Consider the following 555638-nt stretch of genomic DNA (forward strand, 5'->3'; position numbering starts at 1 on the left):
CAGAGGGCCCAAATTCCTGTTTATCCCCAAATGACGTGTATCATCTAGCATCAATAATGATTCTTACAAAGGTTTATAATTGTATGGATGATCTCTTTGAACACTATCACAACACTTTCATCACCTGATCTAATTTAAATTTTACCTACTTTTGGACTTACTAAAAAGATAAAAATTCTTGGTGAGCCCAAATAACCATTCACTTTTTATGAATACTACAAACTAAAAAGCTTTGATACTTCCATTCAACTCTGAGCACACTTACATCATCTCACCTCTTTTGACCCTTAACATTGACCTATTTATGTCCCCCACTATAGTAGTGGGGGACATATTGTTTTTGCCCTGTCTGTTGGTTGGTCTGTTGGTTGGTTGGTCTGTTGGTTGGTTTGCGCCAACTTTAACATTTTGCAATAACTTTTGCTATATTGAAGATAGCAACTTCATATTTGGCATGCATGTGTATCTCATGGAGCTGCACATTTTTAGTGGTGAAAGGTCAAGGTCATCCTTTAAGGTCAGAGGTCAAATATATGTGGCCAAAATCGCTCATTTTATGAATACTTTTGCAATATTGAAGATAGCAACTTGATATTTGGCATGCATGTGTATCTCATGGAGCTGCACATTTTGAGTGGTGAAAGGTCAAGGTCATCCTTCAAAGTCAGAGGTCAAATATATGTGGCCCAAATCGCTTATTTTATGAATACTTTTGAAATATTGAAGATAGCAACTTGATATTTGGCATGCATGTGTATCTCATGGAGCTGCACAATTTGAGTGGTGAAAGGTCAAGGTCATCCTTCAAGGTCAGAGGTCAAATATATGTGGCCCAAATCGCTTATTTTATGAATACTTTTGCAATATTGAAGATAGAAACTTGATATTTGGCATGTATGTGTATCTCATGGAGCTGCACATTTTGAGTGGTGAAAGGTCAAGGTCATCCTTCAAGGTCAAATATATGGGTCAAAATTGCTCATGTAATGTCACTTCTGCAATATTGAAGCTAGCAATTTTATATATATGAAATGCATGTGTATCTCATGGAGCTGCACATTTTGAGTGGTGAAGGGTCAAGGTCATCCTTCAAGGTCAAACGTCATATAGGGGGACATTGTGTTTTAACGCATCTTGTTTTTACTAAGACTAGCTCAAATGTGCTGATGAATCAGCACTTCAGTGTTCATTTTATGCAGCATCTTGTTTGTTGTCGTGGTGGGTTTATCTGTATTCAATATTATCTTTTGTTTTATGCATTTTGCATTGTAATTATTGTTAATAATGTGCATTTTTTATTCATGGACACACAGTCCATAATTATGTTCATCACTTTTTATTTTCATTTCATTACATGATGTCAAGTTACACATTGTACTCACTAATAGATATATGTGTCACTGTACATTCAAAAGAGTATGTGTAAATTTTTATGTTAAAACTCAAGATGTTGACTATGTTGATAGGTAATTGGCCATCAGGTCAGGTGAAAAGGGTGGTAATAAACAAGTGCAAGGAAAAAGAACTACAGTTTTTGCAACATTTTATACAATATTGTACATGATATTTTATGAATACACATGGCTAGAAATGAATCTGTATGATAAAAATACAAATATACAGCAATTGGAGAATTTCAATAAATAAAAAATCAGCAAAATATATACAATTATAAATATACATTTTGTTTAACGTTAACTATGTTATGATAATTGTTCCTACACAATTGCGTATAAAATATTTCAGGAACATTATATGATTAATTTATCTTACTTTGTATAGAAATGGCACGTTTCATTGGTTAAGTATTCTTGAAACTGTTATATTTTAAAACAAAAACACTTTAATAAGGTAAATTGGAAACAAAAAGAACAAAAATTTTACTTAACAAACTGTTTGTAACATTTGTTTACAAGGCAGTTGTCCCTCACTTTGTTGAATTAAGCTGAAAACATTTTGTGATGTTATGTTAGTTTTGATTTATCTATTGCACACTTAATTATTCAAATTTGACAGAACATTGCACAAAATAACACTTCAGTTATTATTCTATTTTTTTATACTAAATAGTTTATTTTGTATGAGAAGTAGGTAACAAAACAGAAAATTCAGCAACATGTATTAATAGTCTGTCAAATTATTTCCTTTTGCACAGAGGCCAATATCTTGATCTGTTATCTTCTCTACTTTGTGGTAAAAAAAGACTGTTACCAAATGTCAATGAAATAGTGTATAAAATAAAATGTTCACATTCACCATAACAAGTTTATTACACTTGCAATCATACCATATATGTTCTATGGGCAACAAACTTCACTTAACTTATGAACATTATTGAATTTGTATCAATTAAGTTCATAAAACAAACAAGAGGGCCTGAAAGGTCCAAAGTCGCTCACCTGAGATACAAAGGGACTGAACTGCTTAGTGCAGCCCCAAGATATCATTAAAACAAGTGTTCTGACCAAGTTTCATGAAGAGTGACTTTTAAATGTAACTTTTGAGTTCTAACAAGGTTTTACGATATATAGCGATATTAAGAAAAATTCCCTGACCCATGGCGGCCATGTTTTTCAACAGACCAGAGGTTTTTTTTAACTGTTCTAAGATATCATTAAAACAAATGTTCTGACCAAGTGTTATGAAGATTGGACCATAAATGTGACTTTTAGTGTTAACAATTTTTATGTCCCCCACTATAGTAGTGGGGGACATATTGTTTTTGCCCTGTCTGTTGGTCTGTTGGTTGGTTGGTCTGTTGGTTGGTTGGTTGGTTTGCGCCAACTTTAACATTTTGCAATAACTTTTGCTATATTGAATATAGCAACTTGATATTTAAAATGCATGTGTATCTCATGGAGCTGCACATTTTGAGTGGTGAAAGGTCAAGTCATCCTTCAAGGTCAGAGGTCAAATATATGTGACCAAAATCGCTCATTTTATGAATACTTTTGCAATATTGAAGATAGCAACTTGATATTTGGCATGCATGTGTATCTCATGGAGCTGCACATTTTTAGTGGTGAAAGGTCAAGGTCATCCTTCAAGGTCAGAGGTCAAATATATGTGGCCCAAATCGCTTATTTTATGAATACTTTTGCAATATTGAAGATAGCAACTTGATATTTGGCATGCATGTGTAACTAATGGAGCTGCACATTTTGAGTGGTGAAAGGTCAAGGTCATCCTTCAAGGTCAGAGGTCAAATATATGTGGCCAAAAACGCTTATTTTATGAATTCTTTTGCAATATTGAAGATAGCAACTTGATATTTGGCATGCATGTGTATCTCATGGAGCTGCACATTTTGAGTGGTGAAAGGTCAAGGTCATCATTCTAGGGTCAAGGTCATCCTTCAAGGTCAAACGTCATATAGGGGGACATTGTGTTTCACAAACACATCTTGTTTACTATAGCCATATAAGGAAAAATGCCCCGCCTCAGGCGACCGTGTTTTTAAACCAACCCAAACCATTTTCAAATTCGTCTAAGATATAATTGGAACAAATCTTCTGACCTTGTTTCATTAAGATCAGACAATAAATGTGGTCTCTAGAATGTTAACAAGGTTTTACTATAGTAATATATAGCCATATAAGGAACAAGGGACAAAATTGTCACAAAACCAGGTTTTCATTGTGAAAAAAAAATCTGATAAAGGGAGAAAACTCAAACTGAACTTTTGAAATGACCAAAAAAAATTAACCCCCTTTGTAAGTTTTTTTTTTTTTTTTTAAATCTATTTTTAGTTGTGGCGACCTTGACATTGGAGATATTGACGTGATTCTTTCGTGGGACACACCGTCCCATGATGGTGAACAAATGTGCCAAATGATTTTAAAATCTGACGATGAACGACATAGTTATGGCTCGGACAAGCTCATTTATGGCCATTTTTGACCTTTGAACTCAAAGTGTGACCTTGACCTTGGCGATATCGACGTAATTATTTCGCGCGACACACCGTCCAATGATGGTGAACAAATGTGCCAAATGATTTTAAAATCTGACAATGAACGACATAGTTATGGCCCGGACAAGCTTATTCCGCCAGCCCGCCAGCCAGCCAGCCCGCCAGCCCGCCAGCCAGCCAGCCCGCCCGCATTCGCCAATCTAATAACCAGTTTTTTCCTTCGGAAAACCTGGTTAAAAATGCTCCGCCCCATTGCGTCCATGTTTTTCAAGCAACCGGAATGATTTTCAAACTTGTTCAAGATATCATTACAACAAATGTTCTGACCAAGAATCATGAAGATTGGACAATAAATGTGACTTCAGAGTTTTTACTATAGCCATATAAAGAAAAATGCCCTCCCCCATCCGCCATGTTTTTCAACCAACCAAAACCATTTTCAAACTCATCCAAGATATTGTTGGGACAAATCTTCTGACCAAATGTCATTAAGATCGGACAATAAATGTGGCCTCTAGAGTGCTAACAAGGTTTTACTATAGCCCTATGTAGCCATATAAGGAAAAATGCTCTGCCCCCTGGTGGCCATGTTTTTCAACAGACCAGAACCATTTTCAAACTCATCCAAGATGTAATTGATACGTATGTTCTGACCAAGTTTCATGAAGATCGGACTATACATTTGGGCTCTAGGGTGTTAAGATGGTTTTACTATAGCTATATAAGGAAAAATGCCCTGCCAAATGGCGGTCATGTTTTTCAACCACACAGAAGCAATTTCGAACTCGTCCAAGATATCATTGGGACAAATCTTCTGACCAAGTTTCATGAAGATCGGACAATAAATGTGGCCTCTATAGTGTTAACAAGGTTTTACTATAGCCATATTATAGCCAGATAAGGAAAAATGTACCGCCCCCTTGTGGCCATGCTTTTCAACCAACTGGAACCATATTCAACCTCGGCAATAAATGTGGCCTCTAGAGTGTTAACAAGGTTTTACAACAGCCATATAAGGAAACATGCCCCGCCCCCTGGTGGCCATGTTTTTCACTCAACCCGAATCATTTTCGAACCTGTCCAAGATATCATTGGGGCAAATCTTCTGACTAAGTTTCATGAAGATCAGACACTAAATGTGGCCTCTAGAGTGTTAACAAGGTTTTACTATAGCCATATATAGCCATGTTAGAAAAAATGCCCGCCCCTTTCAAACAACCGTAATCATTTTCGAACTCGTCCAAGCTATCATTGAGACGAATCTTCTGACCAATTTTCATTAAGATCAGACAATAAATGTGGCTCTAGAGTGCTAACATGGCAAATGTTGACGCCGCACGACGCACAACAAAAGGAGATCACAAAAGCTCACCATGAGCATATTAAGCTCAGGTGAGCTTAAAACAAGTTTGTTCGGATGATAAGATAATTTAGTTTTAATAAATATTTACACCATTAAATGAAACAATTAACAAGCTATGCTTTTTTTCAACAAGCAGTTTCATATTATATTGTACCCCAAATTTGTTCCCCATTAATTGATGCTACAGCACTTTCATAATTATTTGTATATGTTTAATATATATGCAAAATACAAAGGAATTTGCAAATCAAATGTAAAATTGAAAGTTTATTGTATGCATGTATATATAATAATTCAAAGGTCATCAGTTTTTTCTAACAAATAAACAATTAATTTTATTTGATTTTAATCATAACAGCTTTTAACAAAAATCCACAACAAAATAAAAACAAACATAAATAAACATGCAATAAAAGCTGTTAACTTATAACAACATGCTTAAAGTAAATGTTTTATAAAAAGACTTACTGTAAAACAATAAATAACCAATTACACTGTTGAAAGAGCGCTATTGTTCAATAATGTTACAGCCAATAACCTTTCTATCTGTTAAAATGGACTTTCATAATACATATAATGTAATTTGACAAAACAGACTGACACATAACAGGGCTTCCTCTTACTGAACAATCCTTTTGTCAATTGGAATTCATGACAATCATAGCTATCTATCTTAAGAATTTGTTTAGTTTTCATAAGCAAAGGCTGTCTCCAGTTGGAATACTTCTAAATGTGGCTAAATTAGTAAATAGCAAAGTGAGCCCTGGAAAAACTGTTTTCAACTTTTTTTTCTCAAGGAACTGCATTTTTTTATTGGCTTTTATTACTCAACGCATATGCATGCTGGTAATTTGATTTCGTTCAACAATGTCACAAACTTAACATTTATTAAGATCTTGGTTTGTCATCTCACTAAAATATAACACATAAGAAACAAAAATACATATACAAAAATCTGCAAAAACGTTTCTGCTTTTTTGTATAATATTTTCAAATCAAGGAAGGGCAAAAAGTGCTCATTTATAACAAAAGTTTGGCAACAAAAATATATCAGTAATTAAAAGGTGACTTGAAAAAAAATGTATTCTGCATTTTCTTTTTACATGCTATGGCATGCAGTCCTAGAGTTCTACAGTACACTAAATCACACAATAGTTATCACAGAAGAAGCATCAAATTAAAAAGAAAGCATACATAAATTGCAAAAATTACCGGTAACTTAACTTTTGACCTTTTTTCCCACTCAAAATTTAAGTACTATGTCAACGATTATATTTTTAGAAATGTAATTGATTGTTGCATAACAAAAACGAATTGAATTATGTACAGCTATACATTTTCCACACAATTTTACATGTTTGTTTACGCATTTAAAGAATGGAAGATTTGTTGAATACACAGCACAGCTTTTTATTTAAATTTATTGTCGTTGATAATAACAGTTCTTTCCAATATAAATTGCAATTTGTGAAAGTATAATTTCTCTTGCTATGTAGTCTAAATACAAAACATATGAAATATGCAATACAGTTGTGGTACATCTTGAATAATATATATGCATTTTGAATTTAGTAACAAAATATCAAATGGTTGATTGTCAAAATCAAACTATACTGGTATTATTTAAAAAGTATATGTTTACATAGAAGATAATTAAAATCAAAACATCAGATGGAAATGCACTTACTTTTAAGATTATCAGTCCAACATTTTGCAAAACTTTTAAACAAACGTAATCAGGGCTACAATAATATACTCCATGAATATTGAATTAGAGTTAGTATTCACAAATGTCCAAATGAATTTCTTGAGATGTACTTACCAGAAATTTCATATAAATTTATCTACACAAAATCCATTGTTTTATGTTCACAAAACGTTGAAATATTACTCATTTAAGTAACATTTGTTCTGTTTAAAACAAAGTTTAAAAGAAAGTCCACATACTTCAGGAATTCTATGAATTTAAGGAATACACTTAAGATATCGCTAAGGAGATTTGCAACTATGGTCAAGGCCTGAATTGTTTTTAAAACACACAAATGTGTTGGTTTCCAGTATAAATGTATACAAACAATACAAAGACATATGAATGGATGAGCTTGCTAGGAGGGACATGATTGGTCGGAACTGTTAGAGGACTGCGTTGATTGGCTGCTGCTGTCGCTATGCGTGGAAATACGTTTGGGCTCGTCAGTGGGAACTTCAGCAAGAGCAAGATTTTCCAAGGCATGAACCCATCTGCAAAAAGATAACTTACGTCTATTATATATTTCAGTCAAACTGCCACTGCATTGATTACCAGACAAACAAAAATCATTCTGCCGTACTATTTTTCCATTAAGGTAGTTTGTCAAGGCATTTAAAATAAATGAAATCTTTCAGTGGTTCACAGCACATGGTTGAAAAATATAATAAATAAACCTTGGTAAACAAAATTAGATGAAGGCGGTACAATTTTCATCAACAGACAAACCTTTTATTGGAATGTTGTCAGAATAAAAAGAGCAATTCTTATCCAGTGGGTTCTACTAGTGGTATTTCTAAGTGCAAAAGAGGGATATTTCTGCTTCATTGATGGTCACCTCAGACATGTATTTAAGTTTTGCTTGACTATTTAATAGAAGAAAAAGAGAAATGGATTTGTTACACGCCATCTATAACCTACATTGTTAAAGTTCAATAATGGGCAATATTCTTCTAAACAAGTTTTGGGCCATGGTCAGTGACCTTACCCTTTAACCTCAAGGACATTAATTTACATAACAAGCCTTGTGGAAGACAGAGATATGAAGAAGTTGAAAACCTTTACCAGAGCGTTATGCCAACATAATGTGATTTTAAAGCACTAAAATTTCAATAAAAAGTCAAGTCAATAAAAATGAATCAAACAACAGATACAATTCAGTCATGAAAATTTGCTAAGAAGAATGTCTTACTGGTTCATATCTTCCTCAGAATCCACCTGAAAATGGCAGACGGTGATCTCCTTGTGGGTCAATGCGAACACGTGTTGGCGGTCATTGCAGTCCCCCACCCCTTTAACTGCGTGACCTGGCAGGGGGATGGTTTGTATGGCCTTTGGGTCCTGTGGACAGAAATACATGTGAATGTTAGAATTCTGCTATCAATCTTAAGGTGTACACTGAGGAATCAAATCAAAATTTCGACTGCTAGTGTCTGCCATGAATGTGTGCCACATATGTATAGGTCACTTGTTGTTTTGTTGTTCACCATTTCAGTGTACACTGTTGCATCAAATACATGCATGTTTTGAGTGGATGAGGCCAATTCTGTACACGCACATTATTTTGTACAATTCAAATGTTTTATTTGTATACCTTGGCCAGGTTAAAACACAAAGAATAAAGTTACACTCAAAATAACCAATACTTTGTTCTTTTCAATGATTGCTATATGACATCAATGCCAACTAATTTAATCCATATTTTGAGAAAATTTTCACTTTCACGCTTACTTACGGGAGGAACACAAAGCGTCATGAAAAGACCAGTCTGAAGGTAAAGAGATTTTTTATTTTTAAAGTTTTTTTTTGCCCATATTTGTTTATTTATGAATAATAGGAGACTTGCTCTGGGAAAATGGGTCTTAATGCATGTGCGTAAAGTGTCATCCCAGATTAGCTCTTTCAGTACGGGAACCGAATTTTGAAGGACTTTGCAAACAGTTTGGATCCAGATGAGACGCCACAGAACGTGGCGTCTCATCAGGATCCAAACTGTTTGCTATTCTGATAGTATTCTGTGAAAAAAATCGAAGAAAATGCTAATTTTAGAAATTCAGCAGACAACATTTTAGCAGATGACAAATTTCCCAGCATGCAAAGGGTTAGTCTTTGCAGTGTGCACAGGCTTATCAGGGACAACATTTTCCGCCTAGATTTGATTTTTGTTTAAGAAACTACTTCCTATGAACGAAAAATTCCATAAAAGTGGAAAATGTAATCCCTGATTAACCTGCACCAACTGCACAGGCTAATAACGGACAACACTTTACGCACATGCATTAAGCCCAGTTTTCCCAGAACAAGGCTCATATTGTGAGAGACTAAGTGACCCCTTACCTTGTGTTTCTTGTAGATGTACATGACAAAGTCAGTTTTGGCGGACACCCACCTCTTGTCCCATTTCTTGTCCTTACCCATGATGTGCATGTAACCAGACATCACCGAGTCCTTCTCGGGGTTCACCTCCTGGAAATAACAACAAACTTTTGAGCCACACTCTAAGAAAACTGGGCGTAATGCATGTGCGTAAAGAGTCATCCCAGATTAGCCTGTGCAGTCTGCCCAGGCTTATCCGAGACAACACTTTCTGCTCTTATGAAATTTTTCTGTTGAAGGAAGTACATGTTTATAAGCCCAGTTTTCCAAGAACAAGACTCTTTCTTTGCATCTTATACACCATATATATATATATATATCAATGTAAGTTGAACACTACCATGCTTCCTAGCAAATATCAATAAATGTTTGCATATTATATACAAATTTTCTCAAATCTCGAACCAAGCCTAAACTTAAATTATTGACCACAGAGAATGCTTGCAACAACTGAGCTTGGATTTTCTTTTGTTTTAAATCAGATAAAGACAAAGCTTAAAAGTATTTGTAGTCATGAGGCCTAAGCTATAGTAGAATACTTTTAAAAAAATCAAATTCTTTGCACACATCCTCAAAAATTGGAAATATGTAACAGACTCACACACCACACATGCCCCTATGTAACAGACTCACACACCACACATGCCCCCAATATGTAACAGACTCACACACCACACATGCCCCTATGTAACAGACTCACACACCACACATGCCCTCTCAAATCATCTTTGGACACCAATAAATATTTTACAGTGCAAAAAAAATCATACTTCTGCAAAAATTGGTTGCAGCACAAATTTCTTTCTGTATGAGCATATATATACATGTATATAAGATATCCTTTCATATATATATATATGTATGCAGTTGAAAAGGAATTCAGTACACATTATTTTGGGTAACATGCATATATTCAGTGCAAAACAGACAAAAGGCAATGATTCAGCATAAACTTGATATAGCCTACATTATTTTCTGTAAGATCCTTTACAAATTAAAGTGAAACAAATTATCAAAGATTGAGCAAGAATCTACCAGCGCCCTTTTGAATAAATGCTGGTTGAAGTGTTTATACAATTCGGTGCAGTAGTTAAAGAGGACTTGAAAACACAAGCTTAGGGATGTTTGAACAAACCAATTGACAAGTGCAATACTTAATTCCTCCTAATCATTAAGATACAAAAATAAACAAAAAATCCAATTACAAAATTTGGGCTTAAAATTGTTCATCTGAAACTCTTTATTTCTATATCCCTATGCTAAACTGATCTTACAGATATTTCTATATCCCTATGCTAAACTGATCTTACACTCTTTATTTCTATATCCCTATGCTAACTCTTTATTTCTATATCCCTATGCTAAACTGATCTTACCGCTGGTGCTTTTTTCTTCTGAATATTTTCTTCACCAAGAATTTGATTGTAGCACTCCTTACACACACGGTTCTCCTTATTTTCCCATTGAAGAAACACTCTATCCGACGAACACTTGTTGCAGAATATCTGAAAGTATAATTATTTTCCAATAATGTACAATATAGTATATAGTGTAGCCACGAAAAGCAGACTACATGCATACAACAATTTTGAGAACTGAAAAGATAAAGATTTAATACATAAGACATTTCAGCGATGAAGAAGGAACTGCAAACCTGTTAGATGAGTAATAATGTCCTTGTAAATATGATGTTTATATACATGAAATATTTTAATTTGTATTTTATTTTATTATCAAATGAAATTTAGATATATTGTGTTTTTTTTTAAATGTTTCCATGTTACAATTAACAACGGTTCTGTAGTCCTCAACTAGGATTACTAACCCACTGATTAATATAATATTAGAAGCATGTAAATCTTTAGTTAGCTCTTAAAAAAAAAAGAAGTGCAACCTTGTTAATAAGTATAACCTTGACATTTGACCACAGGCATAAATGGTAAGATATCCTTTCAACAAGATGGTGTCCATAAATGGGCATTGACCTTTAAGTGTGACCTTGACATTTAAGCTCAAATACAGGTCTTGCACTCGTCATGCTGGGTTTACATTGTTAAAATGTATTGGCAAGTATTTGAAAAACTTCCTCATGATTGAACAAGATAGTGTTAGAACATGATTCATCATAAGAATATTTAATTTTTGAACTACACACGAACTTCACCTATAAGCTTGAGTTAAAGGTCATTTACACAAAATGCTTTCTCCAAATGCTGAACATTACTGAAATGTTATTTATAATTGCCTCAAGAATTATGAAGTTTCAGTCCACTTCAGCAATCATTTTTATACCATTCCTTATTTTGATCTTTGAACTCTAAGTTTTACATTGACCTATGAGCCAGCCAGAGACAAAAGTTTAACATGCAAAATTGCTTGATGATTGACTACATGGACACATGAACTCAGCCATTGTATAAGCTTTATCCATTATACAACAATCATGATCGACAAAAACTAGTTACAGAAAGATTCTTGTTTATTAAATCGCAATAGGGTTTTATTAGACAATAAAAGGAAGCACACATGCAAAGCTTGTTCAGAGAAATAGATTGAAGGTTACACATATAGACTGAATGGACTACATATGAAACTTCTCAGGATGTTTAGTTTAAATAAAATCCTCTCTGTGTGTTAATAAAATAAGAATGATACATTATATGATATATGCCATGTATACCAACCACTGACCTGCCAGCAAGAGTGACAGTGTTTGCGTCTATTGATTACTGTGAACCTTTCTTTGCAGCCATAGCAATATGGCACCTAAATTTGTTGGAAGGAATGCATGCAATTTAAGAGCAATATCTTCATGAAGTATGTACCTTTAATGAATTCACCGAATTAAAAACAGGGTGAAATAGTAGTTAAAACAAATAAATTTGGAGATAATATATTGATCAGTAATATGAATTTATCTTGTTCACTTTGTACAAAAGAAACAGAAAGGGAACTGCTTTATGCTATGTTGAACATATATCCAGCCTGCAAGGTGTAATATTTTACCAGGACTTTAATTAACAATAACTAAATATTTCAATAACAAGAGTTACCCCAAGCGGGACTACTCTTCCACTGTTTAATACGACCACATTTTCTGTCAGTCAACGATATAATGACCATAAAAACATACTTAAAGTTGAATATCTTTAGCAGTTGCGTATTATATGTTAACATAAAACTGACAATTAACTTATTAAAACAAAAAATGTGAACATGCCAAGGAACTAAATTTCAACTCTTTACCAAATAATATAGTTGCATTTCATTATCCCCACGCTTTTTGAAAAAAAGGTGGGGATATTGTGGTTATCTCCGCCGTCCGTCCGTCTGTCTGTCTGTCTATCTGTCCGTCCGTCCTGGCCACTATCTCCTCCTACACTAAAAGCACTAGAACCTTGAAACTTACACACATGGTAGCTATGAGCATATGTGCGACCCTGCACTATTTGGAATTTTGATCTGACCCCTGGGTCAAAAGTTATAGCGGTTGGGGTGGGGCTGCGTCAGAAATTATCACTCATTTTTTTAGGTTATTTTACATTTACTTCTTTATTTCTACACCGATTCACTTCAAATTGATACTGGACCTCTCTTATGACAATACGGTCAATCTCAACCATGCATGGCCCCATTCCCAACCCTGGGGCGCCCCGCCCACATAGGCCACACCCACCAAAAAATTCCATTTACTATAATTTTTTCATTTCTACACGGATTCACTTCAAATTGATACTGGACTTTTGTTATGACATTAGGGTCAATCTCAACTATGCATGGCCCCAATCCCAACCCTGGGGCGCCCGCCCACATAGGCCACACCCACCAAAAAATTCCATTTACTATAATTTTTTCATTTCTACACGGATTCACTTCAAATTGATACTGAACTTCTCTTATGACATTAGGGTCAATCTCAACTATGCATGGCCCCATAACCAACCCTGGGGCCCCGCCCACATAGACCACACCCACCCAAAATTGCCTTTACTATAATTTCTTCATTTCTACACCGATTCACTTCAAATTGATATTGAACTTCTCTTATGACAATACAGTCAATCTCAACTATGCATGGCCCCATTACCAACCCTGGGGCGCCCCGCCCACATAGACCACACCCACCCAAAATTGCCTTTTACTATAATTTCTTCATTTCTACACCGATTCACTTCAAATTGATACTGAACCTCTCTTATGACAATACGGTCAATCTCAACTATGCATGGCCCCATTACCAACCCTGGGGCCCCGCCCACATAGACCACACCCGCCCAAAATTGCCTTTTACTATAATTTCTTCATTTCTACACCGATTCACTTCAAATTGATACTGAACTTCTCTTATGACAATACGGTCAATCTCAACTATGCATGGCACAATTACCAACCCTGGGGCGCCCTGCCCACATATGTCACACCCACCCAAAATTGCCTTTTGCTATAACTTCTTCATTTCTACACCAATTCACTTCTAATTGATGATGAACTTCTCTTATGACAATACGGTCAATCTCAGCTATGTATGGCCCCATTACAAACCCTGGGGCACACCTAGGTCAAACATTCGGCGTGGGGATACGCGTCGCGCCATTTCTAGTTAACTTTGATGTTCACACAAAATTACAGCACAATACTGCCATCTTAACTCTTTCAGTGCTGGAACCGAATTTTGAAGGCCTTTGCAAACAGTTTGGATCCAGATGAGACGCCACAGAACGTGGCGTCTCATCAGGATCCAAACTGTTTGCTATTCTGATAGTATTCTTTGAAAAAAATCCAAGAAAATGCTAATTTTAGAAATTCAACAGACTACATTTTAGCAGAAGACAAAATTCCCAGCATGCAAATGGTTAGCTAATTGAGCAGCTCATTGTTCTTGTTTGACTAACAATGACCTTGAGCCATCTATCCAAAAATGTTGCCCAACATAACTCTGCATGTAAGCTACCTACAAACAAAATAACACCACAATAACTTCATCCAATCTAAAGTTATTGACAATGAACTCTTTTTATATTTTTGGTAACAGAGACTTTGACCCCACTTGCCCCAAAAAGAATCCCTCCCTGAATCAGCATGTAACCTACCTTCAGATAAATTTCTGTACTATATCCCCATTCTAACTGAAGTTATTGAGCATTAACTATATATCTATTTTTAGCAACAGTGACCTTGACATTGACCCAACAGCCCAAAATGCAGCCCGATACTAAGTCTGCATGTCTCTTAAAGAGTTGCAGTAAGCAAACTTTAACATGAATTTCACAAGTACACAACATATAATAAGGGGCAAAAACAGATAAATTGCATGTAAAAGTTATTGGCCTTCTTTGGTAACATCACAGGATGAGTTCAATGAGATGTGTAAAGTTTCAATTAAATATCTGATGTAGTTACAGATGAATGTACTTTTTACATGCAAACTTTAAACTGAATTTCAACTTTCATGCAAACCTTAACTTAACTTTTTTACGTTCAAATGGGCGCATAATAATGTGAAACATGAATCAAGGATGAGTGGAAACCAACAGAATGCTTTCAGGTGATGGCCAGTACACAGTTTTCACAAGCACCAGTACCAGTAACAAAAGATGAGTAACAAAAGACTAACCCTCCGATAAGCCTTCTGTGAAAGCCCACTTCTTACCTCTCCACAAGCTCGACAGTGGTGACGCCGCTTGATTGCAGTGAATTTGTCCTTACATTCGTGACACATGGTGACTTCATCATCTTTGATCCATCTTGGTGCCTTCGTGCCTGGTTTTGGCTGAAAGAAATTAAGTTTAATACTAAGAATCATGTCAAATAAATGATCAAATTAAATCTAAGCATATTGCAATTCTGGTTATTTCAAAGTAGATCTTTTTTTTAACAATTGGTTTTAAAATAATAGTTTTCTTCATTTTTGACTTTTAGAAAAGTATAATTGAATCAGTAACTAATATAACCTGATGTGGACCAACTGAACTGTAAAGAAAGAGAAATATAACAAGTGCATACTTTATCAATACTGGTTCTTAATTAAACTGACACAAAACCATTATAAAAAGTTGTCCTTGCAATGCATGCTCTTCGACTTGATGTGTCAAAGTTATCAATGAGCATTCCTGCCATTGGCAGCAATTGAGTACTTTAAAAAACTGTACAACTATAAGGCATACAAGTACAGTATTGTTCATTTTTAAATGTGAAAACACCATTTTGACTAAAGAATTAAGGAAGAAATGTTGCACAAATTTACAAAACAATAAAATACCTTTTCAGGTGCAGTTTCACTCTCCCAGCTCACTAACCGGCCTAGCTTCATTTTCTGATGAAAGTCTGTGGTGACTTGTTGGAAAACCTGCAAAAATATCATAACACACTAGAGGAATCGAAGGTTGACCATTTATTTTGTATATAAGATTGATTGCCCCAAATTGATACAAATATTTTAGCTGAACTAAACTATCCTTGAAAAAAACATTGAACAAACAAGACTATTGTCAAGCAATATAACTCCCCTACCGGCTCTATCATTGTCAGAAATCCCACCATTTTCAGAATATTTTTTATTTTTATTTGTTGCCATAGCAACCAGAATTTTTGACGTAGGAACAAAATGAAATGATGTGCATAATGTCCATATTGCCATCTATCCATGTTTCAAGTTTCATGAAAAAATATTAAGAACTTTAAAAGTTATCGCAGGATCCAGAAAACCACCATTTCAGCAGTATTTCTAGTCTATGTGTTGCCATAGCAACCAGAATTTTTGACATAGAAACGAAATAAATGACGTGCATAATGTCCATATTGACATCTATCCATGTTCTAAGTTTCATGAACAAATATTAAGAACTTTTAAAGTTATCGCAGGATCCAATCCAAAAAAGTGTGACAGACAGACTGACTGACAGACTGACTGACTGACTGACTGACAGACAAAGCGCAAACCATAAGTCCCCTCCGGTGAAACCGGTAGGGGACTAATCAAATGTTTCTGATATTGTGGTAAATATTGAAGTCAATTAAAGGTTCGCTTTCTGGATCATTATTTTTTTAAGACTCTTATCACATGAGCATTTCCCATCACAAAGAAGAACACAATAACTTTTACAATCCGGATACAATGTGGTAATTTCATTATGAACACATTGATACATTTCTCAAAGTAAATACAAGCAAAAAGAAAAAAAAGAAAAAACAAAACTATTGTCAAGCAATATGGTCCCCTACCTGTGAAACTCTACCATTGTCAGATTTTTTTTTATTTTTATATATATATTTGTTGCCATAGCAACCAAAATTTTTGACGTAGGAACAAAATGAAATGACGTGCATAATCTGCATATTGCCATCTGTCCATGTTTCAAGTTTCATGAAAAAATATTAAGAACTTTTAAAGTTATCGCAGGATCTAGAAAAGTGTGACAGACTGACTGACTGACTGACTGACTGACTGACTGACTGACTGACTGACTGACTGACTGACTGACTGACTGACTGACTGACTGACTGACTGACTGACTGACTGACTGATTGACTGACTGACTGACTGACACACAGATTGCAAACCATAAGTGCCCTCCGTTTTCACCGGTAGGGGACAAAAAAAGAAAGAAAACACAAGCAAACAGGAGCCACTTACAGCTAACCAGTCCGATCCATTTCCATTATTAGACCTGAAATCAGAAAAAAGCACATTTGTTCAATTGATATCCTTGCCAAATAAAGCTTGTTTATGGATGGGTGCAATTCCCTTGATATATGGTTTAATCCTAGGGTAATTGTTTTCATGCTTTGCAAGTATTATTTCGCTTGTTTAAACATAATGCATACATTCTTTATTTAATCTTTGACATTTACTTAGAAAATCGTCATTTTTCCAAACAACGAGCATGTGCCTTCAATACCCATGTCCATACATAGTATTGATTACTCGGAAAAACAAATACATGGCAACATACTGCAGAATTGTAAATTCTTATGTAAGATTAATTTTCATATAAAATTGTGTCACATCTAAATGACAGGTTTAAATTATACAGAAATGCCCAAAAATAAAAGTAAATACAAAGATAAATCACCTACTCAGATAATACAAATCTAATGGTGCACTTACTCATCTAGGAACTCTATGGCTTTCTCTATGCCTTTCACACAGAAGGTGTTGTTGATGTTGAAGTTTTCTCCAGGTAGAATCTCCATCCCGTCCACCTTGAGAGTAGCTCGCACCTTGTACGTACTGGTGATGTTTTGCTCCGAACATACCAGCAGCAGGTCATTGAACTGAAAGAAAGCAATATAAACTTTTGGGCAAAAAGTATTATTTCATAACTTTCAAAGATAATTTTGCAATCAATTTGAAATTATTTCGAATGTTTTATCTTGTTTTACAGAAACTTTCTTTCAAAACTACGTCAAGGGTAAAGTTTGTGCACCAAGCATAAATTTAACAGGTGATATAAGGGAACAAGAGGGCCAAGATGGCCCTAGTTTGCTCACCTGAAAGGAGCCACTTCATTCAATCTTTACCAAACGTCAAACTTGACCTTGATATTGTCTAGACAAACATCCTGGTCAAGTTTCATCATTATTGAACCAAAACTCTGGCATATGGAGTATTTTTGTTTTTGTAAGATTTGACCTGGTGGCCTATATTTTGAATTGCCCCCCCCCCCCCCCCCCCCCTTACCAAACATCAAACTTTGCTTACAAAAATAAATATTATGACCAAGATTCATAAAATCTGAAACAAAATTGTGACCTCTAGAGTGTTTTCAAGGATTTTGTTTACACTTCAACACCGTTATTTCGAACACCGATAATCCGAAGTCACCGTAGTATTTTTTGGGTCCCGATTTTGGTTCTTCTTTGTTTAATGTAAAATTTCATTGTTAATCCGAAGTTCGTTAAACCGAAGTGATTTTGTTGGTCCCAACACTATAATTTGCACCTAATAATCAATCTTTAATCCGAAGTCAAAACTGCAAAATACTGAGCGTAATTTCACACCTTTGTCCTGGCGCGTAAAAAGCCGATTATTACACCTTTGTCGCCTGCGCGAACGCCGGTGTTCAGAGAGACATCGCGTATTATTTCAAAGAAATTTTAATTCATTTCCGAAAATGTATGCATATGTATGTATGTCTGATAATTTGTGCTATTCGTTATATTTTATATGTTCTGTAATTAGAGAAAAAATAAAAACAAGAAAAATAATCGTTTTATTCCACCGTTTGTTATAAGTAGATATCTATTGCTATCTGACTAGTTTACTTTTTTAGGTAAGTGTGTTACCGAACCATGCGAATTCCCCAACGTTTTATTTTTATAAAATCAAAGAAGTCTTCTGTCAAATGTTTATTTTGAATTATCGTTAATCCAAAGTTTTTTTTAACGGTCCTGACGACTTCGAAATAACGGTGTTGAAGTGTTATATAATAAAAATTTGGACAATCTAAGGGCAATAATTATGGCATTTATTATGTGATATATATAAAACCAATCTTTTAACCAAGTTTCATGAAAATTTGGCCAAAAATGTTACTTCTAGAGTGTTCACATGTTTTCACTAAATACATATAGAGAACAAGGGACAAAATTGTCACAAAACCAGGTTTTCATTGTGAAAAAAAAATCTGATAAAGGGAGAAAACTCAAACTGAACTTTTGAAATGAACAAACAAAATTAACCCCCTTTGTAAGTTTTTTTTTTTAAAAATCTATTTTTAGTCGTGGCGACCTTGACATTGGAGATATTGACGTGATTCTTTCGTGCGACACACCGTCCCATGATGGTGAACAAATGTGCCAAATGATTTTAAAATCTCACAATGAATGACATAGTTATGGCCAGGACAAGCTCATTTATGGCCATTTTTGACCTTTGAACTCAAAGTGTGACCTTGACTTTGGAGATATCGACGTAATTATTTCGCGCGACACACTGTCCAATGATGGTGAACAAATGTGCCAAATGATTTTAAAATCTGACAATGAACGACATAGTTATGGCCCGGACAAGCTTGTTCCGCCCGCCCGCCAGCCAGCCCGCCCGCATTCGCCAATCTAATAACCAGTTTTTTCCTTCGGAAAACCTGGTTAAACCCCCCCCCCTTGCAGCCATGTTATTAAACTAACCGGAACCATTTTCAAACTCAACTCTCATATCAAGGAAACAAATGTTCTGACCAAATTTCATGAAAATTGGGCCAAAAATGTGACTTCTAGAGAGTTCACAATGTTTTCACTATATACATATAGAGAAAATTGCCCCGCCCACTGGCGGCCATGTTTTTTCACCAATCTGGACCATTTTCGAACTCGTCCGAGATATCAATAAAACTAATGTTTTGACCATTTTTCATGATGATTGGGCAAATATTGTGACTTCTAGAGTGTTTACAAGGTTTCTCTGTAGCCAAATAAGGAAAACTGCCACCCCCCGGCAGCCATGTTATTGAACTGACCAGAACCATTTTCGAACTCTACTCTCATATCAAGGAAACAAATGTTCTGACCAAATATCATGAATATTGGGCCAAAAATGTGACTTCTAGAGTGTTCACATGTTTTCACTATATACATATAGAGAAAAATGCCCCGCCCACTGGCGGCCATGTTTTTTCACCGATCTGGACCATTATCGAACTCGTCCGAGATATCAATAAAACCAATGTTTTGACCAACTTTCATGATGATTGGGCACAAATTGTGACTTCTAGAGTGTTTACAAGGTTTCTCTATAGCCAAATAAGGAAAACTGCCCCGCCCACTGGTGGCCATGTTTTTCAACGGACCGAAACCACTTTTGAACTCAACCAACATATTATTAAGCCAAACATTTTGACACAGTTACATGAAGATTGGGCATGAAATGTGACTTCTACAGTGTTAACAAGTTTTTTCTTTTTTTTTACCTAGTTTTTGACCCGGCACGACCAAGTTTCGAACTCGACCGAGATTTCATTGTGACAAAGCTTCTGACCAAGTTTCATGAAGATCAGACAATAAATGTGGCCTCTAGAGTGTTAACAAACAAATGAGGACGGACGGACAGAGGACGGACAAAGACCGGTCACAAAAGCTCACCTGAGCAATCAGGTGAGCTAAAAAGGACTAGTCAAATGTGTGACTGCCTGTAAAGTCACTAGCTCTTATCCTAATAGTAAAGCCTCCCTCCTCATTGTTTGTGACTTTGATGAAAACTCCTCGAGAATTAAGTGCTTGACAGTCAAATGTTTTTCCATTTTTAGAATTTAAATTTATTTCTGTTCATAAATGACTATAACAACGTTCTTTCTCATGATTTCCAGTTTGAACTTGGAAAGTTGTTAATGTTTACCCCAAGCCGATGTTATGATTACACACAATTGTGTTAGTTTGTTTTTTGGTTTATTAGTAGGTTTACCAAATGTTTTATAAGCCACTTATTTGTGAAAAAAAATGTTAACATATTTTAAGAGAAACATGAGCAAATGTTAAGTTTTTCTCTTAAGAAACTACTTGTAGAACAAGAACATGCGCATAGTAACAAACCTTAGCAACCAATCAGAAGAGCCAATATCATGAGAAACTTTATACATGATACTGATTACTACAGGAAGCTTAGTCTAGCCAGTATTTTGTCAAAACATTGCTGATTTTACTGAAGTAATGAAAAATACACAGTAAACTATAGATTGGTGTATTATTATGCATGTTTTTCAATCTTTTAACTTAAAATATTTAGATGTTTTCATTAAGATGGCAAATACTATTGAAACACATGCCATAATGCCATAGGGCCCTTGCTATTTCTTAAATATATCTACACCATCCAAATATATCAATATTTGTGCAGACACTCACCAAAAACAAATATCTTGACTGCTTTTCTCCACCCCTTGCTGAGATTTTCGTGATGGTCCCTTCCTTGATTAGCTCCCTTGTGGGGAGGATAAGGTCATCAATTTCCTCCCCTCGTAACTTCTGTACTATGTTCAGCAACTTGTGGAATTTCTCCTGCACAGCAAACAAGGCATTCTTTTAATTGTAAAATAATTTCACCGATACAAATGCAAACAGAAAGTCACGACAAGGGTTGTTTGTAAAACATGCATGCCCCCATATGGGCTGTCAGTTGTAGTGTCAGCCATTGTGTGAATACGTTTTTTGTCACTGTGACCTTGACCTTTGACCTAGTGACCTGAAAATCTTTAGGGGTCATCTGCCAGTCATGATCAATGTACCTATGCAGTTTCATGATCCTAGGCCTAATTATTCTTGAGTTATCATCAGGAAACCATTTTACTGTTTCAAGTCACTGTGACCTTGACCTTTGACCTAGTGACCTGAAAATTAGTAGGGGTCATCTGCCAGTCATGATCAATGTACCTATGAAGTTTCATGATCCTAGGCGTAAGCATTCTTGAGTTATCATCCGGAAATTATTTTAATGTTTTGAGTCACTGTGACCTTGACCTTTGATCTAGTGACCTGAAAATCGATAGGGGTCATCTGCCAGTCATGATCAATGTTCCTATAAAGTTTCATGATCCTAGGCGTAAGCATTCTTGAGTTATAATCAGGAAACGATTTTACTGTTTCGAGTCACTGTGACCTTGACCTTTGACCTAGTGACCTGAAAATCAATAGGGGTCATCTGCCAGTCATGATCAACGTACCTATGAAGTTTCATGATCATAGGCATAAGCATTCTTGAGTTATCATACGGAAACCATTTTACTGTTTCGAGTCACTGTGACCTTGACCTTTGACCTAGTGACCTGAAAATCAATAGGGTTCATTTGCCAGTCATGATCAATGTACATGTACCTGTGAAGTTTCATGATCCTAGGCCTAAGCAATCTTGAGTTATCATCCGGACTCCATTTTACTATTTCGAGTCACTGTGACCTTGACCTTTGACCTAGTGACCTGAAAATCAATAGGGGTCATCTGCCAGTCATGATCAATGTACCTATGAAGTTTCATGATCCTAGGCCTAAGCGTTCTTGAGTCATCATCCGGAAACCATCTGGTGGACGGACCGACCCACATGTGCAAAACAATAAAAAGTGAGTTTTTTGGCATTGGGATTTGATTGAATTCATCTCTATTAAAGAATAAAGTGATTTATAGAACATATAATGCAATTATCATTTGGGTTTGGGTTGGTAAAAAATTACACCTTCATGTAACGCTCTGTGACATAGATGTTCATTTTGACATTTATTTTGTGCTGTGAACATTAATAATTAATAATAAATTACAAAAATCAATGACAACAAAAAAATAGAATCAATGACAAATGCAAACGAAATTGATTCCAGATTGCGCTTTGAACGCAGGACCTATATAACAGTGAGGTTATTAATTCACAGATGTTGGGTACAGCTCACCAGCTTCTTTATTGCTGTGTTTGCATGACTGGTTGCCTGAGTAACACGATCCAGGGCCTCTGAAATATCACAACATTATGTCAGTATGCATACCGGTATGTAAGGATGTAACAGTTACAATAGTATCATGCGTTGAACATGGAAACAATATATTTGTGAAATAATATTTCATCACATCTTATTTCTATAAACTGTTTTCATTTGCTATCTGTAATGTATTCAATGTAATATATTTCATACCTGCACCTTGTGCAATATCTAATCAGAGAGTCCTGAAGACCCCATGCTTCACACCTGAGATTATGATCCTAGTTATTTGTGAAAAACATTGTTATGGTGACCAGGTATACATGTTTTTACCCCAAGTGATCCAATTATTTAATTCGGCCAATATCCATGTATCATTTGTGCGACTGTCCTATCAAAGTTTCATGAACATTTGGCAATTGATTACTTACAAGCTTTTTCTTCAAATTGAACTTGTGACCTACTTTTTACCCACATTTAAGATTTTTGAACTTAATAATATAAGAATTATCATTGAACAAATAATCTGATCAAATTTGAATATGCCTGTTGACAACCTGTTGTGCTGTTGTGTTTTTTTTTCAATTTGACAAGGCTACCTTGTTTTTGACTCATATGACAGAGTTTAGAATTTGACTAAAAAGTCCCTGAGACAAATCTTCTCAGCAATATAAAGATTGGGTAATACAAGTGACATTGATACTGTTCATAAGATTTTCATTCACTATTGACCTAGTGATCTAGTTTTGTATTCCTACATTACCAAGTATCAAACTCGGCTCACAATACCATTGGGACAAATGTTCTAACCAAGTCCCATAAATATTGGACAACAAATATTTGGGCCATGCTCTGTGAAAAGGAGGTTTAATGAATGTGCATACATTGCTGGCCCAGATTAGCCTGTGCAGTCTGAACAGGCTAATCAGGGACGACACTTCCCGCTTTTATGATATTTTTCCTTTCAAGATAATCACTTCTTAGCAAAAATCCAGTTAAGGTGGAAAGTGCCATTCCTGATCAGCCTGTGAAGACTGCACAGGCTAATCTTGGACGACACTGTACGCATATTCATTAAACCCCCTTTTCACAGAGTGTTGCTCATTTCTCAAATCATCTTCCTTACTTTCTGCATCTTTCCTGTCTGGTGCTTCTGCAGTGAGGCTTTTGATGTAGGCTGCAACAGCAAACAGTGCAGTGAAGTATACTTCATATATGCCAGAATTAAAGTGTCGGTACTTATGGCTTTGTATACTTTTGTTGATGATTTTCCATGAAATGTTAGCAGATACAATTGTTATTGTTTCCAGTAAAAAGCACTACATATTTTTTCATACCTACATGAATAAACTTTGTTAAATCTTTTAAAAACAATAGCCAAACATGCATACTGTCTGTCTCGTCAAAAAGTAATACAAATCAAAGTTTTAACATTTTAAAATTTAAAATATCCCCGGGGATCAGTTTATAAAATGTTTGGAAAATGTATAGAAAGAAACAACAGCATTCATATTAAACATCACGTACCCTTTAAGAGGAGCTCATACCGAGGGACTCGTTGTATGGGTTCAAGCATGTGATGCTGAAGTGTCAGCTGACCACATTCTGGCAGACGCTGAAACATTCATAAGGCACTGCATAACTAGAGCTTTGTCACAAATATGACTTATGACCTCAGCACCGCTGTGTCAACTAATCAAGGGAGAATAACTCTCATTATAGCAGGTCTGCATTTGAAAAGATTTTTACAATAAATGTAATGTTATTGAAGACCATTGTAAGTACTTATGGCTATGACTCTTAAATTTATTTGAAAGTCTCTGACATTTAAGTAATTTTTCAAAGCTTTACTGTATGCTACTTCTTACTACGACCCATGAAGAAATTTAAAGCGCAAATTATTGCTTTAAAGTCTTATATTCAAATACAAGTACAGGTATCATATTTTCCGACCATGCTTGTTTACTAATTACAATATTGCTTTGTGTCAAAAAGTGCCTAAACAATGTTTATTCCCATCCTCTTTTTTTTCTCATTCTAACTTGCATGTATTGACATAGACATAGACATGTTTATTAAGTAATATAGGCCACCGGCCCAAAATACAGCATTTACAAAATATATCAGGCAGAGTGATACATAGTCATATAATCATACATTATGAACATTTAAGCAAAAAAAAAAGAAAAAAGTTTCTGAAATGATACGCATGATTAAAATGTTAGATAGAGCATTTCAAAAATATATTCAAGTATGTATGTTTTAAAAAAAATTTCTTCTCACAAGCGACTTATGCAAAAACTTAGCAATCCTTATTATATTATGTTCATCTTTTAAGCATAAGATAGCAAAAAACATTTGATGAGATCGGTTTCTTAACCAGTCAGGTTGAAGAATGTTTGCCTAAATGTTTCGTATTCATTACATTCAAAAAAGAAATGATATTCATCTTCAACTACACTTATATTATTTTTTACACGTAATGGACAAAATCTTAAATGTCTATCTATTGATAAATGTCGACCTTTCTCAATCATGAGATCATGTGCTGAGCAACGAAAACTTGACAAAGTTTTACTTAAAACAAAAGACAAATTTATATTCAGATATGGTTCACAGTACAAATCAGTTTAAAAAAATCTATAATGCAATGCTTTAGGAGAATTGTCAATTTTTGATTTCCATACTTGAAGATATTGTTCATTATGTTATGTAGTTGTTCATGTGTTATTATTTTACTAAACATTGCTACAGTTATGCCCCCTTTTTAACTTACAATTTCTATAATATGATTTTCACAACTGGCTTTATATATTAAAACATGCAGTGTATCCTTCATGACTGCTTTAGCTAAGTCCCTTCAATCCACTTCAACATCACCATGCTCTTGACAGTTGTACCAAATTTAAATTTGTATGCACTTAATATTCAACCGCATTATAATTGGATAAAATTACATGATGCAATTCATATCGAGATCAATCACTTATCAATCTATATCCTCCTCTAGGTCCTATTTTTCATAATTTCATACTTAAAAACTGTGAGCCAATTGTTTCTATTGATAAGCTCTAGTAAGCTCAATTTTATAGCCCTATCAGACTATAACAAGGGCAAAACTGTACAGTCACATCATTAATGTATAGCGAAGGCTAGGATTTTATGCTTTTGAATAAGACTGGAAAAGCTTAAACGTAATGTATACTGTTTAAATGTTTACGTCACTGTACTTAAGTACACATGCACAAACTGGCACATAAGTGAAACAAGGTCAAATCTGCTACTTCAATAAAGCCATGTCTCATAAAAGCTTACCAGTATAATCCTCAGGTGACAACATTCACAAAATAGAAATAAACAAACTAGTCTCTTTATTATTGCAGATTACTGTTTTTTAATTGAGTACATTTGTTTGCATTAGGAAAATATTTTTTTACCTGAATTTCATGGAGAATGCCTGCAAATTTCAGAGATTGTGAGGTCCATTTGTTTATCAATAACATAGTGTTGTCGTAGTTCTTTACATATTCAGTATACAGCAGTAAGAAAGGGGCCAGTTTCGCCATTATGTCACTGATTTTCTGCTGGGTTGACCTAAATGTTGCAAAACAAAAGGGTGATGTTGATACATACTTTTAACATAACATAATATAATGAACACAATGTAAATTTTACAAAACATCATTCAAGGCCATCTAAATCGCAATGGTCAAAATAAAATAACAAGCAAAAACGCTGAGGGTCAATGATTTTACTGCATTAAGAGATAATCTTCATCAAGCCCATCATTTGATTTTACTGCATTAAGAGATAATCTTCATCAAGCCCATCACATTCCTGTTTATATACAATGTGACCCAACAATTAATTATTGGCTTTCAAAGTGTCCTTGAGACATGATTATTTACACACTTCCTAGTATAATTATTTCATTATTTACTTGCTTTATGATAAGAAAAGATCCGGAGTAAGAAAGGGTACCAGACATTGAGCGTATAAGATGGTAGTTCAATTACTGCATTCAAGATATTCTATGACCCTTATTCACAATGTTTTATGACCCTTATTCACATTGTTCTATGACCCATTATCAAATTGTTCTATGATCCATATTCACATTGTTCTATGACCCATTATCACGTTGTTCTATGACCCATATTCACATTGTTCTATGACCCATATTCATATTGTTCTATGACCTTTATTCACAATGATTTATGACCCACATTCACATTGTTCTATGACCCATGTTCACAATGTTCTATGACCCATATTCACATTGTTCTATGACCCACATTCACATTGTTCTATGACCCACATTCACATTGTTTTATGACCCACATTCACATTGTTCTATGATCCACATTCACATTGTTCTTTGACCCATTATCACATTGTTCTATGACCCACATTCACATTGTTCTTTGACCCATTATCACATTGTTCTATGACCCACATTCACATTGTTCTTTGACCCATTATCACATTGTTCTATGATCCACATTCACATTGTTCTTCGACCCATTATCACATTGTTCTATGACCCATATTTACAATGTCCTATGTCTATATTCACAATGTTCTATGATACTTCCTCAAATGTTATTTGACCCATTATCACATTGTTCTATGACCCATTATCACATTATACATAACCAATATTTACATGGTTCAAAAACCCATATTTGCAATGCTTGTCAGAGAAAAATTCCTCATCTCCACAGCTATGAAAATTCCAAACCCCAAATTCTAACAGTGCTTTTTTCCCCACCACACCAATGCAATTAATAGGCATGTTTCCAGAGGTGAAAAGCCCTGAAACTTTAGACAACATTTCTCACCAGTTTTTCATTCTGTCTTCCAAGTCAGGGAGGAGGAATTGCATGTGAAAGTCATAGATGGGCTTGATGGCCGAGAACATCTGCACCACCACTTCAGAAGGCATAAAGCTTGACTTGGTGTTCTCCTCTTTTATTCTTGTATGGAACACCTGCATAAAATAAGTGTTTTTTTGTTAGGTAGTACATTTTCCATATAAAATGGACAGACATGTTATTCGTTATTCAGCTGTCTTACTAAATAGCTCAGGACTAGTGAAATATATAACAGGTTAACATAGAATCAGTAATGAGTATAGTTTGACAAATGTGAATCAGTGGATTATATTAATGCTTGTACATTTCACTTTTAAGCTGGAAAGCCATCATGTTCAGGCTTTGATTCTTCTTTGTGTGGATTTGTTGCCAACCTTCCCCACATCACTCAGGAGTCAAAGCTCTCAGGCTTTGATCCTCAAATTCACAGTCCAGAGGTCCACAAACTGCTTCTGTTTGATTCTTTGAGTGTTTCATCAAGGTGAGACCAAAGTATGTCAGGCAGCCCCAATTAAGGCTGGGAGATGGTCGGAGATAAGCACATTACTGGGCAACTGGGATTCATTGCTCAATATTGACAGATAATCATCAGTGCCCTCTTGGCAAGATAAGCTGCACTGTCTGATTTATTAGATATTATGCCTTTGTTTCTGTCCAACATTACAGTCTTTTATTACAACAAGTTACATTGCTTCTGGTGCTTGCCATTTCCATCTTTACATGACAATGAAAAATACTCCTAATAAAAATTTAAATTGACAAGACGAAACAAAAAATTCAAAATTTTAACCTTTAAATTGTATACCCTTTCTTCAGTATGTTTTATGGTTATTTTAAACCAAAAACAGAAGCTGGATACAGAGAGCCATGAACTATGACCAGGTTTTCTTGAATTTAGCAACTTCAACAGCAGACAGTGACTTAATTGGGAGAAAGCAAATCCTACAATCTAGAAACTCTTTTTGTTTTGAAAATTAGTCATACATTTTTTTCAGCATATTTATCAGATCTGACTTATAATACAGTGACCTGCAGCTAACAAGTGGTTTCCTAGATTTAATTTCATTTTTTAAAACATAAAACTTCTTCAAAACTTGAACCAACCGAGCTCACATCAACACATTAATTCAAGTGGGATGAAGAATATTGATTTACCGCCATGAAGGATATTGATTTACCGTTACTGGTCTTAATGAAAACCAAACTTTTTTTAACCAACTCGTTGCTTCATGTCATGATTGTTAATTATCCTGTACATGTGACTAAAATAAAACAATAAAATACCATAACAAAGACTCGGCAGCTGCAGTGTATTTTGTTCAATGTATTTTTTTTATAGTTTCACGGTTGGAAGTTAACATACATTTTTGTTCAATAAATCTGTCTTTTTGTATAAAGTACAGGAATTATAAAATTTAAGAGGTAATTGACATCTGAAAATAAGTAAATTTAAACACAGCATAAGAGCTTTAATGCATTTTAAGTGCTTCTGCAGAATGTATGTGATTACCCATTAGATCATAGTGTTGTGTAACCTACCTCTTCCAGCAGCCGTAGTCTGGCCACATAAGCGCGCTCTGTTGTCAGAAGTTCGTACGCAATTTGGTGTACTTTGTCCTTTGGTTTCTCATCCTCTTCCTGGAGACATGTGAAGAAAACCATTATACACAAAAGCCCAACATTGATTTCACTAATTCCTTGTAATTCAGATAAGTGTGGTCAGAACAGCCCAACACAACTTTAAGAAAGCACATTTCTTTACTTCACATGTAAAGGCTGCAATATGTGCCTATAACATTATGATAAAAAATAAAATGTTATAACTTCATTTGAATAACAAAAAAGCATAAAAGCTGTTTTAACATTTTTAAATGCAAAGTTTCATGATAATGTACACAGTTGAATATTCATTAAAGCTTTAAATATTATAAAATAAATTGTAAAAACTATAATATAAACAGCACTTAAAATGTACATTAAACACAACTTTTTGTTATAAATTTCAGAGATAATCTATAATTATTTGCAACGTAGATAAAGAAGTTAAATATTCCAACCCACCTCAAGTTGGTATGAATAAAAAGTTTATTAGATTAATGGCAGAACATTTTTATTTATTTTAACTTGCATCCAAACACATGCAAGAAATTATGCATAAAACTAAAAATAGAAGTACAAGTAATAAATAGATCTACAATATAAAATTATTTCAGTCAATACTGATCCCTACATGCATGTTATGTATAAGCATTCATCATATCTTTGCCTGAAAAAATGTTTCTTCTACATTTGACAAATGCGTGTGGTTTCAACATGCTTTTAGTAAATGAAAGAGTGAGATTTTGCAAAGTTACTTATCATGTAATCACTGATACATGCGGGGCTTCATCAAACTGAGTTACTTATAATGTATCAGCAGGTCAGATTAGCTGCCATTTACATGTGATTTCAATGCCAGTGACTAAGGTGTGAACATTTCATAAGTATAAAGCCCACTAAATGGATTTATTTGTGTGATTGTGTGATTATTTGAATTCAATGCTTACACCAATGACACATGTGTAAAAGGTTCACTAGTATAAGCCTCACAAATGTATCTTTTGCGTGGGTAATTCACAAGTATACTGCTTATACCAATGTGTATTTTCACAAGTATAATGCTCACACAAATATGACTTACATGTAGAAATTTAAGAAGTAAAATGCTCATACCAGTGACTTACATGTGAAAGTTTCACAAGTATAATTCTCAACGCAATTGACCCAAGTTGGCCTGTTTAAAATTTTAAATATTAAACTGCCAAGCCAAAATACCTAGGGTAAGTATTACTTAGAGCTTATAAATCCTCAAAATCAACCAATATTTCATACAATATTTAAAAAAAATAGCGTTAACACATAACAAATCATTGTTCTTAAATATAGCAATAGCCAAAATTTTAAAGCTACATGTGGTCTGAAAACATAGATTTAATAAGACACAAAATAATTTTTTTGTCTTTTGCCACATCACATCTAGCGTTGAAATTTTGGCTATTGCCGGCTATAAAGAACACTGATTTTTTATGGGTTAACTTTATTTTATGAAATATTTTTGCGAAATATTTGTTGATTTTGAGTATTAATGTTACTTTAATAAAGTATTTTGCCGATAATATTTTCTATGCAATATCATTTGTATATGAAGTGGGAAATGAGATTTTCAAGTCTGCATTATATCCATGCCTAAAATCAGGAAGTTGTTGAAATGGGTTGCAAGTAGGATTAAGACTATCTTTAAATCCTATTTCAGTTTGGTAAATCCAATTATCTTAAGCTTTGTCTTAAGTATTCACTTCCTATATGCTAAATATCTGCCATAGGGCTTCTTTATTCTAATACAACATTAAATTGATTGCTTAATAACAAGCAACAAGAAAACAGTTCACTTGAACATAAAAAATAACTTCTTACAAAATATATCTGTGTCGTTTTTCATTGAATTAAAGGGGCTTGTTCACAAATTTTGGCATTTTTATGTTACTGTTGATCATTAAATGCCTCAAATTAAGATAGTTAAACAAAATTATTCCAGAATTAAAGTCAATAAGTAATAACATAAAAAGAATGTGTGAACCTTAAAAAAAGCACCACAGAGGTTCGAACCACTGTTCTTCAGATTTAATGTCTATTGCCTAATATCTCTGGACCATCCAAACTTTCATATTGTATTATGCATTTATTGCTTTACATAAGTGAACCACATGATGTTCAAGATTTCAACAAAAACAACAGATTAAACAACCTGAACAATAAGATGTTTTTCTCAATAAGATGTTGCAACTCTTTATAATTTTAAAATTTCAAAATGATAGGCCTAATTACTCCTAATTGAAAATGTATCGGTATTAATACAGTATGTTTTTATCGCAGTAGTACGGTGGCATAGAGGTGACATTCACTTCTCTTTTTTTAAATTGCTCTCCTCTTTTTTCTATCTCGTGGCCACGAGTTAGCTATGTTGTGGCCAGGAGATAGAAAAAAGAGGAGTGCAAAACTAAATAAAAGCGGTGTACAATTAAAAAAAGAGAAGTGCTTCTCTTTTTTTAAATTGCTCTCCTCTTTTTTCTATCTCGTGGCCACCAGTTAGCTATGTCGTGGCAAGGAGATAGAAAAAAGAGGAGTGCAAAACTAAATAAAAGCGGCGTACAATTAAAAAAAGAGCGGTGCAGTAAATAAAGGCAGATTGCATTAAACAAAAGAGGAGAGAAAATTTTCGCTATCTCCAGATCCCGAGTTAGTCAGCCAATCAAATTTTGCGTAACATGTGTAAATATTCTGTACGCATATATATAGCTGGTCGAAGCAGGCAAGGCTCTGATATAACATAACATAATTGCACTCCGCTTTTATTTAGTTTTGCACTCCTCATTTTTTCTATCTCGTGGCCACGACATAGCTAACTCGTGGCCACGAGATAGCAAAAAGAGGAGAGCAATTTAAAAAAAGAGAAGTGAATGTCACCTCGATGCCACCATACAGTAGAGATATCTTGTGATCCATTTTTGAATCTCTTATTACTTTAACTAGTATTATTGTTACTATTAGCAAATTAATGTTGTAATTAAGAACACACAATTATGACACTTCTTCTTCAGAATAATACAAACAGAAAACAAAAAAATCCTATGAGTAAATGATGCTGTAAATAAAATAATGAGGATGCTGCTCACGATGATGATTTGGTAATTATGACTAAAATAACTTTGATGATCATCGTTAAATGTACATATTAATCATGATGATGATGATGATGATGATGATGATGATGATGATGATGAGGAGGAGGAGGAGGAGGAGGAGGAGAAGAAGGAGGAGAAGAAGAAGAAGGAGGAGGAGGAGGAGGATGTAGATGATTATAAGGTTGATATTGATTATGTAATTTTCATAAAAGCACAGCGAGTATAATGATGAAAACGATGGTGAGATGATCACGCTATTAATGCTGATGAATATACTGATTATGAGTGTCATAATCAGGGCCCAGCTTCTCTGCGAGGTTCAGTACCATAATGAAACATTAAGTCAACATACGCACCTAGTGCACTATCAAGTATGCCTCTTACAATTACTATATTGTACTACAATGAAACAAATTGTGAATGAGTCAGCTAAACACAGTACAATGATAGCCTTTGTACATTTATTTTCCAATATTTTTGTCTTGTTTTATAAATAAATCATACATATTTTTTGTTATTTTTCTAATCAGAATGAACAACTTACCAATGAAACTTTAAAGTTAACCATTTTTACATCCCAAATAACATTCCACAAAGAAATTTCACACACAATTAACAGTCGCTACATGTTTTCACTAACAGTTTCAGCTGAACATCAATACTGCTCACTTTTATGTCTGAATGATGCCTGTGTTCTTCATTAGGCAACTTGGGTGATTACTGTAGACAGGTTATTATTTGAAAGCAGCTGTTTTCCAGCACTTAATACTGATTCTTACAATGTTGTTGCCTATAAGTGCTATGATAATGTACACAAAAGGTAAACCTAGGTGTTACAAGGGTGTTAATAGGGTACTTCACAATATAATAGCAAGTATGCCATGCATGATTATATATTTAAAATTGAAATTTTTTAAATTCTGAGACTAATGCACCCTTAAAAACATGATCATAACAAATCCTAATCCCAAATAATATTTTTAAAATGTTTAAGTAAAGGCAGTATTTGTTATATCTTAACTAAAATGCCAGGATTAACAAGATGTGCAAACAAACACCATGCCCCCAAGATCAACCATTATTATTTTTGTTATTTGACCTCTTTATGAGACCTTTTGTGTGGCACCCCAGTTTTTTTTTTATAGAAAAACCCCCTTATCAAGATTAACATTTGTGTTATTTTTATAAAATCCATCTTGAAATAGTAAAGTTATTGCTGAGACACAAATTGCAAGGCACATTCTTCTCCATTTCTGTTGTTTGCCCTCTAATAAAAGTGTGACCTTGCCCTTTGAGATTTCGACCCATATGTTGCAAGCAACACATCCTGTCCCCAAGATTTACAGATAGTGTGACTGCTGTATTCTTTATAAAGAAGAAAAAACATACATTTATAGTAAAAAATGGGATCCTAAATTTATATATTTCATAACATGATTGAATAAAATTAAATAAATTTATTTATTTAGATTTATTTAATTTTATTATTGCACCGGAATAACATGATTGACAAACTTGATCTTTGTCAAATACCCAAGCCCTGGCTTTGTCAGCTATGTTTAAGGGCGAGTAACTAAGGAATGTGTTGATCATTGGGCTTGAAAAGTTTCTGGCATACCTACACTTTAAGTGGTAGTTTCAATTTAATAACTTGATTTATGTGGAAATACTAATCACTCCACAACTTAAAATAACAGTTTCTGCAAATAACTACAACATACCCACTCTCAAATTTTGTTTACTTTGGTTAAACGGCCATTGGTATAAATAAAATCTTCAAAATATAGTGAGGGAAAAATTACATACAACAAACATCCACAAATCTAAGGCAATTCCTGATGATATCCCTTCAAGAAAGCCCCATGGGTTACAGATGCATATGCTTTCTTTAACACACTAACAGAACTTATGATTTAATGGTGGTATCTTTAAGATCATGGGTTTTCACACATGCTCCATTACATTAAGTCTTGATGAAAATTGAGACTTGAAATAAACAAGAGGGCCCAACACTCTAACATGCTCACCTGAGATCACAAGTACCTAAACTGGTCTGAGTCGGTAGTGTTCACAAGGCTTAACACTTTACCACCTAGATAGGTTACTATTGTGACACATTTGTAGTCCCTTACAAAGTTAAGTCCAATTATAGGTCTTTCTTACTAGATCCAAGTTTTAAAGGTTTCAGTTCCAACCCTTAATTAGATACTGATGAGCAGCAAACAGCATAAAACCAGAACAGACTGCGAGTTACTCGCAGACTGTACTTGCAGGCTGTTCTGGTTTTATGCTGTTTGCACACAGCTATTTTCACTTAGCTTGTAAGTGGAAAAGGGTTAAAATAGCTGATTGCCATGTTTTTTTAAAACACCATAATCATTTTTGAACAAGCCCTGAAATAATTTACAACAACACAATTTTTAAATGTTCTGAGCACATGAAAAGATCATAAAAAATGACCATTTTATAAACTTGTTACTGGCATGTTTCATGGGTAGTGGAAAAACAACAGTTAAGATGAGAATAAATGAAAAAGTAGATTGATTGGGAATGATTATAGAACAGAAAGAAAATAAGTGAATGAATTGGTGAGTCTATGAATATAGTAAAGTTTACATGTGTGGATCAATGCGTGAGTGAGTGACTGAGTAAGTAAATCAGTGAATGAAGGATGAAGTGAGTGAGTGACTCAGTGAGTAACCAACAAAAGTGGGATTTTGTGAGTCAAATGAATAACTAGTCAAATGAACAAACAACACATAATCACTAATAAACAAAACAAACTAATAAATGAAGGATCTAGTAAATCCATTAAATTTAAATTTTATTTGTTGCTACATTGTTAAAATGAAGTTTCTCTTAAGAGACACAACTTAAAAACAATTACAGAATGTACTGTTTTTAAACAGTAGCTGGTATGTTTATTGACAAAATAAATCAAAAGTGGAACACTGGGGAGGGCGCAAGATAAGACACTTGGATAAGAGATTTCCGGCATTTATAAAGAAATATTGCCAACATATTGAAACATGTACTACACCATTAGGGCCAATGAAATATCTGTTACCCAGTTACAATTAAACTTTGGAACACCTCTGAAGTTTACATTAAATATAAATAAGATATGATAACCTGGCATGTTCTTCTCTATAAATTATAAAGATAAGATTCTGGAAGAAAAAATTCATTGGTAAAATTCATTTAAACTTATCAAATAAAAAACTATTATCAACGATATTATATAATGAGAAAAGGTACATTGTTCTCTAACATTGCAAATACATACAGGTGCGTATATACTTAAGTTTATTTGGTTATCATACACTCTTTTAGATAAAATACTTCATCAAATAGAACAGTTTGGTTTTAATATAATACCCCTCTATTGTTAAAATAGCATATATACACAAAGTAAATTCATTGTATGTTCCTTGAATCACTGAATTAAAATATATTGAATTCAATCCACAATGTCTATAAATTCATTAATTATTTTCCAAGAAACCATTTATTTGTGTCGATAAATTAAGGTAAATTATTATTGTATCAATTGAACATCTGTGGGTGAGTCAAAGAAATGCATTCGTAGATAAGTTAAAGGAGGCACCTGTTATTATTAAAATTTAAATAATTTGCAAAAGAAGCAAATATTTCCTATTAAACAAAACTCTGAAAAATGTATGACCAACATTTGTTTGGCACTGAAATGAAAGCTTTGTTTTCACTTTGAATCTTTTAATTCTGAATTATTAATACAAACTAGACTAATGAACAACATATTTCCGTTGACAGTTATTATTATGTTGATATTCAATATATTAATCTTTCAGTAGCATGAGCTACTGTATGATGCCAATAGCTTTTTAGTAATTTCAAAAAAAAATTCCATCAAAGAGTCAGCTGCATTATGTTCTTATACCTGCAAACATTCAGTTGTGTGTGCCCAGATGCGTGGATCAACACATATGATGATAAATGCACACACCAAACAAAATATGATATGCATGCAAACACAAATAGCAACATTCCTGACCAGTTGGATGGGACATACAAAAGGCACAATTATCCTAAGGCAAGTGTCAACAAATATGATCACCTTCCATAACATATTCCTGTTGAAAGTTACTTCACACTCTTTATTGTTTTTCCGATCCGAATCATGTTACATTTACATACCACTCTAAAGTGTATTGATGATTCTGACAGCTATTGAAGAAAACAAATCCCTTAAAACAGCCCACAAAATTGGTCTGAAGTGTTTCATATTCTTACAAAGTACTTCCTGAGTGTAATCTGATAAAATAATGCAAGTGTTAATCTATTCTATTACAATAATAAAACATATTTGATAGTTATTATGTTCACTGTAAAATTTTAATATATTCACTAAGATTTTTTAAACTTTGGAATCTGTACTTAAAGACAACGTACACAGCTGGTCATTGAAGCAATTACAAATTTAATGCATTATGAAAGTAAGTAAGGCATGCAAACTAGGATAAGCTGGATACATACTAATTCAAGGCATACAACTCATGCGGGTTATTGTTAGGCATGTTAAGGTTGTCTCCCTTGGTATAATACATTTTTGACAACTGAACAAATTGGGAGTTTCTACAATTGTAGAAACTGTAACACTGGCTAGAAAAATATTGTAAAATTTTACATTGTCAAAGACGTTCAATTTTAGTAGAAAAAACTGTTTGGTGGAAACAAGGAATAGTATCAATTAAAACAACCTTAAAATGGTGACTTTTATCAATGTTGTGATTGGTTTGAAAATACATTCTTAGCTCCAAACCTAACCAAAACATTAACATTATTGTGCAAGATGCAAAATTTTACTACAAACATACAGGTTAATGGTGCTCACAAATAACAAAATTTAGCCAAACTAAAACATCTGCCCTAAAACAAACCCAGCCATGTGTGTCTTCATTCCAAACAAAAGGCCTACAACATCCAATGCGAAACTACCATGTTACCTGCTTTGGTTTGGATGTGTCATCAAGGCCAAAGTCATCGAAGCTTAATTCACACTTGGACCAGCTCTCGTCAAACAGCTCTTCAGGGTTAAGAGGGAGTCCATAATCAAAGCTCTGAGAGACACAACCCCTTTTGTCAGCTGACTCAGTCTGCGATTTTGATTGGTCAACTGAGTTTTCAATATCACATGACACACAGTTTCTAAGTTTAGCACTAGGAGAAGCACCTGATGTGTTATAACTATTTTTAGCATTAGTCTTTGAGTCACCATTGTGGAGCCGTAAGTTACGAACATTTGGCGGTATTTTGATATGTGACCGAGTGTAAGAAAAGGATGGACTAGAATGAGAGACAGAGGACAAGCGAGATTGTGGGATGCTTTTACTGCGTTCCTCGTTAAAGCGTCTAAGAGCTTTACTTACTTTGCTCTCGCTGACTGAGTTACCATTTGGCAAACTAGAAGAGGAATGTCGGGAACTGGAAGAGTTTGAAGAATTTCGAAGCAACATACACGAGGATGTTGGTGACCCTTCTTTTGACCTCTGAGTGACTCCATTTGCACTGAAAATAGAGTCCTGCCCAGCATTGTCCTCTTCTGCAGTGTAATAGTCACCAATTTCTTGGTCATATTCACTCCAACCTGAGTCTTCTTTTCCTAACTGAAACTTTATTTCTTCAGTTTCTGCACTTTCAATCCCATCAGAACCACATACACTTGCAGCACCATTTTCTATTTGTGCACTGTCTTTTTCATTACTTGCCTGTTTTATCTTGTTTTCATTAATTTTAGAAACTAACGCTTTAACATATCCACTTTCCATGACTTTAGAGTTGAATCGTTCATCATCAGAAAAAGATGTATAAAAAGCCTTAATACTTTTATTAATCTCCTGGATTTCTAACTTAAACTCCTCACTCTTGTATGTCTTTCCTTTCGATGCCGAGGCAGACAAATCTTGCTGAGAATCGACCGATTCCGCATCGCTCTCACGCAAGGCCTGAAAACTCTTAAGACGCGCCTTAACAATTCCTTGAAGTGTTGGTGAAGCAGGTGTTGACCAACACTTCTGCTTTGTTCCAGTCGGAGAAAAATCGCTTGTCTGTTCCAGCAATGATCCTTTCCCAGAATCTGATGAGTCCCCACTTGGTGGTCGCACTGAAGACACGAGAAGCTCCTCAACTATTGCCTCTGCATGTTGGAGACAGGTCTCTGTGTCCGGGGATAGTGGTTCTTCAGGCTGGTCCGGATTCTCTTCCGTGTCGGGTATGAGACCATTAGCTCCCTTCCTGCCAATCTTCCTGGACACCACACGGTTGAGTAGGTGCTCAAGGAACTTTGGTCTGCCCGGAGCTGAAACAGACATTGAGAAAACACTATTACTTATTAAGTTTATTTATTTTGTTTTTATCTATGATAGCATAATTTAGGTTCTTTTAACATGCTCATAAATGTTGACAGAGCTTTGTGAAGGAGTTCAATGAGGAATATGTAAAATTCCTGTCATAGTGTAAATATTCTTAATGAAGATATTTATGTTTCAAAGTTCGAAATTTATACATTATTGTGAGCTAATACCTTCACAGTATTATATATTCCAAGACATTATCTAGAACAAAAGAACACTTTATGTAAACTTTCAAGTAAACATTATATGCAATATTAGTCTAAAGCATACCACTTTTTGCTAAAAACATAGAAACTATTTATATAAACATAATATGAAAACTTCGAAATAACAAAGTAAATGAAGGACACAAGCACAGTGTTCCACCTTGTACTGGGAAGAATTTCAAGATTCCAAGAGCCTCTGAAACTTGAAAAAATCCTGGGGAAATCTTCACTTTAAAACCTACTTTTTCCTTGACAGGATATGCAAACATTATTGTTGGTAGGAAAAAATTGTAATAAGTCCCCACATGTATGCAATTCTACACTTGCTGATATTGTATACCGATATCCTCAAACCATAATTATCTTCCTTTTTTCCTGTTATATTCTTATGCAATTTAAGTAAAACCATTTTAAAAAAGCTTAAACTTTTAGAATTTTATATTTCAGATTCACAGTATTACGAATGATTTATTATTTTTTACTAAAGAGCCTATGTGCATCTAATGATAACACTATCTCTCCATTATTTAGGGGTCCTGGTATTTCATCCACACAAACTCAGACATACTGGAAGTACATGAAGGTCATTTGCATCCATGATTTGCTTCCTTATGTTCTCAAAATTTAAAATAAACTCCATACAGCGAAAATTCACCCCATTACTTGAAAATTACATCCATTCAGGCAACATATGGAAAACTTGTTCAAAGATATATTCAATAATAATTTACACTGTAAAAATCAATGCACAACTTATTACTATCATATTAAAGAGCAATATGATACTTGAGGATTTTTTTTAATTTTCAATTATTTTTTTAAATATTATTATTATTGCTAATGGAATTGATGAAAGTCAACGGGTAGATCCACAATTGTTTAAATCACTAAAATGATTGACATTATCCAAGACTGTTTGGTTTAAAATGATTTTGTATGGAGTACAAGTCTTACTGTCCTAATACGAATGCAATAAAATATAACAGTTTATGCTGTAAAGTCTGTCGTCAATTCACAGGAACATAACCATTTACAACATCACATCAAACCACCTGAAAAATTATAACGGATACATTAAATGATGAAAATAAAACATTCCATGTCCATTATGTGGTAATATAAAGAAAATATAGTCACACATACAGTAAAAAGGTCTTTGTTCCCTGCCAAAATGATTCAACATCAAATACTATCAAACTGCTCAGATTTCACACACCCGCTGAACCAATTTTTGTGGAAATATGTTTTTTCAAACAGTGAATGTATCTCAAGTTACATATTTTATAGGTTATTAACCGGTTATTTGAGGTACCTGCAAATTGACCGTCTTGCAACATTTGACAAACTATATAACTGAATTATAATAATGAAACAACGGTAGCTACTGTGTTTTTTCTGGTTTCAAGACCTTCTCTATGTTTTTATTTCATAACTGTTCATATCTAATTTTCCTGCTTCACTTCATATCTGCTTTTTTATACAATGAGTCAGTCATTCACCGATAAGTTCTGAAGTTTTTTTTTATCACAAATGGTTATGATGAAATAAAAACAAAACACTGAGACTTCCAGAAATAAAATTTACTGCAATCAAACACACAACAACAACAGCAACAACAACAACAGCTACCGATTGTATGACCACCTACCCCACATACACATGTTGACTATTTCGAAAACAACCAACTTGAGAACTATCCAAATCCAGACCCACAAATCCACAGATTTCCTGTCAAAACTGAGACATGGTAGCATCACCATCACTAAGACATCTCATACCATTTTCCTTATTTTTTTCCATGTAAAGTTCTGCTGCAAGCAATCTGTAATTTAATTTCCCTTCTCATATCATATTCAAAAATCCATTTACTTTGTATGATGTTAATGTTATCATTCCAAAATTATATAAACATGTAATGACAAGTTTAAATACTGCAAAAGAACTATTTCAATAAGGTAAACACAAATTTAATGTTTAAAGTATTAAAAAAAATTAATTAGTAAAATTGTAATACTGTTAGTGACACAAGTTCTTGTAAAACATCCTATTTAAATACAGAGAAACATGATTGTCATTGTGTATCATATTGTTGTGTAAAAAACAAAACAAAAAAAGTATATATTTCTTTTAGCCTTAAATGATAATCTAAAATGTTTATTGTTGATCACTGATAACAGTTTCCAAATCTTAAAAGTCCTCTTCCTGATTGTCAATCTGTATTAACAAATTGTTAGCACTTTGCTGCAAAACACTCACAACTCAGTCTGTAAAATATGGTCAGTTATGTTGACTTTGCAGTTGACGATCACCATATTGTATATGAACACTCATGTTTATTACAATGAAATCGGTTCCATCTAATTGCTCATTTCCTGTTTTTTTGAAAGAAACTCAGTCAATGAACTTCTGAATGATTTCTTCCTCAACACCAATCCTTCTTTGCATTAAATGTTCCTAGAACATAAACTTACTGATGTACAAGCCACTTATTGATATTATCCATAATATAGAAGTGATAATATTAATCCTTTCTGAGAACAAGTTTTTTATACTTTAAAAAGCTCTTGCCATTATTAGTTTTTGTAGTATAAATAATACATCCATATTCACTGTACCTGGTTGACACATTTAATAACTTTAATTTGATCCTCAGATTTCATGCCAAAGTCATGCCAGGCCGTGTTCTTCTAAGCCATGAACTTAACAAAATTAATTTTTTAGGCAGTTTTTGGTGAAACCAAACTGAAACTTTAATTTTCTTCCTTAGGTGATACATGCACCTTTGCTTTGTATACACAAACACATTTGTGCAATGTCTATCTTGATCTGGAGAAATCGTAAGTCAAGGATTTAAGATAAGATCCGCTAAGATAAGATCTGTTGATAAAACGGCCTCCTGAGCCTTAAGATCCAATATTGAAAACAACATCTGAATATCTGGTAAAAAACACTATGGATTCCTTCTTCGCTCATCTTTTATTCATTTTAATGCGGCAAAACTGTCCAAAGCCCAATCTGAACAAAATTATGGAAAAAAAACCATAAACAGGCATTAGCATATAGCGTTAAGTTCAATAATCAATGGAATCCAGTACTTCCGCAGTGAGGCAATATTAGAGCACAACTACCATAATGTCGTGCATGCATTTTTCTGAGGCACATTGCACTTATTATGGCCAAGAATCAATGTGGATTCCTGATCGAGGCCAGACACAGGGATAATAGGATACAAATCAATAAACGGGCCTTGTAAGGAATCATAATGGCTGAACAAGCCTTCTAGATGGATGTCTACTGGAAACAAATTTCTCTGTTCTCAGAAACAGTATACAAGATCAACCCAGACAGAGAGGAACTTAATCAATAAAATATGTCATTTATAACCAAGATTGAACTCTTCTTTTTCAAGATGATATCATCATCTTCAATATATCTAGTATGAATATATTTTTCATTAAGAAACACTAGTCCGGAAAATTGAATTTCCCTACTTTCATTCAAAGTGTGAAGATCTATTTTGATAAAAATCCTGTATTTGGCGGAGAAGTAACAATGCATCAAAATTAAATATAACATAACTTGGATCATAAATAAGGAAAAATTATGACGAGGTAAGTGATGTTTTTCTTTCTTTAACTCAAAAAGCAAAAATTCTAATGCTGAATAAAAAAAAACACTCAGTGAAACATATTCATATAATGAATGTAAATGATTCCCATAAAGACAAACTGTGCTCAACATTCTCATCTTCTCGTAAAACTGCCTGAAAAAATAAAATAAAAAATAAATCAATAAATAAATTCTCCCGATAGTCAAAATCATCAAAAAAAACAATTCCCTATAAAGCTCCCTTAGTGAGCCTCTAAGAACTAACGTCCTTAATGATGCCAGAAATCAATATCAAATGTACTTTCACGCCCTTAAAAGAGATTCTCTGAAAAAAGTCTAACAGTAACCTTAGCCAAGGTCAATGAATGGATCAATAGAATTCATGACTCACTCAATGACACAGTAGCAACAGTACAGAATCACCAGCACATCGCTGAGTAATGACATTTTCAACAGCCAAGACTCTTGAAAAATAAATAGAAACACAATGCCTCCTATTTACATGATTTTTCATTAGAGATGCGAAACCAATGTGACAATATTGGAAACCAATATTGGGTGATGGGGGATTGCGTAGAGCTCAAATGAATATTTCAAAGAGGCTAAAATCTACAAGCAACAGGATGTGCTGTGTTGTAGAAATGCTGCCAAACAAATAAAAATGTCCATATATAAATGCGGTTTCCTCTTGCTTTTGATCACTTTTTTTCAGGGTTGAATAAACGGCTCAATCAGTAATATAATGTGGATATAAAACCTGAAAACTGCACATAATTGTTTGTACAATGGTAACAATTGGTTCTTAAAACTAATCCTTCATATCTCACAAATAAAGTATTTAAACAAGATATGTGTTTGTCAGAAACACTATGTCCCCTATACATTTGGCCTTTGACCTTGAAGGATGACCTTGACCTTTCACCACTCAAAATGTGCAGCTCCATGAGATACACATGCATGCCAAATATCAAGTTGCCATCTTCAATATTGCAAAAGTTATGGCAAATGTTAATGTTTGACGCAAACAAACACACAAACACACAAACCAACAGACAGGGCAAAAACAATGTCCCCCACTTAAGTGGTGGGGGACATAATAAAAACAAGAAACTGTCAGAGACGGGTGATGCTCCCCAATGGTTTTTTGTCACAATTATGCACCATATATTCAGATAAAAGGAAATGTCTTGAGGGCACAGTAGTTGGGGGGGACAAGAACTTTTTATAGAAAATGTCAAAGGGCCATAACTCTGTGGAAAATCATCCGACCAGATCCCGCGGATAATATGCACATCTCCTCTTGGTAGTGAAGCTTCTCATAAAGTTTCATTAAATTCCGGTCATAAGTTGCTGAGAAATAGCCCGAACAAAAATTTTGCACGGACAGACACACGGACACACGGACACATGGACGGACAGACGAAGCGGTGACTATATGCTCCCCTCTAAATAACTTTTGAGGGAGCATAATAAATTAAGTTCATGATATTAAAGGGGAGCAACCCACTTACTGTACTGATTAATACTGAAACATCCTTTAATTCCCTTACCACAATGTACATCCCGTCATAAAAATTATTCATTTCAATTAAAATATGACAGCTTTATCAACAGGAAGTGACAATTGCTGCAAGCAAGTTTGTATCTACGAAAATGTTTATCTGGCTTAAGCAAGAAAACAAAATATATAAATAAAATAAACCTGACAAAGATAATAAGTAGTGTATTATATTAACTTGATAAATAACAAAATTTTCTATACTTTCTTTGAACATACTGAAACTATTTTACCATTGTTGTCTAGCTCAATGTCTTGGCTGCACTTAAGCTGTGACTTTACATTGGCCACATCATCATAAGGATTATCATCATCAGCGTAGTCCAATACAGAAGCAGCAACCTTAGTACCACCGCCACTCCCTTCATCATCATCAACCCTATCTGTTTCATTTCTTGCATTGATTCCTAGTGCTAGCAGTTCATTAAAACATTTCATTAGGTCAGTTGTGACCCTTGTGTCAGGTATACCATTCCTTTCCACACATTTTTCCGCATTGCTATCATCTGAGCATTCATTTGTAGTGTCTACAAATGTTGCATTATCAAAGGTGTCAATAATTTCATCTGTAGGAGAACTTCGTTCAAAACAAGAACCCAGATTCTCCTGCACGTCAGATGCTCCAGTTTGGTAGATATCTCTCAGGTTTTCGCACATCTCACTACATACTCTAGCAAAGCGCCTAGAAGCCATTCGAATGCCAAGAATGTTTGGACAAAAGCATTCAACACTGCAACCACAATGAATGCTATGAAAGCAACCCATTTAGAAAACTCATAGGTCAAGAATGTTTGTTAAAAAATAAGAAGAATCAGGTAACTTCCATTTAAAATGTCCACAAAACATTTTTGTAATGTTTTAAGTTTTCAAAGATTTTTTAAGTCTGCCAGCTGCAAAGTAATACACATTTAGCCTGTGCATCCATAAGATTTCTTTACTCTACATATTTCTTTTTTTTTCTGGCGATGGCAATCCTTATCTGAGTCTCTTATTTTAAAACCTTCCATTTGTATAACTCCTTACAAGTCCTTTAAACAAGCCATCTTGTGCACTCTTGTTGTTAAAAAGTTTTACTTTGTATTACTTTTATGATCTATGTTAATTATTTCTCTTTCAAAGAATATGGCCCCTCAAATTAAACTATTTTTACTTGTTCACAATCTGCGACTCTTGTTCTTACACATGACTAACAACTCTGAAGATATTTTAGACTTTAAATTAAAAGGAACTTAAATTTAAGTGTTAATTATCATCAAACAATCATAGGAAAATATACTTGATTTCATACTTCATAAGAAATCATGACATTTAAGAAGTATACATGTAGTTTTAATCACATTGTGGTGTTTTTTAAATTACATTTAGACACTGTGTCGCTACGTTTTTCTGCATGTATATTGCTGTCACATCTTTCTTTTCATATTCCATACTCACATAATAAGACAAGAATACCATTTAAACACACATGATGTCCTGTTTTCACATTAATTAATGTCAAGTGGCACTTGTATCTAAATTTTTAGTCTCAAAAGATGTAAGATGTTCCCGTATATATTTTTCCAGCATCCAAACTTCTTATTTGCAATTCAATTAATATCAATTTAGAGGAAAAGCTATATCCAAAAGCCCATGCATACATATCTTTTTTCAATGACTATTAGTATAGGTAATATAACAGCTATTTGATCAATGTCATTTTATTAGTGAAGCAAAAACAAACCAGTTTGAATGATGACAGTCTATGTCGCTGCATGGGCCAGCCATGCAGGTGACTTCATGCAGTCGTAATTTACAGGTCATTTTGTTGTTCTTTGTATAAAACATCCAAAGGACTTGTTCAAATGTGTTGTTTATGAAATATTACCATGATAACAACAACATAAAAAAGCAGCCAAATAAGTCAGTTATAGCTGGAAAAATTAACCTAGCACTTGCATGCTCAATACATGTATGCATAAATTAAAATTATATTAGTTGTTGTTACCTATATTTCAATCAGTATTGTTCCTTGCATGTTTTATTGCACTAATATAACGAGACAATAACAGTATGCTTGGTGCAATACAAGTCTATTTAGATTGCTTCAAGTAAGAAAAGTAATGTATTGTTCATAACATTACTTAAATATATAAATCAAAGTACTGACAGTTCTGGTGTGACGATGCTTTTGAAGAGGATTGATATAAAAGCATCTATTTAAGTTTATCTACATCACCACAATTGTGTATGTGGGTTTAGAACATTTTGGGTAGGAAAAAAAATGGGTATGAAAATTTTGGGTACAAAAATTATGGCAAAAAAAAATTGGGTACGAAAGATTTGGTTACGAAACAAAAATGGGTAGGAAAAAAAATTGGGTACAAAAAAAAAATTGGGTATGCGCAAAAATTTGGGTACGAACAAAAATTGGGTACGAACAAAAATTGGGTACGCAAAATGTAGGGTACGAAAAAAAAATTGGGGGTACAGGGAAGAAGTACCCGTGGGGAACTTGATCCATTCAGTGAAACTGGGAGGCGGGTTACATTCTCGATCAAATATAACAAGAAATATCTTTAAACAGATATTCAACGTGTATTTTCTGTACCATTTATCTTAAAAAAACGTTCTGTTACAGTAAAACGTTTGTGGATTATAACATTACGTTTCAGCATATAAATTCACAACTTGACATGGTCTTTAATTACAGCATTCTCTTTAATTTCACATGTATATCATACCAAACTTTATATTTCGTAGTTTCCTTTCCTAAGTTAATGATACTATGTGTACGTACGTGATTTCATATGCCCATGTGCATGAACATATAATTTTTCTCTTTTGATTATTGTTTTTTTCTCTAATTCAATAAGCTTAGGCATGTTTGTTCGTTAAGTACGGCAAAAATTTCATGATGATTCCCGAAAGTAGGTATGAGCACATAGTCGTAAGAGCACTTGAATACGTGAGTTCGTCCATGAACACATGGTAAGGTTAACTAAATCTCCGCGATATGACCTAATATGTGTTTAAAACAGCAAACAATATCCAACAAACGAATGAATTATCAAACATAGTATGTGCACTGATGTGGCTCTGTAATTTCTGTTTGAAAAGTTTATTAAATATGCAAAATGAGAAAGCACGCAGAAGAGCGAGTATCACAGATGTCATTAGGCTATTATGCTGTTTATATACCATAGTCCGCTACAACGTTTACAAATGGCAGGTTCAAAATAATTCTTTATCTTTACACTCATGATCGCGTTGAAAGTTAATAATACACGTTTTAATTCGCAATTTATTTACTGAATCACGACAAATGTCAAATACAATACAGAAAATGCAAAGTTGTTTCATTGATCTATAAACATATAATGGATTGAATATAACTGATTTAAAATTATTGTTTTCAAACTATTATTAAATCTTTTTCCCAGAATATGCTGTCCTATTTATAGCTGAGCTTCCTATACCTTTATAAATGATAATCAGCGAGGTATGCCGATTAGAAAAATCAAGCTATCTCAATCGAACTGGCTCGGTCTTTTACATTGACAGCCATTGTGAAGAATTTTTTCATGGTATGATAACTTAGACGAGCTGCTACGCAGTATCGTCAAAAACAGTGCAAGTAAAATATTGACAAACTATATCCTATTAAAAAGTACAAAAAAATGTGACACAGTTAAAAGCTTTGTGTGTGAACAAAAGAATCAAATAAAGCTAACTTTATACCATACCCTGTAATTTCTGAAGTTTCAGACGAATGGTGTTCACATCAGGTACATGGGTTGCTGACTTAGATCGGGCGCGGTCCTTCTTCTTTTTGGTCCGTTTGCAGCTGACTTTGTTGTCAAGGTATTCAGGTGACTGAATGAACACTTGCTTGTCAAATGCCTTCAGTTCTTCTTCTGTGGACGGCAAGGGAAAACCATCATTTTCATCTGAAAATAAACGCATATGTTTGAGCTAAAGGCTGATAATTTTCTTTTGAAAATAGACATGTATTCATGTTATTTTCATCTTTAAGCATAAAACAAGAGGGCCATGATGGCGAGTAATTGCGCTGCTGAATTCAAGGTACCCCCAATATTTGATGACTTGACCTGGTGATCCAGTTTTTGGCTCTTCTAAACAAAAATTCACATAAGGCCTAGATATCAAGATAAACATTCTGATTAAGGCCAACATTTTTTAATAAATTGATTTACGGGAGCGCCGACCGTATTTTTATGTCAAAATGAAATAAAAATAAAAGTAGCTATCAGCAATTTTATTTTCATAAATTCCGCCGACAGTGTTTAAGTGCCGCGTGAAAAAACCCCAACTGTCAATGACAAAAAACAAAATTTATATTCGCAAGCGTTTTATCGGATCCGTATTTTTATTATCGGCAAATTTCATTTGCTATTTATAATAGAATACACCAATCGTATTTATGTTAAAGTAAAAGCTTTGTTTGGGCATGCAAAATGGCGTGCTCGAAAGATTGGGTTAACAACAATAATAATGAACAGCGTCCGCGGCATTATTTCAAAATAGAAATTGTCGAAAATTACATGGTCAAGTCAAACATTAAGAATATTGAATTAAATGCGAATTGCGTATTAGATGGACATATTATACATTTTTACGTAGACATGCGCACCTGTCGATTACATCATTTCAACACGATGGCGGACAATACAGAACAAATAAATTGTGACTCTCGGGAAAAATGGCAAATAACGATCAAATAAACGATGGAGATCATACATTTAGAAGGGACTACTGAAATGCAAATTAAAACATGTGATAACGAACGATGCTAAAAACGTTTTCGATGCCGACAACATATTTATTAGTAATCGACTCAGTGGATATATGTAATGGAAAAGAGTGTTTGCATTCAGTTTACTCGCTAAGTTAAAACATCTGGAAGGATTATCGTTAACAAATTGGATAAGGCAAACATGGTTTCATTATTATGTTAGTGGATCTGTTTTAATCAGATTCATATGCATATATTGCTTTATTATGTTTGTCATGCTCTACAGTTTACTGAAACAGCATGAAACTTTAATGAAAGACAAAGCAAGATAAATATATTAATATTAAATAAAGATAGTTAAATACATCAATTACCAGTAAATGTGCTTGTTTATATGTTTATGTTTTTCCCTTAACTGCCTCTAATGTGATTGAATGTTTCTCTCAAAACCAGGTATCCACAGAATGTTTTTTTGCCCTTTTTTGCATAAACTGTGCGTTAAAATCCCTTTTTTGAAAGTAATACACCATGCACCTTTGCCCTCCTGTGAAAAAACACTAATATGGTGCTATACTGTTAAGCGTTCCTCAGATTATAACAGTCTAGTCAGAAACATACATAATTATAGTGTTCTACTGTTGTGTTTATGTAAATGACATTTAAGGTTCTTTTCAATTTGACAGTTTAAAGTTGTCTTGTGTTGGAATCTTTTTTTTCATGAATGCTACTAGTATTCAACATTGATTTCCACTCAAGAAAGGTTTATTAAGGACACTAAACTAAACAATAAAACAAAAAAGTGCCAGATTACACTTTATTTGATAATAAACAAGCACTGAGTGATTTCATTTAATAATGTTTTAATGAACAATTTTTTATTCAATAGCAGACAATGAAGACATTCCACAAGAATTAAGATTAAAAAGAAATGTTCTTGAAAAATGCATTAATAACACTATTTCTATTGCTTTTAGTGACTAACTGTTTTCATAATTAAGATATATAGTTAAAAAGTAACGTAAAAAGTTGGGTTATGAAAATTAAAAAAAAATGAAAAGTTTAAACGTTTTTTGTAGACTCTGTGATTTTTTTTCTTTTATTTTTATTTCAACCCCTCGACCCTATTTTTATAAAAAAATCCTGTGAATCAATTTATTCAAAAATGTTGGCCTAAGTTTCATTTAAAGTGAATTTGGCCTCTTTACTGGTAATAAAGTTTTGTTAACATTTGGTGAATTTAAGATGCATATGAACAAGATTGAGACTTTGCCTCCATTTGGCCTTGGCCTAGTGTTGTGACAAGGTTTTTTTGAGATTTGTTCTAGTTTTAATCGCATCTGACCAATATTTGTAATCACCTTAGATATTGTCATGCAATATATTCTTTGTTACCAAGTTTTATCAAGATTTAGTAAAAATGTGGCCTCTAGAGTAGGTCTAAGGTTTTTCCTGGTGACCTAGATTTTGGACACTTTTGATACAGATTAAAACACAACCTAATTATTGTTACAAGAAACATTCTGAATAGGTTTCATCAAGATTTAGTAAGTTATGTGGCCTCTTTGGTTAGATATTCTCAGCTGCCAATTGTATAAATCTGGATAACTCTTATTCAGCGGATAACTTTTGGTTATCCTATAATAAAATTGAAGATAACCAAAAGTTATCCGCTGGATGGGTGAATATTTGATTAGGTTCCATTCTTAATAAAAAAATATTCAAAAAAACATTTAGTAAAGCAGTGTCGGCAGACCGTTTATCAGTTAGGTACATGTCAGACGGACGTCAACCTAAGCTGGGCACGACCTAATGTGACCCAGATCGCGATTATGAAGGCTTATTTGACGCACGTCAAAAGCTGTGAAGAGAACACCATTACGGACATAAATATTTGTTTCATAATATTATTTTATTTCAACTTAATTTAAATGAATTTTTCGGCGTTGTTTCATTGTATAAAGTGATCATGAGTGGCTATTACATCAATTCCAAATCGTCAGTGACTTTATTAAGTGACTATAAGAACATTAAGCGCGTAACGGTGTAAATACACATTTTAATTACGTTTTACAACTTTAAGAATTTCTATAAAATGTTAAGGTACATGTTGATATACTAAATTCTTCTTTCATCGGACACCTTTTTGAAGACTTTATGATGTTAAAACACGTTTGCAGTTTTTGTTGAATCTGTATGTATATAAAAGTCTCCTTTTCATGCGGCGTAACGGTGTTTTAACATTTGTAACGGTGTGGACAGATTATCATATACTTTCATATTCTTGTTTATTCGCATCGTGTTTTTTACTAGAAATTATGTCAGATAAGTTCCATGTAAAATTTGTGATGTTGTTTGAAAAACAATCGGCGATATGAATACGAACTTTATTTGCATCATATTGTTTGTATAAATTTGTCCACACCATTACGATGTTGTCAACACCGTTTCTCATTCATCGTAACGGTGTGGAACGTAACGGTGATGACATTCGGGAATTCTGACAGAACTGATTCCAATTGTAATAATTCTCCATTTTTGTCTGATAAATTCCATGTAAAATTTGCGATGTTGTTTGAAAAACAATCGGCGAAATGAAAACGAAGTTTATTCACACCATAATGTGTGTATATATTTGTGCACACCGTTACGATGTTGTCATCACTGTTACTCATTCAGAGTAACGGTGTGGACCGTAACGGTGATGACATTCAGGCATTTGATCATCCACAAACAGCAGGCTACTTGTCTCAAAAACACATTACGCACACATTATTTTGTGGCATCTAAGAATACATAATATTTGAAAATCCTAAAAGAACAGGAAGTGGAAATAGCAAAGAAAATGGAAGAACGGTGTTGACACTGAATAAAAGTACGTTCAATATTTTACTTACTTTTTAATGATTTTCACATTTTTCGCGCTCTGTTCATTGCTTCATTATGACGTAAAAGGTTGAAAGAATGTTTACTTTTCGGAAAAAGTTGTATCCCCGTATCATTCCCGTGCGGTAGATGAAATTTTCTTCGTAACGGTGTCGACTTGAAAAATTAGGGACAGAGCAATAACTGACCATTTATAAATATTCTGCATATAAAGCTACTAAATGTAACTGTTATTCAGTTAAGTTTAAATACATTTAGCTCCAAATGGTTGTTTTTTTTTATTTTCGTTTGACATTCTTTTATAAAACAATCAAGAAAATTACCCTTTACGAATTCGGACAACACACCGTTACTAAAATACATGGGGGTTAGTTGCTTCGACAAAGCATAAAACTGCTTTAAGCGTGTGATCTGCTAAGAACTCTTATCTAATATTGTTAACATATTATTTAACATTGTAATTATGAAACTTATCTCTGTTAATGTCTAACATTAAGATAATTGTTGAATATGGACAGTAAATGGAACCTAATCAAATATTCACCCGGATAAGAGATATCCAGATTTATACAATTGGCTACGGATTATCAATCTGACCAAAGTTTCTTTAAGATTGGATTAAACAATCATAGGCCTTCAGAGAAGAAACATGTTTTTTGTTTTTTTATTTTAAGTAAAGAGCAAGTTTTTGAACGCACATGAACCAGATTGAAATTTGGCCTAAATATTGTCAACATCAACATCCCGACCATGTTTAAATGAGGTTAGATGGAAAATTTGGCCTCTATAGTGTTTACGAGGTTTTTCTAAGATTTGACTTGGTGGCCTAGTTTTTTTGATGCATATTACCAAGATTAAAACTCGGCCTACATATAAACAACATAAACATTCTTACCATGTTACATGAAGATTAGATAAACAAGGGCTGTTTGTAAAACATGCATGCCCCCGATATGGGCTGTCAGTTGTAGTGGCAGCCATTGTGTGAATACGTTTTTTGTCACTGTGACCTTGACGTTTGACCTAGTGACCTGAAAATCAATAGAGGTCATCTGCCAGTCATGATAAATGTACCTATGAAGTTTCATGATCCTAGGCCTAAGCATTCTTGGGTTATCATCCGGACACCATTTTACTATTTCGAGTCAATGTGACCTTGACCTTTGACCTAGTGACCTGAAAATCAATAGGGGTCATCTGCCAGTCATGATCAATGTACCTCTGAAGTTTCATGATCCTAGGCCTAAGCGTTCTTGAGTTATCATCCGGAAACCATCTGGTGGACGCACCTACTGACCGACAGATGACGGACCGACCGACATGTGCAAAACAATATACCCCCTCTTCTTTGAAGGGGGGCATAAAAATGTGGCCTATAGAGTGTTAACCAATTAATTACATCTCACCAAGTTTGGTGAAGCTCGGATGAAAACTACTTGAATTAGAGAGCGGACACCATGCTCAATGTTTAAAAAGTGACCCAGTGACCTAGCTTTCGCCCTGCATGACCCATCTTCAAACTTGACCTAGATATCATCTAGATACAACATCTGACCAAGTTTGGTGAAGATCGGATGAAAACAACTTGAATTATAGAGCAGACACTTAATATGGACCGACCGACAGAGCGACAGACAGACAAGTTCACTCCTATATACCCCCCTAAACTTCGTTTGTGTGAGTATCAATATATACAATCCCCTTGTAAAAAGCCAGGGGTATTAAAAAGAAGATTATTCATTGCTCAAAATATTTTTGATGTCATACAGGCTGATTAAAAAAGATGTTATATCGTCAATATTGTTTGTGCAATTGTCTCGATTAATGTGATTTCTGATAGGAAAATATGTTTATATTTGGGCATAATGTGGGAATACGTTTTAACATATGCCCCTTTAATGTACAACTATTATCAGTGATAGTAGAACAATGTTCAATGAACACTTGCTAAATTTTTTATCCATTTCATCCCCAATGGGAACACAAGTGGTGATGTATATTTGGTTCAAAACACGGAAAACAGTACTTAACCAGAACAATATGTTCGCGAGACAGTCCTGAACAAACTAACTTACTTCCTTATACTTGACATGTTAACACAACTGGTTTCACTTTGTTAGATTTCAATCTGTAAAAGGCTGTAACTGTTTAATGTGTTATTTTACCAATGAAAATGAAAATTTATAAACATTCTCAAGTTATTTTGTTATATTTTATGTGTTTTTGTAAAGGTATTTTGTGCATTCGCAATCACAAATATTGTGTGTTTATTGACACTGTATTTGTTGTGTAATTTTTGTAAAGTTTGCATCCCAGTCCACTGTAGTACATGATAATAAATGCATATATGTATATATTTTTTTCACTTACTGATACTTTTTTTTCTCCTTTGTCTATGAAAATTTTGCTTGCTCACATTGTGAAAGGTCTTTTGCTGGTGGGGAAACGAACATATAATTTTTCAGTCTGCATATGCCAGATGTTCTTTAAAACAAACAAGCAAAAACATAGATTATATCTCAAGGCGCCCAATTTGTCATCAACCAGAGCAGATTGAATTCTTGATGACATTAGTGGTATCTCAACCAAATACATTTTATTTTTTTATGTAAAAACTTGCTAAACAACCAAAAAAGTGAAGAAGATACATCTGTTATGCACTTGTTTACACAAAGCATCAGTTTTTCATGGGTACAAAATCAAGGGACAGGAATATGAAAATTACATGGGAAGGAATAAACAATGACATTATCTGTAAGTCCACTTCAGGCTGCAAATAACTGCACAATTAAAGCTGTTGGATAATCTGCATCAGAACTACCGTATGGTGCATATCTATACAGTTGTGTATGCTTGTATTTACTTCATGCGAAAATAAGTCAAAACTTAAATCAGAGTTTGAAAAATTGTTTACTGGAACCTCTTAATTGCATTTACTCAATATAATTATAATAATAAATGTAACCAGTTTGACTGCAAAACATCTCTTGCCCTGTCTTGTCAAAAATCTTATGATTAAAGATTGAGTTATGACATTAATTAAGAAATAATCGATGGGTAACCGTTGGTTATTGCGGTAATAACCAATGGTATGGAGTTCCGATGCGTAGGAATTAAACCAGGAGGGCGTAACCTGAGTGGTTTGATAACAAGCATCGGAACGACATACCGTTGGTTATTACCGCAATAACCAACGCTTACACGTACATTATTTTGATTCTAACACGATTTCATTCATAAGTTATCCGCGATTTAACGGTTATAAATAAGAATTATATTGACCGATTGTCGTCAAATTTTCCGCGAAAACGCGACGTCACCACAACAATCAAAATCAAATGACGTCGTCTTCATTCATAAACAGTGTGCGGACAATCAAAGTGACGTCATACTTATATCCATTGGTATATCGGGGTAATAACCCACGGTAGTTTTCCTTCTTTGTACATAGAAAACAAGTCACGTGCCGTGGTAGAATGTTCAATATGCAATAGAAATGAAAGATGATAGAAGAAGATTTACAGTACCAAAATCAAATATTTACATGAGAAAATAATCATCTCTAGAAGAGATGCGGAAAACATGCAAGGGTCATTATATGATTATCTATTTATTATACATTAATATACAGTTTAAATGATATGAATGAAAAAAATTCTGTTCCATGTGCTCATACAAGAGACAGATTAAATATTTTAATGGTCGGCATAAGGAAGCTTTCACCGAATTGTGCTGTTTTATATATGTGAACTTCACACCTAAACAAAACTCTCCTAATCTTGGATTTTAATTTGCACTTTACAACATAAACAATTGTTTATCTATAAACTACGCTCCAGAAGTGAAATAACGTAAAGCTCATTTTTGTTTATTACACGGGTTTTATTACACTAGTTATAAAACTGTGAAATAACATTCATAATATCATGTTTTTTAACGAAATGATGTCAATATTCCAGCGAATTTCTTCATTTAAACTCTTACAATTTGAATAAATGGTAAAAAGAGCATAAAACAAGGGCTGTTTGTAAAACATGCATGCCCCCCATTTGGGCTGTCAGTTGTAGTGGCAGCCATTGTGTGAATATGTTTTTGTCACTGTGACCTTGACCTTTGACCTAGTGACCTGAAAATTAAAAGGGGTCATCTGTCAGTTATGATCAATGTACCTATGAAGTTTCATGATCCTAGGTGTAAGCATTCTTAAGTTATCATCCGGAAACCATTTTTCTGTTTCGAGTCACTGTGACCTTGACCTTTGACCTAGTAACCTGAAAATCAATAAGGGTCATCTGCGAGTCATGATTGATGTACCTATTAAGTTTCATGATCCTAGGCCTAAGCGTTCTTGAGTTATCATCTGGAAACCTGTTTACTATTTCGATTCACTGTGACCTTGACCTTTGACCTAGTGACCTCAAAATCAATAGGGGTCATCTGCCAGTCATGAGCAATGTACCTATGAAGTTTCATGATCCTAGGCGTAAGCGTTCTTGAGTTATCATCCGGAAACCATTTTTCTGTTTCGAGTCACTGTGACCTTGACTTTTGATCTAAAGACCTGAAAATCAATAGGGGTCATCTGTGAGTCATGATCAATGTACCTATTAAGTTTCATGATCCTAGGCATAAGCGTTCTTGAGTTATCATCTGGAAACTGTTTTACTATTTCGAGTCACTGTGACCTTGACCTTTGACCTAGTGACCGCAAAATCAATAGGGGTCATCTGCCAGTCATGAGCAATGTAACTATGAAGTTTCATGATCCTAGGCCTAAGCGTTCTTGAGTTATCATCCGGAAACCATCTGGTGAACGGACCGACCGACCTACCGACATGTGCAAAACAATATACCCCCTCTTCTTCGAAGGGGGGTATAATAAAAAGAAAATTTGTTGGTCATGTTATAAATAGAATCTTAGATTTGTGGTAATTTTGTATTGATTTAATTAAACTCGTCATCTAAATACAACCCTCGTTTTTATCCTTATTTAGATGACTTAATAAATTCAATACCAAACGACCACACATGCAAGATCCTATATTTAATAGAAAAAATCCACTTTTTTGCATTATTGATTTGATACGTATACAGACAATCTGTCATGCAGTAAATAAACAAGAGATGTGTTTGTCAGAAACACAATGCCCCGTTAGTGCGCCGCTTTGAAGCCATATATTTGACCTTTGACCTTAAAGGGTGACCTTGCCCTTTCACCACTCAAAATGTGCAGCTCCGTGAGATACACATGCATGCCAAATATCAAGTTGCTATCTTCAATATTGCAAAAGTTATGGGCAATGTTAAAGTTTTCTGACTGACGGACTGACGGACAGTTCAACTGCTATATGCCACCCTACCGGGAGCATAAAAATAATTCTGAAAGCCATATCATGTATGGAAAATGAATCTACATAAGTAAAGTCTGGGACAACATTTTACACGCATTACACTCAGCTTTCCAAAAGCAAAGCCCAATCAAATTAACCCATTTATGCCCAGTGGACTCTCCCATTCTTCTAAATTTGATCATTTTATTTCCAAAATTAGGGATGTCTAGTATATTAATTTTTATATTTAGAATATTACTTACTGAAATTCCTTTAAGCAAACAGCGTAGACCCAGTTTATATGCTCATTTTGAGCAAAATTTAAAGGGACATTTTCACAGATTTTGACAGATAATAAAGTTTGTCATGAAATGCGTTATATTGATAAATGCAAACATTGGATCTAAAAAGCTCCAGTAAAAAACAAGAACAAAATTAAAGAAAGAAAATAAAGTAACCCTAAACTGGGCTCGACCCCTGGAGTATAAGTCTAATGTTTAGACCACTTGGCTATCTGTGCTGATACAATGAGTGGTGTTTTAACAATTTATATAAGCAATCCTCGTACTGTCACAAAACAAGAACAGAACTCTCCAAATTATTCAATCCTTTCGCTTTGCAACGCTTTATAATTTTCAGGTTTTTAAATCGTCAAAAGATGCATATAATGGATATTTTAGAGCATGGTAAATGTTCAGTATTACTGTTTCCTCACAAATATTATAACTGCAACGAAAATTTGTGAATCTGAAACATTTTTTTTATTTTTGTCTATTTACCAAAACATGAAAAGGTCCCTGTAAACTGCAAATTAAATTACTTTCCTGGAAATGTAATGTTAAGTGTAATGTTGTGAGGAAAAAAATATGAGTATAATAAAAAAATCCAGTTAGTGTGAATGGCATTCCTTTCCTCTAAAATGTTTCACTTACTGTCAAATCCATTTAAAGTCTGCTTTCACTTGTATCTAACAAATTATCCTAAAAAATCATTGCAAAACACTAATGTCTCCTTCAAAACCATTGCACAAGGTTTAAACTATCAATTACCTCAGGTGATATGAATGTCAAGGAAACCAAATTCCCCTTCTATCCACAGCTATAAATTATTTCACTGAAATTTTATTTAATGTTTGCATAAAAATGCACTCTCATAAAAATATTTTAACCATCCTTGTATGTACATCTGTAATATGAATCAAGAACCTAATATAATAGGCCTATGATACAGGCCATTTTGTCACAAGTTATTTTAAAGCTTGCACTAGTAGTGTTCATCCATCGATTAGAGTTTTCATATCCTGTCATAATTGTCAATATGGGGATCATAAAATCACCATATATCTGTCCATACACACTGACCTAAATCCTGACTGTACAACTAGCCATTATCTATACAAACGTCTCCATTTCATTCCAGCAATTCCTCAATTTTATTATTATTAATTAACAAATGAGAAATTAAAGTAATGGTTATTAACAAAGAAATATAAAGAGGACCATTGCTGTTGTGGTAAATTGTAAATAATATTGATCACCCTGCGAAAATGACTATTGCCATATCCAGGATAACCATGTACAGACATTTATTTTTTACAAATTTTTATCTATGGAAGAGCGCCATGAAAGTTATCAGCCAAGTAAAAATTGAGTCGGTTAAAAACAAAGTGTCATAAAATTCAAAATAGTATCATTTAAGTTATATTTTAAACGTAGTTTTTATAGAAACACTATATACAGCAAAAACACCAAGAAATAGACAGATTTACCGTTTACTTTTTGAAATAAAAATAAAAAGGCAACATGCATCATTCGTATTTTCAGCAGTTAATCACCCAATTTAGTCATAACGTTGTTTTAATTTTAAAAATTGAAGGATGTGCATAAAAATTTCAACATATTTAAAAATAAACATAGCATATATGCTATATTAAATCAAATTACGTTAGAAAAGAAATAAAACGCGTCGCAAAAAGTATGCGATGTCGGCAGGATTCGAACCTGCGCGGGAGATCCCAAAAGATTTGCAGTCCATCGCCTTAACCACTCGGCCACGACAACTTCACATTTATGCTAGCTTAAATTACATATCCATAAGTAAACAGGTAAAAAGGCTCGTCAATCTTTGAAGAAATTGTGAAATCGTATTTTTTCAGATGATATTTTGATCAAAGTCAATATTTATTGTGAAAATAATGTATTCTAAAGGAATTACGTAAACATATATCAAATTCGAAGTTGGAAAAAAATATAATGCATCTCTCGGAAATAACCGATCATTGAAGATCGGCAATGATCGTAAAATAAATCGCGGGAAATCATTAGGGGTGCGCTACCTTAATAAAACATTCCATAAATCGATGCCCTGAATTATGGCAGAGAAAATAATGTTAAAGATTTGTTAAGGCAAAATTTTACCATTGACCATTTAGTGTGACCTTCCCCTTTGAATAAGGGAGACAAGTGTTTCATGTAACACTTAGTATTGCGACAGTGGTTATTTGTGGTAAGTTAATTCAAAATCTAATAGCCCCGTCACACCAGACTGGCGTCCTTACGGCGACCTAAGATTGCGTTTCTGGAAATTTCTGATTGTCCTAGTAAGGACGCCAATGACTTTTTCGGTAATAATGCTGTTTTTCGCCTTCCCGTCACACCAGCGTCCTGGTTTATGGCGTTCTGCGCGTCCTCATGGCGTCCTTAATACATCACTAAAGACACGCTGGTGTCGCAGTAGGAACGTCAAAGTAAGTAGTAGGGTCGCAATAGATGCCATAAGGACGCAATGAAGCGACCACTGGACGTCCATGGCAATCTTACAGCGACCCTACCACGTCCCTACTACGTCTATTGCGTCCTTAACAGAACGCCGTAAAAATGCCGGACTTCGGCGACTACTTTGAACATGTTCAAAGTGGTCTCCGTGGGCTCACGTCCTGAGCATTTTTTGGCGTCTACACTGCATCCTCTCACGTCCTTACTGCCTTCCTCCGACGTCTATGGCGTCCTCACTGCGACCTAGGTCGCCGTAAGGACGCTGTAAGGACGCCAGTCCGGTGTGACGGGGGTATTAGGTAAGTGTGCAATTGACCATTGTGGTAAGGAAATAGGTGTTTGTTTTATAAACTACACTTTATCTTATGGCTATTGGCATTTGTGCAGTTATTTTAATATCCGTTGATACAGGGCAAAGATATGTTCTGATGGGCAGTTCAACTGCTTTATGCCGCCTCCTTCAAACTTTTATTCTAAATTTATCAATCAAAGTTCAACCCTAATATTTATATTCATACATCATGACCTTACCTATATTTTACAATATGCAATCAAATTATGTCAAAGTGTCTGTCTTTGCAAAGAAGATTTAATGTCATAATCCACTCTATTGCACACACTTGAAATGCACACACATTATTATGCATTATCATCTGGTTAAAAAAAAAAAAACTTCTTTTTTGCAATCACTATTAAATTTCATCAAAACTTCCTAGACATAAATAACAAATGCTATAATTTTACCATGTTTTTCAATGACTCCTCATTAAGCTCATGGATTAGATTTAACCCTTTGCATGCTGGGAAATTTGTCGTCTGCAAAAATGTCCTCTGCTGAATTTCTAAAATTAGCATTTTTTTCATTTTTTTTCAACGAACACTATCAGAATAGCAAACAGTTTGGATCCTGATGAGACGCCACGTTCTGTGGCGTCTCATCTGGATCCAAACTGTTTGCAAAGGCCTGTCAAATTTGGTTTCAGCACTGAAAGGGTTAATGATACCCTAGTAAGCATCGCAGCAGCTGGTATATGATAATGTTAGGACAACAAAGCATTATACCATAAATATTCGTACATTTTATACTATACAATAACAGTTATAATAATAACAAGAGATTGCCAAGCAATATGGTCCCCTACCGGTGAAACTCCACCATTGTCAGGATTTTTTATATTTTTATATTTGTTGCCATAGTTACCAGAATTCTTGACGTAAGAACAAAATGAAATGACGTGCTTAATCTACATATTGCCATCTATCCATGTTTCATGGAAAAAAATATGAAGAATTTTTTAAGTTATCGCAGCTAGGATCGAGAAAAGTGTGACGGACTGACCAGACAGACAGACTGACAAACAGAGCACAAAACCATAAGACCCCTCCGGTTTCACCGGTAGGGGACAATAATATTATTATTTTCTCCGGGAGACTGGAGAGCCAATATATATTTGTTGATCTGCATGGTGCCTAGGTCAATCGTGGAAACTAAGTATAATTTCTTTGTCATTGAAAATTTCAAAATGATAGAAACTTATATATCAGCCATGCTCTGTGAAAATGGGTTTAACCCTTTGCATGCTGGGAAATTTGTCGTCTGCTAAACTGTTGTCTGCTAAATTTCTAAAATTAGCATTTTCTTCGATTTTTTTTCAAAGAATATTATCAGAATAGCAAACAGTTTGGATACTGATGAGACGCCATGTTCTGTATCCAAACTGTTTGCAAAGGCCTTCAAAATTCGGTTCCAGCAGTGAAAGAGTTAATGCATGTGTGTAAAGTGTTGTCCCAGATTAGCCTGTGCAGTCTGCATGTGTGTAAAGTGTTGTCCCAGATTAGCCTGTGCAGTCTGCATGTGTGTAGTGTTGTCCCAGATTAGCCTGTGCAGTCTGCATGTGTGTAAAGTGTTGTCCCAGATTAGCCTGTGCAGTCTGCATGTGTGTAAAGTGTTGTCCCAGATTAGCCTGTGCAGTCTGCATGTGTGTAAAGTGTTGTCCCAGATTAGCCTGTGCAGTCTGCATGTGTGTAAAGTGTTGTCCCAGATTAGCCTGTTCAGTCTGCATGTGTGTAAAGTGTTGTCCCAGATTAGCCTGTGCAGTCTGCATGTGTGTAAAGTGTTGTCCCAGATTAGCCTGTGCAGTCTGCATGTGTGTAAAGTGTTGTCCCAGATTAGCCTGTGCAGTCTGCATGTGTGTAAAGTGTTGTCCCAGATTAGCCTGTGCAGTCTGCATGTGTGTAAAGTGTTGTCCCAGATTAGCCTGTGCAGTCTGCACAAGCTAATTATGGATGAAGCTTTTCACTTTTATGATATTTTCTGTTTAAAGAAAGTCGCTTCTGAGCAAAAATCCAGTTTCGGGCGGAAAGTGTCATCCCTGATAAGCTTGTGCAGTCTGTACAGGCTAAATTCTGGGAGGAGACTTTATGCACATGCATTAAACCCCCTTTTCACAGAGCATGGGTCATATCTATTGTGAGAGAGCATTAACGACATAATGTCAATGAGAGTAGTACTTGTATTCTTAAGATAAAGGTTTTTATTTTGATAAAATTTGCATTGTTGACATTATATAACCTTTTATAGCAGGCTGGCCAATATTAATCTGGCACTGACCTTTATGATTGAATAAGTTGAAGTAATGATACAAAGAATAAATTAATTTCCCTAATAAAAATGATTTTAGTCAATGGACCCATTCCTCACTTAAAGTATACTGTAATGGCCTCATTAAACTGGTGCAAAAAGGGCACAATTTAATTAACAAAGCAAAATTCAACTAGGACACAATTCATTCGTTAAATGTCTGCGTCATGGCTTTCATGATTGCCAGGTCAATGATGTACAGCTATAGATCGTATTCATTGTATCTGGACAATTTTGTTCCGTTTCTAATAATGACTAAATGTAATGTGTGTTATTCTATTTCTATCAGTATTATCAGTAATTTTTTTATTCTAATGAACACTACAGGAATTAAAACTAAAAACTGGTTCATGATAATACCTGCCAATATGTCCCCTTAATGGGTACAAAAATTATCCTACCCTATCAAGCAATCATAACAGTAGTTAGTTTATAATCAGTCAATCAACAAGCTAAACAAGGAAGTGAAGAAAGTGTTACTAGATCACATGCATAGATCACCCATTCATGTCCCATTTGTGAGCAGCCTCTTATCAGAAAAATGACTTTATTTTGAATACAGTATCTTTTGAAAGGGGAACATTGCTGGATACTAATAATAAATCACACTTAAACCCCAAATCATTTTTATCATATTAAACTTACACACAACATAAGTTTGTAAGGAAGAGGTAAAGAAATTCATTAACAATTTAAGATAATAATTTCACAAAGAAAAAATACATCAAAAGCCTACAGCTCATACATCTATGAACGCTTGATTGGTCATAGTTGACTCGGGTACTACAAAAATGTACTCGGGAATATTCTTAAGTATACTTAAATGTGTGTCCCGTACCGTAAATATACTGAAACTTACCTGGGAACTCTAACGCTAAATGTGTCGTTGTTGACTAATTTTTTCAAATTGATTTTGTCATATTTATGTCAACATTCTGTAAAATGGCCTCTATTTAATCAAAACTCCTACTTAAACAGTATGTTGAAGCAGGTTTTGTTTAAATAGAATTTTGTTTCGTATTCCATTATGAGCGCGTTTTACATCTTACAACATTTTGGACGGGAATAAACGTGTTAGTATATTTTCCGTACCCGGGGTACATTTTAGTATACTTAAGATTATCCGTGGTACATAAAAGTAGTATCTGAGCCGACAATGACCGATCAAGCTTTATTAAGACAGTGTATGCTTAGGTCAAAACTTTGTTATTTCCATGTCATATTTTTTATTTATAAATTTGCCATATCTCATTGTATACAGCATTATCACCAAATAGAATTCTAGAGTGGATTCTGCACTCAGCGTCTATGACTGAAATCTAAGTTAAGTGTTTGTTTATAATCTTGTAACCAATCATGACTTAAACAGCTAGCACGTCTTACTTACGCTACTTTAACTAGAGAACTTGAAATCACTACTCTTGTTCATTTGGCAGAAATGCAATCAGTTTCATGTGTTATACTAGTTTGTAGGTAGGCAACTCAACCCAAATTAAGCCCTTGCTATACTTGACCTTAGTAACGACCTCTAACTACATAGGTCAGAGCTGACTTGAAACAATTAGACCTCAGAGACTAGTTAAGACAAATATGTAAACATTCTACAATAAAAAGGGCTAGTATTCTGTACCTTGATCATGATCATTTTATACTTTGTCTTATACATGTAGGTTTACATTAATTTTGACCTTCACATTGGATACCAATTCCAATTCCACACTTAGGGACAAATTTAGGGATTTCTTATAATACAAAACTGCCATCCTCAAATGAATAATTTGGACAATGTAATTAGAGATTTTGATTCAGATTTGTTCATGAAATGATTATTAATTTATAAGAATTACTTTTTCAGTCAGAATTAACAACATTGACATTATTACAAAAAGCAGAGACGTAGATAACTATCTACATCTCTGCAAAGACTTGGTACTGTCTCCAAAATGTTTAAAAGAAATTAAGAAGTCTTATGCAACATGTGGTGGTATTAATGGTAATTAAATCATGCATTTATATCAATTATCAGTATGAGTCAAACTATAATTGATACTAATTGATAACCCTTATTTAGCCATATTGATATTTCTCTTAAATGAAAACAAACTGTCTGAGAAAAAACAGTATAGCAATCCTTCTTAATATATTTTATTACAGTATAATAACAGAAGTCCCTTTATTTCAATTACATGTAATTAGTAAGGTAATTAATTCACCAAAAATGACTGAAGGCTGACTCACTTTTTGCATAAATTAGTCACAGGGCTGTGATATGTTTTTGCTCTAAAAAAGCAATTTAAAAGTAGTTGACAGTCAGCCTTTCGGGATACAAGAATGGTAATTGACGAAAATGTTGGTGATCAATGTATGAATTTAGTGTGAAAAAGTCTTTTAATATCTATATATTGATATCTTTCACATAATCTCAGTTCATTGAATGAAGCAGGAAGACCTATTATTTTTTAGCCTTAGATTTTCTAACATTTAATTAATTGCAGATGGAACATGGAGAAGTGCACATTTGCACCAATGAGTTTAACAACAGTAAACAAATATTCTTAAGTGGTTTTTAGTTGTAAGTTTATAGATTGAGATGAACTATGAATAAGTGACACTATACAACAGTTCACATATTTTACTGAAATGAATAGAACAAGAGAACCGCATAACGGATGCCATGCTCGGCTACGGGTGCAGTTTTGAATAAATGAAAGCTTGTCAGATTATTTTTTTGTCACAGTGACCTTGACCTTTGACCTAGTGACCCAAAAATGGGTGTGGCATGTAGAACTCATCAAGGTGCAGCTACATATGAAGTTTCAAAGTTGTAGGTTGAAGCACTTTGATTTTAGAGCCAATGTTCAAAACCTTGACAAAATGTTAAAGGGGCCTTTTTACGTTCGGGTAAATTGACAAAATTGAAAAAAAATGTTTCAGATTCGCAAATTTTTGTTTAAGTTATGATATTTGTGTGGAAACAGTAATACTGAACATTTACCATGCTCTAAAAGTATAAAATACATCTGGCATTGTATCCGGAAGGATGGCCGATTGGTCTAAGTGGTAGACTTTTTACTCCAGGACTCAAGGGGTCAGTGGTTCGAGCCGTGCTGAGGGTTATCTTTTTTTCTTTTTTAAATTTTATTCTTGATTTTTTACTGGAGCTTTTTATATCTTATGTTTACATTTATCAATATAAAGCATTTTATGACAAACTTCAAAACATGCCAAAATCTGTGAAAAGGCCCCTTTAAGGTTTTAGCACGATGCGGACGATGAGCTGGCTATGACAATACCTCGGGTTTTCTCCGAAAACAGCCGAGCTAAAAAACCAATGATATACTATTAACTTATTGAATTTGAAAATAAAACTGAAGCTCGATCAATCAAAAATATGATTCATTTTGCATTCAAATTACATTTAGTTAAAAGTTTAATTAAGTCAAAATTGAAATTAAAAGATTATTTCTTAAAGATTACATTTATAAGCAAAATTCTACAATTAAAGTGCATAAAGTTATTCAACTTTTTTACTCAATTGCATTAGAAAGAATATCCGTAACTGAAAGTGAAATACCTCAATTTATAAATCCAGAGTTAGCGATTAATAACATCCTTAAAACTATGCCCCATCTTGATTTATCAAGATGACTATAAGTTTTCTGACACAGATAATAATATGTTTACAAATGTAGCTATACATGCATGCTATTGCTTTTTCTACTGGTATAAATGTTTGTCCTTTAACTTATAAAAGATGAGAATCCCTTTCTTAAATTAACCCAACCAAACAGGCCAGTTTCTTGTATACAGCCACTGCGTACAGTTTTACAATTTACATGATAAAAAAAACTCTTCTTTTTTTTTACTTGTAGAAAATATATTTGAAAAATAGAAAATCAATTTTCAATAAAATTGTAACAGTTTGTTTACTAGTTAAGGATGTAATCAGTCATGCCAGGACCTTTTAATGTTATTCAAACATGAAATCCCATCTATTATATTAAATTGTGCAGTCAATTCCAAATTATCAAGTATTAAAAGTCACTTACAGTTTCAGTTACAATTCTAATGCATACAAACTTAACCAATTTAGATTCACAAATGCATAGTGGCAATATTCATTAACTTCAAATGCATTGTGAAGACTGGGTGGTGGTTATATGCATTTCACAAACTTTCTTGTAAAGGTTCATTAATTTTTCATAAAGAAGAATATAATCTTTCTATAATTATGACTCACCTTTCACACCCCAAGTGAAAGCTAATGTTACGCAAGGTAATCCTGCAAATTACCAAAATTCCTTACATCATTTACGGACATCTGGGAGATATACTACCTGAGCAAAAACTAAGCAAATTTCATTAAATAAAAGTCATTCAATAAACATGCATCATCTATGTGATTTAACAAGTCATATTATTCACCTTCCCAAAGCCTGGCAATGAAACATAACCTTTTTTATCTTATAAACAGCATTTAAAATATTAAACTTTTTCTGTTAAAATGTACTTTGTTTATAAATAAATTACCGGTACTGAAGAATTACTAATAAATTATATATTAGCATAAAAGTACTGAAAAATTATATAATGACAACAACATTTGTACACTCACTTTAACAATAGAGCCATTAATTATGGACAATAAGTTTATGATGCTTATACACTTACATTTTTTACTGTTAATTGTGAATGGCCAGAGGCATTTTTGATTTATTGCAATTTGATTCAAGGTTTTCTGGCAACTACTAAGAGAGGCGACTGTGCAAGTATCAAATCAACTGTCATACTGGATTGTCTTCCTTACAAACTAATTCAACAACAGATGTAAACAGGTGTAAAAATGTCTTTTTGTGTAATTTATGTACCTTAACGAGTTAGTGTATCATATATTTTCAGTATGGCTTACACAAGAAACAAACTTCTCAATATTTTTTTTTCAAAATGAATTTCAGTGAAGAATATCCCAATAAGTGGTGATCATTTTACTATTGAAAAGGATTTTTTCAAGGATTTTTTCAGGCACTATTTAATTTGAAAGTTTTGTCTTACCTTTTTTTACTCCCCTTTTTAACTAGAGGTTACCTCATACCTCTATAAAGTCACAACACTAGTAATTAATCATGTTTGCCAGCAAAATTAATTATGTCTGCCAAGATGCTTCCTGCAATATTTATACCATGCAATATATAATATTTTAAACAGACAAACAGTGTGCAGAACCTTTGTGAAGCTCTGAAAACTCACAAAACTCACAGCTAACACCTAATAGCTACTGGTATGAATTATGAAATTTAACATTGTTGTTACTTAATTGGACCCACAAAATATTGATCATAAGTGAATAAAAACACAATATACAATTTAAAACCAACACATTAAAAATAACTTTAGTCTTATGCCAATGATAACAAGAGCACCGCCTTGCGGGTGCAGACAGCTCATCTATTTTCTTTTTAAAGGTGAAGGGACTCTCAATTTCAATCACAAAGGAGGGAGGGGTGGAGTGAAGAGGGGTGTATAGTGTGGGGGTGTGGACATTTATTACATTATCTTCCAAAAATGCAAAAAAAAAATGCAAAAAATAAATAAAAAATTCGGGGGTGGGGGGGTGGGGGGGGGTGGGGGGGAGGGGATTCTTGGGTGCGATGGTTGGACGGTATTTCAAAAATAAAATAATAAAAATAAATATTTGTGTTTTTTAACCGTTTAAAAAAAAATAAAAATGGGGGGTGGGGGGTGGGGGGGGTATAGTGTGAGGGTGTGGTGGTCATTTGTGAGATGATCTTAAAAAAAAAAAATAGGGGGGAGGGGGGGGGGAGGGCACGGGGGATGGTTTGGGTGGAGTCTATTGTGGTATGTCAGGTAAGAGTAGTTTTGTCAAAGTATCAATCAAATCTAATCATAAATAAAGAAGTTATGGCAATTTTAGCAAAATTTTATAATTTGACCTTGAGGGTCAAGGTCATTCAAAGGTCAAGGTAAAATTCAACTTGCCAGGTACAGTAACCTCACGATAGCATGAAAGTATTTGAAGTTTGAAAGCAATAGCCTTGATACTTTAGAAGTAAAGTGGATCGAAACACAAAATTTAACCATATATTCAAAGTTACTAAGTCAAAAAAGGGCCATAATTCCGTAAAAATGACAACCAGAGTTATGCAACTTGTCCTTTTACTGTACCCTTATGATAGTTTGTGAGTGTTCCAAGTATGAAAGCAATATCTATGATACTTTAGGGGTAAAGTGGACCAAAACACAAAACTTAACCAAATTTTCAATTTTCTAAGTATTAAGGGCCCATAATTCCGTCAAAATGCCAGTCAGAGTTACATAACTTTGCCTGCACAGTCCCCTTATGATAGTTAATAAGTGTTGCAAGAATGAAAGCAATAGCTTTGATACTGTAGGAATAAAGTGGACCTAAACACAAAACTTAACCAAATTTTCAATTTTCTATGTATAAAAAGGGCACATAATTCTGTCAAAATGCACGCCAGAGTTATCTAACTTTGCCTGCCCAGTCCCCTCATAATAGTAAGTAAGTGTACCAAGTTTGAATGCAATAGCATTGATACTTTCTGAGAAAAGTGGACCTTACGCAAAAATTAACCGGATGCCGACGCCAACGCCAAGGTGATGACAATAGCTCATAATTTTTTTTCAAAAAATAGATGAGCTAAAAATTACAACAATTTACTCTGATGCAGTGGCAGTTTTGCTATTTACTTAGAAAATTATTATGAAAGATTTGTCAAAGACCATAATTAATATAAATTTTATATACATGCATGCATTATACTTTACAATAATAATTGTGTTTGAAAATGCAATTAGATGCAATTTTTAAACCAAGAAATAAGTTTATTACACTTCGGGCGATATTAAAATTCAGGTTGTCACGCAATTGTAATAATGTAATAAAGTTTATTACAATTCAGGTCGTTATTACACTTCAGGTTGTAACATTGCACTCTTTTTATTTACAAAAGCACAATAAAGCAGCAAGGTTTATTGTAAGTGCAATTAAACAACTGTAATCTTCAATATGCACATCCTTCTGTAAAAGTTAAACAGCAATAAAACATGTCAAGATGTTAAGACAGTATGCTTACCTGAAGGCATTTTCCCAGAGCCTTTGCCCACTTTATCCTTTATTCTCTTATACATAGCTTCCATTCTTTAAATTCCCAAGTCGTTTCAAATTATGTGCTACTACACTTCCTTGTGATTTGCCCACATTCGACCCCTAGAAAATTCACATTGCAAACTGTGCAGAGGTGTGAAAAATATATCCAGATAGGAACTAAATAATGAGACAAAATCAATTTTAAAACGCCTTGATTACACATTTGGCACAGTTTGGACTTTTATCTGATGAAGAAACTTTATCCACTATTGTCTTCAAAATCACTTCTTCCAATTCACATTTCATGTCATTGTTTATGAGATTGACAAATCCTAAAAGAACTAAATAAAGTTGGCTGTATTTATTGATTGTGCATACTATTACTGACAAGTGCTTCAAAGTTGCAGTTTGCATCCCAAAGAGTAAACAGATGTGATTTCTTCAATAATTTTCTGGCATGTAAATAACAGAATATACATGTATTACTTTCAAAACATTTTGTGAGCAAAAGTTTTCTAGTATTTGTAAAAACTTTCAATATTTAACTGCACAAGATCATAAGACCATCATATTGTATTGTGTTTTGTTGGTGTTGTTTTCAAACTCATTTCCAAATGTAAATGAAAGTCTTCAAGCACAAAAATTTGTTGTACAAGTAGCAAATTATGTAATGCAAAATAATTCAAAATAATTTTTATGGAGAAACTCCTCAATCTCAGTCAACTGAGAAGTAATGTCTTCTGGTTTTAATTAACTAATGAACTTTCATAGACTTCAACTTGTCTGGTCTGCTATAAATTGAATGCACTTTGAGAATATGCAGTCTTTCATAACTCCATAGGCTCGCCAGCAGAAATGGTTGCTGTTTGAACTGTTATCACTCAACTCTGTTTCAAAATATTGCACACAATTCCATGCATGCGATCTCATTTCATAACATGTGACAGAATGTAATTAAATTAGTGCAAAACTTGGAGTTTTCAATTGGTCCTGGGAAAAACCAGTATTAATTGTGAAGCTTCAGACAAAAAGCAAGCACCAAATCGGTTCTGATATATTGCGCAAACTTTTGTGGAGCAATTACAAACTAGTCTGAATTTCACAGCAAATCATCCGAGAACTGCTTTTCCAATGGTTGCTGAAAGATCTATTTTGTTAATACTTAAACACAGAGCTGTTTGCTTCATTTAGCTGCAGATTGTTTTTCTGCAGACTCTTACAGATTTTTTGTTTACATTTTTCCAGAGCTATGTTATATACTCGCAGAATGCTTTTAGATTTTGATAAAAGTTTCTGTTACTTGTCTATGATAATGCTTTTTGTGTGCTTGTTTATACAAAATAAATATTCTATGCTGAAAACATGCATTTATAATAGTTATATACATTACTCAAAACATGTTTTAATTAAAACATTGATATTTAGAAAGAAAATTCTGAGATTTTTCTACTCAAAGTTGTATTTGTAATTGTTTAGACTGAGCATTTGTTTCTCTGAAACATAACTAATTTTGCTGTTTTCCAAAATGAGTAGAGGTAATTTAATATTTCTTTAATCTCCATAAAGAGACTGTGGCAGTTGAATCATGCAGTGCTATTTAAACACTTATAATGAATACAATTAAAAATTAAAAGTTAAAAGTCAACACAAAATCCCATTTATTCATAATCTGTTTCAATTAAAAATATTAAAATTACAAAGATAATTTTCACTCCAGTAGATTTCACACATATGAATTGAACCCTTGATACATTCCAAATATTATAAATATTTTTTCTGCTTCACAAAGTTTCACACAAGCATAGGATCCTGGGAAATTGTCATATCAATTTCACAATAACATTTACCAGTATTCAAAAAGCTATATAAATCAGCCAGTGCATCATATTTATTCAAACTTCATTTTTGCAGAGTGAATTTTTTCACAGTATTTCTCATGAATATACCAAAAAGCATCTGTTCATGTTTCCTTTTTTATTATTTTTCTTAAAACAAGTCATTAATATTCAGCCATCTTCTCTACACAACCAAAACCTAATGCCCAGAGCCTGAAGACAATAGCTTTTTTATTTGTATTAATAAACGTGTGCTCTTACAGTAATAATTAAAAAGAATTTAAGTTCACCTCCTGTCAAAATTTATTTCATGCAAGTACAATAGCATCTTTATTTTCCCATCTGACTAATAACAGACAACCGAACCCTGGTATAAGAATGTATAATTATAGTATTCAAAAAACAAGATTTTGTATGTTTTGGTAAGACACACTGTTAACTGCAGCCTAGATCATCTTGGATTTCATAACATGTTTTCTTCTGTTTGCATTTTAAAACTTTCAAACCATTAATGTTCTCAATATACAAGATTCAATTTCGTTTTCAGTGATAATCATGATGACAATTTATTGACATTCCCAAAACAAGGCTAGGAATATGTGGATTATAAGTTAAGTCTCTAATTGATTATAATAGAACAATTATATAATCAATCAATTGATGGCCAACACCGCATTTGAATTTCAAAAACATAAATGAGATAGAAATAAAAGGTTGGAGAACAAAAGGGAGCCAAACCCATCCATGTTATATTGGATTCATGGTTGAAATATTGGAGCACTTTAAATTGGAACAGTGTATTGGGTCTGCCAGCATACCAGTATGTTCTACATCAAGAACTAACTATAAACAATTAAAGCAATACATGTGCTGAAATAGGACTGACAAAGAATCATAAAAAAATGAAGTGCTGACAAAAGCCAAATGGTTAGCAAAAAAAATAGTTACAATCAGGGATCATATTTTCCCACAACATCAATCGGTCCGGATTTAAGATGGGAGGAAAAAGTATTCGAACAATTTCATCCGAAATCCTTACATGCCAGAATTTTTCATGACCGGATCGGGACATTCCATTAAAAACTTGTTGGGAAATTTGACCAAAGAGAGGACACCTAAAACGATCACTCATTCCACCTTTAGTCTGTATATTACTTACAAAAACTCTAATTTTCTGACCAATTTTGACGATACATGTGTTTCAGAATTTCGTGAACGCAGCGTTCTCCATTCTACAGAAGTAAACACACTCCATTACTGAATTGTGGGGCTTCCCCGTATGCCTCGATTTGACATCCAATCGGTACAGGGATATCCCCTTGAACATATGTAAATCGTGTGACGCGAAGTACCGGTAATTTACAATATAAAGGCATACATAGTGAAAGAAACATTTAAGAATATTTGCTGCCATAAGCATTTTTCTTTTCTCATAAACAAACATCATTTATCATAATTAAACATAACATATTTTACAGTTGTAAGAGAGAAATTTGTTGTTTTTTTCAGATTTTTATTAACATTATGGGGCATGAGTGCTTAAATATACTTAAAATTTGTTACAGATCTATTCCTGTCATTTTTTCTTTATAACAGTCCAGGGCAAAAGTGTTGGGGAATAATATGATGCAAAAAAGTTGGAAAAAATGATTGCAACAGACCTTTTCTTCTCACAGCATTTCCTCTATGCATTTTGCTACTAGTATGTAAAAATCACACTCTTCTAATTACTTGCAGATGTCTTCCAAGTCTGCAAGTTCACAATGATCTATTGAAAATCCATCAAAGCTGGGAATTCCTGAATACCTTCGCCTCATTTAACAATCGCCCCCTAATTAAAACATTTCCTTTACACCTTGCATCCACCGCTAACAACCCAGTAACAACCCTTGCCAGGTGCTTTTTGTTGGTGCCTAATAAATGTCAGTGTAAATTATTATCAGGGAAATTTAGAACTCCTAAAATTCCAGCAAATAGTCAATCCTATTAAAAACTTCAATTTATAATTATATACTATACATGTCAAATCAAGGAAATAAATATCTTCATTTCCTAAATAATATGAGAACAATTAAATAATAATTCACTTAATAATATGAGAACAATTAAATAATTATTCACTTCCTCTTCTTTATCATCAGCATCATCAATATCTTCATAATCACTGCCATCATGATCACCATAATAATCATTATCTTCATCTACATAATCACTGCCATCATCATCATCATCATCATCATCATCATCATCATCATCATCATCATCATCATCATCATCATCATCATCATCATCATCATCATCATCATCATCATCATCATCATCATCATCATCATCATCATCATCATCATCATCACCACCACCACCATCATCATCACCATCACCAACTTCCAATTGTAATGTTCTTCCTCAATATCATCATTACCAATATCATCTTATCATTATCATTATCATCATCTACAGCAAAAGCAGCAGCAGAAGCAACATAAGGATCATGTCACCTGTTTACTATTCACAATTTTATACTTGTAACTTCTCAAATTAACTCTCTTTTTGTTGTGTTTTTCTTTAAAAAAAAAAATCAAATCCACCACCTTCTACCAACATTAATACAACAAAGTAATTTAACATCGAAATTACAAGTAACCATGCAGCAAATACACAAAAAAATTGTTGCAATTTAGATTCAACAAATGTATAATATATTTTCCTTAAAAGTATTGTGTTTTTCAAACAAAATACATCAGTCATTCCTACCTTATAAATAATAGTATGTGCTTTTAATAAAAAAGTAAACATTGTGATCCTCATCATAAGTGAACGGTAACAATTTCAATGCTCTACCAGAATGTATTAAAGTTCTAGGTTCTGAATGCAGGTTACACACAATGTGGTACACTCTGTTATGGTTCTGAATGCACGTAACACACAATGTGGTCCATTCTGTTATGATTCTGAATTCAGGTTGCACACAATGTTGAACATTCTGTTATGATTCTTAATGCAGGTTACACACAATGTTGTACATATCAATGTTGTACATTATGTTATGGTTCTGAATGCAGGTTACACACAATGTGGTACATTCTGTTATGATTCTAAGTTCAGGTTACACACAATGCGGTACATTCTGTTATGGTTCTGAATGCAGGTTACATACAATGTGGTCCATTCTGTTATGATTCTGGATTCAGGTTACACACAATGCGGTACATTCTATTATGGTTCTGAATGCAGGTTACGCAAAATGTTGTACATATCAATGTTGTACATTCTGTTATGATTCTGAATGCAGGTTACACACAATGTTGTACATTCTGTTATGGTTCTGAATGAAGATTACACACAATGTGGCACATTCTGTTATGGTTTTCAATGCAGGTAACACACAATAAGGTACATTCTGTTATGGTTCTGAAAGCAGGTTACACACACTGTGGCCCATTCTGTTATGGTTCTGACGTCAGGTTACACACAATGCGGTACATTCTGTTATGGGTATGAATGCAGGTAACACACAATGTTGCACATATAAATGTTTTACATTCTGTTATGGTTCTGAATGCAGGTTACACACAATGTGGTACATTCTGTTGTGATTCTGAATGCAGATAACACACAATGTGGTACATTCTGTTATGGTTCTGAACGCAGGTTACACAAGATGTGGTACATTCTGTTATAGTTCTGAATGCAGGTTACACACAATGTTGTACATTCTGTAATGATTCTAAATGCAGGTGAAACACAATATGGTACATTCTGTTATAGTTCTGAATGCAGGTTACACACAATGTGGTACATTCTTTTATGGTTCTGAATTCAGGTTACACACAATGTGGTCCATTCTGTTATGGTTCTGAATTCAGGTTACACACAATGCGTTACATTCTGTTATGGTTCTGAATGCAGGTAACAAACAAAGTTGTACATTCTGTTATGGTTCTGAATGCAGGTCACACAATGTGGTACTTTCTGTTATGATTCTGAATGCAGATTACACACAATGTGACACATTCTGTTATGGTTCTGAATGCAGGTAACACACAATATGGTACATTCTGTTATGGTTCTGAATGCAGGTTACATACAATGTGGTCCATTCTGTTATGATTCTGGATTCAGGTTACACACAATGCGGTACATTCTGTTATGGTTCTGAATGCAGGTTACGCAAAATGTTGTACATATCAATGTTGTACATTCTGTTATGATTCTGAATGCAGGTTACACACAATGTTGTACATTCTGTTATGGTTCTGAATGAAGATTACACACAATGTGGCACATTCTGTTATGGTTTTCAATGCAGGTAACACACAATAAGGTACATTCTGTTATGGTTCTGAAAGCAGGTTACACACACTGTGGCCCATTCTGTTATGGTTCTGAATTCAGGTTACACACAATGCGGTACATTCTGTTATGGGTATGAATGCAGGTAACACACAATGTTGCACATATAAATGTTTTACATTCTGTTATGGTTCTGAATGCAGGTTACACACAATGTGGTACATTCTGTTGTGATTCTGAATGCAGATAACACACAATGTGGTACATTCTGTTATGGTTCTGAACGCAGGTTACACAAGATGTGGTACATTCTGTTATAGTTCTGAATGCAGGTTACACACAATGTTGTACATTCTGTAATGATTCTAAATGCAGGTGAAACACAATATGGTACATTCTGTTATAGTTCTGAATGCAGGTTACACACAATGTGGTACATTCTTTTATGGTTCTGAATTCAGGTTACACACAATGTGGTCCATTCTGTTATGGTTCTGAATTCAGGTTACACACAATGCGTTACATTCTGTTATGGTTCTGAATGCAGGTAACACACAATGTTGTACATTCTGTTATGGTTCTGAATGCAGGTTACACACAATGTGGTACTTTCTGTTATGATTCTGAATGCAGATTACACACAATGTGACACATTCTGTTATGGTCCTGAATGCAGGTAACACACAATATGGTACATTCTGTTATGGTGCTGAATGCAGGTTACACACAATGTGGTACATTCTGTTATGGTTCTGAATGCAGGTTACACACAATGTTGTACCTTCTGTTGTGGTTTTGAATGCAGGTTACACACAATGTGGTACATTCTGTTATGGTTCTGAATGCAGGTTACACACAATGTTGTACATTCTGTTATGGTTCTAAATGCAGGTTACACACAATGTGGTACATTCTGTTATAATTCTAAATGCAGGTTACATACAATGTGGTACATTCTGTTACTCTGTTATGATTCTGAATGCAGATTACGCACAATGTGGCACATTCTAATATGGTTCTGAATGCAGGTAACACACAATGTGGTACATTCTGTTATGGCTTTGAATGCAGGTTACACACAATGTGGTACATTCTGTAATGGTTCTGAATGCAGGTTACACACCATGTGGTACATTCTGTCATGGTTCTGAATGTAGGTTACACACAATGATGTTCATTCTGTTATGGATCTTAATGCAGGTTACACAAAATGTGGTACATTCTGTCATGGTTTTGAATGCTGGTTACACACAATGTGGTACATTCTATTATGGTTCCGAATGCAGGTAACACACAATGTTGAACATTATGTTATGCTTGTGATAACTAGAGCTTTGTCACAGACGTGACGAATACCCCCACATGCCGCATTGACACATAATATTTTGCATGTCGTCTTCACAAAATCAGCGGACACCATGCTCAATTTTTAAAACGCACTAAGCGACCTCTTGACCTAGTTTTTGACCCAGAAAGGCCCATGTTCTAACTTGGCCTTAAGATCATCACCATAAAACTTCTGACCAAGTTTGTTGAAGAATTTCGGATGTAAACTTCTTGAATAAGAGAGCGGACACCATGCTGAATGTTAAAAAACGCACTAAGTGACCCCGTGACCTAGTTTTTGGCCCGGCATGGCCCATGTTCGAACTTGACCTACACATCACCTAGTAACAACTTCTGACCAAGTGTGGTGAAGATCGGATTTAAACTACTTGAAATAGAGAGCGGACACCATGCTCAATGTGTAAAACTGACCAAGTTTGGTGAGGATTGGATGAAAACTACTTGAATTAGGGAGCAGACAACATAGTGAGGTTTAAAACGCACTAAGATACCCTGTGACCTAGTTTTTGACCCGGCATGACCCATATTCAAACTTGACCTAGACATCATCTAGATACAACTTCTGACCAAGTTTGGTGAAGATTGGATGAAACTACTTGAATTAGAGAGCGGACAACATTGTGATGTTTAAAACGCACTAAGTGACCCCGTGACCTTGTTTTTGACCCGGCATGACCCATATTCAAACTTGCCCTAGACATTATCAAGATACAACTTCTGACCAATTTTGGTGAAGATTGGATAAAAACTACTTGAATTAGAGAGAGGACAACATGGTGAGGTTTAAAACACACTAAGTGACCCCGTGACCTAGTTTTTGACCCGGCATGGCCCATGTTCGAACTTGACCTACACATCACCTAGTAACAACTTCTGACCAAGTGTGGTAAAGATCGGATTTATACTACTTGAAATAGAGAGCGGACACCATGATCAATGTGTAAAATGTACTAAGTGACCCTGTGACCTAGTTTTTGATCTGGCGTGGCCCATGTTCAAACTTGGCCTTCAGATCATCTAGATAAAACTTCTGACCAAGTTTGGTGAAGATCGGATGAAAACTACTTAAATAAGAAAGAGGACACCATGCTGAATGTTAAAAAACGCACTAAGTGACCCCGTGACCTAATTTTTGACCCGGCAAGGCCCATGTTCGAACTTGGCCTTAAGATCATCTAGATACAACTTCTGACCAAGTTTGGTGAAGATCGGATGAAAACTCCTTGAATTAGAGAGCGGACAACATGCTGAATGTTTAAAACGCACTTAGTGACCCCGTGACCTAGTTTTTGACCCGGAAAGGCCCATGTTCGAACTTGGCCCAAACATCATGTAGATACTACTTCTGACCAAGTTTGGTGAAGATCGGATGAAAACTACTTGAATTAGAGAGCGGACCGACAGACAGACCGACAGACCGGCCGACCGACCGACAAGTTCACTCCTATATAACCCCCTAAACTTCGTTTGTGGGGGCATAATGATTGGTCACTAAATATGAAACATTTTAACTAAGTTAAATTACTGTATATATAAGTGACATACACTTTCTTTTTTTTCAGTACAAAAGGGGATAAATCTACTTATTTGCAGGTCAGATTTATGAGTCTTGGTAAGTGACTTCACATAATGACCCCAAAGACATGTAATAAGGTTCAAATGATACAGTTACTATACAACAAAACATGCTATTGCTTTTGATCAATACAAGGTTTGCTTCATGTTTTCAGAAAGTTTGTTAAAAATCATGCCTGTCATGTAGAACTAACCACGCTCCAATTCCACATTATTTATATAGACTTGTATAGTAAGTAACAAAATCTTATTCTCTGAAACCCAAAGTTTATGGGTTTAATATTTGACATGCCCCACAGGTTTAAATTCGCGCCACATTAGTTACTTGTTTTTAAATATGCATATGGAGAACACTTTAATTAGTTTTCATACTGTCTCAGACTAAAATATAAAATCAAATATGTGTCAAACTGAGTAAAAAGCCTAAATAAAGATTAGTTATTATACAAACCTCAAGAAGTCTGCACATAAATATTTTTACCTACAAGTCTCAGGTGAATAATCTGGACAATGAGGCCCTCTTGCTTAAGTTATGGCTCTGCATGATTCTCAAAATTGATAGTTGCTCTTGAGAGTGGTTTACCCATTTATTGCTTAACCCTTTCAGTGCGGGAACCGAATTTTGAAGGCCTTTGCAAACAGTTTGGATCCAGATGAGATGCCACAGAACGTGGCGTCTCATCAGGATCCAAACTGTTTGCTATTCTGATAGTATTCTTTGGAAAAAATTTGAAGAAAATGCTAATTTTAGAAAATCAGCAGACAACATTTTAGCAGAAGACAAATTTCCCAGCATTCAAAGGGTTAATGCACAGAAGACTTACAAGACTTACAAGTAAATATGATGAACTAATATACTCACAAAACCTACTAATTGTGTAATTATACTGGCATTGTATATGTGTCACTAAGATAAAATTTGAAAAAAGCTGGTGTAACAGAAAATTTGAAGATCTGGAATTAAAATCACTGAATGAGAGACTGGTGATTTGCATATCAAGTATTTCATAATAATGATATCAATACTATCACGATTTTATTTCCTGAATATCTTAGCACATGTACTCCATTTGGAAATGAAAAAAAGTACAATAATTTATCACCTATTTTTAAAACAGACAACTGCAAGCATTGCCAACAATTTAGATTATATTACTTTCATCTTCGCAGGATTAAATAAGGTTAACAGCATACATTTTAAAACAGCTGTTAACTGACATTCCTGTGTTTAACTGGTTTAAGGCAGGTTAACACTCATAGTAGATGCACAATTTCTCTATATACAATACAACATTCTAACAATAATGCAACTCATTGCCTTTCAAGAAAACAGGTTCCAAAGAATTTTTTTTAATTCAGAAAGTTTATTAGTGACAAGTTGATGACATTTTTTGTCTTATTATACAGGTACAGATAAAACTAATTCAACAATTGATGAATGAATTAAACAAAACATATAATGAATAAAAATTAAGTATTCTAGTCCACTGGTAAATTAACTAACTCTTTCAGTGCTGGAACCGAATTTTGAAGGCCTTTGCAAACAGTTTGGATCCAGATGAGACGCCACAGAACGTGGCATCTCATCAGGATCCAAACTGTTTGCTATTCCGATAGTATTCTTTGAAAAAAGTGAAGAAAATGATGATTTTAAGAATTCAGCAGACACCAATTTAACAGACGACAAATATCCCAGCATGCAAAGGGTTAAGTTTGATTTGCTGTTCTGATTGCCTCTGTTGTCCGTTTTCCCCCCTGCTTAGGGATTTCAAGTGCAGTGAAACAGGGGAGTTACCAAAAATTGTCATCTCAAAAGCAGTTACATATTTTCCTTCTGCAGGATACTAAAGCCACTCTAACAAATTAACATTAAGTTTCATAATTGAAAAACCTGTAACCTTGACCTTCAAACTGTTGGCCTGAAAGTTGGCCTTTCCTCCTAAGAAACCAGCACACCAATTTAGGCGATCTTAATCTTGAAAAAAAAATGTGTGGAAACACATATTACGTTTAAAAAGCTTCGGAGTGTCCTTCATAATTGAAAATAATTTTCCTTAGTTTTCTAAATTAATGTTTATTACTCAAGTGTAATAGTGAAAGTAAAGAATCTCTTATTAACATCCTTCATGAAATTGAAAACACTTCAAGTCAATTAAACTCTTCAGCACTTTTCTGAATATTCCATTAACAACCATAAACTCAAAAGTGATCATATCCTTATACAGACAGGCTAAATTATGCACCACTTTCCGGCTATCCGAATAAATTCCAATTTCCATTATAACTGGACAAGTCACACAGCAAGCTGATTGAAGGATCAATTGTGTACAGAATTCCTGATAACTGAAGATACAGAGAGATCAATATTGGTTGTGTCTGGAGAAGTTAATAAGCGGAAACCAGACAGCAGAAGTTCCAGAAAAACTGGAGGGACAAAAACTTATTTAGTGCATGCCTTATTAACTATTCTCACAAAATAAAGGGACACTTTAAATTATTGGTTATATTTTGTTGTTAGAATAAAACTGTAAGGATAGACAATGTGTGCTCAAATTCTGGAGTATTTTAAAGTTTGTCCCAAATTTAAGGACAGAAGCTCGTTGAACAAATAAAACGGGAGGAAATCACAGCCACAACAAAGTTAAGATACAGAATTTAAAAGTTATGACTTTTTTTCAACCAAAAAATCCACTGATATGGGACAACTAACTTAATACAATTCTTGACAATAATTAAAATATAAATAAAACAAAATAATATAAATTATATTTATATACTTGTTTCGACATAATTTAAACAAGGGCTGTTTGTAAAACATGCATGCCCCCCATATGGGCTGTCCGTTGTAGTGGCAGCCATTGTGTGAATACGATTTTTGTCACTGTGACCTTGACCTTTGACCTAGTGACCTGAAAATCAATAGGGGTCATCTGCGAGTCATGATCAATGTACCTATGAAGTGTCATGATCCTAGGCAAAAGCGTTCTTGAGTTATCATCCGAAAATCATTTTACTATTTCGGGTCACCGTGACCTTGACCTTTGACCTTGTGACCTCAAAATCAATAGGGGTCATCTGCAAGTCATGATCAATCTACCTTTGAAGTTTCATGATCCTAGGCGTATGCGTTCTCGAGTTTTCATCCGAAAACCATTTTACTATTTCGGGTCACCATGACCTTGACCTTTGACCTAGTGACCTCAAAATCAATAGGGGTCATCTGCGAGTTATGATCAATCTACCCATGAAGTTTCATGATCCTAGGCGTATGCATTCTTGAGTTATCATCCGGAAACCATTTTACTATTTCGGGTCACCGTGACCTTGACCTTTGACCTAGTGACCTCAAAATCAATAGAGGTCATCTGCAAGTCATGATCAATCTACCCATGAAGTTTCATGATCCTAAGCATATGCGTTCTTGAGTTATCATTCAAAAACCATTTTACTATTTCGGGTCACCGTGACCTTGACCTTTGACCTAGTGACCTCAAAATCAATAGGGGTCATCTGCGAGTCATGATCAATGTACCTATGAAGTTTCATGATCCTAGGCCCAAGCGTTCTTGAGTTATCGTTTGACAACCACCTGGTGAACGGACCGACAGACCGACCGACAGACCGACATGAGCAAAGCAATACACCCCCTCTTCTTTGAAGGGGGGCATAATAAAGTGAGACATAAAAATCATTTGAGACTTCTTTAAAAAAAAATCTAAATGTTTTTTGTTTTGTTTTTTTAATTGGGATTTTTTTACCATTTCCCTTTAGGAATGGGTCTGTTTAACAAACTCATAAATACAGCTGAAAAGGGCCTGAAATGTTTCAATACTTACAAATACCATATACAAAAATTGTTCTTGGAGAAGAAAACTCGAAGGCCTTTTACTTCGTTAAAAAACAATGGACAAAAAAAAATCTAACTTGATCTGTAAGCCATATGCAGTGAGTAGTAGTAGGTCGTCTCGCACTCCAATAGTCACGGTAATATATGCAAGTGTTTAGGAAATAAAGTTAGAAAAACTGTTATTCTAGCAAAATTTCTAAGTTCAAGGTTCATAACTTGGCCAAACATGATTGGCCAGGAAGGAAACTTCAACTTGACCTGTAAGTCATGCAGGTTTAAAACTCAGACCTCAAAAAAGGGCCAGGATCTAATAGCGTTTTAAATTTCCGGAAAAGTGTTTATTTAAATAAAATTCATAAGTCAAAGGCCCGTAACTTCCTCAAAACTCAATTTATCACAATGAAACTCATAGTTGATCTGTAAGTCATACTAAGGTACACTCACACACTAAAAATCAGGTCATTATATGCAAGCCTTTGGCCAAAAAATCTGGAAAACTGTTTTTTCTAGAGATTTTTTTTTAATCCAAGGCCCATAAATTTGCCAAAACTCAATGGACTGGAACAAAACTCGCAGTTGATCTGTAAGTGATGCAGGTAGACTCACACACCAAAAATCAGTAAATATCTGAAAACATTTACGAAAAAAATCTCTGGAAACAATTGCCGGACAGATAGAGGGACAGTTCCGCATGCTATATCCCCCCCCCACCAAGAGGAGGGACAGTTCCGAATGCTATATCCCCCCCCACCAAGAGCATAGAGAGTTAAGTCAAGACAATATAGCTTTCAATAATTCATTCAAAATGTTCTTTTGTCAATGCTACATAGAAAAAGAATCAAACTGTACCTGTTCAAAATTGTAATAACCATCTGTTCGTTACTTATCTGATGTTATCCTGATCATTTTTGTATCATTAATAATTATCTGTAAAGTTAAAGCTTTTTTTAGGCTGTTGGACGAAGCCAACACATATTTGGGGTGGAAAATAAGAAATGTGTATCAGGAAACATGTGCTTATTTTGAAATGCATGGTCTGTCTATTTTTTATTTAAAACTTTTAAAATAAAAGCAAATTTCACTGATAAAGTTTGTTTTATTTCCAATAAATGAACATTATTTAAAACGATGACCTCCATTTTGGGGTTCTCACAGTTTCACACACACGTAGTTTCCTCCTTAGCCATTATGATCTCCCAACCAAACGTGAATTAATTTGCTTAATAACTTTGTTTTAAGTTTGTTGGTAAGCTTATTTCTTTTAGTGTAACATTGATAAAAAACTCCCCTATTCTTTTTTAAAAAGATCTTTTCTGTAGTAAGACTACTCCTTCCACTTTTCAGTCATGCAACAGCAATCAAAATGGCAGACGTTGATGATTCGAAAGGATTGCAATGAGAGTAATAATCAAAGGACAGTGTCAAAACTGATTTGCAACATGCATACATCACTAAGCCATTGTGTCAATAAATGTATACTTTAAATTGAAACAAGAGATGTGTTTGTCAGAAACACAATGCCCCCTATTGCGCCGTTTTGAAGCCATATATTTGACCTTTGACCTTGAAGGATGACCTTGACCTTTGACCACTCAAAATGTGCAGCTCCATGAGATACACATGCATGCCAAATATCAAGTTGCTATCTTCAATAATGCAAAAGTTATTGCAAAACTTTAACCAAGGTTCAAGTTTTGGGACACACATGAATGAATTAATGACAGACAGACAGACAGGCCAAAAACAATATGCCCCCGATTTTTTGATCCTGGGGCATAAAAACTGAACACAATAACCATACTTGTATTTGATTCCATTTCAATAATGGGATCTTTCAAATTGATAAAATGGAAAATTTGAGCATTTATTTAATTGGGATCTTTCAAATTGATAAAATGGCAAATTTGAGCATTTATTATCAATAAAATGGACCAAATTGGAATGATTTTATCAACAAATATTGACACAATTTACAAAATGGGGGTAAAATGTATACTCTTTTTTGAGGGGAATGGGGCCGAATATCGGCCCCGAAAATGCCATAAAAAAACACTGGAGTGAGTGCTGACCACTTGACATAAATGATTTCCCTTGGTAGGGCATTTCATGTGTGAGTTATCAAACGTTTTTTTGTTGCAGATATATTTCTTACATTATAATAGGTCCATAGAATATTTCGAGGTTTGTTATTTCCAATTAACTTGGTCAAATAATTGTATCACTTAAAAGGATCATAGCAGAAATTTTTTGTAGATATATATTTCTTACATTAAAATAGGTCCATTATAGAATATTTTGATGTTTGTTATTTCCACTTAACTTAGTCAAATAATTTTATAACTTAAAAGGATCAAAGCAGCAAAATCAATTTTGTGCCAATAGTATACTTAAGAGGAATATGGAAGAGCTGTTTTTCCAATTTGAACATTTATGCATTTTGTTTCACTATATTTATGCAATTCTTAATACACTTTGTTGTAGACTAAAAAGCAAACACACTATGATTTTTAGTTTTTTTGCTTGCAAACAAATAAGGTTAATACCACGTTTTGCAAGCCAGATTTGTTAGAGACCAAAAACTTGATAACTACCGCATTGACACAGAATATTTTGCATGTTGTCTTCACAAAAAAAACAGTGGACTCCATGCTCAATGTTTAAAAGGCACTAAGTGACCCTGTGACCTAGTTATTGATCCGGCATGGCCCATGTTCAAACTTGGCCTAGACATCATCTAGATACAACTTCTGACCAAGTTTGGTGAAGCTCGGATGAAAACTACTTGAATTAGAGAGCGGACACTCCTCACTCCTATATACCCCCCTAAACTTCGTTTGTGGGGGTATAACAAGAAAGAGTTTATCATTTATGCAAGAGGTTTCAGTTCTTCCACTTTATTCATTCACAAATGGACGCATAATGTGAATATCATGTTAAATGGAATATTTTTTAACAGAGCGTTTATAGAAAAAAATCACTAAACAATATTTTAATTATGCGTGAAGCAAATGAAAATGTTTAAGAACGATTAAAATCGTCCACTATTTCCTGTGTCTTAATTAAGTGGTATTTGTGCGCAGCACAGGTCATTCAAAATCTGCGGCTAGAGTGGAATACACTATCTCGCGTCTGTTGCATAACCTCGTTGATAGTGCTTGCTAGTACAGGTGATATATGTGTGGGAAACGTTCGTTTGTTCTCAACAGGTAGCGGCGATCTCTCCTGTATTTTTAATTGCACTGTGATAACAAGCTAATAGTATAAGGTTAAGTTTGTATAATTTCACAGTTCTCAATCTATAAACAAAAGGGCCCGAAAGGCCCAAAGTCGCTCACCTGAGATAACAAGATATTATTGGGACAAATCTTCTGATTAAGTTTCATGAAGATCAGAAAAAATAAACCTCTAGTGTTAACAAGGTTTTACTATAGCTATATAAGGAAAAATGCCCCGCCCCCTGGCAGCCATGTTTTTCAACCAACCGGCATCATTTTTGAACACTTCCAAGGTATTATCGGGATGAATCTTCTGACCAAGTTTCATGAAGATCGGAAGTGAATGTGGCCTCTAGAGTGTTAACAAGATTTTACTATAGCCGTATAAGGAAAATTCCCCGCCCCTTTGAAGCCATGTTTTTCAAGCAAACATAATTATTTTAGAACTCATCCAAGATAGAACAGTTAAAGAACAATTCACTTACTCTTTTCTTAAATTTAATCCATCAATTATTCAACAAAACATCGCGTTATTCGACATTTTAACGAAGTCGAAAATGCAGTCTAACCAGTTTCATTCCAGTTTTATATCCCAACACTGTTATTCACATTCATAATATTATAATAATCCATCGTACACACACACTAATCGTTCAATTATAAAAAATATTTAACTGTTAAATAAAAACACTCTATGTCCGATTTGTTGTTGTCACTCCTTAAATCCAAAGCGCTTAGCTAGTTTCGTCATTTAAATTACGTCACATGAGATACGTCATAAATTGCGTAATCAATTCAATGAAAATATATGTACGGAAAGCTGGTTCTTCATAAATTTTTGTGAAGGACCAAAATAGTATGATTTTTATGACTCAAAACCTGTGCCCATCTATAATTTAGTATAAAATTAAGATATATATTATAGACGTTAATACACGGCTGAGCAGGGCCGGGCAGTGATAATCGGCCCCAGGTCGCAAATGGCCCGAGGGCTAAAGCCCTCAGGCTGTTATGCTCCCTGCTGGCCGATTATCACTGCCCGGCCCGGCTCAGCCGTGTATTATACGCTAATTATAATTAATTCCACTTAATCTTCTTGTGCTTAAAAAGGGAGACAACTCTGTCAATTCAACATAATTTTTCAAAAGCCATTTTGCAGTTACTTCCCTTGACATGCTAAACTAGAGTGTTTACAAGCTGTTTTTACTATATAAATATAAGGAAAATTACCCCCCCCCCCAGCGGCCATGCTTTTTTTAACGATCCGAACCATTTTCGAACTCAACCGTCATATCCAGAAAACACATGTTCTGACCAAATTTCATGAACATTGGACCAAAAATGTGACTTCTAAAGCGTTCACATGTTTTCACTATTTACATATAGAGAAAACTACCCCGCCCCCTGGCGGCCATGTTTTTGTCAACGATTTGGACCATTTTCGAACTCGTCCGAGATATCAATGAAACAAATGTTTTGACCAAGTTTCATGTTGATTTGGCAAAAATTGTGACTTCTAGAGTGTTCACAAGGTTTCTCTATAGCCATATAAGGAATACTGCCCCGCCCCCTGGCGGCCTTGTTTTTCAACGTATCTGAACCATTTTTGAAATCAACCGACATATTATTGAGACAAACATTTTGACAAAGTTACATGAAGATTGGGCATCAAATGTGACTTCTACAGTGTTCACAAGGTTTTTCTTTTTGTTGACCTAGTGACCTAGTTTTTGACCCAGCATGACCCAGTTTCAAACTCAGTCGAGGTATGAATGGGACAAATGTTCTGACCAAGTTTCATGAAGTTCAGATAATAAATGTGGCCTCTAGAGTGTTCACAAGGCAAAATGTTGACGACGCACAAATGACGATGCACGACGGACGACGGACAAAAGGTGATCACAAAAGCTCACAATGAGCACGTTGTGCTCAGGTGAGCTAAAAAGTTCATCAACAACTACAGGTATATTATAGATAACAAAAAAATGCTTTATATTAATCGCTCAAACTGAATATAAAAAGCAACTTAATATAAGAAGAAATATCTATACAAAAGGTATCGTGTATAAATACTGACTTTAAAATAAAGTTTTAAACTTATGTTTCTAAACAATTATATTGAAAACAAACAAGTTTAACGATTGTGTGTTTTTTTTTCACTTGTTAGTCGCATGTTCACCGCATGAAATGTGTGTCATTATAGTCAAACCACACATTCACATCATATGTGTCCTCACATGACTTATTATGAGTTTATTTCTTCATCACCAAAATATATTGTACGTTTATATTTGATAAACACGCATTGTTCTTTCGACACATTCAAATCACACTTTTATAGCCGCATATTGCAAAAATGGGTCTTATGGCATTTCGGCTAGCATAGCTCAAGCCCAGCCTGTGCATTTGCGCAGTCTGGTCAGGGGCGATGCTGTCCAATATAAAATAACTCAAGGTTTTATGGTCTCATTATGTATCTCCTGACCAGACAGAGATGTGCAGACTGGTTGGGTTATACATGTATCTATGATGGGCTTATAAGGCATAAGACCCATTTTCGGATGACGCGAGTTTACAAAAATCTTATTGCGAATTGTAAATGGCTCATTTGAGCACAATGCTTTTCAATATAAAATTGAATTCAAAATAGCAAATATATCAAACTGGTAAATAAGGGTAGCTTATTCAGGTGTTCAAGAACGATTTCCAGACGCGCTGACCGAGTACAGCAAACATTTGTGGTTAGATAATTAAAGGAGTTTCTTTTTATAGCGACACTATACTATTTTGGTGGTGTTTGTTTTCTCATTTTGAAAGCAAAACTGGGTTTATAGATAGTCTATTATGTCTTCCATTTAGTGACTGAATACAGACCCTGAAATTCTGTGAGATATATTTTAACGCGTAATTGTAACTGGGCCACAATTTGTGTTTATGTGTCGTTTGAACATGCAGAGAGTAGACCGGAATGTCTTACACTGAACAGTGTTACATCCTTTACACTGTGCACAGACACAGTGATGTAGCCAAAGTTCAGGGGATTTCTCTCGAATAAGCCTATGAAGTATTTGAATGTATTCATTTGTGTCTGTTGGCATTATGTAAAGGTCATTTAAGGTGAAAAGCTGGGTAAAACAGCTACGCCTAACAAGCAATAGTGTTCTATACCGATGTTTAGGTCAGATACTGGTTGACACAGTGTGAATTGCTAGGGTAACAAGTAATGCATCAACAACAAAACAGCGTCAACCACACTGTTTCTATGACTACCTAATTTGTGAGTAAAAAGTATTGCTAGCAAAGTATTTTTCGATGTAGCTGTCTAAGCCAGCTTTTCACCTTACCTGACCTTTGTAAGTGTCCAATAAAATTCAAATAAAATTTCCCGCGGCTAGATACGAATGAATACACTTCATTGATTCCATTGGCTGATTTGAGCAAAATCCCCCAGACCATTGGAAACATGACTGCATATTTGTAGTATATACCGTGTAACAATGTTACACTGCGTGTTCAGCATGAAACAATTTTATCTCTAATGAAAAGGCTTGATGGATAGAACAGTTTTCACTCAATTCTTGACATCAATACAGTTTTGTGTGCCCCTTTATATTCAGAGGATTGTCAGCACCAGAGCATTTGTACTTAAAGGCTATGTTCTCATATTGAGTAATTACTACCATATTGCTGCCTGTGTACTATTTTATTTTAGTTCATAAAAGTATCGTTTTTTCCCTATCCTGATATTCGTTTTGGCCTTACCATTTTTAATCATTTTAAAGTTTTAAACAAGCCGTTGTTCCAGCAGTGGAATCATGACCACACTTTAATTCATTGCATTCCAACCCGCAAGGTATCAGGGTCAGTTCGTGGCCAGTAAACGGATCATTATATAATATAGGCGCTATCGCATTAACTAGGTGAACTGGAATTTTATTTAGACCAGAAAAATGTTAAATGAAGATATAACCATAGTAGGTCAATCATAGATTCTTAATGTGTGTTCAACAATACCATGATTAATATTATTTTTGATTAATTAAACAAGCATTATTCCACCATTTTGACCAATTTGTTAAGCATGAGCGCGATGATTCCCAATACTGTTAATAATCAAATCAAATAGCAATATCTGACACACCACTAAAACAGGTTTGTTCAAAGAACGCGCGTATAAATATTTAAAATATGTACGGATACTTCGCATGTGGCCGGTTGACCGTTTTAATTTCACTTCCATTCATCTTTTGTTTTTCTGTTTTGTATCTATAGATATAGGATAAGCAAAATGTAATAATGTAAAATAAGCCGCAAAACTCCGCATAAATCCCGTTCTCCGTGTGTACAGCTAAGAACTGCATGGAAAAAGACATTCGCTATATTTGATCTCATTCATTAAACTCTTTACCTTTCACCAACTCCAACCACAGTCAACGCCTTATATCTTTTTAAAGATATTTCTTGTTTTAGTTATTTTAATAAATCATCTTCTTGTATATTTTGAATTTGTATATGGTGTCCAAAAAAACAACGTTTTGTAAAGGGAATTTCCATCATGAAATTATATACTAAGTGTGATAGGATTGGATATCCCAACATTATTTATTTAATATGATAGTTATTGCAAATTTTATTTCATATTAACTGGTTCTCATTATACTATTTTCATCATATTTTCTGTGCTATGAAAAAAGGGACATGTTGTTGTTATTTTGTCTAAGTTATCTCTTTAAAATAAATAGGATGATAAACAGTGCACACACATCTCGACATGTTCGTTAAGACACACTCTTTATAAATTTAATTGGGTTGTGTTCATTTCAAACTTGCGATTTAATAATCTATAACCTAATTTTTAAAAATGAGTTGCGTCTAAGATTATGCAAAAGCAAACAACTTCAGTGCCTTCGGCACTTTGATAAAGACATGAGATGGGTTCAAAACAAAGTGCGGTACTACAGTGAGTGCCCTCTGTTTACACAATTATAGCTCACTTCGGCAGTGCCTTCAGGGCTTTGATTCTATTTGAAATAGCAGTGACCTTTACTTAAACCAAACTTGCTCCTATTACAATCTCAAGCTAGTTCACCATACAAGCTTGCCATATCTTAAGTTTGATCAAGATTGGTAAAGTCAAACTAAAGTTATTGACAAGAAACCACCAGTTTGCTGCTTTTTAGTTTTTTAGTAACAGTAACCTTGATATTGACTTGACTGGCCCCACATGTAATTCCAAGGTACGTTTTCATGTACCGGTAAGCATCAGACAAACAAAACTTGTCCACAATATCTCCACTCAAAATAAAATTATTGAGCAACAACTGTTTTTCAATTTTAAGTAAGAGTGACGTTAATCTTTACCCTACATGCTCCAAATACAATCCCTGGTTAGATCTCCATGCAAGTTTCATACATTGTAAGTTTCATCAAGGTTGGTCTATTTGAAGTTATTGTACAGAAACTACCAGTTTCATGCTGCCTGCCGGACAAACCGTCCAAAAGAACCCAATATAACAACCAGGGTTTTCAACCAAACCTGGTATATAAACAAAACAAAGTGACAAATAAATCAGTCCCCATAAGCGTTCATAGAAGAATAACAAGTGAGTAAGAACCAGATTTTCTATAAATTCAACTCTGCCTGATACTCACGATTAAACCTGTTCATTTCTTCTTCTGTGAAGGACCTCCGATTTACCGAGGGTGACCCAATTCTCGTTCTGTAATGCTGGTAACAACCCAGCTTTGTCCTTCTATCCCCTTCTCCAAGCAAATTGACACCATGCTTATGCTGTGACTCTGACTTGACCACTTCTGCTGAAGGCAACACCTCCTGGGATTCATCATACTCGCTGTCAGCTACTTCATCATCCTCAACTTCTTCAAGGTGGTTACCAAGGAAGCTGGATTCAGGTGGTGGGCTCTTGTTGCTAGGGGACAGCCACTTTCGTAGCTCCGTTTCAAGGTCAAAGCCCTCTGTATCTAAAACAAACAGTATAAAAATACAATACCAATGAACTTGCGGACATGCTACTATGGCAGCAGTTCAAATTGTGTGTAAGTCTATATAAACCGTTAGTTTTTAGTAAGTTCATATTCCAAATTAATTTGAGGCTTATATGATAACCAGAATCAAGTTTCTTCTGAAAAAGCTCCCAGAAAAGTGATCAAAAGTTCAGACACCATATTACTTACCTGAGAGCTATTGTCAAAGTTTAATATATATTGGGGTATAGTTTAGCTAAAAGTTGAAGAGAGTTAAAGTAACCAATATATGCTTGATTTCTGAGAAATGCTTAATGGTACATTAGAGATTTTGATTGTGATTGTTGTTTGTTTTTGCTTTCCCTTTTTAACTATGATTTAGAGATGAAAAACAAATGTTTATATGATATATTCTGCAAACATATTTTAAAGATATTATTGTTCACCTTTATTTATGCACAATTTAAAGAATTAAGTCACATGTAAAAAAATGTTACAATTTTTTTAAACCCAATACTACATGTATTTTCTTCAACTTCCTGTAAGTAAAAGTTCATTCGCAATAAACTTTAATTATATAAGCACTGACACTGGTTATTAATTACTTACAAAAAACACAACAAGATGTATAAACAGTAACACAAATAATATACCCCAAAAATCTGAATTCAGAATAGCTTCCCATAACTCCATCTCTAACTTTTCCATCGTGATTTTTTAACAACCAGAAGAAGGAACTAAATTATTATTGTAAATTACACTTTAAGTTATGATTATTGTAAATTACACTTTAAGTTACTGCTTACATCAATAAACAATTATACCCATACATACACCACTTCCTAATGTCTTAATCAGGCTACCATATACTTCACATCAAGTGCAATATCCTTTTCAAAGTAACAATTTTAAAGAACTACAAGTCATCAAATTGAAAAGATCATCATGGTTTTATAACATAACTACAATGATTAAAAGCCATGATCATTCATGACTCTTAGATTATGATCAAACCTTTTAATCCATGCAGTAACTAGCATCATGGTTGTGTCTGAAATTACTGCACATGTGTGTCCAAGTCAACTTGCCCATTCCCATTTCTACAAATTATGCCCAAATGTTGGATTTTTGCTTCTTTAACCATTTTTCTTTTGTGTACGATGGTTAGTTCACCTTAACTCATCCTGAGACCTGTGCCAGTGCGCTGGTTATTAGTATACATCGAAATAATTCCACCATCATTCACCACACATGTTATGTTGCCAGACTGGCATTAGAACTCACAGACCTTGGATTGACAATCCAGCTCCTCAAATAATGCATTAAATATAAAATAAACTTTGTAGACAACAGCTGTTTTACCATTTCAGTGCGGGAACCGAATTTTGAAGGCCTTTGCAAACAGTTTGGATCAAGATGAGACGCCACAGAACGTGGCGTCTCATCAGGATCCAAACTGTTTGCTATTCTGATAATATTCTTTGAAAAAAATCGAAGAAAACGCTAATTTTAGAAATTCAGCAGACAACATTTTAGCAGACGACAAATTTCCCAGCATGCAAAGGGTTAAGAGTCACATACATTTTGAGCCAATTGTTATCAGCCTCAGAAGCAGAGGCTAATGCATTGATGTGTTAGATTGCTAATCAATTCTGCAAATAAAACAGGTCTGTATAGTACCTCAACAAAAAAACCTCTTAACTATTAGTCCACAAAACAAAGGGACTCAACCAACGTAATTCAAGGATGTAAAACATTTTGAAACAAGTTATATCCCTTTTCTTATTCTTTATTACCCTCTTTTTAGTTCAACACTGAACCATGGGCAATGCAGATACAACTACAAAACAGTGTGAAGAATTAATGTATTTAGAGACTAACAGTATCAGATGTTCTTGAACTGAACATGTATTTTTTATAAAGAAATGAATACATGCATTCTATGTTTTGATGGCTTTCATCCAAAAGATATGTTCTATTGACTTTTACAGCTTTGAGAAATGAATTATAACCATAAAACTTCTTTAAAAAATCAAAACCTACGTTCTCCATTTTTCTTTAATTCAAAGAAAACAAGCAAATACATTGAATTGATATCCCCCGCCAATATGCTTCTGGACACAAAAGTGCAATATTTGACACTCAGCTAAAAAAGCATTTTTTTAAGATACAAAGGGCCATAACTCCGTTATTAACAGATGGTGTACAATGCCATTTGGCATGCATCATCCTCTTATCCATATAATAATTATACTCATACCAAGTTTCAATGAAATCCACCAAAGCACTTCCAAGATATGGCTCCGGACACAAAAGTGCGGGACGGACGGACGGACAATGCCAAAACAATATCACTCCGCCTATGGTGGGGGATAATTAACCAGGTTAACACCAGTGATTCATATCTTGAATATGTTACAGTGTGAAGCCGCCAATTTTTACCTGAATAAAAATGTTTTGTAAAACAAAATCAATAACAATATAGTTTTTTGTTTTTTTCTTCGAAGTTCATGAAGATCATAATTAGAATAGCCTTGTTGAGTTGACAAATATTTATCAAAATTTGTCTTAAATTTTAAATCACAGCTGAAATTTGGCAAGCTCTTGATATTTTAGTGAAACATGTTCAATTTAAAAATTGATGTTGTCTTGTGTTATGCGTAGACACCTGGATTACCTGTACAAAACTCCACCTTTCATATATGGTGACCACAAACCCAACTAATATAAGTTAAATGAGGAGTAAATCCTAGATGAGAAATAAGAGCGTCAAACACTTCACCAACCAGGCCAGCCATTTAACAAGAGCTGTTTCAAGACCCCACTGGTTGATAATTCTTCTGCTTTAATAGTTCCGTAAAGACTCAGTCATAAGTCTACCTGCTCATAAGTCAGGGGGGGGGAGGGGGGGGTATAAAGTGTTACGAACATTTGCCATTTTTTGTATGATCACTTCATAAGTTGGGTCAAAATTTAATAAAACCAGCAAAAATGAAAATCAGCGTAGGTAAAATTGCGACACTTTTTTATTCATTGCCCGATTCTTTGACTCAACTGTTTAAATAATTGTATTTTATTTAATAATCCAAATAGTAGTTAAAAATAACCTCACTGGGCATTTTCTGATAGTGATATATTTGAAGTTTCCATTGAATATCTGTAGTTCTTTCGACAGCAGCATACAATTATCACCCCAAAAACATGTATGAAGTTTTAAATAAATATCTTGAGTTGATAAAGAGATATGGATTTTTTTAGCTAACTTTAACTTGTCTTTTGTTAGAACACAAACATCCATAATTTTGCTTAAATGCTGTCTCAGTCTTCGGTCTTGCTTAATTAAAGACTCTTAAGACATGTGTGAAGTTATGGTTATATCTTCACAATTAGGATAACAAATTAATAATTGTTGGTAACAAACAGTAACCTGACTGTTCAAAGTACAAAATGAGGCATACATTATGGGCCTCAATCAGAGACCTAAAAAGTCCCAAAGTCATGTGCGATTTTTTATTTGAATATATTTACTTAAAAAAATATATAGATACAGTTGTTGCCCACAAAATGTTACCGGAAATTATTGCAAACAAACAATGACCTGCACTTTTAAGTACAATAATTCTTACAATTTGTGTATAATTTATGGGCCTTTAGCAACAAATCCATATACTGTCCCAGAAACTGTGCGTGCATTTTCATGTGATAATATGTTTAGTTACAGAGATGTTTAACTTGCACACAAACCTTACACTAAATCTTAGAAAGGGGCATAATTCTGCTAAATTGCAGAAGAGAATTATGGGCCTTGTTCAATGGGCTCACAGTTTTAGTCATGATGATTGACAGTTTATAAAGACACAGATTTTAACACATAGTTTAAGTTATTTTTAAATATCTGTTGCTGATATAATGATATGGAGTTTTTTCATGCAAGTATAATAAGGGGCATAATTCTACTTAATTGAATTGTCAAGCTACAATGATCCAGATTTAAAAAATGTACACACAATAATTTGAAGCTAAAACCTCTCCAACAAATGAACTTCTATCACAAAATCATACTAGAAATGGCGTGGCAGAGACCGACGCATATCCCCACGCCGCATGTTTGACCCAGGGGGCACCCCAGGGTTGGTAATGGGGCCCTGCATAGTTGAGATTGACCGTATTGTCATAAGAGATGTTCAATATCAATTGGAAGTGAATCGGTGTATAAATGAAAAAGTTAATGTAAAATAACATAAAACAAGAGATGTGTTTGTCAGAAACACAATGCCCCCTCCTGCACCCCTTTGATTTATTTACACAAAAATCATTTGGCAGGTCATTACTTACCTCCCTTTAAAGCTTATTACTTCCCTTTGATTTGTTTTTTTTTACCTTTGACCTTGACCTTTCACCACTCAAAATGTGCAGCTCCATGCGATACACATGCATGCCAAATATCAAGTTGATATCTTCAATATTGCAAAAGCTATGGCCAATGCACCATATCCGGGCATAAAAATGAGTGAAAATCTCTTACCCAGCCCCACCCCAACGCCCATAACTTTTGACCAAGGGGTTGTATCAAAATTCCAAATAGTGCATGGTCCCACATATGCTCATAGCTACCATGTGTGTAAGTTTCAAGGTTCTAGTGCTTATAGTGTAGGAGGAGATAGTGGCCAGGACAGACAGACTAACAGACGGACAGACAGAGGAGATAACCACAATATCCCCACGCTTTTCAAAAAGCATGGGAAAGCATGGGGATAATAAACTTGGCTTTGAAACTCTGCCATTGCCACCACATGTTGTGGGTAATTAGAGACCACTCCAGTGAAGCATGGAATAGAACATCAGAAAAGTGCACCCTTAGTGTGAACATGTGGCATCCTTTTCAGATCATACAATAGCCTGGTAGTAATCTTGGAGTAAAGACAGAAAAACACAGGAAAATGGTATCTAAGACTCAGTTCCTTCATTTTGTTTGTATACAGAGATCTAATATTGCCATTTATTACCCACAATTCAATACAAATATATATATAAAATTTAAATATTAGATCATACATTTTTACTCTAGAATATATTTTTATTTACATAAAGAATTATGCCTTGCACTGGTAGCAGCACAGAGAACTGTTTATATCATACAATTTTAGTTTTTGCTACATGCAACTTTAAATAATATTTATTAGTCATGCACATTTTCATCATCCACTTTAAAGTTATGTATATTAATAAGTGCACAGACAGCCAAGGGAAAATCTCTATATGCCTTATATGCCCTAACCCTACCTAAAAGGAAGCAAAGAGTCCATGCATACACTTACTAAATCTGAGTCGCTGTCTTAATCTGATGTGTTGGATGTGAATGTGGGGCATGAGCTGCAGAAGGAAACTGGATAGCTGTTGACCCATGGTAATCTCACAACTGCAACCTCAGGTCAAGAACACAGAGTCTGCATGGCCTCAAACACTTAATATCCCAGCCCAATAACAAGCCTTTTCTAGTTCCATTATAAGTCATATATGAGCTTGTCCTTCTTTTCTTTGACGTTCTTGAAAAGTCATCTTACATAATATATTTTGAGGTATCTGAAAAAAAAGACAACAAAAAACAATTTAAAATAAAACATGGATATAATGTGTTTATTAAAACACACGAATTGGCCAATCAGGAAACATACACATACAATATGAACTAGAACTTGTCACACTCTAAGGCACATGGTACTTTAAATGTCACAAAATGTTCCTATAAACCAGATAGGGAATAAGTCACGCATGCTGTCAAGAATACCAATCATTATATAATTGATTAATAAATTATTTCTAACTTATTTACTTGGTTTTAAGGTGTTTGGCTGTAAGAGAGGGTCATGACTTTTTATTTGTCTTGATTATTAGTTGGTTTAAAAAATCTCCATAAAAAGCTATTTGTAATTTACTGCATAATTGACACATTTCTTCTTTAAAACCACATTAAAACCAGGTTCAAACTTGCAGCTGAGTTGAGTTTGAGGAATTTGTAAGGAGCTTTAATCTCCCAATGTAGGAAACTGCTGAAACCACTAACACCCATGACTGTGCCATGATTGACACTCATCATAATAATGGACATGTAATATGCAGCGGAAAATGTGGCAAGCAAACAATAACCAAACTTGCCCAACTTCAAAGATGAAAAATTATGCATCGTTGTAAATGCCATCGTTGACAACGTCCTCTCAATGCATTTGCTTTTAACTGACATGATGCCAGCTGTAAAACAAATATCTTCTACATAACCTTATCAGCCAATCACCACTCAGGCACCCAAATACCCGTAGCCCACACATAAGTGAATGCAATAACATACATGCCATGCATCCATTCTGATCTGTCTCTGTTGCCCTGTAGATACACAGTAAATGACAAGTCTCCAACTCTTTAGAAATCGGAAACGTTTCCTGTCTTTACAGTCAAGAAAATACAGTAAGTGTAACCTTGACATATGAACAATTGGAACATGTCTTTCATAATACACATCATCACCACATATATTGTACATTTGTTGTTTGATACCTTAGCAACCTGTATTATGCTCAAATATGTCATTCGACCTCTATGTTTGACCTTGACATTCAAGCCAGGGACACAGCTGACTCCAAGTAAAGAACTTTTGTAGTCAGATATTTTACACTTATTAAATGATGAATAATAGAAGTAACTATTGCTTTGACAGCCATGCAAGTTTGACCTTTACCTTTCAGCTGCACACCATATTTTTTGGTATGTGTATTGATCAACTATCAAACAAAACAAATATAATCTTACTCCAAAAAAAACACCAACATGTTCAATATTAACCAGAAAGCTTTGTTAAGGTAATACAGTACAACATACTTTTGAGTCTCATCCAGGTAAACTGCCATGATGTGCCACCCACCTTCTGATGATAAGGTTGCAAATTAACCGTTACATTATCCAGAAAAGTTTAAGACCCTGCAACAGTTAGAACAAAATGTCAATAAAAAGGAAAAATGATTATAAATGTAAACAAGACATGTGTCCATATGGCACAGATGCCCCCCCCCCCCCCCTTGACCATTGAGGTAATTAGACAGGTGATACATGGAACATTATCTAGTCTCCTGATGTTTGTCATTTGTGGTAAATTGTTTTAAAATTGAAATGATGAATTTAAAAAAGTCATACAGGTAGACTAACACATCAAAATTCAGGTAAGTATCTGAAAGTATTTTGGAAAATAATGCAACCAAGTGTAATTAAAGAGAAAATGGTTGAGTCCAAGACTACCGGTAATAACTTCGTTAAAAAATCAATGGACTGGATCAAAACTCGAATTGATTAGTAAGTCATGTAGGTACAGTCCAACCTGTCAATAAAGACCACTCAAGGGATTTGGTCGTTGTGGTCTTTGTTCACAGGTGGCCTTTATTCGCAGGGTCGCTCGAAACTTTGCAAAATATGCTAGTAGTTTTTTATCAGGTACCTTATCTATGTATGTGCTCTATTGTTTAAATGTTTGAATACTTATGCATGTATAATGAAATAAAGGATTGAAAACACAGTTTTGTTTTACATTTGTATATTTATTACATGTTGTATTTCTATTCCCTTATGTTTTTATTATTTATTTAATTTATCATATACTGTTTAAATAACTATTGACATACATGTATACGTACATGTACATGTAATTCTACAGACAACAAATTACAAAATACACATAACATAGCAAACATTTATACATTAAATACATGAATCACTACTACACAACCAGTAAAGATGACAATAAACGACAATAAATGACATCTGATATTTATATAAGACTGTCTACAACTGTGTCCTTTACCTAACAAACTAATGACCTTAACGCGTTCTTCCAACGTCAAGAACTTGCACTTGGAAGCCATGATGGTTAACTTGAACTGACCATTTACTTTTCTGTAATCTATGAACGTCTTATTACAGAGAAATTTAAGAAGAGAATGACTATCAAAATGGTTGTCTTTAATAGACATCGTAAATGATATGAAACCGTTAATTTCCTTAATGAGTTTATGAAAGCCCCAAATTTGTCTTTGATATTTTCGGCAATTAGTACATTAATCGCGAGTCACTTAAATACAAAGGCAAATGTTTACACTTTTGACAAACTGTCAAATGCATAAAAGAAGCAGGCGACTACCAATTAGCAATGCATGTTAAATAAACAAACAACTGCTATCGAGTGCAATAAACTGTCACTTGCCAATATGTCCATAGCGACCGACGAGTCCACTGGTAAGATGTGTATCACGTGACTACGCAGCGTCCTGGTGGCCATTTTGTTTTTTAAAAGTTGCGAAATCATTGATTTTTATGATTGCAGTGGTCGTTGTAAGCTATCAAAATGGAGATTTGGGAATGTAAAAGGGTGGTCGTTGGTCTTTGTTCACAGGTGGGCTTTATTCGCAGGTTCAATATATAGTGAAATCGTTCGGGAGGAAATCGGTGTGGTCGTTATTGACTGTTGGTCGCTATTAACAGGCTGTCGCTCGGGCAGGTTGGACTGTAGACTCACAAACCGAAAATTTAGGTCAGTATCTGAAAGCATTTATGATTTTTGGAAAAGGATAATTTTAAAGAAAAATCTTTAGTCCGAGGCTTGTTCTTATGTCAAAAGCCCATGGGCCTAAACAAAATTGGTTCTTGACCTGTAAGTAATGTAGGTTGACTCTTGCACCAAACATCAGGTCAATATTCGCAAGCGTTTAGGAAAAAAGTCAAGAAAACTGTTATCCTAGAGAAAAGTCCAATGCGCATTTTTGAAGCCATATATTTGACCTTTGACCTTGAAGGATGACCTTGACCTTTCACCACTCAAAATGTGCAGCTCCATGAGATACACATGCATTCCAAATATGAAGTTGCTATCTTCAATATTGCAAAAGTTATGACCAAGGTTAAAGTTTTGGGACAGACACAAACACACACATACAATGACAGACAGACAGACAGACAGGCCAAAAACAATATACCCCCAATCATTCGATCTGGGGGCATAAAAACTCATGAAACAGTCAGTGCGACTGCTGTTAGCCACCCTACCAAGGGCATAATACAAATGTTCAGTTTGTTCTGCAAAATGATCTTGGATATGCAAAACTAACAGACACCACTTATATAGATTAAACATAATTATTTATATGATACATTCGGAAACAAAACATTAGGGACCAACAGACCCTTTGTGTATAAGTAATATGTATTATTAATGAACATATGAAAGGTTCATTTCTATATGTTCATTATCATTATGTAGATAACAAGGGCACATAACTCAGATATAAGTTGATCATGACTCATAAGAATTCTGATTTGCACATCTATGCTTCATGGAGATGACATTTTCCAAGGTTCAAACAAATTGCAATTTCCTTCTAAAGGTTGAAGCTAGAAGCTCCACAAACTTAAACTATTTATATCACAGCCATTCCTAAGTCATGGTCTCCAAAATCGTACTCCAATATATCCAAGCTTAACCTTTATTTGCAGAGATATAATCAATATCATGTACAACATCATGTTACATCTTTACTATATTTGCATAGAGAATGAGTTAAGCGTGGTCATGAAATAAACCTTTCCATTGTGACCTTGACTTTTGAGTGACAGCATGGGCCATGTTCTTGACACATTGTCTGATCATGGGTATTACTTAAAATTCTTTAACCCTTTGCATGCTGGGAAATTTGTAGTATGCTAAAATTTTGTCTGCTGAATTTCTAAAATAAGCATTTTCTTTGATTTTTTTCAAAGAATACTATCAGAATAGCGAACAGTTTGGATCCTGATGAGACGCCACGTTCTGTGGCGTCTCATCTGGATCCAAACTGTTTGCAAAGGCCTTCAAAATTCGGTTCCAGCACTGAAAGAGTTAAGGAATAACGATACATATCAGATATGAAAAGCAAAATGTTGACCTTGACCTTGAATTGTGACCTAAACATTTGAAGGACAAGAATCTTTTATGTGTTACACACATCTTCAGTTCAAAGTGATTCATATTCAGTTATTTTAAAATAACATTAAGCCATGCAGACAAGAAATAATTATTTCCACTTATTGACATTAGCCTGGGTCATGCACAACCATCACAAAGGTAAACAGTGGAAATAAAACATGGGCAAATGGATGGGTTTAGCTACTGAGGAGTCACTTGAATGGGAGGGATACACATTTCTGACTCTTTTTAATTTTTTCGGCGTTAGCTGTATACACCAGCTTTTCACCTTAGCCTGACCTTTGTTAGCGTCCAATAGAATTCAAATAAAACTTCCCGCGGCCAAGTACAGATGAATACACTTCATTGACTGCATTGGCTGATTTGAGAATACGACCAGAACATTGGAAACATGTCCGCGTCTTTGTAACACTGTTTTACTGCGTGTTCAGCATGAAACAATTTTATATATAATGAAAAGGCTTAATAGATAGAACAGTTTTACACTCAATCTCGACATCAATACAGTTTGTGCGTCCACCTTTTATTTTCAGAAGATTTTCAGCGCGAAAACTTTTGCACTTAAAGGCTATGTTCTCATATTTAGTACTAACTTCCATATTCCTGTCAACATGTTAACATGTTAAAGTATAGAGAGCAGTGGAAGCGAAGACTCACTTTAATGCATTGCATTTCAACTCGCGAGGTATATCGGGTCAATTTGCGGCCACTGTGTGTGAATGTCAGAGTTTACATACAGGTCATCGCTGCGTCTCTACCCTATGTGCTGATCGAAGTTCGCGGCAAGGAAAATAATCGTTACATAATAAAGACGCTATAGCGTGAACTAGGTGAACTGGAATTTTCTTTAGACCAGACAGATGTTAAATGAAGATATTCAGCGATATCATATGGTATGTAAATAATAGATTCTTAATGTGTTTTACAACAATACCATGATAAATATTATTTTTAATTAATTTAACAAGAATTATGCCATCATATTGACTAATGAATTAAGCATGAGCGCAATGATTCTCGATACTGTTAATAATCGAATCAAATAGCAACGCCAGACAAACCACTAAAACAGGTTTGTTCAAAGAACGCGCGTATAAATATTTAAAATATGTACGGATACTTCGCGTGTGGCCGATTGACTCATATGTTTTAATTTCACTTCCATTCCTCTTTTGGTTTTCTGTTTTGTATCTATACGTTTATGACCAGCAATATGTAATAATGTAAAATAAGCCGCGAAAACTCCGCGTATCATCCCGTACTGCGTTTGCTGCAGCTAAGAACTGCACAGAAAAAGACATTCGCTATCTTTGATCTCATTCATTGAAGTCTTTACCTTTCATTAACTGCAACCACAATCAACGCCGTATATCTTTTTTAAAGATATTTCTTGTTTAATTTGCACAATGCCATTGATATTTAAATACATATCAGTTTATTGATTTACTTGGATTTAAAGCATTTAACGGTCCTATAATAACAATTCTTACCAAGATGCATCCATGTTTTATTTTGGTACAACAATTTTTAATCAAATCAGCTTTTCACAAATTTAAGACCTTGCATAAGTATCTGCTATTGAAAATCTGCAACATTTCTGTCCCAAGAATTGAAGTGATTCCCTAGAAACACACTTAGAAAGAGATGATAATATTGCATTACCAAAATGTTGAACAGAAAATACAAATATATTTATCAAATATTGCTATTATCATATTTGTATTAAACTTTTTTGTGTCAATTGATTTCATATTATCTTCATATATCTTCTACACTATACCAGTCTCAATTCCATACATTTAATTCTTAACGAAAAATAAAAAATTAACATATATTTTCATAACACAAATAAAAACTTATATCATACAGAAACATGTAACTACGATTTAATTTGAATATAACGACACCAAATTAAAAAAGAGATTAGAAAGCAAAACAAAACACTTTTGCTTACCATAATTAACCTTCAATACCAGCACGCAAAAACAATTAACTAAATACCTGTACAAAAAAATCACTGTGCTGTAAAAAGCATGCAATGGGCGCCAATATTGCTGGGTAAGAGGTTCCAATTGCCAGTTAAGTATTAGGCCAGGGAGGAGCCACACCTCTTAACCCTTTGCATGCTGGGAAATTTGTCATCTGCTAAAATGTCTTCTGCTGAATTTCTAAAATTAGCATTTTCTTCGATTTTGTTCAAAGAACACTATCAGAATAGCAAACAGTTTGGATCCTGATGAGACGCCACGTTTTGTGGCGTCTCATCTGGATCCAAACTCTTTGCAAAGGCCTTCAAAATTCGGTTCCCGCACTGAAAGGGTTAACCAGGAGACTTCATGGTAGAACTCACTGTGCATTTTACTGAGCTTCAAATATAAAACTTGTATCACTGGACAACTAAATATTAGTGTTAGTAGTAGTAGTACATGTACTACAAATAGTCGTAGAACAAATATATGTAGTGGTAGTAGTTATACATGAAGCAGCAGCAACAGCTTAAGAAAAAGTAGTATAATGTTTGTTTGTATTCTTTATAATTATGTTGTTATGATTATTATACATTATACTTTTGCAATAAAGATTTACTTACATGGATAACATGCTAGAATCCCTTGAATGCTAGAATCCTATTGAAATATGATATAAATAGTTTGCAACACTAATATATATAGCATTTGCGTTCAATCACATTTTAACAAGAATAACACACTGTACAAAACATGAGCTGAAACAGCTGAAGTAAAATAATTGAATCATGAATTATCTATAATGTATATTGAACAAACATGGTCTTTGCTTATGGCTTTCGGATGTGACATAATTTCCATAAATTGTTAAACTGACTTGAGGTCACTATCAAGAGAAGAGTTCTTGAATTACCTTCCTCTAGGAAATGCTGGAATTAAGTGGTGAATAAACTATGCTATGATTAAATAAGTCCTATCTTGAAATTAAAATAAATGAATAATGCTTTTTTTGCTTCATGTTGTGTTTGGTCTCAGAATACATAAATGTACAAGGGAAGGTCCTTAACTTATGTTTATAATGTACAGCTCTTTCAGAATGTAGTTTTTCACTAAAGAATAATTTTTGGAGTCTGCATCTTCAACTGGAGTAATTAACAGTGATTAATCATCAAATTAATTTATCTTTTTATTTAAGTAATTAATTGAATGAATGCATTTATTCAACCTCCAAAGTACCACATGATTACTATCCAGTAGACAAAACATTATTTAAAGTTTGGGGATGATGATGGGTGGTGGATACTCAGCTTGCGCTAAATTGTGTAACAACACATCTACAATGTATCTTATCAAGGTCAAGGCCATATTTGAATAATTTACACAGTGATGGTAAATACAAACAATAACAAGAAACCGTTGGAGACGGGTGATGCTCCCCAAAGTTTTTTTTGTCACAATATTGCACTATATATTCAGATAAAAGGAAACGTCTTGAGGGGCGTAACCTTGGATAAAATAATACGATGGATGGTTTAGCAACTTAAAAATTTCAAAGGGCCATAACTCTCTAAATAAATCATCTAACCAGAACCCACAAATAGCATGCGCATCTCCTCAAGGTGGTAAAGCTTCCCATAAAGCTTCATTGAAGTCCAGTCATTAGTTGGGGAGAAATAGCCCGGACAAGAATTGCACTATATGTACAGTTTATAGAAAATTTCAAAGGGCCATAACTCTGTGAAAAATCATCCGACCGTAACCAGCTGATAATATGCACATCTCCTGTTGGTAGTGAAGCTTCCCATAAAATTTCATTGAATTCCTGTGATAAGTTGCTGAGAAATAGCTCGGACAAGAATTGCACTTTATGTACAATGGAAAATTTCAAAGGGCCATAACTCTGTGAAAAATCATCCGACCAGAACCGGCTGATAATATTCACATCTCTTCTTGGTAGTGAAGCTTCCCATAAAGTTTCATTGAATTGCGGTCATTAGTTGCTGAGAAATAGCCCGGACAAGAATTGCACTATATGTACAGTTAATGGAAAATTTAAAAGGGCCATAACTCTGTGAAAAATCATCCGACCAGAACCCGCTGATAATATGCACATCTCCTCTTGGTAGAGAATCTTCCCATAAAGTTTCATTGAATTCCGGTCATTAGTTGCTGAGAAATAGCCAGAACAAAAATTGTTCATGGACGGACACACGGACGGACAGACGAAGTGGTGACTATATGCTCCCCCCAAAAAAATTTGGGGGGAGCATAAAAACACTAACATAATAAAGTGTTTTAAAAGCATGTGATCAGTTTATATCTATCTGCAAGGTGTTATGCCCAGTGTCAAGCATACCATACTTTTTGCAAATATTTTTCTGTAAGCGCAACATCAACCTTTCATGATAGGACACAGGCATTACACCCAATACATCCTCTCCACAGGACTAGCAATGTTATTTTGATATTGCAGTTTGCCAAAAGTGTATGATGATCATTTAGTATTGATGTTTTGATATGACTAAGATCTTTCAGCTAGGTACATAGTCCTTGCATGCAACACTTCATCACTCTAAAACAAACATTTTTTGAAAGGTATTTTAAAATTGTTAAAATACTGATGAAATAACGATCTGTGAAAGCTATATAATGCCAATAATTAACCTTATTATTAATAAAGAAAATGACCTTTTAGCTGTTAAAATGACCTTTGAGCAATTGTAACAGCAAGTTGAAATGAGAATTGTTCTCAAAATTGAAAACATGTCTCGCAAGTTATTGATTTAAAAAAATAAATAGCCTGTACTGATAAACTGGATCATTCCCTTATTTGACTTTGACCTAAAAAATTGAGCTTGATCTTTGAGTAAATTACACAGTCATTCAAAGTAAAATGATGCTGATATATATGTCAAACATTACAGGTTCCATATTTTTAAATTGCAAAATAAATCACCAAATGTGAGTTGAAACTTGCAGCAGCTCCTTTACCACACTCAAATTACATGGTTTACCTCTATTATTAGTTTAATACAAATGGCATAAAACAACGAAATAATGTTAAGTTTTACCAAATTAAGTATTTAAATGTTTAAACTTTCAATCGCACTCATTTTTGTAAATTTTGCATTTCATCACATCGTAAATGTTTTTGATTTTCAATGGGTTCCTTTTCATACATTATTATGTAATGTACAAGGTTTTTATGTTTCGTTTCGGACACTGCAGTTGGTCTCATCAATAAATTTTGTAAGGAAAAAGAAATCTTTGTGTGTTCCTATATGTGAATAAGCTAGTCTATGAAATCCATATAAACCTTAATGTAATTTACAGCACAGTAATGAATTTTTGAGGTCTAATGTTATCCCCATGCTTTTCAGAGAAAAAGTGGGGATTATGTGGTTATCTCCGCTGTCCGTCCTGGCCACTATCTCCTCCTACACTATTAGAACTAGAACATTGAAACTTACCCACATGGTAGCCATGAGCATATGTGCGATGGTGACGGCCACTGAATTTTGATAAGACCCCTATGTCAAAAGTTATGGGGGTTGGGGTGTGGCCAGGTCAGAGATTTTCCTGCGACCGCAATATGAAAAGGGCTCATAACTACTGTGTCCCTTCAGATATTGCTTTCATATTTGGTATGCATGTGTATCTAGACAACAGCTTTCCATGCACCTACAATTTTTTACCCCTGTGACCTTGACCTTGAGGTCAGCGTTCAGGTTTCAAAATCTGCGACCGTGATTCGAAAAAGGCTCATAACTACTGTGTCCCTTCAGGTATTGCTTTCAAATTTGGTATGTATGTGTATCTAGACAACAGCTTTCCATGCGCATACAATGTATTACCCCCTTGTGACCTTTAACTTGAGGTCAGCATTCAGGTTTTGAAATCTAAGACCGCTATTCGAAAAAGGCTCATAACTACTGTGTTCCTTCAGATAATGCTTTCATATTTGGTATGCATGTGTATCTGGACAAGACCTTTCCATGTGCATACAATTTGTTGACCCCTGTGACCTTGACCTTGAAGTCAGCGTTCAGGTTTCGAAATCTGCGACCACGATTCGAAAAAGGCTCATACCTACTGTTTACTGTGTCCCTTCAGATATTGCTTTCATATTTGGTACGCATGTGTATCTGGACAAACACATTTCCATGCGCATGAAATGTTTTAACTTGGGGTCCACGTTCAGGTTTAGAAATCTGCGACCACGATACAAAAATCTCATAACTACTGTGTCCCTTCAGATATTGCTTTCATATTTGGTATGCATGTATATCTGGACAACACTTTTCCATGCGCATACAATTTTTGATCCCTGTGACCTTGACCTTGAACTTGAGGTCAGCGTTCAAGTTATGAAATCTGTGACTGCGATTCGAAAAAGGCTCATACCGACTGTGTCCCTTCAGATATTGCTTTCATATTTGGTACGCTGCTATGATGTGTATCTGGACAACACCTTTCCATGGGCATGAAATTTTTTAACTTTGGGTCCGCGTTCAGGTTTTGAAATCTGCAACCGCGATAAAAAAAAAAGCTCATAAATTCTGTGTCCCTTCAGATATTGCTTTCATATTTGGTACGCATGTGTATCTGGACAACACCTTTCCATGGGAATGAAATTTTTTAACTTGGGGTCCGCGTTCAGGTTTCGAAATCTGCAACCGCGATTTGAAAAAAAAAGCTCATAACTTCTGTGTCCCTTCAGATTTGTTTCATATTTGGTACATATGTGTATCTGGACAAGACCTTTCCATGCGCATAAAAATTCTGACCCCTGTGACCTTGAACTTAGGGTCCGCGTTTAGATTTCAAAATCTATTATGTGGTTATCTCCGCTGTCTGTCTGTCTGTCCGGGCCACTATCTCCTCCTACACTATAAGCACTAGAACCTTGAAACTTACACACATGGTAGCTATGAGCATATGTGCGACAGTGCACTATTTGGAATTTTGATCTGACCCCTGGGTCAAAAGTTATGGGGGTTGGGGACAGAGATTTTTACTCATTTTTTTTTAAGGTTATTTTACATGAACTTCTTCATTTCTACACCTATTTACTTCAAATTGATACTGAACATCTCTTATGACAATACGGTAAATCTCAACTATGCATGGCCCCATTACCAGCCCTGGGGCGCCCCTGGGTCAAACATGCGGCTTGGTGATACGCGTCTGCCTCTGCCACGCCATTTCTAGTTATATTCTCAATTACCAAGATAAGTATGTCTCTAACAACTCCTTAATCCGTCTATTTTACATATGGAAGATGAAAACAATCAAAGGTTTTGCCAAATAAAAATAAAGCTATAAATAAAACTAGGAATGTAAGTTTATTCTTATCATACAAATGCTAGGGCTGGGTTTACAATACAAACTTGAATATTTTGTTGAAAAGTGGGTCACTTGAAGTAAACAAGATTATTGCCAAGCAATATATGTCCCCTACCGGTGAAACTCCACCATTTTCAGATTTTTTAAAATTATCTATTTGTTGCCGTAGCAACCAAATTCTTGACGTAGGAACAAAATACAAAGATGGGCAAACTCTACATATTGCCATCTTTCCATGTTTCAAGTTTCATGAAAAAATATGAAGAACTTTTAAAGTTATCACAGAATCCAGAAAAGTGTGACGGACATACTGACAGACTGACAGACTGACAGACAGAGTGCAAACCATAAGTCCCCTCCGGTGAAACCGGTAGGTTACAACAATGCCTGCAAGTGTTACAGTATTGTTAAATGAAGGATTACTCTTCAAAACCATGAACGCTTACCAACTAAAAATTTAATTTGTTCATAATTGATTTGTACTTTTGTGCTGTTGCAGTATTTCACAACCAGAAAATGAGCAGCAACGAAAGAATGAGTGCAAAAGTACTCAATATTTCATTCACAATTACTTGCACACTATTAGAAACAAGCATGCACTGGAACAGCTGCAAGCTACACAGGCAAGAGATCTTAATGTTTTATACAACCATTATATTGTAATAAAAAAACATTTCAAGGTCTTTCAATTACATTTTCAAAGAAAACCATTTAAAAGTTTAATTTCAGAAACACTGATAAATTTAAGACTGTAAGTACACATATTAAAGGGACTTATTCACAGTTCGGCAAAACGACAATTAAAGTAATAGTTTCAAAAAGTCATGCATGCATTTTGATTAAACAAGCAAAATAACACTTTTGACTAAGAAAACTTTTACTCATATTGGTTCGTTAATGTATTATCGTCAAGCAAAATCAATAATAGTGTTTGTAACACTATTCCTCAATAATTTGGAAAATACGTTTAGTATAACAATAGCCTTTATAATTAGCTGATAAATGTTCAAGCCAGTATGGCCCTGTGGTGGTACACTAGGTCTTGCTTTAAGAGGGCCTCAGAGATCAAATCCATGGGTTGGCAATATAATATTTTTGAATTTACTTTTTTACTTATGGTTGCAATTAGTTAAGACTATTTAGAACAGTACAGATTTGTTAGTAAACATATTGAATGACGTTTTTTGAAAGTACGGATTTCTGTGAGCAAGTCCCTTTAGCCCTTTGCATGCTGGGAAATGTGTCGTCTGCTAAAATGTCGTCTGCTGAATTTCTAAAATTAGCATTTTCTTCGATTTTTTTTCAAAAAATATTATCAGAATAGCAAACAGTTTGGATCCAGAATGTGGCGTCTCATCTGGATCCAAACTGTTTGCAAAGGCCTTCAAAATTCGGTTCCCGCACTGAAAGAGTTAAGAGATCTAAGAGGATGCTACAGACAATGAAGGGCTGTGTAGCACTTGCGATTGTGAGGTCATAGCTTTGTTCATCAATCTTGGAGGCAATTTTAAAGACTTCTCACCACTTAGAAATCTATTTTTGACACCTTTGAATTCCCATAAAAAGCTAAATTTAATTGAAGACCTTTCTATCTAAATTCAAGTTTTAAAGACTTTATTTCAAACCCTTTAATAGATACTGATTAGCAGAAAACAGAATACAACAAAAAATAACAGCAAACTTCACATAGCCATTTTCACTTTGCTCCTAAGTAAGGAAGGGTCAAGGTAGTTTTTCTACTCATAATAAATCACCATTTAAAGTTAGAAAACATTAAACTTTTTGAACATCACAAGAACTTATTCCTCGTGCAGTGTAAACACAATCACTGCATATGTTATAATAACTATAGTATAGAACAAATAAACATTGATTGCCATTTGACAATAGGAACACTCTTTAAATACATATAGGTAGATACTGAACTTATCTACCACAGTTAACAGATATCATTTATTATATACACAATAATATTAATAATCTTATGATTATTGCATTGGCTTAAATAATCAGAAAACACCAAAAAAAAAGCTGAAAGGTAAAGATGAGTTGTTAGTTTACATACCCTGCTCATCATTATCTGGTAGGCAATTACTCAGCTGTTAGCACTATTAACATTAAAAGAAAAATACCCTGAACCCTCTAGCAGTAAAATTAGATGATTGTTTACAGAGTGTTATAACAATTTATTCTTTCTGAGCAGAAAAAATGTCCATAACTCATCACTGGCACTCTGTTAATGCTCGTGTAATTATTTTCTTACGAACTTCCTGTCTTAGACACTTGGTTATGAGTGACTAATTGTGTGAGAAATTGATTGCAGGGAGGTGTGAAACAATTTATAAATGATTAGTTTGATTTCTGTGTATTGAAAGTGTTTTTTTAACTCATCTGAGCACAAATAGGTCCAGCGGTAGTTGTCATGAATTGTCCATATCTGGCGTACATCATCAACTTTTAGCTTACTACTCTAGATGAAACTTAGTGAGATTGTTTATCTTGACAATACCTAGTCTCATATTGAATCTGTGTCATGTGAGTCCAAAAACAAGGTCACCATGTCATACCTTAGAAAAATATTACTACAACGTTTGAGGCCATATTTATGGCTCAATCTTCATTAAACTTGGCAAGAATGTTTACCTTTATTTTGGCAATATCTAGGCTGAGTTTAAATCTGGATCAACAGTATCCAAAAACTAGATCACCAAATGTAAAATCTTACCACTTTAAAGGCCATATTTATGGCTCAGTCTTGATGAAACAGGGTCATAATGTTTATCTTGACATTCTTTTAGCTGTTAAGGAATCTGCTACAAAAAACTAGGTCACCAGGTCAAAGCTAAAAAAACTTGTTACTTAACCTGTACGAAATGTTCCGCCCGGAATTGGAACGGAATCACAAACTAAACATGATTTCCGGGCGTATTTTTTAATATATGATTTTAAGAGGGGCAGATTCCGGGCGTAATCCATGCAGAAAACAGGGGCGAAATATGTAAATTAGGTGGGATGGAATCTTAGTTATGGGCGGAAAGCAGTTTACGGACGGAATTCAAATTACAGGCGGAATTACAAATTACGGGCGTAACTTAGATTACGGGCGTAATTTTGATTATGTAAATAAACCCATTTCAGGAAAGGCTTTAAAAAAAAAAAAAAAAAAAGGCGATCGCAAAAGTTCACCATAAGCACTTTGTGCTCAGGTTAGCAAAATACTAATCAAAATTATGACAAAATATGTTTAACACAGTATCTTTACATTAATTTTAAGATAAGTTAAAAAAAGATGGCTCAGCTTGTTACGGAATACCGTAAGGGCCATCGTGATTACACATTAAAATTTAGAGGGCGACAATCCGAAAGTGCGATAGTACGATGGCGGCAATGCGATAGTGACAATGCGATAGTATGATGGCAACAATGCGACAACGCGATAGTACCTATTTTTTCAAACCTATTGTGTAGTAAATATGCGTACACTATAAGTAGATATGGTATTGAATTAAAGGTTTGTAATTATACAAAATAATTTTTTTAATGAAAATACATGCAATATGAAATCTATACACTTAATTTTGAAAATATGCCACAATTATAATATCGCAGCACGTACAAAAGTGCCCTTATGAAAAATTAGCACCCTGCCCCTTTCGAATTCTAGCTGGAACAGTGTTTTTTTTTTCATTCCAATTTGGGTCCAGTAGGGGAACCAATACCCAATGGAAAAAATCCCAAATGGGATCTTAAAATTCCCATTAGTAGGTTTCCAAAACAGAATTATTTTTTGTAATAATTCAATAGATGTTATTCATCTTCAAATCCAGCTCTATTAGTTGAATCTTAGTAAATAAATTGAAATCAATTGTATTATCAGTTCAATTTTGAAGTATTTGTAAGAATAAAATCAACAACATTTATTTTCCAATTTAGTCAAAACGACATGATATGAATTCCAATTCAAAGGGAGTCGGTCCCATATCCAAAATGGTGAAAAAAAAGACTGTTGAGCCCTGGATTAGATACAAAGGTTTAAAGATTCAAAATAACAGTGTTTCAAATAGTTCAATTGTCGCATTACTAATTATCAATTTGCATTTCAGATTGTGTCATACGATCGCAGGGCAAGAATGCTGGTGGAGTCGGATCTATGACCTAAATAATGCAGGAACAGAGAAAAATTCCTATGGGAGGAAACAATTAAAGAAAGGTCTTGACAAAGAGTGAACTTTTTTATATTGGGCATGTGTATAGACAGTTTGTGTTTTAAAAAAGTGCAAAATTTGAAATATATGAAATAGAATGATTTGGTGCATATATAATGAATATTTTTATTATATGTTTTTAAAGCTTACCTTAAATGTATTTTTGTTATTTGTGTATAAAAGCTTATCTTTAGTGTATTTTTTATATATTTGTTTACAAGCAACAGAATACCGTTAGGGCCATGGTGGTTACACATTAAAATTTAGAGGGCGACAATGAGAATGTATGATGGCAACAATGCGATAGTACGATGACAAGAGTGCGACAATACAATCGCGACAGTGCGATAGTATGATGGCTACAATGTGATAATACCATGACAACAGTATGATAACGCGATAGTATGATGGCGACAATGCGATAATATGATGACGACAGTGCGACAATAGGCGACAATGCCATAATACTATGACGACAGTTCAACAATACGATGGGAACAGTGCAATAGTACGATGGCGACAATGCAATAGTGAGATAGTATGATGGCGACAATGCGATAATACGATGATGACAGTGCAACAAAACGATGGCTACGGTGCGATAGTACGATGGCGATAATGCGATAATACGATGACAAAAGTATGATAATGCGATAGTATGATGGGGACAATGCGATGATACGATGGCAACAGTACGATATGACTATCGCATTGTCGCCATCGTACTATCGCACTGTGGCCATCGTATGCTTTCACTATCATCATCGTACTATCGCGTTGTCGCATTGTCGCCATCGTACTATCGCATTGTCACTATCACATTGCCGCCAGCGTACTATCGCCCTTTAAATTTTAATGTGTAACCAGGATGGCCCTAACGGTATTTCGTAACAAGCCGAGCCATCTTTTTTGTGTTAGGCATTTGAATTCTGATGTGTTATCTACCAAACCAGCACAGTTGTTTCATGATAATTATACGAAGGTTTCATTATAGATTTAAGTCATAAAATTGCAAACAGCGATATTTAAGAAAATATATATTATTGTTTAAAGTTACTTTTCACCAAAACTAGTACAGAAATCAAATGTTTCTTTGAAATAACAAGAGCACAGCATAATGTGTGCCACGCTCAGCTGCGGGTGCAGTTTTGAATAAATGAAAGCTTGACAGAATTTTTTTTTTTTTAGAGTCACAGTGACCTTGACCTTTGACCTAGTGACCCCAAAATGGGTGAGGCATGTAGAACTCATCAAGGTACATCTACATATGAAGTTTCAAAGTTGTAGGTTGAAGCACTTTCATTTTAGAGCCAATGTTCAAAACCTTAACAAACCTTGACACAGCGGACGCGACGAGACGAGCTGGCTATTACAATACCTCGGGATTTCTCCGAAAACAGCTGAGCTAAAAATGGTAGGATTTCAATGCTTCATTCTACTAATTTTGAATCTGTTTACCTGCATGCTATAAGCTGCACATTTTTATGCAGTGTAGTGCACTGGGTAGCAGTACAGAGGAAACAGGAAGGTGTATTTCCACACTTGTTTTTACAACACTCTTATTCTTTTTTTGTCAAACTCCTGATTAACTTATATTTTTCTTCTGTAATTCAGTGCATGACGAAAATGATGGGAATTAATGGATACATAGAACCAGTGTTCCCAAAATCTTGACAAATCTGTCAGTCTTTCGGACTGACTGATTTAAAATAGTTGTCAGTCTGAATCAGTTTCTGTCAGTCCGACTAAACTATAACAGAAAAAAAAGAGAATACCTTTTAGATGCTTAATTGTAATGTTCATATATATATTTATGTAGCCTTTTTATTATGTAATTAAAATTATTATTGCATTAAAGTATGATTACTTCAACACATACACATTCAACCACTTAGGAAAAGATCTAGGATACCAAAAGGTACAGGGTAAGGATAGAAGCACCGTGTACATTTTGACCAGACAATGACATTTTTGTCATAATTTGCTATATCCAGACCAGGGTATTCATAAGTCAATTGCATGCAGTTTAGGGCTTTTAGCAAAGGAGTTCCAATTGTTATTAAGCATTAGAGGGAAAATGTAAATTTTGACATATATTCATATTTATTTTTTTTGTCGACCACCCGAAAGAGACAGAAGAGGAACCAAAAAGGAGCAGGGTGCAGCTTCCTCCTTTTTCGCTCTAGATCATTCCCTAACTACTTTTTTTATATTTAATTCATGAAATTTCACAAATGTTTGTTAGACTTTTTCAAGTAGCGTTTGAGCTCATTTTCGTTTATTTCCAAGCACCTTCATAATAGTTTAACAGCAAACCGTTCCTCATTTTGAAACAATGAACATAAGAAATTAAAACAATAATAAACAATACATATTTGAAAATGAAAGCAACTGGTATCACCAGAGTTAAGTCAGTGTATTGCCTTCAAAGTGGAGGCATCTCGCTAAAACTTGTGAAAATCCTGGTATACGATTGGTTAGAGAAGAATTAAATTTAAATGCAGGTATCACATCCCAAAATAAAATGGTCCTGTCCATGTTGGTCTAAAAACCATTTGAAGAAAATCTGAAAAATCTCTTTTTGGTCAGCTGAGCTTAGATGATATGTTGTTTATTATTATTTTAATTATTGTTTTATTACATCAACTTTTGACATGATTTATTGTATTTTAATGTGATCCCACCCAATATTTTATTTAAATACCTTATTTTTTATGCTCCCAAAACTAGTAAAGTAATTTGACCGTAATGGAAATGTGCTAAAATTGTTGAAATTTTTAAGTCACTTCCAAACGCTTTTTGTACGAATTAAAATATTGTGATCAGATATTTTGGTCGGTCAGTTATACCAATGTTCTTGAATCACTTGTTGGTCCTGAGTAAAATTTGCTGGACAGGACCGGCGGACTGACAGTTTTCGCAAAACTCTGTAGAACAATATGAAAAACTAGGTAAGCGTTGCTTAAAGACAAGTTTATTTGCTCAGCATGAAAACCTAAACCATTTCGTATGGTTCAGGTTTTCTGAGCCTTGCTAAATAAACAGGTCTATGTTCAACATAAACTCATCTGCAAATATCAAAGGAATTTTGTTTTTTAACAACACCTATGTATTTAAGTCATAGTTTTCCGCAGTAAGTACTTTTTGTAAACTATACTAAATAAACTGTTCTTCATAATATTGCATTGTTTTATTTTTCTAGGAGCATGTTACAACATATTTTCACCAGCAGCTCAACCAATTCTGACATTTTATAATGTGATAATATATTGGATTATATTACTACACACATATATAAATGGAGTGAGGCAATAAAACACTGCATGTCTTACTATCTTCCTTTTTTCCAATATGATTCATATATTCTTTTTACAAAGGTTCCAAACCACATGCTTCTCTCTGACAATATTTTATTATCAAAAAGGGGTTTAAAGGCAGTTAAAATACTTGTCCAATTATACAATTTCATCCTAAACTTTTCCAATTATACAATTATATCCTATGCATACCACACTTTTACTATCCCTTCTTTTTTATATTCAGTCCCTGTTAGTCCTGCAACTTATGTATTGCTTTTCACAATAGTAAAAAAAAGAATACTTTGCTATATAAATATAAAAGACTTCACTTAGAACAAAGATACCACTATTTGATAATATCACCTTTGATAAAATTATGAAATTGTTTCTTCAATTCATTTGAAGGTTGTAACATAGCATGCCAAATTAACAAACCCAACACGTAACTGATATCACAAACTTTCCATCAACTTCAACAAACACATGCTAAAAACATGGTAATGTTAATGGAGTATGGAGCTTACTTATGCACTCAAGTTTTCTCTCAAATTTTGTCTTCATTGTCACTGTCATCAATTTCCTCTTCATCACTAAAATAAGTGTCTTTCTTGTACTTTTTTCTCCTTGGCTCACTAAAATCGTCCATTGTTACAAGAGAGCTAGTTTCCCCACCAAACTTTGTAATGTCTTCGGACAACTTCTGTTGCTGCAATACAGATTCATTCGAATGGATTTACACTGCTAGATGTTTGCCGTTGACCATTTAATATTGTAGGTCATTGAAACAAAGACATATATTTCATATAAGGGATCTGACTTCAATGCCTCGACTTGACATAGTTTAACACCGAGTCATAAAGAAACAACAATGTACACATGCACATATACAAGTAATAAGATTCAAAATAAGCAGTCTACTGAAATCTACAAATAATTTTGTGGACATTAACCAAATACATATTTTTATAGAAATGCATTTGACAAACAATCATAATTTACGAGGCCGCAACATAACGTCATATACATGTACGTCATTTTTGTTGACGGCATCCTTAGTTTCTGGTCACCACACCAACATGTCTACTTGAAATGGATAAGTTATGCTGGCGTTGTGTTTTACATTTTAAAGGTGTCCTTTCTCCAAGTATAACAATATATATAAATAAGAGCTGTCTCCATAGGATGACATATGCCCCCGATAAACGCTTTGATAGAAATTATGAGCATTTTTCAAAACCTAAACGCATTTTTCGAAACCTAAACGTGCACCCTAAGTTCAAGGTCAAGGTCAAAGGGGTAACAAGAAACCGTCGGAGACGGGTGATGCTCCCAAAAGGTTTTTTTTTGTCACAATATTGCACTATATATTCAGATAAAAGGAAACGTCTTGAGGGCACTGTAGTTGGGACAATAATTTTTTTATAGAAAATTTCAAAGGGCCATAACTCTGTGAAAAATCATCCGACCAGCACCCGCTGATAATATGCACATCTCCTCTTGGTAGTGAAGCTTCCCATAAAGTTTCATTGAATTCAGGTCATTAGTTGCTGAGAAATAGCCCTGACAAGAATTGCACTATATGTACAGTTAATGAAAATTTTCAAAAGGCCATAACCCTGTGAAAAATCATCCGACCAGAACCCGCTGATAATATGCACATCTCCTCTTGGTAGTGAAGCTTCCCATAAAGTTTCATTGAATTCTGGTCATTAGTTGCTGAGAAATAGCCTGGACAAGAATTGTACTATATGTACAGTTAATGAAAAATTTCAAAGGGCCATAACAATATATATAAATTAGAGCTGTCTCCATGAAGTGAAAAATCATCTGACCTTAACCCGCTGATAATATGCACATCTCCTCTTGGTAGTGAAGCTTCCCATAAAGTTTCATTGAATTCCGGTCATTAGTTGCTGAATAATAGCCTGGACAAGTATTGCACTATATGTACAGTTAATGGAAAATTTCAAAGGGCCATTACTCTGTGAAAAATCATCCGACCAGAACCGTTTGATAATATGCACATCTCCTCTTGGTAGTGAAGCTTCCCATAAAGTTTCATTGAATTCCGGTCATTAGTTGCTGAGAAATAGCCCTGACAAGAATTGCACTATATGTACAGTTAATGGAAAATTTCAAAGGGCCATAACTCTGTGAAAAATCATCTAAGCAGAACCCACTAATAATATGCACATCTCCTCTTGGTAGTGAAGCTTCCTATAAAGTTTCATTGAATTCCGGTCATTAGTTGCTGAGAAATAGCCCGGACAAAAATTGTGCACGGACGGACACACGGATGAACGGACAGACAAAGCGGCGACTATATGCTCTCCCCAAAATAAATTTTGGGGGAGCATAAAAATATGTGTGCGTATGGAAAGGCCTTGTCCATATACACATGCATACCAAATATGAATGTTACATCTGAAGCGACATAGAAGCTATGTGCATTTTTCAAAACCTAAAGGCAAAGTGTGACGGACAGACAGACGGACTGACAGACAGACAGTGTGAACACTATATGCCCTCCTTCAGGGGCATAAAAACAATAACAACAAGAGGGCCATGATGGACATGAATCGCTCACCTGACTAACCTTGCTACATCAACTTAAATTCTATCTGCTTTATCATGAAGTAAAAATGGGCCAAATAAAATTTCATTAAGATGTGATGAAAACTGTGACCTCTTTCATCTACACAAGGTTTTACTAGAATCAACCCGGTGACCTTATTTTTGACCCCAGATGACCCATATACAATCCAACATCAGATATTATCAAGATAAACATTCTGACCATATTTCATTAAGATCAGATGAAAACTATGACCTCTATTGCCTACACATGGTTTTTCTATGATTTGACCTAGTGACTTAGTTTATAACCCCAGGTGACCCAAATTCAATCCCAATCCAGATTTCATCAAGATAAACATTCTGACAACATTTAAAAAAGATCTGATGGAAAATGTGACCTCTATTGTCTACACAAGGTTTTTCTATGATTTGACCTAATTTTTAATCCCAGATGACCCAAATACAATCCCAATCCAGATTTCATCAACATTAACATTTTGGCAAAATTTTATTACGATTGGATGAAAATTGTGAACTCTACTGTCTACACAAGTTTCATTTTAAACTTTGACCTAGTGACCTAGTTTTTGACCCTAGATGTCCCAAATTCGATCCCAACCCAAATTTTTAACAAGACAAACATTCTGACCATATTTCATTAAGATCTGATGAAAACTATTACCTCTATTGTTTACACAAGGTTTTTCTATGATTTGACCTAGTTTCTGACCACAGATGACCCAAATACAATCTCAATCCAGATTTCATCAAGATAAACATTCTGACAAAATTTCAAAAACGATTGGATGGAAACTATGACCTCTATTGTCTACACAAGGTTTTTCTATGATTTGACCTAGTGACCTAGTTTTTGACCCCAGATGACCCAAATACAATCCCAACCCAGATTTCATGAAGAGAAACATTCTGACCAAATTTCATAAAGATTGGATGAAAATTGTGACCTCTATAGTCTACACAAGGTTTTTCTATTATTTCACCTAGTGACCTAGTTTTTGACCCCAGATGACCCAAATACTATCCCAACCCAGATTTCATCAAGATAAGCATTCTGACCAAATTTCATTAAGATTGGATGAAAACTGTGACCTCTACTCTCTACACAAACAAATTGTTGACGGACGCACGCACGCCGGACATCACACGGTCACATAAGCTCACCATGTCACTTCGTGACAGGTGAGCTAAAAAATGACGTACATGTACATGACGTTATGCATCACACGACGTCACGGCAAATTCCCAACATAATTCTTAAAATTAACACAGGTATTCACATTTAAATTCTACAGGAGCAGAATCAGAAGGACAGTACAAGAATTTAACTGAAGACATACATACAAGTGAATTAATTGTAAGACAAATTGACATACATTTTTAAGAAATACTTTTCCTGCACAAAATGCATTTTCAGATTCACCTAAATGATCTTGTATAGGTATTTTATAAATGTACAGTACCGGGTATATTAAACTTAAAGATCCTGAAGAAATCAGAAAATTTTATGCATGATAAAGTTAAAGTCAGGACAAATTGATTATGCCAAAATGTGGCTTTCACCTACAAGTGTGACGTTCACCTTTAAGATTGAGACACATGTCTCACAAGCCCCATAACATATCCACATATTGTCCATGTGTGGTTATTTCAAAATTGCATGATGAATGCTGTAGTAACAGTCAGTACAGTAAACAATTGTGACAGCAAGTAGTGTGTTTTCAATGAGCGGCTTGACAAAAATCAATGCGCAAAGTCAAAGTGAAACAATACGAAAGCATACAGGCTTGACAGTCATCACATACCTGATACTGTATGGCAGCAGCCAGGCTGTCTTGTTTGGAATCTTCACCTGGGTCTTGATCTGAATCCTCATCTGATCTGTAACAGGTTGGAGGAAATATAACAGAATAAGGTAAGGCTACCCTGGCTCACTGAGCTGTAACAGGTTGGAGGAAATATAACAGAATAAGGTAGGACTACCCTGGCTCACAATGTAACAGGTTGGAGGAAATATAACAGAATAAGGTAGGACTACCCTGGCTCACAATGTAACAGGTTGGAGGAAATATAACAGAATAAGGTAGGACTACCCTGGCTCACAATGTAACAGGTTGGAGGAAATATAACAGAATAAGGTAGGACTACCCTGGCTCACAATGTAACAGGTTGAAGGAAATATAACAGAATAAGGTAGGACTACCCTGGCTCACAATGTAACAGGTTGGAGGAAATATAACAGAATAAGGTAGGACTACCCTGGCTCACAATGTAACAGGTTGGAGGAAATATAACAGAATAAGGTAGGACTACCCTGGCTCACAATGTAACAGGTTGGAGGAAATATAACAGAATAAGGTAGGACTACCCTGGCTCACAATTTTCGACCCATGACCCATACATATGATCTTGAGCTTCAAAGTACAACAAACAGACTTTCATTTATTTATTTGCAAACAGAAATCTAGATGTCCTCTATTGATAAATAAATTTACAATAAAATATTATATTCGTTTCCATACAGTCTTTTATAATTACATGAAGTTTTATTTGATTCCCTTTGAATGCCATACTAATTGATTTATGATCTGAAAAATAAAATTACACTGTGTAATTGGGCTCTTTGAAATACCAAAGAAAATATAGCTTAAATCACTAAAAAGAATCATAATTCTTGCACTCTTCAAGTTTCATCAAAATATCCTTAATTGCAATTAAATAATAGAATGCAAAACAATTTCACAAACGCCATTGGGTATGTAAATATTGACGAAAACAGTTACAGTACCATTATTCTGCATTTCATTCTAATGTCCTCTATCAATATATGAAGTTTTAATTTATTCCCTTCAATAATATTTAATTTATGCTTAGTACATAAAAAACTAACATGCCATCTTTCATAGTACACATTCTCATTTGAATCCCTTTAATACCTACTTCCCAAGTTATGCTCAGCACAAGAAGTTGGAGAGAATGAGGGAGATAAGAACTACCGGTAAGGGACAGGAAGACTCACCTTGTAACGAGTTTTTTTGCTTTCTTTGGAGAACATCAAAAGTTCTAGCCAAATTTCTTATGCCAAACTTGCTAATATGTAAACGTTGGATTACTTGGCAAATGACAAAGTAAGTCCTGAATGAAGCAGGATACAGACATTATATCAAGGTTTATTACTCAACCAATTACAGATGATATTTAGTAAAAATTTTCAAGAGCGCAAAACAAACTATATCGCATAAACTGTACCTGATTAGCTATCTAAAGAGTGCTTATTAGAGACCAGTACATATGAATTAACGAGGAATGCGATACTGTAAAAGAAAGGTCATTATTTTGATAATCATTTAACAAAGGTAGATTTCATGTGAAGGCAAACCATTGAAAAGCTCAACATTTAAATTTAATGAATTATAATAGTAGTTTCAACATTAACTTAAATATAAAAGTACTTTTTACTAATAATGAACCAGCAAACTAAATCTCCACTTCTTTGTTTATGCCCATGAAAATTCTTACAGATCTTGAAAGTTTTTCTCCCTCTCTTCCCTCTCTCTTTTCTTGTCCTTTTTCGTCTTTTTTGGAGGTGGCTCCCTTTCTCCTAGTAAATTCTTAGGACACTTGTAGCTCATGTGACCTTCCTCCTATGAAGGACATTAAATAAGTCATGACCAGTGATCAACATTAGCACAAGCCTGCACCTGCATGTTTTGAAGAAGGCTTGCTCAGATTCCCAGTTTCATGTACCCAGGCTTGTAGCGTTTAACCCTTTGCATGCTGGGGAATTTGTTGTTTGCTAAAATGTCGTCTGCTAAATTTCTCAAATTAGCATTTTCTTCGATTTTTTTCAAAGAATACTATAAGAATAGCAAACAGTTTGGATCCTGATGAGACGCCACTTTCTGTGGCGTCTCATCTGGATCAAAACTGTTTGCAAAGGCCTTCAAAATTCAGTTCCAGCACTCAAAGTTTTACTGTAAATGTTCTCTTGTAGAATTACAAGATTTTGGGCTTGCTTGGTTGAACTGCTTACTTCCATGACTGAATGGCCCAACATTTTTGTGCATAAAATGGTATATTAATTATGTAAGAGTTCATATATATATATTTGTAACAAATATAATTCTGTTATATTCCTAAATAATTAATCAAGATATGTTTTGTAAAATTCAGAGACTAATATCATGAATAAAAGGTAAACTGGTACATTAAATGATTTTGTGAATCAATTCATACATTTTATTTTTGTTCTGATCAGTCATTGGAATAGCTTTTTAAACAACAAACATTTATTTTCATTCTTTTGTTAACTTTTTGAAATTGAAAACGTGTTATTGTGTAACTATAACAACCAATTCAGTGTTCTCACCCCGCACTCATAACAGCGTGATTTATCTGGATAGTCTTTCTTCCTGATAAATTCTGTAGCTCTGCCATTGTCCTTTGCAATTATACACTTTATGGTGCGACCAAACAACTGAAATTATTCATATACTAAAATCATTAAATGACTATTTCATCGTTTCCCGACGTTCCTGTTTTAATTGATGCAGGAGCATAGTATAAACTTAATTATTTCAGGGGTAGTTAATAATGCAACTACAAGCTACTGACTTCCTGGTCACTGTACATATGCACTAATAAAAGTTCAAAGCATTCAAAAGGTTATTTAAGGGTAAACAGTTCAGGTCAACAAATGTCTATGCTTGTTGGAGAATTGTATATCTCCAAATCACAAACTGTCTCATTGATTAATTAAGCTAAGGAATTAAGTCTATGTTAACTAGAGCTTTGTCACAGATGGACGTGTACCCCCACATGCTTCATTGACACAGAATATTTTGCATGCTTTCTTCACAAAACAAGAGAAGCTAATTTAGGGCGATTTTTAAGAATTATTATGCCATTATCATTTATGGCCATTTTGACCTTTGAACTCTTGAATTTTTTCGTATGACATGCCGTCCAATGACTGTGAACAAAATTAATGTACAGAGTCATTTTAAAATCTCACAATGAATGACATAGTTATGGCCTGGACAAGCTCATTTATGGTCATTTTTGACTTTTGAACTCCAAGTGTGACCTTGACCTTCAAGATATTGACGTAATTCTTTCCCATGACACACAGTCTAATGATTGTGAACAAATGTACCGAGTAATTTTAAAATCCCACAATGAAGGACATAGTTATGGCCCAGACAATATCAATTATTGCCATTTTTGACCTTTGAACTCAAAGTGTGACCTTGACCTTGGAGATATTGACGTAATTCTTTCGCATGGCACACCGTCCAATGATTGTGAACAAATGTACAGAGTAATTTTAAAATCTCACAATGAATGACATAGTTATGGCCCCGACAAGATCATCTATGGCCATTTCTGACATTTGAACTCAAAGTGTGACCTTGACCTTGGAGATATCGACGTAATTCTTTCGCATGACACACCGTCCAATGATTGTGAACAAATGTACCGTGTAATTTTAAAATCTCCCAATGAATGACATAGTTATGGCCCGGAAAAGATCATTTATGGCCATTTTTGGACCTTTGAACTCAAAGTGTGACCTTGACCTTGGAGATATCTACGTAATTCTTTCGCATGGCACATTGTCCGATGATGGTGAACAAATGTGCCAAATGACCAACCGACCGACCAACAAAGTGACTCCTATTCAGCACCCATTACCAATAGTAATGGGGGTATAATAAGTAAATTAAACAGTATGTTATTCTTGTTTGTACCACATTCAGTCTCTTAAACAGAGATTATGAAGAAAAAAAAGTGAACTGAAAGTGGAACTTTCAATCCTTTGGTATCTAACAAAGTACATTGTTATATGGTCTTTCAAGTTGCAACAGTGAGCTAGCATATCCTATGCTCTTCACAAATTGATAGAAGCATTCGAAATTACATAAACAAAATCAACAACAATCATAAAACAAGTATGTACATATAGGTAAAAGTCATGTGAACAAATATTTAACAATATTTCACCTCAGAGATATTGGTCCTTCTTTATCTATATGACCGGTTTCAGTCTGTAAAATGCGATATATGAACCTAATAGTATATGGACCAAAATGCGATATATGAACCTAATAGTATATGGACCGGTCACTATTTTTTGAATATGGACCATTCGGGGTTACACACCACTAAATTTGCACTGTTTAACTGTAAAATGACGTCATTTTTTAACGAAATGACGTCATTATTCCTGCGAAATTCTTCAGTTTATCTTTTTTGAATCATAAACAATCGTACAACACTGTACAATGGTAAAGGGGAAACTCTTCGGTGTAATATTAGAAATAGTAAACTACACTTCGGTCCCAATGGCATTATAGTGACCAGCCAGGCAGCCACAAACTGAATATGGACCTCAGCCTACGGCTTTGGTCCATATACGGTTTGTGGCTGCCTGGCTGGTCACTATAATGCCATAGGGACCTCAGTGGAGTTTACTATTTCTTGAATATTTCATCTCAGAGATATTGGTCCTTCTTTATCTATATGACCGGTTTCAGTCTGTAAAATGCGATAGAGGAACCTAATAGTATACGGACCGGTCACTATTTTTTGTATATGGACCATTCGGGGTTACACACCACTAAATTTGCACTGTTTGACTGTAAAATGACATCATTTTTTAACGAAATGACGTCATTATTCCTGCGAAATTCTTCAGTTTATCTTTTTTGAACCATAAACAATCGTACAACACTGTACAATGGTAAAGGGGAAACTCTTCGGTGTAATATTATAAATAGTAAACTACACTTCGGTCCCAATGGCATTATAGTGACCAGCCAGGCAGCCACAAACTGAATATGGACCTCAGCCTACGGCTTCGGTCCATATACGGTTTGTGGCTGCCTGGCTGGTCACTATAATGCCATAGGGACCTCAGTGGAGTTAACTATTTCTTGAATAGTTAATGTTACTGTAAAGCAACTAGACTTTTGGAATGTCAGTGCAAATCAAACTTTTTAACTTTTATAAATTTGCATTCATTTTTACTGATAAATTATCAAACTAAGTTGTTTTTTTAAAGTAATGTGAACCATGTATAAAATTTTGAAATTACAAAATATCCAATACAGAATACATTTCATTCACCTGTGTCTTGTTGAGAGCTCTCATAGCCTGGTGGGCAGAATCCCTCTGTAGGAACAGCACAAACGCTACTCCTTTACTCTTCCTTGTGTCCTTGTCCTTTACAATTGTCACTCTAAAACATACATTACATAGCTAAAATTACTGCCAACAATTTTAAAAATGAGTTCTTGATGACACTGATGGAAGTCTTTTAATTATAGGCATTCACGCAACATAGGTAATTGAAATTACATGTTTGATCAAGCAGGTCTTAATTTGTATACTAGAGTATGTTAGAGCCACGTTCTGAGAAAACTGGGCTAAATGCATGTGCATAGTTTCATCCCATATTAGCCTGTGCAGTCCGCACAGGCTTATCAGGGACGACACTTTCCGCTTTTATGGTATTTTTGGTTTCAAGGAAGTCCCTCCTTACCATAAATCCATTTAGGTGGAAAGTGTCGTCCCTGATTAGCCTGTGTGGACTGCACAGGCTAATCTGGCATGACAGTTTACACACATGCATTAAGCCCTGTTTTCTCAGAACAAGGCTCATTACTAGATAACCTAAACAAAACTGACAATCTGAGCTAGCAAACTTCCAAATTAAACAAGACTATTGCCAAGCAATATAAGTCCCCTACCCACTCCACAATTGTCAGAAATTCCACCATTTTCAGATTATTTTTTTATATATTTGTTGCCATAGCAATCAGAATTTTTGCCGTAGGAACAAAATGAAAGGATGTGCATAATGTCCATATTGCCATCTATCCATGTTTCTAGTTTCATGAAAAAATAATAAGAACTTAAAAAGTTATCGCAGGATCCAGAAAACCACCATTATCAGCAGTATTTCTAGTCTTTTTGTTGCCATAGCAACCAGAATTGTTGACGTAGGAACGAAATGAAATGACAGGCATAATGTCCATATTTCCATCTATCCATGTTTCAAGTTTCATGAAAAAATATTAAGAACTTTAAAAGTAATCGCAGGATCCAAAAAAGTGTGACAGACTGACTGACTGACTGACTGACTGACTGACTGACTGACTGACTGACTGACTGACTGACTGACTGACTGACTGACTGACTGACTGACTGACAGACGAAGCAAAAACCGGTGAAACCGGTAGGGGACTAACAAAGCAGGGCTAAAGGTGTGTTCTAATGTCAACATTGGAAATTATTCACTCCTCCAAATAGACTATATGTCTCTTAGCAGACAACATAATTATTAAACAACTATTTTACAAAGCAAACTAATAAATGTCAATTTATTAGATCATTGTTAAAATAAGTTGGGTAATTTACGCATGTAGGTCAAAAAGTGTTGATGCAAGCTGAGAAAGAAAAATATAAAAGTTTCAAACAGAAAGACAGACAAAAAGACTAAAAAAGAACGATGGTATACACTGCTACCACATAAAGATGAGAGGGTAAGTCTAAAAAAACAACCACAAGAACTCACTTGACAACTTTTCCATACTTTTCAAATATCTTGTGCAAGTCATTATTGGTGAGTGAAAACGGAAAGTTGGAGACATAAAGGGTGCTTTTACTGGGTGCCAGACCTCCACTCATGGTGGACCCTGAAAATGGAGAACAGAGGTCAAAACAAATATTTTGAAGATATGAACAAAAAATAAACAAGAGGGCCTGAAAGGCCCAAAGTCGCTCACCTGAGATAAAAAGAAATGACCTGTTCTTTGCAGCCCAAGACATCAATCGAACAAATGTTCTAACCAAGTTTCATAAAGAATGAACAACACATGGCCCCCTGGCGGCAATGTTTTTTTAATTTAATTTTTTTATTTAATTTTTTTATTTAATTTTCTTTTTCGGTGGACAACAACTTCGTGTATTCATGTTTGTCAAAAAATGTCACTCAGTTATTGGTTTCTAGCAGGGTCTAGATGAAAGCATGGATGTAACACTGCTGTAAATAGACACATGTAAAGATAGATAAAATATATGTTAGTATGAAAGAGATTTAAAGATGCCCAACAATTTATAATAAAATTTATCCTAATATTTAAACATTTATTTTTCTTTAAACACAGTTACTTTCATCTATTCAAGAGTTTGTGGTTGCTATTTCTATTAAAAAATTCTATTAAAAATGTTTTTGGTTCATTTCTCTTAAAACGAATTACCTTTTGGTTGCTGGGTTATGTTTAAATGTGATGTTCCATTTATATGTGCCGGCTTTTATTTCTAATCAATATGCAAACTAAATTAGACATATTTCAAGCTTTTGCCTGCATATAAGGTAGCACCTATAATCAGGGCTTTTCATCAGGAAATTGGGAAGAGCCCTAGCCTTTCAAATATGGAATTTCATGCGCGATAACTGCTCATTTTGGGAAGACGGTGTTTTTATAAGTTTTTGAAACAGGGTCTTTTTCATTGTGCAGAAGTATTAAAAGACACATTGTGGTGCGTTCTTAATCATATTAGAGCTCATTCTTTCAATTTGGCAGATGCTCAATAAGTCTTAAGTAAAAAAATAATAATTTTTTTTTTTTACAATTTGGGAAATTCCTCAGTCAATTTTGTCAAAAAATTACCTTATTTTCAATTAGGAAGTTGCCAAATTTCTGCCCCTGTTATATAAGGGTGAAAAGCCCTGATAATCATAATATCATAGCCACACGCTAACCACCTGTGTGCACTAATTACTCACCTAGATTGGCTAGAACCAATTTACACATCAACAATTTGAATAATGTAAGAGTTGACTTAGGTACGAGTTGACTACCGTGCAAGTTGACCCAAAAAACGTGCGTTTGACTACCGTGCGAGTTTACTAAGGTACGAGTTGACTGTAATTTGTAAACCAATTAAAGTTGTGTATCCGAAATACTCATCCGAAAATATCGTTAAGGGGCTCTCAGTCTTGTTCTATAATAATATCAATAATTGATTGTAAATGATAAATAAACTTACAATCAAAGACAAAACACGTTTAATGATTATTAAATGAGTGGGAAAAAGGACTGCCTTGCTCGTGCCGGGGTGGTTGTTTTTAGCTGAACGACAAATTGTTGTTGTTGTATTTGTTGTTGTTGTTACGAATAATCCCCCTTTGAAAGATTGTCAAAAGCAAACGTGTTTCCTTTTTCTCGACTTTTCGAATATAATTGTCACAAATTTCAGGTAATTAAAATAATGTATTAATACTGATACTATATATTCGTTTTTTCTTATATATAAAAAGATACCATTGGTATCTCGTTTTAAATTTTATATAAAAAAGATACCATTGGTATCTCATTTCAAAATTCAATAGACTATTAAGTCATTCATAACAACATTCTTTTATTGTTTTAACCCTTTAAGGCATAGTTTCGCATAATCCCCACTCATTTGCTTCCCCAATACATCGGTATCAAAATTACTGCAAATTTACTTTTTTCGGTTCCTATTCATTGCATAATTATCCCAAATAATACATTGTAAAAGGCCAATTTTGGTAAATAATATTGAGGATAAAAGTGCTCGAGAATTTTACAAAAACAAACATTCGTCATTTGTATTAAGAATCAAATGAATTTAAGCATATGCGACTACATGTATTTACAGATTTGACAAATGAACGTCCAATTATTATCTGAACAGGGGTTTTCCCACTGAACATACGTAAATCGCCTGATGTGCTTTTCACGATTTTATACACCAACACTTTTCAATAGGCGTTGTACATCTTTGCATAATTTTTGCTTGCTTTTTATGGAAACAAAGGAACAGGAAATACATGAAGTACTGTTTATTTGAAGCTAGAATTAATGTGGCTTTTAATCATGAAACTTCGGGTGTTTTGGATTACAAATTAAATTATTCTCATTTATAAATTCAACAAAACATATATAGCTGGGTGTAATGAATTAAACAATAGTCTTTTAAAACGGGTTACAAGTCAAATAAATGTTGTTACCGTATAATGCATGAAATGCTGAATTTCCACTAGGATTACACCCAGTTGCCATCATCAGTCTTCTAAGAAATGTGCTGAGATTTCTTTTTGAGGTGAACACTGTAGGGACCAATGAGTGTGGTAGAAATGGAAAACAACAAACTATCACAAAATCAAACACTTGCGCAATTACGTCACAAGTCATCTGCATGATTTTACTGTATGTATTGACTGCCTTCAAGTGCTGTCGCTCATGAAAAGTGTGCGCTTTCATTTGCCAATATTTATTTTCCAATACATTGACGTTCCCCCTTATGACTGGCTTTAGTTGGGAAAAGAGATGAACGTTAACTACAGAGGATCATAAAACGGTTCCCAAATTTTTTGGCTAAGACAATATCGCTTTTATCTTAAGAAGGGCTAGTTGCAGAAAAATACACATTGGTAAATTTCAAACACCCCACTGACTCTGATTTTGACATTCAAGCGCCCCAGCAAGGGACCATTAAATGACCTGTGGAAAGCACTGAGTGTTTTAAAGTCTGTTTAGTTTAAGAGTGAAGTCAGTCTACCAGTTCCAGTCTACCTTTTGGCATTTTTGCTGCAAATTTGAAAGCTGCGTTAGACACATTTCTCTTTTTTTTTGTGGGATTAAAGCTTACCGTATACTTGCGCTTATAAGTCACCCTCGCCTATAAGACACACCCCGACTTCAGACTTTATAATGGGTGGATTTGAGACTGACCCGCATGTAAGACGCGGTCAAATTTTGCCGTTTTCATCGGCCGAAAAATGGCAGAATGTTAAAGGAAATCATCAATTAGTAACACATTGAGAATTTTTCAAACTTGCGCTGCATACAATTAGTAATTCACGCAAGTCTAAAAAATAAAACAATCAAACAACAAAGTAAATAATATTTGTTTATTTTATGATATATTAGTGGGTTTTAATTTATTTTCAAGTATTATTCATGCAATAAAAATAATTATCAAATTAACAAAATTTCAAACAATTGCGTATTTAATCATTTGCCCTAACAATTGCAAACATATTACGTTCGTAATATCAATGCACAAGCAAAATTGATCGTATCAGTCATCTTAATTGTATTGTTTGACAGGTATTGAAACTAATAGGCAGATATTTTGAAAGCGTTTAGTTTTATTACCTAGATTATGCAAATGTTACGCCCATTGTCTATCAACAATAGGTAACGCCTACTTTCATAAAATTAGCCTATCGCGTGATAGAGTGATAGACTCCGAAGTACAGATCGAAATCACGTGTCAAGAAGAAAGCCATATGCGGATAATTGCATGCGGCCGCTCTTTGCTCCCGTCGTTGTTGGCCCCTAATAAATAAGGTGTCATCGGCATTAGGGGGTCGTCTGAATAAACGTGTTTATTTAACAATTGACAGTTGCAAACTGGTAACTTATTTCAGAGCATACCCAATTATGTCTTAATTGACAACTTAATCTTGGCAAAATCTAAGCTGTATTTGAATCTGGGTTTGATGCATACAAAACTATAGGCTGCATCATGTAAAAACCTTGTTAACTGTGACGCAATAGGCCACATTATTTACTCAAACTTGATGAAAAACTGTCAGAATTATAATTTTATCTTGACAATATTAAGAATGATTTTAAATCCTGGTCATGCACTTCAAAAAAACTTGGTCAAATTTTTCAAAAACATTGTTACCATGATTTATTCCTCAATAATGACTAAATCTTGATGAAACTTAGTCAAAATGACAATGTGTAGGTTGAGTTTTAATCTGGGCCATGTGTGTCCAAAAATACTAGGTCATGAGATCAAATGTTACAAAAAGCTCACCAGTTTGAAGGCCACATTAATTACTCAGTCTTTATGAATGTTAAAATGCTTGTCTTGACAATATTTAGGCCCACGTTGAATCTGGGTTACTTTCAGCTAGAAAGTCACCATCGAAACTTTAAAAAAAACTTACTACTCTAGGGGAAATATTTAAGACTCAAGCTTGATGATTATTGATCTAAATAATATCTGTGCTAAGACTGAATCTTGGTCAAATTTACCTAAAAATTTGGTACCACTATTGGGCAACAATTATGTCTCAAGCAGGCTTAAACTTAATTTAAATATTTAAATTCACACTATGAAGGTCATTTTCGAATCAGGGTCAATTGTGGTCAAAACCTAGATCACCTGGTCAAGTCTATACCAATTTGTGTCCATGAACTAAGGTGAGCCCTTAATTATTAAATAGCCTCCCTTGCTCACTAATTGTTTAAGACCATCAGTAAATATGCTTATTCCTATGAAAAGGTGTCCTAAAACCACAACATTTGTGAATATATTTGTGAACTGAAAATTAAACTTTAACCCTTTGCATGCTGGGAAATTTGTCGTCTGCTAAAATGTCGTCTGCAGAATTTCTAAAATTAGCATTTTCTTCGATTTTTTTCAAAGAATACTATCAGAATAGCAAACAGTTTTGATCCAGATGAGGCGCCACATTCTGTGGCGTCTCATCTGGATCCAAACTGTTTGCAAAAGCCTTTAAAATTTGGTTCCTGCACTGAAAGAGTTAATAGCTTAAAATATATGTAAAATAGTATGAAGTCAAACATACTATTAGCGATGTTTGAAGTATTTTTGTTAATCATACTGAAGTTAATATATAATCACCTTGGGTGGTATTCCAGAAACATCTTAACTTAATAAGTCATTTCTTAAATAATTACACGTAAGTTCAAAATTACAATGTTTTGTATTTCTTTACTAAATAAGGAAACACATGTTTTTTTTGTATTTCTAAAATAACATTGGCATAATGATGTTATTTAAATGTATATCTTGATGCCAATCAATTGCAATATGAAATGAAACACTTAAGATAATTTCCCAATTTAAGGATAAGAATTAAATTTAACTTAACATGCTTCTGGAATACGACCCCAGGTAAATTTGATTGAAACATTGATGCCAAAAATATTTTGCTTTCACTTTATTATTTGTGAACAAAAATGTGGTCACTGGTACCTTGTTTTTTGGAGGTTACCTGGACGGAGAAAAGTACTTTTGCATAATAATAATTCTATTTAATCCTAATAAGAATTATATCCATGAATACTGTATACCATTATTTTTTTTAGTGACCTCTTACTTTATGTAATATGGCAATAACAATGTCTTTATACACAAAATTTATTATTTTTCGTAATGTGATGAAGTTAACCTTGTCTCATTAAATATAGACAATTATATTTTGTCAATTATATTCAATTAAATTGTTCGCTTGAATGAATAAACAAACTTGTGAAATCAGAGTGCAAGAACATCTGTTGTCAGCAACAGTGTGTGAAAATATTGAATAGTGCCCGTAAAACTTCACAAAGGCTAAAAGAATCACTGTTCCTGATTTGTAGATAAATGTTTTTTACATTTAGTTTACAAATACCAGTATTGTTATGCAGTTGATTTATGTAAATAAAGCACAAGGTAATAAAGATATTACTGCTTTTAAACAATCTGACAAGGATTTATGGTTTCAGTACATGCAGAATGAAAGACAGTTAGACATTCATTGTTTGCAATGAATTCACTGAACTTGCATAAGATGAATGTGAATTAAATTTATGCAGTTTAGATAAGTTTAAAAGTTAATAAATTCTTTTAATGTGAATGTCCTGTGATTAATAATTTTCTGCAGAGTTTTATATAAAAAAAAGAGTAATTATAGATCTACTGCTGAAGTTACACAATTTGCTCACAACCGTCTTGCATTTTTTCTCTTCTCACATAAAACTGATTTTATGACACTGTATCATACTTGCTCAGCATTTATTAATTACTAATTTGCTCTCACTAGATAATTACCTGCAGTTTTAGGTACAGTGCTATGTTCAGTATGATCTTGTAACAGCACAGCATAATACATATAACAATCTGTTCACAATTGCTTACAGTTGTATTGAACAAAGAGTTTTAGGATCTATTCAACAGATGTGCTTTGATAGGTGTAGGTTTATAAGTGTGATATGAATCTGTTGTATTAGTGTTTTTAAATGTGTGTGTTATTTTTCTTGATGCCACAAAAAGTTTAATTTTAGTGTTTATTCTTTTTTTGTTCCCAAGGCCATAGAGTTTCTGATGCAGAGAAGTATGTTTTAATTCTTAGTTGTGTGCAAATGTAGCATAAGTTTTATCAGTCAGTTTGCAGGACAAAACGTGGTTTCATATATTTTATATACAAATGTATAAAGTGGAGAGCAGAAAAAACATTATGCTTATAAGGAAGAATTTTTATTACAATCACTTGTATATACTTATGTCAGTGATAATCGTCATAGGGGGACATAGAAATGTTGTCATGGTCTGTCATGTCATTGACAAAACTTTGGTTTGACAAAGTCAAAGCTTTGTATTTATGTCCCCGCCATGAACTAGCGGTAGCTAGGGAATATAGGGTATATATACACATGTTCTTGTGTGTTTGAGTGTTGGTTTGTGTGGGACCAATGTTTCTGGCTCATAACTTGTCTTTCATTATGAGATTTCAAAATAGATTGGCACAAATGATCATCATATCAAGACGGCGTGTCTTGTGCAAAACAATACTGCTTGGGTAAAGATCAAGGTCACAGCTGACAATGGGAGTTTTTGCATATTCATCATGTGTATATTGTATATAGTGAAAGTAAATGTGAGTGTGTGGCCCATAATTTTAACAGATAGTAAAACGGATTATACCCCCACAAACGAAGTTTAGGGGGGTATATAGGAGTGAACTTGTCTGTCAGTCTGTCTGTCGGTCCGTATTAAGTGTCTGCTCTCTAATTCAAGTAGTTTTCATCCGATCTTTACCAAACTTGGTCAGAAGTTGAAACTTGGTCAGAAGTTGTATCTACATTATGGCTAAGCCAAGTTCGAACATGGGCCTGGCCGGGTCAAAAACTAGGTCACGGGGTCACTTAGTGCATTTTCAACATTCAGCATGTTGTCCGCTCTCTAATTCAAGTAGTTTTCATCCGATCTTCACCAAACTTGGTTAGAAGTTGTATCTAGATGATCTTAAGGCCAAGTTCAAACATGGGCCTTTCTGGGTCAAAAACTAGGTCAAGGGGTCACTAAGTGCTTTTTAAAAATTGAGCATGGTGTCCGCTGTTTTTTGTGAAGAAGACATGCAAAATATTATGTGTCAATGCAGCATGTGGGAGTATTCGTCACTTCTGTGACAAAGCTCTAGTTCTCTTTGGGGCCAGCTTGGTCAATGTCACTGGTACTTAAAAAAGTAAACAGCAAACAGGTGGTTTTCGGTCACTAATTAAGTTTTCATTGACCAATCTTAATGAAATTTATGATACAGGAATCTTGCATTCAGAACTTATGAGCTTGGCAATGTTTTAAGGCGGTGTTGGGTATATGTCAAGGAAACTGTTCCCAAAGAAGAAAAGGAAAATGGCTTAAGCTAAATAACTTCAGTATGAATGGATGTGTTGCACTGGATTTTTTGTGCATGCAGCATACATTCAGACCTAGCTGGACATGCCATTTTGGGTCAAGGTCACTGTTTCTTAAATGGAAAACATGGTTTCTTGTAAATGACTTGAGTTTGGATGGAGGTGTAATCCTGAAATTTTGAGTGTATATAGCTTACATCTATACCTAGCTTGGGATGTCATTTGTCACTTGATGAGTCAAGGTCATTGTTTCAAAAAATGAAAATTTTTTTGAAAGCTTGAGTTTTATGCAGGTATTGTTTTGAAATGTTGTATGTTGAGAAGCTTGCATGAAGAGCTAGCTTTAGATTGTGTTTTGAACCAGTTGTGTCAAGGTCAAAATTATTTAAATAAAAAAGTGTTTTGTGCTTAATAACTTGACTTTGAATAGAGCTATTGCACTGACATTATGCTGGTTGGTACATGCAATTTACAGGACGACTGGCTTAGGATTGTTCAATTCTGTAAATTAAATAAATAACTTTAACATTGAAAACTTGGTTTTGAAGCGTTGCCATAGATATTATATTGCCAGGGAAATTTCATGGTAATTAAATATAGGGGATCAAATGTTTGCCTTTTGAGCTTTCCAGGTAAATGAATTTCAGCCACATATAACCTCTAAAAAATCACAGACATGGTTGGTTCTGAATTGCCTTAACGGGCATATTAAGTATTTCCTCTAAATAAAGTCATTCATGTATATTCCACCTGCTCACTCCTGTATTTATCTAACAACACTAATAAATTGATAAAATTTAAAATAGTTTTTGATGAGTGGCTGCAGGGAGTTTATTTAATCACAATGTGTTAGATGTTTTCTTTTGAATATACTCTCTGCCCCCAACATACTGTCACCTCATAATAAATCAATTTGAAATGTTATAATGAATTCCACTGTGTGAAATTGTACTTGTCCTTACAAGACATAAACATGTTTCTTGATAGTAAAAATACCCTCTACATGTATTTCCACACCCCTGGGACTGAATTTCATATGTGTAACAGACAGCAATCATAGGGACTGAATTTCACATGTGTAACAGACAGCAATCATTGGGACTGAATTTCATATGTGTAACAGACAGCAATCATAGGGACTGAATTTCATATGTGTAACAGACAGCAATCATAGGGACTGAATTTCATATGTGTAACAGACAGCAATCATAGGGACTGAATTCCATATGTGTAACAGACAGCAATCATAGGGACTGAATTTCATATGTGTAACAGACAGCAATCATATTTCATATGTGTAACAGACAGCAATCATATTTCATATGTGTAACAGACAGCAATCATAACATTCTGCTGCTTATGCTGTGAGTGCTGAGGGGTTAACCCTTTGCATGCTGGGAAATTTGTCTTCTGCTAAAATGTTGTCTGCTGAATTTCTAAAATTAGCATTTTCTTCGATTTTTTTCAAAGAATACTATCAGAATAGCAAACAGTTTGGATCCTGATGAGACGCCACGTTCTGTAGCGTCTCATCTGGATCCAAACTGTTTGCAAAGGCCTTCAAAATTTGGTTCCAGCACTGAAAGAGTTTATGAGCTTATTTATTATCCTCCACCAAAGACGAGGAGGGTTTTAGAATTGAAGTGGTCTGTCAGTCTGTTTGTCCATCTTTCACAAAAGTTTGAAATTGGTGGGGGATATCTGTTCAACAAATGTGCTTGTTATTAGATAATTCATAGCATTCAAAATGGTACTACCGATTTTTTTATTTTTTAATAAAGTATAATATAAGACTTTGGTTAATTAATAACCATTGTTAAACATTAGATTTTGTGGTTTAGCGGACCCATGAAAATCCACAAGTAGTGAAAAGTAGTGACTGACTCAATAATTTTGGTGAATGACTTGCACAAATAAATGCTAGGATTGACAGACAGACAGACTGTCATGTTGTTGTACGCGTGCTGAACATATATTTCTAAAAAATATAATTTCAAAACAGAAAAGTGTAAAAATCTAACCTTCTGTTTTTTTTTGTAAAACATAATCATTTTGATGTTTATAGTGCATGTTCTGTGTACAAAACCTAGTTCATGAGTAAAAAACAAGTGTATGTTTATTTCAGACTACGCTACAATCACAAACGTTGTGCCAAAATGCATCCCGGCATTGCTATTGCCCTTGTTTTCGTGGGCTGCTGCTCAAACATGGTGTTCCTGGAACTGTTGGTCAGGTATGTGCATCATCTTTTATTGTGTTTAATTGATGTTTTAAAATTAAATTCATATTAAACAGTGATTACATAAGGCAAAGTGTCATAAATGTAAACAAATACATGTATTTTTTTATCACAATTAGCTATTTTTTCTTCCTGAAAGAAAGATTATAAAGTAGCTGCTTAAATTGCTTGACTTTTATATTGATTTTAACCCTTTCAGTGCGGGAACCGAATTTTGAAGGCCTTTGCAAACAGTTTGGATCCAGATGAGACGCCACAGAACATGGCGTCTCATCAGGATCCAAACTGTTTGCTATTCTGAAAGTATTCTTTGAAAAAAATCAAAGAAAATGCTAATTTTAGAAATTCAGCAGACGACATTTTTGCAGACGACAAATTTCCCAGCATGCAAAGGGATAACACCAATATGAAGATACCTGTATATTTCAGTGAGTACCCGTCCTCTGGTCAGATTGTAACATTCACGCAGTTCCTCTTCATCGCCTGTGAGGGGTTTGTAAGCACAACGAAGTTTGGGACTGTGAAAAATAAGATTCCCATGAAGTAAGTGTACCGATGTTGTTACATATATTGTGAATTTACTTTATAAACCTCATATGGAAGTAGAGGGGTGGGGGTAAGAATTCTGGATTTACCATGCGAGTCTGTTTCTAGACTTAAACTGGTCCGACCAAGTACTTGTACACTTTTCAACTAACAATATTCAAACTTTAATGCAAACTTCTGAATCACAAGCATGTTCAATTACAGAAAATGTGTAAACAAATATACATTAGTTATGCCTGTTTTTCAGTCTACAATTTATTGTCCCCTACCGGTGAAACCGGAGGGGACTTATGGTTTGCACTCCGTCTGTCTGTCTGTCAGTCAGTCCGTCACACTTAACTGGATCCTGCGATAACTTTAAAAGCTCTTCGTATTTTTTCATGAAACTTGAAATATGGATAGATGGCAATATGGAGATTATGCATGTCATTTCATTTTGTTCCTATGTCAAAAATTCTGGTTGCTATGGCAACAAATATATATAATTTAAAAAAAAATACTGACAATGGTAGAGTTTCACTGGTAGGGGACCATATTGCTTGGCAATCTCTTGTTTAACATGGTTGAATATTGTCATTTTACTTACATTTCTTAAAAATTATAAGCTTTATTTGATGAACGTCAAACATATCCGTATTGTAAACTCTGGAAATCAGAATTTCAATTGTTGCTTATGCCTCATTTGACGCTACCAATCTCAGATTGAGAGCACCTAAATTTTCATCCCTACCTAACCTCACAGCAAAGCTGACATAGCATGGTTTATTGCCATGCTTTATTTATCTTGGTTGTGACAAAGCTCTTGTGTTGAACCTGTTACCATGGATACATTGCAGAGTGTATGCGGTGATGGTGTCCATGTTCTTCGTGATCCAGGTGATAAACAACATGTCCTTCCGGTACAACATCCCCATCACCCTGCACATCATCTTCAGAGCTGTAAGATGGTCATATCTAATTTACGAAATTGATGAAATTTAAATCCATCCCTTGCATTCTTTATTACCAACTGTTATTTGGTCACTGAAGAATGATTGGAAAAATGAAATCAAAATCTTGCATGGTAGTGACATCCTGCATAAACTTAAAGCATTATCTATTCGAAAGAGTGTGTTTTGCGAGTTGCTATATAAAGCAGCAACTTATTTGTTTGTTTTGTGCATATCAAATATGCCATAAAAAATCTACATGCTAAACCTTGTATGAATATTGGTATTCTTTATTATAAAGAGGTGGTTGTTTATTATGGGCCATGAAGTATGAAATTATTATACCCCCACGAACGTAGTTTTCGGGGGTATATAGGAATGAACTTGTCTGTCGGTCGGTCGGTCTGTTGGTCTGTTGGTCTGTCTGTCGGTCCGTATTAAGTGTCCGCTCTCTAATTCAAGTAGTTTTCATCCTATCTTCACCAAATTTGGTCAGAAGTTGTATCTACATGATGTCTTGGCCAAGTTCGAACATGGGCCTTGCCAGGTCAAAAACAAGGTCACGGGGTCACTTAGTGCGTTTTTAACATTCAGCATGTTGTCCACACGCTAATTCAAGTAGTTTTCATCTGATCTTCACCAAACTTGGTCAGAAGTTGTATCTAGATGATCTTAAGGCCAATTTCAAACATGGGCCTTGCCTGGTAAAAAACTAGGTCAAGGGGTCACTAAGTGCGTTTTAAACATTCAGCATGTTGTCCGCTCTCTAATTCAAGTAGTTTTCATCCGATCTTCACCAAACTTGGTCAGAAGTTTTATGGAGATGATCTTAAGGCCAAGTTAGAACGTGGGCCTTTCTGGGTCAAAAACTAGGTCAAGGGGTCACTTAGTTCGTTTTTCGTTTTACAAATTGAGCATGGTGTCCGCTGTTTTTTGTGAAGACGACATGCAAAATATTCTATGTCAATCAGGCATGTGAGGGTATTTGTCATGTCTGTGACAAAACTCTAGTTTTTGCTTGTTTGGTTGTTTAGCGTCTCTTTAGCACACCTGAACACAATGTGATCGCCTTTTGTCCATTGTGCGCTGTGCGGCGTCAACATTTGCCTTGTTAACACTCTAGAGGCAACATTTATTGTCCAATCTTCATTAAATTTGGTCAGAACATTGGTCTCAATAATATCTTGGATGAGTTCGAAACTGGTTACGTTTGCTTGAAAAACATGGCTGCCAATGGGCGGGGCATTTTTCCTTATATGGCTATTGTAAAACCTTGTTAACACTCTAGAGGCCACATTTATTGTCCGATTTTCATGAAACTTGGTCAGAAGATTCATCCCAATAATATCTTGTTCGAAAATGATGTTGGTTGCTTTAAAAACATGGCCATCAGGGGGTGGGGCATTTTTCCTGTTATGGCTATAGAAAAACCGTGTTAACACTCTAGAGGCCACATTTATTTTCCGATCGTAATGTAGTACGAGTTCAAAAATGATGCCAGTTGGTTGAAAAACATGGCCGCCAAGGGGCAAGGCATTTTTCCCTATATACAGACTAGTAAAACCTTGTTAACACTAGAGGTTACATTTATTTTCTGATCTTCATGAAACTTGGTCAGAAGATTTGTCCCAATGATATCTTGGATGAGTTCGAAAATGGTTTTGGTTGCTTTAAAAACATGGCCATCAGGGGGCGGGACATTTTTAGCTCCACTGGCCGCGGGGCTTATGTCATGGTCCGTCCTGCGTGCGTCTGTGCTTGCGTGCTTGCGTTAACTTTTCCTTAAACATCCTCTTCTCCTAAACTACTGGTCCAATTCTGATGAAATTTCACAGGAATGTTCCTGGGGTGAACCTCTTTCAAATTTGTTCAAATTATGCCCCTGGGGTCAAATTTGACCCTGCCCCGGGGGTCACAAAAATGAAAATTTGCTTATATAAGGCCTATTTTGTGAAAACATTCAAAATCTTCTCGTCCATAATCATTGGGCCTAGGGCTATCAAATTTGGTATGTAGAGACATCTAATAGTCCTCTACCAAATTTCTTCAAATTATGCCCCTGGGGTCAAATTTGACCCTGCCCCAGGGGTCACAAAATTGAACATATGCTTATATAAGGCCTATTTTGTGAAAACTTTCAAAATCTTCTCGTCTGTAACCATTGGGCCTAGGGCTATCAAATTTGGTATGTAGAGACATCTTATAGTCCTCTACCAAATTTCTTCAAATTATGCTCCTGGGGTCAAATTTGACCCTTCCCCAGGGGTCACAAAATTGAACATATACTTATATAGGGCCTATTTTGTGAAAACTTTCAAAATCTTCTCATCCATAACCATTGGGCCTAGGGCTATCAAATTTGGTATGTAGATACATCTTATAGTCCTCTACCAAATTTCTTCAAATTATGCCCCTGGGGTCAAATTTGACCCTGCCTCGGGGGTCACAAAATTGAACATCTGCTTATATAAGGCCTATTTTGTGAAAACTTCAAATTCTGCTCGTCCATAACCATTGGGCCTAGGTCTATCAAATTTGGTATATAGAGACATCTAATAGTCCAGGGCTTAACACTAAGGCACGTCCAAACGACTTTCACTGCCTGAACCTAGGTCCAGGCTAGCCAATGTTCCAGGAACATGCCCGACCGGTCGTGTGTATTATGGGAGGGATTATGTGTTCTATATCAATAAACTGCATTTTAAATAAGCTTTTAAAAGATGCAACAATCTTAATACAGTACGATCAGATGACAATTAAATCCCAGATTGAAGTCGGAGACAACAAACGGATCGTATCTCAAAATAGATTTGGAACCCCCTGATTGCAATCAAAAAGAGGCCGATAATTCAGAAAATCCCCGGCAGTTTTCCTTGTAAAACACTTCAGTACCTATTTTTAAACGGAATTCTGCTAGATGCGGTTTTTGATTGGTTTCCTCGTAGTGACGTGTTTTCTCGATAAAAATACGTTATAATCTAAAAGCCGGGATCGCCCAGGATGGTCCGAGGTGGATGAAGGCAACTCAACATTAACACAAAGTTACTATAAAATTATTAGTTATTTATCAATTTTAAATAATTGTAATTTGTTTGATCCATTAGAAGTGTTTTGACAATCTTTTTTACGCAATTCAATTAGCAAAACTAATATTAATGGTCGATCCCAGCTTTTAGTAGAGAGTTAACCATGTACAACTGTTACGACTACCGTAACACGTTATTTTGCGAAACCTAAGATTCACTTACCATTTGTTGTCAGATGGTTACCGCGGCAATCTATGTAAAAAAAGGTTTGGCTTTACGGGTGGGGATGGGGGTTCCTCAGATAAGAAAAGAAAAGGGAAGGAGGAAAGTAAGAGAAAGTATGAGGGGAAAAAAAAAAAATTTTATCCCGAAATGGCGTGAAGATTACAAATAGATGTCTTAAGTAGATGAATATTGAATTCATTAGCATTAGTAAGGCAAGCTAATAAGAATTATTGAATCATAATTGCGCATCTCTACGCACAAGAAAATACAAGTTGAATGATTTAAATATAAAGGTTTTGCTATACTTGGGTCAGGGCACATGAAATATTGGTCAGGGCTAGTAGGTTCTGCATTTACAAGCCCGAATGGGCTAGTTGAAAAAAAAGTTAGTGTTAAGCCCTGTAGTCCTCTACCAAATTTCTTCAAATTATGCCCGCTGGGGTCAAATTTGACCCTGCCCTGGGGGTCACAAAATTGAACATATGCTTATATAAGGCCTATTTTGTGAAAACTTTCAAAAACCTCTCGTCCATAACCATTGGGCCTAGGGCTATCAAATTTGTTATGTAGAGACATCTTATAGTCCTCTACCAAATTTCTTCAAATTATGCCCCTGGGGTCAAATTTGACCCTTCCCCAGGGGTCACAAAATTGAACATATGCTTATATAAGGCCTATTTTGTGAAAACTTTCAAAATCTTCTCATCCATAATCATTGGGCCTAGGGCTATCAAATTTGGTATGTAGAGACATCTTATAGTCCTCTACCAAATTTCTTTAAATTATGCCCCTGGGGTCAAATTTTACCCTGCCCCGGGGGTCACAAAATTGAACATATGCTTATATAAGGCCTATTTTGTGAAAACTTTCAAAATCTTCTCGTCCATAACCATTGGGTCTAGGTCTATCAAATTTGATATGTAGAGACATCTAATAGTCCTCTACCAAATTTCTTCAAATTATGCCCTTGGGGTCAAATTTGACCCTGCCCTGGGGGTAACAAAATTGAACATATGCTTATATAAGGCCTATTTTGTGAAAACTTTCAAAATCTGCTTGTCCATAACCATTGGGCCTAGGTCTATCAAATTAGGTATGTAGAGACATCTAATAGTTCTCTACCAAATTTCTTCAAATAATGCCCCTGAGGTCAAATTTGACCCTGCCCTGGGGGTCACAAAATTGAACACATGCTTATATAAGGCCTATTTTGTAGGGATGGCATCGAATACCAATATCGGTATTTGAATGTTCGCAAATTCATTCAATCGAATATTCAAATATTCGCATAAAACGGCTGGATTGATTTTACCTTGTTATGTATTTATTTCCATTGATTTGTAAGTTATATCCGTTTGCTAAATAAGAGGCTGTTTATTAACGTTGCTATCGAATAATTGTATCGCTGTCGACTATTACTATGACCGATACCGTAATCGGGCACAAATAAAATGAAAAACATCGTGTCATAGAATTATATTTTTTTAATGATTCCACAGATTTGTAGCAGACCGCGCATATGTAAAGATAAGTTTACACACATTACACGTTGCGGTCTTCTTATCCACAGACCATGTAAAGTATTCCATACTGCAGAAGGGGCTGGTGGCATTTTCAGATTTGAATTATGATTCCTTGATGATTGTTTAATTTATATCATCTGTTACTTTTGAGTAATTTACATATTTAAATGTCTGTTCAACCTGTGATCACAAAAACTAAATTATTATTCGCAAGTAAATTGAACCCCTTAATTGGTACCTTATTGACAAACAACAGTTCGGGCCCTTTCTTATAGTTAGTATATTGCATTGCGCGATTTGAGTTATTCACACATTTTAATGGCTGTACATACTGTGATCACAAAACTTAATTATTATTTGCCAGTCTATTGAAACCATGAATTGGCACCCCATTGGCAAACAACAGTCGGGGCCTTTCTTAGAGCGTGTATATTGCATTGCGCAATCAACACTGATATGGGCCGCGTTAACAGTTTGACACGAAGAACGTCACGTCAAACATGTTACTCCCAAGTGATTTCGGTTGCTTTTTAGTAACCGGTTCGTAGTTCATTAAATATTGGTGAAATTACGTTTGGAAAAAAAATGCGAATATGCGAATATCATTTTTATTATTCGAATGCTGACCATTCAATCGAATATTCGATTATTCGAATAATTTTGCCATCCCTACTATTTTGTGAAAACTTTCAAAAACCTCTTGTCCATAACCATTGGGCCTAGGGCTATCAAATTTGGTATGAAGAGACATGTAATAGTCCTCTACCAAATTTCTTCAAATTATGCCCCTGGGGTCAAATTTGACCCTGCCCCGGGGTCACAAAATTGAACATATGCTTATATAAGGCCTATTTTGTGAAAACTTTCAAAATCTGCTCGTCCATAACCATTTGGCCTAGGGCTAATAAATTTAGTATGTAGAGACATCTTATAGTTCTCTACCGAATTTCTTCAAATTATGCCCCTGGGGTCAAATTTGACCCTGCCCCGGGGTCACAAAATTGATCATAGGCTTATATAGGGTCTATTTTGTAAAAACTTTTCAAATCTTTCTGTCCATAACCATTGGGCCTAGAGCTACCAAATTTGGTATGTAGTGACATCTTATAGTCCTCTACCAAGTTTTTTCAAATTATGCCCTTTGGGTCAAATTTGACCCAGACCCGCGGGTCACAAAATTGAACATTATATACGCTTATATCTTAATTATTTTGTGAAAACTGTTAAAATATTCTTGTCCTTAGCTCTAGGACCTAGGGCTACCATATTTTTTATGTACATGTAGTGAGATATAGTAGTCCTCTACAAAGTTTGCTCAAATTATGCCCCTGGGGTTATATTTGACCAAGCCCAGGGGGTCACAAAAGTGTACATGTGCTTAAATAGGGCCTATATTTAAGTATTTGCACATGCAGAGAATATTTGTTTCAGCCTTTTTTCAGCAGTGGAGCGATACAGGGCCATCATGGCCCTCTTGTTCCTTATATGGCTATATATGGCTTTAGTAAAACCTTGTGAACACTCTAGAGGCTACATTTATTGTCCAATCTTCATGAAATTTGGTCAGAAAATTGGTCATAATGCTATCTTGGATGAGTTCGAAAAAGGTTATGTTTGTTTTAAAAACATGGCTGCCAAGGGGCGGGGCATTTTTCCTTATATGGCTATAGTAAAAACTTGTTAATACTATAGAGGCCACATTTATTGTCAGATCTTCATGAAACTTTTTCAACCACATTTATTGTCCGATCTTCATGAAACTTGATCAGAAGATTCATCCCAATAATATCTTGAACAAGTTTGCAAAATGATGTTGGTTGCTTTTAAAACATGGCCACCAGGGGGCGGGGCATTTTTCCTTATATGGCTATAATAAAACCTTTTTAACACTCAAGAGGCAACATTTATTTTCCGATCTTCATTAAACTTGGTCAGAAGATTTGTCCCAATGGTATCTTGGATGAGTTTGAAAATGGTTTCAGTTGCTTTAAAAACATGGCCACCAGGGGGCAGAGCATTTTTCCTAATATTGCTATATATTACTTTGTAAAACCTTATTAACACTCTAGAGGCCACATTTATTGTCAGATCATCATGAAACTTGGTCAGAGGTTTTATCTCAATGATATCTTGACTGAGTTCGAAAATGGTTTCGTTTGGAAGAAGAACATGGCTGCCAAAGGGGCGTGGCATTTTTCCTAATAAAGCTATAGTAAAACCTTGTTAACACTCTAGAAGCCATATTTATTGTCCGAACATCATGAAACGTGGTCAGAAGATTTGTCCCAATGATATCTTGGACAAATTCGAAAATGGTTCAAGTTGCTTGAAAAACATGGCCACGAGGGGAAACATGGCCACCAGGGGGAGGGGCATTTTTCCTTATATGGACTTGTGTATGTTCATGAAACTTTGTCAGAATATTTGTTTGAATTATATTTTGGATGTGTATGAAAATGGTTCTGGTCTGTTGAAAAACGTGGCTGCCAGGGTGTCCACTAGTCATGATAGTTGGTAAGAACATTTTGTTCTAATGACATCTTGGGCTGCACAGAACAGGTCAGTTCCTTTGAATCTCAGGTGAGCGACTTTTGGCCTTTTAGGCTGTCTTGTTTTTATGCTCCTCCAACAAATTTTGGGGGGAGCATAAAGTCGACGCTTTGTCTGTCCGTCCGTGTGTCCGTCCGTCTGTGCACAATTTTTTGTCTGGGCTATTTATCAGCAATTAATGACCGGAATTCAATGAAACTTTATGGGAAGCTTCACTACCAAGAGGAGATATGCATATAATCAGCCAGTTCTGGTCGGATGATTTTTCACAGAGTTATGGCCCTTTGAAATTTAACATTAACTGTACATATAGTGCAATTCTTGTCCAGGCTATTTCTCAGCAACTAATGACCGGAATTCAATGAAACTTTATGGAAAGCTTCACTACCAAGAGGAGATGTGCATATTATCAGCGGGTTCTGGTCGGATGATTTTTCACAAAGTTATGGCCTTTTGAAATTTTCTATAAAAAAATTCTTGTCCCCAAACTACTGTGCCCTCGAGATGTTTCCTTTTATCTGAATTTATAGTGCAATATTGTGACAAAAAAAACCTTTGGGGAGCATCACACGTCTCCAACGGTTTCTTGTTAAGTTGGCAGTGAGTTAACCTTCCTTCACTTTTTCTGGTTTTTTTTTGTATGTCTCATTTGAGAATATGCTCTGCAAACCAATGTTTCCACCCTTGTGATTGTTGTATTTTTCAGGGATCTCTGTTGGCAAGTTTATTACTTGGAGTGATAATATTGAAGAAAAGGTAACACTAACTCTGAAATATTAAAGCAATAAAAAAAGTTGAAAGTAGGAAAATTATATTTAAGTATGCTTGTTGGGTTAAAATTCATCACTTAATAGGGGGAGATTCATCTGTAGTGGTTACAAATTAGAGTACCTTGATGTAACCAAAGACTTTTACATACATGAATGTACTATTAACTATGCTTGAAATACTTATGTTTGTGAGGAGTAGACAATGTTATCTAGAATGTTGCATGTGTATATGCAAGCAGGTCGTTAATACCCGACAGTGCACTATTATTTTGGGGGATTTAGTCACTTGAATTCTTCTAGTAATGACATAATGTTGTCATTGGATTTAAAAAGAATTAACAGAATTGCAACAGGCCTAACATGGTTCAAGAGGCTAGGCGCTTGATTTATTACTCTTAAACATCTCTTTGTATGTTCAATGAGCCTTAAGACACTCTGTTAACACTGGTTTCAGCTATCCACTGGCCAAGTATTTGTCAGTGATTATGATCACCCTAGGGATCTGCTTGTGCACCTATGCCTCTGCCACCTTTGAGCATGTGAGTACAGCTGTTTTAGTGAAGTACACACACATTTGTGTCTTGTTCTGTGAAAATTGGGCAAAATGCATGTGCGTAAAGTGTTGTCCAAGATTAGCCTGTGCAGTCTGCACAGGCTAATCAGGATCAACACTTTCCGCTTAAATGGTGTTTTTCGTTTAAAGGAAGTCCTTTTTTACCGGAAATCTAGTTTAAGCGTGAAGTGTCATCCCTGTTTAGCCTGTGCAGACTGCACAGGCTAATCTGGGACGACACTTTACGCAAATTTATTTTGCCCAATTTTCACTGAACAAGATACATTTAGTTAAGAAAGCTGAGCATTGTTTATTTTGATTTCTGGGTTAAGGTTATGCTTATTTAATACACAGAAATCAGTTAGGAAGGGGAACATTAGCTCATTAAACCCCATGATGCACTGTAATGTTTTGTATACTGTTATAATGGTCGTCTTTCTGTCTGTTTTTCGGTCTGACATATTAGAATTGTTTTTAGCTCACCTGATTGCTCAGGTGAGCTTTTGTGACCGGTCTTTGTCAGTCTTCCGTCCGTCCGTCCATCCGTCCGTCCGTAGTCCACATTTGGTTTGTAAACACTCTAGAGGCCACATTTCATGTCCGATCTTCATGAACTTGGTCAGAAAATGTGCGCCAATGATATCTCGATCAAGTTCGAAACTGAGTCATGCTGGGTCAAAAACTAGGTCACTAGGTCAAAAAAAAAGAAAAACCTTGTAAACACTGTAGAAGTCACATTTTATGCCCAATCTTCATGTAACTTTGTCAAAATGTTTGCCTTAATAATATGTTAGTCGAGTTTAAAAGTGGTTCCGGTCCGTTGAAAAACATGGCCGCCGGGGGTGGGGCAGTTTTCCTTATTTGGCTATAGAGAAACCTTGTAAACACTCTAGAAGTCACAATTTTTGCCCAATCATCATGAAAATTGGTCAAAACATTGGTTTTATTGATATCTCGGACGAGTTCAAAAATGGTCCAGATCGGTGAAAAAACATGGCCGCCAGTGGGCGGGGCATTTTTCTCTATATGTATATAGTGAAAACATGTGAACACTCTAGAAGTAACATTTTTGGCCCAATTTACATGAAATTTGGTCAGAACATTTGTTTCCTTGATATAAGAGTTGAGTTCGAAAATGGTATGGTCAGTTGAATAACATGGCAGCCGGGGGGGGGGGGGGGCAGTTTTCTTATATTAATATAGTAAAAAAAGCTTGTGAACACTCTAGAAGTCACAATTTTTGCCCAATCATCATGAAACTTGGTACAAAGATTGGTTTTATATCACATAATTAATGCCATAATTATTGCCCTTAGATTTTAATTATATTATACAAAATCCTTGTAAACACTCTAGAGGTCACAATTTTGTTTCAGATTTTATGAATCTTGGTCATAATATTTATTTTTGTAAGCAAAGTTTGATGTTTGGTAAGGGGGGGTCAACTCAAAATATAGGTCACCAGGTCAAATCTTTCAAAAACAAAAACACTCCATATGCCAGAGTTTTGGTTCAATAATGATGAATCTTGACCAGGATGCTTGTCTGGTCAATATCTAGGTCAAGTTTGACGTTTGGTAAAGATTGAATGAACCGACTCCTCTCAGGTAAGCGAACTAGGGCCATATTGGTCCTCTTGTTTAGAAAAGAATTTAAATAACATAGTGATAAATGAAACAATTAAATGTAAACAATCAGATAGTGATTGTAGATATGATATTTAACCCTAACATGGACATTTCACAGATTTTGACCTGTATTGAAGTTTGTCATTCAATGCTTTAAATTGATAAATGTAAACATTTGAACTGTTATAAATTACTGTCATTAAAAATCAAGGACAAATTAACTAAGAAAAAAAAGTAACCTCAACTGGGCTCAATCTACTGACCCTAGGAGAAAAAGTCTCAACTGGGCTTGAACCACTTACCCTTGGAATAAAAGTCTAACACTTAAATGGTTCGTCCATATGGGCCCATATAGTGATTGTTGTATTTTATACTTAATATAAGCAATTCTTGTACTGTCACAAAATATAACTTTACAACAGAACTCTCGAAATCATTATTTTTTTTGCATTTGTAACGCATTTTAGTTTTCAGGTTTTTAAATCATCAAAAGGTGCATATACTGGAGATTTTCGAGCATAGAAAATGTTCAGTTTTACTGTTTCTCCGCAAATATCATAACTTCAACAAAAATTCGGAAGTCTGAAACAATTTTTTTCCAATTTTGTCATGTGCATATTGTACTGGTGTGTTTTTCAGACAAAGTTTGATATTTTGTATTATCTTTGTTATTTACAGTTATATACTTATATTTTTCTGACAAATATTAATAGCTGTTTTGGTTTTCCAGCCTGATGAAAAGGACAAGCTTTTTGACTTGTACAGCTATTCAATGGGTAAGTTGTGAAACATTCAATGGGTAAGTTGTGAAACATTCAATGGGTAAGATGTGAAAAATTCAATGGGTAAGTTGTGAAACATTCAATGGGTAAGTTGTGAAACATTTAATATGTAAGATGTGAAACATTTAATATGTAAGATGTGAAACATTCAATGGTTAAGATGTGAAACATTCAACAATGGGTAAGTTGTGAAACATTTAATAGGTAAGATGTGACATTCAATTGGTAAGTTGTGAAACATTAAATGGGTAAGATGTGAAATATTCAATGGGTAAGTTGTGAAACATTTTACTGGAGGAATGAAAACATCTATTTTTAGCTCACCTGATTGCTCAGGTGAGCTTTTGTGACCGGTCTTTGTCCGTTGTATGTCCGTCCGTTAACATTTGTTCGTAAACACTCTAGAGGCCACATTTATTGTCCGATCTTCATGAAACTTGGTCAGGAGCTTTAATTGTCCCAATGAAATCTCAGTCGAGTTCGAAACTGGGTTGTGCCGGGTCAAAAACTAGGTCACTAGGTAAAAAAAAAGAAAAAACTTGTAAACACTGTAGAAGTCACATTTCCTGCCCAATCTTCATGTAACTTTGTCAAAATGTTTGCCTTAATGTATGTTGGTTGAGTTCAAAAGTGTTTCTGGTCCGTTGAAAAACATGGCCGCCAGTGGGTGGGGCAGTTTTCCTTATTTGGCTATAGAGAAACCTTGTAAACACTCTGGAAGTCACAAATTTTGCCCAATCATCATGAAAGTTGGTCAAAACATTGGTTTAATTGATTTCTTGGACGATTTTGAATACGGTTTTGATAGATGAAAAAACATGGTCGCCAGTGGGCGGGGCATTTTTCTCTATATGTATATAGTGAAAACATGTCAACACTCTAGAAGTCACATTTTTTGCCCAATTTTCATGAAATTTGGTCAGAACTTTTGCTTCCTAGATTCGTGAGTTAAGTTTGAAAATGGTTCTGGTCTGTTGAAAAACATGGTTGCCAGGGGGCATGGCATTTTTTTTATATTTATATAGCAAAAAAGGCTTGCAAACAATCATGAATTGAGGTCATGTAACATGTGAGACAACTCTTCTAAATATTGCATATAAGTTTACAGTAGTTATTCCCCTTTGATTATTAATGTTTTCATAATAATACAGTGTAGTTGTGTTTCATTTATGTGTTAATTGTTATTCAAGGTTGAACGTTTTTATGCCCCCTTTCGAAGAAAAGGGGGCATATAGTGATCATACTGTCTGTCCTTCCGTCTGTCTGTCTGTCCGTCTGTCCGTCTTTCCTTCACACTTTGCATTTAGGTTTCGAAAAATGCTCATAACTTCTCCTTGAGATTTAACCTTCATATTTGGTATGCATGTGTATATGGACAAGGCCATTCCTTATGCACACAATTTTTAATCCCTGTGACCTTGACCTTGAACTAAGGGTCCGCGTTTAGGTTTCGAAATCTGCATTTAGGTTTCGAAAAATGCTCATAACTTCTATGTCCCTTGAGATATAACCTTCATATTTGGTATGCATGTGTATATGGACAAGGCCTTTCCATACGCACACAATTTTTTACCCCTGTGACCTTGACCTTGAAATAGGGTCCGCGTTATAAGGTTTCAAAATCTGCGTTTAGGTTTTGAAAAATGCTCATAACTTCTATGTCCCTTGAGATATAACCTTCATATTTGGAATGCATGTGTATATGGACAAGGCCTTTCCATATGCACACATTTTTTTCCCCTTGTGACCTTGACCTTGAACTAAGGGTCCGCATTTAGGTTTCGAAATCTGCGTTTAGGTTTTGAAAAATGATCATAACTTCTATGTCCCTTGAGATATAACCTTCATATTTGGTATGCATGTGTATATGGACAAGGCCTTTTCATACGCATACAATTTGTAACCCCTGTGACCTTGACGTTGAACTTAGGGTCCGCGTTAAGTTTACGAAATCTGTGTTTAAGTTTCAAAAAATGCTCATAACTTCTATGTCCCTTGAGATATAACCTTCATATTTGGTATGCATGTGTATATGGACAAGGCCTTTCCATACGCACACAATTTTTTTAACCCCTGTGACCTTGACCTTGAACTTAGGATCCGCGTTTAGGTTTCAAAATCTGCGTTTAGGTTTCGAAAAATGCTCATAACTTCTATGTCCCTTGAGATATAACCTTCATATTTGGTATGCATGTGTATATGGACAAGGCCTTTCCATACGCACACAATTTTTTACCCCTGTGACCTTCACCTTGAATTTAGGGTCCGCGTTTAGGTTTCGAAATCTGCGTATAGGTTTTGAAAAATGCTCATAACTTCTATGTCCCTTGAGATATAACCTTCATATTTGATATGCATGTTTATACAGACAAGGCCTTTCCATGCGCACACTAATTTTGACCCCTGTGACCTTGACCTTGAACTTAGGGTCTGCGTTTAGGTTTGGAAATCTGCGTTTAGGTTTCGAAAAATGCTATAACTTCTATCAAAGCGTTTATAGGGGGCATATGCCATCCTATGGTGACAGCTCTTGTTTTAAGCTTTTGTGACTGGTCTGTGTCCGTCGTCCGTCCGTCCACATTTGTTCGTAAACACTCTAGAGGCCACATTTATTGTCCAATCTTCATGAAACTTGGTCAGAAGATTTGTCCCAATGATATCTCGATCGAGTTTGAAACTGGGTCATGCTGGGTCAAAAACTAGGTCACTAGGTAAAAAAAAAAGAAAAAGCTTGTAAACACTGTAGAAGTCACATTTAATGCCCAATCTTCATGTAACTCTGTCTATATGTCTGTCTTAATGATATGTTGGTTGAGTTCAAAATTGGTTCCGGTCCATTGAAAAACATGGCCGCCAGTGGCTGTTTTCCTTATATGGCTTTGGGAGAAAACTTGTAAATACTCTAGAAGTCACAATTTTTGCCCAATCATCATGAAAGTAAATCAAAACATTGGTTTTATTGATATGTTGCACGAGTTCGAAAATGGTCCAGATCGGTGAAAATACATGGTGATATGTATCTCAGATGAGTTTGCAAATCATTATCAAGAAGACCTACTAGGTAAAAAGAGAAATGTACGTCGAAGTACAACAATTGTATGTCGACATACAAATATAAAAAACACTTCAACGTATATGTTTGTACGTCAAAGTACAATTTGTACTTCGACATACATGTTTACACATTTTCTGAACAGCCAATCAAAACACTTGTCTATTGAGCCGCTTTTCCTTCAGATTTATTCATAATAAATGTTTAAAATCTCTTTTTTAATTAAGGACAAAATGAATAAAAATATCAGAATGGCAAAAAAAACATAGAAGTTTCAAGTATTTAATGCATTGAATTAGAGTACTAGTATATACAAATTTGAAGAAGATTCATTTGTTACCTTTTTAAAATTAAAATTATTTAGCATATTGTGAGTATTTATTCATGCAGGGCGGAGTATCACGACCGTCCAGCGCATTACTGTGTAAGAAATTCCCAACGGTAACCAAACAGTTACCAAACATTAACGATGGGTCAATAAACATGGCTGCCAGGGGGGTAGGGCAGTTTTTCTTATGTGACTATATAGAGAGAAACCTTGTGATCGAACACTATAGATGTCACATTTTTTGCCTAATCATTGTGAAACTTAGTAAATACATTGGTTTTATTGATTTCTTGGACAAGTTGGAAAATGGCTCAGATCGGTGAAACACACTTTTTAGCTCACCTGATTGCTCAGGTGAGGTTTTAGGATTGGTCTTTGTCCGCTGTCTGTCAGTCCACATTTGGTTTGTAAACACTCTAGCATTCACATTTCTCAAGCATTCTTTATCAAAGTTGCTGAAAGATCTCAGTCAAGTTTGATGATGAGCAAAATCACATAATTAATGCCATAATTATTGCCCTTAGGTTGTCCAAATTTTCATTATATTATACAAAATCCTTTAAAGCAAAGTTTGATGTTTGGTAAGGGGGGTTAACTCAAAATATAGGTCACCATTTCAAATCTTACAAAAACAAAAACACTCCCTACGCCAGAGTTTTGGTTCAATAATGATGAAACTTGACCAGGATGTTTGTCTGGTCAATATTTAGGTCATGTTTGCCATTAGGTAAAGATTGAATGAACCGACTCCTCTCAGGTGAGCCAACTAGCGCCATCTTGGCCTTCTTGTTTAAAAGTTATACATCAATAATGAAGTCTTTACAACATTTTTACTTATAAATATCCGTTTTTTATATATTTTTTCCTTTTGTTTGTAACTCTTATAATGTTAAATTAAATAATCTCAACAAACAATATAGTTTAAAAAAATTGTCACAAAATACAGATTCAAACATGTGAATAGGCAGTAGAAAAAAAGATCATCTTGAAGGAATAATTTGCTAGCCTGTAAAATTATTTTAAAAAAAATCATAAATGTCTAACAAAGATTGTTGATTTTCTCATGCAGGAGTGGCTCTGTTGGTGTTTTCCCTCGTAATGACGGCTCGTATGGGTCTGTACCAGGAGTCAGTATACCAACAGCATGGCAAACACCCCAACGAGTCCCTCTTCTACAATGTAAGGAGTATTCCCACATAATTGAATCCCTTGTGTTTAACAGTACAATTGTTAATTGTCATTAAATATAAGTAACATTTATTGCCTTAGAAATGCCCATGGGGATTTTCATTTTTAGCTTGACTGTTTTCGGAGAAAACCGAGGTATTGTCATAGCCAGCTCGCTGTCCGGCATCTGCTGTCCGCATCATGATAAAACCTTAACATAGGCTCTAAAATCAAAGTGCTTTCACATGCAACTTTGAAATTTCATATGTAGATGCACCTTGATGAGTTCTACATGCCACACCCATTTTTGGGTCACTAGGTCAAAGGTAAAGGTCACATCTGACACGCTTTCATTTATTAAAAAACTGCACCCACAGCCAAGCGTTGGCACCCGTTATGCGGTGCTCTTGTTATTGATTGTTTTCAAATGTACAAAATGATAAACATCAGCTGCTCCAGCAGGAGGGAAGCTTTTAATGTTATATGGTCTTAAATTAACCAGTCGCCACCTGTCAATCAATTTTTCCGATTAGCCAATCAGATATCGATTTTTCACACACCCCTCAGCAACACTTTTCTGGCCACCATTTTGTCCGACAAACAAAGCGTGTCGTACATATGGAATGAGCCTAATTTTTAAGAGTTTACACAGATTTGATATCAAATGCCTGATCATTACTGTTTGATCATTATTCAAAATTGTAGGTGGTATACATACTTCATAAAAGGTCATTATTTTACCTTTATTTCTTGAACATATGAACAAGTAATGAGAAAACAAACACAATAAATAGTTTGACCACAACAGTTGTGTGTTCTATAATATAACACGTGTTAAACCATTTGATGCACAATAATATTAAGCAGTTTGGGCAACATAATAATTGCCACACGTGCTTATTAAAAATCTCAGTGTAATTGTCGATAATTAATAAATGACAGCATGTTGCGTGGATCTCAGAATGAAGGAACATTAAGGCATTGTTAGGTACTGTACACAAGAAAGACAAAAAAATATATATTACTTGAATGATTTACAATTATACTTTTTTTCTGTGGATCATAAACAAGGGAAATCATTATAAATTGTAAACTTAAATATTGTTTTAACTAAAGTAAAAATAATAAAAAGGTGATTTCAATGCGGCTTAGCCAGCTTTAGCGACTTCAAGTGTAAAATGTACGGCTTATAATAAGGTCCATCTTGTTATAAATAAACCAATGCATAATATGCTTAATATATTCCATTCGAACGTTCATGAACAGCACCGTTATACCAACATTTCATTTTTCGATAGTGAAATGTAACTGGTTCACATTAAAAATACATGAAATAAAATGCATATCAGATTATCTGTCAATGAAACCACGAAATTAGGCCTATATTAAATTATGGTTACAATCAAAATTAATTTTATATCTAAATAAAAAGAATCAGTGTCTTTTTAAAAATAACACAATGAAACTAAAATCTAAACATTTTTAATAAACAAAAAACCAATTATGATACAAATGTATAGATGTCATTTGCATTTAATAAAATTATTTTCAAAAAAATAATTATATATGAATAGCCACCAGATTCACTATAAGGCTGTTTAATACAAGTTCAAAATAAATATGAAATTAATGCTCATTTATATGCCCCCCGAAGGAGGGCATATATTGATCACAGATCTGTCTGTCTGTCTTTCTTTCAAACACACTTTTGCGTTTAGGTTTCGAATGTAACCTTCATATTTGGTAAGCATGTGTATATGGACAAGGCCTTTCCATACGCACACAAATTTTGACCCCCTTGACCTTGAATTTAGGGTCTGCGTTTAGATTTTGAAATCTGCATTTAGGTTTTGAGAAAAGCGTTTTTCAGGGGCATATGTCTTCCGATGGAGACAGCTCATGTTGCAACGAATTTTTTTTCAACACCCTATAATAATAATAATGTATATGAAACGTTTCAAATAGTCAGTCTGTCGTTTTCTCATTTATTTTGATTACGCCTTTTCTCTCTAAAGCATTTATGATTGTATTAAAGTTTTACAAAACAGTTTAGTTTAGTGTGATACATCATAACAAATATAGTATTTCACTCGCCTAATCCGCTATCATTGCGATCTGCTTGTCAGAGTTTTCTAATCACTAGACCACAAGACTATGTGGGCGGAGCGATCAATAATTTGGTGACTGGTCAATTGTTAGCAAGGAACCAATTGCAAAACTGTGAGACACAACACAAATGTAACAGACAACACACACAAGTATAAAACAAACACACACTAATGAATAAAACTGTGATCATCACCCTGAATCAGATAATGCAAATCATGAGAGTGATTTGCCTTTATGGAATGTTATTGCTCTTACATTTTCCAAAAATGGCATTTTATTTAAGTTTTTTTAATTTGGAGTTTTATCTTTAACATCAGTACCATTAAAGAGGCATTTAATCTGAGTCTACTAATGTATTGCTCTATCATTCAGTATGAATTTTTATAAAAATGTATATTTATTATATTTCAGCACGCCCTTCCCCTGCCAGGCTTCCTTCTGGTATCCCATGATATCTACAATGCTGTGATTGCTTTTAACAAGTCAGGTAAGGTAGATATGGTGTGAGATTGCCTTTACGTAGTCAAGTAAGGTAGATTTGGAGTGTAATTGCCTTAAATAAGTCAGGTTAGTTTGATTGTATGTACATTTGCCTTTACTAAGTCTTGCAATTATGATTTGATGTGTGATTGCCTTAAATAAGTCAGGCAAGGATGATTTGGTGTGTGATTGCCTTTCATAAATTAGTTAGGTATGGTAGATTTGGTGTGCAACTGCCTTTAATAAGTTTGGTAAGGTAGATTTGGTGTGCAACTGCCTTTAATAAGTTAGGTAAGGTAGATTTGGTGTGTGATTGCCTTTAATAAGTTAGGTAAGGTAGATTTGGTGTGTGATTGTCTTTAATAAGTAAGGTAAGGTAGATTTGGTGTGTGATTGTCTCAAATAAGTCAGGTAAGGTAGATTTGGTGTGTGATTGCCTTTAATAAGTCAGTTAAGGATGATTTGGTGTGTGATTGCCTTTAATAAGTTAGGTAAGGTAGATTTTGTGTGTGAATGCCTTTCATAAGTCAGGGAAGGGAAAGTTGATGTATGATTGCCTTATATAAGTAAGGTAAAGTAGATTTTGTTTGTAATACCTCTTGCAATGATAGAATATGAAGTGTTACGGCCCGGGTCTGGTTGTTGAAAACTTAAATTGCAAGTTCAGCTTACAGTCAGTGAAATTTAGTTGTTAATGAGACATACAAAATTGAGAATTTTATTTGGTCTTCAATGAACACATAGATTAAATGGTAAGCAATTATTTTACATAGATACTTGATCCAAAAATTTAGGCTGTTGAGTAACTTGGCCTGGAGATCTAAGTATAAATAACACGTTGAAAACTATCATTGTTGACAAATGCAAATAAGGCACGATTTATCAAGTCCATTACTATTTTGTCCATTCAGTTTAAAACTCCAAAGCATGTATGTAAGTAATACTGATGGATGATTTGGCTAAGTAAAAATATTTTATTAAATAGTTAATCAAGTTACAATTCTTTCATAATATAAGATATGCTTATGGATATTTGTCAGTGAAATAATTTAAAAAGGCTTTAGTTTAACTGTTTGATTATGTGCATTATTAATGTTTTTAACATGTTTGTCATGATTCAGTGGTTATTGTATGCACCTTAATATTAGCTCTCATTATAGACAATCAAAATATATAATTATTACAAAAATAATGTTCTGCTCTTAGCGTTATTTATGTAACGTGTTTAAGCTGTTTTTAAAACTTGTTGTTTGTATTTCAGAGCCAATGTCATTGATGTTTATGTCTGTGCCAAAGATGTGGGTGTTCCTGGCTGCAAATACCATAACTCAGTATCCTTCACTTGTTGTATTTTTAAAGATTTTGTTTGAGTTGGAACATTCAATCAATAATTAATGATTTGACTGTATTTAAATTAAAAATTGGGACTTACTTGAAGATATATAACATTGTGCAATAATTTCAGTGTTTACTATTTTTTGTATGTCAGTTATCTGATTAATTAGACACAAAGGAGGATAACTGCACACAAACATAAATTCACCATCCATTGACCATATATCATTGACCATATATTTTAAACTAAAAACAGTTGCAACACATTGAAATCAGTATGTACGATGCTTTTAAAGCAGAAAGACTGAACTTTCCCAAACTTCGCTCTTAAGTGCATGCCTTGCCAAATTATAATGTCTCAATTTGATTGTAACCATCTGTGATATCAATCAGCTGTTAGTCCTTGACCTTGAACCAGATATATTTGTATACGGTCAGTATTTACACTTACCGCAGAGTGCACCGCCCTGACAGTAACACTGGTGGTGACACTGCGTAAGTTCATCAGCCTGATTCTCTCCATCTGGTATTTCAACAACCCGTTCACAGCTCTACACTGGCTCGGGACATTTTTTGTATTTTTTGGAACTCTGTTGTTTTCTGACACTTTGAAGACGCTGTATCGTCAGTCAGTGAAATATTTCACCCCACAGAAAGAAAATGGAGTACCCAAGAAGACAGATTAGTTGTGTGAGTTTTTGTCTGTGCCAAATATTTGATGTGCGGCGTTGGACAATCCATCTTTACATCTTTATACATCTTGGTATAGTGGGTTTTGGTTGGCATGATTTAACTTATTTTGCCTTGGTTTATTTTTGTTTTGTTTTGGTTTTACTTCAACTTTGTGTAAAACATTATGTGTTATAGAAACATGATGACATTTTAATTACAATTTTCAAACGAAAAATCACATTAGACACTATGTTTTTTTCCTTCAAATGCAGGTACTTTAATTAATTTGTATGCCCCTGTAGGGTGGCAAATACAATGTAGAAGTTGGACTGTCTGTCCATCAGTCTGTCCAGCATTCCATTTTCCGGAGGTTTTTTATGCAATTGGTTCAGATATTGAGCTGAATTTTGGTATGTGAGTCTACCTACATGACTTTCAGATGAAGTGTGAGTTTCATGCGGGTCCATTTTCTTGGGCGAAGTTATGGGCATTGAACTTCAAAACTTTCCGTTTTCCAGATCTTTTTTTACGAAATGCTTTCAGATGTGTAGCTGATTTTTTTTGTATCTGAGTCTATACCTACATAACTTACAAATTAAGTGTAAGTTTAGTTCCTCTCCATTGATATTTGGTACAGTTATGGCCTTGAACTTCAACATTATCCATTTTCTGGAGAGTATTTACAAAATGCTTTTAGATTTGTACCTGATTTTTGGTAAGAGAGTCTGCATGCATTACTTACAGATAAAGTGTGAGTTATGTTCTGGTCCATTGATTTTTGGCGAAGTTATGGACCTTGGACTTCGAAAAAAGAAGGTTTTGTATGCAACATATTGCAGATATTGAGCTGAGTTTGGTATGTGAGTCTACCTCGAATGATCAGGATATTGTTTTTGGCCTGTCTGTCTGTCATTCTGTCCCAAAACATTAACCTTACAGTAAAGTTTTGCAATAACTTTTCCAATATTGAAGATAGCAACTTGATATTTGGCATGCATGTGTATCTCATAAAGCGGCTCATTTTGAGTGGTGAAAGGTCATGGTCATCCTTCAAGGTCAAAAGTGAAAAAATAAAATCCAAGGGAAGTAATAAGCTTTAAAAGGGAGATAATTTATAAACCTGCCAAATAATATATTGACATTTTATTTCCAAGCGGCGCAATAGGGGGCATTGTGTTTCTGACAAACACATCTCTTGTTTTCCTTTTTACTGTGTTACATCTATTTTATTAAACCACAGGAAACCAAGTTTGAGAGGGATGTATACTCAAGGTAGGTTGTTTGTCTGTGGGTCTGTTTGTTCACATTAAATGGTACAAGTTTGTAGATCAAATTACTTAATATTTTACAATCAATTAAAGTAAATTTTTCAATATATTCCTCTCCTCTTTAGTTCAGTTGTGCAAGACACTTTATATCCTTCCTGCACATTTCTAAACACATTTCTAAGCTATGTGCCCTTGAATTTAGCAATCCCAAGTGATCTACACATTTCTGAGTTATTTGCCCTTGAACACAGCTGACAAAGAGGTGTGTGGGGGGGGGTGTTATCAATCAAGTTTGTCTCAAAGCTGTATTGGTTGAATTTAGTTTTGTTTTCTTTAGAAAATGTGCCATTCCTAAGGTAGTATCCTACCAAATTACAACAAAAACCAGTGTGAGTTTTAACCTAGTTTATTGTGCATATTTTACCTTTTTATTATTAAAGCCTGTTTTATGACATTAGTGTATCTTTAAGATTGTATTTTTATGCAAAAGTTTTTCCATTTGATACTAACTCCCATTGGGTTGCACATTGATGAAATCCTGTATCCATACAATGTGTAATTTCATTGTTAGTATTTGATGATACATTTTTGAAACCGAAGAATATCCATCCATTTTTAAAATATATGTGGTATGCTGTAAATATTCTGTTTTCAGATTAATATGTGCATGGCCTGTTGTATTAAACAAGTTTTTCATATTTACTTTGGGAACATCGGCAAACCGCCTTTGACCATTTGCAAATAAGTGAACAAAATATTGTCAAAGTGAATCAGTACAATACAAATACAATCATGTTTTATAATCACAAACTACAATCATTATGAAACATATTCAAACATCATGTACAAACGTGCATGTATTGAAAACGACAAATAGTGAACACTAAGTAAATATAGAAGACATATGAAGGGTTTCATACAAGATTTATTTGTTGTTGACTATTTTCACTTTTAATGCATTCTAAATATTTTGCATACATGTATTCAGTATTAAACCTTCTATTGTACTCTAATTTTGTATAAATTGTATCGTGCCAATTTTTCATTGATTGATCTTTTAATCTGTGGTTCATTTCATTGGAATAATTAAAGAAGTTTTTTAGCTTGGCTGTTTTCGGAGAAAACCAGAGGTATTGTCATACCCAGCTCATCGTCTGCCGTAGGCGTCCTGCTAAAACCTTAACATTGGCTCTAAAATCAAAGTGCTTCCACCTGCAACTTTGAAACTTCAAATGTAGATCACCTTGATGAGTTCTACATGCCACACCCATTTTTGGGTCACTAGGTCAAAGGTCAAGGCCACAGTGACCTCTAATATAAAACTTTAACATAGGCTCTAAAGTCAAAGTGCTTGCACCTACAACTTTGAAACTTCATATGTAGATGCACCTTGATGAGTTCTACATGCCATACCCATTTTTGGGTCACTAGGTCAAGGTCACTGTGATCTCTAATATAAAACTTTAACATCGGCTTTTAAATCAAAGTGCTTCCACCTACAACTTTGAATCTTCATATGTAGATGCACCTTGATGAGTTCTACACGCCACACCCATTTTTGGGTCACTAGGTCAACGGTCAAGGTCACTGTGACCTCTAAAAATAAAAAATCTGACAAGCTTTTGCAGCCGAGCGTGGCACCCGTTATGCAGTGCTCTTGTTGAATATTTGAAACATTCCTTGTCCTATTTGTTCTAATTGTTGCTTGCCACAGAGTGATATTATTACTTTTATTATCGCTAATTAAATCATTGCAAAGATTGCATTGTTGGTTATACACATTACTTAGGTCTTTTAGCACAGCTTATGTATCTTTCTCTAGTCAACTTTATGAATTATGTGATAAACTGTGAATGTTATGATTGCAGATTCATGTGTAAATTTTCAGTTTTATTCACACATTTATTACCTACTTATATAAATATTTACAACTTACAACGCTGATTATAACAAAATCCAGTTTTGATAGTTTCTGTACTTAAATTTTATGTTGTCTTTTTTCATCTGTGTCCTGATTCATTTGTTGAACTGTCCTGATTTATTGTCCCCTACCGGTTTCACCAGAGGGGACTTATGGTTTTCGCTCTGTGCGTATGTGAGTCTGTCTGTCTGTCTAGACGTCTGTCACACTTTTCTGGATCCTGCGATAACTTTAAAACTTCTTCATATTTTTTCATGACACTTGAAACATGGATAGATGGCAATATGGACGTTATGCACGTCATTTAATTTTGTTCCTACGTCAAAAATTATGGTTGTTATGGAAACAAATATAATTAAAAAAATGACAATGGTGAAATTTCTGACAATGGTGGAGCCGGTAGGGGACATATATTGCCTGGCAATAGTCTTGTTAATTGTGTTATATTAAACTCATAATGAACTGACTAAGAAATAGTTCCACATAATTGTATAAAATAATGTTTACTTTTTTTTCACATAGCAAATTTAGTATTTAGTGTCTAACAGCCAGGTAAAAAATTAAATCAAAATTATGACAATCAGATCAATTTATCAGTTCAATTTATGTTGCTCAAATAACATGCACACAGGTATGTTTTGCTAAATTTTTCTATGTCTAACATGTTCTGACTACTCTTTACATTTGGTACTCATGTATAACCAGGATATATTATGTTTATTTTATTTTGTGTATAATTTTTATTGGATTAAACTTTGTTTAATATGCATGTATTAAAATCTTGGATTGTGCCGACTAAGTGTTACTGTTAGTTTGCATTTGTTTATTGTCCCAAATCTGTTCCAATTACGGACTGTTTTCCTTAAAATGTCATTCAATCCTGTGTAATCAAATTAAATCTAACCAAATATATATTTATAAATAACTATGTAACATTTATATGATTTAATATTTGGTTTTTTTTTGTTGTTGTTTTTCTGTTATAAAATCTAACATTTCGTGTTTTCATGCAAGTTTTATCGTTAATTGTGCCTGATGAAACTTTTCCATTGTACAAAACTTCAGTTGAGCTTAACTCCTTATGAAGAAATTTCTGCAGACATTTTAGTTTTCCAATGTTTATTTTAGTTTTGATATTATATACCGAAATAAATTTATCATTGCAAAAGAGTATTTTCTCCATTAAAGTATTGTACAATTCTCGTAGAACAATTATTGAACAATATCAACAGTTCAATAACCTAGTAGCTAGCTATAAAAGAAAGCGTATTTATTTTTTGTCTTTCTCTGTTCATAAATCAATATCTTCAATGTACGATATACTCACAAAACAATGACAGTTCACTAAAGACTGTACTATTAATACAGATTCCATTTACGCGATAGTCAATTTTTTGTTTGTTAACAATATGTTACGGTTTAAAGTGCGCGTAGCGCTTGTATCGTCTGCAACAGTAACGGCAGTGCTACTGTTCTTTGTTGTTCACGTCATGCCTGTAACCCAGACATCGACATGTCAGTGTGATGCAGCGGACAACGCGTCAAACCCAAGTCGAAATACAAGTTTCGTGAGTAAAATATATGGTTTCTTAATTTTATTTACAAAATATAATGGCGAAGTTCCCATGCATTTTGTGAGAAGTAGAAGAAAAAAGTTCGTTGAACAATTACTGGTAGATTAATAAATGTATACATATCTTTGTTCTTTTCTATTCTAGGACCGGGCTTAAGTTTAACCTAGAATAGTCAAAATTATATTAAAATGCAGTTGTACGCTTATATATGAATCTAGTTACGTGCTTTTCAAACATGAGGCAACAGTACGTACGTCTATCGACGTTTAGGAACCTTCTAGAACTTTAAGTGTTGTTGTGTAACATGGACCAACTTTTATATAATAACAATGGTCATGTATCAAAAGGTTATTAAAAATATTTTGGGTCAATCTTCAGTAAACCACGCGATTTAAGCTCAGCAGGTAAACGTGTGCCAAATATCAAGTGTTCTACTTTGATATTGGCGCTATGAAGTATAACCTTTGTTATGAAACAATGCTTATTTTTTTACTATGGTAAAACTTGACCAAAGATCTCGTAAGTCTTAATCTCACATCTACGCTTAGATTTCACCGAGGGCATCCGATAAAGACATCTGGAAACCATTTTTATACCCAGAGCTGATGTAACATGCTCATGAAAGTCGAACACCAACAATCTAGCAAATCTTTTATAAGGATGGGTTAATTTAATTTCAAATGACGTTATTTCAACAGACGGCTCGATTTTGTCTTTCATTCTACGGGACATTTGATGTCATGTTTTGCAATTAATGACAGAGTTTTTTTTGCAACAATTACTTTTATTAAATGAATGTGGAATACATGCAATATTTGCTCCAAGTAATGCAGCATGTACTAATAATTATTTATTGATTACGTAGTTTTGCTTCATTCGTTTAAACATGCATCATAATTTTTAATATAAGCACATGCTTTCTGGGACATTGTAACTATATAAGCAGAAAATGAGAGGATTACAAACTAAAGTGATTGTTATTTATCCATTGACATAGAATTAATTTTATTTAGAATCGACAACTTACAGGATGACACACACGACGACGGAATGTGAGCTAAAAACGACGGACGACCGGGCGAGCAGACGGACAACATGATTCCCACTATGTTGATTGGAGGCTTTATAAAATAATCATTTTCGTTTCTTGCGATGAATCCCAATCTATGAAAATACTTATTATGTGCTTTTAAGTGTATCGCAAAACCACATGTGCGTTTGATGAATGCGCTTTACTTTGATGATTCAGATGTATTACTTGGTTAACTGAGATATAAGTTTAAGTCAATTATGTGGGTATACATACACAGATTAAACAAACACAATACTAACGTAGATTTCAGGTTGATTTGCCTCTGTTACACATGTATACATGCATGTAGTCATTGCAAAAATCATTATTCTTTACAAACTGGACCATTTCTTTGCTTTAGAGTCATTTAACAAACTTAGACAACACATAACAATTTTTTTCAAATACGTTCTTACTGATACGAATTCCATTCATGCGCGACTGTTTCTAGTTGTGGTACAGTATGAATTGGCTATCTTTATTACATAATTTACTGTGGATTTTATGTTGGAAGGGATTGAAACAAACGAGGCTCTTTAATTGAACCCAACTTAAGAGACCAATGCCAATGTATGATTGCATTTTGGTCAACACTGAAGTGTGTAACACTGTTACATATAAATTGAGAAACAAAACGCAATTTTACAGTACCTGGTAAATCCTCGTTTCAACAATCATGATAAATAATGATGATCATCTTCAGCAGCAGCTGCAGCGCATTCAACAAGTCAATCATCATGATCGTCACGTTCATAATTATTACCATTATAATAAGCAGTATTATTCTCCTCTTTTTCATCCTGCTCGTAATCATCATTTCATCATTGGATTATTATTAAATCCACTATGAGCCTTAATCATGCAGTCCCAATATACAAGCTTTGATCTATGTGAATTTCACATACAAAAGGATTTTACTTCGAAGCATGAGATCTGTTATGATGATGGTGACGATGGATGGTCATTTTTACCATTATACTCACAATAACAATTTTATGGATGTAAATAGTTTTCTGTTCTTACCAACGCGCACAAAGTACACATTTTAAGTCGCGCTTTGATTTAGTAATGTTATGGAATTCAAGCTTCCACCCGTCTCACTATGATGCCGGTGGAGCCCCGGTGCGTGATCCGGGCTCTACCGGATGAACCGGGGACGACTGGGATAAACCGGGAACAATCGAACTCCGCCGGGAAATTATTACAATGTTAAATATCTCCGGGATGAACCGGCAACGATCGGCGCGGTACCAACAGCTACGGGACGGCACCGTAGCTCCACCGGGGCCCATGCAGACCCCGGTAGAGGTACGGCAACGCCCCGGTTGTCGTCGGTGTTGCCCCGGTGGAGCCCCGATGAATGCTGGCAGAGTCCCGGTATAGCTACGGTGCATCGGTAAGCCGGCACTCTGCCGGGACGCCGCCGGCATTCACCGGGGCTCCGCCTGGGCATTACCGGCGACGACCGCGGTTAAACCGGAGGGTTGCCGTAGCTCTGCCGGGGTCTGATGCCGGTATAGCCCCAGGGAGTGCCGCTGGAGACACGGTATACCGGGGCTCTGCCGGGACGCTGCCGGCTTTCACCGGGGCTCCACCTGGGCATTATCTGCGACAACCGGGGATCTGCCGGGGCTTCACCGGGATAAACCGTAGCTAGTCCGGGATTGACCGGGACTCTACCGGGTTGTTGACCGGCTTCAACCGGGGCGGCATATGAATCACCCCGGTTCTTGCCGTTAGCAAACCGGGATGGACCGGAGCTCTACCGGCAATAGTGAGGCTTGGGCTTAATTTTTTACAACGCTAAGTATGTACTGGTAATTAATTTATAACGCTTATACCTGTCCTAACAAGTCCCTCCGGATAATAGGCAGAAGTCCTTTCCATGTGTGCACAAACTATTCGACAGTTTCTAATCCTGTTTGGATATTACATTGTTCGTAATGTTTTATAGGCGAGTCTTTCTATCAAGAAACCATCGGAAGCTCCAAATGAAGACGCGTTAATTGATACTGGAGAGTCCGACTTTTACACCATACCGGATGACGATACTCTTCAAGGGTTAAACGACACTGTACTGTCGTTAATTTATTGGAGGTATGCTTCCGGTCGTCTGCAAAAGTGAAAACTGAACAAATATAAACGAATAAAAAATACATTTAAAAATATGGTTGTTAAAATTAAAAAAAAAAATAATAATATTTATTGTTGCTTCTTTGCTAACCATTTTCTAACGAGGCTTATGACCCTTCCGAATTATTTCAATTATTTAAAGAACACAATTCACTGGCTAGTTTGAAAATACTGAGTATGCAAATGAATCAGCTTCTAATATTGTTAACTGTGTTTGAAATCACATTGCCGTTGGGCAAAACCGCATGTACAAGGTTTTTTTTTCAATATAGTACTTCGATTTGTTACTTATTTGTTCCACTTAAGGTACATAAACACCATACAAGTGTTGTGTAGAAACCAAATGCGTGTCGGTTCCATGCGAGATGGTGGTAAAGAGATCTGCATTGACAAGAAGTACAAACCCAGAAATCCATGCCTCGTATATTCCTTTGGGTGAGTATTATCAGTATGTAATGCGGTTGTACCTTTCTAAAGAACAGTTTAACAATAATGACATTACGTGTAAGAAGCTCTTTTATGGAGTAGGGATCTGGAGAAACAATTTTCTTTAGTTGCAGATAAAAAATGGAAGCGATGAGAAGGTATGAAGGTCAATACTTTGGTATGTTAATAACACAAAAATCTTGCTCTCATAAAAGAAAGATACGATTCCTATTTTTTAAATAGGATACTGCGTGGCTTATTATCCTCCGAAATATAAAAGGACATAAGGGACAAACAGTATAAATGCTACTGTTATTGTTTATTCGTTATTGATATTACTTGCTGAAATATAACTCTTGGGACATCTCACGTCTTAACGTCTTTCGGTATCTCCCGTTTTTTGTGTGCGCATCATAACTCAGGAAATATTATAGGGATTCACATGAAACTTCATAAACTTAGAGAGGTCATTAACGGGAAGTGCAAACTTTACAGACTTATTGCCTTTTAGTCATTTTTTTTGGTGCGGGGTGTAACTCTTTTATTGTAGAATGTGTTTAAATAAAACTGTGTACACTTATAGAGGAATTGATAGGAAGTGCCGAGTACAAGAACCACAACTATCTCATCAGTATTTTCGTAGACATTAGCCTTTGCTTTTTGTAAAGTACGTTCTTGCATAACTCTACACGTATTGAAAGTATTAAAATGAATCTACGTTAAACTCTAGATCGCTTGAGGAGAAAATGCCAAGGTTAAGGACTATACCTCTCTCGACATTATGTAGAGTTAGTGCCCTTTGTTTATTTTCGTTAGCCTGACATGAAGTTATAAGCATGACAGTGAATACAATAATAATTAATATGTTGGCATGCATGACATGCGGATCATATGTACTTTTTGCTTCAATATTGACCGAGTAATTTACATTTATTTTATGATTTTCTTTTCTTTCTACAATTCAATGACAGTTAAAGATATTGAGACGTAACGTCATAAGTTTCTTCAGTGTTTTTGGAGTTATACACCTTTGTATTTTTCTTGAAAGACGAACAATGACACAGTACACACACGCATCTCCATATGATGAAAGAATACTTTGAGGGAAAAAAGTGCAAGAACAATAACTCTTTCTTGTATTTATTAAGTTGCTGATCTTTATTAATTTATTTATTTTTGTTGCAAACAATTTTTTTTAATGAAGTTGTAAAGAAAAATAATTTATAAATATAGTTCATTTAGATTTCTGTTGTTTAATAAAACTTATACAATTTGTGTGTTTTCCACAACTTTGAAGGTCAATATTACACTTGTGAGTCAAATAACACGTCAGGGAAATTCGGTACTTATAGTGACGGCGCTTGTTAATTTACAGATCCAACTACGACTTCGAATTCGAGAAGCACATGTTTGACAGATACCAGTGCGAGATACACACTTTTGATCCCAGGTCAGTAACAGCATTTCGAAAAGACAATGAAATTATCATATTGACAAAAGTAACAGATGGCTGATATTATTTAACTTCGTATTGATCATCAATATTTTATCAACATCATTATTATCAATTTCGTCATCCTCGCCATTTTCGTCGCAATTTTCGCGATGTTACGCAAAATAAATACTAATATAAACAGCAATTAGTCGTGCGTCAAGATGAGCCGATAAATGTTTACTTTTTTTACGCTGTAATAAACCGTGTTAATTTGTTTGAACGTTGGATGTCTCGTTCTGATTATGGTGTAAGTTCGCCTTTCGTCCGAAGGTCTCGGGTTCTCTTTCTGGGAGCGTTCTTAATATGTCACAAATGTCACAAAGAAACTCATCGCAATGATTCTACTTCGGAAATCGACCTGATAGTGAAACATTAAGCATTGAAAGAAATTAAATAAGTTGGATTTAAAGGGGCCTTTTCACAGATTTTGGCATTTTTTTAACTTATTCATTAAATGCTTTATATTGATAAATGTAAACATTGGATCATAAAAGCTCCAGTAAAAAATCAAGAAAAAAATTTAAAAAAGGAAAAGAACATTGCCCGGAGCAGGTTTCGAACCGTGACCCCTTCCAGAGTCCTGAAGTAAAAACGCTTTAGCCTACTGAGCTATTCCGCCGAGTACACATTCGTGACGTATTTTATACCTTATATAAGCAATCTTCGTAGTTTCACAAAATTTAACGACAAAAACAGAACTCTCCAAATTATTCAATCGTTTCGCGTTGCAACGCTTTATAATTTTTAGGTTTTAAAATCGTCAAAAGATGCATATAATGGCTATATTAGAGCATGGTTAATGTTCAGTATTACTGTTTCCTCACAAATATCATAACTAAAACGAAAACTTACGAATCTGAAACAACTTTTTTCAATTTTGTCAATTTACCAAAGCGTGAAAAGATCCCTTTAACAAGTTGTTCTTTATACGATGTCTATACGTAGTCGAATAAATTACAAAAGTTGCAGATAAACCTGCATTTTTTTCATCCATAGCAACCGGATAAACTACCGTAATACGTTTAACAACTCTTATACACGATACATACACACATATTTTCAATACAGTCATTGTCAATAGTTTCAGTGAAAATGTTATCAGCATACTGACGTCTCCATCCGTCATGACGCACACGATGTCAACTGACAAATTCTCGCATTTCTTGATGTCTTTATCTGTCACCAGGGACACATCTCCGCCACCTTGTTATGATGAGCTGTCATTAGCCAGTCCTTTCAGAGCATGTTTCATGCTTTGACAATGACGCTTTTTCTTCGGCTTTGCTTCTTTGTTTCGTTCGCTGTTCTCTTAGTTACGGTAAGCTACCTTTCCTTTGAGCTTTCTCCATTTCAATTCGTATCTTTGCCGGAGCTGTTGTATGTCATTCTCTGCATTCTGTGTTCGTCGTATAATCGCCCCGTGTCACTTTATTTCTCTGAAATCTTTCTCATGGTTGTAAGGGCAGCGTTATTTTGTCTCTATTGCTCATGAACTTTCCGGTATGACATAAGCTTTCTGTTGACGTCGGTTTTCAGACGTCATAACGTCACAAACATTAATGCAGTTATGATTCATAACGATTTAACAATTGAATAATTTGGAAAAAAAACTCTGTGATCCGGAATAATACCATGTAGTTTAAAGAATTTAAATAAAGGTAGAACAGTATGTCAATATTAATAGAGCGAAAGAAGCTCTTTAAAACGCGAAAGTGGGGAAATTACACGTTTATACGTTTGTTTGTATTATTTTACAGTATTAACCCTCAAGTACAAGTTCCCGAGTACGTTATCTTTCACAAAATCGGACTAGGCGGTAAGGATTCCACGGTCGGTCCTGACAAGTTCGATGTTCGTCGCTTCTCCACTATTGTCAAGCAACTAGATCATGAAAAGGTTTCTGGTGTGACTGTCTTTGAATTTCGTTTTCTACAAGTTACTGGTCCGATGCCTAACAATTGAATCACATGTACGGGTGTAATGATGCCTTTACTATTTATGAACTTAATGTGTTAAGTTAATAAAGCCTTATTGAGATTACCGCGATATACTTTTCTTAGATTTTTTTTGTTTTGTTGCAATTTTTGTTTTGTTTGTTCATGTTGTAAAGAAGTAATCGAACATGTCCATTGTTTTCTACTATGTGGACTGACAACTTGAGTTATCATGTTGATAGTGTACGAGTATAACTTACACAATGCCAAACATTTTCAAACATGATATTCTTTGTCTTATACAGAGTTGTCCCCTTTTTGATGTGGCAGGAAATCACAGACCAATCTAACTTACCGGATATCTAATAGAAGCGTTTAAAATCTTGAAATATGTACTAGTATTTGTATATACTTTTCAGAGGCACATTGATATCCTTAAGATAGACATTGAGGGCTGGGAGTGGGCCGCGCTGTCGGACATCTTCGTAAACGGCGGACTTAGCCGAGTGAGGCAGCTGAGTCTGGAAATTCATTTCGGAACTATCTCTGACTATCAGCCAAAACGCAAGCGTATGCTTACCATCAATTCCTTACAATCTTTGCGAAAACTCTTGGCCGCAGACGGTAGCAACGATGGCAAAAAGCGCGCGATCGTTCATCAAATTACTGACAAGAGCAATGTTGATGGTATGAAGAAGGAGGTAGAAAACATGCGTGAACAGTACAAAGACAAGCGAGCCAAAGGAATTGAGCTTTGGTCAAATGATAAAAAGGACTCGGGATTTGCACACGGAAATATTGCAACAGAGGAACACGAGGGTGTTTGGGGAGGGGTGTCGTTTGCCTTCCAGTTGAAGGTATTAAGGCAGCTTTACGAGCATGGATTCCGGATTTTCATGCGAGAACATAATACGTTCCGCGTGCAAACTTTACCAAAGCCCTTTTGGACGTTTTCTAACGTTAACGAATTGTCATTTTTAAATTTGTACGACCAGTTTGGAAGTTTTGATATGTGAACTGTGTTTTATCAATGCGTATTTTTTTACCAATATTAAGTCTACCCATTTCCATGTTCTGGATTCAATATCGAAGTGAACAGTCAACGAGATATGAATGCAAATCAAGTAAACCCATGTTGGTTCATCAGCTTAAATAATGAAAAGAGACAACGAAAACAGAACTCTACTCGAATCTTCTTAATCCGAATTCGATCTACTAAATTGGTTCCAGCGGTCCACTTTGATACTACATGTTTCGTATAATTAAAACGGATTTTATTTAAGCGATTTCACAGCATATTTGTTATTTGAACTATGTATCAGGTTCATCAAACACGATTTTATATAAGCGATTTCACAACATTATTGTTATTTGAACTGTGAAGCAGGTTCACCGCATTAATCCGCGAGACTCTCGCTATAAAGAATGCCAAAACACGCGAGGGCAACAATTGTAAAGCGATTATGGATTATAACACAGCAGCTAAAGCGAATTAAACCAATTTCACTACCAACATATTTTTGAGACATAAATATATTTCTGTGCCAATAAAAGATCGCGATTGATAAAGCTGATTAGCGGCCTATAAAGATTCACAAGTGTACCAACCCGGTCAGTGATTTGCAGAAAATATATACATGTAATCCGTAGAAACCGCATATTTCTAATCTCGACTATTTGGTTTTAAGTAATTAGCTTATGAAATAGAGATGTTTCGTAAGGGTTTTTGTTCTAATAGATTCCGTAATAATGAAATGTGACATATACTTTACGTAAACGGTATCTCTTTCATTATAAAACGGAAAAACCTCCGTTTTTCTTAACATTTTAGATTTATAAATATTAGTGTTTTTCTACATCGTTTACCTACGAACCACCATTTCATAAATGCAGTAAGACCATAACAACTTGATGTTTCTTATTTTTAGGCTGACGGGATTTTTTTTAACGAAAAATGAATAAATTGTACATAAAAATTGTCACACAAATTGTGAAAGTTGTACCTGTTAAACCAATATTTGTACAAAGAGTGTCCAAATAGTCAATGAATAGGGATAAAATACCCAACACGTATTATATATACATTTTAATAAGTTACAGAAACTTGTTCACATATATCCGTATTTTAAAATGTAATTTTATGAATTTACTAGCAAAATGTTTGTAGTTCTAAGTTTCTGTAATAAAATAGAAATAGTCTTAGATAAATGTGCCTGTCTGGGATCGGAACTCTGGATCTCTAGAATTAACAACATATGAAAAGCTACTCACGCTTTAACCCTTTGCATGCTGGGAAATTTGTCGTCTGCTAAAATGTCGTCTGCAGAATTTCTAAAATTAGCATTTTCTTCGATTTTTTTTTCCAAAGAATACTATCAGAATAGCAAACAGTTTGGATCCTCATGAGACGCAACGTTCATCTGGATCCAAACTGTTTGTCAAGGCCTTCAAAATTCGGTTCCCGCACTGAAAGGGTTAAAGAGATTTCCGATTTCGATAAATACATTATCAACAAACGAACATTTATTTTTAATGTTTTCTTAGTCATGAGTGTTATTTAGTTAGTTTGACTGTATTGCATAGGTTTTTTGGGATACGTAACATGTATTATGTATGAAATATTTATATACATTTGATAGCAAACTATTTCATTTATAATAGTCTAGGCGACGAATATATAACTAGTTACCTAATGTCGAAAAGTAAATTATACACATTTAGCTTTAGTTATATATTTTCTTTATTTCTTTGTTCTGTCATACACATGCAGCAAATGTCACAAAATGCATCATTAATATAGAGCAACAAATCAAATATAGCGTGGAAGCAAGATCTACGTGTCCGACTAGCTTCCGCCCGCTCGTATTGTTTTATATGAAATATATATATAGAGAGAGACGATTTGGTCCGCTTTAAAATTGAGTTGATGTAGTTTATTCCTTAAATCGCCCTTTTGAAACGCGGCCATTTTTTTGCTGCGCGCGCATTCAAATAATCCGATCAATCGGTCAATAGATCAATGATTAATATAAACTGTTCAGTGATCGTTGTTAATCCATAACAGCGACGACTTGCTTAAGAAGCGGTCGCAATATAAAAAACTAGTTATTTCGACGTTAAAAAAACATTTCGGCGACAGCATTGATTTCAAGAATGTTTCCAACGCCAGCAGGCGTTTGGGTAGCAGCTTTGATTGTAGCAATTTTCGTCGTCGGCGGTTCTAATGCCGCCGAATGCGACACGCTGGTAGCGAATAACGTTTTAGACGTTCCGTCCGGAACGACGTGCACGTTATCAGAGAATATTGATAATGCAGACTTAGCCGTTACGGTGTACGGAACGATCAGTGTCAATGCGGCGAAAGCTTTTATATCATGTGCCTCATTTGAAATAAAAGCGGGCGGGAAATTGACTGCTGACGCTCTGTCGGACTCAGGAGATGGCATCGGAAGCAGTCTCGGGTCAGGAGGTAACGAAGACGTCATTTTTGTAATGTTTGTTCCGTATAAGCATTGTTTTTTTCTTCGAACCCCATTGGTTACAATTAAAACCAGATTTCTAACAAATACAAGTTTTACAACGAGTAACGATATACATGTATGTCCGCATTTATCAACCTAGGCAAACACGTGTCTAAACGAAGCTATAAAGCACGAAACTCGTATTAAGTTATATTTCAAATATTAACATTGGAATGGAAAAACATTGTCATACGAACATAACTTTTTTCATTACTCTCTGTTATGCATAGGTAGGTATAACGCTTGACATAGCATTATGTTGGTTAATGAAAAATTGGTAAATGATGATCAAGGAGTAACAACGCAAAAAAAAAACAAGTGTGTGTAACAGGAAAAATCTTGACTTATCGACCCGTTATTATAAACAAGTCGCCTAGAAATAAATGTGTAATATACACTTTTTGCACTTTAGAGAAAGTTAAACAAAGTACCTATTTATTGAGTTTATTTTTCATGTATATTGATGCAATTGTTTTCAATTAATTGAGCTTAGTATTTACATGTTTATAATATTTTGAGTAAGAGTCACCTTGACCTTGACTATTTCATATTCCTCGGCTGAATGCTATACCGAGTAAAACCGTAAGGTATCCAAATTTATTCTTACATATGAAGATAGCAAAATATGTGACGCCAGCTAACACTGAGCAGTCAACATGTCTTTGTGAAGGGTAGCGTTTTAACAATTGGCCAATGTACTTTCTTTTTAGAAAATCCCTATGCTTAGTTTAAGGGCGATTCCTAAAGACGTCCCCTCAACTCCAGCACGACTTACTAAATTTAACAAATGCCAAACGTAAATATTGCTGTAGCTTATTTCTCGTAAAAATATCCGCATTTTTATTCAAACAGTTTTAACACTGTTTGCATTAACTTTTGGAAAGAAGGGACTCTGTTCTGAACTCTTGAGAGTTTACTGGCATTTTTTTCATAAAATAAATTGTTTGTGTGCAGTTTTGCATTTAACTTTCCCACATACTAATTTATCAGTTGCTGATACTTACATATTGTGTCAGTTTATTAATTAAAAATTTATTTCAATACCTTGAATAAGTGAATTACTTAATTCGATAACCAAATATTGCTTTTAATCAAGGTCAAAAGCGCATTTCACTCTTCCGGTCAATATAGCTGTTATGTAATAGTTTGAACATCTACTTACAAGAACTTAAGTTTAAGCCACTTGTCCATATTTTGACCGGATGATTTTTTTCACCGTAAATGCTTCAAATTAACTAGATATTAGAAAAGAACTTAAGATATGTTGCAAACATTTTTTGCGCTATTCAATAACAGTATACGTTACTTGTAATAAAAACATAATATATTATAAATAGTTATACACTTTACATACTCAAAATTTTAAACACATTTTAAACGACTTTCAATAATAGGAACGTTCTCAAGATATGATGAATTATGGCTGAATGCTGACTTAAATAAGTTTTGCATTTATTGGTCATTTAGGTAAAAACTTTAACTTGTTTTACTGAATTTTTTTTTAAGTTCTATTATTATTTTCTATTCAGGCAGTTTCGGAGGCCGCGGGGGTAGCCCCGCTGGAGTATTCCTGAGCATCACGGATGCAGTCGCCTACGGTAGTTTCTCTGAACCACAGACTCCCGGAAGTCCAGGTGGGCGCGCCGGGGCTGGGAAAGGAGGTGGCGCCGTCACAATAAAGGCGACCTCAGATATTATTGTCGACGGCGTCCTGTCTGCCAACGGGGGTAGCGGGATGTCGAATGGCGGTGGCGGCAGCGGTGGAAGTGTCTATCTTGAAGCAAGCGTGATAAAAGGTTAGTATTACAGTCATTTGTTTTACTCTTTTTTGCGGTGTGATAATAGGTCTAAAGCAAAATATTTACGACTTTGTACTCTATTCACGTGCGAAGATTTGCGAAAAGTCTATTAACATTACGCATGTGTTGTTATCCTGGTCTTCACAGGCATATTACGTGTTTGTGTGTTCGTTTGTGTACACGGGTGACTGTATACAGGTTATGGCACTATTTCCGTTCGCGGTGGAAACGGCGCTGGTGACGGCGGCGGCGGTGGTGGTGGAAGGATATCGCTTGGTCACAGTGCACAACTTTACTCTTTCTTGGGTAAAACGCTGGCAGACGGCGGTCTTGGTGGTAAGCATGTACTTTAAATAGAAAGAAACAGGTTAAAAGATGACATGTATTGGGTTTTATACATTTTATTTATAAACTACGAATAAATTAAAACACACGTGTGAACGAATCTGATTATGATGTTCAAACAAAAAGTGTCCAATCACACCCACAAAACCGACAAATCATTCAGGCACAACCGAGGGCGATCTCACAATTAGCGGATTTGGGGCCTCTTCCGCTCAGTCAAGCTACGGTACGGTGTACGGAAAGCTGGGATACGACGCAAACAGGGGGTGGCGGCCGACATCCACTTCCGGTGCTTACCTGGAGGCGTCACTTAACGCTGACAGCTATGTGACAGCAGTGTCCACAAAGGGCGGTGGCTCCTCGGGATATTACATCACGAAGTACACCGTCCGTTACTATAACGCGACCTCGGCGTCCTGGGTAAATGCCAAAGCGTTTTCAAGTGTTTTGTACATTACTGAAGCTCGTGATACCCAACCATTTGTTTAAAACATTCCTTCAAAATTGAAACTGAGTGCCTAAATTAAAACAATGTTTCTTAAAAAAAAATCATAAATAATAATATTTCCGCAAAAAAAAATTTCTGTTTTTAATTTAATCTGCCCTTTGTTAGATTATAAGTAAAACTTGTCACTGCGCATTCATCATCCTCGCCTTTCGATGAAGATTGCGTCTATATTTTGTTTTATGAATCTTGTTGACGAGTCTGAAATACGTGTCTCGTTTAGTTGACAGCTAATCGTGTTTTAACCACAGGTGGTTAACGTGTGGCTATGATATTAATTAGTGAAAACATCATTTTGAATGATTGATTGATAATGAAAATTGTTGTTGTTTTTCCCAGAAAAGTTGAATTTTCGTTATAATATGATTATTTATCATACAAAATGATGTTTTCACTAATTAATATCATAGCCACACGCTAACCACCTGTGGTTTTAACATATTTTAAACTTAAATAGTGTGCATTATTCTATGCAGGTCCAAGTAGGTGATCAAAACTACGTTTTCACGGCGAACATCAATAGCGGCGGTACGGTGACCGTAGCATTGCCGTACCCCATAAAGACCAGACAGATTCGACTCTACCCTGCTAGCTGGCAAGGTACCATCGAGCTAGCCATGGCACTGCGAGGTTATGCGCCCGGTAAGCAAGCTGTCGTCTTATTATCAGATAGTGTCAAACTTGCACTGACTATTTAGGTGTGGCATTCGCGAATAATTTCTTGCGTTAAGAGTTCTTTGATAATGAAACTGGACTTACACATTCTACAAACGTCTGAAAGATTAATCTCCTGATGCGGGCAAAAGCAGCGCCCTCGTATCGTATGAAGCAACAAAACTGCTTATTTTCTTATTTAACAATCAATATATTGCCTTAAGTGTACTATTATATTTCTTTGTATTCTATCCTACAGGCACAACATCGCTGGAACCAGTTGGGATATGCGCAGCTGCAACGAAAGGTACACGCATAGTTTCGTATTCATCTTCAAAAGTAATAACAAGTATTCATTTCAGCCGACCCAAACCATTGTTAGGCATTTTAAACGGGGAATGCATACATTAATTTTGAACAAAGAAAGTAATCCTGTAAAAGACATGTAGCTAACGTATCTGCGTAATCATGTTAACAAATGGTCTACTCACTCGTATAGACCGTTCGGAATACCTTTCTACTAGACGCGTAGACTCTGTCAGGTGATACATTTGTCACGCTCTATGAAAAAGGGGCTTAATACAGGTGCGTTAAGTGCTGTGCCATGCAACCTTTTTGCAGTCCCCAAAGGCTTATCAGGGACGACACTTAATAAAATGTATTGCTGTGTATTCCGAACAGGAAGTCTTTGTTAACGGAATGAAAACACTAGCACACTTAATACGTGCAAGGGGCTTAAAACGTTGCATCCTTATTTGTCAGCCGGAAGCGGAGGTCCTGGTACAGTGTTCCACTGGCGTAAGGGCACTGTGTCCACCCTGGTCATCGACAACTACGGCAAGCCTACCAACATTCCGTACACGAAGAATGGCACCACTTGCACCACTGTCCTTGACGTCATCAAACAAGGTTCATATCAGCATTGTTATGCATTGTATAGCGGCTTCGAATACGACGTAGCGTTTCTCTGTTTCTCTGAAATTGTAAAATGAACATATTTAATGTTAAAATAAAACTTATAATAATAATAATAATAATATTTATTATTATATTATATTATTATTGTTATTATTATTGATGTATTCGATATATTCGTGAATATTCGATTATTTTAGCTTAAAAATGAAAAGATTGTTTGAAGTCCCAAATGCTTTTTTAAGTTGAAAACGTTTTTTATTCGTCACATCATTAAGAGATGCAGATAATTCCAAGCGGTTCACATTAAAACCTAACACTATTGTCGAAACTTAACATATCCATTACGCAAATAGGAACGACAAACCTAATACTTGACACGAAAGCAAGAGACACAATTTCAAATATGAGCCTCGCTCTGTGAAAAGGGGGTTTAGTGCATGTGCATATGCATTAAGTTTCGTCCGAGATTAGCCTGCGCAGTCCGCACAGGCTTATAATCGACAACAGTTTCCGCTTTTATTGTATTTTTTCGTTTAAAGGAAGACTCTTCCTCATGAAAATCCAGTTTAAGCGGATTTTTTTCCCGATTAGCCTGTGCGGACTACACAGGCTGATCTGGGACGACACTTCGCGCACGTTTATATAATACCGTTTTCTCACAACGCGACTGATATGAATATGTTACAGGAGGCGCTGCATATCTGATGGACTTCCACGACGATCTGAAGGAGGTGCTGGTCTTTGACGGCTCACATCTCGTCTTCGCCGATAATTTTGGCGTGGATAACATCTATGGAGACGGACGCTCAATGATTCACGTCATCGAACAATCCGCTCTGAAAGTCGCGCAGAAGATCACGACACATGCGCACGTTTTTGCTGGCTCCAGTCTCGTTTTGGGGAAGGAAAATGAAGCTGTATTGGTAGGAACCACCTTCATACAAGGACAGTTGTTACTCGGCCTCCCGGAGAATCAAACGCTGACCTTACAAGATCCCGCAAAAGTTACTATAGATTCAACAGAAATGACTGGTAGTACAATGTATGGGCTGAAAGTAGGTGCTTTAAGCGCGTTAACAATTACAAACCCCAACCATGTATTCGATCTCAACGTCAAAGAGATTCTAGTGAACGGCGCGTTCAAAGTAAGTGGTAACATGAGCATTACAAATTTAACGAAGTTTACTGTCGGTACAACGGGTTCAGTTGAGTTCAATCCTAGCTCCTCTGACCTTTATCTTGGCGGAATAATTGACATTCGTGGCTCTGTCAAGCTGGGCAAGCACGTGTCCATCGTCTACCCGTGCACGCAGTTTTTGCTTGAAGGCGGTACTCTCACATGGCCCAACACAATTGACGTCATAACCATGGAATGTGACGTCATAACCATCAACGGTGTTTTCTCCCCGGGTGTGATTTCTTTCGGTGAAGGAGCTACCCAATTTATGGTAGGCACTGCGGGAACATTTACGATGACAGCCGACGGCCCAATTATTGCTGACACCGTTGGAATCTCTGGTAAAATGTACGTTAACAACCTAGCGACATTTAAATCAAAGACCACTGCTGATGACAGGATAAACACATTTGTTATCAACCATCCTAACGGTATTTTGCAATTGAATACAAATTCGTTGCCTGGACGGAAAAATGGCGTTCAGATTGACAGCACATGCAGCACGCTGAATGTACGTACGTTGACTATCGACAAAACGTTTACCGCATCTAACATCAGTATTGGAAAAGGAATAGACAAAATAAGCGTCAACCTTTACGGATCCTGGGTCTTCACACCATGTGGCGACTATAAAGTCGACGAACTATACTGCAACGGAACTATGACGTCAACAAAGCCACTGACGTTGATAGGGTACTCAATCGATAAGCTGAGATCTCTCCATCTCGAATACGGCGGCAAGATCACGTTAGATTCGTTGGCTCAGTCATCCAAAGCCTGGACAGGCGTTTCCGTTATTGGAGTTCACGAGTTCAAGTTGTATGGCGATATCATGGCCGGAAAATTGACAAATTACGTGGGGGATTACGCAGGGTGGGATCGCCTGGATATCAATGTCAACGGTTCCTTCTATTTTCTTCCAAATGGACCATTTATAATTGATTACTTGTACGTCAACGGGTACTTTGAAGCTTACGGTAAAGTTAATATGACATCAATTAAAACGTTATTGTCTGTCCACATAGACACCAAGGGCACGGTCAAATTTGACTCGCTGCTTTCGTCCAACTGGGTTTCAGAATCGGCAGTAACCGCTGTAAGCATTGACATGGAATCTCAATCGCAGTGGATTTCCGGAAATACGGTATGGGACGTCACAACCTTCAAGGTGTCTGGTCGTCTATATTGTCATCCGTACAACGAATCCAAAATCGTCTATCTGACCGTGGAGAGCGGAGGCTTGGTAGAATACACACGTCCAAACACCTTGAAAGGATTCACGTGCACGGTTGAGTCCGGCGGAACCATGAGCATGTTTTACCAGCGCACGCCTGAGAAGACCAGTGAAGGATGCGAAGCTACGCAGCTCTTGTATAAGACTTTGAACGTTCACGGTACTCTACGCGCAGGTTCCCTGTACATCGGGCCGCTCGGAGACGGGAAGCAGTTCTGTCAGAATATTACAATTTCTGGCAGTCTTGACGTAACGGGAGGTGGTTACCTATATGACAAAGGACCAGGTATGATACTTATGAGGTGGAAGTTAAAGTTGATACAGACTGTCTGAACGCTAACGAGAAAGAAGATAAGCATGTAAAGGCAAAATTTCAGTAATTGCTGACATCTGAATAAAAGGGTAATTTACAGTGGACTAAATATGCCACAACATGACTGTTTTGAACTATGCGTGTGCGATTTTATCCAGATATACTTTGGAGAACCCTATTTATTATGCCGGTACAAACAACGGACGCATTTTATCCAGCTTTGATAGGTTCATTTAATTTATAACATTGACACGGTATGTAATTTTGAAAAGGCGTTGAATATATCAATGTTGTATCAACAAACAAGTAGTGTTTTTTTCCAAAATCTAATCCGTTCCGGAGTAAGTCGATTGGCTAATTATTCAAACCAAATACAATTTTGCACACATAAACAAGGTAACTTCGAACACAAAAAAATTTGTTTTTTAACATTCACTTTGCAGGTGCGGGTGTGGTCTCCACCAGTGGCGGCAGCGGCGGAAGTCACGGCGGGCGAGGCGGCAAGGGTAGCGGAGGCACGAAGGCCACCTGGGCGTACGGCGACATCTTCCGGGAGAGCCAGTGGGGTTCGGGTGGCGGAAGCTACACTCCGGGCTCAAACAATGGCGGCATCGGCGGTGGTTACGTTCACATGTATGCGACTGAAAACATCATCATCAGCGGTACTGTCCGGGCGGATGGAAAAGCATCGACGGTATACTTTTTACATCCGAATATGTACTTGCTTTGAACGAATGCTTCCTGATTGACCTTAGATTATCAATATGTTTTTACGATAAGTACTGCGCTGTGAGTTTTTTTTTTAGCGTTTTTGGAATAAAGAACATTAGCAAATATTATTAATTTGATCGTAAAATCTGTGTTATAAAAATGTTCTATTCATATCGACAAAAACCTTCTTGAACTTATCCATTAATTACTTATCCATTAATTGTTCTAACCATAAGTGTCAGTAGTTTGCTAAAACTGAGTATCTCTCACCATTTAGTACGGTCACTCGGGAGGTGGTGCAGGAGGCAATATCTACATGAACAGCGTTGTCAATTTTGAGCTGACCGGAAGGATCTACTGTAACGGCGGGTCCGCGTCAAACATGGGCGGCGGTGGTGCCGGCGGTCGCGTGCACGCGTATTTCAAGTTTGGCAAATATCAGTCGGGTTACGTAGAGGCGAAAGGTGTGATATTTGTAGTTAATACATTTCTATGTTGAAGATTTGAACATATTAATGTTGATTTTTTTAATGTTTAGTGTTTTGCTATCATCATATATTAGACATAATGAATAGGTCTCTGTCTTTAACTTCATTTTAGATATAAATTTAGTATGTGAAATAATGCCATATTTTAGATTTTGTATTTTACTTTAATTAAATAAATTAAATGATAAGCTAAAGTATAGCACTGGTCCTGTACCAACTCTATCTTCTACATTCAAACCCCATACGTGTCTCCCTATGCTACGCAGGCGGGTCCTCGGCTCAAGGCGAGGCCGGTGGTCCTGGCGTCTCTTACTTCCAAGGAACCGACATCCGTAACCTCAGGGTCGACAACCGCTGTCAGCAGCCCAAGGTGAGCGCGTATATTATTGACTCAGGGTTGACAACCGCTGTCAGCAGCCCAAGGTGAGCGCGTATATTATTGATTTGCTGGACATTTTGAACGTTTTCTGACCAACAGTACAGCATTTAGTTAAGTGACATCAACATGCATTAACGTACGTATTAACTCATTTTTCAGCTGCATTAAACGTTAATCATTTGCATATGATTTCGAGTACCGGTAGTAATTTACACTAGCGACTATTTGAAATTCTTTAAATAATTTAAATAATAAATTCTTTCTATAATTATAATAATACTTTGTGGACTAAAACTTTCTTTGATGATAATCAACGTTTTGACAAAACAAACTCTTTTATCTGTTTCATGTGTAATCTATAAAAGTTTATTACCAGCACTTAGAATTACATCATAGCTTTATAAGTCTGTCAAAATCAGTTATTCTTATATCCAGAAATTTCTCACTATTATTTCATGCACACTATTGAAAGTGTTATTAGAGTCGATCTGTTCTTTTGATTAGTTCAGAGATTCGTTTGTGTTTTTCATTTGATTATTGTTTTATCCCCTAGGTAACTGAGCCTACTTCCACAACGGCTGGGGCCACTGAGTATAATGCTTATCTCAACACAGGTGGGACTATATGTTGTAGTTTTAACTATTATTTTTCCAAAAAGATGCAATACAAACAAAAACACGTCTATGCATTCATGCTAGAAAAACAAGTTAACCCTTTCAGTGCGGGAACCGAATTTTGAAGGCCTTTGCAAACAGTTTGGATCCAGATGAGACGCCACAGAACGTGGCGTCTCATCTGGATCCAAACTGTTTGCTATTCTGATAGTATTCTTTGAAAAAAAATCGAAGAAAATGCTAATTTTAGAAATTCTGCAGACGACAGTTTAGCAGACGACAAATTTCCCAGCATGCAAAGGGTTAAGCTGAAGCTCAGCAAAATTATTGCGCTACTTACTTAATAAAATAAACTATACGTGGTACATTTTGTGTAAGTTGGGGTCAAGATCTTAACAAAGTCAGAGAAATTGTAGTATTTCGCCAGTGAGAGTTTAAAGTAACGCAGAAGAATTTGCTTTTTGGGATATAGATACACTTAAAAAGGCAAAAGGTCTTAATAATTGCAAGGGTGGTTGCTGGAAAGTGCAGGTTGACCTCATGTGTTAAAAGTTTTCGGATGGTAAACTTTGTACATTCTAAGTAACTTATTTCTGCTGTTTTCACCTATGTTCTTATGTCCAGCCATTCATTCAGCATTATCCGTGCAAAAACCATCGTGACGTTGTTGTAGCGCATTAGCTTTTTCTACTAGAGTTCCCTGGTTCGAACCGAAGACAAAAATCTTTTTGTTTATATTTAACCTTGTTATTGCAGTGATTAAAACTATTGGATATATTTCAGTTGGATTAGGTAATTCATTTTATGACATTATCTTTTAAAACGAAAATCTGATAACAGGCCTCTTTATTTCAAATATGATATCCATACCCTCCTTCACCATTCAGGTGCAATCGCCTTCCTCCGCCCTGACGACACCACTGGCAGCTACACGTTCGACTTCACGCACGTGGAACTGTACGGTGGCGCGCACTTGGCGTTCAACGGAACCGAAAATACCCTACAGACGCAGTTCATGTATGGAGACGACACCGGCCATCTGCATATCGGACCGGGACAGAAGTTTATTTTGACTGACGTAAGTATTATCAGGCAAAGAGTAGCATGGTTGAAATGCTGCTGGGTCGCTACACTGTAGTTCGTGTGAATGAACTTTTAAAGCATTTTAGCCAACTGATTCCTTTACGGTCGATTTTGAAAGTGTCCATGGACGTTCATTTCCTCGTGAAAACATCTATCTGTACCATTTGTTATAATTCATTATAACGAGAAAATACTGAGGAAATAACAAAAAACAAGACATTTTCAAGTCACCTCTTATAACAATCAATTGATCTGAACACATCAAAATAAATGAAGGAAACATCTGCATATCAGATGCCCAGTAGTATCAAGAGAAAAGATGTATCCCAGAAAAGCAACCTCACGAAAAACACACTCTGATCTGCTTGTACAAATAAAGCTGATCTTTCTGAGATCATTGCAAACTCACACACCGTATCAACCGTAATAATTTAAAGGGGCCTTTTCACAGATGTTGGCATTTTTTAACTTATTCATTAAATGCTTTATATTGATAAATGTAAACATTGGATCGTAAAAGCTCCAGTAAAAAATCAAGAATAAAATTAAAAAAAGGAAAAGAACATTGCCCGGAGCAGGTTTCGAACCAGTGACCCCTGGAGTCCTGCCAGAGTCCTGAAGTAAAAACGCTTTAGCCTACTGAGCTATTCCGCCGAGTACACGTACTTAACGTATTTTATACCTGATATATGCAATCTTCGTAGTTGCACACAATTTAACGACAAAAACAGAACTCTCCAAATTATTCAATCGTTCCGCGTTGCAACGCTTTATAATTTTTAGGTTTTAAAATCGTCAAAAGATGCATATAATGGCTATATTAGAGCATGGTAAATGTTCAGTATTACTGTTTCCTCACTTATATCATAACTTAAACGAAAATTTGCGAATCTGAAACAACTTTTTTCAATTTTGTCATTTTACCAAAGCGTGAAAAGATCCCTTTAAATCAAGCCGTCGTGTGTTGATATAATGGACCTGCGTTGTTTGTACCGAGAAATTATTGAGTTTTCTAAACTCGAGCGAGTTCCGGGATCAGTCTAAACATTACTCAACTTATATTTTCGTAAATTGTTACGGCTATTTTAAAGGTGTTTTTGTTTGGTCAACTTTTTATGTGGAGTTTTTTTTAAAATTAGTTTAATGCAACCGTAATTGTTCTTTTGCTAAATGCGTTAATAAGGGGTCTTTAGTAATGTTATGTAGCGCATGTAAGAACAAGCCCTTTATACATCCCACTTTGTTTTCCTAGGTGTCTCAGTACAGGCGCCACAACGTCTCGTATGAGGTGTACCTTTACAAGGACGCAACGTGGATCTGGCCGGAAACCACAGTGGAGTTCAGGAAGCCGCTCGACCAGCAGGCGCTGGCGATGCCGACGTCTGCCACTTCATGCGCTGCCAGCGTCCTCCGAACCTCTTCCGGGAGATTCTGGGGCACGATTGACGGCACCAACTCCCATTTGCTGGTATCTACTGGTAAGTGTAGATTTTAAATTGGCATGCGTGAATCCACAATTTTAAAGAAAATATTCATACATTTTATTTAAAACTTTGATTTTCTTTTAAACAGCGCATAATCTTTTTTTAATCTAATAGAACACGAAGTTACACATGTTTAAACATTCCAGTTTAACTATAGCTGAAGTATAAGTAAAGTCGCTTTGTCCCTGCGTGTTTTTTAAAAACCGTTCCTGAATAATGTTTTTCTATATATAAAAGTCATATTCGAGTATCGACATACTTATAATTGTCCAGGCGTAACTCCAATCATCATTAACAAGTAAACTTTGTTATCTCGTGCTCGGTTCAGTAGAATTCCCGTGAAGGTCGAAGTGGTGTGAATTTCAAAATGTCACTTTTCCTTTTTCATATAAAATAATGCCGTTCACCTGGAAGTATTTAAGTCGAATTTTCTGAGGATTGTTTTTTTCCCACATGCATTTTCACGCCTATTATAGTTTTTTTTTTATGGCGAAATTTCAACATACCGCAACTCTAACCTGAGATACTGAAAACACGTTTGGTGACGTTCATTTTGGTCTTTGCAGTACAACAGTATTTGTGTCAGACGTCTCGCTAAACGTTACGGAAATACTTTGTTAAAACGTATTACATATTTGTTGTGTGTGCCATGTTATTTTTGGAATGATTCGTGTGTTTCTACATATTTTGTTTTGATGCGTACATAAACAGTTTAGGTGTTTCCTTTTATGTGCTGACTTGTTCGTTTAATTTGTAATTATACTACTATATAACGGTTGTCAATATCGTTCAGTTTAAGCCGAACTAAAATATATCGAAGTTGCGACTCCATTCCAGTATATATTATGCACCATAATTCCGCTGTAACAATTTTGTAAGGCACGTGTATCACATGTGCATCCATTATCACGCAGGTTCCACGGTGAACCTCGGTACGGACGGTGTACGTGAGAACCAGTTCGCCAATCTCACCATACAGGACGAGGGAACGCTGGATCTCATCTCTACATACGGCCAGATCGACGATATATGGACACTTACGGTGCGTTTACACCCGCACAGGCCCTATTTGTATACCCCAACCGATTTATTAACAACATTTTGTAAAAGATTATGTAAATTTATATATACCCTTTGGCAGTCTAAGATACTTAAGAAATTAGTTTTAATGACCAAATCGTATGTATGACCAAATATTTTAAAGATGATGTCTTTGAATTGGATTTTCGCTCCATATAACTCTTTAACGATTTGAGACATGCCACTGAATGAAACGTAAGGTACTTATATCAATCCTTCGATTGTAAAGGGGTTTGCTTGGGTCACTAATGCATATTAGATTATTTAACAAAGAACAAGCTAAGCTATGGTAATTAAACTAAATTCACGTGTTATAAAACGTTTCAAAACCTATTTCGACCCCTCCATGAGTCTCATCAGGTGGTGGGTCATTAAGTCAGCTACGTGACTTAATAACCAGATTTCCCCACTATAGGTTTTGTTTTCTTATTTTGAATTTGGTATTGTATGTCCGAAACGTTCGAAAGATAAAATAAAAGATGTAAAGTATTATATTGTGTCTTTCAAGGAAAAGAGATAGGTACACATTTAAACTTCGGTTTCATTGTCGATGGAGGGCTGTTTTCATCATGTTTAGGCTTGGCTGTTTTGCATTCTTTTTTCTGTTGCGGTGGCCTTTTTATTTGGTCAATATCATTTTGTTTTATCGTGTGGTTGGCTAGGACCCTGACAATATCATAAATAACATCTGCAACAGACATGTTCACAAGATTGGCAATGTTGAAACAGTTATTCTTATTTCCAAGAAGTTCGTCCAACTCTTTGAGAAGATTTTCAACTTCTTTTAACTCTTTTCGTGAGAATTCCACAAGCTCAGACTGTTTCTTCAGCCATAATCTTTTCTCGATTCTCTGTCTAATTTCTCTCTCTTTTGCTTCCAGCTTTTCATTTTCAATTGCTTTGCGATTCTCTTCTTCGTGATCAGCAATATTGAGGACCTGCATTAAACTCACAATGGAATCAATACTTATTTCGACGCTGGCTTTTCCTGACTGAAGCTCTTTTAATTCTTGTAATTGCTTCCATTTTCTGTCGTGGAGCTCTTCCTTTTCAGCCGGCGTCAAGAAACTTCCAGGAATGTACCTCTTCTTAGCCCTGGCCTTCTGGGCTGCAGCTTTTAAACATACATTAGCATACATTGTGATGTCTTGAAGTTTGCTTCTTTTTGGCTTTCGCTCTGTGAACTCAGTTCCAGTAGCGGAAATTCCTTGTTCCTCGAATCTATCGGAACGTTTCCGTTTCTTGACAATAGCAGACTCTGCTACGTCACTACGCTCTCCACGATGGCTATACCGGTTCTTTTCCTTGAACGAAAACGATGTAAACAAAACCATTTTAGGCTTCTATCATAAATGCATGTATCTCTTGGCAAAGCGCAAGATAAAATGACGCTGTCGTCCAATAGCAGCGATGTCATAACATCATAGTTAGTTGTAACGTCGCAATGACGTCAGCGTTGACGTTATTTTGTTCGTTCATTACTTTGCAATTAGTTCATAATTCAGGGATGAGCTGAAAGTTTAACCGTGTTATTTGTCATTTTACTTCGCGTATACCAGAAGTTATAGGAGAAAGGCTTATATGAGAATCACTTTGTCCATCAGTTTATCTTTCTTTTTACATGGAATTGCTTCATGATCAAGGTCATAATAACTGAAATGTCTATCGTCTGGCTAGCGGGTATACCTTTTAGGTAGACTCCTCGTGGGGTCGTATAAAAAGTGAATGTAAGAGCCTAAGTAAAGAGTATTATATTAGTGTTCACTATTAAACTCAATAATGAATTAAGTTTGTTCAAAAATTACAAAAAAAGAGAGGATAAACTATACTTTAGTATATTGAGACCTGACTTTACGAAATACTGAGGTTGGTGTATTGTAAACCTATATCAAGAACGTCCAATATTTAATAAGGACAAGATAAATGCGCCTGACACGGGTCGCAATTCAACCAAAATCAAGATGAAAACCTGGGTCCTTGGACTGGGCCACGGTATATAGTAGTTGTATTTCAGATCTAACCTGAACGCATTGCCTCTGTACAATTTGGTGAACCGAATTAATGCGTAACTACATATTTATCTATGCTTATAATAATAAGCGATTTTGTTGTTATTTAAAAGACCGATGTATGCATTCCAGGTCCAGGTCCATTCTCTGCTTGAACGTTTGTAATCACTTGACCGGATTTGTTTGTAATCACTTGACAGGATTTGGTCAGGATTTGAAATTATAATCGGCTTTTCAATCGCATATGTATGTTTACAACTTTCCAACATTATCTGGATGCAAGCCAACTTTTACTATTGACCGTTTGATCTGCATTATTTAATCCACGTATGCTCATGTATGTATAACCTTGATCGCTTTGTTTCACCGAAGATAAATAGCATGCATGGTAATTTACATGGACAACTTTCCAAGTTTATCTGGAATCAAGCCAACCTTTGCTGTTTAAAATTTGATCTACATTTGATAATCCGCGTAGGCTCAAAGAAGCGCTTATTATATACTAGTAGTTACATGACAATTTATATATACCGGTAAGTATGTAACTAACTAGCATGCATGGTAATTTTACTGATTAGCTTTAAAAAAAATATATTAGGATAGCTACAATCGAAAATGGCAATCTCTTAACCATATCACTTTAGAACGAAGTGCTCAATGTGGACTTTGGTGATACAATGTTTTCTGTTGTCCGTCAGTCCGTGCGTGAGTGGGCCGTGCGATATATTTTAATTATACCGACTTCTTATCCTGAACCACTCGATAGATTTTAATGAAACTTCAAAGGAATGATCCTTGGTTGACCCTCTTTCATAGTTCTTTTTCCTCTTCGTTTATTGTACTATATCCCTCTCTGGGGGCATTGTCGTACAAGAAAAATGGTTTAAAAATCGCCGTGTGGCGCAGTTAATTTTTTTTAAAACTATTTACAAATTCATTGTGACTTATTTCGGTGTCATCCCTTCCTTGAACGCTTCAAGACTGGGAGCCGTCACAAGGTGGTTAGGCAGTTGGTTCCACAGTCTTGTTGCTGACGGGAAGAAGGAGTGTCGGAGGTAGTCAGTTCAGCAGAATGGTACTTTGTATCTAATACTGCTGCCTCTGGTTGATGATATAGCAGGGCGGAGGTAGTGGTCAGACGGAATATCAATAAGGTTATTAATTAAACGGTACATCATGGTAACCTTAGATGTTTGGTGTCTCGCTTGTTCACATCAAGCTAACCCATTCATATTATGTCATCAGAGCTAATAATAGATGTGATAAATGAAAACTTCAACAAATCTTCTGCGAAACCACACAGAGCTTTTATATTTGTAGTGAAACATCTTCTACTAGTCCTTTACAAAGTGTGTACAAGTAATGCCCCAGAGGTTAAAAAAGCCATGCCCCATAGTTTTGACATTTGTCATGTAACATCATATGCTAGTCCTTTCCTAAGTTTGTTCCACTGGGGAAAAAAAACGGCTTACCATGGGGGTTACGTATTTCCCTTTGATGTATATACTAGTAGTATATGGTTAAAAAACACAGACATTTGATAGTTGTCACGTAACATCGTATGGTGGTCCTCTATCATTTTCTTTCCTTTATATCAAGATTCAAAATATGCTTCGTCTCGGGGGTTAGTTGTTGCACTTATATGTATACCGGAATGCTGGAAACTTAAAAAAAAAACGTCTGATACCGCAAGGAACAGAGGTTGGGTAAATGGCATGCAGCATCGTTTGGTCGTGCTCTACCAAGTTTGGTCAAATTTTTGCCCATGGAGTAAGAATTGGGGTTACTAGTTTCCAATATATATATATATATATATATATATCAAGAAAACTTGAAGAATCTCTTCTGAAATGGCAAGACCGTGCGGTTTTGGCATTTTGATTGTAATATCATAAAACGGTCATTAACCAAGATTTTTAAAATCATGTCCATGGGGTCAAAGTCAGCCGGACATTTGATGTAACTAGTTTAAATGATATCTCTCCAAAGTTTAAAAATGGTTTTAGTTGGCTAAAACAATTGCTACCAGAATGTTCAAGTTTCCTTATTTGGCTCTTATTTACATTTAACATTTTGTGAAAGTATAGAATTCGAATTTTGTGTCCCATCTTTATGGAGCTTTACTCAGAAAATTTGTTCTAATGATATTTTGGCAAAGTTTAAAAAGGTTCCGAAAACATCACAAAAATTGCTCGAAAGTTACAGCTCACATCTCCCGTTTAGTAGATAACGGCTTAGGGCCTATGGTTCTCTTGTTTATTTAAAGAACAACGTACTCAGCATTTTTTCACTTTTTCGTCAAGAATATTTTCTTATCATCATATACTACAGTACTCTGACATTGTACACTATGACATTCTCACTCTTGAAACACTCTAACATAATACTTACATGAATGCAAAATATAACACATTAATATTTTACAACACGGTTAGGAGTGAAACCTTTGTATCCGTTTCGTATTTCTATTACAGTAGTATTAATTCTCACTCTTAACCCTGTCGCTATGTGACCATTTAATCAGGCAAACTTCCGGTTAATACAGGTCCGCCGCGGCACTCACAGCGGTCAGATCACCATCGAGGCGGGAGGGACGCTGAAGGCGAGAAACCTGAACATCCACACGGACATACTCAAGGTCGACAAGCTCGGAACGCTGACCTTGACCGGAGCAGGGCTCACTGACGGAGCGGGTGTGGGCGTCAATAAGGCGGGAGGCAGCTTCGGTGGACGAGGCGGTAAAGGAAACTATGGTAAGTATTTGTTTCGAGCGGTGCTAGTTTGTTGTGTAGCCTGTTATGCCCCCCCCCCCCCTCACAGAGTAAAAGGCATTAAGCTTTGCACATGTGCGTCCGTCCGTACGTTCCGAAGCTAGTGTCTTTAACTCCTGTTTTATTTATGTATATTTGATCTCTTCTAAACGTTCAAAATTGAATTACTTTATTGTGTAGATCATCATTGATAAAATAATTGGTCTCCGACGAGTTCTCCAGAATTATGGCCACTTGTCTGTTTTTTTTTCAATATATAATATGCAGTCCCAAACTTATGTTTTCCACTTCTTTTTAACTATCCTTCAGATCTCATTAAAACTTGCATATTTGAATGATCTTAATATATAGATTGTCATTAGAAAATAACTTTGGCTGCGACTAGTTTTGGGCGGAATTATGACTCCCTGTCGGTTTCTTCTGTTTTAAACTCCTCTTTTACTGATTGGCTGGCAGTTTGCTCTCTAACTTTAACAGCTGAATGACCTAAATATGTAGTTAATCATTTAAAAGGAATTATGGTTGCCACGCGTTCGGCAGAATCATGACCCTTTGTCTATTTGTCAACTGTAGATATAAAAACCTAATGTCAATTTCCAATTAATTTTCGTGGGACCCTCAGTGTTCTTTACACATTTCTAGTTTAAAGCGTGTTTTTTTTTCATTGCTAGTAAAGACATCGGTGTGTGTGCGTGTGTTCATGAATAAGTTGTTTCACAATTTTAAATAGATTTGCAACGTCTACTTAGCTAGAAAATTGGTTTTCTTAATATGGCGTACGATTTGCTCTTTCTGGTGATATATCAGAACGAGAGACTTCATAATCTTTTTTTAAATAGTTCACTGATCTTGAAATCGTTCGCACTAAGTCTTTTACAAGCATGACAAAAAAGACGTACTTGATAATTACAGGTGGAACGGCTGGTAATTCTTACGGTGACGTTATCAACTCAAATATCCTGTTTGGTTCCGGTGGAGGTGGTGCGTCTTCCACATTTGGCGCCGGTGGTGGTGCCCTGGAGCTCGATATCACACAGTTCCTCATTGTAGAGGGAACCATCGAGTCAAACGGAAAGGCCGGCAGCGGTAATACAATTGGTGGCGGTAGCGGCGGCTATATTCTTGTCCATACGCGCGACATTGAAGGTTCCGGTAACGTTAGGGTAGCCGGTGGAGCCGGGGGAACGGATACCGGTGCTGGCGGTGGCGGGCGTATTGCAGTCTATTATAAGTACGCTGACTACTGGTTTGGTTCCCTGGATGCCAGGGGAGGAGCCGGGAGCTACGGCATCGGTGGAGCGGGGACGGTGTACTTAAAGGTACGCATGGGCACGTGGTTAGGCAATGTTAACAAATCCTTCGGTATCGGATATATACTGGACATATCTCAAGTTTGATTGAAACAAAATGCGAAAACGCAATCATACATCGTGGTTAGGATTACATAATTGTTCGTGCAAGTGTTACGCTATTACTTGTGCAAGGGTAGTTTTCATCACTGATTGCTTCTCTTTTATTATTTGCTTCTTCATACATTGTTCATGTATGACAAAATGGATATTTATTAAAGGACACCAAGTCTGGCGCCCAAAACGAGACGCTGATAATCGACAACTTCGGCCAGGTGCTGTCGACAGTGGCAATTGCGGACAAAACGTACGCGGCCTACGCCACTGAAGGGAGCCGGACGTGGATCGCTGACTCAACTCTGACCGAGATGAACACTATTAGGATCGTCAGGGGCGCTGCGCTAGCTATCCATCCGAATTTAACGAAGTATGCAATCGTGATACTTGAAAGTCGTGTTGGCTTGTGTATATTAAAAACGTTTGAAAGCTTTCTTTGCAATATTTTACTGACTGTCACAATACTATGTTATTCAAACATGCCAAAGCAATTACGACACAATAACTTTTTGACAGCAAAATCAAATGTTCACTATTATATTTTCGCTATTGACCATAGGACAGCGTTTACTTTGCGCGCATTCCGCTTCGAAGGTGACAGCACGGGCAGTCTGCACGTTGGACCCGGGCAGATGGCGGTGGTGCAGCACCCTGAGGATCTGGAGCTGCTTGTCAACATCTACGTGTACAAGGGCGGCAAGCTCGTGCTACCCACTGACTTCATCTGCCACAATATCAACATTTTTCTATGGTGAGTCGAATAGCTGTAGTGTCAGGGTTGCGTTTAACTTAGTAATCTTGTACTGACGCAAGTCAAAGGTTAGTGTAAGAATTACGTGGGCCCAGCACATATGCACATGGCCCACAGTAATTAGAGCGTATTGTTTTGTCTTGGACCGGCCTATGCGGATTACATCTGGGTGATCCGGGGCGACCATTACTGCATCTGCATTTCGCCCGGTTTTCTCGCGACTTGCACCCCCAAATATTGATTCGTTTATTCGTAGTAATATCACAACCTTAGAAAAGGTCGCACACACACAGCATTCAAAAATTTAATAAATAACATATAGGCCTACCTAAATCTATGAACTTGGATTCGCTTGTGTTCACGCTGACCAAAACTTACTAGTAAATGGGTGATGTTTAATCGATATAACTTAAGCGTTGGACAACACATAATGACCCACGATTTACCTACAAATATTCCACGGCTAATTCTATGCCTCATTCGCGTTCCCGCCTCGCTGTTACAGGGGTTCAATTGGCGGTTATGACATGACAGTGGGTGACGGCTGCTCCGTGTACCTCGGTTCCAGTGTGGCCACGACTCGCACCGGCGTAGTGGAGGATCCCGGAACCTTCGACCTTGTGAACATCGTCGTCGCCGCCGGTGGCAAAATCACCGCAACTCCGGATCTCACCGGCGAGACCAACGAAATTTACATTCAGGTAGAACGAATGTAATCCTTATTTAGAATTGTACTTAAGTCGAATGCCTCTATATTTGAGCTCAACTGCATCGACGTTTTGGGATTTCTTGAGACATTATCGAGTCCTTTTCCCGGGTAAAACCAGTACTTGGTGCCTAAATGGGTGACTTAGAGAACGCTCGCGCTATTGGGATCATACGCTTGGCCTCCTGGTAGCTTGGCAGATAATATGTACACTTCATATTTTTATTCATTCATCACTTTGCGTATTCACTACTTAAGAGCTTAGTTTATACCTATGCACGAATGCTCAGATTAATCGAAATTCTTACGCTCAGTGAAACAATTTAACCCGTTTTCAAGAAAGATTAAGTATCAGTGCCTTTAAAAAAGATATAGAAAATGCTGCCTTAAAATGAGGTTATAGGCTCATTTGTTAGAACTCGACAAAACAAATATCTATATACGTAGAATCCATGGTATGCCGCGGCAAACAAAACGGCGTTAAATATTAAAACATCCTAGTTCAAGTTAAATATTGGTCATAATCCCTTGTAGCCAAGGGACTACAATGAAGATGCACGTGAAGATGCACGTCGGTGGAGTGCAATACAAATATATTTTTAAAGTTACAACAAAACGCTGGTTGAAGTCAATGATTGTACACATTCTCAATGGTTTTCAGGCGGATACATTGAGGGTTCAGGGCGGGGGTCGTATCCACGCCGTGCATGTGGACATACGGGCTCAGCAACTGACCGTCGATGACCTTGGCGAGATCATTGGTGACCTTCACACGATCGCTTGCACAACAGGGTCGGGCATTGCCGGAAGCTCTGGTTCAGGTTAGTTGTTTTATGTCTATTATAAAAAAGTTTCAAAAACTAGTATGACCGATAATTTATCGCAAGCTACTTTATAATATGGCACAAAGCCCGCTCTTTTTTTTTGTCTGTCAAAAATCACCATTTTGTATTGATATTTAAGGCGCTGGTCATGGTGGTAGAGGTGGGGGGAGTACCAGCAATCCAAATACCGGCGCGCCCTATGGTCAGACGGTGCAACCGGTAACGAGAGGATGCTCCGGTGGTACCGGTAGTGCAGTATCCGGCTCCGGCGGTCGCGGCGGTGGTATTATCTACATTCGCGCCGACGATTTCCTGCAGAACGACGGCCAGATCAGTTGTAATGGCGAAGCCGGAACCGGCTCCAGCGGAGGTGGCAGCGGTGGCTCTATTCTTATGGACATCAACAATGTTAAGGTAGCTATACATAAAACCTTCTTCTTTTCATCATTTTTTATAAACCAATAGACATTAGATGAAATGTTTAAAGATGTGCATTTAATTGTCATAATCGTATGCACAGAATTATCCTATACAACATGTCTTTGAAAGTGTCTGCATTTTGACAGTCCGTGCTTAGATCTAAAGACGATATCACACAAATTGCGACGAAAAATCGTCACTAAGATGTTATGGAATGTTGTCAGGGTTATGGTGAATTCCAAGTTATCGGAGGGGATGGTTCCGCTCACGGCTCAAACCAGGGCTGTGGTGGCTCTGGAGGCCGTATCGCCATGTACTTCAACAAGAACTTCACGTTTACTGGTTCCTGGGACGTCTACGGAGGCAACACACCGTCTCCCGCGTGCGACGGTGCTTCCGGAACGGCGTTCTTTTACCACAACAGTATGTTTTTAAGATTGTTATCAAAACTGTAATTGTTGCACTGCGTATACCATGTAGATATACGTGTGCTGGGTTGCAGACTCAAATATTTCAAGTATATGAGACTTTCAAGACTTTCAATGTAGTTTTCTTTCCCCATGCCAAATAAAACAAACTGCCAAATAAGTGATGCACGCAATCAATACCAAGTGCAACACATTCAATATTAAAGGTATTACTAGTATTATATGTGAGAAGCTTTGTGAGCGGTGCTGCTAAGTACATTGCATCTAAGTATAGTCGGCTTGTTTTATGCAGCCACTGTGAAAATTAACGTAATTTAAGTATATGACTATTCAGATGGATGATTTTGAAAAAAAAAACATCCAAAATAAAATAAGAATTCGAGAGTTCTCTTTTAAAAGCTGGATTCCTTTTTATTATTCAGTTCACAAACACACGACGCTGCTCATAAACAACTTCGGCCGTGGAGTGCCGGGCGAAGAGGGTGCCATCAAAGACTACAGTAACCTAGCGACCGACACATCGCACACTTGGTTTTTGCCTGACGCTGGGACCAACACTAGGTTGCCAACTAGTAAGTTTAAAAAACATGTCGATAGTTGGTAGATCGTGTGAACTGCTATACATATATTTGATGTTAAGATGTTTACAATAGTTTACGTTTTGATGTGCAAATGATGCAATGTGTATGCCTTTTAATAATTCTAAATAATAAATCATATTGTTTGTTTGTTAACTTATTTCTTTTAAATAAGTGCGCATATTTTAACCTGTTACTGTATAATATACGGTAATAACATATTTTCAAAAAGATTTGCTGATTTGCTTGTATAATTTTTATCATAATTTATGAAGTTCATGAAAAAAAATCCTTTTTTGTTTTGGTAATTCTTAAACAGAGATCACAATCATCAACAACGTTAGGTAATATTTTCCCCATAAACTTATCACGCGTTAAAACTTAAAATAGACCCCATACGTCTAGTTCTTCCTCGTTGCAGCAACCAACACGTTCACGTTTGACGAGCTGCAGATATTTGGTAACGCCCACCTGGCCGTTCTGACTAATCCAGTGGGCGCGAACGCAACTATATACTTCGAGAACATGATAGGAGACCGCACCGGCGCCGTGCACGTGGATGCAAAACAGACGTTAGACCTTGAAAGACCGAAGATCGATCTCCCATTCAACGTACACGTCTACCCTGACGGCGTGTTGGGTCTTGCCCCGGACACGTACGTGGAAGACATTGAGATCTTCCTCAACGGAACGCTGGCTCACATTAAGAACCTCACTTTGCACCACGACGGCAACCTCTGGCTGTACCAACAAGGGAGAACTTCCGGTCTAAAAGCCGGAAACTACGCGTTTGATTTTCTGCACGTGAAGACTGGGGGATACGTTCACATGATCACAGACCCTGTTAAGGATCTCGGAATCAACTTTAAAACGATTTCCACGCACATCGACGGCGGTGGTATCATGCGTGGTACTCATCTGTATTTTCACTCCACAAACATAACTATCGACGCCGGCGGGAGTCTTAATGCAGACTATCTCGGTTACCGCGCAACAGATCGTAACACAAATTCGTCTGGCACGTACGGGCTTATCAATCCAGGTCTCGGACGCACTGGAACTCTTTCCTCTTCCGGTGGTGGCCACGGTGGTAGCGGTGGTCGCGGAGAAGGTATATAGAGTCTATACACCTGTTTACAATACAAAATTATTCCCGAAATATTCGCAACAATATGTATTTCTGTTCTATTCAATACCCTCTTCAAACATGAACGTCGTATTTTGGACTGTACTGAAACAGAGCATTGAATATTCAATTATAATTACTATTGAATATACAGTTATAATTACTATAAATGTGTTTAATATGTTAAACCATTCATAAATGTTTCCATAATCTTTTAAAAGGTGAATCAATCGGCGGTAAGCCATACGGAGACATATACGAGCCGACTATGTTTGGCTCTGCCGGCGGAGGCGACGGTGGCGGAAGAGGCGGAGGTCGCATCTGGCTCAACGTGACCGACACCATACACATCGACGGCCAACTGACGGCTAATGGCGAGGCGGGCATCACGGTGCTCGGAAAACTCGCAGGCGGCGGAAGCGGCGGTAGCATCTGGCTACACTGTGACACGGTTACCGGGTTTGGACAGATACAAGCCGCCGGTGGTAGAGGGTCGGCCGGTGATATCGATGTCAAAGCGTTGGTAAGCACGGATGGTCTTGAAACATGGCGTTGCGAAACCCTAAAGAAGTGTCTGAACAATATATGTACTAATCAAGTTACATGCAAGAAAAAGGTATGTGTCTCTACGGATCCACAGGCAGCATGCACAGAAACAACTGTGAGCGATCTTCCTTTGAATTCCATGAGATGCTACACGAACTCTGCCGGGAAGTCGGAATGTTCGTACCTCTGCAACGATCACACCAAGTGCAATTGGGCTGGCACGTCGTGCGCAACCAAAAGAGTATGCTGCAATAATGACTTCTCCAGCTGCTGCTCTGATTCGACGGATACCTACCGGAACCGACACAGCGGTGCCTGGGAAATCAAATACCAGTGCTGCCGCAGTGACACATCGAAGCCGTTTGGCGAGGTATGTTGCCACAACGGATCAGTGTATGATGGTGGGTGGAGGCATGACAGAGAACTGTGTTGTTACCCGACCGTAGCTTGTAGCGGCACGACATGCACTCGGTCAGTCACATGCTGCTATGGATCGAACTGCGACACGCACGCGAAAGACTCTTATCCACAGGGAACCACAGTGTCTTCAACTTCGACGCCGCCGACGACGGCGAAAGCTTACTCGTACTTGCAAGAAAAGGTTGGTTCCAGCGGAGGTGGAGGAGGCGGTGGTCGAATCGCCATGTATTTCCATTTGAATACGACATTCAGTGAGTTCCGGTACCTTGCCAATGGTGGACTTGCAGGGCGAGTGTGTGATAAGTGCGAGGCAGGCGGACCGGGCACCGTGTTCTTGTATCACATGGTGGAAGAACATCGGACACTTATCATCGACAACAACGGTGGACCTTCGCCAATTAACAAGTACGTTAACTGGACACATCTCGATGAAGATGGTGGGCGAGCATGGATATTGCCCATTTCCGGTCAGCACGCGTTTGCAACTGGGACTACCGGTAGCTACGCATATGAATTCGAGGAGCTTCAGATTTATGGCAATGGCCATCTTGCGGTAATGCCACCGACAAAAGCTAATGTAGATAATGGCGATGACGATAACACTAGCCTTCAAGGCGGTGTGAATAAGAACGACTATAAAGTGATTATATTCTTTAAGTACATGATTGGAGACAGGACCGGTTCGGTTCATGTAGGCAACGGACAGGCAATGGACCTCCTTACAAATATGGATCGTGAAGAAATGGACCTTCCCTTCAATACGTACACTTACTACGGGTCTTACCTGGGTCTTGCCCCAATGACGTTCGTTCACGGGGTAGAAATTCACCTTGCGGGTTACCTTGCAAACGTTAACAATATCACGCTGCGTCTGGGAGGCTATCTTTGGCTGAAACATGGCGGCCACACAACCCAGGAGCCAGAGAGCTACTACAAGTTCGATTACGTGAAAATTCAAGACGATGCCGTGTTGAACGCTACCACGGATCCAATTGCTGAAGTGGGAATCACGTTTAATATTGATGCAATTACTATTGAAGGCGGAGGAGTTATGCACGGAACGTATGTTACGATAAACGCTCAGAATGTCACCATTGACGCCGGTGGTCTTTTGTCGGCCGATGGCTTGGGATACAGACATGAGCATTCTAACAGCACCCATGGTAAAAGTTCTGTATACGGAGTTGTTAATCCAGGAGCTCCGGATTCTATTAGCGGCATTGGCGGCGGTGGCGGTCATGGTGGTAGCGGTGGCAAGGAGGTGTCCGCAACATCTAGGGCTGGATTCGCCTACGGTGACATATATGAACCACGGAAGATGGGTTCTTCTGGTGGTGCAGGCGTCAATAAAGCCCCAGGCGGCAGCGGAGGTGGACGACTTTGGTTCAACGTGACGGAGACGATCTTTATTGACGGTCTCGTCAGTGCAAATGGCGCAAACGGAGTTAACGGTTCCGGTGGTGGATCCGGGGGCTCCGTTTGGATGCACTGTAACATTCTAAAGGGATACGGTAAAATCGTCGCACATGGTGGCGACGGTTCAAATTATTCTGTAGATACCGGAAGTGGGGGTGCTGGCGGCCGCGTATCGGTTTACTTCCAGGTGAACAAAACCATGTCTGCCTTCCGGTATCAGACTTATGGTGGAAATAAAGGCGGGCCATCGTCCGAGAATGGTGGCGCGGGTACTGTGTTCCTCTATCACATGCACGAGGACCATCGCACCATTATCATGGATAATGGAGGGCGGCATCCAAGGGACCAAAGTAACGTTATTAAAGACTATGCCGTTCTCACTTACGATTCTGCTCGGGCCTGGATCTTACCTGAGTCCGGCTATAATAAATTCGCAAATGGAAAATTTACCTTCCATTTTGAAGAAATACAGATGTATGGGGCTGCTCATTTAGCTATACTTCCGCACCCAGTGGGAGCGGAAGTGGATCTATTCTTCCACAACATGATCGGTGACCGCACGGGAACTGTGCATCTTGGCGATAATCAAGTTATGGATCTTGAAAGACCTGAAATCGACCTCCCTTTTAATGCAAGGGTCTATGCTGGTGCATTTATCGGCTTGGGCCCGGTAACGATTGTTCACGGAGTAACGATCTGGCTTCATGGCGAAATGGATCACGTGGAAAATCTCACTCTGCATCACGACGGTTATCTTTCCTTAGAAACTGGTGGTTTTACAACCGGAAACGTTCCGGATGTGTTCGATTACCTTTGGGTAAGAATTCAGGACAACGCCACAATAAGCATATTAACCGATCCAGTTGCCGATCCACAGTCAACGTTCAACGTTGCTAACTCAATTACTATGGAAGGTGGTTCGAATTTCGTTGTAACCAATACGAAAATCGTCACAACTGATATAATACTGGACTACGGCGCGTCTCTGCATGCAGATTCTACTGGGTATCGCGCTAATGACCCGAAAACAGTAAAGACTAATATTGGCTTGGGCACAACAAACAGTGGCGGTTCTTCTGGCGCTGGGCACGGAGGAACCAGTGGTAAGGGAAGCGGAACCACTCTTACCGGACAGCCGTATGGGCACCTGTTTCAGCCATATCAAATCGGCAGCGCTGGGGGCGGCGGCGCTAACATTGGCGGGCAAGGCGGCGGTAAGATCGTTCTCGAGGTTTCCGGTATGTTGATGGTAGACGGTGAGATCCGCGCTGATGGCGGTGACGGAAAAGGCGGGTATGGAGGTGGCGGTTCCGGTGGAACGTTAATGATAAACACAGTCAAATTTCGCGGAATGGGTAATATAACGGCAAACGGAGGCAGTCGTTATGCGGGCGGAAGTGGTGGTGGCGGTTCAGGTGGTCGCATCGCACTGTACTTCCGACAAAACGTAACATACTGGGGACAGTTCCAATGTCACGGTGGCTTTTCTGACGGCAACGCTGAACCAGGTGGCCCCGGGCCAGTTTTCATATACAATGTTCAAGAGGATCACAGTACGCTGTACATCAATAACAACAAGCTCAAAACGCCGTCTGAAGTGAATCTTATACGGAACTATACTGATATCAGCCAAGATCGCTTTAAGGCCTGGGTTATGCCGGCGTCTTCTGACCACTGGCTTACAGGAGGGAAAAGCGACTACAGTTTCGATGAACTTCAAATATTCGGCAATGCCCATTTAGCGTTATTACCAGAGCCTTACAACAATGGATGCAACATTCATTTTAAACACATGATAGGCGACCGAAGTGGGTTCATTCACATTGGACCATACCAAATTATGGATCTGAAGCGACCTTTCCTAGATACGCCATTCAGTTCCTACGTTTACGATGGAGGCTACCTCGGTTTAGCGCCAGACACATTCCTTGAAAGTGTATTTGCTCACATTGAAGGAACGGTTGATCATATACACAATCTAACGTTGGTGCAAGGCGGTGGGCTGAAACTGTTTAAATCTGGTTCCACTAATAAACTAAGTCCCCTCACGTACAAGATTCTCGGCTTGACAGTGATCAAGGCAGAATCATACATCAATTGCTCGAACCCTAACGCAGATTCCGATGCTTATAAGCTTACATTTGGCTGGGTGATTGTCGAGGGAGGTGGCTTGATCAAGGGCGGTAACCTTAATATAACGGCAACCGATTTCTACGTTGATGACGGAGGCCAAGTTGATGTCAGCAACGGTGGCTACAGACCTAACGCAGGACCTGGTACGGTTATTTTGAATTAGCTGGTAATATACCGACATTGCATTCGTCATGAATACCTTGCAAATAATTTTTTTTATATCAACTTTTAATGATAACTTTAAATATTTAAACAAAATAAAATGATCAACATGTTAATTGATGATGTTTATAAATGTCTTTAAAATCGGAAGGATAATGTTTTCCCTTTACTTGGTGTTTCAGCTTTAATTAAAATAAGTAAATATTACATACCGGTACACGTCATGTAAATACTTTCCGGTAGGCGTTGGCATCGACACGAGCGGAGGTTCGCATGGCGGCATAGGAGGTCGAGGAGGTTGTGACGGATTCACGACGTGTCGGCTAGAGCGGAACAGGCCGTATGGATCCCTCTATAAGCCGTCCGCCCACGGTTCCGGTGGTTGGCAAACTAATGGAGGCACAGGTCCGTGAAATGCACATGATGCAATAATTAAACCAAATTATCAATAATCTTATACTATTTTCCTACAATGTTAAAGGTTTTGTTTCCTTTAGTTTGGGAGCCGTATTTGTGTTGTTGTGTTCACAATAACAGTAAAAATCTGCCATCCGCTCACATAGACACAACTTCACTATCTTCATACATTGACGGCAAACAAAACATACAAACGTAAAAAAACGTTCTAACATAATAACACACTCATCCCAGCTGTCTCTTCTCATGTTCAGTTATTAATAAAGATTTGTTATCAACTCCAGGTGCAGAGGTTGACAAGAAGGTGAATAGTCTGTCTTAAAATTTAAATGCAGTGCAACCTCAGTATATATGTTTTCACAACAGTTAACGTTCACATGCAGATAAGTGGCAACAGCAAAACGCACATATTCGAAATTTTTACTTAATTATATTTGAATGGTGACTCAAAACAATGTAGAACCTTAGAGTTACTTAAGAATAATAAGCAGTAAGTTAATGAAAACACACGATTTGAAGGATATATTTTGATGTCGTCTGCGGATATTGAGGTTACATTCAACTAATTTGCACAATATAATGTTCGTTGTCTGGAAAATTATGGACACAATAAGTTAAAATGTCTTGAACTATTTGATGCATGTGGACCTTTAAAAAATTGGCATGTTTAGATAATTTGGCAGTGCAACTATCCCCATTAGAGAAATCTCAATTTTCCAATCAAAATCCAATTAAATCATCCGCTGAACAAAAATGTGATCATACATTTGTTATTCAGATGTTATTTAGTCTATGACAATTTTACTAAATCCATGAAAACAAGGCCAGCTTAGTCAGTTGGTAGAGCATAGGACCACATTTTAGAGGATTGAATGTTACGTTCCCAGTACGACAACTGATCTTGTTTGTGGATTGGTCGTGATATTATTTCTCCTGTCATCCTCTCACTGTCTCTGATTTAAGGAGGGCAGTTGTCATTTACTGGCAAATATATGTGGACGAACTCTTTCAGTGCGGGAACCGAATTTTTAAGGCCTTTGCACACAGTTTGGATCCAAACTGTTTGCTATTCTGATAGTATTCTTTGAAAAAAAAATCGAAGAAAATGCTAATTTTAAAAATTCAGCAGACGACATTTTAGCAGACGACAAATTTCCCAGCATGCAATGGACTAAGAACTCGTACGAAAAGTATGACAGAAATCATGTTGAAAACTGTAAGACTGAACAATCCAAACAAACACCAAACATCAGTTGCTGTGCAAGTCTTTCAGCACTTAGCAAAAAGTTTTGAACTTTTATTTGTTGAGTCACATTAAATTCTGTTGATAAACTGTTTTATGGCATATGTTCTTGTTATTCAGGTGGTGGTTTGTTGCACATGGATGTTCTGCACACGCTGGCAGTCGATGGTTATATCAAGGCAAACAGCTATGACACTGGAAGTAGCTTCAACGGAGCCTCAGGGGGCACTGGTGGAAGCATCTACATAAAAACACACAACTTCACAGGTATAATACCCAGTGTACACAAAACTACACTAACACATTATGTCCCTTTTTCAAGTATTCTTTATATGTAGCTCTGTAGATTCTAAACTCCGAGGTTGCTATGGTTCTTTAAATAACATTTATGTAAACCTTTTATTCTTAAATTTAAGTTCTAGCTAGAAGCTAAAGTGCTATTCATATCCTTAACAAATGAATGCTATAGAATGATGAGCACTATTAGTCGCATAAAAAATAATGAACACAATTTATACATGCATTACATGTTAGCTTACTATTTTAATTTGTCTCTAATTTCAATAAAAGTTTCCTGAAATAGTACAGTTTTAGCATTTTTAAAACAACGCATTAATTATTGATAATTTGTGATACCAGGCAGTCACACGGGTCACATCCAGGCACTAGGTGGGGCAGGTGACAAAGTTAACGGTGGTGGTGGTGGTTCTGGTGGTAGGATCGCACTTTATCATCAGAGACATGAGACCATACCGCTGTACCGTGGGTACTTTGATGTGTATGGAGGGGCAAATGGAACGCACGCTGAGGCCGGATCATCTGGGACTGCCTATGTTAAAGATGCTGAGAGAGAGTATAGGTATAAACCAATGCAACCCCTTCAATAATCAGTTGCATGAGGATAAGTGTTTAATTGAGTTCAACTACTTACAAATGATAATTTTGTGGGACATTATTTTTTGTTGATTTCGTAGTTTGACCAATCCATGAATTGAATACAATTAACACATAAAAAAATGACCAACACAAATTCCTCATTTTTTTCTCCAAAATCAGTAATTTAAGAATGAAAGTATGTGTTCACAAAAAGTTTTTTGTGTGTAAAAAAACATGCCATGTTATGGTTACAAATAACAAATATAAATGATTTTACAGTATTTGCGAACTTTGATTTATATAATTTTGCGCAAATGTTGTTACAGCTGTCAGCTAAAATTTTGTGATGGTGTTGAAATATATTTGATTTATTTTAATTTTCTTTTTGAAGGCACATGATTTATGATAGTTTATAAAAAAGACAGTATACACTTAATTAACAAAATAAGGGTTAATAGCATGTTTCATGGTTTGATTGTCTGTGTAATTGCACAAATTTGTTCCTGTAATAATATACATAATTGTATGTATATTGCTATTGTTTTCTTGCAGTATGCTGAAAGTGGACAACAATGGTCAGAAACAGATTGCTGAGGACACAACTGTGTGGAATGAAGGCTTCAGGATTGACCTTTCATCAGCCGCATCGACATACAGCAAAGCTAAATCCTACACCACCACCGACGGACACACTGTAAGACCTTATCATGACTTTCAAAACTGTTTGAATGTTTTCAATTCAAACTTGATATATGTTTAGTGCATCGAGACTTTCAGATGGCACTGGCCTTTCATGCCAGCTCAAAGTCATTTCCGGTATCTGTTATATATCCCCTGTACGCTTTAATGGATAAGATACTAAACTCAATGTTTTTCTCATTGAGATAATGTGAAAAAGGCATAAGCCATTCATTATATATCAAAGTCAAGGTCACACTTGAAGGATGAATGTTTGAGTATGTACATGAGCATTCTATATCTTGTGGTCCTTTAAATGGATTCGTGTTAAACTGGCGTAAATGTATATCACCTAGTGGCAATGTGCAGTAGGCATGAGGCAGTAATGCCACCATAAGGTCAAGGCAACAGCTAAAGCCAAAAGGTCAATATATTATTGCAGAAACTATAGCTGCTGTCCTTTGGACTTCTAGGCGAGCTTTGTGTTTGTTGTATGTAAACTGTTCATTAATATTAAAGAGGAAGGACTGTTTATGCGACTGCATCATAAACATCAAATTAATAGTGCTGATAACTTCAGTGCTTTGTCTGTTCAAAATAATGATATTGTAACCTCAAATCAATACCTCGAGGAGCACTTGTCTCATGGTTTTGTACTCTTTCATACCTTCTTCATAGAAACATTAACAATGTTTGATATACTATGTATGTATTAAATAAACCCTCAAGTTATTTATGATTATTTGTTTGTTGTAAAAACAATTATGTTGATGTAAGTATGCTAATCACCAAGATTTATGTTCTGCATACATTGTAGGTTGAAAGCAGTGCGGCCATATATGACTGCAACTGCAATTACTACGGGTGTTACTGCCCATACAGCAACGCTCCCTCTTACTATCGACTACACCACCTGTTTGATCAGACCCTGAAGGGTCACGGAGATGATTACTACATGGCCTGGGCCAAAACATCCACAATCACTATAACACTGGCACAGCCGATGTTCATCAACAAGATCAAAGTGTATCCAGTGGCTAGCCATTATACCAAATTCAAGGTCTGTAATATCATTTGTGATACCAGTATTTATGGCATATTTTTCACATTGATATCTCAAACCTATGGTATCAAAATCTCGTGTAATATCATGAAAGTTAAGTTAATACTTGCTCCTAGTTAAATTTATGACAATTATAACACTGTTTTTCAAGTGGTCATGATAAAAAAGCTTAACCGCACAGCATAGATTATTGGTACATAGGTAATACTTAAAGTAAAAAAAAGCAAAATGATGAAATTTCTTTAAAATTTATCTAATGCCCTTAAAGTAATTAAATGTTTTTCTTAAGTGTAAGTTTGTTTTATAATATATTGAAAATAATAAATATTGTTTACAGGTTGTTGGATATGATTCCACAAACAAAGCATTTGATGTTACACCTAACTTCATACAGCCAAGCACCAAACCAACTCAAGGTCAATATGTAGACCTGGCAGTTGGAAAACGGGCAACCAAGTTTGTGTTTGACCTCTCTGGAAGCTCGCGGACATATTCCTACGCAGCCTTGAATGAGATTGAAATATTTGCAGAGGAGTCGGTGGAAGAACTACGGTACAACCAAAAAACCTCCCAATTCAAACAAAATACTAATTGAATTGTTATGAACTGTATGTGTGCCTACCTTTGTCTAAAGCTGAAATATCCAATTTATTTGCATATATTGGTCATAATACACTTTGTTTCTTAAAACCTGGAGGCTCACGGTTAAGTAGACAAATGATCAAATCTCCTTGTCATTTAAATAATTACAATTAATGTTAACTTCACTAAAAATTAACACATTTAAAACAAAAATCGAAAAGCTCTTTCTTGAAACTATATTTGAGTCCCTGCATATGAACAACAGCAACCTAATACTAGGAAACGTATAAGTGTGCTCTTGTTATTTAACTTTGATTTAATTGTCTGAAATTCTGTCTTGATCAAGGTAAACTGGGCAAGCATGTTAAATTGAGAGCAAAGCTGACGCTTAGAGTACCCCGATACATTTCCAATTTGATAGCAATGACTACATCAGGCTACATTTCCATGTGTTTATTTTGCAGGTACAAACACTATGACTACATCAGCTACATTTTCTTGTGTTCACTTTGCAGGTACAAACACAATGACTACATCAGGCTACATTTCCATGTGTTCACTTTGCAGGTACAAACACATTGGGCTGCAGGGTGCATCAACCTGGATCTTTGCTGACAAAGGAGAGGCCTTCTCGTTTAGTGAGATCTACATCCTTGGCAACGCTCACCTTGCGTTCATGCCCAAGAATTCATACACTGATTCCTCAACAGTTTTTGCTGGAAATGTTGTGGGTGACAAGACTGGTATGATATTATTTTTAAAATGATAGTGTTACATGCAATATACATGTTACAATTTACATCTTATGTTAATGATTTTTTTAAAGTACCTTCTGTCAAAAAATATTTTTGGTCATTGTTAGTCTTTAAGCTGGTACAAGGAAACAATTTACCCTAAACGTGCTCACTTTATACAGTGATTTTTTGACATTTTTTGTACAGTTATTTATTTCATAAACTTATAATAAGAAAAACCAGTACACTTAGAAAGGTTTAAACCACCTAAATGCACCTTATGAAGTAATTATTGATAAATAATGTTGGTGTTACTGAAACTCTCTTCTTTTCAGGCTACTTCCATATTGGATACAACCAACAGATGACTATTAACAAGACTGACTATGATGTGCCATTCAACACACATGTTTATGAGAAGGGGCACATCATCTTCCCACCAAGGAATTTCTTTTACAAGACGAAATTGTTCTCATCTGGGAAGGTAAAAGATACTCATATAATTTTACATAATGTTTATTGTTTTCATTTTAAAGCAGCAATTTTAGTCAAATGCAGAATTATGTATCAGTATAGTTTTCGTTAAACTTGCATAAAAATATGTATGCAGTTGTTAACAAATCACTATAACTATTCTGACTGAGAAGTACGCAAACTCGTACTGAAATGATTTTACAGTTTGTGTGCAGATAAAATATCACGGCCATCATATGTTTCAAGGTGTCTGGAATTGAGGACCTGTACGTGTTCAAAGAGGGTCACGTCTCCATAGACACCAATGGTAGCCTAGCAACCAGCCACAAGCCTGCTACTGTCTCCCTGAAATCCCTACATGTACAGGAGGGTGGCACATTCCAGATGTTCTCTGATAGTCCAAAGAAAACATTCTTTATTGAAGCCACCAACATATCTGTGAGTAGGGCATTTGTAGTTTACTTTGGGCATTAACATTTGTTGCACTGTTCGGTAAACTGAGGATATATATTTTTTCAATATGATAAAGTATCATTTTAAGCTATTGAGTATTCTTTTGCATTTAACCCTTTGCATGCTGGGAAATTTGTCTTCTGCTAAAATGTCTTCTGCTGAATTTCTAAAATTAGTATTTTCTTCGATTTTTTTCAAAGAACACTATCAGAATAGCAAACAGTTTGGATCCTGATGAGACGCCACGTTCTGTGGTGTCTCATCTGGATCCAAACTGTTTGCAAAGGCCTTCAAAATCCAGTTCCCGCACTGAAAGGGTTAAATAAAGTTTTTACATTTTAATTTTACTAATAAATTGTTTATTATTCTATGAAAGACTTCAATTTGATATAGAGATTGATATATATTACTTGATCCTTAATCATGGAGGAAGTATTAAACTTGTTACTTTTCTCTCAGAAGGTTGAGTCGCTCTTCACAACTGCTACAGTTTGTTTTCATTCCACAGTCTGTAAAATCTAAAGTTAAATGTTAACTTATTCAACTGAAAAAACCCAAACATTTTGCATCTTTATTCTAGGTGTATGGTGGAGGCCACTTCCTGATCAACACTGGACTCAACATGACAGTGCATCATCTGCTGGCAGTGTACTCGGGTGGCAAGATTGACCTCAGTGGATCAGGATATAAGCCCAACTCTGGACTAGAGGGACCAGGGGCTGGCATAGGTAAAGGGGACTGAGTCAGAGACCTAGCCCCTTGCACTTAGAACAATCTAATCAGTTTATTTACTGTTAGTAGAATTAAGGTAAATTTAAAGCCCAGATATGACAAACGTGAGTTAAGCTCTTTTTTTAAACATGAAACTCAGTTCAAGCAAAAGATTATATGTAATTCTGGTAGTTGGTCTTTGAAACTTACTGTTGACTAGAATACATTTCATTTCAAAATATTCATTAGTTCTACACACTCATAAAGGAAAAGTATGTTGTGGCAAAACTTAAGTTGTTCAGTAAATTTTAGTCTTGATATGATTTTTTGAGCCTAGAAATCAAAGCTCACATGATACAATCTTAATTTAAACTATTTGTTTAATATAAAAAAACCTATAGGCACAAACCTTGTTCCACTATACTATGTAGGTTGAATACAATTTATAGTTGTGAGACATGAAAAGAAAAAGTAGATTTGATTTTATTAATACACAGATCATGTTTGATGGAATAATTTACAGTATACCCAACAGTATACTGGAAGTGATGTTGTAAACATTACTGGCTAATTTATAGGGTCAGTCTCAGGTGGTAGCGGTGCTGGCCATGGTGGTAGCGGTGGTCGTGGTTCAAGCCTGGGCAAGGTGGGAACTGGGTACGACTCCCTTTATAACCCTGCGGATCATGGCTCTGCTGGAGGCTATGGACATTACTATGGTGAGTCTAGAGATGGGAGAATACTAATTAAGATACAATTTTCATTTTAGAGATGCTGACATGATTATATTATGTTTGCAATTGCAATAATGACTTTATTTGCTATGCTGCATTAAGATCCCGACTGTTTTTGCAATTGTTACTTGTGTAGTATGACAAGTGTTTTGTTCCTTATGTAAATAACCCCCAAAACCCCTGATAGGGTCAAGTTTGAATTCAATGTGTATAAGGCCTGATTATTATACGTTATGTATTATGTAATTAAATTGAGTTATCTTATAGTATTCCAGGTCCTGTGACTACCGACATAAATGCGTTCTACATCTTAGGCTTATTCTTAAATATTGAACCAAGTTTCTACCTTTTTCATTGGTCTATATTTTGAGTGGAGATAATGTTTGAGACAACAAGTGGTCTTATTTTAAGGGTTAGATGTCATGATGTAAAAATAATATTGACAAAAAAGAAAAGTTTAATTTTCACATTTGTATTACATGTGAGACAAAACTAATAACACCTGGCTCGTCTTGTGCATTATACATTGGAAGATTTCTTTTTAATATTCAAGAAAGGAAAAAAGACAGTTATGACATTGCATACGTTTGTAGGTGAACTATATCTGGGTGACAAGGAGCATGGTAACCAAATGATCTACAAGACTCTAGGTGGCGCTGGCGGTGGCTACCTGATTGTGAATAGTCGTCACGTGGATATTGACGGTCTCATAGCAGCCAATGGAATGCCTCCTGATGAGAGATTTGATCGGGGCTCAGGTGATTCTTATTTACTTGTTACCTGTATTTATAAGTATAATTAGTAACAGAACTGACTAAAAGTATGCAGACAGACCACCTAGATAAAAATTGCATCCATTAAAAAATAATTGAAATAAATCAAACCAAACTTGTTGGGAGGTATAGAAGCTGTATGTTCAGTTCGTATTTTTTGCCTTCAAACCCTTAATATAATTAGATTTGTATGATCAGCTCACCTGTCACGAAGCTTATGTGACCGTGTGATGTCTGGCATCAGTGCGTGTGTGCGTGTGTCCATCAACAATTTGTTTGTGTAGACAGTAGAGGTCACAGTTTTCATCCAATCTTTATGAAATTTGGTCAGAATGTTTATACATGTATTGATGAAATCTGGGTTGAGATTGTATTTGGGTCATCTGGGGTCAAGAACTAGGTCAGTAGGTCAAACACTAGGTCAAATAATAGAAAAACCTTGTGTAGACAATAGAGGTCGCAGTTTTCATTCAATCTTTATGAAATTTGGTCAGAATGTTTATCTTGATGAAATCTGGGTTGAGATTGTATTTGGGTAACCTGGGATCAAAAACTAGGTCACTAGGTCAAATAATAGAAAAACCTTGTGTAGACAATAGAGGTCACAGTTTTCATCCAATCTTTATGAAATTTGATCAGAATGTTTATCTCGATGAAATCTGGGTTGGGATTGTATTTGGTTAGTCAGGTGAGCGATTCAGGGCCAATCATGGCCCTCTTGTTTTAATTATTATATAAGTAGATTATGTATTGCTCAGGTGGTGGTGCCGGTGGCTCTATCTGGATAACTTGCGAGGATATTGTTGGTCGCGGCACCATCGAGGCCAATGGTGGCAATGGTGGAGGGCCTGCAGGGGCTGCCGGTGGTGGTGGAGCGGGTGGGAGAATCTCCGTCCAGTGCACCAATATCGCCAAATTCAACATCACTATGCATGCATATGGTGGTGTTAGCAACAGTGAAACTGGAGGGGCTGGAACAGCTTATCTGGACTCAAAGTTCAATAATGGAACACTTGCTTATCAGAAGATGACAATCGACAACAATGGTCACGCATACCCACGCTCCTCTAACTACGCTGAGGGTAATTTACGTAGCTTACTCAACGGTGAATATGGGGACATTTCCTATGCGGGCGGTGTAACGTGGTTGTTCCACGAAGCTTTGCAGTACAGGTTTAAAGAGCTTGATGTGAGGGGCAATGCTCATGTGGCCATATTGAGTGACACTGATAATGAAGTCATTGATGTCAGGGTGGATTTCCTCTGGGGTGATCGGAGTGGAGTGCTGCACGCTGGGAAGAACCAAACTTTTGGTCTCACTGAAGTTGACACCTACTTGCCAGTAAACCTTGCTTCTTACAGGTGTGTACTCATGTGGTCAAAGTTTCTTCAATAATGCAACGGTCAATAAAATGTTGCCAGTTACTTTCAGCAAAATTAGCATGAATTATGTAACACCTTTATCCTCTTATAATATCTAAAAAGGTTTGAAATCCTGTTCAATACATTCCTATAGATTTCCATATTTGAACAAAAAATGTAGTTCTTTTTAAATCAGTTATATTTTTTCCCTTTTTTGTAATCATTAGAAATTCATCATAACTTTTTTGGTTCTTGTAATAATTCAGAAACAGCAGAATTGAAGTCCCCAGGAAGGTCATCATCCGAGAAGTGTGGGCTGAAATCAACGGCACAGTGGAAGGGATGGATGTCATAACTGTCGAGAACAAGGGAGAACTCTACATCTGGTCTCATGCCAATTCTGATGGATACAAAACTGGAGAAATTAAGGCAACAAATATCTCTGTCCGTGCAGGAGGAAAGTTTGAGCCTCTAGCGGCCAAGCTTCAGATGAAGCTGTACGTCACAAGACTGATCATCAATGGAAATGGTTATGTGAGGTCCAACAACCTGCAGCTGAATGCTACAAACGTCACTGTGGATCTATCAGGTATGGCCTGTTTTTTCATATTACAAATATTTTGTAGGAAAAACATCAACCTTAGACAGTATTTAAATTCTCATATCTGTTTCAAATATAAATTTATTACATTTAATCATTTATTTTACAGTATATGGGCTTTCAAGAACAAAGTGAATAGAGAAAATATCTTGTGTTATCAATTATTAGTTAATAAACTAAAAATAGATCGCTGCTGATTAATAGATACAATTAAATAAAATAAAAAAATACAACCACCCAGATTTTTTTTAAGTCTTGACTGTGAGCCTCAAGTAATATTGATCCCATAATTGCTTTGGTTTTATTTCACATTGGTATGTTCTGACTTCAGGTGAATTCCATGCTGACTTCACTGGCTACCCTGGTGGTGAAGGGCCAGGGGCTGGTCGTAACATTCACATTAACGAGTCTGGAGGGTCAGGTGGAGGTCACGGGGGTCGCGGGGGTCGGGCATTGTCTGGTTATTACTCCTCACTGGCGTATGACTCAATCTACAAGCCCACTCAGATAGGCAGCGGAGGTGGAAATGCTCCCAATGGTGGTGGTGGTAGAGGAGGAGGTAAGCGGTGATTGTAACCCTTTTCTGCTCACATACTCATTTGACGCATTTGTAGTAACTTATAAAATCAAATGAAATTAAAGACTTTTATGAATAGATTCATGTGTTAAAGGCTTCATTTCCAACCCTTAGATACTGAATCCATCCTTTTCTAAAGCATCGTCACACCAGTACTTTCAGTACTTTGATTATTCAATGCGTTGCATGTCCTTTTAACCATATATTTCATGGAAAACAAGTTGGAGTGCAGCTAAAAGCTGAAATGTATGAATGAATTAAGCATCTATATTGATGTGAATCCTCACCGTTTCTGGTTTATGTCATTGACATTTCAATTTTTGATCAACAATAAGTTATAATTCAACTTAAACCTTGCACATACACTTATCATTTTGTTGACTAAAATTGCCTGACATAAGTCCTGTATGCATAACTGTTGATGATTAGGAAAACTTCATGTACATCGGCTAACAAACATTTCAAATTGTTTTATTGACTTCCATAGGTATCATGTACCTGTATATCAAGGATGAGTTGAGAGTAGAAGGTCGTCTCCATAGTAACGGTGAATCTGCTGGCAACAGTAAGGCAGGTGGTGGTGCTGGTGGTTCTCTGTATTTAGATGTCAATCATCTGGATGGGACAGGCTCGATTGAAGTCACTGGTGGAAATGGTGAGTTTTAAATGTGTTTTTATTTGCCAATCTGTAAGATTTGTTCTTGTTTGAAGTTTTTTAATTTTATTTAATTCATAGCTTATAAGTATAAGAATTCATATGTGCGACTGCACTCGTCACATGTGTCATCAATTAGTTCAGTAATGCTGGCACTATGTAAAATATGTGATTTTAATTAAACTCTTAAAATGCAAAAGACGTAAAATCCATTAAAAAAAACAAGCTGTAAATCTGCATGTCTTTGTGATAATTTGAAAATGTGACATGCAACTCAAAAGCTAAGTGCTAGTTATTTGTAATGTTTCTGTTTAATCATGCAATTTTATTACATGAAACATGTTTGAATATTATGGTTATGTAATGTTTACAGGTGGAACATATGGTGGAGGTGGTGGTGGAGGAAGAATTGCCATCTACCATAAACTTCAAAACCATTTCACTGGAGAATACTTGGTGTTTGGTGGCAAGGGACCTTACCAGTATGGAGGGTCTGGAACTGTCTACATTGAGGACCACAGTGGCAATGCCACATTCAGACATCTGAGATTGGACAATTCAGGAAACACTGCAAGCAACCGCATATCGGAAGTGGAGAGGCTCAACTTGACTGGAAATTACTTCAAAACTAGCAAATTCCCTGACAAGTATTTCCAAACATACAGTGGAATCAATATTTCTTCAGATGTCAACCCAGAGACCTATAACGCGTATTCTAGCTACTATTGGTACTATTTCAGAAACACCTGGCCACTGAGTCATATGTTCACTGATATCCAGGCGGATACCAGCACATGGTTCATGGCACGTGCCAGTCAGGCCACCTTGACCTTTGACCTTCCATTTAAGACTTATGTGGAATACATCAAGATATATCCAGTCTGCACTACGAAACTACACATTGACCTCACCGTATGTTCCTTTTTTAGACTTATTAGTTAAAACTTACAATAACTATCTGTTAGTAGATCCTTGGATATGACTTTTTGTTCTGCTTGCTTACATTCCTGATTTATTGTGGGAATAAGCATGGACACACATTTTTTTATCAGTTTGCAATATGCATTTTTAAAACTTGGATTATTTGATATTTTAAATTCCATATCAAAGATTTGATAAGTACTTGTATGTATTGGCATAATGTTGAAATTTTATTACTTGTACATTCATGTTCATTTCATTAATAAGTAATGTGAATGTATAGAGCAGATAATCTTTATATTTTCATTACTTTCTTTAGAATAATATTGTTTTAATTATTTGCAGACATGCATACTTTAACTCACTGGTGACCTACTATGCCGTGGACACCTCCTTGAAAGGTGCAGCTGCAGTGAACAGGACAGCTGGCTTTGAGTCCACAGACTACTGCCAGACACAGTTTGAGGCACATCAGTATGGACTCGTAGAGATCAAAGACAATGTCGACAAGGTAATTTCCAGTTCTATACACATTAAAGATTTTTGTGTCACCTTAGAATAGGCAGCATACAGGGACTTATATTTGGCAACAAACGCACAGAAAATAACTTTTGACTAAGTTTTTGTGTAATCATGAACATTGAGGGAAGCATGGCATGACACAAAATAAACTTTTTTATATTTGTTTTAAAATAAATGCTTGTATTGTACATCAGCTGTTCCAACCCTCGCCCATCCCTTTACACAAAGATGCCCCAGAACACAATATATTGTACATCAGCTGTTCCAACCCTCGCCCAACCCTTTACACAAAGATGCCCCAGAACACAATATATTGTACATCAGCTGTTCCAACCCTCGCCCATCCCTTTACACAAAGATGCCCCAGAACACAATATGATATGATTATTAACAAATAAAAAGTAATCAGCAATAAGTTTATTCCTTTTTCCTAATGTTCAATACCAATAACAAAATCACCACGTGGAATGTTATATGTTTGAACTTTGCCCTTGGCAGATCATTGTTAAACTGAAAGCAACAGGAAGTCATGTGGCCATGAGTGAGATCGAGATATTCGTGCGAGAGGACCCTACTGCTACCACACAGACACCGTACTGCAATGAGAAAGGCACTGCATACATTCTGCCAGAGGGCACTACCAAGAAGTTTATATTTGACAAGGTTTGAATCACTTGTATGCAGATAGTTTTAACAACAACACAAGAATATGTCTCACTGGGCCATGTTAATTTAACAAAAAAAATTATACATGTATTGATAAATTTTGACGAGAAACTCAATTGTAACAGAACATACAATAATTAATTGCAACTAATGCATATACAGCTCATTGTCAAAATTGTAATTTAACTGGGTTGTCAATTGAAAGGCTTTACAAATATAATACATGATATGAACTTTTATGAAATTTTATAAGCAAATTGTTATAACTTGAATGTGATGTATATGTTAATGTGGAAGCTGGCATTTGCACAAACCCAATGGAGAATTCGTTCGCATTCAGCTGTCACAGACAGCTATGCAAGGTATTTTTAGTATAATGGAAATACTTTTTTGTATTTTGGCAAGAAGACAATGCACTTGTGAGTAAGTGTGAATACACTGTCTGTCTGTCTGTCTGTCTATGTACAGCTGGACGTTTTGGGTGGAGCTTCACTCAATATGGATGGCACAGACATGAGCTTGACGGCCCATGAAATCAACGGCGATGACCAAGGAAGGATAAATGTCCGCCAGACTCAGAAGTATGAGAATACCCAAAGCAGGGTTCTTCAGACAGTTGCCGTTTTGTCACAGAGAGATTCTGATGTCAATCTGCCACCTGAGCTCGACTGCAGAGGCATAGATATGTACATTAAAGGTATACATCATTTAGTTTTATTATATATAATATTTTGTTGTGCAGAAAATATGGGTATTATATGTAGCTCTTACATCACAGTTCTCGTTCTACTTGAAATGGATGTGAGAGTTTTTGTCATTTAAAGGTACAAGGGTTTTGATGCAATCAAGCTTAAACAAATAGGTTTTAACTTAAACAATAATAATATCTTCAGGTCTTTTCCAGGCCCATGCAATTTGCAGAAGTGTTTATGGAAAAAAATGTTTAGAATACAATCTACTGTATTAGTAACTACCTTATCTGAATCACGGTGCAAATGTATACCGGCAATCTTCAACAAATAATATGAGACGCGCTCTGAGAAAACGGGGCTTAATTCATGTTCGTAAAGTGTCATCCCAGATTAGACTGTGCAGTCTGCACAGGCTAATCAGGGACGACACTTTCCGCTTTTATGACATTTTTCGTTTAAATGAAGTCTCTTCTTAGCAAAAATCCAATTAAGGCGGACTGCACAGGCTAATCTGGGACGACACTTTACGCACATGCATTATGCCCAGTTTTCTCAAAACACGACTCATATTTTCTAAACTACAACTCATTGGTTAAAAATGACAAAACAGTTGTGGGTTATAATAGAAAAATAAAAAAACAGTAATGGTAGTATTCAAGAATTGAAAAGAAAGGCTTCCAATGGAAAGCAACTTTTCTTCTATCAGGACACTTCCGAAGCATGGAGAACATCACAGTGAACGCAAGGTGTAACCTGACCATCGACCACCACACTCCGACCACCAACAAGATCAACAACATGGACATTAAGACGTTCGGAGGGGTGAGGGTGTTCACGGAGGACGAGGCCCTCACCACACTCAAGGGGACCAGCCTCACCATCAGATCGGGAGCCAGGGCAAGTCTTTTAATCTTTTTTGGTTGATTTGTTTAGCTGATATTCAGTCCCATTCCTTGTTCTAAAACGTTGTTTTCTTTCAGTTTAAGAAAACAATCCCAGTTTAGTTAATAAGATGAAAGAATAGATCGCATACAAATTAGTTACATTAAATAATATGTGTTTCTACTAATATTTTTTTTCTTGTTAAGAAAATAATATCTGTTATTTTATCAATTTTGCTTTCATAAGAACTGTAATTCATTGCAATTATCTTACTACAGCTGATGTCCAATGACCTGATGCTTGACTATATGAATGTCACCATAGAGCCGTATGGGTTACTGTCCGTTACAGAGGGATGTCCATATAATCTTCAGCACGAAGGTTAGCAACTTGTTACTTTCCGGGATCAAATATGTAGGAAAATAAAAAAGAAATACAAAAATTGGAGATTTGAGTAATGTGTTTTACATGATAAACGATTTTATATTAGACATAAGCTGCAATTTAACTTTTAGTTCCCTTTTTGTGATTAATTACAGTAGGATTAATTTATCTATTCTGAATTTGGGATATAATACTTTATATTTGACCACATTACAGACAAATTATAGACATCTTATCGTACGATTTAAAGGAGACAGATAACAAAATGTCTGAAATCAATTTCTGATAATTTATATATAATTTCAGGTGTCGGTGCGGGACGCGGCCACTCTGGGGGTAGTTCTGGCGGTGGTCATGGTGGTAACGGTGGCAGAGGAGAGACAGAAGCCTACGCAGGCGGTGCTCATGACAACTTCCTGTATCCCACACAGTTTGGCAAAAATGGTGGACACGCCATATTCCCACACCAGGGTGGTATAGGCGGTGGAAGGTTGTACCTGAGGGTTCACCACACGCTGACTGTGGACGGTTTTCTGGTGGCACTTGGAGGAAAATGGAGGTCCGTGGGTGCTGGTGGCGGCAGTGGTGGCGCCATCCACATTGAGACATACACCATTGACGGCAACGGTGAAATAGACGCCTCTGGTGGCGCTGGGTATGACGGCAGCCTGGCGTCACAAGGTGGTGGTGGGGGTGGAGGCCGTATTGCTCTCTACTTTATGTACAATTTCTATGTTGGTGAGTGGACATAAAAAAATTGTTTCAAGCATAACCATATTTATTAAAATAGCTATCCATATATTGTCTGTCAGACTCTGTGAAAGCTCAGATGGACCTGTCAGACTTATCATCTGATAATCTGGGAATCTTGTTACACATTAGGTCAATCTGTTAGACACAAATTCAAAAAGCTTGTATGATAATGAACTTTCTAAATTTCTTATTAGACATATTGTCTAACAGCGCCAAAATGTTGGTCAGACTTTGCATTTTTTGTCGGATTTGTCCCAGTTTTTTGCCCAGTCTGGCCTTAAGCATATTATTAAAAACAAGCCGATTCGTTGAATTGATATCCCTCGCCAAAATGTTTCTGGACACAAAAGTGTTATATTTGACACTAAAAAAGCATTGTTTTAAGATACAAAGGGGCCATAACTCCGTTATTAACAGATGGTGTATAATGCCATTTGGCTAGCATCATCCTCTTATCCATATATATACTCATGCCAAGTTTCAATGATATTCGCCAAAGCACTTCCAAGATATGGCTCCGGACACAAAAGTGTCGGACGGACGGACGGAAAGATGGACGGAATGAAGGACGGACGGACAACGCCAAAACAATATCCCTCTGCCATTGGTGGGGGATAATAAGCAACCATTTCATGTTCATACATTTTGAATCGTATTATTATAGCAATTAATTTCAGGAAAAATTGTATGAAAATAAGAATTTACCCTTTGTACACCAATGATTCATTCAAAATAGCTGTAAGTCCCATGGTGCAATGTTTTTCTTGTACTCAAGGTGACTTCATCAATCATGGTGGATCAGGTGGTAGTAAGTCTGAACCAGGCGGTCCAGGCACAGTGTACATCCACAAGCTACCAGACTATGTCAATGGGGTAGCACCTGCTGGTTTCCAGGACAACCGCACCTTGTACCTCAACAACAAGGGTTATGAGCCTAAGAATCCTTATAGGTATCATAATTGCTCTCATTGCATCATAACACAAAATGATGGGAATAGGATAGAGATGTTTGTAGCCTTTTTTATACCAAAAATGTGAAATTGTACTTAAATCTTTTCTATTCTGGGGGGGGGGGTTAAGTTTTTTAATGAGCCGGATGTAACAGCAACCAGAACGTAAATTTTGACCAGATACCCGTACATAGTATCTAAGTTAATTACTGATATAATTGTTCACATTATTGGTCATGTTTCTAAATTTAATTATTTAGCATGTTATTCATATTTAAAATACTTGCAAGTAAGCATTTTAATTGAATCTAGTTAGCACTATGTAAATCACCAACAGTATATGACACACATTACAAATATAACGTTCCAGAAACCTAACAGACACCTACCCTGACTACCCTAAGGCCAGCGGAGTTGCCTGGATCTGGCCAGGAGCTTACCCTCCCCTTGTCAGCGTCTTCGACAAGACTGTGAACCCTGCCAGCCACGTAACTCTGGATTACATAAAGGTAAAAAACATTGCTAAGAAAATTATCACCTTAAGAAGAGAGTGTTTGTCTGATAATGGCTGTATTCTGATAAAACAAACTGCTGGGCAAGGTAGTTAAGAGTGCTGGACTGAAATTCGAGGAACGCGGGTTTGGTAATTTGCCCAGCCGTTTGTGAGGGAATGGGTCCTATAATAATTGCAACGGTATTTCACCCCTTACCTCTGATTCAAGTTGGAAAGTTGTCAATTAAGGGTATAAATATGTGTAGTTGGTATTAGTGAACTATCTACAAGTACAAGTTTGAATCGTTTAACTGACTGCAATTATATGACTGAAATACTGTTGACAAATGCAAACTGCCTTTTTTTGTATGTGAATACAATCATTAAGTTTGTTGGAAGAATTTATAACCCATGAACACTTGAATCACTGTGAAGTGTTTTATTTGTAATAATTTCGTATTGAAAGTTTTACATTGTGCCACTGCTCTGTTCTGTTTAATCTTGATTTTAATTTTTTCAAAGTTTCAAATGAAATGCAGACTTAACATTATATTTTCATCAAGGAAGATTGTGAAGTGTATAAGTTTTATACTTTACTAAAATAAATTATCTTTTTTTTTCTAAAGGTCTATGAGAAAGCCCAGGTTGCCATGGTGAGACCCAAATACACCGACCTTGTGGACTTGAAGGTTGGATACACGGAGGGAGACCGTACAGGTCACTTACATGTCGGCTACAACCAAAAACTGTTCATTGGTAAGTTAGTCATTCCAGTACTTAAATCATCTCCATCATCTTGTGTTTTTGTCTGAAAAGAAGAAAGTTTAGTTTCTATTTTAGCATAGCCCTTTGTTCAGAATATTTTAAAATTGTTATGAACTGAATGATAGAGCAAGTGCGCATTAAAAGGTCAGGTTTCGTTTTTGGTAAAGTTGTTTTTACAATGCATGAACATTTTTAATTCAGGCAATAGATCTGCATTGTAGAGTTGAAATTCTTAAGAATAAAAGACAGCATTTATGTACAGCAAAACTGTTTAACTTGCAGGTACTGGTCAGTTACCACTGGACGTGTCCCTTTACCATGGTAGCACCACCACTCTGCAGGGTGAACTCAGAGTAGCCGGAGTAACTGTTATGATTGAGGGCATTGTTGCTGGTGTAGAGAACATGACCATTGTGGATGGAGGTATGTGTATTTTCTTGTGCCAATTTTTCTATATTTTTCATTATACAAAAAATAATCCACTTTAACAGTTACTGTTGCGCTAAATTTTATTCACAACTCAGTAAGAGTGTCAAGGCCCAACTACAGGTTTTAAACTGAACTATCAAAATCACATCTATAATAATGTAATTGAAAAAACATACCGCTGACACAGGATGACATTTTTCACAAAGCCTGTCTTAGACACAAATCCTTGGAACCCTGGTTTACAATGCAAGTGCTCACCTTACCGAGATTAACTAACAGCCACACATCCCTTTTTTGTGCACCTGTCGAAAGATCTTAACCGTTTTTTTATTGACTGCATTGTTGCTTTCTTCACTCTCTAGGAACCTTGAGGATCAACTACATGATGGATCTGAATTTCCAGCGTATTGATGACATCAAGTTCACTGCTTTCAGCATACGAAACAGGGGCTCTATGATCATGAACAATGCAGAATTTAAGCACAGAATGTTTGGAACTAACATGCAGGTAATGTGTTTCCAGCCAAATATGCCATTGTGAAAGGTATTAGTTTTTGTATGCCCCTACGCTGATTATAATGAAAGGGAATCTTAGGTTCATCCTTCATATTTGGGTGTTTGTGACCAATTCATATGGTAAGTATTTATGTATGTGTGGGCATTTTTCTGACTAGGGCATAACAATGTCATGCATGAAGGTCACACATGATCATCGTGTCAAGATGACATGTCAATTGCATCAACTATATTACTTGGTGACAGGTCGAGGTCACGGACATGTCAATTGCATCAACTATATTACTTGGTGAAAGGGCAAGGTCACAGACATGTCTATTGCATAATATACTATATAACTTGGTGAAAGGTCAAGGTCATGGACATGTCAATTGCATCAACTATATTACTTGGTGAAAGGTCAAGGTCATGGACATGTCAATTGCATCAACTATATTACTTGGTGAAAGGTCAAGGTCACAGACATGTCAATTGCATCAACTATATTACTTGGTGAAAGGTCAAGGTCACAGACATGTCAATTGCATCAACTATATTACTTGGTGAAAGGTCAAGGTCACAGACATGTCAATTGCATCATCTATATTACTTGGTGAAAGGGCAAGGTCACGGATATGTCAATTGTATCAACTATATTACTTGGTGAAAGGTCAAGGTCACAATTAGCAAGGCATGATATGCAATTACAGTTTGAAAGGTACAAACCTTGGTACACTTTCTTTAACCATACTATTTTGTAAAATTGATTTCCCAATTTATTTATTTTCCACTCACAATCAAAGTGAAAACGGCTAAATGCAGCCAGCATGAAACCAGCCTGCAAGTAACTCATAGGCTGTTCAGGTTTTATGCTGTTTGCTGCTCATCCATATCTTAGTGTTGGAAAGGAAGCATTTAAAACTTGAATCTAGTTAGAAATGTTTTAGATTTAATGTCATTTTTAAACAAGCTTCAATCCAATGAAAGTGCATATCAAAGTGGAAAAGGGTTAATTGATATTGAAACAATTTTTGCATCAATTAATCTTTATTGTTGATTGACAGGTGTTCCCTGGTGGCTCCTTTGCTGCCAAACATCTGTATGTGGAGGTGAAAAACCTGTATGTGGATGTGATGGGCACATTCAGAGCTGATGGAACAGGCTTCTGTAACATGGGTAACATCACCTATCTCATATTCCTTAAAAAGGTGTTTTGCCAAAAAATGAAGAAGATTTAGAAAATTTAGAAGACATAGTTTATCTGATTGATATAATGAAGTTTCCAAAGTGTCTTAATAACACCCACACAATCAAGTAACATATGTATCTCTAAAATATTCTAGGTAGCTACATGAAACCTCATTTGTTACATTGATCTCTTGGAGAGGGTGTGCAATGCACAAGAACTATACCTCTTGCTACCTTATATTAAGAGTTATAGCCATTTGTTATGTATTTTACTTAAATGTGTCTTGAGAGTATCACAAAAACTTTGAAGGAAACCGGACACCATGAGACAAGAATATATAAATTCAGATAAAAAATTGTGAATCTTTAATTTCATTGAATATCCAGCGGGCCCTGGAGCGGGTGTGACCTATGTGAAGGACGCAACGTCCTATGGGACATGGGGCCAGTCATGGTGGTGAGGCAGGGGCAGGGGACTCCTCTCGTGATACGCCCAGCGCCTATGGCAACTTCATTGCACCTGACCAGTTTGGTAGCGCCGGAGGAGATGGCACTTCAGGAAAAGGTGGTTTATAAAAGACTGAGATATCAGGATTTGGTAGATTCTAATTACCTTTTATGATTTGATATACAAATCAAGACGTAATCTTTTCTATTTCTTATTATCATTTTCAACAAAATTTTCAGGAAAGGAAAACAACAGGTTAACATAGACACACAAATAATGTATTTTGAAATATGCATTTTGAAGAATATTTGATATAAAATATAAAAAGCAACAGTGTTTTTCTATTTTACTGCACAGTATGAAATTTGAATTTTATAGGGATTTTCATTTGTTTAAAAATAAATTATAAATGCAGCTCCTACACTCTGCAGGTGGATGCGGAGGGGGTATCCTGATTCTGAATGCAAGCTCCATAGTGAAAGTAGACGGTACTCTGTCAGCCAATGGTCAGAATGGTGGCGCTAATTCTGGTGGTGGTGCTGGAGGCAGTATTTACATCGTGTCTGACGAACTTGACGGCTCTGGAACAATTGAGGTATGAACTTTGTTATATCTTATGAATATTAAGTCTCATCTGTGTATTAACTGCTGGCATCATTATTTTATTTATGAATAACCATTTTGATTTGTAAATGCTACAAATATAATAAATGTCATGTTTTAATTACTTAGCAGCCTCTAAAATCTTTCTAAGGCCGATTTATTCATTTATTAAAAATCCAACCCAAAAATAGCATCAACAGTGTACATGAGTCCACAGAATCTACATTAACATACTTGTGACACAAAACTTCTCAAAAGCATGAGAAACACTCAGTCAAGCAAGAATGTGTAATAATAAGTTTACAATCGTGACTCTCACTAACCTTATAGGTCTGTTAATGTAGATTTGAATTATATATAAATCAAGGCATTATTTTACGGCTGTGATTTGTCTTGGAATTGTTTACTTGTTATCAAAATGAATTGAATGGCATTTCTGCTATCAAATTATATGTGTTGTCACTAAATTGCTATACTTAGTTGAAATATTCAATATTCTTGACCATTGATTGTCTGTTATTTGGTTGGATTACTAGGTTAAAGGTGGAAGCGGCTTCAATGGAGGTGCTGGAGGCAGACTGAGCACAGTGTATGACTACTCAAATTTCATTGGTTCATTCCACTCAAGCGGTGGAGTGGCATCAGGTGGAGAGAACGGAGCAGCCGGAACTGTGTTCACAAAAGATAATGCTGTTGATGGGAAGAAGATACTAAGGATTTACAACAGGAAGGGAGAAGGGGTTTGTACATTTGGATTTGTATGTGTGTGATTTTGATTGTTTATTAGTAGGGGTCCGGATATTTAACAAACAGATCAATATGTTTTTTTTGTGTTGTCATGTTGTTTTATGATGATAATTGATTGTCATGATAATTTTTTATATGCTCACTTTGTATGGAAATACATTTATCTAGAACAAGGCATACAATACATGTCAGTTAGGCTCTGTGACTGCTGATCCATATGTGTACTGTAACCATTTTATGCCTAGTGAACTCTCCCATCCTTCTAAATTGGATCAATTTATTTCCAAATTTAGGTATGTCTAGTATATTTATTTCTATATTTAGAATATTTCTTACAGAAATTCCTTTAAGCAAACAGCGCAGACCCTGATGAGACACCGCATCATGCAGTGTCTCATTCTGGTTTAAGCTGTTTGCCTAGGCCTTTTTTCTATACGCAAGGTATAAATGGATTAATTTAATTATTATACATGGACAATTTTAACTGTTTAAGAGCCTACTTGGAAACGTGCATAATTGTATTGATTAATTCTCATATTTTCATATTTAGAACCGTCGTACTCGTATATCCATCCCTGAGTCAAAGACGGAAGACCACGATATTGACACACTTGACCTTGGTGACTATGCACAAGTTGGTCTCCTAGCTACAGATGACAAAGGCATGCCAAAGACTGGGAACCGGAACCTGTACCTTCAGGTCAGGAAACATTTTCTTAAAAAGACAATGTGAAAACATATTGTATTATATCCTGTATAAAAAATCACCTTGGATAGATTAATCTTATCTTGCCTTAACTTGTCCATTTTTTTGCATTTAGTCTTTGCTTTTGACCAGTCGCCAGCAGTGTCAATCAAACTAACAAATTAATCAATCAGATTTCGTTTATTGCGGCCACATCGTCCGACAAACAAAGACTGTCAGAGTAATGGATAAAGCGTTTCATGAAAACACAACTTAGTTGGCGGAGCGATCTCGTATTTGGCGACTGGTCAATTGGTACAAAGTACATTTTGGAAAACTTTGACATGTCTATGCAAACTCTGAGACAAGCTGAGCAGTATGCATTATAACATGGTGATTTTCTGATTAAGTAGACAATTCAAAACAAGATCTTTAGGAATTGTTGTATAAATCAATTTGTGTACCTTTTTTCCTCAGCTTGTGGAAGGAGACTACACTGCTACTGTGCATGTGGAGGGAGGAATGTGGCTCAACATTGACTTCAAGGACTCAGCCACGCTATCATTCAGTGTATCTGTATATCCGGTAGGTCAACATTACGCATTGAAAGATGTTTCAACAATATACATGTGTATTTCATGGTATTTATATGAAGAATGGTATTAGCTGTACTTTTTCATTGCTGGAGTAGTTTTGGGTATTTAACAAGTATTGCAAACATTATAAGTATTGAAATATCCAAACTGGCACTGTTGCCTTAGTTCTTCAACTTGTCTACCTTGTATTCAATTTCTGAACGAATGACTTTAGTCATTCTGAATGTGTTTGTTAAGATTTAAGTAAAATGAATCTTATTTATTCTTATTCAGTATTCAGTTAAAGATATTTTGTTGCTATATTTATTTTCATACATATATTTTTGTAAGACCAATTTACAGAATAGGGCATGTCGATTTACCTTTTTTTGTCTATATATACTTCAGTCTGTCCATAGAATGTTTGTGTCACATAACTAAAAGGGTTATTGCATTACAGTCTTTATATCTATGATCTCTCTGTAATCCAGAATGGCCAGGTAAATCTTCCATTTGACACGTACCTGAAGGACGTCACTGTGGCTGACTATGGTGGCACTATCCTAGGTCTGGAGACCTTCAATATATCCCGTGGGGGGTCAGTCGAGATCTACCCGGCTCTGAAGTCTAATCCCTATTACAAGGTAACTAACAATATCATTGAAGCATGAAAATGATCAAAACAAAAACTACCCATAAGCAAACCCTCTAATAGGCTAAGTTGATTACAATGTAAACTGCCATTGCAACTAAAAGGCTGTTAACTAAATGCATATAGGAAATAAATATAACAGGCAATATTATTATCAAACAGTTAAGCATTATTTGAATGAATTATTTTATTTCATAGGTAAATACTGTTTAAAATATTAAAATTTAATTCAAACTTGAAACGTCTTTTTAATAGCAACAACTTTTCCCTGTACTTCATTGTCAGTAAAATCTGCTATAAGAATGTCTTAAAATGAAAAATCATGATTATTGTTGATGAATACTGTTATAAAGAAATGCCCCCTCCCCCCCCCCCCCCCCCCCCCCCCCTTATAAATTTTGTCCATATGATGGATTGACACACAAAGTATATCAGATATACAGTGATTTAGAAACAAAGATTTGAGCATGACCCATATTGCAAAATCACATGATGTTTTAGGAAGTAAAATGACGTCTTGCGTTCAATACCTAAAAAATTATTCACCTCAAGTACAACAAATCTTCAGTATCAAGTTCAAAAGTACAAAAAGGTTTTGGTATTTATATGATATATAATATTAAAATGTTGATGTCAAATTTTAGCCAATCAAGTATGATTTGAACACCATCAGCATCCTGGATGGTGGCTCCTTTGTCTTCAATGGAAAGGCAGAAAATGATGACTTCCTTACTGTCAATCTCACTGGAGATTTGATGATCAGAGGTGGAGGAGAAATGAAAGTCAACAAGATGAAAATGACAGGTGAGTACAAACACTTTTTTAAAAAGATTTATTTGATTATGATCAATTAGTCATGCATTTAAAAAATGTAAGTGTAACCTTGCACATTTCTGATAAAAATTGCTGATGTGATCATGTCTGGTATACAAAATAAAAAATATATAATAGGCATTTGTGTCAATATCTATTAAAGCAAACTTTAATTTCCTTAATAAATTGTATTTAATTCTTTAGGACAAAAACATCCTTTTGTATATGCAGTATAAATCATGTATATTTTTCTCCAACGCAGCTATCAACATCACAGTGGAATCCGAGGGCATCTTAAGTGCCTCAAATGGTGGATTCCTGCCTGGTGGTGGCGTTGGTGCTGGTATAGGCAATGTCAAGGGCAGCTCAGGAGGCTCCCACGGTGGAATGGGGGGTCACGGCACAGGAACCAATAGCTCAGGATGGGCGCACGATAGCACACTGAAACCTACAGCTTATGGCAGCGGAGGTGGTTCGGACGGTACCGGGACCGTGGGTCGTGGTGGTGGTGTGCTGGAATTGAAAGCCTCGGGCTTTGTGGAGGTCGATGGAACCATTAGCGCTGATGGAGAGGCTGCCACAGAGAAAGGCATTGGTGGTGGTGCTGGTGGCTCTATTTATGTGGAGGCTGGACATTTTGCAGGTATGAAATTATAACAGAAAGTTTTCATTTTTGTTTTTAATGTTGTAAAGAAAAATACACTTTTCTTTTTTCATTTTCAAAATAGCTATAAATAATTACATGTTTTATTAACAATATTGCCATTTACACATCAGTGTTTATCATTTTATAATACTTAATTAATGTAAGTTTTTTCAAAATAGAATTAAAAATAACTTATAATTTTATGTAATTCCTCTATTTCTCTCAATAAGCGGTTGTAAATAGTAAGAAAAAATCATCGTTAATTTGAGTAAATAAATTTCACAAAGAAAATTTCTACTCACTTCATAAATTAATATTCACATCCTGTTACATTTCATCTATTGATTGTTTGCCAGGCACTGGACTGATTTCTGCCAATGGTGGGGGTGGTGCATGTGTTACGGGCTGCCTGAAGTGTGACTCCTACAGGCGGTGTCTGCAGTGCCACGCTGGCTACACTTGGCTCAACTATGTTTGCCAGAATAACTACATCAGCGAAGAGGTTAGATTTAGATTGTTAAAATTGCAAAACATAGCAAATTACCAGAAATAAGTATCACCCTGCAATGCAATCCTGACTTTTGTTTGGAAAAAAGTTGCAACTTATATCCTGGAAAATACGGTATGAAGTAATTATATTGATAAAGAATTTGCAAATATACATTTTATGGAAAGTTCTCTGCTTAATTTGTGCATAGCATTTATCAATGGATATTTAAAGTTACTGCCAATGCTGCACGCTTTTTTTTATATTATAGTTTATTGTAAGTCATGAAGATTTGATATTATTTATTTGTATTATAGTAATTTTTATTAAATTCAAGGATTATGTCAGCTATCTGTTGCTATTACGTAATCGTTTAGCTTTTCGAGCAATATGGCTACTTGTGATTTACTAGAGCCACAACCTGTATATCTTGTTTGTTTGTGTATACAGCTAGCAGGAGGTGGTGGTGGAGGCGGCCGTATCGCCATCTGGATCAGCAACTCCACCAACGACTTCAGAGGAGCCTTCAACACCTACGGAGGAAAGGGTTTCTCAGAAAGTGGTGGCTCAGGAACAGTGTATGTTAAAGCTCTCAACAGTACTGGCTCCATGGAGTCCACCCTTATTATCGACAACGACAATGCTGTACCAGACAATATCTATATTGCTGACAAACTCAAAGATAGCTGTCGCACGTACATTCTCACTGAGCAGGGCAACACTGCTAAAGACTTGACCTTTGACCATGTATATATCAATGGTGATGGTCATCTAGCATTCAGGAAGACATCCTCAGCCAGTGTTGATGTTACAATCAATAACCTGCATGGTGACTTGTCAGGCATGGTGCATTCCTCTGTGGACCAGAAGGTACAGATTGTCGACAGTGACAGTCCCATACCGGCCTCGTTCAGAGTGTATGATAAGGCAACTGTTCAACTACCAGCAGGTGGGGAGATTTCCATCTTGTTAATTGACACACATTAATAAATGAAAATACTTTTTCATAAGTGTTTCTTGCTCCTCACATGAAATACACAATTCTTTTTAATATGATAATTGCCACCATACTTAAATCCTAATTCCATTTAAATGAAGTGGTATATTCTAACATAATATGTATAGAATGTATTAACCCTTTCCCACTCAGAAGCAAAGTGAAAATGGCTATGTGCAAACAGCATAAAACCAGAACAATCTGCGAGTAACTCACAGTCTGTTCAGGTTCTATGCTGTTCACTGCTCATCAGTATCTAAGGGTTGGAAATAAGGCCTTTATAATTGAATCTAGTAAGAAAGGTCTTGAATTTTAATGTAACTTTCTCAGGCACTACAAATGAGTTAAAATATGTATCTAAGTGGGAAAGCATTAAGTGCGGGAACCGAATTTTGAAGGCCTTTGCAAACAGTTTGGATCCAGATGAGTCGCCACAGAACGTGGCGTCTCATCAGGATCCAAACTGTTTGCTATTCTGAAAGTATTCTTTGAAAACAATCAAAGAAAATGCTTATTATAGAAATTCAGCAGACGACATTTTAGCAGACGACAAATTTCCCAGCATGCAAAGGGTTCATTTATACTAGATAGTGTATCAGTTTCTTGTATATTTTATGCTGAAGGCTTATCATACCCCTGCAGCTAAAATGTGTGGGGGTATAATGGTGTTTATTATGAGTTGAAACATTTAACATACACTTGAAATTCAAAGAAATGTTAAACTCTATATAGAACAACAACTATTTGTAGGCTTTTGCTTTTGGTAAAGTTGCAACTGCAATTAGATTCAACTAATGCTATTTCAGAGCTGTATTTCCAAGACCTCAAGTACACAGATATCTTCATTGATGGCCAGATTGATGGGGTCAAAAACCTGAGTCTTGGTCAAGGAGTCAACTTTGTCATTGGAGAAAATGTAAGGACAATTCTTTTTAACCCTTTGCATGCTGGGAAATTTGTCGTCTGCTAAAATGTTGTCTGCTGAATTTCTAAAATTAGCATTTTCTTTGATTTTTTTCAAAGAATACTTTCAGAATAGCAAACAGTTTGGATCCTGATGAGACGCCACATTTTGTGGCGTCTCATCTGGATCCAAACTGTTTGCAAAGGCCTTCAAAATGCGGTTCCAGCACTGAAAGGGTTAATTACATAAACTAATTTCTTCATATTATTCATTATATTGATTATTAGCTCTTACTGTTTATTAACTAGGGAATAACTACCTTTCAATTGGCCAAATTATGTATTTGTCAAGCTGTTTCACAGCATTATGTTTCCATTATATGCTCTTTGTTATAAACCTTTTCCCTATACATGTTCTGTAGTGGTATTGACAATGCCTAAAATAGATTTTAGAGTTAAGGGAACTTCTGGGTGGCTATTCCGAAAATTCCTCAGGAAAAACTTAAAATGAAGTGGTGATTATTATTATTTTGTTTAATTACTTGTTTTCCCTCTTATAAAATTATTATGTATTAATCATTTTAGAGATATTTACTTGCTTAAAACATGGGAACATAAAAATTGGTTTGAAAAAGTGTGAATGTAAAAACACCTCAAGACATAATCACCAGTGAACTAAGAATGTTTATGTATTTAATGTTTTTTCTTCAATCTTCCATAATGAGCTTTGATGAATACATGCCTTGGAGATCACTGCTAGGTGCATTTGTGTTGCCTTTACAATTGGACAACGCTTACAGAGCTTTGTTTTGTTTTTTAAAACTATGCTGTGCAATATATGTATATATATATATATATATATATATATATATATATATATATATATATATATATATATATATATATATATATATAATATATATATTTATATATAAAAAAAAAATATATATATATTCTTATTCTTCAGGGTTTCACAAGTGGCTACACCAAACTTACATTTGCCTTTGACAATGTGCAAGTGTATGCTGACGGCAAATTCTCTTCTGCCTATGTGGACGAGTTCACACCATCTCTCATTCTCAAGATCTCCAATCTTATCAGACTTCACGCTGGTGCTGTGATTGAGGTACATGTATTAGCATGCAATTAATCCTTTGCATGCTGGGAAATTTGTCGTCTGCTAAAATGTCGTCTGCTGAATTTGTAAAATAAGCATTTTCTTCATTTTTTTTTCAAAGAATACTATCAGAAAAGCAAACAGTTTGGATCCAGATGAAACGCCACGTTCTGTGGCGTCTCATCTGGATCCAAACTGTTTGCAAAGGCCTTTAAAATTCGGTTCCCGCACTGAAAGGGTTTATCTTGCAAACTAGGAATAGTCGCAGTTACCAAACAAAAATGCTGAATGGAAAGTTACTTTACATTAATGTTAACTGTATTACATTTATTTGTACATGTGAACATCTGGTTGTGACTTAAAAATGATCAATTGAGATAGGATAAGGTAGAGACCAGCCAACAAAAGTGCATAAAACCATTAATCTGTTAACCCCTTCCCACTTATAAGCAAAGTGAAAATGGCTATCAGCAAACACCATAAAACCAGAACAGCCTGCGAGTAACTCGCAGTCTGTTCAGGTTTTACGTTGTTTAGCTGCTCATCAGTATCTAAGGGTTGGAAATGAAGCCTTTTAAACTTGAATCTAGTTATAAAGGCCTTTAATTATATGTTATTTTCTAATTGACTACAAATGAGTCAAAATACGTTTCTAAGTTGGATAAATGCTTGATGTACTGGGCCTAATTGCTCAAAACTTGCTGCCAATTAGGCAAACTGCTGATTATGTTTTTCTATTTATGCATGTGACTTAAATGTAAATGTGTTAATTGTAAAATAAGTTCTATGCTCTGATAATTAGCATATGTTTGATAGTAATATTGGTCCTAAAATTAATTTTATTTGGGTCTGAGGTTAACAGACGGTTAACTAAGGTCATTAAAGTTTTGTGCAATAGTGCCCAGTTGTTATTTACTTGACAAAACTTTTAGTTTTGATTGTGAAATGTGCATGCAATCAATACATCATAAGACTGCATTGACAGGCACCTTGGGTGAAGATCAATGCTACAGGGGCTGCCATCCAGATAGACGCAGCCAGTATGATCAACGCTAGTTCCGCTGCCCCAGCAACCTTGCCCCAGAATGGTGTCCTCACTGAGGCAGGAGGGGGCTCGGGCGGTGGCAATGGGGCGGCTGGAGGTCAGGGCTCATTCCAGTTTATCGTGGGCCCACCCCCTGACTATGGGTCTCTCTATGAGCCCAATGAGTATGGAGGCAATGGTGGTTCTGGCGGGGGCTCCACATCGGATCAGAGATGTACATTTACGCCTAAGCAGCTTGGTGGAAAAGGAGGTAGGATTATGTTGTCATTGCAATTTTTGAAGTATAGGATTTCTATTTATTTCACATAGTAAGGTACCTGCCTCTGAATAAAAAGTGTTATGATAAATATTATGAAAACACTGGGTAGAATCAGAATATAGGTATCTTTGTAGAAAGATGATGTTTAAACACCTTAAAAGGAATTGACTGCCAATCTTATCTAGTTTAATTACATTACATTTCTGCATCTTTTTCACCTCTTTCAATATACCAAATGTAACAATTTCCCTGTAAGCATTATGTAAGCGGCCCGGTTAGATCTCTCAGTCGAGAAGCACTCACATTGATAGGGAGAGGCCCTGGGCTTGACAAGCACCTATGCAAATATTCAATTTTTCACTTAATAACCACTCAAAAAAATGGATGATATTACTCTGACAGCCAACATATATCCTCTATATGATAATTCTGTGTTGCTTTGATTGCCAGGTGGTGTGATTGAGCTGACTGCAGACAGTCTCCTGTTTGATGGAGAGCTCCGTGTCAGTGGAGGGAATGCTCAGGGACCCAGAGGTGGTGGCGGGGCAGGAGGCAGTGTCTATGTCAAGGTTAGAATTGTGTGGTAACAGTATCATGAGGAATAAGCCACAGTGTAATATCTTAGGCAAATATTTAATTTAAAAGAATATATGACTTATTACTGGCTCCATGTCTGTGGAATGTTTTTCTTTAAAGCATAATCTCTCTTAAAAAAGTGCCATATACATTTCCCAGTTCTAAAAATATTTTAAGCTATCTAGCTCATTGGCCTTTAAAAATTGTATTTGTCAAAATAAGTCTCCACTCAAAATATTACTAAATGTTAACTTAGAAAATGTGATTGAAAAACTGCCTTTGTCAGTTTGAAACCCTTGTCCCCCTTGTCCTAAGCATTAGCTGATTGCTATTATGGTCAAGGTAGGAAATGTATAAATAACTTCTAACCATCAATACAGGTTTTGTAAGACTTCATGCAGCTTATTTTTTATCCCCTTGCAGGTGGACACCCTCTCTGGTGACGGCACAATCTATGCTCAAGGAGGTTCAGCACCAACAACTGGGGCTACTGGTAAGCCAATACCCTCCAAGCCATGCACACTTATTTTATTTGATTATTTGAAACTTCTGAGATTTTTGTTGTATTTTAATCCTCCAGAGCTTGCTGTTGTAACATTTTAATATGAATAGAATATCATTTATGTCTAAAAGAGAACTATTTTGCTCAATTTATTTAAGCATATTATAACTTGAAACCATGTACTTTTGAATGTTGACAGTGTCTTGCAGCTTTGGTTATAATATTCAATCTATTTTCTGGGATTCAAATGGACAAAGAAAACTGATGACATTTTTCTTTATGTGAGTCTCTTTATGAGAAAACTGGTCTTAATGCAAGCCCATTAAGTGTCGTCCCACATTAGCCTGTGCAGTTCATACATGCTAATCAGGGACAACACTTTAAGCTTTTGTGGAATTTTTAATTTAATGGAGTCTCTTTTAAATAAAAATATATTTTGCACAAAAAATGTAGTCCCTGATTAGCCTGTTTTACGCACATGCATTAATCACAGATTTCCCTGAACACGGCTCATATGTTTATTAGGTATTGTCAGCTGAAAGGGCGTTATGACATTTATTTTCCTTGTGTTTATCAGGCACTGCCGGTTGCCAGGGTGGAGGTGGTGCAGGGGGTCGTGTTGCGCTGCATTTCAACGACGACTCGGCCTTTGCCGGCAAGGTCAAGAACTCTGGCGGTTCAGGCTACGAGTGTGGTGGAGCAGGCACGTACCTCAGGCAGGATACTGACAACAATGTGAAGAAGTTGTTTGTGGACAATGAGAATGTTTGTACGCCCCTGCAGTCCAGGGTGGACTGGGCCAACCTGACGGCCACTCACAAGGGGCAGCTGAGCTTCCACACATGGCTGTTTGATGAGAAGTCAAACTATAATCATGTGTTTGATGTGAGTGTTTTCTCTAAAGAAACTATTTTTTGCTTTTATAAATATCCTTTGTATCACTGTTGCTTATGCAGTTGACAATTCCAAAAAAGAGCAATTCCAACGATCTATTTATTTAATTTATAGCTAGAAATCATTTCACGACTGCATGCTTATATAAAACAAAGAATCAAAGCAAACTAGCTCTGACAAGTTTATTAATTTTTTTAAATGTATACATTAGTTTCATCATAAATTGTAGGAGAGTTTTATGATTTATTATTTTCTTGCCGTTGTATAGGAGGTGACATTGAGTGGCCAGGCTCAGCTTGCCCTATATCGCGTAACCAACCAGGCGTACACACAGACAGTCACAGTAAAGAAATCCATTGGAGACAAATCAGGCGTCTGGCATGTTGGTATGTAATCAAAGGAATATTGAGACAAAAGCTAGAAACACTTTTGTTTTTCATTAAGTACAAAATGTATGCAAATATTTTTTTGAGATAACATATTATCACATGCCATACCCTGATTCCCATGTAATATAACAATTACGAATATTTTTATCTTACACATGTGTAATATACTTTTTAACCGTTTTCATTTGCTTAGTTTTCATTTGATTGACCAATCACATTTTGTTATTTTGTTGCAAATGATGTCATGAAATGTAAACAACATTTGGGATTTAGCATTATGTTTGCGTAAATTTTTATTTAATTTGCTTATTTAAAAGCATGTGATAAAAAAGATCTGACACTCGTTGTCATATCATACCATATTTTATTAATCTCGTCCAGGAAATTTGTTAGTAAGCTCGCCAAAGGCTCGCTTTACTAACAAAATTCCTGAACTCATTTAATAAAATATGGTATGATATGACAACTCATGCCAGATCCTATATATCAATGTTGAAACATTATTGGATTATGGCTAAATAAAGGAACAGCCTTAATAAACAACGAAATGTTTAATATGACAGGTCCATACCAAAAGATCTCGACAAGCCTTCCCGCAGACAGCCCCGAATTGCAGTTTGGATTATTTGTGTACGAACTGGGAACAATGTTGGCTGAGAAGACGCTCACGGTTAAAGGGATCACCATAGAGAACGAGGGAAAACTGAGTGGCATAGAGCACCTGGTGATTGGGCCCAAGGGAGTCATCATTCTTAGGTATAATGGGAGGAACCAATCTGTACATAATGTCCTTGTGTAGTCAGTGTGAGATTATTCTTCTAAACATTTGGAAAAGGTTAAATATGTTGCAATATAAATGTTATATAGGAATACCAGTATTTCTGAATCCATTTTAAAGTAAATAGGGAATTAGTGAACATTGTGAAAATAAGACATTTAAGGTAATTTTGTAAAAAGGGCTACCAGTGTTTTCATCTTTATGTCTGATGAAATCCTCACGCTGTACTTATATTATACAGGTTGAGAGTCTACAATCTATTTTTCAACCATTAATGTGTTCCTTTCTCATTTTATTGCCTTCTTTGTCCACAGACCTGATGCCAGTGCTTCCAGCCCAGTAGATTAGTTTCGTGAGTGTGACAGTGAAAGGTGGGGGCACTCTGAAAATCGAGACCAAGGGCAAAGGCATGAAACTGGTCGGTACAGACTTCACTGTTGAGAGTGGAGGCACAGTGGAGGCAGACAATCTCATAGTGCAGGCTACCACTCTCACTGTAGAGGACTCTGCATATATCAAGGCTGATAAAATGGTGAGAATTGTTATCCTTTTACTTCAGCAAAATTGATCCTGAGAGAAACTAGATTTTAACTTAAGATTTATACTAAAGCTGGAAATTTCAGAAATGCTTCAAGTGTTTCCCACCCAACTAGAGATGTACTGGTATGAAACCCTAGGTAATTCTCGCGTGTATAGGTCATATAAACTGAGCAGGTAAAAGAACCAAGGGATCTATTCGCAAAGAGCTAGGGTATCGCACCCGGATTCCTTGTATCCCAATACTGTCTGTCCTGCTTGCTGTCTCTTCAGCAAAAACCAAAGGACCCCATTGAAAATAAGTGCTTGCACTTTCATAGGTTATCCTTGACTGCAAGGTCAAAATAAATACATACATACAAAGCTATATATATTAAGTATGGTTTAATTGATAACTACTTTTAAACTCCTACATATTTAAATCGTACCTCATCATTAATGCTGTAAAAAAAACTATTAGTGCTAAAATATGATACCAAGTTATCGTTTCCATTGTTTGCCATACTTTCACAATGTTTTCACAATTCTATGATAGACTGATTAAATAGAGAAGATAAATTATTGTCTACTATAAATATTGCAGTTCGGAGATGATCTCTGATATGCAATTGTTACGTCCTTTTATACTTGTTTTGTCATTAACATGAAAGTCATTAAATGTTATAAACACTGCACATAAAGTTCTAGTATCGTCACTTATTTCTTACTACTAGTCAAAATATTTTAACTACTCAAACTACTCCTATCAGGCGGTTCACACCAACTGGAGGTCCTGGCAAGGGTGAGGCAGGTAGTGGAGCAGGTCATGGAGGTCAAGGTGGAAAGGCCACCATCTTTGCAGCAACAGGAAACAGCACCGTCAAGTTTGGTGGAGGACTCTACTATGGCAGCGTGGCCAGTCCAAATTCTGCAGGCAGTAATGGTGTTTGGACAGACCTCATTTCAAAGAAGGAGACTTTGGGTGGTGGAATTCTAGAGTTCAATATTTCTGACACAGCCAATATTGATGGTATGTGATGCATGTCCTTTACTTATTAAAGTAGAAGCATTGGTGGTCCTGTGCCGCGTTTTCTTTTTTCTACTTGGACTTTTTTCCTCAAAATAAATGCAAAATCTCTAAACAAATCTGATAATATTGCAGATTTTATGGACATAATGCAGTCTAAAAATTAAGATATTGATATAGCAAATTTGGAAATTAATCAACAAAATATCTGAAAATGAAACATTTATTAAATTACACAGGGTAAAATTGCTTTTCCTTGTCAATATTCTATGCAATATTCTATTAGAAGTAGAAATTGCTATTGTTTGTATAGCTCTCCTGTATGATGCCTGTTTACCTCACAGGTGTGATCAGCTGTAATGGTGAGGCAGGTACCAGCCAGGTTGGGGGTGCCAGTGGTGGAAGTGTCATCCTGAAAACTGCTAAGTTCAATGGAAAAGGAAAAATCACAGCCAATGGTGGAGCAGGTACATTGGGTTAAGATTTTATTTAGTACTGAATGTTGTTTTCAAAATTTCTTTTAGTTATCAGATATTCTCCTGAAGTTTATAAGTGAGTGACAGGGGTAAAGGTACCTTGTGGAGTGCTGTGCAGATGGGCTCATATCAGTTTCCCATGTTTCGGAGCCTTCTTCGCTTAGTCTTATTGTCTTTTCTTATTTCTGCAGGAAATGTTACTGGATTTTTTTGTTTCTCGAAACAGAATTACAAATAATTGCCCAAAACATTTGTCATAGGTATGTAGCTCACTGTTCTTATCCTGCATATTTTCTTATGTCTGCAGGCAGTGCCACCACAGGCGGTGGAGCTGGTGGTCGCATTTCAGTAACCTATACGACATCCTCAGAGTTCACAGGGTCATGGACCACTTATGGTGGAAAATCCACGCACTCTTACGGAGGCGCGGGTACGGTATATGTTGTCGCGGTAACCAAGAAGTTCCTCTACGTTGACAACAAGGAGCCTTACCCTGTCCCGGTAATAATGTGATGTCTGATTGAAGAAGATAAAACATACTGCTGCATGTTTGCAAATGCATTGTATGATCTATTTGCAATTTGAAGTCATATCTTTAAAAAAAGCAACTGATTTTAGATAAGAATTCCAGTATCAGGTTGTAAATTATTCAAATATTACACTATGCAACACTGATGATTCTTGCCCAAAAGTGTATCTTACTTTTTGACACTGCTCTCCTGTGATTACAGAAATCTATTGAGAAGTTTGACGCCTCTGGAATTGCTGATAAGGACTATGGGCGCACATGGCTTGTCTTTCCTACTTCTGGTTCCCTGGAAGTAGACAAGCTGTACCTCTACAACGGGGCCCATCTGGCGATGGCACCCGGCTGCCAGCCCACAGGCTACAAAGCACTCTTTCACCACTGAAGGATTCTATGGGATGGACTTTGGAATTGAGGCTGGCAACCTAGGTGCAGTGCATGTTGGGCCTTACCAGACATTTACTGTCAGGTAAGTCATAATACATTTGGAATATTAATTATGTAATGCATATGGTGTGATGAAATAAATATGGGTAACAGTGATAAATCTCCAAAAGGGAAAACAAATGATTATTTTATGTTAATTTTTCACTAATCGTCTGTGTTGAGACATGTGCTGTTTTTTTTATAACAAATTTATGCATAAAGCAGGTGTCATTTTATTTCATAGTTGAAATTCCAGTAAATGGAACTTATTGCACACAATAGAATATTGATCGGGCATTCTGTTGTATTTGTTTATATAATGAAAGCAACTATATTTAAATCAGTAAAATACAGTTTAAAATTGATGTGAATCAAAATTGATTCATTTAAATAATTGAATCCTAACCATTGTACCGTAGTACATGTATTTTTCCTTATAGAGCCATAGACATGTACTTCCCAGCCCATGTGGAGGTGTATGCAGATGGCCTACTGTCTATGCCCTCTAAGGTGAAGTGGTTCAATGCTGTGAGCACCATTCACGGAACTCTCAGTGGTCTCACTGAGCTCACTCTCGTGAGATCCACACTCAACTTGATGGCAACCAGTAAGACTCAGGTAGGAGCTTTTTGCATTTTCACGTTTTATTCAATTTCAAAAGCTTAAACAGAATATCGTGTTCAGTTTTAATTTGCTAGTTATTCTCTCAGCCAGCTGTACATAAATGCACATAAGTATAAGGAATTATATTTAATGAATACATGTAGTTTACTGTTGTTTTACCTGCACAGGGATTGTGTGCATTGTATACCTGGAGTCTCTTGAATGGTCAGTTTGTTGGTTGGTTTGTTTGCATGAGTTTGTAAAACACTGCAGAAACCACAGAATGCATAGAGGATATTTGTTTGATTCGGTGGATTATCGATTTTAATTCACAAGTGATCATAGAAATTAAAATCGATATTCCACCGAATCCAACAAATTTTCTTTTTATTTTATGCCTTTTTTTCACAGTTTATATACATTGTTAAAGAGTTTAACTAAAGAATTTTGCTGGGATAATGACGTCATATTGTCCAAAAAATGACGTCATTTCACAGTAAACAGTGAAAATTAATTTTCACTGATAATTTTCATTGTTTGAAAGAGTGAGATTATCAGTTTTAATTCACTGATATTTCTCTATAAACCACCGGAAAGCATAAAATAAATATTTTTATTCCACTTTCAGGGCAGCTCTGTTGGTGCTAAATTCACCATCAGCAAACTGAACATTCTGGCTGATGGCATTCTGAAGATGACAGAGAAGATCAAGTACCAGTTGATTCTGTCAAGCCTTCATGTGGCACCTTCTGGACTGGTAGAGGCCGGGGAACTTCATATTGAGACAGACGAGGCCCTCGTAGAGGAAGGTGGTGTGATCAACCTCAGCGAACGGGCAGAGATGAAAATTGGCGACGGTAGAGTACTCATGATTCTTCTTGTACATTTTTTTTAATACATTATAATTTATTTGTTGATATATTATAAATACGTATTTCTTAGTTAAAGGGATGATGAAATTGTGCTACACACTTGTGGTTAGTGTTTTGTGTGCAGCAGTAACTCAGCATTCTTGTGCTTTCAAGACTGTACACTGAAATCATGTCATCATATAGCTCCAAATAGCTTGAGAATGGATTGAGGTATTGTTCTATAATTGTGTGTTTTTACAAAGCCAGGCTGGTATTACAAGCAAAAAGTTGAAAACCGTTTTGTGGCATGGCCACTTCTGTAGCTCATTTTGTTGTTAATACCATGGCAACTGAAACCGTATATATATCTGTAGGTTACCTAGCCAGCTATGGTGCCGGCCACAGTGGTCAGGGTGGAGGCCATTATGACTCGTCCACCTTACTATGGGTGCGCGGTGCTGCGTATGATAACTTCCGTCAGCCGACCTTGAAGGGTTCTGGAGGTGATACCACCTATGGTGGTGGAGTGTTAAGATTGGTCGCAACTGGCACTGTGGAGATTGATGGTGAAATAAAGGCTGAGTAAGTTATGCACAGGACTTGTTGAGAGCTTTTTTGTTTTACATATCTTTGTGCAAAGATTCCTAAGTAAATATTCCTAAGTGAATATTTTTTACCATTGTAATACCATTGTCTGAGGATGTTGACCAAAATATTGCATACAATATTATTAAAGTCTATACAAACTATGTAGCCCCAAAACAGTCTTTCAAACAGAAATTAGCTTTTTAACTTATATTGAAGAAAATGTATGAATGTCTTGGGAATCTAGGTTAATATGTCCCTTTATGCTTCAGTGGAGGCAGTGCTAATGGTACAGACTCGAAGGGAGTGTCTGGAAAGTATGGTGGAGCTGCGGGTGGCAGCATCTGGATCTCCTGTACCACTGCTAAAATTAGTGGTATGAGTATAGACCATGCATTTTATATGCTTTTTGGTCATTTACATTTCTTTTCTTATCATATTCATGCTTTTTTATTTTGTTCACTGTAAAACAAAGTTTTAAAGTGAATTTCCATTTTTTTAATGCTAAATCACTGTAAATAGGGTTTAAAACTCAGAATGCTTTAATTGTTTCATGCTTATGAAGTTAAAGTTGTATAATGGTAAATGGTAGCCATGCATTGTATAGATGATATGTATTGTTTTTGCCATGACAGAAAATGCACCTACATAATATACCCTTACATAATAATTTATAAATGTTTTTAGCTGTGCTTTACAGTAAAATAAACTGTCTGTTGTTTGATTTCAAAGGCATCATTCACACTAATGGTGGCTCAGCAACAAGCTCTGGTGGTGGTGGTGGTGGCTACATAGCTCTCTATTACACTAGCGGCTATGTGGATGAAAGGGACATCACCTCGTATGGAGGGGCCTCTTCTAATGGTGAAAACGGTGCTGCTGGAGTGATCTACCTTGAACAGGGCAGTAACAAGAAGGTGTGTTCAAAAGTGCTTTAATATAATATAGATATATATTAACATTTGCATGACATATTACTCCACTTCACTTTCTTCGATAAAATGCTTCAGGATTTGCTTTTGATGTCTTCATATAAGAATATTTTGTTGAAATTATTCTTGATTTTCGCCTTCTTGAATACTTAGATTTCCTACTAAGAAGCAAGTATATGCATTGCCTGATTTATCTTTTCTTGCCTTGTAAACTTTCTTATTCAGCAGTGAATCAAAATCTTAATTATTATAATAAAGCATAAGTTTGAGACAATATTACATGAGAATGTATAGCATGGGTTCCCTATAATACTTTTTCTGTTTACTTCATTCATAGTTGATTGTTCATATTTCATTTCAGGCATTGGTGAAGTCAGACAAGGCATCTAACTGTCTCTCCACACTTGGTGTACCAGCCAGTGTCCTAAGTGTGAACCTTGACACGCTTGAGGTACTTCTAGTTCCTTGTTTACGTGTACAACTTATTTGGTTCGTGTTTCTTAAGTAAATAGACAATTGAAGGATCAAAGCGCAAATAAAAACCTTCTTCTTAATAATGTAGACTTTTCTAAGATGTTTCCTCATAAAAAAAGCAAGAGCATGGGAAATGTTACATTATAAACACACTTTACTGTGTTGTTATGAATACGCGTTATTGCCTTGTGTATTGTGTGGTTTCATCCATTTAATATAGTTATTTTTTATTGCACTAATATTTTAATATTAAACAAATTTAATTGAAACTATGAACATCTCAAAAAACTAATTTTTGATAATATTTTCCCTAATGAGTTGGCTGGCATAGTTGGTACAACACTGTACAACTTTGATTGAAAGATCTATTGTCGGCCCGGCCACATAACATGTGTGATGATTAGTCATGAAATTATTTCTGCTGCTATTCTCACGGTACAGCTGATTCAAGATTACAGTTGTCAGTTACTGGCATAAGTAGTAACCCATCTAACACAGAAAACTGTGTGTTTACTTACTGTAGTGACATGATTGAAATACTGTTAACCCTTTCAGCGCTGGAATCAAATTTTTAAGGCCTTTGCAAACAGTTTGGATCCAGATGAGACGCCACAAAACGTGGCGTCTCATCAGGATTCAAACTGTTTGCTATTCTGATAGTATTCTTTGAAAAAAAAATCCGAAGAAAATGCTAATTTTAGAAATTCAGCAGACGACATTTTAGCAGAAGACAAATTTCCCAGCATGCAAAGGGTTAAAAACAGTAAACAAATAATAATTGTATTTCCTTGTTCCAGATGTATGGCCGTGGTCATACCGGCTTCCAGGGCAGAAACACGCTCCCAGCACTCAGTGCAAATGTGGGCAAAATCAAGGGAAACAATAACTCAGTGGTCAAAGTTGAGAAAAATGTTGACTTGTATTGGGGTACACGTGTTGGCATCGTTAACACACTGAGCATTGGCACCAACGTCCATGTGGCACATGGTGGCAAGATTGACCTGCCAAAAACTGTGATCATTGACAAGGGATGGTGGCTGGATATTTGCGGCACAATATCCACCAGTACAGACCTGTTGACTGTGCGAGAAAAGGGAGAACTGCGTATGTCCTATCCAGCCTCTGACTTAAATGTTCACACGGTTGTTGTGGATTATGAAGGGAAAATGGCGGCTTCAACCTATTGTCCATCTACTCAAAAAGTTTACATGAGTGTTACATACTTTAACACAACAGCAGACTTTACACTGGATACAAATCTCTTCAGCTTGAGCTCTGGTCAGAAAGGGACCGTTTCAAAAGTAGAAACCGCTCTGAATTACACAGCATGTCCGCTGAACGGCACATTGGACCTGAAGAGAGGACAATTCTGTGAGGTGATAACTGGAGCATCGTACAGCTTTACTACACTGACCATTGAGCCTGGAGCTGAAATCAGAGTGAAAGGATCAGCCACTGGTGTAAACCTCACTACGATTACCGCTGCCAATGTGGATATCAAGTTTGGAGGCTTGATAACTGGTGTTGGGAAAGGGTTCATGTCTAATAGGCCCTGGGGCCCCAACTGCAACAGGAAAAGGGGCTACTCATGCTGGTTCTGGTATTGGAAATACCAAATCTCCCTATGGCAGTATCACCACCCCAAACACATACGGCAGCAATGGCTTTGGCGCCACGGCAACAAGCGGCTGTGGTGGTGCTCAAATTAAAATGACCGTTACCAACACCCTAAATATTGACGGTACTATCGACATGAGCGCCCATTCAGCAGGGGGTGGAAGTGGGGGCTCCATCTGGCTGGAAGCTAAGACCATTACTGGCAATGGCTACTTAAAGGTTGAAGGAGGCCCTGGTGGTGGTGGCGGTGGACGTATAGCTGCCATTGCTTCTACCAGCTACAGCTTTACTGGACAGGCTTCAGCCAAGGGTGGTGCGGATGCAAGTAAAAACACTGGAAGTTCTGGTAAGTGACCTTTTTCTTTTAATTTGATTATGTTTTAGTTCACACATGAAGTTGTTATTTATTGAACATATGTTTGTTATGTTCCTAAAACAACTTTATGTGGATAATCGACACAAATTATTTAAATTAAAATGCAATACATTGAATACCAGTTTTCATGGCAATGCACTGTTTATTGTTAGCTCCATTATTTTCTGGGCCTCATTTGCACAACAAATAATGACATCCTTCACAGATCAATGTAACCCAGACCTTGAAAAGAGGGTATATCCTGACAAGTTGGAACTGTTGTTGTCTTATGATAACTTGTTGAATTGCTTTTGATTTCAGGAACTGTTTATATTCAGCAACCAGGGTCTACTAATGTCATAATTGATGGTAAAGCCACTGAGAGCACAATTATAGACACCAGCATTACTAAACTGACAATTGCCAACGCTGCCTCCATTTCCGTGTCTGCCAGTGTGACTATTCAGGAAATTGCTGTTCAAGAGGATAAGGAATCAACCAACATTTGCAGTTTAGCTATACCAGCTTCGATTACCCTGACGACTAACACTATGGGTATGCAAACTTTCATTACTCCCCACAAAAAAGTTATATGTTATAGATTTTCACAATCATACATGTTGTCTTTTTTTTGTCAAAACCTGCCCTTAGTTACCATGCTCTTGTTGTAATGATGTGTGAGCTTGTAATAATGTATGGGGAAAAAACACTTTCCTTTCAAGAAAATAATCAGGTTAATTCAATGAAATTTCGTTCTTAAATCTCAGTTGTGTATTTGCAGAAAAAATGAACAATTCACAGTAATTCAATTTTCTTATAATTTCAGGTGATACCAACAGTGGATTTGCATGCAATATAAGCATAGCTGCAACAGGTGCTCTTGTTGTGAACGGTAACCTGATTGTAACAGGAAGCAAGCCATCTTTGAAGCTGGACGGATCTGTCACAGCAACATCTCTCACCATAGACAACCATGGTGTTTTCACCGTAGCATCCACTGCTAAGGTCTCTGTCACCACCATGAAACTGTCGGCCTGGTCTAACACAACTGTTGCTGAGACTGCTTTGTTTGGGTCTGATGCCAGCAAGATTTCCTTGACTAATTTTGAGATCGGTTATAGTGCCAATGTAACGTTTGCCCACAGCATGTTGATGATTCAGACTAACGAAATTCAAGATGGACTCATTGTCAAAGCTAATCCTGCAAGGGACAAAGAAGAAATTGAGCATCACAACTACGGAACTGACAATCGAAGATGGTGCTGTAATCAATCTGAATGGTGGTGGTTTCCTTGCTGATGGCACCGGTTCCTCCACTACTAAAGTGGGTGCTAGCTATGGTGGTGTAGGTGGATCAAACAGCACATCCGCTTCCTATGGCTCAACAAACAGTCCTGCAGATTATGGCAGTGGCACCAGTAGTGCACGTGGAGGAGGTATAATTGACCTGTCCATCACTGGAACAGCAGAAATAGACGGGTCTCTAAGCGTAGAGGGTTTGAACGGCACAACATCAGGTGGGGCCAGTGGTGGTTCTATCAAGATTAAAGCTGCCACACTGCAGGGACATGGCAAACTGTCAGCCATTGGTGGTAGCACTGCTGCTGCTTCTGGCGGTGGTGGTGGTGGTGGAAGGATCGCAATTGATGCAACAACAATGACAAGTTTCCTAGGTGATGTAAGTGTCTGTGGTGGTGCTGGGGCCAGTGGGGGATCTCCTGGTGCTGCTGGTACCATCTACAAGAAATACCAGCAATCTGGTGGTGCCCAGTTTGAGACTGTTACTGTTGATAACTGTGCACAGGTCTCTGAGAGTTTCACACATGTCTCAGGGGTACAGTCAATGACTGACCTTGTAATTAATGGCCACGGACAGGTTAAATTTGACGGAACTTTGCCAGTAACTATAAACAAGATCCTTGGAGACTATTCTGGTACTCTTACTATTTCCAGTGGACAGACATTCAGTATTGCTACCAGTTACGGTACTTTGTCGCCTTACGCTCTAATGTGTAAGATTGTAATCAAAGAAGGTGGCTTGGCAACTATTCCATCCAAAATTCTGCTGAAAGATGATGATGCCACTGGAAAGGATTGGTACAATTTGGAGATCTATGGCACAGTGATAGGGGTCCGTGAAATGACTGTATCTTCAGGTGGCCGTGTTGTCATACATTCAAAGAGTCGTTCGGGTCTCGATACTTCCAACCTGAAACCAATCGGTACTTTAGGCTTCAACAATATCGATGTCACCATGGATGGAATCCTGGAGCTGAGTTTGGACAGCATGGATAGATACACACTTTCCATGGTGAAGCAATTCAATGTTAAGTATGGTGGCAAGGTGGAGGCAAGAAATCTGTTCATCAGTTCTCCAGTCATGGAGGTCGCCTATGGAGGTCTGTTGAGTGTTGATAGAGGGAACATGAATGATGGCAAGTCCCCAGGTGGAAATGGAAATTCAGGTGCAGGTGGAACACATGGCGGCAAAGGTGGTGATTCCACCAATGGCATGAAACCCCTTTCCAACTTTGAGGGCCTCTTTAACCAGGCCACAGAGTTCGGCTCTGCTGGTGGCAACGGAACTTCTGAAACAGGCGCCAAAGGAGGTGGCTACATTATCTTGGAGATCAATACCCTACTGACCGTTGAGGGAACAATCAGTGCCAATGGAGGCTCTGCTAACAGCACAAGTGGCGGTGGCAGTGGTGGCGCTATTCACGTTCAAGTGATCAAGGACATGAAGGGGTCAGGAATGCTGTCAGTAACAGGTGGAAGCTCCGTATCTGGTGGTGGTGGTGGTGGTGGAAGAATCTTCATTGATGTGGATGGTGACTTCCATTTCCAAGGAAACTACAAGCTCCATGGAGGGTCCTCTACTTCTGGTCAGGCTGGCGGGTCTGGCACTACGTACGCTATTGTCCAAGAAGCAGGCTCCCCGGGCTATGTGGAGAATTTCTTCTTTGACAACAGTGGTGCCAAAGGTGCGGTTGATGGTGTATCATATATCGATGTGAAGTCTGCAAACCTTTACACAGTCAACAATTTGAATCTTGGGGGCTCAACCAGAGTTTGGCTGTTCACTCCAAATCTTCACTTTAAGGCTAAGACTCTCACATGCGGATCACGAAGCACTATCGTTGTCGGTGACAACACTGTCTTCAGTCCAGATTATGAACTGACCTATAGTGCCATTATGTGTAGCTTTGACCTGAAACAAGATGGAGAACTTAGACTACCAAAGTCTGTGGAACTCAAAGGAGAAGCCAGTTCTTTGGAAGGTATGAACATTTTAAGGTGTTTTCTGACGTTTTATAACTTTATTTGACATTGTTTTTGTATTTATGATGTTATCATGATTTCATATTGTTATTCTTGGCTTGGAATGCATCCATTATTTGTTCATAATAAAATAATAATATACTTAAATACAGTCGTTAAATGATTGAATTTAATGAACTTGTTTTCAGTTGAAATAATTTGTGTTAATAGCATTAGCTGGATATATAAACAAATAAGATAAAAAATAATTGGTTACTACTCATCAAAGTATAATCTATATAAAGTTCAATTTTATTACAGGTATCCTATCCAACATACAGAACCTGATAATTTCCTCATACCAGAAACTCAAACTATCAGCCAATGTAAGGACAGGAACCTGCTGTAACTCCGACGGTCAGCACATCATCCTGACAGAGAAGGGCAAATACAGCTTTTCCAAATTCACCTTGGAGAGTTTTGCAGAGGTTGTTTTTGAGAAGGATCCATTAACGCTGAAAGGAATTCAGTTCATTGAACTGGAGTTGCATTATGGGTCCGTGCTGCAAGGACAGAGTCTTGATATCACGGCCACAAACTTGGTGTTACATCCTGGATCTGTGTTGACACTCACAGGTGGAGGCTTCACTGCCCAAACAGGACCTGGAGCTGGTTCCATGGTAATCTTGAGATTTATGTGTATTATAACATAAATTTTGTTCTTTTTTTTGGAATCTGAAAAAAAAACACTCGATCTTTCCCCAGCAGTTTAGGCTCAATTTTGTATGAGGTTAAAATGCCAATATGTTGAGTTAAGCCATTGTGACCTTTGGATTTGTGTGGATCTATGCGTTCAAATAGCTGATGGCCATATCATATCAAAATAAAGAGAAAATGTAAAATGAAATAATTGATGTGATGTTTAGTTCAAATAGGAAAAAACCTGCACGCAATTTTTGATTATTATACTCCTTGCAAGTTATTGCTCACAACGTGCCAATACTTAGAAGAAGTCCTCCATCAGTTTCAATAATATCCTTCTTATTTTAGATGCCTGAGGACTTGATTGACTTTTGTTCTATATTTATTTATTATGCAGTCTTCAATGGGTGTAGTTTTCAACAAGATAAGATATGGCAGTGTTTACACATATATGATCATGTCTTTAAAAATTCAAAAACTTTTTTATGTTTCCAGAAAAACCAGATTGGTACTGGTGCGGGTCACGGTGCCACAGGTGGCTCCCCCAGCTCTACAGTTGCCGGAGGTGTGGTGTATGACAACACACGATTCCCAACGGAGGCAGGAAGTGGCGGTGGAAACTCTGCCAGTGGCACTGGTGGCTCCGGTGGTGGATACCTGAAACTCTTCCTATACAGCTCACTGACCATTGATGGTATGTTACTATGTTATTGTGATCAAAGACCATTGAATTCAAATGTCATTATAAACATTTAGTTCCAAACAAACTAGTTATTTTCAGGACTGGTGCTTTGATGATATAACTATTGTATCGACTAATTTGTATGATTTGCAGAGACAACACTTTCCATATGAACCCATTAATGCTTTCTGGATGTGTCTATAATGACTGCAATACCGTACTTTTGAAGACAACAGTTACATTGATTTATCACCTTTATTATAGTAGAATTCATGATTTAGAAATGTATCACTTATTTAAAAGCTTTTTTGTTGAAATAGAAACTTTCACTTTCCTTATAAACCATGTGCACAGGTACTCTGCAAGTGAATGGTGCTGATGGCAATGGAACTAACGCCGGTGGTGGAAGTGGAGGCACCATGGCTATAACCACACCAGAGCTCCTTGGTAGCGGGAAAATAGAAGCCAATGGTGGTCAGGGCAAAGGTGATGGAGGTGGTGGTGCTGGAGGAAGAATAGCCATCTCCATAACAACCAAGTATGTTGTTGTTGCTTTCTGTGTTTGTTTGAATTTGTGGCAGCAGTGCTTTGTTGCTTTTAAGCAGTCATTCCATCCAGCTAGAATTGGGTTTTTAAGTAATATAAGATATAAGTGTGAGTGTTTCATTTAACTGATGTCTTGACATTGAAAGAGTTGAATAAAACATTTCAAAGACATTTTAGTCTGGCAAGGCTTGGATGGACTTTCTCAATTTTAAAATCATAGCACATATCAATCAGAAATATCTTTAATTCTAATCAAAGATCTGATTTTACTTAGCAATTCTTTATGCCCAGTACAACTGCTTGGCAAAATTTGCAAGAATAAGAAAGTCACCAATGTACTTACAGCGATGAATTCATTGGCAAAATGTCAGCGTATGGTGGCGGCAATGGCAATAACCTGCAAACAGTGAAGGCTGGACCCGGTACAATCTACATCAAGTCTGGGAAGTCTCCCAAACTGGTGCACAAACTGTCCATTGTGGGTGATGTGGATAGCTCTGTACAGCAGCAGACTAAGGCCTACATCAGTGGCGATGCCTCCAAGTCCGAGTTCACTTATAATATTCTGACTCTTGCTGGTAAGTTATTTTTATGCCCCCGGATCGAAAGATCAGGGGTTTATTGTTTTTGGCCTGTCTGTCATTGTATGTGTGTGTGTGTCCCAAAACTCAAACCAAAACTTTAACCTACTTCATAACTTTTGCAATATTGAAGATAGCAACTTGATATTTGGTATGCATGTGTATCTCATGGAGCTGCACATTTTGAGTGGTGAAAGGTCAAGGTCAAGGTCATCCTTCAAGGTCAAAGGTCAAATTTATGGCTTCAAAGCGGCGCAATAGGGGGCATTGTGTTTCTGACAAACACATCTCTTGTTTTGGATTGTTAGTTGTTTGTCGTCCACTGTTGCACAGCAGGAATGGCTATTGAATGTGCTTTGCCCGTTTGTTGATAGGTACTTAATCACTCTTATCTCCTATACCCTTTGAAGGATTTTCATGAAAGATTAGTAGATATATATTATTATATGCTGCTGAAATTAGTAAGAATCTACATGAAGTTACAGTTTTGCTTTATGCTCATTAATAGTTTAATTCGCTTATGTACTTTTTCATATTTCAACTTAAACAATGAATAAACAACTTCATTAGAATGAATCTTTACTTAAAAGCCGGATTTTACTAGCTTGATTTTGCGGTGGTAAAATGTTAACCTTCATTAACTAGTGGGCTTAGTTTATCTGCCAGTGCTTTGCTGATAACATTAGATTGTTTATAAACAGAAAGACGTGTTTGAGCAGACAGCAATGTTGAATCTGTATTTACATGTAAACTTGATTTGAGTCATCCGCTAGCTATTGGCTGAGAGAAGTTCATAACCTTTCAAGTGGGTGGTGCTTAGCATTTACAGGGAAATTTGAATTTCAAGCAGACAACAAAAACTTTTTTCTGTAAGTCAATAACTAGATAACTTACAAACATCAAATTACACTTACATTTTTTTGTATACTAAAGTATATGTATGCCAAATTTCATTGGAAAATACTAAATACAAACTTAAATATTTTGAAAATATTCATTTTTGTTTTCTGCTGTTTACACACCAGTGTACAACTGAAAAGTAGCCATTTTGTGAGTTTGTGGCCCGTTTATACTGCTTCTCTGGTGTTTAAAGTATGCTTGCTTTCTAGGATATGCAAATGCAATATATGGAGAAGCGAGCACGGAATTCCGCCTGGCAGATATTGCCGGTGACACGACAGGTACATTGCATGTGACAGACCAGCAAAAAGTGAGAGCAGCAGTGGTGGAAGGTTTGATTGGGAAGTTTATCACTACAATCAACTTTGAGATCGGAGAAAACGCCACTCTGCATGTTCCAGATACATTGACTGTTGCTGGGGTGCTTCTTAACATTAAGGGTACATGTACATTCAGTAACCTTGTTGTGGAAAATGGTGGGACAATTCAAGGTCACAAAACAACCTTCACCTCCTCCTATGGCAACGGGGCCTACAAAGCCACTAGCGCTCAAGGCAGCTACTCTTTGGTATCAATCAAGTTGAAAGCTGGCTCCAACTTCATAATTCCTTCTGGAGGTCTGATTTTGACCATCGGGACACTGGAACTGAAGCGATTTGTTGTCCTAGAAGCAGAGTTTGTCCAATTGACAGCAGTCAATCTCATTCTTGAGCGTGAAGCTGCTTTGAGCACAAATGGCAAGGCCAAGGTTGATGATCCTCTGGTTCCTGCAGCTGCTCATGGAAAGAACAAAAATGGTGGTGCCCATACTGCTGCCGGTGGGGTTGGTACTAACCAAACTGTGGATGACGCATCTCAGCCATATGGAACCATCTTCATGCCTTTAACTCCTGGAGCATCAGGTGGCAGCGGTGGAAAGGGTGGTGGCTTTATTAAGATCGCCACCAAGGAGCTGGTCTTGGATGGTATCCTGCGATCCTCTGGTGCCGATTCCACAATAGGCGGTGGTGGTGCTGGTGGTAGTATCTATGTGGTCTGTAGCGTAGCACTGAAAGGCTTGGGATCACTGGAAACTGTTGGCGGGTCAACCACTAATCCAGACGCTGGTGCTGGCAGTGGTGGACATATTGCTGTCAATATGAAGAATGATCTATTCCAAGGAACATTCAGTGCAGGTGGTGGTACTTCTAAAGCCCCACACGGCAATGGTGGTCCTGGATCAGTATACACGTTTTCACAAACATACGGAGAGAAGCTTGTTTGTGACAATCCCAATGGACAAAAAGACTATTACACTACGCTCAATGAAGCAAATCTGGTTCTTAATTTTGATGATGTTGATATTTACAACTACGCTAAACTTCAGGTAGTAAAGGATGGAAAGAACAGAGAGTTGAATATTATGAAAGTGAATGGTGATGGAACTGGGTTGGTTAGGATACAGAAGAACCAGAAGGGCACCCTGGAACGGTCTATAACTGACACGAAGGCCAACTCAAAACTTAAGGTCAATATTGAGCTTCATGATGGCGGAGAATTCATTCTGTCTGAGACTGTAACGATCCTGGGTCTGGGTGATATTGCATTTGACCTGGATGGTGTTATGAGAGGTGTGTCCAATTTGTACTTGGGTCCAAACAGAAACATGAGGATGGGCTCTAATGCTAAGATTGTGTCTTTCTCAGAGACAAATCTCGATGCCATCAAGTATGTTACATTTGGAACACTGCAGTTGGAACCTGGCAGTAAAATCGAGTACGACTCCAACACTGGGGCACTCATGCAGGCCGGCAACATCAATCTGAAATTTGCTGCCAAGATTTACTCTGATTATTTCAACGTGACGGCATCCAACATCGATCTGGAGTTGGAAAGTTACCTGAGCTGCTCCAGTAAACATCGCCCCGATTCAGACAAAATGGACATCACAGAAGGCTCTGGGCTGCGAGGCAATGGCTATTCCGGAGGTGCAGCCCATGGTGGTGTTGGTGGTGGGGGAAAGGACCTCAATGGAACTGCGGTGACAAGGGCGTCTTACAATTCCCTCTACTACCCTAAAAAGGCTGGCAGCAGAGGAACCTTTGATGCCAGCACTGGAACTAAATCTGGCGGCAGAGGTATTTTACTGTTTTTAACCCTTATATTTATTTTATTGAATTTGTTACGTTAGTTAATTGTATGCCCAAAAAACTAAAAAACATCTTAGCGTATTGTGTTAAATTTGAAAAAAGGGAAGTGCCTGTACTGTATAATGAAAATAATTTTTATACAATCCTGTGAAAAACAGCTATATTATGGGAACACCCAGGCTGGTTGGCAGAAATATGTTGTTTTTTCAGTGTATTTGTTCTTCCAGACTGAATAGATTTTGTGTATGATGACTTATTGTGTATAAGGTAAATGGGAGTTGATTGCTGTATTTCAGGTGGAGGCTGGATCCACTTGCAGCTGGGTAACTTGTTGATCAATGATGGTACGATTGCAGCCAACGGTGAAGACTCTAACCCAAATGGCTCTCCTGGAGGTGCTGGCAGTGGAGGCAGCATTCTCATTGAAGTCTACGACTTTGAAGGGTACGGTGTTATCTCTTCCATGGGTGGCACTGGTAGTCATAACAATGGTGGTGGTGCCGCTGGTCGAGTGGCTGTTCATTGCCTTCAGCAGATCGTGTATGAGGGCAGCTACACAGTGTATGGAGGCGGCGGTAAGGATGATACCCAGAGTGCGGGCGGTGGCACTGTGTACCTGAAGGATATCAGAGCCTCTAAGGAATACAAGAGACTCCTGCTCAACAATAAGAACAGACCACATGACAAGTATGCCACTATCGATGAGTCTTTCACTGATCATTACTTCGATGAAGTGCATTTACTGGAGCAGGCTTCACTACATATGGCAGAAGATGGAAGGAGCACAAAACTTGACATTTATTCCACCATTGGTGATGGTACCGGTCTTATCCATCTACATGCAAAACAGAAGCTTCTAGTTGAGTACCGACCATCGGTGAGAAACGCGTTCATTACTGGGATTAACTTCATAACGGATAAAGAATCTGAAATTGTATTCCCATCCATCACTTATGTGTATGGTACTGGTGTTTTCCTTGAAGGTCAGTCTGAGAAACGATCTGTCTCTATCAACAGCCGCCTGACGGGCATTGCTGACTTGATCCTTGGGTTTGAAACCCTGTTATACCTCGGAGAAAATGCACACACAGCTTCCATTGACCCGTCAAAAGGAGGTTACAGTTCTACTGACCCAGCTGGCACTGTCACGTTTGGAACATTGGACCTGAGAAGTTTCTCAGAGATCAAATATGCGCCTGACCAAACTGTAAAGCAGCTCATTGCAAGAATCGATGCACGATTCCAGTCCGTCATTTCGGCTGAGAGCATCACAATCATAACTGGTGTGTTCCAACTGGAGGCAGGCGCTACCCTGACTGCCTCTGCCGTATATAGACCAGAAGACAAGAAAGATGAATCCCTTGGCAGAGGCATTGACGCTGGTGTTACTGGCACCATAGCAGGCACAGAGGCTGCTACAACGTCTACTACTTCCACTCCAGCTCCAGTAATGAAATGTGTGAGAGTAGACTCTACAGGGAAAGTTCTTGGTGAGGTCACCACTACCACCAGTGCCCCTAAAACCACACTTCCATTTGATATGACAACTCCATCAGCCGATGCTATAAATGTTGATCAGAGTGAAGAAACTGATGCTCCTCCTGTTTACACCGACGCGCCAGTAATTAATCTAGTTAATGGGACAAATTCCACTGCTGTGAATACCACCAATGCTAACAATACCAGCCTGAATGTGACGATTGTCTGCACTCCTGTCACTGCATCTCCTGCTGACTTGGTACCCACAGAAGCCCCATCAACTCAGCCTGTCATACAAAGCAAGTACTTTGGTACAGGAGGTGGATATGCAACAAATGGTGGAGGTGAGTACGGTGTTTTTTTGCATTTTAACCTTCATTTGTTATTTGGTATTAAATAGTGTTTTTGTATATTAAGACTTATGATTACACCCTTATTAAATGTGAGAAAAAAAAATAAAAAAAAATAAGGGAAAATACTCTTTGCGTGTTAAAATAAGGTCAGATATAAATCTCTATATTAAGTTCTATGAACATTCAAATCCAAATCAAGTGTGTATTTGTATACAATCTCAAACACTTACTCACAATTATTTTTCAGGTGATTACGACTCGAGTAACAGTGAGCGAGTAAAAGGCGGCAAATACTATGGCAGCCTGTACCTCCCTACCCACCGCGGTAGCAGGGGAGGTAACGGCCAGTACGAAAAAGGCGGGAATGGTGGCGGTTACATCAGCCTTATGGTAAGATCAATGGCATTAATGAAAACCTTTTTGTTTATTATGATGTCATCAAAAGCTTTGGCTTATGCAAATACTCAGTCATATTCCAGAGATGATTCAGTACTTTGTGTCTTTTGAATGATTTTGTGAATGCTCTATCTTTAACAGTGTGCTGTTCTTATTGCAAAAAAGAATATTTTAGATGATGCTGTTTGAAATTGTTGAGGAAATGGATACATTTTGGCAGGAGTCAGCGCTCCAATTATGTAATTCATAGTCAAATTTTGTATTGTTCTTTCAGTTGCCAAAGTGAAAGTATATGGTGTATTTCATTGTAGGTTGCAACTTACCTGTTGATAGATGGTTGAAGGTATATGCTGTATTTCATTCTAGGTTGCAACTGACCTGTTGATAGATGGTACAATATCTGTGGATGGTGCGCCAGGAGGGAGTGACTCGGGTGGAGGCAGTGGTGGAGCAGTGTACATACAGTACGTCTTGCTTAAAGAATAACAATATATGAGCCATGCTCTGGCAAAACGGGACCTAATGCATGTGCGTCAAGTGTTGTCTCAGATTAGCCTGTGCAGTACGCACAAGCTTATTAGAAATAACACTTTCTGCTTGTATAGTATTTTTCGTTAAAATGAAATCTCTTCTTTGCAAATATCTTGTTAAGGCGGAAAGTGTTGTCCGTGTGACAATTAATGCACATGCATGAAGCACATTCTTTCCAGATATATATTTGTTTTCAGTTTAGAAAACGGAAAAATGGATTTTCATTGTTATCCATGCAGTTTGTCATGTAGTTTGCTATTTCAATTGAAAAACAAGACTTAACTCAGAATGTATAAATAAAAGGGTACCTGTATATGGGCCATTAGCAAACACACGTTTGGGTAAAACAGACTGGTTGGGTAAAAATTAGTTAGCCCATACTTTACTGGTGAATTCAAACAGTGTTTGCATTGTATCACAAAATGATCTAGGATTGCTACGCCAATCAGCTGATTTCACTTTAATCTATTTCTGAATATTTCTACTACACAAATTTCCTGCAGGTCCCAGAACCTTGAAGGACACGGTAAGCTTCAGTCTCATGGAGGCAATGGTTACCACGGTGGATCAGGTGGAAGGATTGCGGTTTACCTTAAAGAAAAGATATACTTCTTTGGCTCATATGAGTCCCTGGGAGGCAGCGGCAAGGGCTACTACCTGACTGCTGGAGGTCCAGGCTCCGTGTACATCTTTGACTACAGGTATGACAGAGTCTCTTGCTGTGTTATGAGCGTATCTTAAGATTGTCTAGGGATTGTATTAAATGAGTTGTACATTTTCACAATTTATGTTTGTTTAAAACTGCTCAAAATGTATAAACGATTATTAGAAAACAGAAACTTTGTTTATAATATAGCTAAAATGTACTAAGCATTAAGTTTTGAGTGCACAATAAGAAATGCTAAGATTAAAATTATGTTAAAATGTGTATGATAGGAAACTCTTTACACAACAGTCCAATTAAAAGATTAAAACATGGAAACTGATAAGACTGTTTGATTTTCAGCAGTGTGACATTATTGTCCCCTACCGGTTTCACCGGAGGGGACTTATGGTTTGCGCTCTGTCTGTCAGTCTGTCTGTCCGTCACACTTTTCTGGATCCTGCGATAACTTTTAAAGTTCTTAATTTTTTTTCATGAAACTTGCAACATGGATAGATGGTAATATTGACATTATGCACGTCATTTCATTTTGTTCCTACATCAAAAATTGTGGTTGCTATGGCAACCAAAAAATAAATAAATCTGACAATGGTGGAGCCGGTGGGGGACCATATTGCTTGACAATAGCCTTGTTTAGTTATTAAATTAAAATTTGACCCTCCTAATATTAAATGATTGTCCTCTCAGGAACTCACGTCAGTATGAGCAGCTGCACATCAACAACAAGGCCCGGTCCTGGGATCACCAGTACATACTGGACGAGAAACTGGCTAGCGGTGCAGCCAAGGCCCAGTTCTACTTTGACGAGCTCTACCTCATGAGAAACGCCTCCCTGCAACTGAAGACGGGAGACAGTGTTGTCCGTAGTCTGGAGTGTAACAAGGTCTTTGGTGACGCCTCTGGCAGAGTCTACCTTCAGGTTAGTGAGGATGTTAAACATGTGTTGTTTAATGGTTACAGTTTACAGTAAAATGACTCCATATGATCGGTGAGTTTATGACAAAGATTGTAGTGTAGTAATTATCATTCTAATTTCTTATTTTTCCGACAAATATTGTTTGAAAAAGCCTATACTTGTTGTTGATTGGTTAAAAACACTGACAGGTCCATCATTTGGCAACATTTATGTATCTTCAAGGCCACTCACCCAAAGGCACGTGATTCTTCAATGAGCCTGGTTCTGGGAAAACTGGGCTTAATGCATGTGCCATTAAGTGTCATCCCAGATTAAACCGTGCAGTCTTCAGGCTATTCAGTGACTACCCTTCTTCCTATACTCGATTTGTCATTAAGTGGAGTCTTTCTTTAAACCAAAACTTCTATAAAAGAGGAAAGTGTCGTACCAGATGGGCCTGTGTGGACTGCACAGGCTAATCTGGGTCGACAGCTACAAATGCATTTAGCCCAGTTTTCCAAGAGCGGGCTTCAATTTCTATGTTAACCATCTGACCGACCATGTGACCACTGTTGTCAACATCTATGTAACTTATTGACCATTATCTCATGCGTTTCAATGTCAGTTTTAACAATCTCGCTGACCATGTGACCACTGTACAGGAGGGACAAACAGCCTACCTTGAGGAATACCAGCCTCTCACAAAGCTGCCCATCAACCTGTGGATAGACAACGCCTCTCGGGCATACCTCTCACCTCTCATCTACATCCTGGGGCAGGGAGAGATAGCCCTCAAGTGGAATGGGGAGATGATTGGTGTCAGACATATTAGGTTGGTGTTGTGTGTTGCATTTGAGAATATCTCTGCTGTCAATTTCTGGAAAGTTTCATTCACATATATTTATTCATGACCTTTTGACAGTTTTCCAAACGGAGTTTACATCATATCTTACATTTATAGATTTGTGTTGACACTGATATATGCACCTATAACATATTCCATGATAAACGTTACACAAAATCCATTTTATATACGGTACTGTTTACATCCACTTTTATTACAACAGTGACCCTTACTACTTTCATATGCATAAAAAAAGCAATTATTATTACAGAATGTCTTTGTCCGTCGTATGTCCGTCCGTCCGTCCGTTAACATTTGCTCGTAAACACTCTAGAGGCAACATTTCTTGTCCTATGTTCATGAAACTTGTTCAGAAGCTTTGTCCCAATGAAATCTTGGCGGAGTTCAAAACTGGGTTGTGCCCGGTCAAAAATTAGGTCACTAGGTCAAAAAAAGGAAAAACCTTGTAAACACTGTAGAAGTCACATTTCATGCCCAATCTTCATGTAACTTTGTCAAAATGTTTGTCTTTATGATATCTTGGCTGAGTTTAAAAGTGGTTCCGATCCGTTGAAAAACATGGCCGCCAGTAGGCGGGGCAGTTTTCCTTATTTGGCTATTGAGAAACCTTGTTAACAATCTAGAAGTCACAATTTTTGCCCAATCATCATGAAAGTCGGTCAAAACATTGGTTCATATGATGTCTCGGACGAGTTCGAAAATGGTCGAGATCGGTGAAACATCATGGCCGCCAGTGGGCGGGGCATTTTTCTCTATAAGTATATAGTGGCAGTTTTCCCTAATTGGCTATAGAGAAACCATGTAAACACTCTAGAAGTCACAGTTTTTGCCCAATCATCATGAAAGTTACATTGATCATGACTCGCAGATGACCCCTATTGACTTTCAGGTCACTAGGTCAAAGGTCAAGGTCACGTTGGCCCAAAGCAGTAAAATGGTTTCCGGATGATAACTCAAGAACGCTTATGCCTAGGATCATGAAACTTCATAGATACATTGATCATGACTCGCAGATAACCCCTATTGATTTTAGGTCACAAGGTCAAAGCTCAAGGTCACGATGACCCGAAATAGTAAAATGGCTTCTGGATGTTAATTCAAGAACTCTTAGGCCTAGGATCATGAAACTTCATAGGTACATTGATCATGACTCGTAGATGACCCCTATTGATTTTCAGGTCACTAGGTCAAAGGTCAAGGTCAGGGTGACCCAAAATAGTAAAATGGTTTCCAGATGATAACTCAAGAACGCTTATGCCTAGGATCATGAAACTTCATAGGTACATTGATGATGACTCGAAGATGACCCCTATTGATTTTCAGGTCACTAGGTCAAAGGTCAAGGTCACAGTGACCTGAAATAGTAAAAGGTTTCTGAATGATAACTCAAGAACGCTTATGCCTAGGTTCATGAAACTTCATAGGAATATTGATCATGACTCGCAGATGACCCCTGTTGATTATCAGGTCACTAGGTCAAAGGTCAATGTCACAGTGCCAAAAAACGTATTCACACAATGGCTGTCAAGGTCACGGTGACTCATCTTAGAAAAATGGTTTCCGGATGATAACTCAAGAATGCTTACGCCTAGGATCATGAAACTTCATAGGTACATTGATCATGACTGGCAGATGAAATAATGATAAAACTTGACCAGGATGTTTGTCTGGACAATATCTAGGTCAAGTTTGAATTTAGTAAAGATTGAATGAACCGACTCCTCTCAGGTGAGCGAACTAGGGCCATCTTGGCCCTCTTGTTTTCAACTAGTGACATTTTGTACAATAGAAAATAATTACTGTTAACGTATTAAACATTTCCTTTATAGTGCATACATGTCTGTAAAATAGGAAACATTTCCTACAATAGTAAAGAAATGCTGTGTTTTAAGAAAATATTTTCATATATACTGGATACATGGCAGCATGTAAGCATTTAATACCCTGGATCATAGTGCCTTGTCCAGTGATAAACCAAACAATTAATTTATATATACCAGACACATTACCATGTACTGATACAAACCACTGTCATTTAATACCCAGCATTGCACATTTCTATGAACTGGATACATACAACTGTCATTTAATACCCAGGATTGCACATTTCTATGAACTGGATACATACAACTGTCATTTAATACCCAGGATTGCACATTTCTATGAACTGGATACATACAACTGTCATTAAATTCCCAGGATTGCACATTTCTATGAACTGGATACATACAACTGTCATTTAATACCCGGGATTGCACATTTCTATGAACTGGATATGTACAACTGTCATTTAATACCCAAGATTGCACATTTCTATGAACTGGATACATACAGCTGTCATTTAATACCCAGGATTGCACATTTCTATGAACTGGATACATACATCTGTCATTTAATACCCAGGATTGCACATTTCTATGAACTGGATACATACAACTGTCATTTAATACCCAGGATTGCACATTTCTATGAACTAGATACATGCAACTGTCATTTAATACCCAGGATTGCACATTTCTATGAACTGGATACATACAACTGTAATTTAATACCCAGGATTGCACATTTCTATGAATTGGATACATACAACTGTCATTTAATACCCAGAATTGCACATTTCTATAAACTGGATACATACAACTGTCATTTAATACCCAGGATTGTGCCCGGTCGAGTGATCAACATCAAGAGTGATGCTATGACCAGTTTCGTGGAGGATGGCAAGCTAGTCATGGGGACGCCCGGCGCCTTCCAGTTTGCCACAATGGAGCTGGGAGCCTGGGCTGTCATGGAACTACCCCCTCCCATGCCACTGAAACTGACTGTCGGCATTCTGGTACGATTGTTTTAACTAGTTCTCAACTTCGCTTGATCTGGGCCTCAGCAGTATTACCCAGCCAACTGTAAGACTTTAGTTAAAGAAGAAAGAATATTCTTTGATTTTGAACATTCAAGAAATTCTTTAATTTTGAGTCTTACTTGGCATTACTCACCTCTGTCTACATCACTTCTCATGAAAAACATTTTGTTAATGTTATTATCACCAGTGGTATTATGTGTATACATTCAAATGCTAGACTTATTTGTCTTTGTTCTAGTCTGTTTTCATTCTTATGTCTAAGAACGGGTTGGTGAAAACGGTCCATGTTTAAAACTGGAAACTGTGAGATTTGTAATTGCCATAGGGTGTTTTCCAGCCCTGAGCTATTTTCAGAATCACATCTTGAATGTGAACATACAGCTATTTCATGAAAAGTGCGAACTGACAAGGCAATACAATTTAGGGTCAGAGGATTGCAATTGTTTATGATGTACTAGAATTGCTCCTTTCATATCTGTTAAGCTCACTGTTCGCATCTGGTAGTAGGACATGCTTCAATCACAGGAAAAAATGCATCCATGTATGACTACAATTACCAACACTTAGCCAAAAATATTTCTTGAATATGCCATTCAAAGTAATTACAGAAGTAATCAAAAGAGTTTCATAGTGTCATATGTACAAAAATTTCAACAGTTTATTTATAATGTCAAACACATGTCCCAAGCTTCATATTGTGATATTAATACCCTCTGTAAACTATTCAGGATATCAAATACAGCTCGACGTTCAGAGCAGATGCCATGGATGTGTTGGCCACAGATTTCTTCTTTGAGCCCCTTGCCAAGTTTGTGTGCGTTGGCACCAGTCGGGTGGCCCAGACAGGGGACTCGTCAACGCCAGGGGCTGGAGCTGGGCACGCCTCACAAGGAGGTGGAGGTAAGACAATATAGAGACTTTTTGAATAACGCAAAACTGTGTGTTTTTTAAGCAAATAATATGGAGAAATATAGTTGTCGAAATTAGGTTGAAATTTTGTATCATGGAGCACTGCAGTACTGTGTGTTTTAAAGCAAATAATATGGAGAAATATAGTTGTTGAAATCAGTTGAAATTTTGTGTTGTGGAAATCTGCAGTACTGTGTATGGTCAGAGTTAAAAGTTGTTTCATGTTGTTGCTTTATAGCAAATGTTGTGTAGAAAACTGCTAAAATTAAAAACATCAGCTACCTATTCTAAACAATTATAATCATGTTTAGTTCATACAAGGCATAGACATCTCTAAGATATTATATTTTTCATTTCATGTGTGAGAATTCAGGAAGGTATTCATATAGCACAATAGCATACCTAGCACAATTTTTAAGTTAAAAGCAAAGTAGGAATATTGCTTTCTTGTTTGTCCTGTGTCAATTTTATATAAGGTTTGAGAATCTATAACATTATAATCGTTTTCCCAGCCAATGGTGGTGCCAGTGGAGGTGGTATTGCCTATGGATCAGTGTACAAGCCCAAGGCATTTGGCAGTAAAGGTGGTGGTACACTAGGTGGCCTTGGAGGTGGCCAGCTCTACATTAAGGTCCCGGCTGAGTTCCTTCTTGATGGCAACATTTTTGCGGACGGAGCTGCTGGTGGTAGCAATGGCGGTGGTGGTAGCGGTGGCTCTGTGTGGATTGAATCAGGTAATGGTTGAACAATTGTGTTTAAGTAAAGTTAGTTTATTTTTTAGCAAACTTCTATAAGAAGTCAGTACTCATTGTTTAAAGTGTTTTTTGTTGTTGCTAAAACAAAAAAACTGTTTTTAATCAACCAATTCACTTATTGGACAATAATTTCATAATTAAAACTTAATTTTGAGACAAAGACAGACTTTTTAATAAATGGCAGCTACCTTTTTTAGGTCAATTTTCTGGGCATGGTAAAATTTCCACGATTGGAGGTAGAGGTAGCTCCAACAGCGGTGGTGGTGCCGGTGGTCGTATTGGTATACACACTTGGGACTACAACCTCTACAAGGGGGAGCTGCTTGCTTACGGATCTGCTGGAACAAATAAAGGAGATTTGGCAGGCCCTGGGACTGTATTTATTGAGGATAAGATTGGAGAATTCACATACCAAAGCAGGTAGGATGTTTTCAGCAGGTTTTGCTTTCTGTAATAGTGCTAAAAAAATGTATTTATTGTAGTTTGTAAATTGTTTAAAATTAAATGTAAAAGCTAGAATTCACTTCCCAATAAAAAAGAAATAATTCTAAAATACTAATACATATAAATATATATTTTTTCAGGCTCTATATTGATGGTCGCAATCTGAAGGTCCCCAAGCCTGTGGTGATAAATGAGAAAAACCCACGCCATGTGAACGACTCCAAGCAAAACACACCAAACAATGCTCACCTGCATTTTGAACATCTCATGGTTAACAAACAGGTATATGTTGTTTTTAGTCCCCTACCAGTTTCACCGGAGGAGACTTATGGTTTGCACTCCGTCTGTTAGTCTGTCTGTCCGTCACACTTTTCTGGATCCTGCGATCACTTTAAAAGTTCTGAATATTTTTTCATGAAACTTGAAACATGGATAGATGGCAATATGGACATTATGCACGTCACTTCATTTTGTTCCTACGTCAAAAATTCTGGTTGCTATGGCAACAAATAGACTAGAAATACTGCTGAAAATGGTGGTTTTCTGGATCCTGCGATAACTTTAAAAGTCCTTAATATTTTTTCATGAAACTTGGTCATGGATAGATGGCAATATGGACATTATGCACGTCATTACATTTTGTTCATATGTCAAAAATTCTGGTTGCTATGGCAACAAATAACAAAATATTCTGACAATGGTGAAATTTCTGATAATGGTGGAGCCGGTAGGGGACTTTTATTGCTTTGCAATAGTCTTTTTTTTGTTCCTTTTTTTTGTTGCATCACTCTAAGCTTAGCAGTTTTTAAGTTAAAAAACGTTCAATCTCTCATCTATTAATATGTGGATTTTAGCTTTTATAATTAATAAATAGAAATTTATTTGTCTGAATTTGTGATCTTTATCTGTTTTTGTAATAGGCCTTTATATTTCTTTGTACTTCAAAGTAAATACCATATATGTTAATGACAATAGTTAGTTGCTGGTATTTGCTGATATAAAATATACATTTTTGTCGATTGTTTTGTTTGATCTTTAAATGCCCTCAAATATATTAACTACCTGTTGTATATATATTTGCTAGTAAATCAATTACTTATTACAAACATGTATCCATTTTTTTTCAGGCAATGCTAGAAATTGGTCCAGGTACAAAAAAGATCACTTCCATTAACTTTGACCTAGTGATGGGTGACAAGACTGGGTACTTACATTTGAAAGCTGGGCAGACAGCCTATGTAGAGTATTCCACGTACCAGACCCTGCGTTCTTCACCACCTATTAACTTCCGAATCGATGTCAACTCTAACATATGGCTGTCCGCAGATTTCAGGCTGATTGGACAGCAGATTCCTGCAATGCAGGTACATGATTTTTTTTTAATTTTATTCATGAATGCTTTTACTTCAAATGCCATAACTTTGAGGTACTGAAGAAAAGTAAATTAAAAATATTGAGATTCTGTTCGCTAGGTGCAAGAAACATATTGATATCCTGTTCCTACTTTAACAACATTAACCTGGTGGTGAACAGCTGTTGGCATTTGTAATCTTTTTAAATGTAACAACTTGTATTTCAATTAACTCTTTCAGTGCTGGGACCGAATTTTAAAAGCCTTTGCAAACAGTTTGGATCCAGATGAGATGCCACAGAACGGCTGGTCTCATCAGGATCCAAACTGTTTGCTATTCTGATAGTATTCTTTGAAAAAGAATAGAAGAAAATGCTAATTTTAGAAATTCAGCAGATAACATTTTAGCAGACGACAAATTTCCCAGCATGCAAAGGGTTAATCATGTTAGTATTATTGTGTGTGATTCAGCGGGATGGTCACATGATCGGTGTGATGAACCTCACCCTCAATCGTGTTTGTATTATTGTGTGTGATTCAGCTGGATGGTCACATGATTGGTGTGATGAACCTCACCCTCAATCGTGTTTGTATTATTGTGTGTGATTCAGCTGGATGGTCACATGATTGGTGTGATGAGCCTCACCCTCAATCGTGTTTGTATTATTGTGTGTGATTCAGCTGGATGGTCACATAATCGGTGTGATGAACCTCACCCTGAATCATGTTTGTATTATTGTGTGTGATTCAGCTGGATGGTCACATGATCGGTGTGATGAACCTCACCCTGAATCATGTTTGTATTATTGTGTGTGATTCAGCTGGATGGTCACATGATCGGTGTGATGAACCTCACCTTGGAGGAGGATATTGAGATGTACATCTCTGACACGGCCTCCAACAGCAAGATTGTCAACGCTGATCTCAGCACTTACCCCAACGGTACACATTGTTTCAGCTTTTGATTTTGACAGTATTTGAATATTTATCTTGTGATTAGTCTGTTGTTTATATTTATTTTTGCTCAAGTTCAATTATATCATTTTCATTAAAAGGAATGGAAAACAAACCAGCTTTAAGACGGTGTTTTTCAAATGTCTTTATTGACTATATGATGTGTGTCTATGTATTGGCACAATTTGTATCCTAATGAAAAAGACTTTCTGCTGAACTATGTTTGTGCTACACTTAGCCAAGACCTATTTTATGCTCCCCCAAATTTTTTGGGGGGAGCATATAGTTGCCGCTTCGTCTGTCCGTGCGTGTGTCCGTCCGTGCACAATTTTTGTCCGGGCTATTTCTCAGCAACTAATGACCAGAATTCAATGAAACTTTATGGGAAGCTTCACTACCAAGAGGAGATGTGCATGTTATCAGTCAGTTCTGGTTGGATGATTTTTCACAGAGTTATGGCCCTTTGAAATTTTCCATTAACTATACACATAGTGCAATTCTTGTCCGGGCTATTACGCAGCAACTAATGACCGGAATTCAATCAAACTTTATGGGAAGCTTCACTACCAAGAGGAGATGTGCATATTATCAGCCGGTTCTGGTCGGATGATTTTTGACAGACTTATGGCCCTTTGAAATTTTCTATAAACTGTACATATAGTGCAATTCTTGTCTCCCCAACTACTAGACGTTTCCTTTTATCTGAATATATAGTACAATATTGTGACAAAAAAACCTTTGGGGAGCATCACCCATCTCCGACGGTTTCTTGTTCAGTTTGTTTCATACAAGGTTATGATCAATAACAGTAATGTGACAAGTTAGAGTGAAATTAAGTCTCATTCTTATTCAATATTTCTTCCATTGTTTTACTCAGGTACCATCGGCATAGGGCGCTTGTCCATGCAAGCTGACGCAGTTATCGACCACACAGACCACTTCAACTTGGAGTCCTCTGACATCCACATGAGATTTGACTCCCTTATCTCCGCCAACCGCATAACAATCTCAGTGGCAGATCTACACATGGAGGGGGATGCAGCGCTTGACGTCTCAAGTATGGGACCTTTGACTATTTAATCGATTATTAAGTGCTGAAAATGGGTCCTTTTTTTCAGAAAGTTTTCCAAAAACATCCTTAGGGAATTGTTTGCATCACTTTAAGTCCAAGGTTTGTGTTCAAATTATATGTATTATCTCCACTTGATGTCATATGGTATATTTCCATTGTGATAAATTTGAAAAGTGCCTCATAATTTTGTTGGTACAAAATCTTTTACTTTGTTTTAAATCAAAGGATTTTATTAAAAATAATTTTGCTAGCCAATCTGGAATATTTAAAAAGTGCTTGAAGAAAACTTTTGTTTTATTCTCCTATTTTAAAGAATACATTTTCTTGAATTTTTTAACTTTTTGTGATTGAAATTTTGAAAAGAGGGTCCCGAATGGAAATCATATCCTGATAATTTCTTTCAATAATTTCCTCTTTTAGTGTGCTAACATAAAAAATATTCTGTTTAAGATTGTAATTTAAGGTACACATGCTGTTAAATTAGTATCATCTTAGATGCTCAAACAGTTGCTACTTCTTGGAACATTATTTGAAATTTTAAGTTGACTTTGCGACGTCAAACCACAAGTTTTATGTGATGTGTTTTCTCCATTTTCGGCAGACCGAGGTGGTGATGGTGATGAGAGCACGGGTCGGGGTAACTACATCAAGAGACCGGCCAATGTCCAGGCAGGCATAGGTGGAGGTCATGGTGGATATGGAGGTGGTGCAGACCACGATACCTACAACTCTGGTATGTCGGTGTGAAGTTTAGTTTGAAATGTACACGCAGTTAGCATTTCTCACAGTAAGTAAAGAAGTAAAGGAGAACATTTTTATAAATATGCAGTGTTGTCATAATTAACCTATTGCTTTTCTAATTTATTATTTCAAATCTTTGAAGAAGCCATTGCTTTGTCAGTAACTGTGATTGGTAGTTTCACATAGGAGCCTTTTAGACCCTTGCTAAATACATTTGTTTATTTGAAATCATTTGTTGCTAAATCAAAATGGTTTATTTGAAATCATGTGTTCCAATGATAATGATAAAACTGCCTTATATATGTATTTAAAGTTGTTATGACATGGCACCAATGAAAGTCTGCATAGTGTACAAAAAAGCTTTTTATAACTTTTTCACATATGCACTTAATCATGATACATTAATACTTTGTATATTGTAAATGAACATTTATATCTAAGTTAACATATTTTAGTTTAACACACGGTGTTTGTGTAATATAAGTACTCAGTCCAAGTTGAAATTAAGGTAAATATTAAAGAAATCTTGTTAACCCTTTCAGTGCGGGAACCGAATTTTGAAGGCCTTTGCAAACAGTTTTGATCCAGATGAGACGCCACAGAACGTGGCGTCTCATCAGGATCCAAACTGTTTGCTCTTCTGATAGTGTTCTTTGAAAAAAATCAAAGAAAATGCAAATTTTAGAAATTCAGCAGACGACATTTTAGCAGACGACAAATTTCCCAGCATGCAAAGGGTTAATAAATACTGCAAACTTGATGTAAAACTGCATGTACATTCCCTTCAGGTGCAACTGCAAACTTGATGTAAAACTGCATGTACATTCCCTTCAGGTGCAACTGCAAACTTGATGTAAAACTGCATGTACATTCCCTTCAGGTGCAACTGCAAACTTGATGTAAAACTGCATGTACATTCCCTTCAGGTGCCCCCTATGGCTCATACAAGACCCCCCACCACACTGGCTGCAAGGGTGGCGGTGCCCAGCCTGGCTATGGTGGAGGCCGCATTGACGTCTCTATCTCCCGCAGGCTACACCTCGATGGCAACATCTTCAGTGTTGGAGGCAATGCCATGGGAGCCAGTAGCGGTGGTGGTAGCGGTGGCAGTGTGTTGATCAATACCCAGAATATCTCTGGTCATGGTTTGATTGATACCTCAGGTGGTGATGGTATCCAGTATGGTTATGGTGGATCTGGTGGTAGGATCGCTGTACATGTCAAGTGGTTCAAAGAATTCACAGGTGACATGATAGCCTATGGAGGATTTGCTGGGGTCAACACTCTGGCTGACGATGAAACCAAGAACGGCGCAGGCGGTACGGTGTATGGCACAGATTCCAGTCTGATCGGGCTGGACAAGAAGGAAACCATAGAGATTAACGGTACACTGGTGTACTTGGATGGTTATACAAAACTGACCATTGATAACGATAATCGGAATAAGGTCCTTGGTACTATGATAATGAGTGATACAGATGCCTCACCACATGTGTTTGAATTTGACGAGGTAGTTGCCAATAACCATGCGGTTCTCTGGATTGAGGGAGACAATTCTGAACTTATTGTTCACAAGTTCAATGGTGACAGGACTGGAATGATGCATCTTCAAGCTCAGCAAAAGGTTTGGTCAGAGTATGTAGAATCCACCAGTGGTTACACTGTAGCACCTGTAAGTTACAAGATTGACTATGGCACGGAGATCATTCTTCCTTCCACCACCATTCTGCTGGGAACAAGGAGCGATATGAGTGGCCTGATGACTATGGTACAAAATTTGACTGTAGCCGAAGGTTCAAATGTTGTCTTCTCATCTACAGCTCAGACAGCCTTGATTGAAGCTGGTAAATATGTGCATAAAACTGCTCCAGGAAATGTCAGTCTGAGTCATCTGACCATACAGAGGGGCTCTCAGGCCGATTTTGTGGAGAAACCAGGAAGTGTGCTAGTTCTGGACTTGGTCAAACTGAGTGTGAAGTATGAAGCTCTGATGACAATGAACAAGGGCACCATCAACTCTGCCAATGGTGTTGTGGAGAGCTTGGGAATCTTGACTGTGGACTACATGGGCCATGCTGAAGGCTCAGGTCCAGGAATGGGAGGATCAAGTGGTAGCTACGGTTACGGTGCTGCTCACGGTGGTCATGGTGGAGCCCCTAAACCAAATGTTGGTGGAACACCCTACGACTCAGTGTACATGGCAACACACCCAGGTAGTGGTGGAGGTAATGGTGATGGTCAGGGGGGTAGAGGTGGTGGTTACCTCCATTGGATTGTGGGTGAACTCTTGTGGGTTGATGGTGAAATCACCTTGGAAGGAGAGGATGGTCAGAGTGGCAATGGTGGAGGTGGCAGTGGCGGTGGTATATTCATCGAGACCATGAATTTCACAGGCTTTGGTCACATTGACTGCCATGGTGGTGATGGAAGGGGACATGGTGGTGGTGGCTCTGGTGGTAGGATCTCTGTTCATGTTGGCTTCTCCAACAAATACATCGGACGCCTTAATGTTGTTGGAGGCCTTGGTCGAGGCAATCTGCCATCTGGGGCAGCAGGCACTGTATACATCCAGGAAAATGCAAGAGGCCCGCAATATGCTGATATAAAGTATGATGCGGCAACAAACACAACCACAGTCACTGCGGCACACAGGAGGCTTGAGATAAACAATGAAGACATTGATATGCATTTGTATCAGGGACATGCAGAGCCATGGCTCTACACCATGCTGGATGAAGGTGCTCAGAAAGCATACGAATTTGATGAGGCTATGTTGGAAGGTCACTCTAATCTTATGGTTGAGTACCCAGATGGGACTAAAGCTGGGGCAGGATACTGGGCTGTTGAAGTGACCATTCATGTCTTCCACGGGGACAGAACTGGAGTGGTTCGCATGCGACAAAGTCAAAGACTTTATGTTGAAGTTGTGGAATCAGTCTCCAATGAAACCATTGCTCCTTGCAGTTTTAGAATAGATGCTGGTGCTGAGGTGTTTTTCCCAACTGCAACCAACATGAGAGGGGCAAGGACAGTTTTAGCAGGTCAGATTACTGGTGTTGAAGATATGATGATTCGCCAAGGCTCCATTTTGTTCTTGTCAACAGCAACTACAGCACTGATGGAAAACAGAGAATACACAATGGTTACATCCCCTGGCAACTTCACCTTTGCTATTCTTAGAATCATGGCAGGTGCTCGGGCAGAATTTAGAGATGTAACGGGATTGTGTGTCATCACAGTGAACGAATTCTACGTGAAGTATCTATCGCTCCTGCTGATGAATTTCGTCAGGGTTGATTCTTCCTATGGTCATATTGAAAGTCAAGGTGAACTGAACATGGATGGAATGGGCTACGGCCCTGAGCAAGGACCAGGTGCAGGATTCACTCTGAAGGATGCTGGTTCCACTGGTGTGGGGGCCGGGCATGGAGGCTATGGTGGTGGACCGGGACCAAACTATGGAGGTGTTCCATACAACTCAATTTATATCCCAACAAAGGCAGGAAGTGGTGGTGGCAACAGTACAGGCACTGGTGGATCTGGAGGTGGGTATCTGGAATGGTACAACGGTGATGTCATTGAGATGAACGGCTTACTGACATTGAAGGGGACAAACGGTGTTGGAGGAAACGCTGGTGGTGGTAGTGGTGGCAGTGTGTACATGCACTCAACCAATATTACTGGACATGGTGTGATGGCAGTGCCAGGAGGAAATGGTACAGGAAATGGTGGTGGTGGATCTGGTGGTAGGATTTCTATCAACTGCCGCTTTAGGTATACGTATGGTGGAGAGTACCATAACTATGGTGGTGACGGCCACAGTACTATTCAAAACTCTCACGCTGGCGCCTCGGGCACCACATTCAAGGAGGAGAATAAACGTGCGCTGGAGTACAGGGAAACAAAGTATGATCCTGTTCTGAATGTAACTTTCTTGGATGTGGATCATCACATGATTCACTCTGATAATAAGCTGAAGTATAGTCCTGCTCCCACTGTCATACAGGACCCACCAAGGGTGTTGTATGAGTTTGATGAGATGGAGATCACTGGATCAACATACACATGGATATATCACCCACCTGGAATCAAGTTAGTGGAGCTTATAGCCCACCTTTTCATCGGTGACAAAACTGGTCAGTTACACATCAGACCCAAGCAGAAAGTCTGGGTGGAATATGTTGAGTCTATCAGTAACATTACAGAGGCTCCAGTGAGTTATATCATTGACGATGGAGCTGAAGTTGTGTTCCCAGCTGAGGTCCACATTCATGGCACCAACAGCACCTTTGCTGGATTGGTGACCGGTGTCCATAATCTCTATATTGAAGATGGCAGTATAGCCGAATTTAAGAGCACTGGAAAAACTGCTTTGCTGGAAAATGGTGAATACTATAGGGAAACTACTGCTGGACATTTCATCTGGAATGAGCTTCACATGAAGAGAGGTGGTACAGCAGGATTTATGGACATTGCTAATGATCTGAAGATTGAGACCAGCGAGATAAAGGTGAAATATCAAGGTAACCTGTATATGAATGAGGCCATAATCAACAGCACATACTCTTGGATTGAAAGTGAGGGAATATTCCACCTAAATGGTCACGGCCACAAGGCAGAGAAAGGGCCTGGTGCTGGTTTCACTAACAACAGTGACGGTTGTGGTGCTGGTCATGGTGGTTACGGTGGATGTGCTGATCCAACTAAGGCAGCAATACCTTATGGAAGTATCTTCTCGCCCAATGAGCTTGGTAGCGGTGGTGGTAACGGGGGAGGTGTTGGCGGTGCCGGTGGTGGCAAGCTTCATTGGATGACCAGTCACTACTTTGAGTTACATGGCCTGCTTGCACTGCAAGGTGATAACGGAGAAGGTGGCAATGCTGGTGGTGGCAGCGGTGGATCCGTTCTGATTGAGTCAATGAACTTCACTGGCCACGGTGTAATTGACACAGCTGGTGGTAATGCAACGGGTAAGGGTGGTGGAGGTGCTGGTGGCAGGGCTGCCATACATTGTGAATGGCGGTACTACTTTGGTGGAACCTTCGTCAACCAGGGAGGAGACGGTGGAACTGTTGCAACTGCTGAAAATCATGCTGCTGCTGCAGGTACTACTTTTGTTAAAAACAACCAAAGGCCTTTGGAATATCGCATCTTGAAGTATATGAAAGGCTCAAGTATAAAATATTTTGAAGTCGATCATAGATACATACACATGGACAATCTGGGAGTGGCATCACCAGTTGCAACAATGATCATGGAGGACAACACGTTGCTGTATGAATTCAATGAGACCCATGTTGATGGTAAGACCAGAGTTCTTTTCTACCATCCTAAAGGAGCCTCTAAGGTTGAGGTTGTCATTCACAGATTCTTGGGAGATCGGTCAGGGCAAGTGCATGTCAGAGAGAACCAGTTGGTCTATGTTGAATACGTGGAATCAGTATCAAACAGAACAGAAGCTCCTGTGAGTTACATCATTGATAAGGGCGCAGAGGTTGTTTTCCCAACTGAGGTTCACATGCAGGGTATCAACACAACACTTGGAGGATTGATGACAGGCGTTCATCATCTCTACATTCAGGATGGCTGCACACTTGTGGTTGAGAGCACTTCACAGACAGCTCAGATTGAAAATGAAGAGAAGATTGAGGTGACCTCACCAGGTAATTTCTCTGCTCCAACTATAAACATTATGTTGGATGGTATCCTGCAGTTCAGGAAGATTGAAAACGATTTCACAATTAGTGCTGCTTTCATAGAAGTTAAATATGGAGGCACAATTTACATGAATCATGGATTTGTGGAGGCAGGTCATATTGACATTGAGTCTAAAGGTATCTTCAGCCTCGAGGGACGTGGGAAACCAGCTATGCAAGGCAAGGGAGCAGGATCAGGTGCAAACGGTGGCAGTTATGGTGGTGTTGGTGGTGGTGCAGCGGATGCAAATGCCTATGGATCATTGTTCACTCCTTCTGAGCTTGGAAGTGGTGGCGGTGGATCTACAGGTGGTGCTGGTGGTGGATTTGTGAAGTTCAGCATTGGTAAGCAGTTCCACATTGATGGCACCATTGATGCTTACGGAATGGATGCTACTGGAAATGGTGGTGGTGGCAGTGGAGGCAGTATCTTTATCAAGGCATACAACATGTCTGGTAATGGCATCCTAGATGCGTCTGGTGGAGATGGTAGCGGCTCTGGATTTGGAGGCAGTGGTGGCCGTATTGCTGCCCACATAGAGAGGAACAACTTGTTTGCTGGCCAGTATCTCTGTCAAGGCGGAGTCAGTGGTAATGGTGTGGCTGGCAGTGCAGGAGGCCCAGGGACGATCTACAAGTACGAGTCTGCCAGAGGTCCCCAGTACAGGGAACTGAAGTATGACCCCAGACTGAAACAAAAACTCATCATGCCGGAACACAGGAAACTGACAATTGAAAACGGTAAGCTTCAAACGACCAATCCTGCTGTGGTGATGGAGGAGAACAGCAAATACTATGAGTTTGAGGAGATCCAGGTGGAAGGCTACAGCTATGTGCACTTTTACCATCCAGCATCTGCAGATGTTGTTCAGGTGATTGCTCATGAGCTAACTGGAAACAGGAAGGGCATGGTTAGAGTGCAGAGTAATCAGCAGTTGATGATCCACTTTGTGGAGGCTACGCACACATACCTAGACTCCCCTTGCGGTTTCCATGTCGACCCTCAAGGAGAATTGATACTCCCATCCACTTATGTCATGCTTACAGAAAAGACAGTCCTTGGCGGTTTGCTTATAGGAGTGGAAGAACTCGTTGTAGAACGTAATGCTGAATTCGTTATTGAAAAGAATGCCAGCACTCTGTTGGTCACAGCTATAAAAATGGGTACCATGCAGAAGTCTACCCCTGGAGTTTTCAATGTTCCTACAATCTCATCAAATAATCTCGGAAAATTCAAAATCGACATGAATCCTCTTCAGCCGATAATAAAGGTGAACAACTTGAACATTAGGAATGGAGGCTCTTTATTGTCAACCACCCAGAAAGTGACATTTGATAGCAGTTACCTGACAGTGGAGAGAGGAGGGCTCTTGGATGGCTCGGGCGCTGGATATCTGGCCAATAAGGGCCCTGGTGCCGGCTCAGCAAACAGCCTTGATGGAAGTGGTGGAGGACTTTCAAGCAAAGGTACTTTTTGTTTTAAATTTTCTGCCTTGTCTGTTTAGAGGTTTTATACACGTACAAGTGAGACTTTCTTGTTTTGCATTTATTAAAACCTTTGGTATTTTTGGAAACTGTTTAAAAAAAAATCAAAAATCACATTTCTACAAAACAAAGGTGATTTTACATTATGCTGCAAGCAAATGCAAAAACATTATATTTTGACAAATTGTTGTTTTGTTAATAGGTTGATTTATTAAAAAAACAACATGGAGTCTGTGAATGGGATGAAACAAAACTGTAAAAGCATGCTAAGTACAGCTATTATTATTGTGACAACTATTTTTGGGTGATGATAAAGATTTCTTTGATAACATGAACATTATGGTTTAAAATGGACTGTTTAGATTTTTTTTAATGATTTGAATGGTCCTTGTCTACAGGTGGTAACAGTTACCATGGCAGTGCTGGAGGAGCCCAATCTGGGACCACTGACTGCTCTGTGGAACTCTTTGGCAGTGGAGGTGGAGGAGAGAATGGTGGGGCTGGCGGCAGCCTCATGGTCCTCACTGTTGGGGCGGTGAGCTACAGTCACTTCTTTTTTGTCTAGTTTGTTTTGATCTAGAAGAACAAATGTAATTATGTCATGCATATGTGTTTGTAGTTTTTTAAGTGGTATATAGCATATTGGTACAGAAATTTAAATTGTTTTAGTAATACACTGTATCAGAAACACAAATGAAATATATAAGGGGAGAATGATTGTATTTGGTTTGATGATGATTTTTTTTCAAGCATTTTATATACATGCCACAAAGTAAGCTATGTTTTTTTACCTGAGACTAAAGCTGCTGAAGTGCATCAGCATCAGCATTTTAAGGCTCTTATAGAATTGTCATAATCTTTGTAACTGTCACCATTTTGCCTTGTTACCAAATAATATTCAATATCATATAATGTTTAGTAATAAGAAGAAGAACTTTGAGCATTTAACTTAAATGCTATTATCTCTTGCAGCAACTGAAGAATTATGGCACAATCTCCTCAAATGGTGTCTCGGGAAAAACTGCCTACAAGAGTGGTGGTGGTAGTGGAGGAATGTTGAAGATCTTAGCTGCTTCACTTGTTGGTCGAGGGCAGATAACCACTCTTGGTGGCAATGCCTCTTACTACTCTGATGGGAATACAATTGGTAGGGAAAGTCTTTTTTTGAAAAATTATTAAGTTGCTTGCTTATTACTTTGAATTTTGTTACGTCCATTTTGAGAAAAACATACAATAAATTGCAGAAACTTCATGTGAAATGGGTTGTTTAAAATTCAATTGTTTAACAGCTTCACATTTAAATGGTGTACTAAAGTACAATAAATCACGTGCATTTTGATATGTCTATGTTTTTATCCAGTAAATAATGAAAAACATAATTTAATTTCGTAGCATATAAAAATTATCAATCTTATAGGAAATGGAGGTGGATCAGGTGGACGTATCTGTGTCGACTTGCGGGAGCCACTACATTTCCTTGGTAGCCTTAATGCTCAAGGTGGGTCCTCCAGTGCCGGATATCACGGCTCACCTGGGACAGTGTGGGTTAACTCTACAGTTGGAGATGATGTCGTCACCCACCTATGGGCAAACCATGCCAACCGTGGATGGGGCTGTGAGAAGCATTCCATCTATGTGGATGTCACCAGCATTAATCATCTGCACCCATTGAATGATGCATGCATTCGCCCAACTAAGGTGGGTTGAACTGTATTGCAGGATTTTTTTTTAATTCTCATTATCTAGTACATTTTTGGATTTAAAACATAAGCTTTAAAAAATAATAATTTATCCATATGTAAGAAATCTATAGGAAGAGTTAGAATTCAACTGACAGTACTAAATATGCTTTCTTCATTTAAATATTCATTTTAATTTAATTAAAAAAGCATTTGTATAAAGTTTAATTTGTTATTTGTATTTTATTTTCAGGACTTGATTGTGGAGTTTATTGGAGGAGATGGTCTGGGTACTCTGTATATTGACTCCGCAGTCACGCTGGACCTTGCACCAGAGTACACAAGAACATATGTCCAGTCTTCCCTCTACATTGATGGCGTTGTGAGCTTCCCACCCACCGTGATTGCTGAGCAGACAATCACCAGCGCTGGAAACATTATTGGTGTTGAACATTGGTACAGCAGGGGCCACACCAAACTCATCTCATCTGGCCAGTCCAAGTGCAATGCAGGAGTTGCCCATGCTGGAAAATACTACTTTTCTACATTCACAGCACTGAGCGGTGGACAGTTTACATTCACAGACTCAACCAATTTCAATGCAGAAGAAGGTCTGAATATTTTCGTGGACTTCCTTCACCTAGAAGGCACTGCCATCGGCTACATAAACAAATCGTGCAACATTGTGAGTCGTGCAATCGACATAGAAAAGCGAGCTATCCTGGATGGTATCGGACGTGGGTATTCTAATAATGCGGGCGGTGGAGCAGGCCTGACTAGCAGCTGTGGGTCAGGAGGAGGGCACGGTGGATCGGGTGGCAGCTGTACTGGCTGTGGATCTGTGGGCGGTGGTGGAACCTATGACAGGTACTACTTAATTCAGAAAAAAATATTCTAAAAATATGATGTATTTTTGTATATATATTATTTTTATCAATTGAAGATTGATCTAATACAATATAATATTATCATGTTAATGTTGTAACTATTGGTTTATCAAAAGAAGTAGTTTTGATTGATGAGTGGTGATGATGTTAGATCATGCATCGTATGTTTATCCATTTTATTTTAGAATATTACCATAAAATTCGTTTGTTTAAGTCTATATTGTTACATTATTGATTCTTTAGTAATTAATACTCGAATAACTATATTGAACATTATTTTATATTTCAGCAACATCTTACCTGCGCTGGCAGGCAGTGGAGGTGGTTCAAGCTCCAATGGTGCTGGTGGTTTTGGAGGCTCAGCTGTGCGCCTTGTGAGCGTGTTTACTGCTATTGATGGTCTCGTGACAATGGATGGTGGTAACTCCCTTAGTGGCGGTGGTGGTGGTTCAGGTGGCTCGGTCTGGATTGACAGCCAGTACCTGGAAGGCTGGGGAAAACTCACTGCCAATGGTGGCTCTGGGTCCACTGGTGGCTGCAGCTCTTACACATCTCACCAGGGAGGCAAAGGTGGTGGTGGCAGGATAAGAGCCTGGGGAAAAGATTTCACAAGCAAATTAATCAACCATCAGAGGTCTGTGGCAATAGGAAGTGGCTATGGTACGGCATACGCCGGCAGTACATATGACTATCATGGTAATGTGTGCAGTGGGCATGGTACCTACAATGCAAATACCTTGCTGTGCACATGTAATGCAGGTTACTTAGGCTACGACTGTCAGTTCTACTGCGATGACAAGATCACCTGTGGAGGAAATGGAGTGTGCAATAAGGAGGGTCAGTGTGAATGCAAGGCAGGCTTTGTTGGCACTCACTGCACTAGTCAGTGTCATAGAGACACGGATTGCAGCGGTCGCGGAGAGTGCTCTACCTGTGGTTTCTGCGTCTGCGACCCCTGCTTCTCTGGCCCAGACTGCTCTATCGAATGCAGTGGCTTCGGAGAATGCGTAGCTGATCAGTGTGTTTGCGATAATTGCCATCTCGGAGTCCAGTGCGAGTCGACATGCAACAACCATGGCAAGTGTAATGCTGGAACAGGCAACTGCACTTGTGACGCCAACTGGGGAGATCTCAAGTGTACCAAGAAAGGCTGTCCGGGTGCCGACCTTAATTGCAACGGACACGGTGACTGTAACTCTGGGACCAGCACATGCTTCTGTGAAATTGGATGGGATGGTAAGTTTCAAGTTTTTTTTGTATGGTAAATGCATTTTTAAATTACCAAGGAATATGAAACTTGCATCTGCATATTATGTTTTTGTCTGTATTTTAAAAAATCAACAACATGTCAAGCCTCCACAATTCCACTTGAAATATTTCAGGTGATGATTGTGGAACACCAGACTGTCCAGGGGAACCCAACTGCAACAGCCAAGGTGTGTGCAATGTCAACTTCAGCCCGCCCATATGTACGGACTGTGCCAAGGGCTGGATGGGTCCTGCCTGCAATGATGTGTGTCTCCATGGAACCCCTTACGCTAATGGAACGTTCTGTCAGTGCTCTTCCACCTGCTACCATGGTCTTGGCTGTGACATTCAGTGTTCAGGCAATGGTGTGTGCAATAAAGACGGGTCAGGAAAGTGCTACTGTGACCCTCTTGTTGGATGGGACGGCACTTACTGTGAAATTCCAGGTGAGGTCTTAAGGTGTTAATCATGATAAAATGCTAACCAGAAATTGATTGTCAATCCAAAATAACACAATGCAAAGATTTTTTTTTCACAGTTTGGTTTCATACATTTTACACTTGTGAACATGATTTGTAAACATTGTAAACTTTTTTCTTATTTTGATTTTTAATATTTCATGTGAATAATAAAACAATTGTTTGTGTTTTTCATAAAAAATGTAATTATTGTTTGTATGCATATAGGCTGCCCAAGAAATCCAGTTACAAACATTGAATGTAGCAAGCGTGGTGACTGCGACTCTGAAACCAGAACCTGCGATTGTGATGCCGGGTGGATGGGTGCTGCTTGCCATATCCCAGACTGCCCTGGTGATCCTGATTGTTTTGGCCGCGGCACTTGCGACCAGACCACAAGTCCCCCATTGTGCAAGTCCTGCCAGGCTGGATGGATGGGACCCGCATGTAATGACCCTTGCATCAATGGAAAACAGACGCCAATGGACAGTGGTTGGTGTATTTTTTAATGGGACTTGTAATGTTAAGTTTTTATATCACTGAGAATTAGGACTTGGACCATAATTTTAGTAAATGTTTCCAACAAACTGACTGAGAGATCATGCTGTGCTAAGGACAGGAACCATCAATTTAAGATTTGGCTCAATAAATCGAGAACAAATTAAGATATTTTAGTGAAAATTTATAAAAAAATATACTTCATATCAATACTTGGGGTGAGGTTACTGTTACTTATACTATTTAAATAGTTTCCGCTCAAGAACTCAAGCACCAATTGAGATATTGAAATGTAACTTCAACCTATACCTCTCTTCATCACGACCTTGATTAGGCTTGCAATAACTTAATTCTTGAATTAAGGTTAAATCATGCTTCAGACAGGTTCTATCGTAATTTTGAACATTTCAAAATTATTTTAAAGTCAGTGTCTTCCATGGATTTCAAGCACTGTAGTATTGTTTGAATGAATGTTTTGCAATAGAATCTTAACCCTTTCAGTGCTGGAACCGAATTTTGAAGGCCTTTGCAAATAGTTTGGATCCTGATGAGACGCCACAGAATGTGGCATCTCATCAGGATCCAAACTGTTTGCTATTCTGATAGTATTCTTTGAAAAAAATCAAAGAAAATGCTAATTTTAGAAATTCAGCAGACAAATTTTAACAGACGACAAAATTTCCCAGCATGCAAAGGGTTAAAACATAAAATTTACAAACTTATATTCCTTTTATAAAACATGGAAACTTTATTATGGGAAAATTCGCGAATTCACACGAATATCATCAATTTACAGGAGTATGCCTTTGTGAGTCTGGCTGGGCCGGCGTTGGTTGCAATTCGGAGTGTTCAGAACATGGCAACATCAGTACGAGCACTAATAAGTGTGTTTGTACATATGAATTGGGATGGAAAGGACCTGTGTGTGATATTCCAGGCTGCCCTGGAAAATATAATTTGGACTGCAGTGGCAGAGGTAAGTCCATTATGAAATGATTCTTTCCATTTACAGAAACATTTTTTTTAAAGTAAAGTACTTGATTTGTGTTAAATTTGTAACAATTTAGTAGGTTACTGACAAAAACAGATATTTTAAACATTGCACATGTACTCATGACAACAAAGCATACAAAACAATTAGGATCAGTAATAGGTAAACAGTTATAAAAATGCATTGAACACTTTTTACAAGAAATTCAATTCCATGAACTTTCATGTTACGCCATATGTCTGATATGTATTTTATGCTTGTTTGAATAAACGTTTTGGCAAAAAATACAGTCAGAAAACTACCCTGAGCAAAAAAGAATAATGTCTGTGTGATTTGGATTTGTCTGTCTTGTTTTAAAGAACTAAGTTCTGTTCTGTGTCAAGGTGGTTGTGACAGTACCTCAGCTACATGCACATGTGACGCTGGCTGGCAGAACATCGGCTGTGAGGATGCAGACTGTCCTGGAGAGCCCGACTGTAATGGCAGGGGCCAGTGTATTGACACTGTGGATACACCTTACTGCCTGTATGTACAACTCATGCTTAACCCTTAACCACTTAGATACGCACTTTGATGCGCTTGTAATCCCGTACTGCTTGTTTACTGAACTGAGGTTTAATGAATGCATTTTAACTACAATATACTTGCAGATTATATTTTCAATAAATATATGCAAAAGACTTTAAAAAACATTTGGCTGATCACCTTATTATATAAAAAAAACACACGTGATGCATGTCTTATTCTTTTGAAAAAAGCAGTTTATTGAGTTAGAATTCTCCTTACAAGATTTGGCTGGTTAGGTAAATAGACAATACATGTGTTCATATTAATATAATTCTGATATATTTCTGTGCACCAGATGTCAGGCAGGCTGGTTTGGGGACGGCTGTCAGGAGCAGTGTGTTTACGGACTGGTCAGCCCAGTAGGCAGTGACAACTGCGTGTGCGAGCCTGGTTGGGCGGGCATCAACTGCGACGCGGAGTGCTCCTACCATGGCAAGATCGTGGACAACAAGTGCACCTGTGATGTTGGTTGGCGTGGGCCTGTCTGCGACATCCCTGGTTGTCCTGGCAAAACTAAAGACTGTAGCGGCAATGGTGACTGCAACACTGAGACTCATGAGTGCACATGCTTCAGTGGCTGGACTGGTGTAACAGATAGCAAAGGTAAAGTGGACCCGTTACTGAACGGGTGCGATCTGCCAGATTGTCCTGGAAGTCCCGACTGTAACTCTCAGGGAACTTGCGACGCCAGCTTCACTACTCCAAGGTGTGTTAATTGTAAACCAGGCTGGATGGGACCGGGCTGTGAGAATATATGTGATGCAACCCACGGCACCCAGAGCCCAATGAATAGTGGCAACTGCCTGTGCGATGGCTGCTACACTGGTAAAGGATGCAATATTGAATGCGATGGTCATGGCAAATGCGTCAATGGGGCATGTCAGTGTAAAGTAGGATGGCGAGGCAGTAAATGTGAGGTGCCTGGTTGCCCTGGAAATGAAACTGATTGCACACAACATGGTGTCTGTAATACTGCTCTCCACGAGTGTGTATGTACACCAGGTATGTGGTAGTTGTCTTTGTTTTGATTTACTTTTAAATTAACAAATACTATGTTGGATAATTCTGACTCAGTTTGACTGATTTAAGAACTTAAAACACACACTTGCTTTATCGTGAAAGACACATACACACACACAACTGAACAGTTTAGTATCCACTGCTGCAATCAAGTCATATTGAAATAAAATGACTAGTTTGCACATCAAAGTTCCAAACTACGAATTACTGAATGTAAATTAATGCAAGGTCAAAGCATGAAACAAATATGCTTTAAAAAAGTAATAAATGTTCAACATAAAGATATCATGGTGGGTGAGTCAAAGGGGACAATTAAGTTTATCTTTTTAGAGTGCAATGTTATACCACTAATATAGCTCTAGTTAAATGACAACATAGCATTAATTTTGATGAAAACAATTTTGATATTAACCCTTAAAGCGCTGGAGCTGAATTTTAAAGACCTTTGCAAACAGTTTGGATCCAGATGAGACGCCACAGAACGTGGCGTCTCATCAGGATCCAAACTGTTTGCTATTCTGATAGTATTCTTTGAAAAAAATCGAAGAAAATGCTAATTTTAGAAATTCTGCAGACGAAATTTTAGCAGACGACAAATTTCCCAGCATGCAAAGGGTTAAATACATGTCTTACTGACCTGTTCTAAGGCTGGACTGGTGATGACTGTGCCACCCCTGACTGTGGAGATGGTGCCTGCTATGTTAAAGAGGGGCGTGGTTTGTGTGACGGATCTGAGGGCATCCCCAAGTGTGTCTGTAATATTGCTCAGGTATGTGTGGGTCATTCGTTTGGTTGTCACAAGAAATAAGTTATCTTAGAAATAACTGATGGGTATACGTAGGTTGTTGGGGTAAAAAACAATGTTTAGAAGTTCTGATATGTAGAAATCAAGCAATGAGAGTGATATTTGTCACTCATTATGCAAGATGAATGTATTTTTTCTCCTTAGAAGGGGTCTGTCATGTTAGCAGAAAAGTTGTTGGAAGCTGAGATAACTTCCATGATTGATCAATTGTTCATCAGTTTTTAAACTTCTTCACTTCAGGGCTGGTTTGGCCTGGATTGTGACAAGAAGTGCGAGAATGGCACTGTAGTGATGAATCACCTAGGTGGGGAGTGCGTCTGTGACCCATGCTACAATGGAGACCGTTGTCATCTCGAGTGCTCCGATAACGGTGTTTGTAACCAGAACAAGACCTGTGAATGCTTCAGACAACCTGGTGAGTATGGGTCGACACAGAATTGTCATCATGATACAATAGATAATTATCATATTTTATATTTACTAGTATATGCTTTCTTAAGTTGCATAAAGTGAAATATATTGACCTATTGACATTGGATTTATTTGCCAGGCAATGCTTGGGTGGGAAGCCTGTGTGAGACTGAGGGCTGCCCTGGTATTGATGGTCAGTGTAATGGCAATGGAGCCTGCATCAACATGGTCTGCAATTGCTTCAACGGCTGGAAGTCGGACAACTGCAGCCTACCTGAGTGTCCTCGTGACTGCTACTGTAAGTGGTGGAGAAATTTACATTTGCTTAAGACTTGTTGAAACATAATATTGGGATCATGAGTTATCATTAACAATTACAGAAATCGTTAATATGTAAAAGACTTCCTCATTATATAATCATAGTGTATCTAGATGAAAGATTAAACATAAATCGATTCAGTATCAGAACATCTTAAAAAAATAGATATTGGCATTCATAAATGTACCTTTCTATGAAACAATGTTACTTTATTGTTTAAATAAAAGAGTTCATTAACTCAATATTTATCAAGATTTCTGTTATTTTTGTGTGTACTGATTAGCCTCCGTTGATTTTGTAGGGCATACCATTTATTTAACTATTTTAATTTGTTTATCTTATTGCATAATTTTGGGGCAGTTCCGAGTGGTGCTGATGTGTCTTAATTAACATTTCTATCACAGAAACAACAGTTATACTCTCAATCATAAAATAACTTTAGGGGAGATGTCATGTACAAATGAACAATTTTGGTAGCAAGATAGATTTTTGTTTATGTAAATTCCGAACAGGTGTAACTATTTTCAAGTTAGTCTATAAACAAATCAATTGACTTTTGAGTTGAAAGTTGGAAATACTTGTCCAAGATAGTACAAACATTATACTTAACAGTTTTGTAAAAAAAACATGCTTGATTAAAACATCCGCTTACTGATCCACCTAATGTATATGCTTACAGCCAGGGGAGAATGTGTTTATAACGAGGAACTCGAAGCAGGAGTTTGCATTTGTGAGGAACACTGGATAGGCGCTGATTGCAATGTACCATGTATCAATGGCACAAACAACGGAGATGGAGTGTGTCAGTGCACTCGCACCTGCGATACTGGTAAAACTTTGATCCTATACTTCTAACTTGATGTATGTTTACAAACTGGTTTATTTATGAGAGAGCATATAGTTTGCATACATAATTGCTTCTGATTTGATGCCTGTTGTGGAGTCAGCAGATAAATACAAAAATTGCTTTCAGACATGTGACTTTTTCTTAACATGAAATTCATTCAGTGAACTAGAGTTGAGATTGAGAAAGACTAAATTATATGTTGTTATGATATGTTTAAGGAGATCATGGTTAACTATTGTATTTACATTCATTCAATATGGCAGTCAAAATCAATTTATGTCATTATTACCCTGCAATAAGCGTAAAGTTATGATGGTCTAGCATTCTATATGCTTTGGGTCATATGTAATTATGTAAATTCATTTGTATTCTGCCTATTTTATTCTAGGCTTATCCTGTGATGGCACATGCAGTGGCTATGGGTCATGTGACAACAAAGGTGGTTGCATCTGCAATTTCGACCAAGGCTTCAAGGGAGACCAGTGCACTGTCCCAGGATGCCCAGGCTGGCCTGACAACTGCATGAATCACGGCACCTGTAACTCTGCCAGCGGGCAATGCACGTGTGAACTGGGCTGGAAGGGGAACTGCCTGTCATATCCCAGACTGCGACTGTAACGGAGTCAATGCCACGTGTGAAATGCGTGCAGGGGATGACAAGCCTCGCTGCTATGACTGTGATCATCCCTACATTGGGGATAAATGCCAGTACAAGTGAGTGTAACAAAAAATTGGGCAGTTATAATTGTGAGAAATTGAGATATTTTAAGGCTTACATACTCAAAAGAAGACCTTTGAAAAGTATTAAGACTAATGTTAGAAAAAATCTGAAAATACTTACCTTTTATGCATATACTGAACTAAAAGCCAGAGGGAAATTACTCATAGCTAGAAATTTGAGCTTAAGCATTGAGTTTTTTTTATATATTTTTTAATTATGAGTATATAAGTTATGAATTGTATTCTCATTTGGCAGGTCTAGACTTGTGAGATACAAAAAGTTGAGCTGTATGTTAATTTTATCTGTTTTTCTGAGTATCTGGATACAACTCTATGTGTATCTTTATTGTTGTACAGATGTGTACATGGTGTAGAGGATCCGGCCACTTTTGAGTGCATCTGTGACGAATGCTACAGCGGCGCCGAGTGTGACTCCCTCTGTAACAACCAAGGCTCATGTGTCAATGGATCTTGTGACTGTGGCTTCAATGGTATAATCAATCATTAAAAATAACTTATTTCAAATACGCTTAGTGTTATACTTGTGTGGAATATTGTTCTTTAATGATTTAACTAATATTTTTTGTAAAATTAAAACTTCAGATATTTACTCTTTGTCATCACTATCTTGATATATTAACCCAGGTGAAATAGAATATTCTTTCAATTATGTGGAGCAGGGGAAACATCATGAGCATCCACACAATACAACACGTATTTTCTGTTACCCAGGATATCGAGGCGAGTTCTGCCAGACAAGCGAGTGTCCTGGTTTTGATGTCTCGTGCACAAACCACGGCCAGTGCAACCCAGGTACCGGTAGCTGCTCATGTAACACCGGCTGGATTGGCATTGGTTGTCACGTGGTCAAGTGCAAGAACGACTGTAGCAACCAGGGAATGTGTCTCGAACTCGAGCCCCCTGAGACCCCACGATGCAACTGCACTGACAAGTATTTTGGTGATGACTGCAGCAAACGATGTGATCATGGCATCGTAATCAAACCAAGCCTCATTGACCTATCCACCTGGTACTGCCAGTGTGACGGCTGCTTCACTGGAGCCCAGTGTGATGTTGAGTGCTCAGGACGTGGAAGCTGCAACAACGGCACATGCGACTGTGGTACTGCTGGATGGAGGGGAGACAACTGTGAGAAAGCTGGATGCCCGGGCCTAGAGGGAGCCGACTGCTCCGGACATGGAAACTGTATCACTGGATCGGCTTCTACAATTGGTACAGTTTGCGCTTCAACCCTTTGTCTTGTTTTTTCGCTTTTATTAATTTCAATCCTTAAACCCAATTTTTTGTTTTGTAAAAATCAATTACAAAGTCTTGTAGTTCAGCATATATGATGCTTTATAAAAAATATTAAAGAATGATATAAATAATAAATGTTTTAAAAGTGTCTATGTGCCACGTTTAATTTAAATAATAACTTGTGAAATGATTGATAACATACTACAATGAATGTATTTCAACTTAATTTAAAGTTAATCAGAATAAATGCAGTGCATTTTTAACATATCTCTGATGAATGACTTCATTAAAAAAAGGGTATACCTAACTCAACAAACTTTACAGGAACCTGCACCTGTGACACCTACTGGGTGGGAGACGGTTGCTGGACAGCAGAGTGTCTCAACAACTGCTCAGGGCGAGGCATCTGCAATGACACCGTGGATGTACCGTTCTGTAGCCAGTGTGAACAGGGCTGGATGGGACCTGACTGTAGCAAACCTTGCTATGGCATACAACAACCCATGGACAGCGGTATGTTTGTGTGTTGGCTGCTTCGTCCATTTTCAAGCAAGCAAAAGTAATATAGATTGTGCCTTCATAAAATTTGGTTTTAAAACATTGCAAAATGTAATGTAGTTAATAGTTTTATGTCCCGTATTTAGGGACTGGAATTCAATTTTCATTTGAGCAAAAAAAGATTATTATATAGACAACAAAACTTATGATTTCAGACATATAAATAAATGGAAGTTAAAACAATTCGTAATAAGCAGGGCTACTTTATTTCATTTATTGTGCAAGGCTAAAAACTGTATTTAAATGTAAACAGTAATTAATTATTTTCAATAAGATATGCTATTACATGCACATAATTGTTGTGCACAGTTTCTCAACAAGGCTAGTGTTTACAGGAATCTGCGTCTGCCAGAGTAACTGTTCAAGCCCTGCAGATGCCTGTCAGACAGTCTGCAGCGGTCACGGCACGTGTGACAAGGCCACAGACTCCTGCGTATGTCATGACGGCTTGGGACTCAATGTGAAAGGCCAGTGGGGAGCGTTGTGCGAGGAATCAGACTGTCCCGGAGAGAATGAGCCCTGCAGCGGTCACGGTCTCTGCATACAGGGATCCTGCACTTGCAACACTGTAAGCAGCACGTTTAATTTTAGTGGCAGGTTTAGTTTTAGTGGTAGGTTATTTTTCAACGCGGCGTATTATCTAAGCTTTGGGGTTATTTTAAATGTTGGTGCTCTTATAAGTGGTAATTTAAGTTGCTGGACTGTTTCTATGAAGTTGGGATCAGGGTTATTAATGATTTAAGCAGTTGTAGTAGCATGGTCTGAGAATTGCTGGATTCCGTGCTTGTAATACCATAGGTAGAATACTTGTGGAATTTTCAGATTTTTAGATAAATGTATTTTTATTATTTCAGCAACAGTATGAAATAAAACAATTGAAACCTATTCCAAAAAATATGAACAATTATTTAATATTGTCAAGTTTGATATTTTCAGTATAAAATTTGATATGGTAATATCACTTAATTACGTATTTGTATTACATTTAATTAAAGTTGGTTGAATTTGAAAAAAAAAGTTTTTTGAGATTGATTCTATATATGTTTGTCTACTATTTTAAATTATAAGAATGTTAATGAAATTTACCAATTTTAGTGAAGAATAAACACTACCTGTTTGTTGCTATTCAAGGGCTGGACTCTGAACTCAGAATACTGCAATGTGCCAGACTGTCCTGGAAACCCAGATTGCTCTGGCCAGGGCGAGTGTGACACCAGCTGGGGACATACCAGTCTGCTCCTGTTACCCTGGTTACATGGGCAACGAGTGTGAGTACCGCTGCGTGAACGGGACAGCCACTAAGTCCCACGAGTGCGTCTGTGATCCATGCTTTACTGGAGGAGCTTGTGACGAGGTGTGCACTGGGCAGGGCTCCTGCGTCAACGATACTTGTGTGTGCAGTCCTCGATTCTGGGGTGAGTTGAGTGTAGGAGTTTTTATAGAGATATTGGGCTAAAACGTTTTGTGTAGTTAGTTTAACTGCAGGCTTAACTTGAAATTTCATAATGATTTTTATAAGTAGATTAATATATTGAATGCTGGAGCTCTAGTTTTAATAGAATTGCCATGTTTCTTTATGTCTCCACTATTTTTTGAGTGATCATTTGTACAACATGTTAATACCCTTTCATAAGCATGTGCATTTTTGACAAGTTTGCATTTGCGTTAAAATTAATCTCACTGCATTTGTTTTTTTCCTATTTCAGGAGAGTTCTGCGATGAGCGTGGTTGCCCTGGTGTTGGACAGAGCTGCTCAGGTCATGGTCTGTGTAACCAGGTAGACCAGGTGTGTCAGTGTAACTCATTCTGGAAGGCTGAGGACTGCAACACCTGGGACTGCCCCGGCGACAATGACTGCAGTAACCGAGGTGGGTTGGGAGTCACAGGTTGTAATGTGTAAATATTTACCCTATTACACATAGGTCATGATAATGAGATAATGTCTGTTGTAACAGAGATCTCTAGGGTGTAAGTGTTTCTTATTCAGTTATTGTTATATTGGGAAAGAATGAATATATTTTTTCCTTCATAACATAGGACTGCCTGGTAAAGATGGATGTTATAAAAAAATGATACCATTCAAATAAATATTTGTCAAACCCATGACAAAGATATCATGCAATATTTTCAATATCCAGGTACATGTGATGGTGCCAATTACTGGCCACCAAAGTGCTTCAACTGCACACAAAGCATGGGAGACTCGTGCCAGTATGACTGTATTCATGGAAAAGAGTTCCCTCCCTTCTCCACCCAGTGTGTGTGTGACCCTTGCTACTCAGGCTTCTCATGTAACGTTGAGTGCACCAACAATGGGTTCTGCTCTGCTGATGCCAATGGAACAAATGTAAGTGTGTGGTCGCAGCACTTCTGTATACCGGTAGTATTTTTGTAATTGGTTTAAAACTGCTTAACTTATTTTATAAGTAGCACAATTGATATTTGCAATGGTGTTGTTTTTGTCCCCTACCGGTTTCACCAGAGGGGACTTATGGTTTGCGCTCTGTGCATTTGTCTGTGAGTCTGTCACACTTTTCTGGATCCTGCAATAACTTTAAAGGTTCTTCATATTTTTTCATGAAACTTGAAACATGGATAGATGGCAATATGGAAATTATGCACGGTATTTCATTTTGTTCAAACGTCAAAAATTCAGGTTGCTATGGCAACAACAGCAACAAAAATATTCTGACAATGGTGAAGCCGGTAGGGGACATAATTATATTGCTTGGCAATAGTCTTGTTAAACCTGTTATATATGTTTAATTTTAAAGTGCAAGCATTTCCCGTTATTTGTTATCTTTTGGATTAATTTAGATTTATTATCCAAATTAATAAGTCATTTTTTTAAAAAACCATTTAAACATAAAATATACCTAGATCTACATAAAAATAACTAAGGCATGCATGGTTAGCAGATTATTGTCAAAGCATTCAGAAATGTCCATGTCGAGCTTTGAACGTGACACTAATGATTGTGATATAAATATCATTCGATACAGTAATTTCACACTAGTTACTTACTTTATTTAGAGTAACCATATCTGATCTTTTTGTGTTGTGTATTACAGTCCTGCAACTGTTCAGAGGGTTACAAAGGTGCCCACTGTGAACTACTGGATTGTCCAGGTATAGAAGGAAGTTCTATTTGCATTAAAGTAAATTGTTTGATTTTAGAACAGAAATGTAAAACTATGGTATTGTATTTGTTTAAAGTAATGAGAATCTGGAAATATGTAAGATTGTTTTCCTCAACTGCAAAATAACCGGTTATGTTTGGTATTTTATACCTAATCATGATAATGCATCCTTGTTTTTTTAATGCAAAATGGTCTTGTTCAACAATGATCATAAATATATTGTTATGTTGATATACATGTATTGTTATTTTATATGAAATGCAAAAGAGTGTTCAACAAAGTGCTAGTGATGATGTTACTGTTGTTATGATTTCATTTTGTTTAAATAGCCATTTATTTACATGCACATAATGAATTGTAAGAGGAAGCATTTGCATTAATATCTTTGATAGTCTTAATATTTTCAAAGTAACAATTAATTTGGTAGTTAATGATAATTAAAGTAATTGATAAAAAATCCCATGTTATTTGTCACTAGGTGAGCCAGACTGCACGAAGTGACCTACAGGGAACCTGTGTGCGACAGAACGGTGCGTCTGTTTGTCTGTGCAATGGAGGGTTTGATGGAGCGGATTGCTCTGTGTATGTCTGCCCTGGATCTGCTGATGGAAAGTCCTGCAATGACAACGGTATTTGTCTTGCTGTTTCTTTGTAAAAGCCTGATCTGCATTTATGAAATCCTGATCTGACAGATTTTCGTTTTAACTTTATAAAAAGTAATTTTCTTAAAAGGAATCTGGGAAAATGGTTCTAGAGTCTAACAATAATACAAAACAGCCTCAAAGAAAGAACACAAACCTACATAAGTAAAAATGTTATGAATGTTATCAGTGAAGGGGTGTAATTTATTTTACTGTATTATGTCCCACAACATCTTAAAATTGCTTAAAATAGTAAGACATTTTGTCATGCTATTTAGTTCCACTCTCTTATGTTGACGATTTCCTTTGTTAGGTGACTGCATCCTTCAAGCTGGTGCCTCAGCCCCTGCCTGTGTGTGTCACCATGGTTTCACTGGCCTGGCATGTGATCAGTGCACACCCAACTTTGTTGGCTCACAATGTGAGCGTTGCCGGGATACTTACATCGGCTACAACACCACTTGTGACACACTGTGTGTTAACGGATATGCAACCGTTTTTGGTAAATAATTATGTACATACTCAGTGTTGTTTGTTTTTTTTAATTGTAGATCTTGGTTGACTTAAAACTGAAACTTAAGGCAAAAGGGCTCATTTGCTTGAACTTTCTGGTTAATGTCTGTGAGTGAATGGATAGGCCACTGTTTAGGTGAATAAATGCATAATTGTTTATAAATGAAGTGGTTTTTTTAACTTTAAACCACGAATGACGAAAAAATGAAAGTTCTAAAATACCGTATTTTTTACAACTATTAGTTTATATTGATTAAAATACCACAACTGGTATATTACATTACTTGAAAAAAATTAATATTTTCAGTATATTAGGTAATAAAATTATGCAATGTGAAATCGAAAGTACGTTGCGAAAAATGCTGACATCACCATATACACACTACAAATAACGCAAGTAGATTGATCATTTTATATTAAAATATATACAATTCACTACGCATGCACAATTTGCATTCCTGGGTTTACCACGTGACGATCATGATCAATCTACTGGCGTAATTTATAGTAACTGGTAGTTACCTGGTAGACATACCCAATAAAATTTATTACCTGATATACTGAAAATATGAAAACTTAACAACTTTTTTAAATGTAATATACCAGTTGTGATATTTTAATCAATATAAACTAATAATTAAAAAAAATACGGTATTTTAGAACTTTTCTTTTTTCGTCCTTTTTTGACGGTAAACCTTCTGGTTGGAAATATTGTTCAGACATGAAAAATATCTTTAATCCTCAAGGCCATAAAAACAAGCTGGGTAATATCTTACAAGAGAAAATGAAATGAAGAGTTCCTATATATATCTCTGACAAGTGGAAAAAACATTATCCCAAATGATAGCAATAATGGAATATGTACATTTCTGTGTAAACAACATTCAAAACAGTGAAAATTACAGTGAGATTTGTTTTCAGTACATCATTCACATGCAAAATAAAAACCTAATGCTCAATCCAATAACTCTTTCCACAGGTGGTGATGTGTGTGAGTGTTACAATGACGATGCGAACGGTCACTGGATCAACCCTGACGATGGCTGCGTGGTCTGTCTACAGGGCTGGAACATGCCACACTGCACAGAGTGTGCTGCACGTAAGTAACAACAGCCAGTCTGGTTTGTTGTATGCAGTGTTATATGTTTCAATGGTGGATTGTGCAATAAGCGTACTTTGAATATACTTGTTAAGCTGAGATTCCATCATTTCATGCTCAACTACCGAGATAGTATTGGACATAACCAAGTCATAATAAAATAGGTATTTCATACCAGGTGTTCTTATTGGATAAACAACTGTTACGTTTTTAGACTGGGTTGGACCAGACTGTGACATCAGCTGCACGGATAACCAAGGCTACTTTGTTGACAACGACGATGGTGATGTCATCACCTCTCCAATACTTCCGCAATTCAAGTGTGTAGAGGAAACTTCAGAAGGCCTGTACATGGCATGGTTTGGATACAAGAATGCAAACCCGAATAATGTTTACATCACATCCTCCAGTGAAAATGCGTTCTTTTTCGGGGACAACTTGGCAACTGACATTACCACACCCACTAAGTTTATTCCTCAGACAGTTGACTATGCAGTCTCAATTGGGTAAGATAATAATGTTTGTGGTCTTATTGAGCACATTAAATTCTTAAGTATGACAATACATTTGTATACATTTTGTAAAGTTGTTTTACCACAGTTGTAAACCGCTATTTAATAAACAATTAATGATTATGAATTAAGATTATGTCCAAATCAACTTTATTTAGAACTACATGTTATTACCGGTACTTAGAATCATTTTATCACTCATTATGATCAGCATTTATTTTGCTTTTGAAGTCACATCTTAGACCTGCACTTTAAAATTAACTTATTGACTCATGTTTTCTCTTAAATATTGTATCATTGATGTATGTAATTTTACAGCCCTATGAACATGACAGAGCTGAGTTTGTACAGCTGGCATATCTACGTACTGTCACTGGGTAGCACACCTCAGGTGGCCAATGTTAGCTCTCTGGGAGTGTGCTCCTCCAAACCCAAACTGGTGAGACACCCCTTCATTGAAATGAAAATCAATATGTGTCTACATGCAGTTACATAATGACACAAGTTATTGTTTTACTTAAGTTTAAATGACAACAGAAAACCAAAGTTTTTCTGGGGATTTTTTAGAGGGGAGAGTTTGGGAGAATTTTGTATATGAACTGTGTTTTGTGTTTTTATTAAACAATAATCACTAAAATAAATATTTACCTTAATGCATTATCGGTTTAAAGGAATACACATTTTCTTAAAATTTGCTATCAAATCCTTTCTTTACAGACTGCACTGCCCGTTGTGAAGGGTCGATGCGAGTGTAACCACGGTTACTGGGGCCCTGCATGTGTGAACCAGTGCCCTGGCGGTGGAAACAACCCTTGCTTTGGCAAGGGCACATGCGACAAGATCACCGGAGCGTGCACTTGCATTCAGGGTGCAAACAAGACCGTAAACTGCGAGACATGCATTAGTGGGTGGTTTGGTGATGACTGCAGTCTTGTGTCAACTCTCAGACATAGTGAGTACACTAAGGCTTAGTTAATTTATCCAGTTTTAATTGTTATGATTATCACAGTAGGGTTTAAGTTTTCTACTGGTAGCCAATTATGTTATCAGCAATTTTTATACTAACTGAAAACTATTTGAGTATTTTTGTCCCCTACCGGTGAAACTGGAGGGGACTTATGGTTTGCGCTCTGTGCGTCAGTCTGTCTGTCAGTCTGTCTGTCTGTCAGTCTGTCTGTCAGTCCATCACACTTTTCTGGATCCTGTAATAACTTTAAAAGTTCTTCATATTTTTTATGAAACTTTAAATATGGACAGATGGCAATATGGATATTATGCATGTCAATTCGTTTTGTTCCTACGTCAAAAATTCCAGTTGCTATGGCAACAACAAAAAAAGACAATCATGGAGTTTCACCGGTAGGGGAACATATTGCTTGGCAATCTCTTGCTATTTTTAATCCCCTGTTTTTGTAATACAGCCTCCAATGCTGAGTGGTATACTGGCATGGTGTATGGCTATGGAAGCTTCCAGACCTATGACGGGAGTAAGTACGAGAGTAACAAGGTGGGACAGTTCCTGTTATCAAGGGTTACAATGGCAACATCACAGCGGTTGGATGTCCACATTGTCAGGGTAGGTTGCCATTAAAATTGGTTTAAATATTTTTATGTTTATAAGTGACATCATGCAATCTTAACAAATATGCATACACTCATATTTGTGTAGGCTACAAGTTACATGAACACACACAAGCTCCCTAAGAAAGAAAAGCAATTTAGAGACTGTGTGGTGGCCCTTTTGAAAATAAATTTTATTTTTTGATACTTATTAATGATCTGAAGGATGGCAGATAGAATATTTATCTTGAAATAACCATTCAACAAACCAACCAGAACTTAGCTTTCAAGCTGGAAAGTGAATTTTTTAACATGATTTTTTCTAACATCTTAGTACAATACTCCTTCTTTGTAACAATTCACCATACATTATCTCAAATTTAGTTTTCAATATAACAAATGCCTGCTATGCCTTTGTTTCCAGATGTCTGGTTCCAACCTGGTCCCAGTGTCAATGACCAGCGCAGTGGGCTTCAACATCAACGGAAAGAAGCTTGTCATCAGGGCAGATGACGAAGGTACCTCTGGCACTGTTACCCTTAACGATGAACCCGTTGCCATTGGCAGCAAACTTAACCTGGCACCGGAGGTCAACATTATGATGACTTCTACAACTCAATACAAGCTAACTGCGTCTACAGATTTCTATCTTACGATTGACATGAAGAAGAGTCGTTTGGATGTCTATGTCAATGCCAAGCAGTCTGTCTGCTCTACGGCTACAGGTTTATTGAGTTCCTGTGATGAAAATGAAACCAATGACTTCAAGACAAGCATCGGAAATGTTCTTACTGTTGGCAGTCTGGCATATCCACTGACAGAGACAAGCATTGAGGAGACGTTTGTTCCTTCCTGGCGTTGGGACGACAATATTTTCACCAACGTTATTCCCAAGTTCAACAACGAAGGAGGTGATACATGCTTAGAGATTCAGTGCCAGCTCAATGGAAAGTCCTGCAGTAACATATTTCACAGCAAATGCTATCACAGTAGAGCTGATGTTCTACTTAGACTCGGTAACTGGAAATGCAGCCACTCTCTGGTCATACAAGAACCCAAGTGGTCATGTGTTTTCACTCTTGGTGACCAAGGATTTGTATGTTGCATATTCAGTATTCAGTCCTGATGAGAAACTGTACAAGGTGTCAACCATGCCTGTTCAACTTGATACTTGGTACCAGCTTGCATTGGTTTGGGAAAGCATCAGTGCAAAAGTCTCAGTTGTACTAGTGGGAGAAACCAAATCCTAGCAACAATGCCTTCAACATTGATGCTAATGTAAAGGGAATATTTGCACCGGGTGGAAAATTCATGCTGGGTATGACACACAACTTCAATGACTATCCGTTCAATGGCTACATTGACAATTTTATGGTCTGGAAGACTGCAGAAACCAATGATGACATCATTACACGGGCCTTTGGGTATCAAATTGCATCCGAGCAACCTAATCTGTCTTATGTATGGAGATTCAATGAAGGCACTGGCTATTCTGCAGCCGATAGTAGTCCCTACAATGTTCCATTTAATTGGGAAGACGGAAACTGGGCGAACATACAATGGTCAGTTTGTACCTACAAAATGGAGTACCCATCAGCTACAGATATTGTTGATGTTCTTGTCGATGATCCTCCACCAGAGAATGTTGACCAATGCCGCAAAATCATCGAGAGTGTACCAAACATAGATCTTTTGGGAGAGGCAGCAAAGCACCAGTATTACCAAGAATGTCTTTTGACAACAATTCTGACCAATGACACCAAAGCTGGAGAAGAAGTAGTAACACCTATAACAGATACTCTGGAGCCTAACAGGACATCTCCTGATCATCCGACCACCTCCCTGTGCAATGAATACCCAGAAACGTCAGATTACTACGGCAAAAATTGTGATGTGTACTGTGTCAGAGGGGCAGGTGACTATAACGTAGAGGATAATCAGTGCCACTGCAGACATGGATTCTATGGTTACGGATGCTCAAAGACATGTCTTTATGCTCGTGACCAGATCTGCGGAGGAGGAACTTGCAATAAGGTCACTGGACAGTGTACTTGTTCTTCTGAGAAGTTTGACCCCTCCAAAGGCTGTGAGACATGTGCAAGCGGTTATATTGGTGTTGACTGTTCATCTGTCATGGCAGTTATACCTTCAACATTGTCAACATATACAGCCACATGCTTTGGACAGGGCCACTGTGAAATGTTTGACGGACAAATGTTTGAAATGAGGAAGTCTGGTGAATATTTGTTCTTCAAGAAAGGTACTTCATTGGTGGTCTATGTGCGCATGCGACCATGTGACTCCTGCAAGGCATGCATTCAGCAGGTATGGTTTAAACAAGGTGTCAATGACTTCACAGTGAAGGTCCCTCTCTTGATCAATGATCCTCTAATATTTGAACAAGATGGAAAGCCAGTAACCATTCTGAGTCTTGCTTCACACACGGTCAATGCCCAGGCCACTGTTACCTGGGTTGATAAGGTCACTTTGGAGTTTGTATTTGGCACGGTGAAAATTGCCATGTCATATGTCGAGGACACATCATATCTTTCTGTGACGGTGAAGACACCATGCAATTCAAACGACATCACTGGAATGCTGGGTAACTGCAACCACAACAAAGATGATGACTTCAAAGATGCTTCCGGATATTCCGTCAGATATAGTGATATCAGTAACGATGTCATTGACAACAAGTTTACAAAGTATCTTCAAATCAGCAGTGCAGTTGCCAACAAGTTTGTCTACACGTATCCAGGTGTTGCTCTAACCGAAGTCAAGAGTATGTCACAAGGATTTAGCGTGTTCATCAATGGAAGTGGAGCAATGACACCAAGGGCTCCTACGGACTCCTTTTACTCAAATGCACCTTTCAATGTCTCTGTTGAAGCTAGGGTGAAAGTGCTTGGAACAAGTGGCCTAATCGTAGGATACTACAAACTTGGATCCCAGAACAAATTTAGTTTGTATCTGGTGGGCAGAAGGCCAAGGATTCATTTGTATGGGCAGATTTTTGACACTGATCATGAACTTGAGGTGGATGTATGGTATCATATTATAGTGGCGTTTGATGTGAAAAACACGTTATTTGATATGTCAATTTATAAAGACGGAAAACAAGATTTCTATGCGAGTTACACTGCTGCAACTGTAAGCTTCCCACCGGAAGGAAACTTCTTAATTGGCAATTGGGAAATAACACCACCACTTAATTTTGGTGATTACATCGGTCTGATAGGTGAACTAAGAATCTGGAATATCTATCTTGACAAGAAGAAGATCTACACTCTGGTGAGTGATCCAGCAGTGACAGGCGTTACTGGGCTGGTTATGCAGTTCAGATTCCCAGAAGGACTTGGTATCAACACCTACGACTCCAATAAAGGAATTCCAATGAAGTTCTCAAGTTCTGGAACAACAGCATGGATCATATCTGACAAGCAAGGAGTCCCGATGGATACTTTACCATGCCTTGCTCCAACACCAGACGCAGAGCGCACGGCAGAATGTGAGGAAATTTTTGCTACAGATTCTATAACTACAGCTTGCAATGCACTTGGAACTGATACCTCTTCATTCTTTTTAGACGCATGTAAGAATGATGATGGATATGTGCCAGCCCTTTCCTCCTACGTTGGCCTTTGTAAGAATGTTCTCCAGCCTCCTACGAGTCCAACAGATGGTCTGTGTGATGATTACAATAGTGAACACTATGACACTTTCTGTGGACACATGTGCATGCAAGGAACACCTACAAGTGCTGGTTGTAAGTGCAATATTGGCTACTGGGATTGGAACTGCGCACAAGAATGCCCTGATCGAACCTCTGGTGGACTGCCATGCTTTGGAAATGGGGCTTGTGATGTTGGCTCAGGAAATTGCATTTGCAAACCCGGATATGATATATCTACCAACTGCAAGACTTGTGCTGCCCCATTCACTGGGGAATTCTGTGATGAATTCGAAGTTGTCTTGCCTCCTCCTCCAGGTTCTAAGAATGAAACAACAGGTGATGGCAGTGGTGGTGACACTGGCAATGGAACCAATACAGGTGGTGGTGATACTAGGTGGAACAGGAACTGGTGGAACTGGAACTGGTGGTACCTGGAACTGGAGGTACTGGAACAGGAACTGATGGTACTGGAACTGGTGGTACTGGAACAGATGGCACTGGAACTGGCACAGGAACTGATGGTACTGGAACTGGTGGTACTGGAACTGGAGGTACTGACACAGGAACAGATGGTACCTGGAACAGGAGGTACAGGAACAGGTGGCACTGGAACTGGTGGTAACGGAACTGAAACAGGTGGCACTGGAACTGGTGGTACCGGAACTGGTGGTACCGAAACTGGAGGTACTGGAACAGGTGGTACCGGAACTGGTGGAACAGGAACAGGAGGCACTGGCACTGGTGGTACTGGAACTGGTGGAGAGGATCCGAGTGGCTCTGACACCAATGTAATCAGGACCTGTGCTGTATATGGATCTCTCAGTGCACTGTCATTTGACAGTATTGGATATGCAGTAGGTATAGCAGGTGAAATGTATATCGTAAAACCATTTTGGAATACATTCCCAGAAGTGAAGATGCAGTCAATCAAGTGTGGAGTTAGTATATGCCTGAAATCTATTCAGATCAAGTTACAAGACTGAAACTATTCTTGTTGACGGAACATCACTCTTGGTAGAAGAACGTGTGAAGCTAAACGGCGCTTATGATCTGTCTGGAATGCAGTATTTTAATTACCTACAGACCTCTGTTGATTCACTTACCATTTCTAGAGTGAAAGGTTTGGTAAATGACTTGATAACTATGCAAGTTTCTTTTAATGACAAAGGATACATTGGAAACTTCATATTAAAGACCAACTGCACAGAATGCTCTGATTACTCTGTATGCAGAACAAAACCAGATTTTAAGACAACATTCAAAACAAAAGATCCAAGTACATACAACAGCACTCTGGTTCCTGTTGATTCACATTCCTTGCCAGATGATCCAATAGAACCATCAACAGAGACCAAGTACACATACACATTTGGAACAACACCGGGTGTGCTGACCCCTGGTGGAACAGTGACGACGCTATCAGGCACTACAACATCAGGCACCGGAACTGGAGACACTGGTACTGGCACAGGTGGAACAGGAACTGGTGGTACTGGCACAGAAACTGGTGGTACTGGCACAGGAACTGGTGGTAATGGCACCGAAACTGATGGTACTGGCACAGGAACTGGTGGTACTGGCACCGGAACTGGTGGTACTGGCACAGGGGGAACAGGAAGTGGAGGTACTGGCACTGGAGATACTGGAACTGGCGATTGGTGGTACTGGAACTGGCACTGGTGGAACAGGAGGGACCGGAACTGGTAGTACCGGAACTGGAACTGGTGGTACTGACACAGGAACTCAACAACCTGTTGTTCAGCCTATTGTTTGTACAGGTGACTCCCATACAAAGGTGGTTTCTCCTGTGATCAACGATGTGTTTGACCCAACAAAGACTACCACAATATCTGTAAGTATAAAACCTGAGGGTAACAGCAGCACTGGAGGAGTTTTCCAATACGTTGGGGAAACAACCTTCACAGTTTTCTTAGAAGACAATGAAATCAAGGTTCATGCTGGAACAGATGTCATAGGCACTGGTATTTCCTGTGAAGCTGATGAATGGTGTGACATGACCTTTACCTCTGATCCTGACACTGAAAAAATGACTCTGTCTGTGGTGAATCCTTCCACTGGACAAACGGACATTACTCCACCTCCTACCTCAATATTCACAACTAGCTTCATTGTTACCCAATGAGTGTTTCGAGGATGGTGGCAGATTAGTGATGGGAGGTCCCACGGGTGCTTTTGATCCAACTGTTGGTGTGGCCTGCACGGGCTCATTCTCTGGTTCAGTTGAAGATTTCTCAGTATTCATTGATGGAGTCTCTGAGCCAGCAGTTCAGTACAAATTTGACGATGGTCAAGGGCGTGTAATTACCGATGTCTCCGGCAATGGATTTGACTTAATTGTGAATGATCCATACAACCTTGGAAATTCTGGCTTTGATGTCTCCACCCTTCCTGCTCCTGGCTTGCCAACAGAGCTGACAGCTGAATTCACTGATGAGGCATCGGAAAAGGAGGCTAAGGCCTATTGTTCATCACTGTTTAACAACCCACAAATTACAAGTGCATGCTCTGCACTGGGTAGCTCAGTAAAATTTGTGTATGAAAGCTCTTGCATGGATTTGGCTGCAAAACTTGGTAAAGAAAGTGGCATAAGTGCACTGGAATCTTATACACAACTGTGCAATTACCAACTGATTGATGATGCCACAGACCCTACCACTCAAACGCCAGATCAGAACCCAACTAGGTTCCTGTGCACCATTGATCCAAAGCTGGCAGGCTTCGTTGGTCCAAACTGTGACATTCCGTGTGTCAATCCTGACTTGAGCGATACATCAGTGTGCAAATGTGCTTCGGGCTATTTTGGCATTAAATGTGACAGCATATGCCCTGCAGGAGTTAACAACCCATGCAGTAACAACGGTTTATGTGATGCAGTCTCTGGGAAGTGCTATTGCTCGATCAATCATGCTGGTTCTGATTGTTCTGCTTGTGCGACTGGTTACTTTGGGGCAAATTGCACTGTATCTGTTCAACAGCCCTCGAACAATACACAAATTGTAACTAGCGTTTTGAGCGGTAACAGTTTCTTGAAAACACCTGACGGTGCTTATGTGCAGGTTAATAACAAGGACTACCCAATAGAACTATATAATGATGGCAATGTCACCATTGAAGTTCAGAAAGGTCAGACTGACAAGTACCAAAGCGGTGTCAAGGCTGTTGCATTCTCCATTGGTAGTCAGAATGTCACAATATATCCTGCTGAGGATGGAACTGTGAAATTAAATGGAGAAGAGGTTAGTCTTGGATCAATAAGCTTGCCAGGTGGTTACAACATTACAAAGACTTCACAAGAAGTAATCACTTGCACTGGGCCCAATAAGTTCAATGTGGATGTCACTATAAACGACGATAGCATGGGTGTTATTATGGATGTATCTAAGACAGCATGCTCAAAGGCAACTGGCTTATTTGGGTGCAAGAAAACTGGAACTGCAAGTTCTTGTGCGGATGATGATATTTCATGTCTCGTTAATGCTATTGGTCTGGCTGCAGCAGTGAAAACATACAATCTGACAGAAACAGAAATAAATAATTACTTTATCAATGAAAGTATGCATTATGACGAGTCAATTTTCAGTAGCACTGGAGAAGTACAAGTAACTGCAGGAACTGCTTTAAAGATTGAAAATGGTGGCTCTGTGTCTTTACCAACTTTTAGTGGTGAAATGCTTGATCTAAATAATACAGATTACTCTCTTGAAGCTCGACTCAAATTCCAAACATCAACTGATGGAACAATCTTGAGCATAGCAAATGATAATGCCACTTTTGGTGTGATTTGCAAGAATGATAAATACTTTGTGAAATATGGTGACTACGAATATGCTACAGATGTACCAGTAATCAAAGGCGAGTGGACCAACATCGGCACTTCGTTTGACCAAATAACAGGAGAAACCCTGTTCCATGAAATTCACGAAAATGGCAATACAGTATACAAGCAGATTAATATGTCTGATTCAATTAGTAAGTATGGTCCCATCATGGAACCAGGAAGCACCCCCATGGTTGGCAAGTGGCAGAACATTTCACAAACAAACCCAACAGAAGCCCCAGAAGCAGACACTGGAAAAGCCCCGCCTGTTTTCATTGCAGACAGAGTATTGGTATGGCCAGTATTCAACAATATAAGCGACTATGAAAATAATTTCAAATCAAACATGGACAATTCAACATTTTCAACTATCCCAGGACCAAATGCAGATCCTTCAGTGCTGAACAGTAATGTTACTGGATCCACAAGTGGAACTGGACCGACTGGTGGAACAGGATCTACAGGAGGTACTGGATCAACTGCAGGCACTGGAACAGGATCTGGTGGTACTGCAACTAATGGTACTGGCACTGGTGGTACTGGAACTGGAGGCACTGGTGGTACAGGAACTGGAGGTACCGGAACTGCAACAAGTGATACAGAATCTAGGGTAAAGCCAATTATGGGCTTCAATTTTGATGAGGGATCAGGCACCTCTTTAACAGATTTTTGTGGAGGCTTGCCCGGGTTTGTTGGATTTGATGGTAAATATACTTTCATAGACAGTGATCCACCGATAACTACAGATGGAATACCAGATCAGAAGGCCAATGATATCATCCCAGCAGCTGTTGACCCTAAAATGAATGAGACCTGCAATACAATAAAGAAATCCCTTGAATCTGTGTGTGACAAAACACTTGCAGAGGTATCATATAAGAGCTGTTTATCTGACTCGCTCATGAGTGGATCTACAGACAATTCCTTTGATACCGCCAATGCAGCTGGAAGTGTATGTGCTGCTGAGAAAAATCTTATCCAAAATCCTATAGATCCGTTATGTAACATTTTTGGTGACGGACCCTCTGCAATCAAAGGTGGTTCAAAGTGTGACATGAATTGTCCATTTGGAGTGATAAAGCTTGATATATGCCTATGTAACGATGGATACTGGGGAGCCGAATGCTTTGAGGAATGTCCAGGTGGCCATGATAACCCGTGCAGTAAGCATGGTACATGTAATGTAACAACTGGTATCTGTGATTGTCATCAGCAGTGGAATGGAGACAAGGCCTGCAGCTCTTGTTCACAATTTTTCTCAGGACCAAACTGTGACATGTTCAATTCTGATCCAGATGTCAGTGATTACATGACAACACCACCACCTGCTATTGATCCAAATGATGATGAAGGAACAGGTGGAACGAGTACAGGAGGTTCAGATGGTGGAACAAGTGGTACCGATGGTACAGGAGCTGATGGCACAGGAACTGGTGGTACTGGAACTGGAGGAACAGGATCTGGTGGTACTGGAACTGGGGGTACTGGAACCTGGAGGAACAGGAACTGGTGGTACTGGAACTGGTGGTATCGGAACTGGAACTGGTGGAACCGGAACTGGAACAAGTGGTAATGGAACTGGCAATGGAACTACCAGTACAGGGTGGTACCAGTGGCGGAACAAATAGTACCTGGAGGGAATAGTGGCAGCAGCGGAGGGAGTGGAAGCAGTAATGGAACAACATCTGCGGTACCAAATACAACTGCAGCCCCAGTAGGAGAAACTGTTGTTTGTGTAGCAAGTGGCAAGGACGGATCATACAGAATGTTCAACACCAAGGCAAAACAACTGGACGAGACGTTTGATAAAGTTGTGTTGCTAGAGATGACCAACTTCAGAATGTTGGTAAGTTTAAGTAGACCTTTTGATTTTTGTTTTCTTTTGTTCAACTTCTTATTGTGTTTAGAAACTTTATCACTTAATTTCTCCTTTAGATACTTGTATCATTTAAGAATAAGACATTTTTTGTGTGAACTTGTATGTTTATGTGAGTATCTGATTATTGCTAATGTTGTGGTTTATTTCTTGCTTTAGATCCGACAAAACAGTCTGAAGAGACATGGTGAGAAGATTGTTGTAATAGATAAAGTTTTTATTACTTACAAAATCCAAACCATCAACTTTGAACTGGCGTATGGAAGTGACAATCGTGCCTCTGAGAGCGACAAACCAAAGTCTAAAATATATGTAGGTCAAAACCTGCTTACGGAGTGGAAACAAGACACAAAGGTGGACAAAACCGTTGGTCAAGTTGTCTTAGAATCTATTAATGCGAAGACCATCGCAGTGAAGGTTGCAAATCTGAGTCTGACAATAGAAATCACCAGAGGTGAAACTTTTTTCAAAATAAGGACTGTTTTGACCAATAGTTTGCTGCCTCACAGCGGACTGTGCTACTGGGTGCCTGATTCAATTAGCAAGGTTGCACGTGCCGAGTATGTGCAGTTCTCCGCTCCCAATACAAAACTGAAGTCAGCCAAGTCTGGGACTTACGTAAGTGCATCTGCATATATGGGACTTATTTATCATCTGATCAACCATAGCACAAACAATTATTTTGAGTGTATTGTTCAGTCATTATTATTGATTGGTTGATGATTGACGATTTAAAGTACTGATGCATCAAGATTAAACCATAAGAAAATTCTTTTAGATTGTAACATTCAATTGAATGAGAAGTATAATTTACTATGCTGATCTCTGATAAGGAACTCTTGTCAATTAGTAATTTTACAACACTTATTAGCTCTACTGGCCATAGGCCAGAAGAGCTTATGGGATGGCATGGTGTCTGTCTGTCTGTCTGTGTGTGTGTGCGCGTTAGACTTTCTCTTGTTTATCCGATAAAGTCCACATTTTTCATCCGATGGGGACATAGTGTTTCCGACAAACACATTTCTTGTTTGTTTACATATAAAGTTTTATCCTTTTAAAACTTCAACGGATGTTTTATATCATCAAGGGCCAGAACCCCATTGAGAGTGAAGAAAATTTGTCCAACTTATTGTTGAAAAGGAGCCATTTGAAGTTTAAATTTTACATTTCTTCTTGTTTATGCGATGAATTTCCCATTTTGGGTCTGTTTGATTAAAACTTAATCAGATTGTTCATACTATCAAGGGCTTGAGCCCTATTGATTCCAGCCAGTAGAGCAATTTGGGCCCTCATGGGCCTCTTGCTTGTGTTGTTTGTCACTAGGCAAATCAGACAGCAGCATGTCAGAGTGCTCTCTTAAAAATATATGACTGAACTTGGTCTTTGCCATTTTAAGTAACATTTGTAGGTTAAAGTAACATAATTTCTCGGAAATATGTTTATTTATAGTTGATTCTCAAAAGTCACAACCATAGCCAAAACAATTTAATTGAAAAATTAATTAATCACCTTAAATCAATAATTTTTAATATTCACAACACATTATGGTTGCGTGCAAAAGCTGTTACTTTCTTAAAAGCTTTTGTTATGTATGTTTATGCAGATTCATAATAAATTAATAGAGGCATCATTGCATAAACACTTTTTACACCAGTATTTATTCCTTTATGTAGTGTGAAGTTGGCATAGACTTCAACAACAAGGATTTCTTTGACTCCACCAACACTGAAGAGTTGGAATCAGGCTTTGCAGTGTGTTGTAGTGATGCAAGTAAGTTTAAAACAAAATTGTTTAAAAAAAAGAAGACCTATGTCTGATTTGTATTGATAAACTGCTCACTCTTGCATGTATGAAATCAGCAGTAAAAATTAGGGATGGAACAAATGGAATATTCAATTATTCACTTGAATGATTGTTCATTGAATATTTAAACACAATTCGAATATTCAAATGTTATGCATTACTTGTAAACAAATTATTTTCTAATAGAAGAAACACGTGTAAGTAAACATTAATACATTTTTTACCAAACATTGCACAATTTTATTCTCAAACTAAGTAGGATACTCAATATACAGCCTGTATGTACTTAAACAATTACATTTAATAGGCAATTAGTAATAACCACTTTTGGTAACAACAAGTCATGCTTGTATTATATTTTTCCTTAGTTTATGCAAATTTTTTATTGTAAACTCTAAAATAAGCTGTGTAACATGTATTTATGTACATCATGTGTAAACTGACTTAAAAGAAGGATATTTTCTTGTTGTCCATGTTTTAACAAGTAAACATGTCATGTTCAATTTGGGGCATTGTCTTAATTTCAGGTTTTGGTGGCAAGAATTTCCAGTTGTTCGATGGTGAGGAGATGACCACTATTTTCTACCTGAAGACATGCACGAAATGCCACGGTGTTGTCTTCTCGTACATTTTGCCTCAATCACCACCCTTCAGCATTGATTACACAAGCGCAGGGTTAGAGTTGTCACACGGACCACAAATGACCTACCCAACCGGCATCAAGTTGAAGGACAACGTTTGGCACATGATCGCTCTCACTTGGTCGCTACGGCTCAAAGAGCTTCAGCTGGTCGTATTCTTCCAAGACAGGGGACCAACTCCAGACGTTTTTAAAATTAATCCTTTCCTCAAACAGCCCTTCAAAGCGGGTGGAATTCTCTCTCTTGGAAAGTTCCAGATCAGCTCTGTCGTTCCAAAATGGCAAAAGACGGACAATTTTGTGGGCTGCTATGACTCACTTGGTTTCGCCTTTGTGTAAGTGTGAACTGAAAATTCCACAGAATTCATATGGATTTTCTGTACACTCAGTTATACTAATGAAATACCCCATCTGTATCTGTAAAATGTTTGCTTAACTATTCAAATTAATGCAACACTTCTTCAAAATTCATAGTTAGACTAATAAAATATGCACCTATTTAAAGGACACTCGTCAAACAGCAATAAGCATGTATTATATTAAAAAGTATTCTGTGATTTTAAATGTGTGAATATGTCTGGTAAATATTTTTATAAATATATTCCGGAATTTCATAAGAATGTCTTTAATCAATATTGTTTGTATTGGTATGATATCTAGGTGAATAAATCAAGGAAATATAATTCATTTATTTAGGGCGGCAAGTGTCACCCAGCTTCAGAATCTTTACCAGAAGTCGCCAAGCAGTGTGAAAACATACTTGGGTGCCTCAAAGTTCTTCTATTATGACTTTGATGAGGACCCTTACACAAGTAAATATATAATCTTAAATAAGATTTTAGTGATGTTATTAACAGTTGCATTTTAAACTGTTATCTTGAAATTGTATAATTGTATATTGATCTGGTCTATATCTCTATAAAAAAATATGTCAGTGAATATGGTTGTTGATAAAAATGCACTTTATTGTAATCGACTCATAGCAATATTAATTAGACAATTTCATGTCATTGAATTTTTGTATAATTCAATATGCTTGTATTTGAAGTTAGTAATAGTAAGCTTTATGAGATAATTCCACCTGTATGAATTTCATGCCATTTTTATTCCACTCAATATAAAGAGGTGAAACTCCAGCTGCTGTAGCAGTATTGAATTCTCATTATAAACAATTAGTTGGTCCTTTATTTAAGGCAAGGCAAGTGACCAATTGCCAAAACAGCACAAAACAGCACAATACAAAACAACATACATAACACATAAATAAATAAAGCTGGGGTCACCACCTTCGAACGGTCAATGCAAAGCATTGGGGGTTTAAACTGGTTTTAGAGCGCTCAACCTCACCCTTGGCCCAGCAATATTCATTATACATTTAAGTGTGAATAAAATTAAACCTTATAACCTCAAAACATTTTCAGCTAATGGCGAACTGGAGAATGATCTGACACAGAGTCAAATCACTGTCATGTTTGGAGGTAAGCGGTCAAGTCTGAAGCTGGAAAACACAGCCCCACTCAAGACCTGTTACCAGAGGACTTCTGACGCACCCATCAAGAAGCCAGCCAAAGATTCATACACAATTGTTGGCGCCCGTAGACGCAGAGCAGTTGAAAGGGAGATTACCCACTTGATGAATTTTGTTGGTCATGGGGGGCGAGCCAAACGAGCTGTGGTGTCCTACGACTATAATGCATTCTGTGACCGAGTGTTTACCTCATCAAAGAGTACATTGGCTAAGTATGTATAGTTTAGGATATTCCCATTCATCAGTATTATAATATAATATTTTTCATTCAATTACATCATCAGTATAATATACTGTTTTTTTATTTTATCACTCTAATAGTGATCAATAGTGAACTTATAATTTGTTTAAACCAAAAATCAGTATTAAATAATCTTGGTATTGCGTCTCTAAGATAGTGTCACATTCTATTTTATAAACTTTTGCTCATGATTGAAATTTAATGAAGATTTGTAGCAGCAGCACGTTGTTTGTACTATAATAAGCACACATATATGGGAGGAAGAATATAATTTCTTAGTAGTGTTTTCAAGCATGCATTTATCATTCAACAGATAAAGTGTCGATCAAGATTTACAATTTTTCTCTAACTAATTTCCATTCTTTCAGTTTATGTGGACAAACAAAAATGCTACCTACAAGAAGTTTGGCTCTCTGGGAATGTTACCATGCCAACGGTGACGGAAACGACATTGCAGACTCAATCACTGGATTTGCTACAGACTGCGAAGCAGCACTACATCTGACTTCCTACCCAGCTAAGCAAACATGCATGGAATTTGAGAAAGACTTCAACCTGTATCCCTTCATGGGCGAGGTATGCTCTCCGGAATGCGCCTTTGGTGGCATAAAGAGCTCATCTAGTGCCTGTTTGTGCGATAAAGGCTTCTGGGATGCATCATGTAGCTCAGTTTGCCCTGGCGGTGCTACAAAACCATGCAGTGGTTTCGGATCATGTGATCAGAAGACTGGAAAGTGCAACTGCCCAATCAACAGAATGGGAAGTGATGACTGTAGTATTTGCTCGAACGGATGGTACGGTGCTGACTGCGAAATAACAGACAATGCACAAACCTCAGGGGCGACAACGTTTATGACCATGATGGGACAGCTTGGAAGTGCATACACGCTGGATGGTTTAACATACCAAGTTAAAACACAGGGAGAACTTCTTCTGCTGGCCATATCGAATAATGTCATAATCCAGGGCAAGTTCATGACATGCTACACTAATTTCTCCTGCATGTCTTTCCTTGCTGCTAGAATTGGCGACAATGCTAATGGTTTTGCAACAATAACAGTACAGTCACAGCGTTCATACAATTCAAAGCCATATGTATACATTAACGGTGATTACACATCACTGGATACAACATCATACTTTAAGGGTTTCACTGTTAAACGGTCAGACTACTTTGAAGTAACTTTAACTGTCAATGATATGGTCACATTTATTGTTCGAACAGTTGGACAGTACCTGTACTTCAGGGCAGAAGTTGATCAATCATTCATACCAAACACATCGGGTCTCTTGAGTGGTAACTTGTATACCCTCACGTCTGACAAAATTGATCATCTGTACAACGCTCAGTATACAGTATTTGGCGTTTGCTCATCATCTGCATCAGACCAGACAGTGTTAGCAAGTGAAAGCTCAACAGTTCTTGCGTTGAATCCATATACACAGGAATTCCAAAACTCGACTACTATGGACATTTCAAGGTTCAAAGTACAAGACTGTGATAGAATTATCCATTATCCAAGTGCTGACTATGAAAGCCAGTCAGTTGGAGGTTATGCTTTATCATTTAATGAGGCAAGCTTTTTCCAAGATTTCTACATCGATACAAACAGATACACAGATTTGACATTTGAGCTACTCGTTAGAACTCCAACTGCTAATGACAGCGGAGTATTGTTTGCATTTACAAGTGATAATGCCTTTTCGATAATAAGTGGCAATTCATCAATTGAGCTGCACACATACATTAACAACACTGATATTGTTTACGATACAGAAATTGCATTGAATCAAAATGAATGGAATAAAGTGTTATTCACATTCGAGACAACAACCCGAGAAGCCTCGTTGTATGTGATTTATGCAAACGGCGCAGTTTCGTCAACAGATACAACATTGTTCAGCGACATCTTCAGCAAGTCGGGAACGCTGTCAATTGGCCACTGGAGGTCACCCCCTCATGCTGTGCAGTACAACCTTCAGTCTTCATTTACGGGAGATATGGAAAACTTCTTGGTGTGGAATGTCATTATTGACAGAAGTCAAGTGTCCCAGCTTCACCAGATGAATCCTGCTCTAGCCTCGTCCACGCTGATTTATGCCCTGCAGTTCAACGAAGGTGATGGTGGAAAGACGTATGACAGTATTACCAGCGCTGAGGTGAAACTTCCATCTTACCCATGGAAATCACCAGAATGGATTGTTTCTGACCTATCATACATCAGTGGTGACCTTGCTTTTTTGGCATTCAGCTTTTTCACAGAAGCCAAATTAAAAGCTGAAGCAGAAAACCTCTGTGGAAATGGAATGTTCACCGATAAATGCACAGGTATGAACAATGCAACGTTAGAGTCATACTATGTGACCTGTATGCAGGCTATTGCTGTCACCAAACAACTTACGTCTGGTTATAACGTGGTACTGGACGCTTACAAGGTTTGCTCAACACAGAACAGCTTGGAGGCTAGCAATGTCTCTGCATACTGTGACTCCATCAGTGATGACAATAGGAATGCAACAGCGTGTGCCTCATCTTGCCTATTTGGAATGTCATACAGCAATGGAACATGCTTGTGTTTCACAGGTTACTATGGAGACAAGTGTGACAGTGCTTGTCCTGGAACCTCGGACAGCCCTTGTAGCAATCATGGAACGTGTCTGTCAGATGGAACATGCAAGTGTGCGTGGAACTGGAACGGAGATGCAGCCTGCTCAAGCTGCTCAAGTGATGCTTCTGGTGATATGATTGGTCCAGACTGTACAATACTATCAACATCATCTTTGTCTAGTACATCCAGCAAAGTTGGCGCTGTATCCAGCAACGGCTATTTCATGACGTTCAATGGACAACAGATTTCACTTACTGGTCAGACTGGTGCCTTCATGCTGTTTAGCTCTGCTAATCTCGGTGTTGATATCCACTTGTACCAGGTGAGCTGTAACTATGGATCCTGCGTGGCAGCAGTGTCCTTGGAATCCGCCACAAGCAGCGTTGTCATCACTCCAGCAGGTCAAGGCTATGCTCCAGTCGTATTTAAGAATGGAGTAGAGATCAAACTGGATGACACAACAGTTAAAATTGACAGTAATATAGATGTGATACAAAACTCCCTGACAGATATAAGTGTCAGGATCACCACTCTTGGATCTGTTACTGTCCAGGTCTTGGTTCAAGAGCAGTTCCTGCAGGCCTCTGTCTATACTGCGCCAACTGTCTGCCAGTCGGCCACTGGTATATTTGGAGCCTGTGATTCTACAAGCAAAGACTACTCGTCAATGTCTGAAAACGAGATCACTGAATACATCGTCAAGAATTTCCGATTATCAAGTAGCGTAATACTAACTGCTCTTAAAGCTCCAGTTGGTGATGGGCAAAACATAACAGGTTATGCTCTGCAATTCAATAAGAATTCTGTAATGACACGGCCATTGGTTTACCCCAAGAATTTCACTTTAAATGGAGCAAACTTCAGTTTGTCAATGTACTGGAAACCATCTTCATATGGCGGATACATAATTTCCTATGGCAAGGATGTTGCATTTACAGTTCTCAACACTTCTCCATTGAAGATTCAGTATGAACAAAAAATTGTTGCAACGTCAATCACACCAACTTTGAATGAGTGGAATCAGCTAATTTTGACATTTAAGCGTGGATCAAATGGCACAATTGATCTCTACTTTTTTGATGCCAACTCTGATGTTACACATGAAATTGTTAAATTAGACTGTCCACGTATATTTGATGAAGGTGGTACAGTGATGCTTGGAGAATACATGCCAGCAAAGGAGTTCAAATACACCTACAACGTGGAGCACTTCATTGGCGTGATTGATGAAGTGTCTATTTGGAAGAATCCAATACCCGACTCCATAATCTACCAAGCAAACTTGCTAAGCACAAAGGTTTCCGGATTTTCGTCAGAGTTATCCCTACTTGTATCATTTACTGAAGGTGTTGGCACCGTAGCTTTTGATGAGATCGATGGTAACAATATGATACTACCAAAAGCACCATGGTCATCACCAAAATGGCTGGTTTCAGATTTAGGTCTGAAATATCTGAGAAAGCTGGAAAACACCAGATACACAACTAACCAGATTGACGGAACTGTTGAAACCACGTGCGCAGCATTCTTTGATGACCTAGCTTTGTCCGCAAGTTGTTCGAGAGTGTCTCCATTTATCCGATGGTGGTACAAACAGAACTGCATGGTGACAGCAACACTGTCCGGAAATGTTACAGATGTAACTATGGCAATGGTTGATTTTGCATCAGTGTGCAAGGTTACGGGTGGTTCTGAAAGTTCACTGTATGACATTATTTGCAAAATGAACTTAACACTACCAGGGTGGCTTGTACAGAAATGTTCCGGTTGCGCCTTTGGTTACAAAGAAGACGACAAGTGTGTGTGTTACTATGGTTATTACGGAGACAAGTGCCAATCAGTTTGCGCAGGTGGTGCTGCAAACCCTTGCAATGGACATGGTATATGCACTCAAGCTGGAACATGTCAGTGCACAGGGAGATTTGATGGTGCAAAGTGTGATGCTTGCTTGACAGGCTGGACAGGTGACAAGTGCACAATTATGAAACAAGCAGGTTTCAATCCACTTGGAAACAATGCAGAAACCTTGGTGGCCCAGGTAAATCTTCTTGGACAGCTGTCTATGTTTGATGGTGTCGTGGTAGATATGCCATTGAAGGGATATTATGAACTGATGTCTCTGGATGCCTTGGGCATTTCTCTGCACGGACGATTTGGTGTTTGTGAGTCATCGAATGCACTCCATAGCTGTCTTATTGGCTTTGTTGTCGAGCACAATGGAACGGAATATTACATAAGCCATGATGGCTATGACCAAGTTTCAAGCGTTCAAATAATGACTGCAGGTGAACCTCTGATGCTGTATGGTGAGCTTCAACTTGGCAACATTACCCTGGAATTGGAATCAAAAACCACAATCAAAATGAAGGTGGAGGGCTCAGATATGGTGATAAAACTGTCTTCAATTTCAGAAAGGCTCATGGCTACAGTTTCATTGCCTAGAGCTGAATTTGATGCTTACCAGCCTACCTTAGATGGCATTGTGACATCTTGCGACACAGCTGTGGCTGTAACTGCTTCCAACTGCTCCAGCGTTACCAGGCAAGCCATTTGCGATAAAACTCATAGCGTTGCAAGTGAGTGTGAATTGCCTCAGACAAAGGACTCACTGGCTGCATATGTCAGCAAAAAGATGTACACTAATCAAGCATTCATGGATATTGTTGAAAAGAAATACCTATCCCCTCTGGCACCCAACTGCTTAGAATACTCAAATGGCAATGGCATGACCGCGGCAGGAATAACACTACCATCAAGCGACTTTGCACTAGAGATGCATGTGAAACCTAAAACGAACGGTGGGGTCCTCATGACATACGACAAGGAAGGTGAATACCTAGTGTTGCTCAATCATGACGTGACCAATCAGCTGGTACTGCACACAGCCACCAAAAACTTCTTCACGGGTTTGAAACTCGCTCAGAACAAGTGGAACCAGATTAGTCTGGCATGGAGGGATGATGCAGGAGTAATGGAGCTCTATCTTGCCGACGATAATGGTAAGATATTTTAACTTAATGATATGAAATAATGTATATAGAATACACCATTTATTTGCTGACAGTGAAAGAAATATGTTAATAATGCATGTCACATGTTATAACATTTCTTGATTGTTAAAGAGACAATTGTGGGTATTACAATGATTGAGATCTTGGCTCTTCTTTGTTCCAGGTATTTCCACAGTGTATGCAGCTGAGGTCCCCGACCTGTTTGACAGTAAAGGCACGCTGACCCTTGGTCAAGTGACTCCTGGACTTACGGCCAGCATTGCAGCTGGGGACTTTAATGGTCACATTGACGAAGTTCGCATTTGGTCCAGACCACACAACCCTAACGTTATCACAGATAACTTCAGAGTGACTGTGACTGACATGACTGAGGATGTCTCGCATAACTGGAACTTTAATGAAGGCATGGGCTTATCAGCTTATGAGAAGAGTTCTGGTCAAAACTTTGTGCCCGTCAATGTGGAAAATGCACCAAAGTGGGTGAAGTCAGATCTTGATCTTGCAGTTGATGATGACCTTGATGCACCACAGATGACTAAACAAGATGCAGAGAATGCTGCGGCACTGGCCAATGCCCAAGCACAATGCGCAAACCTCATCAGTGAATTCTCGTTGAATGCGATTGCATCTGATATGAACACGCTACTTGCAGTCTATGAAGCGTTATGTGTTCAAGAGTTGATGAACTCCAACGACACAGATAGTGCTGCAGCAATCATGGTAGGAATGGCAGACTTGTATGGAGGCTTAACAAATGACACAAACAGTCCTATACAGGGCCTCTGCAATGTCCTAGATTCACTTTCCTTGTTCTTGGGAGTCAGCGGCAGCAACTGCACAAGCTGCAACTTCGGCAGTTTGGATGAAAGTGGCACATGCATGTGTTTGGATTCTCACTGGGGTGCTTCCTGTGATGACATATGTCCAGTAGGTAAACTAGGGGCCTGTAATGCTCGTGGTGTTTGTGACATACAGTCTGGAAAATGTAACTGTCACCCACGCCACTACACTGGTGGAAATACAGTTGAAGATTTCTGGAAAAAGTTTGTCAGTAAAAAGAGTATGGGTATGAAAGATGATTACACATGTGCCTCCTGCTCAGGAGATTGGGTTGGAAAAGAATGCGAGTTCTCTAAAATTACTCCTAAATCTACCACTGAGTTCACTGGCATGGTTTATGGTTCCTACTTGACAACTTTTGATGGCATGTCCTTATTACATGCTGCCCCGGGTACATACTCGCTATTCAAAGCCAGCGATGTGGAAGTTCAAGCCCTGTTTGAACCTTGCAAGGGAAACCACGCATGCCGTCTTATGTCTGAATTGGCAATAGCCAGTGGGACTACATTAGTTCACATTCAACATAATCCAGTAGGAAACATGTCTGTGGTTGTTAAACACAACGGTAAGACAGAAAAGATTGAGTACCCACACAATGTGAAATCCTATGGAAAGATCGATGTAGCTTGGAGCGAAGGGCCGTTTGTAAAAGTCCAGCAAGAAAGCATTAAGATTATAACGTATGATTCACCTATTGGTCTTATTACTCATGGTAGATTTCCTTCTAGTCAAGCTGGTGCAAACAATGGAATGTTTGGAAACTCTGCTAACAGCTGGTTGAAGACCATTAAGTGTCCAGACGACACTACAACTTTGAAGGAGGATGAGGTTACGTCTCAGTACGCCGGCAACTGCATTCGTGAGAACTACACGCCAAGCAAGAGTATTATTGATCATGAACTCGGATCAGAGGATATTACTTCAGCAGGTTTCAGTATGACAGTGCAGAGTGGTGGTGAAATTTCCATTGGAGGGTTTGATCTGCAGCAAGAACTTGCAGATTTCACTGTAGGCTTCTGGGTGAAGGTGGAAACCTTATCAAAGAAGCGTTCCATACCTTCCTTGACCATCATGACCCTTGATGTTGGCTCTTATCTTGCTTTTAAGGTTGATTCTGGTGAATTGGTCGTAGACTGGAATGGAGAATACAGAACTGATATCCTGGTGAGCACCGACAAATGGTATTATCTAGCTTTCACATGGGCAACAGATGGCAAGGCGTCAGTGTATCTAATCACAGAAACGCAAGTGCAGGTCAAAGATCCATTGCCTGATCTCATAAATACTGGGCTGAAAGTGAACCTAACAGGAATAAACATAACAGCTTCATCAACGGAGACTGTCACTGTTGACTGTGTGAGGACATGGAAAATCAAGAAGTCGCTAACAAATGCTGATGCAGATAGCAGGACATACTGTGGACCTACAAGCCCAACTGATACAGCACTCTTGCTGGCTATACCGTTCGATGAAGGGGAGGGTAATGAGACCACAATGACAATATACAATGAGGTTGTTGGAACTACAGCAGGGCACATCCTGGATAATGTTGCCATTAATCTGACAGGTATGTTTGTCTGCAGTTGTCCTTGTTGCTTTTGGAATTTTTTTAGTAAAATCTTCAACTGAAAGTATTATTGTACATTACTGCTGTTATTTAAAATGTTGAACAAAATGTTCAAACAACCCATTTTTGTTTTATGTTCATTTAAACAAACAGGAAGATACATTTTTTTCTTCATAATATGTTTTGTTTATATTATTGTATTTTGTTTTCATTTGACATTATATATATTGTTAGAATGTAATACCTTCTTATAATATGGTAAAATTTACTAATTAATAATGTGAATGTTTTATTTTCAGAACCTGTTGTCTGGAAGCCTTCTAATGCTCCTGTTTCTAGCATCAGCTCTCCCGGTCCATTGACTGTGTATCATCGCTCCAATACTCATGACTACACGCAGGCTGCGATCAACTGCTTAAGTGTCCTCGATAATGAGAACATCACTAAACACTGCGAAGTCCTGCCCAGTGGAATTCGCGACCACTTATTAGAGGCCTGCATTCGCGAGCATGACAGAGCTGGAAAAGAGGAGTCCAAAAATATAATGTACTCATCGTTGATCTTCTACTGTGCTACTGCCATGAAAGTAGATGAGTGTAAATTTAAAGGTTACTTCTATTTCTGTGATGAGACAGCAGAGGACAGCAGTGGAGGATTCCCCATGTGGATCATTGGTGTAGCTGCCGGAATTCTGCTTCTGCTCATCTTACTGATTATCATTGTGATTCGCTTGAAGAAGAAAAAGAAGGAAAACCAGGAGTTCACTGAACAACAAGATGAGATCAATCAACAATACCAAATGCTCCATAGTAAGAACACCAATACTAGGTTCAATAAATCTCGCCTGGCATACTATGACAACCGTGAAACATCCTTCGTGAACAGTGGCGCATCAGGTGCTGGAAGAGTATCTGCCTGGTCAAATGGAAGGGATTCCGCCATGTCGGACGGAAGGGCCTCTCAGAATACAATCAGCTCCAGATTCTTTGAATCTCCAATGATGTTTATGAGTGATGAACCGTCGGGACCAAACAGGGCTCGATCTCAGACACCAACATCTAGCCGCGGATTTTCACCTCTCAGTTTCCTCGGAAAGGGAACTGTCTCGCCAACCCCAACCAGCATCATGGTTGACACGCCTGGAAATGTGCCTGATACATACAAGAGCAAGAAGGATTTCACGGGGGTCAAGACAGAAGGCAAGGGCACTTTTTCAGCGGTGTCTAAGCTGCTGGACAAGGCACGCAAAGAGGCTCCAGCTGAGTCTCCTCACCCTGCCCCGCTTCAAGCATCTGCAGGTCCCAACACCTATCCCAAAGGCCCTATGTTTAAGAAGAGGGAATCTGCCGTCAGTCTGGCAAGCATCAACATGGCCAAGAGGAATTCTGCTAGCAGTATGGCCAACAACAGCTTCGGAACAACCAGCCCCCCTATGAGCCCCACTGACACCCAGGGAGATTTCATCAGCTTCTCTCCAACTGGTCCTTCAGGTACATTTTTGTCAACATCAGTTCCATTTGTTCATTAAAGTGTATGTCTTTATTTAGCCTCTTGCTTTTCTTGGATTTGCACATCCATAATTTGGCAATGTTGTTAGTACTTTCTGAAGTATTTCTGCTTCTTTAACACGTACTTGTTTAGACCGTAAATATACATGTACATGTAGTTCTAAGATGACAATATTTAATCCTGAAGTTTTATATGTTCAATTTATGTATGGACCCATTTTTAAATTTGAAGGTTTTAGAAGAATCAAATAGCACTTAAATGTTTTAGGTGAAGAAACCTAGAAATAGTTTTATGTTCTTTGAACCATTATGTCAGCTTCGGTAACTTGCTGCATGTGATAAAAGAGTTTAATTATTTATTTCTATAGGTGATTCATCCGGAGGGCGGAATGCTAATCTAAAGGGGCCTGTATTCAGACACAGAGACTCGAGCGCAAGCCTTTCAAGCCTGGCTGGAAGCAGTTCAATAGCTCTGGCCAATGACACCGTTGGAACTACGAGCCCACTATTGAGCCCTATTGATGAACATGGCAACTTCTTGGGTACCAGTAGTCAATTTGGTAAGTTTGTATACATATTTGAAGAAAAAAAACTGTATTCATTTATTTAGGATTTTTGCCATTCCGAGTGCTTTGACTATTTGACAGACCTTTTTTGTGAATACATTCAAGCGCCTTCCACTGTGTTTAGCATACTTTAGTACGCATGGATACAAGTAAAATTATAAATCTCATACCATATGGTCCCTTGCATTTCAGGTGGAGTGCTGAGCCCCAGACCGTCATTTGGAGCTGATGCCCCAACCTCCTTAACTGGAAAGCGTGGCACACCAAACGCAGCGTTCCTAGGTGATGGCAACTCTAGCTCAGCACTGGATGGGGAAGCGGCAGCACCCTGGAAGAAACTTGCTCCCATACCAAGACTTCCCCCACCCTTGTCACGGAAGAAATCCAATGTGGACGATTTAGATATGATATAAACACTTAATTTGTTACGACGCTTTTACCGTAAAATGCTTGCATTTAATTTCATATTAATATGATATTATTTTACATTCTTAAACGTGATATGTTGACTCAATTAATGAACAGTGTTAAAGTTTGCAACCATTTTAAGCCACAAACATGCAAACTATTTAAGCAACTATCTCCATTCCTAAAAGACTTAAGAAATTAAAAAAAAAGCTTATGTTAGTTTTCAAAAACATGTAGTATATATTTGATATGATGTTGGCCATGATATCACGGGATTTAAAATGCATTTTCTTTACGGTTATATGTTGTGCTTTTCTTATCATTTCTATGCACATCCGTTTTCTTATTTATACACAATATTTTATGTTGTGATGTTTGAATGTGGAATTAATATATTCTTGCAAAACACTTGAATACAGCACATGTTAAAAAGGGTTTGCTTATACAATTTAAAGATTTAATAATTCAAAAAATATTTTAAGATCAAAATGATGTAAAATTGCACGAGTGGTGAGCATTGAAAACGGGCTGCCGGTTTCAAAGCTTTCACTGCTAAGCAATTGTGTTTTTAAATGACCTTTCAAAATATTCTATTCAATGAATGCTTTATTGACTCATAGGATGAAATATTATTTTTGACTGTTCCAGTTTTTTTTTCACATTTGTTTTTTATTTATGAAAATGAACGTTAAAAATCTTTTGACCAAAAAAAATCCTCTTTTTTAAATATTTATATTTGCATGTTGTTGTTGTTACTGTGTGCCTTTACTATTTTCTAATAAACTATCTTTAAAATATTTTAGCAATATTTATTCTTTATACATGTACTTAGTACTTTACAAACCTGAAGACAATAAAACTCCATAATAACAAAACAAAAAGTCAATGCGTATTGTACTCTGTATCGTTACATAACCATAATTGTCGATCAAAGGGGTTTATAAAGAGTTCGAACGCATGAAATGAACTTGGTTGTTTGCATGAGATTCCAATCACTAATATAACCATACAGAAAGCATAAACAACAGAGAATTCGTAATATCAACCCGTACACAACAGGTATTGTAGTATTTAGTACACATTAAACCTTTTACCTCTTGAGAAACTAATGGTCAATACAGACAGAGGTAAAACATACAGCAAACAAAAAGACTTATGAGTACGCTAAGTTTCATGATAATATCTCGTGTACTTTTCGAGATATTAAATCAATTCCATTTGCCAAGTCCTCTTTGGAAAGCCGGATACAACTCACAATGATTGAGTGTGCTTAGCCATAATACAGCTTGACCAGACTGTAAATTGTCGTTGTTCATGCACTTCACTTATAATACAATCCGATGCTAAACGGTTCGCTCTGCAACACTAGCTACGACACTAAATTAGGTACTCGCTTGAGCATCAACTTAAATCCTCGTTTGAATGGCACAAGTCCTCTGGCTGACATTTTGATGGAAACGCACTTCTGGTATCGTCGACTCAGGGTCACATAATGGTACTACCAGTTCTACACCTGGGGATAAACCTGCAAGAAAACACATATTCACACGCCGGGAATACACCCTCAGGGAAACACTTCTGCTGTCGTCCGCAGAAGGGACATAACTTAGCAGGTCTGCTGGTCCGCTCCAAACCGGTTCGTTAGGTTGGTGCCTGGCAATACACAACTTTCAACAAATGTTCACCATGTTAAGACAGCATGTCACGTGTCACACTACTCCCTACTCAAAGCTAAGGTGTCACAAGTCAAATAAATAAGTATCCCTACTATGGCTCATCCGGACTCCTTCATAATTAATTTTAAAACCATTTTTTTTCTCAAAATTTTACTATATGAATCAGGGGTGCATTGTGTAAGACCATGTAACTGGCTCAAAAGTCAAGGTCAAAATAAGGGGCAAAGTCCAAACTGTTTACCTAAATTTCACCAAGAAATCTTTCAACAATTTTCCGGAAATGCTCACACCGTGGAGACGCTGTGTTGTGTTTATGACAAATGAACCAGTAGGACAAATGGCAATGCCAAACTTAAGCGATCAACATGTATTATTTTACAGCGTGTCCAGTCCACACATTCATCCTGCATTTTTAACGTAACTCGCAACAAAATAATTTTCACCATGTTTAGAATGCATCTTGCCTTCTGTTCTGTGAACAAAGGTCAAGGTCACACTTACATTATTTTGATCACTCTGGATTAACAGACAGTTTATTTCATTAAAAAATATCTGGTGTTATGATCGCCAGTTTGAACGACTTTCGATAAGACAAAAAAGTTTATTTGACAAATGCCAAAGAAAATGTTTAAAGCATTAGGAAGCTCCATAAATACAGTAAAATAATATGTTTAATACACATAGTAGAGAACTCAAAATAATCATTCATTATCATACTAAATAATAATCAACATCATTTCTGTGGAACACTGCTTTATGCATAATACAAGTGTTTGATAGTAATGGAACATAACCACCAAGATTGGAATGTACTTGTATACAGGTAAACTGAAAACTTGAGCAGAATGTTTATTTTAATGAAAAGTTTATCATACAAAATCACATATAATTATTTATGTATATCAATTTATTTTAGCTAGATTGTACCAAAAGTCTGAGACTTATTGAGACACTATTGAGTATGTTTCCTGGGTAGAACCATTGATATTATTTGCGTTCTGAGAAAACAGAGCATACTGCATGTGCATAAAGTGTCGTCCGAAATTAGCCTGTGCAGTCCGCACAGGCTAATCAGGGACGAAACTTTTCGCTTTTATGACATTTTTTGTTTAAATGAAGTCTCTTCTTAGCAAAAAATCCAATTAAGGCGGAAAGTGTCATCCCGGATTAGCCTGTGCGGACTGCACAGGCTAATCTGGGATGACACTTTACGCACATGCATTATGCCTAGTTTTCTCAGAACACGACTCATATGAATGTCTGGCTTCGGACAAGATCTTGAGAACTCTCCCTCAGTGCCAGTAGGTATCAAACTGGGACTGTCTGATAGCTAGACGAACGCCATCTCCAATATGCCAGCACAGCCTTTTTTAAAATAAATATATTAATTGATGATTCAGTAATCTTTACTTCGTTGCATTTTTACGTACAGAAGTGAAACATATTTTTACTACTGTCCCCTGCATACACACAATAAAGTGCGTTAAAAGTGTCTTTCTCCTTTTCAAAAATACACTTTACTAGACTATAAGTATGCTTAGGTGCATTTTGAGAGTGTTATAATGATATTGTCAAATGCGTTAATAATCTTTTTTAATGTAGAAAACGAACAGAAAATACAAAAAGCATTTAAAACGCATTGTATGTATACCAATGCCTATTTATGTGCATATAAAGACCTAATGGTTCACTTGCGGTATAAACAAGAGCTGTCAGAAGACAGCGCGCTTGACTATTTGAGTGCTTGACAGTATAACGTAAGCCATCATGGGAAAATTGCTCATATTCAATAAGGTCAAGGTAATAGTCATATTCTTAGTGGAAGAGGACCATAATTGAAACATATTGATCGCTTATGTTTTAAAGAAGTTGTACTTTATAGACGATATTGAGTTCAGGTATATATTTTCCACAATTTATTGAACATTTGTAAAGACATAAAACAAACTAATAAGATTTTATTTCAAGTTTGATAGCAATAGCTTAGGTGGGATGGGTTGACGGTCCTTCAAAAACACAAGAGGGCCATAATGGCCCTGAATTGCTCACCTGACTAACCAAATACAATCCCAACCCAGTTTTCATCAAAATACATTCTATTATTTGACCTAGTGACCTAGTTTTTGACCCAAAATGATCCGAATACAATCCCAACCCAGATTTCATCAAGATAAACATTCTGACCAAATTTAATAAAGATTGGATGAAAACTGCGACCTCTATTGTCTATACAAGGTTTTTCTATTTTTTCACCTAGTGACCTAGTTTTTGACCTAGTGAAATAGTTTTTGACCCCAGATAACCCAAATACAATCCCAACCCAAATTTCACCAAGATAAACATTCTGACCAAATTTCATAAAGATTGGATGAAAACTGTGACCTTACTGTCTACACAAACAAATTGTTGACGGTTTTTCTATTATTTGACATAGTGACCTAGTTTTTGACCTCAGATGACCCAAATACAATCCCAACCCAGATTTCATCAATATAAACATTCTGACCAAATTCCATAAAGATTGGATAAAAACTGCGACCTCTATAGTCTACACAAGGTTTTTCTATTATTTGACCTAGTTTTTGAACAAGTGACCTAGTTTTTGACCCCATATGACCCAAATACATTCCCAAGCCAGATTTCATCAAGATAAACATTCTGACCAAATATCATAAAGATTGGATGAAAACTGCGACCTCTATTGTCTACACAAGGTTTTTCTATTATTTGACACAGTTTTTGACCTAGTGACCTAGTTTTTGACCCCAGATGACCCAAATACAATCCCATCCCAGATTTCATCAAGATTAACATTCTGACCAAATTTCATAAACATTGGATGAAAACTGTGACCTCTACTGACTACACAAACAAATTGTTGATGATTTTTTCAATTATTTGACCTAGTGACCTAGTTTTTGACCCCAGATGACCCAAATACAATCCCAACCCAGATTTCATCAAGATAAACATTCTGACCTTATTTCATAAAGATTGGATGAAAACTGCAACCTCTATTGTCTACACAAGGTTTTTCTATTATTTGGCCTATTATGTGACCTAGTTTTTGACCTAGTGACCTAGTTTTTGACCCCAGATGACCCTAATACAATCCCAACCCAGATTTCATCAAGATAAACATTCTGTCCAAATTTCATAAAGATTGAATGAAAACTGTGACCTCTACTGTCTACACAAACACATTTTTGATGGACGCACGCACACACGCACGCACACACAACGGATGCCGGACATCATATGGTCACATAAGCTCACCATGTCACTTCGTGACAGGTAAGCTAAAAATAAATATTTGTTTTTTTTAACCATGTTTTAAAAAAAAATTGGGTGGGGTGGGGTGGTTGGGAGGGGGGTTTAATGTGGGTGTGTGGTAATTTATTACATGATCTTTCAAAAATAACAACAAAAATAAAAATAAAATTTTTTTTTGGGGGGGGGGGATTCTGGGGTGGGGCGTGGGGGTGGTTTGGGTGGAGTCCTTTGTGTAATGTCAGGTAAGAGTTGTTTTCTCAAAGTATGAATCAAATCTGATCATAAATAAAGAAGTTATGGCAATTTAAGCAAAATTTATTAATTTGACCTTGAGAGTCAAGGTCATTCAAAGGTCAAGGTCAAATTCAACTTACCAGGTACAGTTCTTATAATAGTAAGAAAGTATTTGAAGTTTGAAAGCAATAGCCTTGATACTTCAGAAGTAAAGTGGAGCTAAACACAAAATATTTTAAGTTACTAAGACAAAAAAGGGCCATAATTCCGTAAAAAGCCGTTTTCCAAGTCTGAAAGCAAAAGCTATGATACTTTAGGAGAAAAATGGACCAAAACACAAAACTTAACCAAATGTTAAAATATCTAAGTACATGTATAAGAGTCAGAGTTACATAACTTTGCCTGAACAGTCCCCTTATGATAGTTAATAAGTGTTGCAAGTATGAAAGCAATAGCTTCGATACTTCAGGAAAAAAGTGAATCTAAACACAAAACTTAACCAAATTTTCAATTTTCTAAGTATAAAAAGGGCACATAATTCTTACAAAATGCTTGATAGAGTTGTCTGCTCGTGTTTATAGATTGGGGTCATGTTGGTAAATAAGTATGCCAAATATAAAAGCAATATGTCAAAGGACATAGAAAATATTTGAGGTGGTACGCAAACTTTAACATAGATTTATCAATAATATGCATATTCTAAGTGAAAAAAAAGGATCATTCTTACATTCTTACAAAATGCTCGATACAGTTGTCTGCTCTTGTTTATAAATTGGGGTCATGTTGGTTAAGAAGTATGCAAAATATAAAAGCAATATGTCAAGGGACATATGAAATATTTGAGGTGGTAAGCAAACTTTAACATCCAACACTCACGGTAATGCCGACGTGAGTAGGATAGCTCCACTATATATATATATATATATAGTCGAGCTAAAAATGCTTTTTTAATTGCGTTTACTTCAATAAATGAGCTTCCCATACTGTTTAATATACATGTAATATCAAATCAAACGCTATGTTATATTGGGATAAGACAAAAGTCGTGTCATCATCTCTTCAATAGTGTACAGTGTGGTGTTTTACCTATTTCATTCATTAAATTTGACAGATTATATAGAGGATATTTGTTGGATTCGGTGGATTATCGATTTTAATTCACGAGTGATCATAGAAAATATATTATTTCTATGATCACGAGTGAATTAAAATCGATAATCCACCGAATCTAACAAATTTTCTTTTTATTTCATGCCTTTTTTCACAGTTTATATACATTGTTAAATAGTTTAACTAAAGAATTTCGCTGGGATAATGACGTCCTTTCGTCAAAAAAATGACGTCATTTCACAGTAAACAGTGATAATTTTCGAGTATTTTCACTGATAATTTTCAGTGAAATTATCAGTTTTAATTCACTGATATTCCTCTATAAACCACCAGAAAGCATTAAATAAATTAAATCTATTAAAACATATATTACAATTGATGATTAATTTTTTTTGTTTTTGTTTTCATTAATGTAACAAATATTTTAATTTTAAGCTAATCATTAAAAATTGAACCAAATGATAATTTATGAAAACTTGCCATTCAATCAAATTATGGAATAATCTGTATTTTATATTGACAAATATATATGTAAGCCAATATACGTTGTAAATGATGTAATTGAATTTAGAACGGTTCATCTTAATCATCAACCAAAGTAATTTTTCATCACAATATATGTTACTTTTAATGGTTACTCTGGTTACTGAGTAAACATTAAATTTTTGTGCAAGTGTTTTTTTTATATTATTTTTTAAATTATTCATTCCCGTTGAATAAGTATACTTCGGTGAAAAGTGGATGATTGTGATCTCACGTAAATATCAACATGAAAATGCATCGTTCTCATAATACTAACTTTTCATTTTTTGGAAGCTACTCATCCGACTTTCTTTTGCGCCACCCAACAGGTCAACCTTTCACCTCAGTGTTTTCTGTGGTACATAAAAATATTTTTCAAGCTATAAATAAATAACGTTCACATCTTATCATTCATTTAGTAGTTGTGTTAAAATTATTTTTAGTCATGAATTATTATTCACTGTTGTTTGAGCCCATCAAAAACGCCTTGCCAATAATAAAACAAGAAACCGTCGGAGACGGGTGATGCTCCCCAAATTTTGTTAACAATATTGCACTATATATTCAGATAAAAGGAAACGTGTTGAGGGCACAGTAGTTTGGGGGACAAGATTTGTTTATAGAAAATTTCAAAGGGCCATAACTCTGTGAACAATCATCCGACCAGAACCCACTGATAATATGCACATCTCCTCTTGGTAGTGAAGCTCCCAAAAAAGTTTCATTAAATTCCGGTCATTAGCTGAGAAATAGCCCGGACAAGAATTGCACTATATGTACAGTTAATGGAAACTTTTAAAGGGCCGTAACTCTGTAAAAAATCATCCGACCAGATTCCGCTGATAATATGCACATCTCTTCTTGGTAGTGAAGTTTCCCATAAAGTTTCATTGAATTCCGGTCATTAGTTGCTGAGAAAATAGCATGGACAAGAATTGCACTATATGTACCGTTAATTGAAAATTTCAAAGGGCCATAACTCTGTAAAAAATCATCCGACCAGAACCCGCTATTAATATGCACATCTCCTCTTGGTAGTGAAGCTTCCCATAAAGTTTGATTGAATTCTTGTCATTAGTTGCTGAGAAATAGCCTGGACAAGAATTGCACTATATGTACAGTTAATGGAAAATTTCAAAGGGTCATAACTCTGTGAAAAATCATCCGTCCTGAACCCGCTGATAATATGCACATCTCCTCTTGATAGTGAAGCTTCCCATAAAATTTCACTTTAATTCAGTCATTAGTTGCTGAGAAATAGCCCGGACAAAAATTGTGCACGGACGGACACACGGACGCATGGAGGGACAGACGAAGCGGCAACTATATGCTCCCCCCCAAAAATAAATTTTGGGGAAGCATAATAATAATACCATTTGAATACTTCTCTCTACCAAATCCAAAGTCGTCTCCATGGTAATCAATGTTAAACATAATATGTGTCTATTTATAAATTAGTTTGTGTAAATCCCCCGATAAAGTGATTTTTGTTTGTTTATTATTCAAGAATACATGTGTGTCATTCCCTGTTAAATTACGTCACAAAACAAAAACACTCACACATTTCATGCTGAAATTATCGCCATTTAACCAGGTAAATCGATGCACCTGTTAGATGGACCTTTTTATCGCTTTTGGTATGTACTGAAATTTGTCTTTTAATGCTTTGATAAATGCAAACATTAGAACTCAATAACTCCAGTAAAAAAAAGAGTGAAGTTGAAGAAAGACAAGAGGGCCAAGATGGCCCTAGTTCGCTCACCTGAGAGGAGACGGTTCATTCAATCTTTACCAAATGTCAAACTTGACCTAGATATTGTCCAGACAAACATCCTGGTTAAGTTTCATAATTATTTCATCTGCGAGTCATGATCAATGTACCTATGAAGTTTCATGACCCTAGGCGTAAGCATTCTTGAGTTATCATCTGGAAACCATTTTTCTAAGTTGAGTCACCGTGACCTTGACAGCCATTGTGTGAATACGTTTTTTGGCACTGTGACCTTGACTTTTGACCTAGTGACCTGATAATCAATAGGGGTCATCTGCGAGTCACGATCAATATACCTATGAAGTTTCATGAACCTAGGCATAAGCGTTCTTGAGTCATCATCCAGAAATCATTTTACTATTTCAGGTCACCGTGACCTTGACCTTTGACCTAGTGACCTGAAAATCAATAGGGGTCTTCAGCGAGTCACGATCATTGTACCTATGAAGTTTCACGATCCTAGTCATAAGCGTTCTTGAGTCATCATCCAGAAACCATTTTACTATTTCAGGTCATTGTGACCTTGACCTTTGACCTGGAAATCAATAGGGGTCATCTTAGAGTCATGATCAATGTACCTATGAAGTTTCATGATCCTAGGCCTAAGCATTCTTGAGTTATCATCTGGAAACCATTTTACTATTTCGGGTCATTGTGACCTTGACCTTTGACCTAGTGACTTGAAAATCAATAGGGGTTATCTGCAAGTCATGATCAATGTATCTATGAAGTTTCATGATCCTAGGCATAAGCATTCTTGAGTTATCATCCGGAAACCATTTTACTGCTTTGGGTCAACGTGACCTTGACCTTTGACCTAGTGACCTGAAAATCAATAAGGGTCATCTGCGAGTCATGATCAATGTATCTATGAAGTTTCATGATCCTAGGCATAAGTGTTCTTGAATAATCATTGGGAAACCATTTTACTATTTCATGTCACTGTGACCTTGACCTTTGACCTGAAAATCAATAGGGGTCATCTGCGAGTCATGATCAATGTACCTATGAAGTTTCATGATCCTTGGCATAAGCGCTATTGAGTTATCATCCCGAAACCATCTGGTGGACGGACGGACCGACATGAGCAAAACAATATACCCCCTCTTCTTCGAAAGAGTAGCATAATGAAAAAACAGCCCCCCTTCCAGCAGCCATGTTATTCAACTGACCAGAATCATTTTTGAACTCAACTCTCGTATCAAGGAAACAAATGTTCTGAGCAAATTTCGTGAAAATTGGGCCAAAAATGTGACTTCTACTGTGTTCACATGTTTTCACTATATACATATAGAGAAAAATGCCCCGCCCACTGGCGGCCATGTTTTTTCACCAATCCTGACTATTTTCAAACTCGTCCGAGATATCAATAAAACCAATGTTTTGACCAACTTTCATGATGATTGGGCAAAAATTGTGACTTCCAGAGTGTTAACAAGGTTTCTCTATAGCCAAATAGGGACATCTAGAGTAAAATGCCCCGCCCACTGGCACCCATGTTTTTCACCGATCTTGACCATTTTCGAACTCGTCCGAGACTTCAATTGAACCAATGTTTTGACCAACTTTCATGATGATTGGGCAAAAATTGTGACTTCTAGAGTGTTTACAAGGTTTCTCTATAGCCAAATAAGGAAAACTGCACCGCCCACTGGCGGCCATGTTTTTCAACGGATCGGAACCACTTTTCAACTCAACCAAGATATCATTAAGACAAACATTTTGACAAAGTTACATGAAGATTGGGCATGAAATGTGCCTTCTACAGTGTTTACAAGTTTTTTCTTTTTTTTTAACCTAGTGACCTAGTTTTTGACCCGGCACAACCCAGTTTCGAGCTCGGCCGAGATTTCATTGGGACAAAGCTTCTTACCAAGTTTCATGAAGATGGGACAAGAAATGTGGCCTCTTAAGAGTGTTTACGAGCAAATGTTAACGGACCGACGGACGGACATACGACGGACAAAGACCGGTCACAAAAGCTCACCTGAGCAAAAAGCTAAAAAAGCTAAAAAAAAAGTAACCCTCAACTGGACTTGACCTACTGAGAGGTGTATTTGATACTTAATGTAAGCAATCCTCAAACTACCACAAAATATAACCATACCAACAGATCACTCCAAATTATTCAATCGTTTCGCGTTTGTAACGCTTTATAATTTTGAAGTTTCTAAATCATCAAAAGATGCATATAATGGATATTTTAGAGCATGGTAAATGTTCAGTATTACTGTTTCCTGGCAAATATCATAACTACAGCGAAAATTTGCGAATCCATCTTTTTTTTCAATTTTGTAAATTTAGCAATGCGTGAAAAGGCCCCATTAAGAAAGTATCGAACACCTTCATATACTATTAACAAAGACCTGCTTATTTACTTCAATTGCATAACATAGCCTTGAATGTATTATCCGAAATTCTGTCAATCCGGCGTATGCTTATTATTGCAAAATGGTATATAGAGTCGGAACATGTAAAGAATAACTTCGAAGTTAACAGTTTGCAAATAACTAACTATCCTAATTGTTTCTCTAATTATCTCTATCTTCATAAATAATATATTCATGCACCTGTTTACCCTTCAAATAATGACAATAATTTTTGTTTTTAATTGACTTTTAAAATGTGTGTCACTAAAATGGGGCAAACACATTCTCTCCAAGGGAGACCATGTCACCATTGTAGATTATGAGCATTTACTAATATCCACGTGACACCACGTCTGCACATGAGTAGATAAGATTACCCCGATAAGATGCTACGAGTATTGCTTCACCTCGATAATCTGAATTATAGTTCAAAATCCTTTCAAGCAGAATAATGTAACACTGCCAATATGAACACTGCACTGCACTAAGGTATTAATAACTAGAAATGTGACGCAGGCACTGATGTCCCCATAATCTAAGTTATGACACAAACAAAGTTTCTATTTGATCATATACCGGTACTCATGTAGTTCATTCAGCTGTAAACAATTTCAGGACATTTCACAAGCAGTTTAACCCTTTGCATGCTGGGAAATTTGTCGCCTGCTAAAATGTCGTCTGCTGTATTTCTAAAATTAGCATTTTCTTCGATTTTTTTTCAAAGAATATTATCAGAATAGCAAACAGTTTGGATCCTGATGAGACGCCACGTTTTGTGGCGTCTCATCTGGATCCAAACTGTTTGCAAAGGCCTTCAAATTCCGGTTCCAGCGCTCAAAGGGTTAAGCCCTGTTTTCCAAAAGCAAAGGTTATATTAATGTATAAGTGTTGAAATGTGATTAGTTAAATCAAGCTCCTTTGCAAAGGCCTTCAAAATTCGGTTCCCGCACTGAAAGGGTTAAATGGAGCTGACAACACCCACATTTAGGACTATATATTCAATATAGTGGACAAGGAGGCAAGGTGTCAAAATTAGGCCAACACTCATTGCAGCTTAAATAACTTTCTTTACAATATAGTCTTCACACTTAGGTTAAACTGTGAAAGTTTAAGCAAGCTCCATCTACTAATTCAAGAATTGCCTTTAATTGGAAGAAGGGCCATAATTCCTTTCTTTACAATCATCTTCAAACACTGTATTATGTGAATTGGGAATAAGACATCAATTTGGAAATAAAATGTGTTTTATCAAAAGTGCATAATATGCAGTTTTATATGTAGATCATGAAATGAATAGTTTTGTTTGAGAAAATCACCAAAATGATGTCCATTCCCAGTTTGATGTCTTATTCCCAATTCACATAATACAGTGTTTTAACATCAAGGTCATTAACAGTGAAAGTTGAAGCGATATCCACCCCAATAGTTAAGAGAACACAAGTTTGGGATGTACATAGAGGTACGTAAATACAGGCGAACAAGAGCAAAGCTTAATGCCTCCCAATCCAAGGGGCATAAATACATACAGACAGGAAAAACACGAACAAGAAAATGCACGAAAACATATGTTTAATCAACTTAATATACATGAACATAGCCATATTGTGTATATCAATGATCAGATCTACATTACGATTGAAAACAAACTTTAACAAGTATTCTTTTATGGTAGATTTCAACACTGATAAGTATGAAATGAAATGGCCTTTTTAAATCTTCTTATTGACAACTTCAATTTTTCAAACACATAACCACCGTTGTTTTGCTTTATCTATACCATTTGACTTGTCATTCTTTGAATTCTTTTTTAATTAGAGCTATTTTATTTTAGAACAGTCTGAGAACTGAACAATGAAAACTGGAACGAAAAATGTGTGTACATGTACCATCAATCAGATTATGCGCACTAAGAAATTAATTAGTAATCTTTTAAGATTTGCGAAAAAAAGCAACCCACGAGGACATCATTAGATGGGCCAAGATAGCTTAACGGAATAAACTATGACCCTTTGATCCCGATAAAATTAATAGTATTCATTAACAACAACAAATTTCTGTTAGTTAATTGTAACTTCACAAAAAGTTGATACGCCACAAAAATTAGAAAATCAGTCTGCATACTTATTCTAAATTTTATCTGTTGCACCACCAAAAAGCAAATACCCTGGTACTGGTAGGCCAAAATTATTGATGTGTACCAGTATATACAGTTTCAAAGCTTGTATAAGCTAACCAATGTGATTTAAAGTTGGTCTGCATCGCCTTAATGATTCAACCATCAAGGGATCATTTTAAACATAAATGTCATACATATATGTCACTCAAATATTATTTGTTCACTTCATATATTTATCCTCTTGTTCAGCCAAAATCTTGGCTGAGGATTTAGCATCAAAGAACAGTTTGTTTGTTTCTTCAATTTCATCCTTTCCTATCGTATCTTTTCCATTGATCTTTGACAGCAGGTTTGATGGAGTCAACAGTTGAACTGCATACCTGAAAATTATTTATAGGAATGAAAAACCAACAACACACCAGGTTCACATTTTAAAAACCATGAAATTTTACAATTACAGTAAAATATTTTTTTTTACATAAGGATAGGAAATACACACAAGTGAACTAAAGTATCAGAAATCCTATATTCAATATTAATAAGAGGCGTCTCACATGTTACATAAGCTTAATTTATGACAAGAGAGGTAACAAGGTGTTTCAAAACTTTGACTTGGAGATCTAGTTGGAGACACAGTTATGCTGAAATAAGTGTAAATTAATATATATCCTATAACTAACAAGTATGTTATATTTTAACCACACAATGCATTCAATGCTATATATGGTAAAATATGTAAATTTAAATTCTTGAAAGCAAGGGGAACAAACAAATTAGATGAATGTATACTAGAGCTGTAACGATTCACCCATCATTCGATTTGATTCGATTTTGATACCAAATGGTCCGATTCAATTATTTTCGATTCGATTCAAATTTAACTATTTGCTGCTTATTTTGCAATCTTTTTCATGTTTGGTTTGTCTAGAGCATGAATTAATATGCTTGGTATTTATTGTTAACTTAATATGTTGTACATTTAAAGTGTTTAATTTTTTAAATAAAATTTAAAAACGCAACATGTAACAAATTTATTAAACAAAACTTTCTGTTGAGTTATTCTTTAATAACATAAAATACACAATGTATCACATGTGTTTAACAGAAAAAAATGTAAGTATATAAAACAACTTCCAGTTAACTTCTTAACATAATGCACACAGTTTAGGAAACAAACCATATGGGTTATTTACGTCAACAAAACATGTTTTGCAAGTTGCCGTTGCATAAGAACCTTCGTTAAACTCAAAATGTTCCCATACTTTTGATTTTAATTTTGACGGTACGTCTTTCAGCGTGGTTGAAGAAGCTATTTTACCGGCTGATGTAATGCTCAGCATGTTATTCATTCATTCATTGGATGCAATATTGGCTATTGACCAATCACAAGACGTATTACAAATGACAAGAACGTTTAGTCGACGGATTTGGAAAGTAAGGTTTAAAATGCGGATTAATCAGTATTGCAGTGAATCGAATTGAAATTTGCCGTATTGGTATCGAAATCGAATCGACGGCATTGAACCGGTTTTTCGATTCATCGAACTGAATTGTTACAGCTCAAATGTATACCCCCTCCCCAATAAATTTTGTTTACAGATGGGTGCAGATCCATTCATGCATGGTAGAATCTTAACAAAGCACAAAAACTCTTGTTTAAACAAGGGCTGTTTGTAAAACATGCATGCCCCCCATATGGGCTGTCCGTTGTACTGGCAGCCATTGTGTGAATACGACTTTTGTCACTGTGACCTTGACCTTTGACCTAGGGACCTGAAAATCAATAGGGGTCATCTGCAAGTCATGATCAATGTACCTATGAAGTGTCATGATCCAAGGCAAAAGCGTTCTTGAGTTATCATCCGAAAGATATTTTACTATTTCAGGTCACCGTGACCTTGACCTTTGACCTTGTGACCTCAAAATCAATAGGGGTCATCTGCGAGTCATGATCAATCTATCTATGAAGTTTCATGATCCTAGGCATATGCGTTCTTGAGTTATCATCCAAAAATCATTTTACTATTTCGGGTCACTGTGACCTTGACCTTTGACCTAGTGACCTGAACATCAATAGGGGTCATCTGCGAGTCATGATCAATCTACCTATAAAGTTTCATGATCCTAGGCATATGCGTTCTTGAATTATCATCCAAAAATCATTTTACTATTTCGGGTCAACGTGACCTTGACCTTTGACCTAGTGACCTCAAAATCAATAGGGGTCATCTGCGAGTCATGATCAATCTACCCATGAAGTTTCATGATCCTAGGAGTATGCGTTCTTGAGTATCATCTGGAAACCATTTTACTATTTTGGGTCACCGTGACCTTGACCTTTGACCTAGTGACCTCAAAATCAATAGGGGTCATCTGCGAGTCATGATCAATCTACCCATGAAGTTTCATGATCCTAGGCGTATGTGTTCTTGAGTTATCATCCGGAAACCATTTTACTATTTCGGGTCACCATGACCTTGACCTTTGACCTTGTGACCTCAAAATCAATAGGGGTCATCTGCAAGTCATGATCAATGTACCTATGAAGTTTCATGATCCTAGGCCCAAGCGTTCTTGAGTTATCGTCTGACAACCACCTGGTGGACGCTGCGACCGACCTACTGACAGATCGACATGAGCAAAGCAATATACCCCCTCTTCTTCGAAGGGGGTCATAAAAAGTGTATGGTTATGGTTGATGTGCATGAGACTGTTCCAAATTGATATCTATTCACCAATTAACTTTCAGGGTGAAATCTTGTATAGTGTCTGAGATATAGCACATAAAAGCAACATCTTAAAGAATAAATACAAGTTTAAGAAAGTGTAGGCTTACAGTTCTTGTGCATGGCACTTCTCATAAATATCTAAACACATAAGAACAATAATGGTGAAACCTTGCATCTTATCTGAGATATAGCCCTGAAAGCTACATCATAAAAAAACAACAAAGTGCAATAACTCTTATTTAATAAAGCACATGGTTAGGGTTCTTGTGCCATAGCTCTCCTGCTGTTTGAAATGCTTACTTTGGAATCATAAGTCGCAAAGGTCAAGGAAAAGTTGGTACTGTTATCCGCTTTTGCTTTACAAACATAGCAAGGATTGAAACCAGTCAACATGATTTCATTCAATTAAAGAGAGGACCATGAAGGCCTGAATCGCTCTACTGCTATAAACACTGTGCAAGTTTGGAAAAAATAAGATGGAAACTGTCAAATTCAACTTCTCAAATTCAAGGGGAGATTATTGTGTACTTATTTCTCCGATACTGCTCATATTTAATAGGCTTCAAGTCCTCATTGATATAAAGATACTGTGCAAATTTGGAAATAATTGGATGAAAACTGTGGAATTTATTGCGTAAACAAGCGGGATTTCAAAATTTTCTCATATTCAAGGGGAAGTCATTCTGGACTTATTGATTCGATATTGCTCTTTTTTTAAAAGGGTTTGAGTCCTCATTGATACAAAGACACTGTGCAAGTTTGCCAAGAATTGGATGAAAATTATGGACTTTATCACATTAAAAAACTGAATTTTCATTTTTTTCTCAAATTCAAGGGGAGATAATTCTGGACTTATAACTCCGATATTGCTCAATTTCAATAGGCTTCTACTCATCATTCAGATAAAGACACTGTGCAAGTTGGGAAATGATTGGATGAAAACTGTAGACTTTATTGCGTAAACAAGCCTTATTTAACAATTTCTCAAATTCAATGGGAGATAATTCTGGACTTTTTACTCTGATATAACCCATTTTCAATAGGGTTCGAGTCCTCATTAATATAAAGACACTGAACAAGTTTGAAAAGAATCGGATGAAAACTGTGGACTTTATCGCGTAAACAAGAAAAAGTCTTACGCATGCACGCACGGACGGACGACGGAAACCACGCCATGACATAAGTTCTTCAGGCCTTCGGCCTGTAGAGCTTAAAACTGTTGTGTTTTGTTTTCATCATGAAATTCTATGCATGATTTTACTGGTTCTGAGAGTTTATGTCCCCAGCACAGATAGCAATGTGGCTCTACTGGTTGGTAATGCAGCCTTCTATTTTATAGTTAAACAATCCATAGAAGTAAAATAAACTTATACAAGTCAATATTTTTAACAGATTCAAAGTTTCGTTTTTATTTCCAACCCAAAAGAAGCTTTACATTTCTATTTTCTGGGACAGAAGGGCCACCAGCTTTGGAAATAATAATGACCCAGACGAAAATATTATGGGAAATGTCCGTGATACATCCTCTTTCTCATGGGTTGGTCTATATTCATCATGTGACCCCTGGGGCGTGACCAGTTTTAAAAGCAGGGGTATAATATGAAACAAACAAAGAAAGGTACAATTTGACTAATATTAAAGCCCTGGCCCTGATGGAATTGAGATTTTGGAAGTTTTCATTGTTATTAAATTTAATTTTAGCACTGATGATCTAGACTAAATATGCATTGGACTGGAACTATTTAAACAAATTTGAAAGATGGTCACCTCCTAGCAAGTGTAAACATTTCAAACTCTGTAACACATATGGCTGCCTCACCTGAGGGTGGTTTGGGTTCCTATCTGGCCCAGCAGTGCCAGGGACTCGTCATCAATTTGAAGATTTTCGGTCTGGGCCCGAAGTCGCAATATCTGCATGCATAAACAGAGTGTAAAATATCAATTTGTTGATTGTTAATCCACAATGAGTGATTTTTGTTTCTTCTGATCTTAACTTACATATTAGTCCCAAAACCAACACTTTTTTATCAAAGATAATCAAAAAGATCTTGTGATCTTGTCGCTGTCTTTGAAAGATATTTGGAAAACAAAACTTATTGAAATAGGGGACAACAATCATATCCTGATGCAAAATGGTTCTTGCTACTAACATAAGCAACACTTTGATGCTCCTTTACACATATATTGATACAATAGTACATACATGTACCTTTATCATCAATTAAACTTCATGACTAAGTTTAAATGAGAAAAACATGTGCTATACAATGACATGCTTTGACAAGACATACACACATCCTCATTTTTGTTACACTTAGATTTGCCTACACAGTCTAGCAACCATACTTTAGTAAAGGCCTAGTCTGGTCTATCCATGGAATCAACCACTTGTTATTAACCCTTTCCGAATCAGAGCCAAAGTGGAAATGGCCAAGTGCAAAGCGCATCAAACCAGAACAGCCTGTGAGTAACTCGTAACTTGCATGCAGTCTGTTCAGGTTTTATTCTGTTTGCTGCTCATCAGTATCTAAGATTTGGAGATGAAGCCTTGAGATGAAGCCTTAACAACTTAAATCTAGTAAGAAAGGTCTAAAATTAAATTTAACTTTCTTAGGGTCTACAAATGCAGGAACATACTATCTGACTCTGAGTGGTAAAGGGTAAATCTACCATAAGATCTCTTTTACTTCATTCCTTTCCACTCACAAACAGTTGATTATTGATAAACACTGATGAAGATCAAATACTGAGTTGACAATCTGAACACAACACAGCTTTTGAGGGTAAACTATATAAGTAAACTGTGAACGTGATATTTAAGAATGAAATTGCAGACCTGAGTCATTTCCTCCTGTGAGTAGGGCAGTGTGCGTACAATCATCACCCTGTCCAAGAGATCGAGAGGCATGCCATGGGGGGACACAATGTCCTCTGTGCCTCTGAAAATCAAATATACAATACATGGCTAGTTGAGAGTGCAGTATTGAATCTAGCATAGAAATGTGAAACTGAAATTTCAGTTTCAGGCTCTACCCTAGTTGATATATCCATTCATGACATTGGGGGGGGGGGGGGGGGGGGGGGGTCTATGTCCTTGATGCCTCTGAACATCATATATTATATAAAATAATCTTGTAAAAAAGAACTTTACATTTAGGTCTTGGTTACTACATTCAACTGAATAGTAGATACTCAGCATAGTATTTTAATGTAAAAGACATTTGCAATATATAACTGCTCCATTTCGAATTCTTAATATATTAATAGGTTCAATCACATCAAATCCAAATAAGTAACTTTGGAATATATGATTGGAAATTCTATGCTATATATTAAATGTCCTTGTACAGATAATGTATTAATACTTTCTATTTTCATTTTCCACATGTGAACCAACATCCTCCATGCTACCTACTTGATTGTGCACTTCCCTCTGTTTGTAGCGAAAATTACAATGGGGGCTATTGCAGACTCTAGGGCCCTGTGGAGGTACGTGAAGCACTCGATGTCTAACATGTGCACCTCGTCTATGAACAACACTCCAGGCACAAGCTCTGCAATACCCTGGTCGATATACTTGTTCACTACCTTGTTGATCTCCTTACGCAATTTGTCTGTATGGTAAAAAAATAATTATTTGGAAATCATTACTGGATGCCTAACAATATTTATTAAACCCATATTTTATTTCTAGATCTTGAACTTATTCCAGTGACTAAAAATAAATGTTATTTTAGCAAGGTTTTTCAGTTGTAAACATGTTTATCCTAAAGACTCAAAATAGAAACAAGGGCTGTTTGTAAAACATGCATGCCCCCCATATGGGCTGTCAGTTCAATGTACCTATGAAGTTTCATGATCCTAGGCGTAAGCTTTCTTGTGTTATCATCCGGAAACCATTTTACTGCGTCAAGTCACCGTGACCTTTGACCTAGTGACCTGAAAGTCAAGAAGGGTCATCTGCGAGTCATGATCAATGTACCGATGAAGTTTCATGATCCTAGGCATAAGCGTTCTTGAGTTATCATCCGGAAACCGTTTTACTATTTCAAGTCACTGTGACCTTGACCTTTGACCTAAAAATCAATAGGGGTCATCTGCGAGTCATGATCAATGTACCTATGAAGTTTCATGATCCTAGGCCTAAGCGTTCTTGAGTTATCATCCGGAAACCATCTGGTGGACGGACAGACATATGGACCGACATGAGCAAAACAATATACCCCCTCTTCTTGGAAGGGGGGCATAAAAAATATCCTTTAGACTCAACAACAAAAACAACAAAGGTTTATTGTGATATACAGCCTTACAGGCCACCGGCCCCTGACACAAGTTATGGAACATAATTTCATATATACAAAAACATGTGTGCACATAACATCATCAAGCATGAATCGGTTAAGAATAGCATTTTGGACAAGGTAGTAAAAGATAAGTAGCTACCCTACAACGTAAGTAACTCCTTCCGTCTAACTAAAGCAAGGTAAATATACGATGCTTGGTCCTTAATATAAGTTTCATTTTGCCTTGACATTAATATATGGAATTTCATTTCATTGGGATTTATACGAAATTTACTCTGAATTAATCGTGCCCTTAAATCCTTAAACATTGGACAGATAAGAACAAAATGATATTCTGTTTCAACTTGTTTTAAATAACAAACTTAAAAAATTGTTTAGTGTTTTGGAATATTAGAATACCAGCCCCTTTCCAGTTCAAATTCATGGTAACCTGATATAAATTTCTAATAACAATGCCTGTATTTTAGTATGCATAGAATGTCAAGGTACCTTTAATGACTGTATGATGACTTTTTATGTTCATACACACTCAGTTTTGGTGATTTGTTAATAGTTTCTCTCCATGATTGGATGTATTGGTCTCTACGAATCATCGTAAATTCGTTAAAAAAAGTGCTTAAATGTGGAACATGACAGTTGTTCCAAAGGTATCCTAACCCGTTTTCATGGAATAAATGTTTCATTTCCATTGCCCAATTTACAGTTAGATGGTCATTAGTACTCCTTAGACTCCTTTGTAAATAAGAGAATAGAACACAGTTTTTTTCCGTTAACTTGCACAATTCTTTTCTGTAAATCGATGTCCTGATAATATGCATTACCAGTAATCTCAGTCTTCTTGGGTTTCATCAACTGGCCCATCATTGACATAATGTCTTGACCTCCCTATAACAAACCATTCACTCAGTATGTTAATGACACATGTTTTGTGCAGCTAGTGTTTGAAAACGAAAGTAGACTGTACAAAAAGCAAAAGTGGCAAAGTTTGAATATAAAATATAGTAAACAAACAATTTTTTAATTTAAATTGTCACATCCATATCTAAAGGAAAATTCTGTGTAAAATAAAACAATTTTTCAACAACAGCAAATGCATTTATGCAAGCACATCCCATGCTTAAGTATTACAATTTGACATATAATATAGCAAAAATTATTCTGTTTAGTACAATTCTAGCTTTTCAATATAGAGAGATAGAAACCCCTACGATACATCCACTAGTTAAAGACTGCCATATAATGCTTTTATCTTAATCTGCTGTTTTTGTTTCAATTTTCATTGTGTTTTTTGTTGTTGTTCTATTAACACAGGCTTGGCGAAATTGGAAAAAATATGCCGTTCATCCGGACAGGCATTTCAGAAAATGTGCCGAAAAACGCACACATAAAAACGACATATTGGATGATGATCATCCAACGAAATATGCAACAAGGCATCTTATTGGTCAAACTTTACTTAACTGACCAATTATATCCATTTAGGCATTAAAACAACGTAAGCTAAAGTAACAAAAAGTATCGAAAATAAAATTGCGGTTAACAGAAACTAACTTGTACAATGTAAAATGATAACATTTTTGGAGACCAATGGCGAGTGCATGTTATAAAGATATCACTAGAACATTTTTTATATTTTATAAACAACCTTTTTAAAACCATGCTTCATAAAGAAATGCATATTTTAATGTCTTTATCTACTGAAAAATATGCCAAAGCTATCAAGATCTTTTTTGTTAGAACGCAGTTGCCAATTTTGCGACTGTGTTTGAAGTAGGTGTTGTGTAACCAGTCGGATTTGGTAATTGTACTTAACAAACTTATTGCAAACATCAAAACAATGAGAGATTTCATTTTCATGATGTAGAAAGGGGTTTGCTCTTCGAATTTTCAACTTAAAAAAAATATTTTTAAATATATTGTTTGCATTTATTTCATATTTTGCCGGTCGCCAGGACCAACATTCTTGTTAAACCTGTCGGACCAAATGGAAATCTGCCGGTCAGGACCGGCGGATCGGCAATTTCGCCAAGCCTGTTAACACCCTTTTTTCAGTGAACACCAACCTGTGGTCTGGCATTAGCAACATCAAGGTCATGCAAGGTGACATCCTGTATGATCTCCTTCTTTTTGTGTACATCCCCTTTAGGAAGGGGCACATACTCCTCAGCCTCCAGGTCAAACTCTGTGGCAAAACTGTCTGATCTACCTTGTCTCTGTAAGTTAAAGGTCAGTGGTAGGGCTCACATTTTTCTATGATATGTCAAGACAGCTACAATTGTTCATGACAATACAATAACTGTAGCTGAAATTGATGAGTGCCTCTAATACAAATAAAGCAACCACAATAAATAGAGAATATTATGTGAGTTTTGGATAAAGATCAAGTTTATCATGTGAGGCTCAGAATCGATGTAGCGCGAGGCTTGCCATGCGCTAACATGGTTCAAGCCGAGCATGATAAACTTGAGCTTTATCCAAAACTCACATAATATTCTATTTATCCTTTTATTTTGTGGTCGTTTATCGTTCAAAAAGAGTAAAAATACTTTAAAATAAAAAAAACAGCGCTGGTTTTCCAAGTTAACTCCGAAGTGTTTGTTTACTTCAACGTCATCATTTGCTATGACGTCACATTGAAACATATTGTGTTCTTAAGATAGAGATCGGAAAAATATGGTCTAAAAATAGCAATAGTATAAAGCTCATGTTTATACGATCGTTGTTATACTATCGATTTCCATCTGGTAATAAGATAAAAGTAATAATACGTAGATCTAGTTCCATTCAGTTTTCTTAAGTTCATCAATGCCACTATTTTGATACCTCTTAAACACAAAATTCATGCCCTGTCATATCAGAGATGTTACAAGTTTAAGATACCAAGGAATTGTGTGGCTTCAAAAAATACATGTTTTAAATACCGTAACATATGTTCCTAACAGGATAGGTATGTGTAAGATAGCAAGAAAATTTTAATAAAATGTTAAAGAAACACCGATGCCCATCAGTTGCAGTCATATCAGCATTGATTGAATTGCTTATCTTTCTAAGTGTTTGTCCAAAATGAGGTCAAAGTCAAGGCCTACTTCAAGTCAGGAAATGCAGGTGGCTTGAGGGTTTTCAAAGATAAAATCCAAACAAGTGTCATGGATTTGATTGATGCATTATTTGATATTGATGTAAGATAAAGCGCGTCATTTTGGGCTTTAAGAATCTGTTTAGTCAAAAGTAGGTCAAGGTCAAAATGAGGTCAGGTGATGAAGGTGTGTTGATAGTGTGCAAACACATCCATGTAAGTAGAAAAGCTTTGTAGGAAGCATCATTTTGGATTAATCTAATATAGAAGGACAAACAAGTGAACAGCATAAATATTCATATCATCCAAAAATGTATCATAACATATGCTTGTGTGGAAAGATAGGCTCAAAATGAACAACATGAATTGAATTTACCTTCACTGCCCCACTGTTTGCCTCAATGTATATGACATCCCCAGTTTCCACTTTCTCTTTCTGAAGACTCTCGTAGATGGATGGGTCCAGCTTCAACTGCTTTGTTCCCTTAGCAGTTTTCAGGCCGATTATTACATGGCTTACAGTTTTCCCATAGCCTGAAAGCAGATGAAAATTATAATCTGTTAAATTAGAAGAACCACTGTTTTCCGTTGAAATCAATTGTACAACAAAAAAGTAATCTTATTTGTTTATACTAAGACCATTATGTTTTACAATGAAAATAAACAAGTTTTAAGTATATTCCATATCAAAAGCAAAGCTCTATTACTGACTGCACACAAACAAGACAAAGATCCAGAATGAAAAAACCTTTAGTTGTGCTCTGTTACCCCATCATGCCTGTCAAAGAACGTGTAAACTCTTAATCAAATAGAAAATAATGTATCAAATATTCAATTGCACATGATAATGCTATGTTAAGCAATCTGAATCGCAACATATCAGGCGTGGGCAGAATCAATTGCCAGTCATGTTTGTCTTGCCTCTGTTTTGTCTAAGCAAAAGAACTGACAAGAGATTAAATAGAATTATGTTTATAATTACTTGATGGACAAATTGCAAATACCCATTTCTAAAATGTACACCTAAGACTATTGAACATTTTGCCAACCCTGGTGTTAATATGAGCATGTTAGAATGTCATTTCTTACGAATTTAGTAATTTCTTCAAGATTATCACCAAACTGGTCCGGCATTCACTTATGTGACCTACCTCCCATGGGGTTTTCTGTTTCCACTGGGGTGAGTTCTGTTACCTCCCCTTCATAAACTTCCTTAGTCTCCTTGATGCGGAGACCAATTGCTCTTCGAAAATTCTCCATGAGCACCTCTGTCTTCTTTATTTCTGACGAGTATACTTCACTGCCCACCATCGGACAGAAGGGAACTTTGTTGCCAAGTTCTTGAGCTATTGCTAAAGCTAGTGCTGTCTGCAAATTGTTAATTATTTATAATTGCAATTATTAAAATATGTTTATACACCATGAAATTATTAAAATAATCATTTAACATGGCATTTGTTTTTGATTCATGACAAATATACTTGTTATTTTCAATGTTCTTCTTTACATTCTCAAATCTAAATATCTACCTTAGACAACCTTTTTTCCAATAATTTACAAAATTCTAGAAAGCTCCAGTTACCTTCCCTGTGCCAGGAGGTCCAGCAAGCAGCACAGCACGGCCAGCCATCTTCTTGGACCGAATCATCTCCACAACAATACCTGCCGCCTGAAGTAGGAGCAACTTTTGTATCAAATGTATTTGAACAACATAGTGCATGTGTTGTTATTTTTAAAGGGTTTTTTAACAGAGAAATTTACCAAAAGTATGTTAAAGTTACATGCCAATTTAAAGCACATAATTTATACACTTAATGTTTAATCTTAACAAGGGCTGTTTGTAAAACATGCATGCCCCCCATATGGGCTGTCAGTTGTAGTGGCAGCCATTGTGTGAATACATTTTTTGTCACTGTGACCTTGACCTTTGACCTAGTGACCTGAAAATAAATAGGGGTCATCTGCCAGTCATGATCAATGTACCTATGAAGTTTCATGATCCTAAGCGTAAGCATTCTTGACTTATCATCCGGAAACCATTTTACTCTTTCGAGTCACAGTGACCTTGACCTTTGACCTAGTGACCTGAAAATCAATAGAGGTCATCTGCCAGTCATGATTAATGTTCCTATGAAGTTTCATGATCCTAGGCATAAGCGTTCTTGAGTTATCATCCGGAAACCATTTTTCTGTTTCAAGTCACTGTGACCTTGACCTTTGACCTAGTGACCTGAAAATCAATAGGGTTCATCTGCGAGTCATGATCAATGTACCTATTAAGTTTCATGATCCTAGGCGTAAGCGTTCTTGAGTTATCATCCGGAAACCATTTTACTATTTCATGTCACTGTGACCTCGACCTTTGACCTAGTGACCTCAAATTCAATAGGGGTCATCTGCCAGTCATGATCAATGTACCTATGAAGTTTCATGATCCTAGGCTTAAGCGTTCTTGAGTTATCATCAGAAAACCATCTGGTGGACGGACGGACCGACCGACCTACCGACATGTGCAAAACAATATACCCCCTCTCCTTTGAAGGGGGGCATAAAAAATTGAATTATTTGTATTTGTTTTGTAAACAAAATATCAAATCATATGCAAAACAAGTGTAATAGTTAATAAGGTTTTATTTAAACAGATAATGTCTTGTAAAGCATAAAGGTCAGGAAAATATGTAACAACATTGAACTAACACTTTTAACTTGCATTTTGGTAATTTTACCAACTACTGAACTAGTTAAGTAGTTCCAATGGATGATTTAACAGTTTTATGTCCATCGTTCATATATGTATAAGTTATTATTTGGAGAAACCGATTGTTTATGTTCTGAGTAAATCCTCATTAAGTACTTAAGTACATTTTTAGATCTGTTTGTGTATAACACATTTTCTCTCTCTACTAAGCCGGGTTGGAACTAATGCGGACAGACAAAACTGCCAGTTGGTGAAAACGTTGCTTTTTCAATGATGTGTAAATCATTTTTCAGCTGATGCCTTTGTTGACTGATAACAGTTAAAGGGAGAAGAGTTAACTTAACAAGAGCAACGCATAACGGGTGCCACGCTTGGCTGCGAAAGCTTGTCAGATTTTTTTTTTTTTTTGGGGGGGGGGGGGGGGGGGGGGGGGGGGGGGGTCACAGTGACCTTGACCGTTGACCTAGTGACAAAAATGGGTGTGGCTTGTATAACTCATCAAGGTACATCTACATATGAAGTTTCAAAGTTGTAGGTGGAAGCACTTTGATTTTAGAGGCAATGTTAAGTTTTTTTTAAAGTTTTATTTTAGAGGTCAAAGTGACCTTGACCTTTGACCTAGTGACCCAAAAATGGGTGTGGCATGTAGAACTCGTCAAGGTGCAACTACATATGAAGTTTCAAAGTTGTAGGTGAAAGCACTTTGATTTTAGAGCCTATGTTAAAGTTTGATATTAGAGGTCACAGTGACCTTGACCGTTGACCTAGTGACCCAAAAAATGGTGTGGCGTGTAGAACTCATCAAGTCGCATCTAGATATGAAGTTTCAAAGTTGTACATGGAAGCACTTTGATTTTAGAGGCAGTGATAAGGTTTTAGCACGACGCCTACGGCGGACGTCAGACGAGCTGCCTATGACAATAGCTCGGGGTTTCTCCGAAAACAGCCTCGCTAAAAATCAGATAACATGCCAGCAGTGGACATGGTGAAATGGCTCAGTATTATTATTGGAAATCTTTGTTGATATTGATTTTGATTTGATCTGATAAGAGTGTGATACAAGATAAAGATAGCACCCCCTTCGCCCTCTAGGATGACACCGGGTCCAATATTTATTATGAGAGAATCAGGCCTAAAACTTTAAAAGATATATTGTATTCAACGTTATACACAAAAGGGCCATGGGTACTAAGGCGCTGACCTGAGACCCTTAGGAACTAAACTATTCTGAAAAGATCAAAATAATAAAAGTACTTTGTGAAACAAAAATAGTTTATTTCTAGGCCCATTTTTATTTTGTAACTCGGCCGAGATATTGTTTGAGCAAAAGTGTTTTTTTGTTCAAAATCGGGGCCAGTAACCAGCCCCATTCGCAATAGAAACAAGAGCTGTTACCATAGGATGACATATGACCCCTATAAACCCTTTGATAGAAGTTACAGGGCCCTCACACTACTTTGGGGGAAGGGGTCCGCAGCCCTTAGGAGGGGGAATTTTCGCGGGGTTTCCCTTTTTGGGGGATTTTTTTTTACTTACTCTCTTATTATTTCATTTGTACATGTTTGCACTATATTCATTGCATTTTTCATAATTTAGTATGTTTAAAAAGATTAAATTGAAATAGAATTGAGATATAATAATCATGAGACACATCTTTCTATAAAAAAAAAAAAAAAAAAAAAATTTTTTTTTTTTTTTTTAGGGGAATTTTTCCCCCCAAAAGGGGAAAAAGGTATACTTTTCAGGTGGGGGACTGCCGCCGAAATTCAGCGGCAGATTTGATAGATTGAGGGCCCTGAGTTATGAGCATGTTTCGAAAACCTAAACGCAGATTTTGAAACCTAAACGCTGACCCTAAGTTCAAGGTCACAGGGGTCAATATTTTTGTGCGTATGGAAAGGCCTTGTCCATATACACATGCATGCCAAATATGAAGATTATATCTCAAGGGACATAGAAGTTATGAGCATTTTACGAACCCTAAATGCAGATTTCGAAACCTAAATGTGGACCCTAAGTTCAAGGTCAAGGTCACAGGGGTCAAAATTTGTGTGCGTATGGAAAGGCCTTGTCCATATACACATGCATACCAAATATGAAGGTTATCTCAAGGCACATAGAAGTTATGAGTATTTTTCGAAACCTAAATGCGGACCCTAAGTTCAAGGTCACAGGGGTCAAACTTTGTGTGCGTATGGAAAGGCCTTGTCCATATACACATGCATACCAAATATGAAGGTTATATCTCAAGCGACATGGAAGTTATTAGCATTTTTCGAAACCTAAATGCAGATTTCAAAACCTAAATGCGGACCCGAAGTTCAAGATCAAGGTCACAGGGGTCAAAATTTGAGTGCGTATGGAAAGCCCTTGTCCATATACACATGCATACCAAAAATGAAGGTTATATCTCAAGGGACATAGAAGGTATGAGCATTCTTCGAAACCTAAATGCATATTTCGAAACCTAAATGAGGACCCTATGTTCAAGGTCAAGTGGTCAAAATTTTTGGGCGTATGGAAAGGCCTTGTCCATATACACATGCATACCAAATATGAAGTATATATCTCAAGGGACATAGAAGTTATGAGCATTTTTCGAAACCTAAATGCAAAGTGTGATGGAAAGACAGACAGACGGATGGACGGTCCGATCACTATATGCCCTCCTTCAGGGGCATAAAAAAAATCTCTGTAAAGAAAGGTTAAAGTAAAGATTGTTTTAGGTGTCCATGCAGGACAGTCCAGCTTTTATGTTGAAAGTCGAGATAATCATTATGGAATGTCCTGATCTGGAGCTGACAATTTCTGGCATATATCCTCCAATTACCTTGAGTCGAGCGGTTAAGGAGAAGAGGAAATGAATTTCTGAATTAATTCAAACAATGCCGCAATAAACAATGTAGTTATACCTTTAAAGATTTATTTCATTCCCATTTAATCCATGTCAAAATTGTTTATTTACAGCGTGTTTAACCATGCAAAGCCGATAGTTCCATACACACCTGCATATTACATATGCTACGCTCGTTGGTAACCTTGAGTCGAGACGTCACATCCAAAAGCGAGTGTACTAGATTGCAATAGGCATGAGGTCACGAAACTTCGAAAATTTGATTCACTGAACAAATTTATAAAAACTAAAAGGTTAATTTAACTTTTTTATAACTTATATTAACAATTTAATAAGTGTCTGTTATATCGGTAGATCTTCTTTTGAGAAACATTGACATGAAAAAGTGCTCAAGAATTGAAAAAAAAACGTTCGCAATTTGTTTAACCCTTTCCTTGACAGCCATTTAGCCAATATAAGCCTCTCCAGTTACCACAAGACCTAGCTGCCTGCTGACCAGTGGCTGATAGCCATCTTATCAATATCAGTACCTCATCTTTACAGGCATTATTGGAAAAACGCTGTTTTATGACCCTCATTGCTTTTGAACCTGATATTCTCATAAAAATTGAAATATTATTGAAAAATACTCCATATGAAAGTTTTAGCTAATAAAATTTCCTTTCCTGTGGTGTAAACTGTATGTTTCTACCTTAATTTATTTGTCAGTTATAGTCATGCAAAGTTGACCGTTGTGTGTTTTACTGCGTTTCAATGCAAATCTACCTCTTTGGAAACGCAACCCTCATTGCCTTTAAACCCGATTCTCTCATAAAAGTTAAAATATTATTGAAAAACACTCAATATGAAAGTTTTAGCTAATACGATTTCCTTTCCTGTGGTGTAAACTTATGTTTCTACATTATTTTATTCATCAGTTATAGTCATGTAAAGTTAACCGTTGTGTGTTTTACTGGGTTTAAATGCAAATCTCTTTCCAGCTCATATAGAAACTTTGCGAAGTTGGTGTGTTGAATCAAATACAAATAATTATATTTTGGAATATTATTTTTTTTTCTTACTTTCCAAACTACAATTCTTCTTTCTTGAAGATTTTTTTATATTATATAAATTCATTCTGCAAGCCTCAAAATTCATGTAAATTCTTATAAATAACTATAGAAAAACACAAGAGTTTCTCAAACAACTTCATTCATTTTCAAAATCAATTGTATTATTTCTTATAAAATTCTTACAATACTTGGTATTTCTATTACATTAATTCACCAAATGATTTATAAACATTTATAGATACTGGTAACAATTTAATTGGATGTTGCATAATGTGCCATGAATATTCATATAATCAATTTGCATTTTGCATTTTATTACCGATCGAAATCCGGCAATGTCGGCATCTTTAATAAGTCTTCAGTTCGTGTATTTATTTGCAAAATTCCAATTTTAGGCGGCTACTTTATTATCAAATACTCCAGTTTATAATCTGATCGCCGACATATAACTTTATAACCCAAAAGACGCTGACAAACCCGTGTATTCGTGAACCAAATTACATAACGCCGAGGTAACATGGCACGTGCGCCAATGTCATCTGAAGACTACTGCTGCGTCCAGTAAACATGTTTACTCAAAGTGTCTAGAACTCGTGTTTCTTATCCCTAAATGTTAGATTAGCACGTGCGCTACTAATTATTATGTTGGTCAGTTCAAAGGCATATTGAAGACCGCCGACTGCGTCTTTGTTTTATTGCCCAATCAAGCACCGATTATCCAATATCCTGTGTATTACAAAACACAAACTTTAGATAAGCACGTGTTGTTTGTAAAAACATTTGAGTGTACATGCCATGTAACATATTGATGTAATTCTCATATATGATCTCGGAAACAAACATTTACGATATAATGGAATCAAACAACAATACGAATGAAATCGATTTACACCCATATCATATTATATCCCTATGGAACGTGTTTATTTTTGCGGCATTTTTAACGAGTTATTGATACGTTTTCGGAAAATGTCCAAATTAAATACGGTTTGAGAATAGCAGTTATTTTAGGACATTACGAAATGCCCTTAGCGCGCACATCCCGGAACGTGATTTACGCACGTGAAATGGTAAACCCTCGTCTTGATTGGTTGCCAATTGCATCATAACTTTAAATAGCAACATTACCGGATGTTTACTCGACAGTTTAGAAAAATAATGAACGTAGGTGTATATGCATTTCTGTTACACTTAAAAAGTCATTTTAAGCATTTAAATAGCATATTAAATCGTGCCTCGCAAAAACGCATATATATATCAGGTAATAGATAGGGTAGTAGAAATGCGTAGATAACAGGGAATCGATACAGGCGTAGATACGCGTATTTGACAGGGAATCGATAGGGTCGTAGAAACGCTTACCTGTCAAGGAAAGGGTTAAATAAAATTTCGGCAGGTATGTTATTATTAAATGATTTGATAAAATTATCATCCAATCGGAACAGCGTTTACCCACTGAACATGTGTTTATTGTCATGTCACCTATTTTCGCGATGTGCGCGCACAGATTGCTCCATTGATGCAACATTTTCTGAGAATCGTGAAGTAGTAAAAGAATTTTCTTTAAAAAATCAAATACATGAAAGTGCTGTGTTAACACTAGCTCAGTGGTCTGCAATTTTTGTGCAAGTTTAATGAAGAGTACCGAAAAAAATGCACAGAATAGGCATACATTTGGATTATTTTAGTTGAAGTAAGATTTTCTAAATGCAATAAAACTGTTTTTTTTTTGTTAATTTAAGTAGTGTCTGTAATTATTTTCAACCGTAGTAATATTAGTTAAACAAAATACTCGCAGCGCATGCGTGTGACGTAATCACCTGAGTGGCGTTCTTAATGTAAACAAAGTGATTGAAATTTGGTCATGCTGGAAATAAGGGAATCGTACGATATTTGATTATCTGACACAAAGGCAGTAGATTTATACATAACATTCTGCCACATTTGTGTTACACAGTGCTCCAGCTAGGCCTAAATTGAAGGGCGCCCCGCCCTGCCCTGCGGAACCTCCACCCTGCCCCTCCTAGGGCCCTGCCCCTGCCCTTAATTTTTTTTTTTACATGTGATGATTAATAAATCTCTTAATACAATACATTGTTATTAATTTATTCCTCATTGATTGTAGACAAAATATTTGAATTGTTTAATACTAAGGGGAATAATATATTCTTAGTTATTAATTTCTAACAATTATTAATAACTTAAATTAACATGCAAGACTAAAGAAGCATTTAAGAAACGCCCACGTGCTCAAAAGTGCCCTTTAGACAAAATACTGCGAGTCTAAAGTGCCCTTTTGACAAAAAAGCCCGCCCTGCCCTTTTCAAATCCTAGCTGGAGCACTGTGTTACATAAACATAAAAGCAATAGAATCAGGATATAATTTTGTTTTGTTGTTGCATTTATAGCAGATCTTGAGTGTATTTATAAAAATGATTGAATGTTTTTTTTGTTCAGTGTGTTCATTTCAGTTTTGTTTTCTGTAAGGAAAATAACTCGTGCTGTGGGCAAAAATGACAACATTCTTGCTCGTGTAAAAAAGAAAAATGAGAGGCTTTCTGTTTAATGGATCAGTGTTTTCACTCATGTAGCTGTGCTAGGAACTACTATACAACAGGAAAAGCGTCTGTGGTTACTTTGGAATAGTCTAGAACAAACCTCTCTAGCCAATTCTTGGCCAACCAAACCTGCCGCATTTTGGATCGCGATACCACTTTCATCTAAACCCAGTCCTTTAATATGAGTGTGGGTGGCTATCCTTTGAGTTTTTGTAGTACTCTTTACTTCTTCGATCTTCATTTTGGTGTTTTATACTAGAATTGTTAAATCGGGTCGAAACGTGCGGCCGTTTCACGCTTGCCGTAAAACGATCTTTATTTGTTTTACGACCAAAAAGCCAAGTCAAAACGGTTTATTCGGAATCTAAAAATAAGTTGACGTAACCAAGTTCAACGGGGGCATATTATTTGTACCATCATTGAACTGTTAATTCTACATAACGGTCTGTTACAATGTAAAATCATGTTGTTTCTGAGAGCATGTAAAGAATGAGCAATCTTCATTGTCCGTCGCTGCCGTCAAGCTAGACAATTACGCGACGGGTGGTGAGTAGATAGTAAAGTGATAAGAGTTTGATAGTTAAAAGTCAGAAGGACAGAAAAGACGCGTCCGCAGCTACGTTACATCCCTTTCACTCATGTCTCTCCGGCCACAATGACCGCCAAGAGGATTGAACCTCAACCGGAACAGCCATGAAGGGTCATTGGGAGTTACTTTGTAGTTGGCGCTTACTGTAGTAGGATATTGATGTAGAGATAGGCAAGAACATGATGTTGATATAGAAACATGCAAGAACATGATGGAATGGTTTGAGCCCGGGGAAAGGTATTTTGTTGCTGAGATGTCTATAAGGTCATTGTAGATCTTGTAGATCATTGTCAGCTGGGCATTGGTCCCACGTGACTCCAGGATTTCCCACTGCATTGGTTCCAGCATGGTTGTGACGCTGCTGGTGTTATGGTAGCGGTTGGTCACACACCTGGCTGCCCTATTCTGGACCATCTCCAGGTCACAATTTGGTCCTTCTGGTATATACAATATTCCAGATGTGGGCGAACAAGAGAAAAGTAGGCAGCACTTTTTACATCCTCGTTTCATATCCTTAGATTCATGCGGAGGAATCCAAGTGTACTGTTTCATTTCCTTGTTATATTCTAAATGTGAGGCTTCCAAAACATGTCTTTCGTCAGTTCCGCCCCGAGGTACTATGATTTTTCTTCAATTGCGAGTGTATGTTGTGCAGTATTGGTGATCGTCTTCTACACACTCGCAGGATGCTGCACTTCTCAGGGGGAAAAGCCACTCCCCAGTGCCTCTCCCTTTGCCCAAACCGATGGAGGTCTTCCTTGAGATGTTCACAGTCGCTATCAGAGTCTATTTGTCTGTAGAACACACAATCATCTGCAAAAAGTCGTGTTTTGGCTGAAACTCTAAGAGTGCGATCATTTAAGAGGATCGGTCCAAGCACACTACCCTGCGGCACTCCACTAACTTCTGTGGCAGGATCATCTTCCACAACTCTCTGCGTTCTGTCGGTCAGGAAGGCTCGGATCCATTCCAACGTCTGGTCGCGTATACCATAGTGGTGGAGTTAAGTCAACAGATGCTGATAGCATGTCTTCAGCACTTCCATGGTATGTGCTCTCGATTTAAGGCATGGTTGATGCTGCTTCCTCGTCTGATGTAGGGTTAGTTTCGCTCTCTCTTTGTCCAATGTGAACACTGACTGATATGGTTGGTTCAGTATGTTCGCCTTGTCTTGTGGGTCACTGTAGAGCCTGCCATTTTCTTAGGGACGTAGGCTGGAATCCACAAATATGGCTTCACGGTCCCCTACTCCATGAATGGTCTCACATTTGTTAATGAGGGTACTGTTATTATCAACGAAAAGGTCAAGCAGACTACTAGAGTGCTGGGTAGTACGCGTAGGTGACTGAACTACTTGGTCCAGGGATGCGTCCTAAATGATTGATAGGAGCTGTCTATACTGTGTGGTATAGGGCATTTATTCTCTCAGTCTATGTCGGGTAGGTTATAGTCCCCTCCTAGCCATAGGGCGTTTCTCAGGATTTTAGTGAGACAGGCATTTATCTGTTCCAGTTAATCTGGGTCGGTGGAGAAAGGCGGTTTGTAGCACGAACCAGTATAGAGGTCTTGTGCCCCTTGTATTTGGACGTTGGTCCAGACCGCCTCTATGTTATCTCACTTCAGCTCTTCTGGTTCGTCACTCTTGTATCTTGCTGACACCAGAATGAATACTCCTCCATGGGTATTGCTGTGCTGCTCCGATCTTTCCGGTAGGCATTTAAGTTGGTTGGGAACATCTCTACTGATCTGACTGAGTAATCTTGCCATGATTCAGTGCCGATGACTATCCGGTATGTCAGCCTGCGTAGCCTCTATACTGTTCTGCAAATACATTCAAATACATTATTAGTTCAAATAATAAAAATGAATTCTATTGTGTATTTATAATTTGTAAAATACACGTTCTTTAGTATAGCCATTTACGATAGTTCCGATATACCATTTTATTATATGCTTTCCGGTGGTGTATAGAGAAATATCAGTGAAATAAAACTGGTATTTCACTGTTTTAAACAGTTAAAAATAATAGTGAAAAATAACGGTATTTTTCATTGTTTGACTGTGGAATGACGTAATTTTTTCGACGAAATGACGTCATTAATCAAGCGAAATTATCCAGTTAAACTCATAAACAATATAAATAAACTGTGAAAAAAAGCATAAAATAAAAAGAAAATTTGTTGGATTCGGTGGAATATCGATTTTATTTCACGAGTGATCATAGAAAACAATATTTTCACGAGTGGCGCAGCCACAAGTCAAAATATATATTTTCTATGATCACGAGTATCCAACAAATATCCTCTATTATTTTTTTTGCAAAACTGAAAACGACCCTGTTAACTTCGTTTTGACTAAACAACGTACTTAAATGTAACCGATCTGAATGAAAATGTAACCGATCTGCATGATAGCCGTTTTGACTGAAAATTATTACTACCTCACATTTGGTCTGGTGCCCAGCTTCTATTGTAAACAAATAGAATACAAAGGGGCAGGTAATCCAGACTACCTCACATTGTAATAATGCGCATGCGCAAATTCATAGCAACAGTTTCCGTGTTTACATTCATGGCGGATATTCATGAAAATTTAATGAAGATAATGATTAGCTCGTAAATGAGAGGTTTCTTGCACGCAACAAAAAGAAAAGCTGCTAAGACATTCGTAAAGGTGATAAGACTTACAGTTATTTACCTGTCATTACTGTTCCTCTGAGAATTTTCGTACAATTTGTTCAAAGCATGTCAACAATTCAACAGTTTACCGTCTTTTCTTAAGCTTTAGTTAAGGGTTAGGCCGTGTAATATTTAACTTGTAATTTGTTTATTTAATGATACAATTACATCTTGTATAGAAAACATATTTTTCAGTAACATGTCAAAGTTCAATTTCATAAAAAGAGTCAGAAGATGAAAGTGTAAAATAAATCGCATGTCTTCATCAAGTTCATGAACTCACAATCTCAACCTTTGTTCAGAGCAGTCTGCAAAACTGTCTTTTTTGTCTTCATAGCCAATGTAGACAAGGCCTTTCCATATGCATTGAAATTTTTACCCCTTTTACCTTGAACTAAGGGTCCGTATTTAGGTTTCAAAATCGGCATTTAGGTTTTGAAAATTTGTTCTGTTATTAAGCTCTGTTACATAACTATCAAAGCGTTTTTCAGGGGCATATGTCATTCTATGGAGACAGGTCAGGGCTTTCCACAGGCCATTTAATGATCCCTCGCCGGGGCGCTTGAATTTCAAAATCAGAGTCCCCGGGGCGCTTGAAATTTTCCGATCAGTGTATTTTTCAGTAAAAGAAAGTGGAAATTGTCAAAATAAATCAAAGTTTCTCTATCAGTGTACCAATATTCCCTGTTTTAAAAGAGCACTCGGTACCTTCTTTCACAAGTAATCCCCATAAACACCACATGGGGTAATGGATAATCCACTGATAAGAGAAAAGCATGACGCACATATCGATTTTTCTAGCCACATTACACAGTCATTTAAATGCTGACAAAGATGTATCACAGGAAACTCTCAGGTAAAATTCCAGTCGTCAAACTGTGATGTTCATCGTCCAATCGGTTACGCGAATGCGTATGAGGGCGGGGTTAACTATCGACCATTACTTTTGATTGATGTCGGGCACAAAGTAAGAGTTTATCACAGCTTGATTAGCAAGAAGTTGTACCATTTAAGTACTATAAAACTGGTAACTAGTACAGTACAGTACATTAAAGACGGTTTCGGGCATAATCATCACACCTTTTTTACTGTAAACAAGTGTTACCTATGACTCATAATTAATACGAGAAATTAATTGCAAGTGGTAAACAATTAATTACTTATAGCGAGTGAGTTGTGCAAATAACTCCCGGTTACAAGTATGCGATAACAATTTAATTCCAGTACATGTATATTTCATCATGTCCATATAGAACTGATTCACCTTGTTTTTCTGACATTTATTCGAAACGTAATGCGCTTTTACAATTTTTCATTGAATTAATTACGCAAACTTGTAAATGTTTCGTCCGATAATCGATACTTAGAAGACTGATGATGGCAAACGGCTGTAATCCTCGTGGACAATGTGAATTTCATGCATAATTCCGTCAAAACATTAATTCGACTCGTAATGTGTTTAAACAAATTATCATTGAATTCATAACGCAACTGTTAATATTTGTTGAGATCTCAAATGGGAATAAATAAATTTGTAATCTGAAACCCATTCCCGTAAGTCGATGTTAACGCTTTTTTTTATCCGAAACACACTTCCGAATGTAAATGTTACCGCAACGTTAAAATATTCTTGCAGTGCTTCAAATTAGCAGTGCAAATTTATTTTGTGTCGAATCTTTTTTTCAATTCAAAAGAGCGCAAAAATTATGCAGCATGTACAAAGTCGCGTCATTTGCATGTATTGAGCGTTTTAACAAGCACACAACACGTCAGGGGATTTACGCATGTTCAGAGGCAATATTTCATCAAATCAATAAATAGTCACTTAAAATTTATTTGATACTATAGAAAAATGGCAAGGTTTGTGTTAAAGAAATAATTGGGAGCTTTCATCGTAAATATTAACCAGAAAGTGATTTATAAAAACGAAACAAACAGGATTATCGGGTAATAACTAGAAACTTGAAAAGTAGTAAGTATACAGTAATAGAGTCGGGTTGAAACGGATGTATTGGGGAATTGATCGAGTCGGGATTTTACTATATGTGCGGAAAAGTTTTAAAACAATTAAACAATATAACAAATAATATATATTTTTAAATGACTGGGGGATTTTCTGGAAGAGTCATAGCGCACCAAATGACGTCTTTTGACGCTGTTTTTCTTTAAGTTATAACGCACCACAGAACGTGAATTGAAACGTTCACTTAAAAAAAAATCATCATCAGGAGGGGACCTTCCCTATCAGCCCGGGGCGCCTGACAAAAATCCTGTGGAAAGCACTGCAGGTGTATTGTTTATTATTGTCAAGCGTAATTGTCAACTTAATTTTTATCATTAGAAATTAAATCCCTTATAAATAAATATTGGCAACTGTTACACTACCAATTACAACCATTAAAGGAATGTACATCAGCCATGTTTACAAGTTTGTCTGCAGAAGATAAAAAAATGACTTTAATGTTTCTTTAATTATATTGAAGGGTTATATATATATTATTTTTACCTAAAATAACTCATTGAGTTTCAAACAATCTAAAGATAGAGTACCAATGACACATTTTTTCAAGATGGCCCCAAGGTTAATTGAAAAAACATAATAATTTCATAAACAATTATTAACGTTAACCAAATTTCAGGAGTCACTTTTGTGAAAATGTTCATGTACTAATTTTTTTTTCAAAAACAGTATTCGGTTAATTACAGGTTCATTAGATTTATAACTTACTTATAGGTTAAATACAACAAGAATAAGGATAGATGGTCCATTCTGGAGGCCACCAATCCTAAACAGCAAGTGTCCATAAAGAAATGCCATTGAATGAAACAATAGTTGTTAAAATTTTTCTTATAATGCTATTCCATGCTTCATCAGTTTAGAGTGTATATACTATAAGTATATATTATGAAGAAGTGTTAAACAGATACAACAGTGACATACTTAACCCTTGATTTTTTAGGTATTATTTTATAGGTAATCAGGATTATGACATTACCTAACGACTATCCTTCAGTCATAACACAATTAAAAAATATATCTAAACATCAAATTTATTTAAAGTTACTGGTAGTACAAAATTCTTTTACTGCAATCTGCATTCAAATCTGTATTAAAATATGTTTAGGGTAAATTCTAAAACTTAAAAAAAAAAGTTTTTTTCTTTAAAATGTGCATTTTATTTCAGTATAAAATTGTACACATAAAATTGCCATTAACAAATAATTGAAGTCATTCCCCTGTATGTTTATACTGGAAATCAATCAAATTAACCAAAGTAATTCCGGTATCAGTAACAGAAGCAATTAGCCTTCATCAAATATTTAAAACACATTTCATGATTTAACATTTATATGTAAATCTTTTAAGGATAGGGAAACTAATTGAGATAGGAACATTGTTTTTATCAGTTTTGAATTTGTTTTGTAACATTCAATAGGTGTTATGGAATATCCAAAGGGAAAAATGAGGAAGCAAAAATTAGCTTTCTTACAGGAGAACATGGAGATAATATCAGAGTTTGATCATAAGATTTTTGAATTCATGTTTAGGAGTCAAAAGAATGACATTAGTCATGAGATAAAAAATTGGTTCAGAAAATTGTAAGTGAATTTTTAAAAGTTGACATTACTTATACATGGCTGTGATTAAGTTTAAAGCAGGCAGATGATTTGAAGAAGCAGGAGGAGAAATTTAATTAGTTCTTACGAAAGCTTTAAAACGTAGTGGGGTCTTTAAAAAATTCTTTGGTCTAACCAGCAGGGTGATTTACCATTTTCTAAGCCTTAAAGCCCGGCATATGTTAATATGAATATTATTCCAATAAAAAATGTTTGTAATACAGTGATGGTTTCGTTTTTTGACACTTAAGGGTTATTTAATAATTTTGAAAAAAATATGCGTTTACATTATTTGATTTTATTGAAACTTATTTGATTACTGTCTGATGTTTTTAATTGTATACATGTATGTCAATTATTAAATATCTTAATACATACGTGTTTGAATGTTCAATGACTTTGTACTAACATATGTCACCTGTGCATGTTCAGGTCCACAGCAATGAGTGACAGGGATACCCCCGGGGTGGATGGGGGTCCTGGAGAGGCGGAGGACCCCCTGAAGTATGCAGCCCCAATCTCTGCCGTACCTCCCAAGGTCATCCACCAGGAGGAGAGTCAGGTGGAGGTGTCTGCTAGCCCAGCATTCCAGTGTCTTGATGAGGTAAGCATGGCCCTATCAGCATTCCAGTGTCTTGATGAGGTAAGCATGGCCCTACCAGCATTACAGTGTCTTGATGAGGTAAGCATGGCCCTACCAGCATTCCAGTGTCTTGATGAGGTAAGCATGGCCCTACCAGCATTACAGTGTTTTGATGAGGTTGGCATGGCCCTACCAGCATTACAGTGTCTTGATGAGGTAAGCATGGCCCTACCAGCATTCCAGTGTCTTGATGAGGTAAGCATGGCCCTTCATTGCTTGCTTCTTGTTACCTGTAATTGATATGTTTTATATTTCAACAGCATAATTTTTTTTCTGTTGACCTTATTGCAATTGATATATTTCATAATAAAGTAAAAGATCTCTTTTCAGACATTTTGAAACTAATTTTGATAAATGCCCTTCTGTTTTTGAACATATCAACTCTAATGCAAATTTTGACGATAGTGTATATAAAGCCTTAAACGTCTAAGGTCGCTGAAGGAAATTTGTATTTTTTCCAGATGTTCCATGAAGGAAAACTTACTGGGACTAAAGTTGCATTTTTGAAATCAAAGTATACAGAACTTCATGAAATGCTTAAAGGGTAAGAAAGAAGATGTTTAAAAGTTGATAATCCAATTTGTTTTTTTAACTTTTCACAAAAATCCATTAATGTGACTTATTTTAATTATTAACCTGTTGAAAAATCTTGTATGTTTTTAATATCACGAACGGTGCTTGTCGGAATATTTGATTACATGTTACAAAGTTTGCTTCAAAAGCAGAATGTTATAATGATATTCAAGTACAAGCAATTAAATATAAATATAAAATTACCATTCGATAACTAAATCAGTATTTAAAATAGCCACGTTATGTTGATGCAATGAGAATTGTTATTTCAGCACTAGGGAGAGTGAGACAAATCTTCTCAGGCAGGCTAAAGATTTCTCAACAGAGCTAGAAAGGCAGAGATCTGAACTAGAAAAAGCAGATAACTTCCCCGATAGTTCCAACACAGAGGTTTCTAAAATGAGAGAACAGCTTCTGAAGTACAACAATGATCTGAAACAGGCACAAGAACGTCAGTATCAGCTGGAGTATCAGATAGAAATGTATGTGGTAGTATTCTTCTCAAAAGTACATTTAAATGTAAGTGTATATTGAGATATAAATTAGCATTTGACCATAAGCGATTGGTAACTATAATCTGTCCTTGGCATGTATATAGGACTCACTCACATCCTCTATAAAACAACTAAAGATAAAATCAAGTGCTGGCTATTCAGGTTTAAATATCAGTGCCAAGTATATAGAATTTCCTCTGATGTTAAAAAAATCTAATGCCCATATTTTCCTTTGTTTGGGTATTTCCCTATTTGTGTTTCCCTAATGTTTTCTTCAGCCAGATTGTTTTTAACTGCTTTATAGTAAAAATATACATGTATTGTGTATTGAAAAAGAACCAGCTTGTAATTATACATATAGTTCAAAATAACTTGTAGTTTTATAGTATAGCTTAAGGATTTTATGTTTACTGTAATGTGTTTATGATATGGTTATACTTTTGTATTCTGATATTAGTTTGATGTTGTTTTATCCAGTTCAACTGAGGAAAAGAAGCTTATGGATAGGGAGTATGCAAGAATGCCTAAATCAGGGGTATGATTATTGCTTATTGTTCACTTTAATTCCAATAGGTTAATCAGTCAGTGTGCTATGAGTTTGTGAGTACTTTAATTTCAGAGTTTATGTAAATATTGCATACTTTAAAAATGCCAATAATGTACAGTTTTTAAGAACTTATATTGGTCATCCTTACATACTTGAATTATTTTCCCTGGAACATAGCTGACAATTCAGGGCACGAATTAAGTGACCATTTGTGAAAAATCTCTGTATATAAGTATCTTATTTATTTGAACATGAATGCTGGATATTGAAAAGAGGAAAAAGGAGCTTGACTTAACTAATCTCATTTCAACACTTATACATTAATATAACCTTTGCTCTTGGAAAACGGGGCTTAACCCTTTGAGCGCTGGAACCGGAATTTGAAGGCCTTTGCAAACAGTTTGGATCCAGATGAGACGCCACAAAACGTGGCGTCTCATCAGGATCCAAACTGTTTGCTATTCTGATAGTATTCTTTGAAAAAAAATCGAAGAAAATGCTAATTTTAGAAATTTATCAGACAACATTTTAGCAGACGACAAATTTCCCAGCATGCAAAGTGTTAATACATGTGCATAAAGTGTTTCTCCAAATTAGCCTTACCAGGGACGACTTTATCACTTAAGTGGTATTTTGCATTTAAAGTAAGTCTCTTCTTAGCAAAAATCCAGTTTAGGCAACAAGTGATTAGCACATGCCAATCTGGGAGGAAACTTCAGGCTCACACATTTAGCCCAGTTTTTCTAGAGTGAGACTTATATTTTTTTTACTTGACGGGTGCATTGAAGAGAAAAGAATAAAGTTTATTCGTGCATGCAAGAAGAAAATTAGCTGTGTTGCTGCACAGGATAGTCTGGTGTGATATTTTACGCACATGGCTCCTTTGTACATGCAGGAGATAGAGAAAAAGATCAAGGAGCTGCAGCAGGCCTGTGATGAGATGAAGAAGGAGATTGTACAGAGGCAGCTGGAGGTGAAGACTCTCAAGGAAGACCTGGAGGCCTCCAATAGGCAGGTCAAAAAGGACCATGTGGAGTACGAGAAACTGCAGGAAAAACTGGAGAATCTCAAGGTAGGGCACACACATAGCATTCATAGAGTTTATAAACCAGTTTGAAGGATTGAACTAACAATATAAAACCTGATCTCATTACTGCCAACAAAATTGCCATTGATCTTAGTTTTAAAGTTTAATTTTCAAAAATTTGGAAATAAAAGATCAAATCTAAAAACAGTTCCAATTTGCTTAAATAATAAGTTGGGAATAATTTTAAAATCTAGAGACATGTTTGCCAGTAGTATAAAACAATTGCAGATAAACTATTTTATAAATCTATTATTTTGTAGGGTGATCTTGTCCAAGTCAACAATGTTCCAAATCAGATAGCAAAGGAAGCTGATAAACTGAACAGAAAAAACAAGTATGTTCATTGTTAACCAATTCTTGCAAACAGAAAAAACAGAAAAAAACCTATTTAAATAATTGTCATTTATTGTTTAAACAGGACTGCTTATACTGTGAAATATCGCATTACTTCATGACAGTTTTACGGCTAAAATCAAAATCACTTGTTCTTGTTTAAATTGCTTTCAACAGAGCCATCAGCAGCAATACTTGGCAATAAAAAAGCTTTTGTACAAACTTGTAATGATTTTTTGGATCACTTTTTTAATACGAAGATCACCAGCACATGTTTGTTCATGATTCCATTTTTAATTAAATGGTTGTACGTAAAGATTAAAGGTGATATTGAATATTCCTTTGAATATGAGTATTTTTAACCAGGTTTTCCGAAGGAAAAAACTGGTTATTAGATTGGCGAATGCGGGCGGGCTGGCTGGCGGGCTGGCTGGCTGGCGGGCTGGCGGAATAAGCTTGTCCGGGCCATAACTATGTCGTTCATTGTCAGATTTTAAAATCATTTGGCACATTTGTTCACCATCATTGGACGGTGTGTCGCGCGAAATAATTACGTCGATATCTCCAAGGTCAAGGTCACACTTTGAGTTCAAAGGTCAAAAATGGCCATAAATGAGCTTGTCCGAGCCATAACTATGTCGTTCATCGTCAGATTTTAAAATCATTTGGCACATTTGTTCACCATCATTGGACAGTGTGTCGCGCGAAATAATTACGTCGATATCTCCAAGGTAAAGGTCACACTTTGAGTTCAAAGGTAAAAAATGGCCATAAATGAGCTTGTCCTGGCCATAACTATGTCATTCATTGTGAGATTTTAAAATCATTTGGCACATTTGTTCACCATCATGGGACGGTGTGTCCCACGAAAGAATCACGTCAATATCTCCAATGTCAAGGTCGCAACGACTAAAAATAGATTTAAAAAAAAAAAAAAAAAATTACAAAGGGGGTTAATTTTGTTTGTTCATTTCAAAAGTTCAGTTTGAGTTTTCTCCCTTTATCAGATTTTTTTTTCACAATGAAAACCTGGTTTTGTGACAATTTTGTCCCTTGTTTATTATAATATGATAAATGTTATTATTTGAAAGGATAATAATCAGCATTCTTGTATTTCAGTGAATTGCTAACTCAGTTGGCAGAGTTTGATTATGAAAGCAAAGGGCTTAAAGCTGAAAAGACTGCATTGGAGATGAAGGTAAAAGAACTGCAGGATGAAAAGTATGAAACAGACAATGAAGTTGAAAGACAGAAACAAGCTCTGAATGACAAAGATCGTGAGTTGGAACAAATACAGAAGGATTTTAATTATGCTAAGGACAAAGATGCTGTTTTGATGGGAGACAGGTATGCACTGTGTTTTTCACATTGCTCTTTATTCTAGAACATTTACTTAAGTAAAGTTGTATGCTTTTGGTAAAAAGCAGAATTATTCTATATTTTAGACCATTAAGTTAGTATAGGTGTATGTCATTGGTTACATGCCTAGGTTGGCGCTAAGGAAAACAAATTAGTCGCCAAATCTAGGGGGGTCCGGGGGCATGTCCCCCCTGAAAAGTTTTGGATCCTAGATTGTCTGTGGTGCGTTTTGGGGCTATTTCCTGAGCAAAATTAGACTACTTTTGTCTGAAATTAGCCTTTTTTTTGCTTGAAAATTTTTCTTTGTTGATGAGCCACTTGCTGACATTTTGCAGCCGATTTTTTTGTTTACATAGACACCCAGGCGTAGTGGTAATGATACATTAACACCGTTAAACAGTTTTCGGCACATGTGGTTTTTAGGTTTGAAACCACTAAAACAGCCCGCCCGTCTCGGTAGTAATTATATGACATTTTATAAAATCCAAACATTACTTTTTCATTTTTTTTTGTTTATGAAGAAATGCGTGAGAAATTACTTAGTCAGCATGAGACCGTCATTGCATGTCAAAAATCGTGAGACTCACGACGAAACCCTGAGACTTGACAGGTAGACGTTTCCGATTCTGAACTATTTTTGACGTCCTCCGATCGCGAACCTAACATTCGGTCATTCCCTGAGTTTACATTATTCTGTCCGCTTTCTTTTCTAAAGAATTGTGTTAATTTATGTTGCTTCGACTTTCCATTTTCACAAGCAGCATCCATTTTTCCCGGAATCTGCAACTTACTTTCTTTATCGGTCTTTCAAGTCGCATAGCGACCGTAAAGGGAAGTTACTCTTATCTACTTTTTTAGCCAATCAAAATCGTTATTTCTTGGGAAATTAGTTTATAGTGGCTATGTCAATGCCATAACTCCGCCCATCTGATTTAATGACAATTCCGTACAGGTTGATTCGAAAACGTTGAATCGTAACATCTATAGCATAGGTCATTACACGGCACGCTTCAGTGATTCAGTTATCATATAAATCGCCAAGTAACTCAAATGTTCGAAAAGTCTGGTTGCAGTGTAAAGCGTGACCAATTAAGACGTTAGCCATATGGATTATCGACCTAGGCGGTCGTCATTATCCTCTGGGGCCTTTCCGGTAAGGGTGTTATCTGTGAAATCTTAGCGATGTTTCTGGAGATTTATACGACCTGAAAACTGGCATTTAGAGTGTGCATTTGTAAAGCATAGGGTCTTTTTTTTCAATCGCCAATTTCATGAAAATCTTTTTTTTAATCGCCAGCTAGGAATTGTAATCGCCAATGGCGATTTCGGCAATCGGTAACGCTAACGTAGACATGCAAACATTTAATCTTGCGTATGGCTTCGATTCTTTCACTGTCTAAAAACTATTTTGGATGAATGCCCCTGAGAGTTAAATAGTTATTGATTTGATGTATGCTATCAGTACTCAAACTTTAGTAAATTTTAACCTTGGTGTGGGAAAGTGGGGCTTATTTTATGTGTGTAAACTGTCGTCATAGGTAAGTATGTGCAATCTGCACAGGCTAAGTAGGGATGACACTTTTTGCTTTTATTGTTTTTTTGTTTTAAAGGAAGTCTCTTTTTAGGAAAAATTTAGTAAAGGCACAAATAGTTTTCCATGATTACCCTGTGCAGATTGCACAGGCAAATCTGTGAGGACACATATGCATTAGGTCCCATTACCCTGTGCAGATTGCACACGCAAATCAGTGAGGACACATATGCATTAGGTCCCATTACCCTGTGCAGATTGCACAGGCAAATCTGTGAGGACACATATGCATTAGGTCCCATTACCCTGTGCAGATTGCACAGGCAAATCTATGAGGACACATATGCATTAGGTCCCTTTTACCCTGTGCAGATTGCACAGGCAAATCTATGAGGACACATTTGCATTAGGTCCCATTACCCTGTGCAGATTGCACAGGCAAATCTGTGAGGACACATATGCATTAGGTCCCATTACCCTGTGCAGATTGCACAGGCAAATCTATGAGGACACATATGCATTAGGTCCCATTACCCTGTGCAGATTGCACAGGCAAATCTGTGAGGACACATATGCATTAGGTCCCATTACCTTGTGCAGATTGCACAGGCAAATCTGTGAGGACACATATGCATTAGGTCCCATTACCCTGTGCAGATTGCACAGGCAAATCTGTGAGGACACATATGCATTAGGTCCCATTACCCTGCGCAGATTGCACAGGCAAATCAGTGAGGACACATATGCATTAGATCCCATTCCCCTGTGCAGATTGCACAGGCAAATCTGTGAGGACACATATGCATTAGGTCCCATTACCCTGTGCAGATTGCACAGGCAAATCAGTGAGGACACATATGCATTAGGTCCCATTACCCTGTGCAGATTGCACAGGCAAATCAGTGAGGACACATATGCATTAGGTCCCATTACCCTGTGCAGATTGCACAGGCAAATCTGTGAGGACACATATGCATTAGGTCCCTTTACCCTGTGCAGATTGCACTGGCAACTCAGTGAGGACACATATGCATTAGGTCCCTTTACCCTGTGCAGATTGCACAGGCAAATCAGTGAGGACACATATGCATTAGGTCCCATTACCCTGTGCAGATTGCACAGGCAAATCTGTGAGGACACATATGCATTAGGTCCCATTACCCTGTGCAGATTGCACAGGCAAATCTATGAGGACACATATGCATTAGGTCCCATTACCCTGTGCAGATTGCACAGGCAAATCTGTGAGGACACATATGCATTAGGTCCCATTACCCTGTGCAGATTGCACAGGCAAATCTATGAGGACACATATGCATTAGGTCCCATTACCCTGTGCAGATTGCACAGGCAAATCTGTGAGGACACATATTTATTTGGTCCCATTACCCTGTGCAGATTGCACAGGCAAATCTGTGAGGACACATATGCATTAGGTCCGATTACCCTGTGCAGATTGCACAGGCAAATCTGTGAGGACACATATGCATTAGGTCCCATTACCCTGTGCAGATTGCACAGGCAAATCAGTGAGGACACATATGCATTAGGTCCCATTACCCTGTGCAGATTGCACAGGCAAATCAGTGAGGACACATATGCATTAGGTCCCTTTACCCTGTGCAGATTGCACAGGCAAATCAGTGAGGACACATATGCATTAGGTACCATTACCCTGTGCAGATTGCACACGCAAATCAGTGAGGACACATATGCATTAGGTCCCATTACCCTGTGCAGATTGCACAGGCAAGTCTGTGAGGACACATATGCATTAGGTCCCATTACCCTGTGCAGATTGCACAGGCAAATCTGTGTGGACACATATGCATTCGGTCCCATTACCCTGTGCAGATTGCACAGGCAAATCAGTGAGGACACATGCATTAGGTCCCATTACCCTGTGCAGATTGCACAGGCAAATCAGTGAGGACACATATGCATTAGGTCCCATTACCCTGTGCAGATTGCACAGGCAAATCAGTGAGGACACATATGCATTAGGTCCCATTACCCTGTGCAGATTGCACAGGCAAATCAGTGAGGACACATATGCATTAGGTCCCATTACTTTTGCAGATTGCACAGGCAAATATGTGAGGACACATATGCATTAGGTCCCATTACCCTGTGCAGATTGCACAGGCAAATCAGTGAGGACACATATGCATTAGGTCCCATTACCCTGTGCAGATTGCACAGTCAAATCTATGAGGACACATATGCATTAGGTCCCATTACCCTGTGCAGATTGCACAGGCAAATCTGTGAGGACACATATGCATTAGGTCCCATTACCCTGTGCAGATTGCACAGGCAAATCTGTGAGGACACATATGCATTAGGTCCCATTACCCTGTGCAGATTGCATAGGCAAATCAGTGAGGACACATATGCATTAGGTCCCATTCTCCCTGAGCAAGACTCGCATGCATGTTAAATGGTATCTGTTCAGTGTTATCAGAGTTAGTCATCAATTTTATTTCATTAGAAAACTTGTTTATTGTTTTACCAATTCTGGCAAAGTGCAGGTAAATATTTGTTAACTAAATCATTTGTATGATTGCCAGTAGTGTATATTATGCAGTATTTGTTTGCATCTTACAGGGCAACACTTGACCTCAACTTGCGGCATATTCACCTGGAAAAGAAGAACGCGCACGATGTTCATTCAAGAAAAATGCGAGAAAAGGATAAGGATTTGAGAAATTTGAAAAAAGCAGAGCTTCATTTGAGAGTTGCAGAGGAAAACCTAAATCATTCCAAACTCATTCATGAGAAAATCAAATCTCAAGTATGACATTTACAAAATTATTTGTTATTGACAATTTTACTTTTTTATGCTCCCCCAAAATTTTTGGGGGGAGCATATAGTTGCCGCTTTTTCTGTCTGTGCGTGTGTCCGTCCGTGCACAATTTTGTCCGGGCTATTTCTCAGCAGTTAATGACCGAAATTCAATTAAACTTTATGGGAAGCTTCACTACCAAGAGGAGATGTGCATATTATCAGCCGGTTCTGGTCGGATGATTTTCACAGAGTTATGGCCCTTTGAAATTTTCAATAAACTGAACATAAAGTGCAATTCTTGCCCCCAAACTACTGACTGGAATTCAATTAAGCTTTATGGGAAGCTTAACTATCTTGAGAAGATGCGCATGTTATTTGTGGGTTCTGGTTAGATGATTTATTTAGAGAGTTATGGCCCTTTGAAATTTTTAAGTTGCTAAACCATCCATCGTATTATTTTGTCCAAAGTTATGCCCCTCAAGACGTTTCCTGTTATCTGAATATACACTGTATAGTGCAATATTGTGACAAAAAAACCTTTTGGGAGCATCACCCGTCTCAATGGTTTCTTGTTGATTTAGTTCTAAGTTTTTGATGCATTTATATTACATACAGGTTCCTTTGAGACGTGTTCACTTGTAAATTTATTTGATTAAACTAGACTGTTTTGTCATTGGAAATTAATACTGTTTTAACACTATCTATTTTATTTGTGTATAACTTTGTATATTAATGACATTGAAGGAGCTGTCAGGAATTAAAATATTTACTAATGTGTTGTTTTCTTAGGTTGATTCATTACCCAAAGATGATGGCACTGCAGCGAAAAAGAGGGAAGAACTTCAAAAGGAAGTGGACCAAACAAAAAGAGCTCTTGCTCAACAGGTGTGTACATGTAGAGAAGTAAAACTTGGTAACACTGATTATGTATGAAAACATGCAAAACAGCATATGAACGAAAACAAAGTGCATAATATCATTGCTTTCTCTTATGTAAGCTGTATTATATCTAAAGAAAGAAACAATCATCAAGAAAACAATAACACTTATAACTTAAATCTTTATGCATTAGATGTATTTGGTAAATCTGAATGTTTGATATATTTACATGATTTTGCTTATAATGAAGTTTTTAACCAGGTTTTCCGAAGGAAAAAACTGGTTATTAGATTGGCGAATGCGGGCGGGCTGGCTGGCTGGCGGGCTGGCTGGCGGGCTGGCGGGCGGAACAAGCTTGTCTGGGCCATAACTATGTCGTTAATTGTCAGATTTTAAAATCATTTGGCACATTTGTTCACCATCATTGGACGGTGTGTCGCGCGAAATAATTACGTCGATATCTCCAAGGTCAAGGTCACACTTTGAGTTCAAAGGTCAAAAATGGCCATAAATGAGCTTGTCCTGGCCATAACTATGTCATTCATTGTGAGATTTTAAAATCATTTGGCACATTTGTTCACCATCATGGGACGGTGTGTCGCACGAAAGAATCATGTCAATATCTCCAATGTCAAGGTCGCCACGACTAAAAATAGATTTTTTTAAAAAACAAACTTACAAAGGGGGTTAATTTTGTTTGTTCATTTCAAAAGTTCAGTTTGAGTTTTCTCCCTTTATCAGATTGTTTTTTCACAATGAAAACCTGGTTTTGTGACAATTTTGTCCCTTGTTTTGTTTTTTTGTACTCATACCGGTGGTATTCATTGAACAGATGCAATATAGGGACCTAGCATACTCATATGTTGGGTATCGTTCAGTTTTGCATCAATACTGTCAACCAGTAGATCTACTTCTGTATTTTATTATCAGTGTGTGATTGTGTTGTAGAACTCTCTGACGGCCGTGGAGCATGTAAGGCTGGAAGCGAGTGCTGCAGAGGAACAGAATCTGCTCTATGAACAGTCTGACCTGCGCATTGAAGTTGTGGAGCTCACGAGGCTGGCTGCCATAAAGGTAGGCGTAACAAATGGCAGTTACAACGTCAATGTGCGGGTTATCATTATATTGTAAAACACAGATCTTTTCCATGTATTTTGCTACAGTGTATATATGTTATAATTACTATGCCCGGTTGGTAAAACTGGGCAATTATGAAAGTTGTTTATAATTTAAACACATGATAATCCCAAGTGCAAATTTAGTATTTTTTATTATATAAATTTCAGTCTGGAGTATTGAAATTAAATTGTCTTGTTAGTGTTCCAACAAATACATTCTAGGCAGATGAAAGAGAACAGAAGGCGCGTGATTTCATGCGTGCTGAGATGAGGTACCACAAGGCTGTAGAAGATCTGAAAACTAAACAGCTTCTTATTCAAGATCATGAAAAGAAATATAAAGAAATGCAAATAAAGTGAGTGATTGATGCAATATTTGGGCTGTAAACACATTGTTCAATATATTTATTTTTGATTTGTAGCCTATTGAAATAGGTGTCCCTCTATGTGGTTAAAAATTATAACCTTGGATTGTACATGTAAACATTACATTATTTGCACATGATCTGTCACATGAGATTTTCAAATTGTGGTGAAAAACTTTAATTTATTTTGTGCTTTGAACAAAGATACATGTATAAAATAATGAAACATGTGGTTAAAACACACACACACACACACACAAACAACATGGTGCTTCAGATTTGAAAGGATGCTTTTATCACACAATACAAAATGTCTTATTTTGTTTCAGATTAAAAGACTTTGCGAAGCTGTATGACGTGATCAAGAACGAGCGTAACAAGTGCGTGAACTTGATCCAGACGAGCACCCAGAAGGCAGCAGAGATGCGAGAGAAGATCAAGATCCTACAGAACGAGATTGAGATTCTACGCACAGCTGTCACACAGAAAGACAGGTAACAATGTTACCAGCCATGGTTTTGTTGTTGGTTTTTGTTAAAACAAGTATTGTTTGCTCATAAAATTATTCTTTTCAATCCTTCTTACTGTGAAATTCATTCAAGAGTGTCACATGGGATAAACTTAGCTGTATTTCCACCATGTGGAATGCAACAATTTTTAATAGTATAATTACAGAATTTCATTGTTTGTTCTGATGCCCTTGTCTAGTGTTTTTGGTTTTGGTGTTTTTTCATGCCTACCTTCAAAGAAGGCAGCATATAGCAGTTATAATTTCAGTCTGTATGTCTGTGAGTCTGTGCAAAGTTTCTTTTCTCAGCCATAACATTTCCATTTTTTGATGTTTGTTAGAATAACTTTTCACAAAGGTCCACCATCAAAATCTAATGTGTCATGGATCCTTCTCCCAGCTTCAAGGGTCAATTCACACTTCAAACTCAAAGGGCAAATTATACCATACAAAAACTTGCAAATTCCTGTCTCATCCATAACTTTGGCATATATTGATGGCTTTCAAAATAATTTGGCACACATGAAAAGCATTATATGACAATTGTTGAATGTAACTCCTATCGTTCTTCCTAAAAGGTAAAAGTCACTTAGGGTTCAAAGGTCAGATTTGGTCATATTACTTGTCCGCATTGTAACTATGTCACCCATCATGCTATTTTAATATAACTCGAGGGCATGTCATGTGTAAAATCTGTCACCTTACCTCAAGGTCAAGGCCACAGTTAGTGGTCGTAAAATTTTGTCATAAAACAGCTTGTATTTGCCAACTGTCACTGTGTCATTCATCATTCAATTAGAAAAAATGCCCAAAAATGACAACATAGGGCGAGTAAGTTTTTTTTGTCTCAACTGTCTTATTACTTCAAAGATACAGGTCACAATTAGATTTCAAAAGTCAAATATGGCCATAAACATCTTGTTTTGGGCATAAGCAGAGTTTTCAGACAAAGTTAATTTGAAGGTATCAGTTCTGTATGGATACATGTTTTGTCTGTACTTGATTTTCACTGTATTTCTTCACGTTCTCTATTATTTTTACAGGTATAAATGTTTAATTAAAATCTTTTGCAGACACCTACAAAAACAGCGATTAAAACACATGAACAGTGTTGTAATAAGGGACAGCCTTAGAAACGAGGTTGCTAAGCAACAGAGAATTGAAGAAGAGATGCAAGCGAAGCGGTCCCAGCAGAAGATGGACATTGGCAAGCTGAACATGATGATCAACTCTGCAGAGGAGCAGATGACCAAGCTGAGGAATAGATACGAGAAGGCCATCACACATAGGAATGAGAGGTATTGAGCAACAAAAGGATGAATGTATTCTTTGAAAGTAAAGATATGAAAATTTTTATTATTTATTTGAAATAATTTCCAATCAATTATATATTTCTAAAAAACATGTTAAAATAGCACACATTGAAATAGTGACTTGCATATATTAAAATCTCTGCAATAACTCTGGTGACTATCATCAAATGAACAAAATGAATGTGCTTTTTTAATTAATTTGATCTCCAAACTCATTCCATTGCCCGAAACACTTCAGGTTTGCCAATCTAGTAAACATAAATGATGGTTCAAGCAGAAAAAACACAGAGACTAAAAACATATTTGTATTTTCAGAGGCATCAAATTGATTGAACGAAATGAGGAAGTCTGCATTTTCTATGAGAAAGTTAATATCCAAGGTGAGCATTAATATCAGTTGGATAAGTTAACAATTTAACAATGACAGAAATCATCAAATGTTAGTGATTTTCAGTTTGCCATTTATTTGTGTGTGGTTTGTATCAATTATAAATATTATACATTGAGCTGCGCCATGCAAAACAGGTGTAAGGACATGTCCGCAAAGAGTGTAGCTCTAGAGACACCTCTTTATCTGTTTGCTTTGATGAGGAGATAATGACAGCCAAGCCCAGGTTTATTCGGGAGCTAACCTTGGGTGCATATGGCATTATACTCATTTTTGCACAAAGAGCGTCATTTGATATTAAGACTTTTTCTTACTATATTGTTAAATTTATTATGAGGGTATTTGTCAGATATACTAGTTAATTTTTTGTTAAATGGATATAAATTATATGAAGGCTATCAAGGTTTAACAGCTTAATTTGAGATTTTCAGCAAAATAATTACAAACATCTTCAGACTTCTACAAATATCATTATAATCACAAGTGAGGTAACTTTACAAACTTTGCGATAAATCAAGATTTCAAGACCAAATAATATGTAATGACATAACTGAGTATACCAGCAAGCCTCGTTCTGGGAAAATTAGGCTTAATGCATGTGCATGAAGTGTCATCCCAGATTAGCCTGTGCAGTCTGCACAGGCTATTAAGGGACAACACTCTGCTTTTATGGAATTTTTTGTTTTAAAAAAGTGTTAAAAACAAAAATCAAGTGTAGGCTGAAAGGCTTATAGTTGTAATACTGTCTATTGTGCAGACCAGATGATCCGTAACGGTACAGTAGAGCTGCAGGCTCGGGAGGAGGAGATACGCTTCCTCAAGATGCAGATGAACGAGGAGAAGAGGTTCACCTCTGTTTTGTATGCACAGCTGCCCAACAAAGTTAGCTACGAGCAGGAACTAGTCACACTGCAGATCCAGGTACTCACAAACTGCATTACATGTTTCTGACCTTCCAGTGCTTAGCTGTTGTTGATTTTTGTTTCGTCCCTTTGCTATCAGTATTTATCTTGTAAACACTTAATAAACCCCATTTTTAACTAAATCAACATATAAAAAGTTTCCCGTATTTATGTTTGAAACTAGTTATGCCTCGTAGGTTTTTAGGTGAAGAGAGTGTTGATGATTATACCCTTAAAATATTTTACTTTTGGTGACTTTTTAGGCTTTCATAGCACTAATCATTCACAACTGTTGGTATGACTGTAATCTTTGTATGATTGACCTTCTAGATTCAAAATGTATTACTGTAGCTTTTGATTAAATGAACAGGATTGTTTGATTGTCAATTGCAAATTAACAAGTCCAGGGAATGTAAAATTAATGTTTTAATGTCCACATTATTTAATCCTTTTCCACTCAGAAGAAAAGGGAAAATGGTTACCGGTATATGCAACCAGCAAAAACAGAACAGCCTGCAAGGAAATTACAGGCTGTTTAGGTTGAATGCTGTTTGCTGCTCATCAGTACCTTAGGGTTGGAAATGGAGCGTTTAAAACTTCAATTTATTCAGAAAGATCTTTAAGTAAACTTTTTTTTAAGCGACTACAAATAAGTTAAAATGTGTATCTGAGCTTTAAAGGTTTACAATTTTATGCTAATATGTGTTTATAACTGTTCAGCTGCAGCAATGTCAAGACCGGATGTTGGAGCTAGAGAAGGAGATAGAGAACCCATACGATGAAAAACGGGTTCGCTACCTGGAGGGCAAGGATCTGCCACCGGCGGAAATGCATGAGAAAATTGAAGATGTGAGTCTCACAAATTAATTTCTGAGCCTGATAAACTTATTTCATTGAAGTACCTTATTTTGACTCTATGTATGTTGCAGTTCTATTAATTTTGTAAGTAAGAAATTCAAAGGCATTGTATAGTAAATGTGTTTCCTCTGCTAAATGAAAATGATGAGAGTAATGGTACTAAAGTATTGACTTCGCATCATATGTGTTCTAAGAGTCATAGGCTGCATTAATTTGCACTGTATGAAAAGTGAGGAAATCATGTGACTTTGTTGATGAAGCAAAGAAATGATATTTCATTTGCAGTAAGAAAATAACCACATGGTTTTGCTATGATTTAAAAATGATTTTGTGCTATTTATTATGCTCCCCCAAAATTTTTTTAGGGGGAGCATATAGTCGCCGCTTTGTCTGTCCGTGCGTGTGTCCGTGTGTCTGTCCGTTCGTGCACAATTTTTGTCCGGGCTATTTCTCAGCAATTAATGACCGGAATTCAATTAAACTTTATGGGAAGCTTCACTACCAAGAGGAGATAAGCATATTATCAGTCGGTTCTGGTCGGTTGATTTTTCACAGAGTTATGGCCCTTTGAAAATTTCCATTAACTGTAGATATAGTGCAATTTTTGTCCCCCCAACTACTAGACGTCTGAATATAGTGCAATATTGTGACATAAAAACCTTTGGGGAGCATCACCCGTCTCCGACTGTTTCTTGTTATGCTTGTTTTTGTCTTTATTACTCTTCACAGGCTCCAAACCACCCCCACCCTAGCCTTGCGTGAAAATGGTTATTCAAAATTCCATTGGCAAAAAATTTACAGTTTTCATTGTGGCTTTTTATGTAGTATTGTGATGAACAAGTTACTTCTTAATATGCTTTTTCCTTAAGCAAAAAGTGCTAACACCTGATTGGCTAATGCCTCCAGTTTAACATATAACATGGTTGTTTTCTTTCAGTTGGAGACGCGTCTATCGGAGAAGGAGGAAACGTTGCTGGAAAAGGACCTGATATTTGAGCAGGTCACTCGCCTGGTAGGACGTGTGCGCAACAAGGCAATGACTGGCAAAGACGACACCCTAGACCTGGCTAAGAAGGTACGTTTGAGATTCTACCTTTATCACTTAAAACAATTTATTACAACTATACAAGCGTTTTTTTTTCTGAATAGAATCTTATTTCAGTTGGAATAGGTTTTATAAGCAGTTTTTATTGCCCAATTTATCCACACACAATGATTTATTTACAAATAATATTAAAAACTATTCAACACTTATATTGATTAAACCAAGGTCAGAGTATTGTTTTGCTCTTTTTATATTGCACAAGTTAAATTGTTTCATGTTCATGATTTGCATGATTTTAACATGTGCATGACTAAAAGTTTACATGAACATATAAATATGATCAATTACTTATTGAGTTGTGAGGAAACTGGGCATAATCCATGTGCGTAAAGCGTCGTCCCAGATTAGCCTGTGCAGTCTAAACAGGCTAATCAGGGATGACACTTTCCGCTTTTATGACATTTTTTGTTTAAATGAAGTCTCAATATGGTGGAAAGTGTCATCCCTGATTAGCCTTTGCGGACTGCACAGGCTAATCTGGGACAACACTTATGAGTTGTGAGGCTCAAAGGTCACAGCAATTTAAAAAGACTTAAAAGGTCTTAAAAATGTCAAAAAGCTATATTTATAACCTTAACCTAAAAGTGGTGTTTACAGACTCTGTTTAATGTTTGTCACCAAAATATGCATATTCTTTTAAATAAAAAATGAAAAAATCTTTGAACTGTTCTACAACAAAGGTGAATGAGTTACAAGCGAAGATAAAGGACACGACCCGAAAGATGATGGCGATGGTATCAGAGGTGTCCATGAACCAGGCCAATGCGATGAAGCTCCAGCAGGGTCTCAAGGAGAAGGAGTCTGAGTTGGAGCAGTGCTACATCCGCATGGAGAAGGGAGAACCTCCCAGTGAGGACATAGAGAGAGCCTGGCTTAAGCTGCTCAGAGACGAGGAGCGCAAGGTGCTTGAAATGGAGGAGAAGAGATTGGTATGTAGTGGAGACGTAGTTCATGACAAAACATGTATTTATACAGTCATCAGACAAGCATTGTCAAAATAAAACTGCAATAAAATAACTTCATCTTTATTCCAAATAATTGGCAGAATAAAGCTGTTTTAGCATACACATGAGCCTTGCGCTTGGAAAACGGGGCTCAATTCATTTGTGTCAAGTGTCACCCCAGATTAGCCTGTGCAGTCTACACAGGCTAATCAAGGACGACACATTCCACGTTTTTTTTTTGTTTAAAAGTTTTCTCTTCTTAGTGAAAATAATGTTTAGGCATATATTGCCGTCCCAGGTTAGCCTTGCAGACCGCCCATGCTCCAGTTTTTTCAGAGTGGCAAATGCTCCGGTTTTCTCAGAGTGGCACATGCTCCGGTTTTCTCAGAGCGGCACATGCTCCGGTTTTCTGGGAGCGGCACATGCTCCGGTTTTTTCAGAGCGCGGCTCATAAAGATGTACATTATAATAATAATATACAAAGTAATAATTACTAACAATAGTTACTTCTATATTACCAGATTGAGGAGGAAGAAGAGCAGTACCAGACTTCAGGTGGTGTCACCACGACTGCAGAACCCAGACCAAACGCCTACATTCCTGATGATGACAGTGAACTGCCTATCCCCAGACCGTACGGCAAACACGCACCATTCAAACCAAATGAACCAGGATCCACTATGCGACATATTCGGAAACCAGTGCCTAAGCCTATTGAGATATAATGTTTGTGGTATGCTGTATTTTGTGGAAGTGCGTTTCTGTTGGATTTCGGGAGAAAATGGAAATGAAACTTTTGTGATGTTTCTGGATTTGTGCTTTAGAAAACTGCATAGGTGTTGAAGCCATCTGTCGATTAGAAAAGCTTTCATTGGAGGAATAATTTTTTACAAATGATCAAGGAAACATGGCAGTCTGGCTTGAAAATCTATTTACACTCTACATTATTGAGTCTCTAAATGTTTGTTATAAAAATGCAAAACTGTGATTAAGATATTATTACGTATACTATTTTGATATAAAATAAGAAATTATTCTCTAGTTGGTTGTTTTGATTTAACCCAAATATCCATTTGATGTACAGTGTACCAGAATAGTGGATCTGTTATAAATAAAATGTTCCATGAAATCTTTCTAAAAAAAATTGCCGTTGATAAAAAATATTAAGTTTTAAAATACTACCTTTCTTTTTGCCCTCCATCAAGTATAAAAGAAACAAACTTGATATGAGAAACATTCAAATGTCAAAATAAAAATAAAAATAAATTATTTTGGATTAACTGGAGTGAATATTACAGAAGAAAAAGAATTTCCTTAAGTTACTCTTGAACATAATACAAGTAAAAATCACTATCTGTTACTTTATTCAATTACTGTAATATAATGTTATAATTGATTTTACTTGTTTATAGATTATTTTTTTAATACTTTATACCATTTGTCATTTTTTACAGTTTACTTAAATTAAATGATTGAAGCCATTTTTTAACCCCTACTTAAAATATATATGTCCTTCAATTTGATTTCAGTAGAAATTGATGTACAGTGAAATCTATTTTTAACATGAATTCATATAAATTTTGTGTTGTTTCATTTATCTTTGTATTATGCGTGTTTATCACAAATCAGATGCTGTCTAGCATTCAGAGTAAAATGTTTAATTTCTCTTTTTTCAATAATTTTGTTTTGAAACCAAAATTAATGACATCCTCGTTGAGTCCCTATTTAAATATGAATTTCATTTGCAAGAAAGGAACTGACATTGCAGCCAGCCAATACAGGATGTAGCGGTTCATGTGTCATGGTATTTACCAACGTTACCTTGTGGAAGCCTCGGTTACAATGAAATTGTTGTTTATGTACTTTCTCTATTGAACAAATATCGCTAGATTTTTTAAGCCGTTTTGTAATTGTGTTATGCATGTATTGAACTGCCAGAGTTATTTTTATGGCTAATAAAATGTATTTAAATTTGAAAATAATATGTATTAAGTTTTCACCACCTGATAATATGTTTGATTTGTTTACGTACAAATGACAATATTTTTTAGAATGGATTTTTTTAGAATGGAATTTATAATGATGTATTGACATCATATTATCATGTCTTCTTCGAGGTGGTGATTGATTGATTCCCACCTATTGTGCGTCGAAAGGTTAGTCAGTCCGATGATCATTTCTTCCGGAATGATATTGGCCGTGGTCTGTGGAAAGGGGGTTAACTGCAGTCCGCACAGGCTAATCAGTGACAACACTTTACGCCTAAACTGGCTTTTTGCTAAGAAGAGGCTTTCTTTAAACGAAAAATACCATAAAAGCGGAAAGTGTCGTCCCTGATTAGCCTGTGCGGACTGCACAGGCTAATCTGGGATGACACTTTACGCACATTCATTAAACCCCCTTTTCACAGACCGAGGCTCATATTAAACGATTGCAATGTCATACGATTGTTCAAATTGATATGCTGGTCACTTGCAAGAAAACAGTATCGTGATTTTTTAGTCACAGGGTCTTAAATATCATGCGTGTGTATGTGCGTGCGTGTATGTGCGTTCGTGCATACCCGCGTGCGTGCGTGCGGGCAGGCGGGCCAGAAGTAGTGTGTCTTGTTTTCTACGATTATTTTATGCAGCGTTGTTAAAGGACGGCACTGGTGCAGCGGAATTTTCACTTTGTGTATATTTTGGAGCCATGAAGGTTAATGGATCGACGCACGACATTGTGCACGTTAGAAGCAAAGCTAAGACATTTCATATACTGTGAACTGCGGGATATACATATTGTATTTTACAGTCACACACTGTCACATATATCACGAACCCGAAACCGATAATCGTTCATTTCAAAGTGCACGCCGGGTATGCGAATACTTCGTTTACGGATGGCACTTCACTAACAGAGAACAACAAACGCCACGCGCTAGAGGTAAGTTCCTCTGTTTTATTTAAAGTTATATCCTAAAGATTAGTTTTTAAGACAAGACACATGGTCGAGTTGATAAATGGTGTATCCTTTTGTATTGGGAATACACAATTTCACGGAAGAATGGAACAGTTTTGCCCAAAAAATAGAAAATTTGATCGGAAAACAGCATAAACTGGATGAACAGTAAACATTTTAACAAAATAAAACTACTTAGAATCATTGCAAGAATTTTTTTGCTATTCCAGCATGTAGAGTAATCACTGTGCTTCAAATACTGAAATTTTGATAGCATTCAATGAAATATAAACAAAGATAGTACATTTTGTAATAGGTGGCATACATAAAGTTGCAGCCACTTTGTTTACCGATAAAGGGCACTTCAGATTACGGAGACTTTCAACAAAGCGGGCACTCTAATAACTGAGTTTTATCTTCTACCTCAAATGCATTTATTTATATTATGGCTATTCATACGAAACATTTTTAAAATATATTTTTCAAAAATCACATGACTATTAATTTATACTATGTTTATTATAATTGCAATTTTCAAATAAGATAATATTTATTATTAAATAAATGTGTACGGATAATGCGAATCAACACAATCGTGTTTAATTTTACTTATAGCAGTGCTCTAGATAACGGTAGTGAAGGGGTCTTTATGACGCAAATACACATTTGTTCTTCATAAAATCCTATGTCGGTTGTGCTTATTTGAATCGCATCATCAAGACGATACTTATGCGTAGCAACAAAATTAAAAAGAGAATGGTAAAACTCCCTGTATTTTGAGCCCTGCTTATAGGGAGCACTTCCCTTTACGCAACGCTAACGTTTGCTCGAAGTGCGATTCACCTGACCCTAAATCACTGTATTGGTTGAGTTTTAAGAATCACGGTTAAAATTAAATCGTAAAATCAACTGATTCTGGAAAACAAGGAATGCGTACATAAAATGTTTAAATGTCATATTATGGAGTCAGTACTTAGTATACCCACACAAACGAAGTTTAGGGTGCTATATTGGATAGAACTTCATATGCAGCATGTGTTGTGTTTATATTTAAAAAAAAGACGGATATGCATAATTTTTACACCACTATCGTGTGATTAAATCAACCCCGCCCGTTCTTTTATTGCTATTTTCGTTTATTGGCATTAAGCCAAAAAGTTCCAATAGAATTTCGAACCTGCATCGCTGCTGATATTAATCTCTGAGAGGCAGTTTAAGCCGAGTGATTATTCATGACATGCTATCTAATATAAAAGAAAATAGCCTTAGTACCTTCATTTGGACATAAAGATAAATGCTTTAGATCAACCGCTTAGAACGTAATTTAAAATATATGGTCATATAGATTTTACTCATTAGACATATCCAATTTGTTTAACATTTATCTTTCACATTTATACCAAATCATAATCATATTTCAAAGGGATAAGAACATGCTTCGGTTATTCGTTTTTTATTTGCGTACTAAGTACATACATTTTTATTTATTGCCTGCTTACTTTAACAGTATTCCACAGCGAATTCTGCATTTTTGATTCAAAAAATACGAGTGTGTTATATCTGGAAAAAAGTGTCTAGATGTCAGGAAACGAAGTGCCATTGTTTTTTAGATGATCGGTAAACGAAGTGCAGATGAAAAATGTGCATGCGACTCTTAAAACATTTGAATTTTCTCAAATACATTAGTAAACTAAAATGTAACATGTTGTAACATTACTGGATATATTGATCTTTTATTTCGAATAGTAAGCACGTTCTTGATTTATTTCCAAGTATGTTTATTTTGTTTAAATATGTACTGATCATTCAATTCATGCTGATTATCGATGAAATTTTATCGTTTTTTTTAATAATTCACCGTTTTTCCGCGAATTTCTTTCTTCGCAATACGAAGTGCTATTCCATTAATCACCCAAACAATATTCTGTGTCTAAAAACCAAATAAACAGAACATAAATACAAAAAAGCTAAAGAACTCACCTCTCGCGCGTGGCGTTTGTTGTTCTCTGTAAGTGAAGTGCCATCCGTAAACGAAGTATTCGCATACCCGGCGTGAAGTGTTTGCGTCAAGTTGTATCTAAGTGACCACAATTTATAAGCACGTCACTCCGCGCGTGTGACTATTGGCCCCGTTGAAACTCGTTGAATGTATTTAAACGCGTGAGTCAACGTCCGTAGATGCGCATTATGTATCGTGTGTTTGTGTGTGTGAACGACGTCAATGTTGTGTTATAAGGATTGTTAAATTGTTGTTGTCACTCGCACTAAGGTATTTTCTTTTACCTTTCGTTCACTCTATTTGAGTATTTGTATCGACATCGTGTGATTTTTGTTTATAATCTCATTCACCTGAACATTATTTTTGGTATTAACGATTGTGTTTTTTCTGTATAGTAAATAAATAACTTTAAACGTAAACGCGGAAAAGATTATTGGACGATGTGGAATAAACAAAATTGAATCACACGCTCTTAACATGTTAATGCGTCGGTATTTGCCATGTACATGATAGCGAATTTTGAATTAAAATCAAGTGTCGCGAAATTATTATGAGATATAAAATTAAATAAGTGCACCCATATGTACATTTACATACTAACGCTTTATAATTGTCTATGTGAATTACAGGATTTGTGAACAATAAAACTCGACTATTCATCGAAAAAAAATTACTGGACCGTACCTGACCTGTGTATAAAATCACCTTGTTGCACCTGGCCGAATGTTGCCTTGATTAATGGGATAGACATTCCGAAAGCTAATTTACACTATGGCCCGGGGCAGACTGATGGTTTTACTAATAGGTAAGTGTTGCTTTCAATTAATGATTCATTTTATTACATAATTGCAGAGGCCGTTATATTAGTTGACTATAAAGTTTTTTGATCAGGAGCATATAGACCTATGTGAGGAGGACGAACATTAAATATCCATATAGACCGGGTGCGTATTAATTTTCTAATGACCTAAAACATGTATATCTTTAAATAACTATTCGTGTATTCACGGATTTGAACCAGTTATCTTTTTTTACATAAACTACGTACATACGCACACAATTTAAATACATTATAACAGTACATATATACAACATGACCTTTATGTATTCTTAATAAAATGTACATTTGCTTGTAATATTTGATGATACAAAATGACCTTAACCTTTGTTGTATTACACGCGTTTGATATTAAATTGTTTGGATATGGTCACAGTATTATATATATTGATGTCATCTAATGATCATCACTGTTTTATATCGTTTCGTCAATAAATAACCTTTTGTTTCCAGTGGCTGTCGTATCACAACAAGTAAAAGCACACAACTATAATAGGTAATTATTTAAAAATTCGACATACACATATTCTGTCAGGGCGTTTAGGAACGACATGATTATGATGATGTTATTCTTTAAATAAAACATTTTAACATCAAAATACGAAACTGATGACTTCGTTGTTGATTCCGAGTAATATAATGTACCTTCGAACATTTAGAGATATAAATGGCTAAAACTTAATATAAAACAATCATACCGGTCACCTATGTATCCGGTTTGTTTCAGCATTGTGGTTTGATACAATTTCACATCTTCAACGTACTGTCGTGCTATCATGTGGCGTTATCGTAATCGTGTTTCGTGTTACCGTCATCGTACTGTAGCGTTATCGCATTCAACTTGTAGAAAATGTAAATTTTAAAATTGATCCATGCATAGTCGATGACCATAACTGGAATCAGTACTTTATAGGGTTATTCTATTGTGATAGTGCTCCTTTCATCGTGTTCTTGCGTATTCAATCTTGTTATCAAGAGGTCGACAATTCGGAACACACGCAACATTTTTAAAGTATTTTGGCCATGTGCCCCTATATTACATTTTATGAAAGCTATTTGAATATGTTTTAAACATGTCTCTCATATTTTTATTGATTTTTCCAGAGATGCAAGATCAGGTGACGAGGTTGAAAATAGCAAAGATGAAGGTATTTTGATACTCAACCTTCTAGTTATTTTTTAAAACGGATTAATCGAGTAATATAACTCTGTCTCTGTGTATGTGCGCACAGTTATTTTTTTATGAAACACACGATGCATATGGTCATCATCGTAAACTATTCTCTTTATTCTTGATACCTGTATACAATTCTTTGCAGCTCAGTAAGAAAGTAGAGTATATATTGTGCAACTGTTATAAGGTGACCATATACAACGTGAACCAGTCTTGTTTGAAAACAATTATTTTAAATTAAATGCATGTTTGATTTTGATATCAGCATGTGATTTTTTAATCGGTTTGCGATGTTTTGAGTATTCCTCGCAATTCAATTGTATTAATTAAATATCTCGAAAATGATCGTTATTAAAGAGAGCCATACTATTTTCACTGCGCGTTTCAGTTTTGGAAATCTTTTCAGGTCCTATACAAACACAGTTGACATTTTTAAAATCAAATTATACGAATACTGAGGCAAACATTTTGTGGGGCTATTCCAGATAATGGGAAATCAGCAAAGAAAAAAACAACTGACACAACCGTCTTGAAAACAATTTTGAAGACCGCATTTATACGTGAAACATCCAGCTTACCTACACACGATAAATCGACTCAAGCTGCACATTTTGACAAAAGCTTTGAGCGCGGACACCGGACAGACGATGATGCAAGTCCAGACAATTCTGTCGTCAGTCTTGCAGTTCCAGTTGGTGTTGCAGTTGGGCTCTTGTTCCTCGGACTTGTAGTGGGTGTCATAGTTACATGTCTGCTATGCGCCTGTGTGCCATCGTTAAACAAGTATGACGCTTTTTTTTATGAAAAACACATTTTTGTCTTTGCTGGTTCGATTTAATTTTGGTAATATTACCTAATCGTGTTCACATGTATTAATACAGATTGCCATTTAATAAAATTATTACAGTATGTTTTATCTATACTATTGATGCTATTGAAATTTAAAGACATCTTAATGTCAAGTTCCGCATGGCTTTAGACATGCAATTCAACCATTGCATTGTCATCTTCATTCTAATCGAATATGAAATAGTTTACAGTTAAGTAGGTAATTTACCTATATGATTCAAATAATGTTATTTTTGTATCATAGTTAAGTACACCATCTTGTATGTGTCTTTTGTCCAGACTTTGATTCTTTTCAAATATTCTGAAATAGGTTACATTCGTTTTGCTATTCATGTGTCATCTTATTTGTTGAGAAAATTTTAAACTTGTATCATTTGTTATTTTTTTTAATATTACACATTTTCTTTCAGAAAGGCTACGTCTTTTTTAACGAGGCATCGAAAACCCACCGATGGTGCGAAAAATGAGAAAACGGTACTTTAAGCGATCAATATAATTTATAATTTTATAGACAACTAAAATTAAATAAATGATAAGGGATGCATCTACCGGTTATGTTACATTAAACTAAGTGTATTTAAAAGTCATGCAGCTTAAGTTGTAGAATATTATCATTTTGGCTTTATCAACATAAAACAGTGGCGTAAGTGTGCTTGAAGTGTTGCACAAGTGTCATTCGTTGTTTGTTTTTGTAAAAACGTGTTCAGCTAGTGTATATCCTCCGAAGATATTTGAGGTTTTAACTACTGCACTGATATTATCGTTTTAAACAAGCGTTTCCTGATAAAGCTGCGTTTGCGACCCGGAACGTACATATTTCAAATGACTACAGTTTTAATTGTATTACAACTATTCATTCAAGCCATGCCTGTTTATTGATCTAAGAAAACATTCTGCTATTTATCGATTGTTTTTTCCTTTCAGGACCCTGCAAAAGATTCACAAGTCCAACCTACCGCTCCTCCTGCAAGCTTTCGAATAGAGCACCAAAATGGTACACATGCAGACGACCAACGCGGTTCTCACATATATAACCAACCAGAAATGTCATTTGTAAAGAACCCCATTCCAACATCACAAGCTATTGCATCGCCAGTTTACAACGAATTAACAGATGATATCATAGCATCTTCAAGCAAGTCAATAAATCCTGAGTATCAACTTCTTAACGCCAAAACTACGGATAGCGCCATGTATGGTTACCGTCAACTAGAACCATCGGGTAGCGGGGAAAACTTTCATAGTAAGACAAGTACAGCGGAAAACGTTCCAGCGGACACTGGAACATCTGTTGATCACAATTATTTTATATTAAACCCAGAAGTCTCTTCGGCATTAGATTCGGTGTCTGGTTCAGCTGACGACATAGACAACAGTGCGCATGCGTACTTCGTTTTGGAGAAGAACTTCAGGTCTTAGATCTGATTACAATGGTTAATTAGTATTTTTTGTATGATATGAAAACCGAGCCAAGAATGTACTATTTCGTTGTAGAAAGACACATATATTTATGTTGATAATTACAGATAAATCGGCAGATCATATTAAGAATTTAATTCAAGCTGAATGTGTTACTTTCACCAACAAACAATTAAAGGGGCCTTTTCACAGATTTTGGCATGTACTGTCATTAAATGCTTTATATTGATATATTTAAACATTTGATCTAAAAAGCTCCAGTAAAAAAACAGGAATAAAATTAAAGAAAGAAAAAAGAAATCCTCAACTGGACTCGAACCACTGACCTCTGGAGTAAAAGTCAATCGCTTAGACCATTCGGCCATCGATGCTCATACAATTAGTGATGAATTTTATACTGTATATAGGCAATCGTCGTAGTATCACAAAATATAACGACAAAAACAGAACTCTCCAAATTATTCAATCGTTTCGCGTGGCAACGCTTTATAATTTTCATTTTTTTAAAGTATATAGTATTACTGTTTCCTCACAAATATCAAAACTACATCTGAATCTGAAATTATTTTTTTCTTGTCAATTTTCTTAAGAAATAATTACTACTTCTGTCACTTTTATCAATCTCCACGCAGAGTTGTCGTTCCTTGCTCTCACATACAACTCTGCGAAAGGCTCAGCCCCCCATTTTGTCTATAAAATAGATAAAACCGAACAAACGCATTCAACGTATATTTGATTGGATATTTAAGATCGCATGCATTAAATTAAGAAATATGACATTTAAATGTACGATAAATCGTGCAAAAACTTGCGAGTTTTAATGCAACTCTTTGGAACTAATTTATTGCCCATTTACGCAGATGGAATCATTCCACGCACTTCACAAATGTAAACAATTGAATATTTTTTTGAGTGACGTTACGAATTGCTTCGACGTGTGTATGTATGTTGGTTTCTTAACATAAAAAAACATATCAATTTTATAATAATGAATTAAGACTGATATAAGATATCATGGTATGAGATGGTTTTCTTTAATGCAGTGAATGCAATGTAACCGTCGTGCAAGAGATTTTTTAGTATTCTATAACCTCAATGATGAATGCTTGGAATGATCATGACGTAAATGAGACGCTTTCATAACAATAGTCCGTTCTGAGCCCAACACAGAGGTGAATGTAATGTAACCGTCGTGCAAGAGATTGCACTTTTATATGAATGCTGCATTCTGATTGGATAATTTGTTCACGTGACCTGTTTTTCATTTTCCGATGAAACCATAAACAAGTTGCCAAAATGACGTTATTTTTTGCGCGAAACTTAATGGCGTTGTTTTTTATTGGTCAATAGCGAAATGACGTTATATTTTTTATATTATATTATAAGAATTAAATAGCATTTTTCTGCATTTCATCGGTGTATTAACTGTCGGGAAAAATACACCTAATTTAAACGACGACGTTTATGCAAAACGACGGCGTTAATGCATAAATTAGATGTATTTTTCCCGACAGTTTATACACCGATGACATGCAGAAAAATGCTATACAAATTACGCCTAATTTGCATAAACGCCGACGGCGTTTATGCATAAATTAGGTGTATTTTTCCCGACAATTCATACACCGATGAAATGCAGAAAAATGCTATTCAATTCTTATAATTACAACACAAAATGATCTTAAAGCTGAAATTATATCGTGGTAAGGGTCATAAACATCCTTTTTAATCTAGCGTATGAATCTTTTTTCAGTTTCGGTTTCATCTCCGTCAAACGGTTATCGTTGAAGTTCGCGCAAAAAATATAACGTCTTTTCGCTATTGACCAATAAAAATCAACGCCATTTAGTTTCGCGCAAACATAACGTCTTTTTGGCAACTTGTATTTGACCAGAAAGTAGCGCCATGAATATTCATGTTTAAATTTGCTTACGAAGTGGGTTCATCGGAAAATGAAAAACCGGCCACGTGAACAAATTATCCAATCAGAATGCAGCATTCATATGAATGTGACAAAAGTTGTAATTATCAAAACGTGAAAAGGGCCCCATAACATTTTATTCAGAGAAGATTGTAAAATGTTCTACACATTGAGCAAGAACATTTTAGTCGTCCTTAAAGTTACATTTAGCTCAGGTCAGACAAATGAGCACTAGATCATGAGCCTCTTTTTATGTTAGTACTGGAGGCCGCATTCCTCTCGACGAGCATGATACATATATATATTATATCATTAAATATTATAACTTTTTTAAATTTATTTTATCCTTGAATATTATCGATATTTTTTAAACATGTTTCGAACATGCATCAAATTGTTGGAAGCAATTTTACCATATAAGGTATTTTCAGGATATACAGTACACACTTAAATTACTGTATCTATTAATATTATTATCATGAATGCTTCCGTGTTGGATATGAAGTGTTTTGTAAGTGCCATGACTTGTCATGCCTGCACATTGATATGATAAACGCTGCCAGTGTTTACAGCCCTAGCATCGCGCTGAACATAGGTTTATACGGAGTTTTTTTTAAAACTTTGATCTAGGATCTTGTTCGGATGATTTTTATGTGTGTTATAGTTTTGTTGAATACTCTATTGTTGAAATAATTTACATTATAGGTATGTATTTATTTTTTGTTAATTATTATAATCATGTGATATTGGAATTGCGTATGATGGTTTGCTATGACAATTTTACTTCCGTATGTATTGTACCCATACAAATATCGGTATATATCGTTGTTTTTTTTCGACGAAAGAAAACACGTTTATTTTCTAATTTGTCTTACCTTGTCCTCTGTGTAATGTTTACATCATACTTGTACAATCAATATTTTTTGGTCATTATTTATATACCCCCCGCAAAAGTGTACTGCAATCACCTTGTCGGTCGGTCGGTCGGTTCGTCGGTCCGTTGGTCTGTCAAGCTTCACATAAGTATCGCGGACTCGTCACTCAGCTTTCTGCCTTTCACAAAAAGTATTTTTATGCATGTCGCGATTTAATATGCAGAGTTTTGTACCCTATAACTTTGGCAGACTTAGGATATTTACATCGTTGTTCATGTGTTCTTGGTGTCGTTAACTCGTCTCGTCTCTCAGTTTTGTTTGTCTGAACATGAAACTGTATAGACATACATGTACTGTTAATATTATGTAGACGTGCAAGGCGTTATTTTCGTGCATGTTGCAATATTCTTTGCATATCGAACTATTTACCATAGAACCTTGAAATTATTTGTATACATCATTGTATAGGTGTAGATCTACTTAGTGTTGTTAAAATGTCAGTTTTCTGCTTATTAATATGGAACTTAATATATATTTTGTTAATACCATCTAAAAGTTTAAGGCTTTATTTTTGTGTATATTGATATCTTATTGCAGAGTGTTGTGCCATGTGATTTCACATGTGAACTTTTTGTCGCGACTAGTTGTGTGTGTGTATTAAAATGAAACTTTAAAGGATTGTTGTTCATACTATGAAGAATTGCAAGACGTTATTCTGGTGTATGTCACGGTATTTGTTGAAGAGTTGTGTTCCCTTGAACGTAGGAAATGAAATCAATTAATCAAAGTAAAACGTTTTGTCATTTTTCTGAACAATATGAAATAGCGAAAGGTAAACTTTTGATATAACATTTAAAAAACCCTCAAGTTTCGCGCCTACTTGAAATAAGCCATTGCGGGAAAATGCGTCATCTTTAATAATGTTTTTTTTCTCATGATGTGAGGGAACGAGCATCCCCGTCCACACACTTCATAATACATTATTGTATCTATAATAAAGTAGAGCTACCTTTTCATCTTTAATATTGCCACTTGAATATCGCGAAATATTCACGTTTATAGATATTAAGTATTTGATAATAACACCTTTATTTAAAGTCACGTAGCACAGTATTTTAGTACTAACAACATTTCATTGGTATCCATTTCCTGGCAATTTTTTCACGCATGTGGTTAGCATAAAATTTATGTAGAGTACAATACAGATTCGAAGTCAAATTTTAAGAACTCAAAGAAAAAGCAATAGCCGTTTTCGACGTAAAGTTTTATGATAAAATGAAATAACGGTTAGATTAACCCATCATTAACCAAGTTTTCAATTGCCTTGTTATACATGGATTTATTTTACAGTGAATTATAAGAGAGTTTTGTTTTCAGAGTTTTCAACAACATGTATGGTACCGGAATCATCACTTTCCTTATTTGTAAGTAGTTTTCTGCCTTTTCTTCACACGTATTTTAATCTGGTCATTTTTATAAGCCCATTTGATACAACAACGGTAGTAGCGGGCTTGAGGGAGAGCGGAATTTCTTTACCCGGAGCGTACTTATCTTTGTCATTCATTAATGCATTGAAAAATAAATAAAGAACAAGAAGAGATAAGCACGAACGGACGACATGTCAAGCGCAAGACTTATGTCCCTTAGTCCAAGGTCAATGTCATAAGGGAAAGCCTAAGTATAAGACATTTATTTCAAGCACTTAGTCTGAATTTTGTTAACTGTGACTTGATTTTAAAATAACTTTATTAAAAATAATAAGCATGATGGGAATGGGGTTTTGGGCGCAAGACCAAATGCCGTAGATCCCAAATTAAAGCACACTGGGTCATTGTCGACCTGAAATGGCTTGAAGTCACCCGGGGTGACTAGAAGCCCTTTCAAGTCATCCTGGGGTGACTTCAAGCCGATTCTAGTCACCCGGTCGGCTTGAAGTAAACCCAGGGTGACATGAATCGGCTTGGAGTCACCCTTGGGTGACAAGAATCGGCTTCTAGTCACCCCCGGGAGACTTCAAGCCATTTCAGGTCGACAATGACCCAATGAGCCAAATTAAAAGTAAGAAATTAAGATCAAAGGCCAAATTTACGAAATTAGTCCGTAACACTTTTTTTATGAGCATAAGAGTATCGTAGCATGAATGGGTTTTTAATAAACGGCGGTATTGATATGCATTATCGGCTAGAGTGTCGCGCAAAAATCCCATGCCCCGAGGTCCGAGTTACAGGTCACAATTCAAGGTCAAATATTTATATAAAAATTAATTCGAACACTTTGTCTTTAGCATAATTATTTCTCAGGATGGATTGATCTTCAAATAATTTAACATTGATGTGGGTGGGAGAATGAAGACTCGGGCAACACCCATCCCAGTAAGTCTTATGCCAAGGTAAACGTCGAATTGAGCAAATTGTCATAACATTTTGTCCTAAGCGAGCCTCTGTTTTATCCATTATCTAATATCTCGACAAAAGTGATACGCATGATGGGATTTAGTGCAACGCTCATACTCGAGGTTTAAGGTCAATAATCAGCTTTAAAGTCAAAGGTAAAATTAAGGAAATTAGTTCTTTACCATTTTGTTCTAAGCAAGCATAACCGTGTCAAGAATGGAAGGATTTTCAAGTATTTATAAGATGATGTTGAGTACTACACTCATCATTTATCTCAGTATTAAAATGCATGTCCTATATGTTTTAAATTGTACTTTAGTTGTAAATCCTCAAAGCGAAGCGGAATGGGGTGGGTTCATAGGGATGGCCTTCAACCGTAAGCTCGTATGTCTGTACCACGTTCGCATGCGCCATATATCTCTACTACCCATTGAAAGATTTGCATGAAACTTTATATTGAAAATATTTCGGCCATTGAGATAATATGCAGAAAGCGTATCAGTCACGTCACCTTTTAAACGTGAACAGTTTAAGCCTCCGTTTTCGTGTCTGCTCCGTATTCTTTACCATTATAATTATTTTCACGAAACGATGCACAGAAGGTATGAATCATTCACGCACGCTAAGGATTAATGTAACAATGTTTGAGCCCTTATATTAATGTTCGCATTATATCCTCTTAACCTTTGAAGGATTTTCGGAAAACTTTGCTGACATATTTACTCATTAACTGTATGCAGAAGGAATTAATCATAGGCATATCATGGCAACTAAAGTCACACATAATATTTAATGTTAAGCCTGTATTTTCAAGACTGTTGTGAAGCTCATGTGCCTTTTCATTAAATTTCCTCTAGTGTTTATAAAATTGGAGATACGGCTTTAGATTAACCCAAAGGTCAAAGTAACTTCTGGTCGGTAAAAAGGATCACGGCAGAGCTATATAACTGTCTCTCGTGGACATTTTGTAACATTTACAATTGACACTCTTGCTTCAAAGATTACAAGGGTATTATTCATGCTGCCCGGTATATGATATTTTAAGCTGCTTTTGGAATTATTTATTTATGTTGCAGGGATATCGCTTGCAGGACATGTGTGCAGTAACAGTCAAGAGTACTTATGAGTTTGTTTATGAGTTGTATTTATTGTTAGCTGTTGGTAAAAACATATTTATTTGTATACACATAATGTCATTGCTTAAAACTAGTGTGTTTATACAGTTTTATCAGGACGGCACTATTGTTCAAACTCATTCATATACAAATACATTTATGAAACAAAAGAGAAAGTAATTTGTGTAACTGTTTATCCTATTCTTGTAGAAAGCCCGCTGGCGTGGAACAAACTTCCAATCACTATGATGTAAACGGCGAAGATATTATAATAAATTGCTTGTCTTCCTTTTGCACTCAACTATTAATTGAATAGTTCGAGCTATACTAGTCGATCGTTCATCGGCTGCGGCGTAATGCTCTGGGTCGGTATTATGTTCAACTATTCTTTTTAACAGCTGCAGATATTCAATTGGAACTCCAAACATTAATTCGGCTTCATCGTATTAGCTTACCGCCCAAAACCCATAACTATGACCTGCAATTTAGCAGAATAATACTCCATTTTGAAATATGAAAAACGCAGTTGAACAATTAAATTCAGATACAGTTTGCGTCCGCAGATACTCAGTTACTACAATATATACAATTTGGAAATTCACAAAAGTCTTCGGGTTCATGATCTAAAATCACAGACAAAAGGGTCATTACTCTTATCTGTAAAGTAGCATTATGATACGCATGTGTGTACTTCTTAATCAGGTCAATTTCTACTTCGAAAATGGGCACGTGGATTGAAAAATTAGATGTCTATGTAAAATTTAAGAACACACAAGACGCCATTTTTTTCATGCACATTGGTCACAACATTTATTGATTTGATATCTTTGCTTTGTCAAAAATGACTCCGGTCCGTTGAAAAACATGGCCGGGTACATCTTTCCTCATATGGAAATTGTGAATTCTTGTGTACACTCTGGAAGTCACATTTGCTGGCCAAACTTCATGAAACTACTTGCCTAAACCCTTGTTCTTATAATATCTTGATTAAGTTCGAAAATGGTTACGCTCCACAGAAAAATATGGCCACGAGAGGGCGATTCAGTTTGCCTTATATGACTATAGAAAAACCATTATGAACAGTCTAGAAGTGAAATGTTTAATCCCGTTGTCGTGAAACTTTTTCTGAACATTTGTTTTAATTTTAGTTTGGCCAAGTTAGAAAATGGTTTCCCTCCGCTGAAAACACGACCTCAATGGGGAGGGACAGACGTCCTTAAATGGCATTTTTGCCGAATCATCATGTTACTTGTTCAGAACATTTGTTTTAATGATATCTCGACCGAAATCGAATATGGTTTCGGACAGCTGAAAAATATGGCATTTTGACTGAAGTGCAACCTTTTAAGTTTTAACACAATTCTATGTTGTTTCTTTCTGAGGACATTTACAACTAATGTCATAGCTCAAATAATGTGATGTTGAAATTGTCTTTGCTGATGATGATGAGAATGATGAAGATGATTAGGAAGTTGATGATTATAATACTGGTGATGGATTCAGAAACATAAACAATATCCCACGTTTCTAACGAATTACCTCATTATAAAATTTCCGCAAAATCTCAATAGTAGAATATGATCCGGGTACAAAACACACAAGAATTGTTTATCTGGGAACTTACTAACTAACTAACTAACTAACTAACTAACTAACTAACTAACTAACTAACTAACTAACTTAACTAACTAACTAACTAACTAACTAACTAACTAACTACTAACTAACTAACTAACTAACTAACAACTACTAACTACTAACTAACCTAACTAACTAATCTAACTAACTAACTACCAACTACTAACTAACGAACTAATCAACTTACTAACTAATAACTAACTAACTAAAACTAACTAACTAACTAACTAACTAACTAACAAACTAATTTACTAACTAACTAACTAACTAACTAACTACTAACTAACTAACTAACTAACTAACTAACTAACTAACTAACTAACCTACTAAATAACTTAATATCTAAATAACTAGCTAACTAAATAACTAACTAATTAACCAACTAAGTACTTACTTACTTACTTTCTCTCTCTCCCTATCTTTCCACCCTTTCTCTCTCATTTGTTTTTATGATGGTGAATATCTTACGAGATTTTGAAAATTGTGTAATAAAATACCTGGCTGCAAAGAAATAATGCAATTTTCCTGGCATTTCATTGAAACATTATAAGTTTACAATACTTTCATTTTATGATTTTAAATCGGTCAACTAACAAGAGGCCTTCTTCTTAAACAACTTTATCAACTTGTTCAGAACATATTTTCCAAAAAATTCCACTGCCCTCATAATGTTGTGTGTCTAAATGGGTAAAATATCCCCATTTATCATACCAACATAACATAAGCAGATCAGAAAAATTATGCATCGTTCGATCTTAGCTAAGCGCACGACGACCTTTGGTCATCTTTTTTGAATGTAGTTTTTAAAAATATTGTTGATATTAATATGAATATTCCATTTCAGATAAGCAAATTAAAGATGAAAATATTCATATCCAAATAAGAGTGAACACTGAAGAGTCGACGCTTTTAATGCCTTGCATCATTTCTAGAGACGAAAATAGTTTGCAAGAGCTGCAGGCATCGCATGACGGTACACAGAATTATGTTCATTTGGGTATTGCTGTCGGATTATTGTGCGTTGGTCTTGCAGTGGGTGCGATAACCACGTGCTTGCTGTGTACGTGCGTCCCAAAATTGCATAGGTATGACCCAAATATGTTCACGTTCAAACATATTATGGATGTATGTTCATGGTCAATGCCCCATTCTCAAGGGCAAATATTAGTTGCAAGTATAGACAACGCGCGCTTTTGTTGCACTTATTTGTAATCTAATATATTTAGCTTTTATTTGTATGATTCAAACCAATAATTACAGAAAAGTCACAATTATAATGATGAGGAATGGAGCGTCCCGACGTGATGGAAAAAAACAAGAAACCACGGTGGGTTTTAGCAAGTTGACACAATGAGCTTACCGGATATGTAATGGTAGAATATGTAACACATTAACTGCAAACAAAGGAACACCCTTCTTGCATTGTACACTCTTGACAGGATTAAAGATTAAGGCAAAGTAATGGATCCCACTTGTGACCATTTTATCAAAAATGACAGTAGTTGAGTAATACATGTTTACGTTTTACAAAAGTTCATTCTTTTGTTCAGTCAAAATGTACGGGTATGTTGTGTTTCAACTATAAATGTTGGGGCGTTTTGCAAGTTACTTTATAGTAAAGGCTATAGTTGAATCACTGTTATAAAGTATTATCATTAGGAATGCTTAAGTAAATATGCTGCTCGACAATAACTTAATTATATTTGAAATCAGATTGCAAGCACTTAAACAATTTCATTTAAATTAACTTCCTACTATAACGCGACTTCCTTCTAGGGTTTGTATCCTCAAGAACGGCGCACTTCTCTAGCACGTGTCAACAGTTCGAGTGATTCTCACATATACAACATAATACAACACGACATTCGATTGGCTAGCCACGGTCCAATTGAAATGGGTCTTACAAATTCGAAGAATCCCGCGAAATCCTTTGAAGCATTACAAGCAATTTCACCGCCAGATTACACCATAGCAGCTGATACAACCATCGAGTCTTCGAGCCCATCTACAGAGCCAATGTATCAGTCTCTGACAAGAACTCTGGTTAGACCTGCGTGCAGTTACGGACCATTAGAACCTTTCGGTAATACTTCTAACACCCCTAATCAATCCAGAGCAGATATAAACATGCATGGAAACACTGCCACCACGGTCGATCATAATTATTTTGTATTAAAACCTGGCAGTTCCATAGCTTCGGATTTGATGTCCGGGGAACAAGAGGTCGCTAACAACAGTGCGCATGCGTACTTTGTTCTGGAGAAAAAAAAATGGCGCATTTGTTGCTTCAAGTGATCCAACCGATGTTTCCCAGCCCGAGAAACTCTTGGCTATTTCGTTTTAGAAAGTACAACATTAGTGGCCTTATGCATTTCTGTCTCGTACTGGAGCAAATAAAACAGCACACATGGAATTGTGGTATTGAAACAATCATGCACATGTTCAAACCATAAGATGTTATTGCGATTACATTCAATCTATATATTGCCCGACGGTAGACTTATATCTCATTTTCTATGTTTGTGGGCTGAACCCAATGACCTTTTTTGTTAATAACATACATCGAGTCAATTGTACTTATCTTGAACCATAGTTGCACAAAATTTTGAGTTGTTTATTTTAGTTTTAATGTAAAATGCGTATGATATCTTGCGTTTCTTCGATTGGATGCGTCTCTTAATGCGATATCCTATTCTTCAACGCATCACATATACTTCTATATCACGGTATTCTACATCGTACATTTCACACTACGTAACGTTGTCATGGTATTTATACTTAACAATCTATTTTATTCAGATGAAAACGTAAACATGTATGTTTGACAAGCTTTACTGTTTGGTAGTGTGTGAAAACTAATAAACTATTGCCTTGTTCCGTTCTGATAGTATGCATACAAATGTTTTCGTAGATGGTAAGATCTTATCTACCAATATATATGTAAACAAAATGCTCAAAAGGTCGCGAATAGGATATCCGTCCCGCCAAATGTTTTTGAGATAAAAAACAAACAAACAACGTTACTGTTCAGTTTAATTCATCGATCTGTTTAAACGTTTACAACGCTGGAAATATTACTCGTTTACAATCCTTGGTTGGTTAGAAAATTGTTCAAAACACTGATTAATATTGTTGTTGTCAAACAGTTTTGAACGTTAATGTTAACATAATAAAGTTGTATTGACTAAAAGATCTCGGCACTTACGAAAGCAAATAATGTTGGTGCGTTTGAAATAAAATTTGACATGATGGAAGCGTCGTATATCTTCATATTAAGGACATTTTTGCCAGTTAATTAGCGCATTGGAAATGACGTGCTGCAAGGTTGTGATCGCTGGTAAGAATACATTTTATACACGGTGTTTACATAAGAATTCCTCAAGTTGCACTGTCTTACAACTATTATAAACGTTTGCTTGTATGTTTCATAAATTAAATAAAGAACAACCTTGTTGCTCAAAATTGAAGTTCAATTCAACAGAAACAATAAAAGACTTTTACCCTAAATCGATAATCTTATCCGCCATCTTCAACTCTCCATGAAAAATACACTCTACCATAACTACAGTCTTAATACTCGTATTTCATTTTATGTTATATTTTGTGTACCTATTAATCGAGCACTAGCTAGACAGATACTAAGCTTTGAACCTTTTGTAGTTACTTTATGATAAATTGATATTTTTCAGTTGCCTTGATAATATATACAACAGTCCATGCTGGTAATTCGAAGAAGTAAGTTTTTCTACTACTAATGCTGCTACAAAAACAGCACCTTCTTCTGCTAAAGTGTTTTTTTCTACTTCTACTGCTGCTACAAAAATACAACTACACATTCTGATGCTATAATGTTTTTCATTTGCGCGAATGATCTGCTTACATAATTTAAGCGCTGGATTAAAGATCCGCGAATCACGGGTTCGAACCCCGGCCGGATTACACAACTTTTTTGGGGATTGCTTATAAAGTCCTTTTAATAACCATTCTTCCCCCATACCTCTGATTAAAAAAACTCAGTTGTTTATTTACTGGCAGTAAGTATATGCGGGTGGTACTGGTAGTTAAGCTATCTCAGGAAAAGTGTGGGTTGGTAAACTTAGTGCCGTGATATGACATTTAAAACGGCGAAATTTTCAGTTAACATAGAAACAAAAAAGGTTGAATGTTGTGTTCTTAATTGGAAACCCTTCATTACATGGTTGTATTACAGGGTGGAAAATATCTTATTCGGATAAAGTGTTATAAAATTACTTATAACGATAGTTGCCTAATATATATATATATATATATATATATATATGTGATTACAATAAGTCTCGCTCGAATTTATGTATGCATTCACAGGTTATAAACAAAGTTAATCTTTATGGGGCATAACGTCGCGCGAAATAAGCTTATCCTACTTTGAGGTCAAAATGTCAAAACGCATATTTGCATAAAAATGGCCTTCGCGGACACTTACGTCAAAGTGTATTATCATGCATATTTATACTACTCTTAACCTATACATGCCGGTTTGTCGTGCTCAAGAACCACCAATCTTCAGTTAAGTTCAAAGTCATACTGTGATGTCAAATATCAGCACAGACAACTGTTTCGTCAAATGAGAGTAACCCTTGCTCTTACCTCTTTTAGAATTGACGAATGTGAAACACCCTATGTCAAACAATAACTTTTTTACTAGATTAGACCCGTATGGACGAAATGTTTATTTGTATGAAATGAGGTGTTGAGTGAATGAACCTCGTGTGGGATAACTGAAAAAATAAGTCTTTTCATTTTTGTGTTTCTACCGCCCTATGACTTCTGGGTAATATATTTTATGTTAAATGTTACCTTGAGTAGTATTCTCAATCAATTGAAGCGGTGCCGTGTACATGGCTTAAAGATAAAAGCCAAAGGTAACACTATAAGGTCACACGTTAAATATTCGTCCTTCGTGCTACTCAATAACTTAAATATCTAGTATGAAATTAATATTATTTGATTTCGAACTCCACGAGACAAAATTATGTGTTTACGTACATACCCGGTGTTAATAAATACTAGTCCAAGGACACAATTCAAATTCAAGTTCTACAAAGTTTCCGACTCTTCTTTGCTAGTAAGCATTTCAAGCTCATTTTCCGTAATTAAAGTCCTTTTTCCAGTAATTTAATAACAATGTTTCTGTGTCAGACCGAAGCAAAACTCATATCCATGTAAAATGTGTATTTGCAGTTTAATGTTTGCCCACAAGATAATACTGTTGACTACATCGAATAGTTAACATGTGGTAATTTAGAACTTTTCTTAAACAAAAAACTATCGGAGGATAAAAAATATGTACCGATAATGTCTCGTGAATGTCATTTTTTTTCTTTATTCCAGACATTCAATACTGTTAAAGTTCATTTTTGTCAGGGATTTGTGCATTTTGTCTAAATTGTATTGGTTAAAGCTGGCTTAATCTCGTATTAAGCAATACATTAATTTTGGAATATGCCGGCAAACAATTAAGTGTGTTTTTACAGATGCGATGATTATGAGAAATGCACAAAGAAATGTAGGAACGACGCCAAAATAATCGCCTCAGATCAGGATTGCTCAGGTAACGTGAGTGCATGTATATTAAAAAAAACATTTTATCAAATATTATTTTGGCGGTAGAGAATATAATACTCTTGCTAATAGGACAAGAAGAAACAAGACTATGTGAATTTCGTATTTCGTAATGTGTACATGTTGAAATACGTAATATCAACATTTATCAAATTGGTCAGATAACTGAACTTTAACGTCAGATTTAACCCCACCCCGCTCATGATGTGTAATATTGCACAAACGACCGCCATACAAGTATTTGTGTCCGAGTATCCATTAAAACAAGTTTAAATTGCTTTTGTTGCCTACCTCTTCTGGTTTCCCTGAAACGTATGTGTTACCGATTTTGCTTCTTAAAGGGAACGGACTTACTTCGAAATATTGGGATGATTTTGCCATAACTAATATATTATGTTGAAACACATCAATTAATTGTTGTCGCATGTGCAACTTTTAAAGTAACAAACCTATATTATTTTTTTTACATTTTAACGATTTACCAAATATTTGGGCATGAAATGTTATTGATAAGTGGAGTGTTTAACTATTTAAAAAAAAATCAAATATCAATCATATATAAATGAATAAATAAATAAAAATACAACTCTTATGCATGCCCAAGCTGCTTCTTTCACGTATATTTTAATAAAAGTCGTTCTTGTGTTATACACCCAACATATTTACACATGCTATCAATACTGGCCTTTTGATATATAGTTAGAATAAATTGTATATTTTATATATTTTAATTTCAGATGACATCTTGCAATGCTACTCTCAAGTACGACACGTTTGTCTTTGAAATCGATAATTTATCCCAAATTCGCTGAAGTAACTGTCCAATATGTAAACCTTATTATATTTTATTAAGCTGACCTAGTATTTTGTGTTTGTTTTGAACTCTAGATAAGTATAGATGTTGACATGCATACTAGTTAAAGTATCATCGTTTATGTAGTATTAAATTAGTATTTTAATTTAGAAGATTTCGCGTTAATTACTTGCACACATGATATATAATGTAAAATAGAAGAAAACATCATCGACTAACAAATATATGTTATGCTTATTAGTGTACTACGAGTACGCTGACCACTGCTGTAACTGCACATAGCAGTGTTCAATCGTACAGGACGTCATGTGACACTAAAGGCCTGGATGGCGTCCCTCTTGGTTTAGCTATTGGACTGCTGTTTGTTGGAATGGTGATCGGAGCCGTGATTACCTGCTTGCTATGTGTATGTGTCCCGACACTGAACAGGTATGTCATCAAATCAGTTGTGTTATTAAAGAATTAGACCGTTTGTATGCTTGCATAAGCCAACATGTATTCCTGTGCTGTCTTACAATAATTATTGTGCAGGTATGTTTCGAGGTCTTAATAAGTTACCTATACATTAAAGTATGTGTTTAGGAAAATTGAACGCAGTACAGGGGATATCACTTAATGATGTTTGTAACCAAAGTGTTTATCATTATTTATCGGAGTTATTTCCTTCCTTTATATTTGACATGCACATGTTCACATGGTTTTGATTTCGCTATGCCTTTACCAAGACGTATTTTTCATGTTTGAATATGTCGGGCTAACTAGCTAGTAGAAAAGACTTAATAAGTCGTTTGACGAGTTACTAAGTCGTGGAAGTGACATTACTTACCCGTAGGAACGCGCTAACCAATATGTGGTTACGATATAATCAACCAATCGTAATAAAAACACGTTGTAAATACTTTAAGATAGAATCTGTACTCTTTATATAATACGATATTATGTTAGTCTCCCTTGTATCAGTCATTTTTGAAAATGCGTAAACGACATGTATTTTGTTTGGCTAGTTAGCCCTTTATAATAACTTACTTATCTCGTTCCTATGACTTGCTGTGTAATAATTACAAGTTAATTATCTAGTTCAAATGAGTCGTTCCCACGAGTTAGCCATGACTTAGCTACCACGACTCTGTAACCCGTCCCCATGACTAGTTTCAGCAAATTATATAAGACGTTCAAACTACATATACTAAGTCATTTGAACGAATTAATAAGTCGCGGGAGTCAGTTAATCTCTGTAAAGACATACAAAAAACATGTCGCATATATGCCACTGTAAAATTTTATTCTTCGTTGGAATAGATTGTTTGGTACTCATGTAACTTTTTGTGCGACATAAATACGGTGACATTGAAGTAGCACGTTCGTGTTCCGTTACCGAATAATAATGGTATGTTAGGTGTTTGAATAAAATACATAGTGTTTTTTTTTCTTATCAGGAAAGCTTCATCAGTTTTGAGTACTCAGAAACCAAAAAAAGTAAGTTAATTTCTATATGTTTTTCTCTATGTTTTAACATTTTTATATGCATAATTTCTTTGATTCTAATTACATCAACAGTTTTTTTCTTAAATACATTGCTTCAAACTTTTAAAAACAACTTTGATTCCAATTATTCTAACAAATTAGTTTTACCTCGAATCAGTATTACTTGTTTTGTGTTTAAAATGCAATAACCATTCTTCTTTTTGTAAATATATTGTTGACGAAAGGAACCCTACTAGCTTAGCTAACGTACCCTTTAGATGCGTGTTACTTATTTTGCAAACACATTCTGGAAAACATATATTTAAACAAAAGTAAGTTAATTTGAGACATTAATAACTCTGATTGGCCTGATAGAAGTACCCGTGTGTATAGTAATAATAATAATACAAATATGTAAATAATAATACTAATAATAAAGGCATCTTGCTTTTAGCAACTAGTAATTGTAAATCAGAAAACATAATATTTGATAAGCAAATAACATTTGGACATTAGCAAGTTGCACGTGACAAAAGAGCAACTAGAGCTTGTCAATTATCAAATAGCAATTCGCAATCAGCAAATGGTATTTGGTAATTAACCTCTGGTATGTTGAAAGTAGCAAGTAGAAATTGTTAATTATCAAAGAACAATTCGCAATCAGAAATTGTATTTGGTTATAAGCAAATGGCAAGTGATGAACAGCTATTAGCCAAAAACTATTTCAAGCAGCAAATGTCATTTGGTAATAAGCAACTGGGTCGTGGCAAATAACAATTAGCAATTGCCCAACTGCTAAGAACAATTAAGGAACAGTAAACGCCATTTGACAATGAGCAACGGGAATCTAGCAACTAGCAATCGTCAATCAGCATATTGTATGGAACATGGGCCTTCCATAGTTTTGTCAATTACTCGATGCATCTATACATGTAAACAAACACACGTATATTTTAGGATATGATGATACCATCCGTACCGCAAACGAGTTTCCAACTAGAACACAATAGCAATTTGTCCGTGTATGATAATCGGGACTCGCACATCTACACAGGCATTCAGACAGAAATACCGCTGCTTGAAGGAAGACAAATAACATCGCCCTTATACAACGTTATTTCTGAAGACGGTGTTCCGGCGCCTGCTACCGAAGGCCCCAATACCGATTATCAAGCGCTCAAAGAAAGCAGTTCAGACGACCCTTACCGTCATATTGATGTACCGGGGGATAGCATGAACAATTCAATTGGACCGAAAGAACTCGAAGATGAGAGTGACGAGGCCACCAACCACAATTACTTTAAGTTGAGTCCACAAAAGATGTGTTCCGAGGACACGCCTGCCAAGGCAGAAAAAACTGATAGCACTGCTTATTTTGTGCTAGTGAAGGATCCATCTGTTGACGAGGAACCAATCTGCGAGTCGCAACACAATTATTTTATTTTGGAAAATGAAAACGATTTGACAGTCAAATAATATTTGAGTGACTGTATTCGTGCAATCCGAAAAGTTTAAAAGTTAAACAGTTTCTGTTGTAAATAATATATAGAACACGTTCTTTATTTCTATAAATGTATATCAGTCACTGTTTATACGCCTTTAAATAGGAAATTCCGTCAAAATTTGTCTTCAATTTATGTTTCATATACATATATTGTCAAGACTTATTTCATGTTTGTAAGCATATTAAGCTTAAGTTCGATGCATTCACTGCCAATATATTTCTTACTAATCATGTCGTGGAATAAAACTTAAATTGTAAAAATACACTTAAACAGATAACACGAAAATATGACAGAACATTATGTATGTCTTTTGTTATTACATATTGTGATTGTTTGAATAATCATCATGGTATCATTTGGCAAGCACATACATACAATTATTCTAATCCTAAATACATATCATGACCGAGGGAACATTTTTAATTATTAGTTTGAATTGATTAATTGATGATTGGCTTATCTTCAACAAGAAATAATTACTAGTTAAATTTTCCATTAAAACACATTTTCATACTTACGAAATGTATTTTATCGGTATATATTTACTGAAAACAGATTATCCGCAACAATCTTAAATGTCACTCGGCCGGAGTACATATACTTACTTCATAACAGTAGTGCAATCAAAAAAAAAAGCTTTCTATTTGAATATATTACATTTATGTAAAATAAATGAACACTTGTTTAGAATATGAGAAAGGTAGTCACATAATAGTTTAATAACTTTGCATTCTACAGAAGTCATTAGCAACTATCTAATATCAATAGCAAATGCAACAACGGAGATTTTAGAAATATTCCGTGTTTTTTTATCAAACAGGTAGACAACTCAAAGATGGAAGCTATACTGATGTTTTTTGAGTATTGCTATTTTTTAAGTCGCGCACACTATTTTCATATTGTTCTTTTTATTAAACTGAAATTTTACAAACTTTTAACCTTCCAGTATAAGCTAGAATAAATTCGTGGATATAAATGTTTTATAGTTGTTCTTTTCTTTTGTCAAAAGCGCATCTTATTTTAATACCGTGTATTTCGTATACGGTTGAAAATTGTTTTCAAAAGAAGATATCGGCGAACTTATTTGCAATAATTGCTTTTTGCTTCTGTTACCTACTGATGATGAGTAGCATTTAGCGATTGGTCCGTCCGTTTGTTCTTTCGTCCGTCCGTCATCCGTATAAGGCTAACCTAACCAGTAAGTTCAGTGTTAAAAAAAGATCAGTTCCCGCAAAAAAACTTTACTTAGAATGGAAGTATTGCGCTGAAATTTTGTAAGAAGGTAGTAAAGTAGCCTACATGCAGACTTAAGATTGTCTTAAATTTTGGGTCAGTTGGTAAGATTGAATCTCATATAAAATGAAAAAAGGAAAAGTTGCAAAAATTCAAAATATTGGAATCAGGTGTAGCGCTATTATTTTGTATGTATGTAGCTTGACGAGCGATTGCATACGGAACACATATGGCCCTTTCTTATTACTACGATTTTTTATTTGCTGGAATTTTGCGGCTGTATTTTAAATGCAAACATTGCCTTTGATTGCAAAAGTTAATCAAGTTTTGATAAAATTATTTGTAAAATATTGAAAACGAAATTTTCTTGCATGATCATGTTTTTGTTCTACATGTAATAAATTCATTTTTGCTGTGAAGTAAACACATTAAATCTTAAAATGGAGAGTTATCCAACTAAACAACAAAGCAACACATACAACGATGTAATTACTGCAAATATTTAATCAAATATGTAGTTTAGATAATTATATCAGAAGACTGTCAAAAAATGTACATTATACTATCCAAAGCGGAAGAATAGTCGAGCGCGCTGTCCTGATACAGATCCTGTTAATTAAGAAACAAGGAAAATAATAACTAATTAATATAAGGTTTGGCAATGTTGTGTACATCTGATAAAAGATAAACATCATGATCGATAGAGGAAGAAGTGGCGCCCCTTACAGGGACGGACCAGGATTTCTTGTTAGGGGGCGGTATATTGAAAGATTTGCTGGGGTTCAGGGGGCCGCTAGGGCCACTGGTGGCAAAGCCCTGCTAGGGGGTCCAGGGTGATTGATTTTGAAGGCTTTGACAACCACTTTTCGTGCATGTCACGCCTTATGTACTTTCATCAAAGTACCTTCTTATAATGCCTAAAAAGTGCATAGTTTCTACGTAATACGGTTGGAAATAGCCGGAATAAATGTTATAAAGAAGAACACACTGACTGTTATCAGGCTAAGCGCGAGTACAGCATGGAGGGGGAGAGCATGAAAATATTTTTTGTACCTAAAAGAGAATCGATGTGCAAACAGAGGGATACATCAGAATCGCAAAGTTCGACTTGAAAAACCGGGCGACAGAGCGTCTAAAGTTAAAGCATTTAGCAATTGTCTGTGATTAGTGGGAAATGTTGTGTACGAAAAAGAAGAAAAATGAGTTTAAATAGGTGATTTAGATCTAGTTAAGTGTGAAACATAAAATGAATTGACTTTACTTTGACGATTTTAGGGGGGCGTACGCCGCGTCCGCCCCCCCACCTGGATCCGCCTATGGCTTATACAAAGAATTTTCCTTCCGCATCACTTTTGCCAAATTAGGAGGTATGTATGATATACATAATACTGATAACGGTTTTCGAATATTCAGTTGACTTGTGTGAAGTTTATATTTTGATACAATTTTAGCAGTTAGCAAAATATTTCATGTCTAAATTAAAACAATAATTAATTATTGGCGAAATCGAGTTAAGGCGAGCTAAAATAATCATAAAATGTTTTTATTTATAAAAATATGCATATGCAAATTTAAGCGCAAATTATAATGATGGATACTTTCAAATTTGTTAAACCATAAGTAAACCTCCTTTTTATTAACACTCATACGATTTAGAGTTGAGCCTTTTTCAATATGTTAAGGTATACATATAAATATCGACAGAGTATATTATCACGTTTTAGTGGTTTTGTAAAACGATTATTCAGTATTTTCATTTTTTGTAAAATAGTATGCGTTCGTGATTTTGTTTCTTAAATGTACAGACATCATAATTATTGAATTATTACCGTGAAAAATATACATAGTTCATGTGTCAATTTCAGTGATTGATTTCAGTACATGGGTATTTAGCATCTTTGAACAGTACACTTACTCAATATCAACATGTAAACGATGTTTTATTGAACGTAGTTAGCGTCGTCAGTATATCAAGAACAACGATGGCAATTGGTCAGTTACGTCAGGAGCACATAATGTCCGGAAATGTGATTATTGCTTGTAAGTACAATTCTATTCCTGTTCTTTACATTAATAAGAATTATGGAGTTAGATTATCACGAACAAACCACGTTTTACGTTTATGACAACTTAAATGGTTATTTCTTCTTAAACTATACTATTGTTAGATGTGTAGTATACAGACCTAATAATAAAGTGTTTAGGGAGAAGGATAGGTCACAACCATTTGCCTTATCTTAGAGATTGAATCGTTAACGAGATATAATCAGATAAATAAATAATAATCCTTTTCTATGTATTGTTACATTTAAAGTTGTGTCGATCCATATTGAAAACCCATACATATGTATATATGTAAAACGGTCCAAATCCATTTGTTTGAAAAACAATTGTCTTTATTTAAATGATGTCGAATAATATTGGAATATATTTTAGTTGCCGTGATATTACTGATCCTAGAAAATCCGACATCAGCAACGTAAGTGAATGAATTAGATTATCAGTTTGTGTGTACCTAAAACAATTCCAGGATATTATTTATTTGGTATAACTTTCTTCCAGAACGTGTTTCTGTCAGTAGATTGAAACATGTCGATATATATATATATGATGAATGATTGTTTAACATAATCACTATTAAAGCGTACACAATTATAAATTCTGACAGGTCCGATGATGACAAAGAAAGTGTATTTCGGCGTTTAAAACCGCAGAAGAATTACACGGACGACCAAAGACGATGTAGAGGTAAAATACCAACATTATATTATTTGTTTAACGTTAAGATTTGTAGAGTAGTGACCACAAATAAACATTTTATATCACTATACTTTGAGATGCTTGCCTTACACACGTTTTTGATATGCACATTATGGTTAATATGTATTACATAACATATTATGCATTATACCTTTTAAAATTTGAAACACTTCTTTTATGCATCATGAGTACTTGATATGTAAATTGTGGAAAATATAAACGCACATTATTCCTGTCGTGATTTAGTTCACTTATATCAAAATAACCTTAAATGTATACCATGGCAAATTTTGTTTTGAAATTCAAAATGAAATAGTCAGGACAGACCAACACATTAAAAAAAATCTACAACTTGCGTAATCGATACTTAAACTTTGGTAATGCATGTCATTTTTACGCGAGGACCGACTTTTAATAATTCCATAATACTATTGTCAACTGATAAATTGAAAGCATAGATTATTTTTATATAGCAGAAGTAAACTTATGAATTGCACTTACTATATTTTAATTGAAAGATATGCTGTAATTAAAACACAGACTCATTCAGGACTTTAATTTCGTCGTTCATTTTATTGAGTCAATCACCAGGTCTATCTGAAATAAATCTGAATTTATATTGTTAAGAGTAAGAACATGGGAAATACAAACATTTCAAACATTATCTTTTAATAATGTAAGTTCTTTCAACTTTTAAAGCGATGAAAAGGGATGAAAAACTTGATAAAATAAAAAAGCAACTTCAATACTACCTGTAAAACTTTGAATTATTTTAGTATTAATCAACACAACTAAATCAATTACGGAAAACCTTTATAAAAAATTAACAATGAATTTTGGAAATTATTCTACAACAATTTACTGCAAACAATTTGAGATGACTTAGTATTTCAATCCAACATTTGCAATGCAAGAATACTAAACATATCTAAAACTATGAAATATTACAAAATATTTTAGAGGCATGGATTACCGCGTCAATCTCATCAATAAAAACTTAGACGAGCTGCTTCGCTAAAGCAGCATCGTCAAAAACAATTAAATCATAATTTGGAGCAATACAGATATTGTTTATATTATGACTTTTGTCTATAAAGGATGATTCGAAAGAGCTATCATAAATAAATATCTAATATACAAATGTCGAACAATTATACAACTTCCGAAGAAATAACTTCTAATCGTTTGAAAGTATGTGTTATCTTTTTTAAAATTCCAATTAGCATAGTCCTTAACTAAACATCTTTACAAAATGGATAAACCAAATACACAATCTATGATTAACATAGAAAATATCTCATGTAAGCAAACTGTATTCCTAGAAAGTACTCACTAAGAAAAAAATATATTAATCTATTATTTATATATTAAAAAGCCTTACGAACAAGTAAAAGCGCTCATGAATGGGGACAAATATTTAGCGATACTTTATTAAAAATATACCATACAAAGCAAAAATTGATAATAAATTAACAAATAAAATCATAGCAACACACATATACTTCTTAGATATGCAAATTATTCAATACAAACCTTTACGATTTCTGCGTCAAGTTTATAGAACATTTATTCCCTCAGTGCAAATATGTCAAAACTCTTTGGAACCGAGCCCATACTCTTAAAAGGAAACCTTATAATGTCACATTTATTTGTAACATAAGCTGCTGAGTGCAAAAAGCACCGAATCCAAAGAAACATAAATGTTAAGAACTATTTCATTTTATAATCAACTCATTCGTCCATTTTTCGAAACACCGTTTACCTAGATATGTATGTTTTACGCAATATTTTAATGGAATAAATGAAATGTAACAAAAATATAATCTATTTTAAAAAATCAATCCCTTTTTAGTTGTAATGCTTCTGTAGTTGCACGTCTTCTGTTTTACATTTACATGCCCCCTTCGAAGAGGCCGGCATATAAAAGTCGCACTGACATTTATATGCCCCCACCCCTTCGAAGAGGGCGGCATATAGAAGTCGCACTGACATTATCATTCCCCCCTTCGAAGAGGGCGGCATATAGAAGTCGCACTGACATTTTTATGCACCCGTTCAAAGAGGGTGGCATATAGAAGTCGCACTGACATTTTTATGCACCCCTTCGAAGAGGGCTAAAAATAGACGTCGCATTGACATTTTTATGCCCCCCATTCGAAGAGGGTGGCATATAGAAGTTGCACTGACATTTTTATGCCCTCCCCCCTTCTAAGAGGGCGGCATATAGAAGTCGCACTTATGCACCCCCCCCCCCCGCATAAAGAAGTCGCACTGTCTGTCTAAACGTCTCCTTTCTCAGCCAGATGTTTGTCAAATATTTTATTTTTTGGAAAAAACATGGTACAATATCAGCAAGTATAAGACTACGTGTCGCTGATAACACCCGTCATTGCTCAGATTCTAAAGTCACACGTTTGGGTCAAAGGTTAAAGTTCTTTTCTGAGCCATAAGCTGTTTATATATAAATGAAATTTGAAATTTCGAACTCATGGCCTCCATCATAAAAAAAAAATGTCACATCGAATTACCTTATCCATACCATAAATCTCAAGGTCCCACTAAGAGACCAAAGATCAAATTTGGCAATAAACAAGCTTGAGAATTTCTGTATTACCTATACTTTTTCCATTTATTGATCGATTTTGTTGTAACAAGGGTCGAGATCACATTGGACAAAACAAAAGTCAATGTTACCATAAAGCTGCTTATCAAGACAGTTACATGCTGTTTTAAAATGACTACCACGAAGAGACGGCATTGCATTTGTAAAACCTATCTGTAAACGTAAAAGGTCACGGTCACACTTAGAGATCACGGTCACAAGTAGAGGTCTAGATCATATTAAACCATTAAAAGCTTCATTGGTCTTTAACGTTATCATCCATAATGTTGAGTGTATCGTGTATGGTTCTACTCATCTCATCAAACACTAAGGTCAAACTTCCTTTCCATTTATTCGCATTATCATAAGTATATCTCAAGATATGCACACGATAATTCTATGTTACTTGTATGAATTATTTTAATACCATACAATCATTTACACAGTGGTAAATCTATTAAATTGACTTGAAAAATAGCCTATATATTGGAAGAAATCAATTGATTGCATAGGCAGCTCAAAGCCACAAATGTTTATTTTAGTATTTATTATTTTAAGGTTGCAGTTGTGATATCGGAGATTGGTGCAAAGAGGTATATTAGTATTTGAATAATTGTGTACTCCTTTTAAAATTACTTGAATCATTTAAACGTTCAGGACTTTAGCAAATTCTCTCCAAATTAAAGTTGATTTGACTTAAAATACATAATGTTAATATACTAGTAGGAGATATAAATAAATGATTACGGTTGTTCGAGTGGAAACTTGTAATGATCTATTTGAGCACACTTGAGCATGAAGTGCTCAATGTGAGCTGTTGTGAACGCCCTGCGTCGTGCGGATCGCTGTGTGCGGTGTCCGGATTATGGCCACAGTAAAAAAACGTTATTACTACTTAAAAGGCCATATTTATGAATCAATCTTGATTAAACTTAGCAAGAATATTAATTTTAACATTTTATTGGACGAGTTCGAATCTATGTCAATTAATTAAAAAAAAATCGGTCAATAAATCAAATCTGATAAAAAATACTTTATTAAATCTTTGAGAATCTTGGATAAATATGTGTTTATCCCGATAATATTTAGTCCGAGTTTGAATCTGGGTCATGTGCTTAAAAAACAAGACCACGGGGTTTAATCTTATAACAGCATTTTACTACTCCAGAATGAAGAAACTATCTTAAAACCTTGTAATTATAATTGTTGCGACATTTATGACTCAATTTTAATGACAATTGGTCAGAATGTTTATCAGGTTAAATCTTGAAAAAAAAACCGGGATAACTGTACAGGCAACATTTCCGATGAAACTTGGTAAGAATGTAAATTAAAACAATATCTATGCCGTTTTCACAGGTCCTTAAACTATACCAACACGTCAAATCTAAGGAATACATTCTACCACTGTAGAGCCCACATGTATTTTACTATTACTGAATATTTTTGAAATTCGGTCAGAATATTTATCTTGACAATATCTAGGCCAAGTACGAGTATGGTTCACATGCGTTGACAAAACTTAGTCACCGGCTCAAATATTATAAAAACTGTGTTTAATTTCTACAAAACATTGTACATTCGATCCGGATGAAACTTGTTCAGAATGTTTATCTTGACATTATCTATGCCGAGTTTGAAATTGGGTCAGGCTCGTAAAGATGGTTAAGTATGGTAATACATAATCTCTATTTGAATCTGGTTACTGTGCATACACAATAAATAGGACAATACTTTAAATCCTAGAAAAGTCTTGTTAGAATTTTAGAGACAATATTTAATGCTCAATCTTTATGAAATTTTGTCAGAATGTTTATCCTGAAAATGTTCAAGTTCAAATCTGGGTCACTTGCATCTGCAACTAGATCACTAGAACAAATCTTAAAGAAAAAACAACAACAACACTTTAGAGGCAACATGTATGACTCAAGCTTATTTAAAGGAAATGTTTATTTTAACACTATCTCGGGCAAGTTTAAATGTGAGTCACCTTTTCAAATCTAAAAAAAACTTGTTATCACTCTAGGGCCACATTCATAATTTATTTAAGTATTTGTTGAAACTTTAAAATAATGTCTATCTGAAAAATAAAGGCTACATTTGAACATTGGTCAATTGAAGTAAAAAAAAGATCACCTAGTCACGATATCAGTAATTGGTGTCCGTGAACTCAGGTGAGCGATTAAGAGCTAACCCAATCCTCTTTTTTATATTTATTGTGACCAAGTATAAGTGAATTTTAAATTTAGTTCATAGAAACATGTGAGACGAAGGATTCAGCGGAGCAATGGGAACGTGATAAAACGAAGGACACTACATCAGCGCCGGTAGGTATTAACACACAGAGGCTTTTTATTCATATCAGCACTCATGAAGTCCAGAAATGAGTTCATCCTTTACTTGCGGTCTTAAAGCGTTTTTGTTACTAACGTCGCGATGTTGTGATACTTAAAAAAATACGTTGAGATTAAGAGCCAAAATGACCCTCTTCTTTTATATTAACTCAGAAAAATAGGGAATACATTTTAAATTTAGTTCATTGGAACATGTGAAACAACGACTAGAATGCGACAAAATTTAATGCGGGAAACTACAGAAGCGCCGTAGGTTATATATTTTCTTTTATCAAAATCAGAGTAAGATACAGATGCATTTTATTCATATTAGCACTTAAGTCCAGTAGTAAGATCACTCGTTTCTTGCGGTCGTAAAGCTATTTGGATTGATATTAATTACGCGATGTATCGATACTTACTTAAAAAGTTACATTGCATGTTGACTCCAATTTCAGACGAAAACATCCCGATGTCGCACTCACCGTTGGGGCACCACAGATGATCTGGCAACCAGTTCTCTCCATTTTTCTCGCCTCTCGGACTGTCTCAAGGCTTCGCTGAGCCTCATCCCTGTCCACTCTGAGACGTTGTCCTCCCATCTTTTCCTTTGTCTGCCTCTCCTCCTCCCTCCTTTTACTGTGCCTTAAAACAAAGTCTTGGCAAGCCTTGACGATCGTGAGACGTGCCCATACCACTTTAGTTTGCGTCTTTCCACAGTGGTCAGTAGTTCTTCATGGGGCCCGATGGCTTGCCAGATTCTGTTTCGGACTTCCTCGTTTGTGATGCGGTCCTTGTTAGAGATGCAGAGGAGTCATCGAAAGCATCTCATTTCCATGGCCTGTATCCTTCTCTCCACGTCAGCTGTTAGTGTCCATGACTCACAGACATACAAAAATATGGACATGACCATTATGTAGTATTAAATTGGTAATTTTATTTAAAAGATTTCGCGTTAATTACTTGCACACATGATATATAATGTAAAATAGAAGAAAACATCATCGACTAACAAAAATATTTTATGCTTATTAGTTTACTGCACCAACCGGAACGCCTAACAAAAAAACAACTACCGGTACTTCAAATTCAGAAAACTGTCGGAACCTATACAGGTAATATAACGCATCAATAAAAGTATTATCATAATTAGTATTTCATTTTAATATTGTTTGCGTATACGAACAAAATGATGTTGTTATTGATAAATGCTTTCTAAAACACTATTTGATATAGCAACCACATTTAGTGACGGAAACGATTCTTTAAGAACTACGAGTACGCTGACCACTGCTGTAACTGCACATAGCAGTGTTCAATCGTACAGGACGTCATGTGACACTAAAGGCCTGGATGGCGTCCCTCTTGGTTTAGCTATTGGACTGCTGTTTGTTGGCATGGTGATCGGAGCCGTGATTACCTGCTTGCTATGTGTATGTGTCCCGACACTGAACAGGTATGTCATCAAATCAGTTGTGTTATTAAAAAATTAGACCGTTTGTATGCTTGCATAAGCCAACATGTATCCCTGTTCTATTTTACAATATTTATTCTGCAGGGATGTTTCGAGGTCTTAATAAGTGACCTATGCATTAAATTATTTGCTGAGATTATTTGAACGCAGTACAGGGGATATCACTCAATTATGTTTGCAACCAACGTGTTTAACATTATCGGAGTTGTTTCCTCCCTTTATATTTGACATGCACATATTCACATAGTTTTCATTTCGCTATGCCTTGAACAAGACGTATTTCCCATGTTTTAATATGTCGTGATAAATAGCTAGTAGCAAAGACTTAATACGTCGTTTGATGAGTCATGGGAGTGACATAACTTACCCCATAGGAACACGCTAACCAATACGTGGTTACGATATAATCAACCAATTGTAATAAAAACACGTTGTAAAATATTGAAAAAGAATCTGTACTCTTTATATAATGCGATATTATGTTAGTCTCCCTTGTATCAGTCATTTTTGAAAATGCGTAAACGACATGCATCTGTTTGGCTAGTTATCCCTTTATAACAACTTACTTATATCGTTCCTATGACTTGCTGTGCAATAATAACAAGTTTATTATCTAGTTCCAATGAGTCAATCTCACGAGTTAGCCATGACACAGCTTCCACGACTGTGTAACCCGTCCCCATGACTTATTCATTCCCACGAGTTAGCCATGACACAGCTACCACGACTGTGTAAACCGTCCCCATGACTTATTCATTCCCACGAGTTAGCCATGACACAGCTACCACGACTGTGTAACCCGTCCCCATTACTTATTCATTCACACGAGATCATTGTCTAGTTTCAGCGAATTATATAAGACGTTTAAACTACATATAGTTCCTTAGTCATTTGAACGAGTTAATAAGTCGCGGGAGTAATTTAGTCTCTGTAAAGGCATGCATAAAAACATGTCGCATATATGCCACTGTAAAACTATATACTTCGTTGGAATAGATTGTTTGGTACTCATGTAACTCTTTGTGCGACATAAATACGGTGGCACTAATGTAGCACGTTCGTGTTTCGTTACCGAATAATAATGGTATATTAGGTGTGTGAATAAAATACATAGTGTTTTTTCTTATTAGGAAAGCTACATCAGTGTTGAGTACTCAGAAACCAAAGAAAGTAAGTTACTTTCTATATGTTTCTTCTCCATGTTTTAATTTCTATATGTTTCTTCTCCATGTTTCAACGTTTTAATATGAATAATTTCTTTGATTCTAATTACATGAACAGTTTTTTCTTAAATACATTATTTCAAAGTTTTAAAAAACAACTTTGATTCCAATAATTTTAACAAATTTGTTTTACCTCGAATCAGTATTAAATGTTTTGTGTTTAAAATGCAATTACCATCCTTCTGCTTATAAATATATTGTTGAGGAAAGGAACCCTACTAGCTTAGCTAACGTTCAAATCCTATACCCTTAAGATGCTTGTAACTTATCTTGCAAACACATTCTGGAAAAAATATGTTTAAACAAAAGTGTGTTAATTTGAGACATTAATAACTCTGATTGGTCTGATAGAAGTATAGTAATAATAATAATAATAATAATGATAATAATAATAATTAATAATAATAATAATAATAATAACAATTATAATAATAATAATAATAATAATAATAATAATAATAATAATAATAATAATAATAATAATAATAATACACATATGTAAATAATAATACTAATAATAAAGGCACCTTTCCTTTAGCAACTAGTTATTGTTAATCAGAAAACAGAATATCTAAAAAGCAAATAATATTTGGACATTAGCAAATTGCAGGTGACAAAAAAAACAACAACAAGAGCTTATCAAATATAAAATAGCAATTCGCAATCAGCAAATGGCATTTTGTAATTGGCCTCTGGCATGTGAAAAGTAGCAAGAAGCAATTGTTAATTATCAAAGAACAATTCGCAATCAGAATTGTATTTGGTTATAAGCAACTGGTAAGTGATGAAAATCCATTAGCCAAAAACTATTTGAATCATCATTTTGCATACATACACACGTATATTTTAGGATATGATGATAGCATCCGTACCGCAAACGAGTTCCCAACTAGAACACAAGAGCACTTTGTCATTGTATCGGGACTCACACATCTACACAGGCATTCAGACAGAAATACCGCTGCTTGAAGGAAGACAAATAGCATCGCCCTTATACTACGTAATTTCTGAAGACGGTGTTCCGGCGCCTGCTACCGAAGGCCCCAATACCGATTATCAAGCGCTCAAAGAAAGCAGTTCAGACGACCCTTACCGTCATATTGATGTACCGGGGGATAGCATGAACAATTCAATTGGACCGAAAGAACTCGAAGATGAGGGTGACGAGGCCACCAACCACAATTACTTTAAGTTGAGTCCACAAAAGATGTTTTCCGAGGACACGTCTGCCATGGCAGAAAAAACTGATAGCACTGCTTATTTTGTGCTGGTGAAGGATCCATCTGTTGACGAGGAACCAATCTGCGAGTCGCAACACAATTATTTCATTTTGGAAAATGAAAATGACTTTAAAGTCAAATAATATTTGAGTGACTGTATTCGTGCAATCCGAAAAGTTTAAAAGTTAAACCTATTACGTTATATTGGAACTATTTCTCTTCCATGATAACCAGTCTATTTGTTTAACAGTTTCTTTTGTAAATAATACATAAAACACGTTCTTTGTGTCTATAAATGCATATCGGTCACTGTTTATACGCCTTTAAATAGGAAATTCTGTAAAAGTTGTCTTTACTTAATGTTTTATATACATTTATTGTCAAGATGTATTTCATGTTTGTAAGAATGTTAAGCTTAAGTTCGATACATTCACTGCCAATATATTTCTTACTAATCATGTCGTGGAATAAAACTTAAATTGTCAAAATAAACTAAAACAGATAACACGAAGATATGACAGAACATTATGTATGTCTTTAGTTATTACATATTGTGATTGTTTGAATAATCATCATTGTATCTGTTGGCAAGCACATGCATACAAGTATTATAATCCTAAATAGATATCATGACCGAGGAAACATGTTAAATTATGCCTAATAGTTTGAATTGATTAATGTATGATTGGCTTATCTTCATCAAGAAATAATTACTAGTTAAATTTTCCATTAAAACACATTTTATACCTACGAAATGTATTTCATCGGGTTATATTTACTGAAAACAGATTATCCGCAACAATCTTAAATGTCACTCAGCCGGAGTACATATACTTACTTCATAACAGTAGTGCAATCAAAACCAAAATCCTTTCTGTTTGGATATATTACATTTTTTTTTATTCAATATAAAACATACAATGTAAATATGTGCATAAGCAAAAACAAAGGTGGTATAATACAACAGTAATAATATCAAACACATATTATACATGATATGCTAGGATATAATGTTGTTTTTTTGCTTTGGTTGCATGTGGTGTATGCTGTTATTTTTAAATGTAATAATCAATCCTATAGATGAGTTGCGTAGAGTTAGGTGGATGACAACTGGACTGGGTTATGAAAGTTTATGCGTTTCCATTTTTGTTCAAAATCGTTGTTGATGGCTATTTCTTTTTCAATTTGGATCTTTAGTTTTAAATAGTTTATAAAACAGTTGAAAGTAGGTATTTGTTTTTTGTATTTGAAGCTAATTATAAAAAATTTCATTAATATGATAATGTGATTCACAGTGTTATTAATTTCTGGTATTTTAAAAGTATTCACACCGAAACTGATATTTAAGAGAGACAGTTTTAATTTTAATTGTTGTTTCTCTAGAAAAGTTGTTAACTGGTTCCATAGAGTTTGAATATGTTTGCACTCCCAGAAAAGGTGTTCTATTGTTTCAATGTGTTCGCTGCATATATCACATACATTTGTGTTGGATAGGTTGCACCTAAAAAGGTATTTATTTGTAGCTATGATTCTGTGGACATATTTATATTGAAAGTTTCTCATTGTGCTATCTATAGTTGTTTTATATGGCATGATAAATATTTGTTTCCAATTTAATTCTTGTTCTCGAAGAATGCTTTGCCATTTATTTTGAATCTTGGAGTTTTCTGCAGGGTGTTTAATTTTTAGTTTGTAGAATATTTTGTTTGTTTTGTTTTGTTTTGCAAGTATGTTTTCCGTGAATGATGTTCGAGTACATGGTGTGTTATTTGTATTAATTGTAGATTTAATATGTAAGGGTATGCTTTTAATTAATGTGTAATACATTAGGAAATTGCCTGAAGGTATTCCGTATATATAACATATATTCTCAAAAGAATAGAAGTCTTTTATTCTGTAATCGTACAATTGGTCGACATATTTAATGTTTTTTTCAAACCAATGTTTATAGAAAAAAGTCTTATTGTTTGAAGTTATGTCTTTATTGTTCCATTGAATAGTTTTACTGGTGATTTGGGTTTCTAGATTATGAGTAACATTAGTCCATGCTGATAAAACATTTGATCGAAATATGTTTTCGTTTGCAATTTCATGCAATATGGTATTGCTGATGTTACATTCAAAAAGTAAGGAGTCACCATATTTTTTTAGGATTTTCTGGTAGAATAATTTCCATTTACTTGTATTGGTATTATCTAGATATCTTTTAACCCAGCTGCATTTGATTGCATTCAAGAATGAGTAGATGTCCGTTAATTGGATACCTCCATTTTCTACAGATTGAATTAACTGAGTTCGCTTAATTTTATCAGGTTTACCGTCCCATATGAAATTAAATATTTCTGATTGTATATCTTTAATAATATCTTTTGATGGGTTTGGGAGAACTGTTAGTGTATAAATTAATTTAGGTAGTGCAAACGTTTTCAACACCGTGTTTTTTCCGATTAGTGTTAGTTTACGATGCTGCCATGATTTTAGACAGTTTTTAAATTTTTGTAGTTTAGGCAGTATGTTTTTTAGAACTGTTTCATTTTCATTGTTTGTGAATGTTATTCCTAACGTTGTTGCTTCATCTGATGTCCAGTGGAATTTCATTTCTTTTTTAAGTTGAATATTACTTTGTTTAAATTTACCTACTCGTAGCACAGTGCATTTACTTTTGTTAAGTTTAAGACCCGATGCCATTCCAAAAAGGGTAAGCGATTCTATAAGATTATTGAATGAGTCAATACTGTCATTTAAAAAATAAGTTGCGTCGTCAGCAAATAGCGACTGTTTATATTACATTTATGTAAAATAAATGAACAAGTGTTTAGAAAATTAGAAAGGTGGTCACATAATAGTTTAATAACTTTGCATTCTACAAAAGTCATTTGCAACTATCTGATATCAATTGCAAATGCAACAACAGAGATTTCAGAAATATTCCATGTTTTTGTATCAAACAGGAACACAACTCAAAGATGGAAGCTATCTGATGTTTTTGAGTATTGCTATTTTTTAAGTCGCACACATTATTTTCATATCGTTCCTTTAATTGAACTGAAATTTTATAAACTTGTAACCTTCCAGTATTAGCTAGAACTAGAATAAAATCGTGGATGTAAATGTTTTATAGTTGTTCTTTTTTTGTCAAAAGCGCATCTTATTTTAATACCGTGTATTTCGTATACGGTTGAAAATTGTTTTCAGATGAAGATATCGGCGAACTTATTTGCAATTATTGCTTTTTGCTCCTGTTATCTACTGATGATAAGTAGCATTTAGCGATTGGTCCATCCGCTCGTTCTTCCGTCCGTCCGTCATTCGTATGAGGCTAATCCAACCAGAAAGTTCACAGTTTAAAAAAAATATGAACAGTTCCCGCTAAAAACGTTACTTAGAATGGAAGTATCGCGCTGAAATTGTGACAGAAGGTAGGAAAGTAGCCTACACGCAGGCTTAAGATTGTCTTAAATTTTGGGTCAGTTGGTAAGATTGACTCTCATATAAAATGAAAAAAAAGGAAAGATTGCAAATAATCAAAATCAGGTGTAGCGCTATAATTCTGTATGTAGGTAGCTTGACGTGGTATTGCACACGGAACAAATTTGGCAAGGTGACCATTTCTAAAAAAACAGAAACAATATTTCAATTACTTCACTATCTACGATATTTTATTTGCTGAAATTTTGTGGCTGTATCTTAGATACAAAAATTGCCTTTGATTGTAAAAAGTTAATCAAATTTTGATAAAATTATGTGTAAAATATTGAAACTGAAATTTCTTGCATGATCATGTTTTTGTTCTAATTATTTCATTTTTGCATTCATGTAAACACATTACATCATAAAATGGCGAATTATCCAACTAAACAACAAAGCAACACATACAGCGATGTATTACTGCAAATATTGAATTTCAAATATGTATTTTAGATAATTATGTCAGAAGACTGACAGAAAATGTACAGTATACTATCCAAAGCGGAAGAATAGTCGAGCGCGCTGTCCTGGGACAGATCCTGTTAATTAAGAAACAAGGAAAATAATAACTTATTAATATAAGGTTTGGCAATGGTGTGACCTCTGATAAAAGATAAAAAATCATGATCGGATGAAGTGGCGCCCCTTACACAAGAGTTTTCCTTCCGCATAACTTTTGCCAAATTAAGAGGTATGTATGATATACATAATACTCATAACGGTATTCGGATATTCTGTTGACTTGTGTGACACCTAAATTTTGATACAATTTAAGCACAAACAAATGCACTGGACTACATCGGCTTTGTTAAACATAGTGACGTTTTTAGAAACTTATTTTGTGACGTGTTAGAAATATATTTCCTGTTTAAATTAAAACAATAATTATTGGCGAAATCGAGCTAAGGCGAGTTAAAATCATCTTAAAATGTTTTTATTTATAAAAATATGCATATTCAAGTTTAAGCGCAAATTATATTGATGGATACTTTCAAATTTGTTAAACCATAAGTAAACCTCCTTTTTATTAACACTCATGCGATTTAGAGTTGTGATTTTTTCAATATGTTAAGTTATACATATAATTATAGACATAGAATATGATCACGTTTTAATGGTTTCGTAAAACGAATATTCAGTATTTTCTTTTTTTTTGTAAAACAGTATGCGTTCGTGATTTTGTTTCTTAAATGTACAGACATTATAATTATTGAATTATTACCGTGAAAAATATACATAGTTCATAGTGTCAATTTCAGTGATTGATTTCAGTACATGGGTATTTAGCATCTTTGAACTGTACACTTAATCAATATCAACATGTAAACGATGTTTTATTGAACGTAGTTAGCGTCGTCAGTATATCAAGAACAACGATGGCATTTGGTCAGTTACGTCAGGAGCACATAATGTCCGGAAATGTGATTATTGCTTGTAAGTACAATTCTATTCCTGTTCTTTACATAAATAAGAATTAAGGAGATAGATTATCACGAACAAACCACGTTTTACGTTTATGACAACTTAAATTGTTATTTCTTCTTAAACTATACTATTGTTAGATGTGTAGTATACAGACCTCAATGTGTCACACCGGTCTTACTGACCTGTGTGAATGCGCGCTAAGCATTGTGGGAAACGGACTTTTTTCCATCATGGCGTTGGTAAACATAATAAACACGGAAGTGAAAAATGGTAATTAATTATTATCAAAAACAGGCCCCATCAAACCGGGCCAGCTGTAATATATACATGGATGCAGTTTGTGCTTCAAAAGGAGCCACTTTTCATGTCAGTCTATTGTTTGTAAGAATCACTAAACACGTAACTTAGACTAACTAAACACGTTGCAAGACTGTATCTTCGAAATAGTAAATAAATCAAAATAATAAATAAATATTTATAATTAAATACCTGCTGAAATTTGAGAAAGTAAACGATTTAAAATAAACGCTGTGAACATTACAAGGAATCTTACATGTAGGCCTCATGTGTGAGAGGATTAATCAGGGATAAAATAAATGGAGTTCAAACTCAAAGGATCCAACATTTTGAGGAGGACGTCATGGTATCTTGGACATTTGGCACTTTCATATATTTATTTAGTAGATACTGAAAATGCTGAATGTGCTAATTGCAACATCAAAGACGAGCAGGTGAGATTTTTACAGCTTTATTTTTCTTGACATAATGTTGTATGTTTTCCATTTAATTTATATGGCGCTCTACTCCTAATGGCGCTCTAGTCTTATTTATAAGACGCGCAAAGAATTTAGAGATACTTTTTATATGGGCTAAATTCTTTGCTCCAAATATTACCCATATAATAAGTAGCTTAATATTTAAGAGCGTCAAAAATTTGGACTAATGGCGCTCAATTTTAGCTCGGCTGTTTTCGGGGAAAACCCTAGGTATTGTCATAGCTCGTCGTCAGATGTCCGTGTCGTGCTAAAATCTTTACATCGGCTCTAATATCAAAGTGCTTCCACCTATAACATTGAAACCTCACATGTATATGCACCGTGATGATTTCTACACGCCACACCCATTTTGGGGTCCCTCGGTCAAAGGTCAAGGTCACTAACCTCTAAAAAATTCTTTAAATAAATTTCATTTATTCAAAACTGCACCGCAGCCTTACTTGGCACCCATAATGTGGTGCTCTTGTTTATATATAATTTTAAAAATGTATTAATAACCAGAATAGTTTATGCATGTATAAATAAAAAGATACAGCCATGAATAGTTCGTTTTAATTTTTAATAAATATGCTTTGATTGCGTATATGCAAAACAATGAAGTCCATATATTGTTAACTGATTTTTAAAATGTTGAATGTCACACATTACGTACCAGTCCGTTTATGTACCGACACTTTATGTACCACTATCTGACACTTTATGTACCATATTTATAATATAAAGAGATAACTAATTTAGTATGAATGTGTGTTATTGATGAAATGTATTTTGTGTGATAGTATTTATGAATTTAGACTTATATATTGGCCATAGATTTTATATTTTGTCAGATTGTCTAAGTGTCACTGAGTGTCTTAGTTTAATTTATTAGCCCAAGTACATGTAGTACTTAATAAATGACTTATTAGTCTTACCTGAAATTGAAGTAAATTATAAAAATTCATTTGTCTCTTATCTTATCCTGACTAAGGATTATAAAGTCTAAAATGTTTGTATTATATTGTATAATTGAAAAATGTGATACTTTGAAGAGAAGAGAGAATGACCTTAATGTTCAAACTGTAAAAAAATCAAATTATTTCCTTCTTTAGACTTTAATCATGTTTAGAGAATGACCTTAATTCATTAGGACTGCTATGAATGAATGGACAATAACACCTATATTTTATGTAGGTGGTACATAAAGTTTCAAAGTACACAAAAGGTCTGGTCCATGTACATAAGGTGTTACACCCTAAAATGTTCATGGTATCAGTGTTTCAATAATGTAGTGTTTCTTATTATGTATTGCTTAGGTTGTTTTGTTTCAAATTTGCATTTATTTTAAAGAATTTTCAGTCATTTTGTGAATTCCATGTTTTTTGTAATAAGGTGAAATATGTTTTACATGGCGTCAAATATTAATTCATGGTCGCTATGGTGTAGAGAATGATGTCCGCTGGGCGTGGGTTCGATCAATACTCTGGGAGTTCTCATTATCGTCTCCATGGACAACAAGTTCTGGTGTACCAAGTAGTAGTAGTAGTAGTAGTAGTAGTAGTAGTGGTGGTGGTTGTGGTGGTGGTGGTGGTAGTAGTAGTATTAGTAGTAGTAGTAGTAGTAGTAGTAGTAGTAGTAGTAGTAGACTAGTAGTAGTAGAAGTAAGATCAGTAGTAGCAGTCGTAGTTGTTGTTCTTGTTGTAGTAGTAGATAATTAATTAATTAGTAGTAGTAGTAGTAAGAGTTGTAATGGTTGTGTTTGTATTTGTATTGAATTCTGATAATAGAACACAATGATGCTGCTGCTAAAGATGATGATGATGAATATGATAATGCTGCTGCTGATTTTGATGATGATTATATGATGGGACTTTGGTATTATAAAATTTGTGAGGTTCAAATACAAAACCTGTTGGATAATAAAACTTCTCATTTTATGACAAAAGAGCTAGATTGTAGAGTAAAAAATAAGTATAAAATTCCCTAATAGGAAAGCTACCATTAAAGGACCATGACTTGTGGGCTTCATCAAAAGCAATGCATGAAACAGTTATATCTCTTTCAAATGCACTCAATATTGCTGTTCCAATTGATATGCTCAGAAATGCTTCTGGATGGGCATACACCAATGAGTACTTTCCTTCAGTTATTTCTTCTAAAGACACATTAACAACACTGTCGCCCTTAGCAGGAATTCCGGACGCTCCCCCTAAGATGTTCCCTCCCCAGACATTTCCCCCATTTTAGTTTTAGTGCTTACATTACCCCCCCCCCCACCCCACAATAAATTTATAATGGTTTGGTTGAAGTATAATCTTGATTTATTATCAAAATGATTTTTTTTGCTTATGTAATCTTATGTAATTAACTTTTAATATGAAGCAGCTTGTTTGTTGTTTTCTTTGGATTAATCATTCATTATTTTTGTTAAACTGTTTAAGGAGTGCATGTAAATCATTAGTAAGACGTGCATGTTGGTGTACTAGAGGAATACTAGAGGAATACATGGGATATTCTCAAAATCTTACACATGTTATTTTTAATATAATTAAATAGGATCAATTGATGAATTAATTCAGTTTGAGTCAACTTAGGCTGGGTTGTGGAACTATAGTTATTTGTTGTTTTTAATCCAATTAAATAGGGTACTATGTAACTGTCAAAGAAAATATGCATTCATTCGCATATAAGCCAAGTTTTGGATGTCACTGATATTTTCAATTTTACTAGTACCTAATTAAGACTAATTAAAACAGAATTGGACTTTCCTTGCAAAGTATTTATTATTAATAATAAAATAAGCTAATGTAATAAAAACATATTGAAATTTTAAAAATTTAACTCAATGATTTTAATAATATTTAAATTTGCCCCAAAAAAACTAGGGCAGATAGATAGGAAGATTTTTTTTTTGAAAACCAACAGTGTTGTCAGTGTAAAATATTTGTAAAGCTTCTTCAATTTCAGTTTTACATTTTATGACCTGCAACATATTCTATGCTACTTTATTTTACTATGGTAAGTCATTAAAGTGTTATTTATTTTTCAACTATATAATGTGCTAATCTCATATAATGAATTACTACCCCATTTAAAGATGACACCTAATCTAAATTCATTAATACAATAGTTATAATTGTTTTATTGTAACATACTATACCACTAAAAAATGACCATCATAGAACATCAATGCTGTGCTTTTACTAAAATTTTCATTGATCTCAATTATTTAAAGAAAAAAAACTATCAGGCATTTATAAAAAAATATATAATTAGGGTGTCAAAATTTAACAAACTGAACAAGTCAATTTGAACTTTTCTTGCAATGCAAATGGAGCCACTTGAAATACCAAATTGTTCTTATACTAGTAGGCAATATAGCTATGACATTGTGTCTATTCAAAACATGCATCAGATACACCTTCTGAAACTTTTTAAGCGGTTTTGAAAACGCTACTTCATTGCAAACTTTCGTCAATAAAGGATACATGTTGTTATACAACCGAAAGTGAAAGTACAGTTTTAAAAAATGAATAAAGAGCGAAATTGTTGAAAACTTACGAAAATTTGAAATGATACTAACATAAGACCGTAAGACTGAACAAAATTATACTTAACTTTTAAATCATAACATGAAAGTTTACTTATAAAGCAAATTCTTCATTCATCCGCGGACTTCTTTGTGTCGTAGTCATAAATGCCTCCAAATGGAGGTGCGTGATGCGTCTAAGTATAGAGGTGACAATAACGTAGTGACGTCACCATTTATGTATAGAATGATACAGACCTAATAATAAAGTGTTTTGGGAGAAGGAGGTTTGTCCTTCAACCAGGATAGGTCACAACCATTTGCCTTATCTTAGAGATTGAATCGTTAACGAGATTTATTTAATGCTTTCCGGTGGTTTATAGAGAAATATCAGTGAATTAAAACTGATAATTTCACTGTTTCAAACAGTGAAAATTATCAGTAAGAATTATCGATAATTTTCATTGTTTACTGTGAAATGACGTCATTTTTTGACGAAATGACGTCATTATCCCAGCAAAATTCGTAAGTTAAACTCTTGAACAATGTATATAAACTGTGAAAAATGCATTAAATAAAATGAAAATTTGTTGGATTCGGTGGATTATCGACTTTAATTCACTCGTGATCATAGAAAACATATATTTTCACTCGTGGCTGCGCCACTCGTGAAAATATTATTTTCTATGATCACTCGTGAATTAAAATCGATAATCCACCGGATCCAACAAATATCCTCTATATAATCAGATAAATAAATAATAATCCTTTTCTATGTATTGTTACATTTAAAGTTGTGTCGATCCATATTGAAAACACATACATATGTATATATTTAAAACGGTCCAAATCCATTTGTTTGAAAAACAATTGTCTTTATTAAAATGATATCGAATAATATTGGAATATATTTTAGTTGCCGTGATATTACTGATCCTAGAAAATCCGACATCAGCAACGTAAGTGAATGAATTAGATTATCAGTTTGTGTGTACCTAAAACAATTCCGGGATATTATTTATTTGGTATAACTTTCTTCCAGAACGTGTTTCTGTCAGTAGATTGAAACATGTCGATATATATATATATATATATATATATATATATATATATATATATATATATATATATGAATGATTGTTTAACATAATCACTATTAAAGCGTACATAATTATAAATTCTGACAGGTCCGATAATGACAAAGAATGTGTATTTCGGTGTTTAAAACCAACGAAGAATTACACGGACGACCAGAGACGATGTAGAGGTAAAATCCCAACATTATATTATTCGTTTAACGTTAAGATCTGTAGAGTAGTGACCAGAAATAAACATTTTATATCACTATTTTTTAGATGCTTGCCTTACACACGTTTTTGATATGCACATTATGGTTAATATGTATTACACAACATATTATGCATTATACTTTTTTAAAATTTGAAACACTTCTTTTATGCATCATGAGTACTTAATATGTAAATTCTGGTAAATATAAACGCACATTATTCCTGTCGTGATTTAGTTCATTAATATCAAAATAACCTTAAATGTACACCATTGTAAACATTTGTTTTGAAATTCAAAATGAAATAGTCAGGACTGACCAACACATTTTAAATTTTCTACAACTTGCGTAATCGATACTTAAACTTTGGTAATGCATGTCATGATAACGTGAGGACCGACTTTTAAAGGAGCCTTTTCACAGACTTTGGCATGTTTTGAAGTTTGTCATTAAGTGCTTTATAATTTTATAAATGTAAGCATTGGATCTAAACAGCTCCAGTAAAAAATCAAAAATAAAATGTAAAAAAGAAAAACAAGTAAACCTCAGCAGGGCTCGAACCACTGACCACTGGAGTCCTGGAGTAAAAGGTCTACTACCTAGACCTCTCGGCCATTCTTCCAGATACAATGACAAATGTATTTTGTACTCTATATAAGTTATTCTCGTAGTTTCACACAATATAGCGACAACAACAGAACTCTCCAAATTATTAATTCGTTTCGCGTTGCAACGCTTTATAAGTTCCAGGTTTTTAAATCGTCAAACGATGCATATAATGGCTATTTTAGAGCATGGTAAATGTTCAGTACTACTGTTTCCTCACAAAAATCATAACTAAAACGAAAATTTGCAAATCTGAAGCAACTTTTTTCAATTTTGTCAATTTACCCAAACGTGAAAAGGCTCCTTTAAGGTTCATGGGGGGATAAAATTCATTAAAACTTCGCTTTGGTTTTTCTTCATTGAATGTGGTACAATATGGTCAAACTATATATCATTTTAAAGCTAAAGACGGATAGAATAACATAAACACATTTTTGACAGTCAATATTTGTGTGCTTTATTCATATTTTGGTTTAAAACCAATATATTTTTACACTAATTTACAAAATCTCAATCTAAAGTTAGGAAGGATATGCACTACCTTAAGTGGAATAAATACAAAGCTATATACATATACAAGGTCAAGTTAGCAACATTTCACAGAAAATTATTGTCATAAAACAACAAATGAGTTTTTATTCAACTGCCTTTTTTGGATAAATATCCTAAACAAAGTTCTAAAAATAACTAAAACGTAACTACTTTTTAAAAATCCGGGTATGGTGGATAATAAGAGTCACAATTCTATTTCAAAGGCTTAACAATTGTGTTATTTACCTCTCAACCAAATTGCAAATTTTAAACCATCTCAAATTGAAATAGATTGCAGACGACATTTAAAATTGTAAAGGAATAAAAAGAAATTGGCAAACGATTGATTTTATATTTCTATTCCTTCTACCCATTTTGAAAGCGTGGCCATCGCTGTGATCCGTAGAAAAACGTGCAAAACAAATCGGTCGAAACCACGTGCAGTGGTGAGAAAAACGGGTATGTGTATACACATACCTGAGAAAACACAATACTTATTTTGACAGTTGGGTGGCAACAAGTAAAACAACTTTTAACATTAATCAGCAAGAGATCGCACTAAATAATAGAAATGACCACGTAGAGATATCATCACTTACCTTATTACAAATATTATCCAGCTGAAAATTGTCCCCCACACGTCTTTTTTAGTTTATTTGTATTGTTTTTCTGGAGCCGAAGTGCATCTCACAGACTATCCATCCAACTTCCGTTGTTTTCACTTTCGTTATTAAAAACTCCGTTTAAAAGAATTATTTCTACTTTTAGATTGTTAAAGCGATGTATTATTATATATTATCTATAGAATAGTATACCGTGATGTATTGAACAGAGTTACGTATCGATCTTTCTATCAGTCTGTAAGCGTACTATTTTATGCGCAATAATATGTCGTGTGATTCGACAACGATTGTAAACATTGGTGAAATGCTTCTTACATATGTATTCTTTTGAGTGTTTATGAGGTCTGATCGTGCAGTTTGCAAACATCAACAGAAAGATTACAATCCAATGCATTTGTCATCGTCAACCGTTTGGAATGTCAATTAGGCGATGAGTGAGTTTTTAGCATGTTTCTTTCTATTTTATTGATTTAAAAATGGCCTCCCCCATGGTGATGAAATGACATGTGTTCGAGTTTTGATATTTCTAGATATGTAAACTTTTTTTACTATTTAAGCGTAACTTGCCCTCGTCAATGTCGATATTATTCACTAGTTATATAATTTTCCGCCGAAATACGTGGAATAAACATGATTCAGATTTTTGAAAATAATGTTTATTTTAGTGTTAAAATCGCTTTGTATTTTGATTGATTTTGTGGATGTTATGATACGTTGATGTACAAAATTGGTAGCAGTTTGAAGGAAAAACATCCTTTAAAGCATATATGTATACATTTTCAATGTGGCACTCTTCCTTTACTCAATTTTGAGTTCAATGCTAGGGGTCCCACATTTTTCAAAATGAAGCCTCTACATGAACCTTAATAATATTTGTTCTTGCACAAATACGTTATTGCATAATACTATTTTAATATGGTAAATTGAAAGCATATATCATTTTTATATTGCAGAAGTAAACTTATGAAAATTGCACTTATTATATTTTAATTGAAAGATATGCTGTAATAAAAACACAGACTCATTCAAGACTTTAGTTTCTTCGTTAATTTTATTGACCCAATCACCGAGTCTATCGACAATAAATCTGAATGTATAGTGTTAAAAGTAAGAACATAATACAATACAAACATTAAAAACATTATCTTTTAAGAATGTAAGTTCTCTCAACTTTTTAAGCGATGGAAATGGATGAAAAACCTGATAAATTAAAAAAAGCAACTGTAATACTACCGATAACACTTTGAATTATTTAAGTATTAATCAACACAACTAAATCAAGTACGGAAAGCCTTCATCAAAAAGTTACAACGGATTTTGGAAATTATTCTACAATAATTTACTGCAAACAGTTTGATATGACTATGTATTTTAATCCAACATTAGCAATTCAAAAATATTAAACATATCTAAAACTAACAAATTAAAAAATATTTAAGAGGCATGGATGACCGCGTCAATCTCATCAATAATAACTTAGACGAGCTGCTTCGCTGAAGCAGCATCGTCAAAAACAATTAAATCAAATCAAATTAAATTAAATTAAATTGGAGCCATACAGATATTGTTTATATTATGCCTTTCGTCTATGAATGATGATTCGAAAGAGCTATCATAAATAAATACCTAATAAATAAATGTCGAACAATTATACAACTTTCGAAGAAATAACTTCTAGTCGTTGGAAAGTATGTGTTATCTTTTTAAAATTCCAATTAGCATAGTCCTTAATTAAAACTCTTTGAAAAATGGATACAACCTAATATGCAGTCTATGATGAACATAGAAAACATCTCATGTAAGCAAACTGTATTAATTGAAAGTACTCACTAAGAAAAACAATATATTAATTTATCGCTTAAATATTTAAAAGCCTTACGAGTAAGTAAAAGCGCCCATTAATGGAAACAACTATTTAGCGATACTTAATTTTAAACATACCATACAAAGCAAAAATTGATAATAAATAAACAAATAGAATCATAGCAACACTTCGATACTTTTTAGGTAAATTGAAAGCATATATCATTTTTATATTGCAGAAGTTAACTTATGAAAATTGCACTTATTATATTTTAATTGAAAGATATGCTGTAATAAAAACACAGACTCATTCAAGACTTTAATTTCTTCGTTAATTTTATTGACCCAATCACCGAGTCTATCTACAATAAATCTGAATGTATAGTGTTAAAAGTAAGAACATAATACAATACAAACATTTAAAACATTATCTTTTAAGAATGTAAGTACTCTCAACTTTTTAAGCGATGGAAATGGATGAAAAACCTGATAAAATAAAAAAAAGCAACTGTAATACTACCTATAACACTTTGAATTATTTAAGTATTAATCAACACAACTAAATCAAGTACGGAAAGCCTTCATCAAAAAGTTACAACGGATTTTGGAAATTATTCTACAATAATTTACTGCAAACAGTTTGATATGACTATGTATTTTAATCCAACATTAGCAATTCAAAAAATATTAAACATATCTAAAACTAACTAACTAACTAAAACAAAGCAAAAATTTATAACAAATAAACAAATAGAATCATAGCAACACTTCGATACTTTTTAGATATGCAAATTATTAAATACAAACCTTTACGATTTCTGCAGTGAACACGTCAAGTTTATAGAACATTTATTCCCTCAGTGCAAATATGTCAAAACTCTTTGGAACCGAGCCCATACTCTTAAAAGGAAACCTTATAATGTCACATTTATTCATTGGAACATAAGCTGCTGAGTGCACGAAACACCGAACCCAAAGAAACATAAATGTTAAGAACTATTTCATTTTATTAATGAACTCATTCATTCATTTTTCGAAACAACGTTTACCTTTGTTATGTATGTTTTACGCAATATTTTAATGGAATAAATGAAATTGAAAAATAAATTGCTTATAATAATTAGATTGACAAATTGGAAGAACATTCGTAGAATGTAACAAAAATATAAGCTATTTAAAAAACAATCCCTTTTTAGTTGTATTGCTTCTGTAGTTGTACGTCTTCTGTTTGACATTTTCATGCCCCCTCCCATTCGAAGAGGCCGGCATATAGAAGTCGCGCTGACATTTTTATGCACCCCTTCGAACAGGCCGGCATATAGAAGTCGCGCTGACATTTTTATGCACCCCTTCGAAGAGGGCGGCATATATAAGTCGCACTGACATTTTTATGCACCGCTTTGAAGAGGGCGGTAAACAGAAGTCGCTCTGACATTTTTATGCACCCCTTCGAAGTGGGCGGCATATAGAAGTCGCATTGACATTTGTATGCCCCCTTCGAAGAGGGCAGCATATGGAAGTCACAATGACACTTTTATGCCCCATTTCGAAGAGGGTAGCATAAAGAAGTCGCACTGACATTTTTATGTCCCCCCTTAGAAGAGGGCGGCATATAGAAGTCGCACTGACATTTTATGGCCCCCTTCGAAGAGGGCAGCATAAAGAAGTCGCAATGACATTTTTATGCCCCATCCCTCCCCCCCCCCGCTCGAAGAGGGCGGCATATAGAAGTCGCACTGTCTGTCTGTACGTCTCCTTTCTCAGCCAGATGTTTGTCAAATATTGATGTTTTTTTGGAAAAACATGGTACAATATTAGCAAGTATAAGACGACGTGTCGCTGATAACACCCGGCATTGCTCAGATTTCAAAGTCACATGTTTGGGTCAAAGGTTAAAGTTCTTTTCTGAGCCATAATCTGTTTATATATAAATGCAATTTGAAATTTTGTACTCATGGCCTCCATCATGAAAAAAATGTCACATCGAATAACCGTATCCATACCATAAATTTCTAGGTCCCACTTAGAGACCAAAGATCAAAGTTGGCAATAAACAAGCTTGAGAATTCCTGTCTTACCTATACATTTTCATTTATTGATTGATTTTGTTGTAACATAGGTCGAGGTCACATGAAACAAAACTCAAGTCAACTTTACAATTAGGCTTCTTACCGAAACTGTTACTTTGTCATCCAACATGCAATTTTAAAATGACCACCACGAAGAGACTGCATTGCATTTGTAAAACCGATCTGTAAACATCAAAGGTCACGGTCACACTAAGAGATCACGGTCACATGTAGAGGTCTAGATCATATTAAACCATAAAAAGCTTGTTAAAGGGATCTTTTCACGCTTTGGTAAATTGACAAAATTGAAAAAAGTTGCTTCAGATTCGCAAATTTTCGTTTTAGTTATGATATTTGTGAGGAAACAGTAATACTGAACATTTACCATGGTCTAATATAGCCATTATATGCATCTTTTGACGATTTTAAAACCTAAAAATTATAAAGCGTTGCAACGCGAAACGATTGAATAATTTGGAGAGTTCTGTTTTTGTCGTTAAATTTTGTAAAACTACGAAGATTGCTTATATAAGGTATAAAATACGTCAGTATGTGTACTCGGCGGAATAGCTCAGTAGGCTAAAGCGTTTTTACTTCAGGACTCTGGCAGGACTCCAGGGGTCACTGGTTCGAAACCTGCTCCGGGCAATGTTCTTTTCCTTTTTTTAATTTTATTCTTGATTTTTTACTGGAGCTTTTACGATCCAATGTTTACATTTATCAATATAAAGCATTTAATGAATAAGTTAAAAAATGCCAAAATCTGTGAAAAGGCCCCTTTAAGTCCTTAACGTTGTCATCCATTATGTTGAGTGAATCGTGTATGGCTCTACTTATCTCATCAAACGCTAAGGTCACACTTCCTCTCCATTTATTCGCATTATCATAAGTATATCTCAAGATATGCACACAATATTTCTATGTTACTTGTATGAATAATTGGAATACCGTACAATCATTTACACAGTGGTAAATCTAGTAAATTGAGTTGAAAAATATCCAATATATTGGAAGAAATCAATTGCTTGCATAGGCAGCTAAAAGCCACATATGTTTATTTTATTATTTATTATTTAAAGGTTGCAGTTGTGAAATCGGAGAATGGTGCAAAAAGGTAAACTAGTATTTAAATAATTGAGTACTCCTTTAAAAATAACTTTAATCATTTAAACGTTGAGGAACTTTTGCGAATTCTCTTCAAATAAAAGTTGATTTGAATTAAATACATAACGTTAATATACTAGTGGGATATATACATGAATGATTTCGGTTGTTCGAGTGGAAACTTGTAATGATCTATTTGAGCACACCTGAGCATGAAGTGCGCAATGTGAGCTATTGTGACACCCTGCGTCGTGCGGAGTGCTGTTTGCGGTGTCCGGATTATGGCCACAGTTGAAAAACGTTGTTACTACTTAAAAGGCCATATTTATGAATCAATCTTGATTAAACTTAGCAAGACTATTAATTTTAACATTTTATTGGACGAGTTCGAATCTATGTCAATTAATTAAAAAAAATCGGTCAATAAATCAAATCTGATAAAAAATACTTTATTAAATCTTTGAGAATCTTGGATAAATATGTGTTTATCCCGATAATATTTAGTCCGAGTTTGAATCTGGGTCATGTGCTTAAAAAACAAAACCACGGGGTTTAATCTTATAACAACATTTTACTACTCCAAAATGAAGAAACTATCTTAAAACCTTGTAATCACAATTATTGCGACATTTATGACTAAATTTTGATGACAATTGGTCGGAATGTTTATAATAACTAAAACTAGACCAATGTCGAATCAGGGTAAAGTACGTCACAAAACTATGTTCATACGTCAAATGTAAGAAAACATATGTTACAACTCAAGAAGCCATATTAGGACTCGTTCTTGATAAATTTCGTTAGAATGTTTATCTTGAAATTTTGTTTGCTAAAATTGACTCTAGGTCAGGTCCGTCAAAGAACTAAGTTACCAGGTTAAATCTTGAAAAAAACGGGATAACTGTACAGGCCACATTCCCGATGAAACTTGGTAAGAATGTAAATTAAAACAATATCTATGCCGTTTTCACAGGTCCTAAAACTATGCCAACAGGTCAAATCTAAGGAATACATTCTACCACTGTAGAGCCCACATGTATTACTGAATATTTGTGAAATTCGGTCAGAATATTTATCTTGACAATATCTAGGCCAAGTACGATTATGGTTCACATGCGTTGACAAAACTTTGTCACCAGCTCAAATATTATAAAAACTGTGTTTAATTTCTACAAAACATTGTACATTCGATCTGGATGAAACTTGCTCAGAATGTTTATCTTGACATTATCTATGCCGAGTTTGAAATTGGGTCACGCTCGTAAAGATGGTTAAGTATGGCAATACATAATCTCTATTTGAATCTGGTTACTGTGCATACACAATAAATAGGACAATACTTTAAATCCTAGAAAAGCCTTGTTAGAATTTTAGAGACGATATTTAATGCTCAATCTTTATGAAATTTTGTCAGAATGTTTATCCTGAAAATGTTCAAGTTCAAATCTGGGTCACTTGCATCTGCAACTAGATCACTAGAACAAATCTTAAAGAAAACAAACAAACACACTTGAGAGGCATCATGTATGCCTCAAGCTTATTTAAAGGAAATTTTTATCTTAACATTATCTCGGGCAAGTTTGAATGTGAGTCTCCTTTTCAAATCTGAAAAAAACTTGTTATAACTTTAAGGCCACATTTATTATTTATTTAAGTATTTATTAAAACTTTAAAATAATGTCTATCTGAAAAATAAAGGCTACATTTGAACCTTGGTCAATTGAAGTAAAAAAAAGATCACCTAGTCACGTCATCAGTAATTGGTGTCCGTGAACCCAGGTGAGCGATTAAGAACTAACCCAATCCTCTTTTTTTAAATTTATTGAGACCAAATATATGTGAATTTTATATTTAGTTCATAGAAACATGTGAGACGAAGGATACAGCGAAGCCAGGGGGACGTGATAAAACGAAGGACACTACATCAGCGCCGGTAGGTATTAACACACAGAGGCTTTTTATTTATATCAGCACTCATGAAGTCCAGAAATGAGATCATCCTTTACTCGCGGTCTTTAAGCTTTTTTGATAGATAATAAAGTCGCGATGTTGTGATACTTATTTAAAAAAAGGACATTGAGATTAAGAGCCAACAAGGCCCTCTTTTTTATATATTAACTCAGAAAAATATAGAATACATTTTAAATTTAGTTCATTGGAACATGTGAAACAACGACTGGAGCGCGACAAAATGTAATGAAGGAAACCACAGAAGCGCCGGTGGGTTATATATTTTCTTTTATCAAAATCAGAGTAAGATACAGATGCATTTTATTTATATGAGCACTCATTAAGTCCAGTAGTAAGATCATTCTTTTCTTGCGGTCGTAAAGGCATTTTGATTGATAATAATTACGCGATGTCGCGATGCTTACTTAAAAAGGTACATTGCATGCTGACTCCAATTTCAGACAAAAGCATCCCGATGTCGCACTAAAAGTGAATCTGGCATCTCTATAGGCTTAGCTATTGGACTGTCGTTTGTTGGAATTACTTTTGGAGTCATAGTTACCAGCTTGCTATGTGTATGTGTCCCGAAACTGAACAAGTAAGTCATGACAACCTTATTTTCCTAATAGTTCCATTTTATGTAATAATGAGCATTTCAATCACACTCATGTAAGTTGGTACGGTGGTAACTTAAAAGAAAATAAAAACACTATTTGACTTTGAGACTAACAGCGAAGGACATAAGTGCATGAAAAATTTGTTTCCGTACAGTATCTAGGCAACGCTTTGACCTTGAACAGAGAAAGGAGCATACTGCATAATGCACCGTTTGATTTGAAGTCAGAATATTAAAGGTGAAATTAATATGTGGTCGGAACATGAAATTCATTTCCGCATAATGCAAAGAGAACGCATTGACTCACGAATATTTAAAGTGGTGTTAATGGTACTTGGGATGAAACAATGACGCATTTTGATTTTCGAAGGTCAATATTACAAGGGCTTGCAAAATGAACTCAACATGAAACCACGATAATCCAAATTGGTATGCTGGTATGAATTGACACATCATTTAATTTGGAAATCAACAATTCAAAGGTCAATTTCACAAATTCATGGGCTTTTTAACATTTCTATAAAAAAACAACACATTTATAAAGTTGTTTCTGTTGGCTTATTGTGCGTTTGGCTTGCAAATGATAGTCAAATGTTTGCTGTTTACCTTTCCACGGGAATGACCAACATATTTTAACTTTATGTGGATTTATGCCCAGATGATGTTGGTTATGTTAAGGACTCACATAATAAATTAACAGATACAGATCACGATCTATTTTGTTACAAGAATTGGTGTATAGAATTTTTTACTTTTTTTCAATACAAACAGAAACGCAACAACTATCATAATGGGTAATTGGACATCCAGAGGTAATGGAAAACAAGAAACAACGGTAAGTTTAAGCAAAACGCCGTCATCCGCTAATCATATTATTTAATAGTGAAATATTCAATATTTTTTAGGTAGAAACTAACAAAAACAACATCCGTGTATCATTATATTCTCTCCATTAAAGAGAACGTGACGCATTGTAATAGATTTGACTCGTGATACCTTTGTAGGCAGTTGATTCATATAATTAAGGTCGTGTTGTGTTCAGTCGAAAGGTAGGGTGAAGTTTTGTTTTATTTATCCATGTACCAACTTGTTTGTAACTTCTAAATTGCAATCTGTATAATCATAAGAATTTTGATTTCGAATGCAGCATTAAGATCACTTTAATTACTTGATAATTCTTTTAAAACACTTGAAAATGCTTACACTTATGAACAATCTTCCTTATTAAAATTCGACTTTGTTCTAGGGTTTAGATCACCACGTACGGCGTACTGCTATAAATAATGGCAACGATTCGCGTGATTCTAGCATATACAACACAATACAATTCGACATTCCTTTCGCTAGTCACGGACCTATGGAACTGGGACTTACAAACTCGAAGAGTTCCGCGCAATCTTTGAAAGCCATTACATCGCTAGAATACACCGTAGTTACTGATAACATAATTGAATCGTCAAGCCCATCTGAACAGCAAACCTATCAGTCTCTTAACAAACGAACTCTGGATATAGCTTCTTACAACTTAGAACCCTTAGAACGTTCTAGTTACAGTTCTAACACCCAAAATCCAGCAAGAGCAGAGATTAACGTTTCTGCCGATCGAAATTATTTTAAATTGGAACCTTGCAGTACCACCGCATCGGATATGGAGTCAGGGGAACAAGAAGGCGATGACAGAAGTGCGTACTTTGTTTTGGAGAAATCTGGCACTTCTCACAGTTCAATAGATCCACCGGACGTTTCATATTCCGAGCCATCTCATGAAACTCATGTTGGAAACATAGATTGATTGGAATGAACATGAGGGATGTTGATACGTAATCTCTGATCAAACTATATGTATCTGATAAACCCCTTGACGAGATTTTCTGGACGTTATAAGAAAACAATTTAGCTGTGTTGTATACATACTGATATATATACATATATATATGTATATATATCTATCTATCTATCTCGTATATCATATAATCGAATATGTAACCAGGCAAAACCTATATAAGTGTGTGCACCTTAAACATTTGCTGAAGTAAAGACACTATTTAAGGTCAGGAAAAGGATTTACGTTTGTTAAAAAAGTTATACATTGCTAATAACATTTATCAATGCCATACAATTTGTTTTTGTAAGCCCTATGAATTATCTATCCTGATACTCTTAAAAGCTAAGTGATTACAAAGGAGAATCCAATCATTTACTATTATAGTTTGATAAGAGTGAGAAAGTGCCATATCAGCGATGTGTTGGAAGGCCAGGTATTTTTTCCTTATTCGACTAACAATCAGAAGAAATAGTAAGAAAGAGAAAATAGCACGTGCTTAATGCATAACAGCATTGTTGCCAAGGACTGACCGTGCAAGGTACCGTTAAAGTTCGATTGAATACCAGCAGTATGGGGGAATTGTTTACAATGGTTGAAGGCAATAAACAATACAGACTTCTATTCACTTGCCAGGGGTTATTTGAAATAATAATTTAAAATCAATCATTCAAAAATAAACACGATTCAAAATTCAATTACTTTCCGCTTGTTTGGAAGCCAACAATCTCCAATACACCTGGACGAAGGCCGTGGCAACGGCATCCATAAAAACAGGGGTAAATGAAAATGTGGTCCCAGAACAAATCAACCGGCACGTGATTTAAACACTCCACTAAACCCAGTGAAATATGATGAAACCTAGGCAACTCTAAGTGTAGCAACCACTTTTAATTTCAGTCTTGATGAAGCATTAAATGAAAATGAATATATATGTAGTATAGTGTATATATGATTGTTGTAATTTATGCCCTGACATGTGCCAAAGTGTCATAAATGCCAAACTAGAGGATTTAAGCACTTAAACGATTGATATTGTGTCGACTGACTGTATCCTTTGTTACAGCTGCAAAACTAGCAATGCATCGACCCAGCATACCGCTCAAGACTTTTGCACCAAGGACACTTCAACGAATTAAGATTCTCTTTTTTTTTACTGGACTCAGTCTTCCCGCATTTCTGACATTGATTCCAACACAAAGTCCAAGTTTTGGATTAAAGTGTTTGTGAACATGAGAAATCAGACACTGTCATACTTGCTGTGACCAAGACTGACATTCGAAGACATAACTAGACGAATCAAAGTGTCATATTAACTGATACAATATATTAATTATACTTGGGTTGACCTGTCCGGATATGTGTATGTTTCTCTATTGCATGAAGGAGAGCAAGTGACACTTATAAAAAAATAAGCGTAATTTTCTGGATTATCTCCTTCCTGGTGACAGCGTGATGTAAGTCCGTGAATTCACGATTGGTGAGACTATGTCCACTTGATAAGTCATATTGAACATTCCAGTATCCGCGAAGTTACGGCCTCAGACGAAGGAAGAGGAGACGATTGACTCCAGTAGTAATTCGTGTCGAACGAGCAATCATAAGAGCGGTATCAGACGACTAGTATCGACTTGCTTAATATTAAGTTGCTAAGAAATGCTGACAGAACAGTCCTAGTGGTCGCAGCATTCTGTAACCTCAAACGTGAATTGAACTGATTATGAGTGTGTAGTACTGTTAATAACGGACATTTATTTGTATTGAAGGCTTTAGAACTGACAACGTCTTTATGTTGAGTTGTAAACACATGTAATTATATCTACCCATGTATAACATTTTTGTTTATGCATGCAAATTCAAACTTATAATATTTTGTCTCTGTAGTATTTAATGTATGTATCGAATATTGGGGTCTATATTATACTTAATCATATACATTATGTTCGTTTACATAGAAGAAGGCTTAATTCTCTGATACTAGAATCTTGCCCCATCTGCATCAGCGACTGGCTGGGTCTGTTTAATGCCATGTCTTACAGCCTAAATGACAGAGAACTTGAGCAGCTCCTTTGCTTCAATTTCCTTGTTGGTCGGTGAAAATAGTCCCTCCAATACCATTTGTTAATGCAAGAGTAACTGCATAGGTACTTGCATATTTGTGGCTTCACTTTGCGTGTCCTGCTGGACAGCTGCAATGACCAGTTCTGACTGACCCTGTGCTCGTAACAGCTACCCAAGCTTTATGGTCTTTCCGACCCACGCCTGGATGACTCGGATAAATGTAACATTGTCAAGTTTTATGAAGCAGATTTCACATATACATCCATTTTGCACATCGGTGTTCGCGTACAATGCTTGGAACTGATTAAAGTACTTGTTATCATAGACCTTATGTAGTCCACAAGCTGGCATGACTAAAGCTAATGAATTAGGACCTTGTGGCACACAGACTACGGGACCCGGAAAATTTACTCGCAAAAAGTGGACTGCTTATAGAATAGCGTATAGTTTCATTTGTCACTCGATCGGATAACATTAACTTCCTTGAAACACGGCTTTAAAAACACAACAACATTATTAATTGTCCTTTTAAATGTGTTGCACACTTATGTAACAAACACTCATTGAGCGATGGTTTAATGTAGCTATTTACTAGACTTGTGTATGTTCGTTTTACAAACGGTGTACCGCTTTTAGCAACACTAACCTTATTTAAAAAGCATACTATATTTTGCATAAAATTAACAAGAAACAATGAAGGAAATATATATGATAGTCGGTGAGTATTGTTATTGTTTAAGATTCAATCATTATTTTCCTTTCGCTAGTTTTAATTAGACTGAAATTGTAAAGATATAATTATTTATTTGTGTACTGGATGTTTGCATTAGCAAAATATTATGACTATTTTAACAATTGTCGAACATTGCTTAAATGTTTTATACTATTGTATGCTTTCGTTAATTAATATTATTCAGATCAATGACTTCTGCAAGTTAGGATTATTACTGAGCTGCATTGTCTTTATCGGGTATAAAATACAATTAACGGGTTAGATATTATGTTTCAGTGGTCCTGGTGCTTCCGTCTGCACATTCCGACAAGTAACATCTTATTGTGTTCACAATTGAAACTCTATTTCATTTCTATAATATCATTTTATTGTGTGATAAAGTAGTTTACGTATAGTTTTTTTTATTCAATTGAATGTCTTTATGTTTGTCTTGGATGGCATAGAATTGTTGTATATTTCAACTAAATGGAACATACCTGTATGTAATATTTCAGTACTACTTCTAGTCTGCATGTCTGTGTGGAAAGTGGTCATGGTATTATTTGCACAAAGCGGATACTCAATTCAACACAGAAGACATGCCTATGGTTTTGTTGGCCAACTGAGATAGGATTAGGTTTTCTATTTTAATGAGATATCTATTATATGTATTGTGATACTTTGAAATGTTTACATAGAAAATGAAACAGTACCACATATTAGCTTTGGAAATAAATCACTCGTCTTTTTAAAATTCTTTGTACTTTTCTCTAAAGTTATTGTTATGTAATTTTATGTATTTATATTTCAGACAATAATAAAGATAATTTTGTCTCTGAATGCAGCCTACAAGTACGTATGACGATTATCGCAAGCAAATGGAAATTAATGTTATCTGCTGTACGTTCGCTTCAAGATACACCGGTATCATGATACACACTTTTTTCATTATGCGAACAACATTCGTTGAAAGGAAGTAATTAGATCTACTCATAAAATAAAGAGACGAATTTGTTTCGTGGAATCAACCTTTTTTTAAATTCAATTAGTACATTTAAAAACATTATGTATTTCCCATGAATATATATGAGCCGCGCTCTTGGGGAACTAACTTTAATACATGTTCTAAAGCATCGCCACAGACTGACCTGTGCAATTCTCATAGGCTAGTAAGAGGCGGCATTCTCCGCCTTGACAGGATTTTCGTTTAGAAAAAAACTTCCTTTTCACAAACAAATCCATAAAAGTGGTAAGTGTCCTTCCTGATTAGCCTGCGTGGATTACGCAGGCTACTCTTGGACGACAGTTTACGCACATCCATTTCACCCATGTCTCCCTGAGCGAGGCTTTTATGTAAACTCATACGTTATTATGAGGACACTTGAAGTTTGCACCAACTCAAATGTGTATATTTAAAAGGAAGTTAATGATTATAAAATCCCAAACAGGCGGAGAGTGTCGTCACTGATAAGCCTTTACGCACGTTATGCTGATGACAATTGATATTTGCTGCAACTGTCCTGTATTTGAATGTTTATATTATATAATTATCTAGTCTCCGGATCAATGCTGTGTGTCTACACCATTTCCACCAACTACAACGAACCACAATATTACAACTGGTAGTAGCTATTTACATCTTACTTTGGTACCACACGTTAAAATAAGTCAATGCATACATTTGTCTACGTGGTTTCTGTCGTTATGCAAAAAGATTATGTACATCTTATAACTTTAAGTGAAAGCACCCCTCGTATTTTCCGTTGCTTTGGTTGTGCCGTTTGAGGGCTTATTTTGTGAGAATCATGAATACTAACATTTCAGCTCAGACACACAGTTCGCAAGCCACTGTACAAGGACAACAAACTAGTGTTTCTCTTGGAATTACCATCGGATTAGTGTGTGTTGGGTTTGCAGTCGGAGGACTAGTTTCCTGCTTGCTGTGTGCATGTTTGCCAAATTTGTACAAGTACGTTTTTTTCATCTTCATCGAATTTTCAATTTTACAAACCGATATCCGAGATGATTGGCATTGACAGCTATCATTAATAAAGGCCATTGTGAATCACATGCTTGAGAATATTCTTATAGATGATTTTATGGCAACATTATGTATGCAATAATATTTCAGTATACGAACGTATTTTTATTTCACAATTACAGGAGCACGCCATTTATGTCGTTGCGTACCAAAAAGCAGGTTTGTGCTTTGTATGTTTTCTTTCATATAGTAAGGTCTTTTATCTCTGATAAAATGTATTGATTAATTTATATTTTATTTCGTCTAATAATCATTAAATCCCGTTTGGTAATTGTATATTATAATGATATTTCTATATTTTTAAATGCATACACAGGTTGACAGCGGGGTGACACCATCAGCTACCCAAGAAACTAAGAAAGCCGAATTGGAGGGGCAGTGGCCGAAAAACGATCAACAGGTCTCGCATGTATGTGACGGCATGAACATATCACTGTCAAATGAAAGACAACGTGTATTAAGAAAAAAGTCCAAGGAAATTAATTCATTAGACAACACTAACTCAATTACATCACCAGTTTACAACGAAATCTCTGACGAAAGTATTCAGTCTTTCGCTGTCAAAGATCACAATGATGCTTATCAAACGTTAAAGGCTCGCCGTTCGGAAAACAGTTATCAGTATCTTGAAAAGCCCGACAATAGTGTCAATAATTCGAGTCCAGATGGTCAAGGAGAACTTGGAGAAGACGGTGATGAATCAGCAAAACACACTTACTATACTTTGAATCCATTCAATGTGTGTTCTGATGTTAATCCTAAGTAGCAGACGACACTGATCGTACAGCGCGTGCATGTGTGCATTTAACTAAGAGTCCTTCTGTAAGTGACGAGACAGAGTGTGCGACTCAGCATTAATATTTCGTTCCGCAAAGTTAAGCATGATTTTATAAGAGAATATTTTTTTAAACAGAAATGGCTTGCAAAAAGTTTAATAAACATTTCATCTCATTAGTGTACGCTGTATGTTAATTATCTATAACGGACTCATTTTTATCTTTAATTTATGCGCTTTTTTATTAACTGTTTGAAAAAAAAACACTAGTTCTATAGATCCCTGGAAATAATAATGAACAGTGGTTATATGTTAAAGTGTTATTGAGTATTTTGTATTTTATCTACGATACTGTGTTTGAGAATTTAGATTGTGGAAATTTATTTTGCATTACTCAACATTACTGTTGAAGGATATATCTGTCATTTCTAAATCATCCATTACGTCACTTTTTAATGAAATAAATATTTAATTTAAATAAAATTTTATAATACGGAGTGAAAGTCAATAACTGATAAATCGTATTTGTTTGGGGAAAACATTAACTGATTAACAGTATATATCACAAAAACATACTGCCAACGATGTTTGTTTTTATGGTTAAATACGTGTTGCTAATTTTATTTTTAGGAAATGTTCTGTAGCATTGTACTATATTGGTAAAATAACCGCCTATTTCATCGTATGAACATGTCAGATATGTGTTTTGAGTTATAATATAGGGTAATTCATCATCTTTTTTCAACAAACGAAACTTGCAAATGAAATATTGCGTTGTATAACATAGAAGCAATTAAAAAAAAAGAAGACAAAAAGCAATGCAACACAAAGGTGCTTGGAAGGCAACGACGATAGGAATTTTACTGAAAGCTATGGGTGTCGATAAATTATGTTAATTCATTGACACCCATTGCTTTCATAGTAAAATTCCCTAATATTATGATCGGAAAATCAAGCGTCGCGGCAAAAATGTTTTTTGAAGTCCAGGAACCTGTGCTAAAACCGCCTAGGGACAAGCCTGAATTTTTAAGGTCGTTGCTTAGAAAGTTGCAAGAGAGGTCGCGTTGCAATAAATAAGGACGTCACTACCAACAACTTTGCGGTTACTTCAGCAGTTTTTAACAGAAGCTCTTAGAGAAATACTTAGTGCTTCTTCAAAATTATCCAAGTCCAGACTATCAGGACGACCGATCTAACGACACTTTCTTACAGCTCGTACCACCACTGTGGATGTCATTGATTTTACGCCCAAGAAAGTTACAAATGTTTAATAAACTACCGATGTAATAAATGTACTAAACACATTTGTAAACACAAATCTACAATAAAAATGTCATTTTTATTACTTTAAATATTAACTAAAGTTACTTTAACATTCTTTATAATGATTAGATACTAGATACAGAGAGTATTGTTTGTTTAAAGTGTTGAACTTTTTATAAATGATGGTAATGGTAAAAATTATTTTGGTTTTTGTTCATACTGTAAGCGTCCAATTTATTCTGTTTTGACGGTCCGAGTTTACACGATTATTTCCGTTCATTTCAACTGCGATAGAAACCTTCGTGATGAATCTACTTGAATACAGATATAATGAAGATCTGAAAAAAAAGTGTTAAATAATAAGTGCCGCGTTTAAAAATGCATATAACTACATGTGCTTACTATGTATTTTCTGGGCGCTTATTTATCGAGAAACACGATGTTTACATCTAACAGCCCCGGTACGTCGATAATCCAAACTGAGTAGGATAATTCAAACTGAAGAAAAAAATGGCGACAGAAATCAAGACTCCATTTCTAAGAACTTTAAAGTAAGTTGTGACATAATAAATGTTTCTTTTTGATAAAATGTTATTTACCGGATACAATGCGCTAATAAACGCATAACAATTAAAAACAATTACGTCGAAATTAAATCAAAATGATGGAAAATCTGGAAAAAGTAAATGAAATTGTCGAAAGGTTTAGGCCAAAAACAATTATAATCGAATGTTTTAAATGTTTTAATGCTTGAACTGATGTATAACCCTTTCATATATATAATACGTAAAACATTCGATTGTCGTAAATGCTCGAAAACGCAATATATTCGTATTTGTTTGGGACAAGAATATACAAATTTGATAATGAATTTACTAGTGTATGGATAATTCCAAACGTACATTAGGAAGTCGATGGATAATGACCAAACTGCAAGGTGTCTTTATGTAAAGATCTATGTAAAATGAACAATCTTGTAAAATATTTCGAGATATATTTTATTGTTGACAACAAAAGCATTTTAGCACATTGATAAACAATCATCATAAAAATAAGTTTGTTTTCTTTTCAGGCAAAACAGAAGATAATGGAAAACTACAGATGTTCTTATTGTACGAGTCCTTTAAATGCCTGAAAGAAATATCATTTGATGCAATCTTTCTGGTTTAATGTATAATGAATCAGGTCAGTTATGCCACAAATAATATTCGAATTCTCTAGTATGGTGACAAATACGTGAATCAGCGGGGCAAGTGCCACTTTAACCTGCAGCTTCGACTCGAATCCCTTTAAATCAAGTGATTAAATAATAAGTAGGGACATTTTTAAATTTATACGCTTTTCATGCTATCCAAAATGACATGGAACCCGTTATATGGCATCTCTGTGTACGCGGAATGCAAATTTCGCATGCTTATTTTGCTTCTAATCTTAATTGTATACATATGCACGTTTCGTTGAAATTGATTTCACTAACAACAAATAAATGAATGTTGATGTTCGTTTAAAGTATTTTTTTCTATATTCCATTATACACATCGTGTGAGTTTTTGGTTATAAATACATGTAGTTGTTGTCAAAGAATAATATCGAACCTGTCTTTGGAAAACATGTTCAATACATCGAAGTTTGTGCATTATCCATTTTGAGTTTGGTTATTATCAACAGAAATTTTCATAACAGTTTGGATTTATCCATAAACTGTTATACCCGTCCTGCAAACACATGATTTTAACACAGAAACACACTAGATGTTAAAAGTAAAATTTTAAAGGACATTCATGACATAATTTGGCATATCTCTGTTACAGTTTCGTTCGCTCTTTTGTCAATTAACGTGTAAATAATTCAACACATAGGTCGCATTTCATGAAAAATAGCATTTTCCGAAGACAAATTTATCAAGTTTTTTACCAGAAAACTACTAAATCATTGCAAAACTCAAAACGCATGTGTGTGTCAGACATTCATTATCACATGTGTAGAACAATTACGTCCTTATAGTTACTAAATTAGCAGAAATGATAAAATAATCACCTTCTTTTCAGTTTCAGTTTCGGCCGACATTTTTCTTCAGTTTGAATTATCCAACTCAGTTTGGATTATCGACGTACAGGCGCTGAACTAACGTCACACGGCGTGAACGCTAGCGCTCTTTCACTGACTTGACTGAGTCATGTGTACTGACCGTGAAAAAAAAATGTAAATCCACCAAATTTACTGCGAGTGCTGTGTATTGGTGGGTACGACGTAGAAATGCAATCCAAAACATGCCAAATAGCTGCCACGTGACTTTTTAGTTTCAGTGCCGATTGTTTACAAGTTTTCTCCGCGGTATAAAATTTCAAAATATCCAAGACATTGCCTACCTACTGGTAAGTAAGTTCTTTTTTATTCAAAATTCTGTGTCAGTCGCACCATTGTGCGAATTTGCATTGAGAGAGCATATCACGATTTTCGAAAGTTATTTAACCGAATGAAAAACATTCCATAGTTAAATGACGTCACACGGCGGTGCGAGCTAGACGGCCCTATATAAATACATGTATGGGCATGCTAAATTACGATTACTCGCTTAAACTTCATACCAGTTATTTTAAATGATGTTGTTTTTATTTCTCGGATATTTTACTTGGATGTTTCTAATTAATATATATTTTTAATTTTCAGTTGCCTATCATCAGCACATTTTAAGTTAATGGACGGCAGTATGATTTAACACTTCTGGAAAAGGCTTACAATTATGTCAGAGAAAATGTGTTGTGGCTTAGGGCCTGTATTAATGAGCAGAAAGGGTGCGGCTATTCAATGCGAGAGTGTCTGACATTTGCCAACCACTTTGTCATAAGAGGAAGAAACCAACAGATCCTGAATTCGCTCCATCATGGTATAATTTGTTTAAAGGTCGCAACCCAAGTATCACCTTGGCTAAGCCCCAGAAACTATAAATGATAAGAACCAACTGCACTTCAGCTGAAGTTAATGAATCTAATTTTTATGAGCTGAAGAAAGTCCTCGAGGCAAACAACATCAGTGGTAAGTCTCAAATATGTGGAACATAGATGACACGTGCTTGGTGATGGAGCACCACCCTGGAAAGGTGGTTTGCTTGAAATGGCAGACAGTCAACTCAGTTACGTCAGCCAGATGTAAAAAAAGTCACCATCATTACTGCAGGAGTAAGATTCCCCCATTCTACATATTCCCGTGTCAACGTTGGAGAAAAGACCTTTTGAATGACTCCAGTCCAAAGTCAAATGTAACAGTACCGGAATCTTTCTGGTCTAACTCTGATGTGTTCCTCCACTTCATGAAAAATCATTTTAAGCACCATGTGCCATGCAATGGTCCGGAACCTGTGATTATCCTATTTGATGGGTATATTTCGCACATAAACCTTACACTGGATGAATGGGAAGAACAAAATAACATTGTGTTTTTTTCTCCCTCCTCACACATCGCATGTCACCCAGCCTCTGGATGTGTGATGTTTCGGCCCCTTCAAGAACGCCTTCTACAGCGAGTGCCAGGCATACACGAGGCAGCGCCCAGGTAAACAGGTGAACAGATATAATGTTGCTTCCATATCAAGCAAATCGTACAACAAAAGCATTTCAACAGACAACACCATCTCATCTTTTTCAAAATCCGGCATCTACTCTCTTTAATCATCAAAAATAACAGCCGACAAGACTTCACTTGAAACTATATACAAAGATAATCTGTCATCAGCTGAACATGGACACTTTTTGGAAAGTAAATACAAAATACATCAACAAACTCTGAGAAAAAAGCAAACAACCTCCGTCAATCCACGGTAACATCATGTCCCCAACAAAAGAAAAGCTCATGAAGTTAGATGATAGTCCCAGAAGACCTGCAAAGGGAAATGAAATTCCACGCCGGGTTTTGTCACCCATGCCATGTTCGTCTGGTAAATATAACAAGGAGTTCATGGAGGGAACAAAAAGTGAGAGCGATAATGAGGGTTTGTAAGCAGGAGACCTTTGCTGCTTGTGCAAATATCGAGCGCCAGGAAGGTCAACCAACCAGCTGGAATTCATTCAATGGGGACGGTGCAGCAAGTATGAGCATCGCACTCATCTTAAATATTACACACCAGCAAAGTACGTGCGAAGTGGAAGCATTTTTCTTTGCCCGCATTGTGAGACATTGGCCAAAGTTACATTGTTAAAACCTGAAAGCAAGAAAGTTCAAAGTTATCGTTAAATTGTCGATGAACTATCTTTTCATGTAATATTATTTTGCTAATTGTATATAATAGACATATTTTTTTATTAATTAACGTAAAAATATGAACAATTATGAATGATAGGTTATGTATTTTGTTCAATAAACAATCACTCTTCACAAATGACGGATCAGAAGTTTATTTCAGTAATCTAAAAGGAAAGAGAAACGTAATTTCAACACACACAAGTAAAAATAATAACAAACTGATGTGTTTTATTGGATTTATTACATTTTTTGGCTGACAAAAGCTTGATACACCAATATGCCGTAGAACCAGCAGTAATAGGTCACCAAATCGTCAGGGGAAGACATACTTGCCTATCGATTAACACAGTTTTGCTTTCAAGATGAGAAAACAAACACTACCGAAACAGCATAGGGTCACGATAAGAGGGAAATCGTTTCATAACCTAACCATAAATGTTTGCCGTACTCGGTCAGCAAGTCTGGAAATCGTTCCTGAACGCCTGTAAAGGCTATCATAATCGACAAGCATTTTGCTAAAACGTACCATTTACAATACGCAATGAGATTTTTAAAATGGGCATTATGCCATGAGCGCCCATCATAGCTATAGTCCACACAGCCTGCGCATCTTGTAGTTGGTCAGGAGAAACATAATGTGAATTTAATCGTAATTAAAACTTGAGTGATTTTATAGCGGACAGCATCGACTCTGAGGAGACTGCTGAAATGCGCAGACTGGGCTACGCTTGCTGGAACGCCATAGGACCTATTTTCACATGACGCGGCTATGAAAGTGTGATTTGAATGTGTCGAAAGAATAATGCGGGTTTATCGAATATTTATGAACGATATGTTTCGATGGTGAAGAAAGAAAACTGCGTGTTAATCAAATATTAAAAGACGATATATTTCGATGTTTCAGACATAAACTAATGCGGTGATTATGCATAATTAATTGTGAAAGAAAACCACAATAGTAAAATTTTTGTGTTCAATGTAATTATTTAGAAACACAAATTCCAAACTTTATTTTAAAGTCAGCATCTACGCAAAATATCTTTTTATATGATTTCTTGTTATATTTAGTAATTTTTTAGATTCGGTTTTAGCGATTATAATGCATTTTTTGTCGTTGTCTACAATATACCTTTATTATTGGTTAAGTCATGTTCAACGTTTTATAAGTTGAGAACTGTGAATATAAACACACTTTACCTTATACTATTGCTCTGTTATCACCGGTGCAATTGAGAATACAGGAGCAATCGTCGCTATCTGTTGAGAACAAAAGAACGTTTCCCAGATTTAAGCCCGCTGTACTAACAAGCACTATCAACGAGGTTGCGCAACAGACGCGTGATAATTGGACTCTCTATTAAACTTGTTGATCAGCAGTACTTTTATTTTCCCTTATTTATAAATAGCCTCAGATATTTAATGACCTGCGCAAAATATGACGCCGTAAATAGTGGACTATTTTAATAATTCATAAACATTCTCTTCCGCGACACTTTTAATTTATAAAATGTTAAATTTTGTTTTTTATACGCTCCGTTCAAAAATATTCCATTTAACACGATATTCCCATTATGTGTCAATTTGTGAGTGAAAAAATTGACAGAACTGAAACCTCTGATATAAATGGCGAACTCTTTTTCGGCGCGGTTGAGGAAGTTATCAGGTTTTGGGTCATTAGCGGATCTAGCTTGCAAAACGTGTTGTTAACCTTAGTTGTTCGCAAGCGAACAGCTAAAAACGTTCATGTAAATTCAATTTAAATAATTTTGTCATGACTAAAACTCTATTTGTTTTCGTGTGGAATATAAACCTTTTGAGTTTTCCATGATTGTATTATCGGTCATGAAATTATTTATTTTTACTGTGTTTACATGATATGCGTTTTGACAGCAGCCTTTTATTGGTAGAAGTGAAATGATGTAAGCTGTTGCTAATAACAGGGTCAGGACATGAATAGGGGCTTTTTTAATCTCTACACTCATACATGAGCCATCATTTCTCGACAGCCGCCAAGATTAACTTCGTAAAATAATATCATGCCATCATGAAATTTAATCAAGAAATGTTATGATCCTTTTGGATATTCCTTCCTTCTCGGCTGGCTTTTTATGGAAGAACCATTGTGTATATCAGCATTTCACATTTATTAAATCTTGAAGATTGATTATAATCGAGTATATCAAAAGCAATCATGTTTGTTTAACTATCAGGTGACTTGGTGTTACTTGACAAATCTGTTCACACATTTTCCAGTTATAAATATTGCTTATTAATTATTATAATAGAAGACTTCGAGATTCCATGAATGCTATGAAGTGTAAAATAATAATTCTACAATTGTTTAATAATCTCGAAATGGTTGAGAAATGTAGTAAGCAAAATTGCGTTGAAAATAACAATCTCGTTTAAAAAACACAAGACAATATATTGCGGTATAGTTATTGTGTTTCCTTAAATGACAAAGTTAGTGTTTTTTTCTGAGTTAGTTATGTTTAAACGTTCATGGTATTAAAGGGATCTTTTCACGCTTTGGTAAATTGACAAAATTGAAAAAAGTTGTTTCAGATTCGTAAGTTTTCGTTTTAGTTATGATATTTGTGAGGAAACAGTAATACTGAACATTAACCATGCTCTAATATAGCCATTTTATGCATCTTTTGACGATTTTAAAACCTAAAAATTATAAAGCGTTGCAACGCGAAACGATTGAATAATTTGGAGAGTTCTGTTTTTGTCGTTAAATTTGGTAAAACTACGAAGATTGCTTATATAAGGTATAAAATACGTCAAGATGTGTACTCGGCGGAATAGCTCAGTAGGCTAAAGCGTTTTTACTTCAGGACTCTGGCAGGACTCCAGGGGTCACTGGTTCGAAACCTGCTCCGGGCAACGTTCTTTTCCTTTTTTTAATTTATTTCTTGATTTTTTACTGGAGCTTTTACGATCCAATGTTTACATTTATCAATATAAAGCATTTAATGAATAAGTTAAAAAAATGCCAAAATCTGTGAAAAGGCCCCTTTAAAAGCAGAGATTGGACACTTGTGGAAGATGTATAAGCAATCTTCGTAGTTTCACAAAATTTAACGACAAAAACAGAACTCTCCAAATTATTCAATCGTTTCGCGTTGCAACGCTTTATAATTTTTAGGTTTTAAAATCGTCAAAAGATGCATATAATGGCTATATTAGAGCATGGTTAATGTTCAGTATTACTGTTTCCTCACAAATATCATAACTAAAACGAAAACTTACGAATCTGAAACAACTTTTTTCAATTTTGTAAATTTACCAAAGCGTGAAAAGATCCCTTTAACGCGTCGTCCTCAGTTTTCATATCACCGGCATACTGTTTCTTATACTGAATGTCTACACGGGATTTTGCTGAGATAGACTGCATGTATGGTTTGACATTGATTATCCGAGTATTGAAAACGTCAGCGCCCTCTGAAAAATTGGAATTGGTACGTATGCTGACGATTTCTTCAATTTTGCCATCTTCATAACCAGTATCGATTGGTGACGTCATCGTGCTGGTGACGACAATACTGGTACTTGCGTAGTCACTTCCTGTGAACTCTGGAGGCGATCTCATTCCGAGCATTAGTAGTTCGGCTTCGATTATGTTATCGGCGAACTCGCCCACGAGCGCGTCTCGCTTTTCATAATACTCCGCCAGTTCAGTGCCAGTGAGAGGCTCTGAAATATAAATACATTAATATTAAATATACAAATATAAACCATGGGGCATGTACACGCTTTATTGTGTGATAAATTCAGGATTTTTCTTAAATTTAAAACAGTGCATTTGGATTTTCTTTAACATTTATATTAACTTCATGTATTAGCATAATTTTTTTTTAATATAAAGGCCTTTTTTTAAATTATACGGTTTTTTGAAAGGATGATGTGTTTTTGTTAAATAAAATTGTTAACTCCAACAAAACATATAGTCACTTTCCCTTAAATGTCTAACTAAGCCAAAGTCATAGGTTGCTCCTATTGTCAATGCTAATAAATAAAAATAGGATTTCGGTAGTTAAATAAAAACTTCGTTTTTCTAAATATATGGTCATTCGACACGAATATTTACCGTTAAATATCAAAATAAATTATTGATTGTCGAAAACTTTTTTTATTGGTTAGTAATTGCAATCGCAACGAAGGCAACTACGGCGAAATTAATTAAAATAATGCTGATATAAACTGTGCATGTTATGTAAAGTCGTGACAGAATGTTGCCATAGATTATACCCCGAAAAACTAATGTATATGTAACATATTTAACTCCTTTTCGATTTCTGAGACTGATATTACAAAACACATATACCACAAAATGTTTTGTTTGGACTATGATAGGATGATTTGGGTTTGTGTACGATTAGGCCACTTGTGTGCATTTTCTTGACGTAAGTTGTAATACGTGCTGTTCGATTTCATTGATATGCAAAGGTCAAACACGTTGAGGCATTTGATATAATTATGTGCAATAAATAGCTACCAGACATGTAGAATATGTATAAATTGATAAGAATTGTAAAAAAAAGTATTTTCAATTACCGTCAAAAATACAATAAGTCTGATTAATGTGTTACTGACGCCAGGTTACACGGACTCAAAAACAACAGTTAATAGTAGATTGTATTGCAATAAAACGATTAGAAGGCTTTAATGAGGTTAGGCAATACAATTTAAGTATCAGTGATATTTAAAAGGTATTTTTGTTTATAAAATGAGAAATGTGTGTTGATTGTTGCGTTCAGTAAATGTATTTTATGTCTTTATTATTTTTGTAATGATCACAGCTATCTTCATAAAGTACTGTTGTTCCAACTGAAAAGTAGCTGGATTATGGTGTCTATTACTTGTCTGTAAAGTTTAAACTCAGGTCTCCAGATAATATTTAAAATGTCCCTTACCATGCAAATGAGCCTTGACCCCAGGTCAACAATGCACGTACTCATAGGCAAACTACAGAATCGCAATGAACTTAATTTTGAATTACGGCGTTTGATATTTGCAACGTAAATACTAAACAACAAATAAATACTTTTAACAATATTTCTTCACAATATACGGGTTATTGTCTGCACATAATAGATGGTAACCATAAGACAATACACACGAAATCGCTCTGGTTTATACAATAATTGAAATACACACAACCATAATGTTCGCATACCTTAAAGTACAAAATTGTCTTTTGATCCGTATTTTTGATTTGTTTTTATTTTGTAAATAGGCAAGTAAACGCCTTATCTGTAGGTTTGATATTATAAGCAAGGCTTAAATGTGATAATTGTAATTTGAATTACTACACGTACTCAGATTTATTCCTTTGAACTTGTTTATGTTCTTGTCATCCAGCGCTAATTGCACGAGCTGGTCTATTTTCCGTTTCCCGAACAGTTTGCCAAATTTGCCAATGACATGATGTAAATACGACCTTACATAATATATATCAATATCCACATCATCAGTCTCTGACAGAAGCTGCAGCGAGTTTTCCTACGGTGTTATTACATTGGCCGCAATAAAAGTTTTTTCGGAATGTCGTGAATATTTTTCCGTGTAAAAACTCGGTGAAAGGTTAAATGATGTATTGCATACAAATGTAGGCAATTATCATGTTTCCGAGAAAAAGTTACTTTTCAGTGTATCCCCTTTATTCCGGAGGTAATTATATTCTGATTTGATTTCACCGTCGAGTTTTCTTGCAGCGTTAAGTGTGTGTGATCGCTCTCTTGTAGCCAATGTCGAGCATCTGAATTTTCAACTGCCAATTGACAAACATAGTTCATACAATGTTTCCAATATTTCTGAGTGGTTTTGAATGCGGTATGCAGACGGGATTTTTTTAAGTTCGAAATTTAAAGGGTATACCAATATCCATAATGAAAACATTATAGCTAACAATTACAAAATCACTAAGAACAACCTTAGTTTACCGATGTAACATATTAGGCAAATAATTGCTATACCAAAAACGTCACTTATTTTCAAGTGGCATCTAAACCGCTTGAAATTTGTGTCTGGTTGTATGTTTTTCCGTGAAAATATGTATTTTTGTACTTCTTTACATGACAAGCATTATTTAGCAACCTTTGTATCAGTAGAACTTAAAAGTGATTTTTTTTTCGATTTAGGAATGATGTTGATAATAATTTGATCAGTACATGAATGGAGAAAATTGTCAATTTTAATCTATACACCCCCAAAAAACATCTTAACAAACAGCCTCAAAGATTGACTTCGTGAAAATATATCATTGAACTAGTTATTTGATCAAGAAATGTTTACTTTGAATACTCCTTCTCGGCTGGTGTTTTATCGACCATAGTGCATATTGGTTTTAACGTTATTTTATCAAATCTTTGATGGAATATAATCAAGCGTTTTAAAAGCAATCATGTTTATATCGGTATGAGGTTACTTGGTGTAACTTGTCGTATATGTTGACAATTTTTAGATAAATAATTGAGTTCAATAATACATATAGAAGACTTCAAGATGCAACGGGCGTCTCATTAAATCTTTTTAAGTGTAAAAATCCTTCATCCATATATTTGTGATAATTTCAAAATGTTTTAGAAATTATTACAGCACAATACTTAACTCATTTGAAAGACACTAGAGCAAACATCGCGGTTCACCAAATATAATTATCTAAAACTATGAATTATTTTTTTTCTGAGTTAGTTTTGTTTAAATGTTCATGTTATTTCATTGACGAGACCAAGCCCAATGGTAATTCAATGCATATATAAAAATCCTATCTAGACATGCCACAAGTGCTCTGTCATCTCTGCAATATCTATGTGAGTTCCAGGAATAGATAAAGTATTATGCCTCGTATTGTAATACATACTTAATGCCCGAAATAAGTAATGGTTAAAACAGGCAACTCACTTCATAAAATCATCTATCAACGTACGAATAACGTAAATTGAGAAGTATACTCTTCCCTAATGGGATGTAATTGGAAAGCCACCATTTGATATGCGTTATGATATAAATAATATATAAGGTAAGAGTTGTATTGTCAGTTTTATTGCCGAAAAACGTGTGCAAATAACTATTTTCACAGCCGTTGAGTAACTGCTATGTTATCAAACTGGACGGATTCTTATTGCGTTAAATGTTATTAGCCGTATATACAATCGCGTCGAAATGATTCATTCAGGATCGACGTGCGGTGCGCGCAAGAAAAAAGTATCGAATTGATAATACTACATTTGCACGTGCAAATTTGTTTTTCATATTTAAAATCACACAATACTGTTAAGTTAAGGTATTCTATATATGAGTATACGCATTTTAACTGTGTAGAATTGCAGAGCAGAAACAAGAGACATGAAGGATAAAATTGCAAGTATTTGTGCATGTCCAATATTGTCGCAAAAAGGGTAGGCTATCAGTCGGCTATTATATGAAAATAACGTAGATAGTTCAGTATTTAAAAATAAACCAGGAAATGGAATTTGTCTCATAGATTGAAATATAAGAAACATCAGTCATGTCGTTTGTGAATTAAAACTAAAGTTTATCCTGTATTGTTTTCTCTTATGGTTGACGGTTATACATGTAATTCATATAATTATCATCTGCTTATTCATCCATCCGTTCTTCAATCAATCCATTCAGTCAGACAACGTTCTCTTAGATAAGCAATGGTTGTTGTTGCAACGAGTTTGTTGTACTAACGAGCCCCACAGAGACACACATACTATTCATACACAGGATAAACTTGGAATCATATATATCAGAAGATACACACGTTGCTTCTGTTATTGTATGTTACTTCCTTACCCATTATATATTCTTGCTTGTTAACTTAATTGTGCGGAGATAATTAATTTATTACTCATTTCCATCATTTTCAACGCCCATACGACGGAGACATTGTCGACATCAAGCAGATATTTCATTTGAAATACATGATAATTACCTTAAGTCAAGTTATGCATACTGAACATTAGTCTTAACTTACACATTATCTGACTGAAATACAATATATTTTGTATTATCAAATATGGAACACAAGATAAAAAAACAACATGTGTACCAGCGAGAAATCCGTTAACTTATTTAACGACTCGAAAAAAAACGGAGTTTTGAATGACGTTAATAATTTAAACATCATAATGATTGCAATCAAATCATAAAATATTCGCGCTTTTAATATAGTATAAGGTTAATTTTCGGAATGTATAGATAACATTGTTTGCGTTGGTCAATTGTTATGTCTTTTAATGGTAAAAATGTATATTATAAGAATGAATAGAGTACTTAATGGTTGTGCTGTTCCGATAGATCATATCATATGTTGACAAAGTTAACATCTTATCGATAAATTCAAGAGAACTTTTAATATACCTTGCGGTTATGTGACAAACACAAAAATTACATTATTCTATTGGAGCAGAAGAATATTCGAGATCGCTGTCTTGGGACAATTCTTGTTATGTACAGCCTGACTAATATCAAGTGGCTTTCATACAGACGGGGTTTGTATGAAACAAAAAATTGGTCCGCTCGTAAACATTTAATCAGTACAATTGGCAACTTGAAATGATTGACAATAATTGCATGAACGCTCTTGTTAAAATTTTTATCAACATTCTGCCAATAGTTTAGTTTTCGTTGTCCAACCATATTATACTAATACAATTTGTTGGTCATGTGTATACAAAAATTACGTGACCACATGTGTCCGTTGTGATAATATTTTAGATATTCACACACGTTGTAACAAAATTGTTAATTGCGGCAAGCATGAAGTGTTACATTGAATTTTGACAACGCCATCTGGTTTCCAAAGGAACACACATTATTACTGGTGCACGGCGTGTCTTGACGTTCTTAATTTTGTGTGTCACAATATATTCATTGTGAATTTCCTGCGACGATATTCGATCATTTACGAGCAAAGCCGGGCAGCGTCGGAAGTACGTCATAGGTCTCATGAGCTACCCGAAGCAAATCTCGCGTTCGCTCGTAAATGTTCGGACATCGTCGCGGGAAACTTGCATGAACATATTGTCGCACCAAAAATAAAAACGAGCATTTTGTATCTTGTTAAATCTATGTTACCAGACCACATCTGACGTTGAAACTTTATCTATTGCTATACAGAACACTGCTTATTTATGTGCTAACTTTATTTTTCGAAATATTTTACGAAATATTCGTTGATTTTGAGTTTTTATAGGCTTTAAGGAAAGAAATTAACAACAAACGCAAACGTTTTGACACCTATGGATACAAACATCAAAGATCGAAATCAAAAGACGCTCCCATAGGGTTTTTTGGAGGCAGATTTTTCAAAATTCATGCAACTGTCTTTTCATAGTGTTTTGGCGTTTCTGCAAGTATTATCATTCGCGCAATACTTTTTGCAGGGGTAAGGTTAGTTTAGTTCTGCTAAATTTGCTTGAAATATATTAGCAAAATACATTTTACATGATCTGGTTCTGTTTCAATGCTTCGCAGAATCAGTGAATTCGATTTGGCTTCAATTTAATTAAACCATTTGTTAATCTTTTTTTCATTTCTGTCAGCAATCTGTTATAGAAAGGCTCGAGTCAAGTCGGTGATTGCAAATGCGACAATTTTGTATTAAAGCAACTGTTTTGCCGATTGGTTGTTTAATCGTATCGTTAATTGTAAATGTTTATAATATCTACTATTTTGCATCCGTGAATTACTGATAATAGTTCTAACCAATAAACCGTCTTTGTTAACTTCATTTGTTGCTTGCATATTTAAATAAATCTGTTTTAATTATACGCATGTTGAATATATATTTTGTATTCTTTTTAATATCGTTTGTTATTAATTTCGTGTTAAGAAATTCAGTAATAGGTTACGTCAGCCCCACTCCTTTATATGTATTCGGAGCATTCATTAACTTAACGATCAATTAGTTGTTTGGATAATGTTCTTGGAGAGATATATATGTATAGATATAATAAATAAAACCATTACCGCCCTGTTGTTTGCGATAGTTTCGCAGACGCCGCGTCAAATATTTGCTTCATTTACATAACATTAAGTTTAACGTCGTGTTTAAATATTAGAACTCCAGTGAGTCTGCATATATGATAACAATTTAAACGCGGCTTTTACATTTAAAACGTAATATTTCATATATTAATGCAAGATTCAGTTTCTTACACAGTCATCAAATTGACAACCTTAATGTGATCAATCCAATTATACCATATTTCCCGGCGTAATTAGGGTTATATTATTCTATTGAAATCTCCGAAATGGACTTCTTATATTTTTTGTAAAACAAATTAGGTTTCTCGTAGGAGCGCAAGAGGTATGTCATTAGTTAAATTATGTCATTATTGCCATTCTTTTTTAAATGTCAGAACAGAACAGAACAGAACAGAAGTTTATTTACGACTTGTACAATAAGTACATAATCATTACATAAATACATATATTACAAAAATAATATAAAGTCACAGTGGACAAAAAAGAAGCACATTCAATTTAAAAATTACATAACTATAAGAGGATGAACTGATGTCTAATTATAAGTAATAGCAGTTCTATGAGAAAGTGCTAATTTAATATAAAGAGCTAGGTTTTTCAGAACATTCTTACAATTTGTATTTAACAATTCAATGAATTTAATAACACTCGGATTAAAACAATAGTATCGTTTGATATATTTTTGTCTAATATCATTATATCTTGGACATATAAGTACAAAATGATATTCGTCTTCCAAATCATGCATATCACAATATGTACAATAACGTTCATTTCTTTCAACTCTATTTACACCATATCTACCAGTATGAATACGCAATGGGTGAGAACACATTCTTATTTTGCTAATAAAGAATCTAAGGTTACTAGGCAATATATTTAAATATGCTTCATACTCAAAATTTACTTTAAACACTGGTATAAATGATTTACTACTGACACAAAATGGATAATTCCAAACATAGTTAAAACCGTACTGAAATAACACATTTTTAACCTTAGTTAACCAATTGTTTTTGCCATTATTACAATCAACTAGGCACATATTATACACTTCTTTGAGGATAATACTATCAATGTCTTTCGATGCATCATAAACAAGAAAATTATACAATTAACCTGGAATCGATATGCGCATGTGTTTTGTTTGCATTTCGTTGCCTAATTTTCAATCTGATAACTAATATTTTTTAAAAATATTTCAGAAAAGCGCAATATTTAAAGGTTTATTTGAGTTCAAAACAATCTCATAGTTTTAATGTCTGAAGGAGAAAGGTGGAAAGGCGGTTTGTTATAATTGACTGATGAAAGTTTTAATATTATTATACAATTTCTATGCCTCCATTGCTGCAATTTTCTTAAAAACCCATTCACAAAAAATGAAGCAAACCAATTCACTTGTAGAATGATGTTTGTAATGAATTGTAGCATTATTCCTACTCAGATCAGTTACATACTAATACTTTATAAAACAAACATGTATTACAGTTATAAGAGACACAACAGTCATGTCATGATCGACGCATATTATTTCTTCTTGTTTGTTTTAGTGTTCGTACTTTCAATACAATAGGTAATAACTAAACGTATACAAATATTTACAAAATAAAAAGTGCGATTATAAATCTCACCACCAAATAAAGTAATGATTTTACAAGAAATATATTGGTTTAATAGGGACATTTAATGTAAGAAAATGCCTTTATGTCTGATATAGTGAAACAAGTATATCCAATGTTTCAAATGAATATGTTCTTTTCCGCAACATATACATCTAGTTTCGTACTGGAAAAACGGGAATACGTTATTGATTTACATACGTTTTCTTTTTCTTAAATAATATGACTCTTCAGAATTTAACATTTCTGCTTTCGTTAAATAATTAATTATTTATCGTCTCAGACTAAACAAAACACAAGGTGACTGAATTGAAAACCAGAGAGTTGTAAATGGCTTGAAAATATCGCGTTTATTAGCTAACTCGAACACTATATTGACATCATGAGCTCTTGGAATACCGTGATATGCGTCATTGTGTCAGTGTGTGCGTGTGTGTGTGCGCGTGTGTGTGTGTGTGTGTGCGTGTGCGCGCGTGCGCATGCGCGTGTATGTGTCTGTGTGTGTCGATCAAATTTTTTCTGTAAATGACCCCTCCTACTCGACTTATTTTGACACAGAACACGTTTCACTCTTTCATTTTATGTGTGGCCTAAAAAGGCTTTTTCAAAGTTTGTTTTGAAAAAAGGAGTATTTTTTTAATGTTACTCAACGTAATAATTGTATATGGACGTAAACAAGAAATAAACAGGAAAAGAACATGTAGTAAATTTAAAATACTGTAAGAGACTTTGAAATCTTTGTCTTTAATATAAAACCGCTTACAAATAAACTTAAAGCACTTTTTGAAGTCCATGTTTTTACTAATTATCAAAATTAATGTTTATGTAAAATTGTTCAGTAAATGTATTTTGTTGATTCAGCTTAAATATGCGTATTGTATTAAATAATATTAACATAGTTGCGTCTATTGTTCATTTAGACAACTCAGATATAAAAAATATTTCGTCGAATATTCGTCAAAATATAGTGTTGCCATTTAAATGAAAACAAAACACTCTAAAATGATTTTAATTTTATATGTGTTCTCCTTTTTGTGATGGTCGTTGGCGTATTTGTCCGTGTGGTCATGTAAGCAACCATTCACTTTTATAAAGAATGCATTATGTCTTTCTCATTTGATCGTGCGAGATCATATTATTCGGTACTTATCGTTTTTCTTGCCATGGTAACTATTAAATATGACAAACTTTGCTTATTTGAATGGTTGTTGTTAAAATAAATCTTACTAAATGGAATAATATTGGATAGAGCAAAATGTGCTTCTAATTTAAAAACATGATTTTTTTGTTAAATATATTCGATAACTGAATTTTTTCAAATTTTCTTCAAAGTAACCCCTTTCTCTCTATGAGCTTACATCATCACGGTGCCTATACCACGTGACTTTTTAAGATCTGTGTGGGGAGTAAAATATCAACAAAAGCGCGACAAAGGTAAGATTTTTAAGGATAACTTTTTTAATATGTCACCAATTTTAATGGGATAAAGTGGAGAGCCCGCTAATTCATGAGAGTTTTCTATAGGTATCATGATTTTATAAAACAAATAAGTATTTTTTCAGTAAAGTGCAACCGCGCGTTTGAACGGTTAGAAAAGGGTAGGATCAGTGTGGGGACATTGATTATTTTTTAAACAAAAACATCACCTCTGGTGAAATTAAGAAATAAATTTTATGGGCGGAGCTTACACTATATCATTTTGCATCCATTTTCAGGTTTCTGTTATTTATTTACGAAACAAAATTCAAGAAAACTATTCTTACAGTAATATGATCTGTGTGGTATACGTTTTTCAACGGATCTGTGTGGTATACTGTTTTTAAGTTTTTCAGTTCTATTTAGTTGTTTAAGAAAATGCTTGTCAAAAATGTATTTGAAACGGGATTTTTAAATGCGCTAGCACGTAAAACACATAATGGCTATACACTACGCTTGCACCGCTTGTTGAACTAATACATAATTATGATTTACAGGCATGCTGTACAATCCCCATTATAATATTAAAATCTTACGCTGGAGCATCTTAAATCGATGACAAGTCCATGCTTACCTTAAATAAGTGTACACTTGATGTTATTGTATCAAATTCCATTTTTATTTTGGCGCCAAACACTACTGTCAGGTTAAGTAATGTATCGTATATTATTTTTGATATTATATTTGCTTTAAGGTATGGCTCAATGCTCCGAATGCGGAAAAATGTCGAAGACCAGAGCTGGATTATTGCGCCACATTAGGGGACACGCTAACTCTGGAAACTATAACTGCCTTGGGAAAGCATTTCAGGTAAAATTAAATACCTTAAAAATAGTAACATTTTTATACACTTATGCTAACAAACAGATGAACGGATTTTCTTGAAACAACACAAATATACAATATATCTCATTTCTCAGGTTACCATATATTTTGAAATAACTCAATAATCGTCAAATCGTTTGTAATTTAAAACTAACGAACGCGTGTCCTCAGATACTAACATTTTTGAAATAGTGTGTTTACGCATTGAAATGTCACGTGAATAAAATATGTTGTTTTTTTCTCAGGATGCCTACAATCTTAGAAGGCTTCAACGAACAAAGGACCCCAATGTCACGTGTGTGTACAGTGCGGCCAAGTACCTACTCGTGGCTAGAGAGAAAAGTGCAAAAAAGAGGGATTGGTGAAATGTTACCAGTGTGGGTTGGCAGTTAGGAGTGAGAATGACCTCAGAGAGCACGTCAATACCCATATGCATGACAAGTGTTACAGTAGTGAGGAGTGTTTCAAAACGTACAAACGCAAAACAAACCTTTCTCGATACGTGAGGACTTCACATAAATCCGTGAATATTGATTAAAAATCATAATAGTTTACAGTTTGTCTGTGTAACTTCATTATCGTTTTACGTTATTTTATTCGTTGTTTTACCTTTACTTTACTTTTCAAAATGATTCTAAAGTTATCCGAATTTGATTAATTTTTAGGTTTCGTTTTGTTCGTTTGTGTGTTTGAAATAATTCTCAAATAATTGTGCAATAATTTGGATTTACGTTATTCATTAATAAATCGCATCTGTGATTTGTATTATCGAATCTGTGATTCATTTTTAATTATAACTTAATAAAAGTTTTGCGATGTTTTTTCGTTGGTTTCAATTTTAAATACCGCTGTCACGAGCTAGTTCGATAATCATAAGCAGCCAGGGAGGGTTTCTAATACTAGGGATTTTCACGATTGCTTTACATAATTAACTGCCTGCTTATAATTACTCTAGGCCGTGGTAATTGACAGTAAACAATGTATGCAATGTGGTTGTGTATACAATACAATACTCCTTAATTCGAAATACGTCTTGACATTCTTCAGAGCTGCATCCATCCACAAAACAAGAGGAGAATCGTACATATATAATCATATAATATAATATTTATTCATTTACTTTTTATATTCTTTTCAAAACAATTAACGCTAAAGATAAGCATACACTTGTTACACTGAATACAACGACATAATTTATAACATGACATTATCACCAACACATGGCGAATGATTGTCAATATCTATACTATGTAATAAACTAATGCATCAATATGAATTCCATATATGAAATAAAACACACAAACACACACATATATATATGTTTCTACTATGACCAGTATTTTGTTTTTAATAAACATACCGTTTACCTTAAACTTTAAATAACAACAAAATGACAAGCCAATACGTCTGGTGGATTCTGTTTTATCAGTGTGTATTCCAAATTTGATTTTGAAACATACGTATTACTCAGGAAAGAACATGCCTTTGCTTTTTGTCAACCTGTGTAATTTTGACACAATTTCTATTGCAGAATTTGTGTCAGAATTAAAATGTCCATTGTGTTCGTCTATCCGCATTCTTATTGTTGGCAACAGTTTGCTATCGTTTCGTCTCGCCCGCTCCCACCTTACTCCTAGTGTCCCCTTCTGTATAGGATTCCTGTCTCGTGAAACTGTTTCCTCTATTTTTTCTTCCATTAACCCTTGTCCGCTCACTAGTGCCAAATAGGTGATTACTGAAATGAATGAATTTTTAAATAATAATAATAGATCTACCACTACTACTATTGCTACTACTACTAGTAGTAGTAATAGTTGTAGTAGTAGTAGTAGTAGTAGTAGTAGTAGTAGTAGTAGTAGTAGTAGTAGTAGTAGTAGTAGTAGTAGTAGCAGTAGTATTAGTAGTAGTAGTAGCAGAAGTAGTAGTAAAAGTAGTAGTAGTAGTAGTAGTAGTAGTAGTAGTAATTGTTGTATTGAAATAATTGAAATTAATTAAAAAATATATATATTGTCGTTATTATCTCAATTTATCCGTAAATTGTAGAAACACGGATACCACACAGATCCTTCTAAACACGTATACCACACAGATCATATTACTGTTAGAATATTTTTCTTGATTTTGTTTTCATAAATATATGAATGAAACCTGAAAAAAGAATGCAAAATGATATAGTGTAAGCTCCGCCCATAAAGTTTATTGCTTTATTTCACGAGAGGTGATGTTTCTGTGTCATAATAAAATAATGTCCCCACACTGATCCTACCATTCTCTAACCGTTCAAACGCGCGGTTGCACTTTACTGAAAAAATATTCATTTGTTTTACAAAATCATGATACCTATAGAAAACTCTCATGAATGAGCGGGCTCTCCACTTTATCCCATTGAAAATGATGACATATTAAAAAAGTTATCCTTAAAAATCTTACCTTTGTCGTGCTTTTGTTGACATTTAACTCCCCACACAGATCTTAAAAAGTCACGTGGTATAGGAACCGTGATCATTGAAGAATAATTTATTACAGAGTGAAACAAAATTAAGTGAGATGCAATTCTTCATTTACACAACAACTTTGGTAATTTCATTACTTTCGCGCTTAAGCTAATTTTCAAGAGCAAATACGTCATCTTTCTTTTTGGTTGGATTAAATAGGAAAACAATTAAGTGCCATTATTCTACTAGACTTATCTAAAAAATCTTCCCTTTAAAATCACAGCTTATGTTAAGAATCCATTTGCAATAAGATTATCTTGTTTGTCTTTCAAAATTGTGTAGGAAAGCGCAATAAAATGTTACTGTACACTTCTACCAGTTTATGCGTAAGGACTTTTAGCCCCAGGTCATGATGTGTATGTGTGTGTAGGGGTGGGGGGCATATTGATTCGTCCTTCCGTCCTTCCTTCTGTCCGTCCCATTTTTTTGTGTGATAAAAAGTATTGGGCAAAACAGGCATTTTACATGCATTTAAACATGTTTCGCGCTTTACTTCAACGTTTTATTGTTAGGTGGCAAAACTTCACACACGCGCAATTCCACATTTTTTCCCGCGTGTTATTGACGCAACTTGAGTTATGCCACCTATTTTATATGAACACAAACTTGTTTTACTTGAGTCGCTCGTAATAAAAAATGTATTGCAGCAAATGGGGTGAAACTGTTCAAACATATTTACTAGCATGTGACCTGTGCACCCCCATTTTTTGCTTTCGTCACAGCCGATTTTTGGTCCCTTTCATACAAAAATATATGTGTAACTTGTTTCGCCCGTTACTCAAAACGTATTGAGAGTTGAAACTTACAAAACATTATGCAGCATGTGAAGTTGCTTATCTAAAAGTTTACCAATGATATTTTTACATAATCGAATTTATGGCAATTTTAAGCAATATAAGATTCCCTACGTTGTCCGTCCGTGCACCAGTGCGTAAGTCTGTGGATCCGACAAATAGGAACTGTTGAATTGGCTGACACAAACATTAACCACTTTGAGAACTTGTGCATGGCCATACTTTTTTTCCACTTTAAAAAATGTTTTCAGAAAAAATGTGAAATGTGGGGCCATTCGTGTGTCCTACGTTACATTTCTCGTGTCTTCTTCTGTATTATATGTTATATATTTGTCTTAAAATTACATGAAATTATCGAGTCGATGCACATTAAGACTGTAAAACGTTTATTTACTTGTCTTAATTTTAAAAGCTAAGTATGAAAACTTCAGGAGAAAAACAAGTATAGTTTACCGAGGCTATGGTGTGATACTCTCGATTAAAAGGCTAACTCATTTACATTACCATTAGAAGATTCCTAATCTTTTGTAAGGATCTGTACTGAATTAAATGCAAAATGATCTATGTGTTGTCAAATGTGGAAACATAAAACACTGTTATTCCATCGATAAGTCGTACTTATTTATTTCATTTTCAAACTTGACACTTTTTGTTACGAATATAATTTGAGACACAAACTATTTCTTTATCCTCGAACATGTCCATTTGTGATTATTAATTTATACATCGGCATGTTGAAACCAGCTTTGCATATAAACAAAACACGTTTGTTTGATTACGTTTTCCATTTCCCTTTTAGACATACCCTTTTATTCTCGAAGGTACTCTAAAAGACAGATATGTTTTCATGTTCTAATTGAAATACATTATGTACGACGTAATGCCTAAAAGGTTTACGGAATAGGATGATTTGATACAAGATATTGTTCATATGGGGTGAAATTGATCAGTTTCTTATGAAGATGTTTTGTTCTAGTTCTGATGAGAATACATTACTCGATTAAGACACTAATAAATTGAATGTTATATGATATTTATACAGAACTGAACTATCTCCTTCTGATAGAAAGTGTTTTAATTTTTTTATATCTATAATTTGATGTTTTATATTGTTATGTTGTTATTGCCCATACTAATACAATAATTTGTTTTGGTATTACTATATATACATATATGGTGATTACTTCGTGTCCATGTTATTTTCATTTGTTGTCATATATAATATAGCATGTTAATCTACGACGTAGAACATATTCTGTAGATTGTCTTATGAATCTTCTTGGGTTGAACTTAAACGTCAATTGCTTATTTCCAATATCAGGGTGCAGGAGCACGTGACCTTTACGGGGTTCAACCTTTTAACTTTTACAGATTTAAACGAAAGTAAGTAGTGCTTTATTTGAAATTACTTTTTAAATGAAGTTTCCTTAAGAATTTCAACTAGTGCATACAAGACAGATTTTTATGCTGCTTATGGCAGCTTATGTGAAATACATCAGAGTTGCTTTATTTAATAAGCATGGGTTTTTGTTCAAAAATTCAATTTTTACTGCATTTATTTAACACGGTTATGTGTCAGGCAACGTTCAATTTTGTCACCGATTTCAGACGTAATCATGGTATTCAAGGTTTTATTCTTATAACTTAAGATATCGGCACAAACTGCAAGAAAACCTGTTTTTTATGCACTATAGATTTTTGCAAACGTATTTCAAAAACTTGAGATATTTGCAAAAATACAGTTTTTAACGGCGTGATTACATTCTGTCCAGCCCGTGTGTAAACCCCTGAAACCCACCTACGATTATAACATATGAAACGAACTTCTTTTGATAAATATCATACATTGATATTACTAAGTATATACGACATTGATATTACTAATCATAAACGTAATAAAGACCAAACAGTGTCTCCATATTTTACGACCAAGCTTCGTGTATTCATATCAGTGGCGATATTCTTGAGTAGACGTTTTGCAAACAATTAATCATCAAGTGTGCAAACATTTTATTTCTTCATCCTCCTTTCAATGCAGAGGTAATGTCCGATTCTTGTCTTTTTTAACTTTCCGTGCTAGAAACTTGACACGCAGTTCATATTTTGGACTGTATGATTTAAATAGCAGTTATAATCCACGCTGGGTATGCGGATACTTTGATAACGGATGGCACTTCGATACCAGATAACAACAAAAGCCACGTGCGAGAGATAAGTTCGTCAGTTTTTTTTTTAAGTTATATCATAACGATTACTTTTTTAGACAAAGCGCATGATCGATTTTATAAATGGTGTATCCTTTTCTATTGGAAATAAAAAGATCACGAAAGAATAGTAGATTTTGTCCCCAAAAATAGAAAATTTTGTCGGAAAACAGCATAAACTGGATGAACAGTAAACATTTCAACAAAATAAAACTACTAAGACATATTGCAAGAAATTGTTTGATATTCCAACATGAAGAGTGATCACTGTGCTTCAAATACTGAAATTTTGATAGTATTAAATGAAATATAAACGAAGATAGAACATGTTTTAATAGGTGGTATACATGAAGTTGCGGATACTTTGATTCCCGATATAGGGCACTTCGGATAACAGAGACTTTCAACAAATTGGGCACTCTAATATCCGAGTTTTATCTTCTACCTGAAATGCATTTATGTATATTATGGCTATTCTTACCATACAGTTCGAACTACGAATCAATTTGCATTGTCAAGCCCGACACATTTGGAGTCTATGCATAACGTAATTACATACACATGTAAAATATAACCAATGGCATTGTTCGTTTTCAAAAATCTTATTACTATTAATTTAGATAATTAATATTATAAGTGTAAAATTTAAATAAGATTCAAATGCCTATTTTCTGATTTTTTTTTTATTTTAAGTGAAATCTTTTTGATAGCCTTTTACATTTTCATTCAGACAACTAATCCTTTAACATTTACTTCAGCAGAAACGTCCCTGTATCTTGCAAATAGACTTGCAACGCCATCGGCGCTCTCGTTTTATATACTGGCTTTTAGCTAAAAAATTCCAACAGAATTTCGAACCTGCATCGCTGCTGAAATTTAGCTCCAAGGTGCAGTTTTAGTAGACTGATGTTTCATTACACGCTATCTAGTATTTATATATAATTAAATGGCCTTAGTATCTTCATTAGGACATAAATATACATGTTTTAGATCAGCCGTTTCGCTACAAAGAATGTAATTTAAAATTACATAGTATACGAGGTTAAACTATTTTAAATTATCATCTTCTATAGTTATGATGAGTTTTAAGCTTGTGAACTATGGGAAGATCCAGCTGTTGGGTGACTCGAAAACTGGAAAATTTATGGTCATATAGACTGTACTCATCAGACATATCGAATTCGTTTTCGTCTTTCACATTTATACAAAATCATTATCATATTCCAAAGGGATAAGAACATGTTTCGGTAATTCGTTTTTAATTTACGTCAGTAAATACATTTTTATTTATTGCCTGCTTACTATAACAGTATTCCACAGCGAATTCTGCATTACGGATTCACTAAATAGAGCGTGTTATATCTGGTAAAAAGTGTCGCGTAATCTGGAATCGAAGTGCCATTGTTTTTGAGATGATCGGTAAAAGAAGTGTCCATGAAAATTTGGCATCCGACTCTTAACACATTTGAATTTCCTCAAATGCGTTAGATAACTTAAATTTAACATGTTGTAACATTAATGGACATATTGATCTTTTATTTCGATTAGTTGGCACGTTCTTGATTTCTTTCAAAGTATTTTTATTTTGTTGAAATACGTACTAATCATCGAATTTATGATGGTTATCGATGGAATTTTATCTTTTTTTAAATTATAATCCACTTTTTTCCCATGAATTCAAGCTCCGCAATACGACGTACTATACCATTAATTGACCAAACCATGTTACGTGTCTGAAAACCAAATGAACAGAACATACATGCAAAAAAGCTTAAGAACTCGCCTCTCGCGCGTGGCTTTTGTTGTTATCTGGTATCGACGTGCCATCTGTTATCAAAGTATCAGCATACCCGGCGTGTAATCGTTCCATTCAAAACGTTAAGGTTAAACGCTTTACAACCAATAATAACTGGGATTCATTGTCTTTTTATTATTCAGGTTTATGTAATACACCAGAATTCTTTGATATTTTTATTTTAAAAAGTTTCGTCAACATAGACTTGTTGAATTTAATTCTTAATATTTTATCCGCTGGTAAAACTAGACTTAATGTATGAACGTACTATTTCGGACTTGTTGTTTAAAGCATCTTCTAAACGAAAATCAAGCATATGCGGAAAGAGTCGGCCCTTACCTGTGCGGACTGCACTTGCTAATCTGGAACGACACTTTACGCACATGCGTGAAGCCCGGTTATCTCAGATCGAGGCTTATTACTTTTATGAACCCTAACAACGACGGAAAGCGATTCGAACGTAAAGCTCGTTTCATACGCGGGAACTGTCGCAAATATGTTTTGAACTGAAATCCCTAAATACAAGTACATGGATAGCAGCGCATGGTTAATCATTGTACTCTGGAAAGTGTGTGCGAAAAACTATAAGAACGTTGAATAATGCTTTTCGAACAAGTACACGTTCATTCAGTCGTGTTTTAACCAATATAAACACGGGCCTCTTTATCCCTCATAACCTTAACCACTGATTACCATACGAATGAGAACAAGAATATCTAGCACTGTGCTTATATTGTCATTATAAATCAGGTTTGTTTAGCCGCCATTAGATTTGCGTCTTGCTTGCACTGACATCGCAGCAATCAGACGTGAAATGTTATGCAATTAGTGATAATTAATAACAAATGATTACTCGGAAGCTTAATACCCTTTTATTAAACACTACTTGTATCTCTTGTACAACGACATTTTCTTTTTTTCTTTTTTTTTTCTTTTTATTCAATACAATACATACAATGTATACATGCATATGATCATACAACAAAGTGGTTGTACAAAGCAATAATGTTCAGACATGTTATACAAGATATGCTAATATATATATATATATATATATATATATATATATATATATATATATATATATATATATATATATATACTTTTTTGTTTTTCTTAACATTAAAAAAAACAACAACAGAAAAACGGGGTTAGTATGTTTTTTTCTTTGGTTGTTTGTGATAGGTGTTTTTTTTTTAAAAGAGAAAAGAAAAGAACAACAGAAGAATAGTTATGAAAAATGATGAGTTGTATAAAGTGGGAAGAAAGCATACTGGACTTGTGTGTTTTGTTATATATTCACAATGATCTTATAAGATTGAAAAAAAAACAATATACAAACACATTTGAGAAAGATAAACTAACATTAGAGTGAAATGTACATAAGTGGACAAACATTATGAGAATTTAATCCGATTCCATTTTTGTTCAAAGATTTGTAATGTGTCTTTACTGAGGGCTATTTCTTTCTCAATCTGGACTTTTAGTTTATGACTATGGACAAAACAATTAAAATTTGGTTCTAGTTTTCTGTACTTCATGTTAAAGATAAAATATTTCATCAATATAAGAATAAAATCCACAATATTATTACAGTCTATTGATTTCAATGAGTAAATTCCGAAACTTACATTTAGGAAAGATAGTTTAACGTTTAGTTGCTGTTGTTCAAGAAAAGATACTAATTGATTCCAAATAGGCTGGATGTGTTTGCACTCCCAAAAAAGATGTTCTATAGTTTCGATGTTTTCACCGCAGAAGTCAAACAGATTTTAGTAAGATAATTTGCATTTAAAGAGATATTTATTTGAAGCTATAATTATATGGATGTATTTATATTGAAAATTTCTCAGTGTGCTTTCAATAGTTGCTTTATATGGCATGGTAAATATGTGTTTCCAATTAAGTTCATGTTCTCCGAAAAGGACTTGCCATTTATTTTGGGTTTTGGAATTTTCTGTAGAGTTTTTAATTTGTAGAGTGTAAATTATTTTGTTCGTTTTGTTTTTTCTTCCAATTATGTTTTCTACAAATGTTGTTTGAGTACATGGTGTATTATTTGTATGAATTTCAGATTTAACATGTATGGGTATGCTTTTGATTAATGTGTAGTACTTCAGAAAATTGCTTGCAGGTATTCCGTATATATAACATATATTCTCGAAAGAATAGAAGTCCTTTATTCTGTACTCGTACAATTGGTCGACATATCTAATGTTTTGTTCAAACCAATGTTTATAGAAAAAAGTCTTATTGTTTGAAGTTATGTCTTTATTGTTCCATAAAATAGTTTTACTGCTGGTTTGGGTTTCTAGGTTATGAGTAACATCACTCCATGCTGATAGAACATTTGACAGAAATATGTTTTCGTTTGCAATTTCATGTAAGATAGTATTGCTGATGTTACATTCAAATGGAGTCACCATATTTTTTAGGATTTTCTGGTAGAATAATTTCCATTTACTCGTATTGGTATTATCTAGGTATCTTTTAACACAGCTGCATTTGATTGCATTCAAGAATGAGTCAATGTTCGTTAACTGGATACCTCCATTTTCTACAGATTGAATTAACTGAGTTCGTTTTATTTTATCAGGCTTACCGTCCCATATGAAGTTAAATAATTCTGATTTTATATCGTTAATAATATCATTTGGTGGATTTGGGAGAACTGTTAATACATACATTAATTTAGGAAGTGCAAACGTTTTCAATACTGTGTTTTGTCCGATTAGTGTAAGTTTACGGTGATGCCATGATTTTAAGCAGTTTTTAAAATTCTGTAATTTAGGTAGAATGTTTTTAAGAACTGTATCATTTTCATTATTTGTGAAAGTAATTCCTAACGTTGTGGCTTCATCGGATGTTCAATTAAATTTAATGTCTTTTTTTATATTGGACATTACTTTGTTTTAATTTACCTACTCGTAGCACAGTACATTTACTTTTGTTTAGTTTAAGACCCGATGTCATTCCGTAAAGGGTTAGCGACTCTATTAGGTTATGGAAAGAATCGTAATTGTCATTTAAAAAATAAGTTGCATCGTCAGCAAATAGGGACTGTTTGATTTCTTCGTCAGGTTCTCGTGATTTGCCCTTTATGTGTTTATTTGATTGGATGTGATGTGATTGATACTCGATGCAAATAATAAATAGCGATGATGAGAGTGGACATCCTTGTCGAACCCCTCGTTCGATGTTAAAACTGTTTGAAAAGAAGCCATTGTTAATGATTATACTGTTAATATCGGTATAGAATAGTTTGACCCATTGAATGAGACTTTCACCAAAGTTCATATTTTCTAAGCATATTTTCTAAGCAAGAGATCATAAATGAATGATCAAGCGAATCGAATGCCTTTTCAAAGTCTGCAAAGAATATTAGACCAGGATTATTTGAATTGTTGAAATAGTTTATGCATTCTTGGATAAGACGAACATTTTCACCAATGTAACGTCCTTTTATGAAACCAGATTGAGATTTTGGAATGATTGATGGTATTTTTTTATTCTGTTTGCTATACTTTTAGTTGCAATTTTATAATCATTGTTTAGTAAACTAATTGAGCGCCAGTTCGATAAGGATTCTAAGTTTTTCCAGGTTTTGGAATGAGTGATATTATACCTTGTTTTTGAAGCGTAGTTAGGTTTTCATTATTATATGAATAGTTAAGTGAATTAATTAAATGTGTTTTGATATCATTCCAGAATATTTTATAAAACTCAATAGTGATGCCATCAGATCCTTGACTTTTGTTATTTTGCATTTCTTTTAGTGCTAATCCACATTCATATTCATTTAGTAATCCGTCACACAATAGTTTGTCTTCTTGATTTAAAGCGTGATGTTTATTTTTTAAAAGGGTGTTATTTTCAACATTTTTTTCGTTTATAGAGGGTTTCGAAAAATTAACGTTGTTCTTCTAGTATTTGAGTTCTGTTTGTTATATCTTTGCAATTGACTACTAATTTGTGTACAGTTTTTTGTTCACTTCTACGTTTTTCAATGTTTGCGAAGTATTTTGTATTTTTTTCATTGTGTTCAACATGCTGTGCACGCGCTCTTAGTATTATTCCTTTAAGATGTGTATGATAGATTCCATATATTATTTGTTTTTTTTTATGTTATTTCATTTTCAATGCCGGTGGTATCATTTGTGTTTGTTTGATGCAATTGTTTTATAAGTGTTTCAATGGTTTTGATGGTTTCAGTTTCAAGTGTGTGTGTTTCTTTTTGTTTAAATGATGTGTATCTAATTGTTGTGTTACGTATATTTCCTTTTATTACTTCCCATAAGGTGTTTGGGTTTGCATCTTTATTATTTTGAACTGAATTTAATATTTCCTGTTTTATTTGTGTTTGATATTGTGTATCTAATAAGATGCTGTTGTTAATTTTAAAGTATCCTGGGCCTCTTTCAGGTTGTATATTGTGCAGTTTAAGTTCAACTAGAGAGTGGTCAGTCATAAATCCTAGTTTTAAGTTACATGTGTCAATAATGTTGCAAAGTGACTCAGATATTAAAAAATAGTCTAATCTACAAAATATTGTTGGTTTTGTGTTTGAGTGCCAGGTGAATTTGCTTTCGTTTGGATTTATTGTACGCCAGATGTCTATCATATTGTAATTTTCAATTATGTTATTCAAAATGTTTCTATTTTTAGAATGAGCATAAAGGTTTCCCTTCTTTTTATCTAATAATGGGTTAAGAACAGTATTGAAATCACCACCGATTATAATGTTTTTATCTTGGGTATTTATTACAAACGATTGTAATGTTTCGTAAAATGTGGAATCATCTATGTTAGGGCCGTAAACGTTGATTAATGTTAATTGTGTTTCATGTATTTTGATATCTATACTTGCTTGTCTGCCAATTATTATTTCGTGAAAATTATCGACTGTGATCCTTATATTATTTTTTATCAGAAAGGCAATGCCTTGTTTATTAGTATGTTTTCACTAAGATAGATATCTCCGTCCCATTCATCTTTCCATGTTTGTGCTAAAGTAGGTGTCAAGTGACTTTCTTGTAATAAGCATATACTATATTTTTTGTCTAACCATTTGAAGATTGTTATGCGTTTATCTTTATTGTTTAGCCCCTTTACATTCAAAGTACATAATTTAATAATTTAAAGAGGTGTAGGGTGTAGGTTCTATTTTAAAACATGTCCAGTTGGTTTCTATTATAATACTTAAGATGTCCATACAAACAAACAAAAATAGAGAACAAAAATTAGGGATATAAAAAGATAAATGTCCCATGGCAATGAAGAAGTAGAAAAAAAAGAATCACAAAAATGAGGGAAAAAAACAATTTAAAGAAAGAAAAAAGAAAAAGATAATCAAAATGGAACAATGTACAAAAGAAGGTTCAAGGTATGTAGATCCCAGTTGATGTGGTTTACAAGCACACACTGAGTGATATATTTACATTGACAATACATGAATTTACAACAAAAGAAAAGTGACCTTATAAGAAAAATTAACATTTTCCTCTTAATGGTCTTTAAAATAAAAATAAAACATCATCATGTAAGACACAACTATGTATATACTGATTTATATTACAGGTTAGATGATAGTTTAAATTCTCTACCTAACTGCATACTCTCTTGATGAAGTATTATTAAAAAAAATTAAATACATACAGACAGTTAAAATGAGTTATTCGCAGAAAGATTTCTTCACATTGTCAATTTTTTAAAATGTAAATAAAATAAGTCAGTATTTAGTTATCTAAATCAATTATTTCAGATAATATAGAATGCATTCTGGTAAGAGTATAAATAAACTAACAAACGACAACAGAAAAACAAGCAAGCAAAAAAACACCACAAATCAGTGACATTCAAAACGAAGATTTGACAAATACATTATAATAACATATAAGTTTTTCAATAAGCATATTATACATATTTAAACGCATACATAATACTTATAAACAGACATTTCCTCTTAATGGTCTTTAAAATAAAAACATCATCTAGTAAGCCCCAATTATGGATATATTGATTTATATTACAGGTTAGGTGATATTTTAAATTTCCTACCTAGCTGCATACTATCTTGATGAAATTCTACAAAAATTTTAACATAAATTATAATAATGTATAATTATGTATTTGCAGAAAGATTTGTTCACATTGTTAATATGTAAATAAAATTAGTCAGTATTAAGTTATCTAAATCAGTTATTTAAGATAATAATTTAAATTCCCTACCTAACTGCATACTATCTTGATGAAAATTCTACAAAATTTAAACACATACATACAGTACAAATAATGTATTCGCAGAAAGATTTGTTCACATTGTTAATGTGTAAATAAAATTAGTCAGTATTAAGTTATCTAAATCAATTATTTTAGATAATATAGAATGCATTCTGGTAAGAGCATAAACAACGTAACAAAAGACAATAGAAAAGCAAACAAAAACACACCTCAAAATCAGTGCCATGCAAAAAAGAAAATTTGACAAAGATATAATAACAACAAAAAATATATTATACATGTTTAAACGCATATATAATACTTATAGACAGACACCGACATCGTAAGAGAAACATAAATGCGTTTTTTTCCTATAATAAATACATGAATGTATGTATTGTTGCTGTCTTTTACTAAGTGATACCTCTTTAAATACAGAATAGAAAAATTCCTTTACTTAGGCATCAAAATCATACAATGTATTTATAGTCAAATAATTATAGATTGACATCAATGGGAATGCCAAGTTATATTGTACAATTTAGTTGCTTATTTGTATTATTGAAAAATATATGTCTTGTCCATTTAGCATATCATGCAACATTTCAAAAACAATTGTACAATTTTGAAAGAACTATTTAAAATGTGTATATGTTTTACAGATAAGAGATAACTGGTTTTGGGTACGAGTATACCTTAATATCATCGATTTTCCAAGTAACAAGATTTATAAACATTGAATGTGTTTACTTGTATTTCGTAACGGTGACCTACATTCTTGTTAATAATGCCCATGCTTTTCAGTGAAAAATTGCATTTCTCACATTCATGTCAAATGTCCTATACACAAGATGAGGGCTGTCTATAAAATCATGCTGTGTGTTATGTTATACTTGAAATATGTACTACATCGCCTTTGAGATTTTTTAAACACATAATTTTCATTTGTAATTACATTACTTCTTAAGACTGTTTTTTACGGTTAAGTTTTTTCAAAGTGGGATGCCAATTAATTCTATAAAAAAATTACTCGAATAGGTGTGTATTTTGTAAACAGCCCTCTATTTGAAGAAACACTCCAATGAACATTATCCTACATTGTCCATGGACAAATCATGCATGTAAACGTCACCATGCAAGTACCGGTAAACTTCTTAACAGCCAGTAACAAATAATGTAAACAAACAAATGCAAGAAAAAAAGTGTAGAATAGCATTAACTACAAAAAATGATTTAAATGTATTGTGGGACATCATTGTTCCGTATGCGTTTGTATACAATTTCAATATTGTTTGTTTGTGTGTGTTGCTTTTTTAATCCTCGTGTGTTTAAATATACATTGATAAAGACTATTATACTTGTTTACATTTGGGGTAGCCATTCAAATATTTTTACAGGCTATAATCACGGTTATAAGTAGGCCATTTTTAAATTGTATAGTCTGATTCCTAAATGTATGTACATGTATACATATGATGATGTCATATAGTTCCTTTCATTGATAGTGATTTTTTAAAGGACATAATACGTTCTCATATATTTTGAAAAGCAGACTTTTATAATAAATTGAATTATATAATACTACGTAAACAACAATATAAGACTAGTTATGAATGTCAAAGTAATCTGTAGATAGTCAATAGATATCAATTATTTCTCCATAGTAAACAACATACCATGTTAACTTCATCTTTACGAAGCATACTCTTGAGATCTTCCCTCAAGCTTGATATGCCACCAATCATTGCTTGAAGTTGCACATGTATGGAATTGAGTTCATCCATGCTTGAATTGCTATTGTCACTAGTATCTGGCCTATATTTCTTGACAGCCGGTTTTGTTTGAGGTTTTGCTCCTGTGAAGTTAAGCTTAGGCTTGTTTTTTGTTGTATTATTGCTCATTGTGCTTATGAAGAATTACAGTTATTTTCTCCAGTTTTTTTCAGGCGACACATATAATAGTAAACACGCAGAGCTGACGCAGTTATAATCCTTATAATGCCCATTGAGAGTCCATGCACAGGGGTTTTCTCAAATGCATGTGTTTTACAAGTCAAACACTTATCACACCTATCACACACAAATATGCAAAATCCTTTGTTGAATCCTTTGTTATAAACATTTCCAAATTGCTTTTTATCACATTACAATTCGTGGATGTCACTTTGTCACAACATTCAAAGCACAATTATGAACATGTGGTACTATAAATTCTCACTTTTTTATTACTATAACATGTATTTTAATGTAAATTTTGGAGAGCAAAATTATCTTCACATCCCTCCAGCGATGACCTTGACCAACGACATTTTCTTCTATTTCATACAAAGCACGTTTCATCATGTGAACAATGGACGTTTGTAGCAAGATATTTATTTAATTATAAGATCGACTGCTTCACCAATTTAAATTTTATTGCTCTGGTCGATCAATAATATTCATAATTTTTCGTTCATTGCAGATAACGTTAAAACTTTCTTATTAAACTAAAATATCAACGAAAAAAGTTTTTTTAATAACATATATTGCTAGTTCCCCCAAAGAAAAGCATGTATACATCTGATATCGAAACCAGATATATTTTACTGTTACCCCAGGGTTGTTGTGTCCGATTTCCTATTAAAGACGTTTGAAAATGGAAATGATAATCGAGTCTGTGATGAATTTAATCTCGCCGTAGACAAGCATCTATAATGTACAGGGGAGATGACTATTTACATTGAACGGTTATTTTGTGAGGAGTTGATATTTTGTTTCGGCCTCAACAGAAATCAGGATATTGGTTGGTATAGAACAATATTTACACTTTCTCTAACACTTTTTCCGTTTCTTATTTCAGCGAGCTGTTGAGTTTACAATGTTTTTCCGTAATTAAATGAGTTCAATTTTGTTACATTGTCAGTGTGCTCAAATGAATTTTGAAAGTTTCATGTTCTGTCGCTGAAAAAAATGCGTTTTCTTAATCTTATTATTGCATTTTTACATTAAATAAAATCGTCAGTAACTTAAAATAATTATATGTGATACAATTACAGCCGATTCGTTGTAGAAGTAATAGATTGTCATGTTTAAGAAGGATTAATGTTAATTAACAGAACACTCGGCTTTTTCTTCCCTATCGTTGGTTATTAAAATAATCAGCTAATGATTTCTTAAATATCAAACATAATTGACGGTCAAGATTGTGTTGCATCAGTCCACGGCCTTTAATCACTTTTTTGAGATGCATTAATAAACAGGCCAATGCTACTTCCGAAGAGGCGCTAAGGACCGGTATTTTTTTTTAAATAAAATACACGGAGTATTCTACATAGTGAGTAGATTTAATATGTGCTAAAAACATATTTCGCATTCCGTTTAAAATCGGCAATCTAGTGCGAAGATTAAGTAATTATTAAATGAACAGAAACATGCAATCACATTCCATTTTGAAACGGGAGTACCTTCGTATGTTTTTACATGGTAGAGTTTTTAAAAATCGTATTTTTTTAGCCTGTGTGGCGAGCAAATGGCGGTCCAATTACATCGCTAACGACATCAAACGATTGCTGTTAACATATGAAAACTGCCGCATTCACAACATGCATTGGTGTTTTTCCGATCTCATATGCTATCATAAAGTGTAATATTCTAGGAAATTGTTTTATTTTTTCAGCAATTATATGTTTAAGGTGCCTACTTTAATTGTCTAAGTAAGGGTAAGGTTTACGTTTAACACGTTTCTATTTCATTATAAAAGTATTTATGTTAATCATGCATTAATTACACAAATATACGTTGCTTAAACTGTAAACATGTATATATTTAACCTTTACGTAGCTTTTCGTCTTTAATATTTTAACGCTTGAATAACTCTGGAAACATGACAATCTACAGTAAGGACGTGTTGTGTGTGCTGATGGTCGTTGACTCTCTTGTCCGCCGGATTATGACGTTTTGCTGCTATAAATCTTACGACATACTCGCGTATTAATGGTTGTTGTTAAAATGTATGTCGTTAATGTTCTTCTTCTTGTTAACTACAAGCATTGGTATACAGTTTTCTGGATAATTTCATTTAACATCCCGCCGTGATGTAGCCAAGGAAATATTATTATTTCCTATTTGTAAGAGCTTTCCCATCAGAGACAGAGACGTCAGGGCCCTACTATTTAAGTATCATGGTGCATTTTTGATAACAAAAGTGATTACAGATATAAACAGCAATGAGATGCAAGTCTTCTTTGCCTAACAACTATACAACAACTATTTTAATTTCATTAGAACGGTTCTAAGTTCACTTTTCAAGAGCAAATACGCCATTTTTATACTTGGTTGGATTAAATAAGAAACTAATAGTGTTATATTATTATCAGACTGACAAAAAAACCTCGCCCCATTATGATATATAATATTATAGTTATAGTATTCATTTGCTACCAGACAATATGTTTGTCTTTCAGAATGGTATCGAACCTATGGAGGGACGCTGAATGAAATGTTTCTGTACACCTTTACCCGTTTGCTGTTTAGGATTATACGCCATTACTTAATGAGATGTGTGTGTAACTCCCTCCCTCCCACATCCCTTAGAATAGCGGATGAAATCCATCGCCAATAGATGGATGCATTTCTTATGGAATTGTTGTTAAGGGCTGAAATAAAAACATTAACCGGCATGAGAACTTGCGCATCGCCATTGCAAAAGCCTTTTCTAGTTTAAAGTTTTCTAGTCGTTTCTCTGGTTGTATGGTATGACGTGTTGTTTGAGATCAACAAGACTAGTAAGCAACTTCAGGCAAACTAATAAGATATTAATTGTGCCATCAATAATCTGGATGAAACAAAGACGTTTCACGTAAACTGCAGAAATAACACGGAGTTTAAGAAATAAATTGGTACGTGCAGCTGAAATTGCACTCAATTCACAGATACCATCACTTATCGAACCAGAACAAAACACGTGTATAGCTCTGCGAATCCACTTGACACTTACAGTTGCTGCGGCCACTGGGGAGCGAAGCGTCTCGATGCTCAAACAATAAAACCATATCTGCGGACATCCATACTACAAGAAAGACTTGTTGGACTAGCTGCTCTGTCAATTGACAATGAAATCGCTAGAGACATTTCACTGATGGAACTCGTTTCTTCAATTGTTAAAGCAAAAGCGCGAAAAATTAAGTTTTTAAATTGCATGATATACATGTACCATTATACATGTTTAGATTCTAATGAGTGTAAATACGAATTGAAACACACTGCAGCACAACATTCATTTGTGAAAGTGTATATTAATTAAATAATAAGTTTTCGTGGGCGCAGGACGCATTTCGACATGTTCGCCTAGGGTGTCCAACTACTATGGCACTGGTCCTGATTATATGCGAACTGTGGTTTGTGTGTGGACACATGATGAAATTGTATGTTTTATGTCCTCCAATAATTTATCCTACGAAAGATAATTCGATAAAAACCTGCTCTGTTTCTAAATAAGATGGTTTGCTTGGTTATGTCGGGAATGCATTACCCTTTTAACGAACTAATGAAACAATGTTACACGATACTCAATGAAGATCTTTTATTTCCTGATCCTGATAGAACGTGTTTAACATACACAAAGGCTTCATACCATAGCATGTTAACTAAACCGTTTTATAGACTCTTTTTATTGTGTTATGAATATGAAATGTAAGTTGTGTGTTTCTACTATGTTGGCTGGAATGTCCATGCGTCATGCCAAATTATATATAAACAAAGGCAACAAACAAAAACAGCTACGTATTAGCCCGAGTACCACACGTACGATTCTTACATATGAAACGAACTTATTACAATAAATTGCATACCTTGATTATACTTATGTATAAAGACCAGTCAGAGTCGCACTGTTTTACTCCCACGATTCGTATGTGTTCGTATACCATAAGCGAAATACGTGAGTAGAGAATGCGTTAATAATTGATCATCAATAATACACACATTGTATGCATTCATCCTCCCATCACAGCAGTTTCCGATTCGTGTGTGTTTAAAAAAAAATCTTGAAAAATTGACGCGTTGAGTTGAGCAGATTTTGACTTTATGACTTTAAAAGTAGTTTCCAAGATTCCCTACACTACGTTAAGGTTTCACGTATTAGCATAAATAAAGAAACCGGGAATTGTCCTATTATAAAAACGGATTATATTACATAAAAGAAAAAGATTTTTCCAACATTAACCCTTTGAATTTTCTCCTTTGTATTTGACTAGTGCTCTGGAAAAACCGGGCTTAATGCATGTGCCCAATATTTTAGAATTTTTCGTTTATAGGAAGTCTCTTCTAAACGAATATCCAATCTAAGCGGAAAGTGTCGTGCATTATTAGACTGGGGGACTTTACCGGTAATTATGGGACGACAATTTGCGCAGATGCATTAAGGCCGGTTTTCACAGCGCGCGGCTAATTTCTAATATGATTAATCATAACCACGACGGAAAGCTCGCTGTGTACATGGGAACTGTCGCCAATGTGTTCTGAGCTCAACTCATCACTAGGTTCAAAGAAATGAATAGTAGCGCATTTTAGTCTGGTCAAGTGTCTGCTAAAAAGTAAGAACGTTGAATAATGCGTTTCGACCGAGTACATTCATGTTTTCATCCAGAATAAACACGGGACTGTTATCTCTCACATTCTTAACTATTATCTTACAAATGAGAACTAAAATACATTGCACTCTGCTTATATTGTTAATATTATAAAGCACGCATTTTCTCGCCGCGATGTTGGATTTCATATTGCTTGCGATGACATCTCAGAAGTAAGACATGCAAGATGTTACAATTACAAATAACATGCCAGAAATACTGTATCGAAAGCTAATTACCGTTTGTTGTGATTCAGCACTACTATTAAGAGGCATAACCTTTTAATTCTATGGATTGTGAGCATTTAGTCACCTTATTAAAGGTTTTATGCACTTACTTCAGTACCACTTGTACAACGACATTTGGTCCTTTCCTAAGACAAGCACGTCTTATTTTGTGAAAACCTGTCGTGGTATCGCAAGATGTTTGTTAAAATATCAAAAAGATCGACTGTTCGAATCATTATAATGTATGGCTCGTGTCGATCGGAAGCATTATTCCAGTTTTTTTTATTGAATGCAATTTTTTTATTAAACTTTACTATCAACGGAAACAGATTTATAACAACATATTCTACTAGCTCCACCAAATACACATGTATACGTTTTATATAGAAACCTGACACCAGGGTTGTTATGTCCTATTTCCTATTAAAGAAATTTGAAAATGTAATGTACAATTTATATATTTACTTTATAATTTTTGTAATTTATCGTATCTGTGATGAATTTAATCTCGTCGAAGACATGAAAATATTATGTACAAGGGAAATGAATATTTACATTGAACTGTGGTTTTCTGAGGAGTTGTTATTTAGGTTCGGCCTCTGAAGAAATCAGGATATTGGTTGGTATAGACTTATATTTACACTTGCTCTAACCCTTTGCCCTTTCTTATTTCAGTGATCTGTTGATAACACAATTATCTGTTGATAACACATTGTCTATATATACATAAATGAATTGAACTTCGTTATAATGTCGTTGCCCTCAACTCACGTTTTAAACGCAATAAGTTATGTCACTAATTAAACGCGATGAAAACTTTACTAAAATTAGTATAATCGTGAGATACCAGTGCACAATTCAATGCGTTTGATAAAATAAATACAATTAACAACAATATAACATAAGTTTATATAAGAAAAACAGGTAATTCGAAGAAACATTTGTTTCCTTTTTTTAGAGAGATTGCGTAAATTTACTGAAGAGTCGGCTTGCCGACTCTCTTTTACTGTAAGTTATTCAATAACGAGCTAAATATTTCTTTAATATACACAATTAACGTTCAATATTGTGTTTCATCAGTCGCTCCATATCGAATTATATTTTCATTGAGATGTTCAAGCTATACTTTGTTCAGTAGCCTTGACGACACGTTTTCTCATTCAGTTCCATCTCCCTGTACTTAATGGTTAAAGATTCGTGGTGTTCTATGAGGTTGTGTACAGTGTCTTTGTGGACATCAAACTCAGAGTCACAGTAATAACACATGAACCTCTTCATGGTGACGGTTTTCTACAAAAAAACACCCTCATTATATTATATTATAGCATCATTATATATATCATATAGGTATCTTAATCAATTTTATTGAAGATAATATTCATACACTTAATGCACACATAACTTTCTTTTCTTAAGAAGATATTACAAAGGACAGTTTCGCTTCTCGATTGTGTATAAAAATACAAAAAGAAGAGAGAAATAAATAAAATAGTTATTTCGACAATCTGTCATCTACGTTAGCATTTTCTACAGCGTTTCTGCCATCAGCGGCATCATTTAAAATACATATCTGCCAACTACGGTACCAATATTTTTTCGACGGGGTCAGTTTGGACGCCTGTAACATGTTCATTAAACAACTCAAAGGGCGGATATTTGGCTTACGTATCCCTAAGGGATAAATGCGTAAGTATATAACACGAAATCAAGTCATTTATTTCAAACTTCAGATATTTTGGACAAAAAGCAGTCATTTTCAATGATTTTTCGGAAACTGTCACTTTTAACTCGTTCACATTTCTTAAAAAACTTGAACTACGAGTCCAAAATTACCTGGTGGCGTCCTCAGTCAATGGACAATATGTTCGTAGCAACGATTTTGGCCTAACTTGCTTTATATATTATATCGAACGAATTTGTAACCTACCTGTTTACGCGGTCGAGTAAAGCTATCTGTCATCGACGGAACATTCTGCCATCGACGTGACGCGTAAAACGGTGTGACTACTCTGAAAGTCGTCTGCTTTATTCTGGTTACGGGTTTGGTGCAGCATCTCCCTATAGATACTAAAGATATCCAAATAAAACTGTACACACTTCATTGATATCATTATGTTAAACGACTGACCAAAGCCTTCAATAATGACCTGCTATGGCTAGCATCACTCTGGAATAAACATTACCTTCTTCACAACGGACACCGGAAATTATGATAATGATCGTCGCAATAGTAATGGATAACCATCAAATAAATTACAACTTCTAAAAATTGAAAAACAAATTTAACTATCCAGCACTTCTTGAAGGTTTTTCGTTAAAGGCACGATACTATGAGGAGGGGCCGATACTATGAGAGTAAGTGATATAGAAGTTTTTTAATGCTGATGGTCTTTGACGTACTGATCTGCCTGATCATGTATGAAGCATGTCACTTTAACCAACAGACATGTTTCTCTTATAATTGGGCAAATGACATGAAGTATCATTTGTCTTGTGGTGTCAATTAATGTGACGTTTTGCTGCTATATGCCTAACGGCCTTCTCGTGTATTAATGGTTGTTGGTTAAATTAATCCATTGTATGGTCTTTTTGGTGTAAACTGAAAGCGTTGCTCTGCAGAATTCTTTATAATTTCAGTTGACGTTCCGATTTAATGTAACAAGAAAGACCTAACCTATCAGCTACGCCAGTGTCCTACTACTTTAGTTGAATGATGTATGTTTGTATAAATGCGATAACTGTATTTGTTACATATTGAAACCACATACAATTAGATGCAATTCGTCTTTGGCACAACAACTATGCTAATTATATAAGCAGCTTACTAATGCTTATTTCTATTTCAAACAACAAATGCGTCATTTTTTTTAAGTTTCCTCTTTAAAACTATATTGTGTCATAAGTTATGAATTATTTATTACATTTTAAAGAATACAAAATTATATGAAGTTCTTCATTGCTTAAATTAACTGTGTGATTTCATTAGCACCATGCTAATGCTAATTTCCATTTTCAAGAGAAATACGTTATGTTTATACTTGGTTGGATTGAATAAGAAAACAATAATGTGCCATTATTGTATCAGATTGATCTAAAAAAACGTCTCCTTATAACCACAGCTAATGTATAGTATCCATTTGCTTCCTGAGACAATCTGGTTTTTCTTTCTTTCAGCATTGCATCTCTTACAGCGAGCTTCACAAAGCAATGAAGGACCGCTCAATGGGGTGTTCAGGTTTCTGTACACCTTGAAAGTTTTGCATGTTAGCATTTTAAGCCCTCTTTTATGAGGTGTGTCTTGTGGATGGTGAGCACTTGGATTCAGCCTCGTCCGTCCGATTCCGAACCCAGTCGGATACTCTTTTATTGAAAAATCAGGGAGAACTCTCACAGAATATATAGGATTCCGCCTTGATAAACTATTTACACAAAGCTATATATCACGCCCACGAGATATTATTATTTTTTTACTATAAGCATGGTCCAACGTTGATCTTCAAATGCATTTGTCAAAGTTACCCGACTGTACGAAATTACCCAGGTTGAACCTACCGTAACAAATCAAAACCATATACCATCCCATAATGTTGCCCGTTAGTTTCAACAATTTGGTGAACAACACAAACTGCATCATTACGAATCATATAGTGAAGGTGATTATAATTTATCGTTATCACAATGGCTTGACATGAGTAGCGAATAATTGAATACAAATGTTAAATACATACAGTGAGCTATAAAGCTTCATAGCATCGATTGAAATCACTACACCAACGGAGGAAATGGTATAAGCGCCTCTCTGATCCCAAGTTCCATTTGAACGAGAAAAAACGCAATGTTTAGTCTTTCATTGGTGTAACACAAGTAGAATATTTGGGTACCCCCATTCCCGTCCGTGTGTACTCGTGTCGGTCTGTCCGTGCGTCCGTCTATCCATCAGAATATGATTCTTTCGCATATAAAAAGTATACATGATTGTTGGATGAAACCTGGTTTTTGGATGGAGTTTCATATCGTAATTCCAGTTTGTTCGACATATTATATTGCGGTTGCTACGGCTCCGGAAACAACTGAAAACAAAAATATGCAATATTCTATAACTAAATAGTATTTAAGCTAGTTTTATGAAACCTATTGAGATCCGTGTTCTTACCCCGCAAGCGTAAACCCCTGTAACCACTGCTGTTTTGTCTGAAATAAAAACTCATGTTATGCTTGGTTTGATTGAATAAATAAACAATACTGTGTTATTATTCTCTCTTACCAAACTCAAAGCACTGTCTTATTACAAGTAAAGAAAATATATTGTATTATGTCCATTTGCAACCAGATATCTGTTCTGTCTTTCAAAATAGCATCCATTAGAGGTTTCATTTCGAACCTATGAGGAATTCGTTAATCGAATCTTTAATACTTAGTTTGCGTGTAATTTTTTTTAATTTATTTCATCTTAACGGGGCATTTTCACGTTATGATAATTTGATAAAATTAAAAGAAAATGTTTCAGATTCGCAAATGTTTGGTTTAGTTATGATATTTGTGAGGAAACAGTAGTTCTGAACAGTTACCATGCTATAAAATATCCATGATATGCATCTTTTGACGATTGAAAAACCTGAAAATTATAAAGCGTTGCAACGCGAAACGATTGAATAATTTGGGGAGTTCTGTTGTTGTCGTTTAATTTTGGGATACTACGAGGATTCCGTATATACAGTATAAAAACATCACTCATTGTATGAGCACGGATGGACGAGTGGTCTAAGCGATAGACTTTTATTCCAGGGGTCAGTGGTTCGAGCCCAGTTGGGGGTTACTTTTTTCATTCTTTAATTGTATTCTTGTTTTTTGTTTTACTGGAGCTTTTAATATCAAATGTTTACATTTTTCAATATTACGCATTTAATGACAAACTTCACTATATGCCGAAATCTGTGAAATGGTTCCCTTTAACATGTAATCAATGTTTTTGTTTTCAGTATTTGCCAATCTTTGGGAAATTGTTTATTCAACAATTTTGATTATGCGATTAAACCGTTATATCTGTTTGCATTAAAACTTTTCAGAACGTTGCTTAAACATTTAATATTAAGGACCCGTTTACATATTCTTTTGTGAATTTTCACTTCAAGGAGCTACCTGAGAAATAACAACAAAACACAAACAAAGGCATGTTTGCAGTCAGTCTAAGCAAGCCTCGCCGTTATGCTATTCTAAGCCTTACCTGATATAGTACACAAAAAACAGAATGTAACCTGTTATTGTCTATATACCAATGGTCGGAACATAAAATTGTCAAGATCTGGAAGCCTGTTAATTGATGTATTACATTCATTTTGATGTTTATCCATATGCGACGAAGAACCACTCTTTGTTTCCACAGCTTATACAGCTACTGGTCTTATCTTCATCGGTAGTTGCTCTGATGTGCTTGTTAATGCTACAATGTGGGTGTCCAAATACCGCGGATACTGCAGAAAAATTGATGTCAAGAACGACAACAACAACTGGTATTTATCGACCATTAATGTTTGGTCTCTTCAATAATGTTTTTGATCTGATCTGTTCTGTTGTTATGTACTCAAACTCTGTGGTAAACGACTGCCGGTTTCTTTTGAAGAAAATATCAGATATCGTGGCAAACATAACTTATTAATTGACTAAAACCTTGCTAACCAATTTTAATCAGAAGCATGGTCATGCAACGAAATCAGATTTTAAAGGTTTTATTACTTGAATTTGAATACTTTTGTCATCAGAGGCGTGGACCAACACTCTGAAAGTCAGCTAATACCGCCATTTAACCCACAGTTACCATTGAACTTGACCTAACCGTTCAAAATGTAATTATAATCGAGGTCTGCATGTTAGCTATAATAATTTCAGTAGCCCGATGAAAAATTTCGGTAGCCCCCGGGCTCCGGGCAATGGATTTGTCGGACACTGAATAATACACATTTTCAGAATAATACCCGTACACACACTCAAGATATTAGGCAGAAATAGTTGATCTATTTGTAGACCCCCCGCAGAGCTTCGTGTTAACCAAAATGGCCTCAGATTGAACCCAAACTAAGTATACATGTACACTACATATACACTAAATTTCAGCATTCATGCTATTGAGAGGAAAATTGTGTACTATTTATATCAATAATAACTTTTCCAACATACCTCAATACAATTCCATGTTAAGTTTTATAGGGGGGAGTATCACGGGATAGTCAAGATGGCAGCGTCCATACCGAGACAATAAATTTTCAACGGTTAATACCAATTGTTACTTTTGTTTAATTTTTAAATAATTCTCACTTTCCAGCCATATCAATAAAAAGGTGAAACGCGTTTATTTCGTATTAAAATTTTCTTTATATCTCGACTTTATTCCCCGCAAACTGTCTAAGTGGAGCTGTTATTAGGTCATCCCGCAAATTAATTTCGCAGGTGATAAAGTCGAGATATATAGCGAATATTCAAACGAAATAAAGGCTTGTATCTTTCTTGCTTATATGACTGGAAATTTAGCGGCATTTGAAAAAAGAATACAAGGAATTAAGGGTTAAAAACGGAGAAAAATACCTGCCTCGGCATGGATGTCGCCATCTTGACTATCACATGATTACGCCCTTTGGGTCTGAATATAAGCAACCAACACATACAATATCAATACACCACCTTACTCTAAACTAAAGTTATTAAGCTTATGCAACGTTAGTAATTGAAGAACCAGTGACGTTGGCCTTAACCATTTACGCTCTAATTACATCCCGAAGCTCAGTCTCTATACAAACTTGCCGAATCAAAGTCAAACTAAAATTATTTACCATAAATACGCCGCCCATCCATATTTTAATATCTTCCAAATCAAATATAAACGAAATAAATTCATAAATAAAAGGGCAAGTGATTAGGTAGCCTTTTTTTCTTTGACAAGATTGAAATCTTGTGTTGTGACACGTAATCATGACATACTCACGCAATTGCTATCAAGTTCGTCTAGCACCTATTTGGAATCAGAAGGTATGATTTATATTTTTAAAGTGCATATGCCCTCAATTGAACCCTTCGGGTCGTTGGTTGCATTTTCGTCTTCAGATAATCATATCCATATCTTGATTGCACTGTTTTATTATTGCACGACTTGGTTCATGAGCGATGCAACTGAGAGAATACCAATGGAGATTGAATAAAAAAACAACAACAACACCATATACATGTTGAGCGATTAATCCGGACAATGTTTTTCAAAATATTACTCTTGTTGATGATAACACGGACACTACAACAATAATAAACCAACTGAATTGATAACATAATTCGTTTTCACAAAATCATTAGTAATTTACCACTATAATTAGGTCCAAGCCTTTTTTTTCACTTTTCCAAATGATCCCGTATGCTAATACTTTCCCAAATATATATTCCTATACAAATGTATGCGAAAAGGACTGTTCCTCGATAGACGAGTTCACGGAACCCTTTTTTTCTTACATACACGCGATGGAAAAATTGTTGTCTGCCATGCTTATACTCACGTGAATGTCATCGAGTCTTTCGTGTTTACATCTTAGCGTGTTTTTTGTTTTGTTTATTACCGAGCGTCAAACTTTGTGGAATATGTAACTTTATTAAACCTGGCATTGTCGCTTAATGAAAATGTCTTTGTTTGCTATGTACATGGCCCCACATCACGTTTAACATAATTGTTTACCGTTATATTTCGTAAATTGTGACAACACAAATAATATAGCATCAACTTAAAATGTCTTAAAATAACTATTGTATTTTAAAGCAAATGTCCGCCCTTACTACTTAGCAATAAATATAATCTGAATATGTTGGTTATGCAGTCATATGTTCTCTTACAGAAACAGAATGTTTGCTGCAACTTTGCGACACACTTTTTTTGCGGGAAGGTTTGCAAGAACTTTGCAGGACTTTGCGGCTAACCGCAAAGTTTCTGCAAAGTTGCCGCAAAGTTGGAAGAACTTTGCGGCTAGCCGCAAAGTTTGCAAGAAGTTAGCAAGAAACTTTTTCAAAACATTAGTGTTACAGAAACTTTGCAAGAAACTTTAATATTAAAAATATTGACATTGCAGGAACTTTGCAAGAAACTTTAATATAATATTGATGTTGCAGGAACCTTTGCCAGAAACTCCGGATTTTATGACAAAATGTAAATGCCCTACATGTCAATATAAGAATATGAACTGAGTTTGATCGTGTAAATATTACTGTTGTAAAAACTCTTAACATTTGCTTATTATAGTAATAGTAGTTTTCTTAGTCAAAATGGGCATACTTTCAACAAAATACATCAGAGAGTTGCCTACTCTTGCCTGATTTGAATGTGAAGTCATGATTGTAAACAACTGCGCAACATTACAAACAATAAAACATGTCAATGGACTAAATAATATTTCAAAGTAGCATTAAGACAAGACGCTCTGGTGATTAGTATGATAGATCTCCTTATTCTTTGAATAGTACGTAAAGTTAAATAGGGAAATAATATAAAAACATTCATTGTATGGTTAAGTATTTTTATTTAAAAGTGCAATCTTTTTAATTTCCATTGGTATGAAAATGTATTTACACAAATTAATTCAGTAAAATCCCGTCCTTATTTTGGAGTTATTCTTCAGACGACAAAAGAACTGACAAAGTATGCTTGACGTTCGACTTCAGGACTGCTTGACGAATACTAATGTTTTAGTAAAAAAGGGGAATAACTATTACAAATTCTTGACAGAGTTGTCGCCTCAAGTCAATAGAAGTATATAGGTCATCGAATTATGATGTGCATAAAGTTTCTAGTTGAAAGATTTGATGGTTTTTGAGAATCCATCTAACTTTATAATACTAAGTCAAAACAAGAGTAGATAACTTTATGAATACAGTTCACAGGGTTACCAGCCTTGCCACTATGGAGTGGACAGATGTCCTGGGTCCAAGTTTGAAGTGGATATCTAGAATAGTTTTTAATACACAATTTCTTAAAGAAAAACTTAAATTTATCTAAATTTTGACCTCACACGTGCCACTGTATATTTCAACTTGTAACAGTAAATAATATACTAGTATATAATACTACAATTTTCTATCGTTATCCAAGATTTGCAAGTTTCCTCTTTAGCCCAAAATCTTAACAATTCACGCTGACTCAGATGGCAGATTGAAGATTATAGCTGCATTTTTTTCTTGCAAACCTTCCCGCAAACAAAAAAGTTTGCCGCAAAGTTGCAGCAAACATTCTGTTTCTGTAAGGGATCTCTTCTGATTGGTTCATTGCAGATTGTGAGCCAAATTTGAATGTGTAAACATGCATAGCTCCACGCAGGACCTGTTACTGTTTTGAAATGTAGTTTGAAAGCAATGTTTGGACTTTTTAAAGTTAAAGTTTGAACAATATCCTGAAATACTGACTTTGATGAACATTCTTAAACAATTAAGTAGAATGTGGAAATCAACATTTTGTGTGTCAACAAGTCTTAAGGAGGAATTCAGTGAGTTATAAAGTGGCCCTTTTGGAAATGCTTTGAACTGTTAAACAGGTTTGTATTGTTTGTCTTATAATGTTAAGTTTAATTTAATGATATTGTTTAACAGTTTCAAATACTTGTTTTGGTGGGTGATTTACATTTAAAATAAATGATGAAACAAATTATCTTTGCAGTAGGTCACATAAAAGACATATTAAGTCAGGTAAAGGTACCTCTCTATTACAAAACCAACAAAGCTGTAACAATCAATTGCTTAATCAGTGACCAAATGAAATGGCAATGTAACCAATACTTAGATTTATTTATGAATGACTACTCTGCCACGAAATGTTAAGCCTTTTTTTACACTTACATATATAAGAAAGCTATTGCTATCGCTTAAAAGGTGTAATGCAAAATTTAATATAATATAGTTTGTAACTTAATCAAAATTATACAATAGTCAATCAAACATAAAACTTTTCTGTTTTAGTTTTATGTTTGGCGAAGCATTCATATGACATTTCTAACATTTACAAAAGAAAGCTATATATTTGTATGCTTGCAATTTCATTTACAGAACATTCACAATGTGACAACTTTGCAACAACTTTGCGACAACTTTGCACGAACTTTGCGGCAACTTTGCAAGACCTGTGCCGCAAACTCCCATATGCAAATGAAGTTTGCAGGAACATGGCAAGAACTTTGCGGCAAATTTGCAGCAAACTTTTACCATGTAAATTAAGTTTGCGGCAAATTGCTGCAAACCCATATGCACATGAAGATTGCGGCAAAGTTGCCGCAAAGCTCATTTGCATGGTAAAAGTTTGCAAGAAAGCATGTTTGCAGCAACTTTGCTGCAACTTTGCTGCAAATTAGCAAGAACAGTTTGCAGTAGGCCTGTTTTTTCGATAAGGATTAGTAATCAAAGTGCATGTTGATGTATTCATATGTACATTTTATATAAAACACATTAGACATTTTCACACTAATCTTTAATTGATTTTTAATGTTATATTATAAATCGTTTTGAATAACTTTATTTGATGTTATCTTAATCAATGTGTTGTGTCTTTTTGATAGCTATCATTCTCAAGTCTGCATAAAAGACGATATCCAAATGTTTCAAACGCAGAAGTGCCTATATTTCCCGAATTTCTCATCCTTGTGGTCCGTTCTATTTCACTAGAATGTTTGACACCATTAGAACACCATGCCGTGATAAAAAGGAAATTAAGATTAACACAATAATTATAAACAGATCAACCTTGAACGTACGACCATATGCCGCCCCGATATCTTTAAGTATGATGTTTATCTCTCATGGATTTTCTTAAACGTGTTTTGAGTATGAAAAATGTCAAGCTACCTTCAAGTCGAGTTCACGACTTGAACTTTAATTGGGTCACGACGGAGGTAAACTTGTTTTTTGACTACTTTTTTTTATTAAAACAAGACACTTTATTTCTAAAATAAATTCATGTATTTATAATACATAAACATTACTTTTAACACATCTTAAAGGGCATGGGGCCTGAAGAAATTGCATAGCAATGCCGTACGGTAAGCGTGATTTAGTTTAAGTTAAACCCAATGTCATAACAATTTCTTTGCATATCCTGACTACCAATATAATGAGAAATGTGTCGTATCAAAAAGTGAAAGCGTTAATGTGTTTATGGGTTGGTTCGTAGATTCTTAAACATAAAAAGTAAGTTAGTTAGTACAAATGCCGAGGTTATATATATATAAATATAAATATAAATAAATAAATAAATAAATAAATATATATATATTCAGCTATACATTAATTTTACACTTACATTATACTTTCTATCAAATGATTACGTATATTCCCATCAAACTAGTACTTACAAATGTTTGCTTTAGGCTACTTGAAGATATGCAAATCAAGCATGGTCAGAAAATCAACGATATTTTATTTAGTCCTTATTTAGATATGTAAAATATGCATGAAACATTTTAATTTGCTCCGATTGCTTGTTCCTTTCTATATAAATATATATTTCAAATGTGAATTTTTTGTTTTACCTCACTTAACAGGTTTGTTAATTATTGGAACTTTTAAATTGACAACAATCATGTATATTGCGGTTGCTGTCAACAAAATTAAAACAGGTATCGTTGAAAACGATGGATGCTCCCCTTACGTTCATGGTTAAGGTATATTGTTGGACTTGGAATGTTTATAGTTGCATCAACATACGTTGCTTAATGTTTTAACCATTTGATTGAATGTGTGACCTTGAGAAAATCTATTATTAGCCTCGGTGACCTTGACCTTGACCCCATTGACCTCAAACCTCATCAAAAGGTAAAGGTTCATGCAAGGTACCTACATGTCAAATATGTAATAGCTCGGTAAAATATTGAAGGCGCTATGAGAAACTGTAACATAAGTGTGACGGCAAAAACTATAATTAGCCTCTGTGACATTGATCTTGACCTTAGTGAGAAACTGTAACAAATGTGTGACGGAAAAATCTATAATTAGCCTCTGTGACATTGACCTTGACCCCAGTGAGTTATGCAAATGTTAAGATGAAGAAATATCGCATGCAAAAGACATGCAGACAACACATGTTTTTGTACCTTCTAGAATTATTTACATCTTACCAAATCCACATGTAAAAATGATTTTTCAGTTAAACATTATATCTTTCTTGATTCCATAGTTTCGAACATGTAAGGATGTTATTTAAAATAGAAATACAACAATACGACGATTTGTAAAACGAATTTGTGTTTTCACGTTGGTAATGGTGCCCAAATAATCTGATGTTCGAGAAGTCTTGGAAATATTAAGTATTGTTTTCATTCTTCGTCAGTTTATGAAATGTAGGGATCTAGTTGAAGTGAAAGTGATGCTGATATGCCAAAATCATATATGACAAGTACTCAATCATAACCCATAATAGTACCATATGTATCACCAGCACAACATAAGTAGGCTTGTGCTAGAACCTTTAAAGATGATATCGTTGTTCAGCTTCTTAAACCACAACTACATCAACAACATGCTGTTTTTCAAACAGGATGTTTTCAACGCAATAAAACATCAAACTAGCATAAACAATGTCTTCTTTCCCAATAAGACGCTTTTCACAACAGGATATTACCCATATCTTTCAATACGCGCAAATAGTCCTCAACATCGCGTATAAAACAACGTCATCCGCGATGTAGTTTGCATATGTACGATCGCGATACATGGAAGTAGCACGCTCGAAACAACAATGATCATCATTTATATCGCCGTTTTGGGGGGGTCTTCTTAATACAGGTATGTAGTATTTACACTACAACATTTCTTATGCTGTACAATTTTGTGTTTGTCTGTGCTTATTTGAGAAATTCGTCAACGAATAAATTCTTACGATGGGGAGTTTTCAAGAAATATATATAAACCATTTATGTATAAATCATATGCGTGTATTTCCTGGATAATTTATTTTGTTATTATATAGGGGTAACTATGTTAATTTACATTTGGTGTACCCTAAGATGAAATGCTTTATTAAGATAACAATTATGTTATCAAAACTGCACATAGGAACTCTTCAGTAATGTAAAGCAGTTACATTTATGTTGGCTTAATAAATAGTTTTAACAAATCAGTACATTCATTAAATATTATTTTAAACGGCGTGTATTTTTAACCAATCGCTTGTTGATTTATATTTGCTGCACTTATCGTTATACGTAGAACTGAGTGGTTTTTATTATGTTTTATACCGAAAGAACAAAGCCTCAAAGCTTCTTTTTATTATGTAGAATATAAACTATTTAAGTGGTATTATTCTAATAACATAACATTTATTATCATGTGTGCGGCGTTCTTAATCTTAAATGAGATAATTTCCAGTCTCAAAAATAAGCCTGCAAATTAATTTTTTTGGTATGTAATCAGATAGTCATCCTCAAAACAGTTTGTTAAATCATGTATATGTATATATATATATATATATATATATATATATATATATATATATATACGGAAGGAAGTACGGAACTACAAACTGGCAAACTATATGCTCCCCTTTACTTTTAACTTTTAACTTTATTTTAACACGCGTGACCGACAATGTTCAACATTCGATGAACATAGTGGATGTTTATAAAGTGTCTTTATATCCTTATTCAGACTTTATCTACTTATTTCATTTTTAAAATCAAACTTTACCCATTAATGTTGGCATGTTAAATTATCGTTTCACTATATTTTTACCCAGTGCGTGATATTTCTGTGTAAACTCCATTTGTAAGTTTTCATTAACGGTTACATCTAAAATGGTTAGAACAAATCTTCTATTCATTCTCGTATACAACTTAGATGCAGCCGATTTCTGTATTAATTTGCTCTATTAGATGGCATTTTAGCTTTGAATTCAAAACCTTATCAGTTAAGTATATATAAATGTAAATATAAATGTAAGACCCTTGTATAGTGCACTTTGCGAAACTAATATGTTAAACTTATATATGTATACCACAACGATATCATCTAATGTGGTATATGGAATATATATATATATATATATATATATATATATATATATATATATAAATTAGATTTGCAATCAAATATTAGCGATAATGCTGTGAATAATAATGTAATAAATAATGTAAATATTGTATTATAAGAGCGTGTTGCTAGCAAGAATTTTATTGTATAAATACTTTATTTACAGTATTAACTGAATTTACAACATTCTCATCATACGCACCAAGATCGCTAGACATCAGTCTGATAAGCTAGCTGATCGTCGATAATTAATTAAGCATAAAATTGTGTCGGCTTCCTGGGTCTGTTAATAGGTTAATATGTCAGTAAATAAACCATCGTATAAGACGGGCTGTAATTAAATCGATCCAGAAAGAATTTTACAGTATATTTGCCTTCGAGATTATTTGTCAACATATCTGTTATTATATAAGTGGTCTACAGTAAGATCAATGCGGCGCTTCTTTTAAGAGAACTAATGCACCAAAGTAAGATGCACTGACATCTTTCTGCTCTCTTGTTAAAAGTATATTAATTAGTAAAGTAATGAAGTTTATTTTACCAATTTCAAAGTTCTTACCATTCCATCTTTAGTTTAAACGTACATTCCTGTCAGACGGTTATACTGCGTTGCTGATATAACCCACTACAATCCAAAGCGAAGCATATATTATATACTGGAATTTCCCCCGGGATTTTGGACAAGAACAGCGGCAAAACGGTGCAGAAGGGAGTTGGTGCGGCAAGTTGAGAGCCCCCTTACTCGTGTCGATTAAAAAAATATTTTGTAAATATTCTAAATAAAAATATTCAGTACGTTAGAACTATTAAATCACAACATTTTCTTTTATTGTTTATGTATTTGTTCTCAATTCATTTCATTTAAGTCATATATTATAATATTAAATAACAAGCAAATAACAGTAGGCTTTAGAACGAAAAAAATAAGATTGGAGATCAAAAGAATAACAAAACAGTTACATATGTTTCCAAAAGGATACTGATAATACAAGGTTAACTTTAAATAAATGTTAAATGTGGCTTCTCTTGGTGCCAGGCCTCCACCATTATTATGAGTCAATTGCCTCAATGTCTGGATCTTCTATGCTGCAATCATCAAAGCATTGAGGAGGGGCAGACTTCAGGCGAGCAAGGTTATTTTTATAGTTTTTACGCTTTTCATTGTGCTAATACCCCTCTCGCAGTCTGAAATACACACACTTTGTGAATTACTATGAAATTACATCTTTTACATCGCATCGATTTTAATACAAATATATATTCAAACAAAACCATCATCATCTGTCGTTGGTTATTGTGTTATGTACAGCCTGGTCAAGTACCTACCACCTGTAGATGTTGGGAGGAGCAGGCCAACAGCTGCCAGCTTGTTAAGATGGTTGTTGCTGTTCCGTAAATGAATGGTCACATACCATTGCCTCATCAGCCTTCTTGTATGTGCCCTTTAGACTGCATCGAACCTGCCACCTGTTGTTCAGTGTAACGACAAAGGGAAGGTTGAAATGGTCAGCTAGCTTCTTAAAAATACTAAGTGAGACTGGTTTTCAAGAGGCCCTGGAGGACTGCAAGTTGTGTTGATGTGTCATCTGGTGTTATGGATCTTTTAAGCTTAAAAGCAAGCAAACGCAGATATAAATAATTCCTCATTGCTGCAAAGATAAAAATGAAAAAAAAAACCGATTTGGGGGGAACATTAAGGTTGCCTGGTGGACGAAGGTTTAAAAGGGGTTAATTAATTAATGATGTTGATATAATTTTTTATGTCGTTTATGACTGTTGTATGTATAGCTTTAGTATTTTTATGCTGCACATGTAAACACGTTGCATAAAAAGCATATTAATGCGTGTTTACATTAGATGCAAGATGCGCTACTCTATAGCTGGTTAGTGTTATGACTTGTCTATCTACGTCCAATATTTGTATTCAACGTCATTAGAAAAATTCAAAACACTAATTAGCATAGTACATTTACTACGATATCGTATATGTATAGCCTCGAAATTGTGCGTGGGGTGCAAGTCCTCCCTTCCCTGGATCCGCTAGTGCCATTTGTAAAATAAAAAAACGGTATTGAACCTCTGAGTATTTCCTAGTTATGAACATGGTTTAACATAGCAACGAGGCCATTTAACGCTTGATTTATTATTTCAGTATAATACTCATATGTCTTGGCTTACAACAATCGACATATTTTGTTAGGGCAGTGTATACCATTTTAAATATATATAGGTTCTGATTCCATTGTTTGGGCGGAGGGTCCTTTTTTATAGAAATGTTGAGGTATTGCTCTTTTTTCAAAAAGGCGTCATTCTTATCAATGAAGTTGCTTGTGGTACTACCTTTATTTAAATTTTTGTTGTAGGTCAAACTTTGCAGTACATGTTGGGGAAACCCTTAATACCATTTTAAAGAGTTGAGTGTTATTGCTCCTTCTAAACTTAAAATTCAGACTAACGTAATGAAGTGTAAGAATATATGCAAGAATAAAATGTAAGGCATGGATAGTATTCATCTATCGGTTATTGAATTTCTTACACACAACAATTGAATCAGTTCGAGCTCATTCAATAATAGCCTCATCCCAATACGTATGACGTGGAGACATATGGCTTAATTGAGACACAAATCCGTATGCAACTGTTTCTTTGATCTGCATGTCTAACACATCATGTCCACTTAAATCAAGCGTTTGATTTGAAAGGTGGTGTGTGCTTGGTGTTGGTGATTCTAACAGTAAATGGAACGAACTAAATTCCTTGCACGGAACAAATTGTTTTTGTTCTTGCTGCTAACATATTTAAAAAGAAATGTGTTTTTTCCGTTTATAAGAATAGAAGGCCACTGAAAATTGCACAGTTGCAAAGACATAAATCAAATTTAATAATTATTGTTCTTTCTAAGTGGTCAAGATACCACTCATTTAAGTATACTCGTGGTAATACGTATATAGCTATTTGCGTAGTATTTCTAATACTAACAAGCTTACACACAAATAGATGTAATAGAGTGAAACCACGACCTCCTATGCATAACTTTATAATTGTCAGCACGTGTATCATGCGTATTTAATTGAGTTAATAGTAGTTATGAGAAAAAACTACGTACAAAATATATGTAAAAAAAGATAGTTTGATTCAAATAAATGACAAATTAAAAGTCAAACACTTTAAAATTTACATTAATACGTCTTTAAGCATTAGCATTTTTTAAATAACAGCCTATTTCATGAAACAAGATAAATAAAGGCAATTAGTACCTAGAATCTAAACCCAAAATGAGATTTTCTGCGATGTTCAGGTCGCGGTACAGTTCATTATTTGATTTATCTGTCTTATCCGTACTTCAGAGCGACAGTGTAATGTTCAACGACACAAATATGATCCTGTGAAACTAGACGCTAAAAATAATAACAGATGCTATTGGACTTTTACAAATGAGTTAAATTAATGCTTCAAAGAAAGACTTTGCTGTTGAAACAAAGACTGTGATATTCAATAACAAAATGGTTTTCGTATGAATATTTTGGAGTATTTATATTACTACATTATTTGAGTGAAAAGTTATTGAATACATGTTCTAAATATATTATTATATACTCGGTTTATTATGATTACATCTTATTGGCCAGCAGTGACTAATCATTGACCTCTTAATAATTTGAACGGACTTGGTATGCACATTACATGTAATACAATTACCGCTTGTATTTATATGATAACGGTGCACGTGTATACCGCGTGATGGATATAAAACACGATTAAGTAAACATAGCCACATCAAATCTTTACCCGCTGTAATATGTACATCAAGACGGCTTTAAAAGTTGTATTATATATTGAACATAGTAATTAATTGCCTAAACTATACAATGCCACAGTGTCATATATGTGTAATAACATGAAATGTATTTGTAAACATGTAAAAAAAAATTGCAACGCATACATTTAAAACCATCAAACTCTAAACTGAGTTTGGTAACATATGATTGGCATTATTAGTCAGCAGATATGTATAAATACCATGGGCTACATGTGATGATGTTAATTTGCAATAAACATTGCGAAAAAATGAGTTTTTTTCCGGTTGAAAACAGAAATGAATACAACTAGCAATATGTTCATAAAGAAATGCAAGACAAATCATTGAACATCTGAACTCTTTTAACATTTACAACAGGAATAAATTTAAGATTGCATTTATGCAATTTTTAGTTGTTAAACAACATTGATATCATAGGATCAAAATCTGGAACAACACGTATCGTGAAAGACCTATTAGTCGATGTAAGTATGACATTTGTTCGTTTTGATTCAAGAGTAAATACTGATTTGATAGAAAAATGAAAATAAGTAAAGCTGTAGCTTTTGTGTTGATGACTTTAAAGAGTGTATGCTCATTTTGCGAGTTTGTATGTCTATATAAACATGATCTTCATTTAAGTTATTACCATGTACAAACATGTCGCAAAGTCTATATCGGATCTCTGCATACAAATTGTGATACACACAATTTATATGCAATTGTTGTCTACATTTCGTGTATTGTTGTGTTGTTGAACTGTCAATACGTGCCTTTTCTCTTACAAAATATCAATTATTTTACCAATGAAACGACGTATAGTCTGTAATTGTAGTAAAATAAGCACTCCTTTTCGTAAGATGATCTCGCTTATGTCGGTCAGATAACTAGCTCGTAAATGTAGGACTTGTTAAAACTCTGCAGTCGGTTTCCATGTTTGTGTGTGGTGTTATTTTGAAAACTGAAATAGTATGATTATTTTAGTCGACTGTGTAGGCGAGATATTATCTCATATAATGTTGGATTATAAGATTAGACAGGCATGTTGTTAAAGTATTCATGAAGAATACAACTTTGCAACATTTAACGATTTAATGGCTAATAGAAAAAAGACGAGAAATATACTTCCAGCGTAATTTTTATCCATATGCAATCAAGTGTGTTTGTAAGAAGCATGTGATACTTCAATTTAACAAATGAAGTAAGCAACAAAATATGTATTTCGATAAAATTTTACATATTATATTCAAATCGTATGAATAAAGCTTTCGCTTTCTCGATGACATTTTAATGATCTTATCCAAAGGAACCGATTTAATCAACAGGTAATGGCCGAGCAAGTGCGCATGTCAGATGCCAGTGTGAATAATCTTAGATTGATGGTATATTCCAGAAAAGCATTGACGTTACAAAGTACATGTAGATGTATTGAAATAATCAAAATTTATAGTGCACATGCTGCATTTAATATGTGAACGAATTTTAAGTTATACAATCATTCAAAACAATCCAGGAACTATCTCATATGTCAACATACCCGTCTGAACACAGTTTAATACAACAATTCGGTAAACCGGAAAGCACAACTAATTTGATCAATCCAGGAACTATCTATGTATACTGCCAAGCGCCAAATACAGCATTATAGCTCATATGTTAATATACCCGTATGAACAAAGTTAAATATCAACGATTCGGTGAACCGGAAAGTATAACTAATTTTATCAATTAACTGGAAAATTGATTCCACGTAGACGTCTTAGTATTCACTAATGTGTATGCTATGGCTGAAATAAACAAGCGATGACTTCAACAGTGTATGCTCAAAACTTGATACATATTTTGATATTTCATGTGATTTATTTCTACAGTTTCATCTCCAAGCAAGCTACTTTCCAAAAGGATCACAAAGAAATCAAAGTATGAACTAACTAAATCCATTCCATTTGATTCTTACGTTTTATTACTAGTCCTTGAGGAAACAACAAATTGATACAATGTTCCACGTATTTGCTGCGGCTTAACATTGTTATTCAAAATAAAAAGATTTTTCGTTTAAATTCCGCACGCGGTTTTCATATGTTCCCGAACCTTTTTTCGCTTAATAACTTTTTTCCTATTTATATTGGCTTAACCTACTTTTACGGCATATACTTTATTATATTCCTTATACGGTTAATGTTGCGAAAAGGCAGCATTAAGCTATTTGGCCGTACCAATTTTTATCGTTTCGATCTTAATCAATGTGATTGGCGATTTAAGGACGTTTTCAATAATGCAGCGCACAAAAATTATACAGAAAAAAACCCTACCGATTCTTGAAAACAACTGTTATTTTTATTGAATGCGATAAAGATACTGGCGAAAATTTGTTGGGGAAATTTGTTGACAACAGGCATCCGGTAATTTAGGCCTCCAGTAATTAAAGCTGCCAGAATTGCAGAACTGGTTCAAAAACTTTATGCTCTTCCTTTAGTTAATCACACATGTGGAACAGTAGAAACTACATATTGAACACTTATTTACATATTCAATGACGAATAATGGTTCCGACGATTGAAAATAATCCTACTGGACATGAGCTTTCGAGTTTAATTAGCGCGTCTGTGACAATAGTCCAGTTCCTTATTGATTTGTAATGGTCATTGTAGACTCTTTTGGCTACATCGCAATAAATATGAGTGGGACATAATGAATATGCATACTCATTTATACATTCATGGATTTATCCTACATAAATAAGGATTTATGATTCGTATCTAATCTTAAACGTGTTATGCTTGTTGCGCCACACAAATACATATGGTTTAAATTATGAAAAGATAAACTAGTGAATTTATAGGTCGAATGATAAACAAACTAAATGTACTAGAAGTGCACATGTTAACAAACGCCATACCACTTTGTAATGAGTAACATTCTTGAAGACATGTCGGGTAACTTGAAGCATAAAATCTCGAGTAACTTGACTTGCTCGCATGTTCGTTGATTTATAAAGAACTATATCGACGTTTTCTATTATTGATTATTGATTTGACCAACGCGTTGTTTTCAAATGTTGCTGTATAAGCTATTTAAAATGGTAAACCTTTTGAGTTAGTTTATATTTATATCATCGAAGTACATAGCAATGTGATATAGATTCAGCATAATGGGTGAAAATGTAAGAGAACTAAATTTATGACTGAATCTAAATTACCTGTATAAATATGTATGGTATTTATACAGCAAGCTCCAGATAACGTGACGACACCTGCATGGAAGCCTAACCAAACAAATAGTTTGACAGAATAAAGGAGAAGTCTTGTTCGATTGCGTGAAGTTTCTGATGAAACGCGAATAAAATATTTTCCTACTCGTTAACAGCACACAGGTGATCAGTCGACGCAAATAGCAGGCATGTCTTTAACTATATATCTTGACGCTATTGTTAATAATAATATGTGTTGTTCAAACCATTACATTCATATTTAAGTGAACGATAATTTCAAACAATAAAATAGTGTCTGAGAAAATATACATTGTGTACAATTGAATATATAAACTAATATGTTGTTTAACTTGAATTATCATGTCAGAACCAGGTACTTTATCAGCTGTTTATTCCGACATGAAGCTCGTCATCTGATTTGTTTACTGTTGTTGTTGTTCAGACTCTCTTGTTAAAGACGTTTCACTCTACAAAGTATTCCGAATCACGACTTAAGTGTTCAGGACAAGAACTAGATTAAAGAGGTGTAATTTGAAAAAAAGGATAAATAATTGCAATTGTATCGTGTTATTTATATCAAACGGTTACTTTTAATTTTTCATCACATGCCAACTATGTACATGCAGATAACCGTGTTATTGAAACAGAACAAATTAATTAGATCGGATCAAGGACGTAAGATATATGGTATTTGCATGGGGCTTATGGAAGGTATCTTGCCAAAGTTTGGATGCAACAAATGATAACCACCAAGTTGCAATCATACACACTTTTAAATCATAATTTGCGTGCAAATAGATTTAGCGAAACAAAATATTAAAGGGTTTTTGTAGTTCTAAATTCATATATATGACACTCTTCAAAATAAGATAGAGACAATTAGAGTAAAGTAGAAACATTATCAATGAATGTTTTGTGTAAAATTGTGTTGCTACTGATTCTGGTGTATAACGATTTACTTTTATTATTATTCGAAACCATGTAGAACTTCAAGAAATATCCCAGTGACCATTTGTATTTTTCGATGGATTCTTAAGTACTTTCATTACTATTATTACATTTGATAAAATAATATTACACGTATTATTGAATGAAATTCAGTGGCCATCCCATTTTGGATGATCGAATTTATGTTTATGCGCATGCAAAAATCGATGAATCCCCAATGCAAATGGAATTTGAGATGGATACTGGCTGTGGTGGTTATACGTAGATATTTCAAGCGTTTCATGAAAAATTGCTTATTCAAGAATAGTTACATCTGCATAAGGGAGATATCAAAATGATATTCATTTATTATACATAAAATATCTTAAATCATTCAGGCGCTCTAAATACCGAAATGTAAGTAATTAATATCCCAGTTGAGGTGTAAGAAGTAAATTCACCAATCATTCATTTGATTAGTTATATAATTATTTTATTTCAATGGTACTGTTAGCTCTCTCTATTCTTAGTTCACAAATAAATTTCTTGAAAAATTACGCAAAATTCCGTAGTAAGAATAAGTAGACAGTCTTTGTTATTTTATTATAAATCTAAACTCTACACTCAGTTCTGTAACAAAAGCAAATATTAAAAATAAATCCTTTTTCGATAATGATATTTTGCGAGTAATATTCATCCAAGAATTATTAAATTTCCAAGTTTGTATCGTTTCCCTCAATAATATAGCCACAATGCGTACATATTTAGTGAAAACATAGGGATGCAATTGTGATGTCTATCTTATAAGTGGTACGATTGAGCATGCAAGCGGTACGACTGTGCATCCATCCATTATGCGACATTTATGACCTTTAAGTCTACTCGCTTAGATGAAGCATTGTATTCAGAACGCCTGCTGATGCCTCTACACCGCCTACATGCGATGGACGGCTTTTTAGTATAGTAGTACATTACATGTGGACATCCCTTTGGTTGTGAGTTTAATTGGACATCCCTTTGGTTGTGAGTTTAATTGCATACATGTGTCCATATCGAATGGATGGAAATACTATAGCTTAGAACAATTGACAGTTTGTTATTAGTTGCTGCAAATACGTATTGAACTACGGACCGGATTTAAAGGATTTTGTATTTCCGTTATGCAATAATACCATAAGACTTTGCGTTAGAGATGAATATATAAGGAGAAGCAACAAGTTAATACGAAATGATTGCTTATGACAGCTAAAATGAAGCAAGTAGAACAAAGTAGCTAAATCCAAAGGGTAATTGACTGCACTGTCTTCCATGTTCTGATCGCTTGTTAACTAATCCCCGCACTGTTATGTCTTGCACTCTATTCTCATTCCAGCTTCACAGAGAGACTTTGATGTTTAATAACGCTGTGGTTTGCCTTTAAAAACTAGACACCGCAAAAATAAACTGACGGCGCCTACTGGACAGTAACTCGTCAGTGAAACAATTGCATCCGTGATTATTAGTTTCAACACAAGATGGATGGTTTATAATGATTATTTTGGAATATGTATAAAATACACATGTGCATCGCTTTTATATGCATTATGTGAATGGATGCGCATGGTTATTACAGGTAATGCAACACTATACGATAGTAATGGTATAATTGTATTGATATGGTGAAATTTGTATTTGTATTTGTATTATAAACATTTGGCGAACATTAAAAGATGAGAACATAAAAAAAGAAGATGGTAACAATCATGCCCAGAAGAAAATCAATTAAAGCAACTTAAAATATCAAAATCAACGAATATTGCGTAAAATAAAGTAACTCATAAAAAATCAGAACATAGTTTGTAAATGTTGCACTCAGTCTTCATTACAATTTGGACATTCTCATTTAATCAAAACACATGATTTGCGCAAATTAAATACAAATGTCCACCTTATTGCTCTGATGTTAAATCAAGGCATATTCCACAATTAACTTTATGTCTTACCCGCAATGTGCACTAGCGTGTTGACTTTACAAAAAAGAGAACTTGTGTGTTAATTTAATGCTCAAACGCATGTGTCGTTATTAGTGTTATATCCAGTGTCTCGATGTTCCCTGTAGAATTATGGCAAGTTTGAATAAAACTGCCTCATAATCGAATCTATATTTTAAAACGCATTTTGAAAAACATATTAACATGAGATTTATTATTTACGGGGAAATAAAAAATATACAATTCTCAAATAACATTCAAGACTTTTTGTGGTTATCACGCAAATGCGGTATTTTCAAATTGTAGGGGTTTGGGAATTAGGGTCTGTGGTAAAAATTAGGGTCACACCAGTTATAGGAAACATAATTGTTTGAATATGGCCTATTGTCTGTGAATTATAAGTGACATGTTGAACTCGTTGCTCATGATCGGATTTTCTAAGCTAAGTTGTGCGCGATAATTGGTATCCTTGAAGCAAAGTGTGTTCTTATTGATCTAATGTAGCTCAGCGCTAACTGTCAGCATTCTTGATAGAGAATCATCTACTCGGGCTTAACTCAAGATCAGTGATATTCGTATGATATTGGAACATGCTTTACATGTTTGATTTACCTGTTTACCTTTGCGTTTACTATCAGCCTACATTTTATTGTAAAAGATGTAATGCATAATATTGCTTTATGAATTCCTTGTAAATTTCGAATGATTCGTGTATTTTTCTGCAAACGTTTTTATGTCATATATATATATATATATTTAAATTATATATTTAAGTTAAAATATTATCATTTCAACAGACACATAAAAACGTTTGCAGAAAAATTACAACATCTACAAGAACACCAACATAATATGTACACCTACAAAATACTCACTTTTCAACCACATGTTTATTAACACTTAAATATAAATGATATATATATATTTATATTTATATATATATATATATATATATTTATATGCAATGACCACATTTTTATAAAGTTCATATTGAAGGTCTCTCTGGGATTTTAAATTAACTTAATTACTAAGATGTCGTGTTTTTTTCTCATGGCTTTTTATGAAATGTCGTCAAAGTCTCATTAGTCTGTGTGTTTGATTCCACGAAATATCAATCAATCAAGCCATTATAATTCAGGTACATTAGTACTTATTTCTCGTAAATATATCTCGTCTTTGGTTGTCAGATAATTAGCACTTACATTTAAGATCGTTGCATGACCTATATATGTTTGTGTTCGCATTCGGTTGTGAAGTGTATGTTTGTGACAATATTATTTATATGATTATTTCAATAGTTATATCAATGTCTTTGCACGTTTTATAATATGGATTCTGATTTATTGTGCAGCTTGTATTTACTAATGCTATAGTAAGCATTTTTATGGAATTTTATATGATTTCCTCATTTATTGGCTTTAAATAAACACATGCAATTTTGTTAATAAGCGTAATTGATTTCGAAAGTAAGAAAATAAGACTGTATATTGTATAACAAAGTTGGTATTGATATTTCAAATGTTTATTACCGTGCAAATGTACTCAGTTAAATCCGTTTTTTTGCGTAATACCATTGGTAAAATCTGAATAAATACCTCAATTTGATTCTTAAACGCACCCTGAACGTGTGATCAGTGTAAGTTCCCAAAAGTATTGTCTATAGTATCGGTTTTACTGATATGTTGGAAAATATGCCATGATCATGTATGGTATGATAAGTTAGCAATTTGACGTGTTCCCTTTAATGTATGGCAAGCGTATTTTTATTTGTGAAGAAAAGTAATGTAAAACATTATATAATGTTGGATTATAAGATTAGACAGGCATGTTGTTAAAGTATTCATGAAGAATACAACTTTGCGCCAGATTAAATAAATGCAACATTTAACGATTTAATGGCTAATAGAAAAAAGACGAGAAATATACTTCCAGCGTAATTTTTATCCATATGCAATCAAGTGTGTTTGTAAGAAGCATGTGATACTTCAATTTAACAAATGAAGTAAGCAACAAAATATGTATTTCGATAAAATTTTACATATTATATTCAAATCGTATGAATAAAGCTTTCGCTTTCTCGATGACATTTTAATGATCTTATCCAAAGGAACCGATTTAATCAACAGGTAATGGCCGAGCAAGTGCGCATGTCAGATGCCAGTGTGAATAATCTTAGATTGATGGTATATTCCAGAAAAGCATTGACGTTACAAAGTACATGTAGATGTATTGAAATAATCAAAATTTATAGTGCACATGCTGCATTTAATATGTGAACAAATTTTAAGTTATACAATCATTCAAAACAATCCAGGAACTATCTCATATGTCAACATACCCGTCTGAACACAGTTTAATACAACAATTCGGTAAACCGGAAAGCACAACTAATTTGATCAATCCAGGAACTATCTATGTATACTGCCAAGCGCCAAATACAGCATTATAGCGCATATGTTAATATACCCGTATGAACAAAGTTAAATATCAACGATTCGGTGAACCGGAAAGTATAACTAATTTTATCAATTAACTGGAAAATTGATTCCACGTAGACGTCTTAGTATTCACTAATGTGTATGCTATGGCTGAAATAAACAAGCGATGACTTCAACAGTGTATGCTCAAAACTTGATACATATTTTGATATTTCATGTGATTTATTTCTACAGTTTCATCTCCAAGCAAGCTACTTTCCAAAAGGATCACAAAGAAATCAAAGTATAAACTAACTAAATCCATTCCATTTCATTCTTACGTTTTATTACTAGTCCTTGAGGAAACAACAAATTGATACAATGTTCCACGTATTTGCTGCGGTTTAACATTGTTATTCAAAATAAAAAGATTTTTTGTTTAAATTCCGCACGCGGTTTTCATATGTTCCCGAACCTTTTTTCGCTTAATAACTTTTTTCCTATTTATATTGGCTAAACCTACTTTTACGGCATATACTTTATTATATTCCTTATACGGTTAATGTTGCGAAAAGGCAGCATTAAGCTATATTGGCCGTACCAATTTTTATCGTTTCGATCTTAATCAATGTGATTGGCGATTTAAGGACGTTTTCAATAATGCAGCGCACAAAAATTATACAGAAAAAAAACCTACCGATTCTTGAAAACAACTGTTATTTTTATTGAATGCGATAAAGATACTGGCGAAAATTTGTTGGGGAAATTTGTTGACAACAGGCATCCGGTAATTTAGGCCTCCAGTAATTAAAGCTGCCAGAATGGCAGAACTGGTTCAAAAACTTTATGCTCTTCCTTTAGTTAATCACACATGTGGGACAGTAGAAACTACATATTGGGTAGTTTTGAACACTTATTTACATATTCAATGACGAATAATGGTTCCGACGATTGAAAATAATCCTACTGGACATGAGCTTTCGAGTTTAATTAGTGCGTCTGTGACAATAGTCCAGTTCCTTATTGATTTGTAATGGTCATTGTAGACTCTTTTGGCTACATCGCAATAAATATGAGTGGGACATAATGAATATGCATACTCATTTATACATTCATGGATTTATCCTACATAAATAAGGATTTATGATTCGTATCTAATCTTAAACGTGTTATGCTTGTTGCGCCACACAAATACATATGGTTTAAATTATGAAAAGATAAACTAGTGAATTTATAGGTCGAATGATAAACAAACTAAATGTACTAGAAGTGCACATGTTAACAAACGCCATACCACTTTGTAATGAGTAACATTCTTGAAGACATGTCGGGTAACTTGAAGCATAAAATCTCGAGTAACTTGACTTGCTCGCATGTTCGTTGATTTATAAAGAACTATATCGACGTTTTCTATTATTGATTATTGATTTGACCAACGCGTTGTTTTCAAATGTTGCTGTATAAGCTATTTAAAATGATAAACCTTTTGAGTTAGTTTATATTTATATCATCGAAGTACATAGCAATGTGATATAGATTCAGCATAATGGGTGAAAATGTAAGAGAACTAAATTTATGACTGATCTAAATTACCTGTATAAATATTATGGTATTTATACAGCAAGCTCCAGATAACGTGACGACAGCTGCATGGAAGCCTAACCAAACAAATAGTTTGACAGAATAAAGGAGAAGTCTTGTTCGATTGCGTGAAGTTTCTGATGAAACGCGAATAAAATATTTTCCTACTCGTTAACAGCACACAGGAGATCAGTCGACGCAAATAGCAGGCATGTCTTTAACTATATATCTTGACGCTATTGTTAATAATAATATGTGTTGTTCAAACCATTACATTCATATTTAAGTGAACGATAATTTCAAACAATAAAATAGTGTCTGAGAAAATATACATTGTGTACAATAGAATATATAAACTAATATGTTGTTTAACTTGAATTATCATGTCAGAACCAGGTACTTTATCAGCTGGTTATTCCGACATGAAGCTCGTCATCTGATTTGTTTACTGTTGTTGTTGTTCAGACTCTCTTGTTAAAGACGTTTCACTCTACAAAGTATTCCGAATCACGACTTAAGTGTTCAGGACAAGAACTAGATTAAAGAGGTGTAATTTGAAAAAAAGGATAAATAATTGCAATTGTATCGTGTTATTTATATCAAACGGTTACTTTTAATTTATCATCACATGCCAACTATGTACATGCAGATAACCGTGTTATTGAAATAGAACAAATTAATTAGATCGGATCAAGGACGTAAGATATATGGTATTTGCATGGGGCTTATGGAAGGTATCTTGCCAAAGTTTGGATGCAACAAATGATAACCACCAAGTTGCAATCATACACACTTTTAAATCATAATTTGCGTGCAAATAGATTTAGCGAAACAAAACATTTAAGGGTTTTTGTAGTTCTAAATTCATATATATGACACTCTTCAAAATAAGATAGAGACAATTAGAGTAAAGTAGAAACATTATCAATGAATGTTTTGTGTAAAATTGTGTTGCTACTGATTCTGGTGTATAACGATTTACTTTTATTATTATTCGAAACCATGTAGAACTTCAAGAAATATCCCAGTGACCATTTGTATTTTTCGATGGATTCTTAAGTACTTTCATTACTATTATTACATTTGATTACATAATATTACACGTATTATTGAATGAAATTCAGTAGCCATCCCATTTTGGATGATCGAATTTATGTTTATGCGCATGCAAAAATCGATGAATCCCCAATGCAAATGGAATTTGAGATGGATTCTGGCTGTGGTGGTTATACGTTGATATTTCAAGCGTTTCATGAAAAATTGCTTATTCAAGAATAGTTACATCTGCATAAGGGAGATATCAAAATGATATTCATCAAAAAAAGAGAACTTGTGTGTTAATTAAATGCTCAAACGCATGTGTCGTTATTAGTGTTATATCCAGTGTCTCGATGTTCCCTGTAGAATTATGGCAAGTTTGAATAAAACTGCCTCATAATCGAATCTATAATTTAAAACGCTTTTTGAAAAACATATTAACATGAGATTTATTATTTACGGGGAAATAAAAAATATACAATTCTCAAATAACATTCAAGACTGTTTGTGGTTATCACGTAAAAAGCGGTATTTTCAAATTGTAGGGGTTGGGGAATTAGGGTCTGTGGTAAAAATTAGGGTCACACCAGTTATAGGAAACATAATTGTTTGAATATGGCCTATTGTCTGTAAATTATCAGTGACATGTTGAACTCGTTGCTCATGATCGGATTTTCTAAGCTAAGTTGTGCGCGATAATTGGTATCCTTGAAGCAAGTGTGTTCAGAAACAGAAAACAGAAAGATAAATCTTATTACTTACAAAAGCAAAGAGAAATTTTAAGAAGAATGTTATTCCAGCGTTAACCTTATTTATATCCATATCCAATCATAGCTTTCTTGGATAGACCACTGTGTAATAATATTAATGGAAAAAGTTATTTTAACACATAACCAGCAATAAAATAACTGTATTGAATCAAATTGCAAACAAACATGAAATACACTTCACCGTAAGTTTTATTGATAACGACATTTTCATGACTTTTACCAAAAGTAACAGGATTAAACAACGATTATTGCATCTTTAGTTTGCATGTCAGTTTCACAGTTTGCTTCTTATGAAATAGTTTGTTTTAGAGTAGATGATACGGTCATGAGGACACAGGCCGGATGTTAATTTCTAAAATCAACTTAGTGTTAATCGAATGCACCTGTATGATAAGCATGTTGTTTTACATGGTGTATTTAATGCTCTACAGTTAAGTAATGATAGTTATAAAATTAGTTTCTTGCTAAGTCAATTTCTTGTTTCGCTTTGTCTAGGTAAATATCAATGGTTCTGTGTAAAACCCAACAAAAGTACTAAATTAAGCTGATAAGGCATACAGAGTAATGCCCGCGCCGTGGACGACTACCTTCTCACGAGTGTCTATGTTTTGGTGAATTAACCCATATATGCCTAGTGGACTCTCCCATCCTTCAAAATTGGATCTATTTATTTCCAAAATTAGGGATGACTTGTATATTTATTTCTATATTTAAAATATTTTTTTACAGAAATTCCTTTAAGCAAACAGCGCAGACCCTGATGAGACGCCACATCATGCGGCGCCTCATCTGGGTCTACGTTGTTTGCCAAGGCCTTTTTTCTAGACGCTAGGCATAAATGGGTTAATGAAAACATTTGAAACTTAAAACACATTTTTAATAATAAAAGATTAAATATGTGTACAGCTTCTTCTTCGCAAACAAAACCCATAATTTGAAAATCAAACTACTTAATTCATAGCATGAACTACACAAATCCAGTAGCTTCTATTCTGTTCAATATTGCTGTTTGCATGCAAGGCGACTTCACTGCATTCGTGTTATTCTTTTGCTTATCCAAGATAGTGTAGTGTTCAATGAAATTATGGATTTGTATAATGCGAGACGCGTTGAGAGATTCTACTGAGCATTATCTCTTGAATACAATTATTCCTTCCATGACAGTTAAGTGCGGCACAAAATTGGTTTATAATAGTTGTTAACCGCAATACGTATGGGCGACATGTTAAACTTGAAATTCTGACATAAATGCTCCAAACGCGCTGCGAAAGTGAATTGTAAGCACAGAAGAATATTTGGTCATTTACCGTTCCAAGGTGGTGACCCTAGTTATATTCGTTATTGAGAGTTGTTTATATTTGTGTATTTTATGCTAAATGTTTTCGTGCTTCTTGTTTTTTTTTAATTAGCTCCCTTGCCAATAATAATTAACCGCATAGTATATTAAGGTTCCTATCCAACTGGTGCAGCTGGTTGTTCACTTTGTTTACATTTTACTACTTTTCAAGACGAACAAATCCAAAAGCTAAGATTGTTACAAATTGTAAATATGAAAATGTGTGTTTATTAACCGATTGAATAAGTAAATGTTTTGATCTAAATTTATCTATACTAAATCGTTATTTTATAGAGAGTATATGCATATTAAACATAAAAACTTAATTCGGCTATGTCCGTCGAACTACGGATATCTGGAAGTCATTTGTGAACCCCCAGTGACTGAGATCACGAAGGTCAATTCTACATTATATAAACAAAATACTCGTATTAACGTGTTCGATGAGCTGGTAGGACATGAACAAATACACTTACATAATATTGTGTTGGATATTGTGTGCAGTTGCCAAACATTTGTGTAGATTGCAATACAAACGAATTTGCCATTTTGTCTACATGGAAAGAAAAAAGAGCGTACTGTGTAAAGAAAGAAATATCGTCTGCGCCAAAATAAATGATATTATAGACACACTAGAAGGGAATTATTACATGTAAATGTACTTTTATTGATAAAATTATTAAATGTAGTCTACAAGTCTGGTATTACTCATAAACTGGCACCATATCGTAGGATTTTGTACATATTTAAGGAAAATTTATCAAACATTATTGTAGATATATCCTATTTTATAACGAGTAGCATTGTTAATTAAATGATTTGTGCGATATCAATGTTTTGCAAATAATACTAAGTACGAAATAAATGAAACATTAACCTTTTTCCGTTGTTTTCATTGTTCATATGTTTGATTTAATATGAGTACTTGCACATTTATAAAGTGCAGGTGTATTTTTATGCATTCTTTTCTCTATTTTATGCCTTTATTTAACATTTTTGGCAAGATAATACAACACAATTTCATTTGATTGAAAACTTATTTTGAAGGGTAATAACGACAAAACAATTATTTTACAACCACGACCATATGATCAAAACTATGTATAAGACAGTCCTAAAGGAACAACACTTAACTTGAAAGACCTATTAGTCGATGTATGACTTCTGTTCGTTTTGATTCCAGAGTAAATACTCATTTGGAAGATAGATGAAGATAGGTGAATCTGTAGCTTTTACGATGAGGTCCCATATGGATCAATGCTCTTTCCGCGAGCTTTATATGCGTAATAACACACACAACGAAAGTCTTTCCCAAGTGTGTGCCATGTAGCAGATTTACCTTTTAACGTCGTAACCAAGTAAGACAATTTACCATATTATTGCCATTTTGATATTTATCGGTTCACTCAAAATTTAAAAAAGCTTATGCAAAATCTCACTATACATGTCTATGATCTGGATGCGATGGACGGCCATCTTGAATTATGATTGCATATGCAAAGACTCTTTTATATATATGAACGATAAGATTGCGATCCACGTCAATCTTAAATCTATGAAAGCATATGCATGTTTCGTTACACATATATATCGAATAGTCTGAATGAGATATTAGGCACTCTAAAATTACGTCTCGTTATGTAAATATATGATCTGAACGGATGAATTCATATGGATAATTGTGATGGACGGCCCTCTTAAATTACTGTTTCATTATAATCTGATTAAACTTAGTATGCACAAGCCATATTACACTAGCACAGATAGTAAATGTTAATTGGTACATTCTAAATAACTGTCAGCGTTATAGGTATTTTACTAAAGCACTGAAAATATTTATTTACAAACAATGCTTCAATAGCATTTTAAACTAAACATCTCAGTCCAATACGTGGTTATCTGCAAGGCTTCAATCGCCAGTTGTTGTTTTTAAATATTTGTATGTGTCTTCCCAGCTCTTTTAAATTAATGCTTCAAAGAAAGACTTTGCTGTTGAAACAAAGACTGTGATATTCAATAACAAAATGGTTTTCGTATGAATATTTTGGAGTATTTATATTACTACATTATTTGAGAAGTTATTGAATACATGTTCTAAATATATTATTATATACTCGGTTTATTATGATTACATCATATTGGCCAGCAGTGACTAATCATTGATATCTTAATAATTTGAACGGACTTGGTATGCACATTACATGTAATACAATTACCGCTTGTATTTATATGATTACGGTGCACGTGTATACCGCGTGATGGATATAAAACACGATTAAGTAAACATAGCCACATCAAATCTTTACCCGCTGTAATATGTACATCAAGACGGCTTTAAAAGTTGTATTATATATTGAACATAGTAATTAATTGCCTAAACTATACAATGCCACAGTGTCATATATGTGTAATAACATGAAATATATTTGTAAACATGTAAAAAAAAATGCAACGCATACATTTAAAACCATCAAACTCTAAACTGAGTTTGGTAACATATGATTGGCATTATTAGTCAGCAGATATAGATAAATACCATGGGCTACATGTGATGATGTTAATTTGCAATAAACATTGCGAAAAAATTAGTTTTTTTTTCCGGTTGAAAACAGAAATGAATACAACTAGTAAAATGTTCATAATGAAATGCAAGACAAATCATTGAACATCTGAACTCTTTTAACATTTACAACAGGAATAAATTTTAAGATTGCATTTATGCCATTTTTAGTTGTAAAACAACATTGATATCATAGGATTAAAATCTGGAACAACACGTATCGTGAAAGACCTATTAGTCGATGTAAGTATGACTTTTGTTCGTTTTGATTCAAGAGTAAATACTGATTTGATAGAAAAATGAAGATACGTAAAGCTGTAGCTTTTGTGTTGATGACTTTAAAGAGTGTATGCTCATTTTGCGAGTCTGTATGTCTATATAAACATGATCTTCATTTAAGTTATTACTATGTACAAACATGTCGCAAAGTCTATATCGGATCTCTGCATACAAATTGTGATACACACACTTTATATGCAAATTTGTCTACATTTCGTGTATTGTTGTGTTGTTGAACTGTCAATACGTGCCTTTTCTCTTACAAAATATCAATTATTTTACCAATGAAACGACGTATAGTCTGTAATTGTAGTAAAATAAGCACTCCGTTTTCGTAAGAAGATCTCTCTTATGTCGGTCAGATAAATGTCAGATCGTTGTATGTGGTGTTATTTTGAAAACTGAAATAATATGATTATTTTAGTCGCCTGTGTAGGCGAGATATTATCTCATATAATGTTGGATTATAAGATTAGACACGCATGTTGTTAAAGTATTCATGAAGAATACAACTTTGCGCCAGATTAAATGAATGCAACGATTTAATGGCTAATAGAAAAATGACGAGAAATATACTTCCAGCGTAATTTTTATCCATATGCAATCAAGTGTGTTGGTAAGAAGCATGTGATACTTCAATTTAACAAATGAAGTAAGCAACAAAATATGTATTTCGATAAAATTTTACATATTATATTCAAATCGTATATATAAAGCTTACGCTTTCTCGATGACATTTTAATGATCTTATCCAAAGGAACCGATTTAATCAACAGGTAATGGCCGAGCAAGTGCGCATGTCAGATGCCAGTGTGAATAATCTTAGATTGATGGTATAATCCAGAAAAGCATTGACGTTACAGAGTACATGTAGATGTATTGAAATAATCAAAATTTATAGTGCAAATGCTGCATTTAATATGTGAACGAATTTAAAGTTATACAATCATTCAAAACAATCCAGGAACTATCTCATATGTCAACATACCCGTCTGAACAAAGTTTAATACAACCGGAAAGCACAACTAATTTGATCAATCCAGGAACTATCTATGTATACTGCCAAGCGCCATTTACAGCATTATAGCTCATATGTTAATATACCCGTATGAACAAAGTTAAATATCAACGATTCGGTGAACCGGAAAGTATAACTAATTTTATCAATTAACTGGAAAATTGTTTCCACGTAGACGTCTTAGTATTCACTAATGTGTATGCTATGGCTAAAATAAACAAGCGAAGACTTCAACAGTGTATGCTCAAAACTTGATATTTCATGTGATTTATTTCTACAGTTTCATCTCCAAGCAAGCTTCTTTCCAAAAGGATCACAAACAAATCAAAGTATGGACTTACTTAATTCATTCCATTTGATTCTTACTTTTTATTACTAGTCCTTGAGGAAACAACAAATTGATACAATGTTCCACGTATTTGCTGCGGCTTAACATTGTAATTCAAAATAAAAAGAGTTTTCGTTTAAATTCCGCATGCGGTTTTCATATGTTTCCGAACCTTTTTTTCGCTTAATAACTTTTTTCCTATTTATATTGGCTAAACCTACTTTTTACGGCATATACTTTATTATATTCCTTATACGGTTAATATTGCGAAAAGGCAGCATTAAGCTATTTGGCCGTACCATTTTTTATCGTTTTGATCTTAATCAATGTGATTGGCGATTTAAGGACGTTTTCAATAATTCAGCGCACAAAAATTATACAGAAAAAACTACCGATTCTTGAAAACAACTGTTAATTTTATTGAATGCGATAAAGATACTGGCGATGATTTGTTGGGGAAATTTGTTGACAATAGGCATCCGGTAATTTAGGCCTCCAGTAATTAAAGCTGCCAGAATGGCAGAACTGGTTCAAAAACTTTATGCTCTTCCTTTAGTTAATCACACATGTGGGACAGTAGAAACTACATATTGGGTAGTTTTCAATACTTATTTACATATTCAATGACGAATAATGGTTCCGACGATTGAAAATAATCCTACTTGACATGAGCTTTCGAGTTTAATTAGTGCGTCTGTGACAATAGTCCAGTTCCTAATTGATTTTTAATGGTCATTGTAGACTCTTTTGGCTACATCGCAAAAAATATGGGTGGGACATAAAGGATATGCTTACTCATTTATACATTCATGGATTTATCCTACATAAATAAGGATTTATGATTCGTATCTAATCTTAAACGTGTTATGCTTGTTGCGCCACACAAAAACATATGGTTAAAATTATGAAAAGATAAACTAGTAAATTTATAGGTCGAATGATAAACAAACTAAACGTACTAGAAGTGCAAATGTTAACAAACGCCATACCACTTTGTAATGAGTAACATTCTTGAAGACATGTCTGGTAACTTAAAGCATAATATCTCGAGTAACTAGACTTGCTCGCATGTTCGTTGATTTATAAAGAATCATTTTAAAGAGAGAATATGTAACTTAACTATATCGACGTTTCTATTATTGATCATTGATTTGATCAACGTGTGTTTTCAAATAATGCTGCATAAGCTATTTAAAATGTTAAACCTTTTGAGTTAGTTTATATTTATATCATCTAAGTACATAGCAATGTGATATAGATTCAGTATAATGGGGGAAAATGAAAGAGAACTAAATTTATGACTGAATCTAAATTACCTGTATAAATATGTATGGTATTTGTACAGCAAGCTCCAGATAACGTGACGACAGCTACATGGAAGCCTAACCAAACAAATTGTTTGACAGAATAAAGGAGAAGTCTTGTCCGATTGCGTGAAGTTTCTGATGAAAACGCGAATTAAATATTTTCCTACTCGTTAACTGAACACAGGAGATCAGTCGACGCAAATAGCTGGCGTGTCTTTAACTATATATCTTGACGCTATTGTTAATAATAATATGTGTTGTTCAAACCATTACATTCATATTTAAGTGAACGATAATTTCTGAGAATATATACATTGTGTACAATTGAATATATAAACTTATATGTTGTTTAACTTGAATTATCATGTCAGAACCAGGTACTTTAATTATCAGCTGGTTATTCCTACATGAAGCTCGTCATCTGATTGGTTTACTGTTGTTGTTGTTCAGACTCTCTTGTTAAAGACGTTTCACTCTACAAAGTATTCCGAATCACGACTTAAGTGTTCAGGACAAGAACTAGATTAAAGAGGTGAAATTTGAATAAAAAGGATAAATAATTGCAATTGTATCGTGTTATTTATATCAAACGGTTACTTTTAATTTATCATCACATGCCAACTATGTACATGCAGATAACCGTGTTATTGAAATAGAATAAATTAATTAGATCGGATCAAGGACGTAAGATATATGGTATTTGCATGGGGCTTATGGCAAGTATCTTGCCAAAGTTTGGACGCAACAAATGATAACCGACAAGTTGCAATCATATACACTTTTAAATCATAATTTGCGTGCAAATAGTTTTAGCGAAACAAAACATTAAAGGGTTTTTGTAGTTGTGAATTCATATATATAACTATCTTCAAAATAAGATAGAGACAATTAGAGTAAAGTAGATACATTATCAATGAATGTTTTGTGTAAAATTATGTTGCTAATGATTCTGGTGTATAACGATTTACTTTTATTATTATTCGACACTATGTAGGACTTCAAGAAATATCCCAGTGACCATTTGTATTTTTCAATGGATTTTTAAGTACTTTCATTGCTATTTTTACCTTTGATTACATAATATTACACGTATTAGTGAATGAAATTCAGTGGCCATCCCATTTTGGATGATCGAATTTATGTTCTTACAGCGCATGCAAAAATCGATGAATCCCCAATGCAAATGTAATTTGAGATGTTAAATGGCTGTGGTGGCTATACGTAGATAGTTCAAGCGTTTCGTGAAAAAATGCTTATTCAAGATGAGTTACATCTGCATTAGGTTGATATCAAAATGATATTCATTTATTATACATAAAATATCTTAAATCATTCAGGCGCTCTAAATACCGAAATGTTAATAACTAATATCCCAGTTGAGGTGTAAGAAGTAAATTCACCAATGATTCATTTGATTAGTTATATAATTATTTTATTTCAATGGTACTGTAAGTACTCTTTATTCTTAGTTCACAAATAAATTTCTTTAAAAATTACGCAAAATTCAGACAGTCTTTGTTATTTTAGTATAAATCTAAACTCTACACTCAGTTCTGTAACAAAAGCAAATATTGAAAATAAATCCATTTTCGATTATGATATTTTGCGAGTAATATTCATCCAAGAATTATTAAATTTCCAAGTATACATAATTGAATTTTTATCATTTCCCTCAATAATACAGCCACAATGCGTACATAATTAGTGAAAACATAGGGATGCCATTGTGATGTCTATCATATAAGTGGTACGATTGAGCATGCAAGCGGTACGACTGTGCATCTATCAATTATGCGAAATTTATGACATTTAAGTCTTCTCGCTTAGATGAGGCATTGTTTTCAGAACGCCTGCTTATGCCTCTACACCGCCTACATGCGATGGGCGGCTTTTTAGTATAGTAGTACATTACATGTGGAAATCCCTTTGGTTGTGAGTTTAATCGGATACATGTGTCCACATCGAATGGATCGAAATAGTATAGCTTAGAACAATTGACAGTTTTGTATTAGTTGCTGCAAATACGTAATGAAATAAGGATTTAAAGATTTGTATTTCCGTTATAAAATAATATCATACGATTTTGCTAAAGAGGTTTATATGTAAGGAGAAGCAACAAGTGAATACCAAATGATTGCTTATTACAGCTAAAATGAAGCAAGTAGAACAAAGTATCTAAATCCAAAGGGTGGTTGACTGCACTGTCTGCCATGTTCTGGTCGCTGGTTGATTAATCCCCGCAGTGTTATGCCTTGCACTCTATTCTCATTCCAGCTTCACAGAGAGACTTTGATGTTCAATAACGAATTGGTTTCTCTAGAAAAACGAGACACCGCAAAATAAACTGACTGCGCCTACTGGACAGAAACTCGTCAGTGAAACAATTGCATGCGTGATTATTAGTTTCAACACAAGATGGGTTGTTTATAAATATTAATTTGGAATAGCTATAAAATACACATGTGCATCGCTTTAATATTAATTATGTGAATGGATGCGCTTGGATATCACAGGTAATTTAACACTATACAATAGTATTGGTAAAATTTTATTGATATGGTGTAAAGGTATTTGTTCTGAATTATAAACATTTTGTTAACTTTGAAGGTATTAGTGTTATATAAATGTTAAGTCAAAATGCCACCTTGTCAAATGCCACAATAATCCTAATCAAGTGTCTCGATGTTACTGTAGAAATTTCACATGTTTGAATTAAACTGCCTCATAGTCGAATCTATAATTTAAAACGCTTTTTGAAAAACTATTTACATAATATTGATTATGTACGGGGAAATAAAAAATATTCAATTTTACAAGACTAATTGTGGTTGTCACGTTATTTTCAAATTAAAGGGGTTGGGGAATTAGGGTCAGTGGTAAAAATAAGGGTCAGTTATAGGAAACATAATTGTTAAAATAAGGCCTACTGTCTGTAAATTATAAAAAAAAGTAAAAAAGTGAAATGTTGAACTCGTTGCTAATGACCGGATTTTCTAAGCTAAAATGTGTACGGTAATTGGTATCCTTGAAGCAAAGAGTGTTGTAATTGATATAAATTAAATGTAGCTCCGCGCTATCAGCCTTCTTGATAGTGAATCGTCTGCCATTAAACTCAGGCTTGAAACAAGATCAGTGATATTCGTATAATAATGGAACATGCTTTACATGTAAACTTTTACATATTGTTGAAAAAATTGTAATCCATAATGTTGCTATATGAATTTTGTTCAAATTTAGAATGATACGTGTTATGGATTAATTATTTCTTGCAAGAAGTATTATTCTTGTTCATTTATTTATATTAAAGTGTTAATGAGCATGTGGTTTAAAAGTGGGTATTTTGTAGGTGCAATGAACACATTTTATAAAGTTCATATTGAAGGTCTTTCTAGGGTTTCAAATTAACTTAATTACTAAGATGTCGTGTGTTTTCTCATGGCCTTTTAAGGAATGTCGTTATAGTCTGAATAGTATGGATTTTCGCTTCCACGAAATATAAATCAATCAAGTCATTGTCACATTGAACGGTATTTTTGTTGGAAATTCAGATACATTAGTGCTAAGTTCTCAAAAAAAGATCTCATCTTTGGTTGTCAGATAATTAGCACGCAAATTTGAAATCGTTGCATTACTTGTATACGTTTGTGTTCGCGCTCGGTTTTGAAATAACCCTCACCGTAAGTGTTTTTGACAAAGACATTTCACTGACTTTTACCAAAAGTCACAGGGTTAAACATAGGTTATTGCATCGTTAGTGCGTCTGTCAGTTTCACATTTTGCTTCTTATTTAAAGTTTATTTTTAGAGTAGATAATTCGGTCATGAGGAAACAGGCTGGATGTTAATTTTAAAAATCGGCTTTGTGTAAATCGAATGTACCTTTATGATAAAAATGTTGTTTCACGTGGTTTATTTAATTCTCTACAGTTACAGGGTGCAGGATCACGTGACTGTGGGGTTCCCCTTTTAACTTTAATGGATGTAAATACGACAAATATTATTGATTTTTGTTCGTATTTTTTCTCTCGGACCAATTTTATTAGAAAAAACATTATTTTTATTTTTGGTTAGTAATTGATTTAAAGAAATATTCATATTTGTAGTTGTTTCTTTCTGTTTTGTGACAATTTGAACTTCTTAAGACGAGGCGTGCAACAATGTTTAGCATACTGGAACTTAATAATGCTCGTATTCGAATTGGAAACACCATAAGGTGCATTTTCAGTTTTGAGTCACTGTGTTGGAACTTAGCATTCATTGTTTGACTGCGAGTTTTATTTTGAATTGTTACAAACAGACCTAGTGACCAATTTTATTTCTCTCCGTCTTCTTATTATTTGATAACCCATTATTTTGTGCAAGTTTGGATGAAATCTATTTGCGGAAAGGTATATATAGGTGAAATCGATAAATTATTTAAATTTTATTTTATCCCAAAACGTATCAGTTGTATATATCCATTTGATGTTTGAAATCTAACGTTTATCATAGTTATAGATATACACAGATAATTACGTTATTTGTAAAAAAAAGTTCTCACAGTTGTGCTCAATTTAATCCCTTAAGGCATAATTGTAAGGAAAACCCGCCCGTTGAAAAAAATCCTATCATTAAAGGCTCAATACAAAATAACAGCAACAATCACAACAGTCACCACCTGTCACCCACGATTTTATTTCATTTGTATATCAGCAAAAGATGGTTCTAACAAACTAACAAACTATCAAACATATTATATGTGTAAAAAATATATTGTACACTTCCGCGCACGTCCTTCGAATGCATTCAACAACAACAACAACAACAACAACAACCTTTATTAGCATATAAGCATAATACAATGCTTTTTTTTGCCACAAAACAGAAAGTTACGCAGTGTGTGTGTTAAAAATACATTAATTCAATATTCAATAAGAGAAGTTAACAAAAAACAGTAGTACAGCAGTAATCAATATAATTATATCATCAACTGTAATACGAGGAAAATGTAGAATTATTTTAATTATACAAACATATTCAATGAAAAAATAAAATTAAAAATAACATGGCTATGTCTTGTAGAAGCTAACAATTATAACTGATTGTCTATATTATTACGCATTTCATTAGCATTGAAAATATATTTAGCAAGGCTTATTATGTCTCTTTTATTTGCCGACTGCATTAGAAAGTCAAATTTATTGAACGTTGGCCACCTTTGAAAATATGATTTTAAATGTTTCTTTCTAATTTCTCTATATAAAGGACAAACAAGTAGAAAGTGATACTCGTTTTCTATAGCGTGTCCGTTGCAAAACTTACATTTTCTATTTTCGCGTAGTATGTTATTATAACGACCTCTTTCTATTTCTAATCTATGTGACGATAATCGAAATCGTGTAAGTGATGTTCTATATTTCTTATTTGTTATAAAATCAAGATATGGTTCTAACTCAAAAGTGGTTTTAAATCTACAATAGCTCATGAGTCTAGGGGAATTATTTATTTCACTATACCAGCTTTGTTTGTAATTATCTAATAAACGTTGTTTAATTGTATTGTAGATGAATGTTTGATCGGTTTGATTTATGATAGTTGTTTGATCCGCCCATATATTGCTTAACCCAAGCTCGTCAAGAGTGTTTTTTATGTGTGGCGCCCAATTTCGATGGTTGTATGTGATATTGTGTTGTGCATCGTTAAATATCACAGAATATATTGTTTTTGTGATACTGTTATCACTTGATTTAAGTATTTTTAACCAATAACGGAATATTTGTAATTTGCGTATTATGTATAGCGGCTATCGTCCTAATTCTCCGTACATACCAGCTAGATTTGTAGATTTGTGTACTTTTAAGATTTTTCGAAGTAGTTTTGTATGTATTGTTTCGATTTCTTTACCTTTCGTAAATCCCCATACTTCTGCTGAATAGTGTAGGGCTGGGGTGACTAGTTTATCAAATAGGTTTAATTGTTCGCGTGTTGAGAATTCGTATTGATTAATAATAGTGAAAAGTTTATGTAGAGATCTATTTCCGCGTTCTGCTAGTGTTTGGGCTGTTTTATACCAGTTACCATTCTTAAATAGTGTTATACCTAAGTACTTGAAAGATGTCACTATTTCTAATAATTCCCCGTAGAGGTAAAAGTTATAATTTGTATGGCGATTACTTTTTTCAAAGATCAAGACCTTTGTTTTACGTGTATTAATTTTAAGTTGAGATAATATGCAGTAATTTTCAATGTCATTCAACATTGATTGTTATGATGTTGGTGATGTCGAAAATAGAACTTGATCATCTGCGTATGATAACAAGAAAAACTTAATGTCGTTAATCGTTATAATTCCTTCGATATTTGAGTTTATGTTCTCTACCATATCATTGACGAACATTAAAAAAAGAAGTGTGCTTCAGTGCTTTAGAAAATGCGAGGTAATGTAGATTTAAAAAAGCAATACTTATGTAAGTATTATTACATTACAGTCAAAGACTTATAGATTATTATAATGTCAACAACTCATTATAGATAACGAAGTTCATGTAGGTAGTGAATGAGTGTTTAACATGTACGTCTCAAATGCCTTCTGTAATAACTCTTTTCACATGCAAACATATTTGTAGTATGTAGAAGTTCATAAAATGCAATATTGTGTTAGATTATGTATTTATCGTACCGGAACTATGAACATACACTTGTTTTGCAAACATATATTCATAGCAATTTCAATAATCTGTTACTGCTTATAAATATATTTATTCATACAAATAGAATGCCATCAATTGGGCAAGTATTGTCAAGAATTACAACTATACCATTGATAGGCCCTTTTAAGTGTATTGTGTACGTCTTATTTTAAGTTGGATAAGTAACTTGAATGATCTCGATACACATTTATTAATAATGTGTGTTTTCATTTAAATTTAAATCTACATTTGCATTGGCAAACAGCATCATTGATCAAGGCATGCCAAGAATTTCAAGTAAATAACGTTGATATGCCCCTTTACATTTTTTTATATATATCTTGTTGTTGTTTTGTTTTTTGGGGTGTGTGTGTGCTGTATTATCCTTATTTTACCACATATTTGCTACACATAATCTGTGTTTCTACTTTTGCATTGGCATACTGAAATAAATTGGTCAAGCCATGTCAAGAATAACTTATAATATCGCCGATATGCCCCTTTAAATGAATGATATAGATCTTGTTTTCAGTTGGATGCTCTATTAACCTACTTTTACTTATCTTGCTACACATAATTTGTGATTTCATTTACATTTTATTCTACTTTTTCATGTGCATACAGCAATACATGTTCAAGTATGTGTTTTACGAGATTTTTTTTAAAATTGTATTTTACTTTATGAAGTGAAACTGCAGTTGTGAACAAACGACCCTGGTGACCAATGTTTTTCTTTTTATATTTTTATTAAGTTGTAACTCATAAAACATTTGTGCACATTTTGACATAATCTAGATACAGGAAGGCATGTAAAAATAAAAATGATGTTTATGCATTTTACTAATTTTTATTTGTGAAATTCTTTTGATTTTGTTTTGGTTAAAAAAAATATGAAAAAAAAAAACACAACATGAATCAATCGAAAAAAAATATTTGCAGTCAAATTTAATCAGTATCAAATTTTTTTGATAGATAGAGGTTGTTTTCAACAGTTTTCTCACTAATCTACTAAAGTTTTATAGTCATTACCTTATTTGGGAATTGTTCTTATGGCTGAAATACCCTTGTCGTTTAAGTGCGAATAAAAAAATAACAACACTGGTGACCCTGTTATTTATTCTATTTTTCTATCCACAACAGATGATTCTAGCTAAATACCAAAAATAATCAAATTCTAGATATAGCAAAATTTTCATTTCAACTGCAGCAAACGCCCTTAATACATAGCAAGAACTACACAAATCCAGTAGCCTCTTTCTGTTCAATATTGCTGTTTGCGTGCAGGGTGACTTCACTGCACTCTTTTGACTCCCTTAATACTTAACCAAGACAGTGTGGTGTTCAATGAAATTCTGGAATTTGTATAATGCGAGACGCGGTGAAAGAATTCTACTGAGCATTATCTCTTGAATAAATCCTTCCATGACGATTAAGTTCGACACAAAATGGGTTTCTAATAGTTATTGACTGTGTACATTTACTAGTTAACCGCAATAAGTATTAGTGAGACATAATATGTATATATTTATTCATTTGTAGTTGTATGGACTTATAATTGATATAACAGATATGTCCAATACCGTATAGTTTGTCTTGTATGCCGTGTCACAAACGGTTTTGGTAGACATTATTATATCTATAGAATTATATACGAGAAATCGGGCTTAAATAATAACTGGTTTACATATTGATTAGTTCTCTGATTAAAAACAATTTCTTTCAATAAGCCAGTATTGTAGTTTGTTGTTGAAGGGTATGCTTTAAACTAGTATACACTGCTTACCATATATTTATTTCAAGTTCATGTAACATGTTATTTAGTGGATAATGTTACTATAGCAACCATGTTTTAAAGTGTATTTGCACATCAACGTTGCTTATAATATGTTATAGTTTGTGTTAGTGCAAGGGATGACTGTATTTTTGTTGATGTTTTGTGAAGTTTTTTGTTTGTAATTTGTCTTGTTACTGCGCTTTAACAATGTCCTTATAAGTACATTACTGGACATCAAAGTTATTATGTGAAATATAAACAGTTGCTGCAGCAACATCCATATTTATCGATATATTCCTGAGAGTATAATGACTGCGCTTGAAACGTGTCAACTGATAAATGTTAAGTTTCGAACACTCAATGAATAGGTATTTGTCTCAGCAAATAAATGGTTACCATGGAGACGGAGGTTTAAGAATGTAAACAACTATGCTAATTTGATATTTGCATTGATAATACTAAGCATTGTTCTTAAGGTAATATTGCTTTTTAACACACAAAAATAAGTGATAGATATATCATTATTATCTAATTATGTTAATATGGGTATGTTGAATGTGTTGCCATGGCAACCATACCATAGATGTTGTAACGGTCTTAAAACATGTTTTTCAAAACTACACGCATTAGATAATTATTACAGGTAATGTTCGTTAATTAATTCCATAGGGCCATTTCCCGCCCTAAGTGAACTAAGTCATTTAGCACACTATCTTTACAACATGATTCTACATTTATGTTAATTATGTTCATATTTATAGTTTTTTTTACTTTACATAGATTTTTAACATTGTTTCCTGTCACACTGGTATTGTTTAAAAAAGTGTTGTTACACATTTTTTCTGTGATAATTGGTTGGTTGTAATTGACATTGAGCGTATGATTAAGGGGACGTTGCATCAACCTGTTTGACTCTAATGTCATACATTGTTCAAATAACAAAGTTATGCAAGTATTTACTTTAATACGACTGAATTTATCTCAAACTCGCTTAAATCGAAGATTTGGATATGTCAATACGAAAGCCAATTTGATAATTTCTCTGCATATTTACACACAAAAAAAACGAAATAGTGTGTGTTTTTTTTTAATTGGGCTTGTATTTCTTACATGTGTTTTCACACGTATTTTTACATGTTTAACTTGTCTGACGTAAATGCTCCAAAAGCGCCGCAAAAATGTTGCCGAGAAAAATATTTGTCCATTGACCGTTCCAAGGCGGTGACACTATTTATATTCATTAGTGTTTACTGTTTACATATAGGTATTGTCTTCTAAATGTTTTCGTGTTTTTTGTTTTGTTAATTAACTCCTTTGCAAAGAATAATTAACCGCATAGTATATTAAGGTAGCGCAACTGTAATGACTTCCCGCGATTTCTTTGAAGATTGAAGAACCTTTTTACCTTTTTCCGTATGTATATCTTATTTAAGCAGATACGAAATGTGAAATGGTTAAGGCGATAGTATAGAAATCTTTTGGTATCTTCCCGCTCAGGATCGAATCCTTCCGACAACGCATACTTTTTGCGACGCTTTTTATTTCTTTTCTAACGTATGTTGATTTTATATAGCATATAAGCTATGTTTATTGTTAAATATGTTGCAATAGTTATGCACATTCTTCAATTTTTAAGATTAAAACAACGTTATTTCTAAATTGGGTGATTTATTGCTGAAAATACGAATCATGAGTGTTGCATTTTTATTTTTATTTCAAAAAGTAAACGGTAAATATGTCTATTTCTTGGTATTTTTGCTGTATATAGTTTATCTATAAAAACTAAGTTCAAAATATTACTTAAATGGAAACTACATTGAATTTTGAATTTTATGACACTTTGTTTTTAACCAACCAAATTTATACTTGGCTGAAATAACTTTCATTTCATGGCGCTCTTCCATGGATAACAAGTTATGAAAAATAAATGTCTGTAAAAGAATACTTATTTCATCTTGTTTAAACTTTAAACACCTTAACTGCATCTGAACACGCCAACTGCATGCCCATATTTGGAAATCTGGATGAATTATGGAACTTTCATATACCCCAGGGTGCAAATAAACTGAACAAAAGCCGAGCGTGGGAGTGGTTTTGAAAAAATCAGTATTTTTTTTAAGCATGGATAGCCTACCTACAAATTTGCATGTAGTTCAGTGAAATGATGCTGATAAAGAAAATAATATATTATATTATTTTGGAAAGGTGCCCATTACAGTGGCGCTACCTCAATTGCATTAATTTAATTAGGAAAACATGATGAACAATTCACTCAAGTGTATTTTTTATACTAAAATACGCTCTAGTGTATTTTTGAGTGTATTAGTGCACTTAAAGTGTATTTTATAAAAATGCACACTAGTTTATTTTAAAAAATATGCTCTAGTGTACTTTTAAGCGTATGAGTGCTTAAAAAAATTATACGCTGAAGTGTATCTTTGAAAAATGGGTATTTTAAAATAAATTCATTAGGATATGAAAAATGGCCAGTTTAAATATGAACTGAAAAAATGACAGCAAATAAACTTTGTAAATAACATATTTATTAACATTAAATAACATTTCTAAATACAATTTTCTCTTCTGATGGCCACAAGTTGTTTCCAAAAAAAATCACTACATACAATCAGGCATGTTTAACAGCATGGCCCCCGTCACTATACTGTTTGGGTTACAATGTTCCTTACAAACAATGCATTGAAAAATAACATGCCAATAGTATACATTTTCAAACAATATCACAAAATAGCAATGTGAAATAAAATATATTAAAAGACGTCGGGTTTAAAGTATGAAAAAAATTGAAAGAAATAGCTTACCAAATTGTCAAATTGCAAAAAAGTAAAAACGTTTTCTTTTTCAATCCTAACATGGTTTTGAATACTGTAATAAATAATATTTCTTGCCAAACTTGTAATGTGGCGCACAACAAATGCAAGTTTCTTGAGTTTATATCAATAAAAATCAATTACATCAAAGATAAAGGACATATTAAATAAAAATTATTAAATTAATGAGCACTATGAACATGGAAGCACATTCAAGATCCAAACAACTGTCTGAACTTTAAAATGTATACAACTTTTTTCAACTATTTACAAACAAATTAAATCGGTGTTAATTATAAAGGGGACATATCGCCGGCTAAAACAGTATTTTATTTTCTGAAAATAAAAACAACAACAAAAAAACACATAAATAAGAACTTATGTCATGATTTCTTAAACACAGATCTTTTTGGTAAAATAATCCGCAATCATAACTATAAAAATTTCTGCTCGGTCACTTTGCATGCTTGGGGAAATCTTTGAAGTAAAATATTTATTTATGAAATGTACACGATTGTCCTGCTATGTACATGCTTACTGGCGATAATCAACTTTTAACAGTACTTAAGTGTAGAAAATATTAATTGAAACTTGCAAGTTTTTGGCGCTTTACGTTTTTTTTCTTCATGATTTTATCAATAAAGTATTGTTCGTTACTATTTTATATTCACAACACTTTTAAAAATGTGTAATGAATATTTGCCTTTACATAGAAAAACCGCTGATATGCCCCTTTAACGCACACATTTATAAAACAATCTCGTTTAAACATTACAACAAATCTTCTTAAAGCGCTTCTCATTTTGGCTTCGATAACAGAAAAAACACTATATGCTGGAAAATCATCTTTAACAGTCAGAAAAGTACATCAAAATGATATAGACATGAATTGTACGTTATATTATCAAATAAGACCTAAATAATGTAAACATTAATTGTACGACGATATTATCAAATAAGACATTTGCGGAAGATTGTATGGCCAAAGGTTAACCACAGTGGACTCCAGCGGTCAAGTATTTATACCGCAGCTGCTGCAGAGAACTGAATCACAGCTAGCTGTTGGAGGTACATGAAGGCTGAATCGCAGCGGGCGGCAGAACCTGGACTTCACTTCAGCTGATGGGGAGGACCTTTACTGCATATGTTGGTGGGGCCTGTACATCAGCCTTTGTAGAGACCACAACCACTGGGGGACCTGGACAGCAGGCAGTGCATAGAACTGATCTTGTAAGGTGAGGGACATGGAAAGCAGTGGCTGGAGAGACCAGGAAGCAGGAGGGACATGTACCACTGATGCTGCTTGTGTCCTTTTCTTCAGAATCTTTAACGCGTGCAAGAGAATAACACCATATCACACACTTTCAAAAGGGCAAGGCATTCTTCAAACCGGTTAATTTGGTATGTTATCATTTCAGTTAAATGTGAAATATTGCTGTTAAGGTTATTTTGTTGCTTTTATAATTATAAATTTAAGTCAAAACAGTTTTGTTTGATTGTCTTTGTTTGTTTATTGCAATTAAAATCCTGTGATCACATGAGACTACTCTTTTCATAAAAATTTTAAAAAGTGGCGTTTGGAAAAAAATACAGATTAAAAATGTACCAAGATTTGTGGTCTCATTAGGCTGTGTTGGCTGGTTCAAAGTGTGATGCCTTTTCTGTTTAACCTGAGGAGCCGGTGCAGAGTTGTCGTTTTCAGGGCTATTGCAGTCATCTGAGCGGAGTATTCCTATAAATAAACAGGTTTAAACTTTCCTTTGTTAAATAACATAAATTTGATCATCATGCTCAAGTCACATGTTAACAAAGACAAGTCATTTAAGAAAATGTATGAAAGATGCTTGACCAATAATTATAATTATGGATTTTTCTTACTTCAAAATATTTTAAGCAACATCATTAACATAAGTAAAAAGACATGTTATTACTTGAAAGTAAACCATTGAATCTGTCATTGTTAAATAGTAGTCCAGTTTTCCAGCAATAAAACAATAAAAACCTGTATAAACCAAGCTTTGCATCGAAGTACAAATTTTTCATATTTTCACTTGCGCTCGCGAAAATATTGCAATTTTCTATTATTTATGGAAATAAATGTTTCATATTCACTTAAAACAATCAAATATCCTCTATTTATCTAACATAAGGAAATTTCTTTATAATATGTGTTATTAATAGAAGCTTTTGTCATAGAAGATAGTACATATATATTGGCTTGAATTGTGCACATTTTGGTACTTCAGCGTCTGTCGATATAGCCTCTTCAGTTACAGTTAATAGAATTAGATATGCTTGTGTGCTAAAAATAATTACTTTGGATAGCTAAATAATACTGCTTTCATTCATACTTTTTAGTTTAACATGAAATATGTTGCAATTTTTATGCACATTATTCAATTTTTAATATTAAAACAACGTTATGGCTAAATTGGGTGATTTACACTCAATTAAAAATTACGTGCATTTCTCTCGCAATCTGTACACAGGGGATGTATCAACGGAAATACATGGCCTTTCTTGATCTATAGTAGTGTTGACACTCATTTTAAAACGTGTTTTCGGAAACCATAGCTTTAATTGCAGTGTTCAAGGACACACTGGAAACATAGAAATCACGTCTGAAAAAGAAATTGAGCATAATGCTGCATTAACGAATGCTTTGTTTTACTACTATTACTAAACTGTTCTCAAATTAAGGATTTAAAACATCATATTGATGAAACATACTAATGAGTAATGACGTCTGACTGTTGTTTAGTTTTATGTTCTCGTAAGGGGGTATAAAATATCGCTTTATTATATGTCAATACAATAGGATTTAATATTTCAATAATAACATAGTTTTGTCTTCTATCTTTCTTCGCCTATTTATTTTATTATTTCATCACTTTACTGACCATTCGTCCTTGTGCATACGTCCCGAAAAACTATAGATCACAAGAGCTTTCGACTCGATTCGTGAATCATGTGAAGCGTCTGTATGTTGCTGACAGGCGTACATTTTAAAGGGTATTTATTTAATGTGATTTGCCTTTGGTAATAGCTTTTTTTTTACATAAACCGTCTTTCCGTTTGCCACTCGTTTTCCTTCCTTAAATCACCATAGGTTTAAGGAAAACTAGAGAATACAATTGGCCATTATGATTTATTACAGTTAAAATTATTGTACAACAGTATCTCTGCAACTGGTGTACGGAACTCATATTCGAGTGATAAAAAGTAGATAACGTTTAAACTGTTGTTATTCGTATCGACTCAATATTATAATATTGTTTGTCTTGCTTATTTGCAGGGTGATATGGATATACACCTTGAATTATTCGCGCCCAGTGGCTGAAGGCTTCATGAAATTGACGTAATAAAAGCAGCGATGGTGACTCGTACAATGAAAGGTATGCACTATCAAGCCTCGGTGGTGTAAATGTACGTCCTTTTACCAATCGTAAAGCGTGAGTTTTTTTTCTAAAATGCCCAGGTTTAGATTTATTATGTTGACCCTTTTCTAAGTTTTATGATACCAGTATGGTAATTGTGTAGCTACCCATATCCGCTGTGATCAATTTATTACACTTTTGCATTCGGTTCTCTTACCTGATGCTTAGTTAGCTGATGACATTTACTGCAGAAGATATTATGTTTGATTGACTAACACGCTGACATACTCTATGACATTCTTTAATTAAGCTTGCAGATGACGTTCTGACTATTATGACTTCCCACAAACTAGCGCAAGTACATGTTCAAACTACTCTATTACTGGATTTGATAAAAGGGCTTAGATAAAATGGAGTTCAAAAAATGGTCAAGACCTCAGATTTGATAATTATGTCATTTAAGTACAAGTTGTTTTTATTTAAGTACAAGATGTGTGCACAATCACGATGCAATGTTATCTTATATAATTCGATGTTGTGACTGACAAATCGTTAAGGGGCTATATGGCAGAAAGCAGAACATTTTCTCCCAGAGTATATTTTGTTAGAAGTGTGTAATCAAAGAACATTTGGTCATTATAATATGTATATAATGATGTATAATGTTTTTACCACATGTATTCTGTTTTCTTTTTCTTTGACCTTTAAGAGATTTATTTTTCAAAACAAGATCAATTTTATTTAATTCCATGCCTTAAATAATATTTAAACATATCTGTATGTAAGTTTACTCAGAGTATACTGTCAATGGTAATTGTGTCAATTGCTGAAGAAGTGTAAGATATTGTACTATGTATACCGGTTCATATTAATAGTTTGCTTTTTGTTAAATATTGTTAACTTCTGTCTGATTATTTATTAAGATATGCATGTATTAGGATGAAATTAAGTTATATATACATAGGCATACATGACCAACCAATCGTTTAAATTAACATGTTAAGTTAACAATTATAATAACTATTATATATATATATATATATATATATATATATATATATATATATATATATATATATATATATATATATATATATATATATATATATGCTATTAAACACACAGTAAATAATTGTATTATTATTATTTTCATTGAAACATTAAATGTAGTGCACAAAGTTGCCTGCACTTGTACTATCGACACTATTTAAAGTATCAACAAAGCGAAACTGCGGGTGCATCGGCAATGGAGAACATTTACAAGCACTGTAAGGTTCTTTTCATAAGTTACAATATTTCGAACAATTAGATAAAGTATAAGCCCACAAAAACACAAGTTAATAAAACTTGGTTCATATCCTTGAAATTTCCAAAACAAACAAGTGTATTGGGTTTAAGCCCGTTTTGTTAGCACCAAACCTAAAACTTAACACAGAATTGCTTGAACTTAAAAAGCAACTGACATCACGGAAAAAATGCGACAAAGCGACGAAAATGATTAAATATCAATCTTATGCATTGGAACGGTCGATACAAAAGCACTTGAGGGGGTAAACGGTTTTCATTTCAAATTTCCATAATTCACACTTGACTCAAATGTTATGTATAGGAAAAAAACACATTTAAGTGTAATTAAAATAACTCTACAGCTTCACAATTAAAACTAAAAATGGCGCGGCAGCGGCCGACGCGTATCCCCACGCCGCATGTTTGACCCAGGGGCGCCCCAGGGTTGGTAATGGGGCCATGCTTAGTTGAGATTGACTGTATTGTCATAAGAGATGTTCAGTATAAATTTAAAGTAATTCGGTGTATAAATGAAGAAGTAAATGTAAATTAACCTAAAAATGAGTGACAATCTATACCCTAATTTCTCCTCCTCATCCTGCTCTTCTAACAAATCTAATACTGAATCAACTTCACTGACGTCTATTATGTACATGTCATCCTCATTGGAATGACTTATGAGATGGCTGAACACGCTCTCTTATAGCCAATCTTCTTGCTTCTGTTTTGGAAAAGTTATGCGTTGAGGTTAAATGGTTGACTTAATAGTAGCGTCTCAGAAAGTGTCTATCGCAATCTTGTACACAACAATGAAAATGTTGAATTTCATGTCTGTCTTTGATGTTCAAAGTCCATCTTGCTTTAAATTGTTTCTAACACTTTTCCAACTTGAACATTTTGACAGATTTTCAGTAATGAGTCTAAAAGTGTAATTGAACAAATTGAAAGTTTCAGCCCTTTAATAGATTCTTGAGGCTCTATTTCATGAGTTTCTCATGCTTTTTATGCTTCACTGCATTCTATCTTTTCTCTCATATACTGGTGTCCCTTTGCGCCAATATTTTATAATCCCTTGTAAAAACATTAGATGGATGAGCTAAACCATTTCACAGATGAGTTAACAAAAACAATTAACTACTACATACATCTCTGCGCCACTACTGTGTAACTCTATATGTGTTTTCAATACACAAGCTTCATAGTTGAAAAATTCCTTTGTCCGATGAAAATGCTTGCACTTCTTCTGATTGGGTAGATAACCACATAATAGATTTCGAAATCTAAACGCGGACCCTAAGTTCAAGGTCAAGGTCACAGTGGTAAAAAATTTCATGCGCATGGAAAGGTCTTGTCCAGATACACATGCGTACCAAATATGAAAGCAATATCTGAAGGAACACAGCAGGTATGAGCCTTTTTCGAATCGCAGTCGCAGATTTCGAAACCTGAACGCTGACCTCAAGTTCAAGGTCAAGGTCACAAGGGTCAAACATTTTTTTGCGCATGGAAAGGTGTTGTCCAGATACACATGCATACCAAATATGAAAGCAATATCTGAAAGGACACAGAAGTTATGAGCCTTTTTCGAATCGCGGTCGCAGATTTCAAACCTGAAAACTGGCCCTAAGTTCAAGGTCAAGGTCACAGAGGTGAAAAACTGTATGCCCATAGAGTGTTGTCCAGATATACATGCATACCAAATATGAAAGCAATTTCTGAAGGGACACAGTAGTTATGAGCCTTTTTCGAATCGCTGTCGCAGATTTCGAAACCTGAAAACTGACCCTAAGTTCAAGGTCAAGGTAAGAGTTGAAAATTGTGTGCGCGTGGAAAGGTGTTGTCTAGATACACATGCATACCAAATATGAAAGCAATATCTGAAGGGACGCAGTAGTTATGAGCCTTTTTCGAATCGCAGTCGCAGGAAAATCTCTGACCCGGCCCCACCCCAACTCCCATAACTTTTGACCCAGGGGTCAGATCAAAATTCCGAATAGTGCACCGTCGCACATATGCTCATAGCTACCATGTGTGCAAGTTCAAGGTGCTGGTGCTAATATTGTAGGAGATAATAGTGGCCAGGACGGACGGACGGACGGACAGACGGACGGCGGAGATAACCACAATATCCCCACGCTTTTAAAAAAGCGTGGGGATAATCAAACAACACACCAGACAATACATTTTAATTCAAATACTAGTAACATTTCAAATATCGATCTTTAATATTGTATGCTATGATCGAATGAATTTAAACTTACAACGGGAACCCACATGGTCTTAAGGGGTTTGACTGTATTAAAAATTTTGATTTAAAAAGTGAGCATTATTTCTCAGAAATATGAATGCACTTCGTAATCTAAATGTCTAGACATATGTCAAATATATGATGGGGTTTACACAATTAGTTTTTACACGCTGAGTTTATTTGTCATAAATCTTTGACGTTCCAACACATAAATGTTTGTTCCCAGTAAAAAAAATGTTTTCATTACGTTAAAGGAAAACACTTTTAATACCTTATTTATTACTTATTAGTGGAAACAGTCATTTCATCTGCATACGTGTATTATATGGGAAAGATCACATTTAAAAAATTTACACAGCCGTAAAAGGGATAACGATATGGATAATTTAATCATAGTTTATATTTCGTTTGAAAGCTTCTATGAAACCAAATATTGTGATTCAAGATGTTGTGATATGTGTTAACTTAATCGTTAATAGACATTTAACAATCCTCTCGAGATAACATGTGAGGGACATGAACAATATTGCATACACCGACACTAAATGAATACTTCATGGTTTTAACATAATGATTCTGATCTTATTTACAGTGTCCCTAATATGACACGAAGCCTTATAATGTTGATTTAATATTTGGAAATTTTCCCTGGAGTAACTCGTAATGTCACAAAAATGTACTTAAGCCTATGTTTTAGTGTGATATGTGAACGAGTAATGAAACTCTATAGTTATGTTGGGTCAACATCTCAATTAACGGTAAAACATTCACAGCGTACTATTGAGAAGCACCAATTTCACCTCTCTGTCGCTAATTGTCTGCTTTTAAAAATGCGTGTTGACACTAAATGCTTATTGTTTTATAATTCCTTATATTGGAAAAAAATAGCAACACTTACAAGACGAGACGAATTCATAATATCAGAGGCAGACAAAAAACTGGTGGCTTTAAATTAAACTTAAAATTAAATTGCACTTAAATTGCCTAGTATAAGGTGTTTAATTATTTAATATAGGAAGGATTAAACTCTAAGAGATATTATTCTTCCCATCTCATAGTGTTTTATTTAAATCATTGCTTAGACAGTACAGGATACTGCAAACAACATGAAGCAAAACATATATATAAAATTAAAACTGGAATCACCACTGGGGGGATTTCAACGCAAATAATTAGAGATTAAAACCTGTCTAAGTTATCATTTCGAATTCGCAAGCGTAACCGCTGTAGAAAAAAGTAGCAACAATAACTAGCGCTGTTACCGTAGAAGCACACAAATGGCTTTGTCACGGTTCAATTGTATTAAACAGTATACTAAGGATTTTACAAATATAAATATATATGTAAACTTATGCACCTTGTTAATATCAGAAGTATTGAACTATAAACATGTTTTTTTCAATTGATTATAAGCTACTGAATTACTTTAAAAAAAACTCTGTACACAGCGGTTGCAGGTATTGCGGTCAGAACTTAGCATGTGTGTTAAAACCTTAAAGTGCTGCGCCAGACCTAATTGCTTAATTTATCATACAGTACAACATTATAGATGATTGGTCATATGATCAATTTTAGATGAACAAAACTGATGTTACTTTTGGTTTGGTATTACATATGCACTTGAGCATTTTGTAACGAAAATATTTCAAGGAAAAAGGTATGACGACTGCATGGTGTGTTCAAAATGGCTGAAGTTTACGTCCTCCGTAGAAATTATCCTCGGAATCATGCTGTGTTATGCCACATAATTACAATAATCATACGTTCAATTAGGATAATAGTTAAAAGGTTTCAGTATGGACATCCGTCATAAAGTGGCTTTGTTGTAAACGATTCTGATAAATAAACAGCAGCCTTTCTTTCTTTTATTCACTCTTTTACGTATTGAAAACGGAATGAATCAATAAAGTTTTCTTCATTTTTATCTCTGTATCATTATTATTTTATATTGCCCTTGCTTATTTTGGTGTTAAGTTTTCTATATGGCATGAGACTGGAAATCTACTAGAACAAACAATCAAGTAATATAGCCTAAAATATAGTACATTGACGCAAATGTCTATTTTATGGACAACTCTTGATCGAGACACAATATTAAGCTGATTATTATCAGTGAATCTCTCGGGCAACATTTGATGTAGAACGTGTGAAAGCTTTTAAACACGCTCAAATATAGACATTTATTATGACACGCTAGTCACATTCAATCTGCACCACCATGGACGTAGCTAGGATTGATACATAGTTTAACCCTTTGCATGCTGGGAAATTTGTCGTCTGCTGAAATGTCGTCTGCACAATTTCGAAAATTAGCATTTTCTTCGATTTTTTTCAAAGAATATTATCAGAATAGCAAACAGTTTGGATCCTGATGAGACGCCACGTTCTGTGGCGTCTCATCTGGATCCAAACTGTTTGCAAAGGCCTTCAAAATTCGGTTCCCGCACTGAAAGAGTTAATACGTAGAAGTATTTCATTCGTAATTATTTGTGAACATGATAATTAAAATAAATGTGCTAAAAAGCGAAAATAGCACAATAGATTTAAGTATTTTTTTAATTGAAGGAAGTATATGTATACTAAATGAAATGCAATGATAAAGTAACACAGTAAAACATTTGATTTGAATGTAACTTCACATGTAAATGAAGTTAAAACATAAAATAGTCATTTCATGGCCGATGTTTACTATTAAATAATAAATCAGTATACTATTCTTCAAGAATGGATATGGGGATTGTGTTGCTGTTTCGTGTTTTAATTCATTTGATAATAATAATCAAACGCGAATTGTGTATCTTGCTCTGGCAAGTGTACCCTAACCAGCTTAAGATTATAAGTTGTTTTATCATTTTCAAAGCAAAGTATTTGGAAAATATGATTGTTGTATTATCATCTGAAAAACACATGAGTATTTTGTAAGTAGTATTTTAGGGTCGATGAAAATTTAATTTTTGCCACAAAACAGTCCCATCAAGAAGTGGGAAAATCACCCCCTCCCCCCAAGAATATACCACATTGATACTGAAACTTTAATAAAATTGCTTCCAGTTTACGTGTTCGTTCTTCAGAACTTGACTTTGATAAATTAGAATTATAATTATAATTAGTAAGTACCAGGTGAAGTAACGTACATCGAAAACAGGGTTCTTTATTTAAAGTTGTGAGTGTTCCAGTTGTTATTTAATAGCGCGTTTTTCTCCATACGTTGTCTGGAACAGAAAGCTCATACGCATAAAAATAAGTCGCGTTCTGAGAAAACTGTCCGCACAGACTAATCAGGGACGATACTTTCCGCCTAAATTGGATTTTTGCTAAGAAGAGACTTCATTGAAACGAAAAATGTCATAAGGCTAATCTGGGACTGACACTTTACACACATGCATTATGCCCAGTTTTCTCAGAACGCGACTAAAATGTTTGACCAAGAAACACCTCTTGCAGGCCAATCATATAAACCACTCGCGGCAGCCAGAAATATGACGTCAAATATTTTACATACTATAGACCTTTTCACGTTTTGATAAAATGACAAAATAATAAAAACACATGTTTCCGATTTGAACATTTTCGTTTAAGTTATGTTGTTGTTGTTTTTTTTAAAGAAACAGTTATACTGAGCATTAACATTCCCCTAAAATAGCCATTATATGAATCTTTTTATCGTTAAATTTTGTGACATTACGAGGATTGCTTATATAATGTATAAAATACATATGTGACGCTGTTCGGAAGGATGGCCGAGTGCTCTAAGTGCAATACTTTACTTGAACTTCAAGAAGGGTCAGTGATTTGAACCCAGGTGTGCAATAATGTGTTTTCTTTTTTTAATTTAAGTCTTGTTTTATACTGGAACTCTTTAGTTCCGATGTTAACATTTATCAATTTGAAGCATTTAATGACACATTTAAAAACATGAAAAAATATGTGAAAAGGTACCTTTCAGGACCATGTCGCTTGATGATTTGTCATCGCGTTTGATGCAAGCACCTAAACATGTTTTTATTAATATCAGAGAGTATATGAAAGGTTCACCGACTGTTATTTCATTGATAAAAATTACTGTGTGTATGTTAGTGTGGCTACAGTAATAAAACATGACAAATAAATTCGAAATTGCTCAATTCAAGCAGGTGACAAACATTTAATATTCGTGAACTAAATATTAAAATATTGTTGTTATCTAAATAAAATATTTCACACACAAAGAAAAATAAGTATGTTGATTTATTGAATTAAAACTAACTTCAAGGCCATTTAACTCTGCATAAGAGATGTTCCGTAAACAAAATATCGTCTTGCACATCTACTGGAATAAATATCACTCATATTAAGTTGCGTTTTGAAGCACAGAAAACTTAGAGACTTGTTTCTTATCTGCCTTCTACATAATATTAACAGTACATTTATTAAGTTTCGTGCTGATAAGCAGACAACAAAACGACATAAAGTACACAGACGTCTACAATATCCAAAATTAGCGTAATGTGTGAGCACAGAACCTTGCAAAGAATGTCGCAACATGCACGCAAATTATGTTTTGCAAATCTACGTAGTATGAACAAAATACTTTTATATTTTTACTTCCAAGCACAGACAACTTATAGACTAGCCTATGGCAAGCAGAACACGTGCGAATTGCCTAATTGACGATTAGTCTCCAACGAATATTAAGACATGCACACAAATAACGTCTTACACTTTCACGCATTAAAAATAATATACTCAAGTATTTATGAAGTTTCATGCTGATGCATAGACAACGGAGAGCTTATTTTTCGACACAAAGTACAAATGTACAATTATGTTAGTATTGAACATTTGCCTTTTTTGAATGGGACATAACTCTGCAAAATATGCCGCGACGTTGAAAAGTATTACGTCTTGCACGTCTACATACAATTACAAAAGTTAAAGGGCACAAATCTATGCAGAAAAGATCACGATATCAGCGATAATAACGCCTTGCACTTGTACACAGTAAACATACCATATATGTGAGAATTCATATTGATTATCAAAATCTTTGAGACAAGTTCACGAGAAAAAGTACGTATGATTATGTTCTACGATATACGTATTTAAGATTCAGCGGCACATAACACTGAAAAAGATATTACGACACACACGGACATAAAGTCTTACGCTTTTGCATTTCTATAAAGTTTAATATAGTGCTGATAGAACAATGAGTGACCAGTTCACTACACGTGTTAAGCGGACAGACCAACCGACCGACCTGTGTATCGTGACCGACCATTAAACCATCCAACCGACCGAACGGCAGGGTGAATCAAGTATTCCCCCACAAACGTCGTAATTGGGTTATACACATTCTAAATACATTTATACTGCAATATGATGGAATTGGAAGTAAATCTGCAAGTCGCTAACCCGTAGCTTTGAATTTACATTTATATAGTGTTCATAAGTATTTAATTATGAGTTATGCAAGTTTTTATATGTAGATCATTTGAAGTTTATTTCGGATAACCTTTAAAGTTTGCTGTGGATATTTAAGAATAACGAACTAACTTACAAGGGGCAAATATTTATAAGTGTGAACAGTGTTGTCATACGTCGATAACATCTTAGTACTATACTTGGCATTCTTTGTTAATTCCTCGACGTATATTCATGGACCTTTAATTGTACTCGATATTAACAACCTAACCAATAAACGCGGAAAAACGTTTGACTCATAAATTATTAGGAAACAAAACGTGCATTTTTTAAACAAACACAAATCCAACATGCATTATTTCTAAATGTTCTTTTTGAAAAACAACTATGTTCTAACTAGCATTAATAACATTAAATGTACTGCACGTTGTTATGTTATCTTGCAGGAATAAACTTAACTTTTTTGTTTCCATGAACAGCTTTTTTCGTGACCCTGTTGTCCGCCTTGTTGGGCATTTCCCTTGCGATGGAATGCCGCACACTGCAACTCCGGAGCGTCCTCCTCTGCCTTAGTGATGTCATCAACGGAGTCAACGGTTCTTATAATATACTAGCCGGCTCCGACACGTCTACCGTGGAAGCGTTTTGCCGGTAAAGTTTTGCGATTAGAATTCTCAAATATATGTCCTATAAAGCGTATATACTGCTCGTCTGTATGATTGCGGTAGTTGCCTCTACATTATGTACATAACCAATTGATTTATGTGACAAAGCAGTCAAGTCTTTCTTCACATTTTCAAACAAGTGTTGGTAAAAAGAAATAAAACACAAGAATGTTGAAAAGGCACTATTGATAATACATAAGGCATTTAAAAGTACATGTGTATGCATATGTGCCCACATACACTTACTCTATGAATCTATAGAGCAAAGAAATTGCAACAAAATGGCTGTAAATTAGGGTTTTTGTCACCAAACAGAATTATAAAGTCAATGCTCAAATAAGGCTTCCTGGTCTTCTCCAGATGTTATCCATGTTTTCCCAACATGATCATTAAAAACGCAAATTTTATTTTTTCCAATTTACTAACCCTATGTTGGTTAATTCCAAAATAACGAGCTCTGCTCCAATGGTATTACACTGCTCACAAGGTATCGGCTTTCCTGGGATGAGATTGTAACCTTTAATACATTATACAAAACAAAAAGTTGTACAGATGTGTCGCTCAAATTTGTATAACTTGCCGATTGCTTTCAAATACAATTATTTGTAGCTCCTTTATTTATTAAAGAACGCAACAAATATGCTAAATGTAGACAATTTAAGTAGACACTGGAAAGATAAACGATTACCGCGAAAATAGCGATTAGGCGAGAATACAGATGCCGACTTTACAACGAAGTTGACAGATGGGTGTTGATTTGTTAATATACCTATTTTTGCATTTCAATTAAGTTCAGTGACATGAGCTCTTTTTTGCAATTCAAAAGAAATTTAAAATACATTAATTTGCTTAATTTATTAGCAACTCCATCAGGAAGAGCCATACACATAACTGATATTTCTTAATTAAATCGTTGCAGAAGATAGATAGCCGTTGAGTAATATTGTCAAATCTCAACAGAGACAGTAGAGTATCTTTTACAGCGCTGTGTTAAAGAATTTGTTTCCGATTTATTATGCTCTGTCAATAAACATTGCCTGTCTAATGCTCTCATGATTTAATCCTGAATAAGCTTAGGAATTGAATTATGAGGGCGTTATTCCTTTTTTATAGCAATGCATTAGAATGATTAAGAATTGCTCATTTATCAATTAATATAAAGGTTGCATTAGAATGATTAAGAATTGCTCATTAATCAATTAATAAAGAGGTTATATGCAAAATATATTATATTCAAAGGTATTGGATATATATTTGTAAATCAATTCCAATGTGTTGTTTACACTGTATTTCGTGCCGACTTAATATCACCTAGATCAATTAGAATACATTTGTTTTATTATATTCAATCATATCATTATATGCCAGTATATGCAATGTAATGCATTGCACACATAAACCGTCGGCGAATTCAAATGTTATCAAGCGCAGAGACTTTTAAAAGTTATTTTGAATCATTCAAATGTTATGCTGAGTACCCAGAAACCGTATTAGTTAATTGTTACAAGTACTTAAATACAACGTCTGTAGCGAATAGGATATTTCTGAAGACAAGGCGCTGGTAAAGTGTAAAAATCTAAATAGTTAAAACATGTGGTGGAATGCCAATATATGTAGTATAAGCATGTAAAGAGAGATGTACATAATTGCTATGAAAGACGTGACATTAAGTATAATCGTTGTGTTCCGCAAGCATCATCGAATAACTTGTGTAAGATTTTCATCACATTGAATGGCGGCTTTTGAGCAAAAAACTTCAGGCTTCTCCAACAAGGGAATAGTTATTCTGCCTGACTGCAAATCAGGTTCACTGACAAGCGCACAACACCCATTTATCATATTCGCATGATCAGATCACATACATCACCAGCCATACATCTTTCCAGATTGCCATGAACGATTTACCCTCCTAAGCTAACGTGTGGCGTCGTATTAAAAAACCTATTCAGAGATAGGCAAAAGGACGAGTGTCCCTTTATAAATCTATTTAGTGTTAATAATTGTGTGATATAACATTATGAAATTAGTATATTAAGAACGTTAATGAAAAGAAATAATCATGAGGTGATATTCAGAGAAAAACACGGATAACATCAACGTATATAAGTTTAAAATGATTGGAATTTTTGAAATTACCTAGTGGTTAAAATTTGTTTATCCTCGTCTTAGAATCATCATGTTTGGAGAAACTATTTTCATTTCTGTTAACCTGTTTGTGTCTGGTAAACGTGAGGTCCTAAGTTCAATTGCTTGAATCAACCAATGATATGACTTAATAAGCAAACCATGACCCTTTCATTTCATTCATCGTGAAGCATACGCATATCACAGGAATTACCACTATGTCGTTTTTGAAAAGGCAGTATAGAGAAGATTTGTAACTTAGCTTTTGATTGAGTTTCACTACAATTACATTTATCTATGTTTATAATACAATTTCTTGAATTGTGACAGCTTTGGGTTTCTTGGTACTAAAATAAATAAACTATAATCTATAGATGTTCCTGATTTGATATTTTCAGCGATGGCACCGTCAACCGAACAGTCCAGTGTCTGGAAAAATTGTACTCCGAGTGCAGAAAACACGAAGGCTTCGTGGTACAGCCGGATATGTGGAGAAAATCCTTCAGTGACCTATGCGATAATCTTACAAGCAAGTATCCAATAAGTTTTTCTTACAAGAAAAGCAGCATAATACAAGAATTGATGTACGAACTTTATAAGTTGTGATGCAAAATGTTCTGTCTTGATAGGTGGATGTCTGGTAAAAAAACTGGATGTCAAGGCATTAACTGTGGTGTTGCTTTTTTAGTAAACGATTTGAACCGATCTCTAATGGATTGATTACTATCAAGACTGGCTGTTCATGTAGTTTGTATGTACTATGAGGAAGATTTTGTTTGTTCTTCTTCTTTATAAAGCTAGGTATTGGAGTTAGCATCACGAGTTATATTAGTTCTTATCCTGTTGTGCACATTGCCTGCGTATATATTCCTGGAATTTGGTCATATGAAGTGTTTCAAAAACATTGTTTTTTTTCATTGCCACTGGCTTATACAAAATATGAGATAAAAAGCCCTATTTCTTATCAGTATATACAAGCATTAGCTGTGCATATCGTCAGAATGTCGTAGTCGGGAGATTTTTATTGGAATCGTGACCGCTGGTAGCATTTAACCTAGTTCCAAATCGTACAAGTTTCATCATTACCAAGTTTAATAGACAGAAAGAAATGATATGTAAATTATTTGCGGATATATGACCGTTTGAAGTTTTTGTAACCACTGTCTGTAATTCGACACAACTTCAGGATATCAATCGCTTGTTAGCGTTTGTGTGTATATCTTCGCAATGCCCCGTAAGCGCAATGAATGAGATATGGCCGTGTGATATTGAGATTTGTCTTTACCGTATTTATTTTTAACTTTAAATCTTCAAATGTGTTACTCATACAATTACATTGTACTTTAATATGATCACCTGCCTATTTAGATTTTGTTTTATAGCACGTGTCAATTATTTCTGCGTGGTGTTTGATTTCTTAATGAAGTGTGTTTATGTTAAATGTTATGCAATTGTTCATATAACACTAAAATGTGCTGTCGCTCAGCTTGAAATGAAAACATCAACTTGAATATACAAGTAAATTATTAAGTAAACTTTATGTGGAAGAAAAGCTCCGTGTAAGTGTTGGATTCATATAAATATTTCCACATGTTTCCACTATCTGTTTCTATTCAGTTCATGCCCAGTACAGTGACTGTATTGTTCAACAGAGGTTCTACATACACAGCTGCTTAAAGAGAAATGATGAGTTGTTAGACACATATTTGAAACCCTGGGCAGAGACCCAGGAGACATTCACCATGAAGATGTGCAGGTAAGGATGTAACACAATCATCGGTTAAAAACCGAACCCATAATCGCTACATTAGTAGCGCTGTTTCAAGAAACTCTTTCCAATATATATGACTCAATCAAACCAACTTTGAGAACGAACTGGTAAATTTGAATTACTGTGTTGGTCGGTTATTCGGCATTAAATGGTTTAGGTTGATGGAGCGAACATTACTCAAGCGATTTAGTGGAAACTTTAAACATGTCATCACTGTGATGCAAGACACATGCCATGCACATTGATACACATAATCCTAAACTATTTGGCCTTGAATATAGCTGACAAAGCTGTGTGGGTATTAGGCACGTTCGTAAAAAAAGTTATAGTAACCGACTGATTTTATGCCGGGTGACGGGACGGAGCTGGTCACAGCTATGTAAGCAATCGGTTAACGGTTTTTACTTTCATTTGTTAATGCAGTATCAAAAATTGATTATGTTTGAGAACACTGACAAACGTGACGAGTTGTATTGTGAATGAAATAAACAGCATAACCATTCTGTTGTGGAAGATATAGACTATTTATTCCTTCAAACGTTTGAAACGCTTTAACAACAGACAAACGTAAATAATTCCACTGTCAACCAATTAGTCTCTGTATATCACACCTTTTGTAATGCCCTTGACGAAGGTAAAGAGGTACGAGCCGTTTTTTTGCAACATTTCTAAGGCCTTTGACAGAGTATGTCATGAAGGACGTATTCATAAGCTCTGACTAAGTGGTATCTCGGGCAATCTTCTATATTGGTTAAAAGACTACCTACATGAGAAAACCCAGTGTGTTTTAATCTCTGGCTGCAAATCTGACCCATTACCCATAAATGCTGGCGTCCCTCAAGGGTCTATATTAGGGCCCCTCCTCTTTCTTATATGTATATATTAATGACATTGTACGAGATATTCACTGTCCAATTCGCCTATTTGCAAACGACACCACGCTATATATCATCGTCGACAACCCTGTTGATGCGGCTAATCATCTTAACTCTGATCTTGCAAAAATTCATCCCTGGGCTGATAAGTGGTTGGTTACCGTCAATCCATACAAAACCGAATCCTTAGTTATATCTAGAAAAATCAACCGCCCAATCCATCCCCCTCTTTCTCAACGACTGCCAAATCACTGAGGTTTCGTCTCACAAGCATCAAGGCTTAACGTTTTCTGATACATGTTCCAGGCATGACCATATAAAATCAACCAAGAAGAAAGCATGGCACAGAATCAATCTAATGCGAACGTTTAAGTTTACGCGCGATAGAAAGTCCCTTCTATCGATATACACAACATTATTAGAATACGCTGATATAGTCTGAGATAACATTAATACAAAAGAAGAAATAGAACTTGAAAAGATTCAACAGGAAGCAGCAAGGATAATCAGCGGGGGACCACGTTTGGCATCTTTGCAAAACCTATATAATGAAACTGCTCTCGAACCATTTAAAATTGGAGAACAAAACATGAATTTACCCTCTTCTATAAAATGTATAATTCACTATCACCCCCCCCCCTATTTGTGCGCACTGATCCCCTCTAGCATGGGTGAAAGATCGACTTATCCTCTTCGTAATTCTAACAATATTCGCAGCATTAAATGTATATCACAACTTTTTACACGATCTTTCCTACCATCAACTATAAACTTATGGAACAATCTACCGGTCTCAGTAAGCACGTCTCCTTCTCTCTCTGTTTTTAAAGCAAATCTTAGTAAAGATAAAAAAGAATTCCCCAGCATTTCTACTATATGGGGAGCGGACGTCTAATGTTCTAGATTCGCGTTTACGAATGCATTGTAGCAGTCTAAATGAACATTTGTACGCAAAAAAACATTGTACAAAGTCCATATTGTCAATGTGGTGCGATTGAAGATACACATTCTTCATTTGCCCCATTTATACAGATAAAAGAGTTATCCTTTTTGACAATCTGTCCAGTTTACTTTGCAACTACTTCTGTTCGGTCTTAAAGACGGAACATACGAAGAAAACTCATTAATATTCAAACATGTTCAGTCTTTCATCCGAGATAGTCATAAATTCTAACCCAACTCTATCTCAAGAACAAACCATTTTCTGCTAACGATGCCCCGTCCCGCAACTGCTTCTCTTCTTATCGCAACTTCTCTTCTGAAATTATGAAACTCTTCTCTTCCACTTATTTCCCTTTCCTTCTCAACTTATTAGCTTTTATGCTATCTATATTACTCTGTAATACTATTTGTATTATAACTTATCTTTATTTTTAAACGATATACAATTACCTATCACTGAACTATATTGTTCGTAATTTGGGCATGTCTTTAAATAGTTGTTATACGTTTGGCTGTTTACACCATTACAGCAGCGCTTCTAACTGACAGAAGAGAGACATAGTATAAGCCTCAGGCTTCCTTCTCAAGTCTGTCAAATTGTATTTTACAGCCTGTATGTAAAGCATAGACCAAACGTAAATAATGACCAGTTTATTGTAATCAAAAACTACTACTATCTATATAATGCCCATTATGATTTGTTTCAGTTACTTCGAGGGGATACGTATCTGTACGTCCCAACCAGTGAGCGACGCCTGTCACGTGGATGCCGGGAAATACATCAGCAGCTTCATATACGGAATCACTCCGAACTCCATCTGTGAAAACGGAGCAATTTATACGGTTTTAAAATCGCGATCATCGGTGTACTCCTATTATGGTCAGACATTATTTGCTGAATTTTTGTTTATATGCAGTTTTAAGTTGTGCTTTTTTGAATAAACTAACGTAAAATAACGTTTAAGTTAGGTATTCATACATATGCATGTTGTGAATTGTTTTACGATCATGTATGTTCATACTTTGCCAGTATATGTTTACTATAAAACTTGGAAACTGTACATAACTAAACTTCTGAGAAATGTGTGTACATGTGTGTTATTGATGGATTGCTTGAGGTCATTAGTTGGGTTTGTATTAGATTATTATTATTTGATTATTTCTACGACAACGTTTATATTTTTACTTGATAAAAATCGACTAACTATGCCTTGAACATGCACACCATGATTTGTTTCTGCCTCTCTATGCAAACTTTTTTGTAACTTGTGTTCACTATGATGTGGTGTTTGAAATCGTAAGGATGGTGGGTGATTTATTATTATGGTCAGCATGTGTCACATCCTTTTATCACCAAACTTCTGCGACAGAAAAATGCTACGTTGTTTCACATGACATATTGTACCAAAAATAGGCCATCGTCGACGCTTTTTTCCAGTTGAACCCGTATGTGAGGCGGATTAAACGATGGGATTCGTGTTGAGTGGTTAAGCAAATCAGAGTTGTGAATGTTTTCTTCTTTTATGAAGAGCTCTTGTTCAATGAAGAGCATGCGATGTAAATACTTGAAAAGTTACAATGGTGGAATGTGATGTTATCGCATTGATGTCGTTTCTTTTGTAAACACGTTAATTGGTCCGCAGTTAAATGTCGTTTTAAAAATTTGATATTGCATCTTTTTTATAATTAAGCACATAGTGTGGTAATGTTACCTTATTCTTAATAGAATTTTTTACTAGTTCATCTCTAATAAAACACATGTATTTGATATGCTTTGTATTTTGTGTATGCCTCCATAGTCACGTGGTTTAACACACACTTAAATATTGGCCAATTTTACAATATTTTACACACCATAGATCGGAGTTATTAACCACTCATGTACACATTGGGTACATTATGTTTATTAAATCATTTATTAAATTTATATCATTTGTTAAAATGTAAATATGCGCAGTAGTTCTCACATTTCTTCCATTTAAATGTATCTGCCTAAATTATTGATAATAACAAAACTGGCCAGAGATAAGATAGTTCATAACATAAAACCTCTTCTTTGTTGCAAAATAAAGATTTAAGCAAACAAATCGATGAAACGAGATCAGTTTGATTAGATCGCGAATGCCGGTAATGTTAGAATTTGAAGAACATTTTTAGATTGCAAAGTCTATCGTGCCTGTGCAGTGCCTCAAGATTTTTTGTTAGATGTTGGTAATGAACATGACACATTCAGGCAAGATCTATCTGATTCAGTGATAGCAGTTCATTACTGACTAGAAACATAGAAAGCCAATTAGGTGTTGTCACGCGTTTCATGCACTATTACAATTTAAGAAAAATCGACCGAATTACGCATTCGTTTTTTTGGGCATGTAATGAAGATAATTTGAAGGGTTTTCTTGGCAGAAGCTCAGGGAAAGAAAAACTCTACCGGTATGCCATTTTATATATGTTTTGCGCTATTGAGCTATAATAAAAGCTTAACATCGCATACACATGTTATACGACGTTTTATGGGTTATAGTTCGCGGTGGTGTAGTAGATATGGTGTCCGCCTAGCGATTGGGAGGTCATGTGTTCGATACCCACTGTGGAAGCGTTCTTTCGATCTCCCTCAAAGACACCAAGTACTGGTTTTACCCAGTATCAAGACTAATTGAAGAGTCAAATTGCGTCGATGCTCCAGAATAGCCCTGCAATTAATGGGAAGAAGAAGAGGGGTTTCTTTGCTACACTGCCTTTATCTCAAAATCACATGACGTCTTTTGCGAAAGACGCAGTCATAAATATGTAGTGACGTCACATTCAAAGTGTTTGGTAGAATTCCTCAAGCATTGTGTTTGATTTATTTTAGCAAAGTGAACGCTTAATCAATAATTTATCACCAAATTTGTGGAATTTTAATACTTAGTAGAAAAACGCCATTTAATAATCTTTATCGATTTAAATGTAAGCATTTTTTTGTAAAGCTTGTTTTAGTTCATATGTAAACTGTATCAAGTTACCATAACACTTGTGGTTCAAGAGAAACAAGAAAGATACACGAATTTAACTCATGAACTAGATTGCAGTAAGAGCTTAGTAATATTAAATCAAAAATTGTTCATTGAAAAGACAACTTAAGTTATTGAAGTGTTTTAATTACAAGTATCTGAAATTACTAAATATCTCAAAGCTGATATCAGCAAATGTGCTTTATTTAAGGTACACATGCGATCGAGGACGCACATTAACGATCAATAACACAGGCTGTACGTCATGCATTCAAAGTTATTATAGCATTATTGCAATCTTGCATACACAAGTACCATAATCCTTCATTTAAATAAATTATTATTGATACAAGGTAAAATTTATTTACAAATTTATAATTAAAAAAATGTGTATTGTTATATTGATACTATACATCTTATGGTATAGAAGTACAAACAAGTAAACATAATTTTACTTCATAATCCAGACTGTTTGTATCAAAGAAAGCTACACTTTTTGTCATTTGTTTCCCATTCACCGTCATCTCGTCAAGGTTCTGTTCGTCGTGCTTTATATATTAGCGTCAAAATAAATCAGCTAATCACTACGCACCATTACATAACTTATATGATGTTTTCTACGTGGTATCGTAAACAAAGATCTCTAAACAAGCAATCTGATTTTCTACGTGGTATCGTAAACAAAGATCTCTAAACAAGCAATCTGACAGCCATTGATCACTTCACACCATGTTGCATTATTTTCGGTAATTCAGAAGTTTGTTAAGGTCCGCTTAAGAACAAAGTCGTTTTTATAAAATAAAGTTGTACATTGCTTGTTTGTTAAGTTTCGTCGTTTTTAACGGTATTTCAGAAATTTCACGGCATGCAATTAGCCATCTCACTATTTCTGTGATAGCTTGTGTATCACAAAGACTACTGCATTACTTGAATCAGAGGTAAGAGGAGAATGGTCGTAAAAAGGATTGCATAACAAATGCCCACACAAGTTATGTGGTGGGTCAGTTGTTTATACCCTTTATACTCAGATCTGTAGTCATGCGCCCTACCAAAATCGCAGTCTGTTTCGAAGTGTATATAATCATACTATGATTTTATATTGTAACCGTAACCGTAAACAACCTACGTAAATGGACATATGTCACTAATATAGTACCTACTTGACATTATCAACAGATACCATAGACACATTCAATTGTCAACAAGTTTCCTTTATGTATTGCATGAATTCCAGTTTGTATGCTGAAAGACACGATACGACAGATATTAAAAATAGAGTTACAGCACAAATGAATACTAACTGGTGTTTCGCACTATTAAATTGCTGATATGTAGTACATTGGGTACCTTAGTTTCAAGTTGAGTTCGAACATTTACAATTAGCAATCAATCATCTATATACATGTATAGACTTTTCTAACGCAACACTTTTCAAACTTGAATATCTCAGTAATGATTCAAGATTTTGAATTAAAATTGCACATGTGATCATTTGACTATATGTTGTGCAAGATAACGAAAAAATCATTCATCCGTGACACTTGGGGGCTTTTGCATGTGGGGTATGTGTGGTTTCATCTTTTTGCACATGAAAATGGTGAAGCGTGATGCGATTCTAATTTTTTTTTTCATTTAAGTTGAGTTGATACACCAGGAAAACATCAAATTAATTTAAAAGCAATATGTCTCGTATACAATTTCAGGAGCGCAACAGCGCAATCTGCATTTTGCAGGCTCACGCTGTGTATGCGGATACTTTGATAACAGATGGCACTTCGATTCCAGATAACAACAAAAGCCACGCGCGAGAGGTTAGCTCATCAGTTTTTTTTTTAAAGTTATGTCATAAAGATTAGTTTTTTAGACAAGGCGCGGGATCGAGTTTATAAATGGTGTATCCTTTTCTATTGCAAATAAAAACATCACGGAAGATTGGTAGATTTTTCCCCAAATAATAGAAAATTCGGTCGGAAAACAGCATAAACTGGATGAACAGTAAACATTTCAACAAAATAAAACTACTTAGAAATATTTCAAGAAATTGTTTGATATTCCAGCATTTAGAGTAATCACTGTGCTTCAAATACTGAAATTTTGATAGTATTCAATGAAACATAAACGAAGATAGAGCATGTTTTAATAGGTGGTATTCATGAACTTGCGGATACTTTGATTCCCGACATAGGGCACTTCGGATAACAGAGACTTTCAACAAATTGGGCACTCTGATAACCGAGTTTTATCTTCTACCTGAAATGCATTTATGTATATTATGGCTATTCTTAAGAAACATTTTGAAGTACGAATCAATTTGCATTGTCGAGCCCGACACATTGGGAATCTATGCATATTGTAATTACACACACATTTGAAATATAACAAATGGCGTTGTTCGTTTTCGAAAATCTTATTACTTTTAATTTATATAATTAATATTATAAGTGCAAATTTTAAATAAGGTTCAAATGCTTATTTCAGAAGTAATATATATCAAGTGACGACCGAAAAAAATTGTCTAAATAATAAACTTGTTTTTAAGTGGTACATTGCGATTAAGAGTATTGAAAATGCATAAAGCGGCCAATACACCTCATAAAATCCTGTGTCATTGGTGCTCATTAGAAAATTTGAAAAGAGATTAGAAAACTCCCTTAATATTGAGCTTTACACTTCCCTTTCCCTTATTTTATCTTATTCCAAAGGGATAAGCACATGTTTCGGTAATTCGTTAATTCGTTTTTAATTTACGTCAGTACATACATTTGTATTTATTGCCTGCTT

At 35.5% G+C, this 555638-nt stretch overlaps 12 protein-coding genes, 1 long non-coding RNA gene and 1 other non-coding gene across 30 annotated transcripts; 10 read left to right on the forward strand and 4 right to left on the reverse strand.

Moving 5' to 3' along the window:
* Window positions 1-1530: 1530 nt before the first annotated feature.
* LOC127832262 (FYVE, RhoGEF and PH domain-containing protein 4-like) lies at window positions 1531-104492 on the reverse strand. 7 transcript variants are annotated; one of them, XM_052357629.1, is made up of 21 exons: window positions 104333-104492; window positions 98616-98714; window positions 97061-97325; window positions 91410-91739; window positions 47879-48082; window positions 37800-38728; window positions 29210-29308; window positions 27638-27786; window positions 26234-26390; window positions 24324-24411; window positions 23923-23973; window positions 22770-22828; window positions 21238-21390; window positions 17507-17673; window positions 17033-17066; window positions 15659-15745; window positions 15050-15169; window positions 10776-10904; window positions 9361-9489; window positions 8216-8364; window positions 1531-7517 (listed from the first exon to the last, which is right to left on the reverse strand). In XM_052357629.1, exons 3-21 carry the CDS (start codon window positions 97146-97148, stop codon window positions 7382-7384), a joined length of 3258 nt encoding a protein of 1085 aa, XP_052213589.1. In that variant the 5' UTR covers window positions 97149-97325; window positions 98616-98714; window positions 104333-104492; the 3' UTR covers window positions 1531-7381. The 7 variants fall into 7 exon arrangements, with proteins under 7 accessions (XP_052213589.1, XP_052213590.1, XP_052213592.1 ...); XM_052357630.1 differs by lacking the exons at window positions 97061-97325; window positions 98616-98714; window positions 104333-104492 and adding an exon at window positions 92396-92454; XM_052357632.1 differs by lacking the exons at window positions 91410-91739; window positions 97061-97325; window positions 98616-98714; window positions 104333-104492 and adding an exon at window positions 69632-69710.
* On the reverse strand, window positions 59081-59161 carry Trnac-gca (transfer RNA cysteine (anticodon GCA)). Its single transcript has one exon. It is a non-coding gene; the product is annotated as a tRNA-Cys (tRNA).
* An 11936-nt stretch (window positions 104493-116428) lies between the features above and the next one.
* On the reverse strand, window positions 116429-129382 carry LOC127832296 (zinc finger CCHC-type and RNA-binding motif-containing protein 1-like). Of its 2 annotated transcripts, none has more exons than XM_052357711.1 (7): window positions 129265-129382; window positions 127733-127853; window positions 126283-126394; window positions 123524-123631; window positions 122674-122798; window positions 120960-121035; window positions 116429-117265 (listed from the first exon to the last, which is right to left on the reverse strand). In XM_052357711.1, the coding sequence occupies exons 2-7, from the start codon at window positions 127843-127845 to the stop codon at window positions 117104-117106; spliced, it is 696 nt and encodes a 231-aa protein (XP_052213671.1). In that variant the 5' UTR covers window positions 127846-127853; window positions 129265-129382; the 3' UTR covers window positions 116429-117103. The 2 variants fall into 2 exon arrangements, with proteins under 2 accessions (XP_052213671.1, XP_052213670.1); XM_052357710.1 differs by having other exon boundaries at window positions 129211-129357.
* On the forward strand, window positions 129343-163900 carry LOC127832286 (UDP-xylose and UDP-N-acetylglucosamine transporter-like). The gene is made up of 11 exons (XM_052357689.1): window positions 129343-129420; window positions 137755-137862; window positions 138298-138411; window positions 139251-139353; window positions 147374-147423; window positions 147892-147976; window positions 150349-150394; window positions 154850-154959; window positions 157468-157543; window positions 158798-158867; window positions 159290-163900. The coding sequence occupies exons 2-11, from the start codon at window positions 137786-137788 to the stop codon at window positions 159555-159557; spliced, it is 999 nt and encodes a 332-aa protein (XP_052213649.1). The 5' UTR covers window positions 129343-129420; window positions 137755-137785; the 3' UTR covers window positions 159558-163900.
* Window positions 163901-167819: 3919 nt separating this feature from the next.
* LOC127832292 (uncharacterized) lies at window positions 167820-173654 on the forward strand. The gene is made up of 4 exons (XM_052357704.1): window positions 167820-167946; window positions 169313-169387; window positions 171190-171328; window positions 171786-173654. Exons 1-4 carry the CDS (start codon window positions 167855-167857, stop codon window positions 172380-172382), a joined length of 903 nt encoding a protein of 300 aa, XP_052213664.1. The 5' UTR covers window positions 167820-167854; the 3' UTR covers window positions 172383-173654.
* Window positions 173655-174805: 1151 nt separating this feature from the next.
* Window positions 174806-320830, forward strand: LOC127881275 (uncharacterized). The gene is given in 160 exon segments (XM_052429021.1): window positions 174806-174827; window positions 176417-176683; window positions 176885-177022; window positions 177195-177451; window positions 178013-178178; window positions 178450-178497; window positions 178953-179099; window positions 179796-181805; window positions 182276-182526; window positions 182821-183007; window positions 183298-183401; window positions 183964-184024; window positions 184912-185102; window positions 186360-186585; window positions 187506-187633; window positions 192205-192433; window positions 193364-193770; window positions 194022-194227; window positions 194417-194608; window positions 195114-195309; window positions 195976-196135; window positions 196278-196552; window positions 196783-196981; window positions 197409-197558; window positions 197986-198675; window positions 198912-199201; window positions 199838-203348; window positions 203611-203772; window positions 205148-205294; window positions 205667-205886; window positions 206456-206597; window positions 207399-207641; window positions 207982-208196; window positions 208794-208969; window positions 209296-209444; window positions 209681-209872; window positions 210468-210615; window positions 211177-211317; window positions 211926-212090; window positions 212864-213467; window positions 213734-214056; window positions 214400-214627; window positions 215133-215300; window positions 215674-216212; window positions 216541-216732; window positions 217242-217406; window positions 217878-218106; window positions 218808-218998; window positions 219262-219364; window positions 219674-220105; window positions 220896-221070; window positions 221441-221558; window positions 222190-222319; window positions 222611-222751; window positions 223120-223265; window positions 224317-224462; window positions 224860-225005; window positions 225320-225483; window positions 226028-226231; window positions 226789-226938; window positions 227401-227508; window positions 227990-228142; window positions 228795-228954; window positions 229226-229606; window positions 229966-230111; window positions 230547-231045; window positions 231900-232009; window positions 232964-233122; window positions 234099-234408; window positions 234868-234986; window positions 235417-235486; window positions 236073-236380; window positions 236658-236775; window positions 237342-237534; window positions 237905-238088; window positions 238874-239102; window positions 239444-239566; window positions 239883-240076; window positions 240307-240438; window positions 240440-240570; window positions 240968-241145; window positions 241759-241987; window positions 242356-242563; window positions 242839-242942; window positions 243299-243483; window positions 243860-243949; window positions 244770-245519; window positions 245521-245935; window positions 246266-246499; window positions 246771-247017; window positions 247106-249225; window positions 249527-249885; window positions 250403-250613; window positions 250956-251127; window positions 251481-251713; window positions 252826-254733; window positions 255042-256568; window positions 256825-256967; window positions 257340-257437; window positions 258008-258205; window positions 258856-259087; window positions 259726-259895; window positions 262587-262764; window positions 263517-263688; window positions 264210-264431; window positions 264650-264872; window positions 265037-265178; window positions 266024-266260; window positions 267069-267189; window positions 268079-268251; window positions 268898-269006; window positions 269941-276177; window positions 276594-276730; window positions 277168-277342; window positions 277613-277893; window positions 278128-278741; window positions 279051-279997; window positions 280144-280455; window positions 280696-280959; window positions 281762-281941; window positions 282340-282481; window positions 282819-283525; window positions 284191-284312; window positions 284589-284763; window positions 284899-285057; window positions 285758-285907; window positions 286314-286507; window positions 286509-286639; window positions 287003-287136; window positions 287378-287878; window positions 288227-288415; window positions 288796-289028; window positions 289629-289875; window positions 290167-290328; window positions 290599-290818; window positions 291532-291589; window positions 292079-292229; window positions 292555-292743; window positions 293734-293853; window positions 294068-294359; window positions 294684-294804; window positions 295083-295317; window positions 295787-295941; window positions 296350-296884; window positions 297424-300456; window positions 300923-301222; window positions 301377-301450; window positions 301719-304304; window positions 304789-305032; window positions 305176-305282; window positions 305472-305930; window positions 306986-307082; window positions 307643-308090; window positions 308452-308567; window positions 309177-309495; window positions 309893-315132; window positions 315308-317551; window positions 317851-319041; window positions 319428-319619; window positions 319818-320830. Coding segments are annotated over 160 exon segments (64257 nt in total). The 3' UTR covers window positions 320039-320830.
* An 11710-nt stretch (window positions 320831-332540) lies between these two features.
* LOC127832281 (ruvB-like 1) lies at window positions 332541-352705 on the reverse strand. The gene is made up of 10 exons (XM_052357682.1): window positions 352476-352705; window positions 344796-344882; window positions 344365-344581; window positions 343590-343747; window positions 342201-342350; window positions 340959-341022; window positions 339249-339447; window positions 338670-338772; window positions 337653-337744; window positions 332541-333484 (listed from the first exon to the last, which is right to left on the reverse strand). Exons 1-10 carry the CDS (start codon window positions 352614-352616, stop codon window positions 333325-333327), a joined length of 1371 nt encoding a protein of 456 aa, XP_052213642.1. The 5' UTR covers window positions 352617-352705; the 3' UTR covers window positions 332541-333324.
* Window positions 352706-355490: 2785 nt separating this feature from the next.
* LOC127832265 (coiled-coil domain-containing protein 146-like) lies at window positions 355491-378031 on the forward strand. Its single transcript, XM_052357640.1, has 20 exons — window positions 355491-355637; window positions 359693-359864; window positions 360365-360447; window positions 360749-360958; window positions 361448-361505; window positions 362413-362589; window positions 362865-362938; window positions 364057-364284; window positions 368435-368621; window positions 369405-369500; window positions 370443-370568; window positions 370835-370968; window positions 371307-371471; window positions 372559-372783; window positions 373114-373178; window positions 373944-374107; window positions 374809-374937; window positions 375884-376021; window positions 376732-376980; window positions 377517-378031. The coding sequence occupies exons 2-20, from the start codon at window positions 359703-359705 to the stop codon at window positions 377718-377720; spliced, it is 2874 nt and encodes a 957-aa protein (XP_052213600.1). The 5' UTR covers window positions 355491-355637; window positions 359693-359702; the 3' UTR covers window positions 377721-378031.
* Window positions 366068-368178, forward strand: LOC127832326 (uncharacterized). 5 transcript variants are annotated; one of them, XR_008026792.1, is made up of 4 exons: window positions 366068-366122; window positions 366922-366978; window positions 367036-367092; window positions 368059-368178. It is a non-coding gene; the product is annotated as an uncharacterized LOC127832326 (long non-coding RNA). The 5 variants fall into 5 exon arrangements; XR_008026791.1 differs by lacking the exon at window positions 366068-366122 and adding an exon at window positions 366238-366294; XR_008026793.1 differs by lacking the exon at window positions 366068-366122 and adding an exon at window positions 366354-366408.
* Window positions 378032-382612: 4581 nt separating the features above from the next.
* Window positions 382613-386571, forward strand: LOC127832289 (uncharacterized). Its single transcript, XM_052357698.1, has 6 exons — window positions 382613-382739; window positions 383226-383268; window positions 383877-383920; window positions 384432-384729; window positions 385206-385269; window positions 385720-386571. The coding sequence occupies exons 1-6, from the start codon at window positions 382706-382708 to the stop codon at window positions 386212-386214; spliced, it is 978 nt and encodes a 325-aa protein (XP_052213658.1). The 5' UTR covers window positions 382613-382705; the 3' UTR covers window positions 386215-386571.
* A 1895-nt stretch (window positions 386572-388466) lies between these two features.
* On the forward strand, window positions 388467-417479 carry LOC127832290 (uncharacterized). Of its 2 annotated transcripts, XM_052357699.1 has the most exons (10): window positions 388467-388840; window positions 390388-390434; window positions 395001-395241; window positions 395417-395483; window positions 395933-397493; window positions 397846-397891; window positions 399670-399746; window positions 413705-413924; window positions 415073-415112; window positions 416016-417479. In XM_052357699.1, the coding sequence occupies exons 5-10, from the start codon at window positions 397466-397468 to the stop codon at window positions 416526-416528; spliced, it is 924 nt and encodes a 307-aa protein (XP_052213659.1). In that variant the 5' UTR covers window positions 388467-388840; window positions 390388-390434; window positions 395001-395241; window positions 395417-395483; window positions 395933-397465; the 3' UTR covers window positions 416529-417479. The 2 variants fall into 2 exon arrangements, with proteins under 2 accessions (XP_052213659.1, XP_052213660.1); XM_052357700.1 differs by lacking the exons at window positions 388467-388840; window positions 390388-390434; window positions 395001-395241; ... (2 more) ...; window positions 397846-397891; window positions 399670-399746 and adding an exon at window positions 412952-413583.
* LOC127832298 (uncharacterized) lies at window positions 400806-404516 on the forward strand. Its single transcript, XM_052357713.1, has 3 exons — window positions 400806-401000; window positions 402008-402047; window positions 402993-404516. Exons 1-3 carry the CDS (start codon window positions 400942-400944, stop codon window positions 403509-403511), a joined length of 618 nt encoding a protein of 205 aa, XP_052213673.1. The 5' UTR covers window positions 400806-400941; the 3' UTR covers window positions 403512-404516.
* A 22965-nt stretch (window positions 417480-440444) lies between the features above and the next one.
* On the forward strand, window positions 440445-443873 carry LOC127832287 (uncharacterized). Of its 3 annotated transcripts, none has more exons than XM_052357690.1 (8): window positions 440445-440753; window positions 441045-441078; window positions 441263-441384; window positions 441559-441671; window positions 442303-442369; window positions 442572-442716; window positions 442911-442947; window positions 443105-443873. In XM_052357690.1, the coding sequence occupies exons 1-8, from the start codon at window positions 440729-440731 to the stop codon at window positions 443552-443554; spliced, it is 993 nt and encodes a 330-aa protein (XP_052213650.1). In that variant the 5' UTR covers window positions 440445-440728; the 3' UTR covers window positions 443555-443873. The 3 variants fall into 3 exon arrangements, with proteins under 3 accessions (XP_052213650.1, XP_052213651.1, XP_052213653.1); XM_052357691.1 differs by having other exon boundaries at window positions 441559-441647; XM_052357693.1 differs by having other exon boundaries at window positions 440449-440753; window positions 441559-441599.
* A 52193-nt stretch (window positions 443874-496066) lies between these two features.
* Window positions 496067-551632, forward strand: LOC127832294 (uncharacterized). 3 transcript variants are annotated; one of them, XM_052357709.1, is made up of 6 exons: window positions 496067-496120; window positions 534468-534567; window positions 543967-544138; window positions 546675-546805; window positions 547894-548032; window positions 550572-551632. In XM_052357709.1, exons 2-6 carry the CDS (start codon window positions 534546-534548, stop codon window positions 550804-550806), a joined length of 699 nt encoding a protein of 232 aa, XP_052213669.1. In that variant the 5' UTR covers window positions 496067-496120; window positions 534468-534545; the 3' UTR covers window positions 550807-551632. The 3 variants fall into 3 exon arrangements, with proteins under 3 accessions (XP_052213669.1, XP_052213667.1, XP_052213668.1); XM_052357707.1 differs by lacking the exon at window positions 496067-496120 and adding an exon at window positions 506721-506790; XM_052357708.1 differs by lacking the exon at window positions 496067-496120 and adding an exon at window positions 522279-522416.
* The last annotated feature ends 4006 nt before the right edge of the window (window positions 551633-555638 follow it).

This window comes from Dreissena polymorpha, chromosome 5 (genome assembly GCF_020536995.1).
Source record: "Dreissena polymorpha isolate Duluth1 chromosome 5, UMN_Dpol_1.0, whole genome shotgun sequence".
Classification (NCBI taxonomy): Eukaryota; Metazoa; Mollusca; class Bivalvia; order Myida; family Dreissenidae; genus Dreissena; species Dreissena polymorpha.

Bases quoted from the DNA above. Each gene is read 5' to 3' on its own strand.
- LOC127832292 (XM_052357704.1), top strand. From the start codon at position 167,855: ATGCGTGTCGGTTCCATGCGAGATGGTGGTAAAGAGATCTGCATTGAC. The intron at 167,947-169,312 runs GTGAGTATTATC...GTTAATTTACAG, and splicing joins TGCCTCGTATATTCCTTTGG to ATCCAACTACGACTTCGAAT. The intron at 169,388-171,189 runs GTCAGTAACAGC...ATTATTTTACAG, and splicing joins ATACACACTTTTGATCCCAG to TATTAACCCTCAAGTACAAG.
- LOC127832289 (XM_052357698.1), top strand. From the start codon at position 382,706: ATGGCCCGGGGCAGACTGATGGTTTTACTAATAG. The intron at 382,740-383,225 runs GTAAGTGTTGCT...TTTTGTTTCCAG, and splicing joins ACTGATGGTTTTACTAATAG to TGGCTGTCGTATCACAACAA. The intron at 383,269-383,876 runs GTAATTATTTAA...TGATTTTTCCAG, and splicing joins AAAGCACACAACTATAATAG to AGATGCAAGATCAGGTGACG.
- LOC127832294 (XM_052357709.1), top strand. From the start codon at position 534,546: ATGGTGACTCGTACAATGAAAG. The intron at 544,139-546,674 runs GTAAAGTTTTGC...TGATATTTTCAG, and splicing joins ACCGTGGAAGCGTTTTGCCG to CGATGGCACCGTCAACCGAA. The intron at 546,806-547,893 runs GCAAGTATCCAA...GTTTCTATTCAG, and splicing joins CCTATGCGATAATCTTACAA to TTCATGCCCAGTACAGTGAC.
- LOC127832287 (XM_052357690.1), top strand. From the start codon at position 440,729: ATGAAGGAAATATATATGATAGTCG. The intron at 440,754-441,044 runs GTGAGTATTGTT...ATTATGTTTCAG, and splicing joins GGAAATATATATGATAGTCG to TGGTCCTGGTGCTTCCGTCT. The intron at 442,948-443,104 runs GTTTGTGCTTTG...ATGCATACACAG, and splicing joins CGTTGCGTACCAAAAAGCAG to GTTGACAGCGGGGTGACACC.
- LOC127832286 (XM_052357689.1), top strand. From the start codon at position 137,786: ATGCATCCCGGCATTGCTATTGCCCTTGTTTTCGTGGGCTGCTGCTCA. The intron at 138,412-139,250 runs GTAAGTGTACCG...GATACATTGCAG, and splicing joins AAAAATAAGATTCCCATGAA to AGTGTATGCGGTGATGGTGT. The intron at 150,395-154,849 runs GTAAGTTGTGAA...TTTCTCATGCAG, and splicing joins CTTGTACAGCTATTCAATGG to GAGTGGCTCTGTTGGTGTTT.
- LOC127832290 (XM_052357699.1), top strand. From the start codon at position 397,466: ATGACGTGCTGCAAGGTTGTGATCGCTG. The intron at 413,925-415,072 runs GTATGTCATCAA...TTTTCTTATTAG, and splicing joins TGTGTCCCGACACTGAACAG to GAAAGCTACATCAGTGTTGA. The intron at 415,113-416,015 runs GTAAGTTACTTT...CGTATATTTTAG, and splicing joins GTACTCAGAAACCAAAGAAA to GATATGATGATAGCATCCGT.
- LOC127832298 (XM_052357713.1), top strand. From the start codon at position 400,942: ATGGTGATCGGAGCCGTGATTACCTGCTTGCTATGTGTATGTGTCCCG. The intron at 401,001-402,007 runs GTATGTCATCAA...TTTTCTTATCAG, and splicing joins TGTGTCCCGACACTGAACAG to GAAAGCTTCATCAGTTTTGA. The intron at 402,048-402,992 runs GTAAGTTAATTT...CGTATATTTTAG, and splicing joins GTACTCAGAAACCAAAAAAA to GATATGATGATACCATCCGT.
- LOC127832281 (XM_052357682.1), bottom strand. From the start codon at position 352,616: ATGAAGATCGAAGAAGTAAAGAGTACTACAAAAACTCAAAGGATAGCC. The intron at 341,023-342,200 runs GTTGGTGTTCAC...GGTTTGTTATAG, and splicing joins TTGCTAATGCCAGACCACAG to GGAGGTCAAGACATTATGTC. The intron at 339,448-340,958 runs GTAATGCATATT...TTTACCATACAG, and splicing joins CAAGAAGACTGAGATTACTG to ACAAATTGCGTAAGGAGATC.
- LOC127832262 (XM_052357629.1), bottom strand. From the start codon at position 97,148: ATGGGTCAACAGCTATCCAGTTTCCTTCTGCAGCTCATGCCCCACATT. The intron at 26,391-27,637 runs GTGAGAAATGTT...TGCAACATTTAG, and splicing joins GAAGACAGAATGAAAAACTG to GTCAACCCAGCAGAAAATCA. The intron at 9,490-10,775 runs GTAAGATCAGTT...TGTTATTTCCAG, and splicing joins AGAAGAAAAAAGCACCAGCG to GAGGTGAACCCCGAGAAGGA.
- LOC127832296 (XM_052357711.1), bottom strand. From the start codon at position 127,845: ATGAGTGGAGGTCTGGCACCCAGTAAAAGCACCCTTTATGTCTCCAAC. The intron at 123,632-126,282 runs GTGAATGAAATG...GAATAATTTCAG, and splicing joins GAGCTCTCAACAAGACACAG to TTGTTTGGTCGCACCATAAA. The intron at 121,036-122,673 runs GTAAGAATTTTC...AACCTGTTACAG, and splicing joins GAGAAAAACTTTCAAGATCT to ATCAGATGAGGATTCAGATC.
- LOC127832265 (XM_052357640.1), top strand. From the start codon at position 359,703: ATGAGTGACAGGGATACCCCCGGGGTGGATGGGGGTCCTGGAGAGGCG. The intron at 364,285-368,434 runs GTATGCACTGTG...TGCATCTTACAG, and splicing joins GCTGTTTTGATGGGAGACAG to GGCAACACTTGACCTCAACT. The intron at 376,981-377,516 runs GTATGTAGTGGA...CTATATTACCAG, and splicing joins AAATGGAGGAGAAGAGATTG to ATTGAGGAGGAAGAAGAGCA.